The 571,164-nt window shown below is 41.9% G+C and overlaps 9 protein-coding genes and 3 non-coding genes across 22 annotated transcripts; 7 read left to right on the top strand and 5 right to left on the bottom strand.

Moving 5' to 3' along the window:
• Positions 1–24,043: 24,043 nt before the first annotated feature.
• On the bottom strand, positions 24,044–70,782 carry MSH2 (mutS homolog 2). Of its 2 annotated transcripts, XM_069009343.1 has the most exons (16): positions 70,526–70,782; positions 68,346–68,500; positions 67,661–67,939; positions 67,195–67,341; positions 66,029–66,178; positions 63,741–63,874; positions 45,216–45,415; positions 40,113–40,222; positions 37,986–38,109; positions 36,845–36,995; positions 33,856–33,953; positions 32,576–32,821; positions 30,846–31,050; positions 30,214–30,461; positions 26,643–26,815; positions 24,044–24,453 (listed from the first exon to the last, which is right to left on the bottom strand). In XM_069009343.1, exons 1-16 carry the CDS (start codon positions 70,743–70,745, stop codon positions 24,283–24,285), a joined length of 2,811 nt encoding a protein of 936 aa, XP_068865444.1. In that variant the 5' UTR covers positions 70,746–70,782; the 3' UTR covers positions 24,044–24,282. The 2 variants fall into 2 exon arrangements, with proteins under 2 accessions (XP_068865444.1, XP_068865445.1); XM_069009344.1 differs by lacking the exons at positions 63,741–63,874; positions 66,029–66,178; positions 67,195–67,341; ... (1 more) ...; positions 68,346–68,500; positions 70,526–70,782 and adding an exon at positions 55,378–55,520.
• A 5,419-nt stretch (positions 70,783–76,201) lies between these two features.
• On the bottom strand, positions 76,202–82,860 carry EPCAM (epithelial cell adhesion molecule). Its single transcript, XM_069009337.1, has 9 exons — positions 82,668–82,860; positions 82,182–82,286; positions 81,336–81,576; positions 80,992–81,057; positions 79,737–79,800; positions 79,256–79,357; positions 78,904–79,101; positions 78,473–78,514; positions 76,202–77,858 (listed from the first exon to the last, which is right to left on the bottom strand). The coding sequence occupies exons 1-9, from the start codon at positions 82,735–82,737 to the stop codon at positions 77,817–77,819; spliced, it is 930 nt and encodes a 309-aa protein (XP_068865438.1). The 5' UTR covers positions 82,738–82,860; the 3' UTR covers positions 76,202–77,816.
• A 139-nt stretch (positions 82,861–82,999) lies between these two features.
• On the top strand, positions 83,000–101,361 carry SPDYA (speedy/RINGO cell cycle regulator family member A). Of its 6 annotated transcripts, XM_069009342.1 has the most exons (10): positions 83,000–83,076; positions 83,632–83,893; positions 85,113–85,386; positions 86,585–86,794; positions 95,125–95,371; positions 96,379–96,437; positions 96,696–96,781; positions 98,380–98,551; positions 99,499–99,790; positions 101,172–101,361. In XM_069009342.1, the coding sequence occupies exons 4-10, from the start codon at positions 86,690–86,692 to the stop codon at positions 101,258–101,260; spliced, it is 1,050 nt and encodes a 349-aa protein (XP_068865443.1). In that variant the 5' UTR covers positions 83,000–83,076; positions 83,632–83,893; positions 85,113–85,386; positions 86,585–86,689; the 3' UTR covers positions 101,261–101,361. The 6 variants fall into 6 exon arrangements, 5 of the variants coding, with proteins under 5 accessions (XP_068865443.1, XP_068865442.1, XP_068865439.1 ...); XM_069009341.1 differs by lacking the exons at positions 96,696–96,781; positions 98,380–98,551; XM_069009338.1 differs by lacking the exons at positions 83,000–83,076; positions 96,696–96,781; positions 98,380–98,551 and adding an exon at positions 83,087–83,396.
• Positions 101,362–101,450: 89 nt separating this feature from the next.
• On the bottom strand, positions 101,451–108,899 carry TRMT61B (tRNA methyltransferase 61B). Its single transcript, XM_069009336.1, has 7 exons — positions 108,301–108,899; positions 108,109–108,211; positions 104,266–104,456; positions 102,991–103,082; positions 102,355–102,590; positions 101,750–101,830; positions 101,451–101,566 (listed from the first exon to the last, which is right to left on the bottom strand). Exons 1-7 carry the CDS (start codon positions 108,826–108,828, stop codon positions 101,523–101,525), a joined length of 1,275 nt encoding a protein of 424 aa, XP_068865437.1. The 5' UTR covers positions 108,829–108,899; the 3' UTR covers positions 101,451–101,522.
• Positions 108,900–108,957: 58 nt separating this feature from the next.
• Positions 108,958–132,214, top strand: WDR43 (WD repeat domain 43). Its single transcript, XM_069009335.1, has 18 exons — positions 108,958–109,219; positions 113,741–113,875; positions 115,622–115,743; positions 119,699–119,819; positions 120,985–121,124; positions 121,615–121,717; positions 122,754–122,818; positions 123,189–123,360; positions 123,863–123,949; positions 125,699–125,830; positions 126,284–126,421; positions 127,260–127,346; positions 128,570–128,601; positions 129,408–129,471; positions 130,366–130,479; positions 130,923–130,992; positions 131,631–131,686; positions 131,776–132,214. The coding sequence occupies exons 1-18, from the start codon at positions 109,025–109,027 to the stop codon at positions 131,893–131,895; spliced, it is 1,953 nt and encodes a 650-aa protein (XP_068865436.1). The 5' UTR covers positions 108,958–109,024; the 3' UTR covers positions 131,896–132,214.
• Positions 116,137–116,214, top strand: LOC138108866 (small nucleolar RNA SNORD53/SNORD92). Its single transcript, XR_011150088.1, has one exon. It is a non-coding gene; the product is annotated as a small nucleolar RNA SNORD53/SNORD92 (small nucleolar RNA).
• Positions 121,228–121,311, top strand: LOC138108867 (small nucleolar RNA SNORD53/SNORD92). Its single transcript, XR_011150089.1, has one exon. It is a non-coding gene; the product is annotated as a small nucleolar RNA SNORD53/SNORD92 (small nucleolar RNA).
• LOC138108864 (small nucleolar RNA SNORD53/SNORD92) lies at positions 124,709–124,787 on the top strand. The gene has a single exon (XR_011150086.1). It is a non-coding gene; the product is annotated as a small nucleolar RNA SNORD53/SNORD92 (small nucleolar RNA).
• Positions 132,215–141,700: 9,486 nt separating the features above from the next.
• Positions 141,701–162,368, top strand: TOGARAM2 (TOG array regulator of axonemal microtubules 2). The gene is made up of 12 exons (XM_069008375.1): positions 141,701–141,716; positions 144,041–144,202; positions 146,291–146,423; positions 148,127–148,232; positions 148,986–149,221; positions 150,716–150,868; positions 152,038–152,155; positions 153,037–153,314; positions 155,187–155,391; positions 156,561–156,777; positions 159,835–159,921; positions 162,115–162,368. The coding sequence occupies exons 1-12, from the start codon at positions 141,701–141,703 to the stop codon at positions 162,366–162,368; spliced, it is 1,965 nt and encodes a 654-aa protein (XP_068864476.1).
• An 8,457-nt stretch (positions 162,369–170,825) lies between these two features.
• On the bottom strand, positions 170,826–179,141 carry PCARE (photoreceptor cilium actin regulator). Its single transcript, XM_069008466.1, has 2 exons — positions 175,408–179,141; positions 170,826–170,955 (listed from the first exon to the last, which is right to left on the bottom strand). The coding sequence occupies exons 1-2, from the start codon at positions 179,139–179,141 to the stop codon at positions 170,826–170,828; spliced, it is 3,864 nt and encodes a 1,287-aa protein (XP_068864567.1).
• A 7,400-nt stretch (positions 179,142–186,541) lies between these two features.
• CLIP4 (CAP-Gly domain containing linker protein family member 4) lies at positions 186,542–219,746 on the top strand. 5 transcript variants are annotated; one of them, XM_069009333.1, is made up of 18 exons: positions 186,542–186,619; positions 187,983–188,023; positions 190,196–190,257; positions 190,843–190,989; positions 193,922–194,061; positions 194,850–194,943; positions 195,826–195,987; positions 199,130–199,248; positions 201,484–201,720; positions 204,985–205,117; positions 205,842–205,982; positions 209,521–209,604; positions 212,310–212,450; positions 212,872–213,000; positions 215,458–215,581; positions 216,350–216,414; positions 217,072–217,144; positions 217,791–219,746. In XM_069009333.1, the coding sequence occupies exons 4-18, from the start codon at positions 190,857–190,859 to the stop codon at positions 218,110–218,112; spliced, it is 2,097 nt and encodes a 698-aa protein (XP_068865434.1). In that variant the 5' UTR covers positions 186,542–186,619; positions 187,983–188,023; positions 190,196–190,257; positions 190,843–190,856; the 3' UTR covers positions 218,113–219,746. The 5 variants fall into 5 exon arrangements, with proteins under 5 accessions (XP_068865434.1, XP_068865435.1, XP_068865431.1 ...); XM_069009330.1 differs by having other exon boundaries at positions 186,543–186,619; positions 204,985–205,120; XM_069009331.1 differs by having other exon boundaries at positions 186,543–186,619; positions 190,196–190,474; positions 204,985–205,120.
• A 2,406-nt stretch (positions 219,747–222,152) lies between these two features.
• On the bottom strand, positions 222,153–534,616 carry ALK (ALK receptor tyrosine kinase). The gene is made up of 31 exons (XM_069008374.1): positions 534,534–534,616; positions 527,053–527,237; positions 450,626–450,745; positions 439,306–439,470; positions 389,848–390,049; positions 326,083–326,210; positions 299,965–300,096; positions 292,517–292,648; positions 291,786–291,886; positions 280,907–281,076; positions 270,093–270,187; positions 268,579–268,722; positions 257,544–257,706; positions 253,214–253,364; positions 250,781–250,912; positions 249,809–249,953; positions 248,842–249,024; positions 247,284–247,382; positions 246,452–246,604; positions 245,166–245,264; positions 243,264–243,450; positions 240,995–241,085; positions 240,011–240,075; positions 238,980–239,109; positions 233,288–233,385; positions 232,121–232,213; positions 230,358–230,459; positions 229,075–229,209; positions 228,406–228,496; positions 225,014–227,094; positions 222,153–223,035 (listed from the first exon to the last, which is right to left on the bottom strand). Exons 1-30 carry the CDS (start codon positions 534,614–534,616, stop codon positions 226,390–226,392), a joined length of 4,479 nt encoding a protein of 1,492 aa, XP_068864475.1. The 3' UTR covers positions 222,153–223,035; positions 225,014–226,389.
• Positions 534,617–571,164: the final 36,548 nt, after the last annotated feature.

Here is a 571,164-nt window from a genome sequence, read left to right as displayed (position 1 = left end):
ACCAAGCTCCAAATCTCTACTCTTCAGCCTGCCAGCCCTTCCTGGGCACCCATCACCCCTGTGCATGACCACACGAGCCAAGAGGACATAGGAGGTTGGAAGTCAGTCTTTCCTAGTCCCTTGTGCTGTTCCTTTGGCTTTTTTTTTTAATGACCACTCCTCTTCAAACTTGCCAGGCTTCAGCACCTAAGTCCTCTTTTATTGTGCATGGTCCAACTCAGATTCCCCAGCGCAGCTGCTCCCTTTGTGAATTGACCCCTAAACATGCACCAGTTGCACCAAGTGCAATTCCTCCTGGTATTTCATTTTCACAGTCAAAGCAGATACCAGCAATACCTGGACACAGGCTGAAGCACAAGAAATCAGAAGGAAACAGAAGGAACAGAGTGGGAAAGTGAAAGCACACTGCACTAGATTGCACTTTCTTTTCAGGTAACTTGGGAGTTGTATTACATTCTAGAAATGGGGTTCTTTTTCAAATTTTGTTATGGATAGCCTTGAAAGAATGCAGTTGACTTAGGTTTTAAAAGTTCATCTTCCCTGATACAACCCCCTCTGCACCACCCTGTAGAACAGCAGCAGTAACTCCTGGCTGGCACAGACCAAGACATCCCAGCTGCCTGCTGAGTCTACAGGCAGCACAGACCTGAGCTCAGACCCTGTCCCTCACACTGGTCTTTTGCTGCCTGAGCCCAGGGAAGAGCATTCAGGAGCAGCAGAAAGCTACAGGAATTAGCACTTCTCTGTGAGCTGGCCCTGAGTGAGAACAGTGATGGCAGAGGTGTGAGCTGCTCAGAAAAAGGAGATACCACATTCTCCTGGCACCTGCACTAGTACCTTGCAGACAAAAATCAAAATATAGGGGAAAATTAACAAGCAACAATGACCAAATTCACGAGATATCTTCTCTTAACCCTGGAGCTCAGGACAGAACAGTCACAATTTTGTGTGAAATCTGTAGCATTTGGCAAGTCACTACATTGACCTCTCGGGGTCTGTCTTCCCTGTGTGTGTCTTGGACAAAGTTTGGAGTCACACCAAGATGTCATCTGGTTCTCACTGGTTCCTTTCCATCTGCAAACACAGTTCTCATTTTGAAAAAATTCAGATGGCTCTTTATTTCCTTGCAATGCAAAGGACATCCTTCAGACCACGTAGATGTTCAGATCAATCTCAGTGACCTCGGCAACAGGTGGCAGTGTCTGAGGGACGGGGCTGCCTCCCTGCAGAAGCAGCATTGCACAGCAATGCATACCAAGGTTCTTTAGGCAGCTACCAGTTCTGATTGCAACCAGAATTACTGCTGGAAGACAGGAATCCCACTAGAGCTCTCTGGGACTGCCCTGTGCCGTGCTCAGGTTACCCAGAAATGCCCCTGTTGGTGTAGTGCTGCTGTCCCAGCACGGCTGCAACCCTGGCCTTCAGCCTTTTCTCCTCCCCAGCTTTCTGTGGGTGAAAATTTGGGTGTAGGATGACCATTTACCCATATTTCAGTCATGCCTTGCTGCTGAAAGACTTCAGCAGCAGTGGAGGTCATATAGCCAGGCATGTGGGCTTGGTATAACCCTGATTGCCTGTGTGAGATGAATTTACAACTGTATGGAAATCAGCTGTAGCAATGAGACCATTCTCACATTTTAGTATTTTTCTAGCCTTTAACTTGAAAAATACTCAGTGGCAAATCATTGCAATGAATGTTCAGAGCTAATCTCAACAAAATCATACTTTGCTGATTGCTAGCCTGGCAAATCTGTGGGTATGGCTTCTGCTCTAATTGTATTACTAATGTGCCTTTCCAAACCAACACACATTTGCAGTGTTACATTTAAATATTACAATAAATGCTGTGTTATATAATAAATTCAATTAGGAAAAAGTTAGCACTTGACTCACACAAAATAACTAGTGAAGTGTGCATTGCACATTGTACAAACAATATGCAATTTTTTTTTTAAGAATATGTCCATATCTGAGCTCAAATTATAACTTCATGAATGCTAGGAAAAGAGGAGTGCTAGATTGTGGAAAATAAAGGAAAGCATGGACAGTTCCACTGAGATTTGACACAAAGGCTATGCATGTTAGCACATGCACAGTAAGTGGTTCATTATGCATTATAAATATGTTGTGTAGCAATGGCACTGAGGAAGGACTACTTTAGTTTACATGGCCACAGTCTGAAGGCAGCTACCAATAAAGACACATACCTTTTTTCTTTCTCTCTTCATTTGGTAAATGGGTAACATCCACCCTTTAATTACTGTATCTCTTTAAACCATCAAAAAAGAAAATGCAACTGCCCTAAATTTTGCACAGGCAAAAAGAGGTCTAAGGTCAAATCCAAACTTTCAACTCTAAAGATCCAGAGTGGTGTAGTTTAGCTTTGAAGTGCGGCTGCAGACCTGCAGCCTTCAAATATATCATGTTTAGTCCTTCCCACGAAAAAAAGAGGGAGTAAATATGGATATTTGCCCAACAGTCTGGACATTTAGCATGAGAAAAAAAAAATACAGCAAGTGTTCTGTTATTGAGGAATGAAAAGTGTGGGGAAAGGGAGAAGCTTAGAAGTGTTCTCCAGCAAATCCAGCAGAAAACCAAAGACTTGCTTTGCATTCGCTCGTGCATTTATTCCTCACCACACAACTCTGGGACACTGTCACCCCCCCAAGGAGCTCCTGTGGCGGCGTGGGCTCAGCTACCTCGTGTGGAACGTGGAGAGAGGTATTTTGTGACACACAGGGGGAAGAGGGACCACACACTTGCAGTCACCATCTTCATTCAGGGCTGGTTTCAGGAAGACAGTTGCCCAGCTTTTACTGGGAAAGCAGCCGTGCTGGTCCCTTACAGTGATGATCTGTATTTTGGGTGTATCAGAGGTGCAGATTCCCATACCTCCAAGTCCTCCTAGTCCCAGGGGCATGTCATGCCCAGGTATGTCCCAGCCAGCTCCCAAGCCCACACTTGGCATGAGGATGTAGGTGGGTTTGAAAGGGTGTTACATCATCGTCCCAAGAGTTTTCGGGATCAGACCTTCAGCAGGTGATGCTTTTTCAAACCTACGTAATACAAAGATGTTCCCATATTCCTTTTGTACTTTGCAGACTGTAAGAGTACTTTTTAAAGCCAGTGAGTCAATGCAAAATTAATGCTTTTATAACAACATACAATAAACAACGTGAAAAAAATTACTAGTATTTCTGACAATGTGCAAATCAAACACCAGGTTTTCTCAATGGGTATAATTTCCTATTCCATGCAAGTAAAATTATGTCCAGGAAGTTTTTGCTCATAGTAACATCCATGGGCTGCACAGGCAGTGCAAGAATTCAGTTCCAGTTTTATTGTAAGACCTCAGTATCTGAAAGCACAACATCTAAAATACTGTTTGGGGATTGTTTGTGGGGGGTTTTTTGTGTGTGTAAACATTGTTTATTTACAAAAATAAAAATGCTATAATTATACATATACAAACCCATTTTTAGCTCACTGGAATACTACTTTGTTGGATACTCTCAGCAAAAATATTAGTTCCAAATTTCCAGCCAATTTAAATTACTCAAGTTTCAAGATAACCCGTTGAAAAGTATTCCTGTTTGTTTTGTTTCTTTTTGAAAGGGCACAGCTTGGTAGACATCTTTGAGCTGGCATTGCTATCTCCTACTATAAACCTCAAAAATTTTACTTCTAGAGCTAATTCCTCTGGTTTTGGTATTTGCTCACTTCTGCATTGAATTCTAGAAGGAACAACCAGTTCTGTGCTGTTTTCTGGTTGGTATCACTTTCCTTTTAGCATTGATTGCAAATAGCTGAAATATTAACACCAGCAAATGTTCCCAGACACACCAAAATGAGTTTCTTTTCTGAACATTTTTCTTTTAAATTTTGGTTTTGTAAAATCTAAATTCTGATTGTAAATTACATTCATGGTCGGAATTAGCAGACTGAATATTTTTTCTACCAACAGAATTGCTTGACATGAATTCTTGAAGGATGCTAATGATTCGGTTTTGTGTAAAAAGACCTTCCTATTTCATTTGCCCATTTTATCTAATCTGTTCTGAATTCTTAAAGTCAGAAGTATGTAAGTCCCATTTGGAAAATGCCCTATTCTGTACATTTGCTCCTATGAACAGAGCTTCTATAGGGATTAAAACTGAGCCTGCCTAATTGCTGCAAACAGAATTGCAAGTATAAACCTTCAAAACCTGAGTATTTGTACCTGTTTGGCCATTGCAAACCAAGGGCATGCTAATGTAATTCCAATTCAAGTGAAGAAACATAAATCACAGGGCTTGACTGGCTGCTAACCACTTTTATCAAAAAGGCCACACAGCTACAGGGCCAAGGGTGATGGACAGATACATCTTGATGCACAAAGATGCTATTTTGGAGGTTGGTTTGGTGGCTGGGAGTTGGCAGTGGGGTGGTTAAAGCAGCTTGGCTGTTCCCTGAGGGAAAGGAAGGGCAGCTCCCTTTGCTGAGCCTCAGGAGATGTTTGCCAGTAGTAAAAAAGTTTAAAAGGAGATGGACATTGCATTGAGCCTCTCTTGAGAAGCACAGCAAAGTGCTGTAGGTGTTTCTGGCCACCTCTGAACCCTGGGTTGTTCCTGAAACTGGAGTGTTTGGAACACAGGTGCAGCTGTCGACTCATTTTGCTCTTTGCAGTGCCTCTGCACTGGCAAAGCAGTAATCCTACTGTGATCCTTCTCTCCTCATAAAATGCATAGAGAGATTTGTTTAGACTTTCCATATGATGACAGCATATATAAATATTACAAGATGAATCAATTACCAAGTCTGGCTATATTTGCTAAGAGATCTTTATCAGTAAAAACAAGAAAAACTGTCTTACCAGTACAGTGAGTCAACAAAAGTAAGTGGTGTTCTGAACAGAAAGTAAGGTGCTAAAATATACAATTGGACCCCAGAGCTCAGGCATGTGTCACAAAATTATCATTCTCTTCCAATGCTCAATGCACCTGTGTCTTTTGGGAAAAAGCCTTGGTTTCTGCCAGCACCAAAACATGCAAAGCTTCTGTTTTCTTTATCTGTATGAAAGCAAAATGTATTGAGGACATGCCTTGGTCTGCACAGCACTCGGGTGGACTTGCCTTCATCCCCAAATTTAAGCATGCCCATCATCCAGAGACCATGAATACTGGTCCAGTCTCCAGCAGAAAATGGACAAAATGGCCCTGCCTCGGGGTGTCTGTGGTTTTTGGAGAGCAGTTGAATGTCATGGCAAACCACAGATGCCTCCTCCAGCCAAACCCCCACTGGGGTGGGATCCATCCCACTGCCAGCCCTTGGTCTGCCAGGAATTGTACTGCCAGGAGAGTGGTACAAATCATCAGCAATGTGCTCTTTTCCCTGCCTTCTTAATGGGCTAAAAACAGTGGAAAACAGAGAGATAATTTTCTATTTTAACGATCAAAAGGGTGTTGCCCATTATTCACAGCCTACAGACAAGATGTTATGATTTTCAATTTTCCTGCACTGATCATTCAATTTGGCAGCTGACCTTCAAGTAGTCATGGTTTTTCAAAAAAAGGAGGAAAAAAACCCAAACAGAAAACTCAAACACCCATTATCAGCATATCAGAAAAGCAAAATAATCCTAAATGAGGTGGTAAGGATCCACATGTAAAAGTTGTGAGCAGAGCCACCTCTGTCTGCAGCAGCCAGATGTTTTCTTGGCAGTGGGAGAAGTTTGGGTTCAGGAGAGCATCAGCTGGATGTTTGGACATTGCCCTGCAAACAGCTTCAGCACCAAAATGGCACTTTCTGAACAGGTTTCTGCAGCTGTTTCTACACTGTTAGGGACATTTCACATCCCTGCTACTGAAACCAGAGGATGGCAGCAAGCATGACACAAGCAATTTACTGTCACTGGTGTCTATGGGTATTAGCCAGGGACATTTTTCACAACCAAGAGGAATTTCTGCTGAGTGTTGGTCAGAAAAAAAGGACATTTTGCCATCCAGAAACAGCTGCAGCAGTTTCTGCAGTGCCTGACATCACTCAACATACTCCCAAAGAGTTGAACCACACAGACATTACCCCAACAAGCCAAAAGAGATGGTAGGGTCTGAGAAGCAAGTGTTCCTATGGCTTGAATCTGGAGTAACTTGGTTGAATTGCAGGTAGTAAATAGCCTAATTAAACAGATGTAATGACTTAAATGCCTGCTAGAAGTCAAAAGGAGATGCATGAATTTTTCCATCACAATTTTGGTAGTGTTTACCAAGTTAAGAGGTGAAATGAAGAAACATAAGTTCCTGTAAATCATTGACTGGAAAACATCGATTTTTACTCTTTCAGATGATGCTTCTTGGCAAAACATTAAACTGGAATAAATTTCAAGATTGAAATCTGTTTAAACAAGTGGCAGTTTAAAAAATGCTTTAATCCTGGGTTGACAGGAACTTAGCCTCCAACTCATACCATAATTGTGAGTGCTCTTAACGAATCCGTCCCATTTTTGGTGTCAGCTCAGGATTTTTCCACTGTAAGATCTTTGAATGAAGAGGTCTAAAAGCCATATACAAAGCCAATCAAACACGGATCACATTTCTACATATGTTATATAGAGTTTGCAAACAAAAATGGGTATTTTGGGCTTGGCACCCCCCTTCATTCACAGAAACATGGTCATGGATCCAGGAGGCAGAGGCAGCTGATGTGCAGCTGCTTTGCAGAGCCGTGCAGAGGCGTTGGCAGAGGATGTGTAGAGCTGGTGGTTAATGAGACTGTGGAAGAACCCACTGATGGTGTCTGGGGAACATTCCTGTGTGTTTTTAATGCCGTGAAACATGATGGAGTATGAATCCTGTACATCTGGGAGGATGTCAAATTCCGGGTGACGTTTGGAATGTTGCAATTAAGCTATTACAAAGACTTTTGAAATAAACAGGAGAAAAAAAGTTGCCTGGGATGTGTATGCGAGTACTCTTGTTTTTTCTTCTGAGCATGGAGAGAGGAAGACGAGGCAGGAGCACCTCCTGGGTGAGAGACCCCCTTGGAAATGTATGGCTCAGAGCCATATGGGGAGACCTCCACAACTACCCAGATGCTGGGTACACTGTGTATGGTCAAGCAGAGGCAGGTGGGATAACAACTGGTGTGATGTGCTTCCAGTGTACCCCATGGTCACCTGTTAAATCCTGCAGCTGAGTGATCACCAGCTTTGTAATAAAATAGAAAGCAGATGGAAACTGTTTGCTCTGTAAACAGTTAAAAGGAACTTCCTATATATCCCCTCTCCACAACTGCCATTCAAATCAATAGAAGCCATCTGTCCAAGGTATTAAGATAAATCTTGGGACTGTTGTTATTGACTAGAAAGGCCCTTAAAAGATCAATCACACTGCGAACAGAGAAATGTCACTGCACCAAACATGGAGACTTGCTAATCTTGCTAGATAACATGGACCCAAAGTGCAAACCTTTCTGGTTTATAAACCCAGGCAAAGCCCCTACTGCTGCCCCCATCTCCTCAGCATCATAAAACAAGCCCCAGCAAGAGCTGGTGCTGGGCACAGGCTGTGGATGGCACCTGCTGCTGCAGTGTCCAGCCAGACACAAAACCTGCGAGGGCTGGTGTGACAGCCCCTGTCAGCCAAAACACACACAACTTATTTTACTGGCAAAAAGGATAAAGGCTGAAAAGTTGCAGCCACAAAAAGTTATGCTGGGCCCAGCAGTGAAGGGGAGAGGGAAATTTTTGGCTGTTTAGCACTTATTTCACTGATGTTGGGTGTCTCCAGAATTGCTATGCTAGGAGTCCAATTCCCCTGGGGTTTATTCAGAGTCTCCCATGCTTCAAAGACGTTGAGATTTTCAGAGTGTTTCAAATTCTTCACAATTCCAGCCATAAAGTCCTCCATCATAGAGTGTGGTGGGAAAATCTTACTAATCTGCTAGATATTCATATTTACAGAAAATGAGGAAATACCTTTTTTGTTTTTAATAATTACCCTTTTCACACCACTATATTTCCATGTTACTATTCGATTGCCTTCCTGGTTTGCAAATATATCCCTGAGGAGCCACCAGCTACCTCAGCTCATTCCTAATGGGAAAAAAAAAAAAATCACTGAGCTCTGCTCTCCAAGAAAGCAGCAAAGCAAATGAGTAGAAGAGAAAACTCACCAGGAAGAGCAGCACCGGTGGCTTCCACAGCTGCTCTGAGGTCTCTCAAGTGGCTTGTCCTGGTGTAGGCAGAAGGCCACTGTGAAAGCATCCAGTCTTGGTGCATATCAGGGGGTGGAAGAAGGCAGCAAGCTCACTGGGAGATGATTTCTCTTGTTTCTGCTGCTGGTGGGAAGCTCATCCATGCTGCCCTCAGGTGACTCCTCTAGGAGTGGATATGGGGCAGCCAGTACCCAACCAGGACATGCATCTGTCTCCAGGCCTCCAAAACCCTCTCCAGAGGCAAGAATGTAAAAATAGCCTTTTGTCCAATTTATTGCAGCAGGATCCAGCCCTCACATAAGGGCTGCATTTACACTTACAGTACCAGGATCATGGGGCTGCCCCGAGTTCCCAAATGTGTCGCTGGGATTTAATCCCATGCTCATACCAGTATCAGCTCAGTGTCCAGACTGGCTGCTGGCATGTCCCTGCTGTGCCATGCTGGCTTCCCTCCTTTCCAGCATCCTCCACAATGGGCACATGTGCATTTCTGACACTCCCACCCTGCTCCAGCTCACTGAGACACAGCAGAAGACACAGCCTTAATTTCGAGAGAAGCGAATGTGCCGGACAGAGCCCTGCATGGGATGAGGCAATTACAAGTGATTCATTAGACCTTGTGCACTGAGATTTGGGGTTTAATCGTGTATTGGGGCTTTCAGTGGTTCCAGACACCAAGCTGCAAACTTCATTGGGTTAAGACAACTGCTGCTGGATTTTCCTGGGACTGAGTTTCATTGTCCTTCCCTCTCCAGTGGGCACCTGATCACACACCCAGAAACACACTGACACCTTCAGGGTGCTGGAGTGAGTCCAGAGAATGAAGCTGGTGAAAGTCTAGAGGGTAAATCCCATGAGGCGTGACTGGAGGAGCTGGGGGTGTTTAGCCTGGAAGAATGGAAGCTCAGAGGTGACCTTATCACTCTCTACAACTCCCTGAAAGGAGGCTGTGGCCAGGTGTGGGTTGGTCTCTTCTCCCAGGCAACCAGCAACAGGAGTGGAGGACATATCCTCAAGTCATGCCAGGGGAGGTTCATGTTGGACATCAGGAAGAATTTCTTCATGGAAGGGGTTGTCAGGCATTGGAATGGGCTGCCCAAGGAGGTGGTGAAGTCACCATCCCTGGAGGTGCTCAAGAAACAACTGGACATGGCACTCAGTGCCATGGCCAAGCTGACGTGGTGGTGTTCGGTCAAAGGTTGGACTGGATGATCTCAGAGGTCTTTACCAACCTAACTGGACCTGTGATTCTGTGATTCTCTCTACAGCACATCCAAAAAGTACATTTTGTGCAACTGTTGCATTTATATAGGAAGATTATATAAAGGTTAAAATCCACCTCACCCTAGTCATGTAACCAGTTATTTTGGTGGAAATGACGCTGTTTGAATGAGTGTTCCAAAAAATGTTTCACCTGAAATACCCTCGAAATGCGCTGTACAAGTCATTAAAGCCCTCACCATGCCCACTGTTTCTTTCTTTGCTTATATCCACTTTAATTGGTCTCTTACCCCATTTATTCCTCTGCCTGCTTCTAAGTCCTCTGTTTCCTTCCCACTGCTTAATTCTCCCAAACTAATACAAGAGCTGCGTGTGACCTTGTGACCTGCTGAAATCGGTGCCAAAACCTCCATGGCTGAGCTGATCACCACACCAGCTCTAAAAAAGAATCACACCCTCGCATTTGCACTCAATGTCCTTGTTCCCCTTCACACCCCGAGTGGCTCCTTCAAAGGAAAAAATTCTGTCACTGGGGGTAATTAAAAACAGTTCATATCCTGCTAGGATTACAGGTTTAAAAATCTGAGTGCCAGGGAAACAAGGCATTTGCTGTTTTTGGAGGAAACGAACTCCCACAAGAAACATATAACTTAATTTTGCTGTCAGATGTTCCCACAGACTCCCCTTGAAAGTCAACTGAAGCTGTATATATGTGCCTGAAGTCAGTTTTAAAAAAGAAATTACATTTATATTTAGATTGTCACCCTCCAGTCATTCAAAATGGTTCATGTGGGAAGTTTATAATGCTGTGATCAAACCCTTTAATTTGGAATTTATTGATATTTGAGTCAATCCCAATGTTGATCTTCTGCATAAAAACTTCTGATTGCTTTAACACACACATCATGTTGACACTGAGAGAGATGGTCCTGGGTGATCCAGCCCTGGAGCAGCAGCAAAGAATTGGGGACACTTTCCCTTGGGGCATATTGGCAGAATTAGGAGAGGGAACCCCCTTCCCTCACCCCAACAGCTGCAGGCGCCTGTTGGGCAAAGCTTTATGTCCATATGTCCATCACCACCTAAATGTCACTCAGCTGGCAAAATACTGCATGTATGGCTCTCTTGGCCAAGGAAATTATTCTGACCTTCTTATGCTCCTGATAAACCAGAGAAACGAATAACAAAATAGTTGGTGGGGAGGATCTCATGCAGCCATAGCTGATGTGCCTGGGTTTGCTGTGCTAAGAGTGGCCATCTAACAGCACCTCTCTGCTTTCAGCATGGTTTGGTCTCCTGCCATGCATTACACCAAGGACAGGCCTGTGCACTAGAGGCACGTTGGTACTGATAGATGAGTTCTGTGCTGTTCCTCAGATCTCCTGTCTCCCAAAAGACACAAATCCTCCCTCCTCGCTGAGCTGCGGACCAGTAGCCGTCCCTACCCCTTCCTGGGGAAATTATATGGGACAAGTGACTCCAAGTCTCTGCTCTTTTAGTAGAAAACGTGGGAATTTGAGAGAGTCTTTCAAATAAAGGGTTTCTGCTAACCTGTGGTATCTGGGGAAGAAAAACTATTTAGCCTAATACATTGCTGCAGCTCAATGACATGGAAAAATAAGTGATGAACTCAGTGGAGGGACCAAACCAGGACTCCTCTTGGGTAAGATGAAGGGGTACCTTTGCTTTATCCATGTGCTTCAGGCTCTCTCCAGCTCACTCCTGCCTGGTCAGACAGGGTTGGAATTCTTCTCCTGCACTCCTGGCCAGAGCCGTGTCCGTGCCAGGAGCTGCAAAAGTCCATGTCTCATTACATCAACTGCATTTGCAATGCAAAATCAAACCAATTCATCTGAATTGTACAGGGAGAGAAACATTCATCCCTGAAATCTCTGCAAATCAGAAAGGAAAAAGCCAATATGGACAAGATTATTCATACCCATATAATCATATTGATTTTTACTAATATTTATTTTTGTCTCTCATCTTCCAAAATGTAGGTATAATTAAGCAACCTCTCATGAGCATCATCTGTGCTAGTACTGAAGAAGTGAAATATTCCTATGTAGATCTAATAGTTGGTGGTAAATGTTAGCATATCCTTGAGATCTGCGAGATCATTAAAGCAGAAATTACCTCATATTAAAAATGGTTATAGGCAGTTACAGGCTGTATCCACAGCCCTTTAGAGAAAAAAAATGAACCATCAAGGATAATTTTTTTAGTCACTGTTTCCATCTGAAGTGCAATTACCTTTTTTCTAGCCCCTCAGAGCATTATCAATAATGAGAAGCCTGTGGATGAATCAGATACTCCATCTTGGCTCCCTTCTGTCGCTGGTGATTTCCAAGCATCTCATGACCAGCTGTAAGCTTCTCCACAAGCCTCTGAATGAGACATTTTTGGCACCCTCGTTTCATATACATTATTTGATGGTCTCGTGAGTCTTTTCCAACATGAATGGTTCTGTGAGTCTATACACAGAAAGATACCAGAGAGATGAGGACTTGTCCACCACAACATGGGAGACCTGTGCAGGAATTTACAGCAGATCCTTGAGCCCCAGACCAACGCTGTAGGCAGCACATTTTTCTGTGTGGTTCCTCCTGCAGATAATCAGAGTCCTGACCTTACAAATCTTGAGCACCTCGGCTCCACCAGAAACACAGAATATTCAGCAGTTTCTGAAGTTTTCACCAAACCAACTGCCTTGTGCACACAAAGTTGGTAAAAGTGGACATCAGGGCACTGAGAGTATTGTTATTAAAGGCAATTGAAAGAGCTGAAAGCAGATGTTGCCATGTAAAAAGCTGTTGGGGACAAATCCTCCCATCGTGCAGGTATCAGAACTAGGAGGCAGGAATCGGAAAGCAGCTCAGCTCAGTGGAATTGTAACAAAACATCCATTTATCAAAGTACTCTAAAAAAAGCATAGCTCTAGGTTTTGAAGCTGCCAGTGAAAAGACAGCTGCATCTCTCAGCAATTTTAAAAGCCATCCTAAAAATTACTTTATTTTTTGCTTTGTACCTAGGCACTGAAAAGTCAACGAGCTAACTTTTTAGAAGTTTTTTTATGGTATCACATCCCAACCTAAATGCATTTTGATCTACACAGCAATGCTGTAAAAAAATTACTTCAAAAGTGCACGTGAAAACAGTTGTGGGGGATTGTTTTGATTGGTTTCACCTACAAAGAGCAGAGACTACAGAGAAATCTGGAGCCACAGACAGGCTCTGCTGGAAAATCCCCAGAAATATCACAGCACTTTCTTGCTAGAGCACATAATTTTATTTTCCAAAGCAAATGGAAACATAACCAGTGCAAAATCCTGCCTCATGTCACGGGAGCTCTTGTTTGCTTTTCCACAGAGGTGCTGCAGATGGGTGCAGCCAGCACATACCATCAGAGAGGGCTCAAACACCCTCTGTGCATCTCCACAGCAAGAAAATACAACTTAACACAGGCAGAGGCAGCAGCCAATGCAGGTGGGGGATAACTCCCTGTGCACTGCCAGGCACGGGGTCAGCTGCCCAAAGCCCTAAAGCCAAATGTGGGGAGACCTGGGTGCCTTTGGGGGAATTTGGGCTGCATTTGGGGGCTGTCCAGCATCCATCGCAGCAGACTCTTCTCCCAGAGCTATTCCTGCACAAATTGACTGGGAGGGATGGGAGCACCAAAGGGGTCTCAGCACTTCCACTGGGGGTGTTTACCCCATCTCCCAGCTTCCTGCCTCTCACTTTGGTCACACCTGCAGGACACCTCAGGATCCAAACTCTGAGCAGGAGAATGGGTGCCACCACAGTGCCCAGGTCTCCCTGGCAAGGTGGCTCCTACATCACCTGCAGTGCCACAGGGCCCCAGGCATGGCAGCAGTTGTGCAGACACAGTGACACTCAGCTCGCTTGTCAGCCCGAGGCAGCACCCAGAGCACTGCCAACATCCATCCCATTTGCAAGGAGAAGGTAGTTTGGCACTGGTGCACAAAGAAGTGCTCCTGGATGCCCTTCAAGCAAATAAATACAAAATAACTCCAGCAGAGGAGACTCAAAAGCTGTTTTATTAAGAACATAATTTTATTAAAGGGTTTTTAAGAAATTGTCTTTGCCCAACAGAATGAAAGGAGGGCTGGTGTGCTGGCAGGAGCCTGGCATTCAGGGTGACACTTCTCTTTCAGAGAATCATAGAATTACAGATTCATTAGAGTTGGGAAAGAACCTTAAGATCACTAAGTCCAATCATTAACCCAGCACTGCCAAGCCCACCACTAAACCGTGTTCCATCTACATCACTTAAATACCTCCAGGGATGGTGACTCCACCACTTCCCTGGGCAGCCTGTTACAATAGTTGACAACCTTTTCCATGAAAAATAATTTCCTAATATCCAATCTAACCATTTCCTCTCATCCTGTTTATCTGGTACATTTCCTCTCTGCCCATCAGCCCTTTGGCTCAGCAGTGGCACCATTCCCACATCTCCCACTTCTGATTAGAATGTGGTGCTGACACAGAGGATCTGCACAACCTGCCAGGAGAGAAACAGCCCCCATAAAGAAAATCATTCCAAGACTCTGCTGGTACCCACAGATGCCCAGGGAAGGTTTCTCAGGACAAGAGATGATTTTGATACGCTCAAGTCAGCACCAGTAGCACCCCATATAGTCAGGAGAGGATGCATTCACTGCATCATTCAGCACTGTCAGTCATCTTTTCTCTAAAATATTTTAAAATTCCAGAAACTGCAGCTGGGTGTTATTAGCATCAGTCCTACACCCTCCAGTATTTTTCTAGTACTCCATTAGTGTTTAACACACCATGCTGGCAGCTCTGGGAGTCTGGGAGCATCATCCTTCAGAGAGCTTGTCCCTGCTTGGTTCAGTGCTTTCTTGTGCAGGCAGGAAATTTGTTGTGGGTGGTATTAAAGCACCTGCAAGGCAGATGTTGAGATCCTGAGGAGAGCTCTGAGCAGGCAGTATTTGCCTTGTGAGTGGTGTGGTATTACTGTCTCTGCCCGGCTCTGCGGGGTCCTGCGTGCACCCACAGAAGCACGGGTGGGTTCAGTATTATTGTCAGCAGCAAAGAGTCGAGAAGGGCATTTGGGTGCGTTCCAGCAGGAGCATTTACTGCTGCTACAGTGCCGAAGAGCGCAGGGGCAAAATCCAACATGATCCCGAAACTCACAGTTTTATCCGGGGGCAGGGAAAAGGCAGGACCAGGGAACGGGGACCAATGGGGAAGCTCTGGGGGAGTGACAAGGGGTAGAGGCTGACAGCCAACCGGGGAATCCAAACTGGGATGGATTAACAGAACAGAACAAGCATCCTGGGAGAGGCCTCTTTCCCTCACCATGACCCTAAGTCTCTGGCACCAGAGACTGTCTTATCAAGAGCTCTCTCTGTCCCTTGTGGCACAGGCCAATCGGCCACCCCAGTGTGGTGTTCAGTTCAAAGTGCCAAGGTTTTCTACTCCGTGGTTAAATGCCATGGGCTGCAGAGACACTCCAGGGAGAGAGAAGTCACATGGATTTTCTTCCCCCGCTGCCGAACAAATCTAGTCCCTCCAATCCCAATATATTATCAATGGGCATTTCTATCTGGACAGGCTATAGAGTTGCAAGCCACTACGAAGATGGGTTAGAATAAATGCTGCTCTCCCCAGAAAGGGGCTGAGTTGGGGGGTGAGGGTGACACCCGAGTGGTTTTATTTAGGGTCCTGCTTCAGGGGGGAAGCAAAGAGCCCTTTTCCTTTCAGGACATCAGTGAGGATGCCTGTCCATGTGCTTTTCCACTATGAACTGGATAAAACCCAACATCTTTCTATATAGTTTTTCCAGCAACAATTTTTGGCCACTCAGTCCATTTTAAAATAGGAACTGCTGAATTTCAGGGTACATTGAAGCTGAGAACTTATTTTTGTTAGTCTAGTTTCTAGCTGGTCTCTCTCAGACTGCCACAAGCAGAGCCCAGCCAGGGTTTTTCCACAGCCAAGCTCACACTCTGCCACAGGAACTCACATCCTACTCATCACAGCTCATCTGCTCTCATGGATGTTTTTAACATGGCCTGACAGAGGGTGCAGAACAGTGGGGAAAAGCATTTCTAGAAAGGTAAATTTTCAGCAGGCACAAGACAACCTGATGGCATCAAGCTTTCTGCCATCCAATCCTGGAGCTGTTCTGCCTGCACACATTCAGGAGCATGGATCTTTGCAGCCACTTTCCTCCTCAGCTGGAACTGAAAATGTGTACATTTTTTTCAAAAGAAGAAAGAGGGCTATTTTCTGAGTGCGAACAGCTTCTGCTGGTTTGTTTGTTTGTGTGGCTTTTTTAGAGCAGCATGTGAAGGGCATCCAAGAATTGCAGCCTCTCCCACCTGCCCACAGAGGATTTGCTCCCTGCTTAGCCCTGTCATGTGCTTCCCTCATCACCAAGCTGTGTTCCAACCAACATCCCTGGTGCCCCAGACAGGGGAAGGGAGGATAACAATAGACAGGTAACAAAGAGATGGAGAAGACAGGCAACAGCCACAAAGTCAGGGAGAAACAGAGATGAGAGGGTAGTGAATACAAAGGGGTCTGGTATAGAGCAGCTCTCCTGGTGACTAATTAAAGACTGAGGTGCTCTCAGTGGTGGTTTCTGACTAACCATGCACTGGTCCTCCACACCCAGAGCCTGTGCAGGGGCCCCACATTTCATGTTCAGAACCCCATTCAGCTTCAAAGGGCTCAGGGCTTGTTCTCACTACCCAAGGAAGTGAGAATTGAAACATCACACACAGACTTATGGTGACCTTGTGCCGCTCTATTCAAATCAGGGGAAGTTTTGTCACTAACTCACATAACAGCAAAACCAAGCAGGCTGTGGTACATGAAGTGAACACCCCGTGGTTCTCCATTTGTACCACATGCAGCACATGCTCCTCATGGCTGGGCTTCTCCTCTCCTCCCTGTTTTCCACAGCTCTAAAACCAGAGGGATTTACATTGAACATTTGCACTGTGCTGGCTGCAGTGCAAAGCAGGGCTGTGTTTGGGGATGCACTAAACTGCAGCAGAGGCAGAGACGAGCATCCCTCCTTCAGCAACCAAAGGTGTCCAACACCATCTCAAAAGCAGACAATGCACTTGACACCTACAGCCATGCAAAGGTTTTCCAAAACCCTCCTAACTGATGGTTACAGAGGTTTCTTTGAGCTCCCTGTGAAATGCATTAATGGCTGCCTGCTCTCTATAGACCAGATGCATGGCAATCTATTTTCTAGACTAAATTTCCCCATTTGGATAAAGGGGCTGCCCCAAAGCGGGCACAGCAGCTCAGGATTTCATACCAGGCATCCCTTACATGCTGCTGTGTCCTCCTGGAAGGGCCAAGGAGCAAGTTTTCAGGCATTATCTGCAAATGTCAGATTACTGCACTGGTTACCACACTCCCTCAAAAAACTCCTTGTTCACATCAAACACCTTCAAGCAGCCTGATGCCTTGAATGATGTCCTTTGATAAGGGTAATAGGAAAAGAAAAATCCTAAGAAATGCATGCTTCAGGATGAGTGGGAGGTGCAGCAAAGCCTTGGATGGTTTGATTTCCTCTCATGTGCACAGGATAAATAAGCATCTAGTCACTGATGGAGACCAGTCCTCATTCTTAAAAAAACAGTAAAACTGAACTTTGTAATACTAATGGGTAAGATACTCATCAGCTTTCGAAGTTTTCCAGTAAGAAAATTACACTTTTATCTACAAACTACACTCCAGAGTGAAATTAAACCATTGAGAACTACTGAGAGCACAACAGCATTAGCATGGATTCATGGGCCAAATCAACAGCCAGTCTAATCCCAGGGTGAAAAAAAGCATTTACTTCTTGCAGCTCCTCCGATTCACACTGAGTGAGCACATCTCTTACAAGAGAGATTACAGAGTTAATCTTGTGCCTCTCCACAGCAGAAAGATAAACAGCACTGCAGTTTTCTCATAACCAGTGTTTATCATACTAAATCACGCTTGAAATCCAGCCACAGCAGCACAGAAAGAGGGGCTTCTGCAAGGTTTCCCTTTCGGAAATTGATCTCCTTCCCAGAGTCCAAAAACCAGAAAGAAAAAGAGCCATTAAAATGCTACTGTACATGAAATTGTACATCAGATGGCCAGGAACATGGCTCAGGTCTGCTAGAGCCAGGTTAGCTCTTCTCCAAGGCTGTGTTACTGCACTGTGAGGTGGCTCCACTGCAGCGGGGCAGGTCCGAGCTGGGGTCCCACAGGACCTTCCTCCTCTGAGGATCAAATATTTTAAGCAAGCCACCCAGCCATGCAAGTGTTTCATAGTGCTGGTGATCCACTGCCTGCTTAGCAAGCATTGCTCATTTTCTGGGGCAACCTCAAACAGGTGGTTCTGGTTTCATGTGACTTTCTTAAGTTAAAGGGAATAATAACTAGAGCAAAACGGCAGTGGGCAAACGAGTGCTGAAACAACACCTCCCAGAACACTTCCAGAGAAAGGCCAGCCTGTGCTGGGGGCCAGGGCTCCTACAGCAACCAGGATGCCCCCAAACTGGACCGAAGGAGACCACGCCATGGGCTCTGCACTATCAGAGCTACCCCAGGTGGCTGCTCACAGCTGGTGCAGTCACTTGCTATCTCAGGCTTCTGTGCCAGCACGGAGAAGTGCAGCTTTCAAACCCTGGGGGCTGCTTCAGTTTTGCTGGGGATGTACATCCACTCTCACAGAGCTCACATGCACCCCCTGGTTTTCTGCACCTACATCACCAGCCTTGGGCACTACAATACACATCCTTTTACACAGCAGGCACAAAGTAAGCGGGCTTCCTTTTTCACCTTTACATGTCACTGATTGCCAGCAAGGTGCGAGTGAATTGCTACAGCGCATCCCAGTGCCCCTGCACTGAATGATAAACGCCACAGCAGAATGAAGATAGGAAAGATGACTTCCTGCAAGCAGAAAGGGAGTGTGAGCTTGAAAATTCTATTACTGCCCAAGGTGAAAAGAGTCAGTAGGTACAGAAACCAAAACTACGCTGCCCTCCCAGGTCATGGTGAAAAAAGATGACAGCCAGAGCATCTGCACTAAAGTGAGCATCAGAATCATCTTGCTGGTAATTTGGGTGTTGAACATTGATACGAAGCTTGGTTTTTATTTTTACCTTCTTCATTAGCACTTGAAAGCGTAAGGAAACTACTTGCCATTATGTTGAGACCCTGAAAACCAAGGAAGGGACATTCATGTCAGCAACAACCTACAGCAGAAAGACACAAGGAAGAATTACTGCAAATATCCAGGCAGAAGATAATTGCTTCTGAACAGCATTTCCCCAATCACCTAAAACCCACAAGGCTTGCACCATGGTAACACATGCTGTCATTCCTTGCAAGGCTTGGGACCACATTCTGACAGCTACATTTCTGATCCTTTGTAGAGTGTTTTTTGTTGAACCACAGGCCTTGGGGAGGAGGTGCAGCACGTGGCACGGTTTGCTGGCTCTGTCTCCCTACAGTGCCACTCTGGCTGCACCTGCACAGGGAGAGCAGGTCCCCAGGCAGCTCTGGATGGGGTCAGGTGGGTGCAGAGAGGTTTAAAAGCTTGGACTGTCTGCTGTCCAGAGGCATCTGGGAACAGCCACACAAGGGAAACCAGCAGGCATGCTGAAAACACTGACAATCTCTGGTCTGAAGTCCACAGCAGTGGACGCTTTCCTGAAGTTTTGTGCACAAATAGAAAGGTGCAGGACAGCAGATATTTCAAAATCTCAGTATGAAAAAAAATCATGTTCCTCAGGGTATAAAGCAGCATCTTCAGGCACGCACAGACACTTTAGGAGTGCTGCCCATCTTCCTGCCTCCCCCACCGCACAGTCCAGCAACAGACCGGAGATGGGACCAGACTGCCAGAGTGACCTGCAGCAGCCCTCCAGTGCAGATCTGCTCTTTGCCATGGCAGCTGGGCCCATTGCCAGAGTCCACAGCAACACAGAGGGGAACAGTTGCCTAATTTTTGGAGAAAGAGCCTATTGAAGCCACCCCCTGTACAAGCGCATCACCCTGACAAGCAATGACTTTTCAGTGTGCAGCAGGATGGGGTGGATCAGCAGGGGAAATGTTCTCGTAGGAACAGGCTATCTATTCTCAGCTTTTCCCTCAGCTCTCCTTGTTTAGCACAGCTGTTGTCAGTTTTCCAACTGTCCCCACAAAGACAGAACGATTACATCCTTAAGGACACTGCCACAGGCATCCAGCAGCTCAAACCAGCTGCCAAGGCACCTTTTTTTCCACAAAGGCAAAAATGCAAGCACATTTTCTCACCTTTAGGAAAGCACTACTCTGCAGCTGCAGGAGCAAACACAACCTGTCCTGTGCTTTACACTACTGTTTCCCTCAGCTACAGGCACTGCTGCTGGGTCAGATGACAGGGGGACAGCATGTCAGGAGGGTAAGTCCCAGCTGCCACTGCATATGATCAGAAATTGCCACTCCCCTCTTTAACAGCAGAGGTTCGTCCCCGCACTTTGACTGGCAAAGCAGCACATGCAGGGCCCTGTCCCACCCCTTGCAAATAAAAAGCATTGCTGGCAGCTGAGGGAGACACACATACATAAAAGTAGCACTGCAAGGTGCTCCCTGTGCACAGGAACAGTGCAGGAGCTTGGCAGGAGTAGAGAGAGGAAAGGCAACAGGCTGGGAAAGGCAGCTGCAAGGCTGGGAGAGGACCAGGAATATCTGAGAGATAACTGCTAACAAGGCTTTTTCAGCAAACAGCATCCAGAGCCAAGTTCTACCTGCAAGGGTTGCAGCCATCTCAGAAAGATAACAGCACCTCTCCCCTATATTCTAAGGCTTCAGTCTCCTGAGGCTGTGTGTTTTCCTTCTTCCCAGGTCAGCAAGAGGCAAAGAACTCGATGCATAACCTCACACTACTTCAGATGCAGAGCAGCAATTGCTCTCCCTTGATTTTTCAAATAAATCTGCCCCACTGCAGCATAGCAAGACCAGTTGTCTCACTGCTTTGTAGCCAGAGAAATTGCTCAGCCTGTGTAGAGAGTGGTTGGATGTTCAAAAACTCTTCAAATTAATGCCATGAAAACGAGCTTAAACCGTCATCGTAATCTCGCACCAAACCGGATGAAACTGCTCACACAACCCCAGACCTCAGCAGTGAGGTCTTGTATCTGGAAAAGTTAGACCACGAGCAGTCCCAGTCACTTACAGGGTGGTTGTCAGCCCAGAACAGCTCCATCCACCAAGAACTAATGCAAAGTTGTTATGTTCCACAAAGCCAGGCCAGCAGCATGCCGGTTCTCACCAGCAGAGAGCCCAAGCTCTCCAAGGATTCAAAGTCTCCTCCAGCCACTGTCAGTGGGCAAGGACTCACCTCAGTACCTTTCCTGCCATTTCTGATTCCAGAACCACCTCAGCTCCAGTGGTGAAAAGAGACACAGAGCCACTTGGTGACTGCATTATTATTTGAGATGCACAGGCACAGCTGCAAGCTGCAACACACAGAGCTGAGTCCCGAGCTGACAGGCAGCATTCCCCAGACTTGTCAGCTTGATCCCTGGAGTCATCCAACCCTGACTGGAGCCTCTGACCACAACCCAAGAGGTAAACCCAACACTTTCTCATCAAGCTGGCTACCAGGTGATCCTGCACACAAAGAGGTTGATCCTGATCACTAAAAGGGCAGTGGAATCATAAAAGGAAAATTAATTCCGTCAGTGTTCGCTCATGTCCCCTCTTTCGTTTTACCCCATCTAATCCAGTCTTCTTCATAAAAGCCTTCTAGATGGAGAGAAACAGCAGAGACCAAAAAGACCACGTGCCTGCAGCAAGCATTCAGTGCCAAGCTTTCCCAGGTGAATGAGCAAAGAGAACTTTGCATCTTTATTCCAGGCTAACAGTACATGGCCTCACTGCTCCTCAACAGCCTCGTTACTTTCTTTTGAAACTCTGTTGATCTTTGCATCCCTGGCACAGCTCTGTAATAAGCAGACAAGTTCTGGAATTGCTCCTGCCCCATAGGTACATTTCTGAACAAAAAACTAAATTGGAAGTAGCAAAAATAGCCACCCCGCCTGCTCACATGAAATCACACTACCTGTAACCCAGTTTGCAAGCAGCACTGACATATGGAGACTTAACCCTGCCTGATCTTCTCTTGCCTATATCCAGCAGCAGAGGGAGGGGGAAGTGTAGTGTAGAAGAGAAAACAGTTCAAAAGATTAGTTTTAAAATCTTGTTATCTTGCACACTTCTTCCTTTTGAGTGTTGAAGGGCATGAGAAAAACTGAATCTTCTTTGCTGCAGATACACAAGACCCTTTCTGAAGCACACAGAAGGTGCTGCCCAGAGCTGGTCCATCACTCCTGAGTAACACACAAGCACCTTTCACTCTCAGACAGGCAAATCTGGTCACACAGGAACAGCTCTATCAGCCTCCAACAGCAATACAAAAATAAAAGCAGCCTGTCCTCAGCACATTGTAGACACACAGAACTGATGCACTACATCCAGAAAGGCAAGAGTGGACACCAAGAACATAAAGGGGACTGAGGGAAACTGGGAATCAGGTTCAAAGCAGAGAAGTGCCTCCTCTTGCTGATGGCAGCTTAATGAGGAACTCCTCGGCTAAGTAGACACTTCAAGTGCACACAGGGCCAAAGGGAAAATGGAGAAGTTCCTGGAAGAGATGACCTCTGGTGGTTTTATGCCACACGACAGAAAGGGGCATCTCTGCTCAGATTCCAGGGATCTCAGCATACACAGGAACAGGCTGTCAGTACCAGCCATTCCAGTCCCTCACAGGAACTGCCCATTTCTAGCAACACCCGAAGCAGTTTGACGCAGCATTTTTGGATACCTTGGTGCTTGAAACAATATACTGCAAAAACAGATATACTTTTCATTACTTTATGCAACAGTCGTTTTTCATTCACATGCTTTTCCAGACCATGCATCAACTGTGCTGCTTGTACATGCAAGTCTGTTTTTGTCTTTTTAAGAAGAATGCATTTTAATTTAAAGGCCAAAAAGGTGTTAGGCAGCACTCCAACCTCTCAAACAAGGTATCTCAAACAGCGCTTCTGTTAAGAAGTAGATCTAGTATGTCCCAGTTCTGGTCTAAGTACAAGCATTATCCAACAGCAAGTTGAACATCACACCTCTTTTATGACTACTTAAATGCTTAAAGGCAGACCACTGCAACACATTAATCCCTGACACAGGGCTATAGCACAGCTTTAACAGCAGCACTGCTGTCCCCAGCACACACCCACTGATGCAATCTCGGAACACAGCAAGAGTTTGCCTAACATCTTCAGCATGACTTTATTCCTATCCTCTCCTGCGACAAACACCTTTTCCCATTAGTCTTTCAACAGCGACAGTTTTAAATATAGGTAGTATTCTTCAGCTACAATTTAAAATGCTAAATTTCAAGGAGAAAATAAACTGGTACCAGCATGCTTTCAAACTGCCTCAATGAGGGAAGCACATCAGATAAAAATCAATGTATTCTTACTTTGTAGACAGACCTCACTAATCATGACTAGCTCAGACGTTCCAGTTAAAATGTAACTTCACCCCAGCCTCTGCTTACATTACAAAACCCCCAAAATATGCACATTATCACAACTCAAGCAGGAAGAGCAGGCCTATAGTATATTTGACTCAAGAATTACCATTCACACAGCAAACAAAAAAAATCCCTCCCTCCCACCCACCTCACCCCTCCACCTTACCCCTCCCCAGCTCTGTGCAGGTACACATGCAAAAAATTTCTTACAAACCACAGAAGCATCTGGTTGGAAAAGACCAAAGATTATGGAGTCCAACTGTTAACCCAGCACTGCCAAGGCCACCACTGAACCATGTCCCTGAGTGCCACATCTACATATACTGTCAATACCTCCAGGGTGGTGATGCTGGCACTTCTCCAGGTGGCCTGTTCCATGGTGTTGACAACCCTTTTGGTGAAGTCATTTTTCCTAATACCCAATCTAAAACTCCTCTGGTGCAATTTGAGGCTGTTTCTTCTTGTCCTATCACTTGTTATTTGGGAGAAGAGACTGTTGCCCACCCTGCTACAACCTCCTTCCAGGGAGTTGTAGAGAGAGATCAGGTTTCCCCCGAGCCTCCTTTTCTTCTAGGCTGAACACTCCTAGCTCCTCAGCTGCTCCTCATCAGGCTTGTGCTCCAGACCCTTCCCCAGCTCCACTGCCCTTCTCTGGAGTCTCTCCACCCCCTCCATGTGTTTCCTGTAGTGAGGGGCCCAGAACTGGACACAGCACTTGAGGTGTGGCCTCACCAGTGCCCAGGGGGACAATCACTGCCCCAGTCCTGTTGGCCACAATGGCTGATACAGGCCAGGATGTCATTGGCCTTCCTGGCTACCTGGACACACTTAGATGTTTTTCTTCTAATGGATCACTAACATAGCATTACTAAATCTTCAGTGAATTAATTAATATAATTGCATCACATGAAAAAGAATCATGGTCTAGGACAAGGATTTTGTGTACACACTGCTGCTTTCCAAGGCTCTGGCAATTGTTTGACACCTCAACTGTTAAGACTATCTAGCCCACTTCTGGTAAAATATTACACATTTTGTTTGTGCAGTCAATAGTTCTCAATAGGAAAAAACCATTTTATTGTAAACTTCTAAAAGGACAAAATGATCCCAACTAAAGCAGGAATCTGGCACATAATATGCTCAGAATTTTTTACAAAATAATTACAATCCAAGAAAAAATGCCTACATAAATCAGTACAAGTATCATGAAGTATAAAAGCTACAAGACAAGAAAATTATAGTTCTTTCAATACAAAATACACTTCAAGAGCTGTATCCTGTTCTCTCACATTTCATGATGTAACTTTCGTTCGAGAAATTATTTCATTCACAAAACTGTTGTTCTTTGCCAGCACATCATTTCTCAGCTGTTTCAACTTGACTTTGATATCTTCTTCTGACATATCTGTCAGGGGCAATGCTTTCACTTGACAAAGAAAATCCTCAATTATCTTTTCACCTTCCTGAAATGGAGAGAAGAGAAGGAAAAGAAAACAGCAAGGATGTTTAGATTGCAAGCAGGAATTTTCCAAATTCCCTACAGATACAAAGTATTGTTCATCAGCAGAAACTCGGTGCAGGCAAAAATCATGGTTATCTTTGTCCTTGCTATCAAGTTCTAAACATCAGAACAAACCACTTATGCTGGTACCAGGAGTTCTTTTTCAGTCCATGAGCAAAAAGCACGAGTTGATCAGCATAAACACAATATTGAACATTATGATCTCCTATAAATGTTCCACATTTAATTCCAGTGTGCAGCCACATGAGGTGGGGACTGCCAGCAATAATAGCACCAGAATGGTCATATTACCCAAACTAGTTACTTTTAGAAGGGACTGTCAATCAAAAGCAATGTTTCAATATGCAAAAGGAAAGAACAAATTGTAACCAAGCAACTGGAGAGTGGCCGTCACCAAGGAGAACAGATGATAATTAAGCTTTATGCATATGCTTTTACACAAACAGGCAAAGTGGAACTTCTAAACAATCTGACTTGAATAGCAAGAACAAACATTGCAATGAACAGTATTCAGAATCCCTGTATTGGAAACAATTGGTCCAGAATGCAGAAGTTTGTCCTCTGCATTTCAGAATTCTACTGAAAAGTTTACTTAGTTTTCCTCTTATCATTTAAGACTGATGCAGAAGTTTTCAGTGCAGAAGTTTCCAAAAAGTAATAGCACCCTTTTCCCTCTACACATGATGTTAACCAAGGCAGACAAATTCTCTGGGTGAGACATCTAAAGCTCTGCCATTCTATTGCCTAGAGAGTTTATGGAATATCATGTATTACTGAAACACTCAAGAATAAAACATGATGCTGTATTTGTCACGAGTGTTTGCAATGTCAATTTAATTTACACCAACTTAGGACCATGCAGCCAGGTCCAACTCATCTGAAAATTCCTTCACCATGACACCTGACAAAGGAAAGGTAATAGTGGAGGCAACTGAGGTAGCTGGAGGGAAAGCCTTCTGGCAGTAAAAAGTAGAACAAACCAGAGATTGTTCACCTAAAGCATCAGATCCACTTACTGAGCTAGAATAACAAATGCAGTTGATCAACAGCCTCTGTCTAGAGCAAAGGCTTTTTAAATGTAGGAAGTGTACTGGATATGGACTAACACTTCAAGACTTCCATACACTGCTGTATTACCAAGGCTGCCAGAAGGAGATAAATCTGGTACAATGCTGTGAAGGTCCAGGCTGACTGCTGGGACACAGAACTGTGCTCTGGAAGCAGGTTTGTATGCACACAGCAAGGAAGACCCCACTGCTGATAAAAACCAATGAAAGCCACAAAGCAGAAGCATGTGGATTTCCCAGGAGGCTGCCACAGATGTCACTGTGGACTCTTACTCCAGCAACAAGACACAGGATATTCTGAAAAAGCTTCCTGCAGCCTTTGCTGTCCTTTACACTACCTGCTAACAAAGCCTCTTTAAAGAATCTTCATTTTGTGACACCTGTGAATCAGACATTCCAGGTACTGACTGCCATGTTCTTTGATATGATCAGCTTCTGAGATGTGGCAGCTCTGATGGGACATGGAAGGCCACAGAGGAGAAGGCTGGGTATTCAGCTTTTCTCTGGTGTGAACAGATCTGATCACACTGGGCTCTAAGAACTCGGCACTAATGAACACTCAAATAAGGGGAAGCAAAACCAGGTGTGACCCAACTGCAGAGCCAAGAATATTCTACACAATGGTAACAGAAGCTGTTATCTTAAGTCCCAAGAAACTTTGCATACAAACTAAACAGTCAACAAAAGTGATGAAGGCAAAGTTCCTGTTTGGTTCACAGCATCAATAAAACTTCACTGGACAGGCACACATATATAACTCAAGTATAACTCAAGCTGTACTGCTGGGCATTATTCTTTGAGGAAAAAAAAATAGTTTCCATCTCATAACTATGTTTTTAGATAAAATTCTTGTCTATGTTAACTTGAAATTAATCTAAATCAAAACCCACTATCCCTGAACATCTCTTCAACTCCTAATGAAGATCATATCCAAGATATTTTGTTACAGAAAAATGCATTAAAGGTAATTATCCTCAAGCTTTGGGGGAATCTGAATCCTTAAATGATTTTGCTTCAGCTATTCCAGCAAAACAAATTTTAAAAATTATTTCTGATAGCACACCTCTCTCTCTCTGTATAACTTCTTGGCTGGTGGTTCTCCTTCAGATTCCTTGGACTTCCCAATGTTTTGGAACTCCTCCAGCTCCAATGCTTTCTCTCTTGCACTTTCTATCACGTGTTTTGGGAAAGCTGCCAACTCTGCTACATGTATTCCAAAACTCTGGTCACAGACACCTGGAAGCAGAGAAAAAAAACCCCAACAGTTAAGAATTCACAGAAGATAATAAGGCTACTCAGAGATTATATGGACATGCTTGTAATAGTTCTCTGTTCTGAAGAATTAAGTGCGTGACTTGATTTGGTTCTCCCCATCACTTTCTGATTTACCTTTTCTACTAAAAATGGTAACACAGAATAAAGAATACACTCTTACTTAATTAAGCTCTATTAGAGCAGTAATTGCAGCTCCAAAGTGCTTCAGGAAGAAATGGAAAACTCTTCAGACAGAGAATTTCCCTCTCATACTTGAATGAAATTGAACAATGATGTTTATTAAAGCAGCACAGTCTGTAGAATATAATAATTTGCATGCTTTTTAATAGATATTTCTCACATTTACTCTATACCTATATAAATACATGTATGTGTGTGTATAGATAAATATTAAAAATGCTGCATTCTCAATCATCCCTCTCCTCCTTTGCATCTGCACCACATAATTCCTCAGTCTCCAGGAGTCATCATCTTTAACTATATCAAAATCTTTCAACTGCAACTTCACACTTACTCCAATTAATACACTGTTTATAACGTGTGTTTGAGAAAAGTCCTCATAATTGCTGAAAATACGTAAATTATACACAGTTACATAAAACAATTTTCACTTCAGTATTAAAAGCCCTCTGATAAAATCTATCAACTCTTATTTGCTTATATTATCATAATTCCATTTGTTCTCCCACATATATTACTACATCCTTTTAATTCTGGTTTCCATCAAGGAGCTAAGAATAAATTAATTACACTTGCAAAATGACAGTTGTTTTTGGGTTTTTCAACTAATCATCTATTACATACTGAGTAACTGAAGAATAGGTGAAGGAAGATTTAGCATTTCGACTTTTTCTGTTTTATTAACCTTGTAATCTCTCAGGTTTCTTAAAGGAAATTAACACATTTAAGCAGAAATTAGTCTTCTTGATTTTGTATAAAAAGGACACACCTCCCCAGACTCAAATCTAACTCAGTTCTCAGCTCAGAGAATCCTGAGCAGAGGCCTGGAGAACAGTACTTCATGTGTTTCCTCTTCCAGTGATTCTGTCATTCTTGAAGCATGAAGACAGGGTTGAAAACACTGTATAAAAGTCCCTTGTCATGCTTTTCAGATTTAGTTATATGTTTCAAATGACATCAAACCTGTTATTTGTTTCAAAACACAGCTGCATCCGAGTTGCCTACACGCACATGCTTGATGGAGCAACATAACAATTCCAAAAGGGAAACACTAAATGCAAAAAACTTTGGCGAAAGATGGATATCCAATTAGAGGCCAGGTATTTAAATATGAAGATTTCATAGTGTTGTATCTCCTCTGACAGAGGTTTAAGTAGATAGATTAAAAATATTGTGTCTCCATGCTCAGTAGCACTTCCAGGAAAATGGATGGAATGAAAAGACATTGCATGTACAAAAAGATGTGTATGACTGAAAATGGCACAACTGATTGAAGAAAAATATGAAACTGGGCTTCTAAAGTTTTTATCAGGACCAGAATGGCTGAATTAATACAAGTTTTAAAAACAAAAGGAGTGGGTTGAAGGAAGAGAACTCACCCAACTGTCTGGGGAATATTAGGGAGTTGTATTGTACAAGTTGCTGTTCTAAAAGATTTAGAAGGTAAAAGGTTTTGATATAGTGTATATTGATTCCCTCCTCAACCAACATGCTCAAAATAAGGCATCTAAATAAAGATGGCTTGTTTGAAGATTCTGTACATCACCATCTCTTGCTGCACCAAAACCACTCACAGTTTCAATGTACACTTGCAGCAGTTTATGACTATTTTTCTTCAGTTCCAATGCCACACTAAATCACTTTTAAGCACCAGTTTGAGCAAGGCTTTCAGAGGGCTCTGAACCTTCACTTGGTGGAAGGAGCTCAACATGTGCTGGAGAAGATAGGAAACAACAAACTAGGAAAGAACCACAGACACCTCCTCTCCACTGGGACAGGCTGGGGACCAGGGCCACAGTGCTCTGGACTAATATTCAAGCAAAGTGCACCAACAGTGCCCATCTCAAAGGAATAAAGATCCCAAAAGACAAGGACACAGAGTTAAAAGATACAGGGCTGTGGCAGACAGAGCTAACCCACCCAGCTTTGAGCAGACTCTCAGCAAAGCCAGAGGAGAGCAGTATTTCTGCTGTGATTCCCCTTGCTCAGAGCAGTCTCCCAAGCTTTACAGGAAACTACCCAAAACCTAACTGCAAGATTATAGCCAGAGGGGAATACAAAATTAGAAGTGGCCATACATGTAATCTAAGGGCAAGAAATGAAGTCATTTAATGGATTTAAAACCAGAAGAAATGAGTAAGAAATAGTCAATCAGTAATGTCATAGGAGTAAAACCAGCAAGGTAACAGATCCAGGATAGCCAGAGTGTTCTACAGGAACACTGTTCTACCCACCCAAGTGTCATCTAACTCATTCCTTTGTTGTGGAACTCAGAAGAGGAAAATTAAGAGGTACACAGAGTAAGGAGGAGTACTCTGCCCACATTTTAAATCAAAATCTCAGCCCCAAGGTTGCCAACCGGACTGAAATGCTCTAGTGAGAACAATCCAAAAACACTGTACAGTTCCCAGCTAAATTAGAATGCCATAAATGGGCACACCTTGCAAGCCACAGTTACAGCTCTGCTTAATTTAGCAATAAATACAGGCTCCTGCTGAAGGGAGAAAAAACAAGTGATGGGGAATATAGAGAAGCAGAAGGAAGAGATGAAATGTATGCCTAATTAAAAATTGTTTAATTTAATACTGAAAGGAATAACTGGATCCACTAAAAGGTTTTAATTAAATACATCTAACTGATCTTACACTAACAAAACAGGCTACTTGTTTCACTATGATGCCATTTGCTAAAAATTAACCATATGATTTTTCCTACATCAAATTACTGCATAAATTGGGCAACATAAGACTAAGTCTTATAATGATATAGACATTATTAAAAACTATCAGCACATAAAAGGTGCATTCATTTCTTTTAAAAGAAAGGTTTAACAAATTTAAGTCTCTTACATCAGCAGGTTGAAATGGCTGATTTAGGAAAAAAGAAGATAACATTCTGGAACCCTTCTCTCCATCTTTCAAAAAGAAAAGGGAAGCAACTCAGTAACATCAGCTTGAATGGCAGAAATAGCCTAGAAATCATCACAAATAATCATCAACATCACCACCAACTGTGCTCACACATGGACAGAGCTCCTGTCACACACACTGTCTATGGACAGAGAACATATGTATTATAAACCCTAAGCCTCAAGTATGACATGAGTTTTTGGGGGGGGATTTTTTTTCCATTAAGATTTTTCTTCCCCAGGGCAAAATGAAGTTTAGACACAGTCTTACCTTCCTTGACACGATAAAGCATCGTCAGTGTGTCATCGCTGGTCAGAGCAGTGACATGGAGGTTATTTACTGTTGGCACCTGGTCAGCAAGAGCTGTCAGTTCATGGAAGTGTGTAGCAAACATGGCAAACCCACAGATTTTGCTGGCAATGTATTCTGAGATAGCCCACGCTAAGCCAAAGCCATCATAGGTAGAAGTTCCTCTTCCCAGCTCATCGATGATTATCAGGGAGTTTTCAGTTGCTGTCCTAAAAACACAAGAGCATTTTGTAACATCTGATAGCAGCATGAACTCTGGATATTGGAGTACCACAAGTTATGCTGTGGATGCAGAGCATGGAAGAGGCAAAAGACCCTTCTTAGTTACATACATAGTGCAGACACAGCACCACACAGATTATTCCAAATTAGGTCCTTTGTCCCATTTGAACTTTGGCCTCTTGGTAGCAGCTCTGTATCGACCACTGGAATAAACAGAAGGCTACTTCAGGAACTTATGAACAAGCTAAAAAGAACTTGAGATCCTCCACTAAGATTCCCCACAAAAGAAAAATCTTAAATGCACCTTTCTTAGAGCACCTCCTTTCCCATCAACCCCAACCAACACAATCGAACAAAAGCACAAGACTTGCCTAAGGATTGAAGCAGTTTCCAGCATTTCAGCCATGAAAGTGGACACTCCTTTCAGCTGGCTGTCTCCTGCTCCCACCCGAGCCAGGATACAATCCACAATGGTTATCTCTGCGGACTCACACGGCACAAAACACCCGATCTGGGCCATAAGAACAATCACCCCTGTCTGTCGGATGTACGTTGATTTTCCCCCCATGTTAGGGCCTAAAGAAGAAATTTTCCAAGAATTATTTTAAAAAGCATCATCTTTTTACAATTCAACAGCTCTTTTAAAGAAGAACAGGCTCTAAATTAAAACAAAGAGTGTTTAAACTTATTACTGTCTCGCCAGAAAAGAGCAGCAAACTTGTCTAACAGGTGCAACAAGTGGCTCCAGGACTAACAAGGCTTGCTTGTTTGTCTTACTGAATGCTCCTTTTTCAAAAGAAAGGTGATCAGAGAACATTACGGGCCTTCATAAGTTTTGGGACTTTTCAAAAGTATAAGCAGTCATCTAAAACATGCATTCATGCCTAAAACTAATAAGCTTTAAATTAAAAACCATCAGTATTTATTTCTGCTTAAGAATTATAATAATTTGTTTTCACCTCAAACAACTATTAAAATTTCTCTATAAAAATGAAACAGCTTAGTTACAGCCTGGGTACCAGCTAATGGGTGACTCAGAATCAGCAAACCCAGATATTAATTAGTTATTTGTAACTGAAGTACAAATGAAATAAAAAGTATTATGCAGAAAACTGATCATTAAAACCAATTTTACGCTTTTGCTAACCAGAAAAAGAAGCATGTTGCCATGCATTTATTCAGGGTTTCAGTTTTTCTTTTTGATTATGTTAGAAGTACTCATTAATCATTCTCTAATTTCAGATCTTTGCTACTCAGAACGTATGTCAAGGACATCTGGATGGAAATTAAGATTCAATTAAATCTATAAACACTAAAAATGTTTTGGTGTGTAGTAAAATTATCTTAATTACACCAGAGAAAAGGGTAAAAAATGGTACAGTCATTGAAACATGCTTTGCATTTAAAATCAACTTTAATACTTCACAAAGAAAACACTAACAAAGAGGCTGCTTAAAATCTTGCCTCCAAAAAGTGCCTACGTGGCTACAGTACAATTGATGCTTAGTGGAATTTTCCACATCAATTTAGCAGGGTCAGGCTTTCCAGCTCCTGAGGTTGCCTAGCTTGTGGAGTTACATTCACTAAGGCCTTACTTTAAGGAAGGACAATTTTTTTATTTTCTACTGTCCTAGCAGCTTCTTTTTTCTTCACAAATGACTCTGTAAATTAGTGATCAACTTCTCCAAACAGTGCACTGCAATGAAAGTCACAGTAACCAATTCCATCACTATTAGTTTGGATGATGAGAAATATGCCTGTATGTACAGAAACATGTAGAATATCCACAGTCAAAGGTAACATTTCACATTAACATTGTGAACACTTTTTTTAAAAAAAATATAACCAATAATAGCAATAAATAATAGCTTACAAATACCTTCCCTTCTTTTCCAGAGCTAACTCTTATTCCCCATGCAGAAAGATAAGTAATTCAGTAGCTGCTCAACCTTGATGAGAGAAATTGTTTTGACAGTATTTTATTAGGTTGCTGATTTGTTTTGGTTGTTGTTGGTTTGGTTTTTTTTAAAAAGACATCATTATTGGAAATACTCAAGACATTTATAAAGCAAATAACAAAAAAGAGAACAGAAATATTTACCAGTAATAATGTGGAACATCTGCTTGCCCTTCTCAAATGAAATGTCATTGGGGATGAAGGCCACCTCATCCTGCACTTCGATGCAGGGATGCCTGGCACCCTTCAGCACAATCCTGCCTTGTCCCTTCTCCAGAACGACGGGACGGACGTAGGGCACCGGGGCCCCGTTTGACACGTGAGCAAAGCTGACAATGGCATCCAGCTGAGCTATCACATCATTCATTGTCTGTATGGGCTCTGCATAACCTGGTTTGCATTGAGGAGACACAAATTCAGTGCCATTAGCAATTCTTTTGCTCCAGCTGAGAAGGTACCTCGAAGCCTATACTGAGTCCATCAAGTTAATTCACCTGCAGTAACAATTTTGCTCAAGATGGAAGTCACCTCCTGTGAGTCTAGGATGTATTCCTAAAGTTTCCATGCCTTGAATACCAAGGGGACTTCTTCAGACTAAGGAAAGGAAGAGGTGAGGCCATGTTGATTATTTTCCCTCATCTGGAAATCCAGTATGTTTCCTTCCTGAGTAATACACTGGATTCTGATGCTCATGCAAGCAAACACACCAGAGACACAGCACAGACAGTTCAGACACAGCAGCCATCTGTGTTTATGTGATTGATGGGAGGGAGAGGTCTGTCAGATACAGTGCCTGTGACACCAGACTAAATGGCTTCCCCCAGTACCAACCTTAAAGTTTTGGTGTTTGGTTTTTTTCAGTGAAAGCGATAAGGGACTGGGCTAGAGCCCTAATTTCCCAGTGTCTCTTCTGCTTTTGGTGAAGGATAATAAAGAAATGACCTGTAAGTAGGCAATCTTGGAGCAAAATACATGGAAATAACTTAGGAAACCAATAATTTGTATTGCCATATAAGCAATGATTAACTTGATCTTATATTGCATATCAATGTTCTTCACAGACCTCAGTTCCCACTCCTTCGGTTCTCTGTTGTCCTTCACCTCTTCTGCTGCTAGGGTGAAGGTGCCCAGAGTCAGGGAGGTAGGTGGAGGATAGATGTGGCCTTTATGGCCTTATTTTTGTTCCTATTACAGGATTAGCATTTGCACACACCTCATCACTGCACATTTGCAGAAATGCCAGGAAAGGCTCTGGTGACAGAAGACAATTCATATTTCAAACTTGCAACAGCTGTCTGAAAGCCACACCTCACTGTTCACACCAATTCTCTGGGCAATGTTACAGTTTGTAGAAGACCCTCAAAGCAACTGCAGCTTCTCCCAGCACTCCGGACTGTGACACACACCAAGAGTGGCACACTCACCTGAAGCAATGTTAATGATTTCCTTAACAATTGCATCCTGAGCCTCTTCATACTCTTCCCTGTTCCTTATGTATTCATCATTGATGGCGCTCAGTTTGCTGTGAACAAAACAAGAGTATTTAGAAGCTGTGATGTTCTGCCTTCACCTACAATGCCAAACTTTTGGCCTCCTCATCTGTGAGTCAATACCAGGTGTCCCCACCTGTTTTAACAGCAAAGACCACAAAGCAACTGACCTACTATTATTCATCCACACCAAGACAGCCTCAAGATTAATTCCAAGTTTAAGATCACCCATAAAGGCCAAACCAGAAATTCTAGCATCAGCACATGACTCTTAAAAACATCCATGTTTGTTATAGAGATGCTATGTGATAAGGACTAGCTCTTAAAACTGAATTTCTGGCTATTTTGCTACATTTTGCTGCTAAGCAACTGCCTAATTAGCCAAGAGCCCTACAACAGGCTTATCAGATCTGAAGACATTGACTTCTTTCATTTAGTAAAAACCTCAGTTAATTACAGTCACTATGAACAGATTCTGGACTGCAAACTAAGGTAAGCTGAAATAAAGAAAAGAGTTTAAACAGGTTTTTATACTTCTTGTCTCCTAAACAAAGAACAAAAGTCTGCAAGACTGAATAAGAAACACACCCAAGTGGTGTGCCCACACTATAGGCAGAAGTCAGTCTTGTACTTCTAATACCACCTATAGAAGCAACTATAACTTAACTAAGCACAGAGAATTCTTTTTTATTAGTGATGCATGGGCTGCTTCACTAAGGGAAAGTAACAGATGACACAGTACAGGTTCTAAGTACATCTTCTCAGTTACAGAAAAGCCTAACTTCATCATACATTTAGATTCACAACATATTTAGAACCAGAAAAAGCTGTTTTACATTTCAGGGATGTTTTTAAAAAATATCCTCTGAGTAAATGTTAAAACAAAATGCAATTAAGGTTTACACTTTGTTCATTTAAGCAAATTGGTGTGAAATACACCAACATATTGGTTGGTGTGAACCAATATGTTTGCCCTCCTTTTCAAAGATAAGGATTTATAACTATGAAAGTGAGTGATTAACAGAAACCAATCACTATTAGTGATAGCCCTGGCTTTAAACCAGCCTTGCCCTGTAGGCAGTGCTCCTCACACTTGTGTGTCAGTCAAGATCTCTCCCTCTGCTGAACTCATACACAGAGCACGAGCAGCAGGGCTTGTCTGAAATGGACTGCACCATATATTAATCTCTGCAGCTTTCACCCTTCCACAGAACACAAAGCAGGAGGCTTAAAAACTAGTTTTCTCCTGGATCTGCCACTGACAGACAAGGAAGAACTTGTCAGGAGGCTGAAGTCCAGTTAGAGGCTGATTATTAGCAGCACTTCCTATGGTTGATACTGGGGCTGATCCTATTTATGCCTTGATTAACAACCTGAACAATGAAACTGGATGCACTCTCAAATGCACTCTCAGCAAGGTATGAACAATGCCACAGGAAGGAGAGCTGGCAGTGTGCAGGAGGACAGGGCTGCCATTCACTGGGATAACTCCAGGCTGGAGAAATAGGTGAACAAGAATTTCAGCACACGTCAATACAAAGTTCTGCACCTGGGATGAAATAACTCTGTCCACCAATACAAACTGTGGTCCACATGGCTATGAAACAGTTAAAAAAAAAAATCATAAAATCCTTGAGGGACCCAGTGGAGAAGAAGCTGAACACAAGCCAGCAGTGTGCCCCTGAGGCAGAGAAGGCCAAGCCCATGCTGGCTGCACTAGCTAGAGTGGAACCAGCATCCTGAAGGAAGTCATTCTTCCCTTCTATTCAGCACTCCTGAGATGACATCTCTGGTCTTGGGTTTTGTCTTCCCCAACACTGAACCTGGAGCAGATGGTCACCACAAAGGTACAGAGCTGAAGCACACGGCACACAAGGACAGGCTGAGAGAGATGCCTGCCCAGGCTGAGAGAATCTGAAGTCAGCCTGGAGGGAAGAGGCAACAGACTCTCCTTGGAAGTGCAGAGCAAAAGAATGAGATACTAAGATCCCAAGTTTTCTGCAAGGAAAATTCTCATTAGACCTGATTAGGAAAGTTTTCATAAATAGTAATTCAGCACTGGACCTTGTCCCCGTGAGACTGTGAAGGATACTTAAGAAGATGGACACCTGGGCAAGGCCTTGGGCTACCCCATCTAAGCTTGAGATAGGATCCAATTTCCAAGGTGCATCTGCTTTGAGTGAGGGATAAGAAGTAGCCTTCAACCTAAGTTATTGCCCAATTCTGCACATGCAACTTTCTACTTCGTTCGCTCTGTGTACAAACACCGAAGAACAGAGAAACATCTGATAGCTGATGCAGACCTTGCCCCTGCTAAAATGCTCTAAACAAGCTAAAATTCATCAAAAAAATACAGACTTTTCAGCTGATCTGTGTCAGAATTGCTGTCCAGACAAGGACACACTGAAACAGCCTCCATGTAATTAGCCTGAAGACTTAAATTTTTCAACAGTTCAATCAAAGGAGCCACAGAAGTGAAGTTCAACACACAGGACTAATATAAATAAGAGAAGATTTGGAACAAAGGGAAGAAAAAGGTAATCACCAACAAAATTGCTTCATGTCACATTTGGTGATAAACATAAATAGCTCTTTCACTACTGCAGCTTGTATCTGTATAAACACTCACAGTAAAAGCAATTATGATACTTGCTGCAGCTAAAACAGAGAAATTAGCCCAAGTCAAAGGACCAAAAATAGATAACAGTTGGCAATGTAAATGGGGAATGCAGCTTTTAACATAAACTCTATTACTGTTCTTCCCTCATGCCAGTCCTGCTCAATACTTCAATCTGTGAGCCAATTAAAAGGGTGAAAATTTGCCATTCAAGATGTAGGGAATCCAGTTTATCACCACAATTATAAAGGAACAATTCTTTTACTTTCAGAACAGGCTTTAAAAACTACCAATGTAATCTCATACCTGTTAGTAAATTTCACACCATTCTTCTGTGTATCAATGATTCCATATTTCGAATTGTTACGGAGAGCTTTCTCCTCCTTGCAAGTTACTCTAAAGTGATGTCCAAACTGTGAATTTGTCTCCAGTTTGATACTTTTGCCAGCTTCCAAACCTTTCAGATGAAAAGAAAGAAAAAGAAACCAGCTGTATTACCACCAATCCTGCAGCCTTGTGTGCTATTCTTGCTCACTAACCCTCAGTTCCCATGATTTAGCCTCTCTTACATGACCTAATTCAATAGACTTGCTTTGGTTCTGTACAGGTATGAGAAATACCCAGACCAAACACAAATATATGGATTCCTTCCCTGCTCCTACTTTAAAATGCTCTCAAGCTGCATATTCAAATCAGCAATTATTGTACTGCTGTGAATTCTCCAGGAAAATTTCAAGGACACTCTGTACTGCTGTTGTAAGCATAGCACCTGTACTATCATGATCCTTCTACTAACACATGGTTCTGTTACAAGATTTCTCATTTCATCCCTGCACAGTCTTGGCTTTCCTTCTTGTCATCCAGGTATCATCTTTACACTAAAAAAAATATGCAAGCTCTTAAAGGTGTAACCCAAAATAAGTATAGCATTGCCAATTTTCCTTGCCATATTTGCATTAAAAGTTGGTGGCTTTTTCTTTTTCTTAAAGTTGCTCTTTCAATGCCCAGTTCATCAGCTGCACATGGAATTTTTTGCATAGAATAACCAATTCTTTAAATGTCTCATTTGCTTACACATTACATTTTGCAAGGAACATCAAAAGAAAACTGAATGGACACCCAGGGGAAAAAGAAAAGTCTCAATGCAGGTCCTCAAAAAACCTAAAAAAGAACAGGACTTAGCCAAGAGTTTGATGAGTTACAGTTCTACAAAATTGATTCTGCAACATATATGATAATTTCTGAAATATTTTGGAATGCCATTAAAAAAAAAAAAGGCCATGTTATAAACCAAAAAGCACTCTGTTTTCAACAGCTTGCACTCGACAACCAAAGTCACCCCAACTCACATCCTTTAACCCTTTAACGCCTTTACACCAGTTTTCATCACCTGATTGCAAAACATTTTACAAAGGAGACAAGAATCAAAGGCACTTCCAAACCCTACCTAGTTCTTTGGCTGCAGTTGTTAACAAGGACTGCATTTTTTCTTCCAGTTCATTCATCTTCTCTCTTAATTCTGTTAAATTAGGATCAAAAGAAGCCTTGACAAGAAATTCGTGATTCTCCACCTAGAGAAAAATAACAAGAAAAAATTCATATGAATCTAGGCAGTAAAAAAATAAAGCATCCCCCTGATCATACACAGTGAAATGAATTTACTTAATAATTTACTCAATTTTTTAATATATATATTGTTGTCGTGCAATGTTGTTTGTGATGGCTGGTGTCTGGTTCAACTGCAAAACAAATACATCTCAAATACTTGTTTTCTCAAATAATAGACTTTATGCAAGCAAAATATACCAATTTAACAGACTCCTTTCTGCTGAAATGGAGTTGTCTGCACATTTATTTGCAAACAAATAACTGAGCAGTAGGCAGGGCAAAAAGGGAAGTCAGAGGGAATGAAATTGTTATGTACATAATCTATCTGCTACCCTGGATTTAAAAGGCAGCTAATCAAGATAGAGTGTAAAAGGATGGGGTGTTTCAAAACAAGAAGCCTTTGGAACTTGAAGTTTCTGAAACAGTAATATCTGCCCCAAAAGAGACTCTAGAGGTTTAGGAAGGAACCTGCAAGTATCACCAAAAATCCTACCAATTTCAACCCAGCTCTTGAGTTGAAAAGCAGACACGGTTCCTTCTAAGCTTAACGTTTTCAGAGGCAAGTTCAGATGAAGCATGTTGCATTTCATCTTTTTTCTCTCTCTCTTCCCCGTGCTTCCACTGCCAGGTGGCTATGTACCAAAAGCACCACCAAACTTTGAAGTTGCCCTGACTTGAGGAGGAGGCTGGAGTAGATGGTTTTTCAAAGGCACCTTATGATTCTGTGATAAATAGGAATGGAAGTGACAGTTTCTCAACTTTTATTACAGCTAGGTAAATGAATAACCACATCCCACACTTTTTGAACTTAGATGTTTCTTTTTATATTAGAATGGATTATTGACATAATTTAGTTGCTATGACAACCTATCCTTCAATTGCACTCAGAATAGAACTGCGTATTTTATTTGAACTCCCTCAAAATCCAAGAGGAATTTCAAGTCAAAGTTCAAATTCTACTATTCATAGGGACAAGGTTTATTCTTCTGGCAAAACCAGTGTTGGCTTATCTATAGACATTTTCCAGTACCTCGAAGAGGGGGAAAAACCAAATCCAACATGCCAGATTCTATGGGATTTGATTAAAAATAACTGACTTGTTATTCCGTTTAGAAGGACAACAAAACATTTTTAAAGTAGAACCTGAAATGAAATTTGAAGAGCTGGACTATGAAGGGTGAAGGCTTAAACAGCTGTTAGCTTTAAAGAAAACAGAGTCCCAGGGCACACAAACTGCATCAACAGATGGTCTGTAACTGGTATAAAGCTATAAATTTCTTCATTACCATACATCACAAATTACAGCAACATGTCAATCAACCACTCTTTCCATAAACAGTAAAATGCAGTTGATGGATGCACAACACAATACAAAGAGAGAAAACGCAGTGCTCCTGCCTTTGGAGAAAAGTATGCATGTTCAAAATTTTAAAGCCACTGCAGTTTTCACAAGTTCAACAAACTGCCCTTACTACATGTCTGGCACATGTTTAGGCAGTTCTCTTATTTCTACAGTCAGCTGAGACCTACACTTATGATAATCCTAATCCTTGGTCAGTCAAAAAAAAAAAAAAGAAAAGACTCCCCAAGTAATAAATATACCCTGGGCTACGTTCTAGATTTGAGATGTATCACTGTAACTTTAAAAATACAAAGAAGCAGAGAAATGACAAAATTACTTCTCCACTTCAGTACTGAGGAGATTTTTTTTAAATAGTTTCAGGTCCACAGAATCCATGCACCCAAAGCATTTTTTCACTGGCTAGATAATTTCAGATAGTGGGTGAATATCCTGTTGAGTATCCTGAATATTCACCTGATACACCAATAACTGTCTTCATATATTCCACAGCTAAATTATCGCTAGCTACTTAATATAGATGATTTAGTGAGCACAGAGCAGATTGCAAGGTTCAATAAGAAACTTTAATTGCTAAGTAAACTCTACCCACACAACATTCCATACCTTATCCATGTCCAATGTTGTCTCTATCATCTCCAGAAACTTTGAGAAGTCAGAGCAGATATCAATAAGAGGTGTTATAAATACCGCTAACAACAACATCTGGTGAGCTCCTGTTATGAACAAACAGGAAAAATTATCATTCACAAACCCCCACAAATTTACTGGAATTCACTTATCCAAGATACACAACTGCTTAGCTGGTTAATTTTTACAAAGGGGGGCTCTATGACTATTTCACTGAAACACATGTACCTCTTTCTAAAATTGGAATTATCCCATCTACATTCTGATTAGGCTTGTACCTACTCTGTCATCTTTGTTCATACCTGGGGGTATTAATTCCCTTCTATTATGAGTAAGGCTACAAACAGCAGTATGAAAGCAAACCTGCTGTCTGAATATCATCAATTCTTGCACATAAAAAGCTGACATCCCTTTACCAAAAGGCGTAGGTCTTATCATCCACGCTCACAGTTTTTAATTTTTTTTAATAAAAAGTTACCAAATACTGGGAATATTTGGTAATTACACAGAAATATTTGGTATGGACACAGAAACTGAAGTGTATGTTACCTGGTTTGGTTTTCCACAAAAAAAGACCACATATTATAACCAGCTCTTTACAGTCACTGCTTTCCACTAGATAGGAAGTCATCCAAATTAACAGAGATACTCTGTAGCACTGCATAGAACAAGTCAAACTGCATGGAACACATACTGGCTGGAAGTCCATGGAACACCAGAAGCATTGAACACCAAAGGCAGTTCACAGTTAACCTAACATGCACAGATATTGCCAAATTTATGAAAGAAGTCTTTTCTTCAGGTAGCCATAAGCTACAAATAAGCACCTACATCCAGCAGCCAGCTGTGGAAACGTTCTGTCAGTAAATGCATGTTTACATCTTTGCAGCCACTTCAAGTTAGGATTTAATCACAGAAAGATTAGCATTACTAACTATATATTTAGAAAAAATGACTCAAAATGAATCTAGTACTATGAGCTTACAGTCACTGAATTATGTACAGAATTGTGTGGCTTGCCTCTAATGTTTACAGGCAAGGCTTTGCACATCAAGAGAGAAATACAGAATTAAGCTCTGGCTAATTCCAGAGTCTCTCAATTTCTTACCAGAAAAAAGTCCTAGCCCTTCCTAAGAAAAATTGCCACAGAAATTTATAGAAGTCACACAGTGAGGACACAATTACCCAAGTGAATCTCCTCCCTCAGCTGAAGTAGACAGAAAAGGTTTGGTTTGATTCCTTTTTCTACCATGCCTTTTTGCTTCCCCACTTCCTCAACCTTGAAAAGTTAAAGCTCTAAACTGACTAATATCTATTAATAGAGGGAAAAAAAATTACATACTGTTGAGAGATTATTGAACTTGTAAGAATGGAGTTTTTTGCTGACTAAAAATCTTCAAAACTATGAGATATGAAATAAAGATTTTTTTCTGTTTCAAATTTCTTGCTTGCTCTCACAATTCTTGGTTCTTTCCCTCCTGTAAGAAGACACATCTAAACCAACCTAGAAAATAAAAGGAGTCAACGAACAAGGAAGAGACTGAAGAGCAGAAAAAGTTTCATGTCCATTCTTCAGAGTGGACTTAGCAGGTCCCAGTGCTCCAGCTGACAGAATACATGGCACACACAATGAAGTGATCTTCAGTATTCTTGAATCAATGAAAAACGACTGTGCTTGGACTTTAAATAGCAATTATAATTTCTTTTCTTGAAAAGAGTAAGTAGGGAAGTTTCATGATGCCATTTCATTATTTAAGCTTGAAGGGTGCATCTCAGACACCATAGGAAGATGTCACATTCAAAAGTTACAATATATTGATTATTTAAGTAAATAAAATACTCATGTATTTACATACAAGTCAAACTGATACACTGAAAAATTTATTTACACTTTTAATCCAGCTTCAAACTCAGTATTCAGCACTTGAAGGAAGTAAAATAGTGGAGTCAGTGAATAATGAGGATTTACAAAAAGTTACATGCATATGCTTTTCTTAAAACACCTGGCATTAAGAGAATATGAGCAAGAAACACCACTGAAAAATTCTAAGTTAAACTCCAACATGTCTTACACCTGTAATCATAAACTCATAGAAAAGATGCATAGTAAAAAAAATCCTCTTGTGCACCTCTCAACATTATTAGCATGGAAACTAACCACTGAGAGAGAAAGACTAACAGACCTATGTACCATCAAAAGCAGAGGTGCATACTGATCACAAAGCTTACCTGTGCCCAGGTGCAGTTTTTCATTTAAACCATAATTTACTTACTCAAGCACAGACAAGCACTTATTACATGTGTTAAAGACTATTAATATGGTTTAAAAATGTTGCCTGGAAATTAAAATAAAACACTAATCTGCAGACCTGGAACACACAATTTGGCAGCAAACTGACTACTCTATCCAGGCAAAACAGACAAATCCCAATGACTAAGTGCACTAGTCACTTTGATAGTGCAATGGAAAGTGGGATAAAAGGAAAAGAACAATGGAAATTGGGATAAAATATAGTACAGTTTTACCAGAGGCAGATAATATCCATATAGTGCTCCATCTGTCTGAAATACTGAATGCCTGAGACAAAGAGGACTCTGCAGACCTAATTTGAGTTATTCTAAAGCATTCAGCATGGTGTCACAGGAGATGCCAAGGTGCAAGATCTATGATTTATGCAATGACCAGAGTGCAGATAAAAAGGACATCACCCACTTGCAAAAGATGAACGAGGTGAAAGGACATCTGTTCCCCCAGGGCTCACAGAAGCATTTATCTTTTTAAGATGTCTGAATTCATATTAACACACAAAACAAGGCTGCTTACAAAAGTAAGTCACTAAAATATACAATATGGAAGGTATCAGTAGATTATACTGGAATAAGATAAATCAGAAATAGATCAACACTAAGTGACCTTGAAAACTGGGCTAATAGAAATCAAGTAAAATTTAACACTGAGTAAGATGACACATTGATAGATAAATGAGTTTCCACTATGAGTAAGGGAATAATCAGTTGGATATGACAAAGGATGGGAAACAGCCAAGTTTGATCACAACACGGCTGTAACACATCAGTGCAACCGTCTGGGAAAGCACAGCACTGAAACAAGCAGTAAGAAGCATTTCCAAAAGCAGTGAGGGGTATTCCAACCCCAGCATACAATTCCTGTATCCTGCATATTTAAAGAGTGTTTGTTTGAGATGGGAAGGAAGATGCTCCAGCAGCTTCTTGAAGACAGGAATCTTAAGTACTCAAATTTCATGCCCCAGCAATTTGAGTAATGAACAACTGTTCCCTCTTGCCAGCTAGAGCAAAATGATTTGATGACTCAGAATCCTTCCCCATCTTATGCTGACTTCTTATGTCTAAACCAGAAAGAGGTCGTCTTCACTCATCACCCCCCTCCTCAGGTTTCATCATCCATAAAAGCAAGGATTTCAACAAAACAATGCTTCATGCTGAGGGAAAGACAGTCACAGCTGATGACTTCATGGTTGTTCTATATCCCCATAGCCATTCATAGGTAAGGGAGTTCTGAAACTGGCACATACTCAGAATTGTCAAAAATCTTTCTAACTTTCCACCCCTTGATGAGTTAAAACATTCTGTACAGTCAGAAACAGAAAAATGATCAGATCCAGTCTGAATCACTCATGTACATTGAAAATTACCAGACCATTCATGTACTTTGAACAGGTGGTACAAGTACAAAGAAAAATAAAAATAACATGCCACCTATTTTAAAACTATCTTTAATATACTGCTGCTGATTGCCCGGCTAAGTCCAACTGATTCATGTGTAGAACAGGAAGAACCTTTTGCAGTCTATTAACTTTTCCATATGGTGAGCTTAGCAGTTTGCCTTACACAGCTTGCTCCTCAAAACTCTAAAAATGGAATTGTTTTCCTACCCCAGTGTTATGACAGAGGAACTCTGTTGATCCAAACGGCAGCCAATATAAAAAGAAGTAAAGACAGGAAGCCAGCATTCTGAACAAACACCTCAGTGTAAGATGGGAACCCAAGAGCTCCATGTCAAGGCTAAAACAAGCAGAGTCTGTTTGGAAAAGCCAAATGGACACGACTGAGGCAGCTAAAGAGTGGCACAGCTCTTTAAGAACAAAAACAAAAGAGTTATATCTGTCAGTTCCTTCAGAGTTTCAGATCTTAACTACTCTTTGGCTGCAGCCAGCAATCAAAAATTGATTTAAGATTAATATTGTAGAAGATAAGTTTCATTACTTGAAGTCATAAAACTGTAGTACAGAAAAGTGTAAGACACTGGGTAGCTTTATTTTCTACTGAAATAGAGGAAAGAAATTTTTGTAACCATACCGTTTCAAACAACATTTGTTTTTAAGGCTTTGATGCTTGCTTTATGCAAAGAGAATTTCTAACAAATTAATGGGCTTCTACAAAAATGAGTTTTCTGGTAGGTTAGAACTGCTGTTGCTAAATTGAATCACTCCCTTGTTATGCTGATCCTATTCTGCATTTTCTTGGTAACACACAGAAAAGGGAAAAATGATCAGCTTTTGTATTTTCTGGACTTGCTTGTCACAGCATTGTGCTTCCTACTAATGAAGACTGGAAGAAACCCTGGCATGTCACCTGTATCAAATACAGGAGCACTGTGATTTTAAAAACAAGCCATTGAAGTTATACCAATAATATTTAAATTGTGGGGGTTTTGTGCTTAATTCCAATTGGAAGTAGATGACAATGCTATTGTATGAATGGTATCTTGTTTGTCAGATCATAATACACAGGCAATTGGTCAGGAGTTCTTAAGAGACAAGTCCATGTCAAAGATTACCACACCATCAGCTAACAGCTCAAGCATCCCAGCTACACACTAATTAGAACATTTTTTTCCTACAAAGATTTGGCTATGTGTATTTTTAAGTAGCTGACTGGCATTTCAGAATTTCAGCTCATTTCAAATTCAAATGTATTTAAGCTCTATTCCTGCAACAAAAGCACACAGGAAAAAAGTAATCCTTGGAAATCTACGCTCTACTTCTTTGCATCATCAGTATACTAAAAAACATTGAAAATAGATGGGGGTAGCATTACCTTCATGTTTTTCTAGTGCTTGCACAACATTAGGCAGTTGATTGATAGCCTGGTACATTCGGTAGCAGTCTTGTAAGTTTGCTGCTTGTCTCTGAAATTTCTTTGCCAGCCGGTTGAGGTCTGGAAAGCGACGTAACAGATCTTCTTGAAGGCACTGACGTAGTTCTGGATCCATCACAAAAGCTTCAACCAAATTCAACCTATATAAGAAATTCGTAACAATGATTAGCATGGCATGATCTATAATTCTTTAATGTCACCAGTTAGAATGAAAACACTTATCTCACAGTTTCTATCTATACTTTCTTATACTTATGGCCTTATCCACTGGTCAACTTTCCTGGTAAAAAAAAAACCAAATGAAAATAAGACAACACATGAGCTGAGAAAGCAAGGATATTTAGCCTGTCCTGCTTCTGTAGTTTTGAAGTTGAGGTTTTTAATCAACAGCATTGGACAGCAATTGTTTCAAGTGCAAATACCAACATCTATCCTGTAGGTAAAGCTGACTCTCAGAATCAACTCTGAGATTAATTCTTTCCCTTCACTATAAAAAAAGTCTTCCAGTAGTCTGTGGAAGAAGAGGTATTAAGCAGGAAAAAAATCCCCACAGTTGTCAGAGTTTAGCTCCCTGTGGCCAAGGCCAGCACTGACACTGTGCAGCTGTGCAACCCTGGACCACAGGATGGGAATCCTCGTGGTTGAAGGCACCTCTGTGCACTGACTACTCCAACCTTTGCTCAAAGCAGGGTCACAGCTAAAGTCAGCTGCCCAGGATGGTGCCCAGTCACCTTTTGGGCATGCCCAAGGATGGCCCCAGTGTCAATCCCTGGAACACAGCCCTGGTGACTGACCTCCAGGAGGACTTCATGCTCCTGAGCCTGGCAGCTCAGTGAGTTTTCAGTCCACCACACTGTACTGATCTAGTCCATACTTTGAGATGTAACAAGAGACAGTGACAGCTCAAGTCACAATAAGCAACATTCCCTGCTCTTCCCTTATCCAACCATCTAATCTATTTGTTGTAGAAGGTTATTGGGTTAGACAAGCATGATTTTCCCTTTGTAAATCCATGCCAACTACTTCCAAAGTACTGTTTGCCTCATTGGGGGACTGCATTCTTATCAATGAGGGTACTGGTTGCCAGCCTTGTTACCACTGACTGCCAGCTCACCTTCCCTTGCTGTTGCTCCCTGACATTTTGGTTTGGTATTCTGTTGGGGGTTTTTTTCTGTATTTTTTTTAAATTGTAGGTATGAGGGTTTTTAAATAGTGAAACAAGTATTCTTTAAGTGCTGAAAGCAAGCATAAATCTCAGTAAGAAATGACAGAGGATTAAATTGTATTTCTCCACTGGAATGCAAGCAAATTTTCATATATTTCTTGGGGGTTTTGCATCAGTTAATATTGCCATCTCTACACATTCTGCATTTGCAGTTAAAAAAATAAGTCAGATATTGTTAATTTTGGAATGCCGGGGAGGTCAGTGTTCTTTGATCACACTTTCAGAATACCAAGGAAGAGCTCTGCCTCCTTCAGAGACCTCCATATATTACATACTGTGCTGATTTCTGGTTAATAATATCTATCAATATCTTTGCTTCAGCAGGGAAGTTAATTTTATCTAGAGACATGCAGGCAAAGATAGGACAGCTTTCACCACATTATTCCTGCTGGTTTGCTTACTGGCAGAAAAATGCATTTGTTTCAATTACAGTAACATCTGCATTTGCAAACTGCATTGGAAATGACAATTTTTTTTTCATTCTGACAGCAGTAATCTCTACATTACACACTGCATTGCTCTGCAGAGTGCCAGACACTGGCAACAGTACACAGGGGTTAACACAGTCCACTGCCTCAGGTCATTAGCAAAGACAGTCGGGAGACAAAGGCTGTGGCTAAATCAACACAAGAGGTAGAGACCCCTGGACAGGTAGTGGTACATTTCTGCATACAAAAAACTCCTTCTGTTTCAAAAAGTATTCTACCCCCACACTCCAGTGAATCTTCTGTATTATACAAAAAAAAAAAATCAACAAAAAAGATGAGAGAAAAATCCTACCAATACCTCTATGTTTATCCATTCAACTACAGCCTTAATACATAAATTTAGAGATTGACATTACTGACATATAAGGGTGCATTACCTCCAAAAGGTACATTAAAGTTTCAGCATGCACACAGAGCTTGTCAGAAATAGACAAGAATATACTGAAGATACCTACTGCAAGAACACAGAACAAGACTTGCATGAGAAACATCATAAAAGCCAAGCAATTTTCCATTCTGATCCCTGTTGGTGTTTCTGAGCATGACTTCTAGTTTTCAGACTTCTGTCAAATGGTTTGGAGGAATAACAAGAATTACATGATGTTGTCAGAGCAGATACATTGCCATGTTTATTACAAATCCCTTCAGTTTACCAAGCAGCCCTCACTTTAGGACTCACATCACAAACTGTTCTCTCAGAAGCACCAGCAGCAACCGGTGACCAAACACAGCTTTCAAAGACCAGACATTGTTTAAATATTAAGCAAAAAAAAGGCAACAAAAACTGAACCAAACTAAGGACACCTGATACGACTGCTTAAACAGCCTAAATACAAGCCCCCTAACCAGATGTCTTCCTTCCCCAAGGGATTAGAGAAGGAACCAACTTGTCGACATGAACCTCCCCAAAGGAACCAAGTAGCTTGGTCATTTTTAGTCCTCTAACCTGCAAACAATTCCTTTGGCAAAAACAAGACAGGATTTACAGCAAACTTCTCCATTTAGCATACCCATGTGTTCCTACTGTTACCTTCCTTGGTCTTTAGCAGTTATAATCATGACAAACACACAAGAGGTTGTACTATCCTGATGTTAGGTCCTCTCACTTCCCAGGTATTATGCAAGATTTGTAAACATATTTATTGTTTCTCAATTATCAAACTACCACTACACCACCAACCCATAGAGAGGAACTAGTTGCAAGCACCTTCAAGTTTTATTATCTGCAAAACTGCATTAATTTCTTGTTTAAAACAAACCTTCTTCACTTAAAAAACGGACCAGGAAGAACACGAGACACATTTGGAATGTTTATCCATTATCAAAGCAAGTTTTAATCCAGAAAAATACTATTCCGGCCTGCAGCAGGAAACCTGAGTTTGCTGGGTTTGTCCAACCTGCCTTAACTACTTGACTACTCCATGACTTCAACTTTAAAATTTCAAGTATAAAAACTACTTTTTTTCTTATTTTGATGACCAATTTCACACACACAAGAATAGGCAAAATTCAAGTTCACCACCAACATCAGACCCTATCTTGCCCTCTCATGGCTTATGCTTAAAGTCAGAGAACTTAGCTTCTCTTCCAAGAGGTCCTTAGAAAATCAGTAATCCTGGCATATGGATATATACACAGAATCACTTCTGAAAACTTACTGAATTTTGAACAGCTGCTGTAACAGTCATTCAAGAACATCTCAAGCATAGCTTCTGTAGTCTTGAGCTCATCTTTACCAGGATCTAGATTTTTTTTCTGCTTGTACCTTTTGCACAAACAAACCCTTCACTTTCATCCCACGGCCCCCTCCGCTTGTTCAACAGCCTCCTGGATAAAGACCTGTCAAAGGCCTTTTGAAAGCTCTAATTTACTTTTTTCCCCCTCCTCTTTTGTCCACAATGACAAGTTCAAAGAGTTCTCAGATCAGCACGAACAATTTTCCTGTGCCAAAACCATGATAATTAGACTAACATTTAATGACCTTCCTGGTACTGTTCTATCTTCCCCCCTGCATTTGCCAACCACAAAGATACATCTGACAGGTTTGTGCTCATGCCACAGTTTGCATAACAATTTCCTGTTGGTAAGAATACATACAAGGTGGCTGAATAAAAAGGGCTACATTAAGGTAATGCAACCATAAGCCACAAACAATGCTCACAAGTAATACTGAAATCAAATGACAGGTTGTTTTTAATATAAAGTTCAGCTGAGAGGGGAGAAAAAAAGAAAATACAAAAAGAAACAAATTTTAAAAATCCAAGAAAGTGTAATCAAACAACAGCTGACAACACTAGATAACTCGTTTCTGCCACACAGCCAAAAGGAAAGGAAAATAGGGCAAAACTTTCCACCACAGATCTAAGGCAGCACAGTCAAGATAACAGAAACAATTATAAGTAGTGAAACCACACTGGAACATAAAGGAAATCTTTGTTGCAAGACAGTTATTTAAATTTGCAATTAAAACTGCAAAAACAGCTAACAAGACTTCAGCTGATGTAACTGAAAATCATCACAGGTGCTTTTCCTGAACTTGGAAATTGTAACCATCTTTTATTCCTGCTATACAAAACCAGGACTGTTTACCAGCTTTGAATTCTGTGCACTAACAAGTATCACTAGGCTTAGTGTGCTCTGGGAGACAGAGAGAGGAAAAAACCTCTTATCTCCAAGTTTCTGCTGGATATTCCAGAATCCAACTCAAAACATTCCATCTTTTCCCCAGTTTTACTGTTAATAAGAGGCATCTCTTGAACCAACTACAGACAAGAGGCCAATGTACCACACACACACACAGAAAAAGACAACAAAAATCTGTTTTCAATCTAATGTATGTCACACACTTTCCCAAGTCTCAACAGACTGCTTCCATTCCACTGAGGTTTGCATCACATTTGACATCAGAAGAGATTGCTTCCTCCCTTGCTACACCTGTGCAGCATTTTTCATCACCATTTTAAGATGCCTCAACATGGACATTGTCAGGAGGGTTTGATTATATTTCTCGGTTTTTACACAGCTACATATCAAAGTTTAAGTTAATAGGAAAACCTTAACCATGCCAGATTCATATATAGATTTTATGAAGAAAGAATTCTGTGTGTAAAAACAGTAACTGCACTAACAGACCCAAATAAAAGACCAGAGTTAAAAGGAACACAGTATTTATAGTGTCTGAGCAGGATTGGTCAGCATAACAAAACAAACAAACAAACAAAAAAAACAAAAAAAAAATTCTAACAAACCAGTGTGCAAAAAGATGAATTATAAAGCACCTGAAGTTTTAATCTCGCCTCCACCAACATCCTACAAAACCCTGAACAGCTCTGCCCCTCTCTGTGCATGCAGGAAAGAAAACACTTCCCTCAAGCACCTCTGCTCAGAAAAAGGACTCCGAGGGTTTTTTTATCCTCATTTCATGTAACTGGGATCCATATATACTCAGCAATATATACTTAATAATGAGTAATATATATTTAGCTATTACTACAGGGTAGTGACTTAAAATCCCCATTACTCATTTTTTTAGAAAAAACTGTATTGCTAAAAATTCCACATAACACAAGGAAAACACAAGGATAACACTGAAATAAATTAAGAATGCACTCTCTTACAGGAGAACCTGACTTACTTTTAAGAAGACTTTAAAGTTTGTAACTCCCCTGACTACCTAACAGCTGAGTCTTCTGAAGAGCATACATTTGTATTCTCTGCTGGCTAAAGGGTTTCTTTGACTGCAGATTAAGATCAACTTTCCAGTCCAACTGTTCTATTTGATTATGCAGAATTTTAATCAAGAAACACCACCTTACAAAAGCAACATATTAAGGACTGCTTTAAAATATACTGAGACTTTCATGTCACCACAAGTTTCAGAATATGCACAGTTGTATCAGTTTAATTTCATATTTTGTTTCTACAAAGGAAGGTGGAAAAACACTTCACATACCATTATGTTGTTTTCTCTCAGGTTTCTTTCAAACTCAGATCTCTTCTTAATCCAATGTAGCCAAAGCAAATCCTCCCTGGACATACTTAACCTAGACATGTAAAATGATACCCACTACCTGTTCTAATTGGGTTTTCTTTTTCATACAAAGCACACGGTATTTTAACACCCTGGAGGAAGCTCAGTCTACAGCAAGTTGCATTTTTTTTCCAGCCAGAAATAAGCAAGTCCTAAGCTCCCTTTATAAACTTCTCCTGGTGACTCAGTCTTTCCCTAGACAATCATCTCTCTCCCAAAAATCAGTCATAATCCAGTTCACTGTCCCAGGTAAGCAGTAGATACCACCTTAAATTTGCAAAGCTCTTTCCATGCCAGAGAACTTCAGACTGGTTTTACAGCCTTTGAAGTATTATGGCAGACACCTAAGATTGGCACATGGGAGCCTAAATCAGAAATCTGAAGCCTGATACTGAGAATTACTTTGGTAATTCAGTACACAGCAGCACAAAAATCAAACTGACAATCCCAGGTCATTTTGCCTCAGACAATCAGAGGTGTTGCATTGCATTTATAAAAATAACATCCAAAATTTCTCAGACAAGCACAAAGCAATAATGCAAAATAACTAGGCAACCCACACATGCTTTTGGAAGTGCTTAGTTATGCACAAAAGACTTTTTTTTTTACGAAACTGGAGTGGTCTTTGCAAACAATTTGAAATAAATGTAACACAAACCCTGAGGAATAAAGAACCAGCAGCTTTAAAAAGACTATTACCGTCAAAAGCCTTTACTTTAGTCATGCATCATAGCCTTAGGATCACTGATCTCAATCCCCACTCAGCTCACACTGGAGCCTTTGCACAGCCAGAAGGTGCTCTGGTTTCTGGCAGCAAGTCTCCAAATGATAGCAACATTTACCCAAACCACAGGAACAGCCTTGGAAGGGGCTCACCATAGGCACCAGTCCTTGCAGTACTTTGAAGACACTAGATTTGAATCCAGGTTTTTGACTCACCAAGAACTCAGAATGTTGCTTTCTGGATGAATTGTACACACACCTCTCCAGCACTTCTTACATATGACACGGAACATCCCAAGCAAGGGGTCGAAATCTTTCTGTTGTTTTAATGAAATTGTACCAATCTGGCCATACAATATCATTAGGGTCCAAATTCTTGTGTCTGAGCATCACAAGTTGTTCACCTGAGCAAGCTCTCCTCCAGCTCTCCCAAATTTGTATGCACACACAAGGGCCTGTAGTTCAGAAGCAGACAACCCAGGCAATTGCAAGAGGCCCGGGTGAGAGGCTTGTGCCCAAGCCTCTTGGTACTCAAGACTTCTTCCTCCTGTCTGCCAAAAGAGAGCAGCCTGCACCTTCACATGGATTCCCCTCCACACCAAATGACTGAAGTTCTCCTTCCCACCTGCTCTTGACCAAACAGTGCAATCTTGCCATTGTTTCTTCCTGGCATGCGAGCACAAAGTTGGTTTTGCTTCCTCAGTTAACATGCTATGAATGTTTCTGTATTATCAAATTACTTCACAGCTTCCCTCCCTGAAATCTACTGTCACAAACTAAACACCCCCAAAAAGCTACACTAAAAGATACAGCTGCTTACAAAAGAAAACTTTGAAGACTACAGTGCAGAAGTACAACAATGTATATTCCTCCTGAATTCAGAATTTGAAGTGCATTACTGTTTTACATGAGGGATGTGAAATTACAGGCTTTTAACAAATGAGAAGATATTGTATAATACAGTACATTAAGAGAAAGAGCAAACCAGGAACAAAGAGCCCCAGGGTGATGCATTTCACAGCTCACCTGTAATGTCTGTGTTCTTACAATGACAATGCCATCATCCCAGTAAGATTACAGCATTCCTTGGACTCTGATGATGTCCCTAGCTTCTTACAAGATTTTGCAATCATTCACAGTTCTAGACCCCAAGAGAGTTTCAAAACTTCCCCTCTGCCAGAACAAAGAAGTCAGAAAGACCAAGCATGACCTGGCTCAGTGGTACAGCTGGAAAGCTGTCCTGCTCTTTACACAGACAGGCCATGAAGCATGGAGCAACAAAACCTGGCAGTCTGGGAAAGGCAGCTGTAGGCACCTCAGCTTGACACAGAGGGTGATGCTCCCAGCTGCAGCCCCCTCCTTAAACACACATCTTTATTTGCTGTGGCTGTGTTTGCTTTTCACCTCTGGCTCCCCAGAACAGCCTCACCTTGGGGTGGCCCTGACAGCTGTGGACAAGCCCAGTTGTATCCTGATGGTGGCCTAAACTGGCTAGGAAATTATGCCCTCAAGCCCCAGTCCCACCAACACTTCCAAGCTGGCAGAGAGCAGCAGTGCTACCATGAGAAGTGTGAGATATTGCTGCTGCCCACTGCTCTTCTACCTGCCATACCCTCTCCCTCAAGTTTTAAATGAACTAAACCAAGGGATCTCCAGGCACGTATCTGAAGCCCTCAGCACGCATTTAGCATTTGGATTTCACTCCATTATAACCGTGCAGCCCTTTGGAACCCACTACTGGTGTCTTTTAATCTTAAATGTAACTTGAAGAGACCATGAATATCCTGACTATTTTTCACAGCCCTATTGAAGTACAATCCCTTGTGACACAGAGTCCAAGGTCTGAAGAGCAGCTTTAGACCCTAGGAGGGCCTCAGAAATCAAACTGCACACACTTTTCAGAGCTCTGGGTACACAGAGTGTGCTACTAAGCAGCCAGACAGATCAGGCTCCCTGCAGCTAAACCTGGAAGATTAAGCAATGTAAGAGAAAGCCACACCCAAATATCAGCCTCATGCCTTTTCTAGTTTTGCAAATTAGTCCCTAAACCATCCTACCGTGACAACAATAATGGCTATTTCTAACTTCAGGACAGTCCATTTGCAGATAAACTTTATAATTCAAATAAATGCATTCTTCCAAATAACCAGAGCTCACAGTCCTCTACATCAGCTACATTCATATAACATATAATTAATATGTATCAGGAGAGCAACAGACCCTTTACCACCCTGCAGTCAGGTGAATTCCTGAATACACCATTTGAGTATTATGTCAAAGGCTAGAGAGCAAATTAAAGCCCTGTGATTCTATTGGGGTACCAGGCACCAAGTAACTAATTTTTGTAAAACTCAAGCAAAGATTTGAAAGCTGTATGTATTGACTATGAGGCAAGCTAATAAGATCAGAATAAAAAAAACCCAAACAGGATTATCAGGAAAAACAGTTAATTCCAAAATAACATTGGGGCTTTTTCCTCCAAATGTACTTATTAAAGTCTGATGTTACCAGTAATTCATTACGTTTGCACAAGTGTTTATGAACTTTACAACCTCAGTAGATCAAGCGAAGTAAAGAAGAAAATAATTCTTCAGCAGAAAAATAAAAATCTTTGGTCTTATTCTTGTCAGCAAAGTATCACTTGATGCAATTAAGACCTTGCTGCTGAAGCAGACTGCTGCAACAGCAGTATTTTTAGACCCTGAGGGAAGGGAGTGCCTGGCATCATGTACAAGAACATGCAAATAAAGCAGCACCACACCAGCAGAGCTCTGCTTGGCCTCCTCTAGCCAGAACTAGCGAGGCAGTGCAGGACTCTGAGGCAGGAATACGAACTCCCTACAACAAAAAGAGAAGCAAAGGAATAATCTTCATTCACAAGGCAAGGCTGGCAGTGCTCCTGATGGCACCGCTGCCCTTCCCACGGCCAGGAGCTGCAGGCTGAGAGCTGTGTTTCACAGTGTCGCGGGTTGGGTTTGTAACCGGGCGGAAACACCAATTTAGTGTAGTGGTTTGGTCTGTTTACCACTTCCATAATAACCTGGTTCAGTCCATTTAGAAAGAGAAGTCTCTTTTTGCTCATGCTATGAAAACAGTATCACACCGAGACAGCCGCCCACTTCCAAATATTGTTCAGTCCATTTAGGAAGAGGAGTCTCTCTGCTTGCATGAGTCCCTTCCCCCGACTTGCAGCTTTTCCCGCAACTGCTTTCGAGGGTCCACTCTTGAAAGTTTTCTGGGGTACAATTTTAAGGTTGAGCTGTTCAGAAACAAAAAAAACAGAGGCCCTTCTCCTTCCCTGGGAGCAAAGGGTCATCTTCATCTTTAAGACTATCTCTGGAAGCATCTCTAGGAATTGAGGTTTTTCTCCTTTCCTCTTTGGAGCAAAAGTCCTCATCTGGTTCATCTCTCCCTGTCCAAACTTCTCATGAAATTACAGCTGCGTCAGCATCTGCCTATCTCAGCACAGGTGCTTCTGCTTATGAGTTGAACACTCCACCCCCCATATCTTCATGAAATTACAACGGGATACTCTGATCTATCATAGCTTCACAACAGACTTTCAGCTTTAAGCATCTCCTCTCTCTCTTCCCTCAGGTTTTCAGCTCTTCACAGCAATAAAAGGGTTAATCTCACCTCGGCCTTACAGCTGGAATGTGGCTTATCGCAGTTGGTCACCTGACCTCTGCCGGACAGAGGTGCCGCTTTGCTGAATCTCGGCCGCAGTGGGGGGGGGGATTCCGAGCCGCTCCGGCTGCCCACGGCAAGGCAGTGGGGGGGGGGTTCCATGGCTGGAACAGGCCCATGGCTCCAGGATGGCTGTGGCCCGGCCCGGCCTGGCCCGAGCAGGGCCTGGCCGGGCCCACTGGCCCCCGCACGGAGCCTGCAGCCACCTGTCCCAGCGCCGGAAACGAGAGAGAGCTTGGAGGGGGAGTTTGTCTATTCTTAAGTGTTTATCACAGAGGCGGTCACAACTTTAAGTGGCTTAAAGAATTGTCCATATTCAAACTGGCCAGCTGATAGGTTCTATCAGGTCCCAGAGGAAGCTGTAAGCACCCCTTAGCAAGGATATCCCTTCCGGGACTATGCTTGCTAACCTATGACACACAGGAGTACAGAGGGGGATCTGCAGGAGCATTTCTGCAGGCAGGAGGTGACCAGAGCTTGGCAGGGCTCCTGCTGTTTCTCTCCAGGTAAGACTGAAGGCCACCTATGCCCTGCAGCAGGGACACAGAGACATCTCCCTCCCACCACCTCCTGCTCAGGGTTCATTCCCATGGCAGACCAGCCCTGGCTCTACAAGACTCAGGTCCTGAAAATATTATTTAAAACAAAAAGTATTGATCCTGTCTAGATTCTAAAGAAACTTTCATACACCTGTTCATCCAACCAACACCCACACAATCACCCCAGTCACAGTTAAAAGCAGAACCAGGTGTCTTTTATTTCCCATTCCTCAGCCTGGGTGTTTTACATACAGTAACAGTCACTATCCAAGTGACAGACAAGGAAAATAAACCATTACTTACTTTTCCCAAAAGCTGCATTTCCCAAAAAAGAACAAAGTACTTTTTAATTATTACCAAGAGCTGCCATTCAAACTAGTTTTATGTAACAGCACTATTTAGATTTGATTCCCCCTCTCCTCCTCCTTCTCAGTTAAGGAATAACAAAATTATTACCCTTAATGAATTAAACAGCTCCACAGAAGAGGAACTGGGATAAAAAGGGAAAATTTTCACCTTATAGTAACACACTACTTCACAGAGTGATAAACAGTGTTCCCAAATTTTAAACATGCATGTTTGTAGAAGAAAAAAACCAGAGTATCTACCAGCAAAGTTGAATTTTGAAATATTCAACACAGCAAATCCTTTCCCATCTCAAACCCCATCGCAATCTAGCTGGACTAAAAGCAGTCTCTTACCCTCAAGGAACTGTACAGACAGAAGCAATATAAGGACAGCTCATAAAACAAGAAGTATCTCCCAAAAATCTTTGTCAAAAGATTTTTTGTCTTCCCAATGTTTATTTCCATGCATACAGTTTTTTTCATAAAATTTTCATAGTCTTTTCTGTAGTAGCTAAAAATAGTCAAACAGCATCTTTACAGCACATTTGTCAGGAAAGCAGCAGGCTTATTGAGCAAGGTAGTGCATTGCTCCATTTCACAGATTCACTATTCCAATCCAAGGACAGGCAGACACCCAGTCTATCCTCCTGTAGCAAGTCTGGTGATCTAACTCACAACAGAAATTTATTGGCATAATCTCTAAAACAGTCAAAATACCAACAGAAAGCAAACTCAAGTCAGATTATTACATCTGAACAGCTCCTGGCTTCTGCTATTTGTTGACCTGCACTTACGATGTTTATGATGATAGCAGCTCATGGACCAGCTGCAGAGGAGCAAAAGGGTTAATTTTTGAGGACAACTTTCCTCACTTTTTCAAGGACCAGTTTTCATCAGGTGAACAAGCCAAATCAAATTGATCTTTAGCTACGAGACCAAAAAAAAAAAAAGGAAGTAGGAGGTATGGACTGCCCCTTTTGGCAACTGCTGAGTTTTTCTGAATTATTTGCTATCCAGCATGACACCCTTGATTATTTAAGCATGATAAACTCCCCATCAAGAGACGAATGAGTCAGCTACAGGAACACCAGTGCCAATAACAAGGGCACAGGTGGCAGTCCACAGTCAGAGAAACCTGACTGCACCTTTTGATTTAAAGTGGTTACAGACAGTACAAGCCATCTATGAAACAACTCAGAGCCACAGGCTGCTGCATGGTGCATAAGAGTCAAAAACAAATGAAAAACATTCACACTAAATCCTGAAGACCAAAGAAACCCTACATACAGAACAGATAGTGTGAGCCAAGTGTCAAGGACATGAAGGCAAAAAGATCCTAGTTTGAATAAAGACAAGAAGAACACAGTATTTAGGCTTCTAGACAAAACAACAAATGCCCATCTTTTAAGAATTCCTAAAAAACCTCCATTTCTTACGTGGTAACAAAGAACAGTGAAGACAATGGAGCAAGAACTCACCAAATACTACACAGTCATGGGCAAATTCGTAAACCCCACGCAGTGAAACTGCTCCACCCAAAACCTTCCAGAGAAACCCAAGATGGAAAGCAGGAGAGGCTGTTTCCCAGCCTAATGCCTTACACCACAGAGGTTTTCTGCCAGTCTTGCTTTTTAATTAAATATGGCATTTTGGGATCCAGTGATAAAACTGTATTACTGCATGGTCTTCAAAGACTAGAGTCAACTGAGGAAAGGTATTTCCATTGTTATTTTTTTGGTGCTTTATTCCTTACAAGTTTCCATACATTATTAAAATTAAGAGGTTACATTTATTACATTACTACATCAACATTAATACCCTTTTATATTTGCTAACCTGTGCATTTCTTTAATCTTGTGCAAACTAAGAGCATACTGAACAAGTTCTATTTCTTAGCTGTAGAAAAAACAAATATTTCTTCATTTGCATTCATTCTGTACAGAAGAAACTCAAAACTGTACGTCAACAAAACATTAAAGACTCTTACAGTCCTCATACATGACAAATGAAATTAAATTACAAGTCAAGATGAAATTTTCTTGCCAAGAGCTTCCATTGCAATGTCCTAACATGGCACCTTTCTAATGTTTTTGGACATAAATTAAACAGAGCAGAAACAACAATGTGGCCACTGTAATTTCACAGAGAATACACCATATTCCTGTATCCAATGTTCAAAACAGTGACTACCAAGAACACTGTTACAAACCTGAGAGCTTTGCACCTGTGCATAGTAAGTTTTCATACAGTCCTGAATACTTAAAACACATACTCTAAGCAAAATTTAACTACGGCAGTAAGTGCCATCCACCTCATTTTGGCAGGATGAGAGCCAAAGAACAGCATGGCAGCTACAGATTCACATTTCCCTAAATAAATAGTAGTCTCATCATGTCTTACACGTCTGAAAACCAACCTGACATTTCAATCAAATTTTAGTTTAATTTTCATTTCTGTTGAGCCTCAAAATTCAGACACAAAAGAAATGACTAAAAGCTTAATCCTTCTATTTATTTTGCACCAAGTGAGGACTTGTCAGGAAGAAGTGGGCGAGCTGGAAGTATCAACTAGGAGATACTATGACTACCTGCTCCACTGCTGCACCACTCAATGCCACCTATAATTTACAGATTTGCAACACTGACTGCTGATCCCTGATCCAGAAGACAAAATTATCTGGATAACATGCAGAATACAAACACCAACATTGTCTTTCCCACACCTGAAGGTGTCATGAAAAGAGCCTTTTTTTCAGCTCCTCAGACAAGAAAACTAAAAATAAGTCTTTTGCAACACAACAATCTCAGCCTTTTAATAGGTTTTGAGTGCCTGTGATTTTGATGGGAATTCCTTCCTAGAGACATTGCCTGTGTGATGTGTGCTTGTCTAGGAGAGTTCTTATTTAATGTCTCTAGACAGCACTCAATGTCAACCTCTGTCTTACAAGCAAACCCAAATGAAAGTAGAGATAAATTAGTAGTTTTGGAAACAGTAAACATAGGTGGGTGAATGGAGGGGAGAGGGTTAAAGAAGCAGCATTGAGAGTTTCAAGCTCCAAACACTTCTCTAGGGAACTCAGTGATGGTAACTTTTGGAATGACAAAGGTGACATTTTTCTAACATTTCTAGAGGCTTACTGGAAGCCAACACCATTTTCATGTCCCTGGAATGACAACTTCTTTCATGGGAAATATTTATTGCATCATGATCTCCATGACAATAAGAAATCACATTTCTGTCTTCAAATCTGTTCAGATTCAATCTGTATTTCAGAAGCTTCTCTAGAGGCATTAGGAGCACTCCCAGTGCCTAAAATGCATTTTAAAGAGGTCATTTAGACAAATATCCAAGCTGGTCACATCTTCCCCTCTCCTACTGAGGACACAGGCCACCACATACTACTAATTCAGCTGCCTGGAATCAGCCTGTGGCTCTGGAGAGGTCCTGACCTGTACTCAGAAAAGCACTGAGGGTCTTTCCAGAGCTGCTAACCAGAGTGGCAAAAGCAACAAAGCTTATCTGCAATGCTTTGCAGGGACAGCTGCAGGTTAGGAAAGAACACCTAGTAGTGAAAAGTAGCGAAAACTCACTGCAGAACAATTCATGTTGGAACTCCAGGCCTCTGGTTACAGCCCTTGCTCAAAACAAGGCTGAGTTCAGCCGAACACTGAGCAAGAACAGAGATCCATCCCTCCACCTCTCTGAGCACACATTCCAGAGTTTTGACCATCCTCAGGCCTCACCCCAGCAGGTGCTCCAAGAGAGCCAGGGCCTTTGACTGTGTTTCTTCTTATCTCAAGGCAGCAAGTCAGGGTTGGGGTTTTTTTTCATTTTTAAACAAACTGCTACTTTAATTATCAGTCAAGACTGATGCATGAAAATGTTCTACAAACTTAGAAATTTTACCCTGCTAGCCATTTATGCACCTCAAGCTTCCTGAATCTGTTTCTTCCTGACTCTGCCAGAGACAGGACTTGTTTCTACTATGTGGCCCCCATGCAGCATGATATTTACAAACACAGAAGGAAAGCTCAAAATAGGCTTGGATCAGAGCAAATGATGTTTGAGTACAGCCTTTAACTCCTCTGAGACCCCTGCATCTCTTCCACCATGGACACAGGCATATAAGAGGTTCAACCACAGTATACAGAAAGGACTAAAAAGGTGAGCTGGAATCTCTTATTTATGCTGTGTATAAATGTCAGATAGGGTTTATCCCAAAAATAGAAAAAAATTAAATATATTCAGTATGAACGCTCTTCTCAAGACATAACAGAACAAGCACTACTTTACACTGTGCCACATTTCTCAGACTTTCCAGTACCTTAAGAATAAACACAACATACTGAAGCTGCCTGCTGTATTGCAGTCAATTTGGTTATGCAATTAATATTTATATTTGCACAGGCTGGCTCTGTGACTACATTTTAATTTCAAACATGCTGACTATGAGACAAGGAGCAAGAACCTCATGTACTTGCCTTCTGAAAACACCACATAGGAGAAGCAGGGCTGTACTGTGTATACTTATGACTGATAATTATTTTTTTAATCAAGGAAAACCAGATGGACACTGGCAGAGCCCCGAGTCTTAAAAGACAAACAGCTATCAGGAGACTCTGTTTTCTCAGTTCTCATCAGGAGCTGCTCCAGTCAGTAAATGTCATTTTATCTGAAGATGTGCACCATGTACTTTAATTTGTGTTGTTACTGTATCAAGAGTTAATATGGACTGCTGATGGAACTCTGTGTTCCATTTATCCATACAGGTTAACAACACACTGCAGATTACAAACCACTGAAAGAGGTGGATTCCTTTATCTCCAAAAGATGACTTGCACCACCTGCAGGTCTTAGTAGAGGGTTACAACAGTCTAACTTTTGAAAACAAAAAAAAAAAAAAAGAAAAAAAGTTAAACTTTCAGGCACCGATTTTATGCTACTGGGACAACAGTTAAGTCAAATATCTCCTGTACAAGCAAAACGAGGCTTCCTTCAAAACAGCCACTGAACATCAGTCCAGCTTGGGCAGTCCTGCTGAGTTTGAGGAGACTTGCACTGGTTAGTGTTACATGGGGTCCTTAACACGGCACACTTAAAGCTAAGAAAAAATCAGTAGCTCCCCTTGACGACAAAGGAGACATAAGGGAAGAACAGTCCAGGCATTTCCTTCTCAAGCCACCTTATGTTCTAAACTGTGGTTTGCAATCCTTAAAACAGCCACAATATACTGTAAAGTCTTCAGAAAACAACTTGGTGACTGCATATCTTTCAAAAGATATTTGAATCTGTCAGTACATCTCACCAGCCCCACTAACAGCTTCTCTTATCATACTTGTTCCTTGGGATTAAAAAAAGAACAGTACTACACCCTTTGAAAAGCATGAAGTTTGGGAGGATGAAGCTTACAAGTAAATTACATTGCTTTTATCTCAGAGAATTGAATTCATCCAAGTAGTACTTCTAAGCAAGATGCATTCAGACAGAAGGCAGCAGAGTGCAGTGAAAAGGTGTCACTAGGGTATTTCAGGGCCTGTAAGTAGAGGTTAAAGCAAAGTACTTTTAACAAATTGCAGCTGCAAGGACTCTGCAGCTGGGCAAGATACAGGAGCTTAGCAGTGGCCTTCTATCAAATTCATAACACTTTGATACACTGACCTCTACAAGCTTCACTAAGAGCTTAACTCCATTTAATTACTCTCCTCCTCCTTTAAATATACCTTTTCCTACCTGCAGCCAACATTAGCCCCACAGAATGGCAACACGAAACACAGAGGTGACAGTAACTCTACAAACAGGTCAAGTTACATTTTCTGTCTACAACTCAACCCCAGTTTTATAAAGAAAACACTGTCTCTTCCAAACTTGGGAGATTTCTGATGTACAGTAATAAGCAAACATGTCTCACACAGAAGTTAAAATTTCTAATGTTTACTTTAACATAAGAAAATTACAAAATGGGAGTTCTAACTTTCAAAATTTTAAAAACAACACCATCATAAAATTAAATTTGGCTCAGATCTTAGGATCCAAAACTGACAGACACAGATGATCTCGAGTACTTTTTCAAGAACCAACAATGAAAGCTTTTGTAACACATGCAGGAGTAAGATCCAGCATTCAAAAAACCTGGGAACAAATATTTCAGTGTCACATTAACAACATTTCTAAGTGGGCTCTGATCAAGTTACTACACACCATTCTGCAAATGATTAGGAAAAGTAGAAAAACTTGTTGAAGAGAAGCAGAATAATTCAGTCTCCAGAAATCCAGAGGGGAAAACTACCATCCTGGTTTTGGCTGGGATAGAGTTTATTTTTTCTCAGTAGCTGGTACAGTGGTGTGTTTTGGATTTTGCCTCTCCTCCCTATTCCACCGGGGAGGTGAGCGAGCAGTTCTGTGCTTAGCTGCCAGCTGGACTTAAACCACAACAACTGCTCTTTGCATAACTTATTTAAATATCAGCACGTCCAAGCCAAGATTTCTTTTTTTGGTAGTAGGGATCTGTGCCCAACAGCATATACAGACATACCTGCAATGCCTTATGTGAAATATGAGCCTTAGAGGATCTATCGAAGTTAAATTCAATTTTCTGGCCTCTTCTGCTTTGTCAAGATACACTTTAATACACATTTTGTAATGCATTAACCTGCTGATTGCTAGAGTTGCACGGAATTTTGCTTTAGATCATAAGAATACAGATATATTTAGGAGTAGTTTAAAAAATGTGTAACTTATCTTTGCATGGTTAACGTGCTCAAGATAAAGACACACAGCAGGAATACAGCCTTTGCAGTTCTCCTTTGAGAAGGATTGAGAATTATCTGTACATTCTCAGCAGACATTTATCAGATTCTCTAAGGCTTCTTATCAACTGATGCTGTTATCAGGACAGCCACACGGTGACAGAGGGCAGGATCAAAGAGCAAGAAAGAAAAAGCCCCCACAATATCTAGGCATGATTAGAGTGACCTACCACAACCAGAAGTAGCTTTCTTCTGGAAACAGGAAGACATCACTACTGCTTAACTATTTGAGTGTTTAGTTGATTTTTTTTTTAAACTGGTAAACTTGAAGTGACATCAAAATATTATTATACAGGCTGAGCATTTGCATATGAACAACAGTCAGTAAGTGGCTGCTACACTGCCTTAGCCTGTAGCATAGGATCATTCAGATCACCTAAACATACTGCACCTCCTCTTCCAAATGTATAATTGTAAAAAGCATTTAATTCAACAAAATGTCAATTTGCATCTCAAGGAAAAATATCTTCTGCTCTAACTGCAGTGCATTACAGGGTAGCACACAAAAGACTCCAACCACTATTATTTCTTGGTTGCAGCATTCTGTGCTTAAAAAGAAAGGGCCTTATATAAAATAGTTACTAACTTGCTTAAGTCTATCAAACACATAATATTGTTACCTTTCTTCAATTCTGGTCTTGTCCATAAGTGGTTGTTTGATCCACTGATTAACTAGTCTTTGTCCTTGAGGGGTTCTGCATTTATTCAGTAAACCAGCTAGAGACTGTGCAGTATTTGCATTCTCCACAGAACTCTGGAAAGAATGAAAAAAAAAATATAAAGAAAAAAAGAAAAAAAAGATGAGTTAGTGAAGTTTACTGACACCCACTGAACAGCACACAGCTATTTAGGAAGAGAACATGGTTTTTTTCCTATTAAACTTGGCACCCACCAAAAATGGTAAATGAAACAGTGCAGCATCAAAGTACTTAACTCTGGTCCCTGGAGCATGGCAAGCAAGCAATAGGTTTGTCTATTTTGAAACCAATCCTGACTGAACAGCAAAGTTAAAAGTGTACCTAGTCATGGGGCAGTTTGCACTTTGAGTAGCAAAAATGGAAATACATCTAGATATTTGCTGGTTTGCTCTTCTTAAGGTCAAAAAATAGGGGTCCTGTCCATCACAAAACAGCAGCAAGAAACAGGACTTGAGTTCAAGGGTTTAGTTTGAGAACCTTGGGGTTTGCTGGAGAGGAACAACACAACAGAATCAGGCAACGGGGAAGAACAGTTACTCGAATTCTCTCAAGCTTCCCCAGATCACCTCTGCAGTGCTATAAACACCTCTAAACTTAGCTCTGTTCCAATTATAGTTTACTACCTATAATTCAGTTTAATATTAGCTGGACTCCAGACAGCCTTTTGGGCGTTTTTGTTGTGGTTTGGTTTTCACACAAACAGCTACAAAGCAAAAATTGTGGTTAATATTAAACAAGCAAGCTTGTTTCAACTCTTGACTTCAAAATGAAAATCTCAGCCCTCTCTACACAAGAAAATCTGCAATTAAAACAGCAGGCAAGCATTCAACTAGGAGTAGGTCTGGATGCCTGCAAAGAACTAGGATGTAGAACTAGAATCACAACAACAGGAAATGAATGCAGTGAGAAGGAATATTGACACATTCAGGCCCTGGAATATCTAATATCTAAAGTGGATGTGCCTATTTTCAGTGTTCTGGACAGTATTAGATATGAAAAACTTCTGAATGTAAGAAAGTGTCACAGAATACATATACTATACACAAATTACCTACTTCAGCACATCCAGTGAAAGGTAAAGTATGTTCCATATAACCAGCTGCATCTGCTGCACCATAAGAACTTTACCTACACACCCCACAGAGCAACCCCAATAACAAAATAAGTTTGTCTTTGCTTTACTGATGTCCAAAAACCTCCCCACACATATCCTACCACACAGGTAACTTCCTGCTACAAGGTAAAACCTTTGTTCCAAGGCTCACAACAGCCCCTGAAGACAGACACAGCAGCGTATTTCCTACCACAAGACATGTAACACCTGCAAGGACTTGTAAAGGAATGTGGCTAAAACAGAACTTCCTAGAACACCCTCAATAAAGCTTGAGAAGAAATGTAATTTTTGCTTCATTCCCTAGACAGGGGCACAGCAGCAGGAAAAAAAAAATTAAAAATTCAGAACATCTCTTTTCAGGGCTAACCAGGTCAGATGCTCTGTTTTCCTGCAGAAATTTCTCCCAGGTAAACAGGGGCCATAACCTGTGATTTCTTCCTACAAATCTGAAATGCAAGCAGATTAGGTCCAAGCAAAGATCATTAAGCAGGGTTTACTAATGTGGAAACAAAGGAGAAAAGCTGATACACCACACCACTTTGAGTCCACGTTTCCCTATAGCTATAGAAATGGGCAAAGCAGAAAAACAGACTTGGCAGGAGGTATGAAGGAGCCTGTTAACCTGCTTGGATTTGTAGAAAACGTGTCTTAGAAAGATAAAATTGACAACATCCAGTTAGCATGACATGGTGCTTTCAGAATGTTCTCAAGTACTGTCCTGTTCACTGCCAGCCCTCCCTTACCATCACCACCTTGCTCCTGCCACGTGTTACATGTTCCACTAATACCATCTAACTCAGGCTTGTATTCTTCTCCCAAGAACAGCACTACTGTGGCCCCTTCCTACCTCCTTGATGATCTTCTCTCCCCTTCTACACTTAAAATAAACTAGTAAGAAACAAAAACTAAAAAGGTGGTAACAGTACCTATATGTTTAAAACACACATTGCAAGGGAGTAGCTGAGAACAAAGCTAAAATGTAGAAGTTGCCATTAATCTGGACCTGGGGAATTGCAATTGGGCAGTCAGGCTCATTATCAAGCAGCTAAGTAAGTATATTGTAAACCAGTTACTAACTCAGGTGTACACTTCTTACCTGAAAAAGGTTGAGGGCTTGAACAGCTGCATTGTCTAGAACCATATATTGACTAAGATCAAAAGTAGTCAGTTCAAATTGTCCAAAATTAGACTCATCTGACAGCAACTCCAAAAACTTGATAACAGCCGACAAAGACGAAACAGCAACCTGAAGATTTTTTAAAAAAAAAAAAAACACATCACATTCTAGTTAGAAACAGTTCTGAATCCAAGAGGATTTGATAAATGCTCCTAGCAAATTACAGCTGGGGAAGACTTTGAGCCGTGTCAATTCTGGCAGGGCTACGAGAGACTCATCCTGTTTGACAAGACTTCATTTCCATAGGGACGCTCTATGGCACTGCAGCGTCTTTCTAGGCAGGTGCAAGAACAACACACGAGACAGCTGCATAATCTGATAAACAAAATGTGAAGCTGCACACCTTGCCAGCTTTCCAAAGCTGTTATCAGGATGTTTCCAGCTTGAGAACACAAACAAGCTATACTGCAGATAAATGAGATATGCTGGATCATCTCAGGACATGGTTTCAGGGTTAGTTTTCAGCCAGAACAAGGATCTGATCTGACTCACTGCACGGCATTGCTGAGTGCCAGCACGAAAGAGAGGAAGCAGCATGACTGACTTGTTCAGCTGCAACACACTTCAAACAACTCTAATCTGTTATGAAATGACACATTAAGGGAGGATAACTCCAAACCTCACACCTGCAGTGAGCATCAGCAGTGAAGGGCATTTTAAAACTTGTTTATCTCAACAAATTGCCGCTTGTTTGCAGCTAAGAACAAACATGCAGGCACTAAATCATATACTTAAGCCATAAGACAACACAAAAATATTATCATAAACATTACTCTGTTTTCAAATACCAATTTTCCTGTCATGCAAAATAACCAGAGTATTGTATTTCAGTCCTTAGGCTAGATAGCTTATGAACAGGAGGCACCTCTAGTGCAGTCTATCTGCTTACCAGAGCTTACTGCTTTAAGGGGTAAGTGAAGGGTTCTCTCCAGTTCTTCCAGGACCCCTGGTATCCAGCTCTGACACAGACTCAAGCTGAGCAGAACTGCTGAACACTTCAGCAAGAATGTAGAGGAGATCAGCTCACATCAGGTGCACACACCACTCCACTTCTTAGAAAGAGAGGCACACTGAACATTGCTCACCTGCTTTTCCATCTCTGGCAGTGCTGCACTATTCATCTGCTCTTCTTTTTTTGACTTCAACAAGCGATTGAGATCCTGAACAATATCTTTGGTTGTGAAATCTGCCTTCTTCCTGTCTGTAATCAGGATTCCTCCCCTCTGAATAACCTGTTTGTTCACAAACACACAGAGTTATCATTTACTTTCAATATTCAGGGGACAGATGTCAAGCACACAGAAGCAAACTCTGAAGGGATATTTATTTATTGCTAGGCTGCAGGGAGAGGAAAGACAGATAAGATTTTAGAACTTTTGTTGATTAAAGTGCAAATCAATCAACAAATAATACATTTTGTATGCATAAATCAGAACTTCTTTGAATTAAGATATTGATCCTTTGTTGTTCCACGAATCACAGAGCCTGGCTAAAAAATCCAGAACTGAGCTTTTTAGAGGTTTTGTCTGTCAGCCACAGGGGTTCCCTTACTTGTCTCAGTTTCCCCATCTCTCCTGCAGTTTCTCCTCCTGGCAGCACACACTCCTTTGGACCCAGCTGAACCAGTAGAGCTTCAAGGTTTGAGAACTGATCATTATCTGGGAACTCACAAACACTCAATTTTCTCAGCGTAGTGTCGACATAGCCCACTCCTACTACTCTCTGTCCATCAGCTGCAGACAGCTTAACCCCCACAACCCCAATGGCTGTGGACATATCATTGTTGGCAAAGAGAACTTCCTCAAACTGGGCAAGATTTCCTGGAGAACCCTATTTAGAAAAAGAAGAAGACTTTTTAAAAAGAATGTACAAACACTCTTTCTTTCTTTCTTTAAAAATAACAACTGATAAAACTAAGTACTGCACAGTCCATTAATATGAAACACACAGCTATTTTATTCTTTTAACCATTTGAATTTTACATATCATCTACACAGAGCAAAGTACTCCAGGTTTCCTTTATTTCCCAACCTATGGCAAAGACACAGAGCAAGCTCTTTTAGCCTTAGAGCACTAGAAAATACAGTGATATGTAAAACATATATATAACCAATACAGAACAAACAGGTGTGATTTTTCATCATCAGTCCCCTAAAATCCCAAAACTCCAAGCAGGGAAAAGCTATGGGGTTTTTTTTTTTCATCTCACAATTATAAAGAAGGTTGAAAATTGTACCTTGTAGGCTAAATACCAGTCATTTTCTTTGACGGATTTGCTCCCTGCTTTGTTCTTGTAAACTTCAACTCTGTAATGACGAACCAGAAGCAGGTCCCTCACAAAAGATTCAAAGTTCATTTTACTAAGCACAACACTCTCAAGCTTCTGAGTTCCTACAAAACAAATAAAGAAAATTATGAGATGCCTGGATTTGTTCATAAAGCTTATTTTCTGTAATCAAAATCCCCAAGAGCAGCCTTCAGAGGACACTATTCTAATATCAGAGGCAAGTGTGTAGAATCCATGAAAACAACACAAACCCACAACATTCAACTGGTTAATACGAATGAAGAAAGCATACTCCATATCCAAATAAAAACAATGTTCAGTTCCTAATTTCACTAAATCAATATGTTAACATATACAAAGGGATATGTTCCTCTCACCCTTCCCCTCTCACAATATTCTTGACTTACTAATTAGTATTTCACACTGCCACCCTATTCACACTCACACAACTCGTGCCAAGACATTTCCCTTTTATCACAATATATCCAGTAAAAACAACATATCCTCAAAAACAAAACCAAAACAGATTACATTAAAACCTAAGATAGAAAGTGCCTAATTGACAAACTTCTTGCTTCTGTTCCTGTATGTGCAAGCGGATGATGAAGCTGAACAAATTTAATTCTACACAGCTGCCCAGAGGACTACCACCACTTCTACCTCCCCCCCTCCAGCAGCAGCCTACTCAAGGAGTAACGAAATTCCACTAGTGAACAATTTGGGATTTCAGGTGAGAACATTAAGTCTTCTGCCGGGTTGGGAAGTGGAACTAACTCAGACTGGTGTCAGATAGATGACAGCTAGATGACACACCAAGTAAGCACAGGCGCATCACATCCCTCTTTTAGCAGCATGCCTTCATCACATTGGAGGCTCTTCCTCCCTTCACATGAAAGATGTTAAGCAGCAAACTTCCACACCCATAGGAACTTATGGGTTTATTTTAAATATGATATTTTCCTTTTCTTTCCTCAAAACATCTATTAAGATTCTTTGAAACAGGTAAAAAACCTAATTCTACATAATTATGTTCTCTTTCCCAGTGCAGAACTGTCCAACTAAACACAACTTTTCTTACTCTTTCAGTTGAGACAACATAACACAGTAGCAGGGGCTGGGGAGCAGCTGAAGTTTATGTGTACTTTGAAATCATCCTGAAAGCAACAAGTGCAGTTTTATGCTTTTAGTTGGATATGGTAGATAAGGCTTTAGAGGGTTTAAAACTGGAGCTGGTAGTCACATGATTACATCTGCAAAATAACTTCTAAACTGAATACAAAAATAATACTGATGCATGTTTCTAGTCTGGAAGACACATCAAGCTTTGGAGAAGGCTGGGGTTTTGGTTTTTTTAACATAGGAGCTCATCACTCACAATAAAAAGTGAAAAGCATATGAGAATGTCATGCTCTTTTTAATGCTGTTGGCTCACACAAAAAAAATTTGTTCATTACAAAGAGGTTTATTTTGCAAAATCTGAGCCAATAACTTAGCAACATTGTGTTCCTCGAGATTAAGGCTAATGCTAAGGTTTGACTCTTCCAACAAGATAATTTATCTTGATGCTCTTACACCTGACATCGGCAAGCTGCACTGTCTTACACCAAGTGATAAACGAAAAGCAGCAGGGGGTGGATGGAAAAGAAAATCTTACGATATACATAGAAAGACTTCAAAGTAAAGAACTGCATTCAGTGATTCCAGGCCTCAATGAACCAGAGCGGTCACTGCAACACGGGGACTTTACAGCACCTCCCTTCCCGCATCCATCCGCCCCGGGAGCGGCGGGAAGGGACCCGCAGCACCGCTCGCTCGCTCGCCCTGACCGGCCCCAGCTTGAGCCCAAGGCACCCACGAAATGCCACTTTGTGCCCGATCCTCGTGACACCCGCGGGCCTCGGCCTTGACAACAGGGCAGCGCCGCACCGGCTGCCAGGGGCTCCCGCACGCTTCCAGGGACTACAAGGGGTTCCAGGGACTACCTGGAGCATCCGGGGGCATCCTTCCCCCGCTCCCCCCCGGCCACCCGAGGCCCGCCGCAGCCAGGCCCGCCGCAGGCGCGCCCCACGCCCCCCCGCCTGTCCCTCAGCGCCCGCTCCCGGGGCTCCCCCGCGCACGCCCGCACCCACCCGGTGCCCCGGCCAGCTGGCGGATGACGGCGCGGGTGCGGAAGAGCTCGCGGGCGGCCAGCCGCGCGTCCGCGCCGTGCACCGTGTAGTAGTCGCCGCGCTCGAAGAAGCGCACGGTGGTGTCGGGCTTCTCGGGCAGCGAGAGCACGGCGCGCACGAAGCCCGCCTCGGCCCCCGCGCCCTCGGGCCACACGGCCTCCCGCGGCGGCTCCACCGCCATCTTGCGCTGCCGGTCCCGCTGCCGCCGCCTCCCGCCAAAGACGCCACGCGCGCGCCGGCGCGCCAGCAGCGGCGCCCAATCGCTGCGCGGTCCGCGCCTCGCGTCACGCCCGCTCCGCCGCGCTCCGCCCAATCGCTACGCGGCCCGCTCCGCGCGTCCCGCCCCCTCCCGGCGCCGAGCCCCCCGCGTGGCGGGAGCGCGCAGGCCCGGCCCGCCCGGCGCGCCGCCGCCACCGCCATGGCAACGCCGGGGCCGCGGGGGCGGGGCCACGGGCTGCCTCCATCTCGGAATTACGGAATCCGTTAGGCTGGAAAACACCTCTGAGGTCGTCGAGTGCAACCTAGGACCGAACACCGCCGTGTCAACCGGGCCATGGCACCGAGTGCCGCGTGCAGCCCTTCCTTAAACAGCTCCAGGAACGGTGACTCCACCACCTGCCCGGGCAGAATTCCTCCTAATGTCCAACCTAATGTGGGACAACCGGTGTGCCCCCGGCAGCAGTGCCGAGGCGATCACTGCCTTTAGTCCATGAGGAGGAGAGTGTCCTGTGGATCCGGAGTGTGGTGGCCCCCAGGGCTCCGTGCTGAGGAGATTCACGGGCTGCCAGAAGGCGAATGCTGAGCACAGCCCGAGAGCAGGGCTGTCACTGGGGGCAGTCACACTGCCAGCGGCTGTGGGTGACAGGCCTCCCTCTGCTTACAGCAGGAATGGTGTCCAGAGACCCCATGTGCTCCCTCCAGCAAAGAGAGAGCAGCTCTTGCCCTCCTTACAGGGGAGGTCGCTCCTCCCAGGCAGCACAAGGAACAGGGGAAATGGCCAAAAGAACCCAAGGCTTGACCCCCATTTACACATGGGTGTTACCCAGCCCAGGGGCAGAAAGGGCACGGACTGGCCTGCGGCACTCAGAGGTATCCTGAGTCCTGGCTACAAGGTGGTCCTCGTGCCCAGAATGCTTTAGGTTTTTGATTTTTTGTGCTCTTTTCCTTGCATTGTCCTAAGCGTTTTTCTTTTCTGTTCTGTTTGCCTGTTTTATCTTGTACTGTAAAGGCACAAAGGAATAGAAACAGCATAGGTGACAATCTTTCTCACAGTGATCATTGTCTAAGAATAATGAGAAATGCTGTGTTTCATCAGCTAAGTCAAGTCTTCTTGGAAACTCCTCTTGCCTTGCACTGCCTTTCATCTTTCCAGCCAGAAACCATTGTATCCCAATTCCCAAATTCTTGTATCCCAATCCAGCTGCCTGCACATTATCACCTATAGACAAAACACATCTATTTTACATGCCTCGGTATTTGTTGCATAAATGTTATGTTCTGGTTTGTGTACCTTTGTGTACCTTGTATGGAACATCCCCTTGTTTGCCCACCATTGCTTTCTCTCTCATTTCTACCCTATGTTAGTCAGCTTCTCGAAACTCTTCTCCCATCCTTCCTTTCTTCCTCCCTCCCAGCTGGTTCCAGCTAAGGAATGCTTTTGGGAGCTCTGTTTCTAGAATTTCTCACCTAGCTTCTCTCTTCTGTCCAATTGGTGAATCAGTGTGCTCATCTTTAATATTTCTTGGTGTCAATAGGTGCTTTCCAAAAGGCCCTCAGATGCTCACTTAAGAACTACCTTGGCCTGAAGGTGTTGCCATGTGCTGCCTGTTCTACGCCAGGGAACGCTTTGGTGTCCCCACCTCTGCCCCTTTCTTGCTCAGTGTCACTCTTGGCTTCCTATCCACACTTTGGCCTTCCCCTCCCAAACCCCAGTCCTGTACCCCTGAGGTAAATCAGCTTTTCCAGCAAAGGCCTTCAAACCCCTTCTGTAAATGCATTTGCTGAAGGATCACAGGTGGTTCTTGTAGTGAAGAGAAAGTCCAATGTGCCTTCATTTGACTTAGGAAGAAAGGAGCAAAGCAGGCAGGTCTCTAGAGCTTTGACAGCTTTGTAGTAGCCCAAAATCTTCCTCTTATCTCCATAACGATTGTAAAAATGACACTGCTCTGGCAAGCCAATCGTATTTATTTTCAGTATGAATAAGTGTACTTTTCTAACCTTCTTTTCAGAAGTAGCTAAACTATCTGGTCTGATACCTCCCTCCACCAAAAGTGCTTGCTTGCAGCAATACCCACATAGTAAAATTCACTCTAAACAACCGTCATTTAGAAAATACATTACCTTGGGAATGCACTCAGTGTCAGGCAGCCTTGCCAAGCACCGGTAGTACGAGGTCAGCCCAGAACAGACATTTTGAACAGCTGCTTGTCTTTGTACACACTGATGGTTACAGATAAGGCAGGAGATAGGCCAGGCAGAAAAGGGGTGTCTCGTACAAACATCTGGAGACAGGGTGGACTCCAGGGACCTCACTGCCACCTTCAAAAGCGGTAAAATAATGTCTGCTATCCTGTAATTGCTGTGCGCTTCAGCGTTTCCCTCTCTCTGCCCTGGGCTGGTTGCACCTCCTCATTCAGCACTTTGCTCAAGGCAGCTCCGCAGGCTCCCATTCGCAGCGAGCCTCCGCCCAAACTGGCCGCTAATGGCCTGAGCGTGGTGAGCACAGCCCGTGAAGAACATTTGTGTTGTGGCATCCCTCGCACAGATCAGCTCAGCACTGATCACCCTCCCTTGGAGCCTCTGCCATTTTCTGGGTGCCATTGCTCTTCCCGGGCAGCTCCAGCAGGGACTGGCTGATCCACACAGGTCAGCTCTGAGTGGGGACCATTTCCCTGTCGCCAGGCTGGGTTGCTTCACTGGGCTGTATCTAACAGAACACTCCCTGCTTTTCCTCTTGCCTACCAGGAGTGACGGGAATGAGATGTCTGTAATTGTTATGCTCACGGCAGATGGAAAACTCGTGTTAACCTAGACCTTAATTAATTTTGTTGCCTTCTTAGGCATAAGTAGCATATAGAGAAAAGTTACAATGGCTTTTCAGTTAGAAAAGTGGATGTCCTTTAACCACTTTACAGGGAAAAAAAGAGAAAAAATAAATTCATTTTTGCCCGTGGTTAATTGTATACAGCTGTGATCAATGGCAGCCCTAAAGCTTTTGAGCTGGTGGGCATTCCACCAGAAAATCTGGTATCAGACTGATATGTATCTGTGTGTGCACACGCGTCATGCAGCAGAGACTTCACATTAACAAGATAAGAATATTTAGATAACGTAAGTTTGAAGACAGAAAATATGGCTGTCACCTTGTAAACAACCTTTTAACTTTCTTTTGTTTACTTTTTTTTCACTCAGATTTGGCACAGCCATGCTCTGCTTGGCAGGCAAGTGTAAGAATTCTGCAGTGCATTTAGAGGATAGTAGAGAAAAAACCACTTCTTACGTGTGTCAGGTTTTCACACATTATAAACTGGTCAGTGTTTCCTCTAGCATCACACACCACCTCCTTTTTGTGCACGTCTGCCCTTGCCCTGCTAAGACAAGGATTTTACCGAAGTTCATAAATCTCTCTGAGTTTGGGCCCAACTATTCCAAACCTACGAGGTAGCCCTGCAGTGTGCCTGACTGCCTGCATGCCCCGGGATGGACCTTCACCAGACTGCAGCCTCTGCTGGGAGCTGCTAGAATTCCCTAACTAACACTTGTAAAGTTGGAGCAGCAGAGCTACCTGCATTTTTAGTTCCCTAGGATGTTTTTCTGGCTATTTCAAGTAATCCAAAGTCACTGTATTCTGGTGACCAAAGTCCAGCAGGTGAGGATATAAATAAACATGGTTCACAGTGTTATTTCTCTTACCAAACTGCTCTGACTGCTCAGAGGGGTGATGGGTTCAGTACTGTCAACAGACCCTACACATGACCCAACACCCTACACTGACCTTCCATTTTCTAGCTGTGGAAACTGTGCTTTGGCATTACTTAGGTCTTAGAAGGAAGTTGCACAGACTTTATTGGTCATGCTTTCTCAAATATATTATTTGCATACCTGCTTCTAGAAAGTCTGTCCTTGTCTTTACATAAACATATATTTAATTTTACTCAGCAGTAATAATAATGTATATTTGCTAGTGTAATAATTCATGAAGAAGTAATAGATTTGCACTTGCCTCTACAAACACTATTTTCCCATGCTGTACACAGGCACTAAGATATGTATTATTACTAGGGTTTCCTGCACACTTTGTGTCTATCGCTCTCTGTAACACAAAAATCTCATTTATCCAGTCTTAAATTATTCAATACATTTTCAATTTGTCCTTCATATGCTTTCTCAAAACCGACATTACATTGAAAGAGAGGAAACATGGTATCTCAACTTTGTGTAGAACTTCAGGTTTTAAAAATATGCTCCTTCACGGAAGGAAGTTAATGAATAAGGCATATGGAAGTATCAAAATATTTACCTAGTTAAAAATTGATGCAGAGACTACTAGTCCTTAATTAAGTTCTATTAGTTTGTTTCTTTTACAGGAAACTCTCTTTTTAACTTTGCTGATAGTATTTCCAATAGTATCAAAAGTAGTATCCAAGTATCAAAATAGTGAACATTTAGTATTTTGCTATTTAGTACCATATTATTTTTCATTAGAAATCATTTTTTGCCATATTGCTCTCTATATGAGAAGAACTATCACATGCATATGTGGAGAGTTGACACAATGTGATAATGGCTTTTTAAATCTTTTTTAAATTTCAGTGCATTAGTCTCCTCTTGGTATAAAAATCTGTAAAATACAATAAGCTGCAGGATACCAATACACTAATTTCTCAGGTATTTTCCCCCTCATCCTTTTCTATTTCCTTATAAATACACATTTTTATGCAGCTGGGCTGCTGGACAGGTGCAGTGTTTAGTAAACAGAACAACACAAAAGCCAAAATGCCAATAAAACTATTTAGAACAGGAAACTAATGAAAAAACTATTACTGATCACCATTTTGAGACCTGAGCAGCACCGTGCTAGTACCATACAACTGAGTTTAGAAATAGTGCATTCCCTTCAGTTGTGGATTTAAACTCTTGTGGTTTTTTTAAGAATTTCTGTAAACTTCTGGTTTTCTGTTCCCTTGGCTAGTTTCAGGCAAATCTGACAAGGAAGAAGACCGTAACATAGCACTAAACTTCACATCCAACACAAAAATTTCCACTAAGTAAAAAAAAAAAAAATTGAAAAGTGTCTGAATGCCTCCCTGTACTGTGGGAAAAGCAAGGAGAAGATGATGTTCAAACAAACCGATTGGGACAAGGTCCAGGGCACACAGCAGCTACGTACCAGCCAGTCCAGTCAAGTCTGCACACGTGCAGCTCCAGCCCAGCCACAGCACACAATACTTCTTTCCATCCCACAGGCCAAAAGCGTGGTGTGAAACGGGGAGGGAAGGAGGAGGAGAGAAAACAATGGCATTAGAGTCTCAGGGAGAAGAAATGGCAAGGATACCATACTGCAGATATTTAAGGAAGTAGAGGAGATGGAGACTGAAGCATTGGGGAAGACAATAATACACTCAGCACAAGACCAGCTTACTGAAAACGTGGCTTTATTCGGTTAACAGCTTACAGAACTGTACAAAATTCATCACACCTCAGCAGATTGCCCGCATACCTGGGGAGAAAGGGAACGGCACAGAGCAGCAGAGGAAGAGCCTGCCCTGCAGAAGTTTCCACTGACAAATCTGCCTGAAAAGGCTGCAAAACATTCCAGTAAATTCCCTACTTCGGGATTTTTGTGCAATGCCCAACACAGCAATGCATGCATGCGAGGTACCACCCTGTTGAAAGGCAGAAGGGATACTGGTGAGCTGTGGCAGTGGAGGTAACACCATCACAGTTCAGCAACTTCCCTGTTCTATCAAGCAGGCACACTGATAGGGCACACACATCACATTTAATTTCATGAACAGTATGTAGAATATCCTCTCAGTAGTTTATCCTACTTTTCCTGTTTTAGCCAGGGTGGGTCAAAACATGCACCACATTAGTAACAAGGTTTGTCACTCAGTTCCTTATCTTGCATCTCATTATTTCTTTGGCAACAGGAGTTGCAGCATTTCCTTTATAAATCAGATATGCTGGAGGGATTGCTAGCCAACATCCATGGCACAGGTTACTGACAGCCAAAGCAAGCTCTCCTGTGTCCATGGAACGCTCTGGGAGGCAGACAGCCTGTGGAAGTCTGGTCAGCATCTATGGCAGAGAACAGGAATAACAGCAGAAACAGCTCCTTGCTGTGCAACAGCTTTGCCCCAGACAAAAATCACAGTAATGGGGTAAATTGCTCTTCCCCAGCTCCACCGTCAGATGTCAGGCCTGCCCACCCCCAACCCTGCACCAGAGATGTCCTAGATTAGAGGCTTATTTTATTTTAAATACTTACATAGCATTGGAAAGAGCAGGCTATGCATTCCTGAAATGACTACATTCTCAGCCTGTTCATTTTTTATACAACAATCTGTATATTATCATTTCACTCTTGTTGCATACTTTTCACAGCTTTAAGAAAAAAATATCATGCTATTGCAATACTATATGGCTAATAAAAACTGCTAATTGGAGTTCTAGAATATTTTCAACTATGCTGCAGTTCCTTGCTTTAAGGAATCAAACTACAAATTTCTAAGCATGATAACTTAGCAGACTATCATTTCACCATGGAAGAATTAGAAGCCTGTTTCAAAGTTTTATTAATTCAAGTCATAAAAAAGTTACAGCAACTTCAAATATGTACAAACCTTGTGTTCACTTATGCAGGAGACAGTCTCATTACAACAACATGGCTACAAAGTCATTATTTTCAATAAAACTCCCACAAGGGTAGAATAACCACTTAAGCATGTATGCTCCAAAACCCTAGTAACAGCAGTTGTCAACTCGTTTCATCATCATAATAAAAAAAATAAAATCAGGGAGCAATAGTTGAGTTTTACTTGAATAAGATGGGGCATTTAACTCTTAACAAATAGTAAAAGTAGTTGAATGGTTACCAGTCTTGGTTGTTAAGAGTTTAAACAATCATTAAGTGAGCACAGTTGCCTCCCTTTCAGAAGGGGAATTCAGAACTTTTAAGAGTTAAGATTCATGCTTCCAATGTTTTTGTCGTCTTCTTTGTTTGACTCTCACTTGTCTTCAGTTGATTAAGTTAAGCATTCAGTCCTCTATGCATTTCATTCATTTCCTTCACCTGGAGGGGAGAATGTAGAGGGAGATCAACATTTGTGCTACTTCTAAACTTTAAGACTCAGTAAGTTATTGGGACTTAGACCAGATTTTCACTAGCAAATGGATTTGATGCAACACTAACAGAATCAACCACGCCAAAACTATCATATTTTTTTTAAAAAGGCATTATTTAGCTACAACATTGTTTGGATTCCTTCACAAAAGGCTCCACGCTTGGTGTGAAGCACCATTTACTATTCCATTGGAAAGTAGCTCTTCAATGGGAACTGGAAGATCCCTGCAAATACCTCAGTAAAGGACTTCATCACAGAACAAGACTATCAGCACTTCCTGTGGATTGCACAGCCCTTTGCTATACATATGTAAAATAGAACTTGCAGTAAAAACCGAACCCCACCCCCTCAGCCCTGGGAAAAGCAGCAGATCACCAGTTCTTTGAAACTAGTGTGGAACTACACAGAGGTGAAAACTAGCTACAGAATTTGAATACTTTCAGTCTCCTTAAACACATCTGAAGCACTCAAAGCAAGATTTTAACCTACAGCAAACTTAGGAGTTTCTGGATTCTCGTCAACCTCCTCCCCCACATATGCACCACAAACAGAAATTAATTACCTCAGCTTTCACGTACTTCCCTTTCCTCCTCCTTGTGAGGACCTGTAAGAGAAGGATGCAATATTTTTTAAGTCTTGATGTACAAGTAACTTCACCTGGTTTTGACTTCAAAAACACAGAACTTGAAGCTGTCCTTTCCCTATCCTTCCAAAGTGAGGTACAAACGAGATTGTCTGTCACTCTCAGCTACTTTAAACCAGGAGGTACTTTGTTCACCTCTATGAATTGTTCCCAGTACTTGTTTTCCGGGTGACACCCTTCACTTGTAACCTGAAACAGGGACAGTATGCCCATCACCAATTTCCCACTTCCCAGGTCTGAAGAAGCAAGCCAATTTATGACAAAACTTTCCATCAGAATCCAAATACGCGTGTTGTTACTTCCCAAACTGCAGTGGTATAGTTCTGCTTGGCAGCTTTGTTAGAACTTACCAGAACAACAATTGCAGCCACTATTGCTATTGCTACCACTACAATGACAGCAATAAGGCCAGGAGTCAGAGACTTCATGGAAAACTCTGGTGCAATTTCATCAACGTAGTAGACCACTGTCCTCTCAAGCTTCACCTCTTCGTTGTCAATGCTGACATTTAGCCCAGCATTATTATGAAAGATGGATTGACCTTTCACCTAAAACAGGTAGGAAAAGAGAGACTTGCTAGTTCACATTTATCTCCTCCCAGGAATAATTCACCTTGCTTTAGCCAGTACACAGCCCAGACTCCTGAATGCAGTGCAATACCCACATCCAGCCTCTGGCAGACTTCACCCGTGAGCCACTTACATCCTTTTCAAAGTAGTAGGCCACATCAGCTATATCCACACCTCCAAACGATTTGTCTGAGGAATTTTGCTTCAAATCAATAGTAATGTAAGGGTTTTCATACTGCAAAAGAAATATAGTGTGGCATTAAGAAGGAGGTAGTTTAAATCCAGCTATCAAATATTCACCAAAACATTATGATCCAGCTTGTGAACTTACATCCTGGAACAAGTTTATGGTTCTTGAACTCAAGCCAACTGTTTACAGTAGGATTCAAATTCCACTTTTTAAGTGGAGCAAAGAAGTAATCTACAGACTAAGGAGAGCAGTGTAGCTTCTCAGCATTTCTGTTCAGATACAGCTATTTGCTAACTGCTCAGTGAGTGTCACTATTTTGAGAGCTTCTACTAAAACATGCTGTGCTGCATTAGTCAAATAAGAGTTTTCAAAGTTACTACAAAATAAAGTTCTGATACTTTACTAAACATTATGTGCCTCTTACCAGAACACTGCTTATATAGCGGTCATCCAGCTGGTAACGACTGGTAATGGCATCCGTGAAAAACCTGTAAGGATGTGAAAGCCATGGCTGTAAAAACAGTACTATTTCACACATATCATTTCTGAAGTAGAGAAGACCAGTGTTAATTGTTTTCTTCTGCAGTCTCTGTGGTGGGTGGACCCCAGCTAGCAGCTAAACCCTCACCTAGTCTCTCACCCACTTCTCCCTAGCAGGATTGGGAAAAGAATCAGAAGGGCAAAAGCAAGGGAAAAAAAAACCAAAACAACCTTCATCAGCTAAAATAAAGACAGTCCAGTAAGTGAAAGGGCTGGGTGGGGGAAATATAAAACCTCAAACGATGTAAAAGCAATCAGTCATCAGTAACAGACCAATGTCCAGCCACCCTCTGAGCAATGGCTACTTGGGGAAAAAACCTTCCCCCAGATTAACTGCTGAATAGGGCATTATACAATTTGGGCTGTCTGTTCAGTCAATTCAGGTCAGCCCTGTCCCCCTCTCAGCCTCTTGCCCATCCCCAGCCTACTCACTGGGGCAGCAGAGTGAGAGTCTGAGAAGGCCTTGACGTTGTTTAAGCACTGATCGGCAGCAGCTAAAACACTGGTGGCTCTATCAACACTGTTTTGGTAACTGGTCTAAAACACAGCACCACAGTTACTGCTGCCAAGAAAATTAACTCTGCCCCAACCAAACCCAGTGCACTCTCTCCATACTAGAGTTCAATTAACTCCTAACAGTGAAGAGGCACTTAGTGAAAAATAAACACCTGCGTTAGACAAAAGTTTTACCAGTTTGAAGAGTTCAGAAAAAGAGCTAGAGGGCAACAGCTTTTGTCCTGGAAAGGAGGTGATCTAATAGCTTCAAATAGGGTTTTGTTTTAACAAAATGAAAAAAAAGAAGAGGTTAAACTCTTATTTTCTTCCTGATGGTGCTATGTAGTCCTTCTGCCACTTTTGTCAGTTTACTTTCTGAACAGTTCCACCTATTACCTTCCATTTCTTTTAGTATATTGATTGGGGGGGGGGGAAGTAGCAATCAATTTTTAATCTCTTTAGCAGTTAATTTGTTTTCAATAAAAATTAAAGCATTTCTATGAAGGAACTGCAGCTCACTTCTAAGGCTGTCTTACAAATGAGTTCACAGGTTTGAAAATGCTTTTAAGCAACTGTTTGGAAATACACTAGATATCTAGTAGGACATGCAGACACTACCACGACACATCACTATCATCACTTACTTCTTTAAAGATTCAGCGTTCAGAGGAGCATTTCTCTCGGCATGTTTCATTTCAATGATGATCCACCTGAAGTACAATGAATATTCTTGAAGTGCATGCATATAAAACATACCAAAAAAAATCTAACCCCAGGCTAAAAAAAACAGAACAGTGAGACAAAAACAAAGCAAGCAAAGTCTCTTCCAAACTCCCTTCAGTATCTCCTGTTTTCTGAAGAAAAAGACCCAGCAGTTACCAAGTGTTGATTGCTCCATCTTCATTCATCCCCAGTGCATCATTCACACAAGGCAGAGCCTCATACAAGAATGTTTTCATGGAACAGCACACCCTGTTGAAAGACTTACGTCGTTCTGACTAATTGATTGCACTTCAAGTCTGCATCATGTTTGTCAGTTCTTCTAACTCCAGCTGTATTCACGCACCAACAGGTGGTTCCATTGCACTGCTTCGCCTTGAAAGCACCACTATTTTCACACTCAGGATCATAGAGGCCATCGGTATCTTCAAACGCATCTTTTGGTTTCTCACGACGACCCGATTTTGAGCCCATCACTTCTGCTTTTATCAACAGGCATTTTGAAGTCACTGAAAATAACCAGAAAGTCATGTTATGCAGCCTCAGACCACGCATGTCCAAAACAGAGCTCTGAGTCCAGAGAAACACAAGGTTACATCAGCAGCAACCAGATCTGAAGCCATTACACGGAAGAGCGGATGTCTAACGTGTAGGTGGTGCGTAAAATCAATACAACTGGGGTATGTCAGCCTCTCAAGGCAAAGGCCTAACAAGTCCAGCCTAAGGACTTCCAGCTTCCATTTCTCACAGCTAGAGGCTTGCTCACAGCTTAGCTGAGCTCGAACCCAGAGCAAGGTCTTGTCACAAGGCTCTTTCCCTCTGCATTTGTAGGAGAAGCGAGGATATGTGCTTGCAAGGAAGCCAAACATTCATCTTCAAGAAATTTTTGCCACTGGAGAACAAATATTGAGGAGGAGGGGGGAGCCTACATCAGTACAAGCAGAGAAACCCTGAACACTTATCCAACCAACACCAGTTGACTTAGAAGACCAGGAATAAGAACTCCTTCCTTTCCTCCCTTACTTGCTGGAAACTCAGTGGTCATTCTCGCATATTCCCCGGCGCTCTGCGGGCGCATTTCCGTGCCACCCACCGGCCGTGCCCTTTTACTCACGGGTGCTACAGTCCACGGTGACGCCGGAGCCGATGGCGTCGCAGCGGCAGCGGCCCTCTTCCACCCTGCAGTTGGTGACACGCTTGTTCTTCTCGCAGACACACGCTGCAAGAGAAGCGCGGCCGTGAGCCGGGCACGGCAGGGCACCGCCACCCGCGCTCCGCCGCCGGGCAGGACGGACAAAGCCACCGCGCAGGACGGACAAAGCCACCGCTCACCGGCCGGGCGTGGCGTGCCCGCACCCCCCGCTTTCCCCCCGGCCCCCCACCCCCCTTCCCGAGCGCCGGGGCTCCCCTCGGGGCGCGGACAAAGCGGCGCTATTAGAGCCGGATGCTCCTGCCCCCCTCGCAGCCCCGGCGAAGAGGGCGGGATGGCGTCGCCATTTGGCGGCATGGGGCGCCCAGCGGAGAGCGGGAAGGAGTCCCGGGGCGGGAGAGCTCGGTCAGGAGCGGGGCGCCAGGCGGACAGAGGGGTGCGGGCACTCACAGTTCTGCTGGGCAGTGGCGGCGGCGCAGAGCAGCAGCAGCAGGAGCGCAGCTCCGCAGAGCGGCTTCATGGCTGGGACGGGCGGCAGGGCGCGGAGAGGACGGGGGAAAGTCCTCGGGGACGCGGGCAGAGAGGGAGCGGTGCGTGCGCGGCGGCGGAGCGGTGTGAGCCGCCCAACAGGTTCCGCAGGTGGTGGTGGCTGCGCCGCGCCCTCCCGGCTCCGGTTACACCTGGGACGCGCGGGGGGAGCGGCGGCGGCTCCTCCCCCGGGCCCGCTGGGCGCGCTCTTAAACTACCGCCGCCCCCTCCTCCCCCCGCACCTGGGCGAAACTGGATGGGGCAGGGCGGGACCCGCTCCCGGCCCGGCCCCAAGAGCGCCTCTTCTATGGAATGGGGAGGGGGAGCGGCGGTGCGAGGGGCGTCCCGAGGCGCGGCCGTGCCCGCTTTTTAGCGGGGCTGTGAAACCGCCCCGCCCGGGCGGAGGGGCAGCGGGCTGGGGCCGTCGTGGGGGAAGCCGGGGGACAGCCGTCCCCGCCGTCGAGGGGAAAGTGTTAGTCATCGCCGGGAGCTCCCGGGCGTGTTTGCCCTGTGACATACGGGCAGGGGGAGCAGTGCCCGCATCCCTCCCGGCTCGGGGCTTCCCGTGCCCGCCGCTGACCTTCGGAGCGCCGGGGAGGTCCCGAGGTCCCTGGCCTGGCCTGGTGGCCCCGGGCTCGTCCCTCGGGACAGGTGGGGGGTGTTTCCACTCCTCTCTCGGCGGGCTGAGAGCAAGCAGGGAATACTGGCACTTTATAGTGAGCTTTGTATCCGGTGGTGCCGTGTGAGCTACTCCGTGTGAGCTAATTCTGATAATTCCTCAGTAAATTAAAAAGCAGAACGCTTATCTGTATAGAATGAACGCTTTTGTAAGGATCTCTACTGGTTATGTGTTTTACTTTTATTTTCGGTTTTGATTCCTTTCTAGAATACACAGTAGAAATCTCTACCTCAAGGTTGCTCTGAAGATTCACTCGTGGTGCTGCAGTATCCTCATTTCCTCGCTCAGGAAAAAGTAGTCCTGAGTGCTTTGTCTCTGAGCAGCGCAGCTTTGTGGGATCCTCCAAAATGGGAGGTAGTGCCAGAGCTCCGCCAGTTTGCCGAGGAGGAAACACGGGAAAGCTGGCTGCAGGCTTTAAGATGGCTTTCCAAAGTGTGAAAGCAATGCCAAAATGGAAGACAAATGATAGGTATGGTACACTGGAAATGCTTTATGAACCTTGAGTTTATTTATTCAGTTAAAAAATATGCATAGATCTTTCTAAAGATATACTAGCACCCTAGAAAAACAAGTTATTTTAGTACAGGATGAAACCAGAATGACATTCTGCTCAAAGACTTGAAGCTTCCTCTCACCAGTTCACTGTACAACAAAAACATGTTTCTGCTTCTGCACATGCAGACCTCAGTAAGTGAAACTGTTTGAAAACTTTGCATGTTCAAAGCGAAAGTGCTGGTGAACTACCTTGGTGGTTTTGTCTCTGTGCGCAGCTGTGTTTGTGTTGTACCTGGTTTTGTATGTTTTTGTCTCCAGTGCCCTGCTGCTGTCTCAGATGGGTCCGAGTTAAAGGGACAGCTCTTTGGATTTGCTCTTGGTACAGCCTGAATCAGAGTTTTGCAGCATTTATCTTGATTCTTGTGGTTTTGCATGGTTTCTGATTGATAAGTGTATTCTTCTGATACACTTGTCAAAGATTCAAAATGAAAGCTTCACCTAGCAATATGAAAACTTGGGAAGACTAAAGTCTCAAATATGGACTTCTCGCATCTCTTTCGTCAAGTGATGGCATTATCCAGAAAGATGAGTAGGATCATAAGCCAGAAACACCTGCCTTACTATGAGCCTCTTATTTCATGTTAGTGTACAGGTTTGTTCAAAATGAGAAGAGCTATCTTGTCATTATCAAATTGCTAAGCTGACCTATGTAAGCCTTGATAATAAGGACTAATAAATTTTATGATGGACTTTTGCCTTTATTTTATTTATTTTTTAAAATACGTAAATGTAGAAAAACAGAACAGGCTCGGTACACCTAGTCCTCTTTCTTCTCCTGATCCTTGTTTTGTATAGGTAAAACTCTGTGCCTAGTTTTACAAATCCAAGCAGTCTTGAAATCTTGGGGTGGCTAATACTGAAAGTAGCCCTGCTTCTACAACCACCTTCAAATACCACATAGGTATCTTTGTTGTCAAAAAATAGCCATAACCTTTGGTATCTAGGGGCTGAATGGTTTTAGGGTATTTGTGTGGCCTAGAGCCTCTCACAGTGTGTTTTGGCACTGTTGTGTTGTTACACATTGTGTAATGTGAGTTAGCACCAGCAGAAAGTGATAAGGTAACTCTGCTGCAAACATAGGTGCATCATGCTGCTTTTTGTAGTGTAGCATTTAATTTGCCTCCCGTTTGCAGGAACGAATAAGGACCTCACTACCTGTGGTCTCGCTAGATTTCCAAATGTGAAGAAATTATGGTTTAAGCATTGCTCAGTATTTTTGAAGGAGAGTTGCTCTACATGATCCCATCCACCAGCAAGGCAATGGAAATGAGGACCATTCCCAGCAGTGTTAAACTTACCCTCTTTCCCGGTTATTTTGAGGGCAGCTTCTTGGTAGAATCAAAGCCAGTGGAGCAGACATGAGACTAAACAGATACAAGAGCCTGACTGTTGAAGTTTATTACACAGGTACCTTGGTGTCTGGGGGGTTGGGAGGCAGTGTCTTTTTTGTACCTTTTGTGGTGCTTGTACCTCTTTGTGCCGAAATACATGACCATATTCAATGGCTATTCTATATAAACTTTCCTCAGCACACAGCTCTAAAGGTAAGGCCTTGCATATTGGTTATAAACAGGATAATTTTATCAACTGTTGGAGATACCTCCTCTTATCAAATAGCTGACTGCTGATTAGGCAGTGCAGTGTAGGCTAATTGTGGTTTACTCTTATTAAAGCATAATTGCAGCTCAGACAAATTATAATTTCAATGCTATGAGCACATTACTGGCTCTACTATATAGCAAAAAGAAAAAAGTTTTGGTCACCAAACTCTACATACATGAAGTATGTAAACTTAGATTAGGAAAACTCATGTGATCTGTATTTTTCAACTTTTGCTCCCTAATTTACGTCTGATCCAGATCTGTTTGGAGAATAAAGTATTAGTTCACTGAAATACTCAAGAGCCATTGACTTCAGTGGGAGATTTTTCTATTGATTCGAGTGAACTGTGAATCAGATCCAAGGAGATAAATCCAGCTCTTCCTGAAGTCAGTAAGAATTAGTGTGATACTAGGATATGATGTAAGGTCATTTTCAGGTATTCATTAGAAATTAGGTAAGTGGGTTTTGTGAAACTCCCCAGGCACAGAAAAGGGACAGAATCTGCTTTCAGGGAAAGTCGCAAGGATGTATGAGTCACTCCTGAAGTATCAGGAAACGATTCAAGGTGGGGCTGTGACATGGACTGTGGTCAGCAGATCAGAGAGATGAGTGGAGAGAGCGTGATCAATGCCACTGGGGTATTTGGCAATCTCGGTCTAACTGAGATTCTTCAGAAGCTGCAAACCTGATTGGTTTTGGGTGTACCCTCCTGAAGATAACCAAAGTCTCATCCCTAGAAAATAGGTCATGTATGATACCAAATTGTGAAACATAGTCTTATTAATCTTTTTCCAACACAATTAACAACTTTTGAAAATTCATTATGGCTTTTAACTGGTTATGGCTGATAAAGATAGAAACAACCAGAAACACTGATGCTCAAAAGTGCCAACAGGTATTTTGGACAGCAGACATTGCTACATATATCATTATATTATAGACTTGCTCAGGAACTTTATAGTAGGACAGCTTCAGAATGTTTGTATTCAACTTTTTTTGTCAGATTTCATCATCTGCATAGAATGAAACCTTGAAAAAACTGTAGGAAGAGGACAATATTGAGGAATTATGTACAGTACCTTGTCCATGATGTGTTTCTGAAGATTCCATGTTGTCACAAATCCACCCATGCTGCTGCTCAAAGGACTGTAATAAAACTGGTGCTTCTGTATCTCTTATTTTTCCTGCCTGTTTGAAAACCACGAGGAAACAGGTAAGTCTTGTTACACTGATTTGAATAATGAGAACATTTGGAGTCCTGGACAACTTAAAAGTTTTGGCCATATGGAGGTAGTCAAGCATAGAGCCAATAAGAAAATAAACAAGCATTCATGTCTTTCTGCTAGACTGTCTAACTGCTTCGAAACACTGTAAAAAACCCCCCAAAAAGGCTCTTTTACATGTTTGGGTCTTTTTCACCTGTTTCTAGATCATGTCTTTTTTTTAATAATAACACAGTGCTTGTGTGTTATGCACACTGAGGATGGAAATTAGTTCAGAGGCAGTGGCAACTCTCATAAAGCTTCAGAAGCCCACAGCTTGGGTCTCTATCAGGTTACTTTGAAAGTAAGAGTAGCTGCTAAGAGGTACAGGGCTGTTGGTTCAGAGATTCATAAAACTAGACAGGGTGTAGCCACGGGAGAGAAATGCTCATGCAATTAATGTATGTTCTATTTGTGTCTCTGAGGATTATAGAAACCAACCTGTCTGATATGTTGTGGCATCCTCACCTCTCTGCCAGGGCTTAGTCCTAACTCCAGAGGGTGGGGCCAGTAACAGGTTTGTCACCCTCATCTTTATGTACCTGAAAATGCATTTCCATGGCTCTAATACTGACAGCATTTTTAGAACATCTATTGTCAGCATTCAACACTGCTTAAAATAAATAGCATTAGATGTAAAAACCGTAATAACTTCTCATCCAGACTACTGCACAGCAGCAAGGCAAACCTAATTTCATACTGTGCCCAATCCCTCAGGTTTCTAGGGTTTGGAAAGGGCTCAGAGGAAAACACGAGATCACAAGCTGTAGTAAAAGAAACTGTTTACATTTAAATTGTTTCACTTTTGGCATCTAAGATACTTTATTTTTCCCCCCTCTTTTAGCCATTCTCTGTGAAAGAAGATACAGATGGAACTTTGTCAAAACACTTGTTGAAAACTGTTTGAGAGAGTCCTAAGTAGTTTTTAACATGCCTTATCTCGTGACATCTCGGGGCTGTAGGCAGAACTGAAGCAGATGGTTATACAGACAGAGAGTTGTCCTGTCTCTCAGTGTGGTGTTATCAGAAGGCACATTGAGTACTTCTGTCATAAAACCTGCCGTTGAATTTGCTTGTGCTGGACTTGTACAGGTTGCTTGGGGGCCTAGTGACGGTGTGGATTTACAGTTTGTCAGGTAACCCCCAGTAACACCCAGGGACACGGCTGTACCTGGTAGCGAGCAGAAGCCATGTATTCCTCAACGAAAACAGGGTCACAGCCTGCACACAGGCAGTTTCCAGGGAGCAGTTAACATGCTGTAAATCCCCACCCACTCTTGCCTCACTCTAATTTGTGTGCGTAGTCATACCCCAAGCAAAGGTGAATAAATACACCCATGAGCTGGGCAGAAAAATCTTATCCCACAAACACAACGGACAGCAGGGAGTGGGGTTAAAAGAGTTGGGCGTGCCATCAGCGTTTTGCTTTCTTTGTCCCTTGCTGAAATAAATTGCTTTTGTGTTGTGACTGTTTCCACAGTTCATGAGTTTCCCTTATTTTTTCAGTTAGCAATAGCTATTACCAAAGTTCATCTGTTTCTCTTTGCACTTTAATTTACAGCCCTTGTACTAGTCATTTTATTGCTACAACCTCTGAGTGAGAGAACTTTTACAGCTTGTGATTACTGAACTTGGAGAAACAAGAAAGCTTTTTGACCTGTTGTGGTGTAATTATAGACCCCATTGCTTCTTGGGAGGGGCATTCAATGTTTAACAAACTGTGGCAATTCTAATTTAACTGTGTGGAGCCTGGACCATTGGATGGAAGTTAAAAAAAGTAAATCCTGGATTTTTTCCAGGTCATATTTGAACTTGTCTGGTTTTAGTTTCTCAAGGGCTGTCCTTGAAGTTCTGCCTTCCCACTACTGAACTTGACACTGCTCCTTTCTTAGCAGTATGAGAGCATGGGAGCCAAATTATTTGCATATGAAAACAATTTCCTCTTGCTTCAGAAATTACAGCTACACTACTTTTGATTAATCCTTTCATGGGGTGAGTCTTTTGAATGCTATGCCATGCAAATACAGCTCTTGACAACAGAAAAAGCATCCTGTCTTAATTACCACTATTGTTTCATATTATAGGAGCTGTGGTCATGGACAAAGATTCAATTGTGTTCAATAGTATAAAAACAGAGAATAAATAGACTCTGTGTTTGAAAGAGCTTGTGATCCGAATTATGTGACCAGTAAACTTTGGAACTGGAAAACAAAGATGAGAAAGTTTTGGTGAAATTTACACATTTTTCCCTGTTATAGAATCATAAGCCAGCTAGCTAAAAGTTTGAAGGCTCCCACCTATTCTTTAGCCACTCAAACAGCTATTATTTCAGAAGCTTGCCTTCAGGAAAAGAATTAGGATGTTATTTTGAAAGCACCAATGTTTTTCTACTTTTGATGTCCACAGATAATAACATAAGATATATTTCCTGGATAATAGGTTCCTTAGATGTTTTGTAGTTTAGTGTATTAATGTGTATGTATACATTACATCAGTGAAGCAAAGCATTTGTGTTATATGCCAGATGGAACAAAACACATTTTAGCTAATGCCATTTCATAAAAATGATTTCTTAAGTCAAACTCTTGAAACTTTTTTGTTCAGCTACATTTTCACCTGGAAGATTTTCTAAGTCTGGGGTTTGTTAGATGTTTCTGAGAGGAAAGAGGAGAAAAGGAAAAGGTGGAAAGTTCCCATTTCCCAGTGTGAATGTAGGCAATCCAGTCCCTCTGCACATGCACAGGACATGGGCAGCGCCCTGGGCATGGTTGCACACCTCCTCCTTGTTCCTGCACCTGCCTCTCAGGAAGCCTGGTGCTCTTGGCATCTGGAACAAATAGCTCCAGGGCCGTGGAGGTAGAGAGGAGTCCTGTTTATTAGGGCTCTTTGCACAATTCAGCATGAAGAAACAGCATGGGCACAACTGGGTAACAAATAGCCATGGTTATTAAATACTTGCAAATCCAAAATGCAATCTTCAGTGGCCAAAAATAGTTAGAATATGGTGGATGACATCAGAAGGTTCAAAAAACACTTAAAGGGAAACAGTGCAGATCATCTCCTTTCCCTTTAATGTAAAATACACAGGGCTAGTTTTGACTTACTGATGTTGAGAGATATCATTCATCTTTTGTGACATGATGGTGAAGCCTTAATGTAGTCTATCTCATCTATTTATTTTTACAGAGAAATTGGAACTCTTCAGATAAGACTCCTTTGTTTAATTTACAACCAGCACACAGGTGCCAATCCTTAAAAATCAATCTTAAAAGCTCCCCTGTCTGCTTTGAATTAGTTAAGTTCATACAGGATATATCAGTCTATTTACAGTAGGAATGAACAAGTTCAGACTTATGTCCCAGGCACTTTATGGAGATTTGTTGCTGCAGAGTGCTTGGCTGTTTCAAAGTATGCAGGAGCAGCATGTTTAAACATGCACTGTGTTTGCTGGTGGCCTCCACTTTCGTTTACTGGTTGCTCTATTAGTCTACTTGCTACACTTCTTGTTCACTGCATAATTTCCAAATAATTTTTTCCTTCTAGCTCCTGAATTTCTCAGTACCTATGAACAACTACAGCTGTTTTGGGACTTACTAGAAAACACTGCTGTGTGCTCAGACGTTCTTTTCAAGTAAACAAAACTGGAAACAATTTTCCTGCCCATTCATCCATCAGCGACATACACTTAAGTGGCACTGAACCATTTTTAATTTTAATCATACTGTAACATTTGTCAAAAGCAAGGATTTAACTGCAAGGTATCTTTCCAGTATCCTTGCTTACTATCCCCAGCAGCAAACTGGTAAGCCATGTTCAGTCTGTTACGCTTAGTCCTAGTCCAGGCACCATGATGCCCTAATAATTTATTTCACACAACTCATTTAAATCCTTACTCTCTCTTCCCACATATAAAACAGGTTTCTGGTGAAACCACATATAAAAACCTGGATTCAGGTGGTTCATCTGTTCCTCTTTGACTTTAATTTACTCCTGTGACTTGCTACAGCCTTTACTCTGAAAGAATTAACCTCATGTCCAAAGTTTGCTTTTTAGATGCTTGTTTCAGTTTCGCTATGGTGTTAGAAGCTTAGCGAGACGAGGAGCCCGGGCCCCGGCTGAGGGAGAGAGAAACAGCCCAAACCAATATGGTTGATAAGAGCAAACTCCATTTATTAGCAGTCCAAAGGCACTTATATAGTATACCAGCTTGTTAACTCCTAAGTGGCTTAAAGCTTATCAAAACACATTTCTATTTCTACGTAATTGGACTTACATTGGCAAGCTTCCATAAAGAAGTCAGTGTCTATCTCCCTCGTTCACTCCCAGATAGTACAGCTGGACCATCTCATGACTCCCTCTTTTTTCCCAGCCCTGCTTGTTATCCTTCACACAGGGACTTTCCCATGGAAAGTTTTCTCACACACAAGCCTAAAACTTCCAGGCCTATTGCTTGCACAGTTCTTTTATTGATCCCAATAATTCTATTTCCCAACACTATGGGTCTTTAGGAATGGTGCTCTCAATCCATGAGCATTTCATTTAGAATGTATTTGATTGAGAGGCCAGGTTCCCCCAGCAGGGTCAGCAGTCATGTCTACAGAGAAGAGAGACTTTTTTCCTATTTCACGCTCTGCAGGAAGTAGGAAAAGTGTATAACTGAAAAATACATATTTTATTGTGGTTAATGATCTGTATTTAAAAGAATCAATGGTGGTTCTTATGACTTTGTTTGAAAAGAAATACCAGGTGTTTTGCCTATGGTATTTTATCTTCCTTAGGCGAAAAAAAAGTTCACTGGAAAGGCTATCAAAGGCCAAAGGCATCTCAAAAATATCAAAATCTGAAAAAAAAGTACATATATCCTAAATGTAATTTATTAACATATCATCCCTGTGTTTTTCTTCAGTGATGCTTCTTAATCTATCTGTAAACAGCTCATTCACTGAAAAAAATTAAGTCCTTTCTCCATTTAAAGGAAATAAACTGCTCTACAGCTGCCTTTTGGGACCAAATTCTGGATAGTTATATGACTTTATATCTCATATAATGGAGTTCCAGTGCATATATGTAATTCTTTTTTTTTTTTCCAGAAATAAGATTTTGTAAGAATCCCGGGTCTTTCAAGCCCAGGTCTTAATAATTTTACACATATAAATCTTATATAAAAATAAAACCTATATACACATATTTATACAAAAAACCAAAAATGATGTATAAATTTGTACATTAAAAATGTAATTTCGAACTGTGATTACATAAAAAGATGAATAATGGCTAAACCGATTTAATGTCCACCTACAGGAAGGGTTAGGGAAAAGGTACGACATGAAGCCCCGTGCATTATGCTGGACAAATGTTGCATTGTCTCGGTTCAAACCGCTGGTGGTGAAACAGCGCTCCCTGATGTCCAGCGAGCGACTTGGAAGTCCAAAAGCTACATTCTTCCCGATATTCTTGGATGAATTGTTCAACAACCTTCTGAAAATTGCAGTTAATAAAAAGCAAAGTTGAGAACCAGTTAATTCCACTATCTCATGGAGAGGGCTTAGAGCCAGGTGAAGTTCTGTTTCCTTATTGTCACTGGGTTCAGGCATCAACCTTCCCATGTTGATGTTTTTCCATAATGTTTCTAAGTTGAATCCTTGAGTCATCCCCATCTCAATCCTACCTCAGGCTGCAGAGAGCTGCAAGGAAAGAAAGGTAGAGTTGCAGACATCCTCACAGCTTTCTCACAAGTTCAGTTTCCTCAAGAGTCTTATCCAACATTATGTAACAGGTCTGAATCAGAGCAGAGACCTGAGTCCTGGCAGGTTGGGGACAGCACACGGGGGGAAGAGTCACAATACCTGTTCAATAACTTGATTGTGACAGATTTTTGAGTGAAAAAAAAAAATCTTTTAATACTTTGTTGTAGAAACACCAGCCCAAAAATGATTTTAGAAGGGGGAGACCTACAGGAAGCTCTGTGTGAGTAACGATCGACATTGTAAGTCACTTTTTATATTGATGTAAAGGTGTAAAGAATAAGGAAGCACGCATGTCACAATTATTGCAGCTTCATGTTTTGCAATAGGGAAAAAAAAGAATTTTTTTTCCTGGTCTTAAAGATTTAGATGGTTATGTGGAAGTTCCTGTAACCTGCCCTTCCTCTGTTTTTCACAGTTATCAAATGAGCAGTAGTAATGATGAGTGTTGAATTCTTCAGATGAAAAGTAATATACAAAAAAAGAGAACAATTAATGCAGGGTAACTCACTGTGAATATGTGTCCAAGAAGAGAGAACCTCAAAGAAACAGACTTTTGCCCTGCTGATGTGTTTGGTATTATCTCCACCCTGCTGCCAAGTTTTCTGATTTCAGCCTGTTCCATACAGAGATGTTGTTAGTTGATACATTTACCACTTGTTATGTTTTTATCTCTCCCTGATCAGAAAATTGGCGTCATATTTCCCTGAATATGCCCACTGACTCAGAGCACCTAAATAATCTAGCAAATTATTAATAAAAGATGAGGAAGGTGTAACTTCTCATTACCATGACAAATGAGGCCAGTTACACTTTAATGGACCTGCACAGGGGGAAACAATGAAAATGAATGTGTCTTGCCATCTTCCTAGGGTAAACCTTTAGCTCTTATAAAGAGCTTTTCTTATAAGAAAAGGCAACAGTAAGATTTCCCACTGAATCTTATTAGCAAAGGGATTTTTTTTTTCATTCTTGTTATTACATTTCAATAGACTGCCTTAGACTAATTGCATACTACTACCTGCATTAATTGCCTCTGTGGAAAGGTAGCAGCAGGGTATCCTGCACCTTTGTGTGTAATGATTTTTAGAGTCAGGTATCCCTTCTCCTTTGTCCTATGTCTCCTGGGGAGATGTTTATCATCCTGGGGAGATGTTTTAATCATAGAATCATAGAATGGTTTGGGTTTGAAGGGACCTTAAAGATCATCTCGTTCCAACCCCGGCCATGGGCAAGGAGGGACACCTCCCACTAGACCAGCTTGCTTAGAGCTCCATCCAACCTGGCCTTCAACACTTCCAGAGATGTGGCAGCCACAGCTTCTCCGGGCGACCAGTGCCAGTGCCTCACCACCCGCACAGTAAAGAATTTCTGCCTAATATCTAACTTAAGCCTATTCTCAAGTTGGATCCCTTCCCACTTATCCTGTCACTACATCCTCTTGTAAAAAGCCAAGGAAGGAAGGAAGCAAGGCTTTGTAATGCTGTTGGGCAGCTGAGAGACCCAAGGCAGGCTTGAGACTGGCTCGATATGAGGACAGGGGACAGGGGAGAGGGGACAGGGGATCCGCCGCCGCCATGCCCGGGGCCCGCCGCGCCCCGCTCCCATTGGCTACCGCGCCCTGGGCGGCAACGAAGGGGCGGGAGAAGAGAGCTCCCCGCCGCCCGATTGGCTGGGGCGGCTGCGCCGCGCACGCCGATTGGCTGCGAGAGGCGCCACTCGAGGTGTGGCGGCGTGAGGGGGAGGCCGCTGAGGGAGGCGGGAGGGGGCGGGCACGGGCGGCTTTGGGCTTTGCCGCTGGGAGCCAAAATCACAGCCACGCCTGAGGGGCCTTTCGTGTTTGTGCGGCAGCCACCTAAGAGCTGGGGGGCCAGGTAGGCTGCTGTGAGCCAGCCTCAAACAGCCCCCTGCGGAGAGACCTACTGAAGACGTAAATACATTTAATCCCGCCAAAAAATACCCTTCCTCACTCTCTATTTGGCACCCCTTTAAATTTTGCGGTTACAAACGCCACAGGTATGTTTTCTTGGTTGTGCCTTCAGGGTATGTCCAACTTGAGGGATAAGTTTAATTCCCAACGGCAATTAGGAGCTCAAAACTTGATTTTAATGTTACGAGGTTCAATCACGGTTCTGCTGCGTTAATTCCATTAATATTCCTTTTAAAAAAAAGACACAATCACAAATTGGAGGGGAAGTTTTTTGGTAGATCTAAACGTGTGGAGCTACAAGGACCTGACAAACAGCAACCTTTTCTGGAAAGGCTCTTTTCCCATTTTCCAAAGTTGACTGGAAAAAGAAAAATTGAAGGCTCCTTATACTACGGAAAAAAAGGAAAGCTTTATAAAATTAGAACTAAATCAAAGAACTCTACGTGGCTGTCTTAGGGCACAAGACTTAGATAATCAGTACTGATAAAATTAATTTTCCATCACCTGACGTACAAACTGTACTGAAACGTTTCATGTGAACAAAAGAAATGTACTAGTGCTCAAACTGACCATTTCTGTAGTTAATTTCTTCTTATTTTTTTAACAGGAACCTTTCCTTAACGAAATGAAACACAATCTGGTGTGTCAGACACCTCCCACTGTCACTGTTCATGTAAAATCGAGTGCATCCAGATCACATCAGCAAAAAAAACTTACTAGACTAAAGAGACCTGCTTTTAAAGACCATCAAGAAAATTGTGAGAAAGGGGTTCCTAGTCAGAAATATAAATGTCCAAAGGGACCATGTCTAGTTATTCAGCGTCAGGAAATGACAGCTTTCTTTAAATTATTTGGTAGGTTAATAATGTGAGATATGAATGCATTGATCAAACAGAATGTTTTCTAAGCTCAGTAATTTTGAGAGTGCTTTTTATATCGAAACTAATGGCAATTCTTTATCAAAACATTTTGTTGTTATATTTCCGTATATAAATATTTAATGCTTAAGTTAAGGGCTACCAAACTGATGAAAAGTATCTTTTTAAAATTACATATGAAACCAAAGTGGTTTGCTACTTTTTATTTTATGATAATTTTTCTTCCTATTTTCTCTTATATTTCAACAAACACTTGTAAAACAATGTGCATCTTGTTTTACACGAGGCTTAAAAAAAGGCCTCCTTGTCTCTTTAACATGTTATTTACGGTGGGAATAAACTTCTGGGGGGAGAAGTGGAATGGGAGACAATCTAAGGAGTTGGAGCATCTCTTCTTTATTTGTGTGTCTTTCATATAAAGTTTTGTATTTATTTGCTTTAGCAAAGACATTAAGTAGTAGTGGAAGATTACAGCTGGTTTTTATTTGACCCTTAAATACAGAAGTGAATGAGAGAGAGTTCGTGGTAGTTACGGTACATGGTCATGGACAGTGAAGCACTGACCAAAAATAAGCAAGTATTGCCCTAAAAAGGCTGCCAGGTAATCAAGGTGCAGGATCTCAGCAGTCTGTAGTTCCTCTGAAATAATTGTGTGCTATCACTTGGAAGCATGTAATGCAGGAAGAAATCATGCAAATAGAAAAAATTAGTGACATATTTTTCACTTTTGCTTGCTGTTACTGAGAATGGATGAAATGCAGTCACCAGATTTCCCACGTTGCCTTTCTGGTAGTTTGTTTTCTTTTGCCATGTAAGTTTCACACCTGACCTCTGCTACTGCCCTCAGTTTCTCTGTTCTCTACTGGTGGCTCTAGCTTTTCTTTTATTTGGTTTAATGAAAGACCATCTGTTATTTATTTATAAATACCTTCTAACATAAACAGTTTTGGTGTTTGAAATGCTACAGCTTTCTTTTGTTACAGATGACGATCTAATCCAAGACTTCCTTTGGATGGACTGTTGCTGTGAAATTGCCGACAAGGTAAGTGTATTTCCTTCTTAGTTAATACAACATACACTGACTGAGAAATCTGCCCTTAATTACTTGATACTTTAATGCAGATACAGAACATAATTTTTTTTCTAATGGGTTCACATGGAGTTTCAAGAAACTTAATTCATGCTTTCCTCATTGTTAAAAATGATGAAAATATCTTGGTGCAAGATAAATGTGTGAATCAATTTAGGAAATACTATACCTAAATAACACATTCATACCTCATTTTACATTTTAAAACAGTATCTCTTGGCAATGACTTTCGTTTATTTCAAGAGAGCAAACTTCACACCCAGTGAGCATACCAGAATCAATTTCTTTGTTGCTCTGTAAGTACTTTAAAATTATCTGGTTTTATTAGAATAAACTTTGCATTATTTCTTTATGACACTGATAATTATATGTGATGAGACTTCCTTGAGGTAGTATCTAAACAACCTGATCTAGGGGGTGGCATCCCTCGGGATGGCAGGGGGGCTGGAACTAGGTGTCTTTAAAGTCCATTCCAACCCAAACCATTCTGTGGTTCTATGATAATCTACATACTATGCATAAATAATGCAAATTCAACATTTTTGCTGTAGTGGAACAAGCTTGAGCAGCAGACAGGGGATGCTTGCATTGGTGTAGTGATACACAGAGTGGCATTCTGCCTACCAAACTCAATCTGGGAGCTTTTTAAGCATTATGAGAAATATATGCGGGACAATACACAGCAACATATATGTGGCTCACAGGTGCTCTTACAGACCCTACTTCATACCTTTGCCAGCCTTTAAGTCATTTGTACCAAAACATTTCAAGCATGATAGGAACCTCAGGAGTATCTTTTTATTAAAGTTTCTGTCAACATGATTTAAATCAACTGTAAAAACATTGCTAGAGAATTTTGGAGAACTTTTTGGAACAGTTGTAAAATGCCTATACTTTAAAACAGTGGTGGAATCAGTAATGCATCTTTACCAGGCCGACATAATCCGTCTGTATTTGGCTATGCCTGCAGAGGGTTCTGCATTTTCTTTCACAGTGTTGTGGTGCTACGGTCATATTTTTTGGTAGTATCACTTCTCAGGTGCTCTGATTTGCACACTAGTGCAGGGGCAAAGGTGGCTGTTCCTTCTGCTGTCACTGGTACTGTGGGTGACCTCCACAGAGCATGGAGGAGGGAGCCCCCTGACTCCACCGAAGGGGAAAAAGCCAGGCCAGAACAGTGAAAGGGGACAAAGGGTCTGGTGAGACTGGAACTAGAGAGAATACTGGGGTCAGCAGCAAGTGAGGAAACTGGGGAGGAGACTAAAAGTCTTAATTTTTTCAAGTGTGATTGTCAGGAGTTTAGTACCAGGTGGATCCAGAGGAAGTAAATATTTTCCTGTTGTCTGAGAAAACAATCCAAAACTATAAGTAATAGATAGTGAAGGAAGGGAGGAATAGAGACATTAGAAAAAGTCATTTAAGGTTTTCACTTATAACTGAAGGTAGACCTGTATTTAGTTGTTTGCTCCTAATTTGAGCAATGTAATTTTCCAAGAATAGCTAAAATCCATAAAGTAAAAAATGTAAAGTTTAAGATTTCATGGGATACTTTTAAAGAATCAATGAGAAACTGTTCATTTTAGTTCTAAGGTTTCTTGCCAGCTGTGAGCAAGATGTCAGGATATGTTAGTTCTTGCTTATCTACCAATTTAGGAAACTCTAGGGTAAAGCAATTTTTATAAAAGCTTGGGTTTTTTACCCAAAGGATGCACATGGAACTAATTAAGAAAATACTGTATTCCAGAGAGAAGGCTGTATTTTGTTAGTGTTTTTTCCTCACAATACTAGAAAAAAGAACCACTGCAATGTCTGTTATTTTATACTAGAAATCATTCTAATATAGTAGTTTAAGATTTAAAAATATTTACAAACATAAACATATATATATTTGAAGGTATCTGGCAAACACAGTTGAAGAAGACAATGAAGAAGCAAAGTATGACATTTTCCCATGGGCTTTGGGCAAAGCCTGGAGAAAGCTCTTCCCTGATTTCTTAAAGTTAAGAGATCAGCTGTGGAGCAGAATTGACTACAGGGCTATTGTAAGCAGACGCTGCTGTGAAGAGGTAGGGAGGTAGATTTAATATTGCAGATGGTGAAATCACAACAATTAACACCAGCTAGCAATTTAGCTCTGTACAAGTTCTTCCCTAAAGTAAACAGACAATCCATGGGAAAGAAAAGATGCTGCTAGAATGTAATGGTCCCTTTATCCTCCATGATATTTTTTCCTTCTCCATTTAAAATACATTGTTTGAAACCATGTTTTTTAAGTAAACTAGAATATTTTATATTGCACTACTGTTAAAAGTAAGTTTCTATTGGCTAGAATCTGCTTTATGCAAATACTTTTTATTTAAAATCTACTTTGATTTGTTTCACTTCATCCACTTTAGAAATAATTTTGCATGCTTTATAATTTATAAGGAAAAAATTCCTCATTTTTCCTCATTCCTCACTTTTCAGGTGAAATGTGTATCTGGAAGAGCCCATGTCATGTTCTAAGTAAATAACGTTTACTTCCAGATGGTGGAAAAGAAAATCTCATTTACTCTAGAGACCCATTTCTGGGGATGGGATTAGATGCTATGGGAAAAGCACAAGGAACAAGACAAGTGCAGGATGCTTTTCTTTGCATACCCTCCCAGCTTCCCACTGGTATGCAACTTCCCACTCCCATTATTTCCCTGATGATGAACAGTTGGCTGATGTTTAGTAGCTGGCCAAAGACACTATCTTGTGTCCAACATACCAAGCACGAGCTGGTGTTTGTGGTGACTCTTGTGAACATACAGGGCTGTAAGCTGGGATGTTTCCACACCTGACTGGTACCAGGATTACTTACTCCTGCCAAAGGGAGCAAACTTTGTAGTGGGATAGTACGAGACAGATAAGAGATGATGCCCATTTCAGTTACATTAATTCCCTGGCATACGCTAATTGGATCTCTTGTTTTCAGCTGTATGTTTTCTCATTATTCTTCCACTTCCTGATCCCATGGCTGTTCCCATAGGTGATGGCTATCGCTCCCACACATTACATATGGCAGCGAGAGCGCTCAGTGCACCACAGTGGAGCTCTGAGGAATTACGATGATGAAGTGCAGCTGCCCCGAGGACCCAGTGCTACTCCTACCGACTGCCTGCTCTGCGGTAAGAAAGGCAGATTTGTACGACTCGGATTATCATCTTCCTCCTCATCTACTGACACTTTGGAGATGATGGAATTACATTCATCCCAGAAATCGAAGGACACCTTCTCAACTGAAAAAATGTTCATCGACTCTCCTTCTTATAAAGCCCAAGGTATGGTTTCATATTGCAAATAATTTTCCATTAGTTTATGTATGGGGCCATATACACCCTACAAGTGCTGCAGGGACTGCTCTGTCCCTCCCTATTACACATGCAGTTATCTTGGCAGAACTGTGCTTTTACTCTCATGGATTCGTTTTCTTATATTGTATCTTGACTTCCTGGAAGCACCAACTGCTTTACATTGAGTCTCTTCACCTTACCTTCATCTACTACAGTAGATTTTGGGTTACATCCCAGTCTATTTAGGCATTTATTACTATTCTTGCATTATAAATGAAATTGACAATCCTGTCTGGAACAGTAAAAATACCACTGTGTGTTAAGTGAGTTAAAGTGCTCTTGCTGAGAGCATGTTTTGAGAAATGGCAGGATGCTCAGCTGTGGTATGAGTTTGGACATAGGTTAAATCACAATTCCCATTTTCCTCTAAGTGTATCTCATTTGCTGACAATATATACAAGACTGTCGTAATACTGGTATAGGAGTAGAAAACAAGAGTTTATGTGAAAATTGTTTATATAATTGTATCTCTGCCCATTAAACTACTCAAAATAGCATCCTCAGCCTTTGTATTAGAGGCCTCTGTTACATACAGCAGCTATGGGGCAAATCCATTATTAAATTTATTACTAAAAGTGAAACACACTTGTGATGCAAACTTCCTGGGGCATCTGTATAAGGCCTCAGCTCTGCAAAGATACTCTCATGTACTTAAGCATACTTATTTAATACAAGGGTAGTTATTTATAGCTCTATAGTATGTTTTATTTGCTTACGTTCTCATTAATATCCAAACTTTCACTATTAGAGTAGGATTGTTACTGCTTTTGACAGCTTTAGTACAACTGTGATTCTCAAGAGATCCCTCAACTTTGGAAAATGTGGCATTTGAATATTTCCTGAGATACAAAACAAGTCAGGTGTTTACATAACATAACTTAAAAATTTAATGTGTTAAACATCACCACTTCCTCAGGTGAGACCCAAAATGACTTAATTTTAAGTTTGCTTTTACTTGAGATCTTGCTTCTTGTCTCTTGACAAGGGTCAGAAAAAACTGTGTTTTCTCCAGCTGTTTGTGAATACTTGATATAAAGCAAAGTTCACAAATAACCAGGCAACTTGCAGAATGAGTGCTGGAAGGGAAGCAAAGCTGTGCCTGTCAACTATTTTGATCTTGAAATAAGCACAGCTTTATCAAGTGAAGACATTCAGTGAACTTCAGAATCTTGTAAAGTTATGCTTTAAGAACATTGTTCTTAAAGAAACCTATAGTAACCAGTTGGAAGCCAGCAAAGTACTCATTTCAAAGGGCAGCCTTTGATCCTGCAAGGTCTTACTACATTTTTTTTCTTATTTTTTCTGGTAGACTGTCAGAGCCTGTCCAGCAAAAGGCAACCATGTAGCACCCTGAACCAAGATAAATCCATGGATTGGTTTACAAGCAATGGAGAATGAAATACACCTGATAAGACAGAAGCAGATACTGTGACTTGCAGAACAATCTGGGCTGCATCACACCACCAGATAGGATGATTCACTTAAAATTTCTGCCTTTACATAGTGGGGTAATGATTGGTGTTTTAAACCTGATGTGAGGTAGATATCAGAGCAGTCGTTACTTAAAAGTTACACAACTTGCAAAATGTAGCATCTACTTTGTATTGTTTTATTTTATTCTGATACAATATTCAAATTAGCATCTAGGGAGGCAGCAGCATCAAGAAAGCAGTGGTCGAAACTTTCTCAGCTTGGTAAGGAATGCTAATTAAAAAATAAAAAGTTACTACTTTAGCATTTCAATATACAATGATTATTTTATTATTATAAGTTTTATGATTTCATGATATAGGAACATATCAAATGCTAGTACAAAAAAAATCAAGTATTTTTTTAAAATAAAAATACCACAAAACATTCAAGATAAACATTCTCCAAGTGTCTCACCTGAATGAGCTTCCTGACAGTGGGATGGTCGGGCAATGTAAGGCACTGAGTGGTTTGTTGCAGCAGCATCACAAAGTGATTCTGTGAGAAGACATTTTTCTTTTTTTTTGTTGTCACCTATCAGTATATTCAGAACTCTTTGCTCTCGTATGCATTTTACAGATCTATACTGTATATATATTTACATCTGTCATATAAATATATGTATGGCATCATTTTTGGACTTGCCAGAACAGCATAATTTTAAAACAGAGCACACTGGCACCGGTTCTCCTAAGGAATCCTTAAGTCCATCAGCATCCTCAAAAGCAGCTATAGGATGAGTATAAAGAACTGAATTTTATTAAAAAACAAAAATTTGAAAACAGTAGTAGAAGGGCAGTCATTCTTTATTGCAGATTGCAATTTATTTTGTATTTAGCCCAAATTTTAATAAGATATTTGAACTTAAATAACAATTAATAGTCTTTTTTAAACATGACAAGGTCTAGGACTGTCCAAAACCTTGCCTATTCTCAGCTGACCTAAGAAAAAATACTGCCTCTTCCTATACCAGATTATCAAAGTGCAGTAATAGGGTATCTCAGCAGCAGTAAAGTTCTTACCATTGTATTTGCTTTCTTTAAGAACTGCTTGATCCTGAATATGGATTTCTTCGTACTCGTTTTGAGGGGGTTCTTCAATATTTTCTTGAGTTTCCACCATTTGGCTTGATTTGCAATGCTTGATTTTAGCAGGGAGTACTGACCAGCTTCTGTGAGTTACCTCAATTATCCTTTCACACAAGAAAGGAAGCTTGCAGCTCCGTATTCTGTCTAAAAGGTCAATAACCTGTGTGATGCTTTTGAAGAAATGCAAAGGATAAAGGAGCACTTTGAAAACTCAAATCACACAGTCTCAGTTATACTGACTTTAGCACATTCTTTACCTTTGAGGTTACGCAAGTCCTTCAGTTTTAGGGTAAAGGAGCAACCTGACTACTGCACTGGAGAACAGGGCAGTTACTTTGAGGATGTCATGAAATGCAAACTTTGGGAATGAGAACATTCCCCAAGCAGATGCCAAAGGATTTGGCCAAGTGTAATTTATACTTAGTGTGACTCCTCAAAAAAAGTTACATGGGGAAAAAACCCAACTTTGTTAACCATTTCATTAATGCTGGATGTGTATTTCAGAAGATGCTTGGTTTTGTACCAAGGCCAGGGAATGCCTGAATAAAGGTGCCAGAAGTAAATACTTACTTTGCTAAGTACACAGCACACACCCCACCTTGCTTCAGGCTTGGGTATACAACAGGCAGAGCACACTGAGGGTTCAGCATATCCAGAACTACCTGCAAGAGAAAGACAATGTTTACTGGGAAAACATATGTACATCAATGTAACATACAGCAATGCTTGGGGGAAAATAAAGGTTATGGAAAAGAGATGCATACAACAGCAGCATGTAATCATCAACCAGTTTTATTACTGCCTCTCAAAACCTGAGGTGCACACTTACACAAAATGAAGTCCTCTCTACTTCCAAATGAATTTCTATTAAAATAGCAAGTAGCATTTGACCAACTAGGTAGGTTACTAAGAAGTTAAACCTCCTAGTAATTAAATCCCATAATCCTAACAGTAATAAAAACTTTTAGTAAATGTAGTCTTCTAACACACTTGAATACCTATTTCTCAAATATGAAAAAAAGATTGTTCAAACCTAAAAAGAGCATATTATGGTCTCAATGTGGAATCTGCTGTTTGTTTCAAGATTAAAAAAAAAACAACTTCTGTCTTTGGCAATTTATCCATCTTCTGCTAGGAAGCTATTCAGATTGTAAAACAACCTGATCCTTCCTGCAGGACTGTTACTTAAAATGTTTCTTGAAAGGGTATTTTTGTGCTATGTATTATATTTCTTCGCTTGCACCATTTAAAAAATTGCTATTTGTTTAAAGCATTTAGTAACTAAGTAGTTGTAAGTAGTTTATCTGCTTTACAGGGAAGAGTGGTTAACATCCAGCTATTTTCCCCAGCATATCTTTTAGGAAATTTGGATACAAAGAAGCAGGACAGGAGAGCCAGCAATAGCATTCTTTAAATTATGGTGTAGTTACATGGTGCATTCTATATAGCTGATAGCAATGTGGTCACATAGTTACATTTTTAATAAGTTATGTATTCTTCTGAAATTTCATGCTTGAAATATGTACCTTCATAGTTATAAAAATATCAGTTTCTCAAAAATACAAAAAAGTGAGTTGCTCTTTGCTTACAAGACAGCAGTGATTAATTGTAATATTTCTATAGTATGGCTTTATCACTCTTTCATTTGAGAACCTGTAACTGAAGCCTTGAGAATATTTGTATCTGACAAAAAAATTACAATGTTTCTTTCACTGATGAGGACCTGATTGTTATTTCTCATGTTACACTAGATATGGGAATCCTGTTGTGAGTGTGAGCTCTAGAGGTTTTCATTTATGGAGAAAAGACACATGTCAAATAGGGGAATTGTCTGGATTTACTCACTGCATCAAGTGTTACAGATTTCATATCTGCAGCAGCTGTTGAAATGTCCTTAAGAATGAACTCCACATTATCTGGCCACTCATCCATGTGTCCTATTTCCCATGCAGAACGCCAGTGCCTGTAATTCTTCTTAGCTAAACTATGATGATCATCTCTGATTTCATAACTTAGAACACGACCTTTGGGCCCAACTGAAAACAAACAAAAGACACTTCACTCGCCACTTGACACTGCTGTTATAAAGACTTGAGAAACACAAACAAACAAAAAGCAAAAAGCATAGTCTATAACATAAGTACACCTTTCCATCTCCACTTAAGGAAATGATCACATATGAACCAGTGACAAGCTATGTTTTCTTTATGTTTAAAACAAACATATACGAAAAAGTGCCGTGTTAGTTCTTTCACAGACAGAAATCCATCAATGCACAGATTGAAATAAAGTGTAGTTATAGTAGTACAGACTGTTCCTGAGATGTTCTCCTCACGTTGCTCCTGCAGCAAAAGACAAGTTGAGCATCTGTGGCCCCAGATCCTTCTGTTAGAGCAACAAGAGGTACCAGATGAGAATGCTGCACCAATGCTCACAGCTCACAGGCTAAGAAAACTCCCAGACCTGCTCACTGATGTCAGCCCCACAGACAAGTTTTCTGGTGTACTCTTTGATTTACACAGGTTTGTGTAATTTTCCTGTTATTGTCTGCAACAGTAATAAATTATTCAGTCTGAAGTTACTATTCTGAGTCCAGTGTACAATGTTTCTCATAAAGGAAGCATTTCTAGGCTGTCCAGGAAGACAGCAGGGTGTGCACTGCTGTATTATTCTATATTTGTATTACTGCAATTCCTCAAGCCTGTCCCAGTGCTCACTTTTCTCTCCTTGCTGATTTGGAATGGGTGCAGGCAGCTTTCAGGAAGCAGCAGCTCCCTGGATCAGGTTCTGTGCCTTTCTGAGCCATTTCAGTTTGAAGTCACCAGGCTTGTTTCCTCACCTATGTGATCCCACTGCAAATCCATTCAGATAACTGAATAGAGGAAGGGATGATCAGACAAAGGCCAAAAACACCTTGTAAGAACAGGAAGGTTTCAGCATGTTGCCTTTGATCACCTGAAACAGTTGTAGAGTCACAGTGCCAACTCTTTATTACTTCAGATTATCAGTTTAGACACATCAGAAAAATAAAGTTCTTCTCACTAGGGGGTCAGTCTTACTCCCACTCATTCAAAGTAATTCCTACTTTTTGAAACTGCCTTTTTTTAAAATAAGAACAAGGTGAAATATCTAGACAAAACTTCATTACTGTGAAGCTACAATATGTCAAGTTTGCATACATCGTATTTTCCAGTTTTCAAAGATCTTAAAGGCATGGCAAATACCACTCTCTTAACCTTATCCTGTTGCATGTCAGTAGTTTCTAGGAATGATTAAAGAAAAAATGGAAAACACGAAATGAATAATAATTAAGAAAAGAGAAAGAGATGCATGAAATCTGTTAAATCAATGAGAATTTTGGAAATTAAATAACTCTGTGGACATTGGTAAGGTGTCCACTAGACCTGAATTCCAGCATTTACCCATGTAGCAGCTGTTTTCCTTGTTGGGTATCACTGGTGTGTATTTAATGGTGGAAAAGCAGCCACCATTAGGAAACAGCAAAACAAATCTATTGATTTCTGTGTTAGCACCAAAGTGTGTTCAGCTGTGGCTTAAACTGTCTGTATTTGGTGCCAATTTAAATCCAACACGTTTGAAAACAGCAATGCAATTTCGTACCTTTTTCCCACTCCTCAAAACAGAGCTGATGTGGCACACAACAACTGCATTCTTCCCATGGACAGGGTTAACATAAGCCTGGTAATGCCAATGATTTTGCCGACTTGGCCCATTTACAGCTAAATTAAAGTGATTAGAAAAAAACTGTTGGACAAGATTGAAAAATGAGAGGAATAATTGGCAAGTTCAGGTGTGCTTGTATGAAATGGCCACAGTAGACTGAATATCCAAGGCAGGAAAATCAGTTGCTGCATTTAGCAAGAGCTAACTTTTGCCTTAGCCAGTAGCAGGTATTCCATCTCTTTGTTTCAGGTCTGCATGTAGGGCAAGATGGGGAAAGCTAATGACTCTTACTTTCCCTCTCTCTAAATGGAGAGAGAAATGCTGATGTTTATCTCCTGGTTTGTCAGCTTCTACCTCCTACAGCAGCGATGGCTGCTTTGAGGATAATCCCATGCTAGCTTCAAAATCCCAATGGAACTAAAAAAACCCCAAAAAGTAGTTTATTGCAGAAAGATGATCAGAAGAAACCAAGGAATAGCAGCAGGGGGCAGAAAGAGGGAGAGAGAGCAGAGGTGCAAGGGCTGACCTTGAAACTTGGGCCCAACATATCAAGACCAGGTGCGCTGGGTGATCTTGGGGCAGTGTTTAATGGCTGATCAAACACAAGCATCTCCAACCAGATCGGTGTGCCAGGTGTGGGTTACAGGGTAAAACAAGGACTAAGAACAAACTGCTCTGTTCATCCCGGAAAAGGACCCTCCGGGTTCCCCTTGCTGCTGCTTGCACGCCCTCACCAATTTTAAGTTCCTGACAGATCTCAGCACTCTATCCTGTACCATTCCTAGTTCCTCAGCAGTTGGATCTAGCACCCCAGAGCATGGTTGGATCAATGGCTCTGGTAACGTACTTGCTGAATACTGAATTTCCTCAGAAAACTCACACTTCTAAAAAGCCTTGTATTGCTACCCTGGAGCACATGCCAAGGGACAGTAGGTATCCAGCACAGCTCCACATGAGAGTAAGAACTAGTTCTAAGGCTATTCAGTGGTCTTGAAAAAAAAGAGCAGCTTCTTTGCTGAGTTTGGCTCCCTCACATCACCTCCCACAGACACATGGCTGGCTGTAAGTGAGAGCAGAAATGTTCTGTTTTGAATTACTGGAGGGTACTGAGCAAATCCACAAAGGCAGATCAAACTGTAAACATTTTAGAGACGGCATAGTCTACAGTGTGGCCTTAATGATCACTGGGATGTAGTAAAAACAGAAATGCTAGTTTCACTGAAGCTCAGGTACAGTTACTCTGACAGTGGGATGCCCTCAAACACTGACTTTGAACATGTCTTCAGGACATGCAGCTTGTGCTTTTCTGCTCTATCAATCAAGATGATCAGTGATTAAGTTCTTGTCTTTACCCTCCCAAGTCCTTTAATACTGCAAACAATGGTGACAGGTTTGTTTCCTTTTCCTAAAGAATTTGTTCTACCAAGAGCCCATAAATCAGATTATTCTGAAATGTGCTCCACTCACTGGATGCCTACAAACAAGATGAGTTTTAAAGGTGGTTTCACTCTCACTCACATGGCTGAGTGCAAAGGCTCTCTATCTTTCAGGGCACGGAGACCTTGATCAAATGAGGCTGGCTGTAACATGATAAACAACAGTCTGCATCCTCATAAGCATTTTCACTGGTATCCAGCAACTGGATTATTCATGTGATGCATCAAGATGAGGAAAAAACAAACGGAGAAAAGCAAGAGATTGGACAGAGAGCCAAGTAGGGTTAAGCAAAAGCCAACAATGATGACTGAAACTCAGCTTTCTGTGGGGCCTTTGGTAACCATTTACACTACGGCCCTCTAAGCACAGTCAAAGTGGTTTGCAGTCCCTGTGCTGATGTAACTCTCCTTCAAGTCAACAAACTACACATGAACATGCAAACTGCAGCAAAGCTTTTATGAGCTGAATACTGAGGACTACGAGAACCGTAAGTATCTGAGCAAAAAAAAAAGCAAGCTGTGATAAGGAAATAAATAAATTCCGTGTTTTCTAAAGCCAAGTTCTCACCTGCTCTTGACAGAAACAAGCTCATAGCACCAGACCCGCTGCCCGTTTCCAACACGGTGTCTCCCGGGTGGATATCCGTCATCATTAATATAGCACTTATGTCCTGCGAGCGAGAAAAAACACGGCACGTTACTATTCGCGAAAAACTAAAGGCGAGATTCGGCCAGCGACCTCCCAGTCACCAGCCGGTACCTTGGGGTAGGCGATGGTGGGTCCCCGAGGCATGAGCAGCACGTACTCCTCCAGCGAGGGCCGCCTCAGCAGCAGCCGCGTCCCACCCGACGTGCGCAGCACCTGCCCGGGCAGCTGCCCGATGATGTCGCGGTGGGGCAGGAGGCCGCCGGGGCATGTCAGCACCGCCTCCGCCGCCAGCCGGCACAGCAGCTTCAGCGTCGTGTTGTGCTTCCTCCGCACCTCCGCCAGCGCCAGCTCCCCGGCGCGGAAACAGCCGGGACGCGGAGACACCGCCTCAACCAGCGCTTGACGAGGCGGGGCGGCCACCGCCACCTCCACCTCCTTCTCCTCAGGGGGAGCCTGAGGCGGCGCTGCCGCGCACCGCGCCACCGCCGCCGCTTCCTCGGGCGGCAGCAGCCGCCTCACCCGCTCCAGCGGCGACAGCGATGTCCCCCATGCCCGCCTCCGCGGCTTCCCGTCGGCAGGAAAAGAAGAGGAGGAGGAGGAGGAGGCGGCCGCCCGCCGCAGCGCGCGCCAGGCCCTCATGGAGCAGCCGGAGGCGGGAAAAAGGAGGGGGGCGCGGCTCGCGCTCCCCAACGCTCGCCCCGCGCGCCTGCGCCGCCCGCCCCGATGACGCCGGACGGCGTCATCGGGGCGGGCGGCGCAGGCGCGCGGGGCGAGCACGCGGGCGGTGCATGCGCCGCGCGGTGCGGGCCGGGCAGAGCCGCGGGGAGCGCGCGCCATGGCGGCCCCTCCGTGCGCCTTCTCCCCCCGCGGGTGCCGCCTCTTCGCCGTGTCCGGGCCCGACGGGCGGCTGCGCGTGTGGGACACGGCCGGCAGCCGCCTGCAGCACGAGTACGTGCCCTCCGCTCACCTCAGCGCCGCCTGCACATGCCTGGCCTGGGCCCCGGCGGGGGCGCGGCAGCCCCCCAGTAAGGTGCGTGAGGGGAGGGAGCGGGGAGCCGGGGTAGGGGGGGGGAGGGGGGGGATACAGGCGAGGGGTGGGATGGGGATGGGAATGGCGGCGACCCGGGCAGCCGTAACGCGTGGCCGCGGCCCGCTCGGCTTCACCCCGCCCTCCTGGCGCCATGTGGCCGGGCGGGCCGGGGAGCGGGGGCGCGGCGAGCGGGGTTAGGGTCCTGTGGGCTCCGCGGGGTTCGGGCGCCGTCCCGTCCTGTCTTTTCGTGATCCTGGGGTGTGGGAAATGTCCACGTGTGTCTCGCCCCGGGAGGGGGGGGGGGGGGGCGGGGGGGAGCCGCTCCCCCTCCCAGGATTGCGCTGCGCAAGGTAAATTGCACGTGTTGGTGGGGGAAGCGGCTCTGGAGGCTTTGTTTTGTGTTTTTTTGGAACAATAATTCGGCCGAAGCACTGACTGTGTAAAACTATTTGTCTCTCGTATTATCTGCGTGGAAGAAGCCTTCCTTGAAGGAGCGAGGTATGTTTGTTACTTGATGGTACGTCTTGCCTTAATTGAAAAGGTGATGCTGCAGAGCAGGTCGGCTGCTGTGCGCCCACTTAGTTCACTTTACGGTAAAGGCAGTGTCTCTCCACAATTCCTTACCCTTGGAAGTACTTCCATGCAAGCTGTTACACTCTCTGTGATTCATCTTCCCGAGTCCAGGAATCCTGCAAGAAGGTATTCAGTAGTTTTAGTCACAGCATGCCATCAGGAGTTCTTGGATGTTCTCCACCTTGATCGAGTTTTAGTTGACTTCACCTCACGTCAACACCGAACCTGAAAATACCTTGAGCATATACTGGGGTACCTTTTTATCCTCTTTATGTTGAAGTAATGCCATTTTCTTCAATTGGAACATGCCATTTCATGAGGAAAAAAGAATGCAAAACCTGGATAAAGTATGTGAAATCCACCCCCTTTGTCATGAGAAGTAGGGGGTGCTTTTTGAGGTGCGTTTCGGTATTTCAGCAGTTCAGTGTATTTGAAATGCTGTTAAGGCTGTTTCAAAATGCTTAAAACACAGATTATCAACCCAAAGTAGGGCGATGTTGTCTTGTTTTGCACATTTGAGCAGCTTAGTCCCTGAACTTTAACAACTCCTAGGGCACTGGAAGAATGAAGTGAAAGTCAGTTTTAGATGGGCCTAAACCTGTTCCTTTGTCATGTAACTTTGAAGTAGAAAGGATCCCTGCATTAGTTGCAAAGCTGTGTGGGTTCTTTGCTCTTAAATTCACTGAAACTGGCATGTGAAAATGGGGTTAATCTGTCCTGTGGGGAATAAAACTAAAGTTGACACACTGCGCTGCTGTGGTGCTGTAAGTCAAGCACTAGTTTCTGAGAGGCTTTTAATACTTTTTTTAAGATAACCTTTTCTAGAGACACACTCCTAAGCCCCACAGGTCTTTGAATTTAACCTGGTTTAAGGTTATATGAAAATGGACTTAACCAGACAGCACTTAGCTACCTCTCAGTGCTTTCTAGTTATTCGAGTAGTTTGAATCCTGTCCCCTGCTTGCAAGCTGGTACATTTTAAAGTGGAGCTGGGAAACATACTGTTTCTTGGAATAATTGTGCCATAAACCCTTCATAAGTCAGTGGTTTTTTCCTCAGACTGAGTTGTAGAACTAAAACTGTGATAGTTCTGCCAAAAACATTTTATTAAATGTGGGGTTTTTTGTTGGGTTTTTTTTTTTGGGTTGGTTTTTTTTTTTTTTTTTTGTTCCTGGAGAGTTGACATCTGTCTAGGCAGTTCCAGTATCTGGTGTTCAGGGGTAGAACTCTGCCAGTAGATAGCTATAAATGGTGTTTGGCCAAATTGCACTTAAACTCAGTGTGTTTTGGACTGCTGCCATGTTAATGGAGGCCATGTGTTATAGGGAATATTAGAAATCACGTTTTGAGCTGCAGGCTCTGGAATTGCTGATGCAGGGGTGGCTTTACTGGGATGCTCCCTGCCCACGTGCTTCCTGTGTGCAGTGTTCATCACCTCCTGTTTCATGTGGTGTCTTGTGCAAGACTGGACCTCCAACATTCAAACACCTTCTTCCACTTTCTTCCTAACAAGCTGCAACTGCCCTGTCACTGTCAACTGTCAAGACCTTTCGATTTCTCCGCATTTTAATGTTCAAATGCTTTATTTCACATGTGACCAGCAGATTTCTGTTTAGAAAGTCTCAGTGGCTTACCTAGTCAAGGGAGAAGATTATGGAAAAATGTGTGCACCATTCCTTTTCAAGTAACTTCTTTTAACCATCTCTCCTAATTAAAACATTGTCCTTTTTCAGGTAAAGTTGAAGGATTTCTAAATAAGCTTGAGTTCAAATAAATCTGAAAAAGAAATCAAATTACAAGGAAGCTGATACTTATTCTGTCCTGTCCATGACAACAGGGTGCTTTTCTATTTAAGACCCTGATCCACAAGTGCATCCCACCTGGATGTTAAGTGCAGTTGTCAGTCTCTCTGTGTACGAATCTAATGCAGGGTAGAGAAGTTCAATTGATTTTTTTTTTTTAAGTTCTTAGAGCGTTTTTCAAATCATTTCAAACATTAACAGGTGTCTGAATTTTCCACTGGTGTTTCTTCATGCAGAACTTTCTGACAAAGTGCTCCACTCATATTGCTGATAAGGGGTGGTCAGTAGAGAAATGCATGTGGAAAAAAAAACAGAAAAATCTTCACTGCCCCTTGCTTTCTCTTGACCCTGGACATAATTGTGCACTTGTGGGAATTCTGTTGTGCCTTTGAGTTGTTCCAAGGAAATTTGCTATAGCAAACTGAAATGGAGGGTGAAAAAAATGTAGTTGAAAGATTTATTCAGGGAAAGAGAATAAAGTCTGTTGCTAAGTTTGGTTTTGCTTTGCAGCGGGGGTGTGGGGGGTAATTAGTAAAACTACATAAAGAGATGGAAGAGTACCAGAAAACACATGAATTGTACTTGTATCTCCCCTCTGTGGCCTTTGCCTTCACAAAGACAGCAGTTTCAATTAGTTGCCATTGCTGCCAAGAATGTACTGGTTTAGTGTTTCATCATATATGGTCTTAGAACCTGCTTGATTTACTTGGTTGTGCTTTGTGACTCTGATGGTTTCTCAGCATCTCTTTTTTAATATTTTATAAATACTTTTCTTTCCCAGGAAAGATAAAGCCTAAAAAAATACTTGCAAAAACCCCTAGTGTAATCGCTTTTTCCAGGAGAGCTTTTGATGTAAAAGTTATCTTTATGACAATTTGGTATTTCTTGGCCTAAACCAAAACACTTTTATTTGCAGAAGGTGTTATCTCTGTTAAATATAGAAGGAACAGGAAATCCTGCTTCAAAGAACCAAAGTATTTATCCTTCACTATCAAACTTATATATCTTAGTTGTGGTGAAAACTACCACAACTGATTATCATTATATTTCTGGACCTGAGTAGAAATTATTTGTGTTCACTGCGTCGTTTCTGGTGTAAAACAGATTAGCTACACCACATGGAACTTGAACAGAGCTGGTTGCTCACATTTTATCAGTCTCCTTGGGCTTCTTCAGGCTGCTTGTCAGTGCAATAGATTTATTGTGTAGAGGAAGCATTAGGATGTGTGTAATTTTTAAATTGGAGAGAATGCTTTGCTGGGATGTAGCAAATGTAAGGAGACTTACCAAAGTCCAATTTAAAAACTAATCAGTAGTATTAGTGATTTTTTAAAATTTCTTTTCATGTCCTTGGACAGTTTTTTTATTTTCTTTTTTTATTTGTGTGTGTGCAATTAGTGATTAACCCAGTGAGAATAAATGTAATGGCTTCTTCTGCCCTCTAGATTTTAGTTTCACGTGTTTAAGAACCAGTTTAATTCCTTCTCCCCTTCCCAGTGATCTGCATGCTCAAGTTCTTGGTTAAGGGAGACAAAGTGAAATCCCTCCTCGAAGTGGCTGATAGCACTTGCAGAGCAAGAGAGTGAAGAATTTTGAATTTCCTGATCATATGAGGACCTCTGGTGCAGGCAACAGGACTTGGGCAAGCACTTTCCTTTGTGTCCAAGTCACTTTCTTCTGTGGAATGGGGTAGCACTTTCCTTTTAAGAAGCATTATGAATGCTTCAGATTTGCAAGACTCTTTTGATTACCTTTTGAGAAAAAATAAACTGATCATGGTCAAGCATTTCCATTTTGTGGATGAAATATTCTGAATATGTTAATCTTTACTTCTTCCTCTGGGACAGGAACTTTGTTAAAAACTTTAATGTGTTTTTCCCACATGCATATGGTTGGGAAGGTAGCAAAATGGTCTCCACCAGGTGTTTCCAAGTGACTCATAGCAGGTTTGTTACCTTGTACATGGAGGTACAAGATGAGTTTCTAGGATTCTGTACACTTCAGTGCTTGTTTTGTGTCTTAGCAGAGTTTGTCCTGGCTGTCTGGGTCTCAGACTTCTCTTAAGGTTTTTCTTCCATCTGCTTTAACACTGAGATAAGCCAGTCAGACTGATTTATTTCACGATTTCTCTCTTTTGATTTTCCAGGATGGCCCCCAGAGGAAAAAACGGAAGTCTGAAGTTGGAGAAGTGGACAAGCAGTTAGATATCCTGGCTATTGGTACAGCAGTTGGTAGCATTTTGTTGTACAGCACAGTAAAAGGAGAATTACAGAGCAAGCTAGTAAGTAATGCACTCTTCTTCACATGCTACCAAACACTGACGGTTTCAGTCAGTTTAGGCTGAAAACAGTAGTGATTAAATTCCTCACTGGCATTTAACTGGAGGGTTAAATCCTCAGGGGGACTGTCATACCCTCAGTTCCTGCACAGCATTGTGGGAGAGAAGGGCAGAACTCATCAACGCTTGGGAAGGTGTCACACCATTGGACTCTTCTGTAAATTTACCTCCCTTGTGGAAGCTCTTGAGCTCCTCAGCACATGATCTTTTTTGAATGATACACAGTGGCTTTCATTTTGCCTTTCCAAGCTCCCAAGTACCTCCAGTTTAGTTGTGGGTTACATAACAAGAAACACGAATCCATATGAGTGGCTGTGCAACACTTTTGAGCCTTGGTTGGCTGTGTGTATAAAAATAGCAGACAGGACAGGTTTTGTTTGTTTTATTTTTTTTACTCTGAAGTGCTAGAAAAAATCATAGAAACATAGAATATCCTCAGTTGGAAGGGATCATCAAAGCCCAACTCCTCTCTGGTGGGATCCCACCCTGAAACTGAAGGGAACATGCAGGTGTGTAGATGCTTGTGGTCAAGAATGAATGACGAAAGTCACAGGCCCTACAAAATCTACAAAGTTGTATCAGTAAATTATACACTTGGTGTGGAAATTGGTGTCTTCTACTATAAATGCACAGCGGTGGGTTTTGAATAAGGGGTGAAAGAGAAGGTAGAGAGAAAAAAAGGTATAAAGGGAGAAAATCACCAGTCCTGGCTCCAACATCAAACCAGCTGATGGAGTGTCCAGTGTCCTGGGGTGTCACTCAGGCTTTGTGGAGGTACCTTTTTATAGAAAAGTTCTGCCCACCCTGGAGCAAAGTTTCTCACTTTCTGTGTGAATTAGTTACCATGTGCAGTTTGTTTTAGACCTTTCTGGAAATGGGCTGGAGGGCTTTGGGGGTCTTTGGTGGTCTTGATCCCCCCACTGATGGGGGTGCCTTTTGTCAACAGTCCAGGCCCACTTCTTGAGTCAGTCCTGCACTTGTGCTGTGTGTGCTATGTTGTTCTGATGACCAGGAGCCAGAACAAGGATGGACCAGGAAAGTGCTGTCCTACCTTTGCATGGCCTCCTCCTCCAGCCACATCCTGTTCTTTCCCACAGTGTGTTCTTACCAGCAGTTCTTGGTTGGTTCCATGGCTATCTGGCTGTCAGTGAGACACACACATTAGATTGTGTTCCAGGCTTCTACATGGCCCTGCACAGGACAGTCCCAGGAATCACACCATGTGCCTGAGGGCATGGTCCACATGCGTCTTGAACTCTGGCAGGCTGGGGGCTGTGACCACTTCCTTGGGGAGCCTGTGCCCTATGGGTGAAGAACTTTTTCCTAATATCCACCCTGACTCCCCCTCTCCCAACACAACTTCTTGCTATTCCCTTTGGTTCTGTCACTGTCCACCAGAGAGAAGAGATCAGTGCCTGCCCCTCTACTTCCCCATGTGAGGAAGCTGTAGACAATGTTTCCTCTTGTTTAGGCTGTAAGCCAAGCCAAAATACTTAACTCTATGTATCAAAATATGAAATATCTTTAATTTGCATAACTGTATATTTATGTTCTTTCAAACCACACACTTCAAGATGCCAGTGATTGGAATTTAGTTCTTGAAAGAGCACCTTGTTGACATTCTTGGTGTGGGGAAGACTCAGTTGTCAAGACACCTCCAGTGAGGTGACCCTCTGTTACCTTTTGTAGGATGGTGGTCACGACAGTAGAGTAAACTGTGTGAGATGGCATCAAGACAACTGCTGCTTGTATAGCTGTTCAGATGACAAACACATCGTGGAATGGAACACACAGACCTGCAAAGTAAAGTGGTGAGTAGTGCTGCTTTTTGATTGAATTTTTTCACACTTGCTTTTGTGTGTTTTCTCCCTTGCAGGTTTTGGAAATGCTGCGCTCTGCTTTCCAGGCTTCATGCCCGCAAAGTGGCTGCTGGCTGTTATTTTTCTGCGATTGGAAGTGGTTTTATTAAGGGATGAAAGCATAATTGTCATAGTTGGGTATCTTCCTCTGTGTATTGGAAAGGCTAGATGAAACTTCTTAGAGGGGTTTGGATCCCTCCATGCTAACTTTTAGTGAGACTGAAAGACTAGAAGTCCCACTAAATGCTGAAAAATCTAAATTCTAGAAAAAAATCCTTGAGCAGATACTGGAAGACCTCATTCCAGTAAAGCCTGCTACATGCACCCAGCTTTGCTCAAAGGGCCTCGCTGTGATGATAACCCGTTTGGTTTCGCTTGCTACTGATGTGCAGTGGGGACACTTCCACTTGGCTGTCTGAGCAGGCTGCTACTGTTAAAAGTACTGTTGAGCAAAATTGAGCTTCGTGCAGAGTCAAAAAATGTCTGGTGTAGGCATTTATTTTCTTTTGTAATAAAGTCAAATTGTTTTTAAACTTCAAAGAAGAAACCAAGATTTCTATTAACAATCCTGGTTATATTTCCTCAATAAAAGCCTACTGTGTGATGGCCCGCTGATCCTTCTCTTGATACTGTTTCTTTTCTTGTGACATTTCCCAGTGTTGGGTTATTACTGCTGCACTCTTGGTTTTATTAAGGTTGGCATGGGCACTGCTAGCAGCCCATAATCAGTAGCCACTTTCGTATCCCTAGGAGAGAGATGCATTCTTAGGTTGTATTATGTTGAGACCCTATGTAAAGTAGCAGAAGGCTGTAAAATCTCCCTCTAGCCCTATTAGAATTGACCACTCCCAGTTCCCTCACCCTTCTCTCTTCCATTATGTGCTCTAGTGCCTAAGGTGCCTTCAAGGCCCTCCACTGGATTTATTCCATGTTTTCAGTGACTTTGTTGTGCTGTCCCACTGAACGTAGTGCTCGGGTGCAGGTTCAAGGGTTGCACCGAGCAGAGTAGTCACATTCCTTGACCTGCTGATAGCACTCTGGCTAATGCAGTTCATACACAGCTGACCTCATTGCCACAAGGACTCCCTGCTTGCTCGTGCTCAGCTTTACTGTGAGGACTGCAGGTCTCTTTTCTGCAAAGCTACTTTCTAGCTATTTGTCCTCCACCTGTACTGGAATTTTTCCATCTCACCTGCAGGACTTCACATTTTCCTCTTAAGCTTTGAGATTCTGACAGCCTGTTTCTTCTCAGGCCTGCTGAGATGCCCCTGAGTAGCAGCCCTGTCCTCCAGGATATCAGCTGCTCTCCCTAATTTGGGATTGACTACGAACTTGTGTGCATTGTGTCCTGTTTTGAGATCATTAATAAAGACCTGGGCAGTTAAGGAGGATATGAAGCAGTATTGGGATGTCCTTAGGGAGTAACACCAGTACCTGGCCACCAGCTGGACTTCATACCAGTGATCACAACTGTTGGAGCTCAGTGATGCAGCCAGATCTTACTCTCCTTAGAGACCATCCATTCAGGCTATCTATCTCCAATTTGGCTGCAAGGATACTATGTGAGACCTTGTCAAAAGCATTGCTGAAGTCAACTTAGACATGTCTCTCCTTATCAGCCAAGGCAGTTGTCTCATTAAGAAGGCAATCAGGTTGGTTAGACATGATTTGCCATTTGTAATTCTATGCTGGTTGTGCCCAGACAATTTTGACCTTTTAGTGCCTGGAATTAGTTTCCAGGTGGATTTATTGTATAACCTTCCCTGTTGTTTCCTGTATTCTCCTTCTGTGCATATATAAGTTCTGTCCCTTTTCCCGTTTCAAAGGAAAGTTCCATGCATTCATGGTACACTTTTCTATGGAGAAACCCCTCTTCTTTTTGCCTTCCTGGCATGTCTTTGCTGAAGTGCCTTCCTGAAGGTCCTTGTTTTGCAAGGCATCCATCCCACTGCTGTTCTGTGAGCCCAGTGAGAGCAAAGCTCTGAAGCTGCCCATGGACATCTCATTCACCCTGTTTGTATCCCATAGCATGTGTGTTCATGTACAAGTACTGGAGATGGGTCCCAGCCATGCTGCTTTCGCAGGAAAAGTGAGAGTTTCTGCTGCCATACTTCTTGGATGTTTCCCTCTGCCCCTGTCCCATACCAGGGACCATGGAGTCAGGGGGATGTGGTTATGAATGTAATCTGAGGCATTGTGTTCTTTCATTTTAAAGATGGCAACAGAAAATCATTCCCAGAGTGTATAGATTGAAAGTATATGAGCAGTGTAACACCATGGTTTTTACCTGAAAATTTTCTGTGGTAATGTTACAAGTCACCCCTAAGGTAATTCAAGTTGGAAAGAGTAGAAGAAATCAGTTCTCTTAAAATTTTACCTACCAGAAGGAACAAATTATCCACAATAATTGCTCACACCCAATGTACATGTGAGAGTGCCTTCATTCCTTAACACCTGTCAGGACCTGGAAATTAATATTTGTGTAACCCACAGAGGAAATCTGGATGGTTCCTCCTAGAGAAGTGGTATTAAATTTTTTTTTTAATTTGCTTTGCAGGCTTCTAGACATGTTTCTATAGAGGTATGGACTGGTAGAAAGGGAATTGAAACCATGTAGCTTTAGGTTTGACTTTCTTAACTACTGTAGGAGTACTCCACAGGGCCACTTCAGGAGGTGTGTGCAGCACACATGAAACCTCTGTCAGAGGGACAAGCTGTTGGGGAAGAGAGTCTCTGAAGAGGCAAGACAAAGTATTGTAGAGAGGTAGACTGAAACATTCTGGATGACTTCTTGTCTCTCTCTAGTTTTTTCACATCTTAAATACTCTTGACTATTTAGAGGCATTCTGGACTTGTCCTTTCTGAGATCCTGTTTAAAACTCTTTCCTGTAAAAGTTAAAGAGTATCCAAGGTGAAGACCGAAGGATTTTTGCTGTGCTTCATATACTGCAGTTTAGTTTAGACTTGTCTCTTTAGTGCATTTAAAAATACCTTCTTGGTTTACGTTATTAAATTATTAGTCATGACCTTGTCTTTGGAAGAGTATAAAAAATCTTGCCATACTCTCCGTGAGGTGCAATGTTGTTTTTCAGGTTTGTAGGCTGTAAAATTTTCAGCTTCTATCAAAAGTGATACAGTAAATGATCTCTGTTTTAGAAAGCAGGAGAGATGTTGCTTGGGCATGTGGAATTTACTTGGAAGTATTTCCAGAAAGGCGGTTTACACTCAAAACGTGGTGTGTTGCAGTCTACCTCCTAAGTGTAAAGGGTTTGTGTTAATGCTTTCCTTGCAATTTTGTCCCATGAGAAACACAGTGTCAATATTCCTTCAAAGTACATTCAGGCTTTTCATGACAGCATCTTTATTTTTTTTTTCCTTTTTCCTTTTCCTTTTTTTTTTTTTTTTGTGTGTGTGTGTTTTTAAGTAGTGCTTTGAACCATAGACCATTGAGGTGAAGTTTATTATTGTCAGTACATTCAGAGACTTGGGAGGAGGGCCAGTAACTGAATGGGCTTTGAAACTCTGAACACATTTTTGAGTGTTGAGAAGGCCTTTCTGAACGGGTTGCTGAATAGAGAAGTCTTGAAAATGGTATGGCTCTTCTTGCCCTATTTTCAGAAGTAGAAAACTTTGAAAAGAATTCAGAACAAGCAAATGTCAAAAAAGAAGTCAACAGTTCAGTATTGAATGGCTTTATATTTTTGAGTTGTGGTTTTGTTGTAAACTAATTTGAAGGCAAAGCGCAGAAGCAGAATAGCTTTGACCTCTTCTTTGACTACTTGTATTACTGGTTTTTAAATTTTGCCTTAAATTTTCCATCATGGTGGTTTTGATATTATTCTAATGAATACTGTTTTTTCTATTTCTGTTTCTCCTTTTGTCTAAAAACTCTCCATTCCAATTCTAGCAAGTGGAAAGGCGACACTAGCAGTGTCACCTGTCTATGCATCAGTCCAGATGGAAAAATGCTGCTATCAGCTGGTAGAACTATAAAACTGTGGGACTTGGAGACCAAAGAAGTCTACAGAGTAAGTACTTCTGTACCTTTGTTAAACTAGATGCAAAAAATACGCCCTTCTTTATTGGTGGCACTACCTATCTAGTGTTTCCTGATCACACATCTGGAAATTTCACTGTGTGTGAGGATACAGTTGGCAGTTTCGGGATTGCTGGACATTTTTGCTGTGATGGTACCCTAAACTGCAGTTTCAGCTTGCTGAGAATTGAATGAGGACATTAAATTTTTGTTTGTGAGCATGCTGCCAGCATCCTTTCTCAAGGCTGTAGGAGAAAGATGGATGCTGTTCTTTTTACCTGGGTGCCCATCTGATACCCTTCTGTCAGGAGAATTCAGTTCACCACCGTATCAGTTACTGCTGGCATGGGTTTTAATGAGTCCCTCCACAAAGCCTTCGAGTTTCCTTGCTAAACTTCATGTAACTGATGGCATTATCAGTTTTGCTGTTGAAACAGTTGGAAGGCATAGGAGCAACTCCTTATTGTTCTCTGAGCAGGGCTCAGACATTGAGCAAATGGCCATGCTTTAGCTGATCCGTGAATGCTGCCGTGTTCTCTTGCCTGCTAGCAGACAGGACAGGGATAGTCTCTGATCTCCTGGTACTTGCTGTCAGGTGAGTGTGTACACATGTGCTGTTACTGTGGGCTTGCTGGCACATGGCAGCCACCATGTATGTCTGCATTCTATAATGACCAAAACCACTACTTGCAAAAGTAGATTGAGGAACCAATTTTTGGGGGGCCCTTGGGGGTGGTGTTTTGCCCAGATTTAGTGTGTCAGCACACGTGTGTCCATTGTTAAAGCTGAGAATGAAACTGTGAATCTAGTTCTGTTGGAAAGGTTGAAGTGTAAAATTGGGAGGGCAGAGGGGAGTGCTTTGTGACAGTAACAGCAGTACAGGTGGATGTGATTTCTTTTGCATGGATTTAGTCCCAGTGAATCTGCCTTTGATTCCCCATTTAACTTTTAAAATCCTGATAAATATCTGTCAGGTCAGAGAAAGCTTCCTTGACAAACAAATGCAAGGAAACTGATCACTAGTTAAAAACTACTGGGCTGTCCTTGCTGACTGAGTAACACTCGAATCTTTCCTAATGTTTGTTATTAACTAATTATTGATTTTTGCCATATGACTGCTTACGACAATGATGGAAAGATCCTGTTTTTTCTCTTAGCATTTCACAGGCCATGCTACATCAGTGTCATCATTAATGTTTACCACAGTGAAACCTGTGAATGAAAGTAAACCGTTTGATGGAATTACAGGACTGTATTTCTTGTCTGGAGCTATACACGACCGATTATTGAGTGTGTGGTATGTAAGCTTTTCATAATTTGTGACTGTGATCAGTATTGAGCATAGACTCACCAAGTGATTGTGATGAAAGAAGGTAAAGCAGAAGGGGCATTCTGGAAAAATGCAGTGATGATCTCTTTAATGGTGGTTTCGACTCACTGATTGTTGAGTGAAGACGAGATTTTCCTTGGCTGTGTCTGAGCATGCTTCCAGTTGCCATTTGTATCATTAGTATGTGCCAGAACATACTGTGTAATAAACTTCCTTGTTCTTTGCACTTATTTTAGGGTTTATGCAGAGCTTTCTTGCTCAGTTTCACTTGGGAGTTAGTTTGCTTTTGCAAGTTAGAACATTTTCTAAGCTGAACAGTGAAATGTCAGCATGGTGCTTTTGGATATGGTAGATACCACCACATTTATGGGAGATTTATAGTCTTTGTAATGCTTGTCTGGTGCAGAGGGTGCTGTTTTTGCTGTGGTAAATGATGTGTACTTTTTGTGTCTTCCAGGCAGATCAGGTCAGATAGGAAAGAAAAGAATGCTGTGATGTCTTTCACAGTAACAGATGAACCAACTTTTGTTGACCTGACTGTATCAGAAGTCAAAGAAGAGGTAGGAGCCATAGTTTGTAACAAAATATGTTCAACAATTTTTACTTATCACATCAGTTTCCTTTTTAAGGGTGTAAAGAAAGAAGCTTGATTTGTATTTGGGTTCTGTTATGCAGAGATGAGATCTAAATGCAAATTCATGGGTGTAAGGATATTTATTACAGGTGCATTTATAAAGCTGGTAGTTTGAAATACTCCTTTTGAAAGCTACTGGGTGCAAATTCAGTGGGTTTTTTTCAGACGTTCATGATGGTGGAAATGTGAGTTGTTTCCTATTTAGAACAAGTTAGTAATCAAAATGATTGTTAGAACTTGGCTGCAAAAAAACCCACTAAAGAAATTATTTCTAAAAATCTGGTTCTATGTGGTCCTGTTTTTTTTCTGATTTCAAGTGTTTTTGGCAGTGTAAATGCATTTGGAATTAACTAGCCTTGAATGAGTTAAAGTAGCAGTGTGCATTTGCCAAGTCTCTCAGTTTTAACAAGCACAAGTCTTTTGAAGTAGTTGTCTTGTGAAAAATGTGTGAATGTGAAACATGTTCACAAACTGTTTCTGTAATTATTTAAAACATTTTTCTCCTGCTGCCTTTAAATTCCATTTCTCAAAGCAGTATTTCATGCTGTATTTTTCTAATGTTTCCATTTCCCTCTTCCTGCATGTATTGGAGAGTATTCTCTAATGTACTGCTGTCATTCAGTTTCTCAGAGGAGTCAGCTCAGTTTCTTTCCTCTAAGCATATTCACAGTGTCAGTACCTTTGCAGACCTGTGCCTCTAGACATGTCTGCTACTGTGCAAACTGTTTGACTCAGGACATATTACTAGTGATAAAGTACAATTGTGAATTATCTTTTTAATCTTCTAACACTTGTTCTGAACGTTCCCGAGTCGTTACGTCTTTGATCTTCCTTACAGATTTAATGTTCTTAAATACTGAAAAAAGTCATATTGTAGCCATACAACTGTCTCTTGATGTCCTGAACTTCCAGGAGGGTTTTTCTTTGATTTAATGAAACTCTCTTACTATGCCTTCTTTCAGCCTGTGAAGTTAGCAGTTGTGTGCAGAGATGGGCAGTTGCATTTATTCGAACATATCTTGAATGGGTAAGTTAGGATTCAACTTGAGGGTGTCTTCGGGAAAGGTCTGGGGTTACTCTAAAGCAAAGTTCAGTTTTGTTATACTGCTGCCTTTAAGCTCTTTTATATGCTCATGATCCAGGTTCCAGCTGCTGCTTTGTCTTGGGTTACTGGACACATTTTTGGAGAACTCACTTGTTGGGGACTGTATGGCACTTCGATATTATGTGTGGCTTTACACCAGATTTTTTGTGTCTCTGCCTCTTCTTAGCCATCCGTAAAAGGTGTACAATGGCTGAGGACCTGCTAATGAAAGATGCTTAGATGTACAAGATATTGAAGTATTCAAGCTAAACATCTTGGCATTTTTTAATTTCTTTTTTTTTTTCCCCCCCAGTTATTGCAAAAAACCCTTAACATCAAACTGTACCATCCAGATAGCAACACCTGGGAATGATGGGGACTCCACACCGAAACCAGTCCCTATTCTAGCAGCTGCGTTTTGCACAGACAAACAGTCTGTGTTGCTGGTGTATGGAAACACCTTACAGCCCATCATAGAGAAAGTGGTATGTAGAACTTACCAGAGAGGGTTTGGATTCTGTCATATGGACTGCATACTGCTTTCAGTTGGAGAAATTTTTGGTTTTATTATTTTTGTTTTTACTGCTTTGGAATTGTATAACAATACAAAACATATTCCTTGCCCTTGTTTTGGGAGCTGTGACTGTTGCCCCAGAGCTGTTTGGAAAGGTGATTTGTATTATTCCATTTTTTCAGCCAGAGTACAGGTTGACATCATTGCTGACTGTTTCTTGCCATTTCAGCTGTTGCTGAGTTGGGCCACTGAAACTGGTTTTAATACAGTTCCAGTTTACCTGTGTAAACTTCCTTGGAGAGTACAAAGATCTAGTAACAAAAGGCTGATATGCAAAGGAGCTGCTATTCTAGAGTGAAAAGAAAGTTCATTCTAATTTATACCAGTGGAATTTGTTCTCATCTTTCAGTAGCATAATGAATCACAAGTGTGAGTGTCAAATATATTAACTGGTTTTGTTCCTGCCCTCCTAGTCTTTGAACACCAGTGAATCCCACATATGTTTGGTACGGGATATCCAGAAAGTGCTGTCACTTAAAACAGATGCTGCTCTAACAAAGGTGAGCTTTGCATGAAATGTGATTTTTTTGCTTCTCTTGTTTTACTTAGAAATGAAGTAGGTAGAATTCACTGCTCTCTTAAAATGAGGTTGGATTTCTGGATGGACCTGTTCAGAGCTGCAGAGGTAGCTATAGATGTCCATAGCACTCAGGCATGTGTGGGTAGAGAGATCTGTGTGTGTCCTGGTGTGTGTGAGAGCACATGGTGGCCCTCCTGTAGCTCAGCAGGTCTGCTTGAGAGACAGAACTGATTGGTTTTTCTGCCTAAGATCAGTCCTTCCCTTAGAGTCTGTTGGTTTGTACAGCCTCTTTGACCCTGATAGTTTGGGGTGAAGGTGGGATGACTTTGTTTTAGAGTCTAAATCACATGTGGTGGAACCTTAAGGGGCAGGTCCTTTTTGCTCTTTCTTAATGTGGCCTTCATGTGTTCCTACTCAGGGGGACCTGGGAATGTGAGCTTGGCACTTTACATGGCAGCAGTGTCCACTGAGGCCACTTGCCACTGTGTTCTCTCATGCAGGATCCCCTGGGTGTTTAGAGGCTGTGAAGTTCTTAATCATTGTGCATATTCAAGGTCTTGAAAGTTTGAAATGCTTGGAGTGTCAGTGAAGTGAGAGACAGCGCTGTTATTCTGACTCTTTAGTTACCTTCTGGATGTGGTGCTCCATCAGCCAGGCAGGGTTTTGTGCTGATTGCTCAGTCCTGGAGCTGTTGGGTAGCAGAGCTGAACTGCGGGGACAGGTGTAGGGCCTCCCTGGCATGCAGTGATGACACCCATCTTGGTTTCGCTTTTTGCTGAATTCCAGTGAAGACGCATTTCTCTTGGCTGTCTGAGCATGTCGTGTGGGGAGAAGGTCAGTGATGAGTGTGGTGAGCAAAGGGGATAGTATTTTATCACCACTGGTGTTCTATGATAAAATTCTTCATGCAGAAAATCAGCTGTTTGGAAATTGGAAGTTGCTTTGCTCACTGTAGTAGATTTTACTTTTATCGCTTCAGAGGTACTTCAAAAAAAAAAGGCCTGGATAGAAGTGCTATGGTTAAAGAAGTTTTCTGGAAGTAGCAGGTAGCATTTTTTATATTCTGGAAGTGGCATACTGCCTTACATCCTCTGTGAGTCAGAAGAGCATTTGGTTGTTAAATAGAAAATTCCATCTCCTCTGTGTTCATGGAAGATGATACCTTAGCTTGTTCGGTATAAACTAAGGTGCCTCTTTTTGTCATAGTGGTCACAGCCTAATTCAGACCAGCTGAGTTCTGTGTCTAAGCAATCCCTAGAAGAAAAGAGTTGGGATTGAAGTGAATGGTGACTACCTTTTGCTGTTACGTTGTGCTGCTTTTTCTGGTCAGTTACTGCCTTCCAGTGGATGTTGAATTAATCTGCATGTATTTTATGGGGCTGACTATTAGCACAGGTGGTATCTATTGCTAGCAAACATCCAAAAACTTGTTGCTGGATACAAACAGTTCTAGGAATGTTACAGCAAAAGCTTGTAAGAAAAATGATTCACAGGTGATTCCAAAGATTCCATTGCTCTAGTTAATGATGAAAATTTGCTGTCTGTTTCTTGAGGTTGTTCATTCTCTTAAATATGTTGGATTTGCTTAATATTTACGCCAAGAAAATGGGTTGTGTCAGGCTGGTTTTGCCACATGTGTGAGAGTCTTCGAATGAAATCTGTATTTTAAATAGGAAGAAAGCTGAAGGTATTAGCAATTCATGGAAATGTGGTTATCTCTGTGTATTAGGTAAAGACACCTGTTGTGAACTCGGACACCAAAGTTCTAGTGCCTGGCATTCCAGGACATAGTACAGCTGTCAGAACTCCAGCCTCGGGGAAGGAGAAAAAGAAAAACAAGAGGAAACCAGGAGAGACAGAGGTAAAGGGCTTCCTCTTTCAAACTCAGCAAGAATGGAGAAACTATAATCATAAATCATTGCTATACCTTCTTTAGGTGACCTTGAATTTGCTTTGTTTACTGTGGAAGAAAGGTTAATGATACCATCTTTTTGTATGAAAGAGACTTCTCCCTGCTCAAAACATTTTCTTTATTCAAGCCCTCTGTGCCTTGCCTGTGGTTTTGCCAGGTTGTTGCAGAACTTTGTCACACGCTTGTGGCTGCCTGTGCCAAGATATATTAGTGCTTTTCATCCAGAACTTCCTCTGCTTTTTTCTCATGCTATTTTCTGTCAGTGCATTTAAAAGAATATACAAAATTTGTGTTCTTTTCCAGCAGAATTAGAGGGAATGCTCTAAGTTAGGTACTTTGCTTTCAGCTGATAGGTGTGAGAAACTGCAGTGACACAGCACTGCCCTTATTTCCCCTCTGCAGGAGAGCATCGAGGAGCGCCTTGGGGCATTGGATATTGATGTGAGCAAAGTAAAAACTCCAGGTGGCCTTCCCCAGACAGACAGCTTTGCCGTGCTGCTGGTTCAGGGCTTGGAAAGCAATGATGCAGAAATCTTAAATGTAAGTCTTGCAAGCTCAGTGTGTGCTGTTGAATCTGTTCACTGGGACTGGTGGGGAGCCTTCCTGATAGCTGGGGAGGCTGAACAGTTCAGAATCTGTTGTTTCTCCCAGCTGCTTTTTTGCTGATTTGCTGCTCAAGGAAGTGCTATTATGAGTTATAGTGGTGGTGTTACTTTTCTGTTACCTGCCTTACTTTGAGTCGGTCCCTGAACTTTGAGGCACTTTGTTTATGATGAATTTGTTATGTCACAGTTCAGATGTTTTACAGGTGATGCTACCAATGCAGCCATGTTCCCTTTAGCTCAGGCTGGAGCATCATCTGTGCTTAGTCTCCTGAGGGTACATTTTTCAAGCAAGATACTGTTTGAAAAATGAATTGATGACAAGTTTCACTTGAAAAGCTTACCTTTGCATTTGGACTAGGGGGATGGAATAGTACTGGGGCAGGGAACTGTTTAAGAATTTGATAAGAATTTCTATTAAGAATAGAAATTTCTTGTCACAGATGCTGGTGAAAGGCATTTATTTATGGAAGTCAAACAGAAAATATCAAGGGAGATTTTCATGTGCCTGTAGTGCATCACTTCTAACAGGGGGCAGATGGGCTAGAGGCAATGCTAGATTGTTTTAGATGAGTTTGAGTGTCTTAATTTTGTTAATTGTAGCTGACTTAGAAAATGAAACTCCTTTTCATAGCAAATCTTTTGCTCATTATTCTCAGCATACAAGGGTAGTGGAGTAGAAAGAGATGTACAGCCAGGAATTTTTGATTTTGCTGATTGCTCATACACATGTTAAAGCTGAATTATTCTCTGATCATATGTTTTCATTTTAACAGAAAGTGCTTAACACAAGAAAAGAAAATATAGTAAAGAACACAGTAGCCAGAATGCCTATACATGCTGTCATTCCACTGCTGCATGAGGTAGGAGAGCCTGCACTTCTTGTGCTGTCATACAAGCCACATGTGGTTTGCCTTCTAGCTACTAAAAATCCAGGATATGTCTCTTTATTTTTGAAATTGGTTTGGTACTGTAAGAGGACTGAACTGTTTCTTAATTTATCTCTGATACACTTTTTATCTTTTCTGGCTGAAGCTTAACCAAAGGACCAAGTGTCACTGTCAAAGCTAGGAAGAGCATTAAATGATGTATTACTATCTTAAATGATTATGTGGGAAAAAGAAAGGGAAGAGATTAAGCAAAAGCTTGTTTAGTTGATGGCAAACAATCACCATTACATCTTCTTCTCTACTACTAACATGGACAATGATTTGAAGCATCAGAAAGTCCTAAACCTTGAACATCACTTAGTAGTAATTTTAAAAGGGATCTGGCTTCTGAACTGCTTATTCAGTGGTATTAAATAAACTCTTTATTTGGACAGAAATATTTTAATGATTAGTCTTGACCAGACATTACTTTGTAAAACCGAACATTGGTTAGTAGCTCTTGTTATGTGAATGACATTCTATCATGTAAGTTAATGGTTCAATTTCTTTGGTACTTTAACGTGCCGACCACAAATAAGATTTAATTTTTATTTATGGTACTGATCTTAACTGAATTATGCAGATTGCCTGGTGCTGAATGGCTGGTCTTGCAGCACCTCCTTAGGCTTATGTTAGTGAGATGCTGTGTTTCTTCCCTGGGACCTTTGTTGGGGAATCTAAGTGCAAGTGTTTAAGTCTGTAATCTCAGTGGATGGTCAGACCTTTGTGTAACTGCTTTCTCCCAGGCTTGAGATTTGTTGTGTGAAATGGCCTTTATCTGATACTACCTTCACTTGTTTCCCCAACTTGTCCACCCTGTAACAACTGCTCTGCTAAGCAGATTAACAGACACGAAATAGGTTTCCTCCTACTTAACTCCTGCCAGGTTTAAGCTTCAGTGGATATTTTGCATGTTAAGAGTTCCAGCTTTCTTGTAATACTGAAACCCAGCTTCTGCAAGTTACCAGCCTGTGTAGAGGGTGGTAGAGCCAGCAGTGTGATTTTCTGGAGCCTGACAGAGGTTAATCCTCGCAAACGTCAAATGCCTGGACAACTTTCTGCCCCAGTATTGGGGCTGTCAAATGGATCTAATGTTGGGGGTTTTGAACTCATTATGTTTGTTACTTATTGCTGACTGGGTTTTTTTGTCCTTTTAGCTTACAAAGAGATTGCAGGGCAACCCATACAGGTAAGAGACAACTCAGCTACAGTTTAATTCACCTAAAACTTTTCACGTGTGTGTTATGGTCCCTCCTACCATGTATGTGATAGATTTCCATAGTAACTGCAATTAAACTGCAGCATCTGGAGGTAAAAACTCACCTCATTGTGGGTGAAAAGAGGAACTTAAAATACTTGAAGCAGTTCTTTCTCAGGGTGGCTGAAGTGAAGTTAAAAATGGAAAAGGATACCTGAAATGAGCACGTAACCCTGAGAATGTAACTGAAGGCCCCAAACGTTTACATTACTGATCAATAAGTAAAATAACTCTCAGGTGTAGACCTTGTTTACTTATCAAATGTATTTAGACATCTCTTAGCATGGTGTTTAATAACAAAATCCGCTTCCCCCCCTCCATCTTATGTTGCCATAAGGACAGCTTTGTTGAGATGGGCTGTGCTGAGTTGTGGGGGTTGGTTTGGGTTTGGGTTTATTTTTTCTCAATATAAATTCCCTCATTGTAGGTGGAGAAGAAGGTAGCATGCTTTGATCTTTTAGTCATTGAGACCATCCATTAAAGATTTCAGAAGTACAGACCCCTGAGTTTGTCTAGTTTAGTCCCTCACTGAAATGTCTGTTCTTTTCCTAACAAATAACTTACATACCTCATGGGGATAGCCAAACTTCACATTTCCATCTGCATTTATCTTGCTCTCTAATTAAAGAGGAACACTTTATACAGAAGTATCTGGATATATTTATTTAGCATCTAGAATGTGAAATGGGTGTCTCTCAGCCAGTATCTCTTGGATATAACTTTCTTCTCTTTTCCAGTGCCTCAGTAATGGTTCGATGGCTGAAGTCTGTTTTTACCCTACATGCATCCTACCTTTCCACAGTAAGTATTTTTCATTCATGCCAATGCACTTAAGTAAAACTAGATTTAAATGCTTAAATAAATATATATTGTTTCTTCAGGAATCTGCTCTCTGCATATGGCAGTGCCCAAATCAATGTATAGAGAGAGGGCTGTGCTTACACCACTTTTGCTGAACCTACTGCACATTGCTGATAAATTGTTTGTCTCAGTCATTCCTGACATAATTATAGCCATCCCAAAGTCAAACCAAGATAAGTTATGTTACACCTGTGAGAGGGAACAAAATTACTGCCAAAGAGTAATGTAGCCTGTGTCACTAGATCTTAAAGAGCTAAGTTGTCTTTGTTCTGGTAATGCTCATATTGAGATTGTTTGGGGCATGGCCCGATTTTATGGGGTAAGGGTGTGCCAAAGTTGGCAGGGTAGGAATTAATGCTGTAGCTTCTGGATTGAAGTCCAGCCTTGTCTTACAAGTGATGGATACAGCACTTGCTGGGTTAAGAAAAAGACATTTGGGCACTGTCAGTCCTTTCTGCCATTTGTTGTAGGATTGCTGAGCAGCAGAACTTGCACGTGTTGCTGAGGCTGCTTCGGACACCGGTGTATGTTCAGTTCCCACTTACGCAGCTTTCTGAGCAGTGCTTCGCCCCTGCGTGTGGCAGTGACTGTGGAAAGGAAAAGGAGTCTAAGAATTGCCATGCTTTAAAAGTAGATGATACTTCTAAACATGGCTAAGCATTAATTGATCAGGCTGCAGGTTGTTCCTGTGAACCCTCAGCTCTCCCTTCTGTCTAGAATCATGTAAGCAAGTGTTGGTTGCCCCAAACATAAAAAAGTAGCTTAAAAATACAAAAACTTTTGGAATGTGTTTGTTAACAGCTTCATTTTTTTTCATCCCTCTCTTCTCCCAAGTTGCCAGACCTTATTCCTCAGCTGGGAATGTTATACCAGTTGATGGAGAGCAGAGTAAAAACTTTGCAAAAGCTTTCCCGTCTGCATGGAAGACTCTTCATTCTTGTCACCCAGGTGAGCTTCAACTACATAACATGGGATGTGCAGGGGTATTGTTTGCAGATTTCAGTTCCTGTTGTGATTGCATCTGATGGGATCTGTCCTGGGGACCTTAATGCAGCTGCTGTTCAGCAACGCTGATAATGCTCAGAGCAGTCCCTTAATTGACTGTCCTGTCAGCCCCTGCCCACTGGGAGTGTTTTGTCCTGCCAAATGTGTCTGCTCACCCACAGAGTTTTAAAGAGGAATAAATAGGAGGCACTGGGCCACTTTGGAGCAGATGCCTCTCCGATTTTACTTTGTCATTTTTACTTTTTTGGCTGTTAAACCAGCACTGTAAGTGAATTAATGTGTGCTACCCATAATGTAGATTTCATTTACATTATTAAAGAGTTTTGTTGCCTTTTAAGGTTGAAATAGATGATTTAATCTAAGGCTAATCTGCAAATTCCATTCAGGTTGCAGCATCACAAACAGTTCAGGATGTACCAGAGGTTAATCAGACTGCAAAGCTGGTCTATGAGGATGGTAAGTGTTGTGTGCTAAGTGGAGCTCAGCTCCTGAATTTACATGACTCCACTTGATGGCTGTTCATCATGCTCCTGTGCTTATCTACCAGTGCTTATCTACCAGTGTACAGTCTGCAAGTATGGGGGTTTTGGGAGAGATCTGTGGCAGGAAAATCAGTGGCTAATGATGTGGACATCTTGTAGTTAGTTACTCCTTCCTTCTCTTCCTTTTAACTCCTTTAATTCCCTCCCAGCATTGCATCACAAATGAAGAAATCAGTGAATTGGAAGTTCAGTGTGCTGCTTTAACCTAACTGGCAACCTAAACTTTCTAGTGTTACCTGCCCTTGTGCTAAGGTAGATACAGTGAAGGCACTACTACATTTGAGTCAGCAGGACATCAGTGCAGGGGATGTCCTTGTGTGGCAGTGCACACTTCCAGTTCGGCTTTTTTCCTACTGCATCTTCACCCTGTGTATGGGTAGCAGAAGTGACCTGGTCTTAACTGATGTTGGTTACCTCATCTCCAGGCAGAATTAGTTTTGGTATGGAAATAGCACAGTTTGAAGACTTGGCAGCATGTGGGACTGGACTTTGTTTGCACAATGACATCTTAAAGCCTGTTTCCCAGACTGAGAGGTTGTTTTCTCTTTCCAGACTCCTCAGAGGAGGAAGGCTCAGATGATGAGATGATTGCAGATAAAGACTCTGACGTAAGTGGAATCGGACCAGATCTCCTATTTTAGCAGAAATGGTGTGACTGACAAAGGTTCAAACGCTTCTGTTTTATTTTTTTCCCTAGGAAAACTGGGATGAAGATGAAGAAAAAGAGGAGCAATCTGATGAACAAGACATGACTGTTGAAAAGGAAATCAATGGTGATTCTGATTTGGAACCAGAAAATGAAAGTGAAGAAGAATAACAGCACGAAAGAGTAATTTTAGAAGTTTGAACAAGTGGGCCACCAAGCTCTTTGATTCTGGATCCTGTTGCTGAAAGATGCTGTATTTGCATATCAGGAGTGCAGAGCATTGCACAGCCTGTGTGCAGAGGCACCTGTGGGGCACTGCATTTCTGAATCCAGAATGTTTAACCGTGCCAGCCTTCTCTCGCCCTCCTTCCCTGCGCTTACTTAGAGAAACATTTCCTCCACCTCCTGGTCAGATTATGCCTGTCATGTGGACATGCATTTGTATCTCAAGTGAAATAAATCTGCCACCGCTGTTTGTGTGGGAAACTTGGTTCAGCTTTACATTGAATTTGTTTCAAATATTCAAGGATCAAGGACAACTGGTCTATACCTTCTTTCCATGCTTCAGTTAGCAATAGCAAGTGGGCATCCTGCCGATTTTTTTTTTTTAAAAAGGAAACAGAAAAAAGAAAAAAAAAGATATTTTTGTAATATTTAAATTCTGTCCTGAAATTCTTTTCTTCCCCCCTTTCATTGGCTTAGCCATACTTTGGCAATATGTAAATGCCAACTCAACTTCAAAATGGATTTTTCTTTTTTTTTTTTAACAAATTTGAACTCAAGACTTTTATATGTACAAATCAATGACTTTTCTTGTGCTTTAAAAGGACATTAGAACTATCACTGGCTCCTAATTTTGTTTTAATGGAGGCTGTATATAACTTTAATGCTAACCCAGAGGACAGACCATGTTGAGTTGAGTTGGGTGGGGAGAGGAGAGTGACACAGGGAAAGGAGAAGGTGAAGGCTTGTGAATACATAGCACAGAGCTATACCTTTCTTACGGATTTTTAATCTTTCAGTGGCAGAACAAGGACAGCTATTTGCTCAGCTAATGGAAGCTGAAGTGGTGCAAACATGTTTTTAAGAGCAAAACAAGGTAAAGTTTTGAGCCATTCACCACTATAATGTACAATAATATATTTGTCTATAAATGGAGCTGTTGCAACTAAATACCACCCTCTTTGTAAAGTGAATAAATATACATCTCTTTTACCAAATACCTGTCCTGTGGTGTTTGTTGAGAGAGACCTTAGGCAGCTTCAGGTGGTGGTTAAAGATGAAATGCTGCTTGTAGAAGGCAGATTTCTATCGGAGGAGGAAGGCAGCCTAAAAGGTTATGATCTGCAAAGCATCTGTTGTTCCAGACTTCTTGTCTCCCTCCCTTTTAGTTGTATCCGTTGATTTGTCCACAGCTCGGCTTGCACTGGGGTTGCAGCACTGTGTGGAAGTGCAGGGCATTGTGTCACAGACAAAGCTGGAAGAGACGTTCTTGGGTTTGGAGAGCTGGAGGTAAGAGGGCAGCAGGTGGAGGCTTTCAGTCTTCAGAGGGTTTTAACTGACAGTAAATCAAAGTTCATACTGTATAAAGCTGGGCTTTATTTGTTTTCAGTTCTGAGATGCTGTGAAAATCGTGCCAACACTTGTACATTGTCTGCACTAAAGCCACCAAACGAGGCTGAACTCATGTGTCAGTTTCTAACCAATCCTGCTGTCACTGTTTGCAGGCAGGCTTTGGCCCGAGCAGGAGAGGGGTGTGAATGGAGGGGTGTTCTCTTTCAGCTGAGTGCTGGTCTGCTCAGCTTTTGAGGTGTGGAGTAACACAGGGAGCCAGCTGTGTTTCACTCCTGCAAGGTCCTACCTGTGTCTGCATCCCAGCCCTTCCAGAAGTCGAAGCAGAAGCTCTGGATTGAGGTGAAAGAGCAGGCAGCGTGTCCTGTTAGCACTGTTTGGGTGTGGGGAATGGTGGCATCGGGAACTTGCCACCACTGCCCCTTGTACCTGTAAGGTTGGCACAGCCTCTGTCCATCATTCCTATGCACCAGAAACTGTTCCAGGAGTGGAGCTAGGAGAGAACCTGGCAGCAGGAAGAGCAGGGGGATCTTAAGAGCATTTTGTTCATTCTTGGTTCTCACGGACATTGAGATTCTGCAAATCTGTTTCAGTGACAGCCAGCTGGTGGCAGGGGTGAGTTCTGGGGTTAGGACAGCCAAGTTGCCCTGTCCTCAGCCCTCAAGCAGCTGCTCTGTGTGACAGTGTGGCTGTGGCAGCTGCAAGCAATTGGGCTCCTGGATCAGAAATTGCCCTCACCTGAGAGCTGATAACTGACAATGCTGTGCACTTTCTTATCCTTAAAACTTTATCTGCAAAGCCAAGGAAGGTCTTAGCCTTTGAGGACTAAACTGTGTGTCCTCCTTTGTCTAGAGAAAGAGACTGGAAATGGGATAGGTCGTCCCTTCTAATCTAATCCTGGTAGTTTGGGAGCAATGAAGAGAATGAGGAGGACAGACAGCTGCTCATTTGGAGCAGTGGAGGTTGGATGAGAATTTTTGAGAAGCCCCGTGCGTGTCCAGTGCAAACCTCTGCAGTTAAGCAGCCAAGAAATCAATAGGCTGGAAACCCTCAGGTGTAACTTTTGGCTTTATTTGCCCAGCTATTATCGTGTCTCATAGGTGTGTGTTTAATGTCTGTCCAGGCACCCCTGCACGGCCCCTGGGATTTTTGTTTGCTGTGTTTCATGCGGTGGCCTTCGCAGTTAGAGAGGTAGATAAAATTGACTGTGGTAAGGAGCAATACCAGAGATGGCCAGCGGGTGCCAGACCAGCTCCACAAAATTCCTTGCATCACGGGGCAGCAGGAGCAGCCTGTGACTCGCCTTGGAGGACGGCGTAAGCGCATCGTTACTAAATGCACCCTGCTGTAAGGTGGGGTGGTTCACGTTCTTGCTTGTCTTGCTTCTAAGTCCTGCTTCCGAAGGGACTTAGTACCCCACCAGCACGTGGGTCTTCTCCTTTTAGTCCCACTGTCTTATAGGAGAAGTGTGTCTTGGTGTTGATGTAAGATGGCTCTTAGCTCAGAAGTGGGGTACTTTGCTCTCCTGGAAGCTTGACGTTTAAATGAGATTTCAATTCAACTTGGAAATAGTATATTTGTGGAAGGACAAAATGCATTTTGAGCAGATTAATAGTTTGATGCACAGAAAAGGGAGAGGGTGACATGAATGAGAAGGGAGGGGAAAATTGAAGAAATGTTGTAGGGTTTTGGCAGTTTTTATTGGCGAGAGGCTGATGCATTTTAACAGAATTTAAGCTGATCTTTTCTTTAGAATTGTTTGGTTCTAAAGTGCCTTTGATATTTTATCTTTTTTAGGTACTCACAAAAGAATCCCCAGTTATGTCAGTTTTGGCTCTTGGTGTTTCTGTTGCCGTAAATTTTGTTTTTAAATTCAAATCCATTGAATTCATCCATCTTGAATTCAGACTTCAACTGGAACATTTTGTTTCCCTCTCAGTCCTGTCCAGGAGAGCTGCTGAGGCATGGCAGCAGTGGGAGTGAAATCCTGCTCCAGAGCCATTCAGCAGATGTTCTGAAGTGCTCTGGGAAGCAGTGGTGTTCCCAGGACTAGCCATAGTCCAGCATTTAAAGAGGGATGTATTGCTAGCAGTGCTGCAATCCAAACTATTTTGAAAAGGTGACCAAATTCTGAATTGCTTCTGTTGTTTGGCCAGGCAGTTAAATATCTTAAATACCCTTCAAAGAGGAAATATAAGTACTGGGGATTGGAAGAAACAAAATGACCATCAGGGCAGGTTTTTCTTCTTGTCTTTCAGTCCACAGCTCCAAGCCGTTGCTTGCTTTGCAAAATGGAGGACATGCAGAGGACACAAACCTGCTGTAGTATTCCTGTTCCATCCACACTGCCTGGGACCTGTTCCCAGGCCTTGGTGGGCCATCACACGGACAAGTCTCAGCGTGTGCTCCTTTGAATGTGACCTTTGGCCCTTTGTCTCACCCTGCATGGGTCTGTGTTCTCTGTGGGAAAGGATGCTGCCATGTTCTGGAAATGATGGAATGGCAGGGAAAAAAAGACAGACCTTCATGTTCACTTTTTACGTAAGGCAGAGATAGCATTTCTGGAGTTTAAGTGCACTCAGGGACCATGAAGAATGCCATCCAACCCTTGTGAGAAGATGTCTGTGGAAATGGGAGTTAAGCACACTCTGTGTTTCCCAATTAGTTGGCACAGTGTGTTTCTCTGGTGCAGGAAGCTTTGCTGGTGTGAGCAGAATCTCATCTTTCATTGATTCCTTTTTTAAGTGTACCTTGAGTTTCCATGGCTTCAGAAAGCACTTCCCAAGAGAACCAAATTCTTACTCGTCTCAGCATCACTTTATTTGTCATACCTTCTGTTGGTTATCACCTCTCACTTGCCAGGGCCAAACAAACAGAGCTATTTGAGAAAACCAGCATTTAATGCTGATTTGTATGCTAGTGCTCTATTATCTTGGTGAGAGAGAAGGTTTGGAGGCTTTCACCTGCTCCAGCTGTCTGAACTGCAGCATTCTGCACTTCTGTACTCTCAAAGGTTTTAATGGCTGATTTCACAGGGAACAATTCTAGCTCAGTATGTGAAGGGTGGAAAAGCTGACAGAGTGCTTGGGAGCTGTGTGTGTGTTTGCAAGAAATCCGTGTTCAATAGAGATGGTGGGGAAACAAAACTGAGCCACCATGCAAGTTCAACTCGGATATGTGCCTCCAGGGAAGAGCTCGAGTGCAGCCCTGTACTTTCCTTTTAGAAATACCAATTCAGCTGCAAGCAATGAGAGGCCTTAGAACAGCTGTAGCTCTCTTCCTGTGCTTTCCAGATCCTGCCAAAGGTGGCCTCCAGGAGTTATCAGAATGTTTTATGCTGGTGCCTCTTGCCTTGTATTTGAGTTATCTTGTAACAACCAGAGTGGGCTGTGTGAAGTCTGGTCCCCCCGTGTTTCTCCTGGAGCTTACATGGAGATGCTCCATTGTTGATGTCCCCTAGTCAATCCAGTGGAGCAATGTCACCTATGGTGGTTGACCCTGGCCAGCCACAGGCTGCCCACCCAGTTGCTCTCTTGCTCCTCTTGCTCCTCAATGGGACAGCAGGAGAAGGAAAGAAGGAAGAAGGAAAAAAGCTCATGGGCTGAGGTAAAGACAGGGAGATCGCATCCCAATTCCCACTGGAACTGTGGCAGGATTGGCCCTGACCAGCCTGGGCTCCTCCTTACAGAGGCCCTGCTGTGCCACCCATCTCTGCCTGTGGAGGGTGGACCTGGTTGTGCAGCTGTGACTTCCAGCTGCCAGCACTGTGCATGAAGCCTGAGCAGGTATTTATAAATCAGCTCCTGGGGATGTGGCTGAGGAAGGCTGAGCAAGCTGGGGTTCTGCTGCAGGGATTGCTGCTGTAATGAACATGCTAGCTGCTCCTATTTCTGTATTATTTATCACCCCAGGGCCTTTGAGAGCTTTGCAAAACTTCCAGTCATCATTTGTATTTTCAGGTGGCGATAGTGCCCTGTCAGAAACTAAAGTTCACTTACTCAAAATCTGACCTGCAGAGGTCCTAAACATTTTTTCTGGCCTTAAGATTTATATTTCTCTGCAGGACAGGCAATGAACAGACAGCAAATCTAGCCCAGCTTCTGCAGACTTCCACTTTTCATGCCCTTCTTTGGCTTTGTTCACTTTTGGACATAGGAAGTGAATGCAGTTGGGAAACACAGTGTTTTCTGTCAGGTCAGTCAGCCAAACCATCACAGGGTTTCATCAGCCAGCTCCAATGTGTTGCATGTTCACATCTGGAGGCTCTTTTTTTGTCTTCCTCCCTGTAAGCACTACAGTTTGCTGCAGAGACAGACTATTATTATTCCTTTACCTCTTCGTGGCCGCTGGCTCACTCAAGGCAGCTGCTGCCAGCTGGCTGGTACTGACCAGAAAATAGGCATTTGTCCTGCACTGGGTCCTCTGGGTACCATGGTGTGGGGCTCTGAGCACCAGGGCAGATGCAAGACTGCTCTGCAGGCATGAGCCCATGAACACTTAGGCTCTCTAGGAACTTAGTTCCTGTGGAGCTAGGTAACACCTTCTAGGCTGGGTGAATGGAGGCTTTAAATATGTCAGGGATGCCTGAATGGTGGACCTAGGCCCTGAAAAAGACAGAGGTGCTTAACTGCTGTAAAGAGCAGGGAATAACTGCTGAGCTGTGGGAACTGTTATATTTTAAGGTTTCTACAGATCTAAGAACAGTACTGGGACTTGAGTGGAATAAATAGAAGAGTAATAAAATGGACAGTTAAATTGGTCACTTTGGAGGACATGCTTATGCTTACGCATGTCAGCCCTGTACCTCATGCTCCCAAGGCTTGTTACTCATCATGAAACATCACAGTACAAAACTCACATCCTGTGTTAGACCTGAGTGAAACTGCTTCAGATCATTGAGAATTCTGCTGTCAGGAACAGGACAAAATACTTTGGATGCTCACTTGTAACTGTCCTGGATTTCTGCAGCCATTTATGAAAACCTGCTGTAGGCAGAGTGTCTGGAGTTGGTTTGAGCCTTTATGAAAGATGTGTAGAACAGTATGCAGGGCTCTCCTAGCAGAAAAATGCTGGCCAGCGATCATATTTTAGTAGTCCCTTGGGATGGCTTCAGACAGGAACAGCTCCAAGGCTGCTGAGAGGAAGGCACAGAGGAAGACAGCCTTCATATTTCTGAGGGAAATTCTCTGACAACAAACCAACCTGAGCTGTCAAACAGCTGGCCTGACGTTTCGAGACATGGGCCAAGGGGGAAACCTTTCAGTGTGTTTGGTCAAGGCCGGGCTATGCTCAAGGCAAAGGTGTGTCAGTGTACTCGGCTCCTTCTCTCCTCATGGTGTCCAGCAGGCACAGGAGCCCACAGCTCCTGCAGAAACCATCACGGCACTCCGTGGGAGCAAACTTGTGTCCAGTCCTCACACAGAGCTCTGGTGTCCAGCACTGCACCTCCTTGGAATGAGGAATTGTTGCAGTGCTCTTGGAAGGAGCTAAGGAGGTTTGGCCTTCAGATCAGCTCCTTCCTAGCTCCTGATTTGCTGCCCTGGGTAAGCTGCTGCCTGTGGCAACACTTGGTTCACAGCTGACAGCCCTGCTCTGCTGGCGGGCAGCCATTGCAGGAGCTTTTGCTGGGGTCATTGAACCTTTCAGATCTTCCCAAGGAGAGCTAAGGAGGGAACTTGTCAAAGGAGCATTGCCTGGGCAAAGCTTTTAACATTAAATCTTTTCTCTGTGCTCATTGCCTCACACAGTAAATATTTGAGGAAGCAAGTTTACTGCTTCTGAAATTCCTCAAATCTATCAGTTTGCCCGTAACAGAGCACAATTTGGGATGTGCAATCTCACTTTAATTCATTGTGCAGAAAAATACAGGAGCACTTCTTGTGAGCTGTGTGTCTAACCTAAGTGACCTTGCCACCAAGAACTTAGAAAAGTGGGGAGCGATAGAATCAGTGGCACAAGGATCTGCAGTGGGATTCTCCCGCAGGCCTGAGGTCTCTGCTTTGGTGTACTGGGTGCTAATGATCCTGGAAAGAAGCTGGGAATTCCAGAGCATTAATTTCCGTTTGATGAAACCAGCAGAAGGGTGACAAGGAGTTCAGTTCCTGTCTACTGAAACATCACCGGGCCTGGAGCTGTTCAAGTGCAGCTGTGTTTGGTTTTCCCTCTTCAGAAAGTCATTTTGTAACACCTTTTTTCACTCAGCAGTGAATGACTGCCACTGGCCTCCTCTGTACCAAGAAGGGCCCCCACTCATTTTCCATGCTCCGATCAGCACAGGCAGCAGAAGGTGAATCCTGCACACCCAGGGCTCCCCCAGGCTGCAGGCATACTGCTCTGCCACAGTCATTCCAGCTGCAGTGGTTTCGCTGTGAGTGAGAAAGGGGTGGTTCTACATAGCTTTACTTTTGGTGTTTTCTGTATCACTTAGCTGGCCCCAGTTAGGCTCTCTGTGCTGAATTTAGGCAATGAAGCCTTTGAGCACCATGAAGGGAGGTGCCATAAGTAATGTCCTTCCTGGTGACGCTGTATAGCAAGCTAGTGTGGAGGTAGAACTGCTTGGGAGAGGAAAAAACTGGAGGCATGTGGAAGCTGGCTTTGTGTTACAGGTAAGCCAATGGCAGAGGCAGCTACAGGATACACTGGTTTCTGCTATTTAACTTTCATTTGGGCATTTTTAATACCTTAGGCAATGGGACATGGTCCTCGTCATTCAGGAGGCGATCTTACCCAGCCAAGAATTGCCATTGACATATTTCCTAGCTATTACCCCTATGAAATGAGACACAGGAAGATAGACCTGGCTCCCTGCTTTATGTACTAGTCCCACTCACAATGGGTCCCACAGAGAGCTTTGGCTGGAACTCAGGGGAACTGGAGAGTTTATCGTCTTTGGAGAAAGGGGCAGGCAACTCAGGAGGACTCTATGGATGTCATGAGGTTATGCAGGGACAAAATTAGAAGGGCCAAAACCTAAGTTTAATCTAATTCCTGCAGGGAAATCATAGAATCACAGAATGATTTAGATTGGAAAGGACTTTAAAGATCCTCTAATTCCAAAACCCTGGCTGTGGGCAGGGACACCTTCCACTAGACTGGGTTGCTCAGGGCCCAATCCGACCTGGCCTTGAACGCTTCCAGGCTTGGGGCATCCACAGCTTCTCTGGGTAACTTGTTCCCAGTGCTTCAGCAGCCTCACAGTAAAGAATTTCTTCCTAGAAACTTGTAAAAGAGAATAAAAATACTTCTGTAAATACATCAGCAACAAAAAGAGGGCTGAGGATAATCTCTTGTCTTTTATTGGATGTGAGGGGAAACATAGAACAAAGATGAGGAAATGACTTAAGTACTTAATGCTTTCTGTGCACCAGTCTTTAAAAGTAAGATCAGTTGTTCTTCAGGTACCCAGCCCCAGGAGCTGGAAGACAGGGAGAGGAGCAGAATGAAGCACCCCTAATCCAAGGGGAAACGCTCAGTGACTTGCTATGCCACTTAGACACAAGCAAGTCTATGGATCCGGATGTGATCCACTTGGGAGTACTGAGAGAGCTGGTGGATGTGCTCATCAAGCCACTTTGAATCATTGCTCATCAGTCCTGGTTAACTGGGGAGGTCCCGAGTGACTGAAGTTAGCAAATGGGACACCCATCGACAAGAAGGGTCAGAAGGAAGATCTGAGGAACTACAGGGTTGTCAGTCTGAACCCAGTGCCAGGGAAGGTCGTGGAGCAGATCACCTTGAGTGCCATCCCACAGCACATGCAGGACAACCCAGGCATCAGAGCCAGCCCACATGGGTTTATGAAAGGCAGGTCCTGCTTGGCCAAGCTGGTCTTCCACGACAAGGTGACCCTCTCAGTGGATGAGGGAAAGCCATCCCAGGAGCGTGTGACTGCAGCCGTGCCGGTGGAGGTGCCTGCGCTGGATGCACCCGATCCCCTTGGGAGCGTGCGTCTTATCGCGGACCCCATCCCTGTCTCGGGGTCCCCGGCCAAGCGACCGCGAGTGAGGGAGCAACGCCACAGGCACCGCGGGTGTTGTGGGCCACATGCAGCAGAGAGGCGGCCCCCACGAGCAGCCAGGAACCAGGCATCGGCATGGCAGGCTGCTCTGAGCGACCGGCTCGGAGAGCCCTGTGGAGGGAGAAGCGGCGGTTTCCACAGCGACACGAGAAGCCGTGCAGAGCAGCGCCGAGCTGAAACGGGGCCGCTCTCAAAGCAGCGTGGAGTTGGTGGAGCGGAACCGCTCACAGGCCACGGAGCCAGCGGCGATGGCAGCGCGGGGCCGCGCAGAGCCCAGAGACGCGCCGGAGCAGTGCCGCTCGGAGGGCGCAGAGCAGCCGCAACGCTGGGGCCTGACCGAGACATTGGAGTCGGCGAAGTGGCAGCCACGTGGGACAGGCACCCACGATGAACATGCAAGCACGTGATAGGAGAAGTTGTAGCAACGAAAATCACAGGAACTGTGAAATAGTACAATGTCAAAAACAATTATGGATTTATAATACGAGATGATACAGGGGAAGATTTATTCATCCATAGAACTGCCATTAAAAGGAATAACCCTAAAAATTACCGGCAAAGTGTAGGAGATGGGGAAGTTGTTCAATTTGATATAGTGCAAGGAAAGAAGGGTTTACAAGCAGCGAATGTTACTGGGCCTGGGGGTATTCCTGTCAAAGGCAGCCGTTATGCACAAAATTATAAACAATATCCATTCCAGCAATTTCCCTACCCACAGCCTAATTTCCCCTTTTACCCTATACCCAATATGAACCCTTTCCTAAGTTTACCCCATCCCCAGTTTATTCCTAATCTGTTTTTCACTCCATGGCTTCCCTATACAATTGCCTTTCCCTATAACTCCTCTCCGATGCTGAGGGGGGGATGAAAAGGGGGAGGGAAGAAATTAAACCCTCTCCTGCCTCAGTTTCCCCACAAAGCATGCTTGGAGAGTCCTGTTTCCCTTCTGTCAGCCTTAAGATGTTCCGGAGAATCTGTTTGGACATTCAAAGACTCAGGAGGGTGGCTTGTTTTGTTTTGAAACTGCCCTTGTTGTTTTCAGTGTTAAGTTTTAAATCTCTTTTTGTTCAAAATAAACGGGTGAAATGTCGGGGTCCCTCCCCCTGCCATGTAGCCCTGGGAGAGGGGCCCTGGGGGGGAGGCACGGGGTTTCCCTGCCCCTGGTCAGCCTCATTCCCCATTGGTTGTTTTGTGTTCCCCTGCGTGGGCAAGGACCCTCGGATCCCGTGACTGTAACAATTCTTTGGCGGATCCTGGCCATGCAGCTGGGGAAATAAACATCTCTGAAACATCTACCAAGAATCGGTCCATATGTATTTCTTTTCCATGGACTCCTTGTTTGATACATCGTGTTACAGAATCCCCGCTGTAACAAAGGACTGTGGAACTCGATGGACTCTGTGCTCCTGATGAGATGTTGTGTCTGGTTTGTGTGTCTCTGCTTACAGTCTGTGATGCATTCCCATTGCATCTAGGTCCGTGCTGCATTGGGCAAGTTAGCTCAAAGGAACTTAGAGAAGATGGAAGGGCTGTAGAAGGAAATGGAGCTTCTGGGGAAAGGGATCAGGGAAAAGAGAGAAAAGGAAACGTCCTTGCAGCTGCCTCCACAGACAATTGACCCCGGGGATGCAGCTGAAGCAAATAAGTGGTTGCTACACTTGTGGTCCTTTTTGATCACTTGCCCTCTGCACAGTGTTGCAATCAGACGTGGGGGCTGTTCCACTTGTATCTGTGGAAGTTTGCATAGGCTTTATTTCCGGTCCCCAAAGAAAAATGGAGAGGCATGAAGTGTCTTGCCCAGGGCCTCACTGAGTCAGTAACAGAATATCAGCTTCCCACCTTCCCTTCTGAAGTCCTTCAGAGTGTAAAATTCTGTCTTGCAAAGTACACTGGGGCTTCAGACTCTCTCCTGGAAAGCAGCCTCCAGGAAAAGTGGGTCCAAAAGAATGCTTTTCAACCAAGGTGCAACCTGGAAGAAACAAAATTCAACTCCTTCTAATGAAAACCCCAGAGACCCTTCTCCCACCACTCCCTGCTGAGGAGCTGGCTCTGTAGAGCTGTGCTGAAGCCCCGAGCCAGTGCTTCTGTTGTAGCCCCAGGAGCAAGCAGCGTTCCCGACTGAATCCCGGCTGAGGGGCTCTGACTGCAGTGCTGTGTGCGCTGCCCCAGGGCAGCAGCAGGGACCTCAGGAGGCAGCACTCAGCCCGAGGGCATCACGCAAGGTTATCTGCGCTTTCTTTTGGGAACTTCCCCAGCCAGCTTCTGAAACAGGGAAACAAAAGAAAAGCAATTCTGGGGTTTCCTTGTTTCTTCAGGGAAGCATCCCTGCAATTTGGTTTTAAACCAGAAGAGGGTAGATTTCGATTAGATATTAGGAAGAATTTATTATCATAAAGGTGATGAAACGCTGGAATGGTTTGCCCAGAGAAGCTGTTGTTGATCGATCCTTGAAGGTGTTCAAGGCCGTGTTAGATGGGGCCCTGAGGAACCTGCTCTAGCTGAAGATGTCCCTGCTCATGGGGGCTGGACTAGATGGTGGTTAAAGGTGCCTTCAGACCCAAACTCTTCTAGGAGTCTGTGATTCTGTGATCACTATCCCATGGTACTGTGCCACTGTTATACTTGAAGTTCTTTGGGATAACAAAGAGACGTTACCCAGCTCCAGCAAGTTTTCTGGGCCTTTCCATCGTCACCTTCCACTCCCAAGCTCCTCTTTGGTCCCTGCAGGCTTTAGCCTACTGCCTGTCAATGGCACAGCTTCCAGTGTGCAGAGAAAACACCCTGGTAGTGCCTTGAAGAAGAAGGTCTTGAGGAAGCAGGACAATGTGCCCTTACTGCCCAATAAGCCCATCATCCGTGGAGACGGCAGCTTCCCACGCAACTCCTCAGGTAAGCCTGCTCCACAGCAGCTTTTTCCTGCACCGGTTTTCCTTGCCCAAGGAGCGCAAACCGCCTCCTGCCTCAGCCACCACAGCTGGGATCTTGGATTCATAGCCTGTGCTATGAATGGACAGCAAATCTACTCTTGAGTTACTCCAGCTCGGCAGTACTGGAGCAGTTGGTTCTTAGAGATCCATTGGAAAGCTGAGCTGCATAAAGTAGTGGTAAAGACCTAAGCTCTGGCTTTTGCCCATCCTGATAGACCAAACTACAGCACTGGTGCCAGGAGGCAGCTGTAACTGCAGGGATGAGCTCGGGGCAGTCTGGCAGGGTGTGCTCACTGTGCACCTCCGAGTACCATCACGATCAACTGTCCACTCTCCATCTTGGCCCTCTGCCTGTGCTGCTGTCCGGCTCTGCAGCCAGCTTTCCTGCTCTCCCAGCAAGGGTTGTCTCTGCATGGCAGTCAGCCACTTGGTGCAGCCGTGCTGCTGCTCCCAGAAGTGCCCAATGGCTTCTCGCTGCTGCCATCCCACGGCCTGCAATGCCAAGAGGGAACAAGCAGCGCCTCCTGTGTCACCCCACCCAAATACAGCGGCCTGTGTAGCAGGTGACAGCCAGGAGGGGCTGCCTGGTGCTCCCAGGCTGTTTGCTGCCCGCCGTGAATACACAGCACATAGTCCCTAGTGGCCCTTGCCTCTCCTTTGAGGGCAGCCTGCCTGTGCTATGATCCTGAGTAGGGTGAGATAAGAAGAAGGGAGCTAGGAATGATACTTTGAGTGCTCTTTTCTAGTGATGCTACTTCCATGGTCACAATTGACCAGAACCAGCCTGACGTGGCTCCCCATTCATATTGAATATAGGTGTGTACATCGACATCCTGCTGCAGTGACACCGCTGATGGCAGTGACAGGGCTACATCAGTGACATCCAGATTAGCTCCCATCTGAGTATTTTTGATGTTACGCTTCTTCCATGCTGTGTGAGAACATGCAGGGTAGCACAAAACCCCTACAGAGTCTAGACCAGTTCATCTAGATTCTGTGCAGTATTTATACTCCATCATTTGAGACAGCTCAGGTGTTTTCATGTACACATTAGAAAATGAGCTTTTGAGTGCATGACATGAAATACTTGATCGACAGTGCTTTTGATGACAAATGGGTTTCATAAGAAATGCATTTATCATCTGAATTTTCTCATACCTGGTAAATTGATTATCAAGAGAGTGCATCTGCCAACTATTTGCATCTGTATTTACATATTTTTATCCTCAGTTTGCATTTAGAAGGCTTTTTTATCACAATCATCTAGACTGGAAATTGCATTTTTCCACAAGAGAAAGCTTAGGCATTGCACAGTTTTCAAACAAGTCCATTTGATGACAAACAAATTTGACCTCAGCATCTTTGAAATACAGCCAATGTGTACCTCTGAAATAGTAAAGATTCATGATGCTTAGAGAGAACAAAATCCATGAACTACTCCCTTCCCAATAGCAGGCTGAAATGTAAGTGCACTCAGCTGCCCTCTGTCTAGAGCAGTTGAAGTCAATGGGAACAGAGGCACTGTGAGGTGTGAAGGGTCAGGTATCGCTGTTCCCTGGTAGTTGCTCTGAGGGGATTCAGCCGGGCCCAGCAGGGCTCGGTTGTTCAGGCTCGGCTTGGTGCTGTCACGAGGCAGCTGCAGGTCTTTCCTCAGGGAGTTGCAGAGTGCCTCTGTCCTCAGGGCTCGGGGAAATCAGGGTGCTGAGACAAGAGAGGCAGCTGAGGGGTCCCTCCTGGGGTAGCAAGTCCTGCTGGTGGGCACTGTCTCACAGGGAGTGGGAGCTCTGCGGCCTCAGGAAGGTGCCGCTGGCTGTGCTACCTGTGGCACTCGGGAGCTGGCGCTGTGTGGGCAATTGTCAGGTTTAGCCAAGGAGCTGTGCCCAGCTGGGGGGGCTGGGAGAAAGCAAGGAGCCAGAGAGCAGGGAATTCTCTGAGCCAGTGCCAGTTTGTACCTCATGGAAGCCTGGCTGGGAGATGGGGCTGCAGGCCGCTCCATGGCGGGGTGCCTTGCCCGGGGCTGCAGCGCTCAGGGCTGACCCTCTCCTTACAGTGACCCCGCAGACGGCCACTGGTGCCGAGCGCCGAGAGGAGCCGCTCCGTGGGAAGGGGCAGAAGGACGGAGCCTCTTTGGAGCCACAGCAGTCCTTGCTCGAGGCACTCTCCTTGCTCAGCAGCGATGACTGGTAAGAAAGGCCCCGTTCCCTCTTTCTCCCTCTTAGTGCTAAGGTAGGTGAGGAGAGTATCTTGCTAGTGCCTCTGAGCCCCAACAGCCCAGAGGGCCGAGGGGCACCAGTGAAACCACTCCAGAGCAGAGAGAGGATAAAGATTTGAGAGCAGCCTTTTCTTGGCCTTGCTCTGCGGCAGTGCTCCAGCTGCAGCAGGTCCGTGCTGTTTCCTCGCTTTGCCTGCTGCTCTGTGGAGCTGCAAAGGAAATCTTGAGGGAAGAGAGAAAGCTGTGGGACAAGATGATTTGCTGGCTGAAGCCAGAAGCAGGATGGCAGCAGTTTGGAGTGTAGAGATTTGGGTGCCTCGGGGCCCAGTGGGACTGAGTAAGATTTGTCTCTGTCCCCACTGCTGGCAGCAGTGGCAGGAGTCGGGGTCTGCCTGTGACCTTCCGCATGTGAGTCCCAGGAGCAGCTACAGGGAGTTCTTCTTTCTGAGAAATGCACTGAGTTGTGCTATAGAGTCACTCAGCCTGTCATTACTCCTGAATGGGTCATGGCAGAAGAGAAGGAAAAAAATCCTCTAGGAATCTTGCACTTTTGGAAATCAACTGTTTCCTTCTCACTGCTTCATATGGGCCTGAGATGTTTTGTCAATACTCACAATGTGTCCCAAACTTAGACACAGACAGAAGGAGGCCTGTAGAGGCCCAGAGGTGATAACCCTACAAATGTTAGGTGATACTGGTTGTCTTTTTGATGTCTGGGTTATTATCCACTCACTGCTGGATGCTTCATTCACCCTGGGATAAGGACTCCATTCACCCTGGGATAAGGATGAAAAATCTGCCACGATGCATCTCCTTGTGTAGTCGCCTTTGCTCTGCCCTTTCTCTTCTGCTTTCTCTTCCCCATTTCTGTTTGGTGCCCTGTGAGGTGCAGAGAGCTTCTGCAGCTGTGGGGGGGTCCGGGTGACACTCAGGGTTGCCCATGGCCCAGGTTGCCAGCCCCTGGCAGTTGCATCATGCACCTTCCTGTAGCTCAGGTCCTGCACAAAGCAAGTGCTGAGAGAGGGAGTTGTTTGCACCTTGTAAATAACATGTTGCTGTTGTTTTAGGTAGAGGGGTTTGAGAAAAGCCAGACTTTCAGCTGTTCTTGCCCTGGTGTGGAATCTTCTGGGACATCCTGCTGCTTTCCTGGTGAATGTGTGAGGTGGGGTGGAGTGGAGTGGAGTGGAGTGGAGTGGAGTGGAGTGGAGTGGGTGACAGACAGGCCTAGATTGCAGAGTGGAAACTCAGCTACAGAGTGCCAGTGCAGACTCTCACTGCTGAACTGCCTGCTGGGGCTGGCAAAGAAGGAAAATGCCCGATGGGACTGTGTCTCAGGGACAGGTACAGGAAGGTGACAAGAAACAGCAGCATGGCACGGTCTCACAGCTTCCAGGAAGCACTGACATAGGGACTTCATGTGCCAGAGACTTCAGAAAGGCTGCCTTGTTAAACGGCCACAAATGAAGACTCTGAAACCCCTCTGTTTGCCTCTTGGATTTGTGTATGCTTTTGACAGCCACAGCAACCTGTGGCAGCGAGTGCCACGATTTCATCAAGTACTGCCTGAAAAGCACCTCCCTTTGTTTGACTGAGCCGCCAGCCTGGTAATTTCAGAGGGTGCTGCCCAGTTCTTGGGTGGAGAGAAAGTCAATCTTTTTGGTACTTGCCTTTCAGGGAGCTGAAGGAGAAGGGACTCTTCAGCATCAAACACCTGGCTGAGTCCCACTCAGAAGTCCTTCTTTGTAGACTTCGTGAGGTTTGCTTGGAAATTACCAATGAGGTAAGAACATTGTTCTGAATAGTCCTCCGTGCCTCATACATGGTGTGTAGAGTAGATATGTGCCTGTTCATCTCCCTGTGTGCTCAGGGACTGCCTTCATTTCTGTTTCTAGACCTTATATTTCTCATGCCTGTCAGCTCTCTATAGGATCTGTGTGCACGTGTAGCTCTATTTACTGCTAGGTCGGGCATCTGACACTCTCCTCTTGGAGCGAGCTGCCATTATCATGCAACGTGCAAATGCAGAAACGGAGACACCAATTATGTTATTTGCTGCAGTCCAAATCTCTGCCCAAGCTGTAATTCAACCCTGCCAATTAGTCTGTAGACTTGAGCCTGTGTTTTCTGTTTCCTGGCTGAGGGCTTCAACTGCTGCTGTTGCTTTTTCAAACAGGAGCAAATGACTCTTTTATCTTTTCTTTTTGACTTGTGCCTTTATGGTTTGAAAACAGTTGTTGCTTTAATTTGTTTGTTTTTCTAATAAAAGGGTCTAAAATCAAAGCAATGGACATTATATGAGTAGAACACTTTAAGTGAAATAATATGTTTTAGGCCTGCAGGAAGCAGGCCTGAGGCCTAGCACAAGTTGGTGCCAGAGTAAGTGCCTTTCTGTGCTTGTGCTCTTCTGCTCTGCCTGTGCTTTTGTGTTCCCCAGGACACAGCTGGAAGTGTTGTCATTTCCTGGGACTTTTGTCTAAGGCAACTGGTTTTCTTTTCAAGGTGATTCTTATGTTTCCCCTCATGACTTCCCCAGGTGACCAACCTTCGCTCAAAGGTGTCTTACTGTGCAATCGTCACTCTTGGAGAGCTCTTTGTGACCTTGCAGAAGGCCATGGACTCGGAGGTGGATGAGGTTGCTCGGGTCCTTCTCCAGATGGTGTGGAACTCCCCAGAGTTTGTTCAGAAAGCAGCCAGTCAGACCCTGGGAGTCATGGTGGAGCATGTGACTCCTGCACGAGCAATGACTGCTCTCATGGACAGTGGAGTCCAGTAGGTTCTTCTTGTCTTAGTGGTATTCTTCACCTTCTATTGTGTGTGGGGGAGAAGGGCTGAGAGAGAGAATGGGAATGGTGGGAGGGAAGGGTCCTGTATCCTGCATCTTCTGTGAACTCAGTGACTTGATTCTCCGATCAACCTCACTTCTTTCCTCTTGTCACCTATTTCTGCCCTCGTGCAGCCCATTAGCTGACAGAATCACAGAGCTGTAGAATATGCTGAGTTGGAAGGGGCCCATCAGGATCATCGAGTCCAGCTCCTGGCCTTGCACAGAACACCCCAAGGGTCACACCATGTGCCTGAGAGCATTGGCCAAAGGCTTCCTGAACTCTCTCAGGCTTGGTGCTGTGACCACTGCCCTAGGGAGCCTGTTCCAGTGCCCAGCCACCCTCTGGGTGAAAAACTTTTTCCTAATATCCAAGCTCAACCTCCCCTGACTCAGCTTGCTGCTGCTTCCTGGAGTTCTCCCAGTCTGTCCGAGTTGCCTAGATGTGGTGAATGGCGGGCAAGTGAAAGTGCCTGCAAAGGCTAAGGATAGAGCCCTGTGGTTTTGTGGGAAGAGGGACAATTGCAACTGCAGCTGTGAGCGCTCTTTGATATTTCACAGCCCTAACCACAGAGGCTCTGGGAAAAACCATGCATCCTCATTATGCCATTCCCTTGAGAAGTAAGGAGGGTTCTTGCTGGGGCATGGAGCACATGGGGGACAACGTGCTGGGTGTGGCACAGCCTGCACAGCAGGTGCAGCTCCGGCCAAGAGGAGTCTTATATGACTGTCCTGGCCTTAGAGCCCCCCTTTCTATTCAAACTGATGTCTCATGTTAGCCTTGAGATGATGAATCACTGTACAGGCACCTTCACAGGCCGACTGCCATGGGACAGCTGAACCAGGTGCTGCCTTAAGTGTTGGTGCTGGGCCTGATAGTCCCCAAGAGACACTCTCTAGAACAGGACAACCTGGCTAAACTGACTGCCACCCTTTCCTCAGCTTTGGAAAAGGGGGAAACGTTCAGATGTATCTCTTGCCAAGCCTCACAGAAGAAACCGGCTGCATTGCTGGATATTCTGCAACTTCATGTCCCACAGCGTGTTTTGCCTGCATTTGTTTTTTTCCCAAGGTCTGCAGATTTGGGGGTAAATGGGTGGAAATATCCTCAATCCTGCTGCGGCTGTCTGTGTAGCGGCTGGCCCCTGATGGGTCAGCCTGGCTTGTCTTTAATTTCCCTCTTTCTCCGAGTGAATTTGGGGAAAGACATTGAGTATCAGATAGTGCAGGGAGACTGAGTTCCTCGCTCTTGCTTGCAGGCAGTCCTTCTGTACAGGGCTAACTTTGTGGTTCTCTGAGGACAGAACCTTCTACAGGTGTCCCAAGTGTCAGGGAGAAGCCAGGCCTCCTTCCCCCAGCAATGACAGGGAGCATGCTCTGGCCAAGGCCTGCGCTGTGTCCCTCTGCTCCCTGTGCCCCAGTGTTTGCTCTCTTCTTCCCAGGAGCCGCCACGTCCAGGTGCGGAAGTGCGTGGCCCAACTCCTCCTGTCCTTGATGGAGAAAACTGGAGTCACGAAGCTCGCAGGAACGCCCAGGGCTGAGAGGCTGGCGCACGCGGCAGGGACGCTTGCTCAGGACTGTCACGAGGACATGAGGTAATGATCTTCATTTCCCCTCCTAAAACAGGAAAACTGTTGGGTGTCTGGCTGTAAAGGGCAAAACCACAAAAGAGTGGAAGCTAAAGGAAATATTAAGTTACCTCACTGTGTGGATGAGGTTCACAGAGTCACGGAATACGCTGAGTTGGAAGGGACCCATCAGGGTCATCGAGTCCAGCTCCTGCCTGTGTGCAGGACATGCCAAGAGTCACTCCATGTGCCCGAGAGCATTGTCCAAACGCTTCTTGAGCTCTGTCAGGCTTGGTGCTGTGACCACTGCCCTGGCTTGTCTGGGGAAATGACTGTGCTTGGGAACCTGAGGTTGTCCAGCAAGGAGCATTGCCAGCTTCCTGATGTGAATGCTTCTTTCCTGAGATCAAAAGAGCCATCAGATGAGGCAGTCAAACAGTTTTGCTTGGCCTTAGGTGCACAACACAAAGCCAAAGTGTTGGCTAATGTTCATCACTGAAGGATCCCATAGATCAATTTCTCATTAGCTTAAGACTTTCCTAGAAATACTCCAGGGGTCTTTAGCCAATGTATTCAGTCTTTCTAAACCTCTTCAGATTTGTATAATGCTGTTATCTATGGCTGGATGACTTCCAAATTGCTTTTTGAAGAAAGTTGTGGTTTCCTAGTGGCAAAATCAACCCAAAATCCACCAAAATCCCCTTACTTTGAGGATTAAATTCCCATTAATGGCTGCCAAGAATGCATGAGCAACTAGCTGCCCCATGGTATAGAATAACCAAAAGCAAGCATGAGGCATTTGGTCCTGGCTTCCCTGCCAGTTAAAGAAAGGCAAATGACTGTGCAATGGCAGCAAGGCACTGCTAATAAGCTCTGACTCAAAGCAGAGGTGTTTTGCTTGTTCCCTGGGATCCTTCGATGCCACAGAAGCGCACCCACAGTTTCAGAGTGAGATTGTATTTTTCTGTTGCCCCACATTCTCCTCTTGCCTCTTGTGTTCAGCTGACAGCACTGTGCAGTGACAAGTGGAGGTAAATCTCTCTCTTTGCTGAGTAGGTAATGCCTTCCATTCAAGTATTGCACCTGCTGAGTTTAAGGCATCAGCTTATTCTGCTAATGCTCTTCCTTTGTTTGTTCACAAGGGAGAAAAAACAGTAATAGTCTGTATTAATTTCTTTCTTTCTTTCCTGTGTTAGGCATTATGGGTGTGAGATGGTGCAAATGTTGATGATGCATCAAAAACATAATAGGCTTTTGGAACAATCTGTTTCCACCTGTGACCTGGGAGATATTCCATCAAGAATTAAGAAGAAAGTAAGTGCTTGGCAGGACAAATGTCTCCTTTGTGCAAGTATTGCTACTGCTAATATGAGATCAAACATACCTAATCTGTCTTTATCTCATTCCTTTTCTGCCGAATCATTTTGCTCCTGGGAATGAACTGTTGATCCTCAACCTGTTCATCTGCAGAGCACAAAGGAACTGATAGTATTAGGGGAAAAGTGGGGTATTGGATATTTTGAATATCGGCCACAAACAGGGAAGGGAAAGAGGAGAAAATGGGTTTACATTTAAGCATAACCCCCCACCCCACTATCCCTACTCTGCCCCCAGTGACACAATTAAGTGAGAACAGTGCTTCTGGAGATAACAGAGTCTTTGCAAAAGACACAGGAAGCAGCAGTACCAAGAAAATTTCCAAATATACAAAGGATGTCCAAGGCAATCCTAATTACTACAATTACAGTCTGTCTTCTGGGAATACTGCCCTGCTGTCATGCCCTGTGGAGCTGGAAGAAGCTTGGTGAATTCAGCAGCATCCAGTGGAACAGGGAGAGTGAGAGTTGAACCAAACCAAGTTCCAACACAATGGGCCAGTCTCCAAAGAGTCCGAATTTTTCTGCTGCTTCCTTTAGGAAGGCTTGTTGTCTACCAGTTTGCATTACTTCCATTTATGCTCAAGACTAATGAATTTGGGATTTTTGACTGCTGCTCAGTATGGTGACACCCATAACCTGCCTTGGGCTATTGAAAACAAAGAGCTGGCATCACTGAATCTCTGGCCTGTTTCCTTCTGTAAGTTTGGAAATGTTTGCCTAAGCCTTGGTAGCAGTGATCCTGGTTATAACTTGTGGTTTAAATACGTAATTTCCTATTTCATATTCTAAAGATTCATGGTGTTTATGCCTTTGTAGGGGATGGAAATGCAGAAGAGTGAACGCCCATCTGTCAAGAAGCCTGTGAAGAAGAGGAGCGATGGCTCGAAGAAGCCCCAGGCTGAGGGGTTTTGCAGCAGCAGTGAGCTGGCAGAAGGGGGTTTTACCCCTCGTGTGCCGACACAAAGAAGCCTGGAGGTCAAAGCTGAAACCCCTCTGGAAGGCGGCACTCAGTGCCCGGCACACAATGAAAAAGGGGTAGAGCTCCTCACCCAAAAGGGGCCGTACCTTCCTGTCGCTGTTAGGCAGGCACGCAGGCAAAGGCAAAGAAGTAAAGAGAGGGGACTCTCCGTATGTGTTCCACGCAGGTTTATTCCCGTGAAATGACAGGGACAAAGAGACCCATTGGTAGGAGGGTCCAGGGATCTCATACTGGTACAGAGTAGGTGGGGAAAGGGATCTCAGCCAATGGGGTAAAGGCAATTAGGTGGGATTGACAGCAAGGGAACCAATGGGAACAACACATAGGAGGGACTTAGGGAAGGATCCAATGGGGCGTCGAGGAACAAAGAACTTGCTAGAACTGATACATATTTAAAAAGGGATATGAGTATACATAACCTCATACATAAAGCAAGGAGGGGAAAACATTAATCAATCAAGGGAAAACATGCAAACAGCAGAACAAAGGAATTTTGGGTTTTCACCATAAGTGTAAGTTATATACTAAACTTGGGTTGCTGGCCACTACAGCTGGTTGTCTGAGTTCTCCTCAGGAGACAGAGTGGCTGGAGCCACTTGTACTGCCACACCACACCACATTGCCTTCCAGTAAACAGCACTGAGCACTTTTGTTAGATGTGACAAAGCACGTGACAAGCTTTACATGTCTCTTCCTCAGGAAAATGTTTCTGGTGGAAGTGACCTGTGCCAGAGATTGTTTCCTTTCCCTACAAATGCTCTATCATAAAAAATGTCTCCTTCTGCATTACTCTGAACACAACTTCTCTGGAGGGGTTTCCACAAAAAATGGGCGACAAAAAGACACCCATTGGTTGCAGCTCAGAAGATCCAGTGCAGTGGCAAGGACAGTGCTGTGGAGGCTGTGAGAGGGCCATGTCTCCACTGCCTCACTTGGGACAAGTAAATTCAACCAGGTTTTTTTTTATCTGAGTGCAGTCTTTTTCAGATGGGTATTTTGATGAGAAGTCCCAGTCTAGAAGCAAGATGCCATTCCCCCAAAATAGCACTTCCCATGCATGTGGTTAGGCCTGCCTGAATCATGGTTTTCTTACCCTCAAACAGTACCAAGATGAGTAGTAAGTAGCAAGCCAGTTCCTGAGCAACTTTGGTCAACAGGTGTCTCAATGTGGACGTTTTGTCTTGACATTCCTGTCCTTCATACTGTTTGCTTGATGGGCAGCATGTTTGGTTTATTTCCCCCTGTGCTGCAATCAGCATTTGAGACAGGAATTTGGTCCTTGCTGTCTCTTCCTGCCAATGGGAGAGCTACTTGTACCTGTTGTCCTCTGATAACAGAGGGGATTTATTTAGCTCTGTCATGCTCAGCGCTGGCAGGAGTGACCACATGGCTCAGTAGCATAGTCAGGATCTTCCCATGCTCATGGAAGAGACCGGCTGATCCAAGAGAGTTGTTCCCAGTGGGTTTGTTAAGCTGTGGATCTGGTCTCTAGGGAAGCAATCATGTGAGCGTAGTGCTGGGATGTCTGGCTTCTGTTTTTATCCCTGTTACTGATTTTCTGGATCCTTCAGATATGCCCCTATCCATCTGTCCAGATGCATCTGAGCTACTTTTCCAAATTTTCATGCCTGGTGTAGAGACACTTCTCCAAAGGGATGAGTTTCCTTATAATAAGGCACACACCTTCCATATGATGAGGCATTTAAACTTGGAAGTAGCGTCTCTCTTTCCTCACAAAGCAGTGCGACATGTGTACCTGGGAAGCTGTCTGGAGATAAGTGAGATGCATCTCATCCTTGGTTTTCCTGAGTAAGCACTGGTGAGAATGTTGCTTGCAGATTGTCTCCTGTAATGATTGTCATGAGGTCTCACGTTGTTTTTCAGATCAGGATTTTCTAGCTTGAAATCACATCATTAGGAAACCTCCGCAAGATGTTCTGCTCACAATTAACTGAAGGTATGATCCTAATTTGGTTTTATTTTCCAGGGTGAAGTCTACCTCTGATGAGCGCCTCCTACGCCGCCCAAAAGCCCAGGTCACGTTACCTCTGGCTGTGAAAGAAACGGAGCCACTCCAGAAGCTTTACAATCTCCTGGAAGCCAAGGAGTTTAAGACACGGATGGAAGGAGTGGCACTCCTCCTAGACCTGTGTAAAACCAGCCCCCAGCTCATCTCCACTAACACTGTCCAAGTATGTAGGGTGTCTTCATTGTTCCTTTCCTTTAGCTCCTTTCCCAAGCCTGTAGCAGGAAAGTTAATTCAGTGTGTCTTGGCACTACATCCTGGCTGTGTGGGACAGGCTGGTGCCTCTTACCCTGAAATATTTAATTCAGCTCCATGCTTCAGGACAAGTTATTTCAGTCCAGATATATTTGTCTGGCAGGTGCCTATTGATGCTGCTCATCAGATGAGGACAGAGTTTTCTGCTTGTGTAACTTCTGCTGTCTCCTACTCCCACTTGGGTTAAGTGAAGGGAATGCAGCCACTGAAAGCGTGGCAATTATTCTCTAGACAAAAAATGGGTTTGGATGGGGAAGAGAAGTATCAGGCTAGGCTGGTTTAAACCAATTATTTTAAAAGGATACTTCCGTAAACTCCATCTTGTCTTGCACAGGCACAACTCTGGCTACTCTCATCATCATCCCTATTCCTCTGGGTAAAGATGATGCTCACCCTTCTTGGGGGCTCTTTTTTTCTCTTTGGAAAAGGAGGAAAATGGCTAGGGACAGATCTCTTCCTTCTCCTCCCAGTAGCTTCTTTTTCCCTTTGTCCAGAAAATGGTGCCTGATAATGTGGCTGTCAAGGGACTGAACCTGCTCTAATGAGAGCGGTACAGCACATTAAATTTCAGAAGTCTACCTGCTAGGTAGACAATTGGTCTGGATCCTGGAAGAGTTGATCCGAGCCCTGCACTTCTCCAGACACAGGTTCTGAGACAGACGGAACAAAACCTGGATCTCCTCCAGCCATAGTTTCGGCAAAATCATAATTGCCCTCAGAACTTGAGGCAACTGTGTAGAAAAACGGGCATTGTAAATATCTGGTTCCATATTTCTAAAGCAAAGATACTGTTTTGCATTAATAAATGGGATTAATTTAATGACTTAAATGTGGAGAGAAACACCATAGGAACTATTCTGTCCCCACCCAAACCTCTTAAAAATATATGAAAATCTTTCAACCAGCATGAGGTTGCGCAACCATTCCAGTGAGTGGCCCACAGGAAAATTGTGCAAGCAAGTGCTGACCTGACAGGAAGGATCACTTTCATCTTTTACATTGCTGAGTGCTCATTTCTACATCCCTTCTTCAAACAAGGACATTTTAATCCAGCTTTCATGTTGTTTGTTCTCATCACAGATTTTTGATTATTTTGTCCCGAGAATTGGTGATACTCATAAGAAAGTGAAGCAGAAGGTGCTGGATGTGCTGGCTGAGATTGCAGACATGCTAAAAGATGGCTTAAACCCAGTGGTCAGCTGTTTGGTTGAAGGAATAACAAACAACCTAAACTCAAAGGACCCCGGGGTTTATGCCGCAGCTGTGAAAGCGCTGGAAGCATCCATGGCTCACTTAGGTAAGGCTGAGCCCTGGCATGGACTCTCCTCAACTGTGTCTCTGCCTCTGCAAGTCAAGAGAACGCTGAGTGCCTCTACAGCTGTTGTTGTCTATGGAAACCTCCAGCTGACATCCACCAGAAGCTGAGCAGGTGCAGTCCTTATGCACCAGTCCCCCAACAGGCTTGAATGTGCATCAGCATTTCCCAAAAGTCCCAGGAGCCCTTGGCTCTGTGCTGCTTGTCTGCTTTGGCAGAGAAGGAGCTGAAGAGGAAGTGCTGGACTACAGCTTTGCTAGAATTCAGAGACAAAGGGATCTTTGTAGTTTGCCTGGGCCCCATTCGACTTCCCAAACGAATAGCTTTGCTGTTGGCATGAAGGGACACTGGCACATCAGAGCTTCTGCAGAGCAGCCTCCTGGAAGGCTCCACATTATAGGCATTAGCTGTCTATTTTCCACCTTCCTCTTCTTCTTTTTTCGAAGAGAAACTTATGATTTATCAAGTTCATTTCTTTATAACAAACAGGTAATAAATCCAGCTGTCAGTGATGCCTTGTTCCACATGTTGTTTTGCATGAGGCAAGATGGCTATAGCAAATAACTACGTAGCCAAGGGCTGCTGTAAATTCCTTTGCCACACAGATTTCTGTCAGCTCTGAAAATGCCGCACTGGGTGAGTACGCCTGAAAAACGGAGTGTTGAAGAGGCAGGTCTTAAAGGGGAGTTTCCACTTGCTCCTCCTCAGCTGCTCTGTGAACTCACTGAACTGCCAGACTCAGTGCCTTTCTGTGTCCCAAGCAGGGGGTTCTTCCTGCTCATGAACTGGGGAGAAGGGTGCGAGACCTGTACTGCTCTTGGCCCATACCCATTTCTTGTGGTGCATGGGAAAAGTCCTGGGAAAAGCTGCAGAATCCTGCTAACAGAGGATGTGGCAAACAGATCCCTTCAGGGTTCTGTATGGAGCATTCTGCCATGCCCCTGTCACCACTTCAGAGATCACTGTCAGTTTTCCATGGTGAAAGATGTCAGAACAGGAGCGAGGCACCTCTATCTCTCATCACAATGACTTTGCCCAGAGACAGGTTCAAGCAAATAAAGTGGGATATATTTTTTTACTTCTGCACATTTTTCTGGATGTTTGCGAGAATTCAAAGAAGCAACCAAGTCACAAATATTGCAAAAGTCAACATTTAAGGCTTTAGTGGGGGAAAGAAATCTCTACCTGAAAAAGGCATGAACGAAACCTTTCCAAGTACTTTGAAACTGTCTACCTTTACAAATCAAAATCCAGTGGCAAATGGCAAGAAACCTCCTGAACTCAAAAGGATTGTGCAACGCTCCTAGCTTGGAGTAAATGAGCAAGCACATCATCTTGCCCCATTGCTGCACTGAGCTTCATAGCTAAGAGGCCAGCCATTGCTCCAAGACTCTGTGTGCATATGGGGTTTTGGTGAGACTTTCTCATCTGTCCTATCCTGTGACCTTCAGATGGCCACTGCCTGAAACAGGGCATGGAGTCAGGCCAGCAGCCCATAGGTGTTAAGGTAGCAAGGAGGGGTCTGCAGTGAAAATGAGAGCACGGAGAAGCAGATCCTTTTGCTTATTTTGCAAATGCTGGGCTGTCTGTCCTGCAGCCAAGAGGTTCAGCTGATATGCAGAGCAGAGAATTACAGGTGAGTTCGTAAGAATTGAGCTGCCTGCTTTCTTTAACAGCCAGCAGAAGCTCCCCTGTCTTCAGGTCTCTCAAGGCAGATAAAGTAACAAATGTGCTATTGACTTGAGCTTTACCATTTTCAAGTGCACAGGGCATTCGAAACCCTTAAATTGAAAGGTGAATAGTTCCTACACACTTGGATTCTTAAGAACCAAGCAAGCAGTTTCCCTTCACACACCGAAACCCCAAGAGTTCCCCTGAAAATCCATGTAGATTCCAATATTAACACTTTATTAACATTTTGTGCTCCTTCAAGATACCCAGATCTCAGGGATTTTTTTTTTTTTTCAAAGCAGCAGTTGTAAGGTCATGCTCTGGGGAGGAACAGCAAATGAGAAACAGTGTCTGCCAGTACTGCAAGAGTGTGAGGCAAAACCTGAAGTGTCTATTTAAAAAGGTGAAGAGAAGAGTGTAATTGCCAAAGCCAAAGCTTAAGTAGGATAGCAGGATCAGTTCTTTAGTGCATGCTTGCAAGAAGATCATTAGGGACCTTCTTTTTCTATCTTATACAGGAAAGGAGCTCTTAATAATACCCTGCTACTGAAACCCACACTGGGGTGTAGCTCTGTAGTGGTTCCCAATGAAGCAGATTGCCTTCTTTGTCACTGCCAGCCCTGGTGACCCTGTGAGGGACCACAGTTCATCCCACACACGTTCTGTCTCCAGGAAAAGCTTGCCTTGGCTTATCAGAGTGGTAGGACTGGAGGCTTGCAGGCCAATGCAGGCAACAGTGTCTAAATTCAAACAAGACCCCCAAAACAGCAACAGACAGCGCAGGAAAAATTAAAATACATACAACAGTCAAGTATTGGGAAATCAGTTCATTTTCCAGTCTCTCTGCCAAGATCTGATTTCACAGATGTTACAGAAACCCACAGGATACTGAGGCACTGAGCAGTAATAGCTCTTGTATGAGTAACTTGGAGTCTTGTCCCTAGATCCACACAGGTAACCTGACAATTTAAAAACAGCTTATCCTTCAGGTGGGAATGGATGTGTGAATTTTGGAGCCTTCTCACCCTTTTCCATAGGGGAGGGAGAAGATCACTTCTGTAAAGCTCTGGGATGCAAAACTTTTTCACTGCTTACACGTGATTGAATTCTTGAGGTCCCTGATGTGAAATGTTTTACATAGCTCCTGGTACAGCAGACAACTTTGGATTTATAAATTTGAAAGGAGAGCTTTTCTTTTGGAATTTAAAATCCTCCCAAGTAGGCTGGAAGGAAAGAAGAAAAGGATTCAAAAATCAGCAGGAATTTCCTTTCTTTTATAAAATGTAGTTGCCTCTGCCCTCTCCCTCCCCACTGTCCTTTCTCTTATGACCTCAGAAGAGAGAGCAGAAATGTGTGTTTCCCTTGTAGATAAAGTATCACTGATGAAAGAGTTCAGCCACCGAAGGAGTGAACTGAAGGGCCAAGCTCTGCTGGATGTCACGGAGCATCTCTCAGGTATGGCCTCCCCTTCTAAGCCAAGAGGTCTTCCGAGGCAGAATTTACAGGGAATGCCAGTGAATAGACAGTAGAGTGGCTCCTCCAAATCAGGAGGTGCTGAGCTTGTCCCTCCTGCCCAATACCCATGGAAGGTGTATTGGGCAGGTTTTCCCTGGCTGCTGCAGAGGTGTGCAGCATCTGAGATGGGGGCGGCGCTCGGCCTCGGGGCTGAGCTCTCACTGGGGCATCTCAGAAGCTGCCTCCAGAAAAAGGAGGGGCTAAAAATTCCCAAGCTGGCTCCTCTCTTGGAAGCTCAGGGACAGCTCTGATCCTTTAGGGAAAATGGTGGCAAATGCTGTTTCAGGGGATCCATTTGTTTTGTCCTCACAGAATTCTTGCTTTGCTCTTGGAAAGTTTTGAGGTGGAAGCCTGCAGTGCCTGGGGGTCACAGCTTAGGTCAAAACTCAGCCCACATGTTAGAGGCACAGATTTTGTGCAAGGCAGCCTTTGGGGGCAGAGGGGCAGAAGCAGAGTGCTGAGGCTCCCTGCCTGTGCTGTCAAAGTGCCATTGGACTGAGCATTTCAGGGTGTGCAGTCAGGGTCTTCCTATGTCAGCGCTGCCCAAAATGCTCCAAATGCAGCTGATAATTGATTGCTCAGAGGAGCTTGCTATGTCAGCAATAGCCAAGGGATGGAAAAATGATAATCTCAATATATGCTAGAGAAGGCAGTGTATAGCCTTGCTTTATTTATAGCCTTGCTTTAGCTGGGGCTAAATCCACTGCTAATTATGCCAGCATCTTTAAATGCAAGGTTTAATACACTTTGTGTCTTCATTCTGAATCTCAAAAGGGCACCTTCAGCGATTGGGAGTGTCAAAGGCCCTTTACAGAGCATTTGAATAAAGTAGATCTCCACGAACAGGGAATTTAGTTTTGCAGTTATTTTAATCTCTTTTTCAAATAAAGGAATTAAACGTGAATTAGGACTTCTTTAGAAAGAGCAGATGCTCTCTCTGAGATTTAGTGGCAACAGACGGCTCTTTCTCTGCGCAAGTTGCGTAGTGACCGATGTCTTTAATTGCATGTAAGCTCAAATGAACTCCCATTTTAAAATGGGTACCGTAAGCCTTTTCCTGCTTAGCAGAATTGGTTTTAGGTACTTTCAGGAGCTGTTTAAATGTTGATGACTGCTGGTAGATTAACAGCATAGAGAAAATGAAGTCTCTTCCACCACAGAATAATAAATGGCGACTACATAACATTTTGCCTGGTCAGAAAATAAGAATGGTCCCCAGACCATTTCAGGTTTTGATCTCTCAGCCAGATCTGCCATGCAAGGAGCCTGTTGGTAGTAAATTTTGGTCTGTGTTTGATACAGTTCAGTTCAGAAAATGAGCAGAGAGCAGGCTTCGGAGACAGCGGGAGAGAACACTTGTGTTTTGGTTACATTTCCGTCCCCTGTGTAGCATTTTTCTCTCTCTATTCCCCTATTTCAGCGCACATTGTAAGAAAAAATGCCATTAACATTGTGAGGGGAAATGCCATTAAAATTTGGAGATGCTCCAATGCCATGGCAATGGGGTCTGGCTAATTACCTAAGACAGCCTGAGGTTTGAAACAGCTATTTGTTAGAAGCCACAAAAGCCTTCTGCCAAAGACACCGGCTAGTCACTGATGTTTCAAATCCAGCTGTCAAGCAGCACCCATCTCTGGTGGGCTGGAGTTTTCAAGTGTGGTCTAATACTGCCCTTTGCTGTCTGCCACTGAGCAAAGGGAAGAACCAGGTTAGACTTTTGGCACTTGACATCAAAGGTCACAAAAATGGAATCATCCCTTTTATTAGAAATCTCTCAACTGCCTCTCTATGGTGCATTTCAAAATCTTCGGCGTGGGTTTAGACAACTTCTAAATGGAAATAAACGGCAGTCTGACATTTCAGTCTCTGTTCATGCAGAAACAGATTGTGAAAGGATTTAGTAAAGGTGTGGAGTCTGCCACAGGTACAAGGCTCTGTTTGGAGAAATTAGTCCTGAGGGCTTGGTGGTTCTGTTTCAGGGATGTTCAGCTACTTTGCCCATTTCTGGATCATGGGGCTCTCACTGTTATTTCACTGATCTTAGCCAGAGAGACTCCCAAAATCACAAGTAGAGGTAGATCCTTGTTTGCATTAAGGCTGGTGGTTAAGAAGTTTGTGTCTCTCTTCCGGCAGCGCTTGTGGGATGGGTTTATCCCAGGAGCCCCGAAGTCGTCCAGCGCTACGCCCTGCCCGTGCTCTGGTCCTTCCTGGGGAACAAGGCGCTGCCTGTCCGAAGCGCCAATGTCTGCACTGTGGTCACCAAGCTTGCCTGCGCCCTCTACAAGGTGATGGGCGCCAAGCTGAGGAAGCATGCTGCCAGCCAGCCTCCGCATGTGCAGGAAAACCTCTCCAACATTTTGGGCTGGTGGAGTGTTGATGACCTGTAGAAAGATGACAAAGTGCTGCGTTGGACACCTCCGGATGTGACTTCTTAGCTGTGCCAAAAATGACAGAATGCAAAGGAAGGGTGTGCACCTGCCCCCGCTCTCTCCACCCCCCTTCCTAGTCGTGGCATGGGGTGCCTGAAGCAACTTCCGATTGAGGACAAGGTGAAGGCTGAGCATGGCTCAGCCTCACAAAGAGGTAAGGCGGGAGCTGGGCCGCTCTCTGGCGGGAGGAAGGCTCTTGTGCCAGCCTAGAGAGCCTGGGCACATTGCCAGGGAACAGTTCTGCCCTGCATGTGCCCCCTGCAATGAGCTGTGCAGCTCCCAGTGCCCCGTGTAGCTGTAGGGCTGCTCAGCTGTGGGGCCGGGAGAGGAGCAGGAGGGTGCGTGTGCAGCTGAGCCATTCCTGGAAAGCACAGGGCTCTGGGCTCCCTGCTGTCCCAGGGCAGCCCAGAGGCCAGGCTGTTCCTGTGCTGGCTCTCTGGAAGTGGGTCAGGGTGTCTCCCTGGTCTGCCTCAAGTGGCTGCTGGCAGGAGCGTGTTTCCCTGTGCAGCTCTTTAGAAGTTTCCAGGAAATCTCTCCAATGAAATATGTAGTTTCAGATGCTTTAGGTTTGCAATGCTGCCTCTGTTACACTTTGCAGGCCTGACTGGCTACAGTCTTCCCAAGGAGTTTTCCCTGGACACTTCCTTTGTTCCCTTACCGACAAAGCCCTTGCCTCCTGTCCAGAAGAGCTCTCTTTCCTCGAGCTCAGGAAGAAGGTGCTGCCTGTCCAAAGAGTGTTTGAAGAATTGGATTTATGCGTTAGGCTTTATAGTTACAGATGTACATATGTTCTGACATTTAGATGTAGTTTTGAATAAATGTGTTTTGAATATTTTAATTGTATTTTATTTTGATGATTTAAAAAAAAATTAAATAAAATAAATTTAAATAAACCAAGCAGAGAATGTGAGACCAGGACCTGCTAGCCTAGAGGTTATCAGAGTGCAACTCACTTGATGTGCCAGTGTCTCACCATATCCTTTCCTCCCCTGGGCCTCTCCTGTTCCTCTTTTGCCGTGTTTTCTTCATGTCATTTGTGCTGCTGTTTGTTATTTGTCATTACAACGAGGCCACCTATTGACATGTTTGGAAAGCAATGGACCCAGAAGATCCTGTGTAGTCTACAGTTTTCTGCCTCAATGCATTCTGTGCTCACAAAAGGCCTGAGCAAAGCAACAAAGAGAATGTGCCCAAATCCCAAAGCTTTGCTCCTTTGCAATCTCAGACAGATCTGGCTCAGAGGCGTCTTCAATCACAATTCCACAGGTAAGAAGAGGACGTGTATTTCACTGGCAAAAGAGGCACTGCTTTGGAAAAGGCATCTGTATGTATATTTACCCAGGACAGCAGTCCAACAGCGTTGTTTGCGACTTGTTTGCAGAAGGATGAGCAGACTGCGAGGCCAGTAACAGGTGACAAGGGTTCCTCAAATCTATTTATACTCCAGCCTGGGTGCCACTCAGCCCATGGGTATGGGATCATTTGTTACCATGGACCAGTGCTTGCCAGCATATTGAATTCCTGCATAGCTGGAACAAGCAATTCTGGGTTCAGCTCCAGCTCTTGGTGGGCTGCATGATCACTGACAATGCTGCTTTTCCAGAAATGATTTTACATTTTCTTTTCATAGTCATATGAAGCTTTTAAACTTCACATTTCAATTTTCTCTGCCTTAGGGAAAAACACTTCTGAGCCCAGTGCAAATTGTAACCTTTTGACAGCAAAGTCTTCATGGTTTCCAGGTTCTGATGTTAGAGAAGAAAATGCATGTGAATGTGTTAATTAGGTTTTCTGGAGGAAAAACTCTGTGTCACGTGGCTGCGTGTGTTTGCTTAGCTATGGTTTAAATCCCAGCCTAGTAAAGCCCAGGAAGGCTGGCATGTGTCAGGGAAAACTAGTCTGTGAGCTTATGGGGTTGCCTGCCATCACCAGCAGAGTGGATGTGTCCTTTGGAGATTCCTCTGGAGACAAAATTAGGCACCTGCTCCCTCCTGCAATATTCTCTTAGATCTTTCTAAAATATCCTAGAAAAGGCAGTGAAACTTCACATCTACTTGCACACACATTGTTTGAATTTTTGTCTCTCCTCAAAGTCATTGCTCTTGCACACCAGAAACACGTCTTAGTCTTCCAACAAATAGGCATGATGCATGGTCCTCCTTCTGGTGCTTCAGAGTACTGGTAAGTGCTTAGCTTACAAAACTAAAGTTAGATATAGCTTGGGTCTTGGCTCAGTTTTGTGCAAGTTTAGGAGGAAAAGAAAATCTGAGATAAGAAGTTTAGGATAATTGGATCCATTGGCCCCCGTGCTAGCTTTCTGTGTACTTTTTGCAGGATTGGCTTCTCATCCCCAAATGAGTGACTGGGAAGTAGTCACCCCCAGAGCTATTGCTTTGTACTTCTGGAGAACATCAGTCTCCTGGGAATTATCATCCAAAGAATAGAGAAACTCACACAAGTTCTAGTCTCTCTCCTGCAAAAAGTCTAAGTTAAACCTATCAAAGGACTCTTAAAATTATTAAGAATTTATTTAAGAGGCTTTAGGAGTTATTAAGTTTATTTGATGAGCACTTTTCTATTTTTACTGGTTTGTAAACAGCCTCTGAAAAGGTCACAACAGTCTTCATTGTGTGTTGGGAGAAGACAGGTTGCAGAGCCACTGATCAGTCCAGGGAAACTGGGAATACGCCAAGCATCTAAATGCCCACTGCAGTCCTTCGCTGTGGTGTTTGCAGTGGCTGTTCTTCTGTGGAAAAGCTTAATACGGTTATTTGGCTGTCAAGGGAACTCTGTGGGGCTGAAAATGGGACATCAAATACTTGCCTGGGATAGCAGAGCTCAGAGGTGCAGTGCATGCTTTCTTCTCTTGGCTCTTGGCAGGAGAAATAGTTCTGAAGTACTGAGTTTTTCAACATGAAGAGCATAGTATTGCTTGTGGGTTTTTTAAAATTGTCTGTGGCGTATTCTAGGTTATTTCTTTGTTTTGCACCTTAGAGAGTTTGGTGTTTGTATTTCTTTTTTTGCACCCTATTTCTGTTGATATGTTATTTGGACTAATACGAAATTTGTCTAAGACTTGTAATTAGGTAACTACTTACCAGGAGTCTTTTGTAACTAGATGCTCAACTGCAGAGCACTGTGGTAGCAGGGTGCACCCTGATGCTCTGTTTCCTGGCTTATCCACGTGAGACACTGTGCTATGAGAACCTACTTGTAATCCAGGTCCCTTACAGTAGTTAACTTGTGCATGTATATGCATGTGTTTTCCCTGAAATATAAAGATGAAAGGATCTGCAGGGATATCTGGTTATTGATGAAACCTTGGCTGGTCAAAAAGATCTGAAAGATGCATTGCCTTGTGCCCTGGTTGTCCACAGTAACTATATTTACTAGCAAAGAGACACAAAGCTTCAAAGAGGAGTAAAACATTCCAAAACTAAGGCCATTGTATCGTACTGGCAGGTTTAATTTCCAGTTTGGATGTAAGAGATATCAGACTTCTACTAATTATAAGAGGGGGTAAGGCTGCAGTGAAATTGCCCCATAAGGTTGACAGGGTCACACTTAAAAGGCAAGCAGCTGGTAAATTTGTTGGTTTAGATTTTAACTGCAGAGTCATCTCTGCCTTGCCACATGTCTGCTGGAATACTGGAAGGTTTTGATCACAGCTTTATAGCTACTGCTCTGCGAAGGATGGTCTTTGTTAGCATCCTCTGGCTTTGACTTTGGTTCACTCATATCCTAAGGAGCCAGTGGTTCAGTGGTATTAATAAATGAAGGGCAGCCTGTTGCATTGAATGCTTTCAGTTTCTCTTCAATTCCTATACAATCAATTAATCTGTGCCTTGAGGAAAACTTTACTAAAGCAGGAGGGATAGATACGGAGTAAGATAGACATATCACCCCTTTTTCCTTTGAAATAATCTTGCTAAAGGGTGTGGTCTGTACAGTCTAACTTCAGAAATTCTCGCACTATTACTTAATGCAATCACAGAGTTGTATGTTAGTAAAGAAAGAGAAAAGAATAAAGGAAGAGATGTAAGAGGCCAGATTTTGAAAATCAGAATGTCACTGAGAGGAGAACAATTAGGGGCTGTGAGGCCTGTAGGTAATTTAGTGCTAGAAGTGGTGGAACAGGATAGGTCCAGGGCGGGTATAGGGGAGATGAATGGAAGTGGGATCAGAAGGATAGCGTGGTCCTGGGCCTTGATCACCTTGTTCTGCTGAGCATCTGCTGTCTCTATCTGCACATGTTTTCATTTGACATTAACATTTTCATTATTTATCCAAAAAGGGCTGTGGGCAAGAAATGCAAACTTGGGATCTTTGCCCCCAGCCTTCAGATGATCCAGTATACAGTTGTGAGTTTGTATTAACCTTCACCTTTACCTGAAGGCAATGTGGAAGTGAGTCCCTAATCCTTACTGCAGGTGCTATGGATCTTGCCCATAGGATCTTGCCCAGGAAGATCAAAATTGCAGTTTGAAGTTCATACCTGCAAAATGCATCTCCACATGCTGTAGTGATGATAGCGCTGAGTACATTTGATGTGGAAGAATTAATGATTTGCTAATCTAGCAGGTTTTCTCTTCAGGAGATAATGGCAGTTTTTTACTGATGAGACATGACAGTAAAAACAGGTTATTTTATCTCTGTGTTATGGTTTCTTTCCTTCCTGTAGCAAAGGTGATATCTTCTCAGAATATTTCTCTTAATGGTAAAACTTCATAAACGGTTATGGAATGCCTTGAATGTTAAGAGGTGTGGCAGTATTAACACTGCAATATGCTGAATTTATTGATAACCTGCATAGCATTCTCAGCCATATTGCTAATCACAGAATATTCTGAAATGACAGGGACACACAAGGATCATCGAGTCCAGCTCCTGGCCCTGCACAGAACACCCCAAGGGTCACACCTTGTGCCTGAGAGTGTTGTCCAAACACTTCTTGAACTCTGTCAGGTTTGGTGCTGTGATCACTGCCCTGGAGAGCCTGTTCCAGTGCCCAGCCACCCTCTGGGGGAGGAACCTTTCCCTAATAACAAAACTAAATCTCTCCTGACACAACTTAAGGCCATTCCCTTGGGTCGTGTCACTGGTCACCACAGAGCAGAGATCAGTGCCTGCCCCTCTGCGAGGAAGTTGTAACTGCAGTGAGGTCTCCCCTCAGTCTCCTCCAGGCTGAGGTAGTTCTTGAAGTCAAAAAAAAAGGAACTGGAGTGTGTGTAGTGCCCTAGTGTTCTGGTCATCTTCACATGCCAAAGGAATGAAATGACACGCCCCTTAAAGGTTTGAGATTTGAGCAGTGTCACTGGAAACAAGGGCAGCTGCCAACTTGTTAAAGGTCTGCAGATTAAGTGCAGCACAGAGCTGTCGGCTGCTCTTTCCACAGCTATGAAGCCCTGGCTGGAAACCTGATCCTGCTTCACTCTGTGCTCGATTCCTTTGCAATCTGACTCCACTGCAGCGAGTGCACTCTGATTTTAACCCTTAGGACCAAGCTACTGCCCCCCGAGTTAGCTGTGATTTTACACAGAAACTCTACTGAACTGAGTACAAGACTGCCAGGTAGTTCAGGCTTACATCAGGGCAGGGGTGGAAGCACAGCTGACCTATGCTCTGGTCTCTCAGTGCCCAGGCTGGATCTTGTAGCCTAAAAAATGACGTATTTGCTGAGTGGAAATGCAGCCTAAGTTAATTGATGTACCAGCAAAACACAAAACAAAACAAGCTTATGTTGGGGTGGGGGAAGAGGAAGCAAATGGACTTTTTATAGTTCAGGGCACTAGTTAGTACACTAAGGGAGGCATCAATAATATAACTCTGGGCTAAGATTGAAACTGGTTGCATACAGAATATGGGAGATCAAACTCATACCTTGTATATAAAACCTCTGTTTTATTTACATCAGTAAAAAATAAATGTTAAAATTGAGCCTGGTCTTATAAAACAACTGTATTCCAGAAATGTTGTATTTGTGAAAAATTGAACTGTTGACAAAAAAGCCTGTTAAAAAATTAATTTTTTTTAAAAAAGTGGTGAGGCAAACTATCATTTCCTGCATACTAGAGTTACTCTCTATTTCATGCTTGCAGTACAAATTGAAGGTAAACACATTTTTTGCAAGAGTCCTATACATTAACTGGACAAAAGAGAATCTCTTAACTACATGTAATCATGAGTTCATGTTACAAACTTGCAGAACACTCCTCCAGAAGCTGTGTCCTGTGTACAATGAGCAGTTTGCTGCAGCATCCTTTGGGCAGCACCAGAATCCTTCAACAGCTACAGTCTTTAGGTGGGATTGTGTTTGCAAGGAGCCTCCTGATGACCACAGCCTCAGTCAGAGCCGGGAGAGATGAAGTGCTAGGATGCCAGGTCATGCACACGTCTTCAGGGGAGCCTGGTTTTGGGGAAAGAGGCTTTGGCTGACTCCATGTCCAGAGAGCACACATGGGAGGAGGTTTCCAGCTTGACTGCTGAAGTGTTGCCCCATGTGCTGCTCTAGCAGAATCTGCTGCTTGAGGGATGTAAATAAATACCTTCTCTTATTCCCCATCATGGGTGCTGGGAAATTTCAGCATGAAGCCATAAAGATATGAACTGATTGTAGTAGCTGAGGAGGAGAGGCTGTCCTCCCACTCCGCTCCGTTTCCCTCTGCAAAGCTGCATTTAGGCTTGCAAAGTGCCAGTGTCCTGCTGTCGTGTTTCTGGTTTGCTTCTGTTCTGGGGGGTTACTGCCAGCAGAACAAACCAACCCAAAATGCATGTAAAAATGTATTTGTATTCTTAGGAGGGGGAGAACTGCACTTCTGATGAGGGGGAAGACTCGCTTGTGGAGTTTACACTGCTGGCAAGCTTTGCAGTATCTCCCTGGTGATTTGCCAGCTTGATAGGGGATGGTGTGTCTGCCTGTATGATTACATGGTGGATTGGCTGATGTCTGTATGGGTATGGCTGCTTGGCCTCCTTAAGCTCACAAACCCCTGACTATCCAAAGTAACTATTCACTGCCAGTTGCGTCTCTATATTCAAACCCCCACTTTAAACATAACAATTAAGGTTGCCCTGGGTCTGTGGTGCAAAATGGCACTGTATTTGGTGAAAGATAGTTGTGGTTAAGGCACAGGACTAAAACTCAGGAGTTCAGTATCCAGAGGGTAACCCTGGTACTGGAGAAGATGAAGATCCGTTCTCTCGTTGTGGAGGTGGGCAGGAAGGGTAAAAATTCTGTGTGAAGGTGAAATTCCCAGACACCACCTTGATGAAAACAGTAGGAAACATTTAAACTATTCCTAATGAAGTATGATACAAATTTTTTTTTAAGGGATCTTATTCTGTACTAAAGTTGTAGATGAAAACATGTCAAATGAAACTAAAACTACATTAATTAAAAATTGCATCTTAACCATGATTAGTTAGGCGAGAAAGATCCAGTAATTTTTGAGATGGCATTCCAATGAATGCTATAAAAGCTTAGGATTAATTGATGATAAATAACTTGTGTTTTTATTAACAAGAATCTGTCTAGAATCTCCAGTGAAATTACAATAAATACTCTCAAATGGCATAAATCAGAAAAAAAAAATTCAGGGAGAATAGGATTCTCTATGGTGGCATTTTTTTCTTTTAAAAAAAAAAGAAAAACAAACCCAAACAAAACCCCCCAATATGTCCTTAGATGCCTTGTGATTTATAGTGTTGTTTGATCAGGCTATTGCAAAATGGCTCTAATCAGGATTAAGCCTTGTACCCTGGAAACTAGAGGTGATAAGATTATCTGGTAATCAAAGGTGATTTAGAAGATCAAAGCCTTTTTTGAGGGAGTTAGATCCCTAATTTTTTTCTTTCAAAAGGGCTTGCTTTGTTTTAAGTTGTGTATGACATTATTCCCTCCCTGCATGTTGATAAACACCTAGGGTGAAGATGTGGCTTTGCTGAAGCCATGGATGTTTAATTGCAGTAACACTCAATTGGTTCAGGGCTTCACCTCCCTCCTGGAAAAGTCACAACAGTCCTTTTTACACAGACTGTGATGCCTACTGAATAGATAACATCCTGAATAATGATAATTTGTGTTGGTTTTTTAACTCTTGTCTAAACTGGGGAAAAAAGGACTTGGCTGTAGGTCCTGTCTTCATCAACCAAATTTGTCTCAGGCTCACCCAGCTACAAAGTGCTTCTTTTGCTCCATGTAGATCTCTGAGTAAAACCATGGAATGAAAGGAGGAGCAGCTGGCTGGTATTTCATTAGACTGTTGAGCCCAGTTTGGGGTTTTTGATGCAATGCCATCGTATAGTCTCCTTGCAAGAGAAGATGGAGCCACGTTTTGGAGGCTTGGGCAAGGCTGTTTCCTCCCTCTGGGGCCTCTGGCCTTGCTCATGCCTCTGCCTCTGGGGGTGCTTCTGCTGTCAGTCCCTCTGCAGCCCCTGGCCCACGACGTAGAGCTCGGGGTGGGAAGCGGATCTGTTGGACTCTTTGGTTTCAGCAATGCCAGAGCTGTTCCAAGAGTCACCTGCTTTTCTAGGGCTCCTCTCCAAGCTGCAGAAGGAAAGATGCTTAAGTTAAGAGGCTAATGAACCGTGACTTTTTAAAACAGCACTGATTAGACCATGTTAACCCACGAAGTGCAAACGCTGCACGATACCCTGGCATTCCCCATCTCCTCCAGAATACACACTCTTTATATGCACCACAATCCAGATTGTACTCTTGTCATGCCAAATGCACTGTACCCCTCCCAACATTTTGTATGTTTAACAGGGGATCAGTGTGAGACTGGGTTCCCTTGCAGACAGGGGCAGATTTGGGTGAAAAGTCTTGTTTCAGACTGCTGAGGGAAAGGAAAGGTCTTACCTCCGACGTGCATCTCCTTAGCCTGGTTACAGTGATTTCTGAGCACGCCAGCATGACTGTGGGAGGGGAATTCTGGTATTATAAATCTGCTACTCTCACTCTGCTGACAGGAGCACTGAGACACAGAAAGTGTAAGTGATGTTCCTGAGGTTGCTGTGGCACTCCCTATGGGTACGGGAACTTTATGTATCAAGACTGATCATAGCAGTGGATCTAGTAATGAATATCTCACACCCTTTGCCTTCCTGCTGAAGTGTGTCAAGTGTGCCCTGTGTTGCTGCAGCTAATTCATGTGGCTGAAGCTCAATATGGGGATGTATTTCAGAGCTATCTGGGAATTGTTACTGTATTTTAAGTATATAGACTGCTAAACTGAATGAGCTTTCAACTACAGACAAGCTGTTATATTCCTTCTTTTAACTGCTAGGACTTTAATGATTTGAACTGCTAAATGAAGAGATTTGTGATACTTGTCCAGGCATGAAACTAATCCAGATTCAAATATCCCCCAGTTGCAGAGGGGCTCATTTGGGCTACTTGCTTTGAGCCTGATTCAGTCAACCCAATCCATTCTCAAGCCCTCATTGAACAGTATCTTAAAGATAATAGCATTTAATCTTCTCCCTCTGCTCTACCTCTTGGGAGAGGAGCAGTGTCAATGAAACACTATTTTGTTAAGGTGTGTACCCAGAAACTGTGTTACAGATTAGCAGAATTTCTATGAGCAGAGCAATTGTACATTTTGTGCCTTACTGAGATGCCAATAATTGCTGATTGCTGTCAAATGACCAAGGTTAGAAACCAGCAAAGTTATCTCAGTCTATCCAACCACAGGCTGTTCAAATAGGAACCAGTTGTACTGACTTGAGAACTGAAGTTCTTGTCAGGTACCCTTAGAGTAAATGCAGAAGCTCCAGCTCCAGCCCTAATTAGGACTAATAATGTTTTAAGTCCTGATACTCCTTACAACATAGGATGGGCAGAAGACATGCTTGGAAAAAGAGTGGGTTTTGCCTTCTAGGACAGCAGTGAGTGTGCAGGAGACACAGGAATCTGCACACAATGCTGACGTTTAATGCTCATCAATGCCAGCTGGCAAAATAAGATGGAAGTTGCCTCTTTTTTGTGTGTGTTTCTGCTAAAAGGGGGTGTGTGGGAGGGGCAACTCAGCTGCCTCTTTTTGCTTGTACAAGCTCTTGCCAGATTATCTTGGGTAACCTACTTCTCAGCAAATGGATGTTTTAATTTGGTATGGGAAAAGTGGGGAGATACATCTTTTATATCCCTGAGCTTGTGAGCATGGGAGAAAGGGGATAATTCACTGGTCTTCAAAATGTTTTACCTATAAAAGATTGATGGTATCTCAGGTTTGCCTCTGTGTCCTCTCCCTTCTACTAATGAAGCTGCTAATAACACAGAAAAATAACATAGGAAAACACCACACAGATCAAAAAAAGGCATTGATATAACTGGAAAGAAGAGGTAAAGCAAGGGAAGGAACGAAGGAAAGGAAACTGACAGCTGTGTGGTAATGGCTTGTGAATTTGAGACCACATGCAAGCCAACATTGCTAGAATGAGGAGGTTTAGGTTTAGGTTCAGACATTTTGAGATGTTCCTCTGTCAGCTGGGTGAATTACAAAGCAAAGAAAGTCCTGGCTGTTTAATGAACTTGGAGGAGAAAGATGATCAGAGGGTGGTGGTTTGTCCATTAAGACACCTGCTAAAAGAGCAGGGCTCAGCTTCTGCACAGGGGGATGTGGTGCTTACAGCTGTGGCAACCACCCCAGTCCTCAGCAGGAGGAGAGGACCTGCAGTGATGGGAAGAGCTGTCAGAGCTTTTGCCATGTGCCACTCCCAAAATGGTCCTTCTCTGCCCATTGGCACATTGGCTGTGATATTCATTTTAGGCTGTTCAATGCAAGGTCTGTAAAATTTACTCCAGGCAGCTTATTTTGGGTGTAAGAAAACACACAGTTGTGCATTGCATCTTAAATCAGTGTGTGGGGTAATTAATGGCCTAAATTTCCCTTTTTCTTATGTTGATATAAATTTGGCATAACTGACTAGTATTACTGTTGATGTTCATTGGGGTAAATGATAAGCTGAATTTGGCTCAGGATGTATTTCATTCTTCCAAAATACTTGTAGATCATAACAGTAGGATATATGACTTTTTCATGAAAGGGATGATTTTATTTAGAGTGAGTTTCATTTATATTACTCACTATATGCTGACAGACTATGATAGAAAGATCATACACCCCACTGAAGTATAAATTAGCTAGCAATTTATAACAGACTGATTTTAAAATGCATCCATAAAACTGCCAGGGCTTTTGTCTTACAAGGTTTTACTTAAAACCTCTTTTGAAAACATTTTTTTCTGCTGGCAGGCACCAGAGTAGACAAAGCTGACTTCACACAGTACATAAAAACAACAGAAAACCCAGCAACACAGTACAGGAATTTTAGGAAATATTCAAATGTCAGACTGCAATGCAGTCTTAGAACCAGGAATGCAAAATGGTTTGCATTTCCCAGTGTTTTTTACATGTTTTGTTCAGCACATTCCTCTACTGTCAGCGTGGGATACTCAGTCCTTGTTCTGTCTTTGGGGAGGGAATGCCTGGACATCTGTCTTCAGTGCCCATGACTGTCCCTGTGCTCGCAGTGCACTGAGTGCAATTTCATCCTGTTGGGGTTGATCTTGCAATCCCTATCCCTCCTCACGGGAATGAGTCATGTGGCTGCAGCTCTTCTGGGGCAAGAGCAAAAATACTCATGTGTGGAAAGGTTACCAGAGAAGCTTAAAGCTTAACTGACTTACACATCCTAAGATGTTAAGAAACTAGAATAACACCACTGTACTTCCAGGCTGTTACACATCTTTGAGTATTCCCAAATACCCACTTCTATTTCCTGGCTGGTTTTATGATTTTTTTTTTTTTTTTTTTAGGTGATGGACAAAATTTAAAGCTAAGCCCATTTTTTTAATAACAGGCCACCAATTTTTGCAAACATGGAATTGGCATGTGTTTGATGCTTTGATTTATTTTTCAGAGCAATGAATCTCCAGTAGCCATGGGATGCTTTTCCACTTTGAAAATTGGGCTTGGGCTGTAGACCCATCAGACTTGAAATCAGCACCCAGGTCTGAAAGTGTGCACAAGAAGCTCATAATTCCAGCCTATAATTATGTCCACACAGATTCTTTCCTACACATTATCTGTCTCTCATTCTTGTCAGCTGACTTGAAACATTCTCCCACAGCTTTCAGCTGAACAGTTTATACTGGACTAGAGGCTGATGATAGAACAACACCCCTTTTCTTGGCTCCAGCCTATCTTCTCATGAATATTTATGTTTATAACCTGAGGGCTACTTCAGAGCTTTTAAGAATTGAATGTGGAAGCCCTTTGCCCCCACACAAATGAGGGGAGTTCTATGCCATGAAACCAACACTGAATTTTCCCTGAGCTGCCTGTCACAGCTTATGTGTAAGGGTAGGGCTTGAGCAAGCCATGGACAGTTAACTCTTCCCTTCATTCAGACTGGTAGTCTACTGAAATCAGAGGCAAGAAAATAGAACAGATTATTTCAATTGGAAAGGATGGTCATAGAGTGCTATCTTTGCCCGGCCATGTCTTCTAAACATGAACAGGGCTCCTTTCCGGGAAACCTCTTAACAACATTGAATTCCCATCAGAAGTTTAGAAAGCCAACACAGTGCTATAGGTCTGTGGATACAAAAATGCTGCTAGCAAGGATTTTCTTGCTATTTTTTACGTCTGTGAGAGACTTTTCTCTCTCACAGAGATAGTAGCAGAGTTCTGTAAACAATAAAACACCTGCAACCTTGAAAAAAAAATCTTGTTTATGGTACAGTAGAAAAATATTTTGACAATGGATGTTTTAGGATTTTAGCCAATCACCCCCAAGGCGTGGCTGGTCCTTGTCCAATTAGACTATGAAAAAAAGTCTATAAAAGTGTTTGTAAAATAATTAAATAACTCAATCTTTCTGCACAATTCCTGCCTGCTGGATCTTCTCTCCTCCTCCCTATGGCTGCGGGACACGGTGATATACCTTAGGGCATTTTAATATAGGTTCACTTTTCTGGCATGAAGTTTCTTACCTTGCTTGGTTAAGTGCAGGTTCGCTGCTGGCTGTTAGAGGAGCTGGAAGATGAAGCTGGACCCCTGGTCGGCGGTCAGAGAAACTTCTCCTTACGAACGGCTGAGCATTGGTGGTGCTCAGGGATGGCTTTCTGGTCCGGTCTGCGGGCTGCCGGAATAGCAGACTGCTCTTTTGGGGATGTGATGCAGCTTCAGGCTGGCTGGTCACCTCAGGAGTGCATGTGGTGGGTACCAGTGGAGGTCTGGCTTCAAATAAGGAAGAGGTGGCTGGGCAAAATATGGAACGGACATTGCTGCCCCTCTTGGAGGAGGAGAGCTGGTGCTCATCCCCAGCATCCAGCCCAGCTCTTGGCCCCTTGTAGGAGTGAGATGGGGAGGCTGGTGGGGAGGGGGTGGTGGGGAATGGAGCATGGGAGCCTGCCAGCCGCTGTGCTGTTGGTGAGCTTTGCTTGTGCCCCACAGGAGGGCTGAGTGGTTTTCGCTGTGGTGGCGGAGAGGGCAGCTTCTTCTGCAAGGGTGGGCTGGGCACCCTGGGGCTAGAGGGGGGACTGGGTTTCCTCTGCATGGTGGGTGAGCTCGGTTGCGTGTTGCTAAAAGCCTGCAGAGAGTGTCTGTGATGTGTTGGGGGTCTGAAAAGCCGTTTCTCAGTTGGTGAAGAAGGAGGAGTTCTTGTTGGGGAGACCCTCCTGGCAAACGGTGAGCCTTTCTCATTGCTCCGGAGCGAATCAGGAGAGCCGTGCTTCTGGCATGGCACTGAAGTCACCGGTGGATTGAGCCCCTTGCTCTCTGAGCTGTTGCTGTGTGGGTTTGAAACCCCACTAGGATTTTGAAGAGGAATAATTTTATGGGTTTGCTTGTATAAATCTGCAGCCTCTTTCCTCTGGGTTGCTAATATCTCCTCCTGGCTAGGGATGTGCACGTTGGTAGGGTTCAGCTCCAGGGAGTACCTCTGCAGTTTCTCATCCCCTGCTCTGCTATTCCTTAGATCTTTATTAGTTGCCACACTGGGGCCGCTGATATTTTTACTTGGCAATAAGTCAATGGACTGAAGGGAGGCTTTCATTTTTGGGGAAACTTGTGATCTCTTAGCAGCATGCAATTCTGGTTTGGTGGTCTTTTTGACATCTTCTGAAGAGTTTCCTTCTATTCTTGCAGTTTCTTCAGGCTCTGATAAATTTTCAGAAGAAGTGTCCATTAACATTTCAGGTGGTGGTGGTGGCAGGTTCTCAGTGTCTTCATCAGTCTCTTCCTTTGTGTCCTTTTTGCTTAATTCTGCAGGTGATGCAGGAAGAAAGGCATTTGGAAAGCTAGAAGAAACATCATTGGTGTTTGTGTCTTCTACTGGTGAAATACGATGCTTAAGATTTAAAGGTGCCAGGCCTCTCTGAAAGGGAATGGTGGGTGGGATGACTGGAAGTCCAAATTTTCTGATGCACTTTATTGGTCCTAAGGATCTTAGAGGTGTGGCTTTTGCAAGATCATCAGTAGGACTGAAGGTTTCAATAAGTTTTTTGACAGACTGCCGGGGGGTACAGCTGCTGCCACTGAGCATTTGTGCTCCAGGAGGCTCATTTTCTTTGTCTCCTGATGTCTCCTGGGTAGGCACAGTAGCTCTTACAGGCTTCCTGCCTCTCTTTTCATTCAGTGGACAGGCAGGATTTTGATCAGATGTGAACGAAGGGACTTTATCCTGGTTAGGCAGGATGCTGAAATTTTTTGAGAGGCCTGCCTTCAGTTTGCGGGAGGACCTAGATGTAATTTGCTCACCCTGCAAATAAGGTGCTGTTCTTGATTTCCAAAGCTCCAGGTTGTTAGCTATATCCTTTCCATACAACATTTCCAGCCTTTTGCTGAGCTCCTTCTGAGTCCTCTGAAGCTCTAGGAGAGTCGGGTCCTCTGCCTGGCTTCTGAGGGACTCCTCTGACCTGGACCGTCGTTGTTTCCCAAATGTTCTCTGTCTGCCTGTTGCCGTACTGGGCCTTTTTGCTAGGACTGCTCTTCCGCTCTCATCCTCTACCCATTCTTTACGCCTGGATTTAGCTGGGACGAACTTGATTTTTTCACTGATGGCATCTTTCATCTTCAAAATGATTTCTTCTGTATCTACATTCTCTGTCCTCTTGATGGACTGCCTTTGCACATTATCAGTGAGTGCAGGTGAAGACAGGGACCTCCTTGGCAGAGCATCCTTCCCCATTTCTGATAAACTTGTGTTGTCATCATCTTCCCCCAGTGTGCTCTCTTCTTCATCATCATCATCATCCTCCTCCTCATCCTCATCAGAAGGAAAATCTGCTGATTCACAGATTTTGAAATGTTCACCTTCCTGAGTAGAATCGGACTGCAAGGAGTTGTAGGAACGGCTTTTGCTCAAGCTTGCATATTGGGGCATGGCAGAAGTGCCTTCTGGTACTCCACCCTGACAAGAAGTCGCTTCCCTACTTTGCAGGGATGAGTGAACTTCGTCTTTAAAGTGCCTTCCAAGTGCACAGCCATGGGATGCAGCTGTGCCCACTGACGCCGTCCCACCATTCACACGCTCCGCTGTTCTGGCATGCTTTTGGGATGGATGTCCGTGTGCACAGGAATCACTTGGTTGTCCTCCGTGCTGGCTAACAGCACTGAACTCTCTGAGGGATTCATTGTCCACACCAATGCCACTGTCCTCAGAACACAGAGTCCTGTCATCACTGTGAGACTGAGAGAGTCCCACAGTTGAGGCTTCAAGCAGCTTTACCGTCCGTAGCAGGTGCTCATCAAAGCTTTGCTTTGCTTTCAGTTTGCCTTCCAAGTTGCTCACAGCAGACTGCAGGTAGCTGCATGTCTCCTGCAGGGCATTGGAGGTGAGGGAGGCCAGCATCCCACTCACCAGCTGCATTTTGTTGACCGTGTACTGCAGCAGTTGTTGCAGAAGATCAGGGTGCTCCTTCAAATCGTCTTTTTCTGCTGGCCATGCCAGATTCCCACCTACATCTTTGAGAAGATTTTCCCCGTCATTGGCAATTTCTTCCAAGAGCTGGTTGATTTCATCGAAGCGAAGCACAAGGAAGCTGATCATCTGCTGTAGGAAGAGCTGAGTTTGGGTGGCCTGGTTGGCCATGTGCAGAATAGTTTCATACTTGGAGAGGTTGGGATTTAAGTAGGCGTACGCACTCTGGTGAGCCTTGACAAGCAGTTCTGGGAAGTCGACCTTCTTCTCTGTCTCACATGGGGCCAGAATGGACTTTTCTTTACTTTTGTTAGGTTGACCTTGCTTTGCCAGCTTATGGGTTTTTTTCTTCTTTTCTTTCTTTGGGATTTGCTTTGTGTTGCTTTCATTCTTGTCATCCCAGACAAAAGCCGATGCTTCTGATTTGCAGGAGGTTTGCTTTCTGATCTCTATGGACTCAGTGATGTGCTTTTGAGACTCAATCAGTTCAGACATAACGACTTCAGCATCTGTAGCTGTCCTCTCAATTTTCTTGTCTTCCCTGGAAATATGGGAATCTGAATGAGCCTTGGAAGATAACTGCAAATTATCATTTTTGTCCTGCTCTGACAGTCTATCCTCCTCTTCTTCCAGGTAATCCTTCCTCTGGATCCCATATTCATCAATATTGTAGCAAGATGAACCTTTAACCAGTAGAGGGATTCCTTTATCTCTTGAATCAATCGGCAAAACACTTTTGGGTTTATTCAAAGCCTTAAGACCACTTCTTGCAGCAGTCTCACTGTGAGAAGGTGTGCAGCCCATCCTTTCTTCGTCTTTATTTTCAATTAAAAATCCAGAAGAACTAGGGAAAAAACAAGTAAAAATGCAACTCACTGTGTCATCCTGAGCTGCAGACTGGCGTGTTTATCAGTTTTCCATCATGATCCCAGTTCTGTTGTCAGTTTTCTTTGTTGTGTGCCTTGAAATCCCATGTGTTTATTGCATAGGATCCACTCTTGAAGTTGTACCCTGTCCCATAGTCCGTTCCCACTTGGGTTTTCTTCTTCGATTCAAAAAAAGGAGTGTGAGAGCTTGGCTGGATTTAGAGCTAATGGATTAGGAGCACTTGTGTACCTCACTTCTGCCTTGACAGATGTCCTCTGCAAATAAGATTTTAAGCTCATTAGGGTAAGCAGGCTCCAGCCAGTCAGCACCAGTGTTGTATTTATAAAGGCAGATTCTTTTTCTGCGCTGTATGGGGGGGCAGAAGGACTTGGTACCTGTCCCTCCTTTTTTCTCTTGTTGCAAAAACATAACAGACAATTGAATGCAGAGATCCAAAGGAAGAGGCTGTGTTTTAAAGCCTTTTTGAAGGGAAACTATTTGAACATGGCATGTAAACATCATTAGATACTCCTTAACTAAGAGAAAGGTGACCTTGACCACGGATGCACCCGCTGGAGAGTAAAAGACAGGAAATCAAATGGGTCAGAAATGCCTTTTAAGACTTTTGCCTTGAGAGTCTTCAAAATTTTCCCCTACTTGCAAGTGACAAGCTGTTTACTTTTTCCTTCTAAGACTTCCAAATAAGATTTTGGGTTTTTTTTTCCTTTCTCTTAGGTGATCATTCTTGAAAATTATTTTTTTTCCCTTAGAGATAGCTTCCCAACCTGAAAACCCTAACTGCACAGCAACAGTATTTGAATTAAGTAATTAAGTAAAATATGTTTTGCATATCTTGTTAAGATGCTATCTGAGTCTAGTGGATCCAAACTGTATATTTTCAAATTAAAATAAAAATTAAATGAAAATTCATTTTTTTCCTTTGAGTGTCTTGGGATAAAATTTGAACTCACAAAAGTGACTTGCTTACCTTTATTTCTTTTTCATCATCCAGGGCTTAATTCTCTTTAAATGCAAGGCTTTATGAGCTAAAACTCTAAGAATTAAATTAATAAATTAAAAATATAGACCCATATCTGGAAAAGGGAAGGGAAGGGAAGGGAAGGGAAGGGAAGGGAAGGGAAGGGAAGGGAAGGGAAGGGAAGGGAAGGGAAGGGAAGGGAAGGGAAGGGAAGGGAAGGGAAGGGAAGGGAAGGGAAGGGAAGGGAAGGGAAGGGAAGGGAAGGGAAGGGAAGGGAAGGGAAGGGAAGGGAAGGGAAGGGAAGGGAAGGGAAGGGAAGGGAAGGGAAGGGAAGGGAAGGGAAGGGAAGGGAAGGGAAGGGAAGGGAAGGGAAGGGAAGGGAAGGGAAGGGAAGGGAAAATAAAAACCTGTTGTTTGAATCACTTCTAAGGTCAGGATGCTATAATACTACTCTGAAAGAGAAACTAGAGAAGCCAAAGTAGGAATTGGATGAGGCAGAAGATCCTTGTCTTTTCCAAGTATTTGTTTGTGAAGGGTGGCATGTGGATGATGGTATAATAGCAACCACCCCCAACCCCCCTCTTCACTTCTCTGACTGGCCTAAATGGATTTGTTTTTCAATTTCCAGACACAGCTTTTCTGCTGAAGGTGGCCCTTCCTCAATTTTGCAGGGGTCACAGATAACAGTGGCCAACTCTAATGCTGACTGGAAGTCTACAGCTTCCCTCTAGCAATTTCCACCTGTGTGGTCATGGGCACCTTGTCCAATTCCCAGAAATCTTAACGTGCTGCCAAGCCTATGAAACATTCTCAGGTTTTAGGTAACTGCTTACATGATTCATTCCTCGGGGCTGGACTGCAATAGCTGAATATCTGCATGGGAAGTTGTTATTCTCTGTAGCCCTGTTGTACAAATCTCTGTATCTTTTCAGCAGAGGCAGCAAAATTACCTTGTTTTACAGGGAAGAAGGCACTACAGTGATTCTCAGGAGGATTTTTAAAACTCTGTGTGCTTTCTCCAAAGTAGTTTTTCAGGAACACATACATTGCACTTAATATACATGATGACATAGTCACTTCCCTCAAGGCTTTTCTGGGAAGCATCAGGTATTTACCTCCTGACTCTGCTTCTTGCCAGTCATTTAGCTCAGGCTCTGGCTGCTTCTGTGTCTCACCACAATGTTTTCTACAGAACAGTCTCAACACTTTTTGTATTCCCTTTCGGGCATGTATCTAATGTGCTCAAAGTGGAGAAGTGGAGCAGATTTAGGCAGCTGCTTCATCCTGGTGATGCTAATGGTCAGGGTGCTGAAGCCCTCCACAGTTAGTCTAGGAAAATGCAGGAGAACAAGCGAGTAGCCTTAATGCCTCTCTTCTGCTCACAGTGTGTCTTGAGAGACATTTCTGTGTAGCTGCTTAATATTTGTGCTGTGAAATCTCTGGCATCTTTTTTTTCAAAAAAGCAGCTCCAACAGCTCCATTGTTTGCATTGGGAGTTTTGACAATTAAGTCCTTGTGAGCTGGTGGTTGTATTTAGGAAGTTCTTTTTCTTCCCTTTGCCTTTGATCAGTCATGTTACTTTTGCTTGGATTTTTTTCTAGTTATTTTCACACCATGCATTAATATCTTACAGGAAATAAATGCATGGTTAAAAAAATGCAAAATCCTGGTCTATGATTATTTATTATGCAGTCATTTATTAGTTTAAATATTAATAGTAAACCAATACTAATTTTATTATTTATTTATTACTAAATCAAGATCCAGACTCATAGAAAATGTGTTTTAACAAGGAATCTGTTTTATCCTTTCATTGCTGTCTGCATGTATATGCAATATGACTATTTAATGTTGCATCAGATTTATTAGCTTCTGTGAGACAGCAGGATCTCTGATGTGCCTGGTTCCAAACACTTATGTAGCTGCATTTTTCTCATCAATATTCTTGTTACTAAGTAGTTATATATTGCTTTGCACTTCTGAGGCACTTCAGAAAAACCCCAATGGTTTATTTACCTCATGAAAAATTATAAGGAAAATACTTTATCTCATGATCATACAGCAAAAGAGAGGATAAAATAGGTAATGCACATAAATGATTATACCAAGTCTTAAAAATCTAAGGTTTGTGTTTGTGGATAAGATCTCACTGAGGAATTATGGAGAACTTGAGTGATAACAACAATTTTAAAGAGATATTTTACTCTCAAAGAAATGTGCTTTTTCTTCTTTTGTGTGAGCAAATTGAATATAACAATGGAGCTGTTCATATTGTTGGCCTAGATAGCATTAAGTAAATAAGAAATAGTTGCTTTTTATTTCAGCTTCTCCTGCAGAGCTGACACTAGTTTGGGATAGGGAGTAGGTTCTCTCCTTTCTGTAATCCCTAGCAGAGATACACATGAAGCTTCCTTTTGTTTCCCCTGTGGAAACCTATTGACAATGGTAAAGAATAAGAGCATCATGGTTTGAAGGCAATGTAGTTGCAAAGAATTAAATAGAACCAGTGAGTCTATACAGAGCCTTTATTAGTGGTGATGATGCAAGTGAAAGACAAAATTCATCTTGATTCTGGGCCAGTGATAAACTTCTCAGAACTGGCTGCTTTCTTTTTTTTCTTTTTTTAAAATTAATTTATTTCTAACTTCTGAGTAAAGTGGTTCACTCTGATTGCATGAGGTAATAAATGTGACCTCAATGCTATCAAAAATCTGTTTTGCAAAAACATCTGTTTTTTTTTTTCAACAGCAGCAGGACACAAAAAAAAAAGATGTTGAAAACAGCTAGGAAACTGGTTTCCCTCTCCAGCAAAAATACTTTATAAAGGAATTAATGAAGGAAGAAATATAAGTAGAAAACTAAAGAGAGTAATTTTGGGGGGTTTGCCTGCACAGGGCTGTTGGTACACTCAGGTGACCCAAAGGAGTCAAGAAAAACTGTATGACTGGTGTCAGCAGTAGTTTTGTGAGATATCTTTACATTTGTCTGTTATTTTTGGGAAGTGTGTTCTGGTCAGTTAGTCATAGTTTCTCTTTGCTAGGCATTCCATCGGTGTTTAGACGCTTGCTATCTGCCCCAAGCAATACATTCACTGCTGGTTTCAGTGGGTGAGACAGTGACTGCCAAAAGACAAGAGCTGGGACAAAGAACCGTGTGAAACAGCATGAAGTTTTAAGTATAGATTTCCAGAGTTATGCCAATCTAGGCAATTAAAAGGAGAGGGTTCCACTGGCCTTGGCAACAGTTACATTGCTTTGCATGACTGAAAGGTTTGTGGTTGTGGAGCAATTGCAAGGCAAGTGAGTTCCTTTCAGGTGAGGGACTGGGAATTTAACTGGCAGACAGTTCTTTCTAATGGAAGCTGGTAGTATTGATTTTTGATCTAGAAGTGAGGTCCGGTAATTTGTATTCCTGAAAAATATCCCAGGATGCTACAGAGAAGCATGCAGCTATTTAGTCTTATGCCTTTTCCAGCTCCCGATGGGTCCCCTCATCGAAGGTGTCTCAGGCTTTCCCTGAAAACTGAGATAAACACAGCATTGCTCCTGGCTTTCTCTCAGAGAGTGTCTCTAGGCACAGAGTGTGTGCACTGATAGCTGAGTGAAACCACCTCAGACCCACTGGCAGCCTGGAGCATGGCAGCTGCTGCCCAGCAGTGGGGGGGTGATACGTGGAGCAGGCATTTTCCCTGGAGATGAGACAATCTCCTTTCACTGCCTGGACACTGAGGAGAGAATGGCTCTGGATGATGTGCCAGGCTCGAGGCTGTGGGTCTGGAAACCTTTTTTGTAGGAGAGAAACAAGTGGGTACAAAGCTTGCTTGTTTCACACCCCGCTCTGAGGGTGTCTGCTGGAGTATCCATTGTTTTTGAGCACACCTGACCTTGCTATGTGAGCACACTGACTGTCAGAACGTCCCTGCTGCCATAAGCTTTGCTTTAGAGTGGCTCTACTTGAAGCTGCAGTGTCTTCCCAAGCCATTTTAATGACTGCTTTCCTCTGATACATAAATCTGTGGAGATTGAAGGAACTGGTTAGTAATGCTCTATTTCTGCCCAAAGAAGAAACAAGAAATGAAATAATATTTCAGTTGAAACAGGCCTGTTGCTCACAAGCATTGTTTCCCCATCTTCAAGCATTGTTGACCCATCCTGAGGTGGTCAGAGCTGGTGCAGCCCATTGTTTTGAGTTCTCCAGGTGTTCAGTAGCTTTGCTGCCCATGGCAGCACCAAATGAGTCAGACAGGATAGGCTGAACAGACTTTTTATTTTCACTCACATCCTGGCTTGTAGGAGCGGCTGACAAAGATAATGTGCTAAGGTACAGAAAGTGGTTTAAATATGTACTCTTTTAAAATTTCCATTGCAGGGCCCAGAGGTGGAAGTCCAGACAGGCAGGGGTTTTGTCAGGCAGTGACATCCAGTCTCCCCTGCAGTTGCAGCGCTAAGTCACAGGACTCACTCTGAGCTAAAATGTTTGGGGATCTGCCATTGCTGGTCTGATCAGAAGGATGTTCTAGAACCTGAGATGCTTTGTTAGGTCCTTGCTTTCATTTTCCAGCATAAAAATATTCACACACAGTTTTGTCCTCATATTCAACGCCACCTTTGAATTCACACCCCATTTTCTCTGGTTTATGGCAGATGGCAACTATATCCTCTGTCAGCTTTCATTCTGCTGCATTAAACAAGCCATGCTCTGGTAACCTCCTAAAATAGACTGTTCTTTTCCTTGGCTGTGCTAACAAACCCTCTCTAGACACAGTAGCTTAGCTGCTGCTCACTGAAGAAGAGTGCTCACACCCACATGTGATTCCTCAAGGAAATGGCCAGACCTGCTGGCATCAACACTTCACTTCCCTGCCACAACTCTCCAGTTACACGTCCTAAGATAAGTGTTTGATTTTTGTGCCATTACTTCATATTGGTAATGATGTTTGTCTTGCATCATTCGGTTCCTCAGTCACTTCCATGCAATGATCCCATACCTCACTCTTATCAGTTCATTCCTTTCTAACAGCAATTCTTTCCTTTTTGCCTTTTTTTATCTCATCAGTTTGCTGGGGGATTGTTTTGTTTTGTTTTGTTTTCCAAAAAACCATTAAAGGAAAATATGAAACAAAGATTAGTTCCAAGGATGATATCCCAGGATGTCATCAGTAATGTCCCTCAGCTCAGTACTTTGCATTCAATTCTACTTAACACTGTTTCCTCCTGTGCTTGTGCTTTACCTTCATTGAAGTTCTCCTAAATTCTAGTCTTCTCCAGAACTGCTAATAATTTCCATTCCAGGCTCTTCACTAAAGTCTGTTATTCACTATCAGCAATAAAACATTTCATTTGCCCAGAGCACCAAGCATCTCAAAAAAGGCAAACGCTGACTGCCAGTACAAAGCTCACATTTGATCTTGCTTACATGCTTGTCTTTATAAAAAGAGTTTGAACCTAAGTAGCCTTGAGGTGAAAATAGCAGGCCTGCGTTTTCCTGGAACACATTTTTTTCTTTGCCTTTTCCAAGGTGGAAGAATCGTCCTAGCTTTTTTGTAGTCATCTGGTATCACGTTTACTCTCACAACTGCAATTCCATGCTCTCCTTTATTCTGTTTTCAAGTCTCTGGAAGCTGAGAGAAATTGTAACTCCTGACCTTTCCAGCACTTCATTTGAGATAATTTCCACTTGCCATTCCTATTACTTGTCCTGCCTCCACCCCTTTTAATATTATCACTGGAAAAGCAACACCAAAAACCTGATCGTAAACATCAGCTATGTTTACTTAATAGTGACCCACGTAGAGCATAAAAATACAGCAGGACTTGGCTGAGGTTTTATCCAGGTCAAATTCCCCTCGGGCAGCCTGGGCTGGGTTTACCACCGCAGGCGTTTCCCGGAGACTGCCAATCTTTGGATTTAGATCCTCATTAGATTTTATGGCATGGGATGAGCACCCTTTGAAAACCCTTCTTGGGAGCTGCTCCTTTCGTTCCTCCACCCGGCTACTGCGCTAACTGGGGAGTCCCGACGCCTGTGCCGAGTGCTGAAAACGTGCCGGCGGTGCCGCGGCTCCAGCCTGGCGCTGACCCGGGCGGCGGGGAGCGCTGTGCCGCCGCCGCCGCCGCCGCCGCCTCCCACCGCCTCCCATCGCCTCCCATCGCCTCCCATCGCCTCCCATCGCCGCCCGGCCTCTCCCGCCGGGCCCCTCGCTGCATCCCGCAGGGGCGCGCGCCCATTCCCGCCCCGCACTCCCGCACTCCCGCCCGGCCGCGGCGGGGGGCGCGGTGCGCGGGGCGGGGCGGGGCGGGCAGCGCTGGCCGCCCATTGGCCGGAGGGGTAGGAAGGGGCGTGGTTTGCCCGCGATGGGCGGGGCCTGGGCCTCGCTCGGCTCCCTCGGCTGCGGGCGGGCGCGGGAGGCCGCGGCGGCGCGCTCGGCCGAGAGCAGGTAGGGCTGGGGCGGGGCTGGCGCTTCCCGGTGCTCTCCAGGTGCTCTCCCAGTGCTTTCCCGGCGCTTTCCCGGCGCTTTCCCGGCGCTTCCCATCCTCCCTCGGCGCGTAGTGGGGGGCGGGGTGGCGGTGTAGGGACCGCCGCAGCGGGAGGGCCGCGGCCGGCCTGGGCCCCCCGCCCGGCTGCGGCACACGGGCCAGGGGCGGGCGCGACCCGGGGCGGTGTCACCGCGTGCCCCGGCGGCGGCCCAGAGCCCCCCGGTTCCGGGAGGGTTCGCTCTGGTACTGCCCCGTGAGAGCGGAGCTTGCCCGTGTGCTGGGGAGGTGGCGCGGGGAGCTCTGAGCGAGCAGAAGCAGCCTGGAGAGTGCGGGACCTGAGCTCCCTCAGACCTCCAGCTTGCCAGAACGCCTGTCCAGTGGAGGTCACAAAGGTGGGGGCCTGGGGCATCGCGGGAGCTGGGCCTGTGTAGTCGGGAGAAGACAGACGGGATCTCATTAATGCATATAAATATCTCGAAGGCAGGTGCCAAGGGGTTGGTGCCAGACTCTTCTCAGTGGTGCCCAGTGTTAGGACAAGGAGCAGTGGCCGTAAACTAAAACACAAGAATTTCTACCTCAGCACGAGGAAGAACTTTACATTCAGTGTGGCAGAGCACCGGTACAGCTGCCCAGGGAAGTTGTGGAGTCCCCCTCCGTGGTGACATTCAAGCCCCACCTGGACACGCTCCTGTGTCACCTGCTCCAGGTGACCCTGCCTTGGCAGGGGGGTGGACTGGATGCTCTCCAGAGGTCCCTTCCAACCCTGACAGTTCTATGATTCTGTGAAAACAGTGCCATGTTGCAAGAGGGCCTTGCACACCACCCAAGTCTAGAGTGTACCTACACGTGTATAACGTCTACCACTCATGCTGTAAATGTTCTGAAGTGGGCAGATGGTGTATGAGCAAGAAACTTCTTCTCTGAACTTAATTTTTCTGGAGCACATCTAAGTACATGATAAGGAGTCCATTATGCATAGTTGTTGTCAAAAATAGCATCACATTTGTGACAGGTTCAGCTATCAAAGCCCAGCACAACTGTATGTTGGCGCTTGAAGTGCTTTAACATTTGCAAGTTCTTACAGCGCTTGCAGGAAAGCTTTGTGCTTTAACACAGATTAGAAACTAGAGTACCTGAAAAAGTTGGAGCCTCTATTATGGAAGTTCTTTTTCACGTGTATGCAGAGCTACCATGCATTCCTGTGTACTGTGTGGATATCAGGAAACCTGCAGTTGCTCTTCAGTTTTGTCAAAAAAAGGGTGTGTGCATCTGATGACTCTTTGAAGTTTTTTTCCCCTGATATTTCTGTTTCTTCATTTTCAGATATAATTCAGTTGGAAGAACGTATGGCTGGCAAATAGTAGGTATGGTACTCTGCTGTGCTAAGCTAGGCTCAGTGGTAGTTTGGCAGTGCTGTGAACAGAAGAATTCTGTCTTTTCTTTCATGTAATTTTTCTAATAGTTTCTGCTTTAAACTCTTCTTACTATTACAGGAAAGTCACTGCTCTTTTGGAAGCCTCCCATTCCATTTCACCAGGACTTTCCAGCCAAATCTTGGTGAAAAGTATGTCTTGGGTATTGTTAATACCTCAGGCAGTTTTGTTTTTGCTTACAGCAGAAGTCATTATGAGGATGGCATGTGTTTGCCTTTTCACTTTCTTTGAAGTAATTTTCAACCTTTTTCTTTCCTTTGCCTTTCCAGCTGTGTGTGTGTGGTGTTAGTTAGCTGTGAAGTTCTTACACCTGAGCTGGCAGCCTCTGGAGGTGGTTGTGAGTGCAGAACGTGTTGTCTTGACATTGCGTGGTTCAGTGCTGTGTCGTGACATGGCACATTTCTAGAGCCAAATGAAAACTCCGCAGTGTGAGGATGTGCACGCTTCAGCTGGGGGTGTTGGCACTCCTGTGGACATGTGAATTCATTTTTTATGGAGTTGGGCCAGCATCTGCATTGTAGCTCTTGGGTTTTTGTGCCATTCACCTGACACAACACGGGTTGTTTCCCTGCCTGCTCTGCTCTGGCAGAATGCAAATGGTGTTCTTGCCTCTGGCCCCTCAGAATAAAAGATGCCCTGGCCACTTGCACAGGTTGTGTTCTGTTTGGTCTGCTTTCCTGTGTACAATAAACAGTCTTTCTTCTATTAATTTGGAAGTGTCTCCGTTGATTTCAAGTTCCAACAACTTACGTTGTCCTACTTTACAAAATCTCACCTGTTCCTGTTACCATCTGCTCAATCAGGTCTGGCTACTTTTCTTTGTGTTCCTTTTGTTCCCTCAGTGTAGGGCTGTGCAAAAAGCTTCTAATTCCTTTTGTGTCTTTTTCCAGCTCAAGAGGCTCAGCTAATATGTCTTCTGTACTCATGCATCTTGTTCCTTTGTGCATTTTGTGAGAGCGTCTCAGGTGCTGCCTGTGAGAAACTTGTGGATTCATGCGTCTTACAAAGCTTTTTGTTTTGCCAAAGCTTCTGAAGAAATATCAGATGGTAGCAGATTTATTTCACTGTTGCCCTTCAAAAGAAATTTAATTAGGCATTTGCAGCTTAAGAGACTTTCTAGTCCCTCACACAAGAAAGCTGTTGCTGTCATGTTTATGACGTCTATTAAGCCATTGAAATGTAACCTCTTAACTTTTCCTGACTGTAAGAAAATATTAATTGAAATAATTAGAGATATTTTTGGCCTTGTTGAATAAAAGAACATGTAAGCCAATGCAATTTGATAATGCTGTGGGAAAAAATAGTCCTGTCCTTCCAGTGTCCTTCTCCTTGGTGTTCATGCCAGAACATGAATTTGTACAGCTGTATAAGACTAAGGAAATAAACTAGTTGGAGAAAAATGAGAATTTTTCATGTGGACCTTCATTTCCAACTTGAGGACAAGGTGAACTGTGTATGATGTGCAAGAAAAGGAGGCTTTAATTTATTTACATTGAGATTAACATCTGTAATGCACTGCTAAAATGAATTTTATATTAGCATGTTGATTGTGAGGTCCCCAGTAGTGGGACAGATTTATTTGGGGAAATACCAGAGTAAATCTATGCATATAGCTTGCTGTGTGTTATATACAAAACCCAAAATAAGTCTTCCTTTAGTTTTTCATATTTACTTGGGTATAGATTAAATGTAATAAAAACAAACATTCCTTGAAGCTCAGTGGCTTCTTTCTGTCAAGCAGACAGGCTAAACAAATTCCTGAGAAAAGAGCACTGTAAGCAATCTCCAGAATAAAAATGTAAGTTGTTTAGTAGAAATGTTGCTTTTACTCCAACTGTTTAATAATGATAATTCAAGATGCAGAATTTCAGTTTTTCAACTGTGGGGTGTAGCCTTTGATGGTGCAATCATGTCTGTTGCTATTAAGAATAATGATTTTTTTTGTTATTTGTTAATGAATTTTCCTGATAAAATGCCCTACAAATGGTAGCCAGCTTTCCTCTGATCTTAGCCTGTGAACCATAACTAGGATGTAACTTGGGCTTGTTGTTAGGTTTTATCACTATAAGTGTACAACCATTCAGTCTTTATTCTCTCTCCTAGATTGCTGTAAGGCCTGGGAAGTTGACTGGAAACAACACGAGGGTGAAGGTTACAGCACTGTGGTAAGTGTGCTATTTTAAAACATCGAGGAGAAGAGCTGGGAAAGGAGCTGATACGGAATCGTGAGTCCAGGAGTGAATCACTCGGTGGTGAATTGTCTGCAGCTGTGTGTGGGAAGATGAAAGAGCTGAGAATTTAAAAAGAGGAGGCAGCAGTAGCTGGTAGCATGTTCTTGCTCATGGTGAAGGGAGGGAATATGCATGCAGAGTATGAGGGCAGGTACTTGATGCTTCACATTTTCATAAAGCTGTGAAACACGCTAATCCATTTATTCTAATTGTGTGTTTGCTAATTACAGCATTAGTATTTTCTTCACTGCTCAAGTGGGAAACTGGGGAGAAATAGGATGTTTTCCATTAATAACGTGCAAGTTTAGTAGTGGAAGTCAAAACTAGAAGTTGGCTAACCTTGACGCCATACTCTACTAGCTTTGATAATTTATTAGTTTGTAAGAATGTAATGGCAGTAATAGTTTATGTTTGCAAATTTAAGATTTTAGTCTCGTTGCACATTGTATCTTACTATGATAGAACCAATCCAAAGTCTTTCTAATGAGGTTATCTATTAATTTTTTTTTCCTCCTAAAGTGGCTTTCTAGAAGATGACCATAGAGGATCTCCCAGAACCTTCCTTCGAAGGAGATTCCCTTATTGAAAGAGAACGGTTCTTGTTCCCAAACTCTGAAACATCTGTTACTTTTTCTGTTGCTGCAGCACCAATGCCTTCAGACTGTGGTATGTACTTTAAACAGAAAGTGAGTATGTGGTCAGCAGGGAATAAATTTGAATAATAAATTTTAAGAAATGCTATAAACTCTTAGTTCTTTCTTTCCAGAAAAAGTTCTCTTATTAAGTGGATTCTCTGTTAAAGGAAATGAAAGATGAAGACTGAAGCTTTTTCCATTTTTCCTATTGCATACACTATAAATTATATCTTTTCCTTTGTACAGTTCTGTGCATGTGTGGTCACATGTTTGTAGTTCTTTCTCATCTCAGTGTAGAATTGGATATTGTGTTAGGATGTTAAAATTGGAGTAGGTAAGGGAAGTTAATCTATATCACATTTAAAACCCCTAGAGTTACACTTTTTCTTGTACTTTTAGTATGTAAACAGTGGACTAGAAGGGGATATTTCTGTTGGAAGTGTATGTTTGTGGTGCTAAGGACTGTAAAGTGAGTGGTAGAAAACTATACCAAGTGTCAGTGATCAGCTTTGAGAATAGTTGTTGTCTTCAATAACTGTCTTCACATGTATAAATTATAATAAAATTTCTAACAGTATATAATATGTTAAAATGTCACTGTAGGTAAGGAGCTTCACTAATAGCTACAATTATAATGCCTTGGAATGTTGCAGAAGATGTTAATAGCATCTATATACATTAAAAATTACTCCCTCCACCTCTGTGTTTCCCATGCATTGGTTAGTGCAATCAGCTACATTCAGGAAAAATAAATATGTGTAATGGTGTGTCTTTGACAGACTCAGCATTCTCAAGACCCATTTTATAAGTTAACTGAGGTTGGGAATGCAACTGTTCCATATGATATATTTCAGTACACAAAGGTGTGTCTTTACATGGTTTTTACGTGTCTTTACATGGCCTTTTTCTCCTCACTTGTCTCTCCTAGTCTACTCTGAGTACTGCCATGATTTATTCCGTTCTGCTTTCTTACCCCTTGGATAAAATTTCTATTTGCCTTCTTTAAACATTGTTTTGTTGTGATATCTTCTAATAACCCTATGATGCCACTACTGTTTGTCCTACCTGCTCTCTGCCTACTCATTAAATAAAAAAAATTCCTTTTATAGGAGATTGCTGTCACCTGTGTAACAGTAACACTGCTGAATCTGGGTAAAGGAGGTTAAACCATAACAGAGAGAGATTCTCGGCCTTTACATTCAGTGCATTTGTGTTTCCTTAATATAGTTTAGCACAGTAATCAATACTTAGGAAAGATAGAGGGGGAGAAAGTAATATTTTAAAGTATCTAGATGCCACTGCTGTCCTTTCATGGGATTCACTGGTTTTACAGATTTTCTGTAGCATTACTTTGGTTTGCAAAGACTAGAGCTGATCTCCTGTTAAGCACTTAGGGTGGTTGTTATTAATACTTGATACAGTCTCAGATTTTTTCCCTAGCATGCTGATTGTTACAGTCTGCTAGAGTTGATTTCTGATAGATAATTTGGATCAGGTTTGTAGCCAGAAATCTTCCTAGTAGAGTCAGAACTGTGTATATCATACAAGGTCATTAATCTTGTTTTCTAGTTGGCTGTTTACTTTGTAGCTTTCAGCTGTAGATCAACTTTAGTTTATGTGGAAGGTAAATATTAGTGGATAAATCCGTAGATGTTGATGCATGGGGCGTGGGGAAGAAGCACACTTTGTGTAGTGCTGGGATATAAGGGGTTTGGGGTTTTTATATGCTAGGTGCAAATAAAAATTCATGTTAAGTATCAGTGAAGTTGTCCTCCTTTTCCATTCGTGTTGAATCAAGGTGATGCGGTTTGAGGAAGCGAGCTCTGTACTGCTTTTATCTGTTAATCCAATCTAGAAATCAGGTACTCTGTTTTTGGGGAAAGGTTGGGATGATTCATCCTGGGCTGGTTTATACCATGTCACACACCCAGATGGGTGATGCTGTGTCTTGCTTAACCTGTCTGTCCTGTTTGAGAGCCATGAATCTGTGATGGATGTGAGCTGATGTTGTACATTTATCCGAAACCTGTTTAAAAGACAACTCCCTGATAGCTGCAGTGGGGGTAAAAGTTCAGTGTTTGCCATGATTCATTTGCTGATGGCAGTAGACTCTGCTTCCATTCCCTCTCCTCATAGCCATTGCTATCCAGATTCCTTCATATAATTTTCCAGAGCTGGAAGAAATTCCACAGATTGAAAATAGAGGATGTGTGTAGATATGCATACACACACACATGCACACACCTGTGAGTAACGTGACATATACTTTTATAATAAGGTGTTTTATACACTTGAGGTTTGGGTTTCCTGAAAGAACATGAGGCTTAAAATCTTAAAAAATTTTTTTATTTGTTTTCTTGTCTTGGTTTGGTGCCCTGATTTTTGAAGGTGTTTGTTACCTGCAGCTGCCACCAGCTGGGATTGATGCATTTATGAAATATCTAAAAATAGAGGAGGTGACAGAATGCCTTCTGGATTTGAGTGTGTGTTTATATTTTAGTATGTTCTATGTAAAGTGTGGTGGAAGAAGAAGGAGGAAAAGACCTGTTTTGTGGCATATGGAGAAATCATGTATGCACTTGACCCCTGAGAGATCAATAGGCTTGGCTGTGTTTGGGAGCAGCTTGGAACCTGCAACCTTTGCCTGGCTTGAACAACAGTAAACCCTCATTAGCAGAATCACTGTACATCTCTGTTGCTCCTTACCTAAACTTAGTCACTCTTGCAATACCATTGTATTGGTTGTTGATTGAAAGCTTTTTCAGAAGTATAAGCAAGACCTTAGCATTAAAGGAAAAATGGAGCAGATGTTAGAGAAAATTTTCTGAACTAATTCATCATTCTGATTTTTCCAGTGTGATGAGCAGTGAAGTGACTCTGCTATTCTTTGCCTCTGAGTTTGAAAAACTAGATGCATGTTAAACGTCAAGATTTTACATAAGGACTTTTTTTTTTTTTAACAGAGTTTTCCTTCTTCGATCCCAATGATGCAGCATGCCAAGAAATACTCTTCAACCCCAAAACATCAGTTTCTGAATTGTTTGCTATTTTGAGGCAGTGGGTTCCACAGGTCCAGCAAAACATTGATATTATTGGGAATGAGGTGAGATACAAATGAAGATCCTTGAATGCTCTCAATGTGAGATACTGTGTTGACAGTGAATAAAACCAGTTCATTCAGAAGCCGAATTAATCATAAATCCAGATACAGTTTCTGCCTTTTACCAAGGCTGATCATGCCTTGTGTTCCACACGTTGTCAGCTTTTATTTGGAAAGAGAATGATGATGGATAAAATTCAGTACATTTGCATAGATGGTATAAACAATGTTTCTCTTGAGGCAGTTGTGTTGAGACTCTTCACCTTGGTGTTTCAGTTTTTAAGCAGTAATCCCAAACTCCAATATATGAAGTTAAAGTTGAACCCTGACCTTAAGTGCAATATTTCCAAGACACAAAATGAGTTTTTAGTAATTTCATCCTACTTTCTTATTTTTCTTCTTGATTACAGGCTTTTCTGGACATGTGGGGAAGTGACTTCTTTTTGGGGTTGTGTGGGAGTGGGGGCTAATTATTGAGAGATCAAAGAACAAGGGAAGAGCTTCATAAATCATTTTCCTGTGCAGTTAACTGCTTAACTTTGTAGCATGTGAAGTATATGTTAGAAGGAACAATATAAAGAACCTTTAAAACCTGTAAATATTGAAGGTTAGTTATAATGCTGTTTATTACATTAGTGTATGTTGCTCAGTTCTGCAGTGAGAGTCTTTTCTGGCAGGCTTCTTTGTTACTAGCCCTTGCAATGAATCCAGGAGTCAACATATGTGAAATAACTTCTGAAATACTACTGATGTCAGAGCTAAAACATGCTTGTTTTCCACTTGCCTGTCAGATCATTAAAAGGGGTTGCAATGTGAATGACAGAGATGGACTGACTGATATGACCCTCCTGCATTACACTTGCAAATCAGGGGCTCATGGCATTGGTGAGTAAAACAAAAAGTCATTATAGATGTAAAAACCTAACTGACATAAACTAATCCCACTGCCTGTTACAGAATTGTTCCTTGCAGTAGATTCTTTTTTTATTGTGTGGTTTTCTCTCTTCTAGTGGCCATGAGCAGGGAAGGTGCAGAATTGCAGTTAGGCAGTGCAGTTATGGCTGTGGCCATGGGGAGCAAGCTGAGTTAGTGGTATAGGTATTGCACACAGTAGTACCAGCTTAAACAGATATTTTGGGTAGCAAAGGCAGTTTCAGACTGAAGTGCAAGCTGCAAGTTTGCTATAGTCTGTGCTATAGGTTTCTTACAGCAGAATATTTAGGTGACTGGCTGTTCTCTTTGTTTTGTTTCTTTCACCCTGTTCGTGTCAGAAGAGAACAATAAACTTTGTTTGCATTATTATGATCATAAATACTGGAAATGAGAGCATGTTTAACTCTTTGAACACCCTTATTAACTTTTCTGTGTTGTGTTACTTTTTGTTGACCTGAGCCCACTTCTCCTCTGAGTGAGGTCTGGTATAGGTCATCTTCCCTGGTGTTGGCAGATCTTTTAACATAAACTTCAGCATTGTGATGTGTAATTCTTTTTCTTCTGTCAGATACTAAAACTCCAGGGTTTGATGGCTGACACATTACTTATATTAGAGAAGAAAAGGTAGTGTTATTATATACTAGAGATTTCAGCCCTTTATGATAAAAGGTAAAGATTTCTGTATCCTAATCCTAAAAAGAAAGGCATAGTAATAGTTCTGCTGGGAGTTTGAAGGGCTTAATGTACACTTTGTGTTACATATAAACATGTGTGTGTTTTTTGAGGTCAAATAAATAAATCACTAATGCATAATTGACAAAAATTACCCTGCAGGTGATGTTGAAATAGCTGTAAAATTTGCAACACAACTTATTGCTTTGGGTGCTGACAGCAGCTTACGCAGCCGCTGGACAAATATGAATGCCTTGCATTATGCTGCCTACTTTGATGTTCCAGAACTGATCAGTGTTATTTTGAAAAATGCAAAGCCAAAAGGTAGGTATTGTTACCTCTGTTTCATGTAGTTGTCTGTATTTTGTAGATCCTAAGCTGGTCTGTAAGTGTGGTGTTTCTTTATCTATTATACACAAATAATTTCTTATTATTTTATTCAGTCTCATTGGTTCATTTTTCTCTTAACCTATTTCTTAGTGGTTTACTGCACTGTTTCCGTTGCTGGTTTTTAAACTTGAGCTTTGTATGAGACAATAGAAGTTTCAAATAGACTGGAAAGCAAACAGGTTAATCTTTAGTTATTGAGAGCTAAGAGAATGTTTGCAGAAAACCAAAGATAAAACTATTCTAGTAAAATCATGTGGTTTTAAAGGTTGCTTAAACATTGAGAAGTATGTTTGAAATGCTGGGAGAAGGGTAAAGGAGAAGTGGGAATTTGGCAATGGCATGTGGCAAACCTGTGACTGAGGCAATTTTGACATGCTCGTTTTTCCCATTTCTCAGCTATGTAGGAGGTCCAATAATTTGACTTTAGTGCTTGGCATAAGTAGGTAATATATTTTGGAATGATACTATGAAGGATTGGTAATTGGAACCCTATTTATACTAATGCAAATGGAAATACAGAAGTGGTTCTGAACCAGAACTGTTTGTTTCTAATTTGGTCAGGACAGCAAAACCAGTAAGCAACTTTATTACTAAAATTGTACAAATGTTAATTTGTTCTATGGGATATCCTTCTGATTGTGCCATTTTGCAAAAGGATTTTTTTTAACTAGGGACTCTATCTCAACATTCTGAAAAGCTGGTAGGCTTTTGGAGTGCCCAAGACTTGCTTACCACAGCTTGAATCTCCATGGAAGTAATTGTTAAGCAGTGCTCTTACTGGTAGGAAGTGCTTAGGAGGTGACAAGTGTGGGTTGGTAACAAAAGACAAAATCAGACTGCATAGTAGTTAAATCCATGTCACATTTCAATAGCCTGGTCTCCATAATTTGCATCAGCAGTTTAGTTCTCCTTTCGAACCTCATTTGCATTTGGTGTTCTCCTCCTGTGCAGTTCCTACAGAAGGGGTGGGACTTTGTGCAGATTTCCAAGGAAACCACTCCGGTTAAACATCTCCATCTTGGCAGATGGCAATCCTTGGATAAGCAGCTGATGTTTTTTATCTCAGGAAATATGTAAAATTATTTGCCCTGTGACGTGGAAACAATGGATAGTCTGAATTAATAGAGTATTTTTAGCTCCATACTTCATCAGGCAGCTTGCAGAGAAGGAAGAACATACGTAGAGGGTGAATGTGCTTTGGATGGGTCCATAGTGAACTGGAGAAAAAACGGTTGTTAACATATAAATAACTTTTCAAGACAGTGGTGTGCTGACTCTGAGACACCCATTGTGAAGCACAGGTGTTTCCTTTTGATTTACTGCTAAACTATTTTCTTTGACACTCTAGTTAAATTCTTTATACAGATTTACTCCTCAGTTATTACAAGAGAGAGCTAGTTTGATCTTGGGTTTTTAGAGGTTTTAAATACAAAAATTGTATATTATTTTCCTCTTGATAGTTTGGGGGTAGTTACTGGGTAACACTTTATCTTTTTTCTGTCACCTCTACTATGCCCACTTAGGTCAAAGCTGTGAGAGAACTGTTCAAAAAATCTAAGCATGAAGCTTGCAAGTCTGAGGAAGTCACAAAACCTAATTCAAAAAACCAAACCACACATCAGTTGTTTTTCAAAATAGGAATACATACAACTGTTGCTGGCTCAGTAGCTGATGCTACTGACCAGTATTTCTGGAAATTGGTTCCTATGTGTGCAGAAAATGTTTGGCTGTATTCCATGGACGTTTCAATGGCTGTATACAGCTCCTCAGCTTCTATATGGTTTTAAACTGGTGATGCCTTCTGACCTTTGGTATATGAAGGGTACATCTGCATACCTAGCTCTCATTATGACTGAGGCATGTGAATGCAGTCTTTTCTCATGTTTGTGTTCAATCAGTGCCATTGCAAAAGTGTTAAATTTTGATTGCAAATTTGTTACCTTTGATCTTTATAAAATTGAGTCAATTTTTATTAGTATGTATGAGCTTAATATGTATGTACAGACATACATAACTACTATATATGTTGATGTTTTATTTGCCCCCAAAATGTTCACTTAGTGTAACTATATAAGGATGTTGATGCAGTTGGGATATACTTTGTTTATGGCATTGTGAGAAAGGCTAGTGTTTTTTGGGATGGAGACTGATACTGGAAAATACAAGGAGATTCTTCAGCCCTGAGGTGGAAAGTTTTATGTTCCTCACCAGTATTTCAAATTGGAACATTACTGCTCATACTTGTGGTCTTTTGGTTTGTGTACTAAATAAGCTGGCATTTTTAATTAACAGTCCTATACCTAATTGACTCAAAATGACATCTCTCTTGTGTAATTTAAGAGAGGGGCCTCAGACTAAACAGACATTTAAACTCCAATCTTCTAGAGCAGTAATAACTTCATAGCAGATTGAAAGATATATTGGGAACAACTGATAGAAATATATATTGTGCTAAATCTCTTCCAGTCAAATGCAGTGCTCCGTTTTCCAAACTATCAGTGTGAGACCCTTCAGAGAGCAATTGTTTGAAAAGAAAGAAATTAATAACAATCACCAGCTCTTACTTCATTCTTGGCCATTAGTAATTAAATCAATGTAAAGCAGATGTATAATCAGGTTTCCCTTACCCTACTGCCTGCTCACAAAGGAAAACAACTGGTTGAAGATGCATCTCATTTTAATGTTTGACACCTAGAAGCAATAAAATATAAATGTTTCTGAAACATTAAAACATTAATTTACTTGCAAACCTGAAGTTACTCACTGGTTAATCTTGGCACAGTAGATTGGGCATCCTGAGTGGCAGCAATTTTGCACTTAAGCCATCAGTATTAAAAAATGAGTGAAAGTACTTGCTCATCTTCTGGATTGGTTTGTGGTATGAATAAGCAGATGCAAATAGGTTGATATTCTATGTAGAATTGCTTCTCATATGCATTTGGTACATAAATAATGGTGTTTCTTTATAAATGCTGACATAAACTGTAGAAATGAATGTCCTCCCTCGGAATCTGTAGGGTGAAATGTTCATGTAACAGACTTGCATACATACCTCACATGTGATGTTTAATTGCAGATGTGGATGCCACCTGTAGTGATTTTGATTTTGGAACAGCTTTGCATATTGCTGCATTTAACCTATGCACAGGAGCTGTCAAGTGTTTACTGGAACATGGAGCAAATCCTGCCTTTAGGGTAAGGAGTTAGGTTGTAGATTCACCAAAAGGTGAAAAAGGTACCTGGAAAAACTGAACAGTCTGTCCAGGATTTTGAGTAGCTAAAGGTGTGCTACATGGAGTGATAGTGCCTCAGAAAAAAATATTTACAACTCATAGTGGATGGTTTTATATGCTTTGTCCTACCTGTGTGTTGAAGTTTGTATTTTTGTGTCATGGTCTAGTTCATTAGTTCAAGTAACTTTCAGGAGGTTCTTCTCTTTGTTGTTTGAGCTTTCATTTATTACTACTCATTGGTGTCTTGCAACAGCTGTCATGGCAGGGGGGTGATCTTTTCAGAAATGGAGGAGTGTAATCTTTCCAGAAATGCAGTGTTGTGCTCAGCATTAAGCCTGGTGTTAGCATGAGTAACTGATAATGCATAAACATCACCTGCTCTGCTTAGTAACCTAATAATAGGCATAGGTTATAGTCAAAGTGTTGCTTTATATGTCTAGCTACAAATCCTGGGTTTTGATTGAGTTTTGTGTTTGATTCAGATGTTTGTTTTTTATGTGGGTTTTTTCTGTTTGATTTTTTTGTGAGGGGGGAAGGGCTTGGAAAGTTTCCTGAATTTAGCAAAACCAGTATCTCAGTTCTCTGTTTTCAAATGCAGGGTTGGTGTGTTTTTTGGGTTTGTTTTTTTTTTTTTTTAAGGAGAAATTATAGCTGTTTTAAGGGTACTCAAAAGTCATTATTTTATATAGCACCATTGGTGTGAAATCTTCTGGAACATTATTGTCCATACAGTTCTTCATGATATTCAATCTAGATCTCTTAGAAAATTTGGGTTTTGTCTCTTTATTCACTGTGCATGTATGTGTCTCAAGTTCTCTGGCAGCTGTATGTTTGTATATTTAGGAGTCTGTTGTCACAGGGAACACTGCTTTGTAGTTACACAAACATTCTGAGCTGGCAAATGTGTTTATGCCCTTGAGAAATCCTGAGCTTCCACTTTGCCTTCTTGCCACTGCTCTGTACTGCTTTGTGTTGGCACAGAGATTTGCAGGGCACCTGGTGGGCTGAATTGTGGGACTGATGTGACCAAAATAATCTGTAAAGTGATGACTACAAACTCAAAACAAACTCCCCACTCAACTCTGTTTTTACTTACAGAGTGATTGGAGCTTTTTAAGGAATGGTGGATATTGAATTCTTCAAACCTGCCATAAAGTTTTGACTAGAGACAGTGTGTAGAGTTTGATTATATGGGAACAGCTCTGTAAATGTGGAGTCAGAATTGTACTTTCCTAGCTTTGAGATGGATTGAGAGGGGGCTCAGGAAACACTGAAATTCTACTCTGTTTTGAAGGGACTAAAACAAATTCAATCTTACAGTGCATCATTCCTTCTTTGAGCTTCTGGTAATGTCCAAGTCCAGGGGCTCAGTTGAGACAAATTTGGAAGACTGAGATGGTTATTTTCCCACAAACATTGTGAGCATGGGCAGACAGACGAAGCTCCACACCACTGGCTTTGCTAAAGAGTGTAGGTAGAGCTGTCCCTGGAGCAGCCTGACAGTACCTGCTGTCTGGGCAAGTGGCTGGGAGTTGAGGTTAACTCCAGGGGAGCTGGTACTTCAACAACTTGTCCTGTCATGTAGGACATACAGGGAGTCACAGTCACAGCTCTCTGGGAATGGGACATGTTTGGAAAGGGCTCTGTCCTTAATCCATCTCTCCTAGGATAGTCTGTATCTCGATAAACCTGTACAGATTTATTCAGGTACTGATGTGAGCCATCACATTTGTATATTCTATACATGCAGCATACGTTATTTAAACTCCTTCTTATATTTGGAATAAGCCTCGCCAAGGAGTAAGCTTTATGCTGCAGTAAAGATATATTCTTTGGGAGGAGTTGGCTTTTCAGTATTGGCATTACAGACCAGAAGTCTGCCTTGCTTTCCTAAGTCTGTGTTTAGGTACACAGATACACACAGGTGTTTTGTTTCAGGTGTTCTGAGCCCTAATAATGTTCTTAAATTTGAAAGTGTTGGTTACTTGTCAAAGATGAAATGCTGTACATGCTAGCTTATCTATGTAAAGATGTTTTGGCATCCTTATTTGAAAGTGTGGATGTTTTCATAGTTGTTTATATTCTAGGAAAAAAATCTAATAAAGAGGATTAAACACTTCATAAAATGCTGTGGTTTCACCTGATGAGATTTATCTTGTAACAACATCAAATCCTATGCCATGTTATGTTTCTACAGAATGACAAAGGGCAGATTCCAGCAGACGTGGTTCCTGATCCGGTAGATATGCCACTGGAAATGGCAGATGCAGCAGCCAGTGCAAAGGAAATCAAGCAGATACTGCTGGATGCAGTGCCTCTCTCATGTGACATCTCCAAAGCCATGATTCCAACCTATGACCACGTCACAGGCAGGGCCATGCTTTTATCGCTTGGCCTGAAGCTGGGAGATCGTGTGGTTATTGCAGGACAGAAGGTATGGCCACCAACCTGGTACTGCCCTCATAACTCCTACAGTCCATTTATTTGCCCCTTTGGAGACATACTTCAGTTAGAGGGTCTGAAATGCTTTCTTGAAGGTGTGATCACTGGATGGCAGCAAGGAACTGGTTACAGAAAGTAAAAAGCTGAAGAGTTGTGTGATAAAGTCATTATTATGAAAAGCAGTTTTGACAGGCATAGGCTGCATTTTGTGTCTGTGAATGATTTTTTTAACAGTCTCCTATACTACATCAGCATGGCTCAACTTTTATTAATGTTTTTGATGTCACATCAAAGTGATGGTAAAATTCACAAATTACTTTGTGAGTTGCCCAGCTTTGTTAGGAGTGTGCATTCATGAAGTACTCTTGATACAAGTTTCCAGAAGGCAGGGAAAAAAAACCAACCCCTTCAGTTCTGCTTAGCCTATAGTAACCCACTTTCACTGGTGCAATGCAGCTAAAATCTTTGAAGCAGTGCTGTGCCAACAGGGTTGTTACGTGGTTCTGTGGAAGTGTAAGAATATAGCTAATAGAGATCTAGCTCAAATTTGAATAGCCTTTTAGAAGCTACCATGATAGCCACGTTTTTAAAAACATATTTGAAAACTGTAACATTGATATTGCATTCAGTATTCAGACTTTTTATTTGCTCTGATAGCAAGGGGTCTAAAATGATTTAACAGTGCTAGAACTCTTTTAAAGAAATATTTTTTTCCTGGTAAATATTGAAAGTATTTGTGAGCAAAATTTTATGTTTGAGTAGCTTTAGCTTTAGTAGTTTTCCTAAGGTGACTTCAGATTTATAACTGTCACAACTGAAATGTTCTGAAGTTATTTCCAACGAGAGTGTGAAGCAGCTTCCATTGTGTATTTTAATTTGGTGTATTCCTGAAATTGGGTCAGGAAAAGTGAAGGAATCAGTAACTATGCAGAAGGCATTTTAACTGAAGTATGTACAGAAAGCCACTTACTCTTTAAAGACAGGAGTTTCTTTAAAAGAAATCACAGTGGCAGCAAGGGGAGATAATGTAAGTGCAAGTTAATGGAGGCTTTAGAGCAAGAAAGTGATGAAATTGGTGCTCTTGTGTATCTTTCCTCTGAGTGAGGCCCACAGAACTGTTTGTGCTGTAATGGGCTCGCTGTGCATGGATAGCCTGCCTGGGTTTGGTTACATTTATTCTTCTGATTGATTATGCTGTTGCAGTGTTTTTTGAGATGTTGTTGGAAGCTGGTTTTATGGTGCCACAGGCCAGCAGGGCTTTGCAGCTAGCTTGTTTTTCTTTAAGGGAGCCAAATCTGTTCTAGAGCAGGTGGGAAGGAGGAATGTGATTGTGCTTTTTGAACTTCCATTTCCACATCAGCTTTCCTCCCTTCCTTCCTTTGTGTGCGAGGAGCTGTTGTGCAGTACACCCACATCGCTCCCCACCCCTTTTCTCCATTAGCCTAAATGGAGAAGTTGTTCTCAGCCCTGCCTTCCCCTCCCCCTGGATACTCCTAAATTCCTGCAGGGTGCAGCAAAAGTGAAAACAGGATGATGAAAATGGTGCCCTGTTTTTAAGCTTCTGCTGGATGAGTTCTCGTTGCAGAATATGGAAGCTGGGATGAGGGCACTTGGAACAGCAGTATTTTTTGGAGCTATATTTATGGGTTCCTGTTCTCTTTCCTGCTTCTGCAGTCTCCTAATATGTCAGCTTTAATGAAGCTTGAAAGCCAAACAGTAGATGCCAAAGGGAGAATGGATTCCTCTCTTGGCTCCTCTGTGCCTGTCATTCCAGTTGTCTTACAGGGTAGGAAGCTGTGTAAGCAGGTGTTGATGTGTACGTGATTTGGGGCCCCACAGCTCCACCAGCTCCTGCTCTGCTAGATGGAGTGTCCATTTGGATCACATCTGATGAAATGGGAGTGCAGGGAAGCCAGCAACTGGGACAAAACTGCTCCTGCTCTTTCTCTTGTGAGAGAGATCCTCTGCTCCTTGCTTGGCCAAGTCCTAGGGCAAAATGAGAGCTGCAGTTTTGCCATCTCCCACCTCTGGTTTAAGGTACTGGGTGATCTCTCTGCTCAGTAAGTGTCCTTTGGCTCGTGCCTGGAAAGTAAGTGAAGGAATTGTAGGAATCTGTGGGGCTGCTTGGTTGAACTTCCTCTGGCTGAATTTGAGCCTGTGTTGGTAGCTAAAAGGTCTGAGTCTAGATTAGTGTGACATACCTGCCTATAACAGTCAAGTTTAAAGGAGATCTTCAGCATAAGAGAGCAGGCTCTGGGACATGTTTATTTCCTTACAGACATTAGGAAAGAATAGCTGAAAGGTTTTATAGAAAAAAAAATTGTTTCTATCTGTTTTCTCTCTGAGGGTTGGATTAAACAGTGGAGTCATAGTGTAAAATGAACTAATAGTATTAAGGTCACATGAGATGAAGAAAACTGAGTGACTGAAAGATCAAAGGTTTTTATTACTAAAACTAATTTAAAAATCAAATATAAAAAGGAATTTAAATCAATCTTAAATGCATCTCGCTTAGTTATTCCTCCCCTGTTTGGTTGAAGTGTGTGAGCTTATAATGTGTATTTGCAGAGAATGAGGTCCACCAGCAAGACTGGTCTGTCTTGATAATCTTCATATGCTTATCTGTTCAGAGTTCATAGTATATATTGAAGCAACAGCAAATGTTTAAAACATTTGCTGGCTTTTAAAATTTTGTTTAGTCATAAGGAGGGAATAGAAGACTTAAGAATCTTTTCCAAAGGAAAAAAAATAATATGCTCTGAAGTTTACCCTTGAACCTTGGCTATATATATAAAAATATATATATACTTGTATGTATGTATTTATGCCCTTACAGATTTTTCTAATCTAATATTTCTATGGAAGCTGCAGTTCAGGAAGATACCTAGGCCCTGATTCTGTAATTCTTGTTGTATAAACAGTGAAAGAAAACCTCTCATTGGTTGTGTGCTTCTGTACCTTGCTGACGTAGAGCTATGTTTACAATGGTTCTGACTGTCTAATTCTTGTCTGTGGTGAGATCTGTCCATAACCATGGCTGCTGTTTAATGCAAAATATACACAGAAGGACTAAGACGTTTTGGAAAATGTATTGAGTGGTGTTGAAAGGTAGGAATGTGAGAGAGGGAAATGATATTTGTATTTTTGTGATGAAAAGCTTGGGGATGACTTGCTGTCTCTTTCATAGCCTGTCCTATTTTCTCATGGACAAAACTTGTTTAACAAACCCGTTCTGTGTTGATGATTTTTCTCGTAGGTTGGTACCTTAAGATTTTGTGGCACAACAGAATTTGCCAGTGGCCAGTGGGCTGGTGTAGAGCTGGATGAACCAGAAGGAAAGAACAATGGAAGTGTTGGAAAAGTCCAGTACTTCAAGTGTGCACCAAAACGTGGTACAGCCTTTATTTTCTTTTTTCTTTAATTTTTAAACTCCCCAACTTTTAAAGAGTACTGGAAGATATGAACCTTCTGGGAGGATAAAAACAGGTAGCACATTCTGTTGCTTGTCTTTGTAGTGCTTTGTTTGATTTATTGGTTCTTTTAGCTGTTCCTACTGTTTTGGCTCCAATAATTTACAAAACCACTGAAACAACCAAGCAGTGGAAATTTCTGGTTGTTGTCTTGAAACTCTGAGATTTCCTGGTTTTTCATCTGTACTGTTGAAACTTCTTGTTTGTATTGTAATAGCAATAGCCATGTTCCTTTATGTGCTTTGTCTTCCTTGGTAAGATACTCATGCTTGTAGTTGTTTTCTAACTTTGAGCTTGAGGTATTTTAACTGATGTGCCACGGACACACAGGACATACAAAGGTCCCGTGTTTTGTAGCAGTGGAGACTGAATGTTACTGATAGGACAAAAAGGAGATTCTAATTGATAGTCTTACTGACTTCTTCCAACTTGCTCTGTTCAAGTTGCTTGATAAGGATTTTGGTTTCACTGTTCATTTGAGCTTGTCCTTCCTACCCTGCAAGTACTTTGTCAGCATAGCAAGCTATGATTGGGGCTGAAAAATAACCCCTAAATTAATTGCTGTGAGAGATGGTAGTTGGAAAGTATTGTTGCATTAACATTATCCACAGTTCTTTGTTGGCACATACAATTTTCTCTCCAGGTATCTTTGCACCCCTTTCCAAAATAAGCAAGGCTTCTGAGCACAAAAAAAGCTCTGTACGAAGCTCTTCTGTGCGGTCTTCACCTTTGGTCAAATCCAAGAAAGTAGATGTGACACACATAACTTCCAAAGTGAATTCTGGTGAGTATTTTCTTGCATGTTGACACAGGATGGAGAGATACTAATCTTTAAGAATTAGTAAATCTTGGTATTAAAATACTTGTTTGGAATTAGTTCATAACTTGAGATGAGAAGGTGATAAGGTCTTTATTAACTCCGTGTTCTCGTGGTTAGAAGTTCACTGGCCTGTGAAATGGTACTGGAAGGACACTGTGTGTAGCTGTGGAGGGATTACAGTGATCTGATGTACTATGGCAGTTTCTACTCTTTACATACTCTATAAAAAAGATCCTCACCACAACATTTATTCTTGAGCCATTAACGTAATTTCTAATTGGCTGTGATACCAGTTAAGTGTTTCAATTTAATGAGGTTCATTTACTAAGATATTCCTGGAGAATTTGCAAGGAATTAAAAGTCTAGAAATAATCTGTATACCTTTATGTCTGTAAATTGAAGAGATTTATTTTCTGGCAACACGATCAAGGAACTATTTAACTCATTGTGTTTTATCTGCTAATTAAATTATCTGAGTAAAACCAATGCCAATTTAGAAGAGAGAGGTTTTCCTTGTAATAAGGCCTCAGTCTACTGATGGGAGTTATGGGCTCAGTCTCTGGCTCTGTTTTAGTTTCTTAGTAATTTGCTCAAATTACTTAATCCTTCTGTGTAAATTCCCTCCCTGTGGAGTGAAAGATTCATGTTTTCTGACTGTTCAGATTCCAAGTTGTTTGGAGAACTGGCTCTTCCCTGCTGTGTGTAGTGCTGGCCATGCAAAATCTGGCCCCCTCTGTGTTTGGCTGCCTATGTAATAATGTGATTAAATATTTCATTAGCATTTCTTTTGCCTTTTGAGCCCTGTTTAGGTGACTCACACTAAGGCAGCACAGCTCTAAGGGATGGAAGATAACACATTGCATTTACCCAAGTACCCTAAAGCACTTCACCAGTAATATGCAGGGTATAGAAACAATGCACCAGACTGATGCCAGGAAAAGATGCATTTTGACAGCTTTTTGGATGACTTATGTAACTCTTCTCTGCATAGATGAAGGGGGAGTAAGTTTTAAGTGTCTGTATTTACAACTAGCACAAAATTCAAGCTATTTATAAATGGGAATCTTGCATAAAAAGCTTCTTGGGATAAGCAGTTTTTTGGGAGTATTGCTCAGGAGCAGATCCAAGCTGATGACTTCTGTTAAATATTTTCCACTGTTTGATTCACTTTGTTGTGAACTGTTTGTAACCCATTAAACTATAATGGGAGGGACTTTTCCTTTGTCACAGACAGCTTCCTTCCAGACAGTTTAGGCATAAACCACCTTTTCTGTCACAAAAATGCAGTTGTGTCTCTGTCAAATTTAAACATTTGATACCTTGCTTTAAGGTAGAAATCAGAGTGAGTCAAGCAGCATCTACCCAGGAGAGTTTACATCCACTGGATGTAAGTGTCTGGAAGCTGCTGTGTGCAGGGAGTCCTTGCACCCAAAGGTCTGTGGGAATTAACGTGCCTGGCTGATTGGCTGGCTGGAGGGGAAGGACAACGCTGCTGAGGCAGAGCATTGGTTGGCAGTGTTTATGTGCATCACCAGGTCACATTTCTTTCCTTTAAATTCTCTTGCTGCGATGCACTGGTTTGTAATTGACACTGAACCATGCCATAAACCAAATCCCTCCTGATGGGAGAGAGTTTTCTAAAAGTCCTTGCGAGGAGTTTCAAAGATAAACCGAGACTTTTCCTTGCGTTTCAGTGCTTCCAGAGAGTTGTTTATTAAGTCTTATCAGAGGAACAGAGCCACTAGTGTGACCCAGGTACAGCATAGAGCACAGAAAAGCAGGAGTGAAGGCTCTAATTATCAAGATTTACACAGTCTTTTAAAGATATTTTAACCAATAGTTACTAAAAACCTACATTATTTTCACTTTCCTACCAATTATTCAGTAACACGGGCAGGAACTGCGGAATTCTCTATCCAGTCATTCCAAACTACTTTTACTGCAGAACATGGAGTAGTAGAAGAAGGAGAAGAAGGTTCAGAGAACAACAACAATCCTCCATTTTGATATTTTTTACTCTTATCTATTTACTACAAAGAGAAGCCCAAAACCTCTAAATTTTTCACCCTGTGACAATCTTACATAGTAGTCTATCACCTAATTCACACCACTGTATTTTCTAGTTCTTGTCTGATTGTTGGTAATTTTTTCCAAGGTTGGAGGCTAAAACAGTGTTGTTCAGGGGGGTAAAAACCCTTAAAAACAGGCAGAGAAATATTCTCGGCACTCTGGGTTCCTATAGTAATGATTCAAGAAAAATTAATATGCTTTTTGTAGATAAGGTTATAAGGTGCAAAGTAAAATATAATATTATGTCGGGGTTTTGAAATTTTATTAGGTTCTACTGGATTTGAATAATCCTTCAGACTAAAGAGAAAAGATCTTTTTCAAGTTTCTAGGAAGAGGTTTATTGAGATAAAATTAAGAAATGTGTTATCAATCACAAACACTAGATTTTTGATCTGATGCCTTAATGGCTAAGCCATAAAATTTTGGGAAATACACTACCCTTGCAAACTAGTTCAGTCCCTGTGGCTGAATTAACATGAGAGGGTGGTACTGGAAGGACACTGTGTGTAGCTGTGGAGGGATTACAGTGATCTGATGTACTATGGCAGTTTCTACTCTTTACATAGTCTATAAAAAAGGTCCTCACCACAACATTTATTCTTGAGCCATTAACGTAATTTCTAATTGGCTGTGATACCAGTTAAGTGTTTCAATTTAATGAGGTTCCATTTACTAAGATATTCCTGGAGAATTCACAAGGAATTAAAAGTCTAGAAATAATCTGTACACTTTTATGTCTATAAATTGGTATTTTAATATATAAATAAATATAAAAGATGTGATTTTTCTTTCGTGACAGGGAGTGGGTAAGTCATAGATGAGCTTGTTCTTCATTGAGTTAGGGTAGGAAACTGTCAGAAATGCAAAATGGCTTTTTGCAAATTGTAACTTAGGTGGGAGTATGAGTTCCTACACATACCACAACATTGCTGCTCTGAGAGTTAGGATCTTAAAAATCATATTGGCATGCTTACATCACAGTTTGTAGTCTGAATGAAGATCTGATCTCAAATGTCTCTCAAAACCTTGATGTGTAATCTTTTAATGCAGAAATTGTGAAATTAATCCTGGTGAACAGTAGATCTTAAGTACTATAAAAGTGAATGTTACAGATATGAATGTTTGAAAGATTTAAATAAAACTCCTTCAGTATAAAAATTATGATTTTATAGGCCATTTGTTTATTGTTTGGCAGGATAGTTTGGACTGGTTTAATGTGTTAAGGGGTTTAATATCTGTGCTTATCCATCAAAACAGTTCTCCAGTCTCGTTTTACCCATTTATCAAGTGTCTAAGGAATTGTACAGTTTTATCAATTTTTCCATGCATCCAGTAATCTGCAAATCTGTCAAATTGTTTTTGTACATGACTTTCCTGTAAAATTATTATTTGTTAGGATGTATATTTTTAATTGTATCTATTATTTTTATAGGCCTAAATATGGCAAAAAGAGACAATGCTTCTGAAAACAACTTTATGACTGCTAACAGGGGAAAAACTGTACCCGCAAAAGATGGTAATGGACTAATTTTTCGGTTTTTTTAACATCTTAAGAAAAATTCTGTGTATGGCAGAGGCAGTATTATTGCTGCCCCACCTCTGTAAAAGCCCTGCATCTACACTATAGAAAAAAGTTGCCTTGCTTGTTTGTATTATATTCAAGTCCCAAGCAGGCTGTAGGCATTTAGTTTTCTAGGAGCAAAGTAATTTGTGTGGATGTTTGGCTGGCATTCTGTGTTGCTTTGGTAACCACTTCTGTCTGAATACTTGGGCAAGAACACAGACAAGCCCTTAAAGCTGGCTCTTAATAAATGATCCTGCAGAGGATCTGCAGAATTACCAACTGAGGTGTCTGAGAGACCTTTTGCCCTGAGTTGTTGCTGCCTAGATTTTAATATTCTGTTGGCATTTTTTTCTCTTCTCTATCTGTATGTTCATGCTTCTGTAATAAAGTGTTACCATCTAACAGTAGTCTTGGCCTTGTATCATGGCAGACTCACCATAGCAGGCTTCAAACATGAAAAATGAAACTGGCTTTTAAAGAGTGCCTTTTGCATGTGAATCATTCTCTGCAATTATCTAGTTTCACAATTGGAGAACAACTTCTACTACAGCAGTACTTTGCTGAACTTGAAACACGAAGGGACCTCACTTTCAGCTGTCTTGAACAAATGTTAAAAGTTGTGTCTCCTTTGAAGTTTTCTCTATAAAATCATAAGTGTTGGTAAAAACAGTATTTCTGTGAAATAATCTGAAGTGTGAATTTGGATATGCCTTCTTTAAGTTATAGAATCACAGAATAGTTTAATAGTTGGAAGGGACCTTAAAGATCATCGAGGGGCATCCACAGCTTCTCTGGGCAAGCTGTTCAGTGCTTCCCACCCTCACAGTAAAGAATCCTGATATCTGATCTAAACCTCCTCTCTGTCAGTTTGAAGCCTCTACCCCTTGTCCTATCACTGCATGCACGTGTGAAAAGTCTGTCCATCTTTCTTGTAGGCCCCCATCATGCACTGAAGGGCCACAATAAGGCCTCTCTGGGGCTGACCAACCCCAACTCTCTCAGCCTTTCCATGTAGGAGAGGTGCTCCATCCCTCTAAACATCTTCATGGCCTCCTTTGGACTTGCTCCAGCAGGTCTGTGAAGAAAAGCATCTTTTCTTATCTCCTGTGAGTGAATAGTTGTGAATTCAGAGAGAATTCAGAAAAGACACGACAATAACTGGATGTATAAAACATGACTTAGGAGTAAAGACTTGAAATTTGTGATTGTGTGATTAAAAAGACAGAAGATGAAAGGCATAAAACTGGAAGCTTTGGGATAAAAGGAATAGTGTAACTCACTCTGCATGTGTAGTGGGAGTAAAAAACCTTGATCTAAACCAGTGGTGATTGAGGTTTTATATTAAGGGGAAAACCCCTGTAACATTGGAGATAATTATGTGGTGAAATACACTACTGAGAAAATCTTGAGATCTCCCTGATGGGAGGTTTTTAAGAACAGGCCAAATACTCACCTGTCAGGAGTGTTATAACAAATAATTGTTTTGCCTGGGAAAAGGAATCAATTATTGGACCTGCTGAAGTCCTTTCTGCTCTTCCTTCTCCCACCCTGTGATTTCCCACAAAATGAAGTATCTAGATGACAGGTGTAATTGGAGCAGTTTTTGTTGCATTCCTGTAAAACTGGTGGTCTGACCTCCTGTGAATCTGTCCCTGGACTGGCTTCTAAGTAAGGACTTGTAGCATGTGTTTGCAAATGCACACGTGTATTTATACCTTGGACACGGAGCCAAAGTTTACCTGTTAGTCACCATTCAGTCAGTAATTTGCATTTTCTTCATTGTAGCATAGCTGCAGAGAGTATCTCAGAGCCTTCAGATTTCTGTCCTCAGCTTTTGTTTGGACCCCCACTGAATTTGCCTTCCTCAGTTCTTTACTGTTTTGCAAAATTGGAGGACTAATTGACATTGAATAAACTAACCCTGGGTTGTTATCAAGCTGTTTGCAAAAACTAATGGATTAAGCCTCTCAAAAGTCTGGAAAGTTTGATAAGCAATATTATCTTAATTTTTCACATTGATAAGCTGAGGCACAGATGTGTCTTGCTATACCCTGCCTCATTTTGGGCAAAAGCAGTTAGGAAAGGGGAGAAGAGGAAGAGCCTTGAAAAGGAGGCAGGAAAGATGAACATAAGTCTTATTGGACAGTTTAGGGTTTGCAAATGGAGATAAACGTGATTTATTTCCCATTCTTGTTTTATAGTACAGGTTTTAATATTACAGTTTGTAATGGAATATAGTAGGCTTTAATCCAGGCAATAATTCACTCACATAATATCACCTTCCTTCCACTTCTCATCAAATCTGTAGTAGGCTGGATGCTGAAAGGCTGGTGGTATGATCTCTTATTACTAAAGCTCATGTATTTTAATAAATATGCTTGGGACTGTTCAGATGAACTTCATAGAGTAAGAAGATGGGCTTTTGGAGACCTCTTCTATCACCATATTCCCACGGCAGTGTCACTTGCACTCCTGTCATTCCTGACAGGTGTTTGTACAAATGCTGTGTAACAAGTTCTGGCTTTGGCTCTTTACTTTGTATTCTGCCCTCCATGGAGAGCAAACAACTTCCATATTTACAAAAGCTTTCCTTTCTGCCTAATCTATGCTTTTCCAAAATATGATCCCTGAAGGACAACTTTCATTTATATCCTTAGGTTTTCCTGGGTACAGCAGCTCTTCCTCTTCTACTACCTCCTTGGAAGGCAAACGGAATTACTCCAAGAAGTGGAACTCAACGAGCAGCAGTAAAAAGGCCCTGACTCGAGTGTCTTCTGCCTCATCTAAGATTAGTGCTGGTATGGTCTGTTGTATTGAGTTGTATTTTCACAGGGGGGAGTTCACTGCTGCATTGAGTACTTATGTAGAACTTCTTGTGTTGTTCTGAGCTAGTTTCAGAAAGACACTTGTGAAGTAGTTTTATCATAAACCTAAGTTTGGCACCTTTTAGAAAGATTTTTTTTTTTTATAACATCTTCAAGATGAAAAGTGTTTTTATAGTTGGTCACTGTACCTTTTCAGAGCAGAGAAAAGGCTGTAATCCAGTTTTCAGGCTGGCACAAAGCAAATTTTTGTCTAAGCAAAATTTGTGTTGCCATGTGTTGAAGGTACACTGTGTTAGAGATAAATACTCTGTTCACTAGTCAGTTGGCTTGCTATTGAAAGCTTTATTAAAGATTTAATGTCACTAATTTCAGATCTTGTTCTTCTCTTGGCCAGGGCTGTGTAGCTCCCCAACCACGAGGAAAAATGCTCTTGATGGAGAAATCCAGGTTGGAGACAGGGTACTGGTGGTGGGGCAGAGAACAGGCATTGTTAGATTTTGTGGGACAACAAAATTTGCACCAGGTATGTGCAATGCTCTGTGTATATTGTCAGATGAGTATGGAATAGCTTACATGTGAGCATGTGAAGAGAAACCCATCTTTTCCCTCACTCCTTCAAAAAAATTTCCAAATTTAAATCGGTTTGTTTCCAAGCTCTCTCTGCCCCTCTCTGCCCCTCTCTGCCCCTCTCTGCCCCTCTCTGCCCCTCTCTGCCCCTCTCTGCCCCTCTCTGCCCCTCTCTGCCCCTCTCTGCCCCTCTCTGCCCCTCTCTGCCCCTCTCTGCCCCTCTCTGCCCCTCTCTGCCCCTCTCTGCCCCTCTCTGCCCCTCTCTGCCCCTCTCTGCCCCTCTCTGCCCCTCTCTGCCCCTCTCTGCCCCTCTCTGCCCCTCTCTGCCCCTCTCTGCCCCTCTCTCCTATATTTCACTGAGTATTTTTTACTTTTAATACATCTGTCAGGAAAAAATAATGGTTTAAAACGTGTCTTTTACTTGTCCACTATCACAGCTTTAGTAGGAGAGATACTTTGATGTTGAAGTTGTAGGTATTACAGAATCACAGAATATTTTGATATTGAGCATTGAGTCCAATTCTTAACACAGCTTTCTGAAAATCCTCAGTTTAGTCTCCAAAGGGGTGTATAGTTTATTGAGATCACACTCATTTACCCCCTACTTTTTGTATTAAGGCTTTTTGACACAGCTTGTCTCTTGCAATAGTGGCACTCTTATGTCATGTACAAGTCTCATTTCCTAACTTACTGGCATCTTGAAGAGGGTAATTGTGAACATTTAAATTTTAAATAACAAACCTTTAGGTCACAAGATCAGTAAAGTTACAAATATCTCAAAAGCCCCAAACCCTACCACCGTTTTCGCATCCTTCTCTCTTTCAGCTTCTCCCTTCCCCTTGCTAAAAAACACTTTGCAGTGAAGCCAAGTGCTGTCAAAGGCAGCCAGTTGTTCTACATGGTGGAAATTAATTTCTGAATCCTACATTGTAACCAAATTTATCTTCTCTATGGTCCCATCTATAATGTTATTGCAAGAGTAATGCAGAAGCAGTTGGTAGGTGTTGCTGTGAGTACCCGGTTTGGGTGAGGTCTGTGTGATTGGTGATTGGCAATACTCCGTCGTGACACTGGGTGGCATCAGTATTTAAAAAACGCCGTCGGGATGCAAGATCGTGGTACATGCTCTGTACTTGTTTCATCCCTGCCCTGTTCCCCAGTTTCACTGTAGGCGCTCCTTGCTCAGGTACTGCAGTTACCTGAGGGACACTTAAATGTCATCACTTTTTGTGTTGTTGCTGACAAAGTGATCAGTGAGAAAAGGACTGTTTCCCAAATGCCCTGACAACTGTGAAATCAGAAAGCTGTTTGGCAGTGTTAAGTCTCCTCCCTCTCTGCTTTAAATCAGGAACATAATTTTTTGGAGGAAAACATGCTATTGTAAGAAGTGAGGATGGAAAGATGACAAATCATCACCACTTGCTAACCCAGTAATTTATAGAAAACGTAACAGATGCATGTTTAAGGATTTCTATTCTAATGTGTATCAAAGCTCTGGAACTTATCCAAGGTTTGTTCCTTTTGCTGCAATGCAGATCTTTATTTAATTCTAAAAATGGGAAGCAGAGAACTTCTGATATACTGAGCCCTTCTAATTCATAAGCTGTCATTCCTGAGTTTCTTGAGCTGATAATTAGAATTACCGTTTTATCCAGTGCCTTAGTACCAAGTGACTCGAATTAAATTCTGAATCTTCTGGGGATGGATAGCATAAGGACTACTAATGGAGTATGAAATTTAGCACCTTTATGTAATTAGCTCACATTTATCACAGGTTATGAATGATCAAGCTCATTAACATCTTGCTGCCTATTCAGTGTTCTGTACGAGATTAATTGATGGCCAGTTCCAGTTCTTACACCCTTCTCTTGACATCACACTACCAGCCTTGTGATTTGTATTAATTATAACTTGCTAGATGGAGAGAAAGAATGAATTAATATCAAAACTTTAATTTTACTGTTGATGATCTCAGATGAGGCATAAACCATGTGGTCAGAGGACTAAAGAGGGAAGCGTGCAACAGCAGTGCTGCTCTTTCCTGTCTTCTTGTTGTCCAATAGCCAGTTAAATTCAGTAATACTCTATTTGACTTTAGTATGTGTATATATATTCATAAAGATATATAGTCCTCAAATGTTTTATCTTTTTTGTATTAATTAAAGTGTCAATAATTTTATTGAAAGCATATAAAAATGCTGAGATAATTATCTTTATTAGGGTATAATTTGTGCATAATTGAATAGGTAGCTATCTTATAATATACATATTTACTATTATCATCTGGACATTTTCTGACTAGAAACTGTTTTCCTTGATGTGGGTGAATGCCAGTTGTGCCAGTGGTCTAGATGAAGAAAAGCCCTGTAGTGTTTTGTTGAAAATGCCCTGATTTTACTGTTGTGCAACGTAGGATTCTGGTGTGGAATTGAATTGGACAAGCCTCATGGGAAGAACGATGGCTCTGTGGGAGGAGTGCAGTACTTCAGTTGCCTTCCCAGATATGGCATATTTGCACCCCCATCTCGTGTACAGAGGTGAGCACTGAACCTCTTGTAATGCTTGGGTTGCCAAATTATTTCTTAATACGTTTCCAGTGTGAAACAAAATTTTCAGAAGATACAAATGTTTTCTTCTGCAAATGGCAGTTTATAACCTCCATTAAAAACCTGGTGGTTTTAGATCAACTTTTTGAAAGCAGAGTATAAAACTGGAAATGCACCTCCCCCTGTTTCTCTTGCAGCTACCTGAAGTATTTTTATTCCAGGGCCTCTGATAGTCTGTGTCCATTAAACCTTACTTTCATGACCCAATCTTGATGTGTTCTGCTAAATTCAATTACAAAATGAAATTGCCCTTGGACATGACTGGAAATGCTCTTCTTATCCCAGCTAACTGCACAGAGTATCCAAAGCATGCACCACTTGCTTGTAGTCTCTTTCTTAGGTTTCAGGAAGAGCATCCAAGCAATTCTGTGTTATTTCCTCCTGTATTTGTATGTAGTTACACTGCCAGATGTGTTCTTGCTTTTATTTCTCTGAATAAGCCAGCTCAGGCAAACTGTTAGAACTTATCTCAGAAATATACCTGCTGTCTCAATGAGTAAGAGAGGCAAATAACTCAAATACACTGATTTGCTCCAGGCACTTCTTGCATACCAGCCTGAGTGCAGCAGGAATGTTGGCGTCTTTTGGGGGCAGGTGGAGAAGGAAAGAATCAAAACTTCATCAATATTTGACAAGAAGCCAGTAGGTTTGTTCAGAGTTGAGTTGAAATGACTTCTTTATTGTGTTATTGCTTTTCAGGCTAACGGGTTCTCTGGATTCTCTCACAGAAACTTCGTGGAGTAAAGGAACTCACACTTTTCCAGGTAGGAGTGTGAGACACTGGGATTTGGGTGAGGTAGGCCCTGCTCTGCAGCCAAAACCTTCTGCACTAAGCCAACTTCTCCAAAAGCACAAGAAATTTTCAGGGATGCCAAATGCCAGCCAATAGTCTGGCTGCTCCCTTCCTAAAAATGTAGCCTGCAGAAGGAGCTGTGGAGTACTATACTGTTCTTAACACTGTTTCTGCTGGCAGAAAGAGTTATGTCAGCTATGATTGTTGGCAGTCTTCCATTATTACTATATTGCATTCTAATCAGAGAGAAAGGGAAATGGAACCTGCTCCTTAATACAAATTAAGATTGATGAAGGGATCAGTAGGGCAACATCCCTATGAAATTGCTAAAACTTGTGTGAGGTATTTGAAGTAGTTGTTTTCCTCTACTTAAGCTTTTAATGAGAAGACTGCTTCAAATTACCTTGTTTGGTTTGTTTAATTTAATTTCTGTCCCCTCTGAAATTCCAAACATATTATGGTTATATACTTCCATGAGGAGTTTCATCATTTAACTTCCAAATTAGAGAGGGGAATGTGCAGCAACTGTAGTGGAAGCAGTATAAAAGAGAACACAAAGAATATGTGTTCATAAGGGTTTTTTTTTTCCTGAAGAAGTCCTACACAGCTTATTCATCTTTCCACTTAGGTTTTAGACGCAGTCTAAGCACCACTTCTGCATCTTCACAGAAGGAGATAAACAGAAGAAATGCCTTTGTTAGGTGAGTGTTACGAGTTTCAAGTGCTTGGGTGAGCTGTCTGTTAGCTTTGCTGTTTTTTGCTCAAAAAAACCCTTCGTGCATGTAGGATATATAGACCTTTACATGCTCATTTTTTTCCTTCCAAAATGGACCAGTAGTACACTACTTTTCCATGGGCATCCAGGAGTACAGTCAGGTTGACATTAAAGTTGTTTTCCAATCATTCATCACTGCATATTCTCCAAATTCTTGTATTTTCATATATCTGGGTAAGGTTCAGAGGCTCTTGTTAGAGGACTTCACTTTGTCCTGGTGATCCTGACTGACACTTGTATGTTAAAAGTTGTTTTGATTAAACTGTTTTAGGCCCCAAATAAAATATTTTGTATGGCTTAATTAACCAATACTATCACCTGCTGTAAATATTGTAGATCCTAGCATCAGGTGAAAGAAATTGCTTTTCCAATACTTCAGACTGCCGAGTGTAGCAGCCTGTTACTGTTATTTCATGGTTTCTTAGTGACATGAGATCGAACCCAGTTTTTCTAAAAAGGGATTTGAGGGTGTTTTTTTTTCCCGTGCACTTCCCTGAATTACAGATTTACCCTGGATGTTTTTTAGACAGAAAAAGACGAGGCTTTTTCTGTTCCCTTTCTTTTCTCGCTAGATCCAAGAGCTCTGTGTTGCGGCGCAGCTGGAGCAGCAGCACTACGGCTCCCTCCGAGGGGCCCGTGAAGCTGCACGAAGGCTCCCAGGTTCTCCTGACCAGCTCCAATGAAATGGGGACCATCAGGTACATTGGTCCCACAGACTTTGCCCCAGGGATATGGCTGGGGCTGGAGCTCCGCAGTGCCAAGGGAAAGAACGATGGCTCCGTGGGGGAAAAGCGCTACTTCACCTGCAAGCTGAACCACGGCGTCCTGGTGCGACCCAGCAGGGTCACCTACCGTGGGATTAACGGGGCCAAGCTGGTGGATGATATTTGCTGAGCCACAGCGTGCTCATAGGGTGGGGAATGAGTATTTCAAAGCACAAAACAACCCCGCCTAGAACGCAAACTTACTTTGAAATCGTTAAATCTGCATTTGCATTTTACATATATGAGTATATATGTATGTGTGTGTATATAATATATATATATATTTTATATAAAAATATATATATCAAAGAGATAAAAAAGAGTTCAGTCATGTTAAGAAGTAAAACCACTGTTGAGTTTCTCTTACTTTATCGACCCTTGCCTGGAAGGTTATTACAGAGGCATCTTGGGTTTAAGATGCTGCATCGTTTGAAAACCGTTCCAGTTGGAGAACCGAGTGTCTGCAGTGTTCTCTAAAGTTCCTGTGTGGTTCATGCAGTATTTAAAGGTTTTTCTCCATGTAATAATGAACTGGAAATGTTTGTGCATTGCCTGCTTTTGACAGCAGAGGTGTTTGATGGGTGATGTTAGCCTGGTTCCTGGGCACTTTGTCAATTCCAATACCAGCTGCTAGCAATAAGAAAGGAGGATAAAAACAACCAGAGACAACCCCCTCCCTACCTTTTTCAAACAGTTTTTGAGTATTTTTGCATTTTATCATTCAGATCCCTCCTCTTCTTTCCCCCTCCTCCTCTCTGTAATACAAAAGGGCTGATAAATACAAGGATTTGCCCCTCTCTTAGTGAAGAGCAGCAATTAAATAAAAAGCCTTTAAAAAGCACAAATATGCTGCATGCCAGTCTGTACAGTAACAAGCACCTTTTGTTCTGCATTTGTAGAAGGAGCTACATATGAGATGCACTCTTTAAAATAATGCACTTTGCACTCTCCTGGAGATCTTTCCCTCATTTTTTGTGACTATTTTTTTTGTCTGGGATGCTGCAGGCAATGAGTATCACAGTTGTAAAATGCAAATAAACCCAGAGTGGAATATGTAATACCCTCATCATAAATATTAAGTCTGTGTAAATACAGCAAGGTAATTCCTGCCAGTGGTATGGAACAGATACAGGGTTTTCAAGCAAGCTGTTGCCATTTTTTGATTAGTTTGTGATACATGTTTCTTTTTGTTTGCTTTGGAACAGTTTCCAGTATAAATTTTTTGTGAGAGTATTACAATAAATTAAGGATAGTTTTAGGTACAGCACTGTAATGGGCCTTCATGTGACATCACTTGCGTATCAGCCTTTTAAAACAGCTAATCTTTTGTCCATGTTTTAAACATAGAATGTATTTTAATTGCTCAGCATATGTAAACATTATCTTAACTGGTTGGGTTTGTGTTCCAGAACAGTCATTTTACTCTTAAATGATCTGCTTGCTCTTGCCTACTCGAAGAAGTGACACTTTAAATAGTAATATCCTATTTTTAGACAGAATCCTGCTGCTGTAACCATCTTTTAAATGTTGCTGTAGCTATTTTTCCTGATCTGTATTTAAAATAAAATAAAATAATGCATATTGTATTCTAACTTAAAGGAATTTTTAATTGAATATAAAAGCTGTAAATTTTGAATGTGTAAAAAAAAAAAAAAAAGTAATGCTTTATATTTAGAGACAGATAATAAGTGATGTACTTTACTTTGTCTAATACCTGTTTCTTGCTGGTATTAATAAAATAAAACCCTGTTAAATAATAGAGCATAAAGAATTTTCACGGGGTCCTTACAGAATGTACAGAAGGACATGTTTCTCCTTCTCTTCAAATGAAGTGCAGGGGGTTCAGCATGGAACAGCAACTGCCAGCTGTGAACCAGAAGCTTTTCTTTCTCCTGGCTCTTCAGCACAGAAGTGCCAGTTCCAAACAAAGCGTTTGCACAGCACGTTCTGGCACAGCCTGGTGCACCTGGGCAAGCAGTGGAGTTCCTGTGAGGAGATACTCATCATCAGGAATGCTCTTTTTCCTGCCTGACCAGATGGAATGGGTGGAACTGCTTTATCTGAGAGATAGCTGGAGTTCTCCAGGAGGTAGGTATGGGAACGAGTGTGTGTGGGTGAGGCAGCAAGCTGGGGCAGCTTGTTAGAGTCACACCACTTCTGTGTGGTCTGTCTTGCACAGATGATTCACTGGGAGCTTGTTTTTCCTGCAGGGGTTGTCAGGCTGCACCTTCCCCAGCTCTGTAGCTCCAGGCAGGTCAGCTGGAGGTAGGGTCTTGGTGGCCTGGGCCTAGTGAGTGCTGCAGGACTTCACTGAACCTGCCTGATGGGTGCAGGAGAGGGCAGAGCATTTGGCACTGCTGTATTTGTGCTCTACCTTCCATTTCAGCTTCAGCCAGCAGCACATCTCTCCTGGAAGCTCTGTCTGTAATTGGCTCAAGCACTGTAGCTTAGAGGAGCAGATCTGACTTACAAGACAGAGCTGTTTCGGTAGCTCTCAGGATCTTCTGCCAGGAAGCAAGAAGCGCTGTAAATTTATGCTGTCTGAAACAGAAATAAATCAGTCCATTCCAGAAAGGATTACTGAGGGCTCTCTTCAAGGTGGGGATGGGAAGGGATTTGTGCCTGCCTAAATCCAAGGTAAGTTGCCATAATCCTTTACTCCAACTCTTGCAGGAGGACACTGTGTCAAAAAAGAAATTCTGAAAATAAGTGGCAGTGAAGTTTGAAATTAGGTGCTGTGCAGAGGACTGTACTGTCACAGCCCCTGACTGGTTAGAAAAAAAGCCAAATGATCTCAAAGTCCTGATAAACTACATAAATAAAATATTATGTGTAGTGTATAAATAAATAAACAGATGGGTCCCCAGCAATTCTGTGCTGCCTGTGCAGACTCTGAGGCCAGTCCTTGTCCCATAGCATGTCTCAGGTCCAGTTAGAGAAAATGGCCTTCCTCAGTGCTCTTAGCAATTAAATCTTTCAATTTTTCTTGAACACTGGGTGGAGAGACCACAGGTGCATGTGACAGGAGGATGAGAACTTTCTTGAGGTGTCTGAGGATGGGGAATTAATTTCTAGAAGTTCAGCTCAGCTGGACTCAGTGACTGTTTTGCAGATGGTCAATGGTTTTCTGGGCAGGGAGCCTGCACTTTATGAGTGCTGCTGGTCAGCAACATCTGAGGCACACGGATCCACGCTTGGCTCTGCAGATCTGCAAGACATAGCCTGGTTCCTCTGACAAGTTAGCTCTGTTACCTGTGAGAGGTGGCAAATCCAGCATTTCTGTCATGGCTTTTTCAGAGCTCAGAGTTTGCAGAAGCCTTGTCAAGGACCAGGTGGCAACTGAAATTGAAACACCTGCATCCTTTTCTCTGCCTCACTGCAGACAGACAAGTCTAGAAGAAAGGGGAATTAGAGCAGAGATTGCCAGTCAGTGCCAGATCCGAACCAGGCTGTGGTGGCTGGCTGCTGACCAGCCCTGCTCCTGGAAGAGCATAGGAGAGCTCCTTTTCAAGTTAAGAGGAGGAAGGAACCAAAGAGTGGGGGAAATGGAGGGAGGGGAGAGGTGCTTCCTGGAAAAGTCTTGTTAACCAAACCACAGCACTATCCTGCAGTAGAATGAGCACATGAAGGAGAAAGTTTATAGTAAGTCAGTCCTAATTTCAAGGACCATTTCTTGAGAATGCAGCTCATTCTGGGCCATAAGATTGATACAGGGAGGGGATAAAAAGTGAGTGTTTCAGGGCAGGAGCTGATTCTTCCTAGAACTGTCACAAGATTCAATACTGTCACTCCACTGTATTAAAATACAGCTTATAGATAGACCTATCCACAATCCAGACTCAAAGGCTGTCTTAGATATAGGCATTTAGGGAAAACATCCAAATGCTCTCTTCAACCCTATCCTTTGTTCTCTTTTTATACCAGCCAGTTTGCTGTGGGTAAAAGCCAGCCTTGGTGGTTTGTGACAGAAGGAATGGCACCTTTCCCTGTAAGAAACTTGGTGTATGACATTTGCAATGCAAAGAAGTCTGGAACAGCTGCTGCGAGCCCAAAGGCTGGCTCAGGGTACCACCAGCTCTGCTCCTTTGGGTGTTCATCACCTTAATACTTCTGCAACTTTGCCAAGTAAAAATGGATGTCCAGAGACCTCCCTCGGATGTTGATCCAATCATTGCACAGCCCAACACGGAGAAAGCCAGCTACTGTCACTTTATTTGTCTTCATGCCTTGTGGTTCACTACACTTGTTTACAATACAAATACACTATTCAATACAAAATACTCAATGACCATATATTAGTATTTTTCGTCATAGTATCCCTGAAGTGCACAGGCCCTTCCTTTATAAACAATGTTGCATAAACGGCTGTACATGAGACTGACACTCCTATAATGAAGCTCGGTACTAAAAGAAGCCAGATGCGGACGCGTGGGACGTTTCCCTGTGCTGGGTGTAACTGTGGGACAGACGAACGGCGATGTCTGTGCTGCTGTGGAAGGCTGTTTGATGCTGTTCCCACGTCAGGGTTCTCATGCGGCAGTGCCGGGAGCGGACATGCGGAGCGGGCCCGTCCTTCCCCGCGGCAGCGCTGCCTCTGGTGCCGCGGCTGCTCCCGCCGGGCCTGGCCGGGGCCCCCGCAGCCCCCGCGCTCCCACAGCGCTGTCCGAGGCCGACACCCGCAGCAACGCGGCCCTGCGGCTTCCCAGCCGCGCTCCCCGCACCTCCTCCCGCTGTGGCCAGGCTCCTCTCCCACCCCGCTCCCTCACTGCGGGCAAGCAGAACCGCCCACGCTGCTGCCTCGCTTCATTCCCAGGCACATGGTGGAGAAACAAGGTTCAGTGGCAGAAAGGGACAACTGGAACGGCAGAGAGACAGGCGTCCGAACCTAGTTTGCCTCCAGCAGCTCATGGAATCAGAAACTACTTATCTTCTATAGGAAACCAGGTAACATCCACATGGAAATAAGCCATTTTCACAGCATAAGAGGGGTAGCGCAGGGTTTTTCCCAGTTGTGCTTTACATCCTGTAGATCATACTGCTTCCTGCTTTTCCACTGTAGAATGAGGAAGACATAAATCAGAACATCGTTATTACCGACACAAAAGATTAACAGTCTTAAAAACAAGTTCCTTAAAAATATACAGTGTGTCAATAAACTATAATTTAAAAATAAGTCATAGACAAAAATGGGTAAGAGGGTTAAAATAACTTGGATTTTTCTCCTTGCATGGAGGGGTTTGATAGAGTAATTTGGGATTTACAGAGTGCTTTGGTCTGGTGAACCCATGGTGACTTAAATCCCTTCTGGTCCCTGTAGCTCTGAGTACTAAACAGGTGAATCATCCCAGACACAGAAATTAAAAGTTTCTGGTTCATGACTGGACAGAATGCTCATGGCAACTGCAGCCTGCACACAAGTAACAGAGCACCCTTTGGTCCAAGCAATTAATGGTAGTCTTTGTTTCCTTAGAGGGAGGACAGGTAAATGCTCCAGCCCTTGTTTCTAAGTGAGAAGATTTGATTAGCACCAGTATTTACAGAACAATTTTTGCAACCTGGGGTACTGTGCTTGGACAGAACACAGGGGTACCAAACTAAATGTTTGCTGTGGAAGAACACTGAGATGGTGTAGTTTTAACACTAAAAATAAGCCCAAAATGTATTTCTGAATTCCAAGAGTTAAGAGGGAGAGATTAAACAAAACCAAAACAATATGAACAAACCCCAAAACCCAACCAACCAAAAAATCCAAGCCACTAAAGAACCCACAACAAAGCATTTTGCACTGGAGACACAAGAGGGAAGCTTACTTAAAAGCAATTTCAAGTGCTGAACACTATTTGTCTCACTGCACTATACTCAGCAGACTGGAGAATTTCAGCAGTAATTCACCATTTCCCCTGATCAGAATTATCTCGATATATTCCATAGGTAAGAAGCAGGAATGTGTTAGCTCATGTTTTTACAACTCCCATTCTGTAAGAGTATTTTAGTAGAAATTCTATGATAAAATAACTGCGTGGCACAAGCCCAGAGCAGTAACCACACTCTCACCATGGCAGGGAGAGCCTGCCTTTCACACCTACAGACTTAAATCATCCCTTGCTGCTCATGCTTTTTAAGTTTCTTTAGAAATGCCACCTTTAACATCATAACCTGGCAGCTTATCTGCATTTGTGCAGCATTGAAGCTGCTGCCCCAGATCCAAGAATTAATTTCAGCTAGTCAAAGATCATTAACTTAGCAACTTTTTGTTCTTGTGCATTCTTTTGAAAACACTCATCAGTAAACAGGTCAGCTTCTGCCCTCAGTAACTTTGTAAGGCAGCAAAAACTCAGAGTGTGCTCCTTTGCAAAGAAAAGCTGAAGAAAACAATGAGGAGCTTCAGCTCTTCTGAAAATGAGAAAGCGGGAATACTTAAATGAAAATTGCTATTATATGTGAATAATGTACTAGTGTAATAAATTGTTCAGATAGTGCTTGCCTCCTGAATTAATCAGCTTTCCTGAGAAACTACCCCACTGAGTTTACTGAGCTAGAGAGAGACTGGTGTGACACTAACACAGTCCTAAGCTAGACAGAATTCCTCCCCAGTGGCTATTTCACAGCAAGAGCTGTGAGCCTAATAACCTTGGAGATGACAGATACCCTCTTAGCTCAACCTAAAGTAGCCTGTAAGTGTAACCCTTGTTACCTCCCCTAACCCATGGAGCAGCAGTGGGATGGATCTCTAGCAGATGAACATGAAATTCAGAGCAGCCCCTGACCCAGCTTCCCCACACACGAGCACAGCCTGTTACCCAGCCACCACATCTGCTTTTGGCTTTGGTCTAAAAAAAGGATTTAATTCTGTGTATCAGAGACACCAAAAAGGCAGATTAGGAGAGCACACTAGTGCTCCCCCTGCAGTGTGTTTTTTACAAGGGGCGTGGCCCAAGGCAAGCCCTGCGATTTCAATCTGCACATCCCGAAGTTTATGAGTATGCATACAGGGATTCTGGTTTGCTCCCTTATGAAGACTGGAAGCTTACCTCAGCGTTTGGATCCAGGGCCAGACTCAGGGTCACTTCACTGAAACGAAGAGTCTCAGACTGAAGAACACCTTCCCACTCCTTTGCTGATGCTCCACTACTCCCATTTCTATGGAAATAAGCACCCCTTTTTGGATAGCGTTCATGCTAAAACAGCTCCTCCCAACCCTAAGCTGAAGTTACTAATGCACATCTTTACACATGAATTATTTCCTACATCTATGTTTTGACAATACACTTAACTGGAATATTTTTCATGCACGGGGTGTACAAAGTGAGTCATTGGAGTGTTTGTCCTTAAACCACTATCATACATGTATTTTGCTGAAGGAACAAGGGCTCTAAACCCTTCAAATACAGACAATATCTGGCTTCCAGATGGTGGCACGACGTAGTCTTCTGCCTTTATGGTGTTGTTCGTACAGGGTATGTCAAAGGCTGTTTCAAACCTTCGAGGTATGCAGGTGGCTGTCCATTTTCAGGGCATGGTGAATGTCTCTCTCATGGTCCTTTAAAGCTTCACCTTGATTCCACTTGGCACTCACAAGTTCCTGATGAAGGGCATTCCTACTTTTGTAGGACACAAGGAATTTTAAAGGGCTTTACTCGGTTCTGGTGCTTAAGCATAGGTAAACAAAAATAAACCAAAGAAAACCCCAGCCAAAGAATGCCTGCCCCCTGAATGCCTCATAGCATCTACACCCATCCTCTGCTTCCTCTCCTCTCCCCTTCAAGTGATGCAGTGTGACCAGGGTCTTTCCATTGCCCTGCCAGCACCCCTATAACACTGTGCATTTAAGGACTTTCGAAGACTGGACTGTAGCTGGAACAAGACTTGAGAATGTGCCATCGCATCACCGTTCAGCGCTCTTGTATTTTTTTTCGGTTTGGATAGAGGATGCTCTTCCCAAACCCACTACAAGCTCTGCCAGCAGCAGGAGACCTCCAAGTCTTCCACAGCAACGACAAATTTGGCACGGAAAAGCCCAGACATGAAACACTCATGGCAGTGAGCCGCGGCTTGACACGGAAGCAGAGGACGCACAACCGGGAAAAGCTCACAGGAAGGGCATGACGACAACCATGCGGATGAGTTGATGCAACAGCAGCTGGGCCTTGCAGTTAACAACAGTTCCCTGCATCCTCCCTCCCCCTTGTTTCTTTGACTCTGCAGGGGCTCCGGTGGTTTGAAGCCTCTCGGGTTAGCAGAAGTTACAGTAGAAGTTACAGTGTCAAGGGTGGCACTTTTGGAGCAAGTTTGCACAAAATAGGAGGTGATGCTGTCGGATCCCTTGCTCGTGGTGTGTTGGGTATCAGGACATCTCTTCAAGGCTCAGGGGCCACAGGGGGAAAAGTCAAGAGAGGGTCGAGGGCTCTCAGGGCCCCTGCTGGGTTATGTGGCTCTTGTTTCTAAGGATGGGGTCCTCGTAACTGCTAGCGCAAGGTGGTGTGGAGTTTTCCAAGGGTAAGCCCTGCTGTTGGTATCCATAGTTGACATTCCCACAGGGGAAGTGGCGGAGCCTAAAGAGAGGCACTTCTTTAACACTTGCAGTTAGGGAAGATGGCTCTAAGAGCAGGGAGGAGCCTGGCAGCCTGCCAGTCACAATGTTGGGCCCCACAGTACAGTTTCCTTCCTGTCCCAAATTCTCCCTCTCGGGCCTCTCCTTCTCCAGCAGAGAACTGTTTTTGCTGGCCTGCTTCTCTGCAAACCAGGAACCGTAGGTTGGATTCCAGAGGTTGGTGGGCTTGTTTCTGGAGCCCCGGCTTTTGTGCAGCTCGGAAGGGGGATTGGACTGGGCATAGGCCATGTTGATGTGTCCCCCCCCTGCGGCTGACTGCACCTTCCTCGGCCCTGACTGTTCCAAGGCTCCCACTTTCCCTAGAGATTTTCCAGCAGTGATGGCTGACGGCAGGGGTGGTGGAGATGGCAGGGTTTGCTTATCATCCTTTCTGTCTTGGTGTGTTGAGACCAAGAGAGGAGGAATTCCTTCTGGATCGTCGGGGCGCATCGCCACCTTCTCCTCCTCCTCAGCTGATGGGCCGTATTCTACTGGCAAGGCGGTGTTGATGACATCGGGATCCTGCCGGAGGAACAATGGGAGTTTCTCAAAGTCTGCAGCCATCACACATTGAAGGACACACCTAGCAGCTGTCATGCTATGATCTCAACACATCCCACCACCCAGAGGCCACATTCCATGAGGAAGGGATGCAGACAAAGTGCAGTTATGTGTGAGATGCAAAGGGATATCCTTAAAATCCAGCTCTTTAAGAAAAAGTACCCCTTAAACTCACCATGGAAAAGCAGAGGCACAAAACCAATGAAAAGCATTTTTTATGTCCAGTGAAATTTCCTGTGGGAATGGTTTTTGGAATCTATATCATCTCAGAGTTCATAACACTCTCAGATAATATTGAGAAAATCAAAAGTATTGCCATGAAAGTATTGCCTCCACACAACAAGGGAGGAATGGGAAAGCAGAGAGAAGACAATACTGGCAGATCCCTTGAAGCCTGAATCCATAGGGACTGCAGTTCTCAGCTACTTAAGCAGTTTTGAAAATCAAACTGCGAGAAAATGCAGTGATCCTGGCAACCTTTACTTATTGCTATATGCCATGGCAAGCTACAGATAGCAGAATAAAATGCCTCCCAATCCCAGGATCCAAACACACATAAAAAAATAACTCAAGCTTCCCAAACAGCAAGGGAAAGCAAACTGATTGAGGTGGACCACAGTGAGGTCATACAAGGAGTCTGCACTGATGCAGGCAGGAGAACAATTTCCAAACTGCTCTACTCCTCACAAGCTAAACTGGTAGTAAAAAATAAGTAAATCAGATTTTGGCCTGGAAAGCCAGCCACATCTTTTCCCTGTTGCTCAGTCTAAGCATCACCACTCCTTTAGCCTGGCCTTCTCCACCTGCCTTCTCCAGTGCTGTCAGATTCAAAAAACTGCCAACAGCTGCTGAAACCACCTGCAAAGGGTGCTCTGAGCTGGGACCATTTCTGTTCAGTGCTGAGTGTGCCTTAAGGGCAAACACTGGGATGGAGTGGCTGGGATGAGGCACATGAAAGCAGTGCAGGTCTGTCTTTTCTCTTCTGCTTGTTGGAATCTGTGCCTTTATAAGCAGAAGCAGAGCTACAGGTGTGCTCTTTGTAAAGCTGTGTAAGCCTGTGTTAGCCTGTGCCTTTTAGCAGTGAAAAACAAGAGGGATCAGGCACCTGAGGTAAATAGCCCAGCCAAGGGGCCCAGGCTGTCATCAGTCTCCCTGGACTGCTGACTGCAGCACAGCAGTGCTGCCTCTTCATCTCATGCCCTGGCTTGTCCACACAGCTCCTCAAGAAGAACCCTCTCCACCCCTCTCATCTGATGTGAATGACACAGATACCTGAGTGCAGTACTCAATCCTCTCCAGGATTATGGCAAAGTTGGGCCGGTCTTCAGGCTGGTGCTGCCAACACTGGGTCATAATGCGGTAGCTGGAAGGGCAGAACAGGAGGTGTTCATGAACAGTAGATCCCATGGGATGTGACAACTACTCATGGCAGCTTAGGAATCATAAACATTCATCCCCACTCTTGCTTCTAACAAATGAGAGTTCTCTGCCTTCCCTCAAGCTGGACAACTGATGCACTGCTAACCACTGAAATGTGACTACCAGTGGGGTGAAATCCACAGCCTTTCAGAGAAATAACTCATCCACGTGAAATCCCTTGGATAATACACTAAAGGTAGGCAGGGCTACAGATAAAGGAGCCTGGTTTTCCCTGCCTGTGAACAGTCTGATGCACTGAAGTTTCACAGCTAACCTAAGACACAGGAATATTGTGTCATCTTTGACCAAACAGGAAGTGGCCAGGACTTCTCAAATGGGCCCTGAATTATTTTTCAAAACAACAGAAAAAATAAATATTACAGAAATCACTGGCACTAAAGTTTAATAAGGCCAATTAACCATGATTAGGTCAATCTTAAAAGTCATTAACTTTTGACTAGAGAAAAAGCATTTGAAACAGAAACTTAGTTGCATGAATATATCAAAGTTAAAGTCTCATACACAGGGCCAGGGCAGTTTTTAGGTGGATCCATCCTTCCTCCATTGGTGACAAACTCCAGAACCTCCTGGTTGCTTTTGCTGGGGTAGGGCATGTATCCCAAAGAGAATATCTCCCAGAGCAATACGCCAAAAGACCTGAGTACAGAAGGAAAGGAAAATAAAGTGAGGGATACTGGAATGACCATCACCAGTGGGCAATGCCTTTAGGTTCAGTACCATCAGCACTGCTCTTTGTAACCTTTGATCAGGCAGCTGGTGGGAATCCTGCTGTAGGATTCAGACATAAATAAGCTGCACACTTGTAACAATGAACTTTAAAACCATTAACAAATACCAGTAGCTGACTGTTAAGTGAGTGAAGCCTATCATGTAGGTGGTAAATATGGTTGTTTTGCCCTTGTACTCAGCACTGCTCAGCTAGAGGTAACAAAAGTGAAAGTCAGGTTATCCTTTTCTGAGACACTGACCACTGACAGGACTTATGGCAAACTTTTCCTCTGGAATAGCTATCTTGCATGAAGTAACATGCTAGTGAACCCCCACTGATGCTCTGAGGCCCACAGGCCCCACCTGTCACTCAGCATACAATAAAAACACTCCCTAGCAAACACAGCCCTGGGCCTGGGTGCTGTAGCCCCTCCAAAGCATTCACCTGGTCAGTGGCTTGGAAACCACAACCTCATTGGTTAAAACTGTAGAGAGAGATGTGCAGCAGTGGGAAACTCCTCTGCTTGGTGCTGAGACAGGCAGAGCTCAGCTGTACGAGTGTGGACCTCACCCCTCTGCTGGGGCTTGCTCAGGAGCTGTGTCCTGGCCACCAGCCCCTTCCCTTCCACACATGCCCTGAGCTCTTGCCTCCTGCTCACCTGATTTTCCTCCCCACTTCTGGCCACTCAGAAGCTCCCAGTGCTGCTGTAGGCCAGGGGAAAGGCAAAACCCACCATGTACAACACCCTTCTCCCTGACTGGCAGGATGGATCCTGCCTGCAGCCTCCCGTGCTGCTTCCTCAGTGTGGGACCAATGCTTTCCTCCCTGGAGCAGCACCTGCATCTGCTTTGATCTCCTTTCCCTGCCTGCTCACTTGCCCTGCAGCACCCACCTCTGCACAGGTCTGACCTTTCTGTTCCCTCATCTCCTCTACCACCACTGGCTCTGAAAGACCCAGCTTGTCTTTTGAGTATGTGAGAAGTGAAAGAGAACGTGTGTTTTTTACAAAATATTCACAGTTTACAAAAGGGGTTACAACACAGACAGACTGGACAGAGGAGGAAAGGAAGCTCACCATGTGTCTGTTTTTGATGTAAATATCCCTTCCATGAAAGCCTCAGGAGGCATCCATTTGACAGGCAACATTGCACACCCACCCTTACGATAGTAGCTGGCTCTGCAAAGAACAAACAAAACAAAAGATTCAGCCAAGAATTCAGAAAATGCCATTAATATGGGATTTTTATAATTACAAATATTGAAATTATGAGCCACAGGAGAGACTAATTTAGGTGGAACAATCTAAGTGCTGTAATGACCTGTTTCTTCTCATAAAAGTAGTGGAAAAGAGCAAACCATGGAAGTGCTGCTTAATCTACATCACTTCAGGCTTGATCTGGTGAACCAGTTATCCTCATCCTCCTAGCGAATTACTAACACAGTAACTGCTGCTGGCAGAGCCTCCTCCTGCCCTTTTCAGCCACAGCAAGATCTCCTCACCTCATCTCACACATTGTCATCTTGAGCAGCCCCACCAAAAATAAACCAAACCTATCCCATATATACCCAGTCTAAAGCACTGCGAGTAAAATCCAAACCCCTTTGTAATAACAAGGAGCTTGTTGAGGAGGATGCCATTAGAGCTGGGAGAGTAGCACAAAAATGTTCTTGAGACAGGAATTACAATAGCCCTTCGGAGTCACTGTCATTTAAAATAAAACCTGCAAGCCCCAATCCTGTTCTGGCAGTTGCAGGAGGCTGCTCATGCAAGCTGGTATCACTGATCATAACTGTACACCCTGAGCATCCAAAGGATACTCCTGGACAAAGAAACAAATGCCGACTTCAAAGGCACCTTTGAAAGCTCAGCACCAAAGTGTTCATCTTGGCAGTTGGTTCTGCTGATTGTGTGAGGGTGACAGATGCTCCTTTGTCCCAGCAGAGCCCCATCTGACAGTGGGGCAGCATGGGGGCTCTTTGTGGAGGGAAAAAACCCAAGCAGCTCTGACACGCTTGGGTTTTTGAAGATAGCACTCTGTTTGCATCACCTCAGGCTGTGATACTGTCAGATCTCAAGCTAAGCAGAGCCAAGCCCAGCTTAGTGATTGCACAGGAGAATCCCCAAGCAGGAAAAAAAGAAGGCAAGGCACTGGAATAAGCAGCGTGGGTGACTGAGCACAAGGCATTCCTTCTTCCGAGTCAGGGCAAATCAATTCCTCAGCACAGCAGGATATGGAGCTGCACTTCTAGAGGTGCTCTATGGAAGATGAGACATCAAACTGCAGCCCTGACTGCTTATGGTCATTAAAGATTTTCTGGCACTTCTTGCAAGAGCAGAGGTAGTTAACCCCGTGTCCTGGCTGAATTCCAGTTTGGGTGATTACATTTTCCTGACCTCCTTCTTCACCTTCCTCCTTTGCTGCAGTAAATTGAGGAGATTTACTGATGATACCAAACCAAAGGTGCAGGGGTAGCATCAAGGAGAGAGATTAAACTCAGAATCATTTGGGATCACAAAACAAAAGGGCACATCAATGCCATTCAGTGTGGAGAACATAAAGAAAGGAAACTGAGGACAGAGTCTAAGAGGGAAGAAAAGCACCTTCCATGACCATTAGACTTCACTGCCCAGGAGAAAGCTGTCAGGAGTGGGAAAAGTCTCCAGAACAGTTCAAGGCAAACACCAGAAAGGCACCAGCTGGGATTCACCAGGGTGGAATCTCTCCTCTCTCACCTCACTAGGGTTACACAGAGCAGCACAAGAGCCTGCACAAACACTGCTCCTCCCTCATTTCAGTGACCTTCCACTTGCAGGTACCCTGGGCTTGGCTCTGCTACCTGTATATATCCCGGGCCATTCCAAAGTCTCCAATCTTAGCCACTCTCCCAGGCCCTCGACAGGTAAGGAGGCAGTTCCTCGCAGCAATATCCCTAAAAGGAAAGGGAAGAAAAGAAACAGAAAGAGAAGAACCACTTAATCATTTGACAGTTTTGCAAGTCAAAAAGAAAACAAAAAATAGTACCTACTTTCCTGCGCTGTGGAGAACCTAGAACAGCCAGAAAAGTCAGTGTTTATGGATAACTGCAATGTCCCCAATTCCAGTCTATCCCCACAGCAGGAACAGTTTTGTTCTTTAACATTTTCGCTTTAAACTTCACATAACATCTTCCAGTTGAAAGGGTGGGCCTCCCGTGAGCCTCCCTTCACCCCAGGAGCTATTTTTATGTCTGTAAGGAGTGCAAGAAGTGAAGCTGATTTCAGCAATGTACTAATCCCAACATCAAGCTGTTTGGGGAATGATCCACTCATCTGTTCCTACTGTGCTTGTTCAAGTGTTGTCAAAAGGCTGTTGTACTGTCAGAGACAGGTAGAACAATGTGCAGGTGTTGCTCTGAATACTGAAGCTGTGGGCCTGACCTGTGTATGCAGGTAAAGCTCCAAGCTCCACCTCTGCTGGGCTGGAGTAAACATTGAGGTCTGAATAACACAATGGCACACACAGTGGGTGTCTCTCAGAACTGTGAACTGCCACCTCTCTACTCATCTCTACTCATAAGGCAGGATTTTAGATGCTTGCCAAACACCGTGTTTTGCAGGAGCAATGGTCACCAGATGTTGCCCTTCTGGCTGTGCTTGTACAGGTGTTCTTTGAGGGGGAAAAGAAAAGCCTTCCAAAATGAGCAGACAGGCACTAAATAAAATTCATGACAGGAAGAGCTTTAAAGACTTCTGTCACAAGACTGTGTCCATTTGCAGAGTAGCCAAATAGGCTGCACAAGTGCAGGTCCTGAGACAGGGCTCAGGATCTTTGGCAAAACTACAGACCTGTGCCAGCCTGATTTATAGCAGCTCCTCTCTTTATTGCTTCTCTGATTCTGATTTTGTCTACCCTTGTTTAAGGGTATGCAGCCACTAGAGTGCAGCAGGACATAAACAGACGGAGCAGGGCAGTAGGAGCCCGTGCTGGCCTCTCTGCAAGTCCTGCCCGGGCTGTGCTCACCTACCTGTGAATGAAGTGGTTCTCCTCCAGGTACTGACATCCACAAGCAATGTCACGGGCCACATGGAGCAAGTCCAGCATGGAAAGGGAGGAAGGCTGATTCTACCAAAAGACAAGGGACATGGGTTAAAAGCAGGAACACGGTGTGAGTCGTCGCTGATACAGTGCTGGGAGCTCTCCAGCAAGTGACATACCTCTCATGTCAGTACACAGAGGGGTTAGGAGAACACACAAGAGAGAGTTCATATCCAGGAACTATGGAAAGGATGTGCAGACACAATGTCATACAGATCCCAGGAGACAGAATCGGAATAGACAGAATCAGCTGGATCTGACTTTCCAGCTCCATTGGGATGCTCCTGTAAGAATTTCCCCCAGTTCTCATGGCAGATACTTCTGAATTTTCAGCACGATTTTTGAGATCTGTAGCCTGAACTCTTCCTCACTGAGTTTCTTTGTATTATTGCCAGCTTCTCTCTAAAGTCACCTTGAACCACGAGAATGACATTTTGTATAATGGCATGAGTCACATTTGCTCTTTCCCTCCTCCACATCTGTGTAGGTTTTATCTTGCCCCTTAGAGCACTGACACAGTTTTGTGTAGCCAATGGCTATGGAAGACTAAGGCTGCCAACTCCTTGTTCCTGCCCCTCTGATGAAGTCCACAGCCCTTGCCAGGAGGAGCCAGATGCTTTAGTGGAAAGGGCAGGATTTGCACCAGTGCTTCTCAGCCCCTGAAGCCAAACCATCAGCGGCTGCCCTGAGGTGTGAATCAGTGATGCCTGTGGTGAGATTCAGTGATCCTTGTGGCCAGTCCTGGGGGCAGGAGGAAAGTGCTGCTGCCAGAGGAGTGATGAGAAACAACTGGCTGGCAGTGACTGTTCATGCCACAACAACCATGTGATAGCTAAGCGTTTATCAGCCTTTGTTATTGGACCAAACAAGCATATCACACTCCTTCGCTCTCTCTAATGACACCAACCATGCTGCCCAGTCCCCAAAAGACACACCTGCCCTTGGGGCTCTCACACCAGTGCACAGACCAGCATAGCTTCTCCAGTGATGGGGACTGCTGGATCTCCGACCCGTCTGTTGTAATGAAGTGTCTCCAGAGGGATGCAATGCTGTGCTGGCCATCCCACCTGATCTAAACCACTGCACACTAGGACTGGAAATAAGTCTCTGCTCTGCAGCAGCCGGTAGTTAAACAGTGGTCATTGAGTGGTAAAACTCAAGAAAGAAAATCTTTATGTCCTCTGAAGATGTTAGAAAAAAACCTGGCCTCAATACTCGACTAGTGAAATATTTGAAAAATGCTGCATTTCTGTGTGAACAGAGACTGTTTTGTTCAATGCAGGGCCATAAACCAAAATGTGATCGATATTTTATTATTTACACAAAGTAGTTCATTGCCTATGTATACTTAACTGATTCTTTAAAACACTGGACTGCATCTCCTCTTAAACTTCCTCTTCACAGAATAACTATTTTCTGCAAACATAAAGCTGTTCTTTCCCAGCCATTTTGTGGGGAAGAGAGAATAATCTTTTACCTCTGTGAGTTAAAGTGACTCACCAGCTACACAAGATGGCTACAGTAAGAAAGAATGCACATGTCTTCTTTTTCCCTTGCAGGGCATAACCAAGGGGAAATTAATATCTCAATCTGCCCATTCCTTGCTCTTCTGAGCAAGGGTCAGAAACCTGAAGTGAAAACTGAGTAAAAAGCCCAATTCTTTACTCTACAATCGATTTCAGACTCAAGCTATACTGCAAAGCAGTCAGTAGGCTGAAGCCACAAGCTGATTTGAACTGCATGGTTTTTTTCCCTTCCCCCCCCCCCCCTTTTTTTTTTTTTTTTTTTTTTTTTCTTTCCTTTCCCTCCTTGGATGAATTCCTTCCACCTTTTATTTGGCTAAATACAATCCTAAAACAGATGTGACCGCCCAGCCAAGGACAATTTAGCCATGTAATTTGTTTGAAAAATGGAGGTTTGGGATTCATTTTGCAAGGGGGCAGCCTTGAGACACACCAAAGGATTCGCTTTACAGCTTTTGCTCCCCAGATGAATGGATGATGCCAGCTGCAATGTTCCGCTGCTCAGGGCAGTGGGCATGCTGGAAGCACTGGTGTGACACCTCCCAGGTAAGGCTGAATCTTGCTAAAGGTGAATGAAATTCTGTGTATTGTTCAGTGTAATCACTGCTCTGTGCAACAGGCTGCACAGCACAAAGGAGGGGAATCATTTATCCATATACAATTTCTCTCCCAGAGCTGTGCTTTGATTGCTGTGCTGTGTGTGAGAAAGATCAGCACTGAACCTCCCAGAATGGACAATTCTACAGTGCTCACACTGAGCAAAGGCTCTGATTCCAGGCACCTCTGAATCTACTAGGTTGCCTCTCTGCAGATCAGGGGGAAGAGGTAATCCTATAATAGATGTGAAACTCTATTAGAAATGGAAGAGAGAAATCCTTCAGGGCTGTAAACCATGAACTCATGGGGAATTATGAATCTGAACCTTATGGTGTGGACCTAGCTGGCATAAATCAACATATTTCACAAGAACCACTGGTGTTGTATCAGTGATGTTGGACGGAGATATGATCATTATTGCTGAGAGTCCAGAAAAATCATTACATGTTGGCTGAACTGAAACTGCATTGTTTACATGAAGAACACAGACGAACACCATGCGACAGTGCTGGCAGCATCTCCATCTCATTAAGTTGGATCCCGTGTTCTGATACCTCCTGCAGTTGCTTTAGTTTTCCTTTTCATGTCCCTTTCAATGCCTTAAGTCCCCCCTTCACTTTATTCACTTTCTCCTTCACCATTCCCTCTGCTCCCTTTCCTGATTTTCAGTGTCTAAGTGCATGGCAGCATGCTGCATGTGTCTTGCTCCAAGTCACACAGGTTGTAGCTGGCCAGTGGCAACTGGTGGTCTCTCTAGCATGGTGCTTTCTTTTTCTGTAAGCCTCGGAATTAGTGCCAAGTTAATGTCTTTTACACCTCTATTAAGTCTATCCAAACTAGCAAATGAATTTGTTGTCACTGGCAAAGCAGTGCAAAGACCAACTGGGGGATGAAGGTAGAGACTGAACATGTAAATCTCTTTTTTGTAATTAGGCTGAGAGCAAAAGTAGGTGGGAAAGACAAGGTAGTAAAAGATATTAGCTGGAAAAGACAAAAGTGGAAAGAAAACAAGGGGAAAAGCAGTAATTCATGTGGTGCTTAGTGCAGAATAAGCAGTGCACCTCTGCTACCCAGTCTGTCAGATAGGGCTTGTGCGTTCAATTAATTCCTTTTGGAAACAAAGTTCATCAAAACCTCTTTACTCTGCACTATCCCTTATCTTTCCCTTCCTTTAATGGGCCTGAAAAGCTAGACATCCTGCCTGCTATGCCTACCTTCTGCCTGTCTTCCTTGAGTGAGCAGTAGGAGGAAAAAAGCAGCTCAGGGTTCATTAAGAGCAGTGCAAAGATACATCCAGTAGCACTGAGCCACAGGCCTTGTGTACAGAGACTGTGTCATACCTCAAGTGTATGCAGAGGGTAAATCCACTGCCAGGGCCAGATCCCATACTTCACAGAGCACAGTGCCCTGCACATGTCTCATCTCTCATCAGTCATAGTCTCCTTGCCTCATAGTTTGTGAGCCAGCAGTCAAAACCACACCAGAGGCTGATTTCTCAGCACTCACAGGTGCCATTGGCTCCTCAGAAGCTGCCCCAGCAGCCAGATAATGAATTACCCTGTCATTCTTGCCAGGCAGACACCACATGGGATGGTTGCAGAAGCAGGGCAATGCAAGGGGAAAGAAGGTATTAGAATGGAGCAAAACTGTGTGGATCTGTGTCTGCACAGAGTCAGGCTGTCCACGTTCATCCAGCTGTTAAAGAGGGAATGGAAACTGCTTTTCTAATCAGTTCCAGCTTGCAACTACCCATCTGCATTTGAAGCTCAGCTTTCCCAGAGTGTGAAAGACATGGGACTGAGCAGACAATACTCATCAATCCAAGGTCTGCTTCACTCCTGGGAGCAAGTTAAATGCAGAAACCAGGGAGAATCTTCAAGCTGATGGGAAAAGGCCTTGTGCATGGTAGTTGTTATGGTCAGTCTCAGATAACCTCAAACAGGTCAGGAAAGACAAGGAAAGAAGAGGAATGGGGGGAGCCACTGTGAAGGCAGAAAGAGAAATACGAAGGAAGCAATGGACTGAACCATCAGCCTCTTCTGACATCGGCTTTCACAGGGGCTGCACAGAGCTACTGCTGACAGGAACAGAAGTCCTGGCAAGGAAGAACTCATGACTGGGGTAGGGCCAAATAGAAAAAAACCCCTCAGATCAGAAGGCTCCCATGACTGCATCCTGTCAAGATTAAGGGCTTTCATCTACAGAAGCGGCTGGCTCATTTTTACTGTGAGTAGGTAAAAGTTCCTGCTGTGCAGGACTAGTGTTCTTAGTAGTTCCTCACAAGATCTGTAGATCACTGAGCTGGCTCCTCTAATTTAAGGAGCCAAACCCCATCCCGTTTCATGTGCCCCTTCACACATCTAGCACAGCTTGGCCTGGCAGTTTTGAACAAAGCACTGACCTGGCAGCATATCTTGCCTGTGCCATTTTATGCTGCACTGGGTGAGAGTGGAGCCCATGTTGCAAAATACAAACTTCCCCATTCACCTAGAAAGTTTGGCCCATTTGTATGAGCATCTCTAGGTGCTTCAGAAAAACAACCTGTATTTATAAAGTCTGCTTGCTCAGATTTCAGACTTTCCTTTCTGGGTGTTTAACCTCGTTATCCAGGAAGGAGCCACTTTATTGCAACCTATTCAAGACTGCAGTGCTTCTGAGTCTCACAGACCATTTTATATACCTGAAAACCACACTGCATGGAGAAAATAAAAAGATGATCTGTTTCCAGATGCCTCAAGGAAGAATCTTATTGATATCTGTTAGAGCGAATTTGTGTCTCTCTTGTGCTGATAAAATGAAGCATTTTGTCCTCTGTCGAATTTAGAGACAAAGTATGAAGCTGGGCCCTGGTCTTAAAATGCAGCAATATCTGTGCGACTTTCTGACCCAGGGACTCAGAGAAACTTTATTCTTCTGAAATAGTGAATTGTCTCTAGAAGTCATGATTTATTTCTTCCACATTTCTAGCTGACTACCTTTTCCTATTGATGCTGATTTCAGTGGGGAAAAATCTTTAAAACTCTGGACTAAAGATATTTGCTATTAAGTTGACAGCTCCAGGCCAGATTGTCTCCTTGCCTATGTCAAATTTGAACTGACAGATATCCACAGAAATGCATCTGATCAGCAGTTTAAATAATGGATTAATTTTTTTAATATTGCTAGCTCAACACTTCCTCCCAGCCTGCCTCCAGCTGGTGAGAGGAAGGTAAGAGTTGAGTTTAACTTCTAATTTTTGGACTTTGATTTTGGTCTTCCTTTGGGTAGTATTTTCAATGTTATCTAGCAAAGTCTGAGGATAAGGCAGCTCTGCATAGCCCCAGCAGCATCTGTTCCCTCTCCTCCTGGCTTCTGCCTCCACAGTGGTCTCAGAGCAACTGAAATTTTGTGACCATCTAAAACGCTGGGAAATAGTATCTGCATAGATCAGCTCTTTTACAGCTGAGTGTTTGCCTTGTGGCAGCAGCTCTCTAAATAAAATACAATTTACTCTTTCCTTACCGGTCTAGGCCGTGTCTCCCTCAGGAAGGATTTCAGGTCTCCCCCAGCCATGAGCTCCAGCAGGATGAAGCGGGGCAGGGCCTGCAAGCTCACCCCGATGCACCGCACAATATTCTGGTGGTTGAACTTGCTGTGGAGACAGGGACACTCAGTTGTGGAGTAACTTTGACTCAAAAAGCACAATAGCAGGAAAGATTCAAACTTTTTTTGCTGCAGGGAGTGTTTTGGTTGTGGGTTTGTTTTTTTTGGTTTTTTTTTGTTTCCCCCCCCCCCCCCCCCGAAAGTAACAAATCTCAAAGGTGGGGCAGGTGGATAAAGCTAAGGCACTACTCCTGCATTCTGTGTTTTTCTGCACAGTGCAGGGACTGACAGAGGTGGGGAAGCAGTGGCTTTTGGCTGCTTTTCCTCTCCCTGGTTTCTGCATTCTTTTTGGGCTACAGCAAAGCCCTGTAGGGGGCAGGAAGCAGAACATGCCTGATAACAGAGAAAAGTCTGCTCTTAATTTCCCCCATCAAAGAGGCAGAAGCTGGGCTAGGGCAGTGTTGTTCCAAGTAACATACTGACATGGGAATATGCTTGTAGGGTATGTTTCTCGAGGTCTCTAATACTTCCTTATTTCTCCACCTCTCCAAAGTGATAGGAAAGTATTTCCATGGATTCTGGGATTCAGACACTGACACATGACATGACAGCAGCATAAAGTCAATGCCATCTGTTGGCTTTGGCTAGTCAAACCCAAATTCCTAAGGTATGTTCTCATCACTAAGAGAAATCAAAAAATCCTACTATCAATCCTAAAATCTGGGCTTTAAATATTTAAACTTTGTGTAATGAAAACCAGTGTGGATCCTTTTGAAAATATAGCCTTTAATCATTTGGTGCCTGTTCAAAGGATGGTAGTCCCTATTCTCTCTGTACTAAATCTACTGTATAGATGTGCTGTGAGGACACCACCTATGAAGAACTTTTTTTCTTTATTTTGTTGGGCTTTGCAAGCCTACACAAATGGTGTCTGTGTGATTCATACACACCTAATAATGAGAGCTTCCATGAGGAAGTCGAGCTCATCTTGCTCTGAACACACTTCTGGCAATGTCTGCAAAAGGAAGAACAGGTTGACAAGGAGAAGATACTACATCTTACAGATGTAGAACACCTGGCACTAACACAGTCTGCAGCAATCCTTCTTTCTCTAAAAGAAACCTCACTCTAAGATAACCATTAGAGCATTGCTAAACTAGACTGTGAAGCCTGTTGAAAGGTAAATATGAGAACACCCAGCCCATCAACACCACTGTCATCCTCCTCCCAGCAAAGGAAATAGCCCAGAGTGCACAGGGAAGGGTTCAATATATGGGACTCTGCTATATAGACGATGAGGAATGAGATCACAGTTCCTGAGTTCTCTGCAGTTCAATGCTCCTACCTTCCAGCAAGACTGGGATCTACAACCAGCAGCAGGACTCTGCTGCTATGTAACCTCTAGGAGAAAACAAGCCAGCTAGGCTGCTGAAGGCCTGGAGAACTCTACCAGGGTCTCTTAGCATTTAGCTTCATATCCAATGCATATCCATCCTGTAAGGGAGTGGTGATATCCCTGGAGAAGCAGCCGTCTCCTACTTGCAGGGTCTTTGATGCATGTGCCAGCAGCTTTTGGCCCAGTGAAGACTTGTGGCCTCTGAGTCACAAGGCTTTGGACAGATTACCAACCAGGTGTAGCATAGGGAGGATGGACAGAGGATGGATTTAGTTATCATTCCTGCACTCTAGCTCTATGAGAAATCTTTGCCTATTTACTATTTACAGACCTCTTTTAGTAGTCTCACATGCCCATATACTACAAGCTGTACCATTGCTGTGATGGATTGAAGTGTTGCAAGAGAGCAGCAACATTTCTAGCCACGTCCTTCAGTACTTTTAGCAACGCTTCATTCATCTTCATTGTTATAATGCATTGGGGCTCTCGGGTGAAAGGTGCATGAAACCATCATGATAACTCATACACTGTCACTTACTTTCACAGCCACCTGCAAGGGAGTGGGGTCGCTGGGGATCCCTGTCACCTGACCTTCATATACCTCACCAAAGGCTCCGTGGCCCAAACCCCTGGACAGACCAGAGAAGACAAGAAGGTTTTACTACAGAGAACACACATTATAACACTGTGGACACAGCTCACAGAATGGGCTCACAATTGTCATGGCAGTGTAACAGGGAGAACTGGAGATTGACAATATGCAGGGGACCAGACCTTGGTGAGATCTTTCACAGACCTACTTGTATTTAACTGGAAGAGAAAGCAATCCATGGAAGTGAATAGTCCCCAGTGAATTTGAGCTGCTGGCATTGCAGCATGTAACAGAGAGCACTCATCTTTGGCTTTGGTATCAGTGCTCAGTGGTGGGTGCTCCAAAACAGATCAATAAAGACAGGACTTAAGTCTTGGTGTTTACACACCCAAAATACATTAACAGTTCCCATGATATTTCTGCATCACCATTAAACAAAACATTGAGCAAGAAACTAGGAGGCACAATGATTCTCAAAAGACCTGAATTCTAAACCAAATAACTTTTCCTGATTTATTGTGTGATTCTGGGCAAGTACCTTAGCCAGTAAATGGCGATGACAGTGCTTTGTAAAGCACTCAGCTCTAGGAATTTGTGCTGAGAATTGTTTCTGGCAGTGATCATATTATGAAACTTACAGTTTTATTTTGAATAAGATTACAAGAGAAAGGAATAAGAGTTGTCATACAATAACTCATGTCCCATGTCCTTGTGCTACAGGTTTTACATCCCTGTCTATTCCTCACTCTCTTAACGTTAAGACAACTGGTACAACAACAGCTATTTCACATCAGTGGCCTGTCATAATGACACAGTGAAATATGGCAGAGGATGAGGCTGCACCCCGAGTCCCTCTTAACCCTGCATGGGCTGCACATTGGGCAGTAGTATTTCGAGCCTCTAAGAGGCATTCCTGCATCTCAGTCTGGATAAAAGGCTCCCAGTAAAGCTCTTGGCTACAACATGCATTCTCCTGTTAGAGCCAGGTCTGGGCTGAGAGCTGCATTGATTCTGTTCTCTGCTGTATCAGTGGACTGCTTTTGCATGGGCTGTTGCCCTCCTGTCCGTATGAACAAGGAAAAACAATCTCCTCTGCTGTTGCATAAGCTCTGTCTGTAGTTTTGCCAGGATAGAGACCAGTCTGGGCAGTGAAACCACACTGAGGGCTCATGTTGCCTGTGACTCAACCACTTTGTGTAATAACATTTTGTAGGTATCAGCCTGAGACACCATTCTTGGCTCTGCCTGACCAACGTATTACAAACTGAGGGGATAAACCAGATCTCCACAGCTCATAACTCACCCTCCTTCCAAAAAGTCCACTTTCCCTTCCCTTGTCAATTCCCAGCTATATCCTCTGCTATCTGCTTGCCACAGAAAATCCTTTCAAAGTCCAAGTGACAAAGGAAGCAGCAGCACAGGGTACACTGGAAACTTCCAGGTGCAGTCCAGCAAGATGTGCAGGTAAGGGGGAATAAGATAAGAGACAGCAAAACATTGCAGACTGCATAGGCTGCTCTGAGCATCATCTTTTTCAGCAGCTTAAGCTTCCCAGTTTTCCAAGGACTCCTGCCTCCACTTGTTTTTTGTTTTTTGTGTAACACTGCATGGTACCAAGGTACTGTCACATTCACAACTACCTGGCAGTAGAGCAAAGAGTGTAAGAACTCTGAATTTTCAAGTTTTTCTTAGGAGACACTTTCGAGTTTTCCAGCAGTTCTCATCTAGACGTGATTATCCTGCTGGCTTTATATTCCTGTCCTTTTAATACTGTCTGGCCTTTTCAAACCCATTGCTTTCCTTGCTATTGCACTTAAGGATGTCATCATCTTTACCAAAGATGCCATCAAAGATTTAAAAGAGCCTCCTACAAGCCTCAGCCATCCCAGAATTTCATCAGCTCATAGCAATGGGGCATTCACTGCATAGCCTGTAAAAGATGTATCTGTATTACTGGTGATGACTGTTCAGTTCTCCTCACAATCCCAGGGGATGAACAGTGCACCTGGAGAAGGTCAAGGTGAATGCCAAAGTCTAGTCCTCTCCACACGAGCCTAACTACTGCAGCCTTATATTTTATGAAAAGGGGTATGAGCCTAAAAGTGTGCAAGAATTTGCATGTGCCTGCACAAAGCTGTGCATTCACACCTCTCTGGGAGAGCCAGGATATGTGGGTGTACAGTGTGAAGGACGGGGAAGGAAAAGATGAATTTACCGGATGAGGGAGATGTTTTTTCGAGGCACCTCTTTAAGGTCACTAATGGAGGTGGTCTTTCCTGCAAAGCAGTAGTTGGGATTGTAGTCTGTCATGATGGTGGAGGTACGCAGCTTGCTCAGTTTGTATTCTGGGCTCTGCAGCTCCATCTGCATGGCCTGCAGCTCCTGGTGCTTGCGGCGGTACACTAAACACGGAGAACACAGTTAACCACACACAGAGACTCATTTGGGACAGCACTTCTCACTGGGATTTGCTGTGGTGTGCCCAGACTTCAGGGAATCAAACCAGCCACTGACACTGGCATATTTCTCTACGTCAAATAATTACAGATAGAAAATGGGATCTGAAGACATCCAGGAACCTTTGATTTACACATCTTATGAAGAAACAAGCTTGCTCATGGACTGTCTGGGAAAAGTAAATGAATTTCACTTGGAGAGACTCAGAGTTCACAGTTCTGATATTTAGTTCTGCTCTATTTAATTTCACCTGACCTTCCAAATACAAGTCCAGTTTGAAACTCGAGGGAGCTGGGGTATAGCCAACTTTTCTAAATCACACAGAAGTGACCAACGTCTGAAATTAATTCTTGTATCATATTGTTCAAAATGGATAGCCTAAGCTGTTTCCTCCGAATAACATGATGTATGCAGGAAATAGCTAATTTTCCAAAACTTTCTCTGTTTCTAAACAACAGGTAGGACTACATTTGAAGTCAGTTTATGCTAGTGCTATATTCCTTGCATCACTTCACTGATACTTCTGCAATGCCATTAAAAACCACACCTTGAAAGAAGACATCCTGAGGATATCCTTGAAATAGTAACTGATATTGCAGGATTTTTTCCAAAAGAAGATGACAATCATGAGCAGGTTAAATCACTATTGATTTCTGTGGGAGCTGGATTGAGCCCAAAGACTGTGACGGTAATAGGTATTGCATCTTCTCCAGCAGATGTTGCTCAGGGGAAAAATTTAAGGGGTAAACATGCACTCGCAAAGGCAGATGGATGTAACGACCTGTTCACAAACCCTTCCTGTCCTCCATTTTCCTCCTCATTGCCTTTGCTTTGATCTTTTAAGTCGTTGCCCTTTCCTGAGATGGAAATGATAGGCTCATTGGATGGAAAGAGGATTACTCTTCCACTCCTGAGAAGTATTTAGCCATTGTAAAAAGGTACTGTCAGGACAGAAATCATAGATGTAGGGCCATGTGTGTGCAACTGATAACTCCTGAAATTCTTAAAACTGAAACAGCTGTGCAAATCTAATTTCCTGCTCTAGGTACATCCCTCTCCTCCCTCAGACCATACCCAGTGTGGACAAAGAAAGGTGGCAAAGCTGTGGTTTGAATCCCTGACTGCTTTTCATTGATTCATATCTATTCTGCTTGCACCAAATGCAGGTGAGCAGATTGTTTGAAATAAGAACATGAAAAGGTGAAAAAAAAACCTTTTAGAATTTCAAATAAAAATGCCAAGAATACCGACATCCTACTAAGTAGCACTTTGTGAAAGAGGAACCTATGTGAGAGTTTAGGCTTAAATGTCATACACTAAGAGGTAAAAATTGTATGTAGGCATACAAATAAAGAAGCTTTTAGGCATTAAACAGCACCAGATCTCACAAAACCAGAAGCAGCTGTGTTCTGGCAGCTTCACAGTATACAGCACAAACAATAATGTCTCTTTTGTGATGCAGTCAGTAACCAAAGCCTCCTCGAACTGGTCATTGTGGTTAGAAACAACTGCAGAAATCTGAAGTTAAGATGTGTGTGGGAAGGTGTCATTAAATACAGCAGTAACTGAAAACCTGAATCCTTTTGCCTCTCAGGGCCCAATTATCCGTGGCTCAGATCCAGCCCTCCTATGAAAATATCTTTTGCAGAGAAACACTCACCTATCATGATTCCTGAAAAAGCCAAAATTAAAGCAGCCACCAATGCGGAAGTCACTACGGACAAGACCAAGGAGAAAGGGAGACGAACCACGGGCTCAGCTGTAACAGAAAGGAGAAGAAGGAATTATATGTTTGAAATGATCTTCCAGGAGCCACTTTTTTTGCAGTCAAATTTTTTTCTGCTCTTCCTTCCATTTACTCATCTGCTGCTCCTGTAGTGTAGGAGCAACCTCGGGCATGACCAGTTCTCAGGATCTATGACTTCTCATACCTCATTGTTTCACTTTCCTCAATTAATATCAAGCCATTAAAACAGATGGTTCACTATCAATGAATTAACATGTGAACTCCTTGGGTGTGAAAACAAGACCATAAAAACCACGGGCAGGAGGTTGGGGAGGTGGAAAGAACATTACGTTGTCAGGGTTAAAGTGCTGCTATCAATGCCAAATCACAGCAAAAGCAGGAGGACTGCAATATATCATCTAAATGCATGTAATCCAGGCAGAAAAACCTGATAACAGTGTAGTGGAGCTGCATCCTCATGTGGGATCATGCTATTAAGGTTTACTTCACCTTGACAAAATGACCATGCTTTTTACCCATCTTACAGGCAGGAATGGTAAAAACACAACAATTTTCCCATGCCAGTGACAAAGCTGAAAGCAGGATCCCAAACCCCTGGAGTGACCTGCTCTGGCTGCTACACAAGAATATGAAGCAAACTTAGTAATGGAGCTCTGATCACCTGGTTTTGAAAGAAAGGCAAGTACAGGCACTGTATTTAGTTTTTTTCAGAGAAATCTTGCACATAATTTCTCACAGTTTCTGAACTTTTACCTTAAATGTCCAAATCCATAGGAATCATATTTTCCTTCACCTTGCACAAATTTTTTTGTTGTTGTTGTTCTTTAGAGAACTGGGCTGGCATTTAAGTTTAGCTGGAAAATTCCTTCAGTGAGCAAACGTTCAGGATTTCAGAGCAGACCATGAGCACCAGCACAAGCAGGCACAAAATTTGACCCTGCTCAGATCTGCCCAGTATGCCAAACATGTACTGTAGAGCAAAACAGCACTGCTGCTCAATGCCCCAGTCTTCAGCACTGATGTGGCTAAATCCTGGCAAAATAACTCTGCAGCATACACCAGCAGGAAAGAAGGTTCAGCTGAAGCCAGGTTTGAGAAAGATTAGATGGCACTTTCAGGATGTCTTACAGTCCAGACTACAGCCTTTGGCCATGCATTTTCTGTCCCACATGTCAGCAGTACCCCACACACCTACTTACCTGTGCAAGACACACCATCCTCAGCCAACTCTGTGCCTGGCTCACAAAAGCAAATGACTTTTTGAGTCTCAAGATCAACATGGCACTCGTCCATCTCACAGTGACTGCAGTTAAGGTGCAGCCTAATTTCCACCTCTCCGTGCCCCTCTGTCACTAGGGAGTGGATGAAGAAGCTGAGTTAATTACTGTAAGACCATTCTTATAATTTCTTTGGGCTCACCCTTTTCTTTCCTGGCCTTTACTCCCTCCAAGATCAAACACTGCAATGTCTTCAAAACTTTCTGGCTGAATCTACCAGGCCAGAGTGCACCTGTATTTGAAAATACTTCTGCTATTCTAAAGCAAGCAGGTTTTTTAACAAGTAGATTTTTTTGTTGTTTTCTGAACACATTGCAAACATATTAAAGACACTGACTTCTGGGAAAACACAGGTTGGAGTGGCAATATTTATCACTCCCATGCACTGCTGGGCAGCACCTGGATATTTTACCAAGGGACGCTCTAAGGAACTTGCTTGTTAGTGAATAGTCAGGTGTTGTGTCTGTTTTTTTCTTTAAATATCTGAGCTGTGAGGTTCTGTTATCACTTTCCATGTTCAAAACTATTCTGTAGGCTGGTGGACTGTACTGTTGGGAGTGTTTTCTAATAGCCTGGATGTTCTCTCTCCCTATTTTTTTTCCTGCTACCTCTGTTTATTCTCCACTGTACTTTATACACTATCTTTCTGCCTCCTCATGTTCACGACACTGAGTTGTACCCAAATGGTTATAAATTGTCCTACTATTTTAAAAGGAAAAAAGCCCCCTAGAAGACTTCTGACCAGTATGAATACCTTTAAGTGCTGGAGTGTATAAAGTACCAATTGGATTAATAAAGGACACACCATCCTCCCCATCCATCTCTGGGTCATTGTCCACAGCAGCATTGCCACCTATGTCAAACCAGAAGTTACCTTAACAGACTGAGGCTCACTGACAATATAACACAGATAAACATGGCAACATGCATGACTTCAGCATATTTAGGGAGGCATCCAAATGAAAAAAGAGAAAAGTTAAAGCATTTAATATATTGGGAATATTAAGCAAGTTGTGGCATGAACCACTGAACTTCATCTCTAGAATTTCAATTTAATGACAGAATCTTGTGACAATCCATTTATTAGCTCTATTTAGGTAGACTGTTGCAAACTAAGGCACAAACTTCATCTTTAACCATTTGGATGCTGTGAAACATACAAGCCCTTCTTAAAATTTGTGTAGCCAAGAGACTGGAAAGCACCAGTACTCAAGGGCTAAATTAATACCCTTGCTGATCAAGGTATGTACTGTGTCAGCAGAGGGAATGAAAAACCTCATATCCTTCCTCTCCTTTGCACCCTAAAAGCAGGGTGGTCCACCAGGAGTGGGGACTGAAGGAATTTATGAGTTGCTCATTTGTGCTTGAGCATATAGAACACACCAGAAACAAAGTATGGGCAATACATAAAGAATATCAGAAACACAATATGGGCCATATATTTTGTACTTCAAGCATGCAACAATTCCCCCACCCCACCCAAAAATAGCTTTTTTCCCTTTAATTGTCTTCAGTGAAATTAAAAAAAGGTCATGTGAGTCATTCTGTTGGAAAAAGAAGCGTTACACAGTAACATTGGTACAAAACATGCACTTAATCATTTAAACTCATTACTTCCTCTCAAGATTCCTCATCTACCATATATCTAATTTAAGCTGTGGAGAACCAGGGGTTAAAGAGTCCACCACAGCACAGATGGCTGCAGAAACTATGTGGCCCAGGAGACTATGGGTTAGTCGAGATCTTGAATCTGGCCCACACCATTTGTAATCAACATAATGCCATCTGACAGCTTCCCTGAGACACAGGGGCACATGCAATTAGCTCCTTGTTGACTGAAGTCATATTAAGAGGGGTCCGGGCTGGCAGCCTGAGCCTCTGCCCCCAGAAACCAAGGCCCACCCACAGCAGGGCAGGGGAGAAGCTGCATCTTTCTCCCGGCATAAAGCCGGGCTGCCAGTCTCCAGGACCAAAGTCCTTCAAACACAAGTGCTGGCAACGGGAGCACACAAGCTATGGCTCCTCCTTCTCCAGCACTGTCACCCCAACATGAAAGGCTCAGGAATCACAGCAGGATCTCAATGGCACATTTTGCAGAGCACAAAGCCAAGGTTGCAGCTGAAGGACTGGCATCTGGCTCTTTGCTCAAAGACTAAATGCTGTATTTTCATCTAGTGCTAAAAAGGCAACACACAGACATAGTAGTACATAACAGTCAAATATGCTAGCTACAGGAGAATTATCATCAGCATTTCGCTGATCATTAGCACTAAAGGAGGGGAAGGGACACCTTGAACACGAAGCCACTTTACCTATATATCCTCCGCCTCCTCCACCTGAGGAGCACCCCCCTCCACCCCCTCCGAAACCCCCTCTTGTCTCCCACCCCCACTTCTTCATGGCCTGGGGGCAGGATCTTCCTCCAGTAGCACCTTCCAGCAAGGATTTTCCTGACCACAGGAAGGAAGTGTTATCATTCCAGCCACCTCCACCACCTGCAGTTGAGAGAAGAGAAAAGGCATGGCTAGGGGTTACTTTTTGTGTAAGAAACACTGGAGGGATCTGCAGGACAAGCACCCATTCAAAACATCTCAGCTGAAAGTCGTCATTTGCACCTTTTTCCACCTACCATACAAGGATGAGTATTTTCTATGGAAAATCTAAAAAGATATCCCAACCTACTCTCCAACCAAGTATTTCTGGTTTACAGAGCCTTCCCCTTCTCTTTGCCAAAAATACTTTTGAAAAAGAACAGTGTCAGTTCTAAAGTAGAACAAAAGGAATTTAGTGAAAGGGGTGTGAAAACACATCCCAGTCCTGCTCTTCACACAACATATCCATCAGTGACTCACTTTCAGCTCTGCTGGTTGCTCAGTTCAAGGTCTCTTCTCAGAGACTTCTAGCCAGGGTGCAGTTATGCTCTCTCTGCATAAGCCAGGGAAACTGTGAACATGTCCACACAGCACAAAACAGTGCAGGGAGCAGGACGTCACACTGGCACTGCAAACTCCCACATCAAAAATCAAACAACTTTGTTTATGAGAGGTGCTGCATTATTTTGGGAGAATGTTACCATTGCAATGGCTATTCCATCTCTGATACCCTTATTTATGCCAAGTATCCAGCACTGTGGGTACCTTCTATTTGCATTCATTAAGATTCTATATTCCCCCTTGAACTGTGTTTTCATGAGTTTTGCCTCACCTTCTTGTGAGGAGGAGGTATCTGGGAGTACCACATATTCAAAAGGCTTTCTTAAAAGGAATAAACTTTCCTTACCTGCAGCTCCTGAATTTCCATTCAACCCTGGAATAGAGGAATCATTCTCCAGTCTTTCTGGATGAAATGTGTCCGTTTTGGCCCTGTAGGCCCTGCCACCACCCCCTGCTGCAATTATCAAGGGGACCGGTTCTCCATTCTCCATCTTAACAAATTCAGAAATAAAGGCAATGTTCAAACATGTAAATGGAAGTTCAGGCACATGATAGTTACGGCATGTTGCACCCAACAGGCATCTAGGGCTGCTCAGCACTGCACACTGTCATTGCATTATTTATGCACCCACACACAGAAAATTAATGAATAGCACTTGCCCTACTAAGTTCTGCAACAGGAAACAGCAGTGTCAGCAGCTCTATGAATTGTATCTACCATGGTGATGGCTCTTAGAAAGCCTGTAATATCCCATGTGATGACTCTTATCAAATGAAACAGCTAAGGAGCACAGCTCTGTACAGTGCAACACAGTGTTCCCACTGGCGAAGGACTGCCTGAAACCAGTGTTTGGAATGAGTACTCTCTCAGCTAGCACAGGACAGGAAATATCAGCGATCCACAGCTATAGGATTGCCAACAGAAAACATACAGGCTATCCTCAACTTTTTGTGTCAGGCCAAGTGCATAGCTAAAGTCTCATGTTCTACAGTAACAGAGTTGAATGAAGTCCTGCAGAATTTGCTCTTTGCTGTAGAACTGTGCTTCAGCATCTCAGTTCTTATTGAAAAAACCCCCCCAGTTCAACCCATTATGTTTGTGAATGGTACTCCAAGCCACTGAAAGAAGTGTGGCCATATTGCACAGCAGTTCTAAGAACTGTGAAGGGCCAACTCAGATCCATACATCTCTCAAGTGGAAATCAGGGATAACTGGAGCTCACTCTGTGGACTCTCTCCCTGAGGTGTAGAAAGGATTTTTCAGAGGCAGGTGGAAGGATGTTGATGCTGAAGGTGCATGGGGACTGTGTTTCCATACCTTAAATATGTAAGTGGCACCGCCCCCACCTCCACCTCCTCCTGCCCATTCATTGACACTTCTGTTCACACGAATCTCTTCTTCAATCACGTTGTTCTCTCCGATGCAGACCTTCTGGATAACATCATTAGTCTGCAAACAGAAGACCCCATCTGAATTCAGGTAAGAAACCTCCATGCCCTCGTACACACCGAGGCCTCATGAACCCTTCACTGTCCCAAAGCAAGAAATTGTCCTCCACCGAAACTACATGAGCAGAACCAAGTGTATGGTCTTCTAGAAGATTCTGGCTTTTTGCCTCAACCTTCACCAGAAAAAAATGTTGCTATTTTAAATTGAATTATTTTGAAGCAAGCTCAGTGCTGATACCTATTATCATGTAAAGTAGCTCTATAAACTTTTAATGTACAAAATATAGCAGAATTTGCTGCAAATATTTCCCAGCGTCAATAGCCTGTATTTCACAAGTGGAGGAAGGGAGTAAACTCAGCAAGGATGTGCCTTGTCCCATGTCACAGAACAGCCAAATGGCAGAGACCTAGAGACAACCCATGCTTCTCTACCTCATTTCCAGTCCCTCATTGGCTGGGGCCAAGCTGCCGAGGTGTATCTCTGTTGATCTTAGTAACAATTTTACTGTAACTACAAGTGCCTACCAAAACAGCAGCAACCCCACCTTGGATTGCAATGTTCACCTGATGTTAAGGAAAATACCTCACTAAAAAGCCTCCAAATTTCCTACTTAGCATTTTTTCCCTTCCATCATACAGAATTTTCTGTATGAGGCAAATCCCTGAATTCACTGATTTCAATCACAACACTAAACCATCATTTATATGTACTTCAGGACTATGACCTGGTTTAAAATTGGAGCACTAAAGTGACAAGCAGGACCCTGCTGTGAGCATTTTAAAGTTGCAAACTTTGCTTTTAGCTTATTTTACTTTCCAGGTTTTGTCTCAGTAATGCTATCTTGTTATATTGGACATATATTGCTCACTGAACTTACTAAACCAACAACACTTTCAGGAAAAAATACACAAACATTTGTTATAGTAGGATTGACCTTCTGCTTCCTTCTACTCTCATGTATGTGTTTTCTTTTGGAAGAAGAACATGATAAAATCATACTCAAATTACAAGTTATTCTGCTGACCACAAAATATGTTCCAAGTTGTGCTAGAGATTGAATGGCATACAGTTTGTGTGTGCAGACTTGCCTAAAGAACTAAACAGTCCTCCTTTCCCTATTTTTTCCCTCTCCTTAATTGATTTGGAGTTGGGTGGGAATGATTAATAAAATGACAAAGTCAATGACCCAAAGGAACCACTAGATTATAAAAAAAATAATCCTTCATGGCAAAGACATAACTGATTACAATCCAATCTAGTAAAAGTCCCCTCTACAAGTCAATGCAATCTCTTTGCCTCAATGAAAGAATTACATTAGCACTCAATAAATTCTCACTAAGATTACAGTGGCCTGCAATTTAATGAGTCCATATATTACCCTCAGCTGGAATGTCCTAGTTAAAGACGTTGGATGGACGTTTGAGTTAGGCCATTTCTCATTTCAAAAAGGCTTTATATTAATGGTTTGTTTGTAGATATGTGTAATTCTAGTTTTAGCATTATTTACTTCAGCAGCCAGACTTGAGAAACCCTTTTACTTGTCTATATCCTTCAACCTTTCTCTGCTCTAACAGACTGCTAAGCTTTCATCTCTTGGATGCCAGCCATTAACAGCTGAGAAATGCACATCATTTAAATGTCCAGCTCAAACCTGTAGGTGAAATTTCATCAGATAATGCTTAGTTTGCTCCATGAGAGTGTCCTATTCCCCCATCCTCCTCCAAAGAATACAAAAACTATTGTGCATGCAAATAGTGTCCATCTTTCTGTCAAGACATTTCCAGTAAGAGTTGGTTAGTAACACAAAAATCAGGACCGATCCAGCAACAACTGATTTGTCTTTCCTGTTCCCATATGGAGAATAACCAAGCAGGCCTTGTGAAGTGGGTATCTCTAGAGGTGCAGAGTATATGATAATGGCAGGGTTGGCCTCAATAGTGGAGCAAGAGCAAAACCCTGCAAAGTCAGCCTTGAAGACTGATCTCCAGAGGAATGGAAGGCAGAGTTGTCTTTTGTCTCCAAACCCCTGCACAGGTGCTCTGAGATAGGCAGATCAGTCAGGAACCTGTTTTGTATTATCAACAAAATAATGTTGATAAAAAATAATGGGCCCAAATGTTGAAGAGAAGCGAGCACAGGGACATGGTGCTTCATCTTCTCATGCTCTCTCAGTAAAACTGTACCTATTCCTTGACTCCTATAGCCCCAAACCCCTTGAAGACAACATGTTTCTGTGTGAAAAGACAGAACTCCATGGACTGGTAGAAGGGATGAAGGCAAAACAGAAAGGCAGTCACTTACACTAGGACAAGCATCTTCTCCTTGCTGTCCCACCAAGATATACAGTGTATCATCCTTCTGGAGGTCAAAAATTCCCAGCACAGACACGCCGTGGGACCGCACCATGGTGTTCTTCCCTCCTTTCCCACCAGCAGCTCCATAGCCTGAGATGCTGCAGAAAAAAGAAAACAAGAGGCTGGCACCTGAGTTGTCCCAGTCAGGTGGAAGGGAGCACAAACCACTTCTGAGCACTGAGTGTTTTGCACACCTGAACATGGTGGCACAGAGCTGTGCCCTGAAGTCCTGACATTCTAAATAAATCTAAACCCAAATCCTGAAGACTGGTTTTCTACTCTGAATCTGTGAGCTTGGGTAGTTACAAAACAGATTCTTTCACATTGATTCTTGGGCAAACACTGCTGAGAACAGACTGAGCAACTCCCTGTAGTTTCCAGCTTTAATATATGAAACACATCTTGTTTCCCAGAAGGCACATCCTTGAGAAGTTTTCAGCAAGGAAGAGAAAGAACAGAAGCAGGAAAACTGGTAAAAACAGGACATATGGCTAAAGAGAACATTAAGCATGAGATTGACAGAGGGAGATTTGAGAAAGCAGACAGCGTAACTGGTCCTGGTAGCATGGACCAGATGGAAAACAGCTCTCTTATTCCCAGGACCAGAGGAATACAGAAAGAAGAGTAGATAGAGATGACACTACTTGCAGTAAACAAGAAAGGCAAAAGCCCCCTGGTCAAACTCATGGTGACCAGGAACATCTCCTGGTCTCCAGCCAGGAGTGGGCAGGTTACACACAGGCTGCTTCAGTCTCAGTTAAGGCTCTGGGGTTTTTATTTCAAGCAGTCAAGATTCAGAGGTGCTTACTGTTGTTGATGTACCCAAAGATGTGGCTGCAACACTGTGTTGCTCAGTTCCTCCCTCTCCCTTTCTAACAATGGACATAAAGCAGCTTTCAGCAAAGGATTTCAAAGCACTTTTTAAAGATCATGATAAAACACACATCTTTGCTGCAACGAAACAGAGATGGTACAGCAATTCAGTTTAGATCTGAAACAAGCAGGTAATTCTCCACTGACATTAGTAACTTTCCATCTATTTCTGTGAGAGCAAAATTCCACCTAGAGCACATAACCAGAGATGGCAAGACTGAGAACTCAAAAAATTGCTCTCAGCTTCCTACCAGGCACAGTGTAGGTGCTCTGCTTTAACATCTCCTTTCCTCCAGCACCAGGCTGCTCTCTGCCTCTGCCCAGCATAGTCCTGCCTGCAAACAGGCAGTATCTCAAAAAGCATATTAGATCATGGCAATGTGACATGATTATGTTCATGCCACTGCTGATAACCAAAGCAATCAGTCCTCAGTTAGGCTGTACCGGAGCCAGCAGAAAAAGTGATGGACACAAGCACTGGGCCACCCTGAACAGATGCTGCATGAATCTGAAGACTGAGTTGATTTGCTGTAGAATTTTGCAATGGCTAATGAGGTGCACTACCAGGCACAACAAGCTGGCAGGGCTAATTGGCTGCCAGTAGGGGCCATACTTTTCCATGTAAGAACAGATTTTGCGGACAAGCAATGATGTCAGAACGTTCCGGAAACCCAGTTTGGCCTCATTCAAAGGCTGCAGACAAATAAAACCTGGTAGATTCAGGTGACAGTCATTCCCTATTCAAAATGGGTGTCACTATTTAAACAGTTCTCTTGACTTCAAACTTTAACAGGATCCCTTTCAATAGAACATCTTTCTTTTACAGGAGGAATCCTTTTAACCATATTGGCCCTGAAGAAAGGTTTAGCCCACCCAGCACAAGAACAGAGTACCTTCCACTGCCTTCCTTATTTTCTTTTACTATGACACTTGTGGGATCTGAAAAAGAAGCCCACACCTTCAGGAAGGTTCAGGATGTGCAGAGTGCAAACCAGGCTGTGCAAACCAGGGCTGGAGAAAAATATGCACCATAACATCCAGGTTATGGGAAACACTGGACCTAGTCTTGAGAGTATGAGAAAATGCTGTGCCTAGGCTGGCTGACTCAGAATGACACAATTTTGCACTCCAGTGGGCTGTGTTCTTGTGCCACCTTATGTGAAAGGACCATAGAGAAGAGAGGACAGTGGAAGTGACCACAAATGAGGCACTCAGCAAAATGGACCAAAACCTCTTCCCTTAAAAATGAAAAGAAGTTGGATAGCAGATGGTAATGTGTAATTTACTACAGTTCACTTCTGTCATACTTGGTCATAGACCTACATGACCAGACCTTCTGAATGCTGGAAGGAAATCTGAAACAAAAAATTCTCTTTTATAATGTTTAACTTCATTGTTATGCAATGTGAAGTCCCACGGGAGCAAACCAGAGCATGTAAAACTCCAGTTTTCCAATGTGGGCACCACAGTGTGTGGCAGCCTACCCAGGCCTGCACAGATGGTGGGGTTTTCTGGGTGTGGTTGGTTTGTGCTGGCAGAGTTTTGTGCAAAATTGAGCTGTCTGTATTTTAATAAAGCATATTCTGCCTCATGTTCACAAAATCGATATCCTTCTTCTGCGATTACCAGGGGTGTACATTACACAGTGTAAAACACACTGATATGGCAGAACATCAGCTTTCTTGGGAGCCCAGCAGGCAGCAGGACGGTTTTCTCTCTGTGTTAGGTGTTTCAGCAGTGCCCATGAGGAGAACTTACAGGACCCACACTGCAGCAGGACTGCAGGGCAGAGCTAAACACTGCCAGTGAGTCCAGACCCTGGGAAGCCCTGGAACTGATATTGCAACTTGACATTTTCCTAGGGCGATGCTATGCTGGCAGATTCTGCTGCCCCTTCAGCAGACCAGAATCAGGAAGATGTCAAGTTAATTTAAGCCCACAATTGCCTCCTGCTTTCCCCAGGCTGTGAATTTTCTACTATAGCCTTAAGAGGTGCAAAAGAGAATGTCATCCCTTTATATATATGTTATGCACGACATTATACATCTATTATCTCTACAGAACCTAAAAGTCTGTTAGGTCATTTATAGGACTTAAATAGACAGGTCATCCCTGCAAGGCCCAGGGTTTGTATTGTGCAGCAAAAAATCAGCCTGGAGTTGCACAGGAATTCTGGCTCTTCTTGGGCTCTGATATTAAAGAAATGACAGTACTGTAAGCTTTTGGGCTGTTTTGCCTGTTCTTTTTTGGGCTATACTTTATAACCATATTTACTGGATGCTGGTTCTGAAAAATTCTATTCACCTCAGGCAACTCCTTGTTGATAGCTGGGTAAAATATCATGAATGCTTTTTGCATTACCATCAATTCTTGTAGGAATAGGCACTCAGGCAGAACTTGTGCCTAGCCTAGCCAGTTTCTCAAAACTTCTTTGCTCTAGACCTCTGTTAAGAGACTGACATCTACCCTCAACATTAACATTCTTTTTCAATATAAAGGAAAAAAACCAGATGGGACCAGCAAATTGTAACTGAAATTTGTTCAAAGCCTTCAATGGAATGTTTTGCTTTGAAATCCAAGATACCATCACTGGTTTCAATATGGAATGCTGCAGAACAACACCACTAGGCAGTCATTGGTTCAAACTGACAGTTCTGCTTACAAAGTGATGCATGTAATGGCTTCATGTTACCATTCAGACACAGTGAACTACACTTCGATTGCACTTCTTTCCCCAGCAAGAGCAAAAAGGAAAAAATGATTGGTAAAAATCTGATTAACTAGCATTGAACCGTATCTGATCACCTCTCTTTGAAAATAACTCCACAGGGGGATTTCAGTGTTAGAACCCTCAGTATCACAGAGGCTACCATTTAGGTGGCTGGCTTCCAGAATCAATTCTACAGTGGTAAGCCAGGCTTACAGGCTCAGCTTGCTGTGTCTAGATTCAAAAAAGTGAAGATGCTGAGCAGAGGTTGATGCAAGCTGTCCTGTAAGAAATGCTGACACATGATTATGCCTTCCACGCCAGATGAAGGGTGGGAAAAACTCATTCTGATCCCAGAGCTCAAAGAATGAAATATGAGAAATGTATTCCTCTTGGTCTGGGGAGGTGAAAATGCTTCATTTTCAGCTACTGATAGAGCTCTCCCAACCTGTAACCATTTAGGGTAAAGATTTGCCTGCCTCAGAAAGTTTCTTCTCTTTCACCAAAAAAGTTGCATCTTCCAGGGAACAAATCTGAGACTAGAGAGGCTGGAAATCACAGGCTCAGTGACAAGTAATACCCCAGTAGATGTGGCCACACTTCTGAATGTAATACTTCAGAAATGCCTAGCATGTAACTGCAGCTTGGATAGTTTCAAACACAGGTACATCACGACAATCAGAGACAGTTCCCTCACCTGTATGTGTTGGTTGCTGGTACTCTCCAGATCTGAATGCCTTGGAGAATCCCTTCAGCCCCCACGACCACTCTGAGCTTGGAGTTCCTGTAGGCATCATTGCACTGGCTCTGTGTGGGGCCATAGGGTCCACTGGCACCACAGGTTGTGAACAACCACTGATCTGAAAGGAGGACATAGGCAAAGCATGACCCCAACACCCGAAGATCAAGTAGCTGTTCTGCTCTTTATCTGCTCTGCTTGTTGGACCAAGAGAAGAACCCAGCCTTGAGGTTTTAATCCAAACAAATACAGAATTCTTTTAAAAGACTCATAGTGCTGTGTATCTCAGTATATGACAGCTTTTCATCAACATCTCCTGAAATCTATCACAGCAATAAACATAGTTTTATTTTTCCTAAGGCTTGAAAAGGCTAAAAGCACAGAGTGGAGAAAAATGCAAGAGTCCACCCAGTTTCAGGCTCTGCCCTCTGGGCTGTTAAGTGCTCATTCATAATCTCAAGGCTGGTGCATTCTAGCCCTTTCATTTTCTAGAGACATTTGGTTATTGAATTTATTTTAAATGGGAAAGCAACTCTTAATTAGATAAAAACCTGTAAATAGAACAACATCACTGTGATTAAAACATAACAATAGATTAATTGCATTTTGAATAATTATTTGCTCACAGGAGACTCAAATTAAGCTTCAGAAAGCAAAACACCTGACTGAGGCCTGTAAAACAAGCATCCAGCTCTGCATTTTCTAGGCCAGATCTGTGGGTGTAAATCAATGCATCCCTATTACAGCCATTTCCATCAACTGGAAGTATTAATCCTGTACAAATAGATTTCTAGGAAAAGGCTTTGCTAATTTGTGTCTTAAAAAAATCTAGTTTTTAAAGTTTGAATACACAATGGTGAAAATTACGTACTTTTCCTTAAAGATTCATTTTAGGAGCAGCACAGTCCCAAGACCACAATGCTTTTGTAAAACCCACCTTAACTTATTTTCTAGTATATCAGGAAATACTTCCTATATAATCAGAACTAAGATCTAGATAGTAAATAAGTGGACTAAGCATTTTTTGTGAACATGACATGATTTATCAAACATACTTATTAAGAATCTAATATACACAATATGATAAGCTCCATTACATAGTTCTACTGCCATTAAAGGAAAAAGATTTGAAACACATCTGAAGCTTTTTTCTACAAATTATGTTGGTCCAGTCAGCCTTCCATATGACCTTCTCAAAGGGCACCATTTTCCCACCAGCTTCCACAAAAGCAATGCAGACTCCTTCAGCGGTGATACTAATTAGCTCAGACAGGGCATTAATTGGACTCAATGTCCAGGACCTGGACTCAATGATCCTTGCAGGTCCCTTCCAACTTAGGATGTCCTATGATTAGCTTGATCTGCTTCTTGGAATTTGGAGCTATTGTCTAAGCTGATGTGGTCTAGAAATTATGGTCTGCATGAGCAAGGCCAAAAGTTCTACTGATACTCTTACTGGAGGGGTTCACCCTCCAGAAATACAAGAAAACACATTAGCTTATCCAGAAAAAAACATCTGAATTATCTTTTCACAAACTAATCCTGAAGCTGAGCTAAATTCCTTCCTGTAAAAAAAGTTCAGTGAGTGAAATGGATCAAAGAATTTGACAGAACTTTAAGAAATAAGGCGACCAGTATTTCTGAAAAATATTGGTAATACAGTGTTGTGTAAAACTGCCACTCTTTAAGAAAATTTCCCAATCTAAGTACTGCTGAGAGAATAATCCCTTCTGACTGAAAAATCGACACCACCCTTCCTCAAAACTCCCCTGCAAAGGCCCTCTACAGATTTTGTCACTGTTACTTGTTTCATTTACTTATACTTATTTCACTTATTTCTCCAGTCCCTCTGCAACGGGTGGCAGTAATAAAGTCTTAAAATTATTAGATAGCAAATAGAAGAATTCCCCTCTACTCCTTTGCCTCCAATGCAATGCCCCCAAAACCCCAAAACAACAGGTAAGAGGGTAAAGGCACCTAAGGAAGCAAGGTCTACTATATATTAAAGCAAAATACTTCAGTAGCACTGGTACCAACAGTCCGGCACCAGAAGTTACTTGTGTTTATCCTTGCAAACCCCACCCCAAACCCAAAGGAAAATCTCACACTAACTGGAAGATGAGAGACTCATTCTGTCAGCTATCACAGTGATTTAACATTGCAATACCCCAGTGGGCTTAGCCACCTGCACTGAAACATATGTTCAGTAAAGCAGGCAGGTAAGCGGAACAATAAGAAACCATTTGGACGTCTCCAGTGAAATATCAAACATGTTCCCAAAGGGACATGCAGGTGACCTTCAAGGGGACAATAAGCCCAAAACATGAGAGAATCAAAATGGAAAACTGGAAGTGATAAAACCTAGGACGGATCACAGCATGTGCAGACTGCTGCTATGGTTAAGCTTTACATTTCTGATTTAGTCCCTTGAAATAAAAGTCGCTCCTTAGGTATCTGCTTACCTGACCTTGGCAAACTTATCTCTAGGCGATTCCACATGTAATACACAGCACAGCTGGACCTGAAACTGGCTGCTCTTGGCTTCCACTGGGTTCCAGGGAGGGGGGATAAGCGAACTACATCTTATTTCAAAATGCTTTGAAGTGGCCCTCTGGTTCCTTAAAAGTCCTGGTGGAACAGAAGGAGAATGTCCTTCTGCTGCAAACATTATGCCTTCAGACTCAGAACCGAGGCAACCAGAACAGCTTTTGTGTTTTCTGCCTTTAGGCAGACTATAGGGGGCTCACTTCCAATGCAGAGGCAGTATGAGGGTAAGGGCAAGCACTGCTGCTAATTTGAGATTACTCAATATGCACCAAGAGCTTAGAATCTGGCTTTTAAGAGCTTGAGAGGATGGGGAATGAAAACCTATGGATATGTTATGCCAGGGAGTACGATGTAAGGAGCCTGGAGACGACTGAGCACAGGAGGTGCTATCTTGGATTTCAAAAGTGGTCCTGTTGTAATGGACACAATGGTGTATATAAGATTGTCTGTAAAGCTTCCCAGGTTCTGCAGCTGCTGCAGCCAGTGCTAGCAAGAATATTTACTTACTTTATTCAGGTGAATGGTAGACAAGAACAGGAAAAAATGTGCTTCAGAACTAGCAGAGCTGGGTAGTAATCTTTGCCCAAAACTTTCCAGGAGGAAGTCTGGCCCAAGTGAAGTCCATGGGGAGACTGCCTGATTTAAACCAGTAGGGATTTTAGTAAAACCTACAGCCAGGTGTTGCACGATCTCCTCATTTGTCATTGCTGCACTGATGTGAAAACAGCCCTACTCCTGTTTATAAATACTGGAAGCCAGTCCAACATGGAACAGCTTTGTCACTGAATTAAATGGGACATAATACGACATAGGAAGAAGTTGCTCCTCGTCAATTAGGACAGATGGATCTTAGTTACAATTCTGGATACAGACTAAAAACCCCACACTTCCCCCCCTGCCTCAAGTTTCACAAAGCCAACCCTCAGTGTGCAGATGTAACAGGAGCCCAAGATCTGAAACCACAACCTAGCAGCAAAACAGAATACTGCCTGCCTTAATAACCCACCACTTCTTTTTTAAAAGTAAGATTTCACTCCCTGCAAAGTATTGATTTTCTCTTGATTCTAGAAATGACTGCAGCATGTCTTATGAGCTTGGAGAGAGCATTTCTACAGGTTGCTGCATGCCACAGCAGTTAACAGTAATTCAGTTTGAAACATTATTTTGATCTCCAAAGACTAAAGCAGCAGCACAGAATCGAAAATCCTTAAGCAGCTTGGTGAGAAGCATAGATTTTTTCCATCTGTGAATAACTGTGGTCTCTTGCACAGCGCACAGTCCATCCCTCCTTCCTTCTGCAGTGTGTGGCAGGATAACACTGCCAGCACTTCACACACCAGGGCAAGAACAGCAGGACTCTCCAGGCTAAACCTCCCCAAAAAACTAGCAGATTGTGGAATTCTGCCCAACTTCCCACAAGTTACATATACCCAGTTTCCAGAAAGAGCTGAGCATTCCCATGACAAAAACCAACATGTACTTTAATGTAGGGTCCCTATATAGTCTGCCATTGGCAGCTGCAAGATGCTACCTGGATTTAAAAAATGGAAATCTCTGTTTGGGGGCGGGGGGGGGGGTTTGGGGGGGAAGAAGTGGAGATCACAGTGGGATTCAAATTGGGGTACTATATTTCAGTGAATAAGTAATACATCAATTCAATTTGATAGAATCCTCCCTTTTAAAATAAACATGGCAGAGGAAACATTAAGTTTCTGCCTGTTCACCCACTCACCTGCCGTCCTCGGGCACCCTGGCAAGGTCCCCAACACATTGGCAAGGTCCCACAAGCAACATTTTGCAAAAAATGTCATTTTGGCTCTATTGAAACAATTGAAAAAGAAATTTCTTCCTTCATAATTTTCTTTCCATAAAGAATTTACTGATTGATATATTTATACACACAGTTGCTCATCCTTTTGCACAGTAGAAATTCTAGCTTTCACACAGTTTGTCTAGATACATGAAATGCACAGCAATCAACTTGCTGGATTTCAGCCACGGCACAAGGGAAGTGATATCCCGCTCTTGGAAAACAAAGTGAACAAAACCCCACAAGACTTAAAATTACTAATTTGTTTGAAGCTCTGATACCACTTGCAGCCTGAGGCAATGCTGCTGCAGGCACTGCTGCAAATAACAACCAGCAACACTGAAGAGAAAACCGTGGGGCAAAGCCTAAGGCACATTTGTACTTCTAACAGAGAAAGCGATTTCACTGGCACATATACAGCACACAAACTCCATGCCACAAACCAGAAAGAGGCATTTTGGCTGCACCTCAAGGGCCTAAATGTATTAACTGACATTTGTTAAATCAAGCTGGTTTGAACTTAGTTTAAGCTCATTCCTGACCAAAACTTCAGTGATTTGAGCAAATTGCCAACCAAGCACCAAGGTACTTGGCTTATTTTGGAACCTGGAGTAACATGCTAGTGAAACGCTTCAGTGCTTTAAAACAGCGTGTAGACAGTTTGTGGAACTTGCTGTGACAACCTCTATGCAGAGCAAAAGGCTATTCCTACTTCCAGTAGAGTAAAAATCCACATTAAAAAGGGCTATAAATTCTCATGTTTCAGGGGCATAAGAACCCTGGTGGCTAAACTTCTGGATGCAATTAATTCTTCCTCAGGGAGTACATTTTACCTCTTCTTCTCAGGCAGATGTCATCAAGCTTGATGCCATGAACATGTGGAATGTTTGCTTCACCTATTTGTAAAAACTTCCATAAGCATCCTTTGCAATATTTGGCCAATATGGGAAATCAGAGGCTTATAGGAAACTGCCCACTTTAATCTTCACTAACATTTGGCTGCCACTGGCACCATGGGCTGTGTGGAGAGCTGTAGATTTTACTCAGTGCATAAGCAATCTCAGTTATGCATTACCAGTAATTCCAGGGTTGGTCTGTGCTGGAAGCCTGTAGGCAAAATATACTACAAGCATATATAAGACACATACTCATTGAGGTAAGGATTTCAATTTTGCTTTGGGTTCTGCCATTTAACAGTGTTCTGTGAGCAGTAATTGGAGATTATTACCTTTCCCACAATTGAATTTGCCAGAGATTAATGGGGCAGGGGGTTGAAAGATGATGGTAAGTGGCAGAACTAGGTTGTGCTCACAATCACAGTCCCTGACCTGTTAAGTGTGTCTACAAAATGGTATTAAGGGGATATAAACTGATCATAGAAATTAGTGAGTCTTGCCGGCAAAACAAGAACCAGTTACAGAGGTATGACTAGATTAAGAGAGGTCAGCTTTTCCACTCTTTATGGAGTTACTATTTCTGTCTCTGTTTTCTAAATGAGGGCGGCAACAGAAGGCTTAGATGAGTTTTTCAGTTCAGCAAGAGCATCTGCAATGATGACAAATGTATGCCAGATTGATCCTGAGTATCATTTCAAATAAATACTCAAAAGCTTGATTGATGCTTTAGATTTTTCTTACGTGTTTACATATAGGGAACACTGTCAGGGCATCCTTGTAGGAAATTGTGGTCAGTGTAAGAGGGTAAGAGCACTACTGACTTTGGACAGCAATGAGAACTCTTTGTTTCTTGCCACCTTCTGAAACCAGACACTAACAAAGCAGCATGAAGAAAGCTAATTTCTTTTCCCTTTTATGTTTCACAAAGAGTCTTCCATAAAGGGTGTTAAATGATACTTGCTACCAACTTTTTGGATTTGTTTTGCTCATAATTACACAGAATGGTAGAAATGCACATTAGACAACAAAGACCAAGTTGGGTGGAGGTGGAAAAATTGTTTCAAAACCTTTCCTGAGATTTATAGCAGTTTCTGTACAATTTAAACTGCTATTCTTAAGAGTGAGCAGCTTTGAAATTTAGGTCTGAAACCTGTGAATTGCCCTGTTTATTTCAATTGCATGATTAACTCTAGAGAGCAATTATGCCAATTCAACTTTGCTAGGTTGTATCTGGTTGCGTGCTGATTTTCAGTATTGCACTGTTGCTACTTTCAATCCTACGGAGAAAGCAACTGTAAACACTGCAATAAAGAAATTCATACCTACATATTCTGAGATCCCACTGTTGTGTCCAAACATTTCCATCACTATTCAGAATGTTACTTTTGTTGGGGGGAGGGTACTGGGCTGTTATCCACTGTGTTAATTGATGCATAATATAAAAATGCAGTTCTGCAGATACCTTTATTGCATTATACCAACAGTTCAGTTAGTATAATTGCACACAAAGAGCAACCAAATGTAATTTTCTTTTACTTAATACTTGCTCCGCTGTTCCTTTCAGCTCCTTCATCTGATTAACTAATGTGACTGAGAGTTCTTCCGAGAAACAGCCATGGAAGTACTCAAAACAGGACTCTCACTGATGGAAAACACAAAATCTGTGCAACCACTACATGCTGTGGGGAAGAGACTGGAGAAAAACCATAATCCAGTCTGGATGAGAAAATGATTTGATGGCAGTTTCCATGCAATAAACCAAGGCTGCACAATGGCTGGTGGATATGCAGAGAAGAAGGGACAAAACAATGCAAGGTTTGAGGGGAAAAAAGGTTAATATTTTTGCACATTGCATAACACACCGTTTTTGTACTATGCCCTGACACAAATAAGTTGTCAGTGGGACAGAAGAGAAGCTGAAACATCAAAAGAAAGCCTATCCTCATGGCATTTAAAGCCTATTCAGAAGCACCAGAAATCTTTAATTAAAGCTTGATTGCTCTGTGTCTTGTTATCTCCTTTTGCCTACTGAGAATCCTATTTTGTCTCCTTCAGTTTCCATGATAGTACTTTGTTTACCTCAAGTTCCTCATTATTGCTCACTGTATCTTTATATGCCCAAATTTCCCATATTCTAGCCTTGTGTATAAAAGGAAATTGCCCTGGTTTGATATAAATTAACTTTTTAATTGGTAGTTGAATGATAGTATGGTTTGAGCAGCTTTCAGTTTTACTTAAACTAATACCTAATCAATTTAAAACCAAAGACTAAGCCTGGGTTTACAAGAGAATAAACAGCACTCAGCCTTTTGTACAAATTTAACCATCTCAATGAAAAATCCTGGCTCCATTAAAGCTGCTTCAATCTTCTGGTGTATGCAGACCTTGTTACAACTTTTTTTTTCCAGAATCTTGCTTCTAGAATCAAGTTTCACCTGCAAACTTTCAGCAAGAAGCCGGTATTCCAGCAAATAATACATCATTAGTTAATTGAAAAGGAAATAATTTGCACTGCCCTGTGAACACCTAATGGCCACCTTGCACTGCAAGTAACTGTGTGACATGAAAACCTCAGGAATTTTTCTGTGCTGGTCCTGAATATTCCTGTGCTGGTCAAGAAACTTGAGAGAGTAACAGCACTAGTAGTAGAGGTTTCAGGTCTTATTGAACCCAGTGTGTTCATTATCCCAGGTGTGACACACTACAGTGGGTAACACATTTTTGGAAGCTTCCGGATCTTTCACAGTGTGGCTGTCTTGTGTGTTTTGAATCCCCAGTGAGCATGACCTGGAGGCACTCATGACCAGCAGCAGCAAGGCTGAAGAAGCAGGTCAGTAGGTACAGAGCCTGAGAACAGAGAGGACAGGGAGGCTGGTGGTGCTGACCATCACTTCTGCTGGAAATGGATTTCCAAGCACAGGCAAAAGCAGCAGGTGTGTATAAGAGGTTGTGCTTGGATCCAGAGGAGCAAATGGAGGGCCCATGCCCTTGAAAACAATTGAGCTTCTTTGGATTTAATGTTGTGTAAACAAAGTGGTATCTGCCTTTCAGACTGTAGCTCCTGCTGTGAAGGCTGACCTGGCTTGGGGACTAAGGGAGGGCATTTTATTATCCTGTTGTCTCATCAGCTTTAGGAACACAGTTCTTTGTTTTAGTATGATTTCTTAAGAAGGAAATATTATAGTATGTGATCCATCACACAGCTCAAAGATCCTATTAGCTGTAATTACTTTTAGCTGAGTTCATATTGGTCAGTGCAGTCTTTGGGACTTTGGGGTGGCACTGATGCTGTTGGTTCACTCACACAACAGTAAATATGTACCCATCAAAGGAAAGGCCTTGACAGACTCAGCCTGAGGTTTCTTAAATGCATTACGGGATGCAGAAAGAAACAAGATTAAAGCTGGGTAAAACACATAGCCCAGGGACCAAACAAGCATCTGCAGTGTTTCTTGACAGCAAGCAGGGGCTCAGCAACACAAAGGGAAAAGGGGATTTGGTGCTGCAGAGACCCTCAGAAATGCAATGACTTTCACTGCAAGAAGCTGCCACTCAGCTTCTCTGTTTCTGCCCTATCTACTCTGAGGGCATGAGGGGAGAAAATTGCTGTAGGAGTGATTTCAAACCCCAAGGGCTAGAGACAATTTTAGACAGAATATGAACAGGACCAAGGATAAAGCTCAGAAAATAGGCAAGCTGTTTTAGATTGGAATTGTCTTGAATTTTCACCCCAAGGTCATCACAAATTATTTTAATTGCTCAAAGTACCTCAGTGACCTTCTCTTCTACTCTCATGCAATCTGATTCCCTTTATTTCTACTATCTAAGCCTTTCTTTAAATTGAATTCCTCAGATAGGACAGGGAGCAGAAGAGCTAGATGATGTCAGGTCTAGTGAGAAGTAAGAAATAACAAAATGCTCAAAGAAATTTACAGACACAGGATTTCTAGCCCACGCACACCTTACATTAACTTTGCATCTAAAATCTGATGTTTTTTCTGTTGCTAAAACAGTAGGTACCCTGGAAGGAAATGTACAGCTGCCTTAGGAAACTACATCACCACCAACAGAAAGTCAGCCAGAAATCCATAATCTACACCTGCCTACGGATCCTACCACAAGATCACTGACCCAAGGGCAATACTGAGAGCACTTAAAAGAAAACTCCACTTACAGGCAGGAAACAGAAATACAGATACTGAAGGGCGGACTTCAAAGGATCTTCAAAGAGAACATATAAAGATACTTTTGGAAATTATGCCTATGTGACAACCCAAGCTCACACACAACATCTGTAATAGAGCTAAACAGGACCTTTACAGCTGAAGTGCAGCTTCACCCAGCCCAGCATCCTCTCATATGGGCTCATTGCCTCTGTCTCGCTCCCTTGAGGCTCCTGGCAGTGCTGCTGCACTTTTCTTGCTGTGTGATACTCAGGACATAAAACATCAGTAAGATCCATGTGATGGCAACTCAGCCTACCCTGCAGGCTGTCCCCTCAGCCTCTGCTGCCAGAGCTCACTTCACAAGAGAGCTCAGGCAGCAGCAGCTGCCCTGCTGTGGCAGCATGGAGCGGGCTCATAGATCCAGCTTTTCAGGGAGGCTTTGAAGGCTGAGGGCTTTTGGCCACACTGACCAGACTGCTGTCAGCATCAGAGCTAACACCACTAGTTCATGCACCTCAACAGAGCCCTGCATGCAGCAAAATAAAATACAGCCTAGAATAGAACTGATGCAAAGGACTCTTCTTAGGTGGAAGAGTGGGAGAGAAGGAGGCAGCAGGAACAAATCCCTTGGCTTACTGACTGAGCAAAGGAGGCATACATCAACCTTGTTCTCTAACTTGAGAGGTGGTATTTCAAATTGGCAGGTAGGTAGCTGGCCCTAAGAGAGGAGAAGCAGCTGCACACAGTGCTGAGGGCTGCAGTTGTAACAAGTGCTTGTCTCTCCTGTAGCTACTCCTCACTTCCATGGTCAGCCCTGCTGCCCCAGGTAGGCTGGAGGTTGTGGCTGCTCGAACCACTTCCGGAAGAGAGGTTGGCAAGGAGGAGGGAAGGAAGCAGATTCAAATGGAAATGCACCTTTAAAGCCCAAAACAGGTATTGTGAGTATGTGGGAAAGCCTGGGAGAGGAGAGAGGGAAACATTTGGGAGATGACAATGGGAGGGAGAAGGCAGGGAAGGGAATTCTACAACAGGTTGGAAAGAGGAGCTGAAGGGTAGAGGGGAATAAAGTAACATGAACATTCAAGACTGACATTTCTAACAAAATAAAAATCATATTTTTAAAACAAAATCCAATGCTGTACTGTTTCAAATAGACAATGAATATTTTACTGAAAAAGTGAGGCTATGTTAGTTCAAACCAAGTCTATATTAACTGGAGTTGGGTGTTCAGGTTAAAAAAAATCTGAACTCAGTCAATTTGGACACTTCATTTTGATTCCTGCCAATTTTTAGATGACCATGACACCAAACAAACCTATCTTACATTTGAAAACTACACTTTACTTTAAGAAGAGGCCCTCTCTGGTTCTTTCACCAGCTTATGGTCAAAATCCAAGTTACAGTTAGCAGCTAAAGGTAATTCCTTTCTAGAACTTGTTTTGTTTTATTTGTAAGGGACTTGGGAAAAGCTCTAAACAAAGGCTTTGGGGGAAAAATTGCATTTAGCCATATCTAACTGAAATCTGTGGTAGCTGGAAATCTATCTGATGATGCTTCTCAGACTCGACAATTACCTGCTGGATCAGAAATGGGGGCACTGCTGAGCTGGAGATTTCCCAGGAGCTTTTGTTCCCATCCAAACTTCTTCTGGCCACCTCTACTGGTGAGCAAATTGCTTGAGTCTGGAGTGGTACCTCGAGGTGTCTTCTCTCCACTGACTAGGAAACAAGAAATCACAGATTGGTTTATGGCTGAGGGGGACTGAGTCAGTATGTAAGCCAAAATTGAAGCTAAAATAAGGGCTACAGACTTCTGTGCTGAGAGTAAGAGCCTGCAGTCACAGGATATAACATTATTAAAAGAAATGGGCAGGTTTACTTTCCATTTTTGTTACAGAACTGAGACAAAAGAAAAATAAACAGGAATGAGTGGTAGACAAAAGAGCAAGTGAATGAAGACACAAAGCAGAAATACAGAATACAATCTTTAGCAACTGTTACAATTTTTTTTTTTTTAGCCAGTAAAACCATGAGGAATTTTCTTTAATTCTATCTTAATTTTAAGATCTCTCTGAATACTGGAACCTGAGGTATATTGTACTTATGCACAGAAAACAACAGGTATCACTGCATAAATGGAGAGACTCATGCCCCAGGCAATGCAAATTAACATAACACAAAACATGCAAAGCATTCTGACTACAGAATTGGTTTAGAGGTTTTCAATCTGAACAGGGCTACAGAGGTTGCAGCTTCAAGCCTGGGAGAAGAAAGGATGCACTTAAGTTCTGCTGCTCAGCCCAAGGCAGAAGTTTAATTTGTTCAGAGCAGCAATTCTCTAGCCCTTATGTAAGTTATTGGTCTGAGGTACAGGGTGGCAGATCGTTGAACACATTTACAAACGAAGCAATTCACTATGCATGAGATTATGAAAGATGAGTCAGACACAAATGTTTAATAAAAATCTATGTATGGTGAAATCTGGCATCAGAGATATAGACTGGGCATATTCTAGAGGCCAGTCAATCACAAAGCCAGGATCAGAATCCAAATTTTTCCCTAGAGCAGTAGAATGTGAAGATCCTAGTTTCTGATTCAGACTTAAATGTGTGTCAGTGTAAATAAAATAACCTTGTTCTAGTTTAACTGGAGTACGGTACCCAATGTTATTGCCAAGTCAGTGTCAGACACAGGATGCCTGTCTTTCCCCAGCCAGTGTCCAGCTGTCATTCATTTTGATAACTGTCACACAGCAAACCAGGTCATGTGGAAATCTATAATCACAGACTGGCTTCTGCATCAGCCTGGGCGTATAGGTGATGGTTCTGCCTCAGCTGGAAGCTGCTCCCCCACACTGTATGTCTCACTGTCCACTTATGCCAAACTGGAAACCCATTCCCTGCTCTGCTCCAGCAGTAAGAGTGCACCAGAATGGGGTCCTCTGCCTAAGCACAGTGATTTCTGACACAGACCTTTACCTTTCAGAGTCTTTTGAAGATAACAACATCCAGACCGTTCCCCACAGTTTCCGAGTTTCAATTATATGGCAAATAAAAGACAAGTCGTTTGCAGATGAAAGGAAAACTTACTTGTTAAATAACAGTCCAGGCTAAGGGAGACATTGTCAAAAGCAATAATGGCATCAGAGCCTTCTTCCCATGAAGCGGTGATCTGAAACCAAAACCTGCACAGATTGGAAAAAATGGGATTAAATTCTGCTAAAGAACATGAAATTCAGAGCTCTGAACAATTATAGCAGCTTTTGAATGGTGGAGAAAAACTTTTCACATATAAAAATATGAATCGATGGAGAAAGTATGCTCACTCCTAACAAGGAAAGATGATCTGAAGAGGAGAGCTACACATTTATTAAGGTAGACAGAATAAGACAATATTGCCCCTCTTCTCTCCAGAGACAAACAGCCTGAATGAGGGAGAAGTGTATGTGTGTGGTCAGAAAACAAAGTCCCCCGGATTCTGACACAAATAAAAAAACAACCAAACAAACACCCCTCTAAGTGATTTTATTCTCACAAGTGATTTATACCCCAAAGTATTAAGAAAAATAGGTAGGCAGGGCTCCTGAAGCAATCGGGAGTTCCTAAAAGGAACTAGCAATCAAAGGCTGAAACCCTTTTAGAAAGTATTTGGTGTTGATGTGCTCTCTAGGAAGCAAAGGATATCTGACAGCCCTGGCAGTCACAAAAGAGAGGAACTGACACTGGGTAGTCCACAGGAAGAGCAGACCTCATTATCTCTGTATAGAAGATGAGGAGTTTTGCCTTAAATCACTTCCTGATTTAAGGAAAGCTCTCTTTTGCCAGGAAGTTATGCCACTCTTACATTACCAGAAGAAAGATCACTGTAAATTCACCCTCAGTGATATTACAAGGCAACAGGAAGAGCAAAAATTACCCACAACCAAATACTTCAAATCTGACAGTATATTGACCATGCATTAATTTTGTGTACTCATGGATTTAGGTTTTCTCTTAGTTTAGCAAGTTCATGTTCTCTCAATGCATATCTGCCACATAAAAACATAATGCTCTGCTTAGGAAACAGAACAATTTCTGAAAGCAGCCAACCATGGCTCAGAAGTCAGATACAATGCTGAGAGGTTGCATCAAGACTATAAAAACATGAAACTATCACATGCTGTAGAACAAGCTGCAAGTGAATAAAAAATATTTTCTAAACTTAACTCTCTGTTGTATCTCGATGTTTTACACCAGCAGAAGTTAAGCCATTCGTGGTCTCTTTAATGCAGATCTATTGCTAGTGCTTACTGCTCTATCTTTTAGAGATAAATGTTCAGTCAGAATGTGAATTCTTGCAGGTGTTTCAGTTTAGACAAGAAAATGATGACAGAGCAAGGTATTTTTGAGGAGCAAGGTATTTTCTATTTATTTAGAAAGGCTTTAGAAATCCTGTCTCTTCCTTGCAGCAAAAATCTAAACACTAGCAGACTTTATTTTCTTCTCACATACTGTGGTCCTTTCTGCATGGCACAGGGTCTAAAAATATTTTCTCTTAGCTTTGTGCATGTTATTAGTATTCTTACATTAATCTTGGCGATTCCTACTGTTTTTAAATACTACCTCTCCTTTACCAGCAAGCCAACCTCATAACCAAAATTCCAGTGAAGTTTTCCCTAATCATATGCATATTTACTCTGGGACAGCATATTCCTGTGTTTCCAATGGGGATTTTGACTGAGCCTCCTGACTCTGTCAGCAAATGTAACCAACTTCCATGTTGTTCTCAAACACAGGGCAGCTTTCCAGAGGGGACAGTGAGGTTTGGCAGAAGCTAAAACAGACCCCAGGGATATATGCGACTTTGAGGATATGTAGGTTAAAGTGCCATCATCTTCTGCAATTGGTGTTCTTGCTAAGCTACAGCTGGGGACAGAATCAGAAAACCTGACACAACAGAAAAGATTTGTATAGTTACTATGTTCCTCCTTCTTTCGTTCTGGTAAAGAAAAGCAACGATGCTCCAATACTGAAATTTCTCACTCCTTTAAGACATGCATTGCACATATGGAGAGACTTCTTTAAAACTGACTTCATTTGTTGTAACGATGTGAGCAGCTGCCATGGAAGAGCAGGCGACTGACAGGAATAATGGTGGATATGGAATAATGGTGGATATGGTGAAGGAAGAGTATCCCTAGCATCAAAAGAAACTCCAAATTGCAAGACACAATTTTCTTTGCTAAATGATCCATCTTTATCAGTTCAAAAGGTGGCAGCTCCATCCATACAAGTCTGAATATCACAAAAGTGTAGTTTTAGCCTTCCCAAATCCATAAAAAGGGCAACTGAAGATTAATGCTGCCAGCAGTCTCACAGTTCTTAGTTGGGATACCTGAAACCCCTTGTGGGTATGCCTAGGAGGAGAACTGAAAGGAACATAAAATCCTTGGATATTAAATTGGCTTCTGACTGAATTGGCTGCCCTCCTCTTGCCTCCCACTCTCAGTTGCTCTACAGCTGACATCCCACAACACTTCAAATGAAATTACAAGCTCCAGCACAAACATAAGCTGTTCAGTTTGAGACATGCAATACAAAACTTAAACAAAAGCTGTTGAGCAGACATAGTGGGCTCTGATCTACTTTTTCCTGCAAGTCACAGTGCCAGCAGCAAAGATGACTGAACCGTGTGTGAAACAGGTCCTGAACACCACAGGTCACAGTCTGGTATTTTATGGAGAACCAGCACCTACCTCAGGCTGTAAAAACAGACTCTAGCTCAGCAGAAGCTTCTCCTTCCCTGTTGTGTGCTGTTGAAATGCCCAGGAAGAGGTAGGGTGGAAACTGGTTCAGCTGCACATCTTTCAGATGGCTCTGTGTGAAAATCAGTGCCCTGCACACAGTGACCCTTGGTGCTGCATTGAAGGGACTAAGTCTGGTGCATTTAATCCTCAACCTGTTCCCTCAGGGTGCACACTAAATGCCACTTGGAGACAGGGACACTTTGATGTGAATTTGTGTTTGTTGATGTGAATTTATGTTTGTAAGGTGTTAAACTGAGGCTGTAGAATTAATTATAAAGACAAATAAACAGTTCCTCTCTGTCAGCTTTTCCTCCACTACTGCAGACTAGCTCAGGGAGCAGAAGAGACATACTTCAGTAAAGACTACTGTGGACCTTCTTTGTGCCTCTAGGCAATGAAGCACTTCTAAAAATATCTTCAGGCAATTTCCTTGGCAGAACCTAAGGTTCATGCCCCAAGGTGTTACGCTTTGATGCACTTTTCATGTCGTGTCTCTTCAAACAATAAAGGGTTGTTCTTATGAGAATTATCAAATGTTCAGCTCCTAAGAACTCAAAGGCATGATACAAACCAGTATTTCTCTTGTTGAAGGGAGTGCCATGTAACATGCCCATATCAGAATGCAATAGATTGCTTTTTACTTTTATTTACAGTTCATTCAAGTTAAGAGACAGCCTTGCTGATTTCACCTGCAGGAGCACCGGGACCAGAACTCTTGAGAAGTTTCCACAAGTTCACCAGAGATGAAAAAAATGACAGAAATGTCCCTAAATACAAAAATTCTGTGAATGCTAAACACTGTTAGGACCATCAGTGCTGCTTTGGTTGCCTATTAATCTTATTTTTTCCTAACACGAAAGCAGTTTCAGTACAAACCTTCTCTTGAGACCAGCATTTCTGCAACAAATAGTTCATCATTTTATCTTCTCTAGTTTAATGCCACTATTAATTTAGAAATATGATGTCTTTCAAATTCCATTGAAACAAGATCATCAGTTAACCAACATTTCAATCATTAGCTTTGGTGGCTTTAGCTTAATGGGCTAATTAAGGGAAATTTAATCAAAACTGAAGATGGAAATGTCACACATCAGTGAGATGAAAAAACCCCACAGACAACCTCATTCCCTTGCTCCCTCTCTCTCTTTTTTTTTTTTCTTTCCCTTTGATCCCTGAAATCAATGAAATAACTCCCTCTGACTTTGGTGGGAGCTGATACTGAAGCAGCAGCAGCAGCAGATGTTACTGCAGTGACTCAGAACAGCTCTGGAGGTGACAATGGTGACTGGTGTTTCTGCGCAGATCAAAAGGGGGAAATCCTGACTGCACACCCAGTACCTCCACTGGCTCCAGTACAGCACAGACACTGGACCACAGCCATGCACAGACACACCCACTGCAAACACAGATGCTGCAGTGAACGGCCATGAAAGAATATTCCTGAAGGCAATTATACAGGAGCAGCAAAAGTAGTGCTGGCAAGTTTGTCATGACTTTGTTGCTTACTAAATCCCAGCAACTTCTTCACATGGAAGCCAAATCCTCATCAGATAAGTCTGTGTTTGTAAGCTAGATTTCTTCATAGGAATGAAAGTGTGGCAGCTATGAAATGCTTTAATGACTTGGATATTAGAAAAATTATTACTCGAGGACTGGTGGAAATTACTTCTTAACTGTCTCCTTTTGCCCTACTCAACTGGGAGCACAACTAGAAAAAAGGTTCCTTAGATGTTTGACAGTTGGGAAGTACAAGTTACACCCTGCAGAGCTGAGTGCTAGCTGAGCTGTGAAAGAAAAGGCACACAAAGGCCTTTGTTAAAAGAAATTCTGTTTGAGGCAAATAGGAAATGCTGTACCGGGGGGACAACACCCCCTCTCCCCCCATTTCAATCTCATCTCTGGGGAACATCAGCTCCTCCATTTGAAGGATACAATTTTACATCCATCCAAAAACCACTCAAGGGTGACCACTGCTCAAATATTTCAGAATCACAGATAAGAAATGGCAAAAAATGAGCTTTTTTGGTTTGTTTCTTTGGCCCTGTCTGTGATCTGTCAATCCAGATGAACAGTTCTTTGAAAGTGTATTTTAACTCAGTTAAGTCTCACCAAAACGGGATAACATCAAAGACCTTTCCCATTCCTCAGGCTTTTTGAAGCTTGGGTTTCATTTCAGCGTGGTCAATGTTTGAGCTTCGTCACATCATCCCGGGTTTTCTCTTCAGTTGGTCCTTTTTGACTACTTATTTTTTTCTTGGTCCTAATAGAAGACTGGTTCACCCCAAAATATTTGGGGCTTATTATAGAGGGAGATGCAGAACTAAATGTGTGAAGATATATTTATAGCTATGTTGGTATAGCCTCCATGAGGACAAACTCTTTTGCTCACATCATCAATCCTTAGATCTTCATTGCACAGAAATGTTAGCTTTTGCATGTATTTTATCTTCTTCTGATGGAAGGGAAATAAAAAACCCATCCTCATTGCAGTGAAGACCTCTGTGAACCGATTTTGTGCAAATTCTGCAGCTCCCTCCCTTCAGTAACTATTCTGTATTCCACCTAAATATTGTCCCTGGCTCATACAGACAGTTCAGGTTTTCATTATCCAGCCTCAGGCAGCTGCCTTCATCCCATTATTTTAGAAAGGCTCATAATAACTATTTTTTTTCTTTTTGTCATAAAAGACAGGGATTATTAACCAAGATTGAGCGTTAATCTCCTCTGTACTCAATCCCCATGCAGTGACACGAACACAGTGTGTCTGTACGTACAGATCTCATTTCATAACTGGTAATGTTTTGCCTCTGACGGAACTGATTTCTCTCTCTACCTAGCTAAAATAATTATGGCTGAACCTGCTTGAGACCAAGGTTCTCACAGAATGGAGAAATTTCAGATCACTAACCCTTATTACATTTGGGTTCCCATTAACTTCTCTGTTACAAATGATGCATTGTTAGCTCACTTCATAAAGGAATACTTATTATTTGGGATAAAAGACACATTTAGATGGAATAAGATTATTTGGAGAAATATAAGCATGCTAACCAAACTCAGTTACAGTGACAGAATTGCCATGCAGGAAGTTACTTAATAGCTAGTAATAAAGATTGAGATTCAAAGGTGTTATTAAAGGCTGTCATGCATGTACAAAATCTGTCACAGGCACTCTGCACACACTGTCACCAAAACCCCCTTTTCAGATGCACAGAACAACCATTTGCAGAGTAACTCTTTCAGAAGGACAGTAGCAGACAGACATAATTAATGCTAAAGAGCAGAAGAGCAGTGATATGGTTGTTAAGGTCTCACTGCTTGTAACAAAGTAATGTGTGGCCACCTCAGGACAACGCAGTCTGGGCTTGTTGGATGGATGTAAGACAGAGACTGAAGAGGTCTGGGTGCAGATGTGACCAATTAATATACACGTGGTAATGTGTAGGCAGACATATGACTAGCTTTCATGGAGGGTCCCCGTTTCTTCTTAGAAGAATGGGAAGAAAATTTAGGAATAACATGAGATAAACAGGTCTCTGGGTCAAAAATGTTGCCATGAATCTTCCTTTTCCTTTTCTTCCTGAATGGGAAACCTGACACTCAGAAACTTATTATAAATAAATTCTGAAAGGAGTGTGAGGGAGAGACAGAGCAATACAAGAAAAATTACTGAACAAGAAGAGTGCTTAGCCACAGCTGGTGGAGATACAGGGGTATGAGATGAGACAATTTCTTTTTACTGCTACAACGAGTGAGAGGGTCCCCAGGTGCTGTGGCTGCCACAGAGCTGCTGAAGGATCCAGGCAGAACAATCTCACTCCCACGGACTGAAAGGGAATCCCACATGGAGATGGAGACAAAAACTTAATGAGAACCAGTGTGGTTTGTAAAAATCCAGCAAGTCTGCAAAATCGGAATAGGTAATGAAGTCACTTTAAAAAAAAATAGAAAGTGCAATTGTTGGGACATGAGTTCTGACTTGTTACAACAGAGTTATCACCCTCTGAGGTAACTGCTGTCTGTAGGCCTTTCTGTTTTCCTTCTCAGGAAGCTCTCATCCTTACCAGCCTTCCAGGTAAGTCACCTTACTGATCCCTTCCAACATAGTAAAATTCTCAGTCTGTGTTCAGGAGAAGGTCATCAGCAAGAAAATAATTTTGAAGCTCTCTGAGCACAATGGGACCAAAAGGAAATTGGTTTTTCACTTTCTGAACATGCTTCCCTGCTAGAAGGACATGGCCTGGCCTTGCTATCAGTGACAAGGCAAATGGTGCTGCTATTTATTACTGAAAATTTAATTTCCTGGGACCTCAAGTAAACTCCTCTCACTCCTTCCTCCGTCTGGCCACTACTAATTAAGACTGGCTGAAAATTTAGATGTTGTAATGCCAAAAAAATTAAACTTAAGAAGTAAACCAAAGAAACCTTTCTAACCAATAAGCACATTTAAATTCCTTTTATATTTCTACACAGTCTTCTTCTGTCATGAGACTGCACTGAGGTAGGACAGGTTACTATTAATATTAGCCACTTTTACCAGATTTCCCTTACAGAGGTTACAGTGAAATCTTTAAAGAAAAGGATTAGTAGAGAATATAGGCCTTGAAAGTCCAGAGCTGGGCTGGGCTGGCTCACACAGAATCTACTTCCAGACAACTTCAGTCAGGTGGTAGAAGGACCCAGAGAACTTCTGGTCTGCATGCTGCTCCACATGGCTGGCCTCAGCTTCATCAAAGGAGTAAAAATCAAGAGATTTAGAATTTGTTTCTTAAAGCATTAATTTTCCAGTCAGGCCTCAGCCTATTAGAGTTAATCCTTTTCCACCTCTCACACTGTGTAGCAAACAGTTGCTAAGCGTTGGAGATAATGAGCATCAGCCTACAGCAAGCTCCAGAGAATCCCTTAGTTACACGTGCTTGTATTTTATCTGTGCTGTACCTTAACCACACTGTTGAACTAACAGAATGTCTAATTATTAGCTACACAAATCACTCATCTTCAATTACATCAGGCTTCTGTTTGCTCTTATTGTCACCTTCCCACATTATCATTACTAAAATTTAAATTCACATGTACTAACTAAAAGCAAATATATAAAAAAAGCAACTACCAGCTACAACACAGCTTTCAAGACTGTTTCCAACTTGCATTTCTGTGAAGTTAAAAAGGAAACGTCCTTGACAAGCTCATCACTTTTCACTGGAAAGCAAATAATAATTTTCCATCAAATAAAACAATTTTACAATAACGTGGTTCTCTACTCTACTCTCAGTTGAAATGTTGTAGTATTGCACTAATGTGTAAATTCCAGTAAGTAAAAATAACAATATCTCTAGCTTTCACCAATCTGTGCAGATTATTTGATTTGCAGATAATGCATCCTTCAGAGAGGGGTAAGTGGCTCTACAGGGGATAACAAATCACAGCAAGGATTGTTTGTTCATGTTGAGTGTATCTCACTGGCAACTTAAAATGCAGCATCTCTGGAGGTGCTGCCTTTTGCCTCTGGTAGGCACAACCTGTTCACCCAACAGCTTAAGGAGCTCTTGCCCATAGCTGGCTTCTTTAATTGTAGCTGCTTTCATGACACATCCTCGACCAGGCCCTTGGCACTTCCCCCACAACGCACAGAAGATACTGAGCATTTGGAATTGGGTTACAACTCCGTTCATCAACTCTGTTAGTCAACACAACACATGAGCTAACTCTCAGGACTGCTCTGCCAACATCTTCTGGAACAAGGAAGGATAGATAACTTCGGGAAGACATAAAGTGCCAGCACTTCAGCTTCTTTCGTGTCCATACAGAAAAGTCAAGACCTCACAGAGAGTGAAATTGCAATTGCACGTGTCCAAGGCTTCCCAGGCTAACACAGAGCTAGAAATCTACCATCCCTTGGCCACAAATTTAACTTCTTTGTCTTAGTCCTTCCTCCTTTCTGTTCTTGCCAATTCACCTGAAATGATCTAGCTGTGATTTTCTGCCAAAGTATGATTTCTCCCAAAAGCCTGAGGGATATCAAACATTTAAGAAATGTCTGTTTCTAAAGATAGAGCTGATCTAATTTCTTGGAAGTCTTCCTAATGATTCTTTGAAGTGCTGTAAGCCAAACATGGAAATTATGGCTAAGCAGCTTTTAAACAAGCATGCTTTTGAGCAGTTTTAGAGCACATTATCTTGTTATTAATAACACTTTCCATTCAGCTTCCCAATCACAATAGAACATGCTTTAATTTTGTATGAAACTGGTATACTGGTGTGCTTTACTCGAGAGCTTTACTTCTATGAGCTGATTTAAACTCTCAGCTCCTCCTGTAGGAATATCTGCAATATCATGGTTCTAACACAGACCCTCACAGCTTCTGACACAGGAACCAATTAGAAAAAGACACAGCAAGCTTTCAGCAGCACCAGCACTGCATTCACATCAATTAAGTACTTCTTACAGTTCAATAAAACTGTCATTTATCTCCATTTATACACTGGAGTCTCACTGGTACCATTTTGGTGTATACTTCCATAGAATTCCTTCCCAATCTGTTCATCAGTCCAGATTTTCTAAAAAACAGGTTTTGAGACGGTAAGAAAGATGCTTGCAGTATTTTCAAGTCTCACAGGAGACTTCTTTCTTCCCAGGAAGGATTGGCTTCAATTCAATCAATCTTAGAAGAAAAATTCATTAATACAGTGCACTTTCTGTGAATAAATAAGGACAAAAACTTTTCAAGAAACACCAAAACTTCAAAGTTTTCCTTGCTTATGTCTTAACCTCCAACAAACTCCCTCCCTTCAGGGAACCCATCTGTCTGTAAGAAATGGGGAAGTAAGCATGTCAGCACCGTGTTATCAGCTGAATCCATGATTTCTCATGAACCACTGCTAGCCTGGCTCCTAAGATCAAAGTGTTCTCTGCCTGACTGTGCAACCAGAGAGAATTTAAAGGAAAGCAATATTACAAGGGTACAGAATAATTCAGGTACAAAACATTCCCCTGGCAACATTAGGAAATAAATCACATAAATAATAATGGCAAAATATACCATTCTTCAAAGGAAACACAGCTGAAGGGAATGAAGCAACCAGGTATTTTTACAAATGGTGCTTCACCAGTGACTGCACAATAAGCTTTATGCTGGCATTTTAAAAATCTTTGACGCACACATATTAATTATACATTCAGGACCAAAGCATTGGCAGTGTCCTTGTTGTATTTGCAGCCTGTGTGCATCCCCAAGTGCCAGTAAGATAAAAGACATATTCATATGTTTGTTCAAAGTTCTTACAAAGCAAACTGCCCCTTAATGAAATCCATTATTTCTAGGGCACAGGTTTCCAAAAAGACAAGGGAAAGCAGTGCTCATGACACAGATGGTAGATGCATCTTGCAGCCCAAGGGCCAGGGCAGCAGGAGGTGAAGTATGTCTGTGCCTTCTCTAGAAACAGCACACACTAAAAGCAAACAATGAACAAGAGTATTCCCTTAAAGCTGACTTGTAAGAAATAGCTAAAACAACATTCTAAATAAACATATGCTACCAGATTAAGCATATGCTACCAGATAAACCTTCTGTGCTTAAAGCCAGAACAGAGCCATGCACAGCCCTTTAGTAAGGTGAGCCTTCAGCTAGAGCTAAAACAAAAGTGTTCAGTTGAATCCTTGTCTGATTTTGCACCAGGCTCTTTCCCCACCTCTTCATCCTCAGATCTAGACACAATGAATACCAGGGGCTTTGACATCCAGAAAAAATATCAGCTATGGAGCTCACATCCATCTCTAGTAAACTACGAAAGAGCACCAAACATAGAACAGTATGCCAAGAGAGTGGTTCCCAGCTGATGAAATGGAGACACAGAAGTTTAAGCATCTTGCTGTAGACTACCCATTGACCCAGTCTGTGAGCCAAAACTTTGACTTGGGAGTTGCAAAATTGTGTGCTTTGATCTAAATACTCCACTATTCTCATTCTCTGCTTCTAACAGAAGATGCCTCATGGAGGACAAAGCTCTTCTCCCCGAGGGAACAGCTTCCAGGAGCAATGCTGGCCATTTTCATCACCAGGTAGCTAGTGCTACCTGGTGATTGATCACCGTGCAGGAGAATGAGGAGAAGACTCATACCTATCCATTATATCTGGGAGAGGTAAGATTATCCACTGCCATATTCCCAAGCCTTCACTGTTCTCTGAATGCCAGAACGTCCAGCTCTGCTCCTTTCCCGTCTTGTTCTCCACCAGCACCAGGGATACATTTCCCAGCAAGACACCATGGATGAGCCATGCCATTCGTAGCTAGAAGAAACAGAACATATGAGATCAAACATCACAAACATTATTCAAAAGTTAACAAAATTCTCAATTCTTCTTTCATTGCTTTCTAATCACCAAAAAGTTGATTCTCCCATCCTTGTGCTCATGTCCTCCCTTTAGGAAACTCCACAGATGTGGAAGCCTGTAACACTTTGTATCTGCTATTAAACGTTGAAACTACTCACCTTTTTTTTTAATTTGTAAAGTTGAGTCTAAACCATCTGTTTTAGCTTTCACATATGTGTCTAATTTTAAAGGGATAAGCTTATGCCTCCATTGTTTGAAGTACAAGACTACACTCCCCTAAGATGCCACCTAAGAGATTCAAGTTAAGACAAACAACTTTCTCAGCAATAAACTTTTCTATTCCAGCAGCAGCAGAAAAAAACACAGGGAGAAGAGCTGCAATAAGCAGGCATCACTAGTAATCACATCCACATACCCCAGATACTCGTTTAAAAAATCAGATTTTACTTTCCATCCAAGTTTCTACAGATTTTTCAATTAAAGTTCAGTAATAATTTGGTGGTTTTTTTATTAATTAAAATACTTTAGAGAACCATTTTTCTAACATTTTTGTTATGATAATGTAATTGAATCCATTTCTATGCATTTATCCCTGTATGTAAAATTATTTCATGCAGTTTTCTCATTTTATGACTTTCGCTCCCTCATTGTATAAAAAGAAAAACAATTCCTTCCATATCAGGCTAGTTCTACAACCCATGAAGAGGAGCTAGCCCTTTGTTGAGAAAGAGCATAAGTAAAATACACATATATATTTTATTCAGGAGCTGGGTGTCATCTCAATAACCAGTAGAGGTGAGAATGCAAAGGAATGAGTTTATTAGAGCTACATTAGCGATGGATGTTTTGGACACAAGAAAGTGTTCAGCACAGCCTCTAGTATCCATACATATTCAATAAAGCATTCTATTTTTTAGCACTTCAAAGCCACCACCAAAGTCAGAAGGCTCAGAATTAAGTTTGTATTTTACAAAGGAACACCTGATAACATTTCTTATTTTCTTGCTTTGATAGAAAGAAAATTCATATCCATTTCTCAGCATAAAACAAAACTGCTAAATTTTGCTTGCTGTTCCTATATCACGGTGTAAGTTTTTTTTGGCAGGCAAATCAGATGTAGGCATCAAAAGGACAGAAGTGTTGCTATTGTTCCCAGTTTATGATCACAATTTTGGAGTGGGTGGAACAAAATTCTGGATATCCATTATATTAATTATCAGTACTGAATTTGGGTAAACACTACAGCTCATCTGCCTGCCTCCAAAGCTACAAAGAAAGAAGTGACTTTACACTGCAAAACTATGACAGAGACTGAATAATCTAGATGGGGCTCTTCTCTTTCTCTCCAGTCCAAAAATCACTGGAATCACTCCTGGGTCCATTGTATTGTAGGACTCAAGGTTTGATAAATGTACACACAGATCCACCAGTTTGGGTCTGTGAAACCATTTTGTTACATTATTTTGGCCATACATCCAAAATTGATATGTAGGTTTTGAGTGGTTCAGCAAACTATCACAGGCGCCTTCCAGACCACTTCTGGGGACAAGCTGGTCAAGACTGGACACTGGTCAAGTCTGACTTCCAGCTCACTCCCACCCCAGTACTGGGAGAGGACTCATGGAATCCCATGGTTATTTCCAGTGTCGGACAGTGGAAACCACAGCACTAAGCGTGAGAATTTTCACCTCCCAGACACCAGAGAGGAAAAGCAGGATGCCAGGAACTATTTCAGATTCACAACATGAAGGCCAAGGAGGCAGCTGAGGAGAGCTGAGTTCATACCCGACAACCAGAGCCAACACTGATGAGAGAGGCTGCTGACAAATGGTGGTGGTATAGGAGGCTAATGCCTTCAAACTTGGTGTCTGCATGGCTGCTCCTGACAGGTGACAATCAAGATGAAAGAATTTGTTGGGCATTCTATATTTTCAAATGCCTACAAAGTGAGGCAATTTTTGTGTGAATTCAAAGAGAAAATTTGTACCTTTCAGACCCAATAAAGTAATTTCCCTTTGAGAAAGATCATCAGGATAACTATTTGTTTTAATAAGTTTGGAATGCCAGTGGGCATTTAAAACCCTCCAGCTATACCAGGGAAAGCAACTCCTCTTACTAAGAGTCCACATGTCCACTTTTAGGACCCCAATGCCAATTCCCTGTGCAACACATTATGTGACATTTTTAATACAGGTGAGTTGGAGCAACTTCACCGTGCCATTTTGGTAATTTAAAATTTGAGAGGTAAAGCCCTGAAACTCCCACCAGGAAGAAGCTTTCAGACCTCTGTCTCTTCTGGAGACCTGCCAGAAGGTAAGAGGCAACATCTACATGGTCAGAAGTGAGGGAAGAGCGAGCCTTTGATAGCTGTTAACGTAACACTAGAGCAAAAGCTGAAGCAATTGATGAATTGGAATGAATGCCTTTGCACACATGTCAGCTGTTTGAAGGAAAGAAATAGCTGGCAATAGATGTGGGAGATCAGCTCATTGGCAAAGTGCAATATGCGAACTCTAATGAACTGGCTCTGAGTGAATCGACTGGCACTGTGTCCAAATGGGCATTTTTGGCTGTGATTTCCATGCTTTCTAAGCTTCACAGCAGGGCAGTCCAGGTCTTTTCACACCTGCTGAAGTGAACCAGAGCAGATGATGAGCTGGATACCACAGTAAAGGCTTCTGAATGGGGCTGGCATTCATTCTGTAGAATACAGCATCAATGATGGCAGATGGTACTACATACACAGGGCGTCCTGCAAGCAGAGCAGTGGCACATTTGGAAAAATCTAAATCTGGGCTGTTGGTGGAATACCCCAACGTTATGCATCAAACATCTCCCTCTGTGTTAAACTAGCAGCAAAATATTCAGGAGCTAGAAACATCACTGAGAAATTAATTAAGCATGGAAGGTAGGCTCGGCAGCACCTTGCTTTCTGGCTTTAGAACCCACCAGAGCTGGTGATGAGCTGTTCATATGCAAACTCACTGACTTAGTAAATGAAATGTTCTAAACTGATCTGGGGAAAATTAACAGGAGGGAGAGCCCATGGTAAACACACAGCATATTGAGGTAAAACTCAGGTCAGATGGCTACAGGCACTGCACTGCTAACACCATCTGGAAAAATGCCTTCTGAGAACCCCCTTAGCCTCTGAGTTGGTGGAGTTTCTGAACTGACAAACAGGAGACTCAATTAATCCCAGAAAGAAAAAGAAAAAAACCCAAAAACCTAATCCTTATCAATATCAACAGGGCTTGGCAGGTGAAGAAAAACAAGGAAGGTAGATTTTCCAGCACAAGCTGCATAATTTCAAGACCACTTGAGAACTGAGACTTGCATTTTACTTCCTTATAAACAAAAAAAAAAAAAAAAAAAAAAAAAAAAAAAAAATATATATATATATATATATATATATATATATACACACACACACACATATATACATATATACATATATATATATACACACACCTAGAACCTTCTGGGTGAAGTTTGAACCTGCTGACACCTGTGAGTCTACTTTAATGGCTAGAAACATTCCAGCATAAACTAACTCCAAGATGCCTGACCGAGGACCAACGACACACACTCACAGCAGCATAAATAAAACATTCTGCACTGACACCCTGGAGAGCTGCTGTTTCTTTTTCCTCACTTTCTGCATGGCAATGACACTGACTATTAGCATTATGGCCCTACCCGGCAGCAAAATCTACTTGGCCATCTTTAACACAAGTGAAAAAAGAAACTGGAAGAGAAAAACATATTTCAAACAGGGCTTGCAGTAAAATATTTTTAAGAGGGCAGAGAAGAGTCTACAGGCATTTTGCTCCCAAGGAACTGCAGGAGTTGGATCTCACTGGTGGCTCTCTGGCCAGCAATGCCTCAACTCTGCACCACAGGCTTTCATCTTGTGAGACAGCACATTACTTAGTTCTAATGCTCCCAAGTCCTTGCTCCCCCTCCATGATACTTGCTCAAAGGAATTGCTCAAAATTTGCCTGACAAGGAACAGTGGATTCTTGAAATGCAGACATTTATTCTCCTGAAAAACATTACTGTTTTCTTGGATGTTCTTCACTGGAAGGGGAACAGTAGAAATTGTTTTCAGCTGTGAATGCACTGACCCAGTAAATGTAACTCATGTATTAAAGAAGCTCGGAAAACATCTGTCTTGGGGTGACCTTATGATGTGTATCCCATATTGCTGCCTATGCCCAGACATTAATTCCTGTGCCTTTCTATGCCTCTAAACTGAGCCCGAGAGGGGGAAGGAAAAAAAACTGAGCAAAACTTTTTCAAAGCCGTTTGCAGCTTGTTCAAGGTCACACACAGATAGCAATTGGTTTTCCCCGCTGCGGCAGGGAAGGGAGGAAGCACCCGGCTTGCTGCGCCCAGAACAGTTTTTTTGGCCAGTGGTTCAGCTGCTTTTTCTCCAGAGACAGACTGAGAGTTGAATTTTTCCTTCTCTGGAATTTCAGATTTTCTCCTGGACTGCTTGATTGCTGTAACATCAGAGCACATCAGGAGGACTTTCCACCGGGCACAGAGGGCCTGGCCCCGGCCCAAGCCCCAGCTCTGAGGAGACCAAAGGGAGGACTCTGACACTTTCCCAGGTTTTTCCTCCACAGCGAAAGATTTTACCATTTAACATTATTTTCCTTTCCCGTGTGTTTGTTAAATAAATAGTTTTATCTTCTTCACTTTCCTTCGAGGAAAGTTTATTTTTTCCCAAACCTGGTGGGGGAGGGGTGGTTGTGCCTTCTCTCAGAGGATCTATTTCTAAATTTGGCCAAACCGGTACAACATCTCACTGTTGAGGAGAAACTGAAGCTGCAAGTTGGAATATGATTTGCACAGAATTAGGCAATAGCTGCAGACAGTTTTGCCAAGTCCCAGTGAGCTTTGTACATGAATATGATCTACCTTTGACATGTGAAGTTTATCACACTGGCAATATTTTTTTTTCTTACTAGACATGAGAAATGGTTGCACATAACAGTACGAGCAAAGACATCTATTAGCACTGTTCAGCAATTCAGACTTGGACTCTTATGCATAATAAAGAAGATCAAAAGGTCTTGGTCCTGGTTTTTGGCCAGATCTAGAACAATGCATGATCAGACTCTCTCGCAGTCTGCAGACACTTCTGCTTTACACTAGGACTCAGGGATGCAAGCAAAAACCATTTTTAAGTGATAGAATTATAATTAATTGGTCTAATTAAGTAGCTTTAAAATATCTAGGCAGGCAAGAGAAGCTTGTGTTTTATATGAACAGATTCTCCCACTATTTATTCTCACATTGTTTCTTACTTCATTTCAGAAAACAGACAAAGAGGAAAATAAAAGCAACAATAAAAGAGAAAGTGTTCAAAATTTTGCTGTTGGAGTACTGTGGGATGACCAGCCTTCAAGAGATTTCAGATGCTATAGATCCTCTGATCCAATGTCACAAAAGCCACGTGGGAAAGGAAGCAAGAGAAGACAGATGACAGTGAATAAGCTGTACAGATTTTAAAATCAACACTTTAAAATAAAGAAGTATGCTAACAGTATTCTGCCAAATAAAGCACATGAAAGGCTGAGCTAGAGGCATATCTATGTTGCATTTTTCATGCTCGTAAATTTTCAGTGTCAATGTTATTACCATGTATGCTTCTAAGTTATTTAAAGCTCAAGGAGTAGAGGAGAAAAGGAGACACACTCTGCAGGTGTCAGCATGGGGCTCAGAATGCACTCAAGGAATGATTTATATTATTGACTTACATGCCTTGAAAAAATGCAACACTTCTGCATAGAAAAGAGAACTGAATTAATAAACAGAGAGGATGAAAACATCTTTATATCTGTAAACCTAACCGAGACGGCAAACTTCAACTTTACCATTCTACATCAACATGTTATATTTATTTTCAAGAGAGAGTACATTTACATTCAAAAAGTAATTTCAGGTGTTAAAGAAATCTGGCTCAGTTTAGTGCTAACTTACATAACATAATGGTGGCTTTCAAGAAACAGCTAATTGAAATGTCAAAATAGCATCAGAAAAGTATTTTCATTATTTTAAACATAGCCAAAAGCACAAAATACATTTACTATCATAGGAATCTGTTTTCATTGCTTTCCAGCACAACTATACCCTTTAAAACGTTTGACCCAGGGCCTAACAGGAAAATGAAATAATCTGGTTCCTAATCACAAAGCAGTCCCTCTTGCAGAGTCACCTTACTCTATGGAGGTGCATGCAATAACATTTAAGGCTAATTTCAAATTCAGCAGCTCTGCTGTTACTCTCCTTCTCTATGACAGCCCACACCAAAGCTGCACACTTGGCTTTTAATTATCAGGCATGGCACTGAGATTCTGTCACAGATTCCCTTGAGCTGAGCAAAGCACAGCCTTTCTAAAAATCATTCTCCAGACTGCTCATGTTTCTGGAGTGACTTCCAAGCAGAAGGAGTAGTAACAACCCACCACAAAACGAAGTCTTGCAGGGTTGATGCAAGACTACAGCCCAGGCAAGTACAACTGTACCAGCCTCACAGAATGCAGTACTCTGGTCTTCTCTCTCTTTATGAGAGAAACCCACACACTTTGGGAAGACACAGGCATGTTTCTTATGATCTACAGGTACCACAACATCCTTCAAGGCCTGAGGATGCAGACATCAGGGAGCATCTCCAAAAAATGAAATGAAAAGCAAATTGGCACATGTGACTGCACCTGTACAGCAATAATGCTGGACCAAGGGAGATGGGATTGCCTTGTTGTCTAGACAGGGGAGGTCAGAACTGAGTCTCCAGCTTCCACACAAAGATGAGTAATCCCTGGGCACCTGCAACATTTTTGTCAGCTCTCTGACTTCTTTGCAAAGTTCTGAAAAGTAGGTGGCCATGAGAGTTTGGAAACTGCACACCTAGGGGCTATCAACTGTGGCAAAGCAATTAGTTTTGCCATGGGTAGTGTCTGAGATGACAGCACTTCCTTGGATTTAATTGCAGTGTGGTTTCCTAGATTCCCAAACACCAGTACAGCTACTAATGACATGCATATGGATTTCTTCTTCAAAATGAGGAAATGCCTACCCATCCCATGCTCCTCTTTGCCCTATCAGCATTGTACAGGCCAGATGATTCCCACTCAGAGGAGGGAAATCTCAGTGTGACAGAAGGGGTAAATAATGCTGTGCTTTACTGCTCGAGCTCTAAAAACTCTGCCTTTAAATCAGGTCCCTGGTTGGCTTAATTCTTTGCACTTTACGTGCATTCCTATGCTCAATTACACGTGCTTTGCTTCCAGTGAACTTTTACATGTGAGTTAAAAGATTTTCACTCTTGATTCCTGTGAGTGACTGGTTCCAGAAGTACTTCCTGAGCTTTTTGTTGCATCTCCCCTTTCTGGCTACTTCAGGGTAATGGAGCATCTCTTCACGGACTATGTGAACCACTTCCTGCATTCACCCAAGATTTAGTAGAAGTGCCACAGTTTCCCTCTTCCATACAGAGTGGGTTTTAAGTACAGACTTAAAGGGGTCAACAAGCAAAGGGCTCTACCGAAAGTGCAACATGAAAAAATAACAAAGGCTGTCTGGACTGCAAACAAGAGAGATTCTTTGAAGCCAGGATACTCCAGCCAAGATTTAATAAAACAACAAAAGAAAAGAAAAAAACTAGCAAGAACAAAGGGCAGCATCACAAACTGACTGCTTTGACCTGCAAAAACACTGAAGAATAAAGAAAATGAAAATATAAGGCTGCTCAAAACAAACAGGAATGAAGTGCAATACAAAGCTACACACAAAGTGCAAGGCACATTAGGGCCAATCCCAAATGTGTGGGAAAGTACAGGCTGTGTTATTACAGTATCTCCTGCGTGCATTTTTATCCTTTTCCCATCTTTTGATGCATGTGGGGCAGTACAGAGTAGGTGAGGCTGACGTTTCCCTTCCTGAGTTAACAAGGAGCCTCCCACAGGGCATCCAAAGGGCAGGCAGCCCTGCATGCTCCTGGTGACTGACCTCAGGCTGGAGAGAGCACAAAGATGGAGTGTCACACTAGTCCTGCACTCGGTGACAATTCATATGCCAAGCTCAGCCATGCTGTGGTGTCTCCAATACTAACACCAACATCACTGTAAACAGCTGCCCAGACCCTCAACAAGGAAGGTCTTTGGACCAGGCTGGTCAGTCACCTCCTTTGCCAGTCTGCCATAGTGTAAGATTTAACAGCCAGGCTGAGGGAGAAAAAAGAAGCTTGAAGCATTAGAAATTGTGGCTGGCACCCACTGCGGACTGCTTGGCGGTTTCCTTACACTGAGTTCTGGTTCCATGGACATCCTGGCCAAAACCCAGAATCCTCCAGCCTGGTAAACAGCACTGTGGCAGGTAATGCTCCTCATGCTGAGGCTGAAGTAATTAATTCCTATGAACACCTCAGGCTAAAGAGCAGAGTGTCAGCATCTACTCTGGTGGGTGTGATTGGTCTAACACGACTGGATAAAAGAAAATTAGGGGATAAGGGGAAAGGGGAAAAAATAATAACTTTGTTGAACAGCAGGTCTTGTAGTGCCCCAGAGCTTCCATGTAGCAGGGAGAGAAGAGAGTGGAGTCAAAATGATCAAACTGGGGATGTTTGCTGACCTCTTTGCTGCTCTCAGGAGAGCGAGCAGGTATCTAAAGGATCATGAGAGCTGGATCAAATATAAGAGGAAGGGTGGGTTTATGGCTGGACCTGATGGTGGAAGAATAAATGGGTCTAACACACACACTTGCTGAGATCCCTTTGCAACATGAATTATGAGTGAGTTTTTTCTGTGGGATTTCAGCTGCCAGAGAATCTGTCCTGGTTGTGACATGCCAGGTTAAGCTGTCAGCAGTGACAGGTAAAAGAAAACTCATCTTTTAGTACCTGAACTTGAGCCAGTTCAATCAAGAAGTGGTTGAGGGTGAAAAAATGCAGGACAGCATTATAGTATTTCCACAACCTCTTTTCTGTAATTTCACTATTAGGAAGTTTGTTGGCACCTATTGAAGGAATAAGTGCATAGGGAGGAATATCTCCTTTCTCCTCTTCTGTTGTGTTGAAAAGTGGAATTAAATTATTCTGTGCACAGACAGATTGTTCCAGTAAAATAGAATTTGAAGCCACCAGGGACCCACTGAGAAGAGAAGCTTTTACACTATATGAAAAGGCAGGAGACAAAACCCTTGCCAAAACTCCTTCACTCTTTATTACCGACAGCTGCAACGCTGGATGCGTCCGGATGCCTTTTAAGTGCCAAGGGGAGTGACAGAGGTGGGATGGCAGGCGAGCAGATGAAATACATGGCAGCTTCTCCCCCGACGGCAAGTTTAATTATTTGCAGTGTTGTATACACAAGAAAAAAACACACAGATATTGGGAAATCATTCACTGTGATTCCTGTGTCAGGTGGATTATGAAAAACACTCGCTCTTGCTGGTCCATGGCTGAACAAGATCTTAAAATATTCAGAACCTGCATATGCCTTTGTCACAGATGGGAGGAAAAACAAGGTAGAATATATTTCAAAGACAGAGAACATGAATATATCAAGAGAGCAAAACCAGAGGCGCTTTGCTCTATGAACTGAGATATCCAAAAAAGTGAACCAAAACAAACTTTAAGCCAAAGAAACACCTTCTTCTGTGTAGTTTCATTCCAGAGAACTTTCTAACACATCCTCTCGTGTCCTGTCTGCATTTTAAGATCACTGGAACAGGGAAAATCTGATTCTTTTGTCTGTTCAGTGCCCAACCAACAAACAGCTGCACTCTGTTACTATCAGTTTTCCCAAATCCCTCTGCTCCAGGATCCAGAAGCTTATGCAAGATTTCTGAGTGACCATGATGTGAAATGCTTTAATTCACTAGGCATGATTCAAAGTCGTAAGTCAGAAATAAATCTTATCAGTGATTCTACAGTCTGGAAAGCTACAGAGTAAGAAGATGCAGATAGGTCACCTTTCTGAAGCTGCACTTTAAGGGTTAAATACAACTGACTCAGAAATCACAGCCATGAGCAAGGTTGCCTGGCAAGTCTTGATGTACTTTCTTAAGTTGATATCTTATGACTGTCAATAGCTTTTCTGCTTGAATATGAACCTGGCTCCATTCTGCATGAATTTCTCTCTGCTGCTGCTACCTTCAGCACTCCTATGAACGAGGTCTACACGACGATTGGTAGGTTTGAAGTGCAGGAACAGGAAGAGTTGCCAGCCGAAATCCCAGCTGTGCTGGAGAAAGCATGTACTGCCTTTTCTGAATGGCTCAGGGGCAGTCCTGAAGCCTATTGTTTCTTGGATGTTGCAAAGATAATGCTTGTTCATGCAGTAAGATTCTTCCTCTCTGTGTTTACGTAACGCTGGCTGCCCTACTCTTACAGCACCCACACCTAATTATGAAAACTGTAATACATCATGCGATGCAATAAGGACAGGAAGTTTTTCAAAGCACATTTTGTGGCATTCAAGCACATAACCATATCTTTCCCCTGCGCAGTGGGCATAAATAAGTATATTTTATGGAAAATAAAATCAGAGATAGTGTGCCTTGCTACTGACCTAGTACCTATATTTGAAAACTTTAGTCAAGCACACACAAAAAGCTCTGTAAATTGCACAAGAAAAGAAAACATTATGACTTGCCTCACAGGGAGAGTTCCTCAAAGGAGCTGGAAATGCAGTGCTGGTCATGACAGTCTTTGCTACTGCTGGTGCTTTGCTGGTGTTGAGGAGGAGTGCACAACCTGGATGAAAGAGAAGGAAGAAGGTCAAACCGCAGCACTCACCTTCTGGTTTCAGGTCTGTGAAACCTGCCATAAGCCTGTATTAGCTGGCTCCTACTACTGGAGAAGCCAGGGACCAGAAGGCTTTTTCCATTTCTTAGGGATGCAGCTTCACCTACCTAACAAACACACTCAGTAACCACACCAAGTATATAGCAATTGTACATAAAAGCGCAACTCAAGGGATCATGGAACAAAGAGAAAAATTAGGATGTGAGCGGGGGGAAAAGGCAGCAGTACAGAGAAATGGAGAAAGTAAATAGGAAAATCAGAAAGAAGAAACTAGATCAGTGTGGAAGAGGGTCAGGCAGAAGAACATTTGGTATGAAGTTGTCTAGAAAGGGTCAAGATCAGTATCTGGTGTCAGTGGTGGAGACTGAGGTACCGCTTTGTACCCTCAAGACAAAAAGGGAGCAGGACACTCTTTTGCTCAAAGCATTTAGAGTGGAAAGATGGGATTTGTTTCACTGGAAGCTGAATACAAGTACACTGGGAAACCTGCTTTGTGTTTCATTCCCTCTCCTCACCATGTGTGTATCATTTCTGCTCTCTGTTGTTTATGCTCTACACTTACTGTTTACTCTCACACACCTTCTATCGAAGGGAAACGGTTGTGTTCCGGGCTTCCAATCCGCCATGGAGAAGGATGGGACGCAGAGGAGCCTGGCATCCAGCCACAATCCCCTTCTTCAAACGAACAATAAAAGCCAGAGGGAAGCTTTCCTGCAAGAGGGAAAGACACACAGACAGAAGAACCCAGATGAGCTGAGGAGGAGGCTTCTGGGCTCACACAGGAGCTACAGGGACTATTCCAGCCCGGTTCCAGAGCACCCCTGCTAGTCAGTCCTTTTGTGTGGAATTGTGCACGTCCCTGACCATGGGGAGGGAGGAGCAGAGGCAAACAACCCCCAGACTGTGGCTAAGTGACTCCCCACACATTTTGACAAACCTGAGTGAGAGGACACATCTCCCTACACACCGTGAAGTCTCCTAAATACCTGGGCTCTCAACTCTCTGCAGATATAAGCTTGCTCAAGGTTACATCTTGGAGATGACTTTCCTAAGCGCTGCTTTTGCAGCCCCACAGAGGGAAATCTCGGAGAGGAATAAATTCCTAACAAGATTCCTTCCCTTGCAGTCCAAGTTTCTACTCAGTCCAGCAACATGATCTCTTCTCTATGTGAGCACTGATGTAGCCTCAGGTAAAGCACGGAATCCTTTTGTGCCTCAGTTTTTTCACCTGTGAGTCTCTTCCATGAGATGAATGGCTGAAAAGAGGATAGTTTATTTCAATCCATACTTTCAGCCTTTGAAATCCACTCATTCTGTCACTGGCTTAGGATTTCAGTTCCCAGCTTCAAACAATAGAGCTCTATTAGCTTTTTGCCTTGAAATTTGCCAGTTATAAAACAATAGACATCTCATTCAAAGCAGAAGGTAATCTCATGCCTTCCATATACTTCTCTACCTACAACCACAAGTTCTTCTTACAAAGGGTGCAAAGTATTGCTCCTTTTGCTCCAAGAAAGGAGAATGATACAAGAAATCTGTTTGAAATTGCAAGATAAAATGAAATTTCATGTGCAAACACATATTCAGGATTTATTTTTTTCCTTAGCTGCTTGATAAAATCAGAATAAAAATTTCTCTACTTACAAGCAGTAGGATAGACCACAACCTTCTAAAGCAAGAGAATCTAGTGGTCAAGTAATACTGGTAATTTCTTCGGCTTCTCTATGAGAAGAGGAGGCTCCTGAACGTATATTGCTGTGATTATTAGTTTTTTTTTCTCCCTGAAATGATATACCTATAAAGTGGCTGTCAGATAATGAGGCATGAGTATTCAACCTCCAGATCATTCAGAATGCTTAAGTGTCAGCAGATCTCCCTGGATGAGATTTCACATCAATGAAATACCTTCTCACAGGGCCCCAGCTTTGACTCACATATCTCAAAAGGCAATTGGTTGTCATTGGCACATGCACATGCTCCTTTGTGTACCCAGAGAAAACAACAACTGTGGAACACCCCAACTGCAGCATCCAGACTAGAAATATTTGATTTTCTAGGAGCCTGAATCACAACTCATTTGTCAGAGGAAAGTGAAACAAATCCTCTATCTGAGTCTTTTTAGCAGGGCTAGTTTTGGACCTGGAACTTGACATTGAGACAAGAGCCACATTTTAGTGGTATTTTGTACAAGGATCTAAATCTGTTATAAAAAAATCAAAACTTTTACTGAAGTTAAGTTTTTTTTCAAGTTTTTCCTTTTAAAAATCTCTAAATTCATTCAGCCTGGTCTTTAAATGTGAAGCTGTTAAGCAGAGAGTTACTTCACTGTGTTTCACCCCTTTGCAGAAGTTGATTGTATTTCATTGTGCAGCCTGAGGCTGGGATACAAAGAAAATGACAAATTCATGTGCCCTGAATTCCCACTGAAACAGCTCGGCTCGGTGTCCAACTGAATTCATGTCATGGCCATTTGCTATATAGGATGATGTAAACAAGTCAGAGCAGCAGGAGGAGTCATCTAAGTAGCAATCCCTGCCTGGAGGCCAGGAAAAGCTCGCTGTCGATGAACAAGTAAGGGCATAAATAAGAAGCTATTACTTTCACAGAATATTTCCTTCCTTTTCCCCAAATTAATGTTTTATGACTTTTCAGATGTCCCATGCCAAGAATAGATTTTCTTTGCTGCTCTTTCTTACTTGTAATATGTACAGCACCCGTGATTCCATGTACTGGGTACTCCACAGAGACCTCTTTGGCTACCACTTCTCTGCCAAGCTGTACTTCTCCATTTCATGTGTTTGTGATTGAAACTCACATTAGCACAGACGCTGCACTGATGAGGGGAAGCTGATCTAACTTTACTGGAAAATCAAGGAAATGAGGGGGTAGGGGTTTCTCCTACTGAAACCTTCCATTTTTGATATTAACATCAGTGACAGAAGTCTCAGAGGATTTAGGCCTTAGTAAGATTAAGAGGCAACTTGTGGGTATGGGATGGAGAACAGAGTAGTCCAGTGAAACTGAACCACTCTGAGAATGTAAGGGTCTCTCCTTTTATTTGGGTAATGAAGTGGGGAAAAGCTGCCAGATGTTAAACTTGTTCTTAACCAAATATTTTCAAGCTGTCAGAAATAAACACCTTTCAAGAAAAATCTAAGTAAGTTCTTTTTCTTTAACTCAGATTTTTCATCCATTAATAGCAAGAGAATTAGTAACTGATATAACTTATGAGGCAGATGGAGTTGTCTCTTGCTTCAAAACTAGGTGCAAATCAACCAGATAGTAAAGTTTAAACTTTTGGGTGAAATTCCAAGCTGATATTATAAAGAACAAAAGCATTAAACACTGCTCTGTATCTATGGATCTTTACCAAGTTTAGGAGGAAATCTCAGAAGCCAAACAGATTAATTACTCACTATAAGGAACCACATGAATCTTAAACATGAGTTTGTTTCAATGAGCCAAACTCTACCAGAAATGAAGCATAAAAAGAGAAAAAACTTTTCAACAGTCAGCAGAGTTATCGTTTACTGCCAGATGGCTTTGCTGAGCTCAAAACTGCCAGAGGTTAGAATTTGTTTCTATAAGTACAGCTTTTGATAAAGAAAGAAGCAGAAGGATTAGGGTATGTAAGACAGGAACCTTACGAGCATAGCATGGCAACAGGTTGCTACTTCATCACTTTGCTTGCAGGAAGACTCTGGGCTGTATCTGGATAAAAATGAATCCCACGACTTCTTCACGGATTTTTGCCTGGAAAGTAAACTGGCCCCTGCAGAACTGATTATCAATACTTTTTTGGTCACTCATCCATGTCATCAGAAAATCAAACTTTATAGGCTCCTATTCTAGCTGCCATCTGGTGCTTTGACAGATGTGTGTGTGCAGTCCTCCAACCACATTACACAGCCTGAGTCACTCACTCCTTGCAGGAATCAGACACTTGTCTTCCTTATCTCACTTTCTAAGGTGTTTAACATCCTTAAATATTCAATGAGGCAGGGTGAATATTACCAGTGATCATGAGATTTATTTGAAAGATAAAGAGGACACTGCTTTCAATTCCCGTTCCAGATAAAATTTGTAAAATGTGGAAGTGCAGCCTCATGAGAGACTCTGGTAACCATTTTCATCTGAACTAGACCAGAACTCCAGACCACAAGCTTGTAAACTCTGTATGGAAATAGGAAATATGGGTTCAAATTCACCTAAGCAGAAGAACCAGTCCTGGGTTAATTGTATTGTGAGTGAATCCTCCAAGTTCTGGGTTTCTAGATAATAAGTATTATACTGGCACCTCCATTATTTAAAAAGTTTTTTTTTTAAAAATATACCCATTATTTACCTAACAGGTTTGAACTGATATTTTCCCAGGATGAAATTTTTTTTGTGAATTTGTGGCAGAAAGTAAAGTAGTTTTGGACTGGCCAGAATTATATGCACCTTTTTTTAAGTAAAATTTCAACTTTTGCCCTGACTTGCTGCCCTGCAATGAAAGATTATTGAAACAAAATCCCAGATACTGTTAACTAAAAAGAGAAGTACAAAACTCCTAAAACAAATTCACCTTTCCTGTAAAGCAGAGCCCTGCCTGTCTGTATCAGTAAATATTTTGAGTTTTCATGTCTGTCTTGTACCATACAATGCATATTACATGTGATTACTACAATAAGAGAAAGTATGCTGTTTTTTTTGCAGTAAGTTATATCCATGTGTTGTGTGATTTGGAGAACTACTTATGCAGAACTCGTTGCTTAGCATTAATAGATAAATTTGCTGAAGCCTTAGGCACGAGCTGTGAACTTTCACCAGATATGCTGAACTTTCCACTCAGTCAAGTAAGAGAAGACCTCAGAGCCGGTTCAAGAGAGAAGATAAGGAATTTGTTAACAGAAGCTGCAACGTTAGAAATAAGAACCATCCTATCTAGAGGCAAGGAAGAATGGAAAGAGCCCCCAGAGCCTCATATGGGGAACAACTGGCCCAAACATGAGGGCTGGGGAATTCAAATTGACTATAATCAACCAGGGACTTCTTTGTTCAAGGTCCCCCTTTGGAAACAACCAGCTCCAGCTATTACAGCATTAAAAAAAAAAGGTACTTTTACAGAGGAATCTATCTTTCAGTTTATGAATTCAGCAGAAACCTAGAGTCGAAGCCTGCCATGGTGGCTGGCATGTGTAATTTCCATAACACAGAAAAGAATTTACTAGCAGAGACATGCCACCAGTGCTATCTGGAGTATTAATGTGTGTCTGCAATGTATGCTCTGCAAAGTAATTTCTAGTGTGACACTTCCATCAGGCTGGTAAATCTCTATGCCTGATCCCGAGTCAATACACATGCACAGTTCGGCATCTCATCTCACATCTGCCTCTTTGAAGCTGTCTTTTACTCCTGCAAGGATATCTGGTTATGACTCAAACAGCAACATGCTTTTCTCTAGGGGTCATCCCTCTCTGTTCTACAATTTCTACAAAGACTAATTGATTGCAAAGCAGAGCAAGCACCATGACGTTTCATTGGCCATTAATAAGTAAAGGGATGTTCACCAACAGCAGGCTTTAGAGAGATCCTTTTCAGCTAACAAAAATCAAATTAATATGAAAAAATATTAAAATCATAATAAAACCAATCAGTACCTGCAAAGCTAAAAGACTGTGAAAGGCAAAAAACTCCAACATCTCCTTGAAGCTCAAAGATAGAAGCCTTTGATAATGGCATGTTTAAAACCTCTCGCCTCAGTTTTGAGCATAGCTACATCTTTTTCTGACAGCTCTTTTGTGTAAGCAGAACCATTTGGGAAACCCTTTTCTCTGCTTGATAAATCTGAATCACTTTTTACCACACTTGCAAAAAGCTGATGAAAATATCCGTGCTACTCAGGAGTAAAATGACAAGTAAAATGCTGAAAGATGACATATGTTTTGTGTTAGGCTGCCATGCAGATATAACTGACACCACAAACATTAGATCACTTCTCTGTTTTGTGTAAGAAGCCTCATGGCAACAAAATTCAACACGGTAAAGAAGCAAAAGCAGAAGCATCAGCCATCGAACTGAGCAGGCTTGTGGGTGGATAAGCAGGCATATCCACAGCCTGGGCTCTTGCTCTGGCAAGCCGTGCTTTTTTGTTCCTTGAGTAGAAGATAGTGCTTTTTAGACCCTTTGGCTAGAAGCAAGAGCTCTCATTTCCAGTACCTATGGATAAATGCAATCCATGTGATCTTCTCCTCAAACTGGGAAGTGATGCTCTGCTAAACAGCTGGCTAAATATCTTCTGCTTTTTACATTTTCTCACCAACATTCTCAGTACATTCCTTTGCCAACACAGCTGCAAGTGCCATATTGCCTTGTGGAAACAGCTACAGATGAATGGAGGGAGAAACCACAACCAAACCAAGCCCTGTGAATAACATATGCCAGAGAGGGATTGGCTGCTTTTCCACTGGGCTCATCATGGGGTACAGGGTGGCAGCAAGGGGCAAAAGCAGATCCAGCTTCCTGATACAGGAATATGGACAACATACCCACCCACAAGTGCACCCAATGTCTGAAAATAACAGGCAAGCATGTTCCTCTAGGCCTGCCCCATCCCATGGTGGCATTTAGTTTGCATCCATGATTGGTACAATTCCACCATGTGAACTCTGCTCTTCCCTCTGGTATAGACAGGATAACTCCCACAAGGCAGAGCCATTTATGGCACACGGGCACCAAAGTGTATCTGGACATACAGCTGAGGGTAAATAATGTTTCTCTACTTCCAATGAAATGAAAATGCATCCAACCTTTTTTTGATTATAGAGTAGAACACAATGGAAATGCCATTATGAGGTTTTAGAGGTCTATTTTAAAGCTTTTAGGTGGAAATAAGGTTTCAATATTACTAATATGAAGCATTATTGGTTCTAAGGAGCTGCAAGTCCACAGTGCTGACACTGTTCCTGTGAGCTTAATGATCACTGAGTGTGTCATTAAAGAATATAATTTCAAATTGTAACAACGTCTAAAATGATGGAGAAGCATGTAATTTCAAGCTTTTAACTAGTTTACTAAGAGGATCTCAGGTCAAACCAATGTTCTCCACACCAATAAAGTCTGTAACTTTATTTCTTTATTAGAAACAAAGAAGTCAAATCTGCTAGAAGTTGTATATCACTCATGTTAACTTTTTACTAGAAACAGCAAACACATTTCCTGCAAACCAAATCAACACAGTTCTACTGTAACAGCCCACAGGCTTGATCAGCTGTGGCACATACACTTTGAATAATGAACTCTCAATGCTTATTTTTCATGATTTGCCCTGTAGACAACCATACAGCTGGCAATCCACCGCTCCTAACTATTTGTAGACTGGCAGATGGGAGGATGCTGGAGGTAGAATGTACAGAGGTATAAAAAAGTGATAAGGCACCTTCAAGATAGTTAAAGGAAGGTCCTAAAGTATCTAAGTTCCACAGCACATTCTAGAAAGTACTCGGGCACAGCAAGTTTTTAGAAAACTCAGGCTGCTATCTATCTTCCACTGTATGTTATTGGACTATTGAATCCTGAAGAGAGGGCAGAAAATCAGAGGAATTACAAAGACACAGGAGTTGGTCAAAGACAAGCTACTGGCTCTACTCATTTTTCATCTTAGAAGTTTTCTCCTTCCTCTCCCCCCCACCACATGCTGCACTACATTTGATTAAAGGCTCTAACCAGCTACACATTTCATAATTCTGTAAGGCATCTAGCTCTTCAGGCTGTACTTCCTTTGCATTTTTGATCAGGACACTGGAAGTGATGAAGCACTGAGAGCATGTTAAGAAGCTGCTGCTGAACTGATGTAGGCGAGCCCAGAAACATCAAATGGTGTACTCCAAGCAGACCCCCAGAAAAACAGCATATGTTATGGGGGATACAGGTCTTTTGATAGTACCAAATGAGTCTGTTAGTGCTAAAGTACCAGACATGAAAGTTCAAACCAATCAATGCTTCTGGAAAAGGATGGTACAACCTCGGGGTTAGGATTTACTCACTGCACATATCTCCCTCATCTTCTCCCTCAGCGCAGTCCTGGATGAAGTCACACGCCTGTCCCAGCCTGATCACCGTTCCATTCCAGCAGCTGAAGGAACCCTCCAGAGCCATTTTTGAGAGAGCAGCAGATCCTAGAGGAAAAGAAAAAAACAACAAAAACACTTCAGAAAACCAAATTCCTTTCAACCAACAGGTGATAGCATCCTGCATGACACTGAAGGGACAAACACCTTGTGAAATCTCCTCAATTCAATACTTACCCGATAATTACTTTTTTTGACTTGTTTAATCTTGCTAAATACCTAATGGTCCAGCTAATAGAGAATTTCAGTTCCCCAGGCCTTTCTGGTGCTATAATATGGAAGGCAGCTTTGACTTCTGGAGGGCTTAAATCCTGCAGCCTGCGCTGGTACTTCTCAAGAACACAATGCACACAATGGGTTTTTAATTGTGTGTGAATTTACTGCTGCACTGGCAGACCTGAGGACTGATATCCTCTCTATCTGGCTCAGGAGTAACATGGCTACAGCATTTAGAAAGAGCACAAGCTTTCATCATCTCTCCTGGCAACATACATTACCTTTGCTTTGGGTGTATTGTGTCATCATATTCTCAGCAGAAGAGAAAACAGGTCAATCTCTACTTGTAGTTTTCTTTCTCTTCAACACCTACTCCTGCTCCTGCACTCCCTTGAGTCAGGGAGCCCACAGCAGACTACATCTACCAAGAGACAAAAGTCACCCATTCATTTTTCCTGTGCTAAGCAGCAAAAGACATCCAGAAATGTGCAAAGGAGCCATCTCCTATGAAATGAGGTCATCAAACATTACAATTAGAGGTCAGTATCATCCATTCAGAAATGATCCTGAGTAATTTTCTCTAAGAATCATCCTTTTCTGGAGTCACTTCATTCCCTTGACAGCTGAGAAGTCAGATATCAAGCAGCCTGACAGGTATCACTTTCCTTACTGTAGGAATTCTCTCATCCCAAGTCCTTTGTGATGATGCTTAGGACAAGGCTTTCTTTTTTAAATTTAATTTTTTTTTAAGAGGCCCATGCTCTAGATCAGACACCTGAAGGAGGCAGGAATTAGTTCAGCAACATCCTGAAGTCAGTGTATTTGGAGGAGGCTAACATTGAGAAATGCCAGAGTTCCTTTCACAAAAATCTGAGTGTGAGTGCAGTTGACTGACACCTTCCTGACTCTGCCAAGATGTGCTTCCAGTCACTGCTGGAAGACAAGCCCAGAAGAACAAAGAGATCTGTGCTATGAATTCCCCATTGCAGCAATAACTGCCCTGTTTCATATGAAATGGGTAAATGCTCCAAATTAAACCAAAGCTTCTGGGCAGAGAGACATTGTTTGCCTAACTCATCCATGCTCACTAAACAGTGCAGCTACATCATGTTCTCTGGTACTACAGGGAGCTGGAAATTACTGGTGATTCAATTAGATGTGCACTTGATATTTTTATTTATACTGCCTGCCAAAACTAAAAATTAATGAAGCATGCAGGAAAACAACCACTATTTCTCTACAAGCTCATTTTACAGTGCAAATCATTCAGGAGTGGGGGGAATACATACCAAACCCCTTTAATAAAGGACCATGGCTCCTGAAAAGGATGCTCTGTGTTAGTGTCAGCCCAATTTTTTTCCCTTCCTTGGAGCAATTCTGGCTTGCCACATACAGGCTGCACAATGCCCTTGTATTTCAGTCAGGGTCAAGGCATGACTACAGAGGAGAAGCTTTGCAAGAAAAATAGACGGAATAACTCGGAGTTGGCTGCTGACAATTTCTGTGGGCTCCTTGGTGAGGATTTATGGCAGTGAGATGGTATCTCCCTTGGCTTTGCTGAACTTCCTACTAAAAATGCATTCTCAGAGACACCGCTGAGAGCCTTCCCTATGTGAGGTGCAAAGCTCTTCACGTGCCACAAGCCAGACACAGTGGGCCCAGGTCAGTGTGCAAATGGGCACTACAAAGCTGTAAGAAGTGACTCTGGTAACTCAATAGGTGATCCCTTCTCCTAAGGGTGTGCAATGAACCTGCATAGCACCCCGCTTTTGGAAGTACCACCTGAAAAAAAGTTAGGAGACATGTCCCAGAGCACTTCCATGAGTTAGCAACATCATGACACACTTAAAAGATCCTGAAATTCTACTGAAATTCAGAAGTTCCCTTGTCTCTCTGAATTACCCCATAGATGGTTTTGACCCCCATGTTTATTACCAGTTTTCATGTCCCACTCAGTTTATCTGCAATCTTTTCACAGTGTCCATGTCCCAGTAGCTGCAGAGATACAGAGACTTAGAGGAGTGCTTACTGTAGGCAATGGGGTTGTTCTGTTCATTCAATTCATTATAACTTTTTAAAGGCACTCACTTTTCCAAGCACTCCACTACATGAACACTAACTATAATGGAACCAAGGCATTCAGAAGAAGCTACTTGTCTTCCCAGGTGTTTTTTGTTGTAGCCTGGGGGCACAATTCTCCTGAAGCCAACTGACTAATATTTGAAATATGTCAGTTGCAACTGGGAATCGGGCAATTCCAGGAGCTATTCCTCCAAAACAAAGCAGCAGATTTGCATGCTCATTCATCTCTGTGGAGACGGGGCTTGAATTAGCTCAGATTTGCATTAGACCAACATATACGTGCTCCTTGTATAGGTTAGAGAACACAAATCGCAAAGCTGCAGCCCGTGGAATGGCTGGGCTCTGTTACACTGCATGATTTATTCCTGTCTTGTTTGCTTGCTTACTGTGTGCACAAAGGCAAAATGAACTGGAGAAAGGAGATGACTAACTAGTAGAACAAATAGATAACCAAAAAAAGCACAAATACAAATAATCTTTTTAATGGGCCACTTAATGCAGATGTTTGCATCCAAGCTCAAGGAAACTCAAATTTTAATTAAAATACTTTGTAAGAAAAACAAACGTTTGATCTTTTCAGTTCCCAGCCCCAATTACTCCTGGCAAAATGAACCAGAATGACCTGGATTGCTGAGTGAAGTGGCCTCAACTCACACACAGAAGATGTGTAAGGAAAGGAAAATGAGTGGTATCAAATGAGTATCAGAGTAAAATTTGTGGGAGACATCCTTTATATTTACAGCAGTGTTTATGTAGCCAGTGGCACCATAAATTACAGCAGTAATTAAGCTGTACCACGGCTGGCTTGGAGGCTTATAAATCATTATTTAAACAGCAGCATTAAATAAATGGCATTTCAGGCTCTAAATTGAAAGTAGAAACAACTCCTTTGGGAACAAGTGCTGACTTTGTACCTCACAGGTCCTGCTTCTCAACACAGTCCAGCCCTGGCTGTGTTCAAATCCAGTACCAGACCCTGGACACAAATGACAGCCTGGGATCTTTACTGCCCATGCTTTTGGACTTGATTTCCATATAGCAGGATGGAAAGAGGAAAATCATGTGCCTTAGCCTAATGCAGGTCCAGCAATTTACTGCTCAGACTGTGGGACCCAAGGGGATGTATTTCAATTCTCAACAGATTTTCTCAGACTTGGGTTTCCTCTTCTCTCCTTCCCTGTCCCTCGACCAGCAGAGAAATCACAGTGTGCTGGCAAGCTCTGGCAAGTCTGTCTCTGAGGAGCATGGCCAGAAAGTTCGTGGTGTTTGATCACAGCAAAATGGGAAACTTCGACTTCCTGTCACCACACTTGGCCAGGTGGGGTGGAAGAAATTTTTGCAGGCATCCACAAAAATATCTCTTATCTGGAAAACTGGCTACGCTGCTAATTATCATGCAGGGTTTAATGAAGCTGAACATAATTATACCTTCACATGCTACATTCAACTTCTTAGACCATAATTTTTAATTCTACTGAAAGCTTTTGGGACAAACACAGGCAGGTGAAGCACTCCCGTTCAGCACACATGACAACAGGGGAGCTTAATAGGACAGTGCTTGATTGCTGCTTAAAAACTGTCTCATTTGTACTCCACAAAAATTCCAAAGACCTGGGATAAATGTACAGTGTTGTCCCATTTTACCAGCAAGAAGCTTCTCTCTGGGCTATCCTTGAGGAGCTGAATTGGACATGATTGAGTTGATTTCAGTGGTTCTCAAGGCAAGACCCTGTATGCCCACAAGGTGAAAAACTTCCATTTTTAATTCCATGCACGTAGCAAAAAATACCTACCCACGAAAGTCCACCATGTTTATCTAACCAAATGTGTTACCTCTCAAAACAGAGAAAGTGTCCTACTGTTTAATTACATCTTTTAAAAATGTTTTCCAGTGGGCTAGTGCTGCAGCCTAATGTACCTCCACCAAATGCCACTAAAAATCTGGGGTTGTACAACCTTGTTGATGATGTGTGTCTGTCACAACAATTTGTCATTAACTTCTCAATTTCACCTGCCCCTTCTTTGGCTTGAGTTCAAAGCTTTGACTCAGGTATTTACAAAAACATTACTTGGGGCATTGACAGGTTGTGAGAAAAAAAGAAAAGCTGCAGTCTAGCTATAAAAAGATAGTGAGAATTTGGGGGAGTTTCTGATTATTGATTTTTCCATGATTTGACATTTCTGATGAGTACATATTTCATCACTCTTTAACTCCAATCCTCCAGCAGCACAGACATCCAAAGGCTGCTGGCTCACTTTGTGCTGGGGATAGCCCTGTTCCAGGATAGCCACATTCCAGGACAAAGTAAATTTGCTATTGCTACAAGTCACTAATCCCCATGCTTTTACCATTAGACAAGCTGGAAGGTATGAAATAAAGGAGGAAAGAAAGTGAGAGAAGCGAAAGATTAAGTTCATGTTTGAGGGGAGCGAAGCCACCCTTGGCAAATGGCCATTGAACTCCACATGACACAGGGCAGATCACATAAATCAGAACTTTCACAGCAAGCTACACTGCTCCCATTTTCCAGCCACCCACCCCAGGACACCTGTATCCAGATCAGCAAGGAACCTGAGTAGTTTGCTGCTGCAAATGAGACCAATGAGAGAAATACTTGGAAAACACATTGTCCTCAAAAAATGCTTTGAAAAAAAGGCTGGATTCTATGTTTCTCACGCCAGGCAGTCAAAATTGGTCAACACTTTATAACTTCTGACTTCAATATCTGTAGCAGCATTGTTACTGTTACTCTCATTGCCTAAGGATGCAAGTGAAGCCACATTTGTAGGAGGAAGAGTTCACTTTTTTATTAGACTGCCTGCTACAGGCAGAAAAAACAGCCCGTGTTTGTATATGCCTAAAAGCTCACCCATTTTTCCAGTTACATAAACTGCCTTTAATCTTCTTACTTCACTTCCTAAACATAAATGGGAATAAACTCATCACAAGAGCTCTGTGATGTTCATTTCATTACCACTTGTGAGGAACTAAGATGGTATGATAACAGGCATGAAAAAACCTGTAAGGAAATAATTTTCTCTGTCTTCATAGTGCAGTTTGAATAATTTACAGTGTAAAATGAACAGGGCCATACCTTTGATGAAGGCAGGACAGAGGGTAGCAAATAACTTCCCATTGAGAGAGCATGCTAAGGGTGCAGCATTCCCACAGCGAGCTACTACAAAGGGAGAAAACTGGCTCATTAGAGCCATGTAGAAACAGAATTTTCACCTCAAAGACAATGTCAACATTTCAAAATGTATCTAACCAGAAAATAAAAATCCCCAAAGTTCTCACAGAACAAAAGATTCAAATCAATTCCAGGTTAGAAAACTGACTTTAGGGGTTTCAACACATGAGTAATACTGTCATAAACCCCAGAAATTTGAAAACACTTGAATTAAGACAAAAATAAAACATTGGGCAGGAAACTCAAGAGGGAACTTACTGGTTTGGAACACACTCATGCCAATAACTCAGCCAGCTCAGTTCTAATGTGCTGTCCCACTCTGCTGCTTCAAAGTAGGGATGCTGTGTTTAGTATACAAATTTCAAACATCTGCTCCTTCTGCATTGCCTAATGCCAGCAGGATTGCTTACACGGAAGAGAGCTCTCAGCACACCTGAGGAGCTGGCACTTGCTCACTGCCACATTTCAGCTGCAAGAATTCTCTCCAGAGTTGTGCAGCATTCAGACTACTCAGGCCCTCTGTGTTCTCTCAGAAATGTTTTTGCCCAGGTCTAGTTGCTTTTCCTACCTTCTGACTGAATGACTTCCCAACAATAATGTTGGTGTGATGTATCACCCCTGAGTTTACAGAGAAAAATAGCTTCGTTAAAAAACTATAATGAAATAAGAATGTGGAAAGAGAAGTTAGATGGATTTCACACTTTCTCAATTTTCAATTAGGAAAGTTGGCTGAGGGTCTTCATAGTTCCTGATACAACAAAAAATCGTTGAGTGCAATAAATGACATGATAATGTTTTCCCCTATTAATCTTGCACAAAATCTAGCTGCTTCTTTTTTTTTTTTTTTTTTTTTTTTTTTTTTTTTTTTTTTTGCTAGGGCTCATGGTAACATATGTTACGTACCAATCAATAAGCAGCTCCAACTGCACATCCAAAAATTAACAGTAAACAACTAAACAACAGCAGTGAATTTTATAATGAAAGTGTGATTTTCCATCATGCAGTGATACCTACGTATTCCGTGGCATCTACTAAATTGAAAAGGGCCAAAAGAGATGGAGAATACTTAGTGTATGAAATACTGTGCATACATAGTCAGTGGACCATTTTTAAATTTCATCTTCCACAGTAGATCTTTAAGGCTTTCATCCATAAATGTGAACATTCTGACTTAGAATAATCCAGCGGGATAGAGTAATTTTATTAAAATCCCAAATCTCATTTCTTTTGGTTGCTTTTCATTGCCCTTGTTTCAGTATCAGGCTGCATTTGCTGTTTGATTCCCCTTTTCTCTTGGGCACTATTGCATCTTTCTAGGTACCAACTGCACCTTTGTGAGATTCAAAAACACCAACAAAAACACCTCTCCCCTACGTGTCATTTTTCTTCTAAAACAAGTGAATGCTGTATATTTGTAACAGTAAGAAACTGGTAAAAGGAAAAAAAAAACACAAAAACCCCCACAAAAACAAAGGCCAAAAAACCCTTTTCTATGACTTCCTGTGAATTTTTCAAAATACATACCTTGTAGAGGGAAAATAAAAAGTTCCAACTTCTATTATTAGCCCTGCTATTCCCATCAGACCTCTCTGGGTCTGAATAGGCTTGGAAACCAGCTCTTATCAGCCAGCAATCTTTTCCATGGAAAACACCAGCAGACTGATTGCTGGCTCACTGAAAGATGAATGCTGCTTGCCACATGGGGTGGAGGCTGACAAAATCATGAGGTGGTTAAGATCTCTAAGCTTATTTACAGACAACAGGAACAGATTTAGCACGGGTTCTACCTCAGCATCAGATACGGAACTGAATGTGAAATAAAACAAGGCTGCTGGAGAAAGGACATGAAAGCTGCGCTTCCAAACCTCATGTGTGGCTCTTGGGGAAACTGTAAGAGCTGATTAGATAGGAAATACATGTAATTTTCCACATTTTGCTTCTTAGAAGGCTTAGTTCAAATCAATTTTCAATTATTAAAGTAAGTGTTATCTTTGCCTCTTCCAGTTCTGCAGTTCCAAGCACAACCAATGCTGCCGCTGTACACAGCAGATTTTTTTCAATTCTTGGTTCTTAAAAACAGCACAACAAGAAAACCACAAAGATCAATAACATTTTAAAGATGAGGAAACAGAGGTACTTGTCAACCAGCTTCAATCACGTAAATGAGCTCGTAAATTGCTCAGACCAGATTCTCGCTCTGACTCCTGCTGCTTCCTGTACCAGTTGGACTGAAGATGGCCAGATTCAAGTCAAAAGGAGAGACTGGAGAATATTTTCATGGTTCATCAAGAGCTGATTCCACACAGGTCAGATAGAACCTCTTTCTCAACCCTGCAACAGCAGCATCTCAGCAAACCCTCTTTTTACATTGTCAATCCAGCCAACAAGAGACATATAGTCATATGTCTGGTCATGAGAAACACAAATAAAAGTATGAGACTTAACTGTATTCAAACAGCATTTTAGATAGGAATCAGATTTTTCATTCCTAAAATGCAATTCTCTTTCTGTAACTGTTTTAAGCACTCTCTTCTGCTTTAGCTGTCAGCAGTGTTAAGGTTTTTGGCCTCACTACAGATGGGTTGCTGGGGGTGTTAGGTGGAATATCACAAATCAGCACAACCCTGAGCATGCACTCAGCAGAGTGCATGGACTCATCCTCACACCACAGCCAATGCCTTACGGTGCAAAGCAGTGGCCCCACAGTGGAAAACCAATTGTTGTTCCAGGTAGAAGCAGAAACTTGCTTGGGGAAGAAAGTTTCCTGTTGTGCCCTTTTCCACTGTGCCAACCTCTGCAGTTGTGTGAATGCAGCAAGCTGTCATCAAGCAGCTGATTTCCACTTTGAAAAAGTGAGCAACAATACCTCAAACCCACAAATAACAAGCAAAATGAAATTGCACATGAACACTTGCTGTGAGGAAGAGCAATAGTGACACACAACAGGTTTGCCACTGGGAGGGACTTCATGTGCATGGATGCTTTTAGTTCTGGGGAAGCAGAAGGAAAGTCTCGGTGTCACCCTACCCCCACACATCGCTGAACACCAAGAAGTTATGGATGCAGTGACTCATGGGTCACTGTTCCAGCTGGATGCACCAACAACTGCCAACATCTCAGTGCTCTGAAGCCAGTCCAGAGGGACAGAGGGCCAGCACAATTCTGTGCACTTCTCTTCCAGGCTGTGCTTCAAGGCCTTGCTATGCTTGAACAACATTATCCCATGAGCAAAGCTGCTGAAGGTCAGTGGTCCTCAACATCAAAAAGAGCCTGGAGAAGGACTCCTTCCTGGTCCACATCTCTGCCCAAGGACCTCTATTAATGTTTGAATGTGCACAAAACTCATGAATTGGGAATGCTTACTGAAAAAAAATAGATGTCAGTGAATAACACAGTGATTAGCTCCGTGTAAGCCAAGATACTTACTGAAGATATCAGGGAAAAATGGAAGAAGGGATAACATTACAATTCCAACATCACCAGCCTGGTTTCAGGCCGTCTCTCTACTCCCTTGTGGCATGCTGAAAGACTCTTTGGTTAATACTTTCCAAAAGTATATGGACATGCAGAGAGGATTGCAAGAGCTGACCAGTATCAATACAAAGAATAACCATACCCTGAGGCTGAGATACCTGTGGGCTGCCAGCCACAGTAGAACAGTTAGACTAATAGTGGAATAGTTAAATAATACTAAAATGGCTTTTGAACTTATTTTAAATACAGTGATAGGAATTTTAACAAACAGTTGCTATGAGTAAAGACAGATCAAGGAGACAGAACATGTCTTCTCCCTCTCTCTAAGTTTTCTCCAAGACCTTTACCCTTCAATGAATAGATTGTGCAATCAGCTCTCAGGAGATCTTATACAATTACTCAGAATGAGCAGTCATTTTCTTATCAATTCTCATCTTTGAATTCGGCACCATAAAGCGTATGCCTACCCAAAATATCCCTTTATATCCTCTTTGTCAATAAGCTTTCTGTTGAGTGCAAGCCTCCCTTCAAGATTTTTCCAACCTGTTTCCCCCATTTTGCTAATGACTCAGTTGGCCATTAATTAATCACTTAATTACTGCCAGCAATAGTATTAAATTCTCACAAACTTGCTACTGCTGTTATTATGTAAAATGCTCCTCCCAGCCAGGTAGGTTTCAGCAAAGCATAACACCTTGTTGACTTTAGATAAATCAATTTATAAAATGCAAATATACCTCTTCCAGGCGGGGAAAATCCTTTATAACTGCTCAACGATTCATTATACAAAACAAAGAATTAGGAAGACATGCAGCCCTTAATCAAGTCCTAGCAAATGTAAACATTGTAAAAAAGAAGTGATAAAAAGAGTCTATGAAAGAGTAGCCCCACTGCAAAGTAAATGGAGTTAGTTTAGTCTTGTGGCAAACAGGAGGAGTAGAGTACCCTTGAATACCCAGCCATACATGCACAGTATTCCAAATGACTGGCAATCAAAAAATAATTAGGTGTACCAGGAACTAAGAAAAGAGAAATATAAACCAATTTAGCAGCTACAGGAAGTCATGAAATGAGGTATGCACTCCACCAAACATCTATTGGATCATGGTGCAGTTTCAAAGAAGGTATTGGCAAAAAATACCATCAGTTTAGGAGAGGGTTACAGTAAGCAAGCTGTACTGGACAGGACTCACTTGACAGCACAAAGTACACAAACATACTGAATAATAGAAAAAGAACCACCAAACTTTCTTTTGGCCATAAAGTAGACTAGGGGAGACCTAGAATCTACTTTACATGTGCCTACATGTGATCTTGAAGTATCAATTTAAAAGACCAAATAATCATTAACATTAATTTTTGTACACATTTCATTAGGAATTCTCTCTGGCAAGGGGCTATCTTGACAAGGGCAGCCATCTTAGGGGACAGACACTCTTCCTGTTTCTTACTCTGCCCCACTGGTCACAGTATTTGTACTTCCATTCACCTTAAGCTGCCCATGGTCGTCTCTGTGCTACAGTAAAGTTATACCAAGTGCAAAGGTGCTATATGTCCACTATATAACTTTTACAAAGAGAATAGTTAAAATACCTGACTTCCAGCTCTCTGAGGGCTTTAACTTAATGGGATGTGGATGCAGTTCACCAGCCATAAAGCATGTCACTGGCTAACTGCTTACCTCACTGCAGAATCTCAAAGCCAGGAAGGCAACCCGCAGGACACAGGGAATCTACATGCAGAAAGTTTACTGAAATACCAGCAACAAAATCAACTGTCCTACTCCTTACACCAGGAAGAATGCCTTGCCTCCTTTTCCAGGATTTCTTGAGAGACAGCAGTAGGACTCTCACACAGCTGGAGTTACAGCAAAGGCTCTCAACTCCACTTGGACCATGCCCTTCCTTCCCATCCCACAGGTCATTACTGCTACTTTTTAGTGAGCAATATAATTTTAAACAGTCTGTCAATGAGGTATCACAAAGATGATAAAAATGCCTTGCCCTAGCATCTAATGTGGATAAAATCAATGATCCAAGGTCCCATGGGCAGTGACAGTCAGAAAGCTCAGAGGCCTCTGGGCCCATGGCAGCAGCAGCTGCATTCTCTGTTCAGCAGAGCAGTAGGGCAGGTAAGGAAATGGTGACCTGGCAAAGACAGGGTGGCAAATCCAAGTTATCGGACATCCAGGGTGTTCTTGAAAATAAAAAGCCTGGCATCTTTTACCCAGTGCTCAAGGAAATGAAGAAAGAATTAAATAATCAAGGACTGAGCACAAAACAGCCCAAACACAGCAGCCCAGCATAATTTCTTGAGGTGCTTCAAACTAGACTCCACCTGTATGTGCAGGGGCCTTGCACTGCTAGCAAATCACCTCCAGAAATGCTGCCTATCAAATCAGGAATCTGATGGTCAGGTTTTTCAAAATGTTCTTATGTTGTGACCTTGAATGAGCCTCTTTACTTGACAAAGACCTTGGATAAGTCTCTTTTTACCGTGACAGAAAAAAAACCCTAAAAACCCATTTTGTGTGGAATATACGGCCTTGCTACTTTTAGAATAGCATTTTTTTTCACAGAAAAAAAAAATCTCATTTTTAAGAGCTATCTAAAATGAAAATGTCCCCTGTAGAGGAAAATGTTTGCTCAGCAGTACTTCAAAAGATTTTATTTGACCTGAAATAAAACATTAGTTACCTCCAGGAAACTTGCTATTGTTCAAATTTTTTTTTTTCAGTTCATATATTTCATGCTTTCTTTATGCCTTTTAACATATTTTCCAATAAAAAAACCACCTAGAGTCCAGGGAAAAGGTGTGAAAACTTGGTTTCTTCCATTAATTTTTTTGTTTTGTTTTGCCAAAACACATATTAAGTTTGCATTTTGAATAGCTTTGTCCCACCAGGTTGCTTTTTTAACAAGCTAGAATAAAAATGAACACGCTGCTTATCCCGTGTAACACACAGAGGCTCTCAAGTGGAAGGCACCGCCGAGTGTGCCACCAAGTGCTAATGAGAAGCATGGAGGGTGACAGAATCACTGCAGTCATTGCCACATGCTAATGCAGCATCTGTCTGAGGAAGCTCTGGGCCATTTCAGCTCAGTCCTGTCCCCAGAAATCTCCTCCCTCAGTGCACCAAAGAGACAACTCTTTACCACGTTAGTGCTGACAGGGCTGACGACGTTCTCTCCATTTGGCGCACGTCAAACCATGCAAATATTAGCAAAACTCGGGTTTAGCTGAGGGAACCTCAGATGTGGAAAGTAGTAAAAAAGCCAACCATGAGGCCTGCACAGTCTCACGTGGGCACTGTAGAGTTATTACACTGCTATTTCCATCTCAGTGAGAAGCGGCATGGAAAACAGTCAAAGTAAACTCAACATTAAAAATTTCACTGACAATTAAGATGACAGATTAAACTGATCTACATGCAATCTGCAAACTGATTTGGCATTCACTGATTAATGCAGTAAATTAGATACTAACATCTCGCATGCAATGTTATAAATCACTACCTTCACTCAGCAATGCATATTTGGTGTCAAACAATTTCTGATGCTGGCTAAGTTATTAAATTTTCTGTAGATGAAGCACTGAATATCTCTTACAGTTTTAGGATGAGGTTATGAAAAGAGACTTTCAATTTCTGATCAAAGTTACTTAATACTAATAGAACTGCTTGGATTTCCAAAATTCAAGTGGAAATTGCTTCTCACTGTAGTGGAAAACAGCAAAATAAACCTAACAGCCCCAAGTCTGGACCCAAACTTCTTTTAAGTGGACACACACATTTGAAGGTAGAGAGTGGCTTTACAAACATGATTTATTTCTCCAAAATGGTGCTTTCATGAAACACCCATCTCTGAGCTTTACTGATACATGGTAAAATACAGAGCTCCTGCTTGAGGAAATTGCAGCAAGAAATGCCACAGAAGGGCCCTGAGATCTGAGTATCTGGCCCAACTACTGCAAAAAAGGCAGAGTCTGTCTCTTATGCTTTTCTATGGATGTTGCTCACAGACCCCAAGTACTTTCAACTACACTGTCACAAATTCACAAGGTGAGGGTATCCCCCTCCACAGATCCCTGGCAGTGCAAGGCTCCAGCCTCAGCAACAACACTTCAGCTCACAGCTGTCAGCACTAATGAGATAAAGCAGACCGTGGTGAGATCCTGGAGTTATTTGTAGCTGTGGTACAGGTAAGTCCCTCTGGTTGCAGGTAGGCATCCTTCCCCAGCTGCATTGGCAGGAGAGGTTATTGCCTCCATCTGTTCACGACCGCTTTCCCTCCTGATCTGCTGATGAAGCAGCCTGTGCAAGTACTCCCTAATTTATTTCAGGCAAAGTCAGACAGGTGACACCAGAACAACAGTTCTTACCTACTCAAGGATTTTATGTGACCCTCTCTCATTTCCAAGTGACAGCTGCTCTCTGGGCTGCATTGAAGCATCTCACGGACTTGTGACACCAGCTGAAAGGCTGCTCTCTAGTCCCTTTTAAAAACCACCATATACATGAGATAATTCTGATACACGATAATGTTCTGACCAGCCCATGCAAAGCACTTTGTGGAAGAGGGAGTGTTTCCCTTTCCCTTTTTTAAAGAGGGAATTCTGTGGAACATCAGACTGCTAACTGCCATTGCCTTTGCAGCTTTGGGAAAACTCAAACACAGCTTGGTCATTATTTGAGATATTCAGCTCAAGTCTGCTTCTAAACCAAGGGGAATGGGAAAAAAACCCTGCAGGTATGGTCAAGCTCAGAGGAAATTGTTTCTCAATTTAGAACTGCACAAGAGGGACCTCTCTTTAAATCAAAGATGGAAATAAAGGGATGGGGTTATGTACAGGAAATTATTAAAGCTTTTTTTTTTTTTTGGAATAGCTTTTAATATTATTAAAACACAATGCTCATATAACAAAAAACCCCAAAGAACACCACACTTGGTACAATTTTCTCTTCAGAAAAAAATTTTGGTTTAAATTTTCCTGGTAAAAAAGAAACATTATTACACTAACATAATGGACCAGAAATTCCCTGACATGCATCTTAATAGTGCATCATGCCTCAGAAGTCCTGTCAGTTGGAATTTAGTCTTGAACTCAATGATCACCAGGAACTGGATCTGAAATTACTTACTCCTGAATGTAACTAGATATCCTTTCAGAAGCAGGCTGAATTAAGGTTCAAGACAAATGCTGCATATAATATAGATCTTAACCTCATTTAGAAGCAATGTTGTTTAAGGCTGTATTAAGGGATTGAGTTACTGCTTCTGCTTAAACAGAAGTGACAGAGTCATTCACAAGGGTAATAAAAATAAACAAGATAATGCAATAGAAGGAATTGCACCTCCTGGTAAGGAAGTAAGTGAAAAATTAATGTGGATCTTCTATTACCACTCTTTGGAAAGCAGCATGGGATCCAATCTCCAATTGCAACTCAATTTAAGTAGATTTTTCAAAAAGCCTTCATTGAGGCCTCAAATATGATCTACAGGACTCCAGTAGAAGGCTCTGAGCTGCAGCTCTGCTGCTACCAACTACCACTTTACTGTTCACAAACCACTTCTGTATCTGAATGTTCTTCCCTGTGAGAGAACTGTGTTTGTTGTTTTTTAGAAACATGCCTTCTTTTCTAGACCCATTCAAAAAATATCTAGAGAAGCTGAAAAACACAGGGTTGATTTCTGGTTTATAATTCACACAGGTTTCCCAGTGCAGAGAAGCTTCTAGGTCAGACTGGAAGCACTCTGTAAAAGCTGCATGAAAAGCTTGTTTTGGTAATGTTGGTTTTGTAAAGTATGCCTGGCTAGCACCATTAATCCTGCACTCAACAGTCATTTAATGTTTTTCAGGGTTTATTCTAACAGACTCTGAATGAAATCCTGCAAAATAATTACTATAAAATGATTGATCTGGCATGGTAACCAGTGAGTGTTGAGAGTGTTCAATAGAGAATCTGTTTGTTAAAGATTCCTTGCCTGACACTATTCATTCACAAGTGAGGAATTGGTGGGCAGACTTTATAGATTACAGGTATTAAAGCACCCACTGGCTTTAAAAGGATAGTGCTGTTAGGAATCCTAGACAACAATTCTTCAACCAAAGCATTGTCCTCTTTCTGACACTCTGATGATGCTATGATGTTAAAGGTGGAATGAATTGCCCTGTGAAGTGCCTCTTTTTCTCTCTGTTGACTACAGAGGGACCCTAGAGACCAGCTTTGACATGATGCCTAACTTCCAGATAGCTGAAGTCACAAAAGATGAATACCATCTTGTCTAACTTCATACAACAAAGCACCTGAATGTCTGAACTAAATCTTGCCTAGGGAGATTCAATCTTGTGATATTGTGAATTAGATGACTGGTTTATTATACAGATTTTATTCCCTGACAGTTCAGTTGAGGTCTAGACTGAGACCTGCAAACTGAATTAGCTTTGCAAGTTGGAGTTTAGGGGAAGATTTTTTTTTTTTTCTTCTATCCACTGAAAACATTTTCTGGCCTTTCTTCAAACACTGAAAAAAGCAGCCAGCATCAGCAGATGTAGATGTGCTAAAAAAAGGTCTCCTATATGTTATTAATACAAAGACATAGGGAAAAAGGGACAAGTCCATTGCTTGGCTCTGTAAACTGGAAAAGAAACTGTCTTCATTTCATCTGAGACTACTGTTTTGAGATGGTATAGCAGTATGAATAAAAGGAAACAGTCATAAACTTCTCAGTAATCTTTACAGAACAGTATCATGGTGGGCTTGCAGTGTAGGAAGAGTTATTTTGCATGATTGATTAGCATTTTGTGGCATCTGCCTCGTCATGACACTTTGGTTTCATTTCAGCAATTACCCTCATTGTCCAGGAAAGGAAGGCACTGTTTATTGAAAAACAAAAAGTAATATGAACCAGGGAGAAATGCTCTGAGAAAGACAACTGTAATGCATTACTGCTGGTGCCCAGTACTGCTAGGAACAGAAGCAGCAAGAAGCAGCATATTTATTATAATTTGAGGGGAGCTACATGAAGCCACAAATTAGTCCACATTCTACAAATCAGCAATTAAGATGAAGACTACTTGCTACAATATAAACTTCTAATGGAATAAAAATTGCCCTAAAGGTTTTGTGATTAGATTAGACAGGCAGGAATGTTTTATGACTAAAGGGAAAGAGGAGGAATAGGCTTGTCCAAATGAGAGGAATTGCCTGATTTCACTTGGGAACAGAAGAAGCTGGAGGTGCTCCAAAGATGAAGTTAGAAGAAAAGAGAAGATAAACACCATAAACACGGAAGAGCATTGCAAAGCACTCTGTGCAAACATCAGCAGGGCAAACACCTCTTGGAGTAGAACTTTTCCAACATAGAACAGAAGAGGTTATTTGCATTTCTCAGTTGTCTTAACCAGTTGTTAATTTAACAAATTTTGATATAACTGTACAGTTATATGTATCATTGTAAACCCTGTGTCAGCTTCAGCCTGCTCTATCTGCACTGAAAGAACAGCTATAACTTAAACCTAACTCTTCTCTTGGCTGTGAAGAGAAGAGCAACGATGAAGAAACTGAAGTCTAAATCAGCAATTTTACTATCAAACCTTTCAAGGCTCCTCCTTATTCAAAAGCTTTGATAAATATATATAGGGGCAGATCTTCAGCTGATGCAAACAGTTGAGGCCCCAACAATTACTGGGATGACGCACAATGTGCATTAGTAATTTCACTGGCAGAAACTCCTCCACAAGTAACTGCACAGTTATTCACTTCCTTTGCTTTGGGAAATAGCTCCCATGCAAGAAATACTTCCTTTACTTGGCTGTCTAAGCCACTTGGCAATCTTTGCAGACAGGTGAGTCATTTTGCTACTGTTTTGTTACTGAGGTGAACAATGAGAGTACACCTGAGGGATGAGTTAACACGATTGCCAAAACTTTGCACTTAATATTTCTGACCTTAGAGAAACTGCTTTGTTTTTGTTATGGTTTTATTAACTGATGTTCATGAACATGAATACATACACTGTTACTCCTTGAGGAGCTTAAGGAGACAACAGCGTCTTTGTGTCTTTTTAGAAATCAATAGCAACAGTGATAATATTACAGAAATATTGAATTTTCATAATTTTGTTTTGTATTGTTTTTGTACTGCATAATCTGATGCTGGATTTATGCAGTTGTTGCTTACAGCTCTAAATGATGTTTTAAAAATCCAGTCCATCATTTGGGCTTAAGTGCAGGGAATATTCACTGCTGTAGTCTCCAAGAAGCCATTTACTCTGGATTGTGGTGCACACAATTCCACCAAAATAGCTTAGACCCCAGTATGGCACAACCCATCATCTCACAGAACCAGACAGACTGCTTCTCAACTCTCAAAGTTTTTAGGGATCCAAATAGCTGCATTGTTCATCTGTATTCACATCAAATGAAAGATCTACCACTGATGATATTTTTGGAACATGATAAATGTTTCTTACAGAGTTGACTAAATTATATTTCCTCGTAGATCAGAAAAACATTTCCAAACCTCTTACTCTGCTTACAAATTCGCTGATACTCCATCAATCATGTTCCATGAACAGTACACTTCAGTCTGGAATTGGACCCAGGATCCAGCTGACTCATTTAATTGCTTGCAACCTCCCAGTTATACAAAACTTCAGCAGGCAGTAATTTAAAAAAGGGAGGGAGGGGAAAAGGTATATTCTTAAAATTTCTTTCATGTAATAAAAACTGACTGCAATTTAAGATCTTGACATCCACGTGTGACTCCTGGATCAATAAACCTTGCTAGCAGGGCTTTCAAAGGCTCAATTCATAAAAGCCCTGTATACCTCATTTATGGAGGCACTCAGTAAAGCTGCCTCCATGGAGGCACAGTGCACATTCTGTCCCTTCTCATCCTCATGACGAAAGGCACACCTCAGTGCCTGGCAGTAATGATGGCATTTTTGAAAACTCCTACGGGACTAAGGAGTGTGGTTCCCATTAATTTGTGCTCCTAAGTCACCTGGCAGCTTTTAAAAGTTCCTCTCTCTCCCCAGGTTTTTCACAGCTTCAGAGTAAAAGAATTGCAACACACAGGCTTTATGACACTAACTGAGAATCTGATGGGCAGCCAGTGGTTGTGAGTTTCCAAATCCAGCATAAAGGACTTTCGTTTGTTGAAAGGGCACACACTGCTTTTCAGAAAACTTCAGTCCCCCTTCACAGATTCTTAAACTTTTCAGGGGAAAAAAAACCCCAATGCAGTAGTTTAAGTCTGTTGTCATTTCTATTTAGGGATTATGGACTTGATTTGGAATTACAAGGTCAAGGCTTTTTGGTTTCAGTTGTTCTGTTGCAGACTGTCACTGTATCCATCAGTGCTGGCACCAAGGTGCCACTCCTCTCCCAGACTGGATAGAATGCAGGATTGTTATACCACATCCATGGGCTGGTTTAGCAGTCGGTTTGCTCAGAAAGCTGACTGCAGGAGATCTGTCAGGAACAGAACAGCAGGACAAAGCAAGCAGGGCTCCTGGAGGCAGAAAGGAGTTGGACAGAAAGAGGGAAGAGCTGGATGGGGTCTTATAGCATGACTGGGGCAGATTTACAGTGAGACCTCTCAGACACAGAAACCAAGCAGGACTTGGCAATTCAGAGAATAAGCCCTGAGGTATAGAAGTGCCCTGAGCCAAAATCTAAAGGACTCTACCCTCTGAAGACAGAGAAAGAATTATACCTTTTTTTCAATCTTTCATGCATTGCACTACTACAGTGAAGTGGTAACCACCTCAGTAGCCACCATTTCTATGTGTGACACTTAAGCAGGCTTTTTAAAAAAATAAAGTTCTTGCTGTTGACTTTATTTCATTTTCAAGGAAACACAGAATATCTTCTTTCCTTATTGTGCTATCTTCTCCTCATTCTTGTTCTTCACCTTCCAAAAACCTATTTTGCCCATTAATGCCTCTGAGGCTCTGGTGAGACATGCCACACAAAAGGACTAGTTTCCATCTGAACATCCTACGTATTTATCTTTGCTTTTGATAATTTTAAATGTTAACTGATTAATTCTTGCACATTTCATTAAATTTTGGCAACTTGCTGCACTTCCCTCACTTGGTTTCTTTGCTGGTTCAACAGATTATCCACCTAGTTAGCTCAGTCTGGTTTATTGAATGACTATCTGATTAAGCCTGATTGCTCTAGTTAATTATTGGATTGTAAATGTTTCTTCCAATCACTTTCTAACTGGTCAAACTTTTTAATCATTTCCACCATCTAGACCAATTATTCCTGCCTGATATCCTGTCATTTGTTTTCAGTGGTAGCGGTTTATCACCATCTCTTCCTTCCTCATCTCTCCCTCTATTACCTGAAGGGATCCTACAAGAAAGATGGACAGAGACTATTCACAGGAGCATGTAGTGACAGGACAAGAGGGAATGGCTTCAAACTGAAGGAGAGGATGATTAGATCAGATACTAGGAAGAAATTCTTCACTGTGGTGAGGCACTGGCACAGGGTGCCCAGAGAAGCTGTGGATGCTCCATCCCTGGAAGTGTTCCAGGCCAGGTTGGATGGGGCTCTGAGCAACCTGATCTAGTGGAAAGTCTCCCTCTCCATGGCAGGGGGGCTGGAACTAGGTGATCTTTAAGGTCCCTTCCAACCAAAACTCTTCTGGGATTCTGTGTGTCTCTTCTTTTGCTGACTCAGTCTGAATAATTTCATTTCTGCTTGATCGTCTCCCTCTTCTGTTCTGACCTTCTAAGCTTCCTCACCCTCTCTCAGTTCTTCACAAAGACGCCTGTAATTTTTCACAAACATGAATCAAGTTGCATAGTTAAGTCTTAACAACTTCAAACACCAGTCCTATTTAAACCAACAAAACTTTCCTACAGCTAATAGGGAACTTCATGGATATAAAACAAAACTCAGAGCAAAACTATCCCTGACTTTCTTTTGCAAAATCAAGGACCTCTGTGCCCTCTGTTACAGGCTAGCAGTCCTTTGAAAACTTAGGAGTTTATTATGGAGAGGAAAAGGGAGAATGAGACTGTCATCTACTTACACAGCAGAGTCAGATTGCATAAATCTTTGAATCTGGAGTAATACCAGCTTAAAATTGTTGGGTCATCTGTAAATCATCATTGTCCTTCCCATTTCTCAAGTGATAATAGCAAATCCTATGATTGTTTTAATAAATCCAAGCAGTTAAAACATCACAAGAACTAAGTGGCGGCAATTAATAGTAATAAAAATAAGTTCAATTTGGGGAAAGCAGATTACAGAGTTCATTTTCTTTCACTGAATCAATGGCTCCCCTGTTGAAATAAGCCTTAATTAAAGGAGAAGGTCAGGATAAAAATCATATACAGCATTAAAAAGATAATGTATTGGCCAATTCTTCAAGGTGTTAAAAAGTACTTAAGACCCACAAGTGCCAACATTTGCAATGTCTCTTGAGCAGTTCCTAATACTTCTTTTGAGCAGGTCCTTCTCTTTGGATTATTAAAGCTTTGGATTTTAAAGGCTGAGATTTCTCAATTCTGTTTCTTAACCTGAGTCACTTAACCTGTTCTGAGTTAGAGAGGATGAACCTGCTCACTCTGGTAAGGCAGACCTATTTGTGCTGCTGCAGCAGATTCAAGCCTTTCTACTTTCTGCATGAAAATATCTGTTTTAAAGATGAGTTTTAAGTGCATCATTACACCACCTAAAGCATTTCTTTATATCTTCCTCCTCCACATCCTATAACCCCAAATAGATGGTCAGTTGATTACTAAATAAAGCAACAGGACACTATCCCATTTGCCAACAAACTGGCATGGCAGATCTATGAAACCCAAATTCTCTAGATATTCAGGTTTGCTTCCCCCCTGCTGCTCCTTTGGTGAGCACACAGAGGTTCTAAATAGATTAAATTATTCAACATACCCACCACTGTCTAAATCTGGCTCTGCAAGAAGTAGGTGTTCACAGCCAGTAACAGAAATGCATAATCACTCATTCATTACTGCAAGAAGCTACTCTACCACTAATTGAGTTACTGTGCCTTTTCTGGAAGCAATATTAAAACTAAATTTGCTTAATTTTTTTATTCCTAGCGTTACAATAACTTAATTTAAAAAAGATGAAAGTGAAAACAAAGATAAGCCCCATAACAAGTTCATTAAATTTATTTTACTTAAAATTGGCACAAACCACAAGTAAAATAACTTTCACTTTAGAATGACTTTAAAATGATTTAACTTCACTCCAGCCACCACCCTCATCTGCAAAGCAGTATTTTCTCCACCACAAGATCCCTACAGGATTAAAACACAGGCAGGTTAGAGATAGGTTTTGGCACACAAGCTGAAGTCAGAATAATCAGTCATAGCTCATGGGGGAGCAGAGGTGAATAGGGAAGAAGGTGGTTGCCAAAGCATTTGAAAGCAAATATTCTTAAAATAGTAAGCCTTTTCCAAATATCTACTTAGTGAAATTAGACCCACAGGAAAACCAGACCAATTGAACTATATAAATAGCATAGGCCACTCGATAGAAAATGCAGCCAGTCCACCTAATTTTACTTTCTTAAATGAAGAAACATAATACAAGCATACTGAATAATCCTGCTGATTTCAATTAGCTCTGGATCTTTTCTCTGGCTTGGTAAAGTTCTTAACCATGGCATTAATGCCAAAGGAAATTATCCAGCTTCTTTTACACAAAAATTACCTAGGTAGGCCAAGTAATTTATGGTAAATGTTAATCCTAAACCTTAGATAGAGACAGCTACTTCTGAAATGATGAGTACTTTTCTTTTTAAATCATGTTTATTTTTCAGTTTTATAACAATGGCAAAATACTGATTGCTCATTGTTCTGTTCACCCATTCACTTGAATTTCTGGATAGAGGTGGATCTCCAGACCATATAAGATGGGATGGGTTGATTCTACTAAAGGTTCATATCTTCTCTCGCCCATCCCATAAGTACAATCAAACAAATAATGAAACATAAAATATTGTCACAATTAATCTAGTGGTTTAATAAGTCTTCTGCAAATATCTTGCAATTCTGCGCAAGTGAAAATTACTTAAATGTCATATAGCTTTTAAAAAACTAATCATTAACATCTAAATGAGCTGTGTGTCATGTGAGACTTCAATTTGAAATGTATGTATAATTTTTTTTACTGTGAGAAGATGCAGATGTGAGAAGATGCAGAGAAGATTGCCAGAGAAACTCCCCAGGGCTGTGGTACAGTCCCCATCACTGGAGGTTTTGAAGATGCAGCTGGTCATGGTTCTAGATAATCTCACTTAGATTCCCTTTCACACAAAAGGTGGTGCCTTCTGAAGTTCCTTCCAACCCGGCCTGTTCTATGATTCTCTCTCATACACTGATATAATCTCAGTTTTCTGTTTGGAAGAGGTTAACTTTTCTAGGCAATTTTCCAGTAGGAAGCATCAAGAACTTATTTTGAAAAGGGGCTCACTGGTATTTCATTAAATTCAGTTAACCACAACATCCTGTCATCAAATTAATTTTTAAGACAAACTGCAAAAAGAGAGCATGTGGGAAAGCTGAAATGATACATATCCAGGTTTTGTCCGAATGCACAAAAATATCATTTTAGTAATCATTCAGATGCATAAGCAATCCTGTCTGGAGAAAGCCCTAATTGATCTCCTGCAGTTGATTCATAAATCTGTTGCTAGAATATTTATCAAACAGAATCATGAAAAATTCTATCTGGCAGTTGGTCATATTTCTTCAGATGCGTTGGAAGTCTGTATTTTTACTGTTCCCTTGCTCTCTCTTCTTTCAGTAAAATCACCTCCTGATCCTCAAAATTTTTCTTTTCCTGAGAGGTCCTGTGCTTTAGATCAAGGATTTTGCCTTTAGTACAACCTTAACTCCAACTTTCAGAAATTTGCATACATATTACACGCATCAGATCATTACAGAACTAACTGCCTACCAGCTCTGAAGGTAATGTGTGTTTCTATGTACTTTCAGTATCTACTGAAAAAAGGCTGAGTGGACAGAAGCATTAACTTAATCAACCCCACACGGTCTCTCCCCTCTCCAAAATAAATGGTTTTTATGTTGCTTACTGAGCTCGAAAACTTGAAAGCTAAGTGCTTCCTCTTGGACAGGCTGAGTGTCTGAAATAACTGCTTTTAACAGCCCTGGAGCATCATTAAACCTTTAACACATTTTAGAAGCATTTGGTCTCCACGCCCCTTAGGCAAAAATTTACTTAGAATTGGTAAATTGAACATTGCTAAGTAAAACAATGTCTTGTCATTTACTTGTGCCTACTAATAAGTACGTTAATTAAGACTTTTGGAAATAAGTTAGCAAATTAATTAATTTACAACTGCGATAAAAAAATCAGTAAGAAACCCATTAAACGTCATAAATAAGTCAATACATTACTTAGGAAATGAACTCTATTTTTATTACTAGAAATTAACATCAACTACAAAATGCCACTGTACCAATTACTTTACTTGTATAAGTAACAAATTTCTGAACTGATGTTATTAAATTAATATATTACTTCTCTGCAATTTGTATATATATATATATTTTTTTTTTTGCTTTGGCTACTGCACTTATTTAAATAGAAAGTTGTAAGAAAGAGAATTAGGCAATCAATAGCTTAGGTTTTACACACTGACAAACACAGTTTACTTCACATTTAAGTCAGTAATTGAAAGTCAATTGGTTGTAGCGGTCCAGGCAATGCTACCTGTTAGTTGTCCTGAGACAAAACCTATAGAAGTACAAGCAGTCCTTGTACTGACTGTAGGGGCTCTCTTACCAGATTCTAATCCTAAGGCTGAGAAAAAACTATGAGAGCTTTCCTTTTCCTGTGGGAATTGAGAAATGTGAAGATGTTCAAGTGATAAGTAACTAGACTTTTTAAAATTCTAACTTTTTAAAAATTCAGAATTTCATCAGTGTCTGAATCTATTTAAGTTTTTAATTTTAATTCCCCATTCAATCCCATATAAACTGTCATTTTTTTCAGTTCAAATTCAGTAATTTTTTCTAAGCAAAATCTTGTCTATGATTAAGGAACTCAAAAAAATGGAATCACCAGTGTGCAAAAGCAAATTCCAACCGCAAACTTAAACCTTCTTCAAGCCCTTGTAGTTTTTCACCCAGAGGGTGGCTGGGCACTGGAACAGGCACCCCAGGGCAGTGGTCACAGCACTGAGCCTGACAGAGTTCGAGAAGGGTTTGAACAATACTCTTGGGCACATGGTGACTCTTGTGGTGTCCTGTGCAGGGCTGGGAATTGGACTCAAAGATCCTGATGGGTGCCTTCCATCTCGGCTCATTCTGTGATTCTTTCTCTATCTGTGCCTATGGAAATGGTAGCCTAACTTCCTAAGATTGTATGTACACTTTAATTTATTTTTTAATTGTGTTTATGGTCTCCAAAAGGCTTAAAAAAATCAGGCTGAAGGCATGTTTCTATTTCTCAGTTTCTTTCTCAAATTCACCCATGTTTTATGTGCTTTAGTGGCATTAATGTATCCAAGTAGCTAAGCTACCCAAAGGCTTCTAACAGCTGCAGAAAAATTAGATTTAGATTAATCTTTTCTTATTACTTTCCCTATTTTCTCCAAGCTTAAGGTGTCACCCTCAGCTACTTATCACCACCTCTTTCCTCGTAAAAGTACACTGCCACATCTTCAGCTGCACACAAAAGGCTTAGCCACCTAAACCAACAGAAAATAAAAGAACAAGTGGTTTTGTTCTCTGATGGTATTGTTCGTGCACTGTGTCCTGTAAGCAGGGCAGAGAAGTAGCTGTTTGCTACAAATCTGCAGGCAAAACGGGAGATTTGTTCCTTCTTTTGCTCAGAACGTATCTTAATGGCTTCAGCACTTGACATCCATCATCAGCAGAGCAGTGCTTGGTATTGGGAAGACCTCACAGTCTGGCACCTCTGGCTCGACCTCGAGTGCTCCCAAGAGAGGAGTTCCTGTGCCCACAGTCTGTTGCACTGAATTCCCAAAGCACTGTGGATGACTTGTGTCCTTACACCAGCAGCAGAACAGGTGCCCTGTGTCTGAACACGCCTTTGCTTCCAGCACAGTGTCAGGCTGCTCCTTGTTGGAGATTAGAGAGCACCTTTATGTACAAACAGTGCAATAAATCCTTTAATACAACTGGCCTTTGTGGAGAGCAAGGTAAATGACCAAAATAATGTATGTTCTGCAGCACATTTCCCTGTCCTAGAGAGGTTGAAAAGAAGGACATGCAGCTCAACTCAGCACTACTCCAAATAAATAAAATGGACAAAAAGTAATGTGTTAAGAGCCATAAGTAGTAATATCCTTCACTGACATGCCACCTAAAGATTTCAGAATGATTCACAGAGTCCATAAAACTGGTAGAACTAATATGCAGCTGCTTCTGGCATAGAGGACTAAATTTACATACTTGGATTGATTACATTGCTTGTATTTAAAAAGTAACCCCCATTTAGGTTGCCCATTATTAAAACTCCACACATTACATGGAACTATTAGGGGCTACTTAGCAATATCCACTTTGGAACATGGCCAAACAAAGGCATACTTTATTAGAATCAAGTTTTCCACAGTTGTTTAAAAAACAACCCTGAAATTTGTAACCACGAACATAAAAGAAGATGGCTTGCAAGATGTTTGTCTAGGAACCTCTCATCTGTTCTACTTTCTGCTGCAGAAAAGTGAAGTTGTCAGGATATGCATCTAGCAAGCCAGAATAAATACTGCTTCTTTTCTCCCCAAATTAAATAGTCATAGTTATTCTTTCCAAATGGAAAAAAAAACAAAACAAAAAAACCCAAAACAAAACCAAAAAACTAGATTTGTTTTTAACTTGTTGAAGGAAACTTTTAAGGCAACATTTTAAAAGATTCTTCCCTGAAAGCGACCCTGTTTTTTTGGTGGTGGTTTTTTTTTTTTTTTAATAATCTAATTTATTTAACAAGAACCTTTCATTCTGTGGTTTCTGCAGCTGTCAGAAATCATGGTTCTCTCCAAAAAGGCATCAAAGTACTATGAGCTAGAAGCAATAAAATGCTCTGTTACCTGAACTGCAGTTCTTCATGGCGAAGGAATCCACGGCCGCTACACTCTTGTTCCCATTAGGAATATACTCCAGTGAGATACGAAATGGTTTCTCCAGGTATCCAACTCTCCTTTGAAGCAACACCCATCTGGTCTCATGATACAGCAAGGGGAAAGAACAAAGGAGAAGAGCTGTAAGAAAGGCTACTTTACAAGGACCAAATCCCCCAAAGGAGCAGCTCCTCTTCTGGCTGGTCACACTGTGCCTCCTACCCCAGTTCTCACTTCCCTCACAGTGTCCCATGGTCAGGGCCTTTCCCTCCCATGGATTTTGCAAAAGCAAGATTCTAAGCACCAAGATTTCCACCCAGCTAAGATGTGGAAACCCAACTAAACAGTAGCTTATTGCTTTCTTCTGTTACACTTCTGTGCCCCCAGATGTCTGCCTGCTGTTTAGAAGAAGCTCAACTCTGTGCCAAGCAAGCTGTGAAATCTGTAGCACACATGCACACCCCCTTTAAATATCATTCCTGATTCTCACCAAAAAGTCTCTTAGTCACTCAGGAAATAAGGCAGTCTCCAGGGCTGTACAATAGCTGTAATTCCCAGCACTGCATCACTGGTTGAGCTAACACACTTTGCTTCTAAAACAGTTAGCTGGAACTAACTGTTCCACCTGTGTGGAAAGCACCACAACTAAAACATGCCATTTCTCCTCCTCCACTTCCTATCCCTCTTCTCCTACTTAACCTCCCTCCCAAATGACAAAAATTCCCAGCAAGTAAATCAAGGAAGTGAATTAGCAGCCCTGGAGATTAATATCCACACTCCAACAGTGCTTCCTCAAGTCTGCTTATTGCCAAGAATAAATGAGAACAAAAAGCCTGTATGATCTTAATTTATTCCCTGAGATGCTAGAAGACATAATGCCTAGCTGTCTTTAATGTCCACCTCCTCCCCTCTGATCAGCTGGGTCTGCTGCTTTACCTGCAATAACTTCCAGCCAGAGAGCACAAGAACTTTTCCTAGACCCCTGATTCCAATTTTGTATCCTGCGAGACATGTCTAAAGGTAGACAGTAAAAATACAAGTACCTGTCTTTTTGCCAACACACTGGAATTCTGCAAGGAAAGCTTTAGGGAATTAAATACTTGTACAATAACATGGCCTGGACCATCTCCCTTTTCATCCTTGGACACAGGCTGCCAGTAAAACCACTTGACACTATTGGTGAAGGGCTGCTTCCCAAGAGGCACGTATTACCTCAGCAGTGATAGGGATCCCACTCTCTGTTTCACTCCAGTTTATCAGGGCCTGCTCACTAACCATAAACATGATCAGAGACAAGAGATTCTGTAAAGTTACTCAGCCACTACTAATCCACTTTTTCACATTTGTCTTCTGTTACAGGAAAAGCCCAGCACCGAGGAGAAAGGTCTCTCTAGCATACTGTAAGTGGTTAGCTGGAGTCTAACAAGCCAGCAGGGCCTAACAAATCCTATTAGGAAATGCAGCTCCAACTGCAACTTTTAAAAGATGAGAACAAAAAATTATCGTGTTTCTTTAAGTTATTTTTAAACACCAATATTAGCATTTTAGGGGAAGACTGTAACTATTTCTAGTTATCAGAAATTTTTCATTTCTCTTAGACAAAACCCCACATTTTTTATTGCTCTTACAAAAAGTTTTCCTCCTCAAGTACCCCCATCACCTCCCTGTATGCATGTTTGTGTTTGTCCATGAGCTGTGAAAAAGAATACATTTTTTTTCAGGGAAGGGAGCCCTCTGGAACAGATGCTCTGAGCACAAGAAGCTACACAGTTTATCTGGCATTCATTACAAGAATCTCGTTCTCCATAAGTATGACAAAATTTGGATGTTTTGAAGTGAAGAAACCCTTCTGAAAGGAAATATAATGTGTGTATGACATTTACACCAATGATCATCATTTGTGCGTGCTATGAGCATGGATCAATCCCAAATTGCAGACCCTACACTGCAACAAAAGCTAGGAGACTTTTCTTGGTTCCAGAGGCAGACACAGTTTGTCTCCTCAGGGACACAATGGTGTCATTATGCCCCACTGAACTAAACAAAATTCCCAGCAAGCAAGGAAGTTGCCAAGAGGTATGTGAAAGACCTGAAGAAAAGTCCTAAGTGAGGGCTGCAGAAGGACCCTGCTGGCAGCTCTTGCAATTCAACTTGCAACTCAGAAAAGCAAACACAGCTTTTTAATGATTTATTAGGTGTCCTCCTCCCTCTTTTTCCACTGAGAAGAGTGAAAATAGACTGCTAAATTTCATTTTTTGTTTACAGTTATTTTCATTTCCACATCTCATCTTCCACCTTCTGTGCTCAAGGCTCCCACTTGAGAGGAGAATGTTGGCATCCTCGCTCTTTTTCTGTCCCACTCCCCCAAGAGATAAACCTGCTTTTGCTGAAATTAAATAGAATAAAGCATTGAGAGTATTTTAAGTGCCTAGCTTCTGTGTGAGTTATTTCTTCTGATGTCATCTCAACTTAGGTATATTCTAAGGATTAGAGGACACGAATTTCCCTACAAATAGAGTCAAAACTGACCCCAGATTAATTTTGATTATGAAATACAAAAGCATCTGTATGTCATGAAAATTGTTTTCCTCAGCTTCAGAAGACGGATGGATTTTAATTCCAAGTACGCAGTGGCTCTCAACAATGATTTCCATTTCTGTGCTACTGCTAACCCTCTGGATAAATGTGCCAGGAGTTTTAGGAATTGCTTTTTTGAGTTACTGGTGCAATAACTTTAGTTTGAGATTCTCAGGCCTCTCATAGTTTACCACGGAAACTTTATTAACTCCCGGAGCTGTTGCCAAGCAGGTGTTTTATATCACCACAATGCAAGACTGGAAAAGGCAGACTCACTCAAGCCCAGATTCATTACAAAATATATTCATACTTCGTGGTACAAATTCCTACAATAGGTTTCCTGAGATTCAAAGATTCATGTGAAAAGAAATGCCAAGTATCAGCCTCTTACTTTGAACACAAAGATGACATTAACTGGTGGATTTATCGGGGAGGCTAAAAATAGCTACAGGGTCAGCAGAGGCACTTGTGGGCAAATTCAGATAGGAATCAGTTCTGCCATCATTCTGTGGCAGATTTGGGACTCTCATCTCCAGACCTTCTACACAACACACTGTATTGCACAGACCCATCCTCATTTGCACATCCTGTACTATATATAGGCTGCCTGGCAGCAGCATCAGCAAGATCTACTTCAGCATAACCAATATGCATCAGATGTTAATTAGTAGTAGCTTTATTAAATTTCTATCAGCAGCCTACATGTTTTGAATCTAATTTTAGAAAGCATTTTAGCAAGGTTACAGAAAGCTACCTCAGTCATCTCTTGGGATAGATGGGGAAACACCATGTATGGAACCTCCTGATTCTGGAGTCATACTTCACCAACCTGACAGCTTTCTGTGCTGAGGTGATAGGCTTCCTGGAGGAGGAGAGCAGCGGATGTTGCTTATCTTGACTTTAATAAGGTTTCCATCATCACTGACTGATGGGAGCACAGATGACAGAAGTAGGCAGTGAGGTAGGCTGCCTTAGAGCCTTATCATCAGTGGCACCAAGTCTAGCTGGAAGCCAGACACTAGGGGTACACCTCTGGTTTTATAGTGTCTTCTGTCTTAATTAGTGACTTGGATAATGGGACAGGCTGCACCATCAACAAGCTTCCAGCAAGACTAGGAGAAGCAATTGATACACAGAGGACAGCTGGGCTGCCACTGAGATGGGCATTGACAGCCTGGAAATTTAGGCCAACAGGAACCTTGGGAAGTTCAAGAAAAGGAAATGCAAAGCGCTGCCTCTGCGGAGCAACAACCTCATGCACCAGCACAGGCTGGAAAGTGGCTTTGTAGAAGACAGCCTGTGGGTCCTGGGGTACAGATTGCTGAGCCTAAGCTAGAAATGCATCCCCAGTGACAAGAAAGGCCAGTAGCTTCCTGGGCAGCACTGGGAACCACAGATCAAAGGCATGATTCTTCCCCACTATTCAGCACTGGGGAGACACTTCTGGAACACTGGGTCCAGTGCAGCACTTTCCAGTACAAGACAGACATGAGTTACAGAAGTGAGTCCAGCAAACAGCCACAGAGATCATTAAGGGACTAGAGCATCTGACATACAAGGGGAGGCTGGGAAAATTGGGATTGCTTAGCCTGGAGAAGAGGAGGCTCAGGAAGGATCTTATCAGTGTTGATATGATCTGGGTGAATGAAAAGGAGACAGAATCGGACAGTGGTATCCAACGAAAGGATATCAGGCAAGCACAAGGCACTTTTCTTGGATTGAAAGACCAGAAATTGCATTTAAACACAAGAGAAAATTTACTCTAAGGGTGACTGAACACTGAAACAAGTTGCCCAGAAATCTTATGGAGTCTCTACTTCCAGATATTTAAAATGGGAGAGGATATAGCTCTGGGTAACCGGCTTTAGCTCACCCTGCATCAAGAAGGGAAGTTGGACTACTCAATCTCAGGGGTTCCTTCCAACCTCAACCATTCTGCATTTGTGAAACATAGGTCCCAAAAGCACATAACAGCAGGTAACATATTACTCCTGTTATCCTCTGCATGACCTCCAAGCACTCTACAGAGTGATGAATCAGCCCAGTAAGCTGGCAACTGCAAGGACAAAGGCACCACTTTCTGCACCCTGAGCTATCATCACACAGCCTTCAATATCATGGCCTATTTCTACCACAACAGTGGCCAAAATAACCATGATGATCTCTCTGGATAGTGCCTCAAGCAATAAAAATGTCTGCAGTTTAACATTTTAATTTAAACCCTTATGCTGCAAAGCAACACACTATGTTGTATTGCTTAGGCACTGCTCAGTGTTTTGATACAAGAAGTCAGATCCATCTGGTCTTTCACTGAAGCTGCAGTGAGAAAGAATTTGGCTCAGACATCTAGAATCTGCAAAATACATCAGTTTAGACAGAAACTGATAACATCGTGGTCTTCAGTGACAGAGTAACCCAAAATCCTAGATATAAATATTTTCAGACTTTAGAGAAGTTCAGACCTTGATACGTCACCTAGGAAGTACTAGTTGCTCAAAGGAAAGCTCGGGCAACACCCAGAGTTTCTCTTAGAAGGCTCTTCTTCAAAACAGAAAATGCTGCTGACAGAACTTGAGCCCAGGTTTACACAGGAGAACCAGGGCTGAATTTTCAAATGGCTTCTTCATCATCTTTCACACTCCTAAATGTGAAGGTGTGCTGGACACAACCTTCGGCCTCTCCCAGCCCTGCAAGGGTGAGGTGCTAGATCTCAAACAAGCCAAAGTACTTTCTCCATAACCCAACTTTTCTTAAGCCTCCCCATCCATGACTCGGTTTTCCAGGTTCTAGGTTTCAGAAGCCACAATCCAGTTGGCATGGAAACTTAAGAGAGGTAGTTTAGACTCTCTGGTTATTCATGCAGCATGTAGCTTCAGAAGGAACACTTTCCTGATTAACTCTAATCAATACACTAATGCTTTGGGTGCCATTTTACATGCTCCTCTGGGTAATGCCAGCACTGATTAACTGCAAGTGCGAGTCAGGATGATCTCTTAGAGGCAGTGCATTAAAAAAAAGAAGCGCTAGAACTCTCAAGTAAAGTCTCAAGCCAGAATACTTGCACTCCTGCATTTGTCTGGCCTCATGGCTAAATTATTTTGAATCCAATTAACACTCACATGCTCTTCCATCCTGTTAAAGAGGGGTTACAAAATGCTTGATTGCAGCAAGCTTTGGGACTCCGGTTTTGACATCCCATGTACAGCAATCATCTTTGTGATCATTCCCCAAACTTCCAACTAATTCTGGAGGTAGAATTAATTTCTGTGCTGTCAGACAGCCTGACACCTGTGTTGCCACCTGTGTCACCACCTATGTCTTCAGTGGAGTGCACTTTGCACTGGCCCCAAGGCAGAAGTTAAGTTTGACCTTAACACTGTCCCAACTCTGACAGACCCACTGCTTTCTCACTTTTAGAGAAACTTTGAAAGCAAGTGTTCAGCTTACAAGAAAAATATGGAAACTATTAACAAAAACCCCCAAAGAACCAGTGCGTAAATCCTAGTAAATCAGGGCTAACTGCACTTGAACTGTGTTGGGAGGAATGAAGAGCTGCATGGCCCCTCCTGGGTCATGAATCAGCTCGTGTGCTCCCAGCAACCATTAAAAGCAAGTTGAAGGAACACAAGAACTTCCAACTATCTCCTCTCCTTGAGGAAAAAGTTCTGTGAATTCAAGCTGTATTCTGTTCTCTCATCTCCATTCTCCCAGAACAAAAATTGTGAAATTTAACAGACTCCTCATACCTAAATTGAGTAACAGTGTGATTTTATTTCTTCAGGTCCAGGCTCTCATCTAAAATACTCCTGTTGCTACCAGCACTTATCATGATATGGCTGTGAAGAAAATGCAATGTATCTTGGCAAGGACTTAGATTTTATCTCTTTGGTAAAAGGGTCTGCAAACTTTTGGGAATTAAAAAATTAAATAGAAATAATAGCAGCCATGTCAGAGTATTTCATATCAAAATCCACCTGTGGCAGTGAAAAAATTAGAAGTTGATTTTTGAGAATGAAACCTTGTTAAGGGTGGAATTAAAATTAGCAGTAGGAGTCCAAAAGATTTTTTTCACTTTAATGGATGAATAGAGGAAAGAACATAACTTTTTCCATCCTGCGTGCCACTGCATAATTATGCAGAAGTTTAGAACAGGTTTATATCTTGCCTCCATACTGCTTCAGACTTTCCTTTGCTTTAACAATTAATGGGCGTTGCTAAAAGAAAGAACCAGATTAGAGCTTTTCATGCTCCAGACAACAGAAAACTAAAAAATGTTTTCAAGAGGATGCCAATAAAATTTATAGAGACAGAGGATTAAAAATAAAATCACCTGTAAGAGTCTGGGTAAACTTTCTTCTCATTAATTCAAACAATACAATATATTGTCTTATAATTCCTTTTAATTATCAACTTTAAAGTAATTTCAGTTTACTGACCTTAAAATTACTTAAATGGGTCCTGAATTTGAAGCATGATGATAAAGTCTTGAAAAATGGCAGCAAATAAAGATACTGTACAACAATGCAAGAGATTATTTAGCATTAAAGGAAGAAATTCTTCATATGCAACACAAAGTTTGCAATGTTAATTCTTCTGCTCATTGATAATTTTGCTTTATAAGAGAAAGAAAAATTGTATACTTTTTCCTCTATTGATTTAATGCCCACTGTCTTTCTACCCTTTTCTTTGGCCTTTTGCATAAGCAAGACATAACTAACTGGTAGGTTAAATACAGTTGAGACCTTTATTAGTGTCATTGGATCAGACCTTTAACATCCCTGTGGGTGGTTCCAAGAATGCTTCCCTGCCCTTTCCTCAAAATGCCTTTAAAGGTGCTTTCACAAAAGTTTTGCCACTAAAAAAATAATAAAAAAATATAATTGCAATTATTTTCTTTCCTATTACTTTTTCAATGCTTTTAAGATGAAACTAAAACCACTGCCACGTCCCCCCAAGAAAATATGCTGTAATTGTTCTTGGTTTGACCAATAAGTCAGGCATTGAGTAATTACCCTGCCTAGAACAGGAGACCAATAAGATTTTGACTCCAAAATGCAGTGATACCCTCTCACAAGCACTGGGAAGGAGGCTAAATCTATCCTCCTCCTAGGATTGCAATGCTGGGCTCCTTTGTATATCTGCTCTATTGAGAACTGTACGGGTCAGAAGATAGCGCAATATGGAAGAAAGAAACTGCTCCAGGCTTCAGTGAAACACAAGTTGCCCATAATGGATTTTTTTAATGTTCTACTGATTCCTGGCCAACAGTGGAAGTTTGCAATTAAGCCACTACAGTTTCTTTGGTAGTAGACTCTTCTCCTGTGCTTAGAGTGTGCTACACAACCACAACGCAACTACTCTACATGAGAAAAATTATTAAAATGGCAGAAGATAAAACCTACAGAAAACATATCTGTCCTTGTTAACTTCCACAGAGTTAAAATATTATATTTTTTAATCTTTCCTGAATGTCTCTTAGAAAAATCACTATTTCGAAGATTTTGCCTTCCTAATCTGTTTTAAGAAAATTCCCTGCTCTGAAAATTTGAAGACTTACATTTGAGCGCTGTGAAGAACTGAAACAGGTAACTGACTGACGAACTGCACACTCACAATTAACTCTTATTCTTGTGATTACAAATGAGAAACTTTTAATGGGTTTAATACTGACTCAGCCCTGGAACAAAGAGCAGAGGAACTGCAGAGAATGGATTCAAAGCCAGACAATGAATTTATGCTGTATGGTGGAGGGCAAACCTCTTTCCAAGAAAGCAATCACCTTTCCCCTGGAATGTAACCCACTAAATAAGTGGCAGGGTTATTATTAATTCAGATAATATTTTTAAAAGGTCTGTGGAATGAGTAAGCCAGGTACTTACAGGACAATATAAGTTTCTGACTGTTCCAAAATGTAAACTTAGTGCTCCAGACACGCTAAGAAACTCATAAAATCAAAAACTATCAGACAAGAGTGGTTGAGACAAGAGAAAGCATTGTTGGTTTTTTAAATGACAGTAACAATTCTTTTAATTAGCTACTTCATCACATCCAATAAACAGTTCTGAGGTTTTTTTGTGTGAGCTCCCCATGGACATGACCTGACTAATCACTCCAGTAAGAGACTTCTGCAGTTGCAAGTACAGTAGAGCACAACTTGCTCAGAGGAATGTGTTCACGTGGCCCTGAACTTTCCTTTACATTCCCCGGTTAAACCATGCACGATGGAACTTTCTTCTGCCTCTTGAGCAGTACATAGTTGGAGGCACTCCTGGGATGCTAAAATTAGTTATCACATCCAAGATGTAGCACCAAAACTGATGTGGAAAGAATAGCTCAGCAGAATTCTCTGGTGCACAATGGCTCTTTATGTGGCTGTTGTCAAGGTGGACATAAAAGCACACACTAGTCGTAATCCATAGTCGAGAGAGGTAGAAAGATTTTGTTATTTTCTCTATTGCTATTCTTATACCTCTTCACAATGGCTGTGGCCTAATTTCAGATTGGCTGCTTAGCAAACAACAAGGCTGTCTAACAAACAATGACCATTCAGGCAGTAAAACAATTAGCTATACAAGCAAAGGTAGAGTTGCTACATATTATCCACAAGTTCTTCCTTGTACACTCTCAAAGTCCCACAACAAGAACATCCTCCCCTTGTGTCCAGAACATCTTCTCTCATTGATTATCTTCTTGGCCTTCTCTGTGGTTTTACTAAAGCTGCAAAATGTCACTGTAATATTCTCACAGGTAAATTCTGACTGGTTTCAGGTCTGATTCTGAGAAATTGTCAGTCTGGCTGTAAATCTTTAGTGTGACCTCCACTTGTAGCCCTCTCCCTATTTGCATATCAGCTTGATTACACTTCTTTAATGAAACTAACCCTGCCAAAAAATGAAATTTCATCATATGAAACCAAGTTACAATAACTGTTGGCAGCATGTAAGCCCAGGCAATCCCAGGAACACTGAGCATTCATACAAACCACGATATCTTTAGATGGCTTTACAGACCTCACAGCACCTTAGCAAAGAAATCAAACACCTCATTTTTCAGGTGGGTGAAAAGGAGGCACAGCAAGGTTATGTGGTTCATTCAGTCAGTAGCTAGATAGAACTAGGATCAAAGATAAAAAATTCTGGTTCTTATTCCTATGTCCTAATCCACTGCATCATGCTGCTTCTGATGAGGGTAATTAAATTTCATGCTTCAGGGAGTAACTTAATTGTCTTTGAGCATCAGAAGGAAACTCCATCCTTTCAACACAATGTACAACACTGCTCAGGTGTGCTAAAGAGTGGTTTTCATTTTTATTTAAATATTGAAAGTAAAACATAATATAATCCTAATTACAGCCAAATACAGTCAAGGCTTCAGAAAGACAGGATGTCTTTTCATAAGGAAGAGTAGTGGCAACACATTCTGAAATGATTTAATTCTCAACAGCTGTGTCTGGGGGACCAATTCAAAACCAGCATTTTTACCTCCACACTCAGCAATGGCTTTTCATGGCACAGGTAAAGGGAAGTAGGAATATTGTGTTTTCTCACCACCTGCCTGATGAAAATAAAGTCATGAAAGGTTTTAGGTTCAAAGTTAGGTTCAAAGAGTGAATGAGAGAGAAGATTTCACTTAAGAGAACAGCTGTGCTTAACTGTGTATCCTTTAGGAATGTGTTGCAATTATCTAGCAGCTGTAATAACCTAGACTTGAAAATCAGATATCAATATAGCTAAAGAAAGATTAAAGACTAGATGAAGAAACCTTTGAATCATTAGGCTCAGAAGGATTTACAGAACATCTACTCCAGGCATTCCCACCCACTACAAGACAGTCCCTAACCTCCTCCTAGAGGCTCCTAAAACCCATTTCATCAGGCCAAATGCCATGAAAAGCTGCCTGCTTAGAAAAAAAAAAATAGTCTGACTGGGTATTAAAGATTCCCAGAAACAAAAAAGGCTGGCAGATAATCCTCAGCAAATACCACCTTTCCCATAACTCCAGCTGTTTCCAGTCTTTGCCTGCAGCACGGAGGTAGCATATGATTGCACTGGGCATAGCATGTGCCATATGAGATGCAAAATAGATAAGTAAACAAGAATAAAACAGAGTGCAGAACAAAGAGAAGTGAAATGCTTCCCATATAACTACAATACAGAGGATATCTATACACTAGCAATGTGAGGGGTAACATGAAAGGTAACTCCAGGGGTGAAAATAAAAGATGTATTTCCTGATGAAAAACTTCCTCTTCCAATTTAATTTACTTCCTTCAAACAGAGCTTTGAAAGAAATGATTCATTAGGAAGGATGTGAATTGGGAAGGATGAGGCTTAGAATGCAGAAAGGTTTTGTCCATTACTGCTTATGCAGCAGGTATTTTAAGAGTTACCCTGTTGGGGAAGGGGGCCTTTGAATTATATGACTCAATTTTGAATGGAGAAGGAAGTTAAAATAAAAAGAAGAGTGACTAAAACAATCACTTTGAGTACACTGACAAAGACAAGGAACTTGTGAGGCCAGTGTCTGCTCTTCAGAGCAAATGACACTTCTGAAGTCAGACAGATCATACCACTTAACAATTGAAACGTCAACTTTAAAGAGGCAGAAATGCCAGCAAAGTGAGGATTGCACAGCTTTCAGCATGGCAGCACTCACTGCAATGTCCAGAGCTGACAACAACGTCTGTACCATCTTACCACATTTGCAATAGATACACCAGTAACATCTGCTGGGTAGGTCCAAAAACACTACCAACAGTCAAGTCTAGTTTCTCCACACATGTTGAGACTGCTTCTCTCCCACAGATCTAAATCTCCCACATTTAGTATTAGGTATTTCTGAAAGAGAATCAAAGCAAGCCACACTGAACATCCAGAAGGGAAGTCAGGGGTAGCCAACTGCATCTGTCACTGCCTGCAGGTATGAGTTTAAGCCACTGTCTGGTTTCTCAGCTTCCCAGAACCTGGAGCACCGAGATGTTTTATTTAGCTCAGCATACATTTGCCTGTTAGTCTCAACAATTGGCACACACACTTCCTTTGAGCATAAATAAGAAAAGTCTTGACAAGAAACATGCATAGAGAACAGACTCCACAAGATGTTCCAGTATAATATACTGGCTCCTCACAATCAAATAAAAAGGGTCCTAAACCAAAAAACTCATTTCCTTCGGTTAATATAGCCAATGAAATTGAAGGTGTTCTTGAACAGTGATTTTAAAAGCACATGAAAACATGATGACTGTCTTTAGTATTTACTGATAAAGCAAATACCTAAGCCTTTTCATGCATTCCCAAAATAGCTGTCCTGACAATGCTGTTCATCTCAGTATCACATTAAGCTGTTTTTCAAATTCAAGCAGTCCTTTTTTTTTTCCTAACAACATCAGTAATTGCAATTCAATAGTATTTTCTGGGATAGCTCTTGCCTTTAGAGACTCTTCTCGGAAGAAGACCATGCACTGCAGCACCCTGGAAGTCTCAGAAGCACAGAAGTATGAACTTAGCCTCAAAGAGCAAGTCTCAATTACAAGCTCACTTGTATTGGGCAAAGGCTGGCAAGAAAACCATTCCCCAGTTCCCTCACAGGGCAAAAATGAGGAAAAAGGTCCTTGCCATGATATTTAGTGTGACTTTAGAAACACTGTGACATTTCTATGAACATCAGCATAAAAAGGTTGTACTTGGTGCCTGAGGGTATTGTAAGGCTTGATTAAGTTAATACCCGGCTCAGTGAAAAAGACCAAACAAACCCAGGCACTGTTCCTACTCTCTGACCTAAACTCTGTTTTGAATATAACATGTAAATTAAACTTTGAACAAGGATGAGTTTTCTTATATGAACCTGCAACCACCTTGGAGCACTTCAGACAGCAAAGGCTGCAGGTATGCAAAATATCCATATGCAAGGGTACATATTGTCAGGTCACCTACAGGCAGCATAAACTGGGGAGCAACACCAAGACTTCATTTCCTAACATTAATTGTCTGTTTCATGCCACATCAAGAGGATTTCTCAATGTAATCTCTTCTAAACCTATTTCCTTGCTCTTCTTCCTCTTCTGAGCAGAATACAACCATAATCTAAGTTCTGTAGGCTGATATGAAATACAGTAAAATTTCCACTCTTTCTTTCCTCCCTCCCTCACTGCTTTTCTGCATGGGTTGCCTACTTTGAAGTAGAATTTTGCCTTTTTCATCAAAATTTAGATTTATTGACTCTCAAAGTCTCACAATGACCTCTAATTTTCCCTAACAGGCAAAACCACAAAGCTCTCAGGCTCCATATCTGCCAAGAACAATCAATACTGTTCAATAAAAACCAAGCTATGGACCACAGCAGCCCTTACCAGTGCCTAGTGTAAAGATTTTATGCAGTTTCAGCTCATTCTTGGGTGAACCAACTCCTGAGGAATTAAGAGTTCAAATCCAAATGCTCCTGCATCCTTTTTGCTTGGGTAAATTGCCTCAGGATATACTGAATTCTGGTCACAAAGAGGTTAAAGCTGCCTCAGTCCATAGGATGTGCTGAGCAGTGGGCTGAAGGAAAATGAAATTATGCTAAAGCTCCATGACAGCAGTCAAGTGATTGTATTTTAGTCTATAACTCGTAGGTTAGCAAGCTGAGTCTCGGAAGGGATGTTCTTCTTACAGCTTCCTCTGGGACCTGACAGAATCTATCAGCTGGCCAGTTTGAATATGGACAATTCTTTAAGCCACTTAAAGTTGTGACCACCTCTGTGATCCACACTTAAGAATGGACAAACTCCCCCCCAAGCTCTCTCTCGTTTCCGGCGCTGGCACAGGTGGCTGCAGGCCCCGTGTGGGGGCCAGTGGGCCCGGCCAGGCCCTGCTTGGGCCAGGCCGGGCCGGGCCACGGCCATCCTGGAGCCATGGGCCTGTTCCAGCTGTGGAACCCCCCAGCCTTGCCGTGGGCAGCCGGAGCGGCTCGGCTCTCCCCCCTCTCCACTGCGATAAGAAAAATTCAACATTCCAGCTGCAAAGCTGCAAGGCCGAGGTGAGATTAACCCTTTTATCGCTGTGAAGAGCTGAAAACCTGAGGGAAGAGAGAGAGGAGATGCTTAAAGCTGAAATTCTGTTGTGAAGCTATGATAGATCAGAGTATCCCGTTGTAATTTCATGAAGATATGGGGGGTGGAGTGTTCAACTCGTAAGCAAAAGCACCTGTGCTGAGATAGGCAGATGCTGACGCAGCTGTAATTTCATGAGAAGTTTGGACAGGGAGAGATGGACCAGATGAGGACTTTTGCTCCAAATGGGAAAGGAGAAAACCTCAGTTCCTAGAGATGCTCCCAGAGATAGTCCTAAAGATGAAGATGAGGAAGACCCTTTGCTCCCAGGGAAGGAGAAGGGCCGCTGTTCTTAGAGATGAAATGCTCCCAGAGATGGGTGAAGAGAACTTTTGTTTCTGAACAGCTCAACCTTAAAAAAAAAAACCAGAAAACTTCAAGAGTGGACCCTCAAAAGCAGTTGTGGGAAAAGCTGCAAGTCAGGGGAAGGGACTGACACAGCGAGCAGAGAGACCTCTTCCTAAATGGACTGAACAAAGTTGTTTGGAAGTGGGCGGCTGTCTCGTTGTGATAATGTTTTCATGGCATAAGCAGAGAGACTTCTCTTTCTAAATGGACTGAACAAGGTTATTATGGAAGTGGTAAACAGACTGAACATCTTAAGGGTTGTCTTTTTATATTGTCAGCAAGCCCAGCCCGCTACAAACTCCATTTCTGCCACAGCCCTACAGAACATATCCATGTCAGCCACTGCCAGCCTCATACCAGCTTTGCCATTAGCCCACACTGGGATGACTTTCCACTAATTAAGTGGAATTCATCTGACAGGATGACTAAACTCTCCTTTTCTAGACAGCAATTCAGAAATGGGCTGAATGCAAGGAAAAGGAAAAACAGAGGGTAAAGGAAGGTGTAGAGAGAAAGACCATGGGTATACTTCAGCTGCATGAAGTTTTCAAACTTTATCAAGGACTTCAGCAGCAACTTAGTCTGGTCACTGCTGTCCCAAGGCAAGAGAGAAAGGAGAGGCTGCAGTGCAACCCCTGGCCTGGGGCCTTTGTGAATTGGTGCTGGGCTCTCCCAAGGCTCTGCTCATTTACAGCACGATTCCAAGAGGCATTTCTCTGTGTTAGCTAATTTAAAAATCAGTGCAAAATGTAAAAATAATGACCTTTTGACCTAGTAATATTTTACATTCACTTGCAGTTTAAGTCATTGAGAATAATAGGGAAGTAGGACATCTGGTCTTGTAGGTGAAGTGAACGTAGTCCAAAGACCACTATGGCCTCAAAGCAGCCTTCTTGTCACCTCCTCCCATTTTCTTCCCCCTTTGAATGCTGAGACAGCACACTAAAAGCTGTGACAAATGCTCTTCACTAGTTCTATCTAGCAAGTGGCTGTGTTTGAGATTCATATCTACAGAAAAGGCCCAGAACATGCTACAGATCCATCAACATTTTAGAAGGTGAATGAACAAAGTACTTAGAAAGCAGAGCAGCTGTTTCAATTATAGCATTAGCAGCCCAAGCCCTAAGCACTCAGTGCTCCTGGAAGCCCAAGGGTGGGTAGGGAACAGAGCCATCTCTACAGATTATAATTAAAAGACCAAGGCCAATTGCACATTCAGAACAAACAGGCAGCAAATGCTTTGGTTGCAGTTGGTCATTTTCTGTTTCAGCATTCCAGATTCTTGCTTTTGCTTTACAAATGTGAACAAACCCCTTTCAGAGTATGCCAAGTACAAGTAACTCCAACAATCCCATCCTGCTCTTTATATGTTTTGCAATTTCTACTGTATGGGGAAAAAAAAATAATTTGGGGCATCTTCTCTTGCCTTCTACTTTTACTGGGACAAGTTTATACCATGAGGCCCTTAGAGGCTGCAAAATATTCATTTCCAAGCAGGTAATGTCCCATGTAAATCACCCCCCCACTGCAATAAAAGACATAGTGAATGTATATTTTATGTTTCATGCCTGCTTATGCAAACTATGTAAATTCAAGAACTTGCCTTATAACTTTTTTTAGTTAGACGTCTAAGTTCTCAGACAGCAATGCTTATACAGAAAATAATGGAATTGGCTCAAAAGCACACACTGAGATTCTTCCCTTGGGAATTTCTGTTCAACCACACACCACTGAGTGGACAAAATGAATTCAGTTTTAATAAAATCTGACTAAACAAAAAAATCAGGTTTATTCCTCTGACCATAGTGATATATATGAGCATAATACAGTTACTTCTGGAACAAGACCTGCCAGTTTTTTAAGAGAGCACTATTGCATAAGGTAATCTCCTTAGCTTGAATATGAAATGCCAGGCAAAGACATTCCGAAGTCCTCAATACACTACTAAATAAAGCTTCAAGAAGTCCACTTATTATGGAAGGGGTGAAGCAAAGATGTAACACACAGGAGTACACCACAACACTCTACTAATGGCTCCTATAAACTGCAGCCTGGGGTCGAAGCAGTGAATGTGGCAACCTGTCTGAGCAGCAGCACTTTCCAGGACAAATGGATGAGGCAGGCCCCCCTCTGCCAGAAGCCCTCAACTCTGTTTCCATAAATATTCCACTTCAGGTAACTCAGACATGAATTGTACCAGTAGAAGAGAGATTTCTCAACCCTACAGGAGGAATACTTCCAGACACTTTGATAAGTGAGTGTTAGATGAACAGCTTAGATAATGGCCAGTATGGACCAGAGCAACTGACATACAAGGAGAGGCCAAGAGAGCTGGGATTGTTGAGCCTTGAGAAGAGGAGGCTCAGGTAGCACCTTATCATTATGTACTAATACCCTGGGTTTGGCTCTGCCTTGAGCAAAGGGGCTGGACTAAGTGATTTTCAGAGGTGCCCTTCAACCTCAACCATTCTGCAATCCTGCACAGGTAGGAGATGTTCCACTGGCTAAAGACCTTTGTCTTCCCTATTGATTTCTTTAACAAAGCATGCTGAATTACTAGTGCTCCCAGATCAATGCTACAGGAGATTCGATAGCGGCCACATCTTCAATTTTTCCTTTTCAGCTATAGACTCAGAGCTTCACTTGAATGAACCTAACGTGGACTGAAACAGGATACATGAATAAGGAAATGCATATTATTATCAGCTTGTTGAAGTAATCTGTGCTTTGTTCCTGTTGATGGAAGGCTTGAAAATGCAAAGAGCTAGAAGAACATAAAGAGCTATTAATGAAGCCTCTGTCAAATGTTTCAGACCTTTTTCCCCTCTGAAACCAATTTCAGAGTGAAAGAATCATTCTCCTGTAAAATGTGCAAAAGTTAGTAAGGCTCAAGCAGCTTCTCCCTGGAGGGAAGCCCTTCAGACCCTATTAGACATCCTCCTCTGTGCTTGGTTTATCTTTGTTAGGTTTTTTTTTTTTCTGGTCACAATTCTCTATAAACAGAAGGGGAAGGAAGAAAGGAGAAAAGGTTATTTCTTCTTGTTACTTTGTGCTAGCAAAGGGCAACATTCAAAACTGAAATGTATATATGCCTTTGTAAACAGGGCACTAGAGAACATAGGCAGTTCATATCCAGGCCAGAAAATTAATCTCTTGGTGAGTGAGTCAAAGAGCACAAGCCAGGAAAAAGGATAGAGGGGGAGATAGAAAAGCACAGCACTAGCAAGCAAGGACTGAGGTAGGGCACAGACAGCATGTGGATAAGAGAAAGTCAGCTAAAATATATGCAACAGGACTAGCTGTCTCTGACAAGAATCACAGAATATGCTGAATTGGAAGGGACCCACCAGCTTCATGGAGCCCACCTCCTGGCCCTGCACAGAACACCCCAAGAGTCACACCATGTACCTGAGAGCGTTGTCCAAACGCTTCTTGAACTCTGTCACCCTTGGAGCTCTGACCACTGCCCTGGGGAGCCTGTTCCGCGCCCAACCACCCTCTGGGTGAAGAACATTTTCCTAATACCCAAACTAAATCTCTCCTGACACAACTTCAGGCCATTCCCTTGGGTCCTGTCACTGGTCACACAGAGCAGAGATCAGTGCCTGCCCCTGCTCTTCCCCTCAGGAGGAAGTTGTAACTGCAGTGAGGTCTCCCCTCGGCCTCCTCCAGGATGAACAGACCAAGTGACCTCATATGGCTTCCCCTCAAGGCCCTTCACCATCTTTGTGGCTGTCCTTTGGACACTTTGTAATAGTTTAACATCTTTCTTATATTGTTGTGGCCAAAACTGCTCACAAGTCTCAAGGTGAGGCCACATCAGTGCAGAGCAGGACAATCCCCTCCCTTGGCCAGCTGGCACAATGCCCCAGAGGCAGCCAGGACTGTGACCACATTCTCACTGCAGTTGTAGTTTGTGGTTTACATGAGATGGGAAAACAGGTGCTCTTTGAACCCTTCCCTTCTGTTCAACTGTTCAAAACAACAGCCTAGCACGAGGCAAACAAACCAGTGCATTTAAATACTTAAATGCCAGCATGGATTGACTCTTTCACTATGTAAACTCCTGCCTCAGTCTTGTTTTGTTTTCCCTTTCTTCCAGCCCTTGGGATGTCAGAGTACAGCCATGAGCTAAAAGCAAAGAAACACTCTGTGTGCTATTCAACATCCTTTAAAGGACACCAGGAAATCTGTGAAGTGTTTCAGGAAGAAAGCCACTGAAAAAAGAGTGATCTTTCTAGGGTGGAAAACTGAGCTGCACAAATTACAGTCCAGAGAGACCTCAGCTGTTGTTCTTTTCCCAGTATAATCTTTATGAATAATTGTGTACTTACAAACCTCACAGAAATACCTAGTAATATCAGAAAGAGCATATAACTGTAACTTAAAGGTATGAATCAGAAAACCTATCTAAAAATGCCTCAGGAAAAAAAATACTATAAAAGAATTTTAATAGTGACTTTCAACATAATTTACTGGGAAATGGGGGGATGAAGATGAGGACTCATGAGAAAGGAAAAGAAGAAAGAATGGGGACAGGGCAAAGACAGCAGATTAAAGACAGGACACAGCCTCCTGAAATAAGCAATCTCTGTACAAATGGGTGAGACTAGTGAACTTCAGTACATTTGCAGAGAGGAAAAAAAATTCCATTACAGCAGAGAGACCAGAAAGGCACGGACTAATTCCCCAGCTCTTACAATCCTACTGATTTTTCACAGTCTTATGTTCCTAACTTCAAGTCACATGTGTTACTCAGGCAAAAGCTGATGGTGATCAAAAGCTATTACAAGCAAACAGCCTTTTAGGTTCAGAGAGTTCAGCAGGGTCAAAGCCTTATCCCCCCCTTCTTTTTCTTTCTTCTTTTTTTTTCTTCTGAAACTGCCAAGTCTCTAGATTACCAGCCGTGATATCTCAGAGGTTATCACTTCTGAGGACAAACTGAAATTCAATGTTGGACTATTGCTTCAGGAGCATCTCTAAATTCTACTGAAAAACATCTGCTAAATATAAAAAAACCCCCTCTATTTTTATGCAAATAACTACAAAATTTATTGGAGTTCAATAATCACTCATCTCTAAACTTATCCTAAAGAAAAAATTATGTCAGTATGAGGATTATGCATCAACAATGAAGCCAGGGTGTCAACAGAAAGGTATGTAGGGGCTAGGGCAGCTGGAGTGACAGTAAAAAGAAGTCAGCTGAAGCGCAGAGAAAAGAAAAACTTCTAGGGGCAGGAACATGAGACAGACACAGACCTAATTCCAATAGACAAGCATGCTCTATTCATATTTATGTGATGACTGCTGAAGCACAAAAGCTGATGATTCATATTTTCACCCTTTAGCTATTCTTTCTCCACTTCAGGCTGAGGTTATCTTGAACATTGTGCTGGGAGTCTGTACAGACTGTGAAGACTAAATCCTTTTCTTGCTACTAAAATTCTTCCTGTAGCTTGTGGTTTAAACATATTGGCAGGAAGACATCTCTGAATAAATGGGACACTTAGTCTCCAAAGAGGCTAGTTCCACTTAATGCATTTAAACCAGCTAAAAAAATACCAGAAGGATACTAAATGTCTGCAGTCTTTGGAATCACACCTGAGTAGTAATGAAAATGGGCAGGACTCTGCTTCTGACCAGATCTAGGGTTACCACCAGTTATGGTCTATTGCACCTGCCAACGTGAGTGGGGTAATGTGAAACTCAGCAAGTACTTGTACAAGTTTCTCATCAAGGTTCAGATACCTATCTAAATTATTCTCTCTCATCTGAATAGATTTACCTACTCTTAAGTCTCATGCAAAGCCATTTTCTTGATGGGGGCCTTTGAGTGCCATGACCCAGTTTTCTCCTAAGTTGTTTTTCCTTTGCACATTTTCTTCATCTCTCTTCACTTGCAGAGAACAGAGAACTGGAGCTGAATCATTTATATTCCACAGAGGTGTGGGAATAATCCATGAAAGCAACAGGTGGCCTGAACAGCACTTTGAGATATTCTTTCAGCCAAGCCTGCTAAAAGAGTGTGCACAAGCTGACATTGTACAGCAGCTGTGTCCAGCCTGTGTTAGACACTACAACGTGAAACATTCAGCAAAAACTGCCAGGAGCAAAACTTAGCACACATTTGAAAAGTTTTCCTTTAATAAGCCCACCCCTGACTCACTAGGGATTCTACTGACCAATTACTGGGGAAAGGATTCCAAAAGTATTACTCAACCTTGCAGTCTGGTGTGAAATTAGAGATGAATTCACCATTACCAAAAGAATTCCGTCTTTCAATCAATCACATTAAAAGTCTCAGTTGCAGATGCATTCTTCTTTTCAGGGGATGACAAAGGAAAGTTGAGCTGAAACTCTTCTGGCAGCACAGATGTCTCTTTAAAGTGAGAGTCTGGATGGAAGAAGGAATTCTCATCTTCCAAAGCATGTGAAAACACATGAAAATAATACTGGGACACCAAAAAAGATGTAGCAAACAGAATAATTCACCAGAACTTCTCTATTTAGAACTGTGTCACTGTATATAAGAGAATGAGAAGCAGGTATTTTCAGTAAAAGGGGAAATCTAAAAAAAAAAAAAGCAAAATTGCACGTCACAAACAGGTATTCAAAGACTCTTGACACATGAGGATTCCTGGGTTCCAAAAATTTGTATTAAGAAGCAGAAAAGAAGCCTTGATTCTCAGCTTTGGAAAAAACAAGCAAAATCAAAATAAGTAAAATGATACATCAGTGGACATTTAGTGTTATTTAGATAGTTCCTTTGGTTCCTTTAGGAGAAAAATGAGATCTAGTAATTACAATTTTAATTTTTTTTCATACTGAAAACAACAAATGACTAATATAGGTATGTTCCTAAAAAAGGCTTCAAAATAATTTCACAGAAAAAAAATTCCAAACAGGCAAATCATGAAACTGGCAAAAATTGGTTTAGATCTGGATTCCACTAAATCAGAAATATCATTAGATGAGTGTCATGGTTTAGCATAGGTAAAGAAGGCTCCATCAGCCACACAAGTGATTCTCTTGCCAAGAGGTGCTTACAGCTTCCTCTATGACCTGACAGAACCAATCAACTGGCTAGTTTGAATATCGGCCACTTTTTAAGCCCCTTAAGAAGCTCGACACGCCTCTGTGATCCACATTTAAGAACGAACAAACGCCGGGAAACCTCTGTTGCTTCCGGCCTTCGGGCAGGTCCCTGGGCCCGCGCGGCGCAGAGGGCCCGGGCCGGGGGCGGCCATGCCGGAGCCGCGCGGCCCCGCTCCCCCCGCAGCCCTCAGCGCGGGCAGCCCCGCAGCCCCGCTCCGTGCGGGCAGCGCGGCCCGGGCCCGCCAGCCCCTCCTGGGCGGCCGGAGAGTCATCTGAGGCCGCTGCCCGGCAGAGATGTGACCAACAGCGAGAGGCGACTTCCAGCTGCGGGGCCGGGTGACAGTGATCCTTTTAGTGCTGTGAGTTTCCTCCAGAACAGGTGGAGCCTGCAGACATCAATCCTCTCCCGAGTCAGAGGAAAGGTGGAAGCAAGTGAAGGAAACACCATAGAGACACCAAAGTCAGTGAAGAAGGAAGAGCTGAAACCCTGAGGGAGGAGAAAGAGGAGGTGCTTCAAGCTTAGAAGCTGAAATTCTGTTGTAAAGCTATGGTGGTGATGGACTATGATACATCAGAGTACCCACTGTAATTTCATGAGAGCATGGGGGGGGGGGTGGAGCGTTCAAACTGCGATTGTGAGCAAAAGTATCTGTGCTGAAACAAGCAAATGTTGAAGTAGCTGTGATTTGATGAGAAGCATGAACAGAGAGAGATGAAAGCGAGGAGGACCCTTGTGCCCAGGGAAGGAGAAGACCTCTGTTCCTAGAGATGAAGATGCTCCCAGAGATAGGTGAAGAGAACCTTTGCTTCTGAACAGCTCATCCTTAACATGGTACCCCATTAACAAAGACTGGACCCTCGAAAGCAGTTGTGGGGAAAGCTGTAAGTCGGGGGAAGGGACTCTCACATGTGAGCAGAGACCCAACCCGGGATCTGGCTCGCTGTGACACTGAAGCCATGAGAGAACTGTTTCATGTGGAGATGTCTCCATAGCATGGGCAAGAGAGACTCCTCTCCCTAAGTGAACTGAAAAAGATTATTATAGACGTACTAAACTGACTGGAAATCTCAAGGGTTGTCTTTTTATGTTGTCAGTGGAAGAAGGGAGAAAGGTGGGGGGAGGAGAAGTGCTCTGCCCGGTTTACGAACTGAACCTGCTACAATGAGTATACACTATTGCATTATAAACAATAATAGTTTCTAGTAATATTGTTGTGGCAAGAGTTCCCATCCAATGCTGAGTTCTACAAATCACTTTTCTTATAGCAACAACAGTCTTTGAAAATGTTATGTTGCTGGTAGCTTTGTGATGCCATTTATTCATAGATGCATTTTGGCCAGCAAGCAGAGTCTGCTCTCTTTGATTTTTCTAGCATCACTTCTCAAGAGAAAACAAACTGCTTCCTGAGGCAAGGACGTTTGTATTTTGATCAAAGTTCTGTGAAAAGATAATTTTCAACGTATTGTTTGAGCCTGCCTCTGCTCAAGAACCCATAGTGTAGGATGAAAAGCAATTTTCTGAGCATAAATTCAGGCTTCAGATCACCAACTTCTCCTTTAACAAAAAACTAATGTGGAAAGCCTGAGTATCATTTGCTAACTTGCTAAGATTGTACTCATTGTACTTAAAATGTGCAAGTCTTGAGACCACTGCATATAGACATACACAAATATTTCAGTAATTCAAGACTAAATGTATGTGTCCGAACCTTCTGGTTGACTCACTCAGTGAATGATGGAAATGTTAAATTGCTTAAACTATTAGAGATTGCAAAAAGTGAAAGAACAAAATATTGAAAAATATTAAATTTGTATTTATCACAGCATCGTTTTGAAGATTAAGAAAGTGCATTTTCTGTCTCCAGTCAAATACATGCAACAAGCAAATGATATTGATTTCACAGTTACCTCAAAAGACATTTTAAATGATCTTCAAAATGAGGAGACAGAAAAGGAGGATAAAAAGAATTGATTTCTATTAAGAGAATGGTAGAATGGTAATCCCTCAATGCTCTAACCAAGCCAGAGGCTCCTCTGTGTGGAAGCCTTGGTAGAGACACTGTGAGGATACACCTGGCCCAAAGCGCTTGAACTGTTCAGAGGAGCTGAGGAAAGGCTGCAGGCCTCCATTCCCTCACAATCCATTACTGTCAGAGAGCAGGTACTGGCACTGCTGCTTCTCACATTTTCATCAGCCAGTCTGTTCCAATTATGAAAACCTATTCAAACTGATGCTCCTATTTCCCTAGGTTTTTTTTTGAAAGAAGAAAATAATTTGCAAAGTCTCACTTTGAGAAAGCTTTATGCAGAAGCTCGGGTACAATATTCTCAGCCCATCGTGGTCACCTTCACCTTGTTGGACTGACATGCCTGGCTCTGTTATCTTCAGAGCAATTATGGACTAGAGGCAGCAGTGCAAGTGTTTGCTCATTGCCCATCAGCCTGACCTAGCTACAACTTTTACAGCAACTTTCTGTTAAGAAGCAGAAAATAAGGCTGGTATCCAGCATCTCTTTATTCATTGGTCTATCCACCAGCACTGCAAACAAGAACACCAAGTACTGTCAGGTGTGAGGGAGATCGCTGAGATCTGGGCACCAAACACAGGCTTCTCAAAAGCAGGCACTGAGAAGTAATTGAACTTCACTCCAGGCAAAATCAGGGATGAACACACACCTGCTTCACTGGGACAACAGTCAGACAAATATTCCTACCACCTGGGTCCATTAAGAGTTATGCCAAGTTCACTGACTCATTTCAAAATAAACTGAAGAGACTTTGATCAAAAATAATTTTTGACCTGTGCAACAAATGACCAACTGTTCAAAATATTTCAATTTTCTTCACACAGAGAATACCTCATTTCAATTTTCTGTTTAACTTCTGCTTAATCTAATCTAGTTCTTCAGAGAACAGCACACCAGCTGATCCTGAACTTCACCAAAACACCCAAAACAACCCAATCAACCCATTAACTGCAGTACCTCATACATCTATATGGCACTTAAGCATCCACCCACACACCAAAAAAATCAGCATTGGTCATAGCCTTGACACCTAAATCCCCCAAGGATCATTTGCAAACTGACTTCTGATAGCAGCATCTTGGAGCTCTTTGATTTAATACATTTAAGAGTCAGACTTTTCCAGCCCACAGCAAAAAGCTCTTGTGCAGTGAAGCACCACACATGATGTTATGCAACATAGCTGAAAAAGCAAAGTGCTCACAGGACATTAATTAGCTCTAATTGAGCTGATGTCCCAACCTGTGCCTGACACCCCTGTGAGCTTTCTTTTAAACCTTTTCTGTGAGAAAGCCCTTGTAGGTAATCCAGAGCCAGTCCTGTAAACACCTCTCTCCATCAGGTTCTCTCATAATTAAATACCGGAGAGGGCACCTGCTGGGCATGTTTCCCTCCATACAGTTCTGTGTTCAAAAAGCCTTCTGCTGTTAATCAGCACTGATTACCAATCTCTCTGGCAGTAATTGGTGCTTCATGCTGCAAACCACAGCTCTGGGAGTCATATAAAGTTTCAGTAGAGGGCATGACCTCTAATAATCCTGGCGTAATCCTGTTGTCTGATGCACATGGATCCATCCCAATACCACAACAGTTAGTTAATGTTCACAGTACTATAATTTGACAGAATGAAAGCAAATTTTGTCACTTTACAAAGCATTAGAACATGTCTTTCTGTAACACATCTTGCTGAAAACCTCAGGGCAGTGAACTAAAACCAGAAATGTGACGTTTTCAATGTCAAACTCAGTTAGTGAGTGAATGTGTTGGCAAACACAGCCCTCAAAGCCATTGATCGGGCAATGCCTCTCTGCTCTTTTCAAGTTTTGATTACTTCATGAAATTTTTACATCTTTTCTTCCCTCAGAATAAACAGCATATGTTGAAGAATTCTTAAAAATAATCTTTCCTTCAAGGGAAACAGTTTTTCCCTCTAGTAAAACTGTATTGTTACCTTCAGTTTCATTGTAAAACAGGAAAAAGAAAGTACTGAAAAATTCAGTGTAGAAGATGTGGTTTTAAGGGCAAGATCTCCCACAGTACACAAAGAACATAACACAGTAAAATAAAAGTGGTTGTTACTGGATTTTTAGATTTTTGGAGCAAGAGCATGGGACTGAATGCTTACCTTCTTTTCCCAATTCTGCCAGCAGCCATAAAGCCAAATGCTCAATTGCTATTTTATGTTCTACAAAGAAAAGGCTGGAAAAAGATGCTGTACAAATTAAATACCTAAGGGAGGTTACCCTAGAAGAAAAGATCTTAGTTTACAAGTAAATCTTTAAATTAATCATGTTAACAGATGCCTTTCTACTTACTGTTTGTAAAGTAATTTTGAATTTAATAGCTCAGTGTTAGGGAAAACTGGAAATGAAAACAACAATTACAGATAGCTTTAACTCATCATTCTGCTTTTTGAGTGACTATGAACACAAATCAGTGCTCTTACTGAGGAGGGGGAAGTTGTAAACTGGTTTGTCCATATCCCTGTCAACACAGACATGAAATTATGCTGATTTGTGGTCCAAAGTGATCTGCTCTGTACAACTACACCCAGGCTGCTTGAGATCCCACAGGTGTTGGTAGTAAGGGTTTTTAAAAAATTTGTCTTGTCCAAAACTCTGCAAAACTCTGCTGGTGAATGCCAAGAGCAGTCTGGCTAAAAACATGGGCACTTGAGCTGGAATCCCCTTTTTTCTTTTAGAAGGTCAAATCAAAATCCCATCCCAACTATCAGCATGATGTCATTCCAAAATGCACTCGTCTGTGGTACATGCTTCTATATAACATACTAAATATGTGCAAGGACAAAGCAAGCAAGGGCGTGAGACAGGCCCTGTTGATTGGGAAATTCCCCTGCAAGTCCCCAATCCCTGGCTCAGCCAGCATTCAGTATTGGTTACTCAGAGCTGGTTTTGAAATACACAGCATTGGCTGCGAGAGCCCTAAAATGCAAGCTGAGTTTTGCCCCACCAAACCATGAAGATCGTAACTCATGGAAATGCTACTGGTTTTCAGAAGCAGTTTTCTTTTATTTTTGTCTCTCTCTTCTTCAGTGTTTTCCTTCTCTTCTCTTTCCCTAGTGCTGATGGTGCGATGAAGAAGAGAAGTAGATCAACAGTTAGGTACAATCAGGCAATAAAATCGTCTTCCAACTTTGTTACTTTTTATTAAAATATAATTATGACTTTGTCTTTGTCATGCTCTTCGTCCAACAACCAAAAGGTTGAGAGCAAAAATTTGGTCACTGACTCATCTCTCTATGAGGAACAGAGAAAGTACAGAAGGTTTTATTCAAGGGTTTTGTTTTGTTTCTTTCTTCTCTAATGCCTGTCTTTCATTACAAGAAGATCAGGCCTTTCCTTGTGCTGGAAGACTCATTAGTTGGTAGGTTATCACTCCACAAAAGCTGTAACCTTTCTGCACAAGCAGCCCTGAGGGAATATTAAGTCAGCAAGACACAACATTTGTTTTCAATTCCTGAGAAACAAGGTTTAGAAAAGAATCACCTTGCAAAAATGGTCTTGCTATTCATCTGGAGGCTGAAGAAGCTGCAGCTTCCTATGATAAGGAGATTCCTCCAGACCAAAAGATAAAGAAAAATTTGGTTTTTATGAGAAATAAAATCCTGTCTGTTCCTTTATAAAGTGTCAGGTGGGAAGGGTGTGAAAATGAAATTCCCTTTAAAATAGTGAATATAGGCAACATATTTTCTGCACTCATCACCTTTGAAAAGCTGAGCTAATTCTATGCCTGCCATGATCCCTGGGTGCTGCTGAGGTGCTGCAATGAAGGCAGAGAAGCCCCAAGAGATCAGGAGGGAGTTGTTGTCAACATGGCAGTGACAAAAAGCATGATGCCAAACTGGTCATTGGAAGGGAGACTCCAGCAGCAACATGAACTGTAGGCAAGCCCTGGGAAAGAAAAGCAGCTCTCAGGAGAGCCTTGGATTTTTTTCACACCACTTGTCCCTGTAGTATCTCCAAATGCATGAGACAGAGATGATACCCAATGATCACTCTCCTCACTTTTTGGATCCAGTTCAAGTTCCGTAGCTCTGAAGAGGATCAGCCCAAGAGTACACCCCACATATTTTTTCAGAGTTATTCATTCTCTGCTCATGCCCTTTCCTTAAGTACCACAGATCACTGTGCAGATGCAGGTGAAATGAGGAGACATGAAGGATGGGGGCTGTGAAGCAGAGTGTGATGATTTCAATTTCCTTCTGAGCTTTTACAACACAGAGTGACACTCATTATTTCAGCATTTGCTCAATTTTGTATTACTTTCTTGCTGTTCTTGCCATTCTCTCCTGAAAATTGTGCTGGACAATTTCAAGCATATGTTCTTCTGGAGTTCCCACAATGTGCCTTGAGCAAGTCTGCAATGAAAGCCCTAACATTTCTCTACATGTAATGATGCGAGAGCAAGGAGGTCTAGCTTACACTGTAGGATTTTGTAAAGTATGGAAGGAAAATTATCTTATTCATTCTCCTTCTGAACTTTTCAACTCCTGAGAAAATGATTCTGCAGCCAGCCCAAACAGAAGTGAAATGTTTCAGCTGCTTTGATTACAGCACCATGTTGTCTGGGAAACACGGGCTTAGAGAAGGTATAGATGGGTCTCTCTTAGGATATCATTAAACTCCTTTTGCATGACAGACTTGAGTACCAGGAAAGAATAGTTTCCACAGGCACCACAGGGAAATTCAGAAACTGATCTAAACACAAAGAAAGTCCAGAGGCTGTCAAAACCAGTGCAATTTATACCAACACTTGACCTTCTCCTTGAACACGTTAGCAAAATTTGAATTGGTGGATTCTCCCATGTGGAGTGTTCTACTTTAACACCCTCGGATTCTTTGGTATCATCATGAAGTTGCCAATGAAACAAAAATTACCAATTGGTAATAGAAGTTAAGACAAAAAGAAGAGAAATACAAGGAACATAGGATAGGGGATTTCCATATTTTTATGTCAGAGTAATCGGTCCTCTGCCACAGATGACAACTTCATCAATTCCTCTTTGCACACACAAACAACAAATTCAGCCCCAGTTATATATATTGAGGGACTCCACTGAGGTGGGCTGCACCATCTCTGATACCAGCCTTTTCCTGCTGATAGAAGTAATTCGATCTTTCTCAGAACACCAGAATTCTGGAAAGCTGCTGAGAGTTGTTCACCCCCACCAAGAGCTCTGAAAGGATCAGGACATACAGACCACAGAACTAGACTTAGATCCACATTTGTGTGGTCAGAATTATTACTCATGTCTGAAAACCAAAGCAGGATTTGTTAATGCTGATCTACTTCAAACTTTTTAAAACTCTCAGTTTCTTCGTTTGTCTAGAAAAAATTCTAGATGAAGGGATATGGATAAGGCAGAACTTCCAACAGTACAAATTAGCTCATAGAAAGGTCAGCATGTATGCACCTGGGGTAAAAAGGATGTGCAAATTTCCTCAGCAGTCCTTAGACAAACCAGAGTTTGGGATTTTAGTGCCAAAATGATGAAAAATCCTGCTTCGGAAGTATACAAGTGAATATAAAACTTGCGAAAAATTACAGACACTTCCAAAATGATTCAATTTGGCAGTCCTAAATGTACAGGGAGAGATTTAATCTAATATAAATTCTAAATTAATCTAATCTAATCTAAATCTAACATGTCTTCTGTTTCTATTGTTGAAATCTTAAACATTGAATAAAGGCTTCTAGTCTGGCCTTACCATGCATTAAGCATGACACATTCTGCTTTCAATCATGCTAACATTAAATAAAAGGCCAACAACCATAACTGTTTCAGGCTGGGTTTAGAGCTGTTTAACAACATACAGAGCAATGACAGAAAAGCTGTACTTAAAAATATAGCACTCCTAAATTGAAAAAATCACACTGTGGAAACAAAATGAAAAATTATGAACATGATTTCTCCCTGTCATTTAAAAAGAGACTTGTTTTTCCTCATTTAAGAAAGTTAGGGCAAGATCTTACAAACAAAAACTGTTTTATGCCAAGCAGTTTAGGTGGGTGTTTTGCCTATGCAGAAGCTGCAGCATTTAGCATATGAACAGAAACTCCTTCCACAGAGCTCTAGGAAAAGCAGGAATGACCTCAGAGAAAAATCTCATGTAGTTCTGAATATCCTGTCTTTCAAAATATTTAATGACTTTCCTCTCTTGCAAGATATTTAATGACTTTCACACATATGTTTAAAACAGAATGATCACAATCAGGCCAGTGCATTTCTTCATAAGGACAAAGAATTAACTACTCACCCTGCCAGCAGTCGATTTCATGTGAAAGAAAAGGTAAGTAACCATTTTCATGAAATCAAACCATGAGTTAAAATGCCAAAATTATGGTGGAACAGTTCACAGATGTGATCTCAGTCAATTAAAAGGAAAATTATAGAGGTATAAGAAGTGTCCCTGGTGCTTCCTTGAGTCCTGTCTACTGAACTGCTGCTCAAATGAGCTCTACGATACAGCCAGCCAAGATCTTTATAAGAAATAATTCCTTTTCAAGAAATGCTGTTCTGTTTAGGCAAGAGTTTTTCCTATGAACATATTGTTCAGCTGGAAAATTTAGATTCCAGCAGAATCTGTTCTGAAGAAGAAAATCTCCTTCTCCTCCACTCCCCCCAAAAAAGAAAAGACACAATAAAGTAAAACTGTGGCATGACAAAATCACTGGATAAGAGCTCAGGCAAAGAGTGATACACAGCACTTCTGCAATTCCTGTATACCAGAATCTATTAATAAAAAGGTTACAATAACTATGAGTATAGAGACTACAATCCAATTTATGTCCTAAATTTCAATTTTGGGGAATTTTGGGGATCCATTTCCATCCAGTCTGAGTTTTTCCACGATAAGTAGTTGTCTCACTCAAAGCACACACACAAAGTTCACAGGTTAAATACTTTCTCTGGTTTGTGGTTTGGGACAGGTTTCATACATCCACACCTAATTACTTGCCTGCTTCTGCTGAAAAAAGATTTGAAATACACTCCTTTCTGCTAGGTATGCTTTTAAAATTTTCTCTTTAAGTGCCTCTAAATGCTTTGGGCTACAAAAAGAGGCCCCTAAGTTATAAATATTCACTGTAGCAGTCTAAACACAAACTACAGGTAGTCAAAAAATAGTATACAGGTTTTCTGAAAGCTTCCACAAACTTTTATATTTTTCTGTCAAAATCCAGTATTTCACAAAACCTCGGAGTATCAAATTTTCTAAGCAGGTCTAATAAAAACTATAACTTTTAGCTCCAGAATCTTGTTTGTGTCTTCCTCTGGAAACAGTGCTCTAAGATGAAACCTCCACTGTGATCCCTTTATTTCAGCAGTCAAAGTTTAAGAGGATTTTGTGTTCTTCTGATCATTCAAGTACTTAGCAGTATGAGGCAGAGGCTGCCTTCAGATATGTGAGCCAAAGTCTGTCTCCTGCAAAACAGCACTGACCCACCAGTAGGATACAGCTTAACCATGGCACAACTCACAGAGGCAGGCCAGTCTCACAGAAGGAGGGCCTTGAACCTCTAGAAGACAAAGCAGTGGTAGCTCTGCCCTCATTTTTATGAGTGACAGCTGTGGGAAATGCTGCTGCAGTGGTCAGGGCAGCACCCTGCCCAGCAGAGCTGAGCAATGCACCAAGTCCCAGGCACTGGACTAAGCTCCATCAGGGTCACAGTCTTGCTTCCACCCTGGCAAAGCCCTCCTCAACTTCCTAAAGGCTGGGCATGTTCACAAACCCGGCTCACAGGTTATTTCTGTGTGCATTATGTACTCACTATTGCTTTCTTTAGAAGTGGTTGAGGCACAAGTGACCAAACTTTCACTGGTGTGCTAAGGATTGCATCCATTCTTTGAGAGGTTTGAAGAGATGGCATTTGGTCCAAAGATTGGTCATTTGGCTACAGAAGGCCCTCAGTTTCAGAGAGCATCAGATGCATTGACCTGCTCATGGAGTTCTCTGTAGAGTCATGCTGGCACCAAGAGCCTAAAAGTGGCATACCAGATGCTTTTGCATTTCTTCATAACAGACTAAGGAGCACTCAAAAGAGAGAACTTGAGACATATCTGCAGCTAATTAAGAGACAAATTCAGAGAGGGGTAAATACCTGGTACAGATAGAGAATGAAATGCATAAGACATGCGTCAAATCAAATGTCACTACATAAATGAGAAACTGGAGAACTGTTTATTTGTCTGACCTGTTCATTTGTTGCATTCTCAAGGTTAACATTTATCCATTTTCATTAGACCAGCAACATCACCAACTGCAGTGAGGTTCTAAAAACCATTGCATAAATCAAGAGAATTAATCTGACATATGCAGAACTTGGGTTCATCAGTGCAAACCCAGGGAGACTTCAGTTAACTGTATACATTATTTGTATATTTGTACCCAGAGTACTTGGGAACAGAAGATGTCATATGCTTTTTTTCTCCCTTGCTATACTGACACTGCACATGATTCTGAACATTTCACAGAAACAAAAAAATTCAAAATCACTTCTTACTTTTGCTTGTGTGCTTGCACTTTCTTTTGTATTTGTGTGCTTGCACTTTCTTCCTGATGCAAGAGGAAAGGGTGATGAACTTTCCACACAAAATATAAAAACAACACCAATGGCACAGTCAAAGAGCTCTGCATAATTTTTCATAGCTGATGATTAGTTGATTTAAGAGACAGTGAGTTGGAAAATTAATCTTTTTCAAATTTATAATATGAACATAAACATGAGCAAGTACTTTACTAAGCTGTTCTACAGATTTGGAAATAATCACTTTAGTATCAGGATTTTATAATCTATTTAATGCCAGGATAAGCACAAGTGGGTTTTGTGGGCTGTTTTCTCCTACCAGGGAAAAAAGGACAGCTTTTTACATACCACAGCTGACTAGAATTCAAGCATTAAAGTTTAATTCCTGAGCATCTTCTCTACTAGTAAGAGTGAAGAAATGGAGGGGGGACCAAGCTCTCAGGTGGGACCTCCGGAGGTTGTTTATTTGAATATCTGATACAAATTCAAGTGACAAATCCTGACAAAAGCAGCTCTTATTTCCAAGAACTTCTGCTACCCCTCAAATCATCACAAACCAACCCCTAATTTCTTCAGCTGAGCTAACTCTATTGAAGTGGAAAAGTAATAAAATAACAGCTCCTGCAAATGAAGAGAGAAGTAGCAAATAGCTTGATTAACCTCATTTCCTACTCTTTTCCCCTTTAAACAACAGATAGTGTCCAAATAGCTGCACAAACTTTCAGAAGGAACTCAAGACAGAAAAGAAACCACCACTACCCAGTGTAACCTATTCTTTACTGATCATTTCCAAAGGATGGTCAAAGAGGAACTCACGGTCAAACGGCACATTCTGAGAAAATATCTTTGATTAAAAAATTCACAGCTCAGAACTTGCTACAGTTCGGCTTGATTTCCAAAATATTTACCATAACACCAGTAGATTAAAATACATCACAGCTTCAAGGTTTCAAGCAAAGACTTCTGAGAAGTGTGTAAGTGTGTGCAAGTATTTCTGCTTGTGAAATGGAAATTTCTGGAGAAGATCTTCCAAATCTGAGCTCAGAGTTCTTCAGTTCCTGGTCACAGAAGGAACCAGAAAGACCAGAGTAAAACTTTACTTTCTCTAAAAAGAGGTCAGCTACAAGCCCTGAGCTTCTGCAAAATTTGAGTTTGCACTCAAGTTTCTTACATCTGGCCTGACCCTGTCTGGCCCCCTTCAGCCACGACAGGTCACAGTTACAATTAATGTACCACGAGGTACATTACCAGACATGAACAGTGCCCTAGCAGAAGTAACTGCGTAAGCTACTGATCATCTCTCACCATCAGCTGGCAGGAACAAATACAATCCCAGCAGGGTTCAGGAACAAGTGGGCATAAAGGACCCCTGAACAGACAGGATTCCAACACTTCAATCTGACAGTGATAGCAGCAGCTGCTGTACACTCCCACTTCCCACAGCTCTGGGGAACCACAGCTTCAGAAACCTTTCCCCCTGCTTCTCCACACTTCCTTAATTAAATTGCAAAGAGTAAATAAGAAATACAGCATACGGAACATTTTGATGTCCCTCAATGAATCTACTGGTCATTTTAAGGGAGTACTAAGATATTTTAAAATAAGGTCCCTGCTCCGAGCTCTGCACATCTTTAGTCAATATGACTTTCTAGGTCATTTTACACAAGGACAGAGCCCAGAAATACACAGCAGGAGTCCAACTTTTAACTAGATTCAGATTCTTTGTCTAAAAAAAGGTGTGTTTCAACAGTACAAACTGAATTTGAAAGAACAAATATTGTGCCTGGATTTTGGCAGTTAAACTAAAAAAAATAAAGCTAAAATTTGCTCTGAAGTTTATGAATAAACTTAGACCCTGATTCCTGAAAAATCTTAAGAGGTTTGATCATTAAATGCTGATAGAGAAAAAAAATTATTTTTAAAGGGCAGTCGTAACAGTAGACCCATGTCTGCTATTAGACAGTTTTACATGTTCCACACCCTGTTGAGTTCTAATTTCAAGGCAAAAAAACCCCAAACTCTAACAAACAAGAGGTGGGCTAGCTTGGGATAAAACATTTTATTAATGGGAGAGCTAGATAATAAAATGGTATTTTTGTGAAAATATTATGCATCTGCATAAGGTAGTGAAATGAAGATGCTGAATTTTGGTCAACCTTACTGGAAGCAGAGGGTGCATAATACCCAGCAGGAACAACCCTCAGTTTATATCATTTATAATCCTGTTAACAATAAATTGGGCTTGACCAAAACCATAATAAAGCATTTCCTATAAATGAGATTTTAAAATGTTTACTCTGTAATCTCCAAGGAGCCACTAAAATCACTGCTGTTGCAGGCCCTGCTAAAACCTGGTCCAGTTCAGTAAACCATATTATTCTGTGTATGGGGAGAACTACACCACTCTGAAAGTAATTTTTGCCTTGGGGATAATTAAATGCATATTGTACCTTAAAGTTACAGCACCAGGAAGCTTTAGTATATTGAACTACTTTAATTAGAAAGCATTTTACATATTTCTTAGCCCCAGTTTGTTGTCTTAAACATGCTGGTGAAAAATGATAGGATGGCTAAAATTCCCATTTTTTACTTTGCTTAAGGTGCTATTTATAAACATTACAATGAACCCAGGCCACTGGAGCCAGACCTCCTCACTTACAGACTGGGGAGTAGTTTTTCCTTTGACTTCTGCTCAAAGCTAGCCCTCTAATCCTTGTGTTTTAGAGGATTTTGCTACACACTAAATACACAGTCAGTGCATGCCAGGGACACACTAGCAACAGGCCAGGAGGAAAAAAAATTAGCTTTTTGTTCTGATAAGGCTCCCTTTCAACAGATAACCGTGAGAACTCTATAATGACTATGCAGCCCAACAATTTGGATTAGATGGATCTTTTCAGAAATCTGTATGTTTCTGCATCATTAATGTGATATAGCAATATTAAATGAAACAGGAAAGTAAAGACATCCGGGGTATGCATACAAAAAAATGAATATGAAACTATGGTGTAATCAGCTTCCTCCCTCACCCTCCCAGGTGAGCACAGACCATAGCACTTCACAGCCCTCCCCTCCAAGCTAGGTACTCTGTTCACATTTACATGGCTTGATTCACATCATCTCCCCTTCATCCTCTTTTTACAGAAAAGATCTATCAAAAAACAGAACCAATGTCTATTTTTGGAATGCTTATCAGAGAAGTCACTTGGAACTCCTGACCATGAGCAAGCAGTGCAAAGAAGCTGTTGAAATGGCATTTTAAATTAGGTACAAATTTTGCTTTATGTCCTGGGATGTATACAAAATATGACCTTATAAATGTAGCAGAACGTAGTGCAGGTAAGGAGAGGTGTGTCCATCGGAGCCCAGGGAAGCAGCCCCAGGCTGACAAGGCATGGGTACAGCAGGAAAGCAGGGCAGAGAAATGATATGCTGCCCATTCCCCTGCTAAGCTGACCATAACTATTTTGAGACCCATTTTGAGACCACCAAGGCTAAGCACCCCAGGGAGCTATGCTCATTCCTTCTCTGCCCTACTATTGTACATTCCTAAATCACAAAGATAGCTGCTCTGAATTAAATACAGACAGTGAATTTTAGGAAGGCTGAAAAGAATGATGGATTGCAATTTATATGCTGCACGATACCTTCAGTTTAATTGGACATGTGTACTTGATGTTTCTTTCAAATCAGCTCTAACTGTAGATGGATTCAAATGGCCAGCCATCTGATCAGAATGCAAATTAAAATACAATCAACGAGTGTGAGATGTTCACATTGATCATGCAGATTTGACCCATCAAAGGGGAATTCAGAGCCATTCAATATCCTGACACAAATGTGTTCAAGTGGTTGGATCCAAGATTTTGAAACCTGATCACTACCTCCAGCAATTTCTGAAGAAGAAAAAATTGCTATTGAAGAGACAACTAAATAAAAAACATAGGTAAAGATAAGCAGAGACCTATGAAAGGAGAACCAGCTTAAAAAAACCACAGTCAAGTCTGCTGTTGTCATTCAGGTGTGTAGGGCCACAGGAAATTGCCTCTGCTCTTTGTGCCTTGGTTTCTGGTGCCTGCAGAAGGTGGCCAAGATGGTTCTAAGCCTTATATTGTTGTGGTACCTAGACACCAACTTACAATTTCCATGGTTATTTGGAGGGATGGAAAGCCTAACACTTCCTGCTAGTTTTAAATGACACACCATTTGTATTTATAACCAGAGTCAGCAGATTTTTAGATAGCTTGCTCAGGCATTACCGCCTAAACCAGGCTGCATTGTGAGACAGGAGATACTGCACTAACTGAAGAAGCAAAGGTTTTGCTGACACTGTAGCCTAATACCATATTAAAACCAGTAAGCAAAGAATACTTTTATATCAGAATGATGTATTTAATGTATCACATTTAATACCACATCTCCTTGATTGTGGATGTTTACATGGAATTTTCTTTCTCCTGGAAGTTAGGTGTTCAGGTATTTTTAAAGTTAAAATTAAATATAGGAAGTGTAAAGCAATGTACAGTTAGAAACTCTAAACACTTAAATGCTGCAAAGTGCAGAGAATAAGAGAAGAAACCTAACTTTGCTTTCCCCTCTGCTGTTAATAGAAAACAACTTTAACTCAGTCTCGATCAAAGAATAAAGGTATTTTTCATGCCTTTGTTAAAAAAACCCAACCAAACAAAAAAAATCCCAGAGCATCAAAAAAGGCTGTATCTCATATTGAGAGGCTAATTGCTTTTCACCATTTCCTTGAACTTTAAACCACATAAATGGTCAGATAACTGGAAAACTAAATGCAAGCTGTCCTTAAATTTGTAAGTCCTTGCACAGCACACAAAACAACTGTAAACCTCAGCCTAACCACTGAAACATTTGAATTATTAGTACTTAGTAGTAGTAGTAGTACTTCTATTGCCACAGCACCTTCAAGACACAGCACTGTATTAAGACACTACTCTTCCTCCCCGCCTTATCCCAGACTTCTGGGATCAAGACAGAGAAGGATCATCACCACCTTCATCAGGTTTATATGCATGTGCCTGCCTTAGGCACTGGCACAGAAATGAAGCACACTCTGTTAAAACGTCACGTTAGGTTCTTTCCAGATGTGGCCATGTGTCAGCAGCAGCAGGGATGAAACGCTGGGCGGTGCTGTGGCAGTGACATGTGGCACAAGGTGTGACCACCACGGTGTGTGCACTCCAAGAGGAGCAGCCAGCCCAGCAGTGAGGGAGTACAGACATCACTTTGCTGGTCATTTAATGTGTTTGGTTTTCCGGCAGAAAAGTGCAAACAACAGAGTGGGCACTAAATACAAATGGTTTCTGTTACAGGGAGGAAATACTGTGCTTGATCCCATGATACATTTCAGCCAGGCTCATTTGTACCCAAAACACAGCCCTTGGGCCATGAGCAAGACAGATGCTTGAAGGTGAAAATGAGCAACTACTGAGTGACACTTTCTGTACACAGCTACTTACTAATAATTTAGAAAAGTGGATGTAATAGGTGTGTAGTCATCTACATCTTTAAAGTGCTCTGCCTCACCATGAATTCATTACAAGTCTTCCAGTATTTGATGTCTTTCTCAATGTCAAATAACTAGTTATCTTTAAAAGTTTCTGGTCATCATCGCTTTGGGGAAAAAACGTTTAAAACTGTGAGGTAAGGTTTTAAAAGCTTGAGGTAAATTAACAGCACTTGTCAGTAATATTCATTTCAAACCAGATGCATGATTTATGAATACAAGAGAGTGGAAATATGACTAATAAAAATAAAATTTTGTACAAAAGGGTATGCTTTATAAAGCTCATGGACTACTGTCTTGGGGTGACTTTATGATGCTGTATCCCCTATCGCCTGCTCTATGCCCAGACATGAATTCTGTGCCTTTCTGTGCCTTTAAACTGGGTCCAGGAGAGGGGGGGAGAGAAGCCAGGTGAATTCTTCAGAGTGTTTTGTGCTCAAGGACACACACAGTCCCCTGCATTCCCATTGTGGCAGAGCCGAGGAAAGAACTTTCCTACTTTTCCCCAGCTTTCGGCTCCTTTTCTCAGGAGAGAGATGGAGAGTTAAAATTCTTTGCTTTTTAGCTAGCCTGCTAGCTGAGGCAAGAAATTTTTTTCCCCTGGGACTGTGGCTTTTTTCCTCTTCTTCTGGACTGTTCAGCAACACCAGACCATCACTGGGAGGCCTGCACCGCAGCCTGGAGGGGCCCACACCAAACCTCAGCCCTGGAGAGGGCAGAGCCACACCTACAAAGAACTCTCAATCTACCCAGGTCTTCTCCACTGAGAGAGGTTTTATTATTTAACATTTTTCATTCTTTTTTTTGGTGCCTGCGTGCACCCTGCTTGTTAAAGAAATAGTTTTATTCACTTTCCTCCAAGGAATTTCTTTCTGAACCTGGTGGGGGAGGGGCTGCTGAAATCTGCCTTCTGTTAGAGGATACATTTATTTTGGACGTTTCCTCAAATTTGTCTCAAACCGGGACAACTACTTAAGGGTACTAGGTACACAAAATAAAGAATTTGAGCAGATAATCACATACAAGAACCCAAACCAGAGCCTTACTCTCCATTAACAATTATAAATTAACAGATATTTTAAGGCAATCTTACTATTAACCTCCAACACAAGAAGGCATTAGTTACAGATGGTAACTCCTGCCCATCCTTATTACAGAGCTGCAAATTGAAATGTGCTAGTGAAGCATGTGAAAGATAAAATGCTTCTTAAAAAGCCAGTGTGAGAATTTACTTTGCTTTCATTTAATGTCCCAAATCTGATCACTTCTGTAATGACAAGAGAGAGAAAAACAAAACTCTGCCACCACCCCTGAAAAGGTGTTTGTAGCAGAACTCAGTGCACTGAGTAGAGAGCACCGGTAGTTAAAGCACTTCCCCAAGGCCACTTAGGAAAAAGCGCAACTAAATCAAGGCAGATCCTCCCTGAGTCACGGCTGGTCCTGCCTGTGGGGACAAGGAGATCACTGGTATTCTGGCAGTTACCCAGCAGAGTTTGGTATCTTCGGTATGGCAACTTTTGACTTACTTTTGAAGGTAATTGAGGCTGGAGAAAGCATTTGTCCTGTAAACATCTCCCCTCAGACGGCAAGTTGTTCAGGCAATTCTCCTCAATATGCTTTTGTGATGGCAATCCACACCGTATGAATCCCAATTCAATTGCACCCCATGGGATCATGCTGGATAAAGAAAACCAGGATTCCAAAGAGCAGTAAGGGAAAAACGTTTATCCCCAGCAGATCAAGCTGGTGAGGATCTGATAAAACACAATGATTCCTTCTCCTTCACAATGACATGCTGACCCTGTGGGTGTATTTTCTCCCTGTCTCCATCCTCACAGATTACTCCTGTTGATAGAATCACAATATTTGGGGCAGGAGGGAACATAAATACAGAGCCAGCAGCACTGGTATCACACTAAAGCTGATCAATAAGAGCACAGAGCTTCTGGCATTTTTGTTTTGTTTTCTTGGGGGTTTTTATTTTCAAAAAATAAAGCCACACTCTCACTGAAGTTGCACAGAAGGCTGGGAAACAATATCTTTCCTCCCCTGCAGCAGCTTTGTTTCTGGAATTGGATAGTCTGGGTAATTCCCAGTTAAGACATGGCACAAATCTAGTGCAATAACTCCCATGAGAGTCCTGTCCCAGCTGTGCTCTCAGGGAACAAGCACACCTACAATTCAGAGGTGGCCTGTCACAGGACATGTGGCTTCATCTGCTCTGGGCCACAGCCACGTCATGTGCAAACTCCTCCTTTGTGCTGTCAGCCTTTCCTTGCAGGCCCTTGTGCAGAGTCCTGCTCCCTCAGCTGGGTGTCCTAGGGAGATTGGTGCTGTGCCACACATGGCATCCATCCCCAGAGCAGGGCCTGGACCATACATCTGTCTGCACTAAAGCAAGCCACCAGGAAGGCACTTGGAAGGGCATAGGTGGTGTAGGATGTGTAAGAGTGAAAGTTGGCATTGGCACCAACTTTTCCATCTAATTTCTACCTTCCAGTGCTAATTGCTTTCATTTCACGTGGAGGTTGATTTGTCTGGGGCTGGGCCATGACCTTGCTGGCAGGAGCCCTGACCTTGCTGTGTCCCCTGACGTTCACAGTGCAGTAAAAGATGTGTTTAAGAGACAGGGGCTCAGCAGGTGCAGCACGAGAGTGCTGGGGCAGCAGTGTGGTGTCAACGCAAACAGGCCTGGAATGTGAGGCTCCCTTTTGGGCATGATTACACTTGTCTGCATTTCATTGAGAACACTGACATTTCACAAATACCATCTCTCAAATACATTGGGTGGATTAGGAAAAGAGCATATTATTGTTAATTATGTTATCCTGAAAATATAATCAGACTTAAATTTCTGTATCTTCTATTTAATCAAAGCGTACAAACAGCAGTAAAAATGTCCTTCTCATTAAACTGAGAAGTGTCTCTTCATTTCAGAGCTACTAATGCCTAAGTCTATTTTGAAATATTTTAACAAGATAGAACTGTACCGTGTAATTGGAAAAATGAAACTTAATATTTTTATACCTAAAGCAGTAATAAATAAGCCTGCATAAGCTTGCACTGTGCTCTGGAAGCACAGTATGTATTTTTCTACTTGCATATCACCTGAGTGTCAGGTGTGCCAGGCTGTTGATCCCCCCAGCTCTGCAGCCTGCCTCTAGCACACAGCCACTGCACAATACTTGGGAAAGACAGAAAAAACAGTAGTGCTTAAACACAGTAAATAATTGTTATGGCAGAATTAACTGAAAAGAGATCAATCCTTCCTGACCTCTGCAAGATATGAAATTCCCCACATTTATTCTCTTCCCAGGTATTAGATGAACGCAAATTCAAAGATCTCACAGAAAGGGAGAAATTCACTTTTAAATATTGATTTGCTAAGGATAATAAAGACCAAATAGAAACTACCTAAGATGCAATGTGTAGCTTCAGATCTGACCTTAACTTTTCTGAAAGTTCATAGGAATTCTGATTCTGAAAAACATCAATTTGAGGCCCATCAGGAGTATACAACATTTACTAGAACACAGCCGGGGATCCGAAAGAGAGCTTTAGCTGAAATGAAGAGATGAAAGTCAGAGATCAGGATTCCATTTTCAGATAATAGAATCATAAAAACGTTGGATGGAAGTTATTTAGTCCAACTAACACTAAGCAAATGTGCACCAGGCCCTTTCCAGGGATGGGAATGGGGTTGATGTGATCCAAAGGACTCTACTTTCTTGCCTTTCAAAAAAACTGATGCAACACTTACTATTGTTAGTCATCAGAAATTTGCCAGTCTCCTTCCCAGTCACCATAATTTGTCATAAACATTGTATACCAACCCCAAATCCACATCAACCTACTTTTTCAGTCCCCTTGGGTACATCCAGGACATGGATTTGATCACATTCACTTCTGTACAGAGTCCCTGACTTGTTGCTGCTCTGATGTTGGCTGTGCTTCTCCTTCCCAAGCAATGAGAACATGCAAACAGATCTCAGACCAGGCTTTACTCATGAAGACTCAAGTTAAAAGGAATATCCCTTACTTTTGGCTTTCCCTTTTAAAAATGGACAAATATTTCTGCTGAATTTCCTTGTACTAGTAGAGTACCTCCTTTTTAGCTTTGATGTTTGCTACTCATTCATTTCCAGCTGGGCTCGATATGATTTAGCAAGAATTACTTAGGTCAGCGTTTTCACAAATGCTCACTATTTTGGAGTCATAATTTGACTTGAAGGTAAGAACTGACACGAGCCTAGGATATAACTTGGGGGATCTCTCTGAGGAACTTAAGCCCTTGGAACAGTCAACAGAGAGTGAGGCTGGAGCCTGTGGAAGTGGTGTGAAAATCCCCCATGGCATTGTTAGCTGGCCAACCAAAAACTCAGGCAGGCTTAGCAGATACAAAGACATGGTTTAAAGCACCACAAGAGAACGATTTCTGTGAAACAAAGAAAGTCCTAACTAAGGCCTTATTTCAAAACTACACAGGAGCACTTGATCATTTCCGAAAGACATGGCAGCCAAATGTTTATACTTTGGATGGTCCAACACCCAAATCATCTTTAACAAGGTCCTGATGGATCTCCAGGCCTAAGGAAATCAAGACAAAGCCTTGCTTAGGATCATCCAGTAGCTCAACAGCCAAGCTGGATGCAGCCCTTTGTTCTCTTTGCTGCTCAGTTAATGACACTGGAATTCATTGTTTATATGCACAGCAGAGGGCACAATATATTATTACAAAAAGAGGAATTGCTAAGAAGGCAAGTGGAGAAATATTTGCACACTAAGGACATGCTGTAAAGTGACACTGCGTATTCTGTAGCTCTTCATGGAGACACAGTCAGCAAAAACCACCCCAAAATAAAAAGCAATTGGGACCCTGGAGAGACATAAATCTGAGATATAGCATGCACACATCTAATATTACAAACAACCTGAAGACTAAGGAGTAAGGTCCCAGTCAGTCAGTCAGAACATGCTAATAAAGAGCAAGAGCTACTTGAATTTAATTCAGTGTGTTAAATAGATCTCAGGAGGAGCCTATGAGTCAGATTCTCTTACAGGGGAATCTCACATGAGAATCTGAAAGTCAGTGGCATCAGTACTGTGACAAAAGTTGTATGGCACAGAGAGGGTGACACATGTATGGAGAGATCAGATTATTGTCAATCAAGCAGCAACTGGGGAGAGTGGTGGCAGCAGTGCATACAGAAATGCTCTAGTGAGTCATGTTGGGAGAAAGGGAGCAGATTAAGCTGTTAACTCACTTGCAGACACTTACTCCTCATAAAATCAGCACACAGCTATAATAGTTGTCACAAATAGTTGTCAAAGCGTTCTTCCACAGTAATGATGATTATTCATACTTCCAAACATTACAAGCTGCAAGGCAAGTAATGCTAATGAACAAGCTGTCAGTTGTAACACATGGCATTCAAATTACCTGGTCAGAAAAGGATTAGATCTTTGTATTAGCACCTAATGTTAAAATTATTAAGAAGGATTTGTTAACAAGACACTGTTGGTAATCTTGCAAGCAACTTGATATGACCTGGCAATGTGCACTTGATGCCCAGAATCCATCTGCATCCTGGGCTGCACCAAAAGCAGCATGGCCAGCAGGGCAAGGGAAGGGATCCTGCCCCTCTACCCTGTCCTTGTGAGGCCCCACCAGGAGTGCTGCGCCCAGCTCTGGGACCCCAATGTGAGAAGGACATGGACCTGTCAAAATGAGTCCAGAGGAGGTCACTAAAATGATCAAAGGGCTGGAGTACCTCTTCTGAGAGGAAAGGCAGAGAGAATTGGGAATGTTCAGCCTGGAGGAGAAGACTGTGGGGAGACCTTGATAGCACCTTCCAGTACCTGAAGAGGATTACAAGAAAATTTACAAAGGTATGGAGTGATGGGACACCAGGAATGGCTTTAGACTGACAGAGGATAGATTTAGACAGAAATTCTTTACTGTGAGGGGTGTGTGACACTGGCACAGGTCACCCAAAGAAGCTGTGGATGCTCCATCCCTGGAAGTGTTCAAGGCCAGGTTGGATGGGGCTTGGAGCAACTTGGTCTAGTAGAAGGTGTTCCTGCCCATGGCAGTGAGGTTAGAACTAGATGGTCTATGAGGTCCCAACACAAGCTGTGCTATGATTCTATGATTCTTTGACAATTTCTGGCTAAATGTAATTCCGTCTGACAATGAAAATGTAATAAAGAAATTGTTAGAAATACACCAACCTTAGTTGTATTTCTATCTCAAAAAAGTTTTCATTTCATGGTGGAATTTCTGTTTCATCTGGAAATTCTGTTTCCCCAGAAAGAGGGATCAATACTCACCTCACCCCAAACATGACTACAATAGAAAAACAGCTGCAAGCAGCCAGACAGAACAGTGCTGATACTCATAGGGAAACGAGTAGTCCAAGCTGTGGGTCTACTGTGTGCAGCAGGATATATTCCAGGCTGTTCTGCGGGACAGAAGAGAGGGGCCTGACAAGGAAACACCCCACCACTTGAAAACATGTTAACTTTCTTACAATGTAAAACAATTAAAGATAAAAAAAGAGCTAATGACAAAAAAACTTCCTAATGTGTTCTTTTATTAACCTATTCTTTCAAAGCCTGAAGCAATTTCTAGCTACAGAAAAGACTAGATTAAAAAAAAAATAGGATAAAATCTAAGATGTAGAAAAGCAGATAATCCAGCATCAACTTAATGTAAAATTTTTTGAAAAGCCTATTCCACTCCTGGAAACAGAATATTATCCCAAGAAAGGTCTGATCTATCCTGTGTTCTTAAGAGTTCTCAAAGCCAAAAGTCAGCTTTTACATTGGGGTCAATTATCATGTTTGGCCAACTCTCCGAGTCCACATGGAAAAACAAGGCAAGCCATATTACACATCAACACAAACCTTCACCTGTGTGCTTGGATCTGTCGCAAGATGTTAGCAGCCTGCAGACTGTGATACAGCAGGCTGAATGCCCTGCAAGTTGCTGTGTGCATTTCTGATGGAATGCCATGGGGGAGACCTGAAAACTATACACTAGAAATGACAAAGGAAATGGTAAAAAGGAAGGGTACTTAATTTAGCAGATTCCAAGTGAACACGTCTCCACTGATTCAGTCAGGAGCAAGGAATGAATGAATTTTCAAAGACCACTTGAGATTTGATGAAACTGTGTGTAACTTAAGGACACGAAAGTTTTCAACACCAGCACTTTGTGCTATGAAGATTCAACTTAGCCTGAAATATCACATTGAACTAGAAAGTGGATAATGCTGTGTGAAGAGCTAAAGAATAAAAAGAGAGCTCAGCAGATTCCAAAATTTCATTTTTTACAACTGTACCTCTGCACCACTGGCATTGCTTATCTTTCCAGAACATAGCTTTCCTGACACTTGTCTTACTCAAGGAAACCTGGTTTGATCTCACACTTACATTTCAATTTCGGAGAGAGATGAGTCTATAGCTGCTATAATAAGAAGAGGTTTGGGTTAATCTTAGAATCTGTATAGAAGGAGACTCTACTCTCAGAATGTTTCAGATTGGGCTCTTAAATTTAGATACTAATTTATTTTGCTATTCTGAGAAGGGAAAAAAAAAGACTCCCTGTGATAGGAGAAGGAGGAATACAAAAGGGAACAACAGGGACACAGAGCTAAGCAGTAGTTTCCAGTCTAACCCTCCCTATGCTGTAAAATTGTCAGGTATTAATATCTGACAATTACCTTTTTCTGATACAAGGCAACAGCAAACATTATGAACAGTGCAAGGCCAGGCCCATTCTGCCCAGCAGGTCAAGTGAACCTTTCAACTAATAGAAAAACACTCTATCCATGTTATACACTGACTGGTGCTGGCAACTAGTGCTAGGCTTGGCAAGAGCCCACCACTACCACTGATAGTCTGTTGACAGGATTACACTCACTATAGCAAGAAAGATAAATGATAATAATAATAATGAAATTTGAAGTTGTCACAGGTTGTGTCTTTCAGCCTCTTCTAGCCTGCATGAAGGCAGAAAACAGCTCCAGCCTCAGTGGTGGTGGTGGTATAGAGTACCACACTCCCTATGTAGGAATTGAAAATTTTGCTGTCTCTCCAAATGTCAAGCTTTGCTCAACATGCACAATTAGAGCAAGTTTCATTTCACACAGACAAATGTCTCTGTTACTATACCCCAGTGAACCCTGGGAGGCATTTTAAGCTATCTTACCTGCTCTGGGCCACAGTGTAACCTGAACACTAAATTGATTCCATCTATTACTCTATTTTATCAGGCTAAAACCATGAAAATCCATTGCTAAAATTTTGCTTTTAGCACTTAGACAGCTGAGGGATGGGATCCCAATTATGGCACAATTATGTGATAAAGAAATAGTGCTCACAGAGAACAACAACAACAAAACAACCCCAAAAAAAGGATCAGTATAAACAGCATGATGACAAAAATTCTTCAAGGTTCAGAGCAAGCATTCAGCAGGACATCAGCTCAGTTTTCATAAGAATTCTAACAACACCACACAGAACTGAAACACAAGACTGCTGGGTTCTGAATACAGAGTCGTGATGAGTCTCTTAACATTTCTTCCAATCAGCTATCTGTGGGACAACAGAAAAGACTTTATTATTTGATAAAGTCTAGCAGATTTTTACTTGAAAAGTGTTGCTGAAGGGCAAAGCATTAAATTATATATGGCTAAACCATGCCATGTATTATTACCATAACTTCTTTGTTCCTCTAGCAGTTTGTCTTTCTGCCTTAGGGAACTGCTCACACTCTCTACCCCACTACCAAGATAAAATCTGTTAGTAGTGAGCATTCAAAGAAATCAACATTTATATCCACAATTTACTTGTCTGACTGTTGCTGCTTGAAACCGATGTATTGAAATTTACTTTCTGAAATTTCAGTCAGAAGATGCAAATTGCAAGGGAGATCTGGGCTTAATTTCCCTTTTTCTTAATTAAAAAAAGAGGGTTGGGGAGTGACATTTACTTGCTGAGGCACTCCCATATACTTTTTCACAAAACTTAGGTGCCACACATCGCATATGTTAAAACAGAAAGGTGTAAAACTACTCCATAGATGCAGCCCCTGATCTGAAATATTTCAAAGCATATTAGAAACACAAATCACATCTAAAACATGGCTGTACTCCTGGGTGCTGATTTAAGACGTGACTGAAAGACGACTAAACTCTGTGGACAGATTCCTGATCAAGAGGGCCTGAAATAGGCACTGAAAAATCTTGATGTTGCTTTGCTGAAGACACACCCATTTATCTAAACATTAAGACCCTCATGGTCCACTTAATTGCTGCTATGCACACCTGATGACACTCTTGCAGTTGCCAGCTCTTTGTTTTGCACACAAGTCTGAATTCAGCATTATGACACCCATACTTGACAGGTTTTCATTTATGTAAGAAAGCAACAAGGATGTTTTCTGCAGCCATTTGACCTTTTAAAGTCAGTTTGATTTGATTCAGACTGTACCTGCTCCATGTGTTTCCTGCAAATATCATTATAAACACATTTACTACTGCATATGGTTATGAAAGAGAAATATTAAGATACAACACAGTATTCACAACAAGCCCACTTTGATCTCTCTTGTTTCTTAGGAATTATGAACACCACAGGAAAAACATAACTTCTAAATACTAGAAATAGAGAAGGAAATAAAGGAGGAAATACAAAAACCTTTTCTATTATCTTCTGAGTTGTGCTGCTTTATTTCTAGTCAGCTGGACACCGATAAGCACCTGTGTAACATACCATAAATTATATATTGGCCAGTCATGTTTCCTCCACAAAATTGCGTAGTTCTGTCACAGTATGTCTTCAGTGCAGTGTTAATTAAGATGCCCTCATTCACACCTGAGCTGCAAGATTAACCTACCTCAGATGGGCAACTTCATGGCAAATCAACACTTCAGTTACTCATTCTGCAGCAGTGCCTCAGTCTCACCTCCCAGAACTTTTCAGGCTTGTATCCTGACAGCATGTGGGATTGCAAGTAAATTGAGCGGCTCAGATCCTCTGCCAGGCACTTGTGAAGAGGAAAAAAGCTCACTCATTTTGACTACAGAAGCAGGATATCTGTGGGTGCCACTGCGGCTTGCAATCTCAGTGGAAGAAAAAGGAAAATTAACTAATTTTATTTAATTAGCGAGCATTTCACTGGTTTGCTAGAACCATTTCTGGCTAGCAATCAAGTATTTCACAAATCTCTTTCAACAAGAAACATTTTGAAAATACACTCGTAAGGCTATGCTATAATATCACTAAGAAGTTAATGATACTGTTAGCATGAGTTTAATGTAAATATAAATGCATTGCTGATATAGATTAGACATCCTACTGTCTCGATGCAGCATCATTAAGGCACAAATATGAGCAGTACATGAGATTAAAAGAGTAATCTTTATGTGATGTTCCTTTGGAGCCTTCTCCAAGGCAGCTGTGTCCAGCATCCCACCCTGCCAGGCCACAGCATAGGTGAGCAGGGTAAGACACTGCTGTGTCTCCAGAAGGCAGTAAATACAACAACAGAATGAAATCAATGTTATCTGCATACTTGGGCTTGCTCCTCTTGGTTTCTCCTAACACCAGGCTGGGTCTTCTCTAAGTTCGGAGTGATTTGTCAAAGTGTACAGGTGCTACTTCCGCCCCATTTAATCTCAGGCTAGCTTCACAGCCAACTGAAGGACCTTAATATAAAACACCACTTCCTTCTCCTGCCTTTTATATAAGCTAATGCAGAAATTGGAAACAGGACCCAGTTTCCCGTAGATGCAGTTTTCTGATGCTTGATAGGACAAACAAAGAGCTACGAACTTCGATTGCGCACCATGTCTGGCACAACAGTTTTCTCTAAGACTTGTCAATTTATATACCCTAAGAAAATTACTTTTCTCTCTCACACTTTTACACATACTTGGAGTTAAATTTCAAAGTGGAAGCATATATCAATCACTTGATTCACAAATCAGAAAATGGAAGCTGACCTACGCAGTCAGAGCCAACAACACACAACTCATAGAGAAGGGCTGGGAGCTGTTTCCTGGCACCATAAAGGGTAGAAGAGGTAGGAACATTCTTCCTCTAGAAAGGAGGCTAGAGGAAGAGAAAAATCAGCATTATAATAACTAGCTTTCTGCTGGCAACAGGTTAATATAGAAACCCTCAGTGATGTTTTAAAATTTCTTCCAAATTGTGATGACAACTGTGACCTCCTGTGCAAGGTCATACAGTTAATTAGAAAGAAAGCAGGTAATGAAGATGACCAGTTTTCCAGACACACCCTCCTGAGTGGAGAGAGGGGAGTGCATGAAACAAAACATTTAATTAATTAAAAAAATTTTAGGCATGGCGGAAAAAACCACTATTCGCACCAAATACTGTTCTTTGGTAATAATCAACCTGTGCAACATGAGGTCTTTACATTCAACATGGGAGATGACTCCTTACTAGATATATCCAACAAGTCTCATTTTCACACTACAATACTTCTGTCTAGGCACAGTGAAAGTGAAGAGATTCACATATTCAGCCAGTACCAGTGGATCCTGAACTACATGTATAAGTCCATCAAGCATCCTAGGTACAACAAACTCATTACTCTGTTAAAGTATTAACTTAAATTTATAGTCCAGAAGTGACATAGCCAGATGCATAAAATCTTAATTCTGCTTACAGAAGAACACTAACTCTGTCTTCCTTCCCTTGCTGCGTAATACACACAATTCTCATTTGAAACAATAGCTGAACATGCAATAATAATTTGTAATGTGAAATACTGTTAATGTGTTTCCTCAGAGAGTTCCTGTTCCAGAACAGAGCAGAAACTATTTTTATTGCTCAAGTTTTCATTACAGAGATGCCACAGTACATATATCTTTGGTCTACCATGTACAGCATGTGACAAACTAATGACAAGGTTCTTTTCCTGCCCACCCCCCCCTCACTCCCCCTTTTTTTTTTTTTTTTTACTCTCACCAGTGCACTAATATTTAGACAGATTTACTTTGGAGCAAATAGTAAATGACTGGGAAGTTGTTACAATTTCTCATTCTCATTCTGATTAATGAGCTGGAGGAACACTCCCTCCCTTCCTTCTCTTTCTGTGGTAGAAAACATACTGAGCTTACCCATCAAATAATTTTATACCTGCATTCCCTAAAAGATGGATGAGACTGGCATAACGATGATGGCTTTTCCAAGAGGGAATAAGGATCCACAAAGCCACCCTTCAGCAGTCATTCCAGGATGAAGGATTAAGAACATACAGTGTCACACTCAGCAAGTCTCTCTTTCTCACACACACACAAACTACCTACACAAGCAACGCCCAGCACATAAACCAAAACCCCCTCATTCTACATAAAGTCAAGCAAAAAGAGAGAGGAAAAAAGTAATTTTTTAGGGAGTGGGAGAGAAAAGTCTAGTTCCTGTATACGGTATGATGTATATATGAGGGAGAGACACAACAAGGAAGAAACCCAGGAATATCACATTCAGAAAAGAGCAAACATCAGACAGAGCTTTGTAAGACCTGAGAGTGGCCCAGAAAGAAGATTAAGAGGCTTCTGGGCTACACGAGCTATGAACAACAGGTTTTTGTGGTGTCTGATGTCCCCCATTTTCAGGAACACAAGACTTTCAAACCAACAGGATGATCAAAACCTTTGGTATCACTGCCAGCTTTTCTTCCTTCCAAAGGCAATCTGTGGATCTGCAACTCTAAATAACTATTATGGTTAAAAAGGGTAACGGTATAAAAAGACAGCCAATATAGGCCATCTTTGCCCCTCAAGAACATCCTGAACATTCCAATAGGATGTTTAAAATACATTTCAGAGGAAAAGAGGCATCAAAATCACTTTCACACCTAAATGCTGAAAAAAATCACTAACACAAACAACTCTCACTAGGGTTGTCACAGGCAAGGAACAGAAAATAAAATACTTTCTGATGCATAACTGAGGAAAAGCTGAATAAAGAATGACATTAACCTGCAGAATTTATTACCATGGCTTGCTGTGCCAGTGCTGAACAGTTATGTTACAATGAATGCTCTTTGTAAAACAAACTCTATTATCAGTCAGCAGATAATAGCTGAGCATGATCATGGTGTAAATTATTACAGAAGACTGCAAGCAGAAGTGATTAAGAAAAAGTCAATACTGGGAGAAACAGTTCTATCTGTTCTACAAAAAAACCCAAAGTGGATAAAAGGCAACAAATTTCAGATTTAAAATCTAGCAATGTGACAGACAGCTTCTTTTGCACTCAATAATTAATTAACTTGTTCTACACCAGAGGGATTTTTCTCCACAAAGTAACTTTACTCTTCAGTCTGAGAAAACATGGGACCCTTCGGCTCTGCTATTACACTTCATTAAGTTCTATAAATCCAAACAATTTGTAAAGAAGCAGCACTTTTTTTTTTTTTCATTTTTAAGGCACCCAAAAATAAGAATATTAATTTATCAGCATGTTTTACTTTGCTTTATATATGTGGCCTGCAGTATTTTTCTGAGTAGATTCATCATTCAACTGCACTCTCTCATGAAGGCATGCTGCTGTACAGCACTGATAGAAAGTCACTCCAGTGCTATGACTCCTTGTGTAAAGAGTTTTCCCTGCAGAATTCTGATGATGTTCTGCAAGCCATGTCACTTCCATGACATGCCACAGAGTGGCTGGAGAAGACATGCTGTCTCACAGGAATAAAGAACAATCCCTGTGAAAAACGACAAACTTTGCCGTGTGTGAACTCAGGCAGCAAAATGACAGCCACTGTAATCCTGAGCAGAGAGCTGAGAAGGCATTTGGGGTCAGTCCAAGAAACCAACATGGGAAAAACATCAAGCTTTTTCATGGGAAAATTCCTGATTTCATGGAAGACACATTTCTTCTGGATAAAATAAACGGTGCAATTTTCCTAAATTATTTCTGGTTTTTCGGTTGGATACAATGTGCTTCACTCCCACTTTTATCCCCTTCATGAAATCCTTGAAACTCTGCTCTATATTAGGGGTTTAAATCTTTAGAAATAGCAGTTTTGTTCCTAAGTCAAGTGCTGTTTCAAAAGAAGGGGAGAGCTTGTTTCACTGACTTGCAAGATCTCTTTTTGAATCTAGGAACGCAGAACTCGTTTTGTGTTCTGGAGCTAAAGTTGTCTATCCATTGCAGTTAAGCCTGCGGCTCTGTCAGAAATGGAAAACTAATAAGACATTCACTCACTTAAGGAGAAAAAGAAAAAAGAAAAAACCCAAGCAAAAAACATACTCTTCAGGTTGATGTTGGAGGCAAATAACTCAACTACAAAAAGCCATCAGGATTTTGCAATTTTAATTTTTCTGCTCATTGAAGCTTTCTACTTCAAGGCAATTAAAAGCAGGCATCAAAGGCACATGAAATTGGGATTGGGTAGTGATTAATTTGTGGAAAAGAAACATTCACAGTTTAGTTAGACGGACACAAATCAGGCATCCATATCTCAGGAATGGGGCATATTAATGCACTGAGGAGAGCTGAGAGGAGCAAGGGGAAGAGAAGATGGAAAGGGCACATGCAGTGCCTGTCCTGTGGAGGGTAGAAATGTATCTGCCAAGTGCTGCTCATGATGAGGACTCAGGAACAGATGCAGAGCTAGAATAGTCCTAGCCTATGAACAATTATTTCTTCCTCTTAACTTTGCCCCTACAAATGTTTCTGCATTGCAACAAATGCAAAATCTAGATTTTGTGTGCATGCTGAAATTCAGTGAATTAATGCCCGTTCTCCAAACAGTGTTAGGCCACTCAGGCACAGGAGATACACATTAACATCTGCACTGGAATAAATTCCTTTGACTCTGAAAACCCAGACATCAACACTATCTCTCTCCATCAAAACCTGCACTCTTCTAGTAAAATATACCATAAATGCAGTGCTACTCAGTCACACATCTAGTGAACACCAACCTCACTAATGATCTGCTAGAACACTTCTTTAATGCTTGACTGTGTCCCCCGTATAGTGCCACCTCCTTCAGCTGGGTCTTAGTGTTATTAAGAGTCCTTCAGATCACTTGATGAAAGTGTGGCTGAAGAGCTATAGAATTGCTTGCTTTATTTATATGGCCCTCGCTGTGAAAATTCACCTCACTGAGGCCAGTTTGCAAGCTCTAAGAAGCTGATGTTTGTGCCCTCTTGGTAGGGATTTTCCTACACAAGCAGCAGCTGAATTTCTCAAAGAAAGGTGTCCAGTGAACACTCTGGGCTGCAACAGGCAGCATCAGAGCTGGGCACAAAAAATCAGCTTCTCAGTGCCTCCCCTGTGCTGGTTTGGACTGGGGTAGAGTTAATCTTCTTCACAGTTAAACCATGATACTCCCTCAGCTTTTGGACCTAGGATTTGTGATGAAGAAATATATCCAAGTAAAAGACAAACAGGTCAGGAGCAAGAGAGAGGGAGTGAAGATTAAATGAGAGAAAATGAGACCTGTTGAGGGTTTGGAAAGCCTGTTTAGAAGAAAAGCCTGGAATACAAAACTAGAAAGGAAGAGTGTTGAGACAGAGGGAACAGGGGAAAAGTGATCCCTGGGAATATCAAGAATAGATAAAAGAGCTAATTGGAAGACAAAAACTCTGTCATCCAATACAACACCAATCTCTCCATTTTTGAATTAAGGAAAGTGGTCAGTAAAATTCTATAGGATATTTTTTCCCCCATTCATAATAGAATAGTTGTGGAAGGCAATAAGTAAAAAGAAAGCAAGATGTCCTTGAAAGAAATATTATATTAATAGTGGTCTGATTGTTGATAAACGTTGAAGTTGATGGTATCTTTCATTGTTTGAGAGCAGCTGTTTCACTGACAGCTGTAACTGCCTTGATACCAGCAATCAAAATGCCCCATCTAGAACAGTAAGAGCAGTCAATGCCCTTTCAAACAGTCCACACACATGTCCCAGCCCTGACCTGGAGAAATTGCCTAAAGGAATGAAAGGAGCCCCAGTTCCCAGTCCCAGACAACAGATTTTATAAAAAAGGGAAATCAACTTGTGTCAGATATAATCTAGAGACCTCTAAGAAATGAGCCTCTGAACAGCTCATCTGGCATGAAATAATAACAAATTGCAATCATTATGGTTTTGATATGGATCTGAGGTGCCAAAAGCATTAGCCCACACTTCCCAAAACACAGTCTCCTGAAAGACAGGCATTTAGAGAAGAAAGGGGCAGAGATGCAAAAAAAAAAAATGCAGTTGCAAGATTTGAGAACACGTTTAAACTAAGACAATATCCAGACAGCTCACCTCATAGTTTTATTTTCTGGTGTGGCAGTAAATTTAGTTAGGCACTCTTAGGATGTTTAACATCCTAAAAATGATCAGGTTGTCCATTGCATTTAATGTACCGAAAACAATTATCTAACTAAAATTATCTTAACATCTCTGAGCAAGAACACTGCACAGGGAAACTTCTACACTTTGGAATTTTCTTCAGCTGAAGAAAATCAGATTATTTGGCTTCTTTATTACAAAGCATTTCAATGCAAATATTTTGATAAAATATCCCCCTTACTGTAATTTTGTTCTGTTATAAAGGCATCATAGTAAGTGGTCACTGATCTGAATAAGAGAGGCTGTTGAGTTTGTCTCATTTATTCTACTGCTTGTATTCCTTGCTAGATAAAGCAGAGTCATAAAAACTTAATTGCCTTGTGAAAAATTTAGATTTGTGCCAATCTTCTTCAATCTTATCTTCATGTGAAGTTCACCAAGGATGGCAGACATGCTGCTGGTTCAAGCCTGGAATATCTTTGCCTTGTCCAAAGGAAATTTTTTATGCATCTTTGTGGCCTCAATACATCAGCACAAATGGCACACCAAGCCAGGGATGATCAGGAAAAGCTCCAATTACATTCAGTAGACAATATTCATTACTGTTATTCCCAACAGAAAATCATATTTAGTCAGCCTGATCTAAGACACAACAAATACCATATGGATTGATGTTCATAAAAATCTGGCAACGGTTCTTGATGATTCAGAGAACTCAATGTCTAAAACAGATGTTTTAGTAAAGTAAAGTAAAACAGATGAATACATCCCTTGGAGAAAAAAAAAGGGAAAAGCCCAGTACTTCCAAATGCGATGGGGAGGACTGTTCATTTCTCTAGACAAGATACCAAAATGCTACGGTGCAAGTCATGAATGTTCATGGCTTCACTATATTGAAGAACAATCAGCACAGTGCAGGGAAAGCCTTCTACAACAGTGCACAAGTGAAGAAATAACCTGATTCAATCACTATTTAAAGTAGATCTGACAAGGCTGTCTAAAACCTGTGTCTTTGGTGTTGGTGTCAACTCAAACCCCATGTTTTTGCCAGAGTAGTTGCTGACAGTAATGGTTTGCCCTGCTAGTACAAAAAAGAGCTCTTGAAAAAGTATTTTATTAAAGGAATATAATTTTTACTGCACCAGGTGTGTGCTATAGAAAATGATAAAATTCAAAACAAAACCGAGGTAGCTATTTGACAGAAAAATGCTTTCAGGCAGGAGCAATACTATTTAACAAATATGGTACATGAGTTTTAAATTAAAAGCTCTGCAAAGTGCTTCACACTGGTGTCATACAGCTCAGTCCTCACTGTATCCCTGCAGAAAGTCATGAGTGCTTTCCTCAATCACTGAGAAGTTCAAGCTGCTGCCTCTGCCACTGCAGCAAACATCAGAATCAAAATAATTTCTAAGCCTTCATTCAACTTCCCATGTGGGAATTTATTGAGAATTAGCTTCCTAATTCCTGTTGAATAAGTCTTTGATTTTTTTAGTATGCAGAAGTAAATTTTAAGTTAGAGGTCAAGTTTATGAGAGCTCTCTTTTTTCTTGTGTGGAAAACACATGATTTACCAGCATGTGGGAATAATAAGCAATATTTTTGGTGAGCAGCAATACAGACAGCACTCTTTAAAGGGAGGGTGCAACGCTGCCCTACTGACCTTGAACACTGTGCTGCAAGTGATGGAACACCACTGAGAATTTCAGGGAGATAGCCAAGAACCTGACTTAGAATGCAGAATAACCTGACTTAGAATGCACAAGCAACTGCATTCCTACTACAGGAATGTTTTTAGCAGCTGGATGGGTCAAGGACATGATTTTTAAGTCTTTCAAAATTATTGGCACCTAGTTAATTTCTCTCTGAAATTGAAAGCAGGAATATTACCTTGTAAATCTTCTACAGTACTTCCTACAGCAGGGTAGATTTGCCTTGGATAAGAAGGAGATTCTGAAGCATTAGCAGGGAAAGCCTCAAGGAAATTGCACACAAGGACAGAGACATGCTCCAAAATGGGACAGACGCAGAGGAGGTTGCATAGAACTCAGAAGGATTTTAAGGTCAAAAGTAAGTAGGAGATACAGAAAGCAATTACACCACAGGCTCGTTATAAAACTTGGCCAACAGCAGAATGACACAGAGCTTAGCTCGAGTGGAAAAATAACTAGAAACAAGGCTGGCAATATTAATTGCCTAGTCTCTGGAAACAAATGTTGGAAGCATTTGGCTGTGGGCACAGAAACTTGGACGTGGCAAAGGATCCTAAAAAAACTGTTGCAATTCCATATAGCAGAAAGGACACCTAAACAAAGAAAAAGATGAAACTAAAGTGTCTGTGCAGGTTTGGGAAGACGAGGTTGGATGGTGTGTGGATGTGTGGCAGGTGGTTTGCATGTTTAGGTTTTATCAAAACTGAATTCATGCTGACATGCCCACGCTGATAGGAAGTGCTGCATGGACTAACATCAACATGGGGTTGTGAAGATTAGTTTAAGATGACTTTTAAAAATTGAAGTAGAAGCCTTTGTGTAGAGAACAAAACACAAGATCTATAAAACAAGGAAAGAATGAGAAAATGAGGGGAAAAAAAAGCCAATCCATACTTTGGAAAGTAAGAATAGCATAACAACCAGAGAAGAAGAACCAGAAAATAATTCTGAAGGATACAAGGTGTAAAAGTTTAAGACGACAAATTGTTATACTCAGGATTTGGACAGTATAAAGCTCGATGAGGTTGCTCAGAGTGATCTGAAGAAATTGTTTTAGGCCTGTAAGAAATTATTTATATTAAGGAAATTTTGGTTTCAAAAGAACAAATATCCAAACCAGGAGAACAAAGGGTGCTTCTACTCTGTTAGTGTGGTCAGTTTGGCATCATTTCTAGAATCAGATGTGCCAGTCTCTGGGGTTTCTTGCACAGAAGTAGCTCCCAGAGCTGAAGGTCACCAAGAGGTTCTGTGATTATTTGGGAAGCCCCATGGATGCTCATGTCAAGGCATACTGGGCATCCAGCTCTCCACCCCTGTCCTCCTACACTACAGTGTGTTCAGCACTATGTTCAAAGCAGCAGAAAAGGCTACTCCACTTAGTAAAAAGTGAGCCCTTACCCTGAACAATACACTTCTCTTTTATTTTTTCTTTTATTTTTTTCCATTCTCTACACAGTAAGTAATTTGCTTCTATAGTAAGCAAAATTTTCATGTTTGACACACACTTCTCATTTTCTACTTTATTTCAACTTTAAAATTACTTCCCCTGTCCTTTTTCATCATTTTAATTGGCGATACACTACACAACTTTGGTCTTCCTGTTTGCATGAATCTGGCAAACATTGATAAAAGGCAGCACTGCCAGCTCATAACAGTCTGATAACATATATTACAAGAAAACAAAGAGCACTTCCCCCCCACATTGTCCCAAACTGATTTTCCATCAGTTTGATTGGGACTGTAATCGACTGCTAAAAAAATAAAAAGTAATTGCAATTACTCTCTACTGAATTAAATCAGCTGGCTTTGGTTAGTCCAAGAGGTCATAAAATATTGTTCCTTCACAATATGATCTGCCACAATAGTGAATGGCACTCAAAATTCAGTTTCTGTAATACTAATGTATCATTAAGTCTAATAAATAGTTCACTTCCATACAGATGTAAGAAGAAATAAGGTGCTACAACCCAATCTCAACTGACAACACTGTAAACCTTTCTGGAGCACTTTGAAGCCACTGCTTTGTTGCACTTAAGGCTACATGGAAAAATAAGGCATGATCTAAAGAAAAAAAAAAATCTACAAAAAGGACCTATGTTTATCTCAAGTAGTAATAGAGCACTTCAGCAGCAGCAAAACCACCAAGACACTTAAAACATAAATGCACAGGCATTAACTTCACTCCAGTGCAAAAGTGACCACTTGAGCCACATAGTCTTGTGCTCAAGTGGAATGGGAAAATGGTCCCTCCACATGTGCAGACATTTGCATATCAGGTTAATACTACTGTCTAAAACTTTGAAGGGGTCCATTTCACCTTACTCATCCTGAATGGCTTTAATTTAAATTTCCCCACTGGCATGAGGTTAAACAAGACCAAGTGCTGGGGCCTATACTTTGACCACAACAATGCCCTTCAGCACTGCAGGCTGGGGGCAGAGTGGCTGGAAAGCTGCCCAGGAGAAAAGGACCTGGGGCTGCTGGTTGGCAGCGCTGAACATGAGCCAGCTGTGCCCAGGTGGCCAAGAAAGCCAGTGGCATCCTGGCCTGGATCAGCAAGAGTGTGGCCAGCAGGACCAGGGCAGTGTCATTCTCCTGTACTTGACACTGGTGAGGCCACACCTCAAATCCTGTGTCCAGTCTTGGGCCCCTCACTACAGGAAGCACATGGAGGGGCTGGAGCGTATCTAGAGAAGGACAACAAGGGTAGTGAAGGGTCTGGAGCACAAGTCCTATGTGGAGCAGCCAAGGGAGCTGGGGGTGTTTAGCCTGAAGCAAAGGAGGCTCAGGGGTGACCCTATCACTCTGCAACTGAAAGGAGGGTGTAGCCAGGTGGGGTTGGCCTCTTCTCCCAGGCAACTAGTGATGGGATGGGAGGACACAGACTGAAGCTGCACCAGGAGAGGCTAAGGGTGGATATTAGGAGGAATTCCTTGACAGAAAGAGTGACTAGACGTTGGAGTGGACTGCCTAGGGAAGTGGTGGAGTAACCATCTCTGGAGGTGTTTAAGAAAACCCTGGACATGGCACTTGGGGTCACGGTCTGGTTGACACACAAGGTGGTGTTTGGACAAAGGTTGGACTCCAGGATTTCAGAGGTCTTTTCCAGCCTAATTGATTCTGTGATGCTGCACAAACTGAAAACTAAATAGCAACAAACTCCTCAAGGTGCCATGACCAACAGAGCTAAAGCTTTCCTCAGGTCTAGACTTGAGATACTGGAAGCGAGCATTTCCTAGCAAAGAGACTGGTTCTTCCTAGGTATTGAGTACAGTATTCTTTGAAAAGGGAAGGGGGAAAAGCAACCCCTTTTGACAACCAACTTTGTCTTTACTTTTCTTTCTCCTTTTTTTCCTTCTTTTGCACTTAATTTCACAGACTGAAAGGGACTAAAAGTTGGCTAGTGGATAATAGCACAGAAAAAGCTGAGTGCTAATTTTCTGTCTAGAACAATTCAAGTTATCTCTCTAAAATTAAGGATTAGTGGTGCCTGGCCATCAGGGTGAGAGAGCTTAGTTTCTAACGAATCCATAAATCCAAATTATTTTCCTGGATTACCTGAATTTCTCAAATGCATAGTTTGAACTGAATCACTTACACTCCTGATTTAGAATTCTCTGAGAGTAAAAATGTCCTGTAAATTTTGAGACATATTTTGATGCTTAAAAGTAAGTTTAAATGCCCCAAATACACACTTCGGTCTTCATTATTTTTATGTCTTAGCCCAGGCATTTGCAAAACAAAGGCTTGAATTTAGTAAAGTTTTTTAAGGAGAAAGAAAAAAATGAAACAAATATCCCTCATCCTCACAAAAAGAATAAAACAAACAAAAGAATTCCTTATATTAAAACCCTGGTCTCTGAGACAGGCGACTGAAGCTACTGGTAAGAAAGAAAAAAAAGCAACAAGACTAGTACAAGAAATAACCTTCAGATTTCAAGCCCCAAGGTCAAAAGTGACAGATGCTACTGATTCCTTCATATATTTTCCTTGACATCTATCAATGCAATCAATCTTAAGTGAAGTTGTAGGTGCCAGAAAGGGAATAGCCTATCATGATTTGCAGCAACCTTCAGAACCAGGTGAACTTTCTCTGTTGGAAGTGCTCTGTGCACCAATATTAATGGACCTACTGAAGCACTGGCTATTAGTGTTTTATGAGTTCCTTTCTCATGCATGCATGTTTGGATTCATGTTTTATTTAAGAAACACCTTCAACTTCACATATTTACACAAAAGTCTTCAGATGAATCTCAAGCTTGGTGGTGAGACCAAATTGAAATTAGGTGTCATTTGCTACGTTCTTATAAATTTGGTTTGCTATATAGTATATAATACTGCAACTCACCATTAATAGTGTAAGTAGAGGTGTAAATTGATAATGGTAATTAAAATGAGCCATGATATTTTTTTTTCCTGGCCCAATTCTAATTTCTCCAAAATACACAGATCAAAAGAAATGAAAATAAATCCTTTATAACAAACTCTAACCTTGCTGACAAGATTTCCTTGATTTCCTTTGTATTTTCTCCACTCTACTGAGCACACTTACAATCTTACTTGCTTTTTAATTATAAATTTAACACATGGGAAAACAGATGAGAGGTGAAATGAAATCAGTGGCCACAGTGACAGTCTGACAAGCACCCAGAAGTCAACATTCAAACTGTGGCAGCAATTCTGCTTTGTTAAACTACCAAAAGGCAATGTAAACATACTTGATGCCTCCTCATCTCCAGAAAAAGAAAATGGGAACTCCGTTAAATAGCAAGAAAGCATTGTATAGAGCACTGTGGAAGCAGAAAAACAGCAAAGGGTAGTACCCACATCTGGTGTCATTTGAGATAAATCAGAGTGCTGTGCTCCATGGCAGGAATTATAACAACTCTTTTGCCATTACAAAGGATCAGTAGCACTGCACTGATTCTCTCCCTGTATCATCTGCAGGTGCTTGAAAAACCCAACAGAATTGCAAGAGATGTCAGAAGAGACTAACCACATCAAAAACACATCCACAGGGTCAGAGCAGCTAGAAACACTTCCATGCAACAAATCCAACTCTAACAGAATACAGTGATATGTTGTTCCCCATAGAGGAGTCCTACTGATTGCTTAAGAGCTAATTTAGGAAGGTCTAACCAAAGGTGTTCCAAAACCCACAGGTTAAATTGGAGTAAGATGTTTCTGCTCTTTAAAAATAATAATAATTTTAAAAAGGTATACAATTCTGCTGAACTGATAAACAAGGACATAGTTACCTTCTGAGTAGCAAGCATTGTTGTAAATATTATGTGTAATAGTTATGACTGTATTTGGCAGAGTTTCTATGTAACACAAAACAAGTATCCCTTTGCCAGCCTGTGGTGTCTCATCCCTCAGGAACCCTTCCCAGCCATCACTTCTATCATACTGTTCCTGGTGTGTGTTCCATCTGCCCCACCCTACTGCCATGTGGTGCATCTTAACTTAGCCCCCTTTCTTCCTGCATGCAATACATCAGCTGCAGTGAAATACATCAGGTGAGAAAATAAAACAAACAGGTGTCTTCCACACAATGATTTCTGGAATCCCTCTGGCTCGTTATGGAACTGGTACAACTGTAGTCCACAGGCTAGGGCTCTTTTCTTCCTAGAGAATGAGACCAAAGGAGCAAACAGAACATCCATAGTTCTGCTTTGAATCTTTATGCATAATCACACCTGGTAATTTACACACAAAGACAACACAGATGAACTCTGGTAACAAATAAATATTGGGTGCCATGCTGTCTTTACCTAATACAATTTCATAGCTTTACATACATTCTACTTAAAATCAGCTTCAAGCACTGTCAACCTAAACCTTGGCTTGCCTGGTTTCACCCTGAATGAAATTGTAATACCTGACAGCATCTGCTTTTTTCTCTTTTAAATGTAGGTGAACTGTGAAGACCTTGTAAGATTTTAATATATGTAATTCATGTTATGCAATTCAAAAAGAAAAAAAAAATGTAATAAAGATATTAGTGCTGTGCATAGTTCAAGATATGAGAAAATCCACCCTGGAATTAACTTATTGCTTTATTACCCTTCAGATGCATTTGTTTTAATAAAACATATTCTTCCTGCTATGAGCTTGATTTCAAGCAATGTCCCAGACTCACTACTGCACACACAAAGTCACTGGCAGCTACACACACTTCACACCTCTTGTTTGCAAAGCAATATATAAAGCATATAGAATCAAAGAAGTGTCAGCTGTGAAACTTTAAAGTATTTTTATTTCTAGCACAGGGTCATCATTGAGGAATTCAATTACTTTGTGCCTGGAGCTAAAATCCTTATAAAATTTTAGAAATTATTTGGTTATAGCATGGTCAAAGAACTCATTATAAAAGAACACAATTGTTTGCAATTTTCAAGACAAAATAAAATATTGAACGGAACAGATTTCCACTGTAGGATTGCTAGTTCATTTAAGAACTTCATTGAATTATTCTTGACCTTCAATCAGCTATTCTGGATTCCTATTTAAAGGAAAAAAGATGTTTAAAAAAGTGAGATTTACGTGTTTTGCTATCAGAGATGGAATAGCTAGTATTATCTCTCCAAACAAAGGAGGGGTGCTCAAATTCTGGAATGAAGATTCAGGGCAAATGGTGACAAATTGCCACCTTCACATCTGTGGCAGTCCATCAGAAGCTATTTAACTATCCCCATGTGACGTTTATGTGGGCACAGTATCAGAGTTTTTCTGCATTGCTGAGCTGGGAGAAGAGCTACTGCCTCTCACAGTGAAGGGACAGAACCAAAGGAGGGGGGAAAATGAACCAGCTGGTTGCTCCAACTGGAGTTTTACAGCACACAGAGCACCAAGGAGTCAGACATACAAATCCATGAAAGCCACAGGCGCATCCTTACCCCTCCATGCACCACAGAGATGCTGTTGGGGAGCAAGCTGCACTTCTGGCAAGCATATGGGACAGCCAAGCTATAACCAAAGCTACCTTCTGTAAAAGCACAAACCCTCTTTACTGTGGTGACAATCTCCATCTGCAACACACAGCTGAGTCATCCATGTTATCTCCAGCAGATGGCAAAGGTAGGAATTTGTTATCGTATTTAAAGAGATCTTTCCCTTCCCTTCAAGGCTCCTTACATTTGGCACTTGCCTGCGCTCCCGGTGAGTTCTGCCCACCCACAGATCTGAGCTGGAGCTCCTCCACGCAGACCAGAGCATTTTACACACAGCAATGTTCCCTGTGAGTGCCAAGGAGCAGTGGCAGTGCCAGCGCAGGAGGCACTTTGCACAAAGCATGTTTATTAGCTGTGACACAGAGCACAGCATTTGCAAAGAGCTAAGGAAGAAGACAGCTGCTGTGGCTCCTCTAATTACCTCTCCCCAGACATCAACAGCAATTTACAATTTGGATGATGTTGCTGGAACTAAGTATGATCTAGATCCACACACAAGCTCTCCTCCTCACTTTTATAGGCCATGTGTTATATGAGAATTACAACTATTCAAACTGTTTCTATGAGTTAGGTTATCTCCTACAAGGCTTTTTATTGCACATTCTCCTTTTGCTACTGGAAGATACAGAATTTGCTGTAGACAGTCATCAGATAATCACATCTTGTTATGAGCACAAGCTAGCAGGATTTGCTATTAGAAACTCTCTAATCTATCACATCAAAACAAAGAACATTTGAGATGTTTGGTAAAAATTAGGCTTCTTAACACATTTCACAACAAAGGTAAGAAATAAAAATTTTAAAAAGTCAGTATATAGAGCAGGTAGAACATTAGCCTCACATATATCCAAATTAAATTCCGAGTTACTCTACTCCTACAGCATCTTGAAATATTTACTGTGTTCATCTCCTGCTGTTTTGCTGCTAACAAAAATTTAGAAGAATACACAGGAAGTCTGACAAATTAAAACATCATCGAGATTAATTGCACAAAGAGGATAAAACATTTCAAACAGTTGCACCCTTGAAAGATCAAAAGCTTTCCTCCCCGCCAGTAGTTCTGAACAGCTTTATTGGCAAAAAGAAGAGAAGTGAAGACAAAACTTAAAATGTATGCAGGCACATGAAACTGCAAAGACTCCGTAGATATTCTAAGCCCAATACTATACATGGGTTAAGAAGTAGTAAAAGCAATCAGACAGAGAGAATTAGGCAGAAAAGCTTTAACCCTAGGATGAGTATCCACACTCTATCTGTACATGCAAGCACTGAGAATAAATGTGATGTTGACTTGGGAGACTCAGTTACACGGATCCAAAACTTTGCTAATGCTTTGTATAATGAAAAAACCATCAATCTCCACCTTTTACAATATTTTAGACCCATGCAAGACAAGCATCCCCTCAGTGTGGTGTCCTGCTCCCCTCAGATGTGCAGCATGTGTTTTGTGGCTATATTGCTTCACAACCGAGTGATTTTTCTCAATTCAAGCTGTGAGTCAAATGAGGGGATGAGACTTACCCATGTTTCTCTGGACTCTGCTCTGATAGGATTTCACTGCTGCTCTCATCAATGGGATGGACACGAGCAATATATTCTCCACTCGGCTGGTAAAACTTGTACACAGCCACTTGAACTACACACTGATCACTGTTGCTCCTCAGCCAAGGGCTCAGGATGGTGGGGCTCGGCCTCTCTGATGCATTGAGAAACAGAAATGAACCTAGAACAGAGGATGCAACAAGAAAGCTTTAAAAATTAGAAAAACCCCAAAGCCTCCTAGATTACAGATGAATACTTTCAAGTTTTATGTCTCAGCTCATTCTGCAGCCCTGCCATACCTCACAGTCAAAGATTATATTTGCCAATTAGATTGGAAAGTTTGCCCATTTTGTGTTAAACCTATTAAGAATAAAGCAAGATTTCAACTCACCTTGGAATGGCCCAAAAAAATATTACATTTAGATTTAACTCCCAGAAGGAAAAAGCCCACACAGCTGATTAAGGTGTTTTAGGTTTAGATTCTTGTCTGTAACCTCTCAGGTCTGGTCCATACCCAAATATATTAACATTAGTTCAGTGGGATCCTGATTTGACAGCTCTGGTATATACCTATTTGCTTATTTATAATACCTTATACTGTATGTAGTTCTCTTACCCAAATAAAGAATACAAATTCAACAGCTTTTCTTTTGCTCTTCTATAAACAGAAGACCGCAGCATTTTTAAGTCTAATATTAGAGACAGGATAAAGGCCTGACACAGTTTCATTTCTCCAGCAATTCATTCTAATGTATTAATTTTATATGCAGCTAATCCACATTAAACATTTCATTATTATCCAGTACATTGACTCCCTCGGCCTAATTCTATTTCAATACAATCTGAGGCTTATCCAGTGGGACAGAAGTAATGTATTTTCATCCCATTGCTGCTCATTTCAGGTGAGTCAAATGACTCCCTTTCGGCAGCTGACTAATTTATCAATTTGTCCACAGAACAAGCACGCTGGGGCCTGTAGCTGGCAAATGAAAGGGACCAACTCTTGAAGCAAGAAAAAGTATGATATTCCACAAAGTCTAGCAAGACTGGTCAGGTAATGAAATCTCATTGTCTTGATTACCTGGAGCATCCTTTAATGCAGTCTGTCCATTAATACTGAAAACATGCAGGCCTGATGAAGAGTTTAATTTCATTGAGAGAGAAATTAAGGCTCAACAGGGCTGTAATTGAAACTTAGTTTTAAATGTGCATAAATTTTAACCAGAGCAGAAGCTTGTTTTTGAAAATGCCAAGGCTGAAGCTTCAGAGATATGATCTCCTAGATCATTGAGCATGGCTCACATGATATCCAGGGTGTCTAAGAAATACTGTCAAAGAGCTACAAATGACTCCTCCTCATTTTCACCTCAGTGTGAAAGGTGTGGACCACAGGGTGCAAAGCAGCCACTCTGAGCTCCTGCAGCAGTTCACCTCCTTCCACGAGGCATCTGGTGAATTGTCCTTATTTGATTGTTCTCATTTCTCTCCACTGAACCGAGGGTCAAGAGCTCGGATTTGAATAGCTCACTGCCAGATGCTGGTTTAGAACATAGGAATTGCACTTGTGTTCACAGATGTCCCCTTTGAAAAAGTCTGAGTAGGCAAATCATCCCAGGTCACACACAGGGCAATAATGGAAGGGCTACAACTGAAAACTGGATTCCTGTCAAACACTCTTTCTCTCCCATACATCCATTTATCATAAACAGCATTTTTGACATATTTGTCAAAAACAGTGTTCTTGACATTTACACCACATTAATGACAGATCTAAAACTAGAAAATATCTGTACTGAAAGAAACATGAAGAAATACATAAAGTACAGCCTGCTCAGATGTCAAGGTTTGCAAACAGAGAAGAGTGAAACGCAGTCACAGCTTTTTTTCTTAATAACAAGATTCCTTTATCTAAATAATAATCTTTAATACAGTTGCTAATGGAATTGTTTGATGAGTTTAAACAAACAGTTTTTGTCAGTTATTTCTGTTGGTCAGTAAAAGAGAAAAAACCCCAACAAAACAAAATCCAGCCACATGTATCATCCTTCCCTGTCGCTCCCTTTTGTTGCAAACAAAAGAGAATTAGAGCAGTAAATCTTGTGGCTTTAATTTTACCATCCCCATAAGAACAATGAAATCTCTGACATGAAAGGGAGCAAAGAGATTTCTGCTGGTGGCAGAGACACAGTAAGTGTTGCAATAATTGCTGATGGTAACTTGCCAGGTGCAAGAGCCATTTGCTCGTCTTACTGCCTTGCATCAGGGAGTCAGATTTTAAAAATAACAAAGGCAGCTCTCATTCCTTCTTTCCTTGCAGTGGTTCTAAATCAAGGGAGCTGCCAAGGATAGTCCCTCTTATGCCCTGACTTGAGGTCAAGTTTGAAACATCAATGAACTCCAGTAGTACACCAGGGTAGCTGCTACAGCAAATTTGTGAGATAGTCATGAATCTCCTTTGTTCTGACTTTTTTGTTTCTACTCTCTGTCTGCAGGGCTCACACTGTGCAGTTGTGGCTTATTACTCATCACATGGCCAGTTGTACCTACTGATTTATATTGCTAAAAGGAGTACAAGTTTGCCATAATGGGGTTACACCAGCACACTCTCCTAGGATGCTCTTCCAGGAGGAACAGCCTCACACCAGCTGCTGTGAAATGGTGCCTAGGAAACCATGGCTCTATAATGGATTACACTGTGTTGGCCTCACCACCACCACAATCTTGTGAGAAATGTCCTCCCAGTGCATACTTTTGGAGAGATCACCTTACCTGGGCAAATACTAGAGCTATGAGAGGTTGTATTTTTTATACTTAAACATGTTTATTTTATTTTAAAAGAGGAGAGAATAAACACAACCTTGTTCTTGCTTTTGAAAGTTCAGCTATCTCATGGGTGACTTCCTTGTCTGCAGCAGTGTTCTCTTTTTGCTCTTACTGCTGTTTTAGTTTGTAAGTTCCAAGCAAGGAACTATCAAAGCCTCATTTAGCTCTGGTGTTATGGGAACAGTTTCCAAATTTGAAATGGGGGTACTTGCTTTAACACCACAGACATTTTCTTATACAGCAGAATTTGAAGATTCTGGGATTAAACCACGGCACCCACAAAGGAATAATTAATGTGTCTGATGTGAGAAATGACACATTTTGAACAAAAATCCCTCTGCTTATCGCTTCCCTCAAAAGCACAATCTCTCAGGCACTGGTTGTCACTGTTTCCTGCAATGTCCCCCCTCCCCCCACAGGATCACTATGACCACCATTTCCAGGATCAGCCTAGAGACTGCTACTTAGAGTTAAGAGATCCCCTGGAGATCAATTCCATACCCATGCCAAGGGATACAAGAATATTCTATTTCACAGCAAGAGACTTTCTCAGCAAAACCAGAAGCTACCTGTTTGCTTGTATTTCCCCACAGTGGGAATCCATGTGGCATGCTTTGAGATCATTCTGTAGACTGTAAGACTCTAAGGTTCCAGCTAGAATTTCCTTGCACCTATTTTCTCCTATTGGCTTGCTGCTCTAATAAGACTCTTGGGATCCCCCTGGGTGAATACCTAGAAAAAGCACTGTAGCTTCCACCAAACTTCTGCTGCTATTTAGGTATCAGGGGACATAAGCTGAGATGAAAGGCCCCATCATGGTACGTGCTGCCGGTGTCACATTCTGCTGCTCAGGACTCTGAAGGGTCTGTTACTTATCACAAAGATCTTCACCAGTGAGTCATTGCAGGAGTCTTTCACTACAGGTTTTAAATTGGACTCTGGCTGCACAAAGCAATGCTGATATTGAAGAGATGCAGTTAAAATAATCAAATTGTAACTAGATATACACCCATAGACCCAGGCACTTAGCATTTCTGGGGTCCTGAGCTCATTCATCATTATCACACAGAACCCAGGGTTTGCAAAGGGAACAGCAGTCAGTATTTTGCCCCCAATACGCCCATGTTCGCATTATGTGACAGAAACCCTACTAGCTGATACTGCTCTGTGGTGTTCCAGAAAGTGCTGGTCTAAATGCAAATATTTTTCACATTCCCTCTAAACATTCACATACTGTGTGGCAAACCTACAATAATATTCAGCTTCTAATGATAATTTTTCCCTGCCTTTTAAATAGCTGCAGTCATAAGGCAATGGTGTTACTCATCCTCATATGTTGTGTCTGATAACATCTCTGGCAACTTGCTGTCACTTCAGACAAACACACATGAAAAGATATTTATGCTTTAAGCACAGTAGATTATTGCAGTTGACATAAAAGGAATATTACAAGACAAATTAATGTATCCTGCATGAAAAATTGCTGTTGATCCTTTGGAAACTTGTTTACAACATTTTAACATTCATGTCACACAAAAGGAAGGATGGTTTATCAGCTTAGTAACAAGATGTTTTTGAGGTGATGAAGACAGCTTCAAGTTCTACTGTTCAGGACTAATGAGATAACAGATTATTTATAAACAAGAAAACTGATGTTAAAGTACTATGCACAAAGTGCATAGTACACACTATGAACACACTATGAACAAAGCACCTGTCCAAAAATATTTTCAAATGAAGAAATATAAACTGGTAAGCCTGCAACTTAAACCCACATTAACAACGAAGTTGCATTCCCACAATCTCTGACCCAACATCCTTATCTGATATGGATGCACAAACCACCTGAAACTCATGCCAGTGAATGCTGAGGCAAGCCTGAGATGTTCTCAAGACAGAGCCATTCCTTTGGCCTAGGAATGGGGTAAACTTGGGATCCTATTGCAAGCCCATTGAGAAGCTGGTCATCTGACAGCCACCCAATAGCTTTGAATGCACCCTACTAACTGCTTATAACCTGAATCCTTCCTGGTCAGCCTTGGGGGGAAAACCACAGAGAGAGCCAGGTCAGGGTCTTCTGCTCAACAACCTTGTGATGCTCAGCGAGGTCAGTGCAACCCCATTGTATCCTTGGACCTTTCTGAGACAACAGCCCAGGAAAGATGTGTGCAGCCCAAAAAGACAGCAGCCTGAGAAGTCACACTGGGAAATAGGGGTCCCCAGCAAAGTGTTCACTGCAGAAAACAGCCACCAGCTCTTCTGGGACAAATACATGAAGGCAATGGCCCAACTTGCAGCTGAAGTGTAGGATTTCCAGCATGTGATGGGGCTGACCGACTAAAGAGCAGCTCTGTGGAGAAGGACCAGGGAGTCTTGGTGGGTGACAAGGCGACTGTGAGCCAGCAGTGTGTCCTTGAGGCCAGGAGGGCCAATGGGATCCTGCTGGCCACTCTCTTTCCTTCAGGAAGAGTGTGGCCAGCAGGGCAATAGAACTGATCCTGCCCCTCTACTTGGCCCTACTGAGGCTACATATGGAGTTCTGTGTCCAGTTCTGGGCTCCTTAGTACAAGACAGACAAGGAGCTACTGGAGAGGGTCCAGCAGAAGCCACAAGGATGATTTGGGGTTTCTCTCTCTTGCAAGAAGAGACTGCAGGAGCTGAGCCTGTTTAGTTTGGTGAAGAGAAGACTGAGAGGGGATCTCATCAATGCATATAAATATCTCGAAGTGCCAAGGGGATGGTGCCAGACTCTTCTCAGTGGTGCCCAGTGTTAGGACAAGGAAGAATGGCTGTAAACGAAAACACAAATTCCACCTCAGCATGAGGAAGAATTTCTTTACACTGAGGGTGGCAGAGCACTGGGACAGCTGCCCAGGGAGGTTGTGGAGTCCCCCTCCCTGGTGACATTCAAACCCCACCTGGACATGTTTCTGTATCAGCTGCTCCAGGTGACCCTGCCTTGGCAGGGGGTTGGACTGGATGCACTCCTGAGGTCTCTTCCAACCCTAACCCTTCTGTGAAAAGCAAGGCTCAAAATACAGCTAGGGTGACTTAATCTGATCACACTTATAAAGCAGAAATTTAACAATCTTTGCAAAACTGATAGATTGTTATTCTGAACATAAACTCCATCTTCCTACTAAAAAGATTTTATTACCTTTCACGTACAAGTTCAATACTCTACCAGATTAAATTAGAGCTGTAAAAACTATTAACAGCCAACGTCTGTTGGGGACTATACAGTAGAAAAAAAATTATTTAAATCAAGTTTTATAGTCTTTAGAGATGCTGACTGGAGAGAACATTTCCACTAGTATCACAAAACATCCCACAGAGCTGGTCTTTGAATTCTTCATTTTACACTTGACTTTCAAATTAACTATTCAAGCAAAACTCTCGTAACAGGAGCTCAGTAGCTGGCAAAAGCCATGAAAGAACTGGGCACTACCTGACTGACAACATTAAAGAAAAGATTCTGTTATACTTTTTCTGGGCTTATATATACAGATTTTCTAATTGCCTCATCAAGGCTCCAAAATGTGCTGAATGCGAAGAATGTGAATGGTCTCCAGTGCTGAGTGCAATGTGACTGCATAAGCACCAGAAGATTTGCAACCTGCTATACTTGCAGCTATACTGACTTAAAATTCATGAAGGTAACAGCCTTTGAATTATTACAAAATTTGGAGCTGAACAATTCTTAACAATCTAATTATGGTAATTGGATGATATCTTACCTCTTTGGAAGTCAATCAGAGTTTCTGCCATTAGCTGAAATAGAACAGGGATTTCCTTCTAATACCAAGCAGGAATGTGAACATGTTTCTCTGGATGATGCAAGCACAATTCAGAAGCACTAATGAATTCATACTAACTCTTGTGGCCATGTCATACATTTTACAAATGGACAAGTTAGGGCAGACATTAAACAACTGCAAACAGCATGCAGCCAAGATTGGTATCAGAGCTGAGATCTGCAAGTCAAAACTCTTTAAAAACTACCTCCTATTCAAGTATTTTTTATTTCCCAAGTATAAAGGGGAAGGCCAATAATCCATCAAAGCAAAATAAATTAAAATGTTGTCCTGTTACTAAGGCATCAAGGAAATTTGATTTGCCCCATATGATTTCTCCTAAATTCAATGGCTTCACTCATATAAAACCTTGTCCCTCAAACAACCAGAGTTCACTGTCGCCCTTGGGAACTGCAGCAGTGTTATAGAAATGCAACTTGAAGTTAGGAAAGACAGGACTCCTTCCTTTTCTCACACTCCAGTCCCAGAAATTTTCTTTATTATTTTAACTCTTCTCTTGGAGGCAACCTTGAAGCATTACACACAGAGGGAGGAGTCTCCTAGCAGTGACCTTCACACAAATCTTTCACAGATTTCCCCTGTCTCCTCCCTATGCTCAGTGTAGCGCGTGAGCTGAAGTCCAAATGAACACCCTTTAAAGATTTATTACTATTTATCAGTTAAAGTCCAATAATCCCTGGCATATTCATATGGAAAAGCTGGATCTCATCACAGTACTCTTTAGACAGACAACAATACAAGATGTTTTTCTCACAAAGCAGTTTAGGTCCAGCTTTTCAAAAGGAAAGTCAGATAGAAGAAGAAGAAAACAAAAGCTCCAGGTATTGCCTTCTGTAACAGGAGCTAGAGCCAGATGCTGTTACAGCCCAATCCCTAAATGACTCAGCAACATTTGCTCCCAGCTAAAAAGCACTGAATTGAAAAAAAGCAGTTAGTTAATTAAAAACTTAAAATTCAATGCTGAAATTAAAATCTTTCCTAGAGAATGACAGAAGAGTCTTTAAATAATTCAGCCTTGCACAGCTGATTAACCAATATGCATCTTCTCTTTTGCTGCTGACAGAGGCGAATGGCAAGTTGCTTTTGAGATGCCTGTTCTGAGACGAGAAGATGGGAGAATTTTCTGTCATCTTGAGCAAGACAGGCCTAAAGGGAAAGCTAAGAGAAAGCTGGTCCTGTCAGTAAAAGCAGAGAGGCAGAATGCCTGTTCAGGAACTCAGTGTGTGCAGCAGTTAAGGGGAGGGTGTGAAAGGAAGCCTAGTGCTGTTCCTCTTGTTGCTGTTTTGCCCTCGAGTGGGCTTATTCGATTACACTCAGGAGGCTGGAAGCTTAAAAATTAAGAAGTTCAGCGATACTGTGACGCACAAGTACCCGAATAGAAATGTGCCTAGAACAGAATTGCAGCCACTCACAGTTCAGTAATGTCAGAGACCACGTTAAACAAGTAGTTAATACTGCAAGTTAGTCCTCTGAAGAACTAGAAAGCCACAAGAGAAGGCACCTCATTAAATCTCTCTGGTGGAGCCCTCCTCCTTTTGCATTCTGTGTCAGGATTAAACTCATCACGCAGAAGCTGCCATCGTGTCAGCTTTAAGTGCACAAGAGTCATAACTCAGACCATTGGAGAACCACGAAATTGGTGGAAACAGATAACATAAATAAGATAAATCATGACATTTTAATGTCTCATACATTTCAATTTGTTGTTGTCATCATCTTCTCCACATACATGCATGTACATCCATGCACACAGTGCCAGGAGTCTATTAGCTGGCCAACTGTCACCATAAGTATTGGGAAATGTGATGATCCTATCCAGAGCTTGTTAAATGCCTCACAGCATAAAGCATCTGTCACCAAATCCCTGCCCATCCTGAGGTTCAGCCATCCTTCCTCCTTCTCTAGTCCACACCATTTCCAACCATCTGCCTGTCAATAACCCGGGTACCAGTTCTGCATGCCAGTTTTGTTTGGCAAAACCCCTTTTCACTCATCTTTTAGCCCTAGAGGTTCCTCATATTTTCTGTGCTTTCCTAAGTCATTGCTGCAAGGATGAAAAGGGAGGAGAGTGCCTTGGCACATCAGTTAGGGGACAGAAAGAAATGCAAATGGCAGAAACCTTTTGAGGACTTTCTGCTCTACTGTGAAAGCTGAACTGGCTGGTGGTTTTCCTCTTGCTCATTCAAAAACTCCACCTGACATTCATGTGTAAGAAAATAAGCCAGCTTTACCCACATACCAGTTGTCCAGGAGAAGAAAAGTGAGGGGACAATGACCTTTCCCCTGGGTCAGACAATGAGTTAGAGCTTCTCTGAATGTTGATAGACATGCTGAAAAATGCTGAGGCAATCAGTGACAGAGGATGATTCCACCAGCTTACACAGTTTCTGTTTCCTGGGCCTTTGACCACTTATGTGTTCTCCAACAACACAGTTAAACTTCACACTTAGATAGCATTTTGTAAATTCAAAACGTTGTAGAAATACTAAATGATTAAACCTCAGGATGCTAAAAATCCATTTTTCAATTGGAAAAGACAATACAAAAGTATGGGGCTTGCCTCCTTAAGGTGGTAAAATCAGACATCCCATGGAATTAGTAGTTTGAACTGCTCAATTGCCAACAATCTTATTTATGACGGCAACATTTATTTAAAAGAGCTAGTTTCATCTGCTTCTTGCTGTTAACTATTTCATTAAAACTCTACCTAATGTGCCTTTCCTGTGAAGTAAAACAGATTCTCCTTTCGATTCTAGAGACAGTGTGTCATAGGTTAGCAAGCATAAGCTTTGCTTGCATAAGCAAAGCTGCAAGTCGGGGGAAGGGACTCACATCGTGAGCAGAGAGACTCCTCTTCCTGAATGGACTGAACAATATTTGGAAGTGGGCGGCTGTCTCAGTGTGATACTGTTTTCATAGCATGTGCAAAAAGAGACTTCTCTTTCTAAATGGACTGAACAAGGTTATTATGGAAGTGGTAACAGACTGAACATCTTAAGGGTTGTCTTTACATTGTCAGTGGGAGAAGGGAGGAAGGTGGGGGGAGGAGGAGAGTTTTAAAGGTGGTATAATTTTTTTTTCTTTTCTTCTTTTAGGTCTGTTAATAAACTTCTTTATATTCATTCGAGTTGGTGCCTGCTTTGCATTTCTCCTAATTCTTATCTCACAGAAGATAAACAGTAATGAGTATTTTAGACCAAACCACTACACTAAATTGGTGTTTCTGCCCGGTTACAAACCCAACCCACGACACAGTGGCAGAGGTGAAGGAGGGACTATGGTTCAGATGAAGGCTACATGTCCTGGTGGAATCAGATCTCAGTAGACTGGACTCCAGTCATCTGGTCTTGGTTCTGGCCTCTCAAGGACCTTCCAGCACAAAGAAGCAAACAGCCTGTCCACTGCTGTCACTGTTTTAAAATGGGGTCACTGAACCACAGGAACTGAAAGGTCCTTCCACAGGACCCCATCCAATGTCCTGCCCTGCGCAGGACTATCAACAACACTAAATGAGGGCAGTTTCAACTTTTTTCAGCCAAGTCTCAAAAGCCTCCATGCATGGAGATTTGACAGCCTTCTGGGCAACCTGTTCCAGCACTGCACCCTGCTCCTGGTGAGTCTGTGAAATCCAACCTGGACCTCCCAAGTGGGAAGCTGTTGCCACTACCTATTGTATCATCTGCTATGGCAGAGAGGTATTAGGTTTTGCCTTCTTTGTATCTCCCTGCTGGGTGGTTGTGGCCACCTCCAGCTCACGTCTCAGACACCTCTTCCCAGCCTAAGCAAGCCCATCTCTGTGGGGGTACATCCTGCAGGTCCCTGAACACACAGCAGCCCCACTGGGCCCTGACAGTTTCCCCACATCCCCTCTGACCTGGGAAGGGGAGACAAGGCTAGACAAAACAACCCAGGTATGACCTCACCACCACTGACTGGTTCTGAATAAGTAACTTGTCTCAATGCTGGATTCCTCCCACCCTGTTTTGGATGGCTGCCTACTCTATTTGTTATTAGTTGTGCCCTCCACAACCTGCAGGTCCTCTTCAGCAGGACTTCTCAAGGCCACCACTTCCTGGCTTGGGAAATGGATGCTGCACCAGCAGATCCTGGTGCAAGAGCAGAGCTTATTACTTCTGGTGTCTCCACAAGCCTCCTGTTAAACCATTCCTCAAGTTTACCAAGGCCCCTCTGGAGCAAAGTTTTGCCATTCACTGCATCAGCACAGTCCCCTTTCCTTGCAGTTGAGGATCATCTATAAATTTGAGCACTGTCTCATTTTCTAGCTCATGGCTGAGAATACTGAGCACTAGCAGCCTCAGTACTGACTCCCCAATCTTTGCTGCCCTTTCCTTGAATCCATGCTGTTATATGCTGAGGTCTGGGGGTTATCTTGGCCTGTAAAGGCAAAGAAATTCACTGAAATTCATGTTCCCAGTATCATCTGTCAATAAAATTTCTTTAGCATGTACCAAGGAAGACTAATGGATTATTTAAAACACTTTATTCCCCCAGAGGGCTTAGGAGACTCATTGAAGGCCAGACCTCCTTACAGAGACTACCTTAGAAAGTCACTGCCCCAGAGTCCAGGAGAATGAGGGAAAAGACAGCTGGCAGCTACAAAGAGACAGGCAGTGACAACAGCACACATGGAAACAAAGAGGAGCTTCAGTCCTGTCAACAGTGACCACTGAAGCACACGTAGCTCAAAATATTTTTGCTACAATGCCAAACCATAATTTCTGTGCCTTGTCTCCTCAGTTTGCTTTTCTTATTTTGATTGCACTGCGATTTGCTTAAAAATTCAATTTCTGCTGAGGAAGAGCCATTTTTTCTTTACTTGGTCTGCAAACTGCCTATCACACTTTTGGGCTCTGAAAACTGTGAATTGACTGAAATAATAAGGACACTACTTTTTCCAGCAGTGAAAGAGCTGGAAAAAGTCTCCACTCTTCATGCAAGCAAATACTCATGGGGTTTCAACACAGGTTTCACATGAGTACAAATTGTGGAAGTTCAAGCTCTCGATGCACATTATGGATGAAAGACTGTACAGCTCTTTTGCTCTAAAAACAAAAAGCACAGCCACAGGGGATCTGCCCACTGAATGGGGCATGCCAATCATCTCACATGTTGCAATCCTACCTTCAGCATGTCTTATAAGTCAATTCTTTGTCTCAAGGGAGAAATGTTTATCTTAAAAAATAACAAATTTTGACAGCACAAAGCCTAACTATAATAGAGAAATGTTACATGAAATTCAATTAAACAGGACTAACCATGATACATCATATGAGTTTTCTTCTTCCAAAAAGAATACTTAAATGTCTCTGAAATGTCACCACAGCCCTAACTAAGCATTTCTGCCTCAAAAAACAAACTGAGGAAGTCACATAGATTGTCAGGGAAAAGGTGAGTCGAGGTGTATCTGCAAAGATATACAAAGCTCTTCTGACCAACTGCATTCACTTTTCAGCCTTACTGAAAATATCTAATGAGAAAAAAATCAAGCAGTTAGACTTATCATTCTGTTGGCATCCTGAACAAATTACCTTTAGCTCATTGACATTCTAATTTTCTAGAAACAGGCATAGTTATGCTAGAAAGGTTATGACTTGTGTATTTATATTGGTTACAATTATTCTATGCTCTTTTCACTTTCATAAGATATAGCATAAATGAGAAATCCCATTTTATTTGGTTTTTGTTAGCTGTAGAATGAAAGAACTACTGTCTTATTAAAGGACTATCTTGCTACTCTAGTTTTAGCCTGGAGATAACAGAACAAGGAATGGATGGCAGGGTGAATTGGAAATGGATTGTGGCTCATAACACGGATTTTACACAGCCCAGAATGACACTCAAGAGTTTAGAAGCTGGCTCTGCCCCACAGAGTGATTGCAGCTGATGGTTTCAGTGAGTCCCCACCACAAAGCCATTACCATTATCAGCATCACAGTGAGGCATCTCAGGGGTAAGCTGGTTTAAATGAAACTTGTGTGGCTCCTGTACTGCAGACCCACAGTGAATTTTGACCTCAGTGCTGTCTCCTATCTGCACTAAGCCCTAAGTGCCTCCCAGTGCTTATCCCTGTGGAGCAAAACCACAGTGAATGTTACTTCTGGAATGAGCAGGTACATCGGATAGCACGTGCAGGAGGTACAGAAGTGATTCAGGAGCCCTAAAAGATCTGGCACATGAGTGGAGACAGCTTGCCTTAACACAACTATCCTTGCCCTCCACTTCCCACTCTGGTGACAGATGACTTTCCTGCTAGCAAAGGATGAGTGGAAGCACTTCATTTCCCAGCCTGATGCATTATGGTAACTGGTGCAGTATTTTATGCAGCACAGTATGGAAGGAATTCAAAAGTAAGCTGAGTGAATTTAAGGTGCTTCCGTGAAACCACCCATGTTGTCCTTAAATTCATGAAGGTCACTGGTGTTCTACAGGACAGCAAGGAAGGATGCTTAGGACTTAGTTTTAATAAGGCTGCTTTTAAAAGCCCATACTGTAAATGACCATATTACTAAGAGAGGAGAGATCTTACCTGTTATTTCACTTTTACACCGTTCACATAATTTGCCTACATTTTGCATTTCACCTACAGGTCACTTTTCTTTTCATGACTGTTCTACCTTCCTTTCCTAATTGGAGGCATTAACACAAGGCTGCCCAATCTCGTGGCAAGGGATGTTGTTTAAAACCAGACAATATTCAGCTTTCTTTGACTTCAAACAAAACCTTATGACCATCTGTCAAATGATCCAAGGTTCAACAAACCCATGCTTTTTTTGACAGCATCACTTCTGGCCTTAAATCAGCCTGGCAGCCTTCTATTAAGGGTGGAAAATAAACTCCCCTAGAAATAAACTAGTGGAGGCAGCAGAAGTGTAAGCTGTAACACAACAGTGAAGAGCAAACAGAGAGTTCTCCTATTTCTAGTGACATCCAGCAACATAGGATTTACCACTATGGCTTTTCAATAACCCGAGTCCTACATGGAGTGAATGTGCTATAGACTGTTACAAAGTTGTTGGCAGAGACTCCATAAAGGTTACAGGAGATATCTAAGCCTCATTGAATAATGCTCCCTCCCTCTTTGCCTTTTAGATAAAAATAAATATTGCAAGGTCATATGCAGCAGAAATACACTGCTGACAGCATGTCACTATGGAGCCTCTAATAAGCCCATAGGCATTTGTGCATGTATGTCATATCTGACAGCATGAACTTTCACAGTTCCTGCAGGCAGCATTTTTCATCCCAATTGTAAGGTTTTAATGGCTTTTCTATTAAACTGTTTAGCTTTTTTTTTTTTTAAAAAAAAAAAAAAAGAGAACAACATGCCTTTTCTGTCCACATTTTACAAACATAGAACTGGTCCTGAAGGGAACATGCAGGCAAAGACTAGTAGACTGAGGAAACTTTCAAACCATTTCCATCTTTGGAGATGAGCTTTCAGGGTATTTAATTTAGTTAAGTCTCAGTATGGCTGTAGCCTTTGTTCTAGATATGGTTGATAGGTTTTTTCCTTTAGGAGAAATGTGTAAAAGGAGGCAATCAGAACTGCTGAAACAGAAAACTCTGTTCTTTTGGTGGCCTTCAACACTGAACAACTACAGAATTTTACTGAATTTACTGTTGTTCAGAGGAATCCTGTTTTTCCCATTAAATGTAATCATACACCTACCAACATGACTCTGATTTTGGGAGGAAAGGTACAGCAGTCACTTTCAGCTTTTGGCATTCTTGTAGAAAAATTGATTTGGAACTTTGAACAGAAGGAGAGGGAGACAAGAAGAAAGTTGGTGAGGTGCATGAAACCAGCATCCTCTCTCCAGTGCTATAATTCAGCATTCAAGCACAGACAAATGAGATGTGGAATCTTCAAACCTTTGTGCTTTGAGATAGCTGATATTCAGACCTCTGCCAGGAACTAAACACCCTGATATGAAAGCCAAAAATAACAGGCCTGAATTATAGTGACCATCTCTTGCTATCCTTTATACACTGGTCCCTTCCAAACACGTCAGTCAGTTTTCATACAATTTTTTCAATTTGCATAGAAAATAGAACTGAAGTCAGTATGAGCACTGGATCTTATACTTAGGAAGTTTAAATAAAACCTGCTAATTCTGACAGTTCTTTTTGCAGTCACTGTTACCTGGAATCCCTTTCTAGCACTGTTTGTGAGACAAAGGCTCTCACATGCAGTGGGTACTCTTAGGATGGTTGCTGATGTCAAGTTTGAATGGTAAATAAAGTTTTCATTACTGCTTGTCTAGTGAGTGTGAGAGGCATTATTTGAAAAAATAACATGGTACATTTGACTGATTTTGCAAAGAAACTCATGCAAATCCACAAATGCTTAAAGGGTGACTCTGAAAGAAATTAGCATAGAATCATAGAGTGGTCTGTGTTGGAATGGACCTTCAAGATCATCCAGTTCCAACCCCCTGCCATGGGCAGGGACACCTTCCACTGGGCCAGGATGCTCAAAATCCCAATCAACCGGGCCTTGAACACTTCCAGGGATGGGGGATCCACAGCTTCTCTGGGCAACTTGTGCCAGTGCCTCACCACCCTCATAGGGAAGAATTTCTTCCTACTAAGTATGTCTATCTGCCCTCTGTCAATTTAAAAGCATTACCACTCATCCTATCACTACTTTACATGAAAAGGTCATCCCCATCTATTCTGTAGGCCCCCTTTGAGAACTGGGAGGCCACTGTAATGTCTCCCAGAGCCTGATCCTGAATAATGTTGTACATATGCTTTTCTCCTTTAAAATGCTGTATAAGCTTTACTACTTTTGAAGGTTTCAAATACAAGTTGCAGAATGCCTCTAAATGCAAGGTTGTCTTTCTTTGGAAACAGCAGACAACTAGAGCTTGGTAACCATTTTACATCACTGCACAGCCCACAGAGCCAATAAAATGGTCTTTAGAAGAAATACTAACTTGGTACAGGTAGATGGAAATCAGATAGCACCTTGTACTAAGGTAAGAGCATGTCCTTTGTAGTAAATGAAGTGTACAAGACCCAAACCACACCAAATAGGGTGGTGAAAAATTATACATAAAGCCATAAAAAAACAACCTCCATGGTCCTATACAGTTCAGTCTGCAATCCCTGAAGAGAGCAATATACAGAAAACACAACTTAATGCTATTACTTGAAATATTAAAGTGTGTTCAAGGGTTTGATAGCAGCCTGCTATTTGAAGTTTTTAATACCTTGTGTGGGGAAGATGAAGGCTGATCAAAGATCATTGTTCATAAACAATTGGAACATAAACAATTCTGAAATATAACAGCACTCAAAAGAATCAAAATATTTCATATTTTCTAGGGGGCTTAAGTACTGGGTAAAGCTAGCACCACCTACACTATAGCATACAGAATAATCTTGGCTTCATAGAAATAATAGTGACAATTTGTTCCTTGGCCTCTAGACTTTCAGCAGGGCTATCAATTCATGACAGAGGCTTTCTGGCACATGGATACCTACCCAGTCAGAAATAGAGTTGCAGCTGCCATTTATTTCATGAAGATCACCCTAAAACCTTTGGAGCTGCTAAATGTTGGCCTTTATAATTCAGATACTTTCAATGTAGCACCTTCCCTCCCTAGCCAGCCGCTTCAAAAATATCAAATCATATCTGCCTCTCCATTTTGTCAATGATGTACCCTCTCACGGGTGCTGACACTTCCTTCAATTTTGCAGTTATTATTTCAGATAGATCAGAAAGATCTGTCCTGCCTTAGCGCTCAGCATATCAGGTGAGACTTAGGATGATCTCAGTTACAAGAAAATTGTCATTTTTGGGGGAAAATGCTCTAATGTCTGTCATAGTTCCTTAGTATGATGGTCAGGTTGAAACTAAAACCCTTATATAGTGAGAAAACAAAGACACTTTTAGCCCAACATATATTCTTCTACGGCTAGAAAATTACCTACTTCAGTCATGAATAAAATCAATCTTTATCTTCTATAAGCAAAGGAACTATCCAACACTTTCCCTCTCCCTCTTTTAGCATTTGCAAAGTACCAAGCCCAGTGACTACATCACTCCTCATATGCACATAGCACTTACTGCAAGGAGAGAACAGGAAAACCCCACATAGAGAATGTGTGTGTACTTGTTCTGAGTGCTTCTCCTGTTCCTTGCAAAGGTAGTTTCTAAATATATATATACATATATATATAAATAAATATATATTAAAAAATATATATAAATATATAAATATATAAATATATAAATATATAAATATATAAATTTAATCTTCCTAATACATAAGAGGATATATCGTTTGAAAGAAGAAATCTGTGTTTTTTCATGAAGGCAAATAATTTTTTCCAGTCAGCTCTGCTTACACCTCACCATGCATGGAAAACTCATGGTGACAGGGGATTGCTTTGTGCTGCCTTGATAACAAGCCAATTACAAAGTATCTGAAAAATATGGCCACCTATAAAATTACACTGTAGTTAATGAAGCTCAGATACTGCCCCTAAAATGGAAAGAAAACCAAAAAAACAAAACCCAACAATCCAGAAACCTGTCTATTAGATGTAGTAATAATCTGGCCATGAAATGATAAAGGTTTGACAACCCATAAATTGCAAGCATTCGGTTTGGCTGCTGGGAAATTGCTTGCATACAAGTCACCGCAAATTCAATAACCTTTCCTGAAAGTTTGATTATAAGTGAGATTATAACTCTATTATATTAATCACTGCAGAAGAAGCAGACAAAAGCCCCCATACCAGACAACACCCTAATTGAGAACAATAAGAAAGATGAATAACATATGGCAGTTCACATAGGTGCCATGGCACTGTAATTGCTAAATTCAATTAAAGGGAAAAGAAGTTGAAGATTCTGCTACTGCTGTGATTTGCATATTACAGTTCAAAAAAGAAAGCCTCTCAAAAACTAGACTGTACTGAAATCAATCCTACAACAATAACAGCAAAAAAGGCAGAACAGTTTTGGATAATAAATGCCAATATGAATTTGCAGTGAATATGCATACATGCCAAGAGAATTGATCATAAAAGACATAATAAATATTTTGCATTTCTGTAGCACTTTTCATCTGAGTTTTAAAACGTGATTCATAACAGATTAATTCTCACATAAGCAAATGTCACATAGGGATTTAATTTACTTGCCCAGAACAGCATCACATTTTAAGAAAAGGCCAGCAGGCTTTTAATGGTATCAGGTAACACTATGAAATAGGAGAACAAATGAAGCAGCTCTTATCCAACCAAGTCACATCTAAAGAGAGAGGAACATAGCACCATCACAAGACCTCAGCTGGTATCCACAACCATCTTTTACCAGAATACGTCTTCTGCTTAGGCAAAAGAAACAAAACTCTTTTGTACTCTCATAAAAGTTAGATTACAAATCATCAAAAAGGAGGAATACCCTTGCATTTGCCATTTTGCTGCTAAAGGCAGGCCACCTCCTTGAGTCATGTCCTCATCATGGTAAATACCTCATACAATGGCTTACAGACTGACACATTTTCCCCTGCGGAGAAGGATGGAAATGAAACAAAATGTTACTGCACTGATCATTCAGAAAGCACTCCTGTGACTGCTCAGAGATGTTCTTCAGAAATGTAACCACCTACAAAATCAGTGGAGCAGCTGAACAGACATGGAAGTGTCTGGCACACAGACATGAACGAGTAACCTCTCTGCGGACTTTGCACAGCTAAATTATATAGGTAGTAAAGCAGTGGTGAGAGGATGCAAGGTGAGTACCTACAGAACAACACAGGACCAAGACCACAGAAATTTATACTTATTCTAAGCAGAAGCACAAGACACTAAAGTTTTGTCTGTTGATGGGCTTGTGTCTCAAAATATTGTTTTTCAGTGTTTTGTTAGGCTAAATTTTTAAAAGCCTAAACAAAAGAATGCCTTGAAATTAATTAGGATTAAGCATACCACAATCATTAGGAGGCTAAACAGCAACATGCTTCCAGGGCACCGTGCCGCCTCCAGCCAAACCTCATTATCCTTCTGAACCCTAGTTAGAGAATAAATGGATTGACCTATTTATTTCATGTCTAAATTTTATTAGAGGATTAACTTATTTATTTAGCATTCAGCAGTGGCAGTAGCAAAGGTATTTGTATTCTGTGAAGTGGTCTAGGAGAGGTAGAGGGGATGACTGAATGAACTTTGCTGATGGAACGGGATGGGTGAATTCCCGCAATCAATGTCAGTTCCTGTATGTATCTCTCTCTGCTCTAATGACAAGCACACAGCAGCTTTCTTGCTGGCCTTACACACTCAGTCTTAAATCACTGATATTTAATTTGCGTTTTTCTTATCTCCACTTTTAGTGGTTTTCCACCTGTGCACACTGGTTTCTTTTTAGCTACTTCTCTGCTTAAGCAAGCCTTGCTGATACTTCATCTCTACCAGCATCTAAATCCTGCTTGCCACCATGATCCCCCAATTTCCTACCTCTCTCCCTTCTTTGGGATTCAGCCATGAAATCAAAGATGAATCAGATACCAGACATACACATTGTCAGCAGATTAAATTTATTGCAACTGCATGTTACATTGCTCGTAATGAGAGAAATTGAAGGGGGAAAAAGGCCAGAAAACATCATGAAATATCAGACAACTGCCCAAATTTATCTCTGGGACCAAGCTATGCTACAAGCCTAATAAATGCATAATAAAGTGTGCAGAGCCAAGGCCATAACTCAAACAAGATCTGGCTACCAGCACAGGAGACTCAGCAGCAACCACCACCTTTGAGGAAGTACAGCTACCATGCAGTTCAGGTCTCTGCATCCAGCACTTTGTGGTCTTTGGTGAGACTTTTCCTTTTGCCCCATATTTCATTTGTAAAAATCAGAACTAGGCTTTCTTGTAAAAACTTTATAAGACATGAAATCAGTGAAAGGCAATCAGGAGTATTTATCAATGAATAAATGCAATCCTGTAATTAAAAAAATAAATACTTGGCCTCATCCAAAGGGCACTAAAATTTTCTGTTCCAGCATCTCAGTTTGTAGTCTTCTCATTAGCTCCACAAACTTTGAGATAACCTTTTTCATTTAATCTTCTACAACAGAAGTGTTTTTGTACATGACCTCACCTTTAGCAGAAATGCAGATCCTGGAAACCACTATACTACAAATAATATGAATCCTGAAATATCCCTCTAATGTACCACCAGGTCAGACAAGTCTTGCTGTGTTCTAAATACAGCTGGTCTTTGTAGCACACCTTATCAAGGCATTTCTAAGGTGCACATTGCCATAACCAAATAATGTAGGAATATTCTATTAATTTAGCCATGAATAATCTGCAAACAGATGGAAAGTTCTACAAACATTTTTTTTTTCCCCTGGAAATTATTTCAAGTGTTCTTTGTGTGCAATATAGATCACTCTTCAACTGCTTAGGAAGTATGTGTTTTAGAGAAGTCATTCTTAATTCACTATTTGAACTTTCATGTTTGCACTGAAATGCAAACACACCCTCTGACTGGATGAGCATTAACTCTTAAGAGGCAACACTCCTTCCTAGGACTGACTGGCTGCAGCACTTCTATGCTAACCAAGAAAATATAAGAGATGCAGCTCACTCCTAAGAAGAGTCAAACAGAAGGAGACAATTAAGCCATAATACAAATAAGCCATTTCAAATACAACCATTTAGATGAGCAAGCAACACGCTTAAGATGGTGTTTGTAAAAGCATTCAATTCTACATTCTTCAGGTAAGACACTTATTATATGCCACCTTATTACTGGAGACCTCTTCTTTACCAGAGTTAGGGTGCAAAATACTCATCTGATCCTGCACAACAGGCTTCCCTTAAAAATCCTCCTTACCAGGATCTTCTCCTACAGAGCACTCCATGATCTGCTATGGATTTAGTCCCATGAGTCAGCTATGAGCTACAAGTTTTTGTTATTATCACAGCTCCTTGGGCACAGTAGCAGCATGGGTGGGGGTTGGTGCATTATTCTCTTGCATCAAAGGAAAAGACAAAGTTTTTGAAAACTGTTGTCCTGTATTTTTTGGGAAGAGGTTAGAATAATTGTAGTATTCACAGCCAATTTCCCAGCTCGAAGTATGAAAAAGCAGTGATTTTCTTACAACAAGTATATAGGTCAACATTTAGGCATGTGTCCCAGCATATTACCTTGCTACCATGATGAGAATCAGCTCTAAGGACTGACTGACAGGGTGGCTCAGAATCTTTGCTTTCACTGCTGAAACCACCTACAGGGCTGGCCAATTAGTGCCAGCTCCTGTGGACAGTGCTTTGATGGAACAGAGTTCTCCAACACGTTTCCCGCTGACCATCAAGCACCCTGCAGACAGCAATGACTTCCAGCACCTGGTGACTGGTGAATTTAAGCCAGTGACCCAAGTCTGAAAAGGTCCCATACCCATCACCAATCTCCTGTCCCACTGGTGTTGTTTATTGCTGTGAAGACAGAGAGCTGTTCCTAGCAGCCTGCTGTGTCCAAGCACGCCTGTGCTGGAAGGGGGGCAAAGAGTGCTTCTCCAAGTACTTGTTTTGTATCAAGTTCCCCACTTGGGAAGTGATGAAGGCATCAAATGGAAGCCTTGGCCCATTGCATAAATCAGATTTTGCATAAGTAGCTAATGTCAGCCTTGGGGGGAGGGGATGGAGGAGATGAAGTGTTCATTTCTAGAGACCAGCACAGGTTTTGTGCATCAAAAGCATTTGGAAGAATATAAATCAAAGCAGAATATGAACCAGCAGAGCTAATTCACTGCCTCACTGTTTCATTTCAGTTGCATCTTTCTCAATCTCCTCAACCAGGTTAACAGGGCCTTTCCTTGAAAGTTACACAACAAATCAAATAAGTGGGTGCTGGGAAGAAAAGAAGAGAGGAGGAGAGGTAAAATTTATTACTGCCTAAAAAGGGAAGGTGACTCATAAGAGAGTGGTATTAGCAAAGTGACAGTATGAGACGAAGAGGGAGCGCTTTGAACTCATTCTAATGATCTAATGACTAATATAATCCATTAAGAAAAGCAAGGGCAAGATCTTTTTCACTGATTAACGTTGTAGCTTATCCATGTCTTTAATAAAAAAAAGTAATATATACTGCTCCTCAGCTATCTGCATGTTTAATTAAAATGCTGAAAGCTTTCAGAAAGCATTTATTTCACTCCATCAGATGAAATAGTGAAGTATCCTAGCCTTCACCATGTATCCAGAAGAAGTAGAATAAAGCAAGAAGAAAGGAAAAAAAGGAAGAACAGTATCATAATTAATACAAGAACATCTGTTGGCTTAGCAACATACCTTGAAAGTATGGTGTGTGAAACCCCTAGACAAATACTACAAGAATTTAACACTAATATTTTATGAAGCAGATGTTTTCTTAAAGCTAGAAATAGTATAAAATAACCAAAAATATTAAAATTCTGCTCTTAGACTTCAATGATGTATAAATGAATGTAATTTACTTTTAGGGGCATACATGAATCTCATGCAAACAATCACAACATTGTTTAGGCCAATCAACCTCCACGCTCACCATTTACTCTAAAATTGTATATAAATAATTAATGCCTTCAAACTGAAATTAAAGAGCAGGCTCACTTGATGTCTATCCAAGTATTTTGCAATCACTTAAAACTGAGTTGCTGCTATCAGAAGACACTCCAGCCTGAGTGCAACTAGGGTTCTGCTGAGCACTGTAGAAATACCTTTCCTGCTCAGACTGACCCACTGCAGTCATGCATTTTAAAAGCACAATACATTATTAAAATAAATTCAACTCAAATGAGCAGCTGAGCTATTTCTGGTTCAAAACAGCAGTCGGAGGCCCAGATCCCATTTCACTTGGTCACAGCTGAACTGCTTGATCATAGTCTTGACTACTTTGAAAATGGAAGCCTCTTGCCAAGGCAGTGTTCAGCTGACTGACTGGAATGGTGGTGGGCCAAAAGCCCTGTTCAGACACACTCCATCCTGTGGATTCTTGGCCACTGGAAAACCAACATATTCAGTGCTGATTCAAGAGACAGCTGTAGCAGCTCCAATCAAAGGGGGTTTTTAAGGTGACAAAATAGGTGTTAGGGGTACAAAAAGAGTGCTTGCTAATTCTTTGTAACTGTTTAAACATTTCACCAGTGGTTGCTTATTATTCATAGATATTGTATTCGTACATTCAGACCTTACTTGTGACTTTGCACAGCTTTGAGCAAATCCCTGTTCATTGAACACTTGCCTTTTTTATCCCTTTTGGGTTCTTTTGAACACAATTGACCTACTCTGGGGTAACACTGGTATATTCTGAAAGACATGGCTAAAGGAGTTATCTAAAATATTAGAGGTTTTATATTTAATAACTCTTAGAATAACAGAGAATTTCAAAGAGAAACTCAGCATTAAACCAGCATTTTTTAAAGGATTAGACAGGTGATCCTGACATTCTGAACACCAGAGAATCAACATGGGACAAGTTAAACAGCTTCAGAGCTGAGAAATGGGTCTTGAAACATGATAGAGAGGAGCTGAGTACTAAGTAAATATTTTCACAAGAGAGAGGAGAGTGAGCCTTGCTATATAGTATACACTGAGAAAAATACAACAGGCAACAAAGACTTCAATTGTCATATAAGTAGTGCAATCATAAATAAAAGGTCAAATCACTGATAAATAGAAAAGATAGTACAAGCAACCTATACTGTAACAAAGCTCAGTGTCAAATGGCATGCAGGAAGAAAATCATGGCAATAGTGGCTGTATGAAGACACTTGTTTTGGCAGTGACACGGAAAAGGATGCAGTTGTAGCATCAGATGGTCAGCTGAACTTGGGACTGCAGTCAGGCACTGCCACCAGCTGTGGTGGGAGGCCCAGCCTGTGTTGCTCTGACATCACAACTCAATTGGACTTGGAGCACAGAAGTTTCAGAGAGCTGGTACATGACTACAGCTCTCAGTACCAGCGACGTGGCTTTGGGTCAGGCTGTGAAAGGAAGTAGAGCCTGGAAGAAGTGTGACTACAACCAGAGAGGCCTTTTATACAGGCCTCTTTATGATATCTTTTAAAGCAGTTCTGTTATAAGGCAAAAAATAAACATTTTTAGCCAACTAATGAATTTTCAGGATAACCACTGTATAAAGGATAAACTGAATATGACCTTTCTGCCCTCAAAATGCTTTTCCCGTATTTCAGTCTCTTGAGATCCCCACATAAATTACAATTAGTATCTACTGCTTTTATCAGAAACTTGGTTATTTTCATCCTCTCTCTTCAAACAATTGAAACAATGAAAAACTTTTACAAAGTTTAGTGTGCCTTACACACTGCCACTCAACACAGCAAGCAAAGTAAATGGTAGCCATCTCTCATCAAGGTGTATTTTTAATAAATAGCTTACTGGAATCAATACAAAGATTGCTAGGTCAATTTCTATCCACTATGTACACAGGAGGTCAGATGATCTAATGGTCTCCTTTGGCCTTAAAATCTATTAACTAATTTTTTTTCCACAGATGACCAAACACGACTCAAGAACAAGTCTTCACAGCCTACCACCCTGCACAGGGAAAGGGAAGGGGAAGCCACCCGAGCAGGGAAATGCAGCCCTGCTGCTGCACATGATGGGATTAATTTAATTTTATCCTATCCACCATCTTTAACTACTTGTAACATTTTTAAGAACCTCATGCATTAAATCAAATGTCAAGACAATCATGTCACTCAAAAGCTTTTCCCAAGCTTCAAACAACTGCCTCCAAATGCAGTCTCTCTGGAGGCTGACTTGAACATACTACAAGTGCTTCTCCCAGAATGAGTAAGGCTCCTACTACAGCTCTCAGGCTTTATGGACCTCCCAGCCTAAGGAGACAGGGCACTGGGAGACTACAAAGGCAAGTGATTGTTAAACCTGTATTGTGGGAAAGGAAATAAAAACTAACAAACAAAACCCGAACAAACAAAACCAACAAAACAACACACCCACCACCACCAAAGAAACCCAACAAATAGCATTTTCTTAATGAGGAGGACATTCTTCAAAGTTCAGCTTCTTCAAAGGAACGTTGAAGAATGTCCTCCTCATTAAGAAAACCCTAACAATCATCCCAAAAGATTTTAAACCACAGTGTCGGTTTGATTTCTTTATATGATCATATCTGTAGCAGCACAGTAGCAGCAGGGAGAGAAGTCTCACAGCTCAGTCTTATTTAAAACTCTGTGCAGTCCCACCAACCCTGTGAAGCCTGGCTGGGTGCTGACTGGCAACAGAGAGCTTGCCAGAGAATTCCCACTTCTGGTAAAAGAATACTCTGAAGCAATACTGCCCAGATTTATAAGAATGCAAGTCAGTACAAGTGTGCTACTTCCAGACTGAAAAGAAACCATCAGAAAATATGGCAAAAATTAAGGAACAATACAATTATTTCCTGAAAAAATATTAATATTACATGAGCTCTCTGCTTCTTAAAGCAATGCTGATGAAAAGATTTTTGCTGTTTTTCCAAGTTTAGTCTTGTAATATCCCTACTAGGTCAGCACATACATTCGTAATTTGAGGACAGTGAGCTGAAATACAGAGTACAAATATGACACTGTGATTTGCTAGGCAGGACTACAGATAGAAGTGGGATTGTATCCTTCTGAATTATTAATAAAAACATGTACAATCATTCCCTTTAATAGCACTCCCTCAGTACAGTAAAGTATACAGAATCCTTTAAGAAAAGGCCACTTCTCTTTTGTAAAAAAGATATATTTTTAAAGTATTTTAATGTCATTCCTCTCAGAAACTATCCAGTTATCTAAACTATCAAAGACTATTGTAAATTTTTATTAAGCTGCAAATAAGTTCTACTCAAGAAGTAATTGCTATTATGAGCATAAAAAAAAGGAACAATGATGAATGCATTACAGAAGAAAGAGAACCAGTAGCAGAGACTGAGCAGGAGACTGCTTGGAAGTGCCCACGATGCCCCAGGGCAGACCGAAGTAGGACAGATCCACATTCCTTCAATGAAACTATTCAAGCCAACTGAAACATGCAATCTTTTGGAAAGCAGGATGCTTGCCATGCTTAAATGTTTCACTGAGAAGGCCTCTCTACAAGGGAAGGGATTGCTAGAAAAAAAAAAAGAAAAGGGAGAAATGTTTTTTTCCCCCCCTCTGCTTTTGGGATAGTTTAATCACACACATCTCTTTAGTGAAGAAAGACTACAAGTCAATCCAAGCCCTGTGAAAGGTACCAGTGAATGACATTTCTACCAGTGACTGCTGTGAAACCCATGCTGAGGAAAGGGTTTTTCTGTGAAACCCTGAGGGATATTTCTGCAAGGAAAATACAGGAATGCTTTGTGGAATTAAACAAACAAACAAAACCCTAACAATTTGGTCTGCAGGATGTAGATTGCACTGCCTAAACAAGTTTCATCTCCATCAAAAATAAATCAATGTGACTGACAACTCCTCTTGAATGTCCAATAAAGAATTTAAGTTTCTCCCATTTTATATTGATTTAATACAAAATAATTTAGAAACCTTCTCTTGCTGTAGCATTGAAGTTTATACCTCATACACAGAAGTTACATGATGTTTTTTTTAGGAGATACCTGAAGACATGAAAGGCAAGAACAATCACAAGCAGAGGTTTTAAACATTTCTGTTCTAGAGTATAGACCCTAAGCCTTTTCAATCATTCATGCCAATTGTTTTTTATACTGATTTCTTGAAAAGACAATGCTTCAAAACCAGCCATTTTTACTTCAGATTTTAGAATCTAAGGTTCTCTGGGTCTCTTCACCCTAACTCCAAGCCCTGGCATACTGTTTTACTGAAAAAACAACATACTTCCTAAGATATTTTAAGTACAGAAGTACAGAAGTGCTACAGAAGTAGTCCAAGGTTGTGTGCATCTTTGTATGTATCCTAAAGCTCACCACTGAAGGTTTCCAGGAGAGAGCTGTGATAAGAGTTCCTTTGCAGTCACTACCTTCATTTTATACCTCTAAAGGGAGAGGGCTTGCCCCATTTTCCATTTGCACTGCCCTGACCTTTGCAAATCCACAGCTCTTATGCTAAAGGCCATTTCCCCTGCCATGAATCTCCGTGTCACCACAGCTGCTCAGCCCCTGCCAATGTTGCTCCCTGCCGTGGCAGCAGATACAACAGCCCACAGGTTGTGCATCCAACCAACCTCCCTCTCCTCTGGCTCTCCAGGCTTCCTCCTTTCCTTGAGCAGCTCCAGAGAAACACAGTTTGGTCTCACATTAGGGTGAGGAAATCTGTTGCCACCTTCTCTGTTTTTTATCATTTACAAAACTTATTATTTCAACACAAATCCACACGCATTTATGTTTTTAAACTAAATTTCAAGGAAAGAGAGAATACATTTTCCAGTCAATTGACTACTATACCAACAGCACAGTCTCTTTGCAGATAAAACTTTGCTCTTGTAGAATTTGGCTTTGTATCAACTTAGACTGTAAATTGCAAACTAATGAATTTTTATTGGCAGAGGAAAACATTTCTGCTTTTACAAACCACAGCATTTACTAGTAAACAAGATTACTAGGAACAATTCCCAGTTTCCCCAGCAACTTAGTTACTTGTCTCTTACAAGGCTCATTGCTGATTCATTCCTCTCTGTGGTCCCACTGTAATGAGTCTACTCCTAACCACCAAATAAAATTATACCAACTGAATGCCAAGTTTTGTGAGTCCTGACATTCTGAAAAGAATATATCCAAGTGCTGGGCACAGGAGCTGGTTTCACCTTGATGCCACCAGAGCTCTAGGTTTCAGCTTTAGAAGCATCTCTCAATCTTTGCATGTATTTTTAATCAGTAAGATGAAAATAAGATAATCAGACCAAAATAATTACTTATCTTGTCAGCCCTCCTTCCATCTCCCCATTTTGTAAGGCCATGGAGAAACCCTGAAGTCATGAAGCCAGAGTTACTGCACCAGTGGGAGTCTGTCTACAGCTATGTAGCAGAAGCTTTGCCATATAGTTCCTTGTCCCTCCCCTCTCATCAGTGCCTTCCAGCTGCATTTTGTTCAGGATAATGGGAAGACACTTGTTTAACTTTCTAGGAGCTCAGCTCCCCAAGGCCATTTTGTAACTTGAAAACTCCTTACACTTGCCTCTGATCTTTACCAATTACAAACAAGTTTTGTGTAGCAGTTAGAAACATACAGTCAATTATAAAATGATGTACCTGTTGCATAATCAGTGTGACCTGCTAAACCCACATTGTTGATAAAACACAATTAATGGTCTTTAGCTGTATTTTTTGAAATCTAATGAATAAAGATGACCTAAGAGTAAAATGGTATTTTACCTGAGAAGTGAATTAAGCCACATTACTCCAGTAACAAGCTTCTCAAGAGCCACAGTTTTGAAGTATATTCATACACATTAAACTATTACAATAACACATTTTAGGAGACTTGAGAAGTCTCATTCAAAAAGGAAACACAAATCACTTTGCAAACTATGAAAGAAGACCATTAAATCAGTGAAATTACTTGTCCAGATTAAAAAACCCCATTTGTATAAAACATTCTAATTATAGTCCAGCAAAGTTTAAAGAAAACCCATAAATAAGTAATACACATCTGCTAGAGACAGATTTTTTTTTTTTTTGCAGGCTGTTAAGTACATAACAGTGCCCAGGTATCTCAATCCCATGGAGATAAAGGAGAGTTACGTTCTGAAAGCTTCTGAAAAAATAATTCAATACATCTAGTATTCCTTTTTGTTTGTTTTTAAACCAAGAAGATAATTTCCTGTATGTTAAATAGATCAGTACTAACACTAGGATGAAGTGAAGTGTAGCCATTTAAATGTATCTGTTTGAAAACTGATGAAGGGAAAACCTTTAACAGAACACACTCTTAGCTTCTGGTACTCATTGCAATAAAGTATTGAAAGCAGTTATAGCCAGCATTCAAAAAAAAGAAAAAAGAAAAAGAAAATTAAAAAAGGAAAGACCCATCTTTTTATAGAGATAAAACACGGGTGTGGCTGGAAGTTGGCTTAGGTGCTTAATCTATACCTACTCATTAGAGTACTCCTTGCACCAGTCCCTCAAAGGGTATGATACATTACCAGTGTCTGCAACAATGTCTAAGACATGCTGAAATTCTAGTTTCATGGCATGGGAGCATTCACCTTCAGTCACAAACAAAATTAGAAATGTTATCATTGTCACTCCCAAATTAGGTCCTCCCCAGGGGTAAGTTCACTGGAGGTCATCATTAGCTGCAGCCTCTTAAAAATTAGCACCTGCAGGGGATTCTGGTTTCATTCCTAACAATTTGCAGGGGCAAACAAGTCATTTTACAAAGCTTCTCTAAATCCTTAAAACAATGAAAACATAAAAACAAGTTTAGATTTTTTTATGCTTTGATGAAATTCAGTAAGATAAGAGAAATTTCCTAGAACTTAAGAAGTGCTCATTTCTTCACCAAATTTTCATACACTTCTAGAGAAAAGCATGAATTCCTATCCAACAACTAATATATTTCACATTTGCATGTTCCTGTCTCAAGTTAAACATGGGAAAGGAAAATGAAATTGAGCAGGAGCATGTTATCACATTTCAGGACTTGCAGCCAGATTTGACAGTGCAAGCTGCATGATAAGTATTCTTTTTAGAAGTCCAGCTCAGTTTTGATGTCACATATAATGTGGTTGGTTGACATGAACAAACACCAAACCTGTTAAGGGAAGTTACGGCTATTTTCTCTTGGTTAAAGGAAAGTTGAGCTTGCCAGTATATCTGCTGTAACAGAGAAATTCTCTTTAGCTTTGTGATTTCCATTAATCTCATTAAGGTGATGCATGACATAGTAAGATTTGCCTTAGAGAGATCCCATGCAAGTTTCTGTGCCTTTAACACCATTAAAACCAGTGAAGTAGAAGCTTCTACACATGAGAACTCACAAACTACTTGCTCTAAGGACAAATATTGCTCAAAACACACCAGAGGAAGACACATTCCTCTTCTACAGAATACAGTAGCATGTTTAATCATGAGGAGCTCCTTCAGAATCTAAGCACAAAATTAAAAAAAAACCAAACCAACAACAATAACAATGAAAGAAAACTATTCAGATCTGATTTAGCTGAAAATCTCTATGACATAGAAGGTATAATGGAGTAATTGCATGAGGTCTGTGGGTGCCAGGTTCCTATGTTTATCAACCCATTTTCAGGCACTAATTTACCAAATGATGATTCCTGGGTTTATGAACTATATTAGCAGGAACAGAACCCTTGTTTTTACTTGTTCTTGTCTTCAAAAGGTCTCTTTCAGAAGTTTCTTTCAAAGAAAATATCTTTTTCCATATACAAAATGAACTTTTATCAGACCAAAGGCTGTTTAGACAAGTTCATTTATAGTTTTCAGTTGTCTTGACACAACTTTCAACAAGAATTTAAAAAATTCCAGGTTTGTTTCATATAAATCAGTTCCCCTAATTTAATTATGTTCACAATGTTATGGATAACTTGTAATTGTAAGATTTGCTCACTCAGGATAATTACTTCTGTCAATATTTTGAATTTTTTAAAGGAGAGAAATACATTTGCTAGAGTATTTCAATTTTTCTCAGCTGACATCTTCACAGGGATTAAATTTTTAAAGTGGATAGACCTCAATAAAAGCTAATGCATTCCAAAGAGAATTTGGATGAGTTTCTGCTCAAGCAGACCTTCAGAGAAAAACCAGCTCAAGTAAAATGCTGTAACCCTGAATAGTTTTTTCTGCCTGCCTGACTTGTAGCTCATGCCAGGCTGACATGGATGAACTGTGTGGTTTTCTGTCCTGTTTACTGCATGTTCATACATCACTTAACACTGCGAAGAGTAAATGTTTATTGCTTTGGACTGTAGGATGAATGAACAATAAAAACTTCATCTTCAGTTATCACTTGAAAGTGACACTCAAATGTTCAGAGCTGAAAGCACAGAACTCCACATTTGACACTCAGCTGTGAACACTCAGAGTGGGCTGGCATGGGCTGCACAGGTTTTTACTGTGATGAAAGTATCACAGAAAAAAATGTTGTTAAGGTGCTTTACCCAGTTAAAATTCAAATCATAGAACAGCCCAGAGTGGGAGAGGCCTCAGAAGATCATCTGGTCCAGCCTTTCATGGAAACAGGAGCCTTGAGGAGATTATCTAACCCCCTGTCCAGTCTCACCTTGAAAACCCCCAGCAGTGGGGAAGTTCTGCCAGTGAATGACTGTTACCATAAAAAATCATTTTGCTTGCATCTTGATGAAACTTCTCCCAGTGCAACTTGTATCTGCTGCCCCCTTTTTAGTGGCTCCTTGTGAAGGGAATGTGTTCTCTTTGTAGCTGCCCTGCAAGTACTAGAATACTGCAGTGAGGTTCCCCCTGAAACTTCTCCTGGGAGAAAAGGCCTAACTCCTTCAGTCTCCCCTCATAGTGTAGGTTCTCCAGTCCTTTGATCATCAATATTATGCTCTTTGTAAAGAAATTAGGTCTACATTTTTGCACATGAGTATGCATTTCTAATTTCAGGGGAGGTCAGAGAAGTTCTTGTGTCTGAGAAGAGCACCATTAAAACCATATTACAGCATTGAGAACTCGATTCTGTTCTTTCTTTGACTTTGTTCACTACTCAGCAAAATGCTTTCTTGTTAATTATCGACTTCATCATCGAGGGACAGTTTAATCACAAGACTGTCTGCAGTTCAGGCTATCACAGCAGTACTAGCAGGGAATTTTGCACTGCACATAATTGGCCAGGTAATTAGAATACAAAATCCTTAATTGCTCAGTTACCAAACGTAAACGGTGCAGCATGCAGTGCTTGACTGCCAGAGGACTTGGGGGAACCAAGGCAGCTGCCAAGTGCCAGCTTTTCCTTCTTCACAGCAGAGCACAGCAAACAGCACGGGTGGCTTACTGAGCCCCTGTTCTCCTGAGGGGTGCAGGAAGCCCTTTCACTCTGAGGTGTAAAAAGAAATTCAGCACAGAGTCTGTATTTCAGGGCATCCAAATCTACTTGAAAAGAAAACCATAAACCCAGGACTTTTGAAAGGCAGAGGAAACCCAGCATCCTGTCAACAGTGGCGAGTCAGAGCCCACGTACTGGTAGGAAACAGCACCACTGCCCAAACTGGCAGCTTTCTGGTGTGGCACAGGCTGCTGTTGCAGGCTGGGAACTTAGTACAGGATCTGTATGGTCTGAACAACAGAGGTTTTCAGCACATCACAGTATAACTGGACAGGTGCAGTGCCCCCTGCCCTAATATCTGCATTATGGATAATTCAGAAGTTACCACTGTTGGTACATTACACCAAGGAGTACACATAGCAAGAACACCAGTTCTTTCATCTGTTGATGGACAACATGAAGTGCTACATCAAAACTATGTAGATTATCAGCTCCCTTCACTGGAAGGCTAATTCACAGCTCTAATACTTCATTATCTTTGTCTTATTTCCATGCTAAAAGCATTTGTGGCCTGTATTTATTTGTTCACATGTTCCTTGGTCAGCACTTCCTTCTCCTTCAGCTAGACCTCCAATACTCGCCTTTCTTTCTTCAAATATATTTATAAACATCAGCGTCTACTTCTCATGTCAGTAGGCTAAAAAGGGCTATTTTGTAATCTCACCTGGCAAGATCCATTCTAGGAGCCCTTTTCAACAGCTGTTCCCATTTTAGATTTTCTTTTTCTCAGACAGAGCAAGGAAAACTAGTATGCAGCACTCTGCATTAGGCTCTGTTACTGTTTTATGCAATGGCAATAGAACATTTTTCTCTCTTCCAGAAAAATCTTCACCAGTTATGTAGCTGACTGCTGTGGCAATTAACAGACACTCTCAACTCTCTCTTACAGCTTCCACTTACAGCCAATAATCCCTCCTTGGAACACAAATTCTTACTGTGCTCCACATACAAGATTTTTCATTTTCCGCTACAGTTATTGCCTCCAGGATTCCAGTCCTAAAGGCATCACATTCTTCCTTACTTTATTCCACTATTATATTAGCAATGCCTTTCAAACCTATGTGGTCACATTTATTCCACTGCTTCTGTGTTTCCTTCACTGTCTAGAGGCAATGATTCATAAATCTTGCATCAGTAGGTCCAACAATCCTATGCCTTTCTCGCTGCTCCTCCTTCAGGAGTTTCTCTCTTCAGCTTGTGAGAAATCCACAGTTGCTCACGCAGGCTTTCCAAAGGCAACTACAATTTGTTTGTATAGGAACAAAATAAGACATCTCCAGCCATAGAATAGAACTGATAAAAATGATTTGGTTTTTAAAAGAAGGAAGCTAATTCAGGGCATTTGCTACTTGTCCATGTTCCTAAATTAAACCTTTCTTAAAGGAACAAAAGTAACAGTGTGAAATTCTTTAGCAGACAAGCACTTCAAGAAAGCTGCTTTCTGGGTGAGAACAAAGGGAAGTTTTGCAAGAAGCAGCTAATTCAATTGCTTGTTGCCTTAGTGCCCTGGTTACGTTAAAGCTGCACAACATGATTCTCATTGGAAGGAGAAATCATGAGCAAAACAATCATTAGACAAACTCAATAATATTTCTATTATTCAGATATAATCAGAACCCACTTGTTCTTATAATTGTAAAGTGTTTGAAAAGCGCAGTGTTTATAGCAGGGGGCTTAGGACCCCCTTCTTCTATTGCAAGGCAGAAAAGATAAAATCCTGGGCTCTCCATTTCTTTGTAGATTCGATTCAACATAACACACTTTGCTACAGTTAAGGAACACCAGCAGTAAATGCATGTTTGTATCATTATTTAACTAAGTACAGTTCAAGAATGTTCTCATTAACCTGCAAGAGTTATGAAAAGACACCTCTGTATTTTAAGATTCCTAAGACCCTTAGCTACAGTCTTTGTACCTAATGAAAAAAAAAAAAAAAAGATGATGATAATTTGAGACTCCAGGTTAAAAAAATTCCATTCTCACTGGAATCTAATGGACTCTGGAAATCCCTGATGATAATCACAACCTTACAAAACTCAATATTTCTTCCAATTCTTTTTCTGCTTTCAGAAATAAACCACATGCTATCCCCCCAGTCTAAATACCTGTCCATCCTTCTCTCAAGGACAAATGACTAAGACACTCTTCCTGTGTTTGAAGTACTTGGCCTATCTAAAAAACCCCTGTGATGTACCTATTTCACTGGATATTTTGTATTTTGCAAAGTTACCATCTCTTCTTTTTTTGGCTATAGCTATGCAGTCATACCAGCAGGATACACAAACATAATTTATAATTAATCCCCAGCCCTCCAGTCTTTACTGACTCTGGCATGTTCTATTAAACTTTGTGTCTCATTGTAATATGATTTCAATTCAGTGACTAAATGTATTTATTTTGAATTAAGATTCACAACTAGCCAAGGCAAATGCTAGTAAAGCCATGGCCTGTATCATGATCTTGAGTCAAGAGAATGGGAAATAAGAAATAAAAGTTTAATCAAAAAATGAGCTAGGATTTAACTCTTTTCTGAAATCATTGCAGCAAGACCACTCTTAATGCATTTAGCAACAATTAATTCTCAAAGCCAAAACAGCTGCACATTGCTGATGCTCTCCAGATGCAAGGTAAGGAATTAAATCATGGGATAATTCAATTGGAAAATTGCTTGTAATTATGGAGAATGCAGCGTCTGCTTGACTCCTCATGGTGATTGGTAGTTGCTTTAAGAATAGTGAGGTAGTCTGTGCTATGCATGGTGAATACAAATAAGTAGCTGTGTTATGAGAAATCTCATTTAGTTTCACAAAGATATGGTTTTAACATGATTAAAACTGTATTTGCCGGCATTAATGATAATCCATTTTCACTGTCCCATTACTGCCAACAGCCCACAGTCACTTGCACACAGAACAGCAATATTCACTGATAGCACATTCCCTCTGAAGGAACTCAGAGCACTTTGCAAACATGCAGAACATGGTCCTACTCTAAACAAGACCCGAATAGGTTGGTGGGCCTCACCTCATTTAAAATACGTGCATGCAACCAGCCTTGTTCTAACAGGTCATTTAAATCTCCAATGCCACAAGGCTGACAACTGCTGGAAATAAAGAATGGGGCACCTTCACCTCAAATATTAAAATTCACAATAGCAACAGAGGAGAAGGCTGCCATAAGGTCTAGTCAGAGACCCTCTAGTATTGGCAGCATGGAAAAATCCAAAATAAACTGGTCGTCTGGACCGACAGCTACCAGAGGAGAAAAAGAGCCATCTTGTAATCTCTAAACTGAGCACATGTATTCTGAAAATAACAGGATGATGCAGGGTTTTGCTGTCTTTTCTAGAATAACATTACCAGAACTGATCCTAATTAGCATTACAACATGTGTCAGAGTCTGCTCACTATTTTAAAGTTGGCAAACTGAAAGGTGCAATGGCTGCTGTATGAGAGCACATTCCGACAGTCAGTGATTGAATGGGAAAAGCACCTAGAAATACTAATTTTCTGTTTCATGGTTTAACCATTAAAACACACAGTTCTCAGTGTACAAAACTCCAGTTATGGTAGCAGTGGTTACTGTGACATTATATTATCTTTGTGTTAGCTACTGAAACGTTTGCCTGATTTTTTTTCCTTTTTTACTTTAAAAAGCTTTAAAAGAAAAACCATTAGGGAAAAAGAGATCAATTATTTACAAGTTGTTTCACAAATCAATCATCTAGTATCAAAGCTAAAGTTGTTATTTTTAGATGCATTAACTACACAATAATTAAAATTGATTACAAAGTCACAACCCCTCATTAAGTTGCTGTCAATTGAGAGAAAAATTCCTCAAAAGCAATTTTTTTTCTTTAAAGTGATTGTAAAAAGATTCCCATCAATTAAAGAGACATCTGGTAATATGGAAAAGGTGATAAATTATCTCCTTTTCTCAGTGCTAGTACTTTGTAGACCAAAGGTAGTGCAGAAGAGAAATCCTTATGGTCTTATCTTGTTCTGAAAAGGAGAACAAACAGCCTTGTGTGGAGCCACATGGACCAAATTATGCAAAGACAAGCCTTGCATTTCAATCTAACCAACTTTTTAAGCACATTCTGTAAGTATTTGAGCAGTCCTAAGAAACAGAGAAGTTCTTTGCATGTTTTATTGTCAGAGAGCAGATACCGGTCTTTAACTTGCCCAGCCTTAACCCTACAGCAGTTTTTCCAGTCACCAGATATGCTACTGTTTCTACAAGACACATCCCCTTTGCTATTCTCCTAGTTTTCCTCTCCCTGAGGTACACACCATTGGCTTATGATTTAATTCTGAAGAGAAATAAAATTGTGAGTCCTACCTCCCTTTAATGAAGTTTTCCAAATGGCAAAAGAGTTCATAAAATACCTTTCTTCCCTCGCAAACCTGTTTCACAAGCTTGACGTACAGGTTGCTGTTGACCTAAGTTGCTGGTCTAATACCAACTCTGCAAGGGATCAAAGATGATCACCTGGATCTCTCTCAGAAATGCTCTGTGCAGAGACAAATGTCACTCTGGCCTTTCCTCTGTCTCCTATCCCATGCAGTGAGTGCAGAACATCCACAGTTAACAAACACTAATTTCCCTCAAGCACACAAAGTATGCAGAGGTAGGAAAAAGTGGCACAACATTAACTCCTGACACTGATACCCCAACGGGCATCTCTAAGATAAGAAAGGCATTTAACCCCATGTTTAAAATAAACCAACCAACCAAAAATAAACAACAACAACAAAAAAAAAACACAAAAGCAGAGCAAACCAAACTAACAAAAAACCAAAACAACAACAAAAAAAAACACACCGAAACCCCAGATAAAAAAAACCCAAGCTCAAAAAATGTCCCACAAAAAAACCAAAAACAAAACAAATATGGCAACAAAACCCAACAGAAAATAAAAAACCAAGCTGAAACAGCTGCTGCTATGCTTACTCTCATACCTGCAGCAAGGCTTCCAGTGACACAATGCACATTTGTATCACCTTGTGACAGTATCAGGCTTTAAAAACCATCCCAGGCTCTAAAAACCATCCCAGACATTAGCCCAATGATAAGAAACTGGGAGCCTGTTCAGCAATTTCACAAACAGGCTTATCAAAAACCTGGGCTAGCAAAATGCCACTTATTGCAGTCTGGACCCCTTCATCCAGCAATCCCAAAGACACTTTCAAAGGACAATACCTGATAATAATCAGAAGAGGGGAACAGAGCAGGAAGGTGCATTTTCGAGATTAAAAAAAAAAAAAAAACCAAACCAGAAAAAAAATCCCCCAGCAAAACACAACCCACACACAAATAAACAAGGCTTTGATTACATTAAGGAGTGGAAGAGGCTAATTTGCAGTTCACTCATGTTTCTTCAGTTTGTACTACCAATAGTTTAAGCAGCAAGCAATTGTTCCATAACTCAGTTTCATTTTTAAAAAGTTCAGCTTGCTGATAAAAGTGGTATACTAAGTAACCAAGCAAGTAACCCAAATTCATTAACTTCTGTAAGTTCTTTGGGTCATTCCCGATGCAATGCCCATTACCAGCTTTGCACCCAGGGTCAGTTTTGGTGCCCCACCCCTGAGAAGAGTTAATGGATATAATATTGACTGAGGCACAGAGCAATCAATTTGTAGCTGTAATGAAGTACATTTCACCTGCCCACCGACAAAGCACTTTGAAAGGCTTCATTTCATTCAGATAAAATAAACTCAAAACACAGTAGAGAGTGGTTAAAGGCATTGCCTTCAATGTTTCTCTTTTACGTGCAGCCAATTCCTACCTCTTAATTCAAGGATATGCCAGCCAAACTCCTCCATGCAAAAAAGCTCTTCCCACAAGTTAAGTAGTGCTTTACACCCAGGTGAGATCCCTCAGCTGGTTGGAACCCAGTTATTTCAATTACACTTTGTCACTCACTCTGTAATGACAGTACAGGTCAACAACCACTCGAGCACTGACCCTACTCCAGCACATTCTTACAGCTGCCCTTACCTGTCCAGACAGACACTTTCCCTGTAAGTCAGTGACAAGAAATGGAAGCTCTCAGCTCCAAACAGCACTCATCTACTACACAATCATTCATTTAAGCACGTAAGCAAATGCACAACACCAGTATTATTGGAAGCATATTAGCTCTTACAGGATTTTGCAAGGGTATTTCTCCTCATTGCAAGGAAAACCTGAACACCAATTCCCAGCATTTCATCTGCAGTGAAACAGCCCTTAGTGTTGTCACCAAGCCATGGCAAAAGCCCACTGTACAACATAACAGGAGGTTCTGTTAATGGAAGCCAACAGTCAGCTTCTAAACAGCCAGCATTTTAACTTTTAGGTTTTGAGTATTTTTTAATTTTAAGGCAATTGGGAATAATACTGCTCCATCCAAACACCCCAAATATTCCAGAAGTCTCCATATTCAGTTCAGCCTTGCATATAACAAAAATCACTTCTTGAACAGAACATACCTGCCATTAACCACCCATTTTGCAAGGTGACCACAGAGAGTTGCTTGCAGCAAGTCAAGCACCAACCTTGAAAAGGCCTGGAGTACATTTTAATCATCCCTTGCTTCAAAGCCATTGCAATTATCACTGGATTTTTTGCAGTGTAACTGGGATCCAGATTTTCAGTTCTCTAATTAGGTGATCAAATCCTTCAAAGATAAAACTCTTCTACACCTTATTCACCTTTCTCCACTGATGGATAAGACAACCAGCTAGATACACTACCCTGGTAGTCATACTTAAAAAAATGCCTTAAAAAAAAAATTGCCATTGAAAATGTTAATTGTTGCTGTTCACTCAGCTGTTGCTGCAAATGGCCTGGTATCTTTACTAAGTAGTTGCTTTTAGAACCCATTCTTGCTTAACAGATACCCCTTTGCCTTGGTTAGTCATTGACAAGGTCATTGCTCCAGGTGCAAGCCACAGTTTCTGAACTAAGTTATACAATGTTTTGTAATACCTTCTCATATTCTTGTTTTTTACCCTTAGTTAACAATAAAACAAAGATCAACTATCCAAGCAATTAGTTCCTCAGAAATCTTGATTTGTTAATAGCACTGTAATACTGAATATATCGCCCTTAGACAGCTGGAGGGGTAAACCTACAGAAATAAAATATCTTTCCCTACTGTGCAACTGGGCACTGAGGCCACCAGAATGATCTTTTCTCCCAGTCTAAGAAAGCTCAGTATGTAAAATCCCAAGCTGTGTGTCACAGCAAACTTTCACCTCGAAGTGACCTTGTTGACATGTAGGGTCAACTCAGGCAGGCAGGGCTTGCTCTATCCATAAGGTGTAGTCTGAAAAGCTGTCATTTTTTAGAGCAGTCAAATATAAAACATCCTCTGTCTCCTCCTCAAATACTTTCACACCTTCAGGAAAAACACAGAGAGTGGAATTAAACCTGCATCATAATGTTGTTTTAACATGGGCTTTATGTTTCTTCCATGCTCTGAATAAACACCTTGAAAACAGAACATCCTTGAACCTTCTGCTCAAAATCAATACTGGAGCTCTGCAGCTTGGGTTTTTCTCTGATAAACAAATCTACTGTGACAGGTGAGAAGGAGTTGTGATCTAACCTTTATTATGCTGTTTATATGCCTTGCAAAGTTCTAAATGACTGCCAAAGATGCCTATATGTGGTACACAGTAAAATGCTTCTTTTCAGTGCCTGACCTTTCCACTTCCCCTCTGGAAGCAGAGGAAAACAGCAACATGTCCCCCACTAACAGCAGCACACAAGGTGAATTATTGTAGTTCAGTCCTTCATCAGGCTTATCCTTTTAACACAGGCAATGGCAAGTAACAAATCTTCTGCTTCTGCTGTTTGAACATCTTTTCAAATGTGGAGAAATCTACTCATCACCTTTTTTACTCATGTTTACACCAGATAATTCAGAAAGACAGCCTCTCCCAGAAGAGTGGTTAGATCTGCTCACAGACATAGAATAGAAAGAAGAAAAAATGTAGAACAATGGCTAAAAGCCCACTATTACATTTCTTGAATTCTTAAGGAAACGCCATTTAGAAGTAAGGGGTCCTTGCTTGTCTCACCTCTGTTGTGACACTGGAGCATTCAGCTAACAAAGCTGACTTTTATGTGACTTTCCAGTTGAGGAACCATTAATGTAAATTATAAATTATTTTTTTAAAACATAGTATTTTCATTTTAACAAAAGATAGTCTTTTCTATTTAAATTTTATAAAATCCTGTTTAGTTGGGGATGGTGAAAGATGAAGGCCAAGCATTTCTAAATTGCTTGCATTTGATAGATGAGAAAGCCTGAGCTGTTGAGACTGAAGGGACTCACGGGGACTTGGAGAAAGCGATTTCCTTACCACGAGTTGGACACACAGTGTAATTTATTGCACAGAAAGGAAGTGCTGCTCAACACAGGAGCAGGGTCTAGGACTGGAGATCCCAAATCAACAAGGAGATACTGTAGTGTGCTCCCCAGCAGAGTTACAACATAACATGGAGGGCTATGTTCTATTGCTCCCCTCAGTGCACAGCATCTGGCACAGCCTGTCTGAAGAGTGAGAGAACATCTGGGGAAGTCCAGCCATCAGTTTTCTTCCCTCTCCTGCTCTCCCAGTATGGCCATTCTCATCTTCATGCATTACACCATCTGTTTAATCACTGTGCTCTCAAAACAAGCAAACAAAGAAAACAGATGAAACTTCAGGGATAGCTTCTAGCTCATAATTGAAAGGATGATTATTCATTAGAATCTAGGCAAGTTGCTTGGGGCCACCAAAACGGGCATTGCATGGTATTATGAAATTTATTTTTTAAAGACAGAAAACAGAATTCTCATTCAGTATCCTGTCTTTAACTCTGCAACCTTCTTTGGTTAGTTTGAGTGGGATAAAATAAGCATGCCGAGTTTAAGCTTCTATAAGAGAAAACAACTAAGCTCAGAGGTCCTACCCCCTTTAAGATAAAGGTAAAACTACTTTGGTGAGCTTTAACATTAACAATTTCTGTCAGATTTAACCTCTGAAGGCACGGCTAGGGGAATACTTCTTGCAACACCTCTGAATAAGTACATATAATTATGTCTTCCCAAAAACAAGATATTACAAAAGCATTGGTACCAACATATCCTTTATATACCTACATCTAAACAACTGAAATGTCATCAGAAAACCAATTACAGAAATGCTAAAAATCAGTCTTCTCTTTACCCAAATTTACCTGACAAAATGGTTAAACTGTACTTGGGTTTAGCTACATCCACTCTAAGATCCTGACTGAATCAGTCAGGAAAATGATATTTTCTTCATCATGGTTCCAAATTAACAATTTCTTATCTCTGATTAGTTAGCTGGACTTTGTTCTTGGCAAGAGTCACAGCAGTAAAACATTTTATCTTTTAAAGTTCTGTGACTCTCTTTTAATGTATTCATCCAAGCACAGGTATGTAAGATACCTACTGTAATACAACAAACACTTTATCACTGATGTGAATAAGAGCAAAAATATTCCAGTTCTTGTCAATTTGATAATGCTTTTAACATAATCTCACAGAAGAGCTGTGTAGAAAATCCCACATGATAACATCTATTCATTAAATGTGGAGCAAGCCAGCTGCATGAAAACAACGCTGGGGACCAACAGGCCCCAACAATTGTTAGTACTGATTAAGGTGCAAGGGACACAGGTTTGGCACAGTGGGGAACACAGCTCACCTTGGGCTACTGATTTAACCACGCTGGGCTTTGGTTTCTCTCTGACAACAGGCAGAAACCCTTCTCCCAACTCTTCAAAACCATATGAAGTGCCTTGTTTAGTAGAGCATTCTCAGAGCAAGTGCTGAAGAAGCACAGGGTATTGCAGTACTTTGCAATGGATACAGTTAGACCATGCTTGGGAAGGATTGCCAAAATGCAGCCAAGGGGCTGCCAGGCTCACAGGGGCTTGCTGATACTTCTTTACCATACATTATGTTTTTGTGTACAGAGCCATACATGTGAGCTGTCACTGCATGGTAAAAAAATAAACCCACAGAAAATCGAAGCAGCAGGTAGGCTAGAAAGAGATCAAAACTACCAAATAACATACTAATCCATTGAGTATTTTTTTGCACAAATGGGAATTTTCAGTGCTTCAAAAGTTGTATTTAGAAAACCCTCTGAACACAACATGTGCATGGGCATACACGAGCATTTGGTGATAAAGGACACTGTCCCTACATTGTGGAGGGAAAAAAATTTACATATGTGTGTTAATCCAGTAGTCTTTTCCTATAAAAAGGTCAAATGCAGCCGAGAGCAGGACACACTTCCCTCCAGCTGTCCTTTTAATATGCCTCTCATCTTGCCAAGGAGAAACTGTCATTAGGAGTGAGAAAGAGACCATTTTACAACCCATTTATTCTTCATTGTCTCTGCCTTTTCTGGATATACTTGTTGGAGTACATTAGTCACAGGTATGCAGCAAGGCATTAGAGCATGCTAACATCTGATGCACACTGAAATTAATTTTTTTTCTTCAGCTTGGGGAAGAGACTGCTGGATGTTGAGTTGCATGCAAGTCTTCACTGAATTAAGGAATGAACAAACAAGATTTCTAAAAATCAACAAACCCACGTGCTTCTCCACAGTCTGCATAAATACATACCTACTCTATAAACAAACACGCTGTCCTACAGCGAGACAATAATTTGCCTCTTTAGAGCAGGCTCATTAAAAGGAAATAATTTTGCAATAACAAAGTACAAGTGTATTCCTAATGAGAAGAGCAAGCTGCAAAATGCTAGGAACACCTGGTCTATTTTTCTGTACTGACAGTGCATGAGCTGGAATCTGATCCTTATAAAAAGGCTGTATCTTTCCTTCTCCACAGCCCAGTGAACTCTAGAAGCAAGTTTGGTCTGCATTTAGTGTCTTAATGTTGCATTAATTCCTATGGGTATGTGTTGTAACACTTGATACTCTTACATTGCCAAATTGAGTATTAAAATCTAAATCTCATCTAGAACAGCCAGAACTACTCACTGTAAAAATTATTTTTAATTCTAAACCCCCTTTTTGTATACAGAGAACTTGATAGTCATCCCTACAAATCCATAAACCTCTCATTTGCAATAGGATTGATGAATAATTTTCAGTCTACGTTACTTCCAGACCTCACTTAATTCTTCTACTGTTTTGCTTGTGGTATGTAGCTGATCCTTCAACTCACACACAACAATTACTTCCACTGACTAAATCTTAAAGAGGAAAATAATAGGAAACTGAATCCCACTTGAACTAAGTGAAAGTGCAAAAGTAAAAATGTTCACAAATCTTCGTGGGATACCTGCAGCATATAAATAATAAAACTAGGGTGGTATCAGTACCTTAAAAAGATACAGCAGTATCTTTTTAAGGAGTATTCAACCATCTGGATTGAACCTTTGCAGGCCAGGATGATCACATTCTTCTCCAGCATTAAAGAGACAGACACAGTAAACATCCAGGTCTGCAAGTTTTTTGTCAAAACTTGTGATAGGCTCAAAAACATTTTTCTTCCAATCAGAAATTCTCCTGAGAAAACAATTCTTGGTTTGGTGTTTCTTTTTCCAGGCCTAAGGTGTCAAAATCTCGAACTCCATGTAATGATTTAGTAAATAAGAAATATCTATGGTATCTTGTTCAAAAGACACATAAGCTGGATCAATTCTACGAGATCAAGGCATATCCTCAAACCAGTATAAGAATTAATGTAAAGGGAAAACTTCTGTCTGTCTAGTGTGAGCCCAGCTATCCTCTTTACTCTTTATTCTTTCCCCTGATAAATAGCTATCTTTTTCTGAGAGAATTCCACCCCCCCCACCTTTTTTTTTTCTGGAATTTTAAGTGATATGAGTATTTTTTCTGCTTCAGTTTTACTTGAAAAATAACTTCTCACCTACTTATTTCTTGCAAGCCCACAATGATTTATACTCTACTGTTTTGTTAATAAAGTGATAATCTGAAAGAAAATATTATTTGTTATCGTTTATTATCCTCCTCATTCCTCTTTGTCTGAGGAATCATAAATTAAAGTCAGCAGCCATTTTATAATCCTGCAGTTCATTATCTCCCATTTGCTAATATGCTCAGTGCCTTAGCCTTGCTCCATTTCTTTAGTAACAATTACAAAAATTAAAACCACATTAACACAATATGCAGATACTTCTTGTTTTAGAACTTACATAAGAGCTTTTCAACTAATCAGTGGCTGGTTAAGGCACTGTCCTCATTAATCTCCCACTTCCCCTGCCATCCTTCATGAAAGTTTAATCTACATTTTCCATTAGGAAGTTGTCTCAACTAGTGTTCACATTTGCAGGGTGGCTTATTACTTTTTTGATTTTTATTTGGAATGGTGGTCATACCTCCACAACTTATCTCTTCATCGGAAATTTTTATCAAGCACCTGCATATTTTCCTGGTCCTGAAGTCTTGAAATCACAGAAGCAGAAATTCACTTGCTTGATCTAGAATCACAAGATTTAAAAAAAGAGCAGGCAACCCTCTTGCATAACCATAGTCAGGAATGGTCAAGACTCTAAGCCTTCCAGTCTAAAACTGCATTTACGGTTAGAAACAGATCACTCTGACATTTGATCAGACCTGGACTCAGTCTGTGTGCAGTTGTTTTGGGTCCAGCTGCTGCTGGTCCTGCCTCCTTAAATACAATGGATTAATTTGTACTAGTGGTTCTCTCTCTTTTTTGTAAGATTTGACTCTGAATGAAGCCCCAGCTGTGGTCTCAGATCAGGGACCACAATTACTGACCACAATTGTGTCCCTGAGGAGCACAGCATTGCAAGAAGCTGAGCCAGTGCTTCTCTGGAGGAAGGAAAATACAAGCACTGCAGTAAGGTAACAGGAGGGGTGAACTCTGAAAAGCCCCACTTGCTGATGGCTGTCAAATAATCCATGATGGATGTCAAACTCAGTGCTGTATCCTAGAGGCCCCCATACTAAGCAAAACCCTGGGTTTTACTCGAGAGTTGAGAGGCATACAATTTATGGCTGGTTTGACCCATTTCAGGTTTATCAGAGAGGCAAATGACTCTACCTAGAACATGACAAACACATACATCCACACAGCTGAAAGTGCAGCTTCCTTGGTCTACAAACTCCTTGCTTCTAACCACAGACTAGGTTGTCTCTTTAGGAAATAGTGCCACAGTTGCAAGATCTCCATTTCCTCATATTTCATTACAATAGACTGCAGTGCATTTGCTGGTATAATATATTATGAAGGATCATGAATAATTAAAAATTAATCACACTTGTCAAAATAAATAAATGCAGTCAGTGATGCAGAATGCTTGAATTTTTTATACCATATTTTTGCTTATTCATGAATTAAAAGAAGCCTAGTAATCCACAATGGATTGCCTACTCATTTCAGCATGTACAGGCCCAATTCAGATCCCAGCAGGGGAGGTTTTCCTGTCAATCTTTAGCACATCAGTGGAACTTTAACCTTAAATCTCTGACCCTGTAGAAAGTTACATAAACCAGACTTGGAAATGTGAGTTACCCCAGCAGATCTTAAGGGGCCTAATTGGCAGACACACCAGTGATTCTGTCCCTCACTGGTCTGCTTACAAGATGTGGGGAACAGAGGAGAGTGAAGCATTTTAGCACAAATTTTAAAAATCAAAACCTTGATAGCCTCCCCAAGCTACATTTCTATAGGCAAACAGCCCTGCAGTTCTTCCTACCAAATACTTGATATTTTTGCATGGTTTGATAGCATTCCCAAGGCTTTAACAGAAGAGCAAATAACAGTAAATGTTTAAATAGCAACTCTTCTCTGACTCTCTAAATTGGTCTAAAACTGTTAGTGCATTTCTATCCTTTTTCAAAGGGAACCTAAGCCTGGGCTGGGAGGTGAGGGAGGGACAAACCACCACACCAACCCTACCAGACCAAAGATCCATTGACTTTCAACATCTGGCTCTGAAAAGAGACAGGTGGAAAATACATTGGAAAGAATGTATGAACAGGGAGAACAAACAATTGTCCCCCAACACTCCTGACCTTCAGGAACCTGTCGCACAAGGACTTTCTGAGCCAAAAAAGGTTCTGTAGAGAATTTAGTAGCTGTAATTGTTCTTCCCTGCATATATCCTGTCAATTTGCACACCCACAGAAGGTTTCAGCACCAACAATACCCTGGGAAGAAAGTTCCAGAGTTTCACTGTTTGTTAAATACTGAAGGATCTCCTTTTGTTTTGCCTGACATCTACTAATTTTGCTTGATGCTGTCCAATACTGTGTTAGAAGAAATATCAACTATTCCCTCTGTACTCATCCTTTCCGTGCTTTACAAACCCTTGGGAGCTTATAAACCTTTATACATATTTTATAAGGATTTTATAAATTTCTGTGATTTCTATACAACCCTGAATGTATTCCTTTAGATGCCTCTTGCAGGCAGGGTAGCGCTAGTTAATTTAAGTGTTCCTAGAAGACAGCCACTACATACTTTATCATCTTTGGTTCCATTCTTTCAAAAACTTTCCCAGCTGCACTAAAAGATTTTTGATGCATGGGATCTAGAGTAGAAGACTGAGTTCTAAACACAGCTGCCCCACACATTTATACTATAGCATACTGGTCCTGTTTTCCACTTCCTTCCCAGTGAGCCCCCCACATCATATTTACTTTGTGACTGTTACTGAGGTGATGCTTTTAGAGCTCTATTCTTACCCCTAAATCAGCTTAAGTGATGGTAACCAGCTCAGAATCTGCCTGCATGTATGCCAAACTCTGATTGTCTCCTTCACCACCTCAATTCAAACAATCTGCACTAAATTTCACCTGCCACTATTCGCTGGTTAAGCATCCCTTTCCAATTCCTTGCAACTAGACCTTCAATCTTTTACCCTGAATAATTTAATATCAAACTCTGCCACCTCACCATCTATTCCTATCCAGAAGATCAATGATTTGTGTGACACTACACGCTGAACATGCCAAGTAAGTGGATTGCTCAGCTGTGACTGTAACCACATGCTGAGACACCAGAAGTTTGTTCTTACTCTAGGAGCCTTAATCCATGCTGACTTGTTCTGATTTCTTGACACTGAGCTGTATCATGCTGCTGGGACAGGGGCAAAAATACAGAAATTCTTCCAATGTCTCTCTTTGGGAGATCTCCCAATGATTTTCTACTGAACGTTTTACAGAAACTCGTGTGAAGCCTAATGAATCATAGCAGAGGCATTTGTCTCTATCAATGTCTTGCCATGACTTGATAACCAAGTGACAAGGATGAGCTAAACCATCCCAAAATCTAGTTAAGCTATCTGTTTATCTCTGTGCATTACTGTCTGCAAAGGAGATGAAACAAGATTGAGATAATTGCAAGTACAATTTGCAGGAAACAGTGGGGGTTGGAACTACTGTGCTTAATTATTTCAGATTGAAACAGACCACACAACTATCTATGCCAAACAGCTGTAATTAAAGTGATTTAAAATAGAGAGATGCTAGCTCCAAGTGTTGATTTTCAAATGAGTCTTTATACATGCAAGAGTTACAGTCATCGATGAGTTGCAGACCTACAGCTCTACTGAGAAAAAATTACCACTATGTCCAACATGCCTGGTAAACACACACAAGCAAATAAACCACACAAAATAATCCACCCTAATGTCCCACAAATCTAAATCCACTTAATCAATTTGACACTGGTTACCTGCTCCTCAGAATAGAAGCAAACAGCAGAAAACAAGTTTCAGCCTAAATTGCCGATATTCCAGGTGAGAACCCCCAAACTTTGGGTTTAGAAATGGAATTTTAACCCAATAAGCAATTGGAAATCATCAACTAATACCACCTTTGGTTTCAGGCTGCAGGGCCAGCCAACAGCCTCCCTTTCCTCTGCTTTGACAGATACATAAAACTGAGTTAGACAAAGGTACAACTTTACTGAAAAGAATCCAAAAGAATCATACATTGGTAATGTGGAGCACCATGGGGACCTGGCCAGGCTCTTTAGCTGGAACAATACATTTACTTCCTTGTGGGTTTTCCCCACTCTAGAAAAGTGACAGCTATTCTTCTCAATTCAAAACAAGGTTTTAACTCCTAAATTTCAGGGGCAGCCAGCTTGCACTAGAATTTAAGAAACAGAAGAACAAAACAGACATTCTGATTTACCTCAAACTTTCCCAGAACTGTATCTTTGTAGCAAGAAATTCAGTATGCGTGTGGATGTTCGTTGATGTGGAAATTAGAAGATATTTGCATGCAGCACAAATGTGGTCCATCTGCTTTACACACGACACAGATCACACCAAAATGACTTGGTCTGCTGATGAATCAATGGGCCTTAAAAGTTAATTTACAACGGCTATCTGGGGAAAAGTACTCTACTATTGATATGGATGAGAAAACAGAATATGAATGAAAGCAGCACAGAAAATTTCCTCAGTATTTGCCTGAACATAAGAACTGTTACAAGCAGTCATACTGCAGCTCTGCAAAGTCAAGTTCTGTCTTTAATGCTGGCTTCTAAGAAAAGGATCCTTTCACTTGCAGCCTTCTGTGTAAGAGGCTTCTTGACTCTAAACAGACTATTGAATTAAACATCCAGTGATGAATGTAGTCTGCAAGAATTCATCTGAACTTTCTTTAAACTTATGCACACTTCTGGCCCCATAACATTAATTCATGTATTTTATTAGCACCGTTTATTCAGGTACTACATGAAAAATGTCTCTGCTTGCTTGTTCAAAAACCTGGAACCCACCACTTCACAGCTGCTTTCCAATGCTCTTCAATCTGCATTTTAAAGACCTCTAACCCCTGCCACCACAGATGGAATAGAGTATCTTTGTCTGTTTAGTTTTTCCTACTATGGAAACTGTTCCATATCCCTTGTAATTTTTGTTGTCCTTCCTGACACCTCTTTGTTTTCCTGGATAAAGTTTGTAGCTTTAACTCCCCCATTTCCATTTTTGTAGGTCCATTCTGACCAACACCACCTTCTAGAGAAAGGTTCCAAGCAGGTGTCACTAAGCTGAAAGGACGTTAAGAATTTTTCTGCTTTTCCAGAATTAGAAGAGCACAAATATATCTAAAAATCTTTTCAGAACTTACAATCTTAATGAAATATGCTGCTGTTCACAGATATGGTCATAAGCAGGAAAAGTAATTCCAACAAACCAAATCTTTTTCCAAGAAAAGAAAAAAGTCTGCTGCACTCCCATCTTTTGAAACCTCCTAGCTCTCTTTAGAGACAGATTCTTTTTTCTTATATTAAGGACAAAGCCCATCTTTTGTTTTCTTACCAAACAGACAACCTAAGCCCTGGACAAAAGGATATTGCCTAAAATGGTCTGCAAACACACAAGTGGTAAACAGAACCTAGAGCAAAGATAAGGCCAGACTCTTCCAAACCCTGAATGACCTTAAACACAGGCACCATAGTACAGTTCTCATCCAAGTATCATCCATGGCATGGGCCAGCCCAAATCAGATATTACACAAGACTATATTTGATACTTTGCTTCCCAGATATACAATGAAGCTTGTCTTTAGATGAAAACAGGTATCTCCTGTGCAGAACACGCTCCCCTTTTGTTTGTCACTGTTTTTACTCATTATCTGCTGAAGCAAAGGGATGGCAGCTGTCTTTAGCACTTCAGGAAGACATGGTTGCTTGCGTGGGGTTTGGGGATTTTCCGTTAGGGTTATTTTGGGGGGTAGAAGCAAGAGTGTTTTCATTTTAAAACTAACCACAACTGATGACATTGCACAGTTGTATTCATCTTACCTTTGGGTGTGCTCTCAGAGTGATCTCTCTCTGGCCCATCCAGGAGGTCTAGATGCAAGATTTCCTCTGCACTCAGTCTGACCCAGGCGTTGTTGGGGGTTTCCTGATCTTTTGAGGTAAAGGAATATTCCAGCTCACAAGGAGATTCAAAGTTGCAGTCAAATACTGGAAAAAGAAAATGGACATGCAACACACCAGGTTAATTAAATCCCATGTCCTCTGTGCTGGAAGGTATGCACACATACACATGTGTATGCACACTCATTTTATACTTCAGTAAGTTAGGGCTTGGTTTTTTCCGTAACGAGGCAGAAAGAAATAGGGAATTCCATAAACAGACAGGAAAAATGGGCCTGAAATGGGCCACACAGAGAGGTTCATTACGGAGGCAGCAGCAAATCAAAAGGAATGCCCAAGAGCCAGTAATTCCCCTTCAGGACAGGTCAAAGGGCAGCTCGGGCTGAAGTGGGAAAAGGCATCATCTGGACTGAATGGAAAATAGCTCAGTCAATGGATGAAATGGGACAGAAAGCCAATCTCTTCTGGGATGCTGCTTCAAATTCAGCCAGGACCATTAGAGTGCAAAGACTCCTAATGTGATTCATGCCCATGTTCCACCTCGGTGAGCACAGGTCTCTACAAAGAGAGTCATATATCCTGGGCATTTGGAATATGCTGGAAGCCATAGGGACTGTACCCTGGGATGTGACATTTTGACCCCTGGGTTGAAACTCTTTCCTGAGACAACAGGAGCAGCAGAAACCTGACTTGCTGCTGCAAAACGTCGGTCTCCAGGCAGCACAGCCAGCAACTGCCTCCAACAGAGATTTCTCTTTCTGAGATATTTCTCTTTCAGAAACCCATTATCCTGCTGGTACAACTATGATTCACTTCCCAGTGTCCAGTTTACCATCACACCATAGTTCAAGTTGCTTAACACAACATGTAGCGGCAACCTGCAAGGATTTTACTTTTAATTGTCAGGATCATTAATTTTCTGGAATGCCCTGTATATATTTGCTTTTGTCACCACAGCCAGCACTTAACACAATAATCAGTAAAATAAAGAAATGATTTCTGAACTAACTCAGTGTTTCTGAACAGGCTAGATCCATTTGAAAAAATCCAAGGAAAAAAATACAGCTGCTTTTGGAATCTTTTACACTTTCTTTCTGTCCTACTGTGAAACAAATAATCTGAATTAGTGAAATTACCTGATTTTTTTAAACTTCAATTACTTTCTCTATTAAGCATCTAATTTCTTCTTTGTGGGCACAGATCTATGTGGTTCAGCCTAGTCTCCTGGTGATAAAATATTTCCTAAGCTGAAGGTTAATACTGTTGCCCTCTTGCTATACTTTTCCCAGCTAATTTGCCTTTTTAACAGCAAGTGGGAAGGAACAGAGTCTTTTTTCCAGTTTATATTTGATTTTCTTAATCAAGTGCTTTATCATTCACTCAGCATTTTAAATACTTCACAACACCAGGGAAACCATATAACATAAGGAGTCCACTTACACCACAAACAGCAGTAACAAGGAATACACACATTTCCTTAAATCCAAATGCACAAGCCCCTACTCTCTTCAGGCCTCTAAGTTATCAATATAAATTTCATGATGCACGAAGCACACTTCAATTTAGGCAGCAAGGAACTGTGGATATATTCATGGAGTTTATTACTGCAATATCACATCCAAACCTCAGACCACTTATTTCTAGTCCCTTAGAGGGTCTTTAGAAAAACCAAAACCAAAACAAAAACCAAACACAACATTTTTTAAACTCTGTTAAGTGTTAGGAGTCTATTAAACTTTGTACCTAAGCCCAGATGGACAAAAGAGCAACCAAACACTCAACTACAGGTTATAGAACATATATTATCTTTACTAGTCACAGGGAACACCTTGAGCAGTATGTGTTTTAAGGCACTGTCAAAAAAAATACAGAGGGGAGAAACACAGCTCATACAAGGATTTTTTTGATGGAACTCACTGGATGACAAATGGGACAGCCCAGGCCAAGGACCACACATGGCAAGAACAATCATTTCAAATCAACTATTTCATTCTTAGCGCATTTCTCTTCTCGATCAATCTCACATATTCTTCAGCTTTCCAGCAGCTGCTGCTTGCTTCCCTTCCTCTCCTGCCCAGCTGCTTGGAACAGAAGCCTTTGTGCTCTCTAACCCTCTTGACCCAAGCAGAGAGGCCCTGCATGGATATCCTCAAGGAGCTCTCATTCTCCTCCTCCAGTCCCCCCCGACAGTCTGATTGTGGTGCCACAAGCACTCAATAGCCAGCTCTGCTCCCCACTTCAGTCTCACTTTCCAGAATCCCCATCTCAAAAGAGAGCTATCAATCAGTTGTGGAGCCCTTAACACAGCAGGCCTCTGACCTACAACTGGTACAACTTAATTGGGGTAAGTGATTAAGTAACAGTCAAGTAACAGTCACCACATTGAGTGTTATGACCCCTGCAGACAGCTAAAGACTCTGCCTGAAGCGGGGAAAGTAAAGGAAGAAAAGGCAAGCAGCAATGCCATTTCCTTCCCTTGCAATGAATAGCCTACAGACAAGTGGCCATGATCTAACGTGCCGGCTGTGGTCACACTGAATGTCCTTTACAACAGGTTGTTCCTTGGAAGAGAGGGAGGCTCACACATCCCACAGTGTCTGGGAGTCAGTGGAAACACACTTGCAACTTTTACAGGATTCAATAGTCCCCTCACATCACCAGAATATCGGCACTTTCCATAAACTCTTATTTAAATTAGCCCTGTATCAGACACAAATTTCAGTGCTATTATCCTATTCAGTACAAAGAAATGATGACAAAGAAATGCTATCTGATGCAACACAGAAAAATCTGTGCAAACAGCATCCAGTCTTCCAAGGCTAACATTAACTTCCTACCCTCAGGCTTTCCTTCTTTCACAATGTCCTTCACTATTGACAATGTAATATACTTCATAAAAAAAGAATTATATACAATAATTTTTTTTTTACACTGGGAAGCTGGTCTTAGCTACTACAAGACCACATAAGCCACACTTGCAAATACAAAACCTTCATAATACTTGAATTGCTGCCACAAATCACCTGCCATTTTTTATACCTCTGCATAAAAAAAATAGCGTTTCTCCTTCCTTTTTCACTTTTGTCTTAACATTTAAAGGCTACACCAAGTTTATTGTTCTCTTGCCCAGTTAAGCACAGAAAGCAGTAGCCATGTGCCTTTGGAAGCAGGATAGAGGCCATTCTGCCTTTTACTGAAAAGCCAAACACTGGAGGAAAGGCAATTAAAACTAACACAACTTCTAGTGATTATTTTTTAAACCCACTATCAATATAAATTGACTAGATACAGAGCTTTCGGACTTGAGTACTGTGCCTAGTCAGTAAAGTGGGATCATTTTTTGTGATTTCTGATGATTTTCTAAAAGAGATGTCACAGAGATTTAAACCAAATACAGGCATTTATGTCAGACCTATATTGACACTACAGATTCTAAATGCTCTATAGGAATTTAAGCTCCTTATAGAAAAAAACAGCAAAGTCTCTTTTTAAATAATAAATAAAAAAACCTCCTAAACAGAACAAACAACTCTTTGTCCAACAATCTCTTTCATCTGCAACTGCTGGGCTTGAGAGAGGCAGAACAGATCATTTATTAGAAGTTTATTTCATCATCATTATGCTTTTAAAGAGGAAACAAAAGTGATGCTTATAATCAAAATAAGATAAAAACCTGTTTAAGAAAGGCTGTAGATACAAATCAGTTCAGCTTTTGGTATGTAAAAAGATACAGAATATTAACTACAGACTGAAAAGCCAATTAAGCTACTATTCAGTTGAAAAGACACTGGAATCTGTGTTTGTCTGATTATGTTAGAGTCTTGTGAGTGTGTCAATTTATTTATTTTTTAGCAACATACCTAACAACAATAATTTGCGCACAGATAACTAAAATATCTGGCAACCACATCTGTTTCAATTAAACTGATTAGAGTTTTCTAATAAACAAATGTCTTAAAATAGTAGCATAAATCATACACCAAAACACAGTAATCTGTGGGAAGTACCCTTTTTACACTCCAGCACGTCAAATTATGGATCATTCATTTTTAGGTCATCTTGGATCATTTGTGTAACAACATATCACAGAAACATACCTTATTTAGAGCAAAAATAGCCTAATTTAGAGAGATAGATAAAAAAACCCTGTTCCTGTTAAACTATTCTGATTATCCTTTCTTCAGTTACACAACAAAAGATTAGGTTTATTTGGTCTAAACCATCTCTCCTTTCAACCACAAAACTCTCACCAGCAGGTAGATTTCTCTTAGACTTCTCCCTTCTAGCTCTACATGTGTCTGACTTTAAAAGATCCTTTTCCCTCCTGGTCTGCTGACTCTTACAAATCACTCCTCAATTACTCTCAGGTGGGCACCCCTTTGGAAGGGTGTGGTTGCTTTCTCACCACACTGCCACAGCCAAGGGAGCAGGGAGAGGTTCTCTATTCTCAGCAGGACCAGCTTAGTGAGGTACAACTTCACTGGCACCTCATCAGCTCACACATGACTAATTTATACTACATCTACAGACAAATGCACAATGTAAAGGTCACTTACACTGATCAAGTCAGGACCACAGTCTCCCTCAAGAACTCTTTCAGCAGCAACAATCGCAGCAGCAGTGTAGAAACAGATAAAATATTCTTGCACAGGATGTCTTTTTTCAATACAAATATTGACAGATATTCCTTGTGGAGGAGACATAATTTAAATTGTGTAGTGGAGATCTGCTCTGCTGAGTGAGCTTTGAGACCTCCATCAATACCCACTAACCTCTATTTTACTCATGTTATAAGGCCTATAAGCTTTTAATTTATGACAGGGAAATGACAAATTGATTTTCCAGTTATTAATCCTAGTGACAGAGCCAGTTCCTAAAGCCTTCCCATTCCCTCTGAGTACAAAAGGGCACAGGGCATTCAATCTAAGGGTTTCAACTGCCACATCAGGCCATTCTGAATTTCTATTCACCAAACCAGGGTGCACATGCAGGGTGCCACAAAGAAGCCTGCAGCGATAAGTATTTCTCCCTGAAAATAGACCATAAATCGGAGACACTGTGCTCTCTGGCTGTCAGCTCACCTGCCTGCTGAACACCCAGGAGGACCTAAATGCAGGCCAGGTCCTTGGAAGTGAGCATTGTCTTACTGGAGCAAAGAAGAGGTGAATTCTTGCAAATGAATTTCTGGTGCTATATTTCAGCTGTGTAACTGGAGATACAGTAGCAATTTAAAATGAGGGAATCCACCGCAGGATGGAAGGGCACAGGAAAAACGGCCCAAAGGGAAAGGGAAAAGGTGTTGGCAGTCACACAAATTCAATAGCAAAAACAATTGCAGGGCTTAACTGCCTTGTTCCTGCTGAGCAAGCAAGTCTGAAGGGACACTTTCACCTGTTTCCTTCCATTGCCCAGCTCTGAGAAAGGGCAAACTGCACGTTTTAAGGGATGCTTATGTCCCATGTATCCCTGCCAGGCACCCTGGGTCTTACTACCCATAGCAAATGCCTGTGCCAATAATCACCACCTGCTCCTTGGGCTGCTGCTCCAGGAGCTGACAAACATGAGAGCAGCAATGTGGCCTGACAGGGGACGTGGGGAACTGGGGAGGCACTGGAGGAGCCCCCCAGCATCGCTCCATTCAGCACAGCTTTGGGGTCCATCCCATCTGATGAACCTCAGTCACCTGTGAGGTCAGCAGTGAGGAGAACAGCTGGGCACCATGCTAGCTCCTCTCCCTGCCCTGAGACACAGCCTGTGTTCACCAGGGACCTGCTTTTAATTTCAAGCTACTTAGCACAAGTTAGCTTATCGCTCTCTGTGTCCTTCCTCCGCACCAGCAGGTCTCTGAGCACGGTGCCCTGACCTTGAAATTACTGACAGGGCTGCTGCTGTACCCTCACAGGGCTTCAAGGGCTCCTCAGAGCTTGCTGCCAGCAAGGAAGAGTTCAGTGGGGCCAGTTTCTCCCCAGCACCCAGGGGTGGTGCCTGCTGGACAGGGTCAGGGCTGGTAGCACAGCGCTGCTCGTCCCTTCGATGCCCACCTTGAAGGAAAACCACTCAGGTTTCCTTTGGAAGGGGCTTTAAGGTTAGACTGCATTCTGAAGAAAAGGTTTTAGAGGAGCTAAATATTTCCCCAGGGAATATCCCAGCAACACCCTGGGAAGGGTGCTTGGGCCTTGATGCCCAGCACAGAGCGAGCTGCCTGCCTCCCTGTGGAGCCCGGAGCTCTCCTCATGCCAGATGCATTTAAATGAATCCTCTGGGGAGTGAGCCACAGCTGATGGGCCACTGCTTAGAGAAAACAGCAATAACGCAGCTATTCATTTATTTGTTAAGAGAATTGTAAAAATGACAGCATCTACTTTATATCCACCCAGCTCCTCAGCATGCACCAGGGGCTGAATCACCAAAATCTCTGACAGCTGCTTTGTTCAGTGGAAATCAAACTACAAAGAAAGGGCCAGGACTCCTTCATCAATCAATTATAAGCACAGTCTTTCAAGACAGCTACAGAGAGAGGTGTGAGGAAGGGGTGTTGGGAGAACAACTAGCAATAGCTCTCGTTTTCTTTCCTCCTGCTCCAAGAAGTGTCAGAGCTCATTATCCACACAAGAAATATTTGTCCACCAAGTCTCCCATGCATGCAGCAAAAACAATACATGAAAGTGCATTTCTAATGCCAGTTCTAGCAAAAAAAAAAAGAAGTACTGACTAACAGCAGTTGTTAGAAAACATGCTCCAGTTGGCACAAAACAGTAGTTGGATGAACTGTCATATTTTGACAATTCATACAAGGAACCTCTTGCATGAATTTCAAAAGATCTCTAGAGAAAATGAATACTTGAGAGATGGGAAGAAAAGACATTTGTTGTCTTACTGTGTGTTATTTTATTATTGAAAAATGTTGAGCTGTCATAGGCATATTATCTGCAGATGAAAGACAATATAAGGAAAAGAAAGTTAAAATTTCTCCCTAGTATTCCTTCTTGCTTAACACAGCCTTCAGTTTAGCTAGGCAGATGCTGCTTTTCCTGACTTTCCTCCCTTTGGATTTCAGCACCACTGCACATGGCCAAAATACCAGCTAATTGTTAAACAAGAATTCCTGCAAACATATACAGGGTCACAGCATCTGCTATTTTATATGGAGAAATTCTATGAATGTGGTGTGAGTAACGGCTGTTAATTGAAGTCTTGCCCTATTCCATTCATAATGCTATTTCCAAACTACGTTAGATCTTCTAAGATTGCAAAAAGGATGTGTTTGAATTAAGATGATACATCACTTTCCCAATATCTTTACTAAGAATTCATTGACTCAGTTTTCCTCTGGGATGAAGTAGCATTCTCCTTGTTCCTCTCCTGACTTTATCTCACCTCCAAACTGGATCTTTCTGTGACAATCAGTTTGTATCCATACATCTCATTATGCCATGCTAGCCAAGAATCACAACAGCTTTATCTTTCTGAAAATGTCAGTAGTAGTCTGATTCGCTGTAGAATTACCAAACAAGTAGTCATAGGAAGCTAACTGTAACATGAATTCATCTGGCTGGTGCTCTCTTTCTCTCCATCTTCCCTTTTGTTTGATGTTCAGACTCACTGAGTTTTGTGGCAGCAGTGTCTATATGGCATCTGATATGAATGAAATAGTGGATATGACCTACCAGAGAAAAAAATTTAATCATCTGACACCTTGCTGAGCAACTGTCGTGCCACTGAGCATCAAATATGCAGCAAGAATGACCCCAAATTATCCCATAGTAAAATTAGTCCAATGCATTTTTATTTTTTAGTCAGTAAATCCAATTCAGTAAATTTGGAACTCATCACAGACAACATTCCATTAGAAAGCGTAAAAAAACCCCCAACAACCCTGTCAAATTAGTTTTCTGAAGACATAGAGCTGAGTGAAATTATTAATGAGTTGTTAATAGAGGCCATCCTGTGGATTAGGCTTTTAGTACCTATTAAATCAAAGCTGTGAATAATTATGCATTCTTGTAGGTGTGTGTTCCTCCTCTGCTGAACTCACCTTTTCTAGATGCTTTTAAGCACAATAGTGACTAGGTAGCCAAATTTGCTCTCATCCTGAGTTTTAGTCCCAGTTGACTTTGCCATCCAAAACACCACTACTTCCTAAACTTTATGGGGGCAAAAAAAAAATCTGTAAACCATATTACCTGGGAGAGGTACTTCAGTACTCTACCCAGTGCTACTTCAGAGCAGCCAAGGAGTTCAGCTGCTACTGGATAATGTGACAAAGAGACACAAAGCCAGCACAGTAATATACGAAGAGCTAAAAAGAAAAAGCCATCTCCTGCTTCCTAAATGGTCCAACATAGCAACCCTTAGGCCTGTTATTCTCATGAAATGTGTTCTTTCAGTGCAGAGTTTAGGTGGGTTGAATTGCATTTGATTTTTGCTCTAATCAGTAGCACTTTCCACAGCTGCCACACCCTGCCAGGATCAAAAGCTCCAGATGCAGTTGTTGCCTGGCCCAGGGAGATGGAGAGGATGAGGCACAGAGGGGTGTGTTAACTGCATGAAGGTCCGGAGGGGCAGCTGTCATCTGGAACTCCTGTTACACAAGCTCATAAGATTTTATGCAGTGGACAATTGATTTCTTATGGAATACCTGTACAGAAGAGAAAAATTAACATTCAACCAGCCAGGACAAGAAATGAAATATGTGGCTGGGTGCAGTTACTCATGTAAGCCTCAGGACAGAGATCCATCAGATCTGCAAATGGGAGATTAATATGCTACCATAAGTCCACATATGCAGAATGCATTAGAAGCTTGTTCTAGCCACAGGAAACAGTCTGAGTGTACCTCAAGAGAACAAAAGGATATAAAAAATTTGGAGATTTAAAATCTCTTCCTGCCTCACAGGTTGAATTCCCAGATAATTTTGACTTCACATGTGATTTTTACTCTCTTTCCCGAAAGGCAGGTGGATTTTGCATCTCTGAGATGATTGATGGTTAGTCAGTGCTAGGATTGAGACAAATCTAAAAAATCTCTAGACAAAATAGAAAAGAAGTCTTGTGAATGCACAACTCAAGTGTCTTGTGGTGCCAGTGATTATCTTTTGGGATTGCTGCATTCGGTTTCAAAGATATCATCAGGCACTGTTCCTGCCAGAACTACCAGAGAGAGTCAGTCAGAATTTTTACTTCTGAGCAAAAGAGAACTTAGTTTGGCAGAGGAAGAAGGACACCACATACATATTTACTCACTCTTTCAGAGATTTCTCCAATAGCAGAACACAGAGAAAGTGTAATTAAGACAACTAATATTGCCCCACTCCAGCAATGTCAGCCAGTTAATTAGATGGGTCCCATCAGATGATTAGGCAAACAAAGTTCTGATAGAAGTTTTACTGAGCACTCTGTAATCAGTCACACTGGGAGCAGTAAGGAAAGCTGACAGAAGAAGAAAACACTCTAGTAGTAAAAGGCTGCTGGGTTTTATTTCTGCTTATGATTTATCGTGCGATTTTGGATTAACCACTAATCAGAAGACTGGGTCCTGGGACAAGAGGACTCGCCTAGAGCTTGGATGGTCTAACCTTGTCCTCCTCCTCACTCTGCTGAGTCCCTGCATGACCTTCACAGAGCCATGTAGATCCAGGGCCAGTAAGCAGCCACTGAAAGGAACTATCCACCCTGTCATGCACAGAGCAGCTCTGAACAGAAATCCAGTTCCCTGGGAAGTTTATTAATAAACATTCCAGTGGCTATAAGCTGAAGGTATGCAGAAGAGTAAAAGTGGTAGGTAAGAAGTGTCCTCTTAGTCTCGGGCTATGCCTACAGGTTCTGCTGCACATACACACATCAGTCCTCTGTGTACTGCAAATCTCAAGTGGCAGGAAGTGTCTGCACAGTGATGCTATGGGGTGTTCCAGACTGAAATGTGTGGCTTCCAGGGCTACTGCTACCATTTACTCTAAATTTTTGTAAATGTTAAATTGCAAAGCTAGAAAAAACAAATTACCCCTGCCCCTCCTCAAGATTCTCCAGAAATTTCAAGGTGTATATACTGAATTACACCTGCTGAAGAAGAAAACAATTTAGACTTGTCCTGAGTGAAGATTGTATTTTGTGTAACACCTCATCAAACTCCTGCCTTTCCTTGCAAAACAGATGGTTGGAATGTGGTAGAATTTGGTCTTGTGCAATCAGCTAAAATCATCATAAATCATTTCTGCTGAGATGCAGTACATTTATCTCCATGTGATGCTGTCACATGGAATCAGTGCTCTTAGGTTTTAAGAACAAAGCCTTCCCTTAGAATAGTATTACTGAGAAACTGAAAGAGTTTAGGAAGAGGTAATAAAGGATAAATTAAAAATCATTCTTGCAACTTCTGAGAAAACCAAGTAAGGGAAAAAAGATTGTACTACTGTTGCTTCCAAAATGAAATTGGTGTGTCCTCATCACTCAAGCAGATACAACAGCTAGGAGCAGATATTGTATGCCAGTGGAAAGAATATATATTGCACACATAAAAGGCTGCAACATAAATTTGAAGAAATATGGGGCTCCTTCATATAGGTAGGTCAAACTTTTCCCTCAAGCAGATAATTACAGGCTTGGGGTGAGTAAATCTTATTAGCCTCTCAGCACCTTATCTCCCCACATAGAGACTGGTAGTAGATATATAGTAGATATATTCTGCTGCAGTCACTTTCTGGATTGCACGTTAGATATTGCCTTGTGCAGTCCAGCCCGAACTACGGCCATCGTACTTCACAGTGGAATGGCCATGGATAGCCAATAAACAGGTCATACCAGAGAACAGATGAAAACACATTCCCAGATTTTGGAAGGGATGGGTGTTAGAAAAGGAGATGGAAAGCAAAAAGCTCAGTACACAGCTCATCTCTTTATAATATTGGTGAATTTCAACATATCGGTCAAATATTACAGTCTGGGACCTTGTTTTTGAGGGAGCAGGGCAGGCTGGGGTAGTTAAGGTCACCAGGCACCTCCACAGAGATGGCAATGACCTCAGGCTGGGCTGGGCTGAAATGGGACTCCTGGGCCCTTGGGCATGGTGGGGGAACACCCAGGGGCAGCTGGGAAGGGACACCAAGGCTTACTAGTGCCCTCAGATGCTGCCAGTATGGATATTTTACCACGAAACATTTGAGTTGTGCTGCTTTACTCCAGTATTACACCAAAACCTTAGGCAGGTAGTTGCAGCCTCTTGAGGATAACATATTCATGCTACTCACTGTGTCGTCCTCTGTGGGAGAAGAAAGGGGATGTATCTCTCATGACCCAGGTCAAGTTCCAAGCAGAGTAACCAGGAGGAAGAGAAGGGCTCCTTGCTGGGTGATCCGAAGGGCTCAGACCTTTCATTAAAAAAAAGAAAGCCAAGAAAGAAAAGCCCATTAAGTATGATGTAGCTGTTTGCATGCTACACATCAAATGCAAAGAACTTAAGCAGCTTTATTGACCCTATGCAATAAGCACCAATCTTCAACTACTTCTTGGTTGGTTCTTCCTTCCTGATACGTGGATGCACAGGGACACAGGAGAGTCATTGCTTTACAGTGAGAAATTATCATCACCTAGAAAAATTGTCAAGTTTCATCTCACATTGATTCTAAGTTCTCTTTGACCTTTCTGTCCCCCAATTTGGCTTTTTTTAAAGTTCTGCTAGCATAAGGAGATCTTGTACATGAACAGGCAAACATGTACCCCACCTGTGTTCAACAACCCAATGCATCTCAAAGATGCTTTTGGTGATTCACATCACTGCAGTGACCCGGAACAGGTGAGTTCTGTACACACCTGCACTAACTCTGCAAGACCACAATGACTTTAGAGGTGTAAAGAGAAGCAGTGTCTGAAATAACACACAAGCTCAATGAGCAAAGTGGAATACTGCAAGCCTTGAAAGTACAAATTTTCCCTGTGAATGTTGAAGTTGGGTTTTCTGAAGATATCAGGATCTTGGTCTCATTTTTTGAGATCCTCAGAGGAAAGGTAGGATTAACTGTGTAGGAATACAGGCAGGAAAAACTTGTGGTTGGGAAATTTGATTGATGAAAAAAAAAAAAAAACCTCTGGATTTCTGATTCCTCTACAGAAGCCATAAAAAAGACACATTTAAGGGAATAATAATAAACAAGGTAAACGGATGAAGTCTTGGGGAAAACACTGCTTTGATTTTTGTAAAAGCTCTGCTTAGCCCTACTTCCCACTTCCACCAAAAAAAAAATGGGAAAACTTCAGAGGGACTTGTCGGAAGCTTAAACACAGGGTGTTAGTTGTGCCCTATCTCGTTCTCAGTGCAATCTCATTTTTAGCCCACTCTTGTAAGTGAGTAACTACAGCACAACCAAGAGAAAAATAACCACTCTCACGTAAGAGCTGTAACTCTTAGTTCTCGCTTAGAGCAATAATCTTCAAGATAAAAATGGACTTCCCCCTGTATTGTAAGACATTCTTGAGTGGCAAAAAATGCATATCCCTAATGGCTCAATTAAACCTGGTCTCTATGCTCAGCATAATAACTAAATATCCCCATTGTTATCTAAAATGTGGCAACGCAGAAGATCAGGCCAGTGATTTGTGAGGGAAAGTAGCAAACCTGGTGTCCTGCCTGCAGCTGTCATTGATGAAGTGATAGGTAACCATGGTATAATCCTTATATTGGCTTTTCCTCCCTAACATCAAGACACGTCTTTCAGTAGTCCCTGATAAAGCTGCTTGTGGAAAATAATGGCAGGTTTCATTACAACAGTTAAAATAACTGCTAAAAGCAGATTTTTTTTTCCCTACAAATGTGCTTCACTTTGATGCTACTATAAAATAATAAATAAAAGAAGGATATTAATAAAATATCAGCCCCTGAAATAAGCTGGTTTTCAAAGCCATGTGTGTTTTGCCTGATGTGAGATGTCAGACCAGTATCAATATCCCTGTTATACAACATCTGTACGCAGTGACTCTCCAAAAGAGGGAATGATTTAATATCCTGATCACAGATCATGAATCTCCCCCAGGCAAGAACTTTGGGGCTCCTTTACCCCAAACAGACACAAATGCATGCAGATGTCACTCATTTGGTATTACCAGAGAGCCAAGACCTTGTGTTGAAATCCTGTGAAAACTTCACAAAAACCTTAAAGACTGACCTGCTTCCCATTTCTGCTCCCATGGCAAAATAATCTGATAGAGAGTCACTGAGGCGCATTTCTCTCCCTAATGCTTCAGTCACAGAACTTAAATCTCTTCAGCCACCCTGACTGGCCTTACCTGGGAATCACTGCCACAGGAATCAGCACTGCAGCAATCAGCTGCAGTACTCCAAATTCCCTGGCACTTCTCACATTCCAAAAAATGCCTCTTCATATTGCATTCTTCAGGAATTCTGCCTACTTTCAGCCTCAGCTAAGTGGAAATGTTCCCTCTGGCACCAATATATGCAGTAAATTGAGATAAAAAATAAGGTTGAACATCTGAGCAGAGAAGACAAGGCAGTCCAGGCACCTGGACCTCCCCTCAGCAGCAAGAGGTCAATAAGAGATAACCCCAAAAATTGGAAATTTTTAGTCTATTTTTAAAGAATGGAATGGATTCAATTCGATTCATTTTAACCTTAGAACTATTTTTTTCCCTTATTCTATAAGGTTAATTTTGGAACTTCATCTCAAATAATTTGCTTGGGCTATTGGTCTGAACTTGAAGACAAGAAGATTGTATCAGAAGTTATGAATCTTTCCCTATTAAGTTATCTTCCAAGAAAGATGCTGGGTAAAAGGTTTTTGTATAGCCAAGAGGCTACTCTTCACAGTGAGGAATGATTTGATTTAACCATCAGCTGTAGGTTAGGAAAAGGAGAGACCTTTCCTCTTCCACCTTCAGGGCATTTTACATCCAGAAAGATAATAATAGGAGACTATTTCAGCTAAATAAATTCTTCTTGGGCAGCAAGGGTAATGCAAACGTAGACCAGATTCTAACCCTTTCACAAAATAAAGGGGTTTTTCCCTCTCCAAAATAATTCAATGTAAGCCAAAAGGCACTGAGAAAATGTGTCTCCTTCTTTTTAGATATGCTAACCTCCAATTCCAATTGTTTGTATCAGGGTACTCTGTCACTTGTCAAAATAACCCTAACCTTTAAAAAAAAATTAATGGATTGGCAACTGGAAGCTGACAACTCCATTTTTAGTAGCCAGACATATGGCGAGGTGCAAGAGAGGTTTCTTTGATATTCCTGCCTGAAGACATATCCAGGGCCAAATCCTGGCTTAAGGTGCTCCATCACAGCAAGAAACATGCACCTGAAGAGAACATTAGACATTTCTGGTTTTTAAACTTGTGTGAAGGTATCTCCTTAGGGGATGTGAAATTCATTCAGTTCACCAGGAGTTTCGGTTAAAAAAAAAATAGAAACTGGCTCATGTGTACTGAAGTCAAGCCTTAAGGCTACAAATTCATTAAATAAAATATTTATGTATTATTTTAATGAAAAATACCTCTTTAATAGAACAACCCTGCATGCTCACATAAAAATGGAAGAAGAAAAGCTTTCTATGTGGGTAATTTCTAGACAAACAGGATTTCCTCCCCTTTTTGTCTTTTCTGGGAGAAGGAAGAAATGTCTCCAGCAATTAACATATGTAATTTTCTAAAGGTTCATGTAGTGCAGAAATGTAAATGAATTTTTAACAAAACACTCAAGCCTTCTTTAACCAAAAAATGCTCCTCCATGTAACCAAATATTGCTTATTACTACCTTTGGATATTGCTTGATTACTCAGCTCTCTCACTGTGCTGAGTCTGTATTTGCAGTTTTTTGGTGGTAAATCTGAGGTAACAGACCAGCATGTACCTGTCCTCTAGATTTCAGAGTTGCAACAGTGTAAGATGATAACTGAGATCAACATGTACTTTCAGCTACATCTACATCTAAAAAACATCTCAAAATCACTCATGTTTGCTTGTGTGGAAATCAAAAGTCAACATTAGTAGTGTTTGTGGCTCTGATTTATAACAGCCATGAATAGTTATTAGTAATTATTACAATAACGTGTTTAGAAACAGCCACCATTAAAATCCGGATTTTCCAATCCCTGGGAAAGCCTGACATTTCAGAAAAGGTTATTCCAGTTCTAAGAAAAAGGTAGAGATTTTCCACAGAAAGGATATTACCACATTAAGATCTGGATTTTCCAGTCTCTGGGAAAGCCTGACATTTCAGAAAAGGTTATTCCAGTTCTAAGTAAAAGGTAGCAATTTTCCACAGGAAGGATAATAAGCAGTTATCTTTCCACTATTAAGAAAAAGAAGGACTAACCTACTCAGAACCAAGGCAACTTCATTTCATTAAAACAAAAAAATCTCACAGAGAGCTGACTGCCCCAGGTAAGGAAACCTCTGTAGACTTCTCCTATGAGCCAGAGGCAGGCCAAAGGCATTTTTGGGTAGAGGCAGATCCAACACTGCAGGATCCTGAAGCCAAACACCTTGATCTTGCAAAAGGGCTCTCAGGACCCTGTCTTTATCAAGCCTTGGCTGGCTGTGACCAGCAGGGTATTCAGGCTTGCCTCTGTCCAGCTGAAAATGTAAACTCCAGAGGCCTTCATAAACAATTGCTGAGCTCCTAGCTCCACAGAAGTTCTTGGTTTCTGTTTTTTGGAGGGTATCCTTCCAGCCCTCACTACCCTCCAGTATGCAAACTGAAGGGAAAAGATCTCCTGAGAATTCCCACTCAGCTTCACAACTGATCCTCACAATCACACTAATAGTACTCACACCACTTAGCAGCTTTCATTTTTCCCCTCTTCCCATCTACAAACATACTCAGTCACCCATGAAAGTGCAAAAACCACATTTTATCGAGGTGACCAAGCAACACCAAACCCAAAAAACAGCCCAAGTAAATGCTTTGTGAATAATCCATACACTCAACCATGCTCATACAAATCATTGTCTAAATGAAATTTAGCAGTAAAATTCAAATTCTGTTTATGGTCCTGATGGAGAACAAGGCAGAGGGCAAGCTCTTTCCATGCAGTTTCTTGCTCTGAGTACTTGGTGAGCTCTTCTTACGCTAATGGGTGGATGTACTCCAGGGGTTTTTTTTGCTAACCTTTTCAACAGTATGAAAACATTCACTGACAGTCTGTCAAGTTTATCTTTTTCAGCTGGAAAATATATTTAATAATGCATTATGTTACAATGATTTTATGTCATATTGAAAGCCTGATGAGTGCAAATAAACTATAGCTTGTGTGTGTCACAAAAACTGCGCTGGATTGCTACAGAGCGGGAATTTGTATCTAGTGGGCTGTAGCAGACCTGTTGATAGTGAATTCAGTCTGCATGAGGCACAGACGGGATCAACAATGCTGACTGGCAGGTGCTTGATGAGTAAATCTGGGAATAACATACACTTCCTCTACATAAAGCATGTGTCTCTAACAAAACTGTATTAACTCAACCACTGAGTTATCCTGACCCTGACTACTTTTTTTTCCATTGCAAGCCTTGTTTAAAGTTTTCTTTTAAACCCTTTCTGTTAGCCATGTACTTTTTCCCATCTCCTTTCCAATTGGAATATTAATTTTTGATTGAAAAAACCCAAATGAATCGTAACTGATTAATCAGGAAGTAGGTACTTCACAGCCCCATTCTTTTTCTACTGACAAGGCAGTTCCTCTACCTACCATAACCCATAAACATTTATTGATGCAAGGAGAGTCTGTGCTAGGTCTGGGAGATGTGGTCTGATCAGTGGACCTGGAGGAAGAGGAACACGAAACACACAAACTGCAATTTGATCAAGACATTGCAATAGGGAAATATTAGCTAGGTATAATGTGCTGCTGCTCATTACAGGAAAAGAAATAATATGCATTTTCCATACAAAGAGCATTAAAATAAACCATTTATGATGACCAAGCTTATAATACCTGATACAGTTTAAAAATGTACTGCCATCTAGAGCATACTACTGCATCTCAGGTGCTCTGCCCAGTAAGACACCACAAACAGCTATGATTCACTGATAAAGAGCTCAGGGCCTCAATTACAGACCAGGCTAGGAATGGCTCAACGCTGTTACTCATCTGTGTGCGCACAAGAAACCTTTAAAAAATCCAACTGCAGACTGAGTTTTGCAGTAATAATCTTTTACAGCACAATTAAGCACCTCTGTGGGCAACGCAGAGGAAACAAAAGACTGAGTGTTAGTAATTGAACTGCTCTTAACTCTGGCTCAGAGCCTCAAAAGCTGAGGCTGCTGGCAGGACTACATCAAGGGATGTGCTTCTCCGGCTTGTCTAGCCTGCAGCTTAGCTAAACAGGGGGGAAAAGCCCTGCAGCAGCAAAGCTCCATGTACAAACACATGTTCTGAATTTTGGATGCTTGTGCTTTGTATCAGCTTTTAGACATTTTAGGGTCACAACTGGAAAAGGAGTATTGGACTAATGATTTTGTAGGGCTGTGGTATTTCAACACAGGGCGATACTTGTCCTTGTCTTTGGACTGATAACCAATGCATCTGAATTACTGACCAGATATGCAGTGAAAACCAAAAGGTATAATGTCTAGCTGTTTCCTGGAGCAAAGGACCTGGACAGACCTCCAGACACCACAGACAGTAGGAAAATGCCAGGTAGAAGTCTGGAGAATTGGTAAGCTTTCTACTCAGGTACACTGAAGTACTTCAGGTTGCAGATGTTCTGAATTTTTTCTGTACATGTGGAAATAAAGCGACCCTTCCACTGTTGTCTGGGGTATTTGTGTGCTGTAGCTTAGAAAAACTTCCAAAGGAACAACTGAGAGATGGAATTAATGTTTGGAATGTGTGTCATCATTAGAATTCCTCCATTCACAGTCCTTGGGAGCTCTTCCAGCGCCTGCTGCACTGGCCCCCTCCTTTAAGTGTTCCTCGTCCAAAGGACTTTTGAACAGTTGCTTAACAGTATGACTATTATATAACTATATATGTATATATATATATATATACACACACACGAGGCTACACCCAAATGATCACTATGCTGGTTTATCTTCTATACCAGTGTGGTTCTCATCTTTCAGACCTGGGGTCCTGATCCCACGTATTGCCCATGTTCATCTCTTTGCATGTCTTGTCTTACCCCTCTGCACTCTGCAGCTTCCCTACTCTGTACCCAGTGAACGTAACCTCTGGAACCACAGTGGCCAGACTTTCAAGCAAAAGAAATAGTTGTTTTGACAGTGCTTTAATAATTCATTACACACACTGACTTCAAACCATTTAGTGCCTTCACCTTGGGTTTCTGCATAGGTACACAGACACCCAGTTGGAGTCTCATCAGATCCACACACTTCCTGTATAATTTTAAATAGTGGAATTAAAGAAATAGAAAGAAACAAACCCAGAAAAAAACCCCTGCTCTTTATACACGTAAAGCCTTTTTTTGTGCTACGTTGACTGCATTTTAAATCAAAATGCACACACAAACACCACTAAGCAGTTATCACTTTAACACAACTGCAGATATTTAGATATTCAGTGGCCCACAGGCCCTGCAAATTTTAATACAAGCTCATATTTTTCCTCAACATCTGCATTTTGAATCTGTGTCTCATGCCTTAAGGTGTGGCATTCAATACTCATTTTCATCTCTCTGGTTTTTGTCGGTGGACAAAAACACATGCAAAAATTCCTCAAACATTTAAATGCTGGGGAAATGAGTATTTGAAGCTTTTGCAGATCTGAACCTTTGTGGTCTGCAGGAGGATTTTTCACCTTCAGAGCAGGCAGCCTGCATCACCTTTTAAAGCCTTGTCTGATCAGGATGAAAAAGGTAGTAATTCACTTCTCCTCCCACACTTTCATGCCATGTCAGTACCTCTGGCTCTGGAGACACTAGTAACGAAGTTTAGGGAACATTTATTTTTCCTTTCATATACAGCATCTAAATGCCTCCATTCCCAGTCAAAGCCAGCTACAGTCACACATGACCTGAGCATTTACAACCCTCTCTTTGACTGCACTGCAGCATTGAGCTTGGATAGTGGGGAGAGAGGAAATACAGTTCAGTTTCACACATCTATTGTATATCAAGGGAAAATCAAACTTTCATTCATTGCAGTTTAAAGGTCCAAGCTCAGCCGGATTTAATTTGGGAAGTGTCTTTACTTTGCTCCACCTGATTTATCCAGATTTGCTTGGGAACCCTCATTCCCTGTATCCCATAATACCGCTACATATACATCTTTCTTTGGGAAGAAAAAAACAAAAAGCTTTTTGAAGGTGTGCACCATCCTTCTTCCCCAAAGAGCGTGGGACTATGTCCAGTCTCTCACCCACCACCTTAGGTGGGCATAAACCCACCTTAGGAGCAAGCTAGCCTTGTTTTGCTGCCTGGAACCATTCAACAATGCCAGCTGCAAACAGCAGCCAGTAAATTCTGGTTATTTGGAAGAAAGCAACAGCAGTGGCGTAAGTCAGCCTTATTTTTCCTTGTTATTATCATTATTACTATTATTGCTTTGGTGAAAGGAGGGGAATTCTATGCTTACTGGACAAGTACACGTGCAAGTTAACATTGGCAAAAGACTCAATAATGGCTCTTTGTATAGAAATACACATCCATGGTCTTTTTTTTATCACTCATCCCCACCCCTTCACATTTAAAATAGCCCACAAACAAAGGAAATAAAATACAGCAACTTCAGGTAAAAACTGGAGATTTCCTGTATGACAGAGGCAGAAATCATGAAGTGATGTTTCCCATAGAAACTGTGTCTCAAATGTATAATGAAGACAGAGGGAACACCTTTAGAAAGGTCACTACAGCTGCAGAGGCCTTGTCCACCTTCAATAGATAGAATAGTTCTGAAATCTTGGAGTCCAAAGATGGCATTTTAAAAGCTGAAATTTTTTAAAAATATGCTTACCATATCAAAACATAAAATGAATGCTCAGAGGAATCAGACGAAGCCCTACATGTGTACAACAGATACAAACTGTGAAGAAGTGACAGTTATGAATTTCCTGCCATTTGCATGGCTAAACCCATTTATTTGCTGCATTAGGCACTTCTGTTAAGACACAGTGTTGCAGAGTTGCAACAAAAGTATGGGGTGTTTTGGTACCAGAGAAAATACAAGACATTTGTTATTGGTAGGCAAGCTGCATTATTGCTAGAAATAGAAAAATGGTGTGATGACTATTTCAATCTAAAACACAGCTGTCTTGGCAGGAACAATAAAAACTACTTCATATTCCCTTTACTGGGAAGGATGCCAATGTGCTTATATTGTCTATTTTCACTGCAACATTTAATTTTGCTTAAGGTAAAGGACAGCATCTCTGAATACAACTGTGGGGTATTTAGATGTGAAAGTACTGCTCAAGGAAGTTCTGTAAGTGCTGCCAAAATGAAGGCCATAAAGCATCTGAGTGAGGCATCAGAAACTCCTGTCTTCACTTACACAGACAGCTCTAAATTGACTATGAGTAAAGATTGTAAAAGGGAAATTGCTTGCCATTCTGTTTTTCAGGTGCTAAATTAAAATAAGAAACAGTATCTCTGAAGATATCCTCTGAGTTCTGTAGGATGTTTTGGGTTCCTTGGCACAATTTTGTTCTGTGTAGGTGCTTTCCAAATATCTTCACTGTTAACTGATCCTCAGCATTCCTGAGAGAGAGGTGAGTGATGTAAAGCAGCTGATGTCATGAACCACCACTATCCCCTGCCAGATGGCACCAGGGCAGATTGGCCGTGTGACACAAAAGAAGGTGCTCCAGCTCAAGGTACGACCTTGTGTGTGGGGCAGGATGGCCCAGGTTCTCTCTGCTGATCCAAATTATGCTGCTGCAATGTTCTACTCAGGCTCTGGTATAAAGGCAACCATTTAAATACCCAACGAGACACAGTCTAAGGTGTGGAGGAAGAGGCAGGTTATCATCATCTGTCACACAGGAGGAGCTTTCTGCTCTCTCTCTTACATATTCCTATATGCTGCTACAGCCTTCCTCAGAGGAGCAAAAACTGGTGAGGTGGGCTGGGCTGAAAAGCTGGCCCATAAGGAGCTGTAAAACAACTAGTAGAAGATATGAACTACGTGGGAAAAAAATAGACATATAAATTACAAACCTCTTCTGCAAAAGGATAATAAGAAACCATTGGATTAAATGACCTGCTCAAATTCACACTGCAAAGCAGTAGTAGAATTTAGAAAAGAAAACAACTTTTGCTGTCTCCTTCTTCCCAGAAGTCCCTGCTTCTGGTGGTCCAGCCCTGTCTCTGTCAAACAACTTCACCCTACCTTGTGAAAGGGGAATTCTGAGCATTTGGAACAGAGCCAGTGTGTGGTATGGGGCTGTGAGCTACTGTCGCGGGTTGGGTTTGTAACTGGGCGGAAACACCAATTTAGTGTAGTGGTTTGGCCCAAAATACTCATTACTGTTTGCCTTCTGTGAGATAAGAATCAGGAGAAACGCAAAGCAGGCACCAAACTTGAAAGAATATAAAGAAGTTTATTAACAGACCTAAAAGAAGGGGGAAAAAAAATTATACCACCTTCAGAACTCTCCTCCTCCCCCCACCTTCCTCCCTTCTCCCACTGACAATGGAAAAAGACAACCCTTAAGATGTTCAGTCTGTTTACCACTTCCATAATAACCTTGATCAGTCCATTTAGAAAGAGAAGTCTCTTCTTGCTTGTGTTATGAAAACAGTATCACACTGAGACAGCCACCCACTTCCAGATATTGTTCAGTCCATTTAGGAAGAGGAGTCTCTCTGCTCACAATGTGAGTCCCTTCCCCTGACTTGCAGCTTTTCCCACAACTGCTTTCGAGGGTCCACTCTTGAAAGTTTTTTGGGGTACAATTTTAAGGTTGAGCTGTTCAGAAACAAAAAACAGAGGCCCTTCTCCTTCCCTGGGAGCAAAGGGTCTTCCTCATGTTCATCGTTAGGACTATCTCTGGGAGCATCTCTAGGAACTGAGGTTTTCTCCTTTCCCATTTGGAGCAAAAGTCCTCATCTGGTCCATCTCTCCCTGTCCAAACTTCTCATGAAATTACAGCTGTGTCAGCATCTGCTTATCTCAGCGCAGGTGCTTTTGCTTACGAGTTGAACACTCCACCCCCCATATCTTCATGAAATTACAACGGGATACTCTGATCTACCATAGCTTCACAACAGACTTTCAGCTTTAAGCATCTCCTCTCTCTCTTCCCTCAGGTTTTCAGCTCTTCACAGCGATAAAAGGGTTAATCTCACCTCGGCCTTGCAGCTTTGCAGCTGGAATGTTGAATTTTTCTTATCACAGTGGAGACGGGGGAGAGCCGAGCCGCTCCGGCTGCCCACGGCAGGGCTGGGGGGTTCCACGGCTGGAACTGGCCCATGGCTCCAGGCTGGCCGTGGCCCGGCCCGGCCTGGCCCAAGCAGGGCCTGGCCGGGCCCGCTGGCCCCCGCACGGGGCCTGCAGCCACCTGTGCCAGCGCCGGAAACGAGAGAGAGCTTGGGGGGGAGTTTGTCCATTCTTAAGTGTGGATCACAGAGGTGGTCACAACTTTAAGTGGCTTAAAGAATTGTCCATATTCAAACTGGCCAGCTGATAGGTTCTATCAGGTCCCAGAGGAAGCTGTAAGCACCCCTTAGCAAGGACATCCCTTCCGGGACTATGCTTGCTAACCTATGACAGCTACAAAAAAAAAAACCCAACCAAAACAGCTTTGCAGAAATATTTAGAAGGACATAAAAGATACTTCAAGCTGATCTTTTTCATTTCTACCCAAGTTTATGCCTATCTAAATCCTTCCCTGCAACAGAGAAATAGCTTTGCTTTTCTTCCCCCTAGAACCTGCACTGTTCAAATAAGAATTTCCCAAAATGATTACCAAAGGGCCTGTAAGAGAAATGATTACAAATGGCTGAGTTAACTGCTACAGACGGCCTCATCAGTCATCATAATGCGATCTCAGCACCAGGCTCATCAGGACAGGCAACTTGTCATGACAGATGACACCTCTTCAGGAAGACTTCCTCCTATGACTTTTCCCCAAGAAAGTCTCCTGGGATGAGGTGCTTGCAAATAGTGGTCCTTAAGCAATAATCAAGGAGGAATCATCACCAGCTGCCCTCATGAGCTGCTTCTGTGATGGGGTTTGTGGTTTTTGGGTTTTTTTTTTAGTTTTACCATTAGTCTCTGAGTGTGGAATTCTTTATCTGTGTGCACGTCTTGAAATCAAAGTAGTTTTGGCAGTCGCTCTAAAGGTGAATTTAGAGATGATGATAAGAGAGACAAATTAAGAGACAGGAGGCCTGAAAAGGCTGAGGCAGCACTGTGAGCCTCCTGCTACTTTTCCACTGCCAGCCCCAAATGCTGCAAAACAATTTTTAATCTATGCCTCATTTTCCACATCTAGAAAAGAAAGAGTATATGCTCTATTGTACATCTGCTATGGAAACTGCTAAGCTGAATTTATTTGAATTATACAGTGATGAACACCTTCTGTGATGAACACCACACTAACACCCATTATAAATAAAGGCCAATTTATCATTTCATAGATACTGTTTTGTGAACGGGATCTCAAGAGCTAATTCCCACTTCATCTTATCTGCAATGGGATCTAAGATAAATTGTGTAGTTTCTCCTTTTGCCTTTTTATTCTGCTACTAAAATGGAAGTAATGATGCTCACTGGGTTTGGAAATCTTTGAATAAAAGGCAGTGAATATTTTTAGGAAGAACTACTTAAGCAAGGCTTTCAAAATATAATTTCCCTAAAACTCTGTTGTCCCACTCATCACACATATAGCTTTTACTATGGCTATGGTTAAAAGCTTGTGTAAGAAGCACAGTTGGCTTCTTAGTAACACACATCTCTGCCACAGTGAAGAGGCAAACTCTTTGTGGTAACAGTTTGCTTGTGAAATCTGGCACTTGTTGGCTGTTTGCAAATTGTTCGTGGGCAGAATGCAGTTGACGAATACTATGAAATTACTCAAATATTTACTGGGAACAGATTTCAGCCCTTGGGGTTTTTTGTTTGTTTGCTTTGTGTGGTACTCCAGTCATGCACCAGTTGGTCTTTCAAATGCCCGTGGTACACAATAGGTGCTGGATCCGAAGAGCGTTGCGAATTTCTGCTTTGCAGGAAACTCCATGATTTCTTTTTCTTTCCATTCCATGTGTTGGAATGAAGGAGAATAAAACTGAAGTTTCCTTGAAATAAAATCTTATATAGGAAAACAGCTGGGGAGCAAATGCTTCTATGTAAAGGAATTAAAATTAAACTGTTTCATGTCAATTTTACAGTAAAGTATACCATAGTATAGTTGCAAATGAAGTAAATTATAGCACTGCTTCATCATAGTAAGGCTAAAATACTTCATTTTCATTTTCTCCCAGACTGAAAAAGACCTTGGCATTTTGTGTAAATTGACATATTCCCATAGGAAGTCTAGTTTTCAAAATGATATTTCTTGATGGAAAATCTGCCATTAGAAAACAATTTAAGTAAATCTATATCTTATGCATCTAACATGATGAGTTTGCTCTTCTGCTGCCAGTGCATCTCTCTGAGAGTCCTCTGATAGGGACCTTGAACTGGAAAAGGCACTCAGAAAAACACTTGTGGAGAGTCAACAAGGTCTTTTAGAAAATTTAGTAAAGAGCAAAACAGAATGAGCACAGCTATGGTAAACTCATAAGAAATTCAAATTTTAAAAAATCTCTATTGGCAACAAACTTCAGGCAGATATTTATTTTTATTGACAAAGAGGGAACTACATGTCAGAGGCAGCACAACGCACTGAGAGAATTACAACAGACTGAATCCCCACCAGAAAGATGCACTGTTCCCCATATCCATACCCTGCTCTAATAACACTGTCAGGCAGTTTCAGGATGGAAAACACACATTCCCCTTTCCTTTGTAAAAAAAATACTGGCCTTTATGTTTACAAGCTGCCCACGCCTGCAGTGGCAGTCACACCTTTGGCTGTCTCGCAGTGCAAGCAGCTGATCCATCACTGAGGGCATTAAGCTGAGCTGGCAGTGTGGAGCTGCAGAGAGCCTCTCTGTACATTGGAATCCCACCAGGAAGGCAAGAGCATTCAGACCTTTATAATTACCGGTTTCAAATTAAAAGTCTTTTGAAACAATCAGTTTTCCAAACTTCTTCCAAGGCCTGACTAACATCCCTCTGTCAATGGCAGTATAAGCAAGCACAGAAGCCAAGATGTGAGGATTTGGGGTATTTTAAAGGTTCTTGTCATACAGCTTAGCAAGTAGAAATAAACAGTAGCCAGTATAATCTTAGCAGTCAGCCCTCCAGAGCTTGCTATTGAACTGACTATGCATTAGCCAGGACTACAGCTTGAGACATTCTGGGAAACTATAAAATTACATGAGGAATAAAGCATTTGTACTAAGTAACTTGTTATTAAATTCTGTTGTAGAGAGTTATCATGCCTTAAAAGATTTGCTGTATGCCACGATGCTGTCTCAGAGTATCCTCCTCCTGCTAATCTGTGACCTGTGGAGGTGACTCTGTGGGCTCTAGACATGAACTGAGATTGCCCTGAATTGCACATGGCAAAAGGCACCTCAGACTCAACCCACTCAGATGATATGTTAGAGTTGCAAAGCTGTATTTATTTTTCTCTAAGCAAAAAAGTACTTTGTGAAGATAAGCAGCCTTCTTTCTTTCCCATTTACTAACAGAAATCCAGGCAAAAAGAAAAACAGGGAGCATGCTTTTCTCCCATGATAACTTGATCTCAGGAAAGACCTTGGTTCAGCTCAGTGTCTTAAGTTTGTAAAGACAAATAGATAATAGAGAAAGACATCACCGTACTCCAGATGCATTGCAAGGTGCAAAGTGAGGAAATAAATAATTTTGAATAGCTTCTGAATTATACAGAGGTGACCAGAAGATGCAGAAAAACAGAGCATGGCAAGGGGATTTGTACCACCAGCTCACTGACATCACTGCCTGGCCACAACCCTAATTCAGTTGGTGGTCAGGGTCTTGTCATCTTGAGGACACTTATCCCACACATGTTGATACTGAGGCCCCTCACCCAGGTTCTCCTCAGTGCATATCTGTCACCCCCTGAAGTGTCCCTAAGCCATTGTGTCCTCCTGCTCATTGATGTCCTATAGCCAATCTGCTGGGCTGCTAGAAGCAGTCTTCAGGAACTGGGTATATCTGCTTCAGTTTTGCCTTATTTCTTTCCCTTCCCACCTCTACTTGAGGAAAGTAGGAGGAACAGGCTCTCTCTCTGCCCTCTTTTTTTTTTTTCCTATATCCCTGCTCCTGACCCATGACTGAACTCAGGAGGTGTAGGATTTCTCATGCCATTGAGAGGTAACTACTTTCTTGTCTCTGGGAGTGAGTACCAGAGGTAGCACTGGATCTGAGGGGAGGTCTTCCCTGGCATTTTACATCCAGGTGCCTCTCACCAGGGCAAGTATCTCTCTGGAGCACCTGAAGGACACAGAAGGGATGGCAGGGTTTGGGAGCAGACTGATTCTCACAGTGAGGAGGTGAGCATGTTCGTCTGCAGACGAAACCTGCCTCTGTTCAGCCCCTGCAGAGTTTTCTATTAGTAGTCACCATCTTAGATGCTTGTGCTCCCTGAGCACCCACAATCTAATATTTATCAGGGAAATAGTGCTAACTTGCCCAGTCCGTCCTTATTATATTGCTAAAAATAGTAATCAACCTGTTTTTCTGCTCCTCGCTATCTCTGGAGTACACCTGCTTACACAGGGTTGATCAGAATCCAGCTGACTACTCACAGGAATTAACATCATTATCTCCTTGTACAGACTGCCTGAGCTGCAAATTCACTTTCGTGGCTCTAGGTTTTAATCTCCCGGTAGTTCTTCTTCTTTCTGACCATCACATCCTGGGCTGCATGTGGGAACATCAAGAGCTTTCCCTCCTTCCTCTCTGTTCCCTATTCTGAAATGCAGCCTGCCCTGCTTTCTCAGGGCACTGGCCTCTGTGTCTACAGCAGCACCCAACCTGCATTTCCATCATTATCAGCTAGAGCGGGAAGCTTCCTACAGTGTATCCACTAAAACTGATACTAAATCCTGGATGTTGAGATGGGCAGTATCAAAATCCAGCCTGGAACTCAGGCTGGGAGGGATCTGTATCACCTCACATTCAGTTACTGCAGTGTATGATGCCAGTTCTGTTGTAGCCTAAAAAGGATTTATCGCAGACCTATCACCATTGACAGGTCAATCACAGTGCTGTAATCAAAATTCAAACTGCTACTTTTAAGTCTGTTTTTTTGAAAACTTGACACTGCACAGTCAGAACTGGTATGGGATGAAATAGGTAAGATTGCTCAGAATTTCATCTAAACTTTTTAAGATAATATGGCATTTTTATTTTCTTTTTTTCCCCTCTCTTTTCTAGGCAATGTTACTTTTCCAGTAATATAGATTCAAGCTGTATTCTTACCAGCCACAGAAACAGATCAGAGTGCTGCAGGCACACAGTGTCTCCTTTTTTTTTTTCCTTCCACCCAGTTTTGCAGGTGTTGGAGGTCAGTATTCAAATGATTGCTTCCTTACCTAAATTGAATGAGACCCCCCCCCCAGCTTTTAATATAACTCTGCTGCACAGGAGTCAGCTGTGTAAAAATATTATAATGGAGATTTATATTAATGCAGGAACAGTACTCAGATGGACAATGAAAAATACAATCATTTTCTAACCTTCAAAGACATCCTGGGGTCAGAATTGAGACAGGTTTCTTCTGTCCTTGTAGAATGTACCCAGCAGCAACCCCACTGTAAACTAAAATCATGCTCTCGGTACAACTGGTGCAGTCCCAGTGCTTTCAGTGGTCAGGGTAGGTTGCTCACCAGAAGCTGGGCTAACAGCAGCATTATTGATAGCACTCAGGTGCTGAGAGCCTCTGTGCTGTGCCAGCTATTATTTTCAGGGGATATAATACAGGAAAGTGGAGATTCCAGCTTGCTCAAAGCAGAATTGGTTCTGCAATGCTAATAGAAGTAAAAAGCAATAAAACCCATCATGTTGTCACTAACAGATTTTATATGTGTCTGAATGCACACAGGGAGTTACTCTATTGATTAAATTAGGACCTTTTTTGAATAGTCATTCTCTAGAGCAGAATAGCATTTTAAGATTGGTAGTGAATTACATCCATTTGGGGAGTTCATCAGGATGCTTTGGCATTCACAACTTTAGTGTGCTCCGGTCCTGCAGTAAGAGCTAAATATCCTACACTTACCTGCGTGGTTGGTTTGAAGTGGAAGCAAAAGTCAGCACAATCCACAGCTATTGTGGGCTCAAAAGCCAAAGCTTGTGATAATATGTAAAGCTCCCCTGCACTGGCTAAGCATCAGGGATATCCTTTAGTGAAGAAATACAACAAAATCTTCTGTGTGGTTTAAGAATTACCTCTACCAGTATCTTACTAGTGGCTAAGCTCCAGGCAATACAGAACTAGCAAAAAACCTAAACCCAAGTGGGATACAAACGAATGGAATCCTCTGGCAGAGTTAGAGAAACAAAGTTTCCTCTGTCAATGTATTGATTTTTCCAGACATGTCTCTTTTTCTTTTTACAACAAATATTCTTTGGAACTTAACTTCAAACTGAAATGGCAGTGGGTAGGGAGGAATGTACTATTTTTCTACTTTTCTGGTTTTACCTGAAGAAAGTTTTGATCTCCAGGTATACATGATCTAATGGAGCTAAAGAAGTTTACTCACTGCTGAACAAAAAGACTGGAGAGGTTTGCAGGCCAGTCAATTTCTTTCAACAAGGAAAACTCTCCTTGCAAAACATTTCTGAAGTCTTGTTAAACTCACCAAAATTAGTGGAATTACATGGAAGGATGAATAGAAGTCCTTGGCGCTTAGATTTACTTTTCAATTTAAAATAAGCTTTGTTTTAAAATCAAGAATGTGGGTGCCAGTGAACTGAGGAGTGCAGCTGGTATGCCAGCGGGCAGGGCTGCCATCCAGAGGGACAAGGCCAGGCCAGGGAAATGGGCCAATGGGAATCTTGTGATATCCAGCTGGGAGAAATGTGAAGTCCCACAACTGGGGTGATACAGGCTGGGCACTGCCTGGCTGGGCAGCAGCGCTGCTGAAAGGGCCCCGCCGTGCAGCAGGCTGGGCATGGGCCAGCAGGGCTGCACAGATCACAGACAACATCCTGGGCTGCAGGGACCACAGACAACACCCCTGAATCCAGGCAGACATAGACAGCAGACAGAGGGAAGTGATTAGTACCTGTTACTCTGCAATTGTTTGTCCACTGGGGCCAGCCTGGGATACCCAGTACAAGAAAAACAGCAATTGACTGGAGGGAGTTCAGAGGAGGCCTCCAAGCTGGTATGGGCAGGAGCACTCTCTCTGTAAGGACAGGGTGTGGGATAGGGTCTGCTTCAGCCCTGAGAAAGGCTGTCTTGGAGACACCTAAGAGCAGCCCCTAGAACCTTGGGGAAAGTGACTGAGAGGTGGAGATGAGCTTGTTGCAGAAATGTGCCGTGGAAGAACAACAGAGAGGGGCACAAATTGGAGCTGGTAAGGCTCTGACTGGACATAAGGTGTGTATGAGAAGTGGGAAAACCCTGTAGGAATGACACATCAGTGGGACAGGGGCTGAGAGAGGATGTGTAGGTTTTCAGTCTCAGACTGGACAAGGCCCTGAGCAGTGTGCTCTGAATTCACTGTTGGCCCTGCTTTAAGCAGGAAGCTGGACTAGAGACCTTCTATGTTCCCTTACAACCTGAATTGCTCAAGGATTCTATGAAAACACTAGTGAGCCACAGCACATTTTCAAGATGACTTAGAGGACTGATGAGTTTTCATTTAAGAAAATTATGGCTTCTGATGGCTTGGCAGAAATGCTTTCCATCAGTGAAAGCACAAAAGAAAATTCAGCTTGCATAAATCCCAGTAGGTCAGCACCAAACATTTTGCCTACAGATATATTTTTCTGGCTTCCCTGGGTAGTTTGATGCACTCAATAGCTTCATTTTGCAGATGGAGCAGTAGATAGTCCGTTTAAATGACCTGCTCATGCTTGTACAGATTCCATATCAGAGCCCAGAGCTAAAAGGCATGGTTTGCTCTTATTTTTCACCAGAAACTCACCTTCTAAGCATTTTAGAAACATTTTGAGTGCTTTGTATAGTACTTAGTACCTCTGTATAACAACTATAATGTTTTTATGACAACTTCTTGGTGCTTCTTTGAAGACTACAATGCTATATAATTCACTACTGAGAAAAGCAGAAACTCAAAGCTCAGTACTCAGTTCTAAACCAAAAAATAAACAGAATTTCCTCTTCTTTTTAATTTTTGTTTTTCATTTTCTTTGTGTTCTAGGAAACTGGCCTGATACTGCCGTGGTAATTCCATAAGTACAGCTTAATCTTAAACAATAACAACAAATGAGTTTCATTTGATCTGTTCAAACACAGAGCGTGTTTGACAAAAGCGCCAAGGGCTGCTGGTGTTGGAGGGATATTGGCAGAAGCCATTTCCTCAGTTATAGAAAGGAGCAAAGGAGGCCATTTTTAGCATTTGCTGAGGCAGTTGCAGCAGATTAACTTTAGATCAATGAGTTGCCTGATTATTCTGCTTCACTCTCAAGTCTCTTTCAAGGCTTCTCTTTACCAACCAGGAAAATAAAGACACAAATTAAACCCCTCTCCTAGTCTTTATTTTCACTCACGAAGGGATTTTTCCAAAGTGACTTCATGTCATCTGCAGCAAGGCAGAGGTGCCAAAGTGTCCCTGGGTGTCACTAATTACCTAGTGATGCAGTGGGTACCCAGAGAGAGGCATTTTCAGAGAGGCTTTGACAACTTTAGGTCCACTGGGTTGTGATTATGATCTAGTTGAGAAACAGGAAAAAAAGTAGAAGATTCCTATTTTTGGTTACACAACTCCCTCTCAATTCTAAGCTACTATTTTTTTTAAACTTGCTTCCCTCATTCTTCTTTCTCCCCTCATTCTCCTTTCTCCCCACGCTACCCTATCTCTGGCTCATGAGTCATTTGGAGGAATTGCAAAACACTACACCTGCATGCATATTCTGCTGGCCCTGCCTGTGCCCAGCAGAGCTCGGAAAGAGGCAGGTTGAGGAACTCAGATCTTTAGCTGGCATAGTGAGAGCTGCACCATTTGTGACCATGTTGAGAGGCACCAGCTTTTGCTCACAGCAAAATGTCTACACAAAGATCCCTAAAACTGCCTTTCCAGAGCTCCTTATCTCTGCTCCAGCCCTCCTGACACTATGCTGCCGACTGATTCTGCTCAGATCCAGCTGCCTTTAGACTCAGTACTACCCTACCTGAGATCTTTCAGGTAGGTGAAAGAGCTGCCTCCTCCACATCCACAGTCTGTAGGAGCCACCCTTGATCATGGCCAGGATTGGATCAGCCTCTGGAACAGCAAGCTTCTAGGAAAGCCTTTCCTCTAAACACTGAATACAGTAAAGCATCTGCCATCAGAACACCGTGAGACTGGCAAATCTATGCCCTCTGATTTTAGTGATATTTTAAAGTGAATACTACCATAGAAAAATTCCAGGCTCCACTTGACTGTCTTAAAAAAAAATTCACAGGAATATTTTGAAAGCTTATCTTCAATAAAACTACCTCTAGAACAACCTCCTGCAGTATATAAGACTTCTCATTCTTCAGTGAGTAGAAGAATAGTCTGAGTTTCGTGTCATTATTTTTCAAAGAAGCTATGCCTGTTTCAGAGATGAGGTCTGCTTAGCAGGCAATGACTCCTCTACCTTTCTATGGCAGTCTGCCTATGCCCAGAAGCAGAATTTAAACCATCATGAGTTTGATTCTTTTTTAGCTTTGGTTTGTTGAATGTTTAAAACAAGCTATACCATCTCTTTCTGGACTGACATCAGGTTCTTAATAGGAGTGTTCTGGGTTTTCTCCCTTATCTGGCAAAGTCCTCTGCCCTTTCAGTTGCACAAAGTAATGGAATTTGTAGCCATATAAATGCATTAGCATTGGGCAATGTGATGAACAGGCTTGTGTATTTGTACTGCAAACGAGAATCACAATGTTCTACTGCCTGCAAGTAAGGAGCCACTGCTGCAGTTGTTTGCTCATCCCTGTATACAAGATATCCATTACCACTAAGGGTGTGAACAGTAGTTCACCAAACCCAGAGACACAGTAAAACAACAGCAAAACGACATGACAAAAAAAAAAAAAAAAAAAAAAAAAAAATTGAAAAAATTGAAAAAATCCAACTCCAAATACAACAAATGTGACAGAAAATTACTGTGTCTTCCAATGTGAACTTAGAACTTAGGCAAGGCAAACTCATCCTGTCCTAGACAAACTTACTTAAGGACTTGGGAGCAAGACTCCTGTGCCTGTCATATCCCAAGTTCTGTCTTTCACTTCTGTTTCTGCCTGTGGTGGCCTTCTATAAATCATATAACCATCTAAACCTTGTTTCTCTTTTGGTATTTTGTATCATCCTTTAAGCTTGTGAAAGCTAAGGAGGATGTGCTAAAACTACTTTTTTCTTACACTACTTGATATACATATACCCATAATGTCTTAATTTAGAAACTAGAATATAGAAAAACTTATAAAAATATCTGAACAAACAGAGAATAATCAGATATTTACTATCATCAGATAAGTAATATTTTATAAGTCTATTAACAGACACGAGCCAAAAGGCTATTAAGTAGAGATGGATGAGCTGGAGCAGATGCAGCAACATTTAGCAACATGCTGCTCCTGCTTTAACCAAACTCACAGCATTATTTGCATTACAGCATATTCTTGATGTTTCTTCCTCCCCCTTCTCTTGACCACTTCTCACTGCACATGAAGACTTGGACTCCAGACTACCCAGGAATCTTGCATAGACCTGGACTCAAATGGGAGCCATGCTTTTTTTCCAGCTGAAGTGTGGATTTTCAGAGGAATGTAAACAGAGTTAGCTTTGTACATCCCACAGAGATTCCCGTGAAGCAGTGGATAGTACAGTGTTTTTGTTGCAGCATGTGACTAACATGGATTTAGTCCTCATATGCTTTACATCCACTGGGGACATTCTCCCTCTCATTGCTATTATTTGGGTGGCACTCATATAGAAAGTGATCACAGCCAGCTCCTCACCAGGTTCTCAGAAGCAGTTATATAGGATTCTTCATGCAAATATGGCATAGGGGTTGCACTTGAATATTTGCTCCAGTAATTACATTTATGCAGCTAAGCTCTTCTGGAAACCTCCAGGTTTCTTAGGATCTCACTTGTTTGGACTGGGAGCTGAGCAGTAAAGATTTCGTTTAAGGAAAATGCAACACAAACATTCAGGGGCATGTTAGCACATGAGAACCAGAAAACAAAACAGTTATATGGAGGTACTGTTTACCTTCCTAAAGTTGTTTTAGCTTGTACAAATATCACACAGAAAGAAAAGCAATAAAACAGAAGTGGTTAGGTCAGAATGCTCCAACTGAAGTGTGTAGGATAGGAAAAGAATGAAGACTTATGTAAAAATCAAAGGTTTATAGATTGTTCCCTCTGCTCAGGGATATGAGGGAACTAATTTAATCTTCTAGTTTCCAAGTGTAGTGATTAATTAGAAGAAAGGTATTTTCATGTGTTTTACCACCTCTTTAAACCACTTAGATGGTGGAAGAGGACTAGAAGCATAGGAGGTTTTCGTATCTCTCTTAAACTGACAAGATCCATTCAAGTATCTGGTCTTCTAGTGTTTTGCAGGAGATGTGAACTTGCTCTGAAAGCCCACCTTGTCTTGTGTGCCCCACATCAGATGAGAAGGAACTGACACAGAGGCTGAGCTGCCAGGGCCATGCCAGGTGCATATTCCCTCTTCCAGCATGGCACAGCAGCTCTGCATGGGTATGGCTTTCCTGTGGTCCTGTAGCCACCTGCAGGTAAAGAACACCAGCAGATGCCCTCTCCTCTGCCTGCAAAATATCATGGAGACCTGCTTGAAGGAACCTCGTACTTCCTACCACCAGACACAGTTCCACAGTCACTCCTCTGAAAGCTGCTCAAATCTCTGTTTTGGTGGACTTCAACTCTGTCCACCAAAGGTACAAGACCTGATTTTTTTTTCTTCCTAATAAACCTGCCAATTTTCCTCAGGTTCTTGAGCATCTCTCTTCCTTCTACAGGTCCAGTTTTGGCTAAAGCTGGTACAGGAGCATGCAGGCTTAGTGCTCCCCAGTGCCCCAGAAGACTCAAAGCTATTGCCACAGTAACAAAAGGAACTGGCATCCTTAGAATTGAGCTCACGTGTAGCTGAGGGGTGTCCTGGTGGCAGCTCTCCCTGAAAACCCCGTTTGGTCAACTGAGCCCTCAACAAAATGTATTAATAGCTGATAAAGAAGAAAGAGTTCTTGCAGAACAGGCAGGCTGAGAGACATGGGAGCTCCCATTAGTGCTGCTTCACTGTGTCATTCTATATACACACAAAAATAAAGAGAAACTAAAAATTTAGAAAAAAAAGACTCATTTCTGTGTGTGTGTTAAAGAGGATTCCTCCCCCTTCCAAAGACTCCTACTAGCAAGAGAAGTAGGGAGATTCAGCAAGCGTGTGTGTGTCAAAATTAGTGCTTTCAAACACTTTACTGGAAGCAGCACTGTGAGGTTTTTCTAATAACTTCGAGTGGTAGAAAGAAGTCTTTCTGTGAACATAGTGAGTGGATCAACCTTGAAATCTTGATGACTTTTACCAGAAATCTCACTGATATTAAGCACTAAGCTTGATTTGAAAACAGAAAGGCAGTATGAACATCTAATATATGCAGTAGGCAACTGTTTGGTTCTCGGTGGTCTTACAGCTTTCCTGTTAATTACACATACATGAAGTGGGCATGAATAACTTAAGGAATTATCTCTTTTTTTTTTCCTTTTTTTTTTTTTTTTTAAAGCTACAGTGAACCCCATGGGGAAAAAAAATTAAGGTTTTATTGTGAGCTCAACTGCTCCAGTCTATTCCAGAGCCTGACCAGCAGTATCCTGAGCCTCAGATCTCATGGCTATTCAGGACAGAAGCCTCAGGAATTTGAGTAGTTTAACTTCATTTCTGCTTACTAACAATTAAGATTTTTTTTTCCTCACAATAGTGAGGAAAACCCCAGCCATGTTACTTCTCTCACTCATGTTTCTACATATTCCCAACAAGTTATTTTCTCAATCCTTGAGAAATTTGAAAATAAGTATACATATATGTATGTAATATATATGCACACACTCGCAATTCAGCTGACTGACTGTAGGTAAAAATCAATTATTTTTGGCATACAATCAAAGCATTGACTTTTGGCATTTTCCAAAGAATATTTCTTTCAAAGCTTTCACATTCATTGCAATAGAAAAAATTAAGCTGGGTTCTTAGACCAAGAGCCCTCAGTTTTCAAAAGGATATTTAAGTTTAACATTTAAAAGTTAATTCTCCCTTGACAATGCATAGAACTTCCATTAAAACAAAAATTATTATTAGCATTCTGTAACCCTTTGTAAACGGGTCCATTGTTCAAATAAACTGAGCTCTGCAGCAATTGATCTTAACATTGCTCAAAACTTGACAGTCAATTATCTTCTGATCTCCCTTCAATAGGCCTTGTGGCTGGAATAACCAATCCATCACCTGGAAGGTGAGTATAATAGTGTCTCATGGGCATTTCTTCCCTACTTATGCCATAAACACACTGCTGTAGAATAAGTCAAGGAATTCTGTCTCGGTCCCACTGAAACATCCCTAAAAAGCAATGGTGCATCCAGAAGCTGTTCCCCCTAGTGAATACCTCTGAACACACAGTGAGAACCACAATGAAAAGGAATGGGTCGGACACAGCATCACCCACTGCTTGGTGAAACCATCAGACTGGTCCTGGACTGGGCCTCCACCAAATATCACAACTCCATTTAGTCTGCACAAGGCAGATTTTGGTGTGCTGCAGGAAGATGCAATTCTCTTTCTCTCACTCTTCCTTCCAGTCAATCTGATCCCCCTGGGGCCCCGGGACCTGCTGCTGGTAGGAGCTTGCAACAAGGTTGATACTCCCCTTCCCTCTCTCTGGCTTCCAAAGACAGTCTGCCCCACACACCACTGGGACTCCCACATTCCCCATGCAGCCCATAAGGACATGAGCTCTCCTCCATCACTCTGCGTGGGCAAGCCAAGGAGAGCCCTCAGGACAGCACCACCATTTTCCCCATGGGAGACATGCACATGGCTGGACGAATATTGTGGATACTGGAATAATTTTCATGCCTGAGATCCTGACACTGTTTGCTGCCCTGGTCATTTACAGTTGCCACACTGTGATGACTTTAATACACCACCTTTCCCCAGTGCCAATTCAAAGTTTAAAAAGCTATTTACCATTAAATCTAGAACAGTCATGGGTTTCTTTTCAGCAAACAAAAAGTCTTCTGCACTTGAACCTCAGGATTTAAGGCTTAAAGGATGGTATAATTTCTAATATGACAGACTATACAATGTTAAATGACAGAAATACTAGTTCATTGCTAACAAAGTAGAACTCAGCTGCAGCCAGTATTGCTCACCCAAGAGAAACTACTCCTATCCCTGGCACACACATTGCTTCAGTAGAGACTACGCATCTTTACAGCACAGGCTTTCATAAATTTGTCTCCTTAGAAATATAAACCCCATTGTAGTCTTTGTCCAAGCCTCTTGTGGAGGAAAATACAGACAGTGTCTTGGGAGCTGGAGAGCAGCATGGAAGAACAGACACCCAGGTTGACTGAAAAGACAGACAAGAAAGCATGAGGAAGGAAGTTGAAGAAGAACAGCAGGCCAAGAAGCAGGAAAGCACATTACACTGGGTAGGAAATACTGCACTGCAATTCGTAACTCCTCAGCGATTCCTTAGCCCCACTGAGGTTTAGGGAAGTCTTACAAGTAGCTTTCTGCTGTATTAGCCAGCAGAAACTGCTGCAACCTTCACTACACAACTAACTTTGAGTTATTCCCATTTGAGGGTCTCCCTGAGCTAGAGCTGCTCACATGTGCACACACACTCAGTGCTGTGCCCACACAGGGCAGCTCACAAATGATGCCAAGACCTGAAATTTCAAACATGTAAAAGTAATCATTGCTAAGCAAAGGTGGTTTCTGATGGATAGAAAAGTAAGATGAAGTGAATAAAAGATTATTACAGTAGGATGAAAGCATTTGAAATTAATAAAAGAGTTAAGCTATAGATGAACTGCTTTGATGTGTCATGGTACCTCTTCTTCTGACATTTAAGACTACCCTGAATGTCAAAAGTAAATATATACCAAGGACAACCACCACAGGACCCATCAGCCATTTGGCTGTTATTACTGAGTTTACTAACCACATGCAACAGAACAACTGTGACTAACTTCTATAAAAGAAACCATAGTTTTTTGATCCCCAAAGGACCAGCCACCTCATTTTTCAGGTCTGTCTGGGTCTAGCATTTCAGCACAAGCTCAGGGCTCCTGGGTGTCCCTGGCATGGGGGCAGCACTCGGCAGGGCTGGATAGCTGCTCGTTAGCTGGGTTGGCTCAGCAGTGTGAAACAGCCTAGGATCAAGTCTACAGGACTATGCTCCACATTTACCTGCTTGATCTTTCGTGTGCAAGATTGAGGGTGCTCACCTGTCTTCTGCCCTTTTTTACATGTCAGGACTGACACCTCTAACTGGTGATTAGATTTTAGAATTCTGTGGAATCTCAGCTCCAAGAAGCTCAGTCCCCTTAGTGTCATTATATTTAGCGAAATAGTATTATGCCTCTTGCGAAACTGAAGAAGTGCCCATCCTGGACCACAAGTCAGCCAATGCCAACAGGGGACATGCAAATTATGAAGGAGCCCATTGGCTACTCCAGGGAAACATTAACGTCTTTTATCACTTCCACACAGCAAACCCTAAGCAAAATGGCCACATTAGCATGAATACGAACAGCAGACTGTAACAGGGACAGAACTCTGAAAGTGTGCTGCATATATTTATTATAATGAGTGAACAATTGTAGAATGTGGGAAGAGTGCATCTTCTTTGAGACGAGCTCTGTTTTCCAGCTGCAGACATAGCAGCAAGTTTAGATAAAAATGAGATCTGAGAAAAACGGTATAAAGTCAGATTACTTTACTTAATGCTTCAGTAGACAATCACTACCAATTAGCAAGCTCCCACTTCATCCTGGCCATGTCTTCCATGACTAAAAGTTCCCAGAGGAAGTAATTTTGTAAGAGAGAGCACCAGAAGGGAGAGTATCAGGTAGCCAGCTCCAGCAAGTGTGCATAATTTATTGGGATCCTAGAAGACGGCGCTGTGGAAAAACTTTGAAGCTGTCTGTAAAGTCCAGCCACAGGGGAGGAGAATGACATTGGTTGCCACTACAAGCATTCCTTGCTTCTGTTGTGACCTATCACCTCCAGCCAAGATCAGCTCCATTTTTCTATGTGTGGTCTGAAAACAAAGAGAAATTTATTCCCTGCCCCAAAAACTTACTTTGAGCTCTGAACAAAGCCACAGGAGATGTGTGTTGGCAGGGAGGGAACTGGATCCTGCTGCACAGGTGTTTTGAAGACACTTGCCAAGCAAATACAGGTATGAGTGTGTTGCTACATGTATCAGCACCAGGGGTATGAGAGCAAAGTTTTCATCACTTCTAATCTGTGAAAACCTCTCAGGATGTTTTTGAGAAAAGTAGGATGTGAAGCACAGGCTACCAAGTAAGTCCTGCTTGGGAGAACTGCCTGGGGCTACATACTCAGGCTTTACCTGTGATTTCATATGCAACATTACACCTCGTCTTGGGATGGCTGGGTACACATACCCCTCTACTAGGAACTAGTTTCTATTTTAGGACTTGAAAGTCATCGTTTCAATGGTAAAAGTGGGAGATGAATTGCTGGAAATGTGTGAGAAAAAAAGGCAAAGCCACCTGGTTGACAAAAGTAGGAAAAACTTTTGCTCTAACAGAGCTCAAAAAGAGAAAATCCTGTAACACACAGGTGATGTTGATAAAGCTATTGTCAAACTGGTAAGCACATTGTGTCACTTGTTCTTCATTGCTTGGTTGTGATCTGAACTTCCCTCATATCCTACCTTTGGATAAAGGAAGGAAACACTGCATAAGTGGTATGTGTGGCAGGTCTGCAGAAAGCAGACCTGGATCAGCCACAATCAAGCAAGAAAGAAGTTTCTTTCTCATTCTTTATTGAGTATTAAAAACTTGATTTTTCAATGCCTCTCTGGAAACTAAATAGGCCTTCAAGGAGGATGATCAGACAACTAAAAGGTGTTTTTTATTTGTATATTTTTAATAGCACAAATAAAGAATCTCTGGCACCCATGACAGGGTGACAAATAGGCAACCATTGCGACTGTTATTGGCCCATCTGTGAATATCCACAGTGGAGTGCTCTGAGGAGAAAAAGCATGAGACAGAAGAGAAAAAAAGTACCCTGTCATAATTTAGATTCATAAACACAGAAAATATGAACACTTTCATTGTAGTATGTAGCCTGTAGTGCCAGGGACCTTGGCTCATAATAATTTAAACAGCCAAAAATATAAGATTTATGAAAATAATTTAGCACATCTTAAACAAAAAGTCTGGCTTACCCATCTCATATATGTGTAGAACTAACACTTGAAAAAAACAAAGCAGATAACAAAAGCCCCTGGCATATTTACCAGAGTCTTAAAAGGGTATTACTGGCTTAACTTAGGTCCCAGCTACACTGACTTGCCAGTCTTAGTATGAATATTTTATAGGTGTACAGCACCATGCCTGTAGGTGATATTTTTCCAGGCCAATTAGCAAAAAAACATGGAAAGACAAATAGATGGAGTTGTGAAGAGAATTTTCAGTGACCCCTGTGTTACCACAAACCCAGGGAACATTATATGCCAACAAATGAGTGAACAGCATAGTATGTGGCTGTATCAGTACTCAAGCTGATGCACAAGAAGGGGGAAGCTCATGAGGGGACATGCATTTGGAAAATCTTGGAGAGGAAAAAAACTTGGTATAGCAGCTGGGGTAGACCAAAGTTAGTTCTGGGTTTGGGTGCTTGTTTTTTTGTTTGTTTGTTTGTTCTTAATGAGAAAAGTAAAAATAAATTTTCAAAAATCCTTTCCTGCTCAGGAAAACAGAAGACTTCCAAAATCTCAAATGCACACATTTGTCTGACATGAAATAACTCCTGCCATCACCTGGAAGCAAACTGTGTCATGAATTCAGTAATAGCTTTTGATCTAATCTGAGCTCTTCCATAATACTGGCCCCTACATTTCACCCAGTTGCCCCTTTATTAAGTCCCATCTCTTCCATTTAAAACAGAACTTCCAGAGAAGGCATCCAGTCGTGACCTGAAGGGTCACGATTTGCTATTACACTTTGTTTCAATGCTTCATTACCCCCTCCCCTTGACAGAAATCTGTGTTTCACATTGGGATTTGTCACTTTGCACACACAGGTCCTTTTCCTACCTCACTTTCTTAGATTAACATCCATAACTGGTGCCAGAAGGAGAAAAACAGGACATAAAGTCTACCAAAGTGGCACCTTAATCTTTTCCTAAAGGGGCCAAGCACTTCAATTCTCTCACACTAAAGCATTTCCATTGGCTATTAAAAAACTTTTCAGGCTTTTCTTCATTATGGTACAGGTGAGGTGAAGGGAATGGATGACTAAGTATGACCTTCAGGTGAGAGCATTCAACCAGGAAATGGGTTACTGAGGTTCTGCTTCAAAGAATATTCAGTAGTTATACACAGAGAAAAATAGCTTCCAGAGAAGAAGTTGAGAGAGAGAGAGAGAGAGAGAGAGGGAGAGAAAGTGTACCTGGCCAGCTGAGATTATCACAAAAATGGTTTTAAAGGTCACTTCTAAAGCCTGGTATTTTCATCTGCTGCCTCCCCCGTAAAAATTTGTTCGTTTTTGCATAAGTCCAAGTTTTTATTTATGTTCTGCATTTGCTTTCAGTCCTTTCACTCTTAGACTTTTCTGGAACCTCATTTTTGACCTGCCTGTGTGTATATAAAAAAGCTTGTTTCTGGAGATCATTTGGATCCCTGCTATATTGTACAAGCCGAGGCCACACTTTTTAATAATGCATGAAGCTGCAGCACTTACTCCTGTGCTCAGAAATGCAAAAAGGATGTCTTTTAAATGGCTTGCAATGTGACAGAGACAAGTGAAAAGCAAGTTCAGTAATTATCAGCATATCTCATAGCAGAAGTTCACCTCTCTGTAAGGATTCAGATGCAAATAAAAAGTTACATCCCAGTCCCACTGATGCAAATTTAGGTTAGGTGCTATGCTCTGAATTTCATGAAGGACTTTTTAACACAGTCAATTGTCCTTATACATACTACAACATCTCTTACCCAGAATTCATTTAATAAATTTAAGGGTCTGACTAGACAGATGTAGTGTGGGAGGATAAACTAGCATGTGGATTTACAATGCAATAGCCACTCCAGAATTCCTGTGCACGTCTTATCCAGCAGTACAGTAGGTAATAGTCTGCTCTTTCTGAGCATGCCCTTCCAGTGGGATACATTGGATTTCTCACACTGCTGCAATAAGGTGATGCCACATACAGGCAGAGCTAGTTCCAGGATGTCTCTCCTGGTTCTGGCCATGATAGGGTTAATTTTTTGCCATCATCAGGAGGGGGCATGGCTAAGACATGGAAATTATTCTACACCACCTCACGTCATTGCCAGGGGTGGGGAAAGGGACTTTCTTCCAGGAAGAAAGGGTTCCTTCTGGTTGAGTGAGAGTGGTGCTGGTGCTAAGCCAGAGGGAGTGGTTGGGTGATGCCGGTTCCAAGCCGGTGAGACTGGTCAGGGTGGTGTGGCTGTGTGTGTGTCGAGCTCCGTGGTGAGCATTTTTGCATGTGAATCACTCCCTCTTTTGTACACTTTTGTTATTAATATTGTTGCTGTTACTGTTTGTTTTCTTATCTCATTGCTGTTTCCAGTAAATTGTTCTTACCTCAACCCATGATCTTTGCCTTTTGTGCCTTCAGTTCTCCTCTCCAGCTTGGTGCACCGGGGCAGGGAGAGGGGAAGAGGGAGCATGCAACTGGCAGTATGGTTTGGAGCCTAAACCGAGGAGCGCTAAACTGGGGAGTACCATTCCTGAACCACAACACCATCTAAGCACATCCACGTAGATATGTCCTGAACATCAGTTTCAGATGCAGGATATAGAACCCAGGGCACATCATTATGCCTCTCCAGAAGCTGGCCAGAGGACCTTGAAGAACCCGCTACTCCTCCATGCCAGAATAGTTTCTGTAGCTAATGGAAAGGCCTGGTTCTTCAGTCCTGTTGTCCCTGGCTCAAGTCTCTTGAATGGGCACTGTACCTCATGCTAGTGGCACGTGGTATGTCAGAAACAACAATCACTCCTAATAAAATGTACAATGACAGCATAATCTTTGTAACAGAAAAAGCACATGGGCTGGGAAACATGTAGCTAAGCTGAACTGTCTTTTCTGATCAGGGAATTTCCTGGGAATTTTGTTCAAGATTACTGTAAACAACAAAAGTTGTGAGGACCTTGGTTTCCTTAAGTGGGTATCAATCCCTTAGGGCTGACCTAGAATCTCAAAACAGGAGTTAAATATCTCTGGTTAACTCTAAGATCAGGTCAGTTTTGCACATAAACTATTTCATTTTTCTGTGAAGAGGACAAATTTGCAAGTAAAATTAGATGTCCACTATTTTTTTATTCTGAAGTTGCTAATATCGTGATTTTTGAATAGTTGATTTTGTGATAAGGGTGGGAAGGGACACAGAAATGACAGGACCAACCCAAAAACCATCCATGCCTTTTTTCTAGATGGCAAAAATACTCAGGAAAAAGAATTTGTGTGGGATTTCAGCAATTCATTTTTATTGGTTTTGTGTAATCTACTGCACACTGGGCACACATTCAACCTCAGCTCTCCTTGTAAAAGGTATTTCTGCAGAAGCTTGAAGTACAGAAACTCACACCTAGCTTGAACTGTCATGTTTCCCTGAACCAAGGTCTCTGATGGAAACATGGTGATTCTAATGGTAAGAAAGTGCTGGTTGTCCTGTTGCTAAATGAGTTCAGTTCACATCCATCATAATGAAAGTAATTTGATTTAATGCAGCATTAATGCAGACACAAAAGGTACAGCAGAATCTATTGTCATTAAGTGATTAATTGATTTCCCACCAAGGTGTTAGCATTTAAATTTATTTAAATTATTTGTTGCACGTTAAATGAGCAAAGTAAATATGCATGTTATGTTTTGCTCAACTCCTACTGCTCACAGGAGCAGCGTCAGCAATATGCCCTGCTTGCATTTGGCTCATCACAGCAACCTCTCTGGAGTAAAAGTCAAACACAGCATTCAAAGTCAAGGGCTGAAAAGTCAGATGACTCAATTCACACTGAGCTCTTTACAACTGCTCTGGGGCTTAGCTGTGCTGAACACCCATCAATAAAAAAAAAAGCCGAAATGCTCTGAGGGATAGAACCCCAGAGGTGAAATTTCCTTTTCAATGCCATGGCTTTGCAAAATGCTGCATCCTCATCCTACATGCGATAATGACACACAGCCCTGTTTCTTTAGTAGAGTTTACACCTGGCTGTGTTTCAGTGCACGCTGCTTAACAGACCTCACCTTGCTACTGCTTGAATCGACTTCATGCATTGGGAGCATTAAGCTTGCTGTTCACCTTATCTTGCTCTTTGTCTCATTTGAAAAATTTGCAATTATTTTATGATTTCTCCAGATCTCTCATATGAGTTAGGTAGCAAGAAGTTTCTGGAAAATCCTGTGTAAAAACATTCCCTTTGTACAATGTCTTGTTACCTCAAAGTGCTTAATTTACTTAATATGGCCAATATTATGTAGTGCTTTATCATACACATCATATCAGATAAAATAAAATACCTCAAACACGTCTTAAACTGTGCTGGATCAATACAGCAATTCTGTGACATTACAGAATCTCTCACTAAGACTTACACTGAGTCAAGTGCAATGTCATTTGAATCTGTTCAATCTGTATTTTCAAGGAAAAAAAAAAAGATCAAAGATAGGTGGGCAAAGGGAAAATAAATATCTGTTTGGGGTAAGATCATGGGTATACCATGAGAAAAAGTGCGTAGTAGGGGTATAATTTATAATCTGCTGGTGAGGGCTCCTAGACATGGTGTGAAGATGGACTGTGACCTCCAGTCTGCCCAGTTCAAAAATGGGAAGGCCCAGGGAATGTCACAGAGAGCAAATGTAAAACTGCCACTGGGGCAGCTTTACATTTGCTCTCCATCTCAATCAATACACAATTATTTTATGATAAATTCAACTTAGGGGGAGGGAGGGAGCAAGGGAGGGAAGGAATGCTGAAATATGCTCTGAAGTCTGTCAGAAAGAGTGTCAGAAGCAAAAGTGTCCCAAATCAAGCAGAGATCAGAACATGGCTCTACTAGATGAATGCCTCTGCTGATATCAGGGAGAAGCAAAGCTCCTTGGTTTCTACATCTTGTGAATTTCAACAGCAAGATGCAATGGGCCACCATTTTTCATTTTTATTTCATTTTTCATTTCATTGAACTGTTTATCAACATCCCTCCTCCTCCCTACCAAAGACTTCAGTAGTTGAAAACCCATTTTTTGGCTAAGCAGCTATTCTCTTCAATCAAAATGAAGCAGAGCATGCACACTCCTGCAGCAATGGGCTTTTTTTTTAAGTCCTGCTCATTTCATTGTTTGGTCTTCCAGGCGGGTGCCTCAAAATAAGTGTGCTGATACAGCTATGGTGAGAGCCAGAAGGACATAAACAGGAATGAGTGGACATGGTAAAAATCAAACTGCCTTTGCCACTAGAGACATCACAGAGTGAAGCCTTCACGCCTGGCAAAGTTGTCAGGTGATCAGAAGGGACTTTTTAGTGATTATTTCAAGGCTTTCATTTTCTACACTTGCTAAACTGTGTATCTGCACTTAGCACAAAATTTGAGGAATGGCACCAATGAGGGTAAAGGAAACAGAAGATTAACAAGCCAGATTTGCACTTGTGAAAGAACCTTCAGACAAACAGCAACTTTTATAATGATGAATGCTCAGTCTCCTCAGTCTCCTCAGTTCCTTCTTAATAGGATCATGAAACAAATTTACCATGATCTATTACAAAATCATCAGGCAAAGCTTCCACACAACCAATGCCAATTTCAACATTGCTTTAGCAGGCAATTTCACCTGGAGGTGAAAAATTCCTGGAACAGCTTAACCAACATTATGTAAAAAGTATGTTGTATTTACCGAGAGCCAATTTTGAGTCTATCACCATAGCATCTAAGCAAACAAGATCAGAGCCTTGCAATTATAAAAAGGATGAATTGGTTTTGTCTCCCCTCTGCAAGCCCTGGGTTTTACAATGGCCTTCAACAAAATAACATTTTAATTCAATGCCATTTTCATTTTAAATACAGAATAATCTTTTCTTTGCCATAAGAATGAAGGATTAGGACATACACTTTGCTTGTGCATTGATACAACACTAAAGACTATGTAATAAAGCTTTATTTTCAGTCTCTGTAGCCATGTTCAGTTTTTTTACTGTTTGGTCAGGACATCCCAAGAAGAAAAAAGTAAGATCATCTATTGTTAACAGTAATATTACAAGGTAATATTAGAAAGGAAATAGTTCAAGTGTTAAAGAAGGAACAGGCAGTGATTTTTGCTGAGATTCTGGAGACGTGACTACTTTTTTGAAAGGATACCTGGTAGGTGTATTCAGGCCTGTGGAGCTACTTGATTGTGTTATGTTTTACTGGACTCACAGTCCCGGGCAATTCAGTCACACCAGGGTTTTTCTATCACAATCAAGAAGGCAGTGTCTGGTACCTGTAGCGTAGCAGTTACACGCAGGCTGCTGAAAGCAGTGGGGATGACTCCATGCATGACTGAACTGTGGTGGAATCCTGCCACAGCAGCCACTCAAAGTGTGAGCCATCCATCTTCCCTAATCTCCCTGTATGCACTTTCCTGTTCTGGATTCTATTCTGTCCATATTTATTCAGCCTTTTGGGATTGCTTTATTTTCACCCATCCTGTGCAGTTACTTGGAGGAACTTACTGTGCTGCTACCAAATTGAAAATAAAGCCAGGATATTGGATCACAGCCTGCATGATCCAGCAGACACTGCAATTCAGAGAAAGCTCTGTTGGATCAGATTGAAAGATGAGGCAGAATCTGAACACTAATAAAATGTTTCCTAGAGGAGCCAGTTGGATTTGGAGGCATATAACCCACTACACTGCTCACAACCTTTTCAAGCATCACCATCGGCTGATCAGCATCAGAGAGCAGTTGCATCAGACACTACTTAAGTTAAAATCACTCTTGTGCCATGTTCAGGTGTGCACAGTGCTGTGCAGGCACACACTGCACATAGAATCAGGCCTACTGCATGTTATTAAGTAAATCTTATGTTTCATTGGCATTATGCAATGCTCTCGATAGGTTTGACAAATTACATCTTCATTTCTGTCTCATTAATAAAGCTGATCTCTCTAGAAATAAAAACCATTGGAACTGAAGGGAACTTGCAAAAAATAGCAATACAAGGCTTTTCTCCTCCAAAAATCCTCTCCATTTTCCTATTTAGCTCCTGCAGCACCATGAATTAGTAAATCGCAACATGAAATAAGCAGCAAGTCATTGTCACCATTGCATGTGGAAGGAAAACCCAAGGTGCAACAGATAAGAAGGCTCAGAGCAGTAGCAGGCAGGAGACTAAATGGACAACCCTTGTCAGAGTAATGCTTTCTCCTTAGAATTAATGGAATGACATCCTGAAAGCATGATAGTCTTGGCCATCTCAGGCTGGCTATTAAAGAAAATCTCTTGGAGAACAAGTCACCCAAATGGGCCTGTATGTTCCACTTATCTGTAACAGCAGGCCAGAGATGTTCACAAGTGCTTCTCAAATGGGAACAAGATGGGTTTTTCCAGAAGTTCTGAGCCAGAAAGTCACAATTTTTGTTTCAGCCACTGCTTAGAACAGTGAGGCCACCAAATACACCCAAAGAGGGAACCAAAGCACTGTTTAGCAGTACAAAATGTTAGTCAACGTGAGGAGAACAGCAAGACCTGTGAAATGCAGGGGAGTAGGATTGGCTTACCTACACAAAATGCAGTAATAAAGCCAGACAAGTCATGCATTTCTCTGAATTACAGTTGGATAGCTCAGCAGATAACCTGTAATATTGTCAGTTCATAGAAAGATGGAATTTTTGGCCAAATAGTTCTCTTTGCTTCAATGAGCTCATTGTTCATGAAAACTTCTCGGTTATTTTTTAAAAAAATGAAGGCAGGCACAGGCGCGACCTACTCGAATCCTGGATAGAGTAAAATATTCAAGTGGTTTAGAAGTGAACAGAGAGCAGAATTTTAAAGAAGATGATTATTGCTTCAGCAAGTTATATGCAAGTGAAAGTACATCACAAATGGGACAGGTCAGCCTTTTTGAAGGAAATGTATATTGCTTTTTAAAAGCATATCAAAGATATCTTGCAGGCAGGCAGTGTTTGTCTGGTGCATGACGTCTGTCTGCAGGTACTCAGATCCCCTACAGTGGAGATGCCTGCACATTTTGCAGCCACACTGAAAGGAAGAATTCCAGAGTTAAGAAGAGCAGGAGTGACCTTCTGGAAAAGGGACATGGGAGATATAAGCTGAGATTTTGCAGGAGAACCAAATTTCAGAGCCTCCCTGCTGATTTTCTAGCTGGTTAGAAAAAATGCTGGTGGGACAAAATGCCCACTGATTTAGAAGAGCTGTTTGGGAAAGCGTCCACTGACACCTACACAAAAGTCAGGGTCTGCAGAAGCTGTATCTGAAGAGGATCATCTCCAAGGGCAGTGACACAGGTACAATTAAAAAAAAACAAACACAAAAACCCAAGCTATTTCCATGTTGAGTTGATCCCTCTCCAAGGCCAACCTCTAGGCACAGCTTTACCAGCTGAATTCCTGTTATGTGACCAGCACCGTGCAGAGACCAGCCCTTGTTCCTTACCAGGCAAAGGGGCTGGATGCTGTCTTTGTTGCCTCCAACTTTCTAACAAATTAAAAAAAGAAAAAAAAAAAAGAAAAGTGTGGGAAATGTCCTATTCATTCCTATCCTCAGTGTGGAGGAATGATACAGACCTCTCTCTCCAGAAATGATTTCTAGCACTGATACTTCCAAATCTTGCTTTGAGATAGAAACATAAACAATCAAATATCTGTTTAAAAAATTTCTTCTTTTCCAGTGACAGATGAGAAGCTACACAGAAGAAGAGATACTGAAATTTCACTTTCTTAGCATTTTATCTTTCATTCCTTTCAATGAAAAGGAACAAAGCAATCAAATATTCTCTGCAGTTCTTGTAAACTCAGCATCTAACTAAGATACCAGCATGCAAACCAGGACTGACAGAAGAAAAAAGCAAAACTCACTTGTCTTATTTCACTGGGGAAATAAATGATGAAGTAATATACAAAATAGATGGTTAAAAGTAATTATACTTACATAGCACAGTGCTTAAAGACACCCATTTTTTCCCCCCTAAAAACCAGAAACTAGACTTTCAAAACACTTGTGCAGCTGATACTTGGTCATGTTGTTCTAGTGAGTATGAAAGAAGGCTTTTCTCATAAATATATTATTTTTATCTTGAGAGCATTCCCTGCAAATAAAATAAACAGGCAAAGACAGGCAGATGAATGGGATGGGACCCTGAGCAACCTGGTCTAGTGGAAGGTGTCCCTGCCTGTTGTGGGGGCCTTGGAACGAGATGATCTTCAAGGTCCTTTCCAACGCAGACCATTTTACGATTCTGTGATTCTATGAATAGATGATGAGAATATGAACCATTCACTTAAGAGCTGGACTCAGTGATCCTTGTGGGTACCTTCCAATTCAGAATATTCTGTGATTCTGTGAGAAAGGGAGGGAGGGAGAGAGAGGAGACACAGGGATGGGGTGAAAGAGGGGGAACGAAAGGGGACACAAAGAGGGCTAAGCTAGCCAGCTAGCTTCAGTAAAGTCAAATAACCCTGAATTAAGTACTGAGCAGTAATAGCAAGTGCATATGGGGATCCGGATGTATAATGTATGTTTGGAACAGAAATAGAAAGAACATAATAGATCATATTTCAAGGAAAGAGAGAATTGGAGAATGAGAAGAGCCAGGAAGTAATATAGTATTTTTTCCCATTACTATAGGACCAAATCTAGTGGCTGTATATCAGCAAAGGAGGCAGTTAGAATATTACAGAATGGATATAAAATCTGTAAAATATATGCAGCATTATTCAAAATGTATTTTCAAGCAGAATAGTAACTGCGTATCTCCTGGCTCTGGCTGTAATGCCAGGGTTTAGACAAAGCATGCTGGGGAGCTAACCAAAAGGAAATGGAGAAATGCCCAGCATGTTTCAAGGACTAACAGGAATGTCATCAGCAAATAATGATAATAAAGGCCAACAGATGATGCCACAGTAAGGCTATTCACAACCGTTGTCACATCCTAGAAATGCCCAAATACTATGCAGTCTCATGGCTTTCCAAATTTTCCAAATCTGCTCCACATAACAGCTCTAACCTCCTCCCATGCCTTCTTTCCTCCACACTGACCTCTCTTCAGCTTTCCCCAAATTTGATTTCATTAGGAAAAAACAAACAAACAAAACCACAAAACCAATTAAAATGAGAATAAAGAAAGTTTGGCCCGAGCAATCTCCTCATCTTTAGGTTCTTCCAGAGCTCATGCCTCACCTCAGGACTTCATCAAGGGAAGCATTATGTCCTGCCTCCCTCAAATGCAGTCTCCAGAGTGGCATTAATAACTCAACTTCAGGACTTATTTAGCACTCCCTTGCAGGACCAGCCCCAGTTAATAAAGCTGGTCCATAGAAACATAGATACTTAGTCCTGAGCCTACAGGAAAGAATATATTGCAAGTCTTATTTTCTTCCTCAACTAACTAAGCTGTACACTGCAGCCAACTTCTCCCTTGTTGATGAGTGCTTTATTTTGCAAGTAGCTGTTCTGAGATTAGCGTGCAAACTATTAATTTATCACCCTTGCAAGAGATGCCATCAGGCCCTGCAGGTAACCTCTCAGCAAACAACCTCATAAGCACAAACTCCCCAAGAAGAAAACCTCTGTCAGCTGAACACAACTAATGCATCAGGGTATGAGCTGTACCTTTACCTTCTCCCAGCTATTAGGTTTTGCAATGATGGCTTGTATCATCTGCATACCACTGTGTCCCTCTGCCAGCCCATCTCAGAACAGCTAAGAAATTACTTAAAGGGAAATGTTATGGAACCACCCAGAGACAAAGCTGGATTTCATATTATGATGAGGTACTCAGGAAAGTAAAGATCAACAGGAAAATGATAATCCCACTGTGAAATCAAAGAGCTTTACCTTTACACTGAGGCAGTGAAATGAATAAACAACCATAGGGGGAAATGTTCATTCAAAAAGAATAAAAATAGTTTTTTGAAAACCTCAGACGCACTTGCTCAAGCCACATAAATTATGATTTTTGACCTAACAAAACTGTGCTTGGGGAAATGGTATCACTGGGTTCCCCAGTCTCGACACCACCAATTTCAAACCTACATCTGTTTGATTCCTGGATAAACTGCCACTTTCCCCTCACAAGCCCATGGACAAGCCCTGGGCTCTTTCCAATTGTATGTCATCAGTAGCAGCACTCAACGGCTTGTGCTATGTACACTGGGCAAAGCAGTGACCAGAGAGCTCCCCATGGGACAAACAGAGCTTCCTGGTAGCACGTCCAATGCAACCACCTCCAGATGACAACTTCTGCACGGCATCTATGAACAAGTGCTTGGCATTGCCCTCCCTACTCCTCCACATGAGGGAAACAGGTATCAATAAGCTTTAGGAGGGACCAGAAGGCACCTTCAGCACTGGTGCCAAGCCTTGACGAGCAAAGCAAACCAATTGCAACCAGCTTGAGAAATGGCAGAGCTGGCCAACAGCTTAGTAATGAGGGGAGGAGTTATGACAAAGATCAGTGAAATGCAACGTGCAGGGAAAACTGCAGCACTACTTACACAGCAGAGCTGTGTTCTCAGTGACTTTTGCTAAGTCACGTCACGTGGTGCAAACAGACAATAAGTTGGCAGTGCATTTACTTAAAGCCTGGTGATTTGAGGGACTACTGCTGTGGGTATTAGTTTGGCAGTCACTCTTCTGATGTGCTGAGAGCACATAACCCCTTTTCTCATGAAGGAAAAGAGGACCTGCAGGAAAGACCACCTGCAGTGCCTGTTCGGAGCAAAGTGCCGCTGAATTCGTTCCTCATCATGCTGCTGATCCAAAATGAGCTGAAGGACTATCTGGTTGCATGTTGCCTTTTGCCATTTACACACATGGTATACATGTAATGTGGTGAGAGCTGCTCTTACACCTGGCTCAGCTTCAAGCAGAAAGGAAGAAGCCAACTACTTTGGCAATTTTAGCCCAGACTGGCATTAACAATCAACCTTAATGAGCTTTGGGTAAATATTGCAGTACTTCAGCATTCATTAGTGAACTCCCAGTCACAGTGTGTGGAATCTGCAGGTACCACAACAGCTACAGGCTAAGGCACACACACACTGTGCTGGCTTCAAAGCAGCTCTCAGTATGCAACCACCACATGCTGCAAAGCCCACCTGAAGGACAAAGCACAAGGTACTAACACGGGACTTCCCAAAGCAGCAATGTGAGAGGAATATTCTGACAAATCAAAGAACTCTACCATTCGAAATCACAAGTCTGTCCCATCACCCCTGGGAGATGGAATATGGCAAGTGACAGAAATATGACAGTTGCTTTCATTCAATCTAGTGAGTTTCAAATTACGGCTGTCAACTGGATTCACTGCACAGCTTATGTGCAAACATAAGCTGGATGCATTGGCATAATAAGTGGCCAATCAATAACAGTGAAAGAACAGATTAATAAAAGTTGCTTCTGTCAGAGGACAAATTGAGGACATCAGAAAAGATGAAATTCTGTGAATACAATTGCTTCCTGAGAATAGTAACATTCAGCTCTTGTTCTGATTAGATGGAATTGGTTCAGATGAGCATCAAAAACTTCTGAATGCTTTTCTAAAACTGCTGAGGCTTGTCAAAAATGCACTGCACCAATGCCAGAAAAAGACAACAAAGCAAAACACCAAAAACTCTCAAACCAATTCTGAAAGGATCCATGGGATTTTGCAGTCGTCCTTATCTGCCCCATTTGTGCCTTCCAAGTTTTCTTATCTGCTCAGTAAATTTGTATCACAGGGTACCTTCAAACTCTGAATAGGTTTGGATGAGTAAGCTGTACACTGCTTTGCCTCATGCGACTCTGAGAAAAATAGCCAGTCAGTCAAGCCCTGATTCTAAATTCTTTACTGTGGACAGAGATGATGATATATAGGATGGAAAAAACCCACAACTTGATTTTTCTAAAAGCTGTGTGAGCTAGCCACATCGGCAGCTAGAAAAGAAATCTTGTACTGACTCGTAGTGCTGAACAAATTTGATGGATTAGTCACTCGCTGAGAACTGATACAGAGCACCAAATTACTGTATTGGACATTTCTCTGACCACAATGAATTATATTAAAATATATAGATGTCATCATTCAGAAGGTAGCTCTCTGGCAATGTTCTTAAAGAAACAAGACTCTGATGTGCCCAGCTGCCTCAGTACTTAAGCCCATACATGCATGTCAATAAAAACATCATATGAGTCTTGTCTGAGACATTTTTTTAACCTATTGCCCTGCCAATCCATGTACTCCCAATGAAAGCAAATAACATGTTAGTGGCTGTCCTTCATCTGTTCAACACACAAAATGTCCCCAAGTAGAATTTGGAAAGCAACAGTAGAAGAACTGTGTTTTGTCTTTAGAGACAGAAGTTATATCCACGGAGAGCTGGACATTAATAAGGGAATACTGCCTAAACAGTCATGCTACTCCAAATGTCAGTGCCCTTCAACCAGGTGTCACTGACATGATCAACTACTTGTCACCTTATTCTTTCTGTCTTCTGTCCACATGCAACAAAACTGGGGTGCTGAGCAAGCTAAACAGCTGCTAACAGGAGCACAGTACCTGGGGAAACAGTCAAAACAGTTTCTGGCACTTCCAACCTCAGAATGTGAGAATTTGCTGGTGGCCCAAACACTGAATCTCCCTCACACCTTCCAGGAAAGAAAGAAGGTATGATTTCCTTCTTAAAGAGGTAAACCTCATTGAATTTACACCCAAGAGCAATAAATGGAATACAAAACAACATATTATATGCAGCATGTGGATGCTATGCTGAAAAGTGTATTTTTACATATTTCTGAGGTCCATGAGAGCTTCCATGCCTGGGATTTGAAGTCACCATAGTATGTCACATACAGAAGTGCAGAGCCAGTGCTGCAGAATTAAGGCCACAACAAGAAAATAGCCCAGAAACAGCCAGGAGTACACTCCTACCCCTCTCCAACCCTGAGCTCATGAAACTTCCTGCACTTCTCACTCCACCCTCAAGAGCCAGGTACAGGAAATACATAATCCATAGAGTGAGAACAGTCACTAAACTTGAAGACATAAGTATTTTAATATTGACTACTTTTCATTAAAGGATTTCAAATCACTTTAGTTAAAAAGGTAGGTTTTACCAGCAGTACCAGTTTACAGGCAGAGGGGTTAGGCAAACTGGTCCATGTCTATCAGCCTGCAAATTGCAGATTTTGTGACAGAGTGCAGAGCCCTCATGCCATTCAGGATTGTCTTGAATGACATTCTTCTCCCCTAATTTGCCTGGTTTCTTCAGGATAATCTAGCTTCCCTCAAAACCCAAGATTAATGCTATTGTCTGCTTCATGACTTAGGCAGAACAAACAACGAAAAACCACAAAGCTTTTAAAATGGAAATCAGAAGCACCAAGGTGTAGAACTGTGGTCCAGTCTTTCCACCATTCCTTCCTAAGTCTTTCCATCATCCCTTTCTAAGCCTACACAATCATTTATTGCAAGCTTCTGGTTAGAACAATGAAGGCATTGTTTTTCTTCTGAAAAAACAAGGTTTTCATGGATTGAAAATTTTCAGTACTATTTTCCTAATGAAAGTGAATTGCTTTTTTTAACTGAGATTTCATGTGAAAAACAGAAAACAATTTCCTGATACCTCTAAATTATGCCATTAGATACTATAGAGGCTGTTTCAATCTTGAACTGGAAACAAAACACAGAATTTTGTTTCTGTCCAGCAATCTCTCTGCTGAGAGTCTGCTCTAAATTCATTACAGCCTGTTCCTGGCCTGCTCTCTGCCACAAGGCATATGTAATTGCAAGTCAGCAGCAAAGATTTTTTAAAAATAAATCTATTAAGTCAGTGATGGCACCATATGACCAGAGATATAGCACCTATATTTAGTAAAGAGTTGGGTGATCCAGACATACAGACCTGTTAGCCTTACCCTGCCAGAACTCGAGGCTGAACATGTTCTGAAGTGTAAAAGATTTTGGATGGGGATAGAGGGGAGGAATAGAAAAAGGGTTGAAAAGTGTCTTGGGTTTAAGCAAAAGCTGGCAGATCCTATACAGGTATTTGCTAAGGTAATTGGTTTTCTAAACAATAGCAGTGCCTTTTATTCCCCCTGCACAGCCAAAATATTTGAGACAGCACCATGGAGGGAATCTATGATACTGGGAAAGCTGAAGGTCAGTGAGGAAGCTGAGAGAGAAACAAGGGAGTAGCTAAAAGCAAAGCAGTGATCATCAGCTGTCCTGAAAGGGGAACTCACAACAAGAGGTCTTCAGACCATTCCTGCAAATATTGCTGGATACAAATTCTGTAGCTGATTCCAGACTAAACTGAAACAATTGTATATTAGAGAGCTGTAAAGAGTGTTGGGGAAGCTACCTGCACACAGAAAGGGACTATTTCTGTGTTATTCACAATGACAGGAGCTCACCCTTCTGGGAAGAAGAGGAGGAACATAGAGCCTCAAACGAAAAATGGGATACCTGGATAGAAGTACCAGACTATGGAGAAAGCACCCACATTGACATGCATTTACTGATTGATAGCAATTACCAGCCAATAATTATCAGCCAAAATGAAACATAAGACACATCTGAGCTGTCAGTCTGAGTACAGGTCTCTCTAGTGCATTCCAGCAGGATGAGTTTGCCTTGGATCACATGCATGGCTATTAATGTGGACAGACAAATGGAAGAGGATCAAATATCAAATAGAAATACAGGGTGAAAAGGTAGAGGAGTGCTGTCTTTAATATGTCTGGAGATAAATAGCAGGGAAAAACAGTCATTAAAGCCAAGCAGTGTTACTGGCATATGAACAAACAAATACAAATCGATGCTCAGAAAGTACACCTGGAAACAAAAACAAAGCTTCTGAACAGCAGAGGAACAAGGTTCAGCAGTAACCTTTTTGCAGTAGTAATTGGAAGCGGGAAGGGAATCTTGGCTACTTTTAAAAGGGTTTTTTTAAAATCTTAAATCTTTACAACTGAAACTGCAGGGAAGCAAACATGATGACCCAGTATATGCCATTCCTCCTACATTAGTTTTGTCATAGTTCTGCAAACTGGAGAATACTTTCTTGTCTTTGTACAGAACATCTCTTCTTTGTCATGAAAGACAAGAGGATGGTTAGAGTCCTGTATTAGCGATGTTCCCTTCGGCCATTGAACTGGTTAATTGTAATCCTATCATTTCCAATCTGTCTTTAGAAGGTTCTGAAGCCCTTCAGTTCACATGAAGATCAATATCACCCAGAGTAATTGATGCAAGGCTCTTCTACTAAGAAGCTTCCTTTAAGTACATCTCCCTGAGAAACACCATGTATGCAGCACACACCTGGAAACTATTGAACTCTAACAGACACTGCACATCTTTTCCTTCTTTTTGGTCTTTTATAATGCATCCAGTATTGCTGTAAATGTACTTGGACCTGCACACAAGAGCACACACAAGCAACCAAATAGCAAACCAAGCAAAAGGAAGACAGTAGAGTTCAAGTGCTGTCATTCCTGTCCATTGTGAACTAGGTGGCAGTGTATTTTGAGTTTCCTGTCAGGTTGTGAAAGGGAAGAAGGAAAAGCTGGGGGAAATGCAGTCAAACATGTTAATGCCATTATTACATGAGGTTAACCCTGGGCATGTCTTGTGACTTAACCCCAGTCAGCACCCAAGCCCCGCACAGCCGCTCACCCACTCCCCCACCAGCAGGACTGGGGAGAGTTGGAAGGGTAAAAGCTGGAAGACTCATGGGTGGAGATAAAGATAGTTCAATACAGAAAGCAAAAGCCACACACACAAGCAAAGCCAAACAAGGGATTAGTTCACTGCTTCCCCTGGGCAGGCAGCTGTTCAGCCATCTCCAGGAGAGCAGGGCCCCATCACATGTAATGGTGACTTGGGAGACAAACACCATCATTCCAAATGCCCCCCCTTCCTTCTTCTCCCAACTTTATACACTGACAAACAGACCACAGAGGGAGTTTCCAGCACTGTCACTGCTCCTGCTGTCATCAGAAACCAATGTGAGGCTCTCTGACAAAGCTGGTGCACAGGTCTGTGGAAAGCAGTAGCCCTGGAGTGCCAGACAAACACGGGGTTTGCGCTGTGGTTTAAAAATTAGCCAGAGAAAGAGTGTGCTGTTCGCTGAGAAAAGAGAAAATACCATATTATCCTTGTGGGCCAAGGTTCAGTTCTCTGCCATAGGACTCGTTAATGATCTGATGTGCCCCTGGACTCTATGAGTCCAGACAGCCATATGGCACAGGCTGAAGTTTTCTAATCTTTATTTAAGGTTTTGAAGATGGGAATACCAACCATTAGTTCCACATGGTTACTGCAAAGCTAAGTACCTGAAAAGATTGTGAAGTACCCAGATGTTACAATATTAGTAACTTAAGAGTGACAGAAGCTGGTCATCCTTTTGAACACGTGCTTGATAAATGCTAGATAACAGAAGGATCTACACGAGGCCTACTTCATTTCTGAGAAAAGAAAGATGAAAAAGGTAGATCTTTGAGATAATTGAAGCACACTAAACTACTCTAATTATCCACATTACTCGTCAGTACCTTCCATCCTCCCACAACCAACTCCTGCTTGCTCAGGCAGTTATCATTGCAGGAAATAAACAAGATCTCAACTGCACAGTCCCTACTTGTATTCCCTCACAGCTGCAATGAAACACAGGCAGAGAAACGAGAAGAAATACTGAGAAGAAGCAGAGGGTATCCATTAACCACTTCAACAAAGAACATCAAACACTAGGTTTTATTAGGCTGAGTAGGACAGCTTAAGAATTAGTACTCCTTCTTGAAAAATTTAATTAGATTGTGATCAACAACCCTAATACATTTATTCAACAATGACTAGATTAGCCCATGCTTCTCTGAAGAAAGATTTTGGACTTCTTGTTCATAGTTCCATGAAAATATCTCAACACTCAAGAGAAGTCAAAAATGCAACTTCAGAAAATATCTTTGTAAAAATGCAGGAAATGTCATGAGCTAACAATTCTGGTCCCATTTTCCCCCCTGAGATGCCTACCTCTTCCCCTCATTCTCAACACAGACACGAAAGAACTAGAATCACAGAATATGTTGAGTTGGAAGGGACACACAAGGATCATTGAGTCCAATTCCTGCCCTTGCACAGAACACCCGAAGAATCACACCATGTGCCTGAGAGCAGTGTCCAAATGCTTCTTGAACTCAGACCAGTTTGGAGCTGTGACCACTGCCCTAGGGAGCCTGTTCCAGTAAAACTAGGAAAGTTTCAGGCAACAATAGCCAAGGAAAATGATCAGCCAAATGGCACACCTGGAGAACTTAAACAGGCTAGAATTCATCATCCTGGAAAAGAAATTACTGAAGTGGTTTATACTAAGGGAATATGAAATTATGACTTGCAGAGAATATATGATAATTATTTTTTATAAGTCAAAACCTAGACGTCTATAGTACTGTCATCCAAAAACTTTTAAACCACAATTGTTTCTCAAATGATGCAGTTGTTAAACACTGGCACTTTTGTCCAAAAATTCTATGGAAGTACAAAGAAAAGTTCCAAAAGAAATGAGGAAAAAAACCTTAGAAGCAAAGTCCATTAAAAGCTATTCAACAAGATGATGCTGGTGGGACTTCTACCTCAAAAAGTTCCTGTGCTACAAATTGCTGGAAATTTGGACATAATAATACCAAGGAATGTACCACTTCAAACATGGTCTGTTTTTACACTCTTTTAAAATACACACACACACACACACAGATATATATATATATATATATATATATATATATATATATATATTTAAGTTATGATCATTGGCAGAGTCACAGGTTCCTGGTCTGATCTGGTATAAACATTCAGTGTTTCGCTGGTTTCATCTGTTTTTGGAAGCTAGAAGGGATGATTACATTCACTTATTCTACAAAACCAACGAATGTTACAGAGCTACACCATCAAACCTCTGCCTCAGTGTCACATTTGTAGTACAGCTACTATATGGAGGATGTTGTTACAAGGCTGCAAACCATATGAGTCATCAACTACTTTGTGGATTGTTGCCTTAGATGGTTACCATAGTCTTTATCTCATTTCTGAATTGGTATAACTCAGATATTTGGCTATTTAACTCCAGCCATACGACATGTATCAGCAAGAACAACTGAAGAAGTTTCCAGCATTACTTGTACAATGACTAAGATCAAAAAGTGCAATGACATTTATCCAAATGAAAGACCCCTTCCCACATGATCCTTTTTTTAAAGTCATAGTCTATGCAGCGGTGTAACTGCTATTCTACCAGGTGAAGTTAAATATTCAGGGAATGCTGAAAATAAGAATAATGGGAGGCAGGGTATTTTTAAGGCTCGTGGCTGAATTATCCCAGGAGGGAAAACAAAACATGACAAGACACCAAAGTGTGTTGGCTTATCTATCAGTTCATCCAGCTGATAAGGCTACACAATCTTTGCTGCTTGCTTTCATTTGTGCTTGTATGTCATGGTTTTAGCATTCATAAGATCATTCAGGCTTACAGAAGCCTCATGCAATATTAAAATGTTTATGCAACCCCTCTCTGTGCTTTAAGCAGCAACAACAAGTCCTGAGTGTGCAGAGAACAAGAAAAAATAGGTTCCACATCTCAGAAGAAAACTCTACTCCAATCAAACAATGATCTCTGAGCCACATTATGATTAACCAGAACTGTAATTTTTACCTCAATCAGCACCATTTGCATTCCACCATTTCCTCTGTTGGCAGGTGTTTTGGAATTTCTTTGTGGGCTCAGATGCATCAATAAGCTAAAGACCATGCTTTTATTTCAAGAAATTTGTCTTCAAAATAATTTAGTTTCTACAAGTAAAGCAGTCAAGTTGTACATCACGAAACAAAGATTAAGATACCTAAAAAAAGCGTGACACTTTGATCTACGTGGCAATTTACAGAACCACTTGCTGCTTAATGAGATGTAAGTGCTGTAAACAGCAAGGTTCAGAGGATCTGGGGAAGATCTCGCCTTCACTGCATCTTGGCTTAGCAGCATGAATTGCTTCATGGCAAACTATCATGAGCAGAGTAAAAAAAGGGAAATAAAAACTAAGAGGAAAAAGAAAAAGGCAGGAAAGGGTCCTGCTTTGTGTGAAGGGACTCTGATGTTGAGGACCAGTTTGCTTGGATGCACAGATGGAATGGGACTGTTCCAGACTCACAGAGGGCTGAAAAAAGCCAACATGGGATAAACAGAGCTCTACCCTTGTAACCTCTGGAGGTTTCATGCCAGTGTGTGTACTCCTCACATACTCCCTTGGAGTCCTGAACCACAACTTAGATAGAAGCAGCAGACCTTCAGCCCATGGAGTTTTCATCAGCACATTACTTTTCTGGTCCTCTCTGCTGCAGAAATGTTCCATTTACACTGTGTGCAAAGCTCAAGCCTTGGTTCCCAGCTCACATTTGGCTCTCACTGTTCGTTTAGTGCAGTTTTGGCCAGAGTAAAGAAGTCAAGCTTAGTCATAGGTGTGGGTTATGTGCACAAGGGACTGCATGATCTCATCTGCTCACCATTGATACCACTGAGCAGCATACTTTATCTACATGGTGAAGCTGGATGCTGATACCAGTCTGGATGACAACCAAGAAATTCTTTACCTTCATTTCCATCAGCTCTTTTTATGATGTCTCCTCATTAACTGTAAAGTTAAACTTCTTACTATGTGTTGTCTATTAAAGATTTAGAACTCAGATAAAGCCAAGCTGAAAAATTCATGATCTGCACTTTGTTTGACCATCCCTCACATAGCTGCTGACATGCTTGACTGGGAGCCCCCTGATGAGCATGGTGAGCTGTATCTGCACTAGGAAAGGCCCTGCAGGAACCCCTGGACTGAACAGCAATTCTCAAAATGGCACTTTAACAAGGCACCAGAAGATTGCTTAATCCCCCGCTACCACCTTCAGAGATAACCACAAGGAGACTTCAATTGCTTTCTTTTTTTTACTATTTTTTAAATTACCTTTAAAAGGTTTTATTATTTAGAACAGCAGTGTTTGCATCCTTCACTAACAGTTTGGAAACCATGTGTTAGCAAACCCCCTAACTGATGTTCTTGTTACAAATACCACATTCAAACATGGTCTCTGAAGCCCACCTGGTGCCATGTGAGCAGCCTTGTCCCCATCACTGTGCTGCCTGCTCTGAGCCAGCCCTTAACCTCAAGAACAGCCTGAGGTTTTCACACTGTGCAGCTAAGCACGGCCTCCGCTTGCTCATTTTAACCCAGTCAGACACTTCCCAGCAATACACAGCCCAACATGCATTAACATGGCTTGTTCAATCCAGTGATGAATTCCATGTATCAACCAGCCAGGATTATTGATCCTTTTTAACTTGTTTACTTTCAGAGATTCTCAAAAGTGATTCTTTTCTGAAAGAGTTTGAAGGCACTAGGTTTCACAAAAGGGGAGAAAATGAAAGGCTTGACAAGACTCTATGCAGCATTCATTCAAACAAAAGAGCTATAGAAAACTAACACCTATAAATATCTAGCAGTGTTTCCCCCTTGTTTCTAGGCAGAGTATTGGCTCATTTAATATCACAGACAGCTAAAAATCAGTCTAAATACACTCATTCTATTACCACCTCATCTGCTTGCTCTTAACTCACAACAAAAAACACTGAATTGCTCCCGCCAGAAAGATTTGCTCTTTTCTCATTCTTTTTTTTTCTGCTTTTCCCTGCCCTAACTTGCTCATCTCTTCAGATTAGTGTTATGTGAGGAATTGAATTCTCAGTTCTGCTGCAGTACTGGGAGAGCATGTGTATGGCAGGGAGGGGAAGTCACTGTGGAAAAGAGGGTACAATATTTTTGCATCTGATATCCTTTGATCTCGTCCAAGACGACAGCTCATCTGAGACCTGCTTCCTAGGAAAGTGTCCTATAACCACGGAGTTGCAAGGCCTTATCAGGGGGTTGCCTTCCATTTCTCCTGCTGGATTTGTTCCTTTTTGTACAAAAGCTTTGAAGGTTTGTGGCTTGTCCAATGGAGAGAAGATGATGCAGTGACCTCCTGGAGATACATTTTACGTGGCACTAGAGTGGCAGCTCTTGCTGAAACCAATATTCAAGACCTCTGCACAGATTGGAGCAGCATCCAACAGACATGCAGACAGTCCTGCCTCCCCCACTGACTGCAGCACTACTTCATGGCTTAGTTCTCTTCTGTGATGAGGGAGTTGCATGTCCAAACTCCTTCAGACAGAGAAAGAAATTAAAACCTGAATTTCTATGCCCTGGGTGACCCTCTAACCAGTTTTTTAAATACACAAAAGAAAGCCACTGGCCATTTTAATAAACCTAACTCCTGATACATTTTTACTACTGCAACTAAGAAGTTAATATATCCAGAATTTGTAAGTAGTTCCAAGGAAATATAGATTTCTTTCTTCATCAAAGAAATTATTCTGCAGATGTGCAACCAAGAAGAACAGTGAGGTATCACTTGACAGTGACTTCTTCAGGGCAAGGATGAATGAACTGTTCTATTTACCCAATTCTGAACAACAGTGGAGTCAGGATCTTGTATTGCCCTCAGGAAAAACCTTCAAGAATAGAATTAACAGTATTTATTTCATCAGTTTACACCCAAACAATCAGATAAAACTCCCAATCAATGCACAAGGCACTAGGAAGCGTTTTTAGCAGGAACTGGTACCATGAGACCCTCCCAGCCCCCACAAAGTGCTGTGACCACAGTTCTCACACGTGCCAGCCCCAATGGCTGGGGCCTCTGTGAGCATCCCACTTGGAGGTGCCTCAAATAGCTTGGGAGGATGTGTCACGGTGCTGCACAGATGGTCCCCAATCTACCAAACAGCAGTTTTTGGGTTCTCAGTCTTCAAGTGAATTGCCTGAGCAGGATTTATGTGGAATGTAGGTGCCTGGGAATCTTTGTGGATCCAAGCCCAGAAAATTCTAAATTGTATTAGCATAAATTAATAATAATGTAGGAGAGTTTACATTTCTAGGTGGAAGGCATTTACCCAATTCAGGTACTTCCTTCCTTCCTGTCTCATTAGAACTACCCAAAGGATATCGAAGTTGCAGCATTTCAATCAAGGTATTCAAAACAAAGCCTTGCAAATTCAAACTCATCTTGAAAATCAGAGAGAAAGAAAAAGAAGAAAGCCCACAAGAACAGTTTTCTCAATCAAACAAATTCAGCTCTATTTTAGTCTTTTTACGCTTAAAACAAAATACATCAGAATGGTAAATATCTTGTCTGCTTTTTAAAAGCTAGAAAATCAAATATCTTCCACTGGTGAATTTGTCATATTTGATTTGAAAAGCACTGATTTTTCTCTTGTGCGTTTCATTTCCAAATGAATATATACAATGTAAATGAATTTATATAATATATACAGCCTCCTTTCAAAGGGGGCCATTTGTCAATGGTACATTAGCTGAGCTCTAAGCTGCTAGCACAACCGACACAAAAATAGAGCAACTGCAAGATAAAACTACAGGCAGCTCATTGCAGATGCTGAAACCTGTTAATGGCATATTAGGAATTTACAGAGGATATACTGCAACATTTTCAGGCACCATGGGACCACAATATACACGTGTGTACGCAGCTAAAGCCTCTTCTTCAAAATGCTTTTTACTTCCCTGAATGTTTAAGAAAATTTTTTGAATAGGGGCCAACTCCTCTCCTTATTTTTTCCCTGCCCTTTGACAGGAAGGAGCTGGCTGAAAAAAAAGATAGGAAGAGTTAAGAACATTTTCCACTGCCTCATATAAAACTGGAAATCAAAATTATTTTTAAAAGATCTGGCTAAACCAGGTGTGATTCCAACCTAGAAATGTTGCTAGAGCAGCTCACAGCCACAACAGCTGAAGCAAGTCAATCTGCTGCTCGTTGCTGCAGTCCAGCCCCTGCAGTGCACTAAACCTCCTGGGTCAGGGAAACTCACGGATTGTTGATATCCCTGGCTGAGATGCACCACGGACAGTGGGGCTGAGCTGATGCCAACACCACAGGGGAATTCACTTCTCCAAATACTCACAGGCAAGCGTTCAAGTTCATATATTTTTGAAAGCTTGTGATTTTAAACCCGAGTATTGGAGGCTGGGTTTGCTCTACTTTACTTGTTCCCTTCCTCCCACCTCTCTACATGAAAAAGAGATGGCTTTTCCAGAAAAACTGAACAGTCCTGTTGATTCCATGAGCGCAGGGTTGTTCTGTGGTTTTAGTTTTTTTTTTTTAAGAAAAGATAGCAAATACTGTAAGGCTTGCTGTAAAGTTGCAGGAGTTGGCAGAAGTGCAGCTGTAATTATAAAGGGCTGTTATCCTCTTCTGCATGAAGCTGAAGAATATTTATATGTTGGTGGCATCCATCAGCTACAAGCCAACAGAGCAGCCACCCCAGCACCCATCCGTAGGTCAGAGCAGGGCCAGGCAGTGCAGGCAGCACATCCCCCTCACTGGTAGTGATGCCAAAATGATTTTTGTGTTTATATATTCTTCATATATATTTGTAGCTCTGTTATTATATAGTTATGTAGCTTCCTAACTTCAGTACTTTTCCTATTAGACAAACAAATTCCTGAAGGCCTGTCTTAATCTTGCTTCTTATGGGAAGCAAGGACGAGACACCTTCCCAAGACACTTTTCCAGGTAATTGGCATAAATGACTAGCAAGGAGGGGGGCTTCAGAAAGGGCTGAACTAAGAGGGGGAATTGCTTCACTACCCGTGTTTCTAACCGGGGATTGTGTTAATTCTCTAAACTCATAAAACCAGACTTGCCTCATGTCACATGTGCATCTTCGGTGTGTATTTTGGCATGTTGTGCACCTGGAAGGACCCTTCATTAAATGGTAACTGCATTTCATCACCTAACCTTGTTCAGCTCTTGATTTCAGGGCTCAAAAGGCAACAGCAGCACCAGTGCCTGATAATTTGGGGGCCTCATACCAAGGCACCGTCTCCAGCACTGACATGGTGATAGCCCAGCTTTGCTCATGAGCACTGGTGCTGCAACAGCCCAGACAACAGCAGATTTTAGCTGTATGCACTACAGGAGTGAGTGGGGAAGATCTAGTATTCACATAAATTATCTTTGTGATTTGACATTGTAAGACACTTTTGATTTTGTATTTTTTGCATACCATCTATGCAAATTTTCAAGAGTGCAATGCTTTCTTACGAAATAAAGGCAGTAATACCATGATTAAGCTGTTTGTCTATGTGATAAAAGTAAGACAGCTATGGTTCAAAGCTGAGATCTGTTTTAGTCAGTATTAGCTTTGAAGAGAATGTATCATGGTTTAGCCGTATATTCAGATGTGTAGTTGGTTGACACCTGGGATTTTATGGCTTAGTTACAGAGAACTTTGATTCTCTTTGAGCACACAAGAAGAGTAGGTACTAAAGCACATTCAGATTCCTAGAAAGTAGGATCTGAATTACAATGAGATGTATCTATCTAATCAAGAGCACGTCTTAATATCCTAATTATAGAGTCTTGGCAGCTGGAGAAATATGAGATATTGAGAACCACTGACCAAGCAATTTTAAAGGTTGGTCTAACATTTTTTGTATTCCTCAAGGGGGGAGAGAACAAGTAATTTACCTTTCTAAGGAATAATGAAGTAGGCATGAAAGCAGTGATCATGACTGACTAATACCTAATAAATCTGTGTAGCTGTCTGATACCTGCATAAACAAATGCTCACTCCACTCCTATAAATACTTTCAATACACTGGACAGTTCCTGTAGCCTGGTTCTGATTACTTTTGAATGAGAAATACCATCCTAGGGAAACAGATCTCTAGCCTGATCTTGGTTTTGATTCCTTGGAGGAAATCTGGCACATTAATGTACTAACCTGTGTCATATGTTCTGAAACTGTACCTGCTGGGCATTTCTGATCAGCAGAAAATGGGACTGGTTTAGGGATAGCAATCCTCAGGCTGAACTTCTGCTTGAAGATAATATTAGATGCCTCCTCTTACTATTTTGTTTTAAATTTAAATAATTTACATACTAGTGAGTATAACTGAGAAGAGCCCATTAATAATCTGTACCTAGACAAAAATAGACACATGAATAGAAAAGCATCTTCTGAGCCAGTTTCCAACCACTCAGACTTCAGACTGAACAGTTCAACTGTCAAGTGAGACATCAGTGGAATCAGGAGACAGTGCTGAAGAAAATCTTATGTTCAAGGTGAGGGGCAGCTCGTGGGAGACAAGAGGGGACAATCTGCCCCCTCACTTTCCTTCTGTGCTCCTTTGCAAATTTCTACCCATTCATTTCCTATTCCAGAAAGAAAATCAGAGAAAGGAAAGGGGGAAAAAAGGAGTATTATACTACTAGGAAAATATAGTCCTCAGAGAAGACAGCAATAAATAATACCTGACATAATTGCTTTTATTTTATTAAAAAACAACTGGGACTGAGGGAACGAGAAATCTGGCTATGCTGTTATTTAAACTCAGTACATAAAGGGGGGGAAAATATACAGATGAGAAAAATAAATACAGGTCTAATGTCCAAACTACTTCATGTAGGTGAGTCCAGACCTTGATCTGTCAAAGGACTCAAAGTCCTTGTTCTTTGTTGTTTCACAACCCCATGCTCTCCCTGTTCTTGGGGCATGTCCCTCACTTGGTGCCTGCCCTGCTCCTTCCTGATGCCTGTGTAAAGATCTGCCACAGCCTGCAGCATATGGGTCTGGATCTAATTTATGATATCTGAGATATTATTTGCAATAAGAAGTTTTTCATTCTCTAAATATATCAGCACTAAACAACCAATGCTTTTCCAGTACTGGCCATTTTGCTGGCATGCACATACTCACTACGAAGGTAGCTTAATCTAGTTCAGGGAAGAAAGCCAGCTCCACATCATGTATCATATATCTGACACACACACAACACTGTCTGCTCCAGTATTTGGATTGCCATGGCTGTGTGCCAAAGCAGCAGTGTCCAGAGTCACCCCAGTAGTCTCCCAAAGCCGTGCTGTTTGACTGTGTGAACACTCATGCAAAGCAAAACGGTATCCAGGTGTGGGCCACATGACAAAGCTTTGCTTTACACACCCATAAGCAATTTTGTACACATTTGTACTGGATTTCATCCATTGGATCACGGAGACAGAGACTCATGGAGATCCATTTTAATGTGCTAATAGTCTCATTACCTGCCCATTTCAACCAGGAACATTATACACTTATTGGGCCTCGGAATTTCAGAACAAATCCTTGATTAAGAGCCAACTCATAACCTTTAATTAATTAGCAGACATCCAAGCACAACATCCTTGAACTTTCAGGAGAATTAGCATGAGAGATCCATGCAATTAGTTAGTGCATTTCAGAATCAGGCAAGACAAGAGTGCATGAACAGAGAAAAAAACATTTTTCTGAAGAGATAACAAGATTTAATCCCTATTCCATTAAAAAAAAAAAAATGTAAATGTACTGGTTCTAATTTAATCAACATTTCCTTCTTAACATCCAAGGCGTTCTGTGCCTTTTGAATTTTTGCTAAATAATCAAAACACTGGTTTCTGAACTGCAGTGGGCTTGGCAGTTCAGGCCAGCTGCAAGAGCCTCTCATCCAGATTTCCCCTCAGTCACCTCTCAGCAGAAGGTGCAGTAGAACCTCACTGGTGAATTTCATCACCCTACCTCCCCCACCAAATTCTGGCAGAACCACAGAACCCATGAAATCAGATGACAATGTGGTAGCGCAATAAAGAGTAACGGCAGGAAAGCCATTTTACAAAGCCTCACTAAGTAATCCAAGGTAAGTCATTTAGCCATAGTCTACATATTTATATAATCCACCTACCTAATAAAACTGTAATGAGGATTAATTAATTTTTCAAGTGTTTTGAGATTCTTAAATTAAAGCAGTAACTTTTTCTTGCAGTACTATAGTCCTGCTAATTCCAGACTGGCTCAAAAGCGAGCAATCATAGAACACGAACAAATCAAAAAGTCCAAGAAATATTCAAATCTCAGAAGGAGAATGAATCAGTTCAACCTCGGAAGAGCTGGATTTGAGCCATATTTTATACAATCTGAAATGAGAGAGAAAAATGACAGGTTCCATCCCCATTCTAGGCCACTTCTAGTGAAATTTTATAACATCTGTTGATGCTAAATACTTCAGACTAGAAGAATCCATTTAAGGCTATTTTCTGCAAGACCATACTATTCTCCAGGGTTATTGCTTGGTTGTATTTAAGCCAAGCACCCGTCAGAACACTATTTCATGCCCAGAATGGAAAGGAGGATGAAGACCAAGATCTCACTGTTGATTTGAAATGTATAATGTCACTGGGCTGCCAGATTATGACATATTAAGATTCCATTTGCTATCCATGGCCTGGCATTAGTTCAACAGAAAACAGAAAATCTGTTTGAACTCAAATTTGATTGAAGACAATTTCTATGCAGGTTATTATCTGGCATGTTTTTGTGACATAGACCTGACTTTTAATTTTTTTCCCTTCATGCTTTTTGGAAGCCCTAGTAATTTCCTTCTACCAAAATCTTTGTCACTCTAGGCATGGAAAAAGACCTCTGTCCCACCTCTCTCAATTTTTGGTTTTATGTATTGCTTTTCAGAAGCAGCTTTTAATGCAAAATTGTAGAAGAATTTAAGAAAATTATTTGTTCAATTCCCCCCAAATATCTAACAGAACTTCAGTACACCCCTTTTTCTGGTAGATTCCTAATCTAAATTTTGAATCATATGCAAATGAAAAGAAAGTTATCTGTTGAGAAAAATGCTTAAGTTCCTCACATGACAGCTAAGCTTCCTAAAACAGTGGACTGGTGTGCTGGTTTTCACACCAGCAAGAAATTAAACTCCAAATAAGCCACTCCCTTTCCCCCGCCCCATTCGGTAAGGAAGGGACTAAAAGGGAGATCATGGGTTGAGATAACGATTTACTAAAAGCTCTGAGCAATGGAAGAAGATGCACACAAGAGCGATATTAATAGCAGAAGTATACAGAAAGAGAAGGTGTTTTACAACAAAAAGGTATTCACCACTGGGAACAAAAACAAAGTGGTGAAATGTTCCTTGCAGGTCACATCCATGGGGTTTTCCCAGAGAAAGGCAATATGGACACTGTTCCTGCATGCAGTAGGATAAGGGAACAAAGACAATATGGCAGGGAAGCTCCCATAGATAGCTTCCCTCCCCTGAGCCCCAAATAATGAAGAACAGTGATAAACAACCCTCCTAGAAGTTAGATTGTCTGAATAGGGGTCGTGCTGCAGCCCCTCTGAGCTCAGCTCTGTGCACATGCTTGTGCTGCTGCTTTGAACTCTCTGTCACCTGCAGGTTCTGCCACTTTTCCTACTGCTCCACTGGGCTCTTTTCAGCTTGGCTCAGCTGGACTTGCCCACTCTACCAGTCCATTTCCTGCCAGCAGCTTTCCTGCTGGCACTGTTGCTCCAGCACTATGGCTGATCATGTTTCCACTGCTGTTTCAGCAGCAAAGGTCCGTGGTTGTGCTCCAGAGAGAATGGGAGAGGGGGCAACATTGGGGCAGCAGAGGCACCGAGTCTGCAAGGGTTGATGCTGACACCTTCCCAGAACAAGGCAAAATGGCCAAATTCCAAAAGAGTCCCCCAGCTTTTCCTGCTGAAACCACGCACCCTGCGATGATGTGGGTGGCGTAGAATAACAACCTGGTAAGGCCCACACGGTGCTAAACTCCACCCCTCCGTGTAAGCAGGACGGTGGGATGGAAATAATGCCTTTGGAGGAGCTTGGAAAAGCAGAGCTGAAACACTCACGCTGGAGCACACATTCAAGCACCTGCATATGCTGCTTATCTTTGCATGCACAGGGAGCCTGGGTTGCCCCTGGGTTGTCTTTTGTTGACACAACTTCATTTTTCATTTTTGTAATAAATCATACAGAACCAAATTCTTCATGTCTCCTTAATCCCAGTTTAGGCTGGGATCGCAGTGTAGATGTGCAAGCAGAAAGAAGGATATATGATCTGTACATGAGAGTGGGAGAAGCCAGTTTTCATTTCAACTACTTAGGGGATTTTTTTCTTCGTGTTGAAATGTTACATAGATATCTCTATGGACTTTTCCTTCATCTGGGGATTCTCAGCCATCCTCTGGCTAGCCGCACATAATCCTCAATACTTTTCACTCTGCACTGCATAGAGTCAATTTTTTCCATAATTCTGTTTACCTTGACAAAAATCTCACAGCACTTCAAAAAACTACCATTTTATAGCCACCAGGGACAGTGGGACACACAGGGCCTTTTGATGGCTTACTTACAAACATACCACAGGGCAGTTGCAGACTCGTAGGCCTTTCTTTAAGAAAATGACACAAGACCTGACCAGATCTTTCTTTTCTTAGCCTCACCTTCAAAAATGATCACCAAGTTGTCACAAGATCAAGAAGACCTCAGTAGATGATTGAAGAATGCAACTACCTACCAGTACGATTAGGTCTCTTCCACATGTAGAATGAGGGGCCTCATTCAGAAGCTGTTTAAATAATAAAGAAGGCAGTGTATCCATCCCAGGGTCAGGATTTGTTCATCTTTTTCCAGAGGTAGAGGTGGTATTTGAAAAAGGCTATTTCACCAAAGAAGGAGAAAAAGAAATTATACGGAAACGTTCATCATTTGGAACACCACAGAACTTTCAGGATGTCCAAATATATATCAAATGAGAAATATGTATCTCTTGTTCATTAATAAAGAACATTTCAGAGGGTTCAGAAAAAAAAACCCAAAACATGGCCATAGTTATGCAAGCCAGGCTAAATAAATAAACAAACTAAAACAAGGACACCCAAAAGGAAGAGTCTCCTATTGGGAGACAGACTTAGCCTTGACTTCAAGAAGATCTGTAAAAGTTTATCTTAAATGGCTGTTAATTCCAACCTCTAGAGACTTCAACCTATTTTAGGCCATGTATATATGCTTCAATTTAAAAAAAAAGGCAACAGAGAGCAGAGGCAAATGTTTGGTTGCATTCTGTGAAGTATTTGTATCAAACACAAGCCACAATAGGATATTAGGATGATAATTTTATACATTAAAATGTCCATATGCATATAAATACACATCCCTTAAGAATTTCCTTACTTCTGTTGATACTTTGGAAATTATTCATCTGGTTAATGAATTATACACTGAATTTATACATTAACGCCTAATACTTATGCCCAAATAATTTCTGGACTAATATATTATTTAAAAGCACGTAGGAAGATTAGAAACTGGGTTAATTTACTAGTATCTAGCTTAGGGCTCCAATTTTCTTAAAGACAAATTCAGTACATGAACAGGCAATGGGACTGCGAGGACAGAAACTTTCAGATGTTTCAGGTTTTAGGGCTGTTTAATAGATTATCTATATAAAATGGAGATTACAGCATAAGTCAGACTTCAAATAGTAAACTAAGAACTACAGACAAAAAAGTCCTGATAAACAATTCATGAAGCTTTGACTTCCCCAAATGGATTAATGTTATGTGAAATAGGAAGAAGCAACATCCATGGCTGCAGTGACGTTTCAGATCTCTGCTCTTAGACACAACAGAAGTTGTCCATATTCTTGTGGCACATGCAGTGTCAGATCTAACTCAACAAAACTGGAGGGGCAAAAGCAGCACTCTGTGTAAGAGTTACATGCAGTTCCTCCTGGCATGTGGGCACACAGATAAAAATTACTTCTCAGGAAACTGGTTATGTCACTGCAGCTCAAGGCTGCAATTCTCTAAAACTCTATCAGATGGAAGCCCAGCTTCTTTTTCTAAACCAGACTTTGATTGATTTTAATCTCATTATTTGCAGATGTCCTTAAAAGAGATGGTTTTTTGCATTCTCACTTCATTCATGTAAAACACACACACACACACAAAACAAAGCAAAAATTAGGGATTGATTGAATTGATGCTGTCAAATTAATTGGCTCCATCTGAATTATATTTTCCTAAACTAGATAAAGATCAACTACTTTTGAATATCTAACATTTGGTATGTGATGGGGAAATTTGACATATAGTTTATATGAGTTTTTCAGATTTTGCTTATTGTTGAACAAGTATTTTAACCAATACATTGATGTAAAATTGCTGCTGACCTTTTGGAAGACCAAAGGTGGCAAAACTTTTCCTAGTGTTTCATTTGTATCTTGCAAGTAGTGAGATTTTGCTATTGCTGACATTGCCTAGCAGTCCTTCTATTACAACAGTAGCTCCATCTTTCCCAAGTCAAAGAGAGTACAGGGACTTGGTTATCAATTTCTTTTGAATTCAAGTTCTCCCATAATAAAATACCTTAATATGCTTTTTTTTTTGAGAGAGAGGATAAGATGTCCTAGCTGAAACACTACTCAAAAAGAGTTTTTGGCAGATAATCAGCATGGAGAATTCTCTTTTCTTATGCTTTAAAGCCTGAAAATTATAAGCAATCAAAGGAAATTAAAAATGGAAAGTTTTGCGCAACATTTTCTATAGGCACTGTGATCTGGGCTCCAATAATATTAGAGTGCTGTGAGATGCCTCTTCAAAACACTGCATCTAAATTAATCCTTTCGGGAGCTTTTACACCATGTCTTTTTAGTGATACGTTTTACACCATCCCATCTACTAAAATGTGGGATCAGCGGTTCTGTGCTTGGTGTTAATTCAGGACTTACTACTGCATATCCACAATATGGATGTGGCATTGGGCACTTATACAGAGCCTCAACTATATCAACATTTTGCCAGCTTTCAAGGGAGAATGTCTTCCCTTGGACCTACTATTCAAAAACAGTTGTACAGACCGCCACCAGCAGCTCCAAGGGGAGATAATCAACTTTAAAGTGAGGTCAATGAACCACTGTATGGATTTACAGATGATTGCTGCATGAGAGGAACTTTTCCCACCTGAGAGATTCACATGATTGCACCACATCTTATGTTTTTTTCAAATGCATTCTGAAGTTTCCCAAGCTCTGCATGTTAGAACACTGCAACACAAAAGGAGCAGGGAAGGGCTTATTCCAGCATTTGCTGTACAGCCAACCATAAATATTTTGAATTCAGCTGTCCCTAAGTGCGAAAAAGGTAGAGACTATGAAATAGAAATCAATGGTCATGCTTCATATACTACTTGATGTTTTACTTTTTCCAGGGCTTTGATTATAGAATGTAGCACAGAATGAGCAGATGTGCATCTCCTGCTTTATGCTACTTTTTCTGCTTTGCTGCCTTCCGTGTTTCTTTACCTCCTGCATTCCATCCTAGGGGAAAGCAGATGAATTTCTGCAGGGAGGTGGTGTGGTCACTATGTTTCTTTTTTGCTGCATGCTTCTTGTGTTCCTGGAGAATAATTAAAGTTAGGAAAAAACCTGCATGGTACGAGCTTAAGTCCAGACTAGATCCAGGATAATTACGAACAATCGACCTCTGACAGTGGCCGAGTGGTGTACTCAGTATTTAACACAGGTTGAGTGAAAAGTGTAACAGGCAATTGTTCCCCCAAGACCATCACACCATGGCTTGCACTCTCCAGAGCCGTCTCAGCACAGTTCAGTGACTGTGTGAGCTATGGGTGACTCAATTCCTTGCTGCTCCTAAAAATAGTCCTATGAAAGCAAGAATGAGGTCTCAGACACAGGAGCTGGTCATACCACCATTTGTGTCACAGCTCTGGAAATCGAGTCCAGGATTTAGGAACTCAGAGTGCATCAGAGCTTTTGAAAGTTATCTTCTGTGCTATGTGATCAATCATACTGAGAAAACTGAATGGCCAATATGAGCATTTTACAAACTTCCCAAGCAATGAAATATATCCCCTACTTTCTGGACTACTGTTTTTCAATCTGATGCACGCAGTCACCAGTGATCTGGAAATACAGTAATTTGTTAGAACTATATGCAGGGTTTTATTCAATTTATAAAGGAAGGGGAATATAAGCAAAGGGGAGTGAAAGAATATTTTATTGAAAACAATGCTCCAGATGCATCCAGAACAGTCATCCGGGAGATATATAAAAGCATTACATATGGAATAGAGTTTTTTTGTGTTTCTCCCAAAGAAAGTAAAAATACAATATAACTTATAATTAGTACAAACAAAAACGAGGTTAAATTCACAGTCATATATTGTCAGAATGATTCTAACAGGCTGAATGAAAAAGCTTATGTAGGCAGAATTTCAGCTAGCAGAAAATATAAGATATTTATCTGAGTTACAAGACAGCAAGAATGACAGAACTACTAAATTCACATGCAGGTTTCTAAAATTAATTTTTGTTTGTAGAACGAACTGCCACATTGCCAGCATCGACTCTTACATACTTTGGAGCCACATACTTCTGTATTACGATGTTCTTATTCTCTTGCAGAAAACAACTGATTTTTTGTTGCTCCAAATATAGTATTTTAGTGTTTCACCCTGATTAGGTGAGTCTTTGACTATGGGACCTTCCTGATGGAAACACTGAGCAGGGTGGGAGGGTGGGGAGAGAAGAACCACAAGATAATTTACATAAGTGCATTGCAATTATTTCTCCTTAATTATGCATGCAGCTGGCTCTATTTTAAGCCGTGCCAGTGCACTGTGCACACGAGCACTAAGGGTATCTGTCACTCCATGTGTCAGCCCTTTAACATTCTCACCCACCTGCCTGCGAATCACCAGCAGCAACCAAAGAGAAGCAGTGGCTTGTGGCCACCTGCCATTCATCAGCACTGTCAGGACAAGGCTGCTGCCTCTTCATATTTCTCTCATGTCAAGACTTCCTTTGCACTGTGTTCAAAACACCAGGTCGATTTGCTCTTTTCTACCAAGTTACTCTATGGACTTCTAATTCACCAGCAAACTAAGCTGCCTCATTTTTGAAAACACAGTACACACAAACACAAATGTAGGCTGGGAGTTAAAAACAAGCTGAATTAGTGAAAAAAATAATCACAGTTGTGTTTATATTAATTAAATTAAATAATTATATACTAAAATTCAGCTTGAATCTCCTCTCAAATGACACTGTTGCACTTTTTTTTTTCCCTTCCTGGCAAAGATTCTAATTTTTGTACTAATGCTTTGTCCGGACACAAATTGAGGAAATGCTATGTTTGTCCAGACTTTCAGAGCATGGGGGAACCTTATCTTTGGTAGAAAATTTGCCAGTGCTACGTGGAGATGCTCAGGAAAATCAGGAGCATTCCTCAAATACAAGGTACCACCTGGAAAACTCTGCCATTCACAGCACAAGGACATATCACAGCCATAAAATACAAGCATGATAAATCTGTTCTAATAAGTCCTGGCTCTATCATGTCTGCCAAACAGCAAGGAAACAAAAATTGAGATAGACACTCTCATGCCCACCTAGCAGCCCAGCAAGTCAGTCCTGTGCTACCACATATGTTCCCAGTGTCTTTACATAGATGCTTGCATCGTTCACTGAGCACTGCCCACCACCTGCAGCTTATTTGGGACAAAATATCTCATAGAGACACTGCTCTCCTGGCCTCAGTATGAAGAGTGGTCATGGTGACTCAACACGAAACTGTGGAGAATTCTTAAGTCTAGAAGAGTTAGATATGCCTAAGATAATTCAAATAACGGTCTGTTTCTTAGTGGATACCCTATAAATCATTTAGCCAGAAGCCAGGGTCTTTTCACATGGAATTTCTATGTACGGCCTTGGGGGTTTTGGTATTTGCAGCACTGCCCATGCTATTTTGTCAGAAATATCCTGTATTTGGGAGATGAACTTGCATGACAGTCTGATTCTTACTAACAGCAAGGCAGCACTGCTACCTTCTCTCCTCTTCTTTCCACTCTTCTTCTCCTCTTCTGCCTCCTCCCCAAAAAAGAAATGGTAACACAAGTGGCAAAATGGAAGTTTTGTCCCTTCTTATCATGGAAGTTTATTTTAATTTCAAATACCATTGTTATTTGTGTTTCATTGAAACTGTGATGTGTGTGAAGCTATGAACTCAACTTCTAATTTGTACTAAAACTGACATGTAGTCAAGGCTGAATGCAGTAAAACACAATAGGTCCTCAGACTGCACTAAAGTATCATTATAGGCCCCATGTATTGGACATTAGATAGGATACTAAAACCAGCATTTTATTTTGGTACCACATGTAACAAAAATTATTTCACCTAGTTTTGAATTTTTTCTTGGAATGCTGCTGTGAAAGGTGTTCCACCTGCCTTTGGTATTCTACCCTACAGAAAAACATGGGGAAGAGTAAAACATTTGGTTTTATCACACAATAAATATTTGAAACCATGCATGCACCACATAGGCAAATATTTCCTATGGTATTCACCACTGAAAGTCATTCATTGACATAAACAAATCTAAGGGGTTGCAGGAAAACAGTACACAGACTCATCAAACACCTTGTTCTAACAGCTATTTTTGAAGCAAAGGATATAGGCTATTAGAGTTCAGTAGATTATGAAACCACGCAAAATACACTCATTCATGGAGATAAGATTTATCGAATCACTATTCCTCCTGTTCTTTTAAGATATTTCATAATGACACTGACAGATGAAAGGCTTGCATGCCTGGCTCCTTAGCCCAGAACACTGCCAATACTCCAAAATTTATCAAAATGACAATTCAAAGCTATTTCCCCCTAGTTATTATAGAAGGGTCAGCTGGATTTTACACAACTCATCATAAATGATTGATGAAAGACACTGGAAAGACAGTCACTGTTGCCTTCCAGGTATGCAATGCATTGCTCCAAGCTGGAATGCTAGACACATCTCAGGATGCAAAACACACTTTATAAAAGTTATTGATAAAGCCTGGGCCTCAGGGAAGTGCCATTATTTTTTGCTAATAACAATACACATATTCTATTCCTGTGAAATGTATGTGTATCTGAAAGGATGTTTGAGGAGGAAACGTGAGAGGGGTTGGTTACAGATGAAGGTTACACAAGGTGGAGAAGCATTCAATGTTACGGTCTTACAAAGAATTCAGGCTGTCAAAACACAATGATATACATCAGATTAGTTTTTCTCTAAAGATCAGAAAATAATAGACTGGCTTGGTTGGAAGATGATCTTGTTCCAACCCCACTGCTGTGGACAGGGACACCTTTCAGTAGACCAGGTTGCTCAGAGCTCCATCCAACCTGGCCTTGAACACTTCCAGAGATGGGGCATCCACAGCTTCTCTGGGCAACCTGTTCCACTCCCTCACCACTAGAATTTATTCCTAATATCTAACCTAAACCTACTCTTTCCCAGTTTGAAGCCATTCCTCCTTGTCTTGTACATAGTCTTGTAAATAGTCTCTCTCCATCTCTCTTGTAAATAGTCTCTCTCCATCTTTCTTGTTCTGGACTGGAAACATATTTATAAAAAGGACACTGTTTGAAAATATTTTGGTCATATGCAATATAGAAGGTAACATCTGAAGCCACTGGAATCCTCTCTTCCAAATCCTCTGTACAATATCAAATAGCCCAACGCAGAAATTACTTCTTTCCCTGAGATTTTGTCTCTTTTCTTAATAGAGTCAAGGCCCAAGAAGAATGCAGGCAGTTACATGGTTAATCGTACCACCCCAGAAGAAAACAACCCAGCTCAAAAGAGGAGGAAAATAGGAAAGCAGTGCTTGTACTTCTACACCCTGACTTGCCCCACTCTGATCCTAAGAGGCAAAGGTCTGCAACAGAGCTGGAAGCAACCTATGTTTGCATACCCAGCAATGCTAACACCATGTAGCTGAAGAGAAACAGCAGTTTCTCAGGGGTTTTGTTGTAGAGTTTTGTTTGGGTTTTTTGGGGGGATTTTTTGCTTGCTGGTTTGTTTTTAGCATACCGACGAGTAAATTTCACAAAGAAATTAGCTATCTTCATCGATTTCTTGAAGCTAATCCAAATACAGGACATTTCTTGTCTCTGAGAGTCTTTGTCACATAGACTCTTTGCAGATGTCTATTCAAAAACCCCACAAAACTATTTTACAAACAGCAGAAAGCCCTGAGGTCATTTCTACCTACTTTCCTGCAATACATAATCTTCAAAATTCATTTCATTTTTTCATGATAATTTTGTGATCTCTTTTGATGCTGAAAATGTTATTTCTTTTCTTTCCTGGGAGGAACTGCATTTTTAATCAGGCTTCCCAGAAAGAGCTTTTGCTGATCTTAATGTGAAAAGAAATCTATGAAAAAAAATATTCCCAGGAAATACTACTTCAGAATGACAGAGTTTATTTGACAGCACAGAAGATGAAAAGGCTTGGGTCCTTAAATCCTCTCTTCTCTACAGACCACAGAAGAGTGTTTGGAAAGCTGAACAGTGAAATACGGTTATGCCTAGAGACTGCTTGGCATCTCCTGCACATCACAGGAACATCTGGAGAGATGCAATTAGAGCACAAGCAGCTGCAATGCCCCCACTTGCTAATCTGAATTGTTTCATTGTCACCTTGTGCTCCCTCACTGACTGCTGTATCTACTGAGTGACCTGCATTTTATAAATCAATTCTCAACTGTGTTGCATTATCATACAAATATTAGACAGCGGTAGGTTCACTGATCTGTTAACAGAGCAGGCAGGTGTCAATGGGATGACCTGCTGTCTGTTGAGTGAGCCAAATACTAGTCCTGTGTAACAAGCCGACACCCAGGCTGTGCCCAAAAGCAGTTAGGGAACTCATGCATGACTTGGGATTCGACAATCTTGTCAAAAATCTGTCAGCTCCCTAATGAGAAGCGCTGCTTTATTCTGCTGATGTGCGTGGTGAGCAATCACGTATGCAGAGTACCATAAATCTGAGCATAATATTCCAAGCAGATATACTCGGTTTGCTGGCATTCACAAAACGGCAGAATAATACAGCTAAGAACATGTATTGCAGGGTAACACAGCACAAGCTGCACTAAAAAAGCCCAGCCAAATTCTATTTGATGATGCCTGCAGTCACAGAATCACAGAATGGTTGAGGGTGGAAGGGAGTTCTAAACCCATTTAGGAATTGCGAAGACAAAACTTTTTAAAGTTTTTGGTGTGCCAAGAAGCTGCTCTGCAATGGTACAGATGTTTGCACTTCACATTTCTTACCCCAGTAGAGAGGACAGCCATGATGGTCAGGCCCTGCTCAGCTGACACTCTATTACAGACACACAGAGTTTTGACTGAGACCTGAGGGCTGCAGTGACCTAGGGGAGCTCACTGCCACCCATTGTCACCCACGGCCAAGCACTGACCTGGCAGGCACCAGGCTGTGACTCATTGCTGGGTTTCACTGGGGTAGCAGCACGCATTCATCAGCACTAACAAGTAAATCACATCAGACGCTAAACGGGGAAGAAAAGAACAAAGTGAACTCCATGATCAAAGAAGAAGAGGTCAGAATCTCTCATCTTCCCTGCAGTATCAGAGATGCTTCCCAGTGACTCAGATTACAGCACAACCTATTCAGCACAACGCCTCAGGAGAAAGCTAAATTCACTTCTAGTCCCTTCTTCCTTCAGCAACATCACAAGGTTCATCGATGTCATTATTTTATTGAAAAACAAGAATCATGAAAGACGATGGAACTGCTACAAAACTTCACTTTTCACGTCTCTCAACTCTAACAATTTGTCATTTTCTTGGGTGTTAGTCTTACTTGTGTTGACCTCCTCAGTGGCTCCAAATATAAACACTTTTAAAAACTGTATTTCAAGGAAGATGGTTAACAGGTGAAATCTTAGTTGTTTAATTCATTAGTGAATATCTTCAGTTATTGAATAGCACAGGAATAAGCATGAATACTAGTGAAAAATTGAGTCCTTCACTACTGAAACATCAGTTTAAAAAAACAAAGTAACTCTTCATTTTCCAGATGATTGTGGCTGACTGTGAAACAGTGAAACTGCCCTTGTCTCTCACCACTTTAAAGGGTAGAGCTGCCAGCCGCATTTCCCATTCAGCCAGCAAAATAGTTGACTAGTCAGTATTTTATCACCTTACTGTGGAACCTCCCTTAGGTTTGTCACAGATTTAGTGCAACTCAGAGGAGCTGCACACACTGCTTTTATGAAGTGCCTTTATGAGAAGAGTTACTTGCTCAGAATACAGTATAAAAAAATAGGATTTGGGAAGGAACCTGTAGAGGAAGTCACATCAATGCAGATCTGTGTAGGATCAAGTCGTGACACTGTCAGTCACAGCAAGGCACAACTTCAACTATAATCAGCCTTTTTGGAGGAAGAGGCTGTTTTGGGAAAGGATTCCTGTTTGCTGTAGTGCAGAGTCATAACACAGAACCCAGCTTGCTGAGATAGGGAAAAAAAAGTCCTTAACAGAGAAGCTTATGGCAAAAACAAACAAATGAATTTTTCTGGAAAATAAAGCTCATCTGGTCTCTGCATTTAAGGCATTTGAGATTCAGGTCATTAGCACTGAACTCACCCCTCTGCTGCACTTGCCCCAGCTTTGGCTCTGATCCAGGAGGCTTTTACCTGTGACTTTTCACAGATGTGAATTGCAAAACTGAACCTTCATGGAACTGCAGCTCCAGAAGTCAAGCACCTTCCCTATCATTGGGCATGGAACTGAAAGGAATATCTGAAATCCCCTGTGTGTGACCCCAGCAACCCATACCAACAATAGATGCTAGAGAGAGGCAAGAAGTACCTGTGTTTTACCCAGAGAAAACAGAACTGCTTTTGGACCTGCAGGACTCTGTTCTCAAGAGACACAATCATCATTTCAGGATTATGGAAGTGCCCATGAGGGTCTGGAGAGATGTTTTAGTAAAGAAGTGACCAGGGTTGGGAGGACAGTGATAAGGCTTTAGACAGTACAGTGTTCTCAAAGCCACCCTGAAAGCCAGGCTTTCATTGCTAGGCTAGAGATGTGCATGGAGCAGCTCAAAAGTTGCCACATAAAACTTATCTTCTTATGGCAATCCCGAGACAGAAACCAAGTTTGTATTAAGATGGCTCACAGTGCACCCATGAGAAAGAAGTCTTGGTTTTGCCATGAAATCAAAATTATGAATAAAACAGATGTGTCCCAGGATGTTACCCCACAGGAACAATCAATGGACCAGTTTAGAGACTAGGAAAGAAAAGTTCTGAATTATTCTAGTTTGAACTAACACAGGACATTAAAAGACACTTTTATGTTAGTTGTAACCTAGTTTGGTTTGGATAGGAGTTTTCATTTAGGTACTTTGCCTGTTCTTCCTTCTGGTAATTCTGCTGATGTGACTTTAATACAATCTAGGCTGACCTTCCTATTATTTTTCCTTCCCTTGAGCGTTTTAATCTGGACCCCATTCTACGATTCTCAAGTGCTTCTGGGGAAAGAGATGAGAGTGATGATAAAAGACCTGTTAAGAGACAAGATCATACTTCAGCTCTTTATCTTTGCAGATGGGTTTGACTATAACAGCTACATTGGAAAGGATTTTAGAGGTAGGAACAAGGCATTTTGTATCCCTTCTGGAGTAAAAAGTCACGTTCTCCTTTCAGATGGACATCTCAATTCAGTTGGCTTTTTCTTTTCAGAGAGGATATCGCCTCATTTCCCCCTTTCCAATCCCTATTTTAAAAAATAACTTATTTTTAATCTTTTAAGTGACAAAAGCGTATTTGAAATAATTTTAGTATCATATACTGAGAACTTTATCATGGGGCAGAAAGGGCAAATTCATTAACCTTTTCAATTTCAAGTCTGGGATACCATGCAAAAGTGCCTTACCATGAAGGCATGACCACAGTAGCATAGGCAGAGTGAAAAAGGGGAAGGGTGCTCACCTTCAGTTTGGAGACCTGCCTGGTCTGTTTGTTCTGAACAGTACCTTGGGGTAAATAAAACATCATTTCATTTTAATAAAGGTAAAGAACTTGAAACTAGGTCTTCAGGGGTGCTATGCTCAATAAACAGTGGATGTAAACATTTTAAGAGGTGACTATCAGAACTTTTATTTCCTTAGACATATTCTGGTCAGCCTGATAAGCACTTTCCTCCTGTCATTGACCTCTGGAGAGCTGTTTTCCCCTTTGCTTGCCCTAGGATGCTCTCACACCATCATTCCCCTTATTGGGTTGATGCTTCCCTTGTTTTAATTTAACTCAAAACGCAGACATACGATGCCAAAGGTCTAAGAGTGGATTACAGAAGTTTGATGTTTAATGGCTAACACACACACACTACAGGGAAGCAGTTATGCTCAAAAGCCCCTTCCACAAAACCTTAAGAATTCAAGAACAAGATTTCTTAGCATCTCCCACAGTCATTTGACCTGTGTAAAGACAGCACAGACAATACTGTTCCAGCCACTAAACTTAGTGCCAAGGCCTTCTTTTGCATTTCCATCTAGTCTAAGTGCTGACAAAAGTTGCCAGGTTGAAAATAAGTTCTATTTTTTATCTTCTGACACAAAATATGAGGTGTGCTATGTCTCCCTGTGCACTCACAGCCCAATAGCAAAGAGCAGAAAAGGTGGTTCTTACCCAGTCTGTCTGTACCTGAGAGCAGGAGAGGGGAGCAGATGTACAATGGATAGATGTCATTGGCTTAGGTAGGCTCAGGATCAGCCCCTTATGCCTCCCATCAAACTCTAGTCCAAAGCCTTCAAGAAAACCTGAAAATTATGAGTGTTCAGAAGAGAAACCCCTGACTATGCTACAGCCTAAATCTGGGACATGTCTCCACTCAGTTTGATCACTCTTATGGGATGACAGTCATTGCTTTCTCCACAGGACACTATACTTCAAAGCAAAGTAATGTACTGCCTTCAGTTACACTAATGCAATCCCCTCTGATTTATTCCTTCTACCATTTCAGTCAACGTCCCAGCGAGTCATCTACTTACCAGCTGCACATCTGCTTGACAGCTTTAGGGATCTTTCTCGAGCAATAAGTCCTGAATGTCTTTCCAGGGTCTTATGCTTCAGCTCTTTACTGTTTAGAGGATATTGCTCTATTTATCCTCAGCTTCATAGTCCTCTTAATGTTTATCTACCAGCACTGCCATCTTTCAAGCCACTGTACTAACAGATAAGGCCTTCGGCATCTGATTACCAGTCCAGTTATTATTTGCTGTTTGTCCTCTATATTTAGATGTATTTTACATGTTTGCTGGCTCCATTTCCACACACTATTATCCTTGTCAGAGACAGAGAATAACAGATGTAGTCATAACAATGATCCTGTAGCCAGCTCCACTAACATTTTGGTAATTCTGCTCCCTGTTCATACTCCTTTAGTCATGATATTCAGAGTTAATAGCAGCTGTCAACTTACAATGGAAGGGATGGATGAGCTCCACTTTCACCTGTTGAGGGGTTTTTATTATTTGAGTACGGAGCTATTTTTTTTCTTTTAAACTTGATATTTCTCCTAATAATAAGATAATTACTATCGAATTGAACACAGACACAAGCTGTTGGGTCTTTTCCAACTGAGTTTCAGTTGCATGATTTGTCTAAGGTCATTTCTCCACAGGAAAATGGTTGTAAAATAAACCCCGCTCAGACCCGGCTACGTTCTACTGCAGTCTTATCCTCCTTTTCTTATTGGCTTGCACTTCTTAGAACAAAAAGAAATTCCTAGTTTTCCTTCAAAACCCCTATCTCCAGCTTGACAGACAGCCCTTGGACAATCTGCTCCCTTGGTGTTCCAGTGTACTCACTTGCAGGTGAAGTGGGAACTACAGTGCTCTTTTCTTGCAGCTCTTCAGTGTTCCCTGCCTAGGAAGGGGCTCTACAAATGCACAGAGGGAACCTGACTGTCCAAATCCTCAAGACTCAATCTAGTGTGGCATTGTCTGTTTTCAAGCTGGAACTGTGTCTTTCATTACACTAAAGGTCTCCCTTCCCATTAATCTTGTTGAGCAGCTCTCCTCTCCAAGCTCTGCTGCCCGCAATTTGTGATTCCTTATTGTTGAGCATCCATCACACGTAAAATCAGTTCTAAGCACCCCATTACTCACATATTTAGAGATGTCAAAGCAAGGCTTCCATGTAGCTCCCAGAGCACTTTAGAATTCCCTTCTGCTTTCCCATCAAAAAGGCAAAAAGGACAAAAGCAGACAGCATCTTATTTGAACTTACCGGGGAGGTAGATTTCCTTATACAGAAAGTTATGAGGTGAAGCAAGGCAAAAAAAGGCGACTACATAATACAGCTACAGTTAATGATGCATGAACATCACAAAGATCAGCTGAGCAAGGACCCAATCCCAGGTCCTTCAGGTGACTTTTCCAGTGCCAATACAACAGGAGAACTTTCTTTGAAGACCCTGTATGGAAACTGAGGTGAATTTCCTTTCTCATATTGTAGTTTATATTTAGACCACTGTGCACAGCATTTAAAGACCTGGAAACCAGAGTTTTCTTTAGCTCAGCCTGGTCTTCAGTTTGGTTTAGGGACCATCTCCATTCATTGTTATGATATGTACATACAAATGTATCCTGAGGAGATCAAGGAAACTGGGAAATTTCTGGGGAAAAAAAGCACTAATATGGGGTGTCTAAAGAAGTTTTATATATTTAAGCACTTCCATTATTGGGAAGAAAGAAAGCAGTGGAGCTCATGTCTAAAAACTTTGCATTCTCACACTCATTATTAAAAAGGAAAGTATCATCAATTGGTCTCCAGGGTCTATGCAGTAATGGATTCCTTTTCCCAGCACAGGATTGCTGTAGCTCATTCATGCACTCTCTCATTCATTCATTCGCAATTGCACAAACAGACTCTGTAAACAAAAACTCTTCACCAGCAAACTCTCACCGTGCCAGCAATATTAAGTGGCAAGAATATGAACACCCTGCAGAGAAGCAGAGGCAAACAGTTCTTTCCTCTTATCAGTATAGTTGATCCTGCTTTACAACCAATGTAAAAAGATAGGTTACACTGGTAATAAACCTCAATACATTAAGTCTCCGTACAGACTGGTTGCTGAAGGCTTAATATCAGTCATAATTATTATCCATAAAATGTTATTGAATCGGATCTTAAAAGTTAATGCTGCTTTGTTTCAGGAGATAAAGGACAGTAGGCTGGTAAGGCAAAGAAGGAAACATTGAGCTTTTGATCAATCTTTGTGTGATTTAAAACCTTAATCACAAAAGGGATTCAGCACTTCAAATACTATCCCAAATCCTATGAGCTGGCCTAAGCAGAGCCCAGTGGCAAGAGTGATTACTAAGAGGATGTTTTCTCTTTGAACTTGGTACCAGCACCCAGATGGAGGATGTAACTCTTTTCTTGAACTCAGGTCTGGTGAATGCTGCCCTTTTAAGAGAGATTGAAATGTGGAGTTAGTAGGTAAGGGCTTTCCAAAGCTGTAACTTCTATGTTCCATTTGAAGCCTTGCTGCTTGCAGCATCACCTTCACTCATAGGCATTTAATACAAAATGCAAAGCAGGTGCCCTGACAGAAGGCATCAGGCCACCAGTCAATGGAGCACATAAGCTGCCCTAATATTTACAGCAAATAAAGACTGCTGTCCTTCCTGTCCACAAACACAGAGGATCTGGATGAGGGTATGAGGGTCAGCAAGGTGAAGTGCCAGGTCACAGCTCTTTGGTCACAACTACCCCCTGCAGCACTGTATTGCAGAAGTGTGGCTGGAAAGCTGCCCAGAGGAAAAGGACCTATTTGACAGGTGGCCAAGAAAGCCAGTGGCATCCTGGCCTGGATCAGCAAGAGTGTGGCCAGCAGGACTGGGGAAGTGATCAGCCCCCTGTACTTGACACTGATGAGGCCACACCTCAAGGGCTGTGCCGAGTTCTGGGCCCCTCACTACAAGAAAGGCATTGAGGGGCTAGAGAGACTCCAAGAAGGGCAATGGAGCTGGGGAAGGGTCTGGAGCACAAGTCTGATGAGGAGCAGCTGAGGGAGCTGGCGGTGTTCAGCCTGGAAGAGGCTCAGGGGTGACATTATCACTCTCTACAACCACTTGAAAGAAGGGTGTAGGCAGGTAAGGGTCAGTCTCTTCTCCAAGGTAACAACAGACAGGACAAGAGGAAATGGCCTCAAGTTGTGCCAGAGAAGGTTTAGATTGGATATTAGGAAAAATTTTTTCACTAAGAGGATTATCAAGCATTGGAACTGGCTGTCCAGGGAATGGTGGAATCACCCTCCCTGAAAGCATTCAAAAAATGTGTAGATGTGGCACTTAGGGACACGGTTTAGTGGTGGACTTGGCAGTCCTGGGTTAACGGCTGGACTTGGTGTTCTTAGAGGTCTTTTCCAATTTACACAATTCTGTGATTTTATTCAGCTTTCTGCACTAATACAGCCCTGCCTTTCCCTTTTTGTAGTACAATATTGCAACCATCTGAAGCCATTACTCATCTCTACAAACAGCCAAGAAGAAGAAAGGTTCAACATGACAGCTGGGAAGGCGCAAAGTGGACCAGCATGTGTCCTCCCCTCCAAAAGCCACAGTGCTTCCCAGCCAGAAAGAGACCTTGGCTCCCATGTAAAACAAGGCTCATCTCCTCCCTTGGTTACCTAGCAAATATTAATCATGTTATGGACACCCAGGGTCCTGCAAAGTGAGGACAGATTTTAAGGTTCACCACAGGCTGTAGTTCTTTGAGAACAGAGAAGTGTGTTCTGACTTATGTGCAAATTCTCAGCCAACCCTAACTAGATTCACTCTCTGCCTCTGTAATGCACCTGTTTTGCAAAGCAACCATTAAATTTGGAAGCTTTATGGAATGCAACATTTTTCAAATCTAAAAAGTATGCCAAAGAAATCATGCAGAAGGGTAATAGGAAATACTTGCAGGGAGACCTACTCTAAATCGTCTACACATAGATAAGGCACCAAATTCCTTTCTTTAAAGATTTTATTAACCTTTTGCTGATGGAAGGAGATTACTGATTGAGAGCTAGATGAGGTCAGTGCAGCAATTATATTTTGAAACCTCTTCAAACAAGGCTCTTGTACAATGCAAGAAAAAAGTTGACAAAATGAATTGTTACTTAAAACGAGTCTTTTAGAAGAATAATTAACCTATAATAACTATTCTGGCCTCCTCTCCAGCCCTGAAAAGTAATCCTTTCTCATTAGCTTCAAGTTTAATTAGCATCAATAATGAAACAGCTCTTGGAAATAACCATTGCATCACGGTCTGTAATGCTGACATACCCTGCCCTACAAAGGGAAAGGCCACAGGGTGATGTCTGAAGATAGGGAGAGGCTCAGCAGATCACAGATGCTCCCAAAACTAAGAAGAAAACTGTATTGCAAAAGGTGTGCAAGATGACAAAAGCAGATTTATTTAAAGACAAGTGTCACAAACAGTGTGGAACAGAGAAGACTCAGATAGCTTTGCCAATAACTGCTGCACTATTTCCAGCAAGCTAGTGAGCCTCTCAATTCCAATTTCTTGTTCTTTCTTGGCCTTCTGGCTGAAGCAAAGAGAGAGACTTCACCATATAGTATATTCCATACGAGAAAATTCTATTCAGCACTTGCAGTACAACATAATCAAATAATGCTTTTTCCATCCCCAGCTTCTATGATCTCTCTGTAAAATAGATATAATAATGCTTAGCATTGTCACTAGGGTGATAAGGCTTAAAGTACTTTGAGAATCCAACATGAAAGAGCCCAGACACTCTGATGCATCTGAGATAAGTCATTACTCAATGGGCCAGCAGAAACAGCAGGTGAATGCCAATGTACAAGTTGTAATTAGAGGTCTGCTGCAACTTGCAGAACACTGAAGCATCACCACAGATTTCTCGTAGGTGAAGTCACATATATTCAGCTGCATGTCACAAGGATTACAGCAACTGCATTCGGAAGAACCACACCACCTTTCAAAACTGAGCTGGAAAGAAAACTTCAATAACATAAAATTCTTAGAAGGAGTATGACATATGAAAAACACCATTTCCAGTATGTCTACTGAGACTAGTATTTTCTCTTCCTAACAGACATCAAGAAACACATAGCACAAGAATCCACACATGGACATTTCCCACTGTACTCCCACTCCCACCCTCACACTGCAGGATCCTGCTTTTTTCCCCCTGCACTCACCACCCAAGTGTTCTCTGCTCTTCACCTTATAGAGATCCACCTTCTCTCCCTTTGCCCAGCTTGTAACTTGAAGACAGAGTAATGGTTTTCTTTCATCACAAGGTTTTGTAAGATACGACACCAGCGAGAGTTGCTTGTCAGTAAGGAAGTGGGGAGAAGCTCGCAGAAAGAGCCTGCACCTCTTTCTTCACAGTGCATTACTGCAGGGAAATCCCAGTTCAAAATGGATTCAGCATATGCCCTTGTTTGAGCAGGAAAGGAGTTCTTCTGCCTTGATGTAAACACTGGAATGCCAGTGGAAACTCTTGAGATTTGCAAACTGAGCTGAAGAGTTGTAAAGGCGATGAGACAAGTTGCAAAGGGGATGCCCCACATTTCTAGAACCATGTAGTTAAAAGGTTTCAGCCTAGTATCTCCACTTTACCATCTATAATCCAGGAAGAATCAGGTAATCCACTGAAGTTTTAAACAATCTCAAATCCCCCCTTCTGTGCAAATGTCTGATATCTTAAGTAAAAAACCATAAAGGATAAACCTTCTCCCAGTGCCTCCACAACATTCTCCTTTCCCAACCAGGACAGACAGTGCTCGATTTGCTCAGCAGTCCCCATTAGCCAGAAGCAGCCAACACCTGCAACTCCTCACTGCAAATGGAGATGGTGCCCAGCTGCAGCTGCCAAAAGCACATGGGCAGCTGGCCACAGCCTATCCCGTTCTCACTTTTCATGAGGGTACAAATGGTCTTGGTCAAAGACTCACAAAGTATTCAAATTTCAAATCTAAATTTGACTAATTGGCTTCAAGACTGGTGGTGTTTTAACAGCTGAAGGCAAGGCTCATAATTTTTTCAAAATAAAAGAGAAACTGAGTTTCTTGTAGCATCAACCAAAACTCTAAGTTTGCTATCGCTGAAATGAAGGAAATAGCAGTCCTTCGACTATTAGCAGTGCAGAGATGGGAATAAATCAATATGGTATACTGGCTCTTTTCGCTTTTCTCTTAAAAAGCTGAGAGTTCACACTGCACTTTACTGCCTTTATTCCAGTTCTTAGAAAGTAAAAGCATTAGTAAGCCATTAAAAAAAAGCACCTTCTACCAACAGAGTTCAAAAGCAGTCAAAACTACCCTTGCTTTGCAAAGTAACTGCCACAAAGGGAAGTATTTCATGTGGCACAAGATGTCAATGGCAGAGCTGTGTACTGCAAGACAATTACGTTGGAAGTCAAACTAGAACTCAATTCTTGAAGCTACCTACTGAAGTTCTTTGGCCAAAGAATGCCTGTTGTTAGAAACTTGTCTGAAGTCAGTTTGAAGCCAGCCACCAGTTCTTTCTACTGGATACACTTGGTACACTTCAACCATGTCACAGATCCTACTTGACTAACAAGGGAAGGTGATTCTCCTTCATTACAACTGACAGAGTTCACAACTTCTGCAAGTACAGATATCTAAGTCCTACCTGTGCTGCCACAGGGAATTTCTGAGTAGCCATGCTAAGCAGGATAGTGACAACCATGAAGCTACTTGGCTATCTCAGTCATAAATCAAAATACTCATGTAAATTAGACTTGAATCTCAAAATGTGTTTCTTGCCTAAATATTTAAACACATAAATAACTCCAGCCATTCCAGCTTGTCATTTTAAGCTTTCTGACATTTATTGTTCGCAAGAAAAGAAAGGTCAGACTTATCAAATCTGCATTTATGCTTCCATGACATTTTTCTCCAACCAAATCTTTCTGAATTAAAGAAGCAAGACAAATGGAGCACGCTTCATAAAGGACCTTTCTCAGCCCAGCACTGCAGTCTCAGCAACCATGTTGAGCTCAGAAGTGACTTCCCAGGAAACAGATGCTATTGCTCAGTGGATAAAAGAGATCTGGAAAGCAGGCAACCTGAATTGCTGTTTGCTATTAGGTAAAATCACTTGTGCCAAAAAAGTTGATCTCCTAGTCTCAGTACACTGGTTCTGAGTAGCCCAAGAGGATACTTTATTGTGAGAATTAGACAGGAAATGTCCAGGCATAGTGTGAAATTTGCCGCCATTTGAGAAGCAACTTGGACTCTCAAAACATCATCACTCCAAGTGAGTTAGCACTGATGTATCCAAAAGGTGAGACCTTCTTTATTAAGACAAGGCTCACTTAGCTGGGAACTTTGTAAGTGCTAAATCCTGCCAATCTCCCCTCAACTCCTCTACTTCTTTTGGCTAATTCACAAACATCGTCACAAACACATTTTATTTCCTATCATGTAATGTTCAGGTGAGATGTGCAGTGAACCAAATGACCAGATTACTTCAGGATCCAATTCACTCAGACACTGCAAAACCACCTTTGATTTTGAAGAATGTCTCTGCTTTTGTATAATAAAGCACTTAAGTTTCCCTGTGCACTTCTTTACTGTAGGTCTTTATTCCCTGTTTTTAAGGATGTGGAAATAAAAGCACAGCAAGTTTAGAGAAAATGTATTTTTTTAATGTGCCATGAATGTTCATTCAAACATAATGAATTGTTACTTGTCCCCCTTTTGGTGTTTGTTTATGGCTATTTTACTGAACATGCTTATGAATAAGAACATTCATAAGAACCATGAGCCTAAAAGTAAACAAAATTTGCAGAAAACAGACCTAGAAATCATGAACACATTGTGCATAATCCTGGCTCCCAATGAGGATCAGAAACACCACATAACTCTGGGAAAACAAAACCATGTGATCACATCACACTTTCCACGTACCACACAGAGAGCATAATTTCTAACATTATCTGTAAAATAATCAGTAACAAATTTGCAAATCCTGGTGGCTTTGTTGTGAAAGCCTCATGGCTTTGCAAGCCGGATTTTTGTGGTAAACACAGAAACAGTGGACAAGGCATCATGAGTCAAAAGAGTCATAAGCTATGAGTTTTCTCGACTTTTCTTAGTGCTGATGGAGTAGGAGAGTGACTTGGACAGGTACAGGCAGGACAGCAGTAAGATCAAGGATCATACTGCCCACAAAGCCAGGCAAACCCCATCACTAAGCAACTGGTTTCCTCTTCAAGAAGCATTTACAGTTCAAGGAGAGGCACTGTGAACTGACTAAATCCACATTTCTGGAGAGCACCAATGACTGGAGGTCTAGAGGGAAGTGCTACATACCTAATAGTGCAGGAAAGACTGGGAAAGATGCTTGTAAGCATACTCATGATTCACTGTGATTTAGCAACTGGTAATCCACATGCAGCCCACTGGTACCCATGACAACCCAAGGGTAGAACAGGAAAACATTGATTTGCACTACACTTCATGTCTAGAGTAAACTCAAGTGCAACTCATGCTATCCTTAAGCTTTGGACTGGCAAAGCTGGCTTGATAGATTAGGCAAAGCACAAAACCCCAGCAAAGAGCAAAGCCACTTGCACTACAACAAAAACCTTTCAGAAGCCTGATGGCAATGCCTCAGTCTTATCCACCAAGTTCTACCACTTTATCAGAAGAGCAAGATCAGATCTCAGGTGTGGCACACAGTTGAGGATGAGAGAAAACCAAAGAGCAACTGCAAAGTGATCGATATCTTTTACCAGTTTTCTGCTCAGTATGTCACAACTCCAAGCTCTATCCTTTGAAGGCAGCGAAACAAAGCCAAAATATAATGAAAGAAAAATATAACTAGGAGACCTTGATTAAATGCTGGTACCTCTAAAATATGCAGAAATTATACTGCAGACTTCACCACAGTCAAATTTCAGCTTGGAGCTCTGATTTTTATTTACAAAATGTCTGCTTTCAAAGCCACATTTTGATCTAGTCCGAAGTTCTTTCTAATCTTTAGGCAAAGGGTTCCTCCTGCAAATGAGTTCAGGTGTATAGCAGCAGTCCCCTAAAGATGTAAAGCCTAATTGCCTCAGCATTATAACAGCATTGGTATGTAGTGAATGCAGACAGTTTCAGGGAGAATACATGTGGCAAGTTAATAAAATTTTAGATGAAGGCCACAGTGCAGGAGTAATATTTCGCCTAGCCAGAGGATGAAAAGTTATGCATTGCTATTTAAAAAATATAATTGGAATGTTAAATCTATTTCATGAATGAAAATACATTGACCTTTAGAGGGAAGAATGACTCATTTTCAACCCTGTATGCCCCTTCTTAACATATGCTTCCCACCTTTGCATATGTAAGTAGCAATTAGTTTTCATGGGAAGTTATTTTATGGCCATTTCAGCTTATTAAACTTCCTGGGTAAACTCACAAGAAACCTATTTAGCAACATTTGTGGCTCAGGTGCCCTATAGTGAAAGAACTGGTTATCTGTGAGGTTAACATGAAAAAAAAATCCAAATACCAGTACAGCATTAGTGTGGAAGGGCTCTTGGATTATTTTCCCCAAGAAAGCTCAGTAACCTGTCCAGAGTACACTGCTACAGAGAGCCACTGTGGTACAACACTATAGAGCAAATCCTGTAAGACCAGATCTAAAGCTGGCCTGAATATCTCCTAACAGTAATGCTCACATTGGCTGTTCACTTCCCCATGGCAATGTACTGGTTTTCATTCAATTCTTTTGGGGAATGTTTCCTTGGAGGGAGAGCAGAGTTTCCAGTCAAAACCATAGACAATGAGAGAGCAAAGTCAACAGCAACCTGGTAGTTGAGAGGTTCACCTCAAATACAGGAGATCTGCAGCACTGCACTCCTGTCCAAGCTTCTTTCTCCATTCCTCTGCACTTCTTGTTTTGTGTCTTTTGTACAGAAAAGATTCAAATTAATTTGATTTTTTTTTTTTGTCCCAGAGAAGCACTGGGGGAAGGCTAAGAAGACAGTATTAAGTCTGAAAGCATTTCCAAGAGAGGAAAACTCTCTTGTACCCAATTTTGAAAAGGCCAAGCTGACACAGAAATGGTAGATGGGCTGAGGACCAGTTTCTCTAAATGGAAGCTTTTTCTTGCAGGATGCTCTGTTCCCACAAGGACAAGTGTGAGAGAAATCTGGCATCAAGAATATTTGCAGGAGAGCCCTGTAGAAATTCCTGTGAACTTTATGGCTTGTCTGCTAAACAATGGCAGCCCATAAGTACATCCTTTACTAATTATTCAGTAACAGACTGAGACAAAGTGCTTTACACTTTGTGCAAACATACTGTCAAAAAAGGAAAAGGTTCACTCCAGTTAAATTTATCTTTAAGCCAGAAAATGAAAGTATAAGTTAAAGAGAATAAAGTATTATTTACAGGACTCTCTTGTCACCTCTAAGATCGTGGGAATTCATCCCCTCGCCATTTTTTTTCTCATCCTAAAATAGAATTCATTCTCTATTCACACGGAGGATAATGTGGTGAAAATAATTTAGCAAGGTAATTATACATTTTTCTGAGAAGTACTGCAACCCTGGGCATCTCCAGCAGACAAGAGGGGGAAAAAAAGCCCTGTATGCCACCATAAGTGGAGCAACTTTCCATTGTTGATGGGAGGATTGTGTTGTTTGAAATCCATTTCCAATTAGCTTAAGCAATGAAGGAAAGGCTCAGTTGCCTCAGGAAGGGCTTTAGTTAAGCCCCGTACACATTAGCTGCAATGGTGTCAATAACTGCTGGTATCTTGACGGGCTGGTGGATGCTGTTCGTGCTGTTATCACTCTGTCAGCACATCCTGCTGTCGACAGGGCTACACAGCACAAATTTAAGGCTGCCAGTGACACATGGTGTTCACATAGGCAGCACCTTAACAAAGCAGGAGGAATGGATTTCCTGATGTTGTTAAACAAACTTACATTACAAAAGCAGGGCAAAGCCACTGAACAGTGTAACTATGCTAAGGTGTCACTGCTGAAAAAGCAGAGGTGCAATTCAGAAAGAGGCCAGGATTCTACAGATTATGAACAGCTGCAAGGAGAAGTTACCACTTCAATACAGGTATAGGAGGTCCATATTCCTTCCCTCTGCTCCTCCTTTTCCTGCATCCTCTATGACTGACTTTGCATGACTGTGTTGCAGTAAGAACAGCAGAGCTTTGTCACCAACATGATTTTACAGGGGCATAGCTTCCTACTGATCTGGAAAAACATGCATTTCTTCTCAGCAGTGAGACAACAGACAAAATAAAGCCTGTGAGTTTTACTAGCTTTGGTTAAAGCTCCATTGCATTGTATTCACATCAGAGAACCTGTTAGCTCTTATGTATGCCATTCCCTCAGCTTAAAAACACACCTTCATCCTCTAAGAAGACAAATGCATGTCCTCCAGCTCCATCATTGCTGTAAGTACCTCAGTAAAGATGGCATTCAAAACTAAGGCTTCACTGCCAGAGGAGATCTGTAAATCAAAACAAGTGCTAATCACAACAAATTCCCCGAAGAGAAAGAAAAGGAGACGGTAGGTTTTGGTGTCTTAAATTTTTAATTATTCTTCCTTTATGGCAATGTAGCAAGGCAAGAACTGCTGGAAGGTGTGGGGTGTTGGCCTCACCTAGCCACCTTGTGGTGGACAGCACCTCTGTGTTATCCCTGCCAGATCCAACACAGGAAGAGCTAAGCGGGGTACTTCACAGCTGTAGGACTTACTCACACACAGCCTTACCCTGGCAGTCGGCTTTGATTTTTATTTCAGGCAGCAAGGAAAAAGATGGGTTCCATTTGTAGTTCTTCAGACAGCTATCCCAGTTTTTTCAGATGAGCATCAAAAATCAGTTGCTCCAACTTTGTATTCAAAGCCCAGCACTGACTTCTCGCTCCTCTTGTGAATTTACTTAAGTGTATTCTGTGGTCCATTAAGTAGGTGGCTACTCAGGGACACACCACTGACTTCTACAAAGCTTCATAAAATGTACCTAACTTAACTCACTGTGACAAATTATTTGGACCTGCAGTCCTCCAGGTATTATATTCTTCTAGTAGGAAAGGCTGAATCAGAGCTTCTGTTAAAGGTACAATGCACACACAGAATGGAAATTTCTCTTGATCACTGGCCCAAAACAGAGTCCTGATTTGAGATAAAGGAGCTGCCCCAAATTGTGACTGCCAATCACTACCCACAAGAATCAAAATTCTAAGCCAGGTTCTCTCTTTACACAAGTACCAGTGCTGCATGAGCCTCCTCAGATGTACAACTTCTTGTACTGTGGGTGTTACAGTGCAGTTCACTAAGGATCCTTTGGGGCTTTAAAACGGATAGAAATGTCAAACAGCCCTTATCTTTTATGTTTAAGTAAGAGTAATAATATTAATATCAACAGCCAATAACAGTGATAGTAGCATTAATGTCGGGACCCAGCTTTGGAGATGTTTGTGCTGTTCCCCGGTCTGCTTGCACATAACCTTGAAAACACTTGCAGCACTTTGAGGAAGCACCCCTTTTCAGGATGATATTTTTTAAGTTTCAAAGAACCTGATCTTGACGTCCTTCGACTAACGACACTTTAACCTTTGGGTCTTGCTTGTTTCGTAAAAATCCCTCATCACTTTCAAAATAGTCGTCCTGGCCCCACCAAAGCCCTTCGATACATTTCGCACCGGTAAAGCGCAGCCCTTAGGGACAAGCCGTGAGGGGAAGGCGCGACTGCTCGGGCGAGCTGTGCTTCCCGCATCCGCGGGGCTGTCAGTGCCCGGGACGGAGCGGGGCGCTGGACGCGTGTCCCAGCGGACAGGGCGCACCGCACCGCCGGGACACGGCGGGGGCTGCGCGGGAGCGGGCGAGGGGCGCTGCCCGGCGCGGTGCGCGGCATGCAACGCACGGCTCACCTGCCGCGGAGACGTGGAAGAGGAGGCGGGGGCGGGCGGCGCGGATGGCCGCCGACAGCCCTCGCTCGCTGCCCGGGAGGGCGCCGCGGCGCTCGGGCATCAGCCGCACCCGCAGCCGCCCGTCGCCGGCGCGGAGCCACCAGGCGAAGAGCTCGGTGAGGTTGAACTCCAGGTGCGCCCCGCCGGAGCCCGGCGGCGGCTCGCCGGCGCAGCCGTCCCGCACGGTGCCCTCGCCCACCTCCAGCACCAGCTGCTTGGCGCGCCGCAGCCGCCGCCCGGCCGCGGAGGACCCGGCGGGGGCGGCCGGTGCCTCGGCCCGCGGCAGCGCCCCGCGGGCGGCGCGGAGCAGGGGCGCGCAGTCCAGGCGCAGGCGGCACCGCGCCGCGGCGCGTCCCGGCGGCCCCAGCACCAGCTCCCGCACGTAGGTGCGAAACAGCGAGGGCACAACGAAGTCCATCGCCAGGCTCCTCCTCTGCAGCCGCGAGAGGCCGGGGGTGTCCCGCGGTCCCGCCGCCCCCGGGGCCAAGCTCAAGGCGAGACAGGCGGCGGCCAGGAGGCGGGCGGGCAGCCTGCCCCCAGCCATGACCCGCGGGGGGCCGGCAGCGCCCCGGCCCGCGCCCGCGGAGCGGCGCCGGGGAGCGCGATGCCGGCGCGGTCCTCTGCGGAGGGAGCTCGGGGCCGCCGCCGGCCGGTCCGCGCGGAGCCGCCGCTGCGCGGGCTTTGCCGGCTCCAACTACCCGCCACAACGCAGGCATTACCCAGCGAGCGCTGACGTCACGCCCGAGCGCGCCCCCCAGCAGCCAATGGCGTCCCCGGCAGCCCTCATTATGCAAATGCACGGGGGCGGGGCAGGCGGAGCGTTCATTGAGGGAGAAAATGGCCCGGCGGCCCCCGGAGCGGGGCCGGGGTGCGCGGCCCCCGGGGACCGGGCTTGGGCACGCGCGGCACCGGCAGCGGGGGCGGCCGGCGGCCGCTTGCTGCCCGCAGGGCGAGACCCGGCGTTCCGGCAAGAGTGGGGCTGGAGCCGCACCTCCACATGGCCCGGAGGGGCTGGGGGCGGGCACCGGGCGCCGAGCCCGGCTGCCACCCCCGTGTGGTGAGGGGCTCTGGGGTCCCGTTCCCCGCCTCTTCTCTCTGTGTAGACAATGATGTACAGACCTGTTTGCTTTTCTTCCTTCCCTTCCTTTTCTTCCCTCTCCTTCTCTTCCTTTCCCTTTTCTTCCCTCTGTCCTCCCTTCCCATCCTTCCTTTTCCTCTCTTCCTTTCCCTTCTTCCCTTCCTTTCCTTCCTTACTTCATTAAAGGCTGATGTCCATAAAAGAACCCTTTCCTCTGTAGAGAAAGAAAGAAAGAAAAAAAAAGATAAGCGAGAAGTAGGGGGGGAAGAAATCTTAGAGTATAAGTCATTCTAAAAAACTGATCAAAATTCTTCCATTTCAGCATGAAAACAACAGCCTTAAGAAAGGTTCATGCAACAATTTCCCCTTTTTTACCCTTCATAAATACAATATAATTACTGTAATTACATTAGTGCTGTGCCTTAGGATAGCTAATCATAACTCATTCATATTTCTGGAAGTTGCCTATATGAATTAATGACTTATTATTATCTCTTTAGTTTGATACTTAATGCATGTATATTTTTATAATCCAGGTACTTTAACTATATAATCATTAGAGTGCAATTATTCTGTCGTGCAGTTATTCTTGTGCTTATATCAAATTAATGTTAATACACAGATATTGTGGAGCAGAACCACAGCATAATGCCTCCATAATTGTAATGCCACAGAGTGTAATTGCAGGCGCAATGCTAGAAAAGGGAACCATGATCTTTTCTGTACAGAAGCGTTGAGGAAGGAACTTCAGGGCAATTGCTGAAGCATTAGTTAGATAATAGAGTTAATACAAAAAAAGCCCCTTCTGTGCTGTGTTTAGCCTCATAGAGGTGAGCTAATTCAAAGCCCATCCAAGAGGCTGGCATTTCTCTGGCTGCAAATGCTTTGGACATACCCTTGCTTTCCCCCAGCTCTTCTTATTTCACAGTCCACTAGATCAACTTGCTCAACATGTGAACCCTAATCCTTCACTTTTCAGTTTAAATGACTTTGGGTCTCAGTCTCATCATGACCCACCAGTAGGGCCCCATCCCTGGCTCTGGGACAGGGCAGAGATGCCCTGGCATAAGTCCCAGCACCCTAGGGCTGGATGCACCCATCCATCCCAATGCTGACACCAGGGCTTGGCCTGGAGGAGTTCAGGGAGGTCACCTGCAGCTCACTGCTTGCCTCTCCTCTCTGCAGCCGAGCATCACCCTGAACCCACAGCTCTGCCTGGCCCTGGGCCAGCTGTGGGTGCTGAGCAGCAGGAAGGAGGCAGCGGCAGAGAAAGAAGAGGAAGAGGAGGAGCAGGAGGAAGGCAGTGATGAGGATGGGACCTCCATCATCCTTATCAGGCCCACGTGCAGTGCCACTACGGGGTTAGTGGTGGTGCCACATCCCACGGTAGGGCAGGAGGGGTTCCCAGCACATACCACCCTGGGAATGGCCTCTGCCTCCCTGGGCAGGGAGTGGATGGGGACATTTCCATGTCCTAAATCCCCATGTCACCTTCTGGTTCCCTGCAGGAAACGGTAGGAGCTGCTGTTTTGGCAGCTCAGAGGGAGCCATGGCTTGGGCAGCACCTCTGTCCTGCTCCCACCATGGGGCTTTGTCCTCTCCCTGTGTCCTTCCCCACGGGGCAGGGCTGTGCAGGCACATCTGCCCTTGGGCTCAGGGAGCAGCAGGGCCTGGCACTGGTTCTCCTCTCTTTCTGCAGCTCCCAGGCACTGAAGGAGCGGTGGGTGGGAACACTGCAGGGGTAAGCTGGGAGATGCTCCAGGAGCAGCCAGACAGGGGAACACAGCTTCCCGGCTGGGCAGAGGTGCCTCTGTGGCTGGGGGCAGCTGTCAGGCAGAGCTGCCCAAGAAGAGAGTAGAGGCAGCTTGGGGCTTATCCACCTCTCTCCTTGTCCCTTCCCACTGCACAGGACAAAGGGAGCCCAAAGGGGCCCTTCTCCCAAGCGTCTAACCCCTGGAGAAGGAGCTGAGCATCTGCTGTGCAGTGCCTCTGCTCTGGGCTCTGTCCCTGAGCTCTGCTCCCCCAGCCGAGCCGCAGATGCATTACTGCTCCCCTTTTTCCTCTTCTCTTTTACCCAGTGAAGGACACTGAGTGCCAGGAGTCTGGAGAGGCTGGTTGAGGATCTGGCAAAGGTGAGAATGGCTGCCCTGTGGCTGGGCTGGGGTGCCAGGGATGTGTTGCTAGTGGAGTGAACTTGTGTGGGAGGGAGGAAGGGTTTTTGATGCCTCTCTGCAGAGGGATTGGAGAGCCACCAGGAACACTGGCATATCCTTGCCAGTGGCACTGGGAGAAATGCTGTTGTGCAGGGCAAAGAGCCCATGAGGGCAGAGGGTCCCAGCTCTGTCACACTCAGGCTGCAGGGGCTCAGTAGCAGCTCCCCAGTGCCCTTTCTGCTGCAGGGCTGCTCTGCAAGCACATCTTGGCCCTTGCAGGCTGATCCCAAGCAAGGGCCTCCAGTGGCCCTGTCTGGGAAGGGAGGAAGCTTTGCTGCTCACAGGGTGAGTTTTGGAAGAAAAGGCAACCTTGTGCTCTGGCTGAGCTGTGCTCACTTGTCCCATGAGTGTCACCATGCAGGTGCAAGACCCCAAGGGAGAACATCACCTGGACAAGCAAGGACACCCGTTGGGTGATAGCCATTGGATACAGTTCTGGGGGCACAGAGAGCCTCCATTGCTGCCCACAGCTTGGAGAAGGGCAGGGCAAGAGCTGGGACAGGCTGTCCCAGTGACATGCCTGCTTTCAGGAGTCTCTGAACCAAAGCCACAGCTCCAGCTGTCGGGTCCCTGCCTGTCCTGTCACATTGCTCAGCAGGGCGATGTCCACTGATGGGCTTTTGGGATCTGTGGAGGTCCTCTGGTCCAACTTCCCTGTTTGAGCAGGCTCACCTAGAACAAGTTGCCCAGGACAGTCCATCCACTGGTAGCTATAGGAGTCCAGAAAGGGATTTCTTGCAAAGTAGGACATTTATCTTCCTCCATCCTTCCTATTCAGCAGTGAGCTGAAGCTGGGTGGTTGCTTTAGTGGCACGTCAGTGTAGTAATAGCTGAAGTGTAAAAGAACCAAAGGAGATTTTTGCAAAGGTCTCTGAGTTCCTTCATTTTTTGTGAAAAGGGCAGGTTTTTAACTATCACTTCTCCTTTAGTCATGGCATTGCTCAGGATCAGCAATTAAAGCAGTCACTCAAAATCAAAGCTGTTCTTTCTCTTGGACCTGCCTTAATTCCAGCATCTTGGGGATTGAAAGCTGGCACAGCAGGCCTGCCAGAGCCATTCCCACAGCTTTGCTGGTGTGCACCATGGAGGTTCTGTCTTCAGCCACCATGGTCATGTCCAGGGAAAACAGCTTGTGTTCCTGCCCAGGCCCCTGAAGGGAGAAAAGGGAGCAATGCAGACACAGCATTTGTCAAACCAGCCCACCATGACTGTCTCTGCTTCTCGGCCTGTGGGGGTAGTCAGGACACACAGGATTCAACCTGAATTACCTCCATGAAACACAGCTGTCAGGAGCCTCAGTGCATGTGGACCCAGATCACTGATCCAGGACATGGAAAGCTTTTAGCAACTGTGCCTATCCTGGAATAGCCTGTGTCATGGGCATCCATTTCTTTAAAAACCATTCTCCTAGAAAAAGAGGGTTTCTCCCTCTTTTCCTGGGGAAGAGGCACCAGGGAGTGTTGAAGAGGGAGGAAAACATCATATAGCACAGGGAACCAGATATACAACAAGTTTTTTTCTTGTTTGTTTTTTTCTTTGTTTAATTGAAGAAGAGGTTGCAGGGAGGGGCATGTGTCAGGACCCATCGGTAGGGCTGTGATGTTTGTTATAAATTCTCACCAGGATGAACAAAGACACAAGGCCATGGGTGAGGAACTCTTGTTCTTTGTTCTGTAGTCATTCAACTCCAGCAATCACCCCACTATTGAGACACAAAGGGTGTTGACTAATGAGCCCTTAAATTTGTACAATAGACTTCCACATGTGGTGGCTAACAAGCCTTTGATTCTGTACTATACACTTCCATAAAAGTTCAAGTCCTCAAAAAAAACTTCTCAAAGGTGCTGGTTGACAAGTCACAACACATTTCCACAAGCTCCCCCCTCCCACAACAAGGAGTATGCAGTATGGAATAGAATATGACAGCCATGCTTTGCTCAAGCAAAGCAAGGGAGGAGAGAAATAAAGGTGGAGAAGAGAGAGAGAACAGAGAATATCATCAGTTCATGTAGATGGTCCAGAGCTGGGGCAAACAATGAGAGTGAAAGAGAAAGAGGAGGGAAAAAAGAGAGTGAGGGGCTCTGACCCACTTCCTTTCATAGTTAACCTGGTGCAGACCTCTTAACTAAACCAGAGTTTTCTCACCCTTTTGTTCACACATGCACAGCCAGCCCTCGGAACCCTCCTACAGGGAGTGAGTCTAGGGTGGGACCTGAGCACGAATGTCCAGGCAGAGGAGGACATGGGCTCAGTTCAGCACTGCCCCACTTCCACAGGACCCTCTCTTCTAATCACAACTTTCCTGCCACAGCTGTCAGAATATTGTATTATGCCTGGTGCTTCACTGGACCACAACTGGAAGGAAACTGAAGTGCATACAAGTGTTCTGTGACATACAATCCAGGGCAGAAGGATTTCAAATCGATCTATGTGTTTCTATTCCTTTGAGCTCCGATTACTCACTGGAAATAAATGCTAAGTGGACTGAATCAATCCTGTGCTTCTGTCTGTTCATTCCACCTCTTCTTCTACTCTAGTGGTTAGCCTTATAAACGTGCACAACCCTGGACTGGGAACTACATCCTCAAATCTGCCCTCTTCGCTGTGTTCTTTTGGACTCTCACAGTATCACGTGATAGTGAGAATGTCTGTTATTGCAGATTATTGTATGCTGGCCACAGGAAATGTTCAAAAAATCTCTACAATCAGTTTATTATGGGCTTTTTTCCTGCTTGCACAGATCAATCAGATTTCCATCAAATGAAGCTGCTGCTGTGGGACTTCTACAGTTTTCAGTTCTCAGTATTTTCCTCTAGGATTCAATCTGAGCCTAATGCTTAGGCTCATTTCAGTGATTAGTAAGTCTCCTATTGAGTGTAACTGGGTAGACCCTGGGCACAGTTCAGATTTTCAACTAATGTACAGAATAATTTGTTACAGATAATGTTGCAGAACAATTTAATTGATTCCTTTATGCTCAACATCTTGCTGAGATAGACCATGTCTTCTCAAATTTCCTCTTTATTTTGGAAATTATACGGGTACCTCATTGACCTCTATCTTAACTAGGGAGTTAAAGCTGGCCCCAGAGATAAGTCAGACTGGCATGACTGGAGCCTTTGCTCTCTGATCTTTTCTCAGAATTAGATAAAAAATGTATGGTGGCACACTGCAGCCTTCTTCCACGCTCCCCTTTCATATTTCTGGGTGATGTTGCCTGGAGTGGAATCAGCTACTTTATCTTTTCAGGCTCTTCCTTCTGTACTACATTTGCCCCCCCAAAAGCTGTGGATCAGGAGAAGGTTTTATGATGTGCCTGACTTGGGTGTATGGGAGTTTGTTTCTGGTCAGTGTCACCAGCACAGGTGCTGTACAGACCCAAATGGCTCCGCCACCTGAACAGGGATGTTCCCTTGGGGACAATATGGAAAAAGCCCTGAGGTACCTGGAGACAAGACAATGGGAGGGTGGTCTTTGCCTGCTTTTGGTGGTGATGCAGCCTTGCATGCCTAAGGCGCACACGGCACTCAAGGGAATAATCGGCATATGGTTGATGAGCAAAAATTTAACAAGTAGGGTTCTGAGACTAGTGGTAGCTAACAGACTGTTATTTACCAGTCCCAAGGAAATTAGGTAGTGCATCAAAGCACGTAGGTGTGTACTTTTCCCACTGTATTACTTTGTTTCATTCCCACAAACCACAAGAAAGAGCTGAAAACTGAAATGGTGTCTTTATTAATAGGCTTTAAATGGCACAGGAACAGCTGTTAATACTTTGAAAGAGAAAAAGTGAAAATGTGAAATGGACCCATTAATGCATGAAGAGAGGCAAAGAAATCAATGAGGGATCTCCAGTGGTTGAGTTGCTGGCCTGCTTTTTTATCTCCTTTTTTTAATTGGTCTTTAACAGGGAGAGTGGTACAGACAATTGGAAAGGAATAGAAGCCTGGCCAATACAGCTGCTAATGAAGGCCAGGTAAGGAAATACTTTGTTCAACTCTATGGTAGGTTGGGATCAGCAGATCTGGACAATATGCTTCCCAGGTTTTTAATTTAGCTAATGAATTGACTCTGTCTCTGGCAATTAATTTTGAAAAGTGGAAGAAAACCAAGGTAGTCTCAAAGGATGTAGGGGGGGATTAAATACAGTGCTAACCTTTACAGTGGAGGGAAAAAGTCACATTGGTAGGTCTGCATTTCAGCATCAGCAAAAATGTGAAAGAGAACAAGTCAGGGGACTTCGTGGAAGCACAGTGGGGTGTGAGAGGTGAGGGTGTGACACCCATGGAAGGCACATTCTGCTGATAAAAGACTCACAAACCTCAAGCACTAAAATATTCATGCCAGGAAAATTGTATTACCAGTTTGCGATCTAATTTCTATTGTTTAGATGTTGGAAAAGACCCAGTAAATTTCACATATCCACAGTCTAGCAAACCTCTGCCAGAACTTCCTGGGAAATATGACTGGGGTAATAGACCTGAGCAATACCATGCAGCCTCAAAATCAGTCAGAAGACTCTTGGAAATGGAGTACTGTGTATGAAAGTTGAGTTTATAATAGACTGAGCAAGCATCAGAAATTGTTTTGCTCTAGCACTTCTGCTTGTACTTAGCTGACAATATAAACAGGCAGCTCCTTAGGCAACACTGCTTTGGGAAGGCTTCACCACAGCCAGATGTGGAGATCTTGATTTGGACAGGCATGTTAAGAGTGTCACCAAAGTGAAAGGAGGAAAATTATTGTTGAGGAACAAAGCCAAGCTATCTTCAAGGAGATCAGATGTAGGAACAATGTTTTTCAGCTAGATCTTGGAAAGAAATAGTGACTACTCAGTATTGGCACTCCTGGTGGTGTACAGAGGGAGATGCCATTTATGTTTTCCCTATTCCACTGAATTCCCACTGCAAGTCATCTGTTACCTGTATGCTGGGTGTGATGTTAAATCCAAGGTGCAGTGGCAAGGCCTCAAGGCAAAGTGCCTGTACACAATTATTTCAAAGAGAGAGCTAAGGATGGGGACTGTTTCTAGATAAAATTTAAGGGGTCTAGACATGTCAGTTTGGAAGGAAGAACACAGAGGGAGCTGGCAATGGGATTGGTGATGCACATTCTGTTTGGGACTGTGTAGGAAGAGAACAGACTTTCTGAGATGCACCCTTCGTCCGTCCATGTAGTGCAGTCCTGCTTCCTGAGCCTGCTGAGCTAAACTGCCTTACAGGCACCTTGGGCCACCAGGATCCAGCTGACAGCCCAGCCTGTACTTTGGTAGATCTTCCCTCACTAGGGTTAGGCTGAACAATTGCTGATCAATTAGCATCCGATTCATGAAAGGCATGGGCTGATTTCCTTACTCACTGCCTTGCTGCTCACGGGCCAGAGCTTGTAAGTGAGGGGCCAGACCTGAAAGCCTGTAAATATCCACTGTACTGACTTCAATGAAGCTACTTTGGATTTACACTAATGAGGCAGAAAGTAGATTGTGGCTCTTGCTCATCACTCTGTAATCACTCTGGCTCCCTGAGACAAAGGCAGTGAATCAACAATGCTCATTATTTAATTTACTGCTTTGCTTAAGCCACCTGCCCTTTCTTTAGCTATTGAGTGTTTCTAAAGTAGCCTTCCATTTGCCAAGATAAAGCATAATAGCCTCTTTTATTACCTTGGATTTTTGTCTTCCTCATCATGTCAATTAGTGTTTGCATTTTAACAGAGATCCTGCCTGAAAGCATTCTATCCTCTAATGTCACAATTAGTGTTTCTTTCTGTTGGGCCAATTATAGGTGATAATGTTACTATTTGACAGCGTTTGTGTTCTAACTAAGTGCCTGATTGCAAATTTGGTTCTCAATTCCAGCCAAGCTGCTTCTTTTTCATAGGTTATTCCCTAGCCACCGCTATCTACAGATCCCTGGAATTATGCATGAAAAATAAAAATAGATGAGTCACCACTTGTATGAAATATTTTCTCACTTTCATCCAGATTCATCTTTTCTCTTTTGTTATTGAGTACCCTGAGCATTTTTTCTTATTTGGTGAGAATCTTTATCAAGGACAGAGCATGCCACAGATAAAAGCAGAATGGAACTTCTGAATGACAAGTTTAATCCATCACTTAAAGCTCCTGCTTTGAAGTGTCAGCCGTGAACCACTGATTGTTAATATCACCCAGCACCAGGGTGCATCAGTACAACAGTTTTGCCCATTAAGAAAAACAAACAAATCAATGCTGACTGTCAGGTTATAAAATGGGAAACCCCATCCTATAGAGCAGGTTTGGGGACAAAAATGGAGTAAGATGAATTACTGTGCTTATTATGGGGGAAATGCCATTCTCATTAAAAAATATATTTATCTGATTTCATCTTACATTTAGTACTATGTAGAACAGCTTGGGGACATTTGACAGCATTACCTGTTCTGTAATTCTGCTTCCCTCACTTTACATAAATGCAGGGATCTACTTCTAAATCTGCACCACTTTGCATGCCTTTGGAAACTCATGTGCACAAGAGGGGTTATAACGCTCATGTATAAGAAGAGAGCATGATGGAAGCTGGCAAACAGCATGTTTGTGCAGTGTGTGTTGTGATTTTCATACCTTGTAGGATCTAACACATCACCAATGGAGTGTGATTTTTTCCCTGATCACCTGAATGAGCAATACACAGACACAAATACAATCTTGCCTTGCTTCAGTGCCCTCAAGTGAATTGTGCTCACAAGAAGGAAAAGGCCAATTTTATGGCATTTGGAGCGATGGTTGAAATTTTAAAAGCAGTCAAGCTAGCCACAACATTCCTGTTTCACAGATACCAAAGAACCTTGCAGTGGAATCCTGTATCTGGGAAGCAGTTTCTCCAAGAGGACTCAGCTGACCACATTAATTCAAAAGAGCTAGATTGTGAAATGGAAAATATTGCAGCATCATGTAATGTCCCAGTGTGAAGCCTGGTCCTGTACTGACTGACACAAACTGCAGTTCACAGAAACAAAGCCTCACTGGAAAGCTCTTGGTGGGGCTTTGCTTTCACGCTGCCAAGAGTTCTTTGCTGCCCAGGTACTCATGAGGCAGATCCCAGCTGGGTCTTGCCTTCTCCCAAAGACATTTATCTGAATAGACTGCAGAACGAATGAAGTTTGGGACACAGGATCCCTGTCTCTGAACCCTGCAGAGGAGAGTCAGCTTCCCTGAGTTACCAGTTCTGGTACTAAGTCGCTTTATAGCTGAGGGGATTTTCCCTGTAGGTATAGGTGTAGGTAGTTATAATACACTTCTTTGGGGTTTTAGTTGAGCATATGGCTAAAACATACAGACATGCTTATGGAAAGATTTAGAAGCACTATCTCCTTTTACTTTCAGCACAAGGAAATAATAAAATACTGTGTACATTTCTCTGTCTCCCTTCCCTTACTGCTCTCATAGGTTCTCAGGTGTTTGATATGCTTAGGAGTCCTCTGGAGGTCATGGCTTTTCCTCTGAAACACAGAACCTGCCTCCCTTGTGTAGCTGTATCCTTTCTCCCTTAGCTAGTCCCCCTCGCAAGAAAGACATGCTGCCTTCCTCCTTCCTGTCCAGACCTCATATGCCTGAAATTCTTCTGCATTTTGTCCAGGTCGTTGTGCTTTGTGGCTTTCACTGACTTTGAACCCCTGTCTGAGACTGTAAACACCCTACTCTGTCTCCATGCTACATTGGAATGCATTTCACATAAATCCGAGGTTATTCATGCTTTTGCTGTTTCAGAGCACCAGCCAGACCACGTTCTTAGCACACAGACGTGCTCCCCCAAAATTGCTGTGAATAAAGGCTTTCTGCTTTCTAGGCTCGTGGCTTGACACATCGGTGGGGTTTGAAACAATTTTTGAATTCCTAATAGGCAGTAAGGCTTCTGTATCTCATTCTCTGGAAATGGAGTAAGTTCACTGGGGGTCTTTGGGTTGTTATGTTAGGAACACAAGTCACATCTTAACTTATTGCAAATGGAGTGAAAATGACCTTTTCTGAGAGGTGACCTTAAATTCAGCTGGTGTATACAACCAACAACTTTGTTTGATGTTTGTTGTGTTATCACAGAAGCATGATTTTTTCCATTTCAAAGCAAAAAATACTCACAGTTATTTACCTTCTGTCTGTGAGGCTAATTTAATGCTGAGTCGAGCATTGTGAGAGAAATAATGAACAGTAAGTGCATATGCAAGAAACTTTAGGGAGTGGACTTGTCAGTCTGCTGATAAGGTGGCATTTAGGGCTGACAGCAGAAACAGCAAAGGGCTTAAAAACGAAGATGAACCCACTGCATTTAGGAGTTGCTTTTCCTCATTAATTTCCAAATGTAATCCTTCCCCGAAACTCAGTAACTGCCCAAAAGTGGGTGACTGTAGGGTCTCCCTCAGCTGCTGGCAGGGGGCAAGGCATGGTAGTGTCAAGAATTCTTGAAGAAATAAGTAGGGATATTGCCTTTCTGTGTGACAAATCTGTCAAATTTCCATTTGCTTTTGCTCTAAACTTTTTAGGTTGGATAAAAAGGGCAGCGATACTCAACTGCAGAAGATTTTCTTTCATTTCTGAAAAATGTAATGCTGTTGCAGGCACATTTGGAACATGCTTGTGGTACTCAGTAGCAACTGCAGTGCCTAACTTCAAATGGGAAAATGTTGGCTGGGGGCCTAATTTTTGTACGCAATGAACAATATCTTTGCCATTAGCTTCAGTGAGATTGTTGCTCAGCATCTGTGAGGCGTTACTCTGTGCTCCCAGATGTTGCTGATGTCAGCTTTAGACACCCTGCCAAACACAGGAGGGTTTTTTAATAAACAACCCCACCAAAATTATGGAATGACCTCATAATAAATATAATATTTCATTTCATTGTAAATTCAGAAAGAAACCCAAGTTCGGTATATTGCAGAGTGTAATGGAAACTGTCCTCGGGAGTCCTCTTCACATGCCTGCCAATTTTAATGAAGCAGTTGGTTTCAGATAAATTAGAGATATATTATCTCCCAGGGGAGATAAAAGGTTGGAGAAGCCAGAGATCTGTTTCACTGTTTCTCTTGGTGCAGCATGGCTGTGAAACCCCACCGTGCTAATCTGGAATTGTTTCACAGGTGCTTTGACATATATAAAGGAGGAGCTGTGCTAGCAGGGTCACAGATCTGCGAGACAAAGCTGAGGAAGTTCAGCAGTTCTTGTGCTTGAAGCACTGGTGATTCTGAGAACTGAAAGAAGACCATGGGGTTGTGGAATAATATATGATAAAGCAACCCTGCCTTCATCCTTAGATTACTAATCCTTTCTTCTTGGCTTGAGTTTCTTCTGCTTGGGTATCTACAAAAATGAAACTCATTGCCTGTGTACCATGTGAACCAAGGTTTGCTGGAGTTTGACAGGTCCTGAGATACATCTGCCAGGCATTATTATTTGCCTGAAGCAGCGTTTTGTTAATATCTTGAAGGTCTTGGCTTACAAAAGCCTCTAAAATCATTCATTGAGACATGCAGACATATTTGTAATTGCTTCTGGTTTTCAAATAGACACAGATGCTACAAGTTGAAAAACTGTGTGCATCTTTCCTCTGCAGTAATTTCTAGGAATTCAGTGATGCCCTCTGGTCCTCTGTTCCTATGGCAAACAAAATGATAGGGCATAAAACAAGTGCCAAATTTACAGATCTTTCAGGTAATGGAGAAAAAGCCCATTTAATAGAGAACTGAGTCTTTTCAAGAAAGTACTGCAGCTTTGTATTATGATATTCTTAGTGATTAAAGAGGGTGTTTTATAAAAGCTGCATAATCAGGCTGGTATTCTGTCTGAAATGACCCTTTTAGTCATCTTTCTATTCCATGGGAAGCTTTAATACTAACAAGCATAAACAAGCTAGGGTAAACCTTGAATTTACTGTTATTAATAGGTTTCAATCTGCCTCAATATCATCCCATGTCTCTCCAGGCAATTAAAGTTGTTTCTTGCTTTTAAAGGAGCTTTAATGGGTGCAGCCAATGGACCATCTATTATCATGAATGAACTCAGTTACTATCTTAGTCACGATCAATATTTGCTTACACCAAGTTAGGAAAAATACTGAAAGCTTAGAGAGTAGTTAAATGACTGCTGATGTTAAGACAGCAGGAAAGCCTGAGAGCATTGAGAAATGTACCCTTAAATAAGTGCAGTTTGTCTTGATATTTCTGTAGTCATCCAGGAAATAAATGCTGATGATCATCTTTTCTGACACTGGTACTGCAAATTTGCATCAAGGAGATAAAGAATTACTAAATCTCTCAGTGGGCAAAGGTTAAAAATTAACTCGTTGTTTCCCTGATGTGATGAAGAATGTGTTCTAAGAGGCAAATTCACTACAAAATGCTGTGCAAATAAGGCAAGCAGACAAACATTCATGTTCATACATGTGACTGGCCTAGTTGGGAAGTCATAGGTAGACAGTGTCTCTGGGCTAAGGCCAACCAGCTCTGTAAGAACTTAGCAGAGGAATATTGTGCCCCACTGGGGTGGCTTTGCTTCCCCTGCAGAGCACAGGCAGCACTCTGGGGCCGGAAGGATCAATAGTCTCAGAAGGGGCTGAGGAGCAAATTTCATCAGAACCACGTCAACAGCCTCCCACAGGAGTTGGCTTCATCATCCCATCTGATGACTTAATCACTCCAGAGGGGAGCTATTTGGTGATTCCCATGTCGGAGGGGGAGTCCAGAGTTTCTGAACTCCATGTTACTTTTTCTCTGATTGAGTCACTTAACATTTCTGCTTCAGTTTCCAGTTTTAAAAACTGGTTTCATGCTCTGGGAATTGAAAGGCAGCTAGGAAGAAAGAAATTGAAAGAGTAGGAGAAACTAACAAAAGAAGTTCCAGGCTTTAGGACTTCCCTTCCCTTCCCTTCCCTTCCCTTCCCTTCCCTTCCCTTCCCTTCCCTTCCCTTCCCTTCCCTTCCCTTCCCTTCCCTTCCCTTCCCTTCCCTTCCCTTCCCTTCCCTTCCCTTCCCTTCCCTTCCCTTCCCTTCCCTTCCCTTCCCTTCCCTTCCCTTCCCTTCCCTTCCCTTCCCTTCCCTTCCCTTCCCTTCCCTTCCCTTCCCTTCCCTTCCCTTCCCTTCCCTTCCCTTCCCTTCCCTTCCCTTCCCTTCCCTTCCCTTCCCTTCCCTTCCCTTCCCTTCCCTTCCCTTCCCTTCCCTTCCCTTCCCTTCCCTTCCCTTCCCTTCCCTTCCCTTCCCTTCCCTTCCCTTTTTTTTTTTTTTGTAAGGCTATATCCAGGGCAGACAGAATGTTATTTTGTCCTGGAAGATCCTCAATGGGAGAGCCTGAAAACATCCACCTTTTCCAGGTTTTACTGTCTTAGATGATTAAGGTTGCCTTTGCTTTAGCAAAGCCATGAAAGGCTGACCTATATTTCAAAACAGGTTAGGATACAATTAATTTCTTTGGGCCCTGCTTGGAAGATGTCCCAGAGTATCTACAGAGCCTGCCAAGCAAGCCATCAACAAAAGATTACAGATTTCTGATGGAGAGGATTGTTTATGGTCTATTCCCTACATTGTGATAGAATCATTCTGGCCAGGTGAAAGGAAGGCAAGAGCTTCCAATTAATCATTTACATTTCACAAATGAATCGTTAAAGTAACAATAGGTCAGTCATTTAATCTTACTGAATCTTAATTATCTGTCTTGAAAAAGAGCTGAGATCACTGTTGTATGCATGGTACACAGCTGAGAGAACGTTGCAAGTACTAATTTGTATCATACTTTGCAAAGATGTGCAAGGCTTAGCTGGATTCAAAAGGCGATAAAACTGATGTCAGAAAAATGCATCCAGGTCTCTTGAAAAGAAAGTTGTGGCTTCCCCAAAACCCCTCAGATATCAGCTTTAGGCACAGGTAAGTATGATCCCAGGAGATTGTTCTGCAGGTCCTCTGTGACTGACTTACAGCCCTGAGGATAAAGAGCACTGGCCAAACCAAAACATCAAAAAGTGGTTTGATTTATTCAGACCTGAAACAAACAGGTAAACAAAGGAGAGCACTTTTCCAGTATGAAATACTCCCTTATTCCCCTCTTCCATTTCCTCTCATCAATCATTTCAACTAAATAAAATGTCAGGTTGTTTATAGGTTGGTGTTGTTTGTCCTTCTGTTTCAAAACGTAAGTGTAAATATTTTAGTGAAACATTCTCCTTTGGGAAACAGCAAACAAAAAATTTTAGCCTTCAGTCAGAAATGTCTGTTGCTAACAAATCACTTATTAACATGGTTCATAATCAGATTTTGACTGACCTAAATCTGCATTTCAAGAAGTGCAGTATTCAAACAGAAAAGTGTCCAACCCTGAACTGGCATCTGCTCTCCAGCCTCTTGAAGAATGAGATCTGTTCCCTCTTTTCCAAACATTTAGCATGAAGAAGAGGTCCAATTCTATGCCATCTATGCATCAAACTTGAGTACAACAACTGTGAAAAAGTTTATTTTCACAGGTCAGTGCAAAGTCTGGCCATGCAGAATGCTCACACATTTTATTAGAAGTGCTGGGAGCTTCTTGGACATTTCTTAACCACATCCAGTATTCAGCCTAACTCTACTGAATGCTTGGATAGGCATCCAAGCAAGAAAACAAGAAAATCCAGTTGAAACAATAAATAACTCTATTTTAACCACATGTTGAATTGCACCATTTCAGTGCATCCCTTCCTGATTGCTTTATAATATTAACAACAACAACAAAAACCAACCAAAACCCCCCAAACAACAACAGCAACAGAAGGAAACCTACTTCCCTATACAGTTCTTTCTCTTACTCTCCCCAACAAATGATCACACACTTTGCTAACATATTTGCCAGTTTTAAAGCAATTTAAGCTTCTGTTGCATTCTGCACTTGCTTTTCTCAGGCTCTAATCCAGAGAAGTGCAGAGCAAGCTCAGCTGCCTTCTGAAGCTGAGGCAAGGCCCTTGGAGATTAGGGGTTCTGAGACTGTTTTTATTTCCATTCACTTCAGACTTACAAGTCTTTGTTTTTCATCTTCCTCTAAAGTTACTTTAATTAAAACGAAACAAGTCAGAAAATCCCATATTTCTCCAAAGCAAGGTCCAAAATAGCCTTGTCTCTTTGTGTTTGCTTACTAGGTCCTCCTAGGAGTTAGGCTTCCAATTTAAGAGCATGTTGTATTCATGTGAAGGGAGAATGGAAATTTCCACTCTGAGAATTTTCCTTGGAATGTTTCTGTTGGGAACTGTTCTGCATAAAAGAACAAATTTACCACAGAAGAAAGTGCAACTTTCATCTTCCTAATACACGTCCTTTGACATCCAAGCAAATCACACAGAAATAATATGTTGCCAATGTTGAAAAGCTGTGCTTCTCTCCCTGTGCCAGATTACTGGGAGCTGGGAGTGAGACACAGTGGTGAAAAGCCAGTCTGAATCTAAGGTGCATCAGGCCAGCCTTTGTTGGTGGAGACAGGGAAATACCACCTACAGGGTTGGTAAGGCCTCGCTCCTGATACCACAGTTCCTGGCACCTCTGTTCAAAGCAGAGAAACTGAAGTTAGCAGGGGTGAAGAGAAGAGTTTCTTTCCTCAGCAACAGAAGATCTATCTTATGAAAAGAGAAAAAAGAACTTGGTTTGTTTGGCCTAGTGAAACAAGACTGAAGATGATAGAAAATGACTCTGTATAGGTATATCAAGGAGTAAATATTGGAGAGGGAGGAGAATTATTTAACCCCAAGAATAATGCTGGAACAAGATCAAATGGATATAAATTGCTCATGAATACATTTAGACTGGAAACTGGGGAAGGTTTCCAACCATCAGAAGAATGACATGCTGGAATAGCCTTTCAAATAGAGTAGCGATGGGCAGAAACTTCAATTTAAACTTGTGATATGAGTCCTTGAAATGCCAAGTGGGTTTGAAAAAAAAGGTGTTGCTACATTATATGTTTACATAAAATTTATTCCATGCTCTGGAGCTTCTACTGATTACCTGCCAGGGACAGAAAGAATTTTTTCCACTTCATACATAATTTTGATTCTATGGCTGTACTGGTTTTGGCTGAGATAGAGTTAATTTTCTGCTTCGTAGCTTGTGAGTGCTGTTTTGGATTTAGGATGAGAATAATGTTGATAACACACTGCTGTTTTAGTTGTTGCTAGGAAGGCTTACCCTAAAAATCAAGGACTTTACGGTTTTCCATGCTCTGCCAGTGAGGAGAACAAGAAGCTGGGAGGAAGAACAGCCAGGACAGCTGACAAAAACTGGGCACAGGTATTTTCCATAACAGAGAATCTCAAGCTCAGTGTATAAACAGGGGAGTTGGCCAGGAAGGGCCAATTGCTGACAGGGGATGAGCTGGGCATCGGTCAGGGGGTGGTGAGCAATTGTGTTGTGCATCACTTGTTTCTCCTGGGTTTTATCTCTCTCTACTTCTCCTTTCCATTATTATCATTATTATTGTTGTTATTATTGCTATTTTTTGTTGGTATTATAATAATTATTATTACTATTTTTTATTATGGTTTTTATTATGTTTTATTATTATGGGGATTTTTGTTTCAATTATTAAATGGCTCCTAACTCGCAAGTTTTACATATTGTTTTCCAATTCCCCACCCTGTGGGGGACAGGTGGAGTGAGTGAGCAGCTGCGTGGTGCTCAGCTGCCCGCTGGACTTAAACCATGACATCAATTTTTATTCCTTCTTTGCCCTGAAGTATCAGGAGAAAGCAGAGGTAGATGCATAGACATTCTTCAAAGTATTAAAAGCTTCCAGGTGGCTTTGATGATGTAATTATCCACATACCTGGGTTTCTACTGATCTAATGTCAATGGGTAATTGTCTCCTAGTTCAGTTTTTACTCAGGGGCATAGGCTTGTGCACCACCTAAGACCACCTGAGAATTTAATCTAACATATCCTGAATATTATTATACCCAAAATATTATTGATGAAGTCAATCTATTGTTTCCTGCCTGTCCTAGATGATGGCTGCAGCTGAAAAACTTTGATGACAGTCTAAGACTCCTGATAGGGCATGAAAAATGTTCAGTGTCAGGCAAGGGCTGGTGGAGTAAGACCAAACAGTCATTTCACAGTGCTTGGGCTGACTAACTGGGATACAGGTCTTCCTGTGAGTCTTGACACTTTGAAACACAGAGGGTGATAAAATTGATGTTGCTGTTGCTACAAGAATGCCTCTTGCCCAGCATTCATTTTATCCTCTTTGTCTTATGGCCAAAGAGCAACATGTCACATGGTGTGGTGCAGTTTCCTGTTCCTTGCATCCAAACCTGAATCAAAATCCCGAAGGTTTTCAGCATGGTGAGACATGGAAAGGGTCAGTATTTTGTCAAGGCAGTAACCATTCTGCATTGTAATTAGTCAACCACGTACTTCCCCTCCAAGATCAGCTGTGAAGTATGAAGTGCAAAGGAAGCCCATATCCACACTTTAGGGTCAGCTTTCCATAGGATTTTCCTTTCCATACTTGCCAGCATTTTTATAAGGCTGCCAGCCTCATTTTCCAACCCAATACCATCATGCTGAAGCTTCTTGCCAGACAGAGTTTTAAAATAAGCCTAGACAGAACTCGGTCCTGCCTTTTCCTCTGAAAAAACTCTTTGCCTTTCAGCCCATTCTGGATACTACTGCCAGCCTCTCCTTCTGTCTAACCTGACTTGTGACAGGATCTGACATGAAAGACCATTTCCATCCTGCAATCTGTCTGTGGCATCCTACAGCTCATCACTGGTCATTTATCTTCTTGATCTGCTAATTATACAGGGCCAGCTAGCTCCCAAGTCCATGCTGGGGCAGCAGACTCTGGTACAGTATCCCTGCAGCCCAAGATGCCCATGAGAGTTGGAGTTGATATTAGCATTTACAATTGGGAATGTTCTAAATAAAATTTTTACCCTTTCCTTTATGTATCCAAGAAGAAAGTCCACTTGGTCTGCAGATACCCTTGATCCTGAAGATTCTGCTAACCCCAGTAGCCCACTGTCTCCACTACAAGCACATATCTTAGTAAGTAAAGGTTAAAGGATTAAGTCTTTCAATTCTGTCCGTCATGCAGAGTCCATCTCTCAACTGCTTTACAGCTGTAATGTAACTTCAGAGAAAAGTAAGAGCAAGAAGACAGAAGTAAGGGAGAAGGCAGGAGTTTTCAGCTGAGACTTGGAATGAGATGGAAAGCCACTGAAGCAGAGAAATACCGACAGGCCTGTTCCAGATGGCAGGAGGCATACAGGAAAAGTTGCTCATCCCACCTCTGGTCAGATTCTATGAAGGGACAGAGAAAAGCAAAACTTGATTAATCTAAATGACATCACATGTAGGAAAAAAACCCCAGGCTTCTCTGCGTGCAGTGAGTCTCTAGAATATGCTACAGAGAAAGCCAAAGAGCTAAATAATAAGACTGGATTTTTATAAGAGTTTGGTCACTATGGGATTATTAATAACATGCGGAACAGTGTCAGGTAACTTAGAGGTGATCAAATTTCAAAGCTTCCTAGGATAAGCCACCAAGACATGCTAACCTTGGGATGTAAATGCTCAAATGAAATCCCACCACTAACGGGGAGCATTACAGAAGTGTGTTCCCAACTGCTAGAACCGAATGGTGATCCCTGCTGGAGAACAGACACTTGCCACACTGACCACTGTTATGCTGTTTCTCTGTGACCTTGGTGCTATTTATACTTGTCAATTATGCTGTTCCTCTTCATCTGGGTATTCAAATCTGGGTATTTCTTCCTTTATATAGTCAGGGAAACAGTGAAGTGTTGTGCCTCCCTATCCACACTCCTGGAGGATTACTGAAGGTCAAAGCTGGAATAACCAGCATTTACTTCATGCAGGTTTGCTATTATCTGAGCAGTTCAATTAAGATGAGGCTGAAAGGAAAGCAGCTGGGGTTTTAAAAGCTCTCATCTCTCAACAAGCCCATCTTCGTGCCCCATATGTTTTATCTGCTTCCCTCCTGTTCTCAGAGAGCCCTGGGATTGCCCAAAATGTGTTCAATATATTGAGACCTTCAGTTACTGCACAGCCACACACACACATGCACACACGCACACACACAGCCTTTCCTCACAGGACTCTTTGGGATTTTTCAGATATTTAGCAGATTGGAATAACCAGGAACAACAAAAAGTACATTAATTTCATTTGGAAATAAATAAGCAAAATTTTTAAGAGAAAATAGGGACATTCCTTCTCTCCCTTTTTAACCTGCTACATCCAAGCCATTCTATGATATGATAAATGATATGATATATGATACAATTCATTAGTTACAAGGATATTCTCCACTCTCACATTCTCTGCTCACACCTTTTCATCTGCATTTGGCTACTCCCAAGACCTGATGCAAGGCTGCCCTGCCTCATTTCTGCAGGATTCCTGGCTGAATGTTCCTGACGTGCACAGGCAGCGCTGGGCTCAGCAGGAACGGCAGCGGAACAGCCACACACCAGCTGGTAAGGGCACTGCAGCATTGGTGACCAGCTTGGAATAAAAACACAGTAGTTAAAGTATTTATTCAGGAACTGAGGGAAGAAGGTGCATTAGGAATGTGCCTAGAAAGAAATTTGAGTTTGGGTGGTGGGCACAGACAAATTACTCCTGCCTCTGCTGAAGCCACCTCCAGTGCCACAAAAAATGCAAAACTCACATGCTCTAAAAACAGAAAGAGAGAAACACCAGGGAAGTGAGTGAAAGGGTGCTGTGTGAGTCAGAGGTCAATGGAGTAGGGAAGCAGGAGCATAGCCTGCTGGTGTGGAGTGGGTGTGAGGGCTGAGAGACACAAGTATTCTGCAAGTATCCTTCATTACCAGCTGGAAGCACAGGTGAGAAACACGAGACATTTCATATTACATGCTTATTTCAATTGCTACCTCTTTGAATCCAGGACTGGCAGGGCTAAAAGCTACAAATCACATTCTGGCTCACTCTAACTGGGCTGAATTCTAAGGACTCTAACTCTTCACTTAAAAAGACAAAACCAATTACCAATAACCTTCTTCTGAGGACAAAAAGACCAGCTTGCTAATGAGGGTCTAAGATATGGCCATTCCATTGGAAAGACACATCATCCCACTGTCCATTTAAATGTCTCCTTTAATAGCCATATTTTTGTCTACGAAGACTCAGAGTACAATATTTATTCCTACTGTCCAAAGTGTTGTCCCAAGGATTTTAATGGTTACACTAATTTTATTCTACGTAATGGAGATGCCCTTTAAATGGGAAATGAGGAATTATACAGTCTGGATAATACACTCTACTATGCTCTTCCCATTTGTCTTGGGAGCCATTGTAGAACAAATTCCAGAACTTAGGTTTTGGAAGAGAGGGAAACTTCTATCTATTTGCCACTCTGGTTAGGTTCCCTTTACTAACTGGGCTTCCTTGCCCAGAAGCAGGACCAAAAATCATCTATTGGAGAAAATTCCTCAATGCAAACTAACAAAACAACCATAAAAAGGGGTCTTGTTTTATGACATGCTCCATTGGAATTGCAGCATTCTGCCTATGTGGGCATATTTTCTAACACATTATGCAGAAACAAGTCAGGGAAGATGCTGAGGATTGTAATTTTCTAATTTAATTCTGCCATTTCCAGTAATGGAAAGCCATACTATGACTATTTATCTTCATAAGTGACAGATGCATTTCATTAAAACTTCCTTAAATAATTTCTCATGGCACTTGAAGGAGGAAAATAAGGAGTGAGAAGATATCTGTTTTGTAAGCACACACGCATCGAGGTTTTGAGAGATGTTAAACACGCAAATGATCTACGACTGCATTAAAGAGGTCAAGTAAAAAGACATTTGTCTGGTGCTTTTTGCAATGTTGATGCCTGTTGAACTCATCGTGAAGCAATCTGACATTGATTGTTGCTGGATGAAAATACGCTAATAATATCCCTGTACACGGATATAATGAGTGCCACTTGGGAGAATCCCAAACGTCGGTGTAGTGCTGTGACAGGCAGATGCTCCCCTTCCAAATACTGCTGAAATGCTGCCATGTAAGAGCAGGAGGATGCAGCAGCTGCAGAGCAAGTGACTCTGCAGAACAATTTGGCCAAGAAGTGAAGAACTTTGTATTCAGTTGAAACTGCATTTAAATAAGCAAGGTTCCAGGGCAGGTGATTATTCACCAAATTTTCTTCCTGTGCCAGACAACTGATAGTGGTGCAATAAAAGCTCTTTTGAAGAAATCTGCATCATGTACTGATGCGCCTCTAAAGGGTGTTCTGTGTAAAGTCCTAGCCCAGGTCTTGGCATACAGGTTTTGCATGGAAGAAATGAAAGCATTGCAGAGGGAGAGCTGTGGCTGAGATCATGTACCATTTTTCTGTTGTCCTCATACTCCATATAGCTCAGGGAAGCCTGAAGGTTTGCACCACTTCCTGGAGTGTCATTAGGTCAAGGAAAATCACCAGTGCATCTGCATTTTCCTCACCCATTCAATAAACCCATACAGAAGGAAATGGGATGGAGAGGTTTAGAGGTAGCACTGTCATTATGTGCTCCTCAGTTTCCCATTTAGAGAAACTTTTTGACTTCGCGTGTTGGCAAAGGGGACAGAGTGGCAAAGAGAGCCTTGCCCAAACTCCTGCCTCACAAGGCTATCATCCAGTCTAGCAACCACTGCCCAACACTGCCAGCAAAAAGATCAGTGGCTAGGTGAGCTGTTGAGAAAGAATTCACTTCTAGCTAAAGGAGGAGAGAACTGCCATAGGCTGGTGGTATGGATGGGTAAGTTTGCATGGTCTGTAACGATGCAGATTTTACTCCAGGGTCCCCTTGTTAAGGCCCCAGAGCTGTCAAGCAAGCTGGAAGAGTGCCTGCAGCATCTGTTGCCATCCCCCTGGCATTCAGTAGATCCCTGTCTATTTGGCCTCATCACCTTTCTGTCACTTTACCTTTGTTCTCAGCAAATAAACCCAAGGGAAACAGTGCCCTCTCTTTGGTTCGTGAATCTTCCAGTCCCTTCTCACTCTTATTCCAAACTACTGAATGAACATGCTCCATTTGTTATTCTTCCTCAGTGGAGTTTGTTGACATAGATATCGTGATGAGTAGTAGAGAAGTGTAAATCAGTATAGACTAGATAGGTGGTCCTCTTTCTACACTGCCTGAAGAAATGCTAACTCTCTGATGAAAAAGGCAGCTTCTTAATGGGAACATTAGCAAATGAGCCAAAGGTTGCTTCCTCCAGCGTGCTTAGAAGATGTGGTTTCCATAAGTAGAGTGGTCTGGGTGCTTTTCATCTGAATGGAAGACCCAGCTGGTTCAGAGCAGCATCACCCAGGGCTTGGTAGGAAAGCCCCACTTTGGGCCAGTGTCTGCCTCCTCCCTCCAGCCAACCTGCAACCTGCTATGAGTGCCAGGGCACCCACTGCCCAATACCCCATACCCCATGCACTTCATCAGGAATCCACCTCCTTTGAAAACACTCCAAAGGTGTTTTATATCATGGTCATTCTCAAGTTACCTGAACCAGTTTAACAGTCAGCACCAGGCCTCTCAAATAAATGCCCTCAATCAGCAGTACGAATTCAGCATGAAAACTGGGGCCAGCACACAGAAGACCTTCCCTTCCTCTTCCACCACTGCTCCTGAAGTCAGTCTATTCCTATATTATGGCAATGCTGTATGAGAAGGTGAGGCAGAACTCCTGCAGGCCCCTTTCCTTGCTCTGTTGAGTCACTATAGCTCTGGCTGGCTCTGGCTGCAGGTGGGTGAGAATACTTAGTTTGGCAGAGAGGACCAGTGTAGAGGAAGTCACAGAGACTCAGCTCAGGGGAGCTTGGCTGGCAACAGGAGCTGATGTCAGCTCATCAATAAAACCAAGCTTCAGAGGGGGCTGAGCTTTCTTACTCATGCTCTGGTGTTCAGAGCATGACTCAACTCATTCCCAACGCACGATAGTTGGGGGCCACATGGAAAGTCTTTCATCTGCAGCATTTTGGCTGGGCTGTTCCTGCCACCACCTCTTCCTTTCCCCTTGTGTTTCCATCCAGGTGATTAGTTAGGACTGACGTTCAATGCTGCTGTGGAATGGCTCAGTGGTTACTAAAACAGCAGAAGTTCAAGGGGCGAAGTAAAAATTTCCCTTGCAGTTAATCACTGGCCCCACTGTGGAACTAATCAAACTTTGAGGAAGTAATTGGAGCTATTTGCACTTGTGGAAAATGGGAAAGACAAAAGTACAGGAAATTGCTTGTTGTTTTGCTCTCAGTGTCACAGCTATGATTACTCTCTTTTTGGATGAGATTCCCTTAGAAGAAGTGGCTTCCAGCTAAAGGATAAAGAGACCAGTCAGAATTTGTTTAGTTTATTTGCTTTGAAAAATAGTTTTTGTGCTTTCTCTGATCCTTAAAAACAATCTTGGTGCATGCAAGAAACACCCCCCTGGAAAATGAGGAGCTGTAAGGAGGGCCCAGTTGAATACTCTGCTCTGCCAACTTCATCTGTCCGATATTTAAAAGTGAGGAGGGTTAACTGGAGCTCTTAGTGGATCCAAGACACACGAGAAAGAACATTTTTGGTCAGAATTTGTTCTGTAGAAAAGTAACTTTGTAATAGAATTGACAGCTGTGCCCTCTTGCTGAGTGTTTGGAACAGAGACTTCAATAAGGTTGACCATCAGATGAGGCACAGGCAGAAAATACAATAAATACACTGTACTGAGCATCAGGTCTCTGATTCTGAAGGGACAGACTGGTCCGGCCTCCCAGATAATGGATCCCCAAGGTGGCCTGCGATCCCTCTGAACACACCCACATCCCGTCTTTCCTGGAAAGCTCCTTGGAGATCACTGTAGCAACAGTCTCTCCCAAGACCAAATTCCCTAACTGGAAACCTCAACGCTGGAACTGTTAAGGGAATAGGGCTTTCTGAGAACTACTTCCATTTGACCAAGGCATGCCAAGAATTCAGCTTGATATCTCTATCTTGATTTCCACATAATTGCTGTGAATTGCCTCCCTCCTGTGATGCAGGCTTATGCAGCAGCACTTAAAATTGTGACCTGAGGAAACTCATAGCACTTCAGAAAACTCCATGTCCATGAAAACACCTCCTGCCAGCCCTTCTGAGGCCATGGCAGTGTATGGCAACAATGACATGCCTGGTAATACACTAGTCCAGATCTTTATCTGACATAAGTGTGGTAAGACAGTTTTCAGGCCATTTGTAATTGGAAATCCATATGATTAGCTTCGTCATGCACAAGGAGAGAGTGTCAAAGTTATATTTGTCTTTTTCTTGCCTATTCCTTGGTTATGGTATTATCACTGTCATGGACCCATAGTACTCCTTTGTCTCATTGCAAGGATACAGAACTTGAGTCAATTTGGAGTGTACAACACATGGACTTGTGACTCTATATTATAACATCTGTCATTTTATCAGGTTAATACTGTTGGATAGAGTTTTTCTTTTCCAAAATTGAGTTTTTCCATCTGCAGAAAAGCAAGGGAACAACCAACAAAGAAAACAAATTATCGTTTTTCTTTTTTTTTTTTTTTGGTTGCATAATTTTAATGAGATTTAAATTCTTAATTCCACTGGAGTTGGCCCTAAACAAGTGATGTACTCATCCAAATGCTATGGGGATAAGAGCTATGTAACAACTGAAATATTTAATCAGAAACTGAAATAAACCTTATAAGCATGTCCAAGCCATTTTACATCAAAGTGAATGACAGCACCTCAAACCAGTGATAGAAGCACAAAAGTGATCACTAGAAAATTAATCATAGAGTAATAGAATGGCCAGGATTGGAAGAGACCTTAAAGATCACCCAGTTCCAACTCTTCTGCCATAAGCAGGGATGCAAACCACTGGACCAGGCTGCTAAAAAGTCCCATTCAACCTGGGCTTGAACACTTCTAGGGATGGGGCATCCACAGCTTCTCTGGGAAACCTGCACCAGTATCTCACCATGCTCACAGTAAAGAATTTCTTTCTAACATCTAATCTAAATTTCTCCTCTTTTAGATTAAAACTCTTCCCCCTTGTTCTATCATTATCTGCCCATGTAAAAAGTCATTCACTCTCTTTTTTATAAGCCCCCTTTAAGTAGAGAAGGGCCACAATGGGGCTTTCCTGCAGCCTGGTCTTTTCAAGACTGAACAATCTCAACTCTCTCAGCCTGTCCTCATAGGAGAAGTGCTCCAGCCCTCCAATCATCTTCCTGGACCTCCTCTGGACACTTTCCAGCAGGTTCACATCTTGCATTGAAGACCCCAGGCCTGGATGCAGCACTCCCAGTGGGGTCACATGAGCAGAATCACCTTCCAGGATAGTCTCGCTTTCTGGATTGGGAGTGCACACTGCTGACTCATGTCCAGCTTTTCATATACAAGAACCCCCAAGTCCTTCTCTGCAGGGCAGCTCTCAAAGAGTTTTTCATGGATCCACATGATTAGCCTGATTTATTTTTTTTTAAGGTATGATACTATTAATATGTGGGAAATAAATAAATCCCTGTAATAATGTTGCACTGGGTTCTGACATTTTCTGATTGTCAGGAGAATTGAGAGTCACATGGATTTGTTAGTGGCACATGAGAAAATGCAAAGTACGGTGGCAAACATGACAAGAATGCAGGAGTAAAGTCCTGCTTCCGTTTGTGCCATGCAGACTCTTGGTAGAAACCTCTTTTGGACATTCGCTAGGGTATATAAGATCAGAATATTACACTGTGACTTGCCTTTTAAGGCATGCCATTGCCTATGATTTTTTAAGGGCATCCATGAGGACATACACATAATGTATATGATGGTGATGATGATTACATATGTGGAAATAGCTCCTCTGAAATCTGCATGCACATCATTTAAATGGCCAGCTCTGTTCCTGGGTTTTGTGTCTTTCTTCCATTATCTGAAATCTTTCCTTTTAAGACATTCATTGGATATAACTGATGGAGTTAATGCTTTTGTTTTTACCTCTGCAGGGCCCATTTTTAGAAGTCATCTTGTCACTCTCTCATTCACTGCCCTTGCCTTCCCTCTTCCTTCTTACTCTGTTAAATCAGACTCCATTTTTCCTCCAATTGCTCTGCACAACCTTGCATTCTGCACATTGACCTTTCATATGCTGCCGTTTGGATCACCAGCTCTAGCCATTACATTAGCAACACACAATTACACCCTCAAGGTAGACTCAAGTGCAGATCCTACCTCTACATAAATACCTTAATGAATGGAAAGGTGCTGATGTATGTTTGAAGTATGTGTTCAGCTCACGTACAAGAGAAGGATTCTGCAGAGATGTGAAACCATGGGTAGTGATGGGAGCATTTCCCAAATGTTTCTGTTCTGCCATAGTGCCCTCTGTATGGTGCTGCTCTCTGAAGTGCCCAAGCATTGTATTTTTTTCTAGAGGTTATTGCCAAAGCCACACCCAGACCACACACAGCGAGGCTGTCACATATAGTGAGCTCAGATGGGCAGCTCTTGCTTGGTCTGAGCACTTTCAAAAAAAATGTTCTTGGTGACTTAATTGGTCAATTTTCCTTTTGATAAGAACCCCCATCCTGCTATGCTGTAGTTTTGTGATATCTGTTGCTGTTTGGGAGTGTGATGCAGTCATTAAAATACCTATGCTTTTTTCCTATTTTTTTTTTTTTCATTCAGAATTCAACATACATTTTTCTGTGTACACACATCAGAACTAAAGCAATTCTGGTCTCCCTCCCAACAAAAGAACAATTGGAAAATGAAATATGATGAATCTGGCAGAAGAAAGAATCTGCCCCATGGCTACGTGGGTAATGAACACAGAGCTACATGGGTCATGATCTAATGTTTTTGTTACAGTCTTACAGTTGTGATAAATTGACCAATATGTGAACTGGTGGTTTTCAACCCATTCAAGATATTGTTTGTCCAGAATATCACAACTAAAATTTGCTCTCACTCCAGATCACTAAGAATGAACTCTCTATCTCCCTTCTAGGGGGAATTTTGCTGTGAGAAGAGATGGGAACTGGACAAAAGGAACAGTGTGAAGCTACCCCATACCATCTCTGTGGAGAAAGAGGTATCAGTCTGCACAGTGTCTCTCAAAGGCCCTGCTTTACTGGGCATTGGGCATGCAATACTGACTGTACATATGGCCTAGAGGAGAATCTCACCACAGATTCCAATATCAATTCAAATAGCCATAGTTCACCAAAAGAAGCATCAGATATTATTTTACATAAAAGCATGTAATATTGCTCTTATATTCTTCATTAATTTGACTTTGCAAATGGGTCCCTCCTCCAATTCACAGAAATCTTGCTTCAGCTTTGTTTACAAAAAAAATCCCTCTAAGATGGGTAAGTGTAAAAAAATCTGTGGCATGAGTGGTCATTGTGTTTGATAAGCCAGTTCAAAAGAAGTGAGGAAAAGCAACGACTTCTGAAAGATCCCAGAGGGAAACCAACTTGTTTCCAGTGGAGCTGCTTCCCTCCAGCATATTCTAGGTTATGCCAGTATTTGATATGATAACCTCAGTAAAATCCAAAGCGAAGTGATGGAATAAGTAAGTGTGTGGCAAAAAGAAAGGGAATTTAGTTTCCTTTGCACTCCTTATAGCAAGGCTTATTCAAACCTTGTCTCTCACAGAAAAGTTTCTTCACTGAGAGTATCCTGAGGAGGGGAGATGCTGGGTCAATCAATGACCGCCTCGGTGGATCTTCGATCAGCTGGCAAACACACACAGCCTCTGGCTGAGGCAGCTTTCAGAGAGATGGACTTCAAATATGCAATGCCTTTTTGCTGGGCTTGAAAGGATCAATGGCAGCAAAACCTCAGCATGCTGACCACATGGGCTCTGTTGGGATAAACACAACTGAAACTCTGCAAGGATTTTGAAATTGGGAGAATATGGCATTTCTTTGTATATCATGTGCAGAAGGAGAGCTGTTGCACAAACATTTGAAAGCTTAGGTCAATTTTCATCATCCAAGGATTTAAGTCCAATTAATTCACCTTTTTTTTCTAATTAATTAGACAAGCCTGCTTGCTGGACCAGCAGGTCAATAAGACAGCCCATGGCTGAGCGTTTCTAAGCAGTTTTACCCCACTGCTAACAGGGTTTGACTTTTTTTCCTTTGCCTGCAGGGTCACAGTGTCACACAGGCAGGGACACTACTGCTGGTACAGGATCTCCATGACTCCCCTCTCTTCAGCCCATGCTGTACTGCTTGAGTGCCATCCTCAACAGCCAAGCCACAAACCCAGGGTGAGGAGCTGATTTACAGAAGAATGCAATGCCATGGCATAACCCAGGCCATCAGGGAACTCTGAATGCATTTGGGACAATCATTTATGGCTGGCAAAAAGGGGAAAAAAAGAAGAAAATAGTGAGGAGGAAATTGCTACTTTTGATTTGACATTTTCTAATATAAATCCTTTTATTTTTCATCCCAGCGGGATCTTTCAAGGCTAAATTCAGTCACGCTTACTTTTCAGAAGCTAAAACAAACAAGTCTCCCTGCAACACACAACTGAATTCAGTTCAAAGCTAAAGCCTCTTGGTCAGGTTTCCCTCTGGGTCAACTCAGACAGATACAAATTTTCCTGCTTTACCCATGCTGCTGCAGAACAGAGAATAAACTGTCTGCACAGCTCAGCCATTACAATATGTTTCCACATTTAGCCTGCTCAAGAAGCAGGTGCTGGTGGGAAGTACAGTGTTCACAACCAGCACACGTCCCCACTGACACACTTTTAATGCAGAACATAAAAATATACAATAAAAATATTTATGCAAAAGTTGAAGAATGGGCTGTGAGCTCTCAGCAGATAATTCTGTTTTCAGTGCAATAAGCAATTTTTCATATGCTTTGGCAAATTTTAGCCTAATTAAAAGAACAAGTAGATAACTACTGATAGTATATGTGGATAAATTAGAGCAATAATCTAGTCATCTATCCCAAACCTATCCAGAAATTTATGAGGACTTTGATGAGGTGCAGATGGGGCCCTTACAACAGAGACCACAATGAGGCTAGAGGACTCAGGATTAGAATTTTACATGTCCTATGAAATTTTGTAGCTCAGGACCAGTGTTGCTCAGTTGCAGTAAGAGGCATGCAGAGTGGTAGAAAAGCCCATCACCCCATGCATGTCACTCTTACTCTTAATGACTTGTTTAATCCACTGTGCTCTGCTGTCATATTTTTTTCTTTCAGCTCCTGCAAACTGACCTCTTTTTGCCTGGCTCCACTTGTCATACTTCAATATTTCAGTCACAACAACCCCGTGCAATGCTACAGGCTGGGGGTAGAGTGGCTGGAAAGCTGCCCATAGGAAAAGGACCTGGGGATTGCTGGTTGACAGCACTGAACATGAGCCAGCTGTGCCCAGGTGGCCAAGAAAACCAGCGGCATCCTGGCCTGGATCAGCGAGAGGGTGGCCAGCAGGACTAGGAAAGTCATCAGCCCCCTGTACTTGACACTGGTGAGGCCACACCTTAAGTCCTGTGTCCAGTTCTGGGCCTCTCACTACAAGAAAGACACTGAGGTGCTGGAGCATGTCCAGAGAAGGGCAGTGGAGCTGGGGAAGGGTCTGGAGCACAAGTCTGATGAGGAGCAGCTGAGGGAGCTGGGGGTGTTTAGCCTGGAGAAGAGGAGGCTCAGGGGTGACATTATCACTCTCTACAACCACCTGAAAGGAGGTTGCAGCTAGGTGGGTGTCAGCCCCTTCTCCCAGGCAACCAGTAGGAATGGCCTCAAGCTGTACCAAGGGAGGTTCCCTTTGGATATCAGAAAATTCTTTCACTGAAAGGGTGGCTGAACATTGGAAATGCTGCCATGGAGGTTGTGGAGTCACCCATCACATTGTCTTGTGAAAACCTGCTTACTTCACTTCCACAGGTGTCCACTTTCTGCCATCCTTGATGGTCAGGGACTGGATGTTTCCCTATGATTATATAAAATAGGCTGCAAGGCAGTTAAATAAAACAACAAAACTAACTGAAAGGGCCATCCTTCTCTAAGTACAATGTTGTACCTTTCTGACTCACATTCTGGCTCCCTCCTATCTCGCGTTCCTCAAGAGGAAAAATCCATGCTGGATCCCAAGACCTGGGCATTGTCTGACATCTTCACATCAGGAAACTCTGGCAGTGACTGCTCCTGCTCCCTGGTGTTTGATCCCAGGCCTCCCACACACATGAAGATAGAGGAGGCTCAGTACCTTGGAGGCCAGAATGGTAAGAAATACAAATCCCATACAAATGCTGCTGAGAACGCAGGAGACGTGAGTCAGCATGAGCAAGACCCAGATTACTGTGAACAACACCCCAGCTGAGCAATAGCAACTTAATCATAGTCAGAGAGTCAGGACTGCTTTCTTACCAAAGCAACCAACATCTCCATTTTTCAAGATCCATGGGAGTACTGTGCCTCTCAATATTTTGCATTCTGGCTGCAAAAAATCACCATTCTTTTTGCTGTCTGTAGCCTTAACAATTGGCATATTTTCTCAAAAGAAAAAGATAATCTTTTAACTTGTGATTTCAGTCAGTAAAAAATCCTATCACCTGCTTAACATGTCAGTTTTCACTTTGGAATCTCATAGTTATCGATTATAGGCTGTATCTTGCTGAATGAATAGGAGAACTGAGGCAGCACTAGTGCTTTTCACACCCTGAACTTTTGATCAAAACAGAGGGGGAGAGCCACACACAACTTCTGCTTCAACCACTGCTTGCTTGCCTGTGCACATTAGAGATGCAGATGTCTTTGCACAGATCGAATTTAGATGTTTAGAACAACTATTCACTTCTCTAGCAAGTCATAGGTGCCTTTATACGTGGCAGGAAGATGCACAGAGTTCCTTACTTGTAGTAAAAAGAGTTGCCTTTGCTCTTCCTGTTACTCCATTTGAGATGTTATTAGACTTCATCTTATGTCAAAAAGAAACTCTGAAATGAAATGAAATCACCATAGAACCATATGCCACACTGCTGAGGCACAGCAAAAGTAAGTTAAATTCACTATTGCAGCTGCCAGAGTGAATTTGTCTGTTTTTATTGGTATATGACTCAGCTTTAATATTTTTCTAAGACAGCTCTTGATAGTCTTATCGACAAATAAGTAACATTAATAACACAGAAGAGTTGGTCACTTCCTTCCAACCACCCTATACATATTCTGAGCATAAAGGAGGCAAAACAAACCAGAGCATCCAAATGTTCTTGTTTGGAACGGAATACTCCTAACCTTTTTGCCCTGGACAGATTTTATCATTAGTCAGAGAAAGCATTATTCAGGGCAAAGAGTACAAAAGGTAGAAGTACTGAGTTCCTATATTAGGTTAAACTATTTCCTATGGGGATCTTCAGTAGCTCTTCTCACAGCCTCAGTTTGTTGTTGGAGCACAAAATACAAACAATCCATTTCCCTACAGCACATACACAGTAAGGCCTTATCAAACTTTCAATGAAGTACCTGGTGATTCTGGGATGAGAATATAAATGATTGCTCCCACTCCCAAAATAATTAGTTTGGCACCAGAGGAAGCAGTCTTCTGAAGCTTCTGGAATGAAATGGGGAAGAACGAAAGGAAAGGAGAAGAATTGATCTGCCCTTAGATAACAGTTGCACAGTTGTTCTCACATCTCCTAACCTCACATTTATGTGATGTTGCACATCGGCAATATGAGGTTTTTCTTGAGAACAGCACCTTTATTTATTGCTGCTGAATTAATTTTCCTTTAAGAAATAAAGTTCTTCTACTGCTGGTATTATTGGTCTTCTCTCTCCATTTTCTTACAGCTTTGAACTAAATCCTGTCACCGCTTCTTTCTCCTGAAGTGATTCAGAGCACTGTGCTTCGGATCACAGGGCTGCAAAGTGTCATTTGGTCTCTTTTAACAGTAACCACAGACAACAAAGGCAGCTGGCTTTGCCACGACTACTGGATTTTGTAGATGTCTGAAAACAAGCCATAAGTGAAATATTGGTGACATTATGCATTTGTGATACCATTGCAAACAGGAGCATTTCCATTTCTGTAGGCTAACCCCTTATTGCCTCCTCCAAGAGTTTGCCATCAGCCCCTCACGCTATTGCTCCCATCCTGAGGGGCTGTGTGCAAGCCAGGCATGTTTATTAGACAGTTAATTCCTTTCATGCTCCTTCTATGCATGGCTGTGACTGACAGAGGCGGGTGCTGTTTGCAAGTGTCAGTGGAGCATGACCTCGAGTTAATACACTGAATGATGAGAGAAAAGAAGATTCATTCAGCATGTGAGCTCTGTGCTGAGATTAGCCAGAAGTACAGAGCACATACAAATTGCTGTTTTGTCAGCACAGCGCTTGGCGGAGTTTTTAAATATTTCAGCTATTCTAAGCCATCATCCTCAAGGCCGGGGCAACTGAAAAAAGAGGAGGATCAAAATAGCATTTCCAATCCAAACACCATTGTTTTAGATGTGAGATTTGGACCTGGATGCTTAAAGCAATGCATGGCAACCACAGCCCCAGGTTTGATGTGAAAGGACTTGCAGTAACATGCACAGTGCTGTTTACAAAATTCAGAGAAGAAACCGCAGGATATGTAGCTTTTCAGTGGTAGATGCCTGTTCAACTCCAGCCTGGTGAGAAGAAATTGGAAGTTACAAGGATCTCCACAGTCTGTCTGTCTGCTTGTGCTAATTGCTCTCATTTCAGATGCCTGTGGCCATAAGTTGGTCTTCCAGATGCCATCTCTACATCTGGTGTTAGCAGAGCACTCAGGGGATACACAGGCCATGGCAGGTGACCTTTTCTCTTACCCCAGCAGTTCTGTCCAGGCCTGAGTGTGTCTGTCTGGGGGGCACTGTCTGCATTAATGTTCAGGGCATAGATTTTACCTGTACTTGGCTAAAACATTAGAAGGTTGGGGGAAACCCCTGGAGAATAGCAGTGCTGGGATTTTTTTGTGTAATTTCTTCCCAGCTATGTAGTTGGTCCTTTCTTAGAATCTTAAAAACAACAGAGCTGTTAGCAGAGATATTGGAAGAAATACAGTTTCCTTCCCTCCTCTGAGGGAGTTTTGGGTTCTAGCAGTAACTATTACCAGAGGCAGGATTGTAGAGAAGATATCAAATCTCTTTCTATCTGTGCTTCCTATTGTTGATTCTGACAACTACATCTATTTAGGGTCAGATTCTATTGTACATTGCTGCTTTGAAGCCAGCAGACAATAAATGCAGAATTTGGAGCATAATAACTCCAGTACTTTCAGTGCAAAGGATCCTCTGTTCACTTCTCCTCACTGCCTGTCTCCCTCATGCATGGTTCTCTTGACTTTGTGTCTAACCCTGTGCTCAAAAAACCTCTGCATCATCTATTTCTCTTGCAGTCCTAACTGAAGGAGCTGCTTCTCTCTATTTCCATTGCCATCTATGAGGCTTTTGAGTCCCTTAAAACAGCAAGACACAAACTGGTCTTGTGTTTTCTCAAAGGAGGTCAAACCCTAAGAAAATGATTACTACCTTCTCCTCTTGCCCTTCTTCTATCTCCCCTGTCACAGCTGCCCAAGGGAAACAGACATACAAAAAATCTGCATGAGAGGCAGAAGACACTAAATGCCTTCTTTTGTGAAGGCACCAATATCTATCCTGGGGTTGCTGCAGCCCATTAAACCTAACACACCGAGATTTTGGGGTTGCTTTCTGTTGATAAACTTTGGGGGTTTGTTACTAACCTCCATCAGTAGCTCTTAGGAAGAAGACAGGTTTTGCTGAAGCTTATTGCTTTTTAAATAAGAGTAATTTACAAGTAGATACAGTTTAGATTACCAAATTATTGGCAGCACGTCTGTGCATCCTCTGGTTTTTTCCCCCAGTTATCTCCATCATCTGCTGACCCAACCCAGAGCTGACTGCAGCCGAAGTTGATACAAAAAGTATCCCAGCTGATATTGGCCAGTTTGTCACTCCTATTTGCTTTTTCCCTCTGTTCATCTGCTCTGCCCTCTCACATGGTTTCTCTCTGCTTTTCACATGGGTCACTTACCATGTGAAGGAGTAACAAGGAGAGAAATGAGAGGGCAGCTGTATTAACAGTTATGCAGAATTATGTATTACATATTTCTGTATCCTTACTTGTCAAGCCCTTGCTTGATTGATGTGCTTTTGTCCCGTGCTGCTGTGGGCAGGGTCAGTGTCATTTGCTTGCAAGGACATGCATACAAGGAAGACTCATTCTTGCCTCTGAAAGGATGCGTTGGCCAAACTTCCAGTGAGCAGCAGAGTTGAGTCAGCAGAGCAAAATTATAATTAAAAAAGAGAAAGAAAAAAAAGGAAAAAAAATACCAGCCATCATTTCCTAGAGAGCTCTGCAAGCTTGCTGGAAGCCTCTTTATAGCCTTGCAAACGCTGTGAGTGGTGTGCAGGCAGTTGCCACTAAACGGTGCAAATGGGAGAACTGCAGGAGCTCACCATCTTTCCGCAGCGTCAAGACTGGAAAATACCCCGAGCCTGCCATTCAGTTGTGGTACATTAGACTTGCTCTGCCACCTCCTGGCCGTCCCAGACACCGAATTTAATGTGCTAGGCAGCCTGCTTTGTATCTTAATCTCTTTCTGGTCAGGGGCCTGACCTAAGGTTCACTGAGGTGACCAAGCTGTAACCTCGCCCTGGAAAGTATATGCAGAATGAATGGATAAAGCCGTTGGGACCATAAATATGAAGCAAAAGCTTTGCTGTGACCTTCACACATATATTTTAAAACACAATGAAAACATTAGAACTCTTTATCTGATTGCTTCCCATACAAATGTGTTGTAGTAGAGTTTCTCACCTTACAGTGGGGGGGAGATCCCTGCCTCTCGAGTTGTCTCTTATGTTGCAATTGTCAGGCCTCATCCTCCCAAACATTCAGGAATCTCTGCCTCTTTATTGCTCTGTGGAGAGGAAGTTCTGTAAGTATACAAACAAGGACTACATACTCGTTTGTTGTGTAATATGGGACTGTAATATGGAAAAAAGGCTCTAGTTAATATTCTTCTTATTTCCTTCCTAGCTTGCAATGTCTGGTAATATTTCCTACTAATGTT

The sequence above is a fragment of the Aphelocoma coerulescens genome, chromosome 3, assembly GCF_041296385.1.
Source record: "Aphelocoma coerulescens isolate FSJ_1873_10779 chromosome 3, UR_Acoe_1.0, whole genome shotgun sequence".
Taxonomy (NCBI): domain Eukaryota; kingdom Metazoa; phylum Chordata; class Aves; order Passeriformes; family Corvidae; genus Aphelocoma; species Aphelocoma coerulescens.
This window is presented reverse-complemented; position numbering and strand designations above follow the sequence as displayed.

What these genes read in the sequence shown, in the direction of transcription:
- EPCAM (XM_069009337.1), bottom strand. Translation starts at nt 82,737, where the DNA reads ATGAAGCCGCTCTGCGGAGCTGCGCTCCTGCTGCTGCTGCTCTGCGCC. An exon ending in CCTACTACTTTGAAAAGGAT is followed by an intron (nt 79,102 to 79,255) that starts GTAAGTGGCTCA and finishes TACCTGTTTTAG; the next exon opens with GTGAAAGGTCAATCCATCTT. An exon ending in TGGCTGCAATTGTTGTTCTG is followed by an intron (nt 78,515 to 78,903) that starts GTAAGTTCTAAC and finishes CTTCTCTTACAG; the next exon opens with GTCCTCACAAGGAGGAGGAA.
- CLIP4 (XM_069009330.1), top strand. Translation starts at nt 190,857, where the DNA reads ATGACCATAGAGGATCTCCCAGAACCTTCCTTCGAAGGAGATTCCCTT. An exon ending in ATCAGGGGCTCATGGCATTG is followed by an intron (nt 194,944 to 195,825) that starts GTGAGTAAAACA and finishes ATTACCCTGCAG; the next exon opens with GTGATGTTGAAATAGCTGTA. An exon ending in GAAAAATGCAAAGCCAAAAG is followed by an intron (nt 195,988 to 199,129) that starts GTAGGTATTGTT and finishes GTTTAATTGCAG; the next exon opens with ATGTGGATGCCACCTGTAGT.
- TOGARAM2 (XM_069008375.1), top strand. An exon ending in CTCATGGACAGTGGAGTCCA is followed by an intron (nt 149,222 to 150,715) that starts GTAGGTTCTTCT and finishes TCTTCTTCCCAG; the next exon opens with GAGCCGCCACGTCCAGGTGC. An exon ending in AGCATCCATGGCTCACTTAG is followed by an intron (nt 156,778 to 159,834) that starts GTAAGGCTGAGC and finishes TTTCCCTTGTAG; the next exon opens with ATAAAGTATCACTGATGAAA.
- PCARE (XM_069008466.1), bottom strand. Translation starts at nt 179,141, where the DNA reads ATGGGCTGCACACCTTCTCACAGTGAGACTGCTGCAAGAAGTGGTCTT. An exon ending in CCTGCACTTAACCAAGCAAG is followed by an intron (nt 170,956 to 175,407) that starts GTAAGAAACTTC and finishes TTCCTTCTGCAG; the next exon opens with CTTGGAGAGGAGCCCTAGAA.
- TRMT61B (XM_069009336.1), bottom strand. Translation starts at nt 108,828, where the DNA reads ATGAGGGCCTGGCGCGCGCTGCGGCGGGCGGCCGCCTCCTCCTCCTCC. An exon ending in CCACCATCGCCTACCCCAAG is followed by an intron (nt 108,212 to 108,300) that starts GTACCGGCTGGT and finishes TCTCGCTCGCAG; the next exon opens with GACATAAGTGCTATATTAAT. An exon ending in CTGTCAGGAAGCTCATTCAG is followed by an intron (nt 101,567 to 101,749) that starts GTGAGACACTTG and finishes TTTTTTAATTAG; the next exon opens with CATTCCTTACCAAGCTGAGA.
- MSH2 (XM_069009343.1), bottom strand. Translation starts at nt 70,745, where the DNA reads ATGGCGGTGGAGCCGCCGCGGGAGGCCGTGTGGCCCGAGGGCGCGGGG. An exon ending in GAAACTGCTTCAATCCTTAG is followed by an intron (nt 30,462 to 30,845) that starts GCAAGTCTTGTG and finishes TTGTGTTTTTAG; the next exon opens with GACAGCAACTGAAAACTCCC. An exon ending in AGTTATACAGAGAGAGAGAG is followed by an intron (nt 24,454 to 26,642) that starts GTGTGCTATCAG and finishes TCTCCATTTCAG; the next exon opens with GAAGGTGAAAAGATAATTGA.
- WDR43 (XM_069009335.1), top strand. Translation starts at nt 109,025, where the DNA reads ATGGCGGCCCCTCCGTGCGCCTTCTCCCCCCGCGGGTGCCGCCTCTTC. An exon ending in ATGATGCAGAAATCTTAAAT is followed by an intron (nt 126,422 to 127,259) that starts GTAAGTCTTGCA and finishes TCATTTTAACAG; the next exon opens with AAAGTGCTTAACACAAGAAA. An exon ending in TTGCAGGGCAACCCATACAG is followed by an intron (nt 128,602 to 129,407) that starts GTAAGAGACAAC and finishes TCTCTTTTCCAG; the next exon opens with TGCCTCAGTAATGGTTCGAT.
- ALK (XM_069008374.1), bottom strand. Translation starts at nt 534,616, where the DNA reads ATGCGGGAAGCACAGCTCGCCCGAGCAGTCGCGCCTTCCCCTCACGGC. An exon ending in CCGTTTCCCTTCGATAGAAG is followed by an intron (nt 291,887 to 292,516) that starts GTGTGTGAGAGT and finishes TCTTTCATCCAG; the next exon opens with GTTGTGCACTCCTCCTCAAC. An exon ending in CTCCCAGATATAATGGATAG is followed by an intron (nt 270,188 to 280,906) that starts GTATGAGTCTTC and finishes CAATCTGTGCAG; the next exon opens with GTTTTGGTTTCAGATCACCG.
- SPDYA (XM_069009342.1), top strand. Translation starts at nt 86,690, where the DNA reads ATGTTGTCACAAATCCACCCATGCTGCTGCTCAAAGGACTGTAATAAA. An exon ending in AGCTTTCTTTAAATTATTTG is followed by an intron (nt 95,372 to 96,378) that starts GTAGGTTAATAA and finishes CTTTTGTTACAG; the next exon opens with ATGACGATCTAATCCAAGAC. An exon ending in ATCAATTTCTTTGTTGCTCT is followed by an intron (nt 96,782 to 98,379) that starts GTAAGTACTTTA and finishes ATATATTTGAAG; the next exon opens with GTATCTGGCAAACACAGTTG.